The sequence below is a fragment of the Semicossyphus pulcher genome, unplaced genomic scaffold (genome assembly GCF_022749685.1).
Source record: "Semicossyphus pulcher isolate SPU_LCO1_2020_fin unplaced genomic scaffold, fSemPul1.0.p SCAF_10, whole genome shotgun sequence".
Lineage (NCBI taxonomy): Eukaryota > Metazoa > Chordata > Actinopteri > Labriformes > Labridae > Semicossyphus > Semicossyphus pulcher.
In genome coordinates this window covers 12,905,051-13,429,359 of record NW_027211604.1, presented here as the reverse complement: position 1 = coordinate 13,429,359, position 524,309 = coordinate 12,905,051, and the positions used below count along the sequence as shown (strand labels likewise).

Here is a 524,309-nt window from a genome sequence, read left to right as displayed (position 1 = left end):
CTGCTTTTGCAGATTGAATTGCAGTCCCACCGGTACAATGCATGCTCTTGAATTTAAGGTATAATGTAATAAAGGATAAAAGCAATTTTGATGGATGACTGGACAAACATTCTGAAAGTACAGGCGGTAAAAACTTTGAAGAGACAAGAGTTTGTGAAACTTTTATGACATAAAGTAAAATACACGACATAGCATAAAGGTATAATAACTATTTTAAAAGTTGTATTCTTTAATTCACTATAAACTAAATTCTGCAGCTCTGTCAGGCATTTACATGTGTGCTATTTAATAGTCTGCTCAGTTTTCATATCAGGCCAGTTGGGACTGTAGCCAAGGACTCCGTCTGTAGAGGCTGGATTGTAATTTAGACTTAATGAAGTTTGTCTATAGGCGGTTTGTCAGAGGTCCAGGTTGATTTGGCAGGTTTGCACGTTTGTTCAGATCACTCGGCTCAAAGCTCTCAAAGAGTCCACAAACACAAAATGTCAAATCTGGCGTGATGTAGATTTTGTTGAGTCTAGCAAGACAGGAAGATGGCTGCCTTTGCCTTTCTTTTTTAAATGTCACCATCTGAAACAACAGTTCTGGTAGAGATAATCTACAGAAGGTTTGAAATTCAAGATGTCAAAGTGTTGTTTACTTCACTGACAAAACGAAAAAGTGAAAAATGTCCTTTTCAAAGCTGTTTCACTATATTTTGGTGGGGATGTATGGTAGAGTTTATCAGCACTTTTTATTCCCATTATTTAAGTTCTGTGTCCGTTATTTAAGTAGTCCCGGGGCATGATGGGAAGGACTCCATTGACCCAGTCAGATAAAGACTTTGCCTGTCTGCAGTGAGAGATAATCTGGCATCTGCGCTGTAACCTGAAGATTATTCTCCTCTCATCAGGACCGGTGGAGAGAACCGCTGCCAATCCATCTGCTCCTTAATCCAGAGCGAATTGAGCCAAACTAGCAAAAATAGACCACGTGCACCTTCAGAGTAAAAGCCCGTCTTTCAAGTTTTGTTGGGAAAGAAAAACATAATTTTGAAAGATGATAATGAAAAAAATAGATGACCACTATTCCTTCCACAGAAACTCAAATCTCTTTTCTAGGTTGTTCGTAAAAACAGTCAATATAGTGTGTTTGAATAAGTACAATGGAAAACATAGCACATTTATGCAGTAATAGTATTCATCTGTCACAAACATCACTTTACACATTAAAATATTCAGTAGAAAACTTAATTTAGCACCACAAAGTGTCTGAACAACAACACCTCAACGTCCAGGTGATTTAAACGGTTTTTATTTTGAAAGATTTGAGCGGAAATCAATTACATTTCGTTTTTCTTGACGCTTATCCGCGCGCTCTCACTCCCTCCAGCTGCTGCCGCCCTGGAGGCGCACTGACTAGTGAGTAAAAGTGGACGTGTTGACGCTGCTGACTGTTTCTGTCGCTGCCAGATGTTGTTTTGAAGATTCAACTTGGATTACATTTTTACAGGAAAGTTTGATTCATGCGATTGCTGATCATTATGGTTAGTATCTTTGGTGCGAGGGAGTAATGCAGACTGGACCAGGATCGCAGTGGGAATAAAACTTGCGCGCTGGCATGGCACGTCAGGTGTTCCGGCGCTCGGATAGAGGCTGTTTCTCCCTGTCATGGTGTCAGTGTCCGCGGTGATTCGCCTGGAGCACTATGGAGGAAAGAAAAAAGAGACTTTTCTTCTATCTTCTCTTCGCGGCGCAGCTCTGGCTGAGCTCAACACAAGTCCTCAGAATCGGTAAGCGCAACAGCTGTTTACGCACGGGGTTGTCGGCGTTTCCCTGCGTTTGTGAGCTGGATGGAAGAGTCAGAATCAACAGTGCTGCAGATGAGTTTCACATTTTATGTCAGAGATAGGAGAGAATCTGGGAAATATCCTATTCAAAGTCAATGTCTGTTGTATATGCAGTTTATGTGGCCTTAAATTTCCTGCACTTTCCCCCTTTTTCCCTGGTATGATTCAGTGGTGTTCTGTGCCACTGTGTCCCAAGACAGGATTATGGAATAGCCTAACATGTTTCAATTCTAGGTTACACTGTCAGTGAGTCAGAACAGAGGAAAATATCACCTGCATCAAATAGCAACTTCACTTCCTGCTGGATTTTAGTGTTGGAGATCATGTTGCCACATGTGGTTAAAATAGTCATATTTTGATTAAAATCACACAAAGGAAAAATGTGTGAAGGATCCAAGTTGAAAGTCCCCTCTGTGCCAACTTTATTCAGCCTTTTATCATTATTATTATTAATATATTTGTCTTTCAAAATTGGGATATTTTTATGATAAAAACAGGATTTTGATTAGAATTGATCTTACAGCACACTCAGAGGGTTTGCTTGAAGCTTAGTATTCATGCAGTATCTTTTAACATTTAAATTTTAATTGGATCTCAAGTTACATTACAGATAACTACATGTGTTTATCGCTCCACCCAGACCCACAAACAGCAGAAAATAATAGATTATTGATTCCTCCCTGTGTTCTCCCTCTGACTATAACAGAGAACTACAGCTGGGGTGTTTAAATTCAAATTAGTCCCCCAGCAGCTGATCTTTACACACTGACACCTCTCCATCACTGAGATGGATGTACGGAAGCCTGTGAGGGGGATGTAATCATCCTCTGTCCTCCTGTCATCGGCCGTGTAGTGGCGTAAAGAGGACTGGGAGAACTTCAGCTAGACTTTAATAGACAGGAAGATGTGGCTGGTGAGTGCTGATGTTGGCTGTGTTCAATATCCGAGCGTCATGCTTTCAGAATCTGAATCAGACCAGTCCAACTGTAATATGTTGAACTCATTTGAGGATTGGAGTCGCTGCCATTTGTTCACATTTTGGGAATTAATAAGCTGGAAGAGGTCCACATTGAAGCCGGACCGATATGAGGCCGATACTGATACTGATTTGAGAGAGGATACATTTACTGATTACCAATATGGCGGTTTATATATTATGCTTAGTTAGTCAGAAGGCTGCCTCTTAAACAATAACTTCATTAAAGTTGAATTTAATATTATTCTACACTGTTTACCATTTCTAGTATTGTAAGCTATAAAGTCAAAGCATGCTTTGCTGAACAAATTACACGGTGACACCATCTAGAATCAATTCATGCAATGTAATCTGCATTGTATATTCTGTAAAATAAGTAGGCTACTATATCAGGACATATCGGAAAACATGTATGCTGATACAGATTTATATCTGTGATCTGCCCCATATTGGCAAACTGATAAATCTGTCTCACTCTAGTTCACATGCAGTACGGTTCATAAGTCGGATAACATACAGGAACACTGTGTACACCGAAGAATATATTAAACTATATTTAATAACGCATCATCCTTTTTACAAAAACATTTTCTCATCAGTTTATATTGTTGACATCGATAATAGTGTATCTCATGATGGCGTTACAGTAGCTTATATTAATGCTCACCACTTACAATTAAGTGTATAAAAAGTAACATTTATAGAATTGCCTCATGCATATAAAGTAAGCCATTACAGTCTCAAACAGAATTTGGGTCTTCAGGTTCTCAGTCTACATTCGGCAAACAATCCCTTTGCTAGCTGGGCCTTCTGACAGAATAATTTGCCCTTTTTAAAAAGTCCAATTACCAGCTATTCTTTTTTCCCCTCATTGAAAAATCCTGAATCTATAAGTATGCAAATATTATTCATTTAAAAAGTTGAACCGCTTGACAAAAGCTGTCCTACTTCACTAAAAAGTCCATTTTCAGCATATTTGCACTGAAGGCTTTGAGTTTCCACATGGTTCATGAGTGAGTTGCATGTTGGACTGTGATTGCGGGGATGTTACAGAATCAGCTAGTGCATCTTAAAATCAGATTTAAGGTGAAAATAGAGAAACTTTCCACCTTAAGATGAATGTAGAAACAGACTTCTAGTATCAAGCTCTGAGCATACATCATTCTGGACATAAAAGATCAGATATGTAAACAGAGTAAATATAAGTTGAACACAGGAGGGGGTCAATAAATAGCATAGAGAGAAAACATGTATGGAATATTAACTTATCTGGGTGTAGTTATACACATTAAAAAATGATTTTTGTAAAAAGGATATCTGTAATTCGTGTAATGACTTCCGGTAGTAATGATGACCGTTGACCTTTGATTTTCATTGGTTGGTTCAAGTCTGATTGAATGTGGGACAGTATTATCAGACGTTAGTCTAACAATTGCTTGCTTTGGAGTTACTACAAGTGTCCAATCGACTCGGTAAAATACAATCAACATCATACAATTGTTGTTAATCAGCTGATTATGGACCGCATTACTTTTGTTATGATAAAAAAGGAGGGAAAGTGGATGAAGTCAGTGGCTACAATTTACAGTTGCGAATTCCAGCAATGAGGATGCTAATGAGGTTACCGAAGGGACATTATGTTGCTAAACATGGCGGATATCGAGGACGGTGAGGAGGAGGAGGATGAAAAAGACGACGGCTGTCTGAACCTATGGTGTGAACGAGCTGCGCTAATAATGTCAGTTAGCGCTGTGAGCTGAAAGTAAGCTACTTTTGTCATGTGCTGTTAACATTGGGCTAACGTTAGCTACAGCTAGCGCGTAGCTGCTAGCTGGCTGGAGTTGTGTGGTACGGTTGCTATAGTAACATTCGACAATTTTGCTTTAACTCTAGCGCGTGCTTATGTCGTTTTTCTCATAGCTGAAGTATGATATAAATACACAGATACTTGTGTGGTGACTTTGAATCTGTTTTTTCTTTAGTAATATTATTTTTAAGGGATAGTCTAACTTAACTTTTTAGCCCCTGCCTCCCCAAATTACCCACAGTGTAGCCAAGATATGCATGTGACATCTTTCTGAATCCAAACTGACATTTCTTATAACTTAGCAGCTGACACTTTGGATGTATCAATATTGTTTTACAGTTAGATAAATCGTTATTTTAACTTGTGAAATAATATGCCAACTAGTCGACTTATATTACAGACTGTGTATCTAGATAACATCTCACTGTATGCCCGCATGTGTGTTAGATCTCTTTTTAATTTTTTTAGCATGGACGGCATTTGTTCGTTTTATCTGGTGAAGGCCATAGTTGCACATGCAGGGGGTTTCTGATCTGCAGTTTAGCTCTAGGTCACATATTGATATTCAGGACCATTCAAAACCAATTAGTTCAGGTTTGATGGTTCAGCTCAGGCCCCCTTGAACGTCACAAGTCCTGAAATTTAAGTTGGAGCCGTAAACTTAAGTTGGAGCTATAACTTTCCAAACAAAGAACCTGCTTAATTTTATTCATTAGTTCCTTTCTCTCCAACAACTGGCCATTAGGAAAACGAATGAATCTCGTCTCAGCCAAATTGCCCGAGTTTTGGAAAGTTGGCCTCACTTCTGTCGAAGATATATACACAGATAAACTGTGGAATTGGCTGCCTCGGTGAGCGTGATCGTTCATCATGCTGGCAGAAACCCAGCACTCCTGGTTGTGAGAAAGGAGAGGGAGCTGTAGTTTGTCATGGAATTGCATGGGCAACATTGGTACTCATTTGTGTGTATCGATCCTGTTGTCTCATGAGGCTTTTCTCGTGATATGCAGGCTGAGTTTAGGGTAGTGAGCTTAAAAGGATCGCTTTGTGCGTCTTTTTTTATGAATGATTTAGTGGCACATCTGGAAGGTCAACTTTTGGGGAAGCTGTGGTTGTTTTTTGCCAGTTTTTCATGGAAAAAACTGCTCCAAAAATGTGTTCTCACTGTAGTTGAAATGCACAAAAGGGCCCAATTCTTCAATTATAAGTTGGTGTGATTTTATGAAAATGCTACAATTGGGGCACATTATTGGACCCAAAGCATCATATGTTTGACATTTTGTATAAAAGATGAATATTACTCTTCATTCTAACTTATTCAAGAGCACACTGATGGGCCCTTGATGTGCAATATGACTCTCAGATCATCGTCCTTTTGGTGCCCTGCTGCAGTCATTTTCAGCCATTTCTGTCTGTCCCCGTCTCTGTTTTTCTCTCTTTCCCCTCCTGACATCCCTGATTGCATTTTTGCCTCGTTTCCCTTGATTTGTTGTCGGGGAACAAAATGTTTCCCCTGTGTTTTCTCACCCAGGGTGCCAGGAAATGTCTGTCATTCAGTCTGACACCTGAGACCCCTGTTTTTTTTTTTCCCCTACCCATCCAGATGCATTTCCTCGTGCCTGCAGCTACATCGCCTCTCCAAAGTGGTTTTCACAGAGACACAGATGGCTCTAGTTTCTATAACTGTCAGCAAAAAGGCGAACTCTTTTACTTTTTCAACTCAGTGATCTTTCATTGCTTTTACGAAGATCCACATTTCTTCTATCTCGGGCTCTGAGTGGCCATTTGAGGTGTAACTGCCCGCTGAGATAGTGATAAATAAAAGATGACTCAGCTGAAGTGGGCTTTTTGGTGACCATCATCTGGAGGTCAAACAGAGAGCAACATCTTTTCCTTCTAAACCTCCTTGGTAAAAGTGTGGATAATTCTGGTGTAATTAGGTGTAAAAACTCTGCATGCTAATGTACCGTAATGGCACTCAATCGCTCCTTTTCCGATCCTTCATTTGCACATGTAGCATTTCTTAGAACAGGAGGACAGTCTGCTAGTTTGATGGAAAAGCCATATGAGGCAACATCAGATATGAAAGTCCCCGCTTTATTTCGCATCCCCACGTCTTCCATCCAGATTGTGCCAGGGTATTAAAAATGCCTCTGTAATCTCTATGCAAATGGCAGGTTAGCACACGTTGTTATCAGCAAGTCAAAAATCTTTTGTTGGAAAATGAGAAATACAGAATGTTCCAGGTGTTCACTTTAGCCAAACGCAAAGCTGACATCCTCAGTTTGTTTCTAAATGAGATATTTGCAACATGTTGTTTTCCTTTCTGCATCACAGCTTCCACATCTATTTGTAATCTTCTATTAAAGAAGTTTTACTCCAACATCAATAACCAAGCCGAGGGAAATGAAGAACTTTTTTGCCAACACTCATCCCCAATTTGGCTGTAATGAGCTGCCCTGTGTTTTAAGCAGTGCATCTTGAGTGTGCTCATATTTTATGCAGATAGAATCTACCTGCGAACCCAGGGCGCATGTTAAAAAAGCATTTATTAAGTCCCGCGCTTCCTCTGAAACTTTTAACACTCATTTATGCTGCCTTGTAGGCCAGATGGATGTGTGTTCCTGAGGCAAATTATTCCTCATTATGTGGGAGCTGAATGAATGCTTTTAGTGCTCTGAGGTACATTAATTCATTTGCAAAGAAGAAAAACAAGAAAAAAATTCCAATTTTTATGACTGCAGCTGTCACAACTCACAGTAGAGTTCATGCCCCGCAAGAGGGGATGACACATGACTAACGTGGAACATAATTATTTGTAATTAAACAGCGGCGTGATGGATGGCGCGCACAAACATCTTCATCTCCCCGGTGGGCTGTCGAAAAGATTGATCAAGTCTGCGTGACAGGTTGGCACAAAGCTCCGGTTCGTTCTTCAGCTCTCTGCTTTATGTTTTCCTCCCATCGCAGCAGGCGGCTAAATCCCTCACCGGTCTATTGTACTGAACCATGCACACACTTTTATTCTTCCTGTTACAGCCATGTACCTGCTAATCACAGTAATTACAGCAGAAATGACATATTTATGTTAATGGTCTAATGGGTCATAACCGGTAATTGGTAATTGGCTTCGGTTATGTGTGACCAGGACGTATTGTGAGTGCCTGTATTCATGTTTTTTGAATGTGGGTAATGTATGCATGTGTGTATGACTGTGTGACTGCAGAGTCTTCTTAAGCATGCACAGAAAACCAATCAAAGCTTTACAGATGGAACATTTTATAGAGCCTAAAAGTATCCCAAGGAGCCACCTCACAACACCAAACATTAAATCTGGCTGGTAATTTCCACGTACCATGTCCAACATGTAAGCAGTGACTCAGTGAATCCTGCTAATCTTGAGACACTCATGGAGCTCCTCAGGCTCGACTACATGTACAGTACTTGACCAGCAGTTGTTGCTAAATGTAAACCATGTCTTGTAGTGGTTTCTTCCCTTTCTCCCTTATTAGAGAATCTTCTTATCTGTTAGCAACATGTTACCACTCTGAATTAATTGTCCACCTGTTGTGATAATTCAGGATTCCTTAAAGACTCTACTGAACTTAAATCACTTTGTGGAAATGTGAAACTGGAATATAGCGTATTAAAAAGGACAAATCAAAGTAATATAAACTCTGAAATACCTCACATCCTCACTCCAAGGCCAGGGTAATAAAACCATTGCAGTTCCAGTTAAACCCTTTGTTTGGTGTTGCACTTCATAATTGGAATTGGTGATTAAATTGGTAATACTTAGATGGTAGCAACCAAAATGTGTCCGCAGCGCTTTCTGGCATGGTCAAACAAGATCTGTAGTCCTATTTGTTTTATTGTATTATTTTGACCATAGATTTCTTGGTATAAATTTAAGAGTTGTTCTGACAATGCTTTAAGTTGACAATGTTTTTCTCAGATGCAGACATGTTATGCTTTAAAGTGGTAATCTTGAAGATCTCCATTTCGTTCTCTTTGGCAGCACCTATGGCGATAAACAGTAATTCCAGATATCCAGGTAGTGTCGCATGTGTGACGTCCATGGTTGGCTTTACTTTTTAGACTGTTTTTTTTTTTTGCCTTCATCTGAGCGTCGAATTTGTTTCTTTTTCTTTGTATTTTCGCTTATGTTTGAAGTTGTATCTGTCGTCATCGATCTTTTCTTTGTTTGTTCAGCTATAGTAGATTACCGTTTACTCGCAACACTTGCAGAGACCGGAAAAGCAGCCGCTTAGCTCCGCCTACCCTCTGCTGGGTGACGGGAAACGCTTCACTTACTGGGCGCCGTTTGTGATTTTTTTTCCGCGAAAGTCACCACAGACACCCAGTCCATAATAATACTATATACTGCAAATGCAAAGGCTTTCATCAGTGGGCCATAGGCTCAATCACCATCGTGTTACCTCTTTCGATGATCTTCAAGATTATTACTTTAATCTTCCCTCAGTTTTTTTCCACAACATGAAACACACTAACATACTTGAATAATATGATGCTTTTAGGATAAATATGTTAGCATACAGTTACATAGATTTCCATGAAGTCTACTTATGATACACTAATATATCGTCGTCCTGACTCGTGCAATACAATTATCGATAGGCTGGCGACAAATAACGATATCTTAATTTACAAATATCTGGCGCTCTAAACAGATTTCACTGTGATTTTGACTCACAGCGTCGCTACTTCAGGACTCCTCGTGGTGACGCTTATGACATGAATAAGGGTAATCAGATATCGTGATGCATCATATGATTGTCTTGCAATATATCAATTAACACAGAATCACTATATCGTGATGTTATCGTGGGCCACGTATCTTGTGTCGTATCGTGAGTTACCCTGCGATTCCCACCCTTGATGTATGGAGTTACTTGAAGGGGTTTTTTGCTGCATCACAACAGTTATCAATAGATCTGGATACAACCAGAACTACAAAAACCTTTTTGCTGTGGTACTGAACTGATTTGGTGCTTCTGAGCAAACCAATCAATCACAATAAGCTTGTGTGATTTCCTCCCTTCCTACGTCTCTTGTCTCTGTTTTTACAGATAATTTGACAGTGAGTGCTATATTGTTGAAACAAGTACTAGCTAGCTGAAGAAGATATTGTTATGTTTTTCTCCCTTATCTGGAGCAGAAGACAGTCAGAAAACATTTTATTAGAACTGAACAAAGTGAGTGAATAATTTATGATAATAGTGAGCAAATATCTGACCGATGACAAAGGGAGCAAAGAGCAGCTGTGTCTGAGGGAACTAAAAGACTGACAGTAAGTTTTCTCTTCCTCGTCTCCTCTGATAGGACTTGACTCCTCTTTCTAAAGCTCCAGGAGCAGCTCTTAAGCCTATTAATTTGCTGCCTTTCCTCGTCGCAGGGACAATGATGCTACTTCCATTTCATCTTGCCTTTGAGTCCACACTTCACTTCTCTTGCTCCTGTTGATGAGGTGTTGATGAGGAGGGCAATTTCAGGAGTCTTTCCGAGCAGCCTGTCGTCGTGTGCGGCCTTTTGTTCCCACACTGTGAAAGTGAAAACCAGTCTGTATGACTTTCTCCCCCACTTTGAGAAACTAAGTGTTCAGACTGTTCTTTATGCCTGGGAGTAACATTCTGATTGTTTATCTCAGCACTCAATATTCATCTTCATTTGTATGCATCCATGAGAGTTCTAAATGAATTCTCTGCTTGTTAAATATTGAAGCCGGAGGCATTGGAACTACAAATATTATCTTTTATTGTGGACATAACATATTGTTTATGCTTTGTTTATGACTGAGATTCGGTTTGCATAAAAAGGACTGATCTGAAATTTAATGATCGTTAAATCCGGCTACAGGGAGTGTAGTTTAAGGTTGTGCTCAGAAAATGTAAATGAATATTGTAGCTTGTCGAGTTACTGTAGACTTCTAGCTTCAACTGTTTGTGCACCTTCTCCATGCCCGGGATGAGGACCTACTTTTTGTCTTCTGTGATGTGTTCCACCTATTGTGAGTTCTATTCGTAACACTGCAACCTTTACAAAGCTGCTATAGGTTGTAATTATCAAGATCAAGATAAACTTTATTGTCCCACAGGTGGGAAATGTGTCTTGGGCTAATCACCCATGCTGCAGCCATAAACAAAGAAAGGCATCAAAATGACCCTGATGTGAATAAGAAATATCAGTGCCAAATAGCGACTCTGAAGATAAATACATAATTTGCAACATAAAGTGCAACAGTGAATAGTGCAAACACGCAAATCGCCATCCTTCTGGCCTTTTCCGATTTTTATATGCCACTATTTAAAAGCTTAGTCGACGCATGGATAAAATAATGTTTGAATCTGTTTAATCTGCAGCGGGGAACTCGAAATCTTCTACCAGAGGGTAGCAGCATTATGTCTTCATTATTGGTAAATAACACTTCCCATAAAAACTTGCCATCTTGTCAAAAATCCCTGGTTAGTTAGACTAATTGGCCACTGCCCTACTTGAAAAGGGCTACACATTATATGAACCACAATGTCTTTGTTATGATCTTGTTACACTTACAATTAGATGTAAGCCTTTTTTGTGATTCAGTCTATTTATTTTAACTGCAGACACAAGTATAAAAACCACAACTGTTATTAATGAATGTCACTAGTATAGAAAAGGCATTCAACAGATAGGATATACACTGTGCACTGGGATGGGTTACAATGTGGCTTTACAAATTGTGCTCTTATTGAGGGCTTTTAACTGATCTAAAGAGCTTTACTAAATGACTTATTTAAGCAATAATAAAGTCAGAACCTTTTTATAAAAGCGCTTCCTATGAGATTAAATAGGAAACATTCACAGCATGAACTCAGCTCCCCTCAGCAGTTCACTCAGGCTGTGGCATTAGCTCCTCTGTTAGTCATTTTCTCTAATTGATGAAATAAAAGCGAATCCATCAGTAGAAGTTGTTTTCCTGGAGAGAATATGTGCACTCTGATGATTCATAGACATTTGTGCCAGTTTCTGAACCTTGCCCAGTCTAATAACCAGTTGTTAATTTAAATCCGGTGGAATAATAGTTGGGCAAAAGGACCAAATGCAACACATTAAAACATGTTCCATCTAACAAACAGTTTTAATTCAGTTACTCTTGGAGGTCATGCCTGGTATCATGCTGCCTTTAAACACACATATTTAACCCTATTTAGTTTAACATCTTTTTCCAGTTTAACTTTTATTTACATAGATTTTATTAACATAAACACTTTTATATACCACAAATCAGTCATCGTGATTACTCAATGTTTATTATCATTAAGTGTCCAACTGCCTTCATGTTTCGGGAGTAACGTTACATTCATCACTCCATTTTAAGACCCAGCGGGTTGCTGGAGGTCCAACTGTCCGGTATTTTTCTGTAATCATGAGCAACAAAGTAACGTTACAATCCATCCAACTTTAATGATATTAACAGTTAAATCAGAATCAGAAATACTTTATTAATCCCCGGGGGAAATTCGGGCATTACAGTTGCTCTGACGCAGAGAAAGCATAGACAAATATATGGCAGAAAATAGAAGTAAGAAAAAAAGTCAAATATGTGCATTCTATTAGGGATAGACCGATTATCGGCCGGGCCGATTATCGACGCCGATATTCAGCATTTTGACGCATATCGGCATCTGCCTTTTTTTTATTTTATTGTTTTTTAATACGACGGCCAATAAGAGATCAATTTAAAACTGGGTTATTTTGGCTCTGATGCATATGCTTAAAGGCATTTAAACAAAGTTAAGTGTTTGTATTATTCAAAACTTGGACGCCAATATTTTCACTTTTACTGCAAATGAATATCGGCTCCAAATATCGGTTATCGGCCTCCTTGACTACTAATAATCGGTATCGGTATCGGCCCTGAAAAAAACATATCGGTCTATCTCTACATTCTATATATAATAAAATAAGAGATAAAGATTAAATGATGAGAAGTGGATCTATGGTGGTTTAGATATGAATGCCAGAATTAAATATATTTGCCAAAATAAAGTTAAATGCAAAAATAAAAGGTAAACGCAAAATAAGAGTTTATCGCACAGGCTGCTGCAGTTACAGTTAAAGTGACAGTGTCTTTGATTTCCATGTCCTTGTGCAGGTGGTATCTTTGAGACCCGGGAGAGTGAGTTAGTGAGCATGGACGAGCTGGCGTTCAAATTTGCCGTCAATAACATAAATCGAAACAAGACCCTGATGCCCAACACCACGCTGACCTACGACATCCAGAGGATCAACCTGTTCGATGGCTTTGAGGCTTCCAGGAGAGGTGAGACAGGATTATTAGATGTAGATGATACTTTGTGTCTCTCAAAAGTAGCAAGCTTCTATTGGTCAGAAATAGGAATTCAGGTGTTTGTCATCATGTTGAAGTATAAAAATCAAAATCAACTTTGTGTTGTTCTTCGTCACTAGTGTGTGACCAGCTGGCTCTCGGGGTGGTTGCCGTGTTCGGCCCCTCCCACAGCTCCTCGGTCAGCGCCGTCCAGTCCATCTGCAACGCCCTGGAGGTCCCTCACATTCAGACCCGCTGGAAACACCCGTCAGTTGACAACAAAGACACCTTCTTCATCAACCTGTATCCCGAATACACGGCCATCGCCAGGGCCATCCTGGACGTGGTCACTTTCTTCAAGTGGAGGAAGCTCACAGTGGTGTATGAGGACAGCACAGGTGGGGCTTATTGCTTTTAGATAGCCTTTTTAAATGTAAAAAACAGACTCACAGATAGACTTGAAGATTATTTCAAAGGGAGGTGATGTTTGGTAAAAAAGTGATTTGCAGAAGCAGTAGTGGAAGTGGAATCAAACTGAGTAATAGCTGGTGATTTTGACGGAACAAAACACCGCTATTATAGATGTGATGATAAAACAGGAAGAGCTTGTTTCAAAGCTTTTTTCCTCTTGGCTATAACAGAACAAAAGATATCAGTTTTAAAATCAGGATAGCATAAAATTAATCACCAGATTAAAAGTAAGAAATCCTCCAGCTCTTCACCTGAATATGGATTTTCACATCATTCCCAACATTGCCTGACATTTGAAAGAAAGAACTGAGAGGCGGAAGAGGTCGAAATCCCTGGCTTGTGTTTTCTGGACCTTAAAATATATTCATATGCCATGGTTATAATTACTCACAAAAAACAATTCCACTGTCAGCTGCAGTCACCTTCCTCCTGCTGGCCGGTGAACCCAATCTGTGACGGGGCACGGGTGCCTCGTATCAAACCGCTGCCAGTATTCCTGCCCTCTGATTTCACACCACGAACAGCCAAACCGCAACAACGATGGCCTCGGCTCCAGCGGTGTCCCGTATACAGTTCAAGACCGTGACCCAGACAATATGAAACGCCGCTGTTGAAATGTCAAAGTGTATAGATTTTTTTTTAACCTTTTTTTTTCTCAAACTGAAATTTGTTTTCCTGAAATGTCACTCAGATTCACACCTTCACATTTAAACACTGTTGTTCACACACGTATAGAGGACGGGGGAATGCAGAGTGTGTGTGCAGGTTACACAGTGTGTTTACTTGTCTTTGATGTGTGCAAAATTTAAGTAGAAGAATCTGAGAAGAAGATGTTGCAGTGAATAAAGATTGCATCATCAGTTACAGGATAGAGGTCAAAGTTTCCAAGACAAGAAGACCCTGAGCTTCAGTCATGAGCTGCATCCCAAACCAGGGGCTGCAGCCTTCGAAGGATGTATTTGAAGGCAGATGGCTGTCCCAATTCGAAGGCTCCTTCAGATGCGGCTGACAAATGCGTCCTCCTTTTCCCGGGCCGCGAAGGATCCATCGGGTGCATCCTTTGTGGCCCAACATATCCAAAATTCATTGCGCGCCAATTCAAACGACATGGCGGTCTTTTATGTGGCCAAAAGAATAAACTTTTAAATGTTAACGTTTTTGGTTCTGAGTAACATAAGTTAGTTATGCTAGCTAGTTAGCCTGTTAGCTACCTGTTGCTAGGTGACAGGAGCAGCATTTGGTGACGCAAGGGTAAGGACGGAAACAGCTGGCGACGCAAACAAAAAATCCTCCGTAGACGAGACTGTCTAATTTCAGTTCTGCTTTAACATGTTGTGTGTTATCTAATTTTGTACTTGTTATCTAATTTTGTACTTTTTATATATATATATCTATATAGATAGATATATATATTTTGATCTTTATTTTTTACCCTCTGTGTGCTGATTCTTTCCTATTGTATTGTACTGTATAAGCTGCTGGAGACTGAATTTCCCAGAGGGAGTCATCCCAAAGGGATCAATGAAGTTGAGTCTAAGTCTAAGTCTAAGTCTAACGGTCTACGCAGGCTTTGAAAGGCGCATCTTCAGAGCGCCTCCTTCCAAGGCTGTAGCCTCTGAATTAGAACACAGCTATGGTCTGAATCTGACCTTAACCTTTGACCTTCCTGTAGCAGAAGGTAAAACACTAATGTTTAACTTGGGATAAATGCTTCTCCGTTTAAAGGTCTGATGAGGATGCAGGAGCTGATCAAAGCTCCGGCCAAGTTCAACCTGAAGATCAAGATCCGCCAGCTGACGCCGGGTAACCAAGACGCCCGACCGCTGCTTAAAGAACTGAAGAAAGACAAGGAGTTTTTCATTCTCTTTGACTGCTCCTATCGCATGGCTGCCGAGCTCCTCAAGCAGGTTTGTCCCGAGATTGAGCTTTTTATTAGCTTCTTCAGAATCCACATTTACTATATGTGTCCTTTGGGGCCAACAACTTTGATGATTCTTTTCAACACTGTCTTTTTATGTTGTAGACAATCATATGAAGCGGATTACCTTGCTTACTGAGGCTTACATTAGCATTTGAATGACACTCAGTATGATGAAGAAAAGTTGCCTTTTTAGGGGGAAATACCACTTGTAGTATTTTAAACTGTTTAAAACTTGGATTTGTTCCTATTTGTAAACAGCTAATTGAAGTTAGATGATGACAGATGGTAGCTGATGATTTATGAAATGAACAGACATGCTGACAAACATTTGTGACTATCCCTTCCTGCATCCATTCCAACATGCCTTATGGACTGAAGTGTGAGAGAACTCGTATCATCTTCTATAGTCCTGATGCTTCTTGTTATTTATATATTTATACGTCAAAACAAAGGACAAAACTTTAATTAGTTTTGTCACAGTCATTCTGTTTGTAACGTAAAGTTTAAAAATGTATTAATCATTTTGTTCTTATTTGTGTACGACGACAGCCTCCGTTCCATCATAATATAGAATAAATCTAAGCGTATAAATGTGTAAAATATGTGATGGACCGTGCGAAAATAGGAATGAACTGCCAAATTACTTTGTTATTGAAGATGTGACACTGTAGCCGCAGCGCTGCCGAAGTCATCATATTTAAAATAAGCAATATGGCCCAGAATTTTCTCCATTACTTTACTTCATCTTTTCAATTTGCAGCTTTCATCGATGGGAATGATGACAGAGTACTACCATTTCTTCTTCACGACTTTGGTGAGTTAGAAAAATGCGCATGGAAAGCTGTTTTGTTGGAGAAAACAGTCAAAGTAAAACTCCTCATCTCCCCTCCCTCTCTCTCTCTCCTCTCAGGATTTGTTCGCCCTGGACTTGGAGCCGTACCGCTACAGCGGGGTCAACATGACCGGCTTCAGACTGCTGAATGTTGATGACCCATATGTGGCCTCCACGATGGACAGGTGGGCCATGGAGAGACTGCAGGGTCCCAAACAAGAGAGCGGACTGATGGACGGAATCATGACTGTAAGCCCCCTCGCTGTTTCACATTACAGAGCAATAACAAAACAAACACCTGCTCTGCTGAAAGTCAATGATGCTTATTTGTATGCTGCATGCATGTTTGAATACTATTGTAAACTGCAAGCATCTGCTCTCCTGTAAATCTTTGTGGAAGCTATATTTCAACATCTTTATACTACATCCTGTATATTTTTTAATGGCGTATCATTTTAGTGTAAACATCACAGTCTGATATTTCATTTTAATGACACAATTTCAGCTGTTTACAACTCATGTTTGCTTGTGTTTCGTGTTAGAAGACTATTCCAACAGCATCCTCCCCTGCCTCTCTCTTCCTGCAGACAGACGCAGCCTTAATGTACGACGCCGTGTTCATGGTTGCCGTCGCGTCCCAGCGGGCCACTCAGATGACCGTCAGCTCCCTGCAGTGTCACCGCCACAAACCCTGGCGCTTCGGGCCGCGCTTCATGAACCTTTTCAAAGAGGTTAGTGGCAGATATGGGCTCAAATCATAGAAAAATAAACCCCCTGTCACACCAGCAGCATGAGTTAAAAAACACCCCTGTTGCTTTTAGCTTGACCACCGTGCAGTTTTGATGGAGCCTTTCAGTGTGTTTTTAAAAGAGCTCTGTGAGCACATCCTCCGTGTAATGGCTCTGTTGCAAACATAAAACTTAATGAAACTGGATGTCAGATCATTTCACGTGATATAGGTCCCCTCCGACAGGCCTTGCTTTGCTTAAAAAAGACAGTATTTATGCACTTATAGGCATGCGGACCAGCCTGGCGGTCAGACTGGATGCCTACAGACAGAAATGAGGCCTTTGATGCGCGGGCGTTTTGATCTCTTAAGTCTTAAATCCAGCAGAGGACCGTTGCCTGCCATGGAGAGGCAACATTATCATTCAATCCCCTTACTCATATTTCCTCTTCATGCACCCCTCTCTCTCTCTCTCTCTCTTCTCAGTGTCTCTCTCCTCTTTAGCCTTCATTCTGTTTGCCCCTTCCCATCCTTTGAAGCATCTGTCCTCCTGTGCCATTCATCATTAGATAAGAGCCCTTTTTGATTGCAAGAACCAGTAATATGTCTCACACAGAACTCAATTAAAAAACATTTCTGACAAGAGAGAGCAAAAATATGAGGACAGAGCTTTCATTTGAAGAGCTGAAATGAAATCCTGGCCACTGTAACCTTTGTGTTCCCTCTCTCTCTCCCTTGGCTATTGTAGCAGACAATATTCACTGTTTCTGTGGACAAAATTAACTGGATTGTGGACGCACTTGTTATTCAATTCACATCATTTCATTACAAAAAAACACAAAAAAGGACGTGTTTTTACCACTATAAATGTTTCTTAAAGGGCCAGTCTGCTGATTTTCACCCTCAGTCCTATCATGCTATTATGGGGAGCTAATGCCGTTATGGTAGGGAAAAAATGCAATTTCGCTCTGTGCCTTTGGAGGACACTATCCGCTTCTCCAATGGGCCCTGGAAAACCTCCGCCAGACTACGTAAAACGTGCCAGGGAGCTTGCTAAACTACAATTCCTCAATGTGGGACCCCCGCCTCCGATGTCATGTCTCGTCAGATTTGAAATGTAGAATGCAGACCCGAAGATTTTTTAGATGATCCACCGGTATATTTTTGTCATATTTCGGATTCTGTACCGCTCTGAGCCATTGCCTGCAGCGAAACAGTAGCATTTCACTCCACCATCTCTCACTGGAGGAGCGCAATGCACGCTGGGTGTTGTAGGAATGTAGAATGGCCGAAACCACAAGCCTTGTACAACTTTCTCCACAGCTATGGTGCCAATTTCAATTATAATTGCTTCTATCGATTACGGAGAACACCAGCTTTGACTGACAGTGGCTTTTTCCAGGGGCGAATTTCTCCGTCTACTTGCACAGATTTTGGAGATAAACAGAGAAAAGATCCATAATTTTTGCAGTTTTCTCACTTAAAATGTGGCTTTATAATTGCCTCAATTTGAACATTTCTACATGCAATGTGCATCCCCTGAAACCAACGGGGATACAGACAGCCAGGCATGAAAGAACTCATTAAGATTTAGATTGCTTATATGTAAGTACAGATTTTAAAATGAACTGTCCACAGACAGAAAACTACTGTACTCCAAGTATTATCCTTCGGCATCAGATTCCCATTGTGAAGACAGTAGGAATGTGACTGTGAATGTAGTTCTTATTGCCATCATGAACATTAAACTTCATGCATATTAAGACTGTACCACAGAACTACCTGTAGACGTCTTCCACTCCTCACCTGATGTGATCTGGGGAGTCTTTCAGCCGTCTGTCAACACTGACTTCTCCTCCCTGCCTCTTTCCCCTTCACTTCCCCTCCTGGGACTTTGCTGCGGAGCTTCAATGAGACACTGAACTCAGACTGCATTCGAGACTTTCTCCCACATCTCTCTCCCTCTGCATCTCCTTTTCTCTGCAGGCACAGTGGGACGGACTGACGGGGCACATTGTTCTTAATAAGACAGATGGCCTAAGGAGAGACTTTGATTTGGACATCATCAGCCTCAAAGAGGACGGCACTGCCAGGGTGAGCACACAGGCCTGGAGCAGCCAATTACACCACTCCCATGCTGCTTCCACGGCGGCTGATTCATTCCATTAAGGCGTATGTGTGTGTTTGTGTGTATGAAAGAGAGAGAGAGCTACTGTAGAGATTTTGTTTCCTACAATCCAAGCACACCTTTATTATTTGGCTCAGATGTCCAGTCATGAATGTCAATTATGTTGCTCCAACTGATTATTTCTTCCCACACTGCTTCGTCTTGCCCTCTCCACACTTTCAAAAGGGTGTTGTGGAGGGTGGAAGTCGCCTCACGAAAAGGTGGATCAAGGTTTGTGCCAGTGCCGTGTTTGGTCAAAGCGTTTGTTTTTCCTCCCACCCTCCCTTCTTTACCCACTCTGTATGCCACACACCTCCCTGCTCCTTGCCTTGTCAACCTTGTTTCTCTTCACTGATTTTGTGTACAGCAATGCCAATGTATTTGACATTTCAGTTTGCCCCGTGTTTGGGTCCAGGCAGTGCTCTGACACTTGTCAAAACTTTGTCAGCAGAGGTAGAAAAAAAGAATCATTGGCTATTTCTTTGTTTAAGAAGACATCTAAGTACTTCCAGTAGAAGTGAGTCGAAGAGAGTAGTAGAAAGTCCAAATTGTCTCTCGCTTACCGATCCTTCATTTTTACAGACTTTTCAGTCCATTATTTAAAGTGTTCTTCACTGTAGACTGCCTCATACTGTCATGGAAATCATACAGGCTAGAAATATTTAATTGCAGCCATGAGGGATCTCACCAGCAGAGGAGATGACCGTTAAAGTCGGCCATGCAAGAGGAACGTTTTCTTTTGTTTGCCTTCCACTGAGACGTGGGCCAACACACAAGTTAAATCCACAATCCATTACTATTGTTAAAGATCATCTTAACAACATTATTTCAATCTCTCTATCTTAAACCAAGTGACAATGTGAAGTAGGGCTGCACAATTATTCAAATCAAAACAGTTTTGTCGTCCTACGATTAAATAAACATGACTGACAGGGATATTGACGTTTTAAAATGCGTTCTCTGCCCGTAGAAAACTCTTCAGCATATCAAATCAAGCGCTTCCAAAACTGACAGCCACTCCTGCAGATCGGGAGGTTTGGGCTTCACTTTTGGGGGAGCTGGCATATCATGTCACAAGAGCCCACCTTGCAGCGGCAGTTTAGAGTGGAAGACTAAATAACAGAGACCGGGTGGGAGAAACAAAAGTCTGGAACAGAAGACAAATTGCTGCTCTCCCAGAAGGGATGTTAAGCAAGGAAAAATAATACCTGTGTCTGCGCCGCAAAGCAACACAGCTAACTTGTTCAACCACCTGAATAAACACCACAAAGTGCATAGTGATGAGAGTATGAGGGCCAGGAGGAATAACGTCGCTTCTCCCTCTCCTTATCCACAACAGCGATGCTGTACAGCCCTTTTCCTGTTAAATTATGTTAAGGAAATCTAAAGGATGTTGCGTTTATGTCGGCTCCCCAGCAGTGCCAATATAAGGCAACACCAGCTCACCTTATGTTAGAAAAAAAGAGTCCTCAAATGTCATCAAATGACCAGCAGCCATCACAATACAGAGTTCTACATAAAGCACACACCCAAAAACAATTATCCAAGCTTCGTCTGGCTGAATGGCAATGTGGCATTTTCAGGGGGAAAGTAGGGTCGATATTGACAGGGCTTTAATTATTGATTCATTAATTTTTTTAACCTTTATTTGACAAGGAAAAAAAGCTCTTGCAATTAAAATCCTGCCCTGGCCCCGACAGGCAGCAGCACAGTTAACAAAGTTTCTAACAAACAGTGAGCAGCCATACATACAAACATAATACAGGAGAAAATAAAATATTTGTCCAACCGACCACAAGCATCCAATGAGACAAATTCCTTAAGTTCTAGGTGTTTTTGTAATTCGTTCTATGTAAAGGGAGCCACAAACTTGAACACCTTTCCCCCAAAAGCAGCCATCTTTGTTGTTTTGCTAATGTTGCCTCGCTTGCTAACACTAAAGGATTGCTTATTAGCAAACATAGAAAAATAATCATAAGGGGAAGGGTCAGATAATGAATCCAGAATTGGCTAACTTGCAGTGTACTAACTTAACTTAGTAACTTTAACTTTAGCAGGATTACAAAACAACCAATCTCGGATCCCATCGGCTATAGTCTGAGACGATGCAGCCTCTGGGGACACCTGTGAACGTGCAGGGCGGTAAGCAATAATTGACTTCCCGTCAAGACTTCCTTTTCCACGCGTTGCATTGTTACAGAAAGAGAAACCGTTTTCTTGTGATTTAGTTATTAACATTATTATTAACAGGTCTTACCTTTGCCGACATTTCAACATCATGATACAGATTTGTAAGAAGTGAAAATTCAAGCTTTGTCAGGTCTGTCCTCAAGAGGAGAAGAAAACTTTTAAAATACTTGTTTGTTGAACGGAGGTCGGATCGATCTGATGCATTCGTGGAAGCCGGGAAATCTGAACGCTCAATGGCTTTCGTGACACTGCATCAAGGGAATTCATCTTTTAGTTAAATTAAGTTGAAGTTTAATTTTAGGGCTAGAACCGATTGTTCGTTGAACTTACATGCAGATGTCTGTTTATAGAGATTAATAAGAAGCGGCGCCGGTTTGGCTCAGCGGTTAAACCAGCGGCCATGTACAGAGGCTATAGTCCTCGATGCAGCGGCCCCGGGCTCAACTCCTGCCCTCGGCCCTCCGCTGCGTGTCATCCCCACCCTCCCCTCCCCTGCCTCCAACGCTATCCACTGTCCTAAAAAGGCATGAAAGGCCAAAAAATAATCTGTAAAAACAAAGAGATTAATAAGAAGCTAATGACGCTGATGGGAGCCGGGGTGTCATTACGGCGGATTACGTTCCGCCTGCTTTTGCTCTCCACATGGACTGATTTTCCTGCATACGCTGCAGCCTGCTGATGCGTGATTACCAAATTACTTCACCAGCTAATGTCATTTACAATATGTAGGTAAGACTTTAACCAACATTAAATAATGCACCATGTCAAAGCAAAGGTGTTTAACTAACATGAAGCCCAGGATGCTTGTTAGCCTCTACAGAATGCGAGCATGAGCAACAGGATGCTGCCTCCAGGTCAATTAATGAACTCTTGAGCCATCAAACAACGATTTTTTTTTTTTTTTTAAAGCAATTTAAACATCATAAGCGTCTTATCAACAACACCCCTTCATTTGGTCTAACAAGATACTGATGTAAATACTATTTTCCTTCATAGGCTACCTTTGCTTATCACCTTGAAAGCAATCTGATGAGTGAAAGGACGAACGCTGAATTAATTCATTCCTTCAAACACATTTTACTCTCAGAAGTTGGCAGACTTGTTCCTCTCAGTCTGGCTTGGTTATCAGGCAGACAGGTATGTAGGAAGGCAGCAGCTGTCAGGTTTCTGAAGCAGTGATTTATACCCTATTGGTATTTTAATTCCATTCACTACTTTTAGCCCTGAAAAAGCCTCGCCAGAGGAAATACCGCAACATGGGAAGCACAGCACATAAAACGCTCGGCTTCATGGTCATGGAATATGAATTATCAGTCCGTTGCAGTCGTGTTAGTTCCTGGGCAGTGGAGTGTTAAATACACAGACAAAGTGAAAGACTTCTGGGAAATAAAGTGTTTTCTCTTAAAGTTGTTGACTTTTCTGGAAATAAGTTTGTTTCCCTCTTGGCTTTCTTGGCCTTAGCTTAGCATGTCTCCTTCTCTTTGGTAACGCTTTTCCAGTCTGATTTGGTTCAGGATGGGAGATGAGCTTTAGGATGCAACGATAATATTTTACTTCCAGCGTGTGAGGGAGAATTCCTGTCAGTTTTTATAGCACACTTTGTAGTTGGAAGCTTCTCTGCTATGCACGATAAATTTGCAAGGCTGTACACAGTAAATCCATGACTTAGGGCTTTAAAAGATGATGACTGTATGCTGTTCGGTTGTCTTAGGCTATATTTTAGCACTGCTTTTATAGGCTTGGTCAGATCACTTTAATTCTTAAACTTCAAACTGACTAATCATGCAGTTGATATTTCATAGAGGGTGACATATCCCCAAATAACACTGTTACACAACCTGAGCTAGATCGTGTGAAACGGCACAACCTGGGAGCAAAATACCCTCAACACCCTTCAGACAATATTGTTCACACTGCGTCCATTTATCTTTGAGATTGAGGACAATACAATTAATTAAACCCAACCCCCGTCACTGTGTTCCTCATCTGCGGTGTCCAGAGATAAGACAGATTTATGGACTCCTGCGCAGAGTGGACCCTTTGCAAAAGTGCCACGTTGGAGATATAGAGTGCTTTTAGCAAGGTTATAAGTGAGCACATTTTCTGTCTGTGAGACTGGGTGAATAAGATAGAACGTAATGAGGAGTGAAGAGCATGTTATCTTTTCCAATAGGTAATCCCACGTAGCCCTTTTCTGGAAAATAAATGTATGAAAAATAAGGCTGCGGCGTCTGTAGAGCTCAGTTTAATAGGAGGTACTGATGCGTTCACTACTACTCATCCTCTTATGCAGTGGGAGACAGAACAGGCCATTGTTTCTGAATGAAAACACCCAAATTCATCACTTTTTCTTCACGGACCGTATAGCAAAAAGAAGAGGAGCTTGTCTCTGTCTCTCACTTTAACTCTCACTTTACAATAGAGCTTGATCGTTTAATGCACTTAACTTCATCACATCGCTGCCACAAGCCCCCTTGATCTTTGTTCAGCTATTAAAAGTGAGGGGATTTGAGAGGGTCAGAATCCAGCCGCCAGACGCCTGCTCTAATCTGATAACTGTCTGGATTATACCGCCTGGTCTGATGGACCAGACACTCTCATTCACAGTTACAGTGATAGGATGGAAGGCAAACACTATGCTGTTGTCCATCCCTGCTTACCCTGTGTGAACCTGCCCTTCCTGCTTCTTACTGTCCCTGCTGGTGTGGTTTCCAATCTCTCCCCGTCAAGTAGAATGCAACTAACGATTATTATTATTGATTTTACTCTTGGGATTATGTTCTCAATTAATAGGTCAGTTAAGAAGGGTTAAGAAGAAAATGAAAAATAATTTCCTAAAGCCCAATTAATGTCATTATATGGCTTGTTTTAGAAGGATATTTTTTTATTATAACATAGTTAACGAGTCAGCATACCTTTGTGAAAGAGAGCTTTAAACAATGAAAGGGTTATTGTTGTATTACTATTGTTATTGGCATATTTAATTGTCAGGTTTCCGGGTTTAACAAAAAGAGAGAGGATCCAGATGCAGCTCAACACCAAAAGACAAAAAACTAGGCAAATTCCACAAGGAAAAACAAAAGGCTTACTTTGTAATCCCAGCAACCAATGGGAGGTCCAACTTTCAACCAGGTGAGACACACGGGGGAGCCATGAGGAAAATCCAAAAGAGTTCAGGTATTAAACCAAGAAAATCCACAGGGGAAAACATGGGTGACTAGACAAAGGTTTCACTAAGAAAGACAGCGAACTGGCACACAGACATGGGAAGACAAAGACTGAATACACTGGGGAGGTGTGGCTAATCAGACACAGGTGAGACAGTCAGGGAAAACACACAAAGGGAGGTAGTGGAACATCACGGGAGACGAGGGCTGTGTTCAAAATCGCATAGCTGTGTCCCAGTCCAGGGGCTGCATCCTTCAAAGGAGGCGGTCGGCGGAGGATGAGCCATTCATAGCCTGCGTACACTGTTAAACTTGAACTGAAATGAGACGATCTGGTCTACAGAGAATTTCCTGTTTGTGTCACCAGCTGTTCCCGCCCTTGCCCTTGCGTCACCAAACGCCACTCCTGTCGCCTAGCAACAGGTAGCTGGCAGGCTAACTAGCATAACTAACGTTGAGTATGTTAACCTCTTATTTTAAATATAATTTGTTTCAAGGGCCCTTTCGTTTGCTTAAACGTGTAATGCTAGCTCTTCCATTGAGTTGAAACCAAAAACATTTACATTTAAATGTGTATTCCTCGTCTGTGTAAGAGTCCGCCATTTCGGGATACGTTTGGCCAAGAAGGATGCTCCCGAGGCCTGGAAAACGGAGGACGCATTTGTCGGCCGCATCTAAAGGAACCTTTGAATTGGGACAGCCTTCAACGCACTTCCGTGACGCAATCAGCCTTCAGATATGGCCCTCGAAGGCTGCAGCCCCTGAAGTGGGACACAGCTCATATTAGCAGTACGTAGTTATTTGGCCAAAATGTAGTATGTAGTATGCAAACAAAAGCAAAATTTACAGTTTGCCAAAAATACCCGGATGTCGTATCCCATAATGCAAAGCGCTGGAACGTCACAACAGCAGTTGAAACGGCAGCAGCATTCGAGCAAAAGGGGGCGCTATAGATAAAGAAGCAGCAGTTTGCTTTTGGCGGGCCATTGTTTACTTCCGCTTTCCAAAACCGGCGTAGAAATAGATTTAAACAGCGCCATACTACAGCTGAACGCAGTATGCAGTATGTAGTTAGTAGTATATAGTATATAGTATATAGTATGCCATTACGAACACAACCAAGGTGACAAAGCAAAACAGGAAATGATCTAAACAATTAAAACACAAATTAAATGCAACTAAACAAGACTAAATTATGACAAGATAAGGATCATATATGACATTTAATCAGGACATAGCATTCAAGATGAAACTCTTTTTGCTGTTTTGTAGGGTTCAAACGTAGAAGTAACAGATGTCCGAGCCAATCCAAAGCAATCATTCATCATAAACAGATCACATCTTTTTAAAGAAGGCTGTGTTGTTCAGGCTGCACAATACGCTCAGTCCCTGAGAGAAATCAGTGCACACTATGGGAACATTATTGAAGCTGTAAACCTTCACCTGACGGTTTATCACAAACTACTTCCTCATTTTCATATTCACTGTACATAAAGTGCAGTTTTTGGCTCTCTGCCCGGACTCATCAGAGCACAGCTGAGCAAAGGGAAACGTTGTAGAGCCGTGAATGAAGCAGAAGGCTGAAGACGAGCCAGGAGTGTCCGTTCTTAAACCTTTGTGCTTCTTTTTCATTTTTCTGTTCGATGAATCAGAAAATATGATTAATATGCGGTGTGTCGGAGCAGCATCAGGTCCCCGTGAGACTAAAGAAGAGAGTGTTTGTTTGGTGCCAGGGATAATAAGAACAATCAATCAGCTTTTTTCAGTAATAATTAATGAGTCAAAAACAGCTTTACTCAGAGCTTTAACAGAACTAAACATCTTGACTCTGCAGTTCTCCAATAGCAGGCGTCACATGTATCTCTGTGTGGTTCTAATCAAAGCAGGAGAAGGGATTCAATAAATCTAACGCCCTGTTTGCCTTTCCAGATTGCTGTGTGGAACTCGTACAAGGGGATGAACCTGACGGAGTCCCACCGAGACAAGAATAACAATGTGACAGACTCTCTGGCTAACAGGACCCTTATTGTCACCACGATCCTGGTGAGAAGGAAGGTTAAACAGAGGACAGCATAAAGGGGGGAGTACAAAGGGGTGTGTAGAGGGCAGGTAGGGTGACAGAGGAATGTACAATGAAAAAGAAGACAGGAAAATCTGAACTTGATAGTTGGAATAGTTATTTCTCATCCGAGGACCATAAGCTCTAAAAAACTGATGAAGTGGGGAAGCATGCCAAGATTATAACTCAAATTTCTGCTGTCTTAGCTCAGAGAGCATGTAAAGAATTTAATTACAATCTTGAAATCTTTTGCCATACAGGAAAATCCGTATGTGATGCATAAAAAGTCGGACAAGGAGCTTTCGGGGAATGATCGATTCGAGGGTTACTGCCTGGACCTTTTGAAAGAGCTCTCCAACATCTTGGGTTTTACGTATGAAGTCAGACTGGTGGGTGATGGGAAATATGGAGCCCAGAACGACAAGGGAGAGTGGAACGGGATGGTCCGGGAGCTCATTGACCATGTGAGTAAACGGCTGTCACACTACAGGGGGTCCTCTTCACAGGTTTATTAGTCATAAGGGAGACATATTGGGGTAACACGAGACATTTGGGCAGAGGTGTAAAGAGCACTGAAATATTCTACTCAAGTCGAAGTCCTGTTACTTGACTGAAATTGTACTCGAGTAAAAGTAAAAAGTAGCTCACTTATAAAGTACTAAAAGTAAAAGTTACTTAGTTACTTTCCCACCTGGCTGACTTTTCTAATAAACAAATGCATCCTATGTAAGTGAAATAAAATTAAACTTTGTTATTTCAAACCTGGGCCCGGTGTTTACATGTTTTGGTGTCAAAATGATGAGAGATGGACCTTATGTGAAACAGTAAGATCCTATGTTCAACCACAAACAGCAGTTGTATAGCTATAGAACCTCGCAGAACACAGGACTTGCTGATGGTAGCTAGTCCCATGTTCTGCAAGGTTAAATTAAAGTTTTTGTTAATGGAGTCTGGTGGCTTTGAAGAGAGCGATCTAACGGCTGTTTCCGGTTAAACAAAAACGCTTCCTTCAGTCTGTGTCAAAGGTGGTGTTTCCTCCGAACTCTCTTCTGTCCCATTCATGGTTCACTCACGTTATGCGTCGGGCTCAGGTAGTTGCAGCCCAGCTCTCCTTCTTCGCTATGGACTCGGGGAAAATCAACCGGCACCACTGGTTTGTCGCGATGCATGACATTTTGATCTGATTGGCCTGTTTTTGAAGCGATGCATTTGATTGGCGCCGCAGTTGCTCTCCACCGACTGCACAAAATGAATATTTTACTCTTGCAACGGATGGATGTACAAATGTAACGAATTACTTCATTTAAAACATACTTAAGTAAAGGTTAAATTACTGACTTTGAAAAATACTCAAAAAAGCTACAAACTAAGTGTTAGAAGATCACAATGTAAAAATCCTGCATTTAAAAACCTGCTTTTATAAAAGTACTAAAGCATTATCTGCAGTAGCTCTGTAGAAAACTGTCCAATCTAATTGATACGTATTTACATAAGACATTATGACATCATGCCTGTCCAAATATGGAGAATTTTACTGTTATCATTGGTTGAGGGTTAAATAACATCTTTATACATAACTTTCTGATAGACATCTGAAAAGCAACAAGGAACCCAAACATACAGTATGTCTTATATGTTTTTATACATCTTAATCAGGAAGTAAGTAGCAACTTTAGCTGTAGTCTAAGTATAAAGTAACATTACAAGGGAATATTTAAATAAAGAACAATAACTTAAGAACTGCAGCTGGTGCTGTGTGTGCGTAACTTTCATTGGTAGTCTGATCATGATCGAGTGAAATTAAAAATGAATAAAGCTCTCTTGAAAAATAAGAGTTGGTTGGCAGAAGAGAATAAAAATTCAGCTTTAATATTGATTTGACAAATTAGTCTTCAGATGAGTAGATAGCAGCCTGTTTTAACACAGCCTGTTAGCGGGGTGATGTGTTTACAGACCAGTAGAATGACGTTGCAATCTTGGATTGTAACAACAGGTGGTACAGCATATGTGGAGTACTTGGCCCCTCTGGCTATATGAACAGAGCCTCTTAACACATAAAGGTAGACTGTAGTTATGAATTATGAACAATGGTTTCTCCTACATATTAAAAGCTTTAATTTTGCCCACAGGCTTTTGACACGTATTTGTTTGAGGTTAACTGTTGCAAGAAATTACTATTAACTTAATAACTATTGTTGAAACTACTCTTTACCTGCAGTTTATCTTACTTCATCCTCTGTTTTTTCTAGGTTGCTGATCTTGCCGTGGCTCCCCTAACCATCACCTATGTAAGAGAGAAATCCATCGACTTCTCCAAGCCCTTCATGACCTTAGGAATCAGCATCCTGTACCGCAAACCTAACGGCACAAATCCGGGCGTGTTCTCCTTCCTTAATCCCCTGTCTCCTGACATCTGGATGTACGTGCTGCTAGCTTGCACAGGAGTTAGCTGCGTGCTCTTTGTGATTGCCAGGTAAGAGGATGGATTGATGCTGGTGATGATGAAATGATGTATGATAGAAAAATATAAGAGTTGCTGACGGTGTGCTGTAGGTCTTGCCCACAAGCTTTTCAATATGAAAGTGCGAAGGATGGGAAAGCTGTTGGATGCATCTGGTGTATTAGATTTACACGACAAGAATCACAAGTAGTTTGTAATAACTGGCATGACTGTACCTCAGCAAATTTCTAACATTTTCGCAGCTATTCTAAAAAACAAAAATATGCTTTTAGCTGCCAGATTGGCTCTCATTGTGGTTGTGAAGTAGCCGGGAGTAATTGCGAGCTCGCTCTTCACTCCCTCTCAGGTAGTGTGTAAAAGCCCTAGCAGCAGGTTGCAGCTAAAAACCCATAACTGAGAGATGTATTTGCTGTAAAAACCAAATTGCATTGGAGAAGAACTCCACTGAAGTGAATTGTCGGTGTGCACTCTAGACGAGCTTCAATACGGTACATGATGAGGTTTTTGCTTCTTAAGATTTCCTCCAGATTTGGACATTTCTTTTCATCTACTCTCTCCTTTCTTTAATTTTCTTGCAGGTTTACTCCGTACGAGTGGTACAACCCACATCCATGCAACCCGTCCTCGACTCTCATACAGAACAATTTCACTTTACTCAACAGTTTCTGGTTTGGCGTTGGGGCTCTCATGCGACAAGGTATTTAGCAATTATAATCAACAATAAGATATAATCTGCAGATGAAATTTATACTTTTTTCTGAAAGATTAACTTGCTCAGCAATTTAATGACAAAATATTGTCTTTGTCCGTGTCCTCTCGTACAGCAGAAGGAACATTTTCTGATCTACTGCCACCTGTAGGAGCCATAATGTGCTTCATGTCTACTTTCATTATTATTTGTTACATCCTTTATGGTTTAACAGGGGTTGACAATGAGCACAATTTTCCACTGGCACTCTGGGCCAGTAACTTTCCAAATTCACTGGTCCTGCCATTACAACCTCTGGCCCTGAAATATATATTTTTTCCGAATAATTTAACAAATCACATTTTGTCTCTCCCTGTGTAATAAAAAATCAAAATAAACAAAAAAATCTTCTACTTTCTGTTGGCTCACACACACAACCTCACGCTGTGTGCGCGCTGCAGGTGTAGCCGTTAAAAGTAAACAGTCCGCGGCACGTCCGCTCCGTGAACGGTCCATTTGTGCATCCACAGTTTTAACGTGCGCCGGGATGAGGTGCCGCTGATAACGGGAATACACACTATAGAAACCTCACGTAACTGCCCGTTTGCCTCAATCATCCCGCAGGCACATGTTTATAGTTTACAGACAGGTGACACACAGACTCAGCATGCACAGCGGTCAGTGATATCAGACGGACTTTTCCTGTTGTTCTATGTATGGGAAACACTGCTGTGGGTGTGACATGGGTCATCAGTGTTGCAGAGAGTGAATCTCCCTCGTGTGAGTACAAAAACTGAAACGTGTTTGTTTGTCCCGGTAATGACGGTATTGCTAAATCCATGTCAGTGGCAGAACGTGACCCCAGTGACGGTACTAAAACCGGTATACCACCCTCCCCTATCTTCTTTTTTACATAGTCCAGTGCACTCTGCTTTTTTTTCAACTGTTGCCCTTTTTCCTGGCATTTGACCAGAAGTAGAAGGTTTTAAAAACATTTTACTAGTCCGTGGTAGCTTGCTAACGTCAATTAGCATGTTCTAGAATGACAGTTGCTCTGTTGCGAGTGCAGCAACGAGCGTGTACAGTGTACAAAGTGCCTGCAGTGATGCCGACATCGGATGGAGATTACCGCGGGATTCTGCGTAGAAAGTAATCGGGGACAGTGAATCTCGGGAGGGCTACTATATTGTTTACATTCTGGGCTTGTGGATCGTACTGGCACACCGGGCCAGTTAAATGCTTTATCTACTGGCCCGGGGGGGTTACAAACATACCATTGGGCCAATAGGCCGGTGATGTCGAGCCCTGTTTAATCACTTCCGGTAATTGGCACCTGGGTGTGTTTCCACCTTTATTTACCTGTTGAGTTGGGTGGCGGGAGCTCAGACAAAGAGGGTGAGTTGACCATCACGCCACATTACTTTTTCTTCTTTTGCTATTATAAATCGGTTGTCGTTTGATAAACAGTTAAATGCATCTGCACGTTGTATTGTTTTTTTTGTACAGATGCATCACAGTAACAAGCCCACTAAGCCTCTTAGCACTTAGTTGCTACAGCACCTCTCTGCAGGCATCATTTGTCTGACCCCTTCCAAGGTCACAAATCACTGTTGAATAATGCATCTGTTTAATCATGTGACAGCACTTGATTTGGTTTTGGACACAAAAACACCTCGGTAAGGCTTTTACTGTTTGGTCTGAACATTAATACTTTGCTAAGGTTATTCTATGTTTGTGGTCATGCTTTAAAACAACAATGTAGACTGTTGGTTTGAAAGGACAGGAAATGACAGTCTCAAGTGCCTAACGCAAACCTTTATAGCATTTGTAATTCATTGGTTGTTTTTGGCACTCAGTTTTCACTGTTTTCTTTCTCTAGTTTCCTCTCATCAGTGTTCTTTTGTTGAAACTCTGTGTACACCATCTGCCCAGCACCAAACAGTAGACAGACAAAGTTAACAACTAGCCAATAAACTTTGTGGAGCATAAAGCTGCTACAGTCTGTTATACTGAGACCAGATCAGAGGTAAAATGAGATTGAAAGTTGACTTTAGGTTTAGACTTTGTCAGGTGTTCAGAAACCTGACTCCTAAATGTCAGATACATCAGGTTTAAGGGTTACTAATAGCAGTGACTGCAAAGATCACTGTGCTCTTTCTGTCGAGCTGTCGAGCATGCTCCCTGTACAGCAGTAAAGCCTGTGCCAACGCCAACACTGCTCTAAGCTCTTTAAATCAAAACATCAATACTCGCCTCCTATTTTCTGCAAATGTCTTTTCCATGTAGCCTGGATACAGTTCCCATGAACCATGGCCTGTCATAAGAATTATGTTGCAATTCGTGGGGACTTGACCTCGCTTAAGGCAGGAGATTTGGGCGGGATAAGTCCCGCATGTCTGATTGGAAGAACAACAAACCCACTGACGACACCAATCCAAAACAAAACGGTGATTCTGATGAAAAGTTGTGCTGACAGCGAGCAACGTTTGTCAAATTTAGATGAACAATGTTTTTCCTGATCTGTAAACCAGATTAGTGATAAAGCTTCACATCCTCGGTCCTGCTGATAATAGCAGGATTCCCTTTATACATTCCATCATCTTATCACAGACGAGCTCAGACAGGTTTTTATAGTGATTGTAATGTAAGCGACGGGAGGCATGTTTGTGGTGTGCTGTCTGGTGTCCTTGATCTTTCTGTGGGACGCTGTGCCTGAGAGTAACCGCTACCATACTTACACAACCCTCCACAGCCTGTCTTTTACTGAAAGATCGAGTTTAATTTCTGTCCATTTAAAGCAAAAAGGGGCCTGAAATGCTCCCAAATGTGGCTTATTAAACATGGTTAATGTATCTTATGGTTACAGGTAACATTTGGTGTAGGTTCTTTTCTCTGCAGAGATAAGAAACCATAAAAAACATTGCTCATTGTGCTTTTTTAGTCTTGTTTGATTGCATTTTTTTTGCTCCCTCATTTACCTTTTTTCCAATTTGTGCGCTTTTGTTCTGCATCTTTCTACACTGATCTTGTTTCTCTAGCAACGGTGTTCTACTCAAAACAAGTGGTACAGAGAGAGAAAATAAACAAACAGTATGAAGAAGTGCACAATTTATCATTGAAGGCTAAAGCGAAAATCCAATTGGAGCTGTTGTGTGAATCCAGCTATTAAGATAACCCCTTTAAGACTTTGTGCTGTGTGTGCCCTTCTAAAAGAACAAAACAATGAAGAAAGATTTATATTCTTCCAAAGCAAGCTCAAGGACCAAACACAAACTGTATATTGTACCATTTACCAGTGTTCGCCTTTTAAGCTGTTTTTAACCTTTTGTCTCCCCTCACTGTGCTGCCAGGCTCGGAGCTAATGCCTAAGGCTCTGTCCACTCGAATAGTCGGGGGTATCTGGTGGTTCTTCACCTTAATCATCATCTCCTCCTACACGGCCAACTTGGCTGCCTTCCTCACAGTGGAGCGAATGGATGCGCCCATCGACTCAGCGGACGACCTGGCCAAGCAGACCAGGATTGAATATGGGGCGGTGAGGGATGGATCCACCATGACCTTCTTCAAGGTACGACTGATGAAGACTCTTAAGTTTAACAGAGTCACAGCGTGAAAAGGAATGAGTGTTAGTCGTAACAGAAAGTTCATGTCAAGATCTAGTTACTGTCTTATTATGTTTTTGATTATTCACCAATTGTGTTACACATTGGTAAATTTAAGCATCGTTATCAACGAGAGCAGAGGTCCATAATCCCCCATATAAAATTTTTCACCTTTTAGGAAGAATGTTTATATTTGATGATGCTTATATCATGCAAAAAGCAGTTAGACCTATAGCTTCCTACTTTGTGCAATCTTAAGCGAAAAGCATCGACTGCATATAAAGATGGACGCCGTGTCTCCATCTGCTCTCATTGTACAAAATTGAAGCTAAAATACCACCGTGATGGTCACTGTCATCTTGCGATGGCGACGTCATTTGGGGCTTCATGGTAGAGATCGGCGAGTGGAGCCGGTGTAGCCACTTCCGCTAACCAAAACACACACTTAACTTACCATAAAAACAGCAAAGATCCCGCACGCCGGCGTGTTTAACAGCAGAACAGCTTCTTGTGTTGGTCTGAAGCAGACGTTCACAGATATGTAAACTTCAACGACTGTAGTGATTGTTTTAGTTACGTCTCCTCTCAACGTTCCTCCTCCACTCTGCTAATCTGGAACAGATCGTCTGCAGGAGCCGTATTTGTCAACAGAGCTGTCAATCATCCTTCTTACAGCATCAAATAACTAATTAAAACACTTGGATGTAAATCAGCATGATAAGAACTAATTATTATGACAGAAACCATGTTTGAGAAACATTTATTTGGCGTGTATTTTAATTTTATAGTTTGACTCATGTCCCATCTGTTAACATGGAGGAGGCGGGCTTTATGACCTATACTGCAGCCAGTCAGCAGGGGGCGATAGAGAGGTTTTGCCTTCAAATTAAGGGAGTTGTCATATCATCCATCTTTTTATACAGTCTATGGCGAAAAAGATTGTGCAATGTTTGCCTGGTGACTGTCTTCTTCTGCACTTTATAAATACTCTATACTCTTTATATCTTCTCTATATACGTCCAGAACATCCCACCTCTAATTATACCATCTCAAGTGCAACATGAGATGCTTCTATAACAAGCTTTCAAACTCCAAAAAAGTTGTTATTTCAAAGAAGTTGAAGGTCCGTCATAACTCCTTTAATCATAAATGATGCAAGCTTAGCTTAATTAAGCTAATAGCTCAGGTTTCATGATGCAAAAGTTGTCTGTTTGTATTTTGCCCCCGTTCTGTCCTCTCTGTCACACTTTTATGTGAGTGTGAGTCAATGTTAAAGTGTCTGCTCTTCCATAAAGTCAGAGACATGAGGGTTCCTTCAGCTGCTCCTCCCACCTCCCTGCATCTTTTGCCAAACTTTCCATAAAAAAGGGGGAAAATCTAAAATGATTTGCATTTACTTTAATGAAAGGCAACATAGATGCATCAAGGGGTGAGCGCAGGAAGTGTAGAAGATGAATATTGAGACTACTTGTGTTTGCGTGGAGCGGCTGTTTGGCAGTTAAACATAGGTTAACTTTTAAGTTTGTATTATATAATGTATCACTGCACCGATGTCCTCTGGCAGGGCTTGCCGCTTCCTTCCCCCCACTGCCACCCACTCTTGCTTGCATCCTGGTGGCTCAGCAGGGGTGATCCATGGAGGGCTTTATCCTCCCAGATTGCAGCCAGTGATTACGGCTGCCTGGATAGGAAGAAGCAGGCTGTGTCGATGGCTTGAACAAATTGAATCAGCTGGAGGAGATTAAGAACACAGCTGTCCCATTTTCTCTGACTGAGCAAGGAGAGACACACACACACGTGTATACGCCAAGACGCACACCCAAAGATTGATGAGTCCCATACCTCAGCGTGTAAACCTACATATGTTTAGGATAATATTAGAAATACAGATAAGTACATGTATGGTGTCTATATGTGCAGCCACAAACTCTTTCCAAGTGCAAACACTTCTCATGAACTTTTGCAGAAATCAAAGATCTCCACGTATGAGAAGATGTGGGCGTTCATGAGCAGCAGGAAGAACACTGCGCTGGTAAAGAACAACAAGGAAGGCATCACAAGGGTCCTGACGACAGACTACGCCATGCTGATGGAGTCCACCAGCATCGAGTACATCAGCCAGAGAAACTGCAACCTTACTCAGATCGGAGGTCTGATAGACTCCAAGGGCTACGGAGTGGGAACACCTATCGGTAAGAGGAATGAGACTGAGATTGTTAAATACGGACGTACTGTCGTGTCTGTAGAATAAGATATTGTAGGTTTAATCCTAAACAACCACTTTTAGGAGTTTGTTGAGGAAAAATAGCCTCAAAGAACTATTGATCAGGAAAACTGGAACTTGTTTTCATATACAGCTCAAGAAAACATAAAGAGACCACCTCAAATGTTCCTTAAATCAGCATCGCTCTCCACATGTCACAGTCAGCCCAATCCAGATCTGAACCCCATTGAAAACCTCATGAATGTGTTTAAGAATCAAGAGGAAGATGGATGGTCACAAGACATCAAACAAAGCCGTTACTCTACATTCCTACAACACCCAGCGTGCATTGCGCCCCTCCCTTTGAAAGGAACGGCCCAACGAGAGATGCTGGAGTGAAATGCTACTGTTTGACTGCAGGCAATGGCTCAGAGCGGTACAGAATCTGAAATACAATGAGAATATACCGGTGGATCCTCTAAAAAATCTTCAGGTCTGCAGTCTACGTTTCAAACCTGACGATTTTGAACGAGACATGACATCGGAGCAGCTTGATTGAGGAAGTGTAGTTTAGCGAGCTCCCTGGCCTCTGCCAGACTACGTAAAATGCGTCATCTGGCTGAGGTTTTCTAGGGCTCATTGGTGAAGCGGATAGTGTCCTCCAAAGGGACAGAGCCGAATTGCATTCTTTTTCTACCATACTGGCATTAGCTCCCCATAATAGCATGATAGGACTGAGGTTAAAAATCGGTGGTCTGGCCCTTTAACTTTAGTATTTTGTTGTTTAAAAATGAACATTTTTTCTTGCATTAGTCAAGATCTGAAAAACATCTTTTTTGTTTCTTAACCAGCTGTCATCATTTTCTGCAAATAAAAGACTTAAATGAGAATATTTGATTTGAAAGTCGGGAGACAAGTTGTTTACAATACTACAAAAGGTTATTTAAAAGCATTACATGCTGTGGAGCACAAATCTAGAAAAGAAATTAAAGTAGAAGAAGAACTTTGTTTTTGCAGTTGTCTCTTAATTTTTTCCGGTGCTATAAATGCAACATATTTTGAGAGTGCGACAAAACTGACTTAAATTGCACTTGGAGAGAAAAGTTTACTGCCAAGTGAGAGGGCTTTTATTTGCTCAAATGTGCCTCTATGTGTGCACAGACTTGACGAAACCTCTCTTACTAAAGATACAAACGTCCTTTTCTTTGGAATTCTTATTTTCATTCTTCAGGAGTTTGAGTGCAGAGCTGCTATCTTCAACACGCAATGCTCCTCCATCTGAAAAAGCTCTGCCAGCTGTTAAGTGCAAATGTTCATGTGAGATTTCAGGCCAGTTTTTTGGATTGGAAAAACTCAAACTGGAAGGAAGTCAACCCATTGGACCGCAGGCGGTACTGTTGGATGTTTACTTAAGCTGTGCTTAACATCTTGTGTCTCTCATGTGTTTACTCTTATCCTGTCTATAAAATGTTTTTAGTCTTTTATCTTAAAATATTCTCCTCCTTAAGCATCTGACTCACTGTAGACACGGTTATTTACTTTTCTCTTTTTTTAACTGGGGGGACTTTTTACTTTGCACAACCTGTCTGCACCAAAAAAAAAACCTCCACCGAACCGCCAGCTCATCCACGTACAAGCATCTATTTAAAGGTTTGGGGCGCAGCAATGGAAATAATGAGCATGGGGCAACTCCCATCAAGTTAATATGTGTAATTAGCATGTCCACCTCCTGTCTGTATCTGTATCATGTACAGTATGCTCTATATTAGTGCATAGCAATTATTACCATTTATCAGCTCTATTTCTGAGGTAAAACATGGAAGCACAAAAGAATATTTATCCTAAAGGAATAGTTATAAAAAAAAGTATGAGAAGTGCAACTTTAAGTAGAACTATTTACAAGAATGCATCGTTACAAAGTTCAAAGGTTTGCAAGGCGCTGCTGCCGGCAGCAGGGGGAGAAGTTGTTCACTTCGATGGCTACAGAAACAAACACTTCCTGTAGGATTCAAGCAGAGGATCGTTTGTAACATCTCTCACTCCTGTCATGACATGAGGATGACATTGCTAATGATCCTCATTATACTTTGAGACTCCACCAGAGACCACTCACTCCAGAGCAAGCCGGCCTGATGAGCTTGTCGATTGCCGGGTTGTCGAATGCTCTCGCCCCGCTGCGTACACACTGCGGCGTGAGATATAATGATGGCCACCGCAGAATGGCAGAATATCCGCAGCATAGCACTGCAGATGGAAAATGAGCAGATCCTCCTCAGGAAGTTGAGCTGACACCGACCCCTCTTGTAGTGGGCAGTAGTGCTGCTTATCCAGTCCAGTCTGATACTGAGCTGCAGGTGGTTTCGCCCACACCATTCATTTAGTATTTAGACTGGTGCAAGCTGCAAGAAGCACCAACTAACCAAAAAGCAGATAATATGCAAACTGCAGGGGGTCCAGTGATGGCTTTGCAGCGGTGTGTCAGGACCAATTCTCCAATGACTTCATGACTTTTTTTTATGTTTGATGTGCTTGACAGGTTTTTTCCACAGAACAGGTTCAGACTTAGGTTAAAGACATGATTAAAAACTAAACTGCTAAATTCACACACCTCTTTCGCTCCCTCAGGCTGATGCCCTCAGGGAAGGTGCAGCCGTGCCCGGGCTGAGCTGAAAACCAGTATATTTAGGAGGATGTGTGGATAATGGAGGGGGATTTCTTTAGAGCAGTTGGTCAAACCTTGTAAAAGTGGTTTAATTGATTCAACTCTTTGACCCTTTCCTGTCTCCTGCAGTCAGTTGATCTCTGATCTGCTTGTAGCCGGTGATTTTCATCCCTCTCCCTTCCTGCCTTGTCTTGCTCTGCTGTTGTTTCCTCTCCCTCTTCCTGTAGCTGCCCTTCCCCTAAGCATTTCTCCCCATCACATGCTTCTCTATCTGCTTCATCTCCTTCCTACCCTCCTTCCTGCAGGCTTTTTTGTCCTCCCCTCCAGTCCGTCACCTTAGAACGGCCTCATCATTTGTCTGTGACCGACTATCTCCTCCCAGTTCTCACAGGCTGGCGCTAAAAGCTTATTCATATAAGGCTTAGTTCTACATCACTTACCTAAGCTGGGCTAAGGTGGAAGGCTTCTACGAAATGCAACATCAGCTCATATTGCAGATACAAGTAAATCCTGGCTTGTCTATATTGTGTTATGTCCAGTTACAACACGCATTCTACTTAGACATTTCATTCAGATAATGAAAAACTCAGAGGGGGAACAGTGGGTGAATCAGACAGACATGTTTTATGTAAAGCAGCATAGACATAGGGGGGAATCTACTAAAGGATTACGCGGCCTTTGCGCCCGCCTAACCTGTGCAAATGACACAAAAAGACTCCACCTCATACTTCAAGCACACGCAGAGCGTTGAATGCATCCCAAAGTGCGCCGCAGAGCAAACAGCGTCTCTGTGCTCCTATGCTGTTCACACTTATTTAAAGGAGTCATTATGCAGACATTCAGGGCAAATTTGGCCTCTTTCTATGCAAATGAGCCTCGTGGCAAAAAGCACCTAATTCACAAACCGCACCGCGCAGTTAGAGTGGAAATATTACTGCCTGCAGATAGCTGGTGGTAACTGCGCCGCAGTGTTATGAGGGCTGTTACACTCTGAGTTTCCAGTGATCATGACGACAATTCAACTTTGTCTGTGATCAAAAAAATGTATTTGTCTGTAAATACATTATGTTAATGATATATTGTCATTATTATTATAATCGGGGCTGTGCAAGGCTCAACCCCGCCACATGGTCACACTAAGGAGCCATTACGGGGGTTATTATATGGACGAGCTGCCGTTGCGCCTTCGTTTAAAAAATAAAGCTGCGTTACAAACAGTTAACTAGTAAACACCTGTCGAGTCTGGACTTTACAATTAACTGTTAAAAGAGCCGCCCCCTCCTCTTCCTTCTCATCATCGATCGGTGCTTGGAGTTGAGATCCGTCAGTGTGCGCTCAACTACTGCCTCAGAGTGCAGCACCACGCAGCAGAAAGTGGAGGTGCAGACAGCTTCTCTCCACAGTCAGACACAAAGCAAGAGCAAACTGCACGGATCGGCGGAACTTTATGGGCGAGTTTGTGCTTGAATATCATCAGTGCAATTTGCTTTGTGAATCGGACCTTGAGACGGAGCAGATATCGGGTGCAAATGATGCGCAATTTATGGTGCTACCAGCGGCTGCCATTCATTCTTAGTGAATTCCCCCCATAATGTATAGGCCAAAAGCAGAAATTAATAGGCAGCGCTTATGGTAGGAATATAACCATTCTTAATAAAGTATAAGAAGAGAGACTAAATGTATGTGCATATGAAGCCTAGCGCTGCAGAGCTACTTGAGACGCTGAGCTGATTTAAATAACAACAAACAATACAAATGCAAATTTGTAGTTTTATATCCTCATGTTTCCTGTCCCTGGTGTTAATTCTGTCTTGAAGCAAAGGCTTAAATTTAATGCTACAATTAATTATGGTGTTCTTAAACCCTGTAAACAAAAGAAGGGGTGCTCTATTTTAATAATGTTGCATGTAAAGGTATTTATCAGTAGAGAATGACAAACAGGCAACACCATCCAATTGTTCTCATGTCTCTCTTTTTGCTTTCCGCTTCACCAGGTTCTCCATACAGGGACAAAGTGACCATCGCGATCCTCCAGCTGCAGGAGGAGGGGAAGCTGCACATGATGAAGGAGAAGTGGTGGAGAGGAAACGGCTGTCCAGAGGAGGACAACAAGGAGGCCAACGCTCTGGGCGTGGAAAACATCGGCGGTATCTTCATCGTCCTGGCCGCCGGTCTGGTTCTGTCTGTGTTCGTGGCCATCGGAGAGTTCATCTACAAGGCCCGCAGGAACGCCGACATAGAGGAGGTGAGGGAGGACGAGGAGCTGCTGATCTCCTGCTCAAGAAATTAAGAGCTTTGTTGAAGAGAGAATGTGGTTTAATTAATTGTAGATTATTTAAAATCACGGCCAGTATTGTAAGAAATAAAATGTATGCTAATTTATTCCCACACACATTTCTTTGTTGGTTACTTATAAATATTTAATTGAAGTGTTTTTTATATCGTACATTATTGCCACTTGCTGGTTTTGAATCGAAACAAGAATGACATCAGCGTCTGCCATTGTCGCACTGCAAACAGTGGGTTTAATTATAGTAAAGACGTGTTCTTATTTTGGTAATTGGTGTCACTAATGGTTCATTAGTACAGGAACAAGCCTGAACTTATGTGCTTAGTTCCTGTTCTTATTGACAAACAATACCTTTTAAAGGAGCAGTTCGCCCCTGGAAAAAGCCGCTGTCAGTCAAAGCTGGTGTTCTCTGTAATCGATAGAAGTAGTAATATTTGAAATTGGAGCCGTAGCTGTGGAGAAAGTTGTACAAACAGCTCGTGGTTTTGTAGTCTGACGGAGGTTTTCCAGAGCTCATTGGAGAAGTGGATAGCTCCAAAGCTCTAATGACATTAGCTCCCATAATAGCACGATAGGACTGAGGTTGAAAATCGGCGAACTGGCCCTTTAAGTGATTAGTTCCTTTGCTTTGCTTGCTTAAGTATATTGTTTTCTGTGTTTTTCAATTATTTGTCACATTTTTTTTGTTGTCAGAATATTTTTTACATGTCTGTTTCCATCTCTTTTCTGTTTTCCCTTCACATTTCTTTTCCACGCATGCTCCGGTCAGGCTTTTTGCTTCTTTTACGGGGTGCAGTCCCGTCAGTTCCAGCGCCGTGGCTCCACCTCCTCCTCCGGCACCTCCTTATCCACTGATCTGGAGAGCGGCAGGCTGCTGGGCGATGACACAGACTAGCACATTTAAAACTCACACACACTCTAGATGATAGGTTTGTAACTAAGTGTCCTTATCTTTGCCCCTGTTTTAAATACCCCTGCGTACCTGCCCTCGTGTCAGCCAAGCCCGGTTACAAAAACCCTTCAGTACCTGACCCTCGTGCTCCCACTGCTGCCCTGAAAAATGTCCCTTTTATGTTATTTTCCTTTTGTACAGGGGTTAAATGACTTGATGTGTTTAAGCAGCTGGGTAAACCGACTTTACTCTCTCAGGAAGTATCTTAACAGCTCTACAGCGTGAACACTTCATCATTATCTTCAGGCAGGCAGCACAGCCTTTTAAGTGGCCACCCCCTCTTAGCCCTTTCCTGATGAAAGCCTGCAAAATACAAACTCTAATTATTGCAAACACTTTGGAAATCTCTTTTTGCAAGTTGCAAGTAGTTACATGTATGAGTCACCTGTTTCTCTTTTCAGCTCAAATTATTAGAATTCAGGATAGTTTGCAAAACGTGGCATTAAAGTTCAGAGTGAAGCTCTGCAGCGCTGCCCCGCTGTTCTCTCGCTCGCAGCCTTTCGAATGCCAGCCCACAAGTTTAGCTTCATTCAATAAGTCAGTCTCAGTAGGCACTCGTGTACACTTTAGAAGCAGGCTCTGAATGCCTTGTGGGAAATCAAAAGATAGGCAAAGTTATTTGAATATTTTTCCTCCTCATTAAGCGTGTTAGCAGCCTGGTTTGGTTGGCAGAAGTTTGGATAACAGTGATGGCAGAACACAATGTGTCAGGTTAAGACGTCCCCCGACAGCAGAGACAAAGCCAATAGTAAAGTCATGATTTCATAAATACCTTTTGGCAACTGCAGGACATTTTAACTGTGGTGATGATGGATGGGCTCACAGTGGGATGTACAGACTCTCAAGGTCTTCACTGCTCCCCTGGACTGACCTTGTTATCTCGTTGCAAGATCAAGCTCTCCAAAATGTGTCGAGAAACAGGAAGAAAATGTTCAGGTTATAGCAAGTATTAACGACTACACAGAGAAGTAATTGATGCTACTGTAAAATAAGAAACCTTATTTTTTGTGATTTTCTTTTAAAGATGCCACATACAATATATGCCATACAGACACATATACAGTGCAAAGACAGAATAGTACTTTGACAGTATAAGGAGAACCCCTCTAATAGGATAGTACATTAAAGATATGGCAATAATTGGTAATTACAGGAGCGCACACCAATCTAATTCCCAATTTAACCAGACGCCTATGGCTGGCTCCCTTCATCATGGTTCTAACTCTCTCTTCTATTTTCCTCGCTGACGGTCGCTTTCCTTTTTAGACAGTTTGCCTTCATCTGAGCGTCAAATTAGTTTCTTTTTCTTTGGATTTTCACTTATTTTTGAAGTTGTATCTGTAGTCATCGATCTTTTCTTTGTTTGTTCAGCCATAGGAGATTACTGTTAACTCGCAACTCTTGCAGAGACCGGAAAAGCAGCCGCTTAGCTCCGCCTACCCTCTCTGGCAGACCAACCACTGCTGGGTGATGGAAAACGCGATACTAACTGGGCGCGGCTTGTGATTTTTTTTTTGCACGAATGTCACCATAGACACCCAGTCTGTAATACTGCAAAGGCTTTCATCAGTGGGCCACAGGCTCAATCGTTATTGTGTTACATCATTCAGCTATAGATAGTGACTGAACAGACATTTATTTACATGAAAAAGTTTGAGATTATTCCTTTCAATAGTCGACTTCTATCCAGTGAGAGAAAAGGAGGCAAAATAAATTATTTGCAATGCACACAAAGCACTGATTGAACAAAAAAAGGAAACAACAAACAAAAAAAATATACTTTTACAATGGTACACAATATGCTGGAGGACAACCGAGTTTTCAGTGAGTCAAACTTCCATCAGGGCCCTTACTGTGTTTTTCCCAATTATTCCATTCATATAAAGTTCTACTTCATTCATAAGTCTGAAAGATAGCTTTTCTAGCGCTGCTAGATGACCGAGCTGACTGTGCCAGGGAGCTTCGGGGGCCTTCAATTCCCGCATGAACAGTTTGCGACCCAGCATGAGGACATGAGAGCCCTTAGAAAGGAAGGATCACCCAACACAAATATAGCAGGACTAGGAGAGAAGGGCGCTAACTGTCACCTAGTAGTCTCGTATGTTTGGGCATTCCCATAGCATGTGCATCAGGGTGCCCTCACCCCCCTGGCGTTTCCAACAGTCAGGGCTGTCCCTTAGTTTAACCTTGAATAGTTTTGATGTTGTCCAGTAGATTCTGTTCATGATATTAAATTGAATGAGTCTGGTTCTTAGATCTCTGTACATCTTTTTCAAATTTCTTATTATCAGGTTCCACTCCCACACCCCTCTGAGGGCAGGGGCCAAATGATCTGAGCAGCGTACAAGCATTGAGTGTTAATGAGATGCTTCATATCCTAGCCCAAATACCTTAAAGGGGGGGTGTTGTGCTAATTTCAAGATTTCTATTTCACTCTGTGATACCTGTGGAGTAGCTTAGCATAATTTACAGTTTAAAAAAAACTCCTCATGTTTCTCACACTGGTGCTCTGTGCAGGCCCTCATACAGCCTCTGCCTGAAACGACTCAGTCAGCTCTGTCCCTTTAAGAAACCCCGCCCCTACAAGCCCACTTTCTTCTGATTGGCCAGCTCTCTGAAGCCTGCTGATGCTGCACTTAATGACGTCACAAAGTGCAGTGTGTAGAAAGAACTGTGAAACCTGGCGATCACAGCAGCCTGCAGACTGAGCTGAGAAGCCTGGGGATTACTCCAACATACTTTTACCTACAGATTTGAAACTTCAGCCACGTTTAGTCTGAACATCCAACATTGTAACGTTATATATATGTCTTAAAATGTGAAACAGCATAATACCCCCTCTTTAAGTAGCTGTGTGAGGGTCTGCAGTGGGAGGAGTGGAGTGAGATACAAATGTTTGCATAAGTTGATGTCTAAGTTGCAGATAACGCCAGAACTGACTTAAATAAGAAACCCTATTAAATAAGATCAAATCCAAAGATGTTTGGATGAGATGTTTTAAGTCTGGCTTGTTTCTGTGTCCAGAGGTAAGTCTTTAATCCGTACACTGGGGCAACAATGATTCATCGTTTGATAAAACAAGTAACTCTCATTTATACTTGAATTGCTCCCTGTTTCATAAGTCAGTGGGTTTAGTTTCTCTACCAAGTCTAATTTCTGCTCCTCTTTCTCAGTCTTTAAAGGTCTGAGGTTGGAACAAAGTTCAGGCATCACGTTTGCTCTCTGATACAGAGTCTCACAGGTATTCTTGAGAAACCCTGCAGGAAGCCAAATTCAATTGAGGAGCCTTAGGCATCGCCTGAGGATGAAAGGAGGAGACCTTCCATGCTCCTTGGCTGCTAAGACCAACGGATGAAAACGTGATGACTTTGTGCTGCGAATGATAATTTAGTAAATACATTTATTTTGAGCCCCCCTCCTGGAGCGGGGAGAAAAATAAAAGGCAAATAAACATGATTGAAGATTAATGAATATGATGCTATGTATTATTCTGCTGAATCAAACAGGCCAGAGGCTTCTCACTTCAGATGGCCCTCTCTTTGATCAGCTGAAATAATTACAGGATCAATTCACAGCCCGCCGCATTAGATTGGGGCACAGCAGAGACTTTCATTCATCTCTTGGCTGTGTAATTGGATTTTTTACCATCTCACAACACTCCTTTACTGCTCTTTTATGTAGATTTACACTTTATGTGGGTTATGGTGTTTGTCTGGTCGACTTTAGAGCGGACTAGCAGTCACTGAATCGTGTGCCATTACCTCAGGTTTAAACTGAAATGATATGGCTTTCAGTCAATGCTGTATTCATTAATAGCTATATCATCAGATGTCTTCGACCAGTCCTCTAATTGTTCTCTCTTTGGCAGTGCGTGTCCTTCAGCACCATGATGGAGGACTTGGGCATCTCCCTGCAGTGTTACAAAGGCGCCCGGAGGAGGTCGCGACCCCACAGCGTAGCGAGGTCAGCCTGCCTCTTCTGTCAACCCAAACGCACTCCGAAGAGGGAGGGAGAGAGGCGGGACTCCAGCACGTGAGCCTCGGATCTCAAATCTGATGGAACTTATAAGAGACTGACATTCGATCGCTTTCCACTCCTTTGATTTGTTTGTGGATCACCAGATGATATGACATCATTCCCCCCTCATCCCTGTCTTTATACTGTATGTGTATGGGTAAAAGATTAAGCATTATACTGTAGATGTAGTTTGAAAGTCTCGGCCTTGTGTCACCATTACTGATGTTAAAACAGGTGATGTCTACGTGAATGAAAGCTCTCTCGTAGCATTACTGTTCCCTCATGGCTGTGATTCACTGTTCTGAGCCGTTTGCCGAGTTGAATCTGCACACTTTATAGATACTCCCGTTGTGTAAATGTGTGACAACTCCACCGATTTTCAGAGTAAAAAGATTTTTGCATTTTTTAAACCTCTGTCTGACTTGCTGTTGTTGTTCATGGTTGTTGGGCGCGTTTCTTTGTGTGCCCACTGGCAGGAAGCAAAGTAGCTTCAGAGCGGATTCCTGTGCCAAGCCTGGCCAGTGAAACGGGATAAGGACCTCTGAGGAAAGTCAGGAGCACACCTGCTGTTTTATACCCTTCAAGCCCCAACATCACAGACACACGCTGCCATATGACGCTTGTGATTGGGAAAACATAGCCGTCTGTGCACCGGAGAAAGAAAACGATACGGGGAGGAAGGAAGGACAAAATGAGAAGCAGTTTTTTCCTTTTTGTATGCATGAAATTCTCAGGAGGTCAAAGACAAAGCACAATTTCCCCCTGTCCCCTCGGGAGTGAAAGTCTTTTCTGTTTGCAGTTGTCGAATTTGAAAGCCTGAGGGGAGATCTTGTCTCCCAGTCGTGATGGTGGATCTCAGTGGACGTGTGCATTTATAAAAGCTTCTCTTAAAGTACTTTACAAGGTTGCCGTACGTTTTATCAACCTTTCCCACCAGCAGATTTAAGGCGCATTATAATTTATGGTGATATGTGGGATTATGATCCACAGACAGAACTCTAATATTTACATAAAAACTTTCTTTTAGAAGAAGTCTACTCATAAAATATTCCTCATAAAATAAGTTTAATGCATACAGGCTGAAAGGGAATTTTGGCCAAATGAAGTAAATTAAAGTAATAAATTCCTCAGTGTGCTCCAGTTAACAGAAAGCTGAGCTCTCCAGCTCTAGTGGCATGCCAGCAGTGGCTACATGTACCAGGATGCTTTGCACACGGCCAGCCTTTGCCTTGTCGTGCAGCATTTCTTCAGCCGTACATTCTGGCTCTGATAAACATGGCTGAATATCTGAGTAAGCCAAATGTTTCCTCGCCCATAACGTCCACTACACTCATATTTTGGATGCCATTTTTGCTGTTCGTAGCGTCGTTTTTGTAGCTAAGTTTGAAAACTGCAATCCAAGCTGGCGTAGTGTGTAGTTCTTTCTGGCCACTGAATATGTCACTGTAAATGTCAAAGGATGATTTGGGTGCAAGAAGGGAAACAGATTTTGAAGCTGTGCCACAAAGATACAGCAACAACTGGAGACATTTTTCACACTTACGTCCTAACTTGGACTGATATAGATGAGGTTGAAATCAACAAACATCCCTTTAATTTCAATTTTCTTTTCTTTTCTCTTGAAAAATTAAATTTCCCCTTTAATTAGCACTCTGAAAAACAAGTTGTTGTTTTTTTGTATCACATATTTTTATTGATTTTGAACATAATACAACATTTTCATAAAATGGGTTGGATGCATTTTTCAATCCCCCTCCCTCTTTCCCTCCTATGAACTTTGAGCAGTTGGTATAAATAAAAACAATACTGATATTTTACAAAATGTTGTTTTGATAATAGAAATGAAATTCATTCAAATATTTACATACACAACATATGGACACGTGAAAACAAATATACATGCACACTTGAAAAAAGGGAAAAAATACTAATAAAAAAAAAATATTCATACAAAATAAAATAAAGATACAAATAAATAAAATAAAATAATTGAAAAATATTTATACACAACAAAAATATCCTTTTTTAAATTATATACATATACACACATATATATATATATATATATATGTATATGTATATATATATATATATAAAAATTAAAATAGCCAAAAATAATTACATGCATACATATATATATATACATACATACACACACAAATAGCCAACACACCAAATCTCATTTGGTAAAAGTCACATTAAAGAAGTTAGGTTACCAGGTCTTGATTTCAAATATGTAAGATATGAGTCCCATATTTTATGAAAGGTATGACTTTTTTGTTTTATTGTGTAAGTAAGCCTTTTAATCTCTCAGCAAGAGGAACGTTTGTTTTTGAAGTTGGAGGTTTTAAGTCTGGCAGCTGACAGCAGTGTATGCAGAATATGCTCTCAGCAGCTGCAGCACAATTACATCTCTGCAGCTTGAACATGATTTGTAATCTGTATTTACATGGGGTCCCACTTATCCTCCTAGCTTCATGCTACATTAGCAGCTGTCCCGTGTCCTGAAGATCGCCTCTACCCTCTTAGAAAGAGGAATTGTCTTTGTGCCACCTCTTGCTCTACCCTTTTATCCTCTTCATCAGCACCTGCCCTCCAGTCCTTATATCTCTTTAATCTTAGAGTGCAGCCGCCCACTCTGTCAGTGGTGTCGACGTGTAGTGTGTGTTCTTTTTGGAAAGCCTATTGAAACAATTAACATGAGATTTTTGGTTCACTGCTATAAGTAAAGACTAGATCAAGTAAAGGATGCAATCATTTAATGTATTATAAATGCAAAGACATTGTTGTAGACGGGAAACAGACTACTAATGGAGAAAGTTAAGAATTCAATCTGAATACAATTAATTATCAGTAATGTCAGGAGCCATAAATTGTTATAAACACTTAATAAATGACACAAGCAGAGGTTTTGTTGTGACATGTCTCTGCGTGGATGGTGTGCACTGGTTTGAGCGCATCCTAAGAGAATTGGACCGAGCTTTTCTTAATCTCTCCATGTAATGAGTTTTCTGCTTTTTGGTATTCAGATTAATTCTGGGATTGGGCTCAGTCCAATGCAATAGCGTTCGGTTGTCTCTAATCTCCTAACCCCATAATTCTTAATCAAAAGCAAAGTCAGTATTTTTTTTATCATTATCTAATCCGTCATGAATGAGGCCATGGATTACAACTCTGACCTTGGCATCCTGCGCTGCTGAGCCGTACTCCCTCCCTTCTGACTGACCTAAGATGACCTCACCTGAACCTTATTCTGTTGTTGGACGATGCGTCAGTCTTCACCTGCATGTCCTTGTTTGTTTCGCCCACAGAAACGATTTGTCTCGGTGATCCTGAAACACAGAGACAGAGACCTTGGTGCTGGTGGTGGGGAGGTGAGGGAGAAATGTGGAGAGATTAAGGGATAGTGGCATCTGTCTGTGCTGTCAGTAAGAAGGCTAGAGATTATGATCCATACTTTTATACCTCTGGCACAGAAGAAGAGAAATCGGCTGACAAAGAAATACAAAGACAGCTCAAAGAAACGCCTTAAGAGCAAAAAAGTGGTGTCATAGATGTCATACAATTGACCACTTTGTTGAATAAAACCAGCTGCATTATCACAAAGCAAATCTTATGGCACTTCTCGAAAATGTCCTACCTCTCACCGTCTCTTAAATCTCACGTTTAAATCCTTCAAACCTGTCGAGTCTGCTTCATGTTGCCCTACGCCAGGCTCTCAGCTGTACATACAAGTTCAGAGGAATCAAATCTACACTCTGATTCCAGCAGAAAAGAGTGGCAGACGTTTGACTGTGCCCCATCCATCACAATGAGACGAGCAGTCTCTGGGGCTGATAAGGCAGGTCTGTGTCAACAGCCTGTCAATGAAGACAAACGAGGAGGAGGAAGACTACTGGAGGTGCAGAGCATCATTTATCTCTCTCTTTCTGCCCCTGTTTGTCTCTCTGAGTCTCTGTCTCTCTCTACAAGTGTCTGAAAGCCTGGCAGTAAATATTTCAGGGGCAATGCTCTCATCTGCTGGTTCTCAGGTGAAGTGGCCTATGAATAGTAACACATCTATAAACCTGAACATAAAAACATCTTGAACCCTAATTCCTTTAGACAAACAAAGTGCTGAATTTATGTTTGTTTGTCTTTAGACTGATTCTCCATGGTCTCATAGGCCTACGGTCAGATGAACCTTTATTATTATCACAATGATCGGCCTATTATTGATTGTGGTCATCAATACTCATGTCAGGTAAGAAATATGTGATGCAGATTCAGATTTACCCAACTTTACCCACGTTATAAATTAAGCTTAAATACGTGAAAAACTCTGGACACATAAGATCAATGCAACTTGTTGTCACTTGAAAGCATGAATATCCAAACTGTCGAAGTCAACAGCTCTGTTTCAGATAATTCAATAGGTTTTTTTGAATGGGTCAATTAGCTTAAGAGATTTGAGTATGTTTTCAACTTATGAGGAAACTTTCAATCTTTCTGTTTGTCTTAAAATCTTATATTTTCAGAATTTTGTTGCGACGTTTTCACTGTTATCGTGATGCAAAAGATGGTAAACAAAGCACGAGGTGACGTATTCGTGATAAGAAAACGGAATCAGAATCAGTTTTTACAGGCCAAGTATGTTGGCACATAAGGAATTTGACTCCGGTTTCCCCGTTACTCTCGCTGACCAGACAAACCACAACAATCACATGCAACACTTAAAACAAGGTCAAGGACAAGTTAGACAAATAGTAACACAAACACTGACATGAAAACTAAAAACTACTATATACAGGCCTTTGGATATAATATGTATTATACACGTTATTTAGGGGGGGGGAAACACAATAACACTTGTCGAAAGGAGACAATATAGTGCAATAGAGAGTGCAAAGGTGCTGAGATAAATACTGTTATGGATAAGGTAGCTATGTATAGCCTACACAAGAGGTAGATGGTAGTATTTACAGAGAGCAGTGATAGGCATTGGATGGAGTGATGACGTGTAGATGAAAAAATAACATGCACAGTGGATTCTCTTTTTTTTTTGTCCTTCAGGCTATTTAGTTATTGTACATGAACTGTTTCTGACACTCTGACTGACTTAGGAGTTCAACAACTGAATTAAGAGTTCAACAAACATCTATGTATACAGATATAACAAAATGTTTAACTCGTTTATTAGTTAAAACATAAATATCAAAGTCTCCCTCCCTTTGGCGGGACTTATCGCGATAGTGAAAACGTGACCTCACCTCACCTGACATTTATGACCATTTGTTTTTAGTTAAACGCAATATTTGTTTTGTTGTCTTTGGTCTTCTGAACTTTTTATCGTCATACTACACCAAAAAAAATAGACTGTATAAATACAGTATTAATAATTAAGTATTAATATATCTATATATACAGTCACTGGTTTTTATCAGTGGGCCACAGTCTTAATGACCGTTGTTTTGACAATATGCTCTCATTGTCCATTATTTTCATAATTGAAAATAAGCTAATTCCCTCAGTGATTCCTCGAGATTTAAATAAAGTTTGGAATAAAAAAGAAAAAAAAAGATTCGACAGAAGACGGTGACTTCAAAGACGTGTAGTTAGCTGAAAATCTTTGAGACTGTTACTTGTTGAGGTAGCTTTTATAGCATGAGAAGTTCATTCTGAGCAACTGCCTCATTGCACAGCTATTGCACAGCCAAACACCGTCCCAGCGGTATGACCGTGTCACTCAAAGCAGAGCCGGAGCTATGAGCATTTTTGCGGGCTACTGTCATGTCATCTGAGACATTTAATTGGAGCCGGGCCGCCACGGGGGTACAGCGGACGGCATTCCTCCTCAGCCTGCGCCCTGCTGTGTTGCTCTTCGCCGCGTGGCTGCTGTCCGTGGATAACATGTCCGAGCCCACGCAGAGCTGAACTGAGGGAGACCCTGAGAGTGACACCGGCTGTGACTGTGCTGGAAAACTTCTGAATCCAAAATAATTTAGCTGGAGACTAAAGAGGGAAGCGGAGGTCAGCTTGTGGAGAGAAAGTAGTGCCGTATTTGCGCTGGGACGTACAACCTGTTTTTTTTTTGGTTTGTTTTGGGTTTTGCTTTTTTACTGAAGAGACCTCAACAGTGGTCCGGCTGGGAACAGACGATCTTTGTTGAGGACTTCAACTGATACCTGATTTTAAACTTTAAAGTACGGAATTTCTCGGGTCTGGCTCGTGCTGCTTCAGGTAAAAACACCTGTTGGCCCAGAAGGGTCTCTTTCGGCTACTCATGCCAGGGTAGAGATAGTTTATGTATATGGAATACACTATTATAAATCATAATGTGCATTATACTGTATATCTTCAGTGGCCTAAACTCCACTATCTAATACTGTCATGTTATGATACAATATATGTTTTAGTCATTGTAAACAATAAAATGTACATTTTCAACTCTTATCCAAGAACTGAGAGAGCCATATTAAAAGTTCTTCTTTGCTGGTGCAGAAGGTCATTTAGGCATGTTGTGTGAGGCAGGGGGTTTAACAGGGTTAAAGCAGGCAAATGCCCTGATATAAAAAGCCTGTACCTTCACTGGAGGAGGGCATGCAAAATCCAGACCTCAGAGTCAGTCTGTCAGAGCTCCCTAATTATTTAATCCCAACACCACTCTAAATGCATGATGAAACCGACTGCTGTGTGTGTGTGTGTGTGTGTGTGTGTGTGTGTGTGTGTGTGTGTGTGTGTGTAAATAAGGCTCTGTACTTTCCTAGGTGTGGTTTAATTGCCTGCTTTATCAGGGGTTTTTTTCAACTTAACACTACACCTGTTGAGCTCAGTATTTAGCTCGAGTGACTCTCTGTTTAAGTCACATGATGTACTAGTTTGTCACAAAAATACTGTACCTTCAGCCTCTTAACTCAGATTGGTACTATACAGATATATTTACAGGTATAGATTCATCTATGTATGGATCAATCAGTTGTTTGTGCAGGAATAGTGAGGGGAACTGATTCACAGAAGCTTAGGTGGCGTCTTGCTTTTCCCGTCCAAGTAACTGTTCAAATGACTTTCACCTTAAATGAATTTAAAAGTAATTTTTAAAATCACAAGACTTATAAATTAGTAATAGATTATTAAAGTAGATCTCAATTTTCAGCTAGAAAATGTTTCCTTTCATTATCACATCATTATCTTCTTTAATAAACCCCTTTGATTGTGCTAACAGCTCTGTTTTGTGCCTGTGGCCTCGTGAAGGGATAAATGATCACCTCAACCAGAAGAGTGTCTCCTGATAAATCTGAAGTAAGAATCGCCTTCAGCCTCGACGACACATCAGGTAAACACACACACGGCATCCACACACGCTACCATGCTCCTCCACTTTCTCAAACAGATCCTAACAACTTATTTTCAGTTGAACACATATTACTCGGTTGATCATTTAGCGCCTAAGCTCGGGGGCTCTACTCTCACTATATTTCCAGTATGTGTGGAACACATGCACGACATTCTTCCCACCAAAACAGACCAGGCACAATCTGCCCCGAACAGCACCTCTCCTCACACCCTATCACTTTAACTGTGTTCATTCTTCTGCGCTGTAGCTGAGACAGGTGCTCCCTCTATTTCTGTAAGAGAGCATATTAAAAACCAACCACGCATGCATGCACGCAGCTGTGCACTTGCAAAACGTTTGCCGCGTGTGTGCACTAACTTTTATGTGAATACTTTTATCTTGAATTTTCACTCAACATGTGCGCAGTGCCTCGACTTTTCCACACTCTTACTCAAAGTTGTACCTATGGAGTTATTGTCAGCCGGGATGTTTTACTGCAGTGGGGCCGGCACTGGGACAGCAGCTGCAGCTATGCAATGGCAGAGTCAGGTTTCCCCTCTAATACTAACAGTGTCCTGCTGCCTGATTCACTGTTCAGCTTTTAGAATACTGGCCTATATTTATAAGCAGTTAACACTTCCAGTCCTGCTCCACCCATCTCTGATCCACCCTTGTCTTTCTCTTAGGAAGTGAGATGAAGGGCTGCAGTTGGAGTGACGCGCTCAAATCCCACTCTATCGCTCACACACGACAACATACCTCCTTTTGTTTCTAGCTAGTTATTTCTTCTCAACCTGGATTCAGATAAGTTCCAACCATCATTTTCCAGGGAAGCTTTTTTGATACATCTGAAAGATCACAGTCACTGTACAGGGCCTTCTGTAGTTGCAAGCACGATAACGTGCCGTGCTTAAGTCACACTTTCAGCTCCAGAGCTGCTCCCGCATACTCTGACCCTAACCTCCAAAATCAGATATTCCCCCGACGATCATGTTATCGTCTCTTTGAACTCGTGTTTCTCAGCAGGGGGACTGAGACCCTCGCTCCGTCCGGGGATCATCCTCTAGGCCCATCATGACTTCATGCCAGGCATAGTTATAACCCCACGCTGTGTCAATCCCAAGCATGAGAACTGTATTTATTCCACATCATAATTGGCCCCATGGCTGCAGGCTAATACTGCCGCTTTTAGACGGTTGCATCATCCCAGGATTCTCCACATGTGTTCCACAACTCCAGGGGGACATTACTGGCGAGGCAGAGGCTGGTGCAGACAACCTGTCTGTTTTTGTCTGTCTGTCTGGATCCCTCTCTGTCCATACATCTGGCCTGTCTGTGTTTGTCTGTCTGCTCACATACTCGTCTCTGTCTGTATTCTGCATGTCCCTTGGTCTGACAGCTCATTACTTCTGGGCAGTGAGGGGACATGGCTCATTCATAAGTTTAGCACTGTGTTGCTATGTTGTGGTGTCATATTAGAGGCCCCTATAGTGTTTCATTTTGGGCCGTTTTATGAGGCGGAGAAAGGCATTAAAGCAAGTGCCTGTAGGACAAGTCACTTGGCTGTACATGAAGGACACACAGCGAGCAATAGCAATGAAAAGACGTTTAACAGAGAATTCACATTGTCCTTCAACTGTCGCTTTTAAATGGAAAGATTGTTGCTTGTTTGTCTTGCCTGTTTTATTTAAAGGACTGCAACACATTTAGTTGTCAATTCCAAATGTCACAGCTCCAGGCAACGTCTAAAAAAAGAATTAAATCAGTCGTTGCTACATAATTCCTAAAATATAGATTTTACAGAACAATCTATCTCCTGCAAGTCTCCGCAGGCTGTTTACTCTCCTCACACTTAAAGGAGCACTGTGTAAGATTCAGGGCTGATCGAAGAAATACAAAATAATGCCACGTTTCTACACTTGACCGACATGGACCAGCCAAGCAATAGCTCTACAGTACATTTACACCACAATTTTCACAGCTGCTATAGTTCCTCCAGCTCCTCTCATTTGAAAGGCAAGGGTGCAATCTGAAGCCTCGCCACTAGATGCCACTAAATCCCACACGCTGGCCCTTTTAAACAAGATGAACTACTGTGAACATACATCTTTTGATGCATCTCCACACCTCCTCAGTGATTTACCTGGGATCATCTGGTGTTTCGGGTCTTTCAACATCACACACCCTCCTCCAGGCGACCAATCAAACCCCAGCTAGCTACCTCGTAGCCATTGAGGCTCTCTCTATGCCGCTTCGGTGGTGCTGCAGATGGCTCTCCTTATCCTCTCTCCTTTTGATGCCCAAGTTCCTGAAGGCTCCACCTGCAACCAACCTCAACTGAAACGTCACCACTAGATGCCACTAAACACACTGGTCCCTTTAAATAAGATGAAATACTACTTTATAATTCAGTACAAATCAGGGGAATTAATATATTTCTTACCCATCGTGAATTTATCCGACAGCGAAAGTCATCAGTAACTTTACATTGTAGGATTTTATCCAAAACAGTGATGATCGTCTCATCAGGAAATGCATTAAATACTCCATAATATATAAAAAAACTAGACGTCTATATGTTTACTTAAAAAAATGAGTGAAGGACTTTTGATTTCACTTTTAGTTTAATCCTACTGTACTTGAATAGCTCTAAATATAAAAAGGAGCATGATCGGCCTTAGTCTGGAAACATTCAAAATAGTTAAATTAATTCAATCATTATTTAATTAATGCCATGTTACTATATATTTTGCAATCATCTTGTAACTGAATGATGTGTTCTGTTTCAACAGATGTAAAAGATGTGGAGGACGTCCCTCAGACTTTCCCCGATCTTGAACGGCGATTACAGGTATGCAGCGCATGCCGAAGTATCGCATTACGATGAAATCTCACGCCGTATTGTCGTCATAGGGGCACAAGTGAGGACAGGCAGAATGTGGAAGAGAAGACAATGACTTATGAATTTTGCATTGCATGTCTGTGTCTGTTTTGCGGCTTAATGCTGAAGCTTTCTAGTGCCGAAAAAAATCATGTTATTCCTCTCTTTAACATTTTGGTCGTTGCCCTACTTGTATTATTCCTGCTGTCATTACTGCTCTGTCCCTCATTCTATAACTAACTGAAGACACGGGCAGAATACATTAGGAAATCATGTAAATCAAAAGTGACCTGTAATAAATGCAGGAATAAATTGGACATTATAGGCTGATGAAAATGTGTTGGTGGAATAAGGCTGTGTTCCTTTTATGGTCGAAGCTGAAGCTGTGCATTAGGACAAGCTGTGGTTAAGTTTATCAACCCTGTAAATCAATGTTTTCGCTGTGTGAGCTCACTCTGCTATTAGTGTTGTCATTGAATTATCCTTCAGCGAGCGCCAAAGCCCGGGTCACATAAAGTGCATGTTGGTTTAGAGTGTCAAATGAGAACAGTAGTAGCATGGCCATGAATGATAGCCTCCGTAGACTGTACAGCAGGCTGATAAAGGCTTAAAGCTTTCTGTTTTGTCCAACACCAGTTCTAATCTGGTGTCTGAGATGCTGCCATTACTCCAATTCTCTCACTGTAAGGTTGTAACTTTGTTAAAAGTTATATAGAGAAAGGTCAAATTAGGTCTCACTTCTTGTTTTTAAGGACACCAATCATTTTTCACCAGAAGGGAATTCCATTGACATTCTTCCGTTATTTTAAGAGATCACCTGTCAGCGATTAAAGTACGTGACATTGTTTCTACTGGGGCGCTATGGGAAAGGTCACAGGGTCACTGAAGTCTGAAGGAATAAGCCCTTTAGCAGGTTTTAGCAGGTATTAAACATGTAAAAGAAAAGGGAGGAAGTATAGAAGCATATTTAATCCTCTAGGTAGGAAAGTTTGAAGTGCTGTTCTAGATAACAGATCCAAGTCGAAAACAGCGCTGAGCTACTGCTTCTCTTCACTGTTGTCGCGCGTCTTTCTGTGACCCCTCGCAGCCCGTGCCCCCCTGTGTGTCTCTGAGAGAGAGCGTCCAGGTGTACAAGGAGCACTGCAGGATGGCCAGAGAGTTCCACCAGGTCAAACACGACATCGCCGTGCTCGAGGACCGCAAGTGAGTCCCTCCATATGCTCTTTTTAAAAAACAAAACACCTTGTGTCACAATGTCTGACTCCTGATTAGAAGTTGGCACACTCAAGTCCTGTGAAATGTAATATCTTTGGTCAAACAACAAAAAGCTAGTCTTACTTTTAATACGGTGTTTTTTCTCGACCAGTAAGCCCCATTCTGAGTGCGACATTAAAATGTCCACCAGATGGCACATGTTTATAGCTCCTATACAGTATTGAACACATGATTGGTTGAGAGCAGTTTTTTTTAAGATGATATCTAAACAGCTGGTGATGGATGCCTTTGATTTAAGATACATTTTTTAATCATTATAATAACTTTAAAATAGAGACAATGTCAGGCAATCCTGTTGAGTTTATTTGCTTGATTTTGGATCATATTTAAACAACGTAGCACCTTTGCTGGGGGGAAAAACTGACTTCAACCTTGACAAGTGTAATTGAGTTAGCTGTATGCTTCAATGCATATATGTACTGTGTATAAAGCGCACACACACACACACACACATACACACACACTTACACACACACACGGTCAAAACTGTCCCCTGTGCCCTCAGCAGCTGTGGGTAGTCTTAGCAGAGGGATTTTCAAGGCCCTTGCTGTTACCCCCACCACAAAACCTACACAGACACACACACACCTACACACACACACACACACTCACACAACCTACAGCAATTGGCAGTTCCTAAATCGAGAGCAGCAGGCAGACTCTGCTGGGATGAGTGTAGCCTTGAGTTTAGATAAGAACATGATGAGTCAGGCTGGTAGAAACTATTGGTTCTCTCTTTTCACGCTGTGGCTTATGCCAACATCCACTATCACACACACACACAAAGTAGATTGAGACACAACTAGAAACCAGTGAAGTAACATATCAAGTTTACTCTGACACAACACATACACTGTAAGGTATCACTGATACTCACACTTTTCATTAATTACAATGTTGAATTTATTTCCGTGAAAGTTTTAATAGTTTCTCCTATTTGTACTTCAACATCCACAAAGTTGTTTGATACAATGAATAACGTATTACTTTCCATTCGGGGAAGATTTAACAGAGAATGACAGCAGAGTTTTAGACATACAGTCAAGTGTTGCAATGATGGCAGCAGGAAGAACACTAGCATACTGTACTGGGTTTTTTCCACTTTGTCACTCGGCTTTAGTCAGTAGGAAACAATATTGATTTGTTTTCTCAGTGCGTAAAACACTGACAATGTCATTGATACTAACTACATAAATAGCCCCATTGTTAAAGAGCTGCATATACATGACTTTTTTTTTCCATCAGTTTTTTTTTCCATTGTATTTTTTTCAGATCTTCACAAATAACACAGACAATGCTTTTTTGTTGATGAAGAAAAGAGTGATTTGTAGAATTGATATCGCATTTATTCTTGATCCTCTAGTTTCTGGATTCTTCAGACTTAAAAAGACCTCGTCCCTTTTTCCATCTATGTTTGTCTCTCACACACTAACACACACACGCACGCGCGCGCACAAAGGGAAAAACATCAGCCCAGAAGCAATGCATCTAAACCCCCTATCTTTGACTGTAAATCTCACTGTCGTTTGTTTGTACTTGAAATATTTGTAGTTTAAAATCTGCAATTAATAATATTGAAATGACGTAAAAGTGTCAAATTTTATGCTACTGTTACACATAATTATACATACATAGGCCTTCTTCTCTTTGTTTACTCCATGTGTGTGCCCTAAAGTGTAAAATAAGTTAAATCATAAATGTGTAAACATAACTCAGATGTATAAAATCAGTATAGTATTATTCTTCCATACAAATGCCATTGAAGCTGCACAGACAGCCTGTATTGTAGAATAGAGACTCGCTTTCGTCTTTTTATTTGTTGATGCTGCCATTATGTGACTTGGCACTTCCCGGCGGTAATACAACAGTGACAGTGACACAGTCTCAGGTGTAAGGCCATGACGCACATTATACGAGTGTATGTGCGTAAGCTCACGCTGCCTTTCAAAGTCCAAATGGTGTTCTCTTCCCCGAGTGTGAAATCACTGTTTGCCAGGGCAAGTCAGATCACTCTACCTAAACCAGAACGGCAGCCCTTATATTTGATTTAGCTTTACTCGGAAACATTGTTGGGAATGGCATGGGGAAAATTTAGTTTGTTGTGATATGTATTTACGCATACATACATGTACTTAACCTTAACAAATTTTGGAAATGTTGTCTTCTTCTAGATTTTAACTTACTTGAGCAGATCCAACACCCTTGACAACAACCATTCTGTTTTCAGAGTTTAACAAAGTAAAGAATCCTTCCTACTTGAGGTACATAATGGTATTATGCTCTCAGTCGAGTCCTCCGTCCTGTGTCATGACATTCCCTCAAAACGCCTTGAGAACAAAGTTGGTCTGCAGGGCCAGTCTTAAAATGGTTCACCTCCTACCTTAGAGACAGAACCTTCTCAGTTAACACTGGAAACTGCTTGTCACCACCTGCTCCCGTTACATGTGGCATCCCCCAAGGCTCAACTTTAGGGCCTCTTTTATTTTTATGATACAGTACATGCTTCCCCTTGATTTTATTCAAAAAAATATAATTTCTTCTACCACCTCTATGATGATGACATTATTTTATCTACCAGTTGTACCTCACAGTGCCTGCTCACTGAACAACGTTTATATCTGTTTAAATAACATCAAATGCTTGATGGTGAGGAATACCCTTCTTTAACCTTTATTTAACCAGGAAGTCCCTTGAGATAAAATCTCTTTTCCGAGGGAGACCTGGCCAAGACAGCAAATTAGATCGTAAAGCGTACAGTGATGAGTGCGAGAGTCAGAGTTGGTTATAAATCTTAAAGCACTGTGGTACGCAGAGTCTGAGAGGTGAGAGTGAACAGGCGGCAGCATGCATGTAGCCTGCACCAGTTTCTTCCTGGTCAACATATTAAAACAAGCCTTATTTCTAAAATAAAAACCTATCCTTACTTTTTAGCAAAGTTTTCACTGTGAACTTTAAAAGAGAGTTTGTCATCCAACCAGAAGCCTAAATATTTATATGAAGACACTTCTTCAATACAGTCTCCATTTATAGTGTAAAGATTTATGTTGCCTGGGGGTTGGCAACGAGCCCTAGAGAAGGTCATAAATTTAGTTTTCTGTGCATTAAAACTAACTTGAGCCCATTGAGTGAGACATGGAGCTGTTTGCTATCATTAATAGCTTAGCTCAGAGAAGAGGCTACGGCTACTGTGTCGTCTGCGAAAGGTGCAATGTTGCAGTTTTCAAGTCCTTTCCAATGTTATTTATAAATATTGAAAATAAAATGGGAGCTAAAATCGAAACCTTGCGGGGACACCCTTGGAAAAAAAAACACATTGTGTGCTCTGAGATAATTTCTGAGCCATTTTAAAGCTGTGTCCCTTATTCCTATGTCACTTAATCTGCTTAGCAACAGCTCAACGTAAACAAAACTGCATTAATCATGTTTGGCCAACCTAGCTCCATCAACAATATACATTTGGGTCTCAGTCTGCAAACTGGCACAATGAGATCAAAAATCTTGGTATAATTTTTGATGTTTTGTTGAATTTTTAAAAGCAGGTTACTTTCATTGTAATGAGCAGCTTTAATCAGCTGATAAACGTATCCAAATTAAAGCTGTTTATCATGATAGTTGTTATAAGTACATCGACTGTGAAGCCCTTGGGGTCAACTCCCGTTGGTTTTACATATGCCTTATAAAGAAAGTGACTTGACTTGTTTATACCGTAGGACCAAGCAGCATGAATAAAACAGTTTGCAACAAATATCTTACTTATTTCTTCCAGGGTGGTTAGCTTTGTTCACCAGCTCAGCCTTTCCTGTCAATTAGCATTGTTTACATATTGATTTTTGTTTCCTCCCACATTCTTGGACAGCTGGAGAATCCAAATTGCTCATATGTATGAATGTAATTTATTTATTGAACTGTGAACCTGTTACGGCTGTTTCCTGCCTCCAGCCAAGTGTATGCTAAGACAGACTTCTCTTGACAAAGACCTAGGAGGGAGAGACAGAAAATAAACAGACAACCGCAGTGTTAACTGTTTGCAGATTATCGACAAACACTATAATTTCTCTCTCGTCTGTTCAGGCGTAAGTTGCTGGCAGAGCTGGTGGAGGATGAGAAGGTTGCCGTTGAGATCGCCCGTCTAGAAGAGGAGTTCCGGCGTCTAACGGAGGAGAACCGCACCTTGGTGACTGTCCACAACGAGCGCGCTCAACAGCTGGAGACGCTCTGCTTGACCAGCCGAACGTCGACGCAGGATTCCTCGTGACCTCTGACCTCCGCGGAACCTTAGACCTCCAAACATCCAGCTTGACATTCAGGCCAGGAAACCAACCAGAAATAAAGACTCATTCTACTCAACAACAGTCAGTGAATCAGCTAATTACAGAGAAAGGCGCCGTGTTTATTCATGTCTGAGTCATTTGTTGAAACCACAGACTTTCTGTCATCATCAGTGTGAAGCTGTTATAGTGATTCTACCAAGCTAGGACACAGAGCCACATCTCTGGGTGCTGTTTTCTTATTATATGATATTGCAGAAACTTCTTGGTCGCTATTACAATACCTCACAGAGTGTGTAATAATGTCGGCTGCTGTGAATGTGACCGCATACTCTGATATCCGTCTCAGGTCCTGTGGAGACTCAGATCTTTTCCAGAGGTCTTGTGAGGGAGCCAAAGGTGGTATGTTGTGGTCCAAATGTTGTATTTAGTGGAGTGTTTCCCTTCCCTGTCCCTCCTCTCTCCCTTACAAACACTTGCTACTAGTTCCTGTTATGATAAAAAAGGAAATAAGTGTTTCAGGCAGTGTCGGGGGTGAGGGAATTGAAGCCATTTGTGAGGAACAGTAAAGAAGGAAGGGTGAATGTCCATTTCAGTCTCTGCTGCGACACAACACTGTAGGAGTTGTACATTTTCTTTGATGTCTCACACACCTAGAGAAGTGGAAGTATACACTGTTGCTTATCGTCCTCGTCTATTAATAAATGCATTTTATTTTAACACCAGCTTCAGTTCCTTAGTTTCATTTCTCCAGGCCAGTGTTTATTGTCATGCTGCAGCGCTTACATGGAAAAAGGAACTACTTTTTTTTTTCGAGGAGAGGAGATTAGCTCACTCTGGAATTATGAAACACTCACAGGCTTCCCTCTTCCTCCTTAAAATCATGTGACACTTGCGACAGTGCTTTGTTGTGATGACAACTCCAATCTATTGTACTTTTATGCATGAAGGCGGGCTTTTTCTTTACAAAGAAATCACTAGTTATGTCTATTACTCCACTTTTGTTTTGGCAGTACTAGTGTGCCTGCATAGTAATCCTATCATGGTAATATATAATAGTTACAGACTCCTCAAAGGCTAGAAAAAGTCCAAACACAAGTCCAAAAATTAAATTACATTAGTTGTGTTGGTAGAGCTGTTAACTTTATCCTATCCCTGCCAGAAAGGCATGCTCTCTCTCTCTCTCTCTCTCTCTCTCTTGCTCTCTCTGACACAAAAACACATACCAAAGACTGAGCTCACACACAGATATGCTGCTACCTCGCAAAACAGCAAGATATGACACGACAAGGACCTGAGAGAAACATTAACCTTTAGAATACCATAAAAGCCTCGCTCTTCTTGAAACAGGTCAGTCTAAGTTGTTTTTTTTACACTCTGTTTTGACTCAAAGTGTATTTACAAGAAGTTCAGACGACTCTGCAGCTTAGGACACAGACAATAGACAATATCCCGTGTAAACACTGGCTTTATGTTCCCAGGCTCCGCCTTAATCTCTGCGTTGTGTTCAAGGTAAATCTTTAAAAGCACTTTCTGGTTAAAAAAATAAGAAAGCCTGATAGTTTACCAGACAGATCCAAGGGTGGGATTGGTATGGACGGGAAAAGTGCTTGCTCACCCTATATCAGCAGGAGTGCATGAGTCAGCACTCGCTCTGTTACACCCAGAGTTGTTGCGACACACACACTCACAAACGCCCACACACACACACACGCACGCACACACTGTCTCTCTCCCTCTCTATTATCTCTCCCTCCCTCCCGCATACTCGCACACAGGCCATATGACTGAGTCAAGCTCAGTTTTTAGTTTGTAGCCGAGTTGAGATAAGGCTTTCTGGGAAACGTAGCCTGTTGGACGGCATTCCAGTTAGAAATAACCATGTGGGCTCAACAGCGGGGACTTTCTGTAACGCGCTAAGAAACTTGGATTTATAGAGACATCTTTGAAAGGTAGGCATGTTTCTGTTCTGTTGTTCTGTTAAACTTTTTACATTTGTATCCTAAAAGACAGACAATGTGTAACCATACGTGTGTGTTTGCGTGTGCTTATAGATGTCCCTGATGGCCGTGTCTGCCCCCCGCTCGTCTGTGTTTACGTTTGAGTCTACGGTCCATTCCTCCCATGTGCTGAGTCGCCTGGACGAGCAGCGTCGCCGGGACACGCTGTGTGATGTGACGGTGGTGGTGGAAGGTCAGAGTTTCAGAGCCCACCGCTCGGTGCTCGCTTCCTGTAGCGAGTACTTCACGCAGAGGATCTCCTCCCTCACGCCGCACGGAGCGGTCGTCACTCTGCCGCAGGAGGTGAGATGTCACCTCGTAATGATGGACAGATGAAATGTAGATACTGTCATTACAGCAAGCCTGTGTAAAAATGAAGTGAGGCAAAACCACTGAGATATTATATTTCCTCAATAAGTGTTAATGGTTAATAAGGTGAATTTAACAGATGTGTTTAGTTCTATATTTTCAATACTTTTAGTCTAAACTTTTATCTTAAGATTTTATTAGTTTACACACAGTTTGTGACTGCAGTTTGCCCTTTAAAAGGCAGTATAGAATAAATTAAACCGCTCACACTACTTATAAAAATTTAAAGGTTTTTGGACTTTAATAGTTTCCAGTCTAGAAGATGAGACATCTAAGCAGATAAAAGGAAACTATAGTTCCAAAAAGGACTCGGGTGGGGGTTTAGACATCGTTTTAAAGTTAAAAAAAAATAAAAAGTAACATGGCCAAAAAGTGTCCAACTTGTTTGGTCTTCAGACTGCGACATATCAGCATTTTGACTGCTTCCCTGCTGGTTTAGCCATGCTCATATTTAGCTTAAATAACCAGATCCTTTTTTATATTTAATTCTTCATTGATTACGCAACTACTGAGTAATAAAAAAGACTCTTTAAATGAGAGGAACTGCTGTGTCGGACTTTTTCAGCTTCCATAGAGACTAGATTTTTTGTCACGTGTTGGTTTCAATCACACAAATGTTGGCTTTATTTTGCTAACCGAATGAAATCACAGTAATTCCTTTTTCACAGAGATTATAGAATTAACCTATTGCCATCCTTGGTAATGAACCAGAGAATACAACATGCTCATTTATGTCATTTGCCTTCTCTTACAGGTGACAGCCGCTGGCTTCGAACCCCTGCTGAAGTTTGCTTACACGTCCAAACTCCTCTTTGGGAAAAATGACGTCTTAGACATCCGCAACTCCGCCTCCGCTCTCGGTTTCAGAGACTTAGACGAGGCATGCTTTGATTTCCTCCTCCCTAAGTTCTTCTCCAGCAACGAGAACTCTGCTCCTTTTCACAGAAAGACCTGCTGTGAGAAAAAATGCAAGAGGCGACTATCAAAGGACGACATTGTCATAAGCTCTGACGAAGTTCTGTTGGATGAGAAAGAAGTCAAACCAGTTGCTGACTCACCATTTCAGCAGGAAGTGGCTGCGCTCTGTAACAAATCAGAGAGCAGCCAAATGGGAAGTCTGAACAGCTCAGGCGCTCTCACACCTGTAGCTGAAGAGGCACATTACCGCTTTAACCAGGGTCCAAAGTATCGCAAGTTCCAGCTGGCGTGCGGGAAGGAATCTTGTCTCACAGAGAAAAGTGTGAACAGTCCAGTTACAGTGATCAGGAATGATTGTGACCTCTCCTGCTCCCGTCACTCTAGTAGTGTGAACAGTAAGAATGAAACTGAAATTGAGTTCCCTGGAAATTCATCTTTAAATGTCACCAGACAGAGCAATGGCGAGGCTGAGGACCCGTACAAAACTGAGAAACATGACATTAAAACAGAGGCTGGCGAGGGCTGGGGGGAGGTTGATATGGAGGTGGAGGAAGACATCAGCTTTTCAGATAAATGCAAAGTCAAAGCCGTCGACTCATGGCCAAGTACAGGGACAGGTCAGGGGCCGTCAGGGTTAATAATACACCACTGCCCCTTGAAGACCCTCGTTAACGGCCCTGCAATCACTGGGTCACTGGGGCACGAGAGGTTTGTCATGGACATTAAAGAGGACAAGGAAACAAGGGAGTCTGGTGTACTAGTATCCATTCATCGAAAGGCAGAGGGACGAGAGGAAGCCAGGCAGAAAAGTGAAGAAGATGAGATCGAAAGAGGAAAAGAGGGAGCAGCCATGTCAGTAAATCACGTCAGAGAGAGGAGCATCGTTGAACGGGAGGTGGCCGAGCACCTCGCCAAGCGGCTGGGCTCTGACATTCACTCATCTCATCTAAACTTCCAGGAACTTGATGCGGGAAGCTCCTCCGACACGGGGAGCGGACAGGGTGTACGGAGCGCATCTTCAGAGTGGCTCCACCTCAACCTCAGCTCCACAGCAAGCGCCAGCTGCCCCTTTTTCCAAGATCTCGACCGGAGCAAATGTGCGTGGAAGAGAGCGGAGTTGTCGGAGTGCGAGGGGGCGTCTCAGTCGGGCGTGTCGTCCCTGAACTCGGGGGAGGATGGAGACTCGGAGACAGAGACGGAGGGGGACAGTGAGGCCTACACGAGAGAGAGGGCCAGACAGGTGAGCAGGACATCTATGACTCAATGCTCCGCAGCTCCTGTTCTTTATATCTGTCCTGCTGCCACCTTTAAGTGTGAAGTTCATCTTGTACTGAAATCATCCACTTGAATAAACATCAGCGAGCTCAGCCTACCTGTAGATTACTTCACCTTGTTTGTTTTAGATAAGAGAGCTGGGAACATGTACGGGTTGAGAGTATAGTGTGTGTTTGAGTGTGTGTTTTGTTAATTAGTTCAGAGTCCAGTCCAGCTGAACTTGACAGCTCAGCTTATTGAGTTACCAATGACGACAGGCGACACAAACAACAGGTGTTGAGGAACTTCTCCCGCTTCTATCCAGACTGTTGATTAGACTTAAAGTATGAAGAGAGCAGACAAAGCTCGGGTGATTTCAGAGGATAAACAGCGCTTTTATTTACCTTACTGAAACCGGTTAGAGTACTTTCCTGTCACACATTGGCACCAGCAATTACCCAGTACCTGACCTCTGCTTTGAGAGTTAACTCCTCGTATTTCTGTATTCAATCATTAACAGCTTGGTAGAAATATAACCCACTATCATGACTACATATCCATTTAGAGTTCAGACTCACTTTCTCTCCTCTCCACACGTTTTATGTCAATCTTTGTACTTTAAACCCAGCTAGCAGGGAACGTTCCCATAACATTGGCTAACATTACCTACAGGTTCTACTTACGTTTGAAAGAAAACGTTTTAATCTAATATTTAAAGAACGTTTTAAGGATGTTAATCATTTCAAATAAAGTTCTTGTAGCGTTAAAACTTAAACTAAGACTATTAAAAAGAACATTCTGGGAACCAAATAAAAACTTGCCGCTCAAAACATTGCCAGAACATCGCCAAAACATTCTCAGAACGTTCTTAGAATAAAACATTTCCAGCTGGGAAACATTAAGATTTGTATAATTTTCTTAAGACTCATCATTTGATTATATAAATATTTCTAAACATGATCAGACAACCCAATCAAAACCATTTCTCCACCACAGCACAAGCCTGTTGCATTAAAAGCACATTCATTTGTTCCATACACTCACGTGCTCTCCCTGTCCTCTCCTGTGTAACCTTTACTTCCTGTTTGCGTGTCCTCAGATGCAGTTGCCCTTCTCCGTAGACTGGATCGTGGACCTGAGCAGAAACGACTTCCAGCAGCTGCTGAAGCAACAAGTGTTTACACGTGAACAGCTGGAGTTCGTCCATGATATGAGACGACGCAGCAAAAACCGCCTTGCAGCTCAGCGGTGCCGCAAAAGGAAGCTCGACTGCATCTATAACCTGCAGTGTGAAATCAACAAGCTGGTAAACATGTTTCTTTTATGGTTGCACGATATTATCGACACGGTATTGGTATCTGCAGATTATGGCTTGATAATGACATATCGGCATCAACAGATATGCCATTTTTCTGCCGATATTTTCCACCGATAAAAAGCGCTTTAATTATTCCTAAATGCTCGATGATTCCCTATAAAAGCGTGATGTAATGTTACAACATCAACATTAACAAGTGTGAAGAAGGGTGCAAGATGTCTGGCAGTTTTTGGCCACTACGATAAGAGTAGGCATGATATCAATTCCACTACAAGGGAGACTTGATGAAACATGTGCCTTATATATCGGTATCGAAATCAGTAATCGGCGATTGAAAATATCGGCATATCAGATATCGGCAAAAAATCCAATATCGTGCATCCCTAGTTTCTTTTAATCATTGCATTTTTGAAGCCATCTCTTGTTTACATAAATGTTAATCACATTTTGTGTGCTGCTTGCGTGTGTCGCAGAAGACGGAGAGGGAGAAGCTGATGACGGAGAGGAGCCACCTAAACCAGATGAAGATGAAAACATGCGACAACGTCTCCTCTCTATGCCAGAAGGTCTGCAACGAAGCCAACCTGCAGCCGGAGCAGCTCCAGGTGCTAACCAAATACACCTCCCCGGACTGTCCTCTGTCCTCCGTTTCCCCTCACATAGACGCACTCCTTTCGCAGCAAGGGCTGCAGCACCAGCTTCAGGCTTCACTCTCGGCCTTTTCTGTGGGTTCGCCTTTTCACCAGTACATGGCATCTGAGGAGGCGTCGTCCAGATCCAGCAGGGATACAGTCACAGGAGATGGTCAACGTTAGCTTTAGATACACATCCAGCACACATGATGCAACTAACATGGATTCTGTGGTTATGCTGTCACACTGGTTGTGAAATCAAAGGTATCATATGGTATCTAAGGACGTAACCCTGGACTGTAGAGGATAGGCTGCAATCTAAAGCAGTGGAACACATCATAGTGTGACAGGACATTAAAAATGAGAAGGGTTTAATCAGCACAAGTTTGAATCTAGTCCTGCTAAAGTTAACACAGGAATACATTCAAGGTGTCCAAATCCATTCATATTATTTTTCCACTCTTTAAGAATCTGTAAGGACCTTTTGTAGCAGATTCTTCCAGCTTTGCAAATGGATTTCTACAGTATTCCGGCTAAAAGCACAAGGTAACCAGAGCAACCAGAGTGCATCTACGAGTTATTCAAAATGAAGACGATCACAACTTTAATCATAAATCAACGGGAACAATAATCACTGCCTTATGACCTCAGGATAACTAACCCGTCCTTGTCATGCAAATATATCCTTTTAATTGTTAAAAAAAAAAAAGCACACTTTTTGGTACAGTTTGATAAAAAACAAGATTCTCAGGTCATAATAGGAGAATTCAGCACACACACAAATACCTCTTGCAGACTGTGTTGTCTCTGTCCTCTCTGCGGAGAGTGAAACACAGAACAACATTTTGCTCCAAAGCCAGACAAATCAACAAACAGACTTGACACGGCGTGCGATGTTTACCCTCTGGCTGTATGTCTGACTGTCATATTTCAGGCTGTCATTGTGGCCGCCTGACCACAGTGACGCAGCTCTTCTCGGCTGCACACTCACACACACACACCTCTCAGAGCTTTGCTTTACTCACTGAAACGGACCTCACAAATATGTTTAAATAAGTGTAAATAAACCACACCTTTTCTAGGACCAAAGCTGCCTCACAATGAGTCATGGAAATAGTTGGAAAAAGTCTCACATTATGTGTCTGTTCTTTGTGTTAAACACAAACCTCATTATCTTTCACACCCTTATCTAAATTACAGACACGGTTCAAGGGAACAATGTTGCAATAACTCACTGATGGCTGCAGCACGAGCAGGTTTGTGTTTATATTTTATGTCGTCTGCACCATCAACAGCTGTAAATATTTAGTGCGTCACATCCATTACTCCTACTACCTTTTAGCTTTTCTATTGACTTTCACTTCATCATTTTAAAACAGAACTTCTCTTAGAAACAAGTATGGAAATTTCTCCCCCTGATTCCTCGTGATCTAATTTCACTGTCTTACATGTGCATATATTTATTAATCGTTACAGTGCATCTGTTCTTGAATGATCTGACTATATTATAAAATAAATTTAAATACAGAAAGCATTGATTTTTTTAGCACGAAATGCAGAGTAACCACTTTGTATATTTGAGGACAGTGAGGTTTTAATGTGTGAAGATATCCAGTGATGGTTAATGACATCAGAATGTTTTATTTCCTCCTACCAAGGCAACTTTCACTGGTGCTTATCGCCCCCTAGTGGCCGTACACGCACACACAGTCTACAGTGATGTACAGATGTATGCTGCACACATTTTTCTACTGTTTTTTTGTATTTTTTACTGCACAAAAATTACTTTTTCATATTTCTATGACAATGTCCGAATGGATTCATGTCTTTTTTTTAAAAACAAAAGTGACACTGAACAAATCAACATTAAAACAAAAAATGCTTTAAACACAAAAAAAGATGTCTGTCATATTCCTTTACTTATGAAGACGGTAGTTAGTGCAATGCGGTGTCAGTGAAAAAGCATCTGTGAGGTTAATGAGATGTACAATCTGTCGGCGTTCAGTGTGAGTGATGAATAGCCGGGCTCGCGGGGTCTTCGGAGGACTCATCTTTCAACCTGGACAGTTATATTAATGATTTAATACCTCGCTTAGTCTTTCATGTGCCTCCCTCCTGAATCTCCTGCTGTCTGTTACTTTTAATCTACTCTCCAAGTTCCTCTTCCTCCCCCCTCGTCCCTCACCCTTTCTCTCTCCCGAGGCCGTTATTTTATTTTTTTAACATAACGTAATACTCCCCAGATGATTACAGACCTAAACTAAGGTCCGCAAATCAGTTATGCTGCTCATTCTCACCAGCTATATTAATGCCCCTCTCATAAAGGGAGAATTTAAGGAAGATCAGCTGGGTGTAATAGATGTTGGCACCGGGGAGTGGGAACCGAAAGTGGCTGAGGTCCCAGGGCTTACAGATGAGAAAATCAGCCTGGTAGAGGAGGTCATTTGCTCGTGGTTCACACGCTGTAATTAGGCTTCAAATCCAGTTATTCTCAAGTGGCTGCACTTGACTTTACCGCAGGCTTGTGTGTGTGTGTTCCTGTGTGTGCATCCAAGTGTTTATCTTTGTGGTTTTTCTTCAGAAATAAACTGACCATTAAAGTCCAGTTGGTATGAATCAGAATAAAAGAAAGGTTAGCAAATCGAAAAGAAAATAGGGGTAGATTAGTTTTTAATTCCTGCGGTGTTCCTGGTTTGCCAGCAGGTGGCGCCACATGAGCAACTATTGACAGAGAGGGAAGTGAAAGAGGTTTGATCACATCCGCCTAAGTCTCTTCTCTTTTCTTATATTCGTGTCGCTGAATGCCTAAAAGACTCTCCAGATCTGCATGTGTTTAATCTGACTGAATGTGTTCTGATTTTATTCATCGTAATGAGTTATAATCTGCCTGGAAAATCTCTCAAAGGCTGTTGAATGCGGCCTGTTTGATGCTTCTGTTTACCTGCGCGCACCCCTGATGAGCTGCCTCTAACCTTTTGTTGCTGCAAGACTTAAGAGTGGCTTTTATTCCATCTCATTATCTTCTCTCACTCGCTGCTTTCTACCCATCTCTCTCCCTCTCTCTCTCTCTCGGAGAGAATATGTGGGTGTTTTTTTTCTGTAGGTGGTTCTCTGGCAGAGCACAGCGAGCTCAATATGTTGGGCTCATAATCCCAGTAATGAATAGTTAGATCCGTGCCAACTGCTGTCGTAGAAGGAGTTAACAAAAGCAGAAGTTTGGGGACTTTGTTCCAAAATGAAATTAAAGTTTAATCTTATTGTATTAGTGTTATTTACATCTTTTAAAATGTAATTAAAGTTCTGAAATGGCTACAAACCACTGTTACATCACCAGGACGTTATTGAAGTCAGAAGAGAGCTTGTTTCTTAATCATGTACTTCGTTTATTTATGTCTTTTTGATATTGGTTGATGAATTTCAAGTGACAAAAATGTTGTTTTTATATCCTTCTTTGGATCATATTATAAGTTGTTGGTGGTGATGTCTTCATGGGAGCCAAGAGCAGACAACCAAATCTTATCCCTCAGGCGGAGAATAATCCACTCAGTCATGTGGCTCTTTAATGAGAACCTGAGGGTCCTGGACCAGCACACACACACACACACACACACACACACACACACACAGGCACACACACCACATTTTTGGAAGCAGATTCATTGTCTCCTGCAGCGATTTGTGAAGCTAAAGCACCTCAGTGATCATGAGGCTGTCAAACGGTTCATTCCAGGTCAGGAGGTTAAAAGGCGTGAGACTACTTTGCTGTCACGTTTTATTAATGTGTAACAAACACGGCCGAATGTGTGAAACTACCTCATTTATTTTTATTACTTTACAATAAATAAAGTACAAGAACAATCCACAGGTCAGCTGCAGTTCATTTGTGGGTCAAAAGAAAAGTGTACACCTTTGTCCTGCAGAGACAGACGTGTGTGTGTGTGTGCGAGCGTGTGCGTGTGGGCTTGCAGCTCTTTCTAAAGTTCAAATCAGCCTAAAAATCTATACCAGGCTGATGTCACGTGATGCATACCCTTACATAACCTCATGATGAGCCAGACTGGTGCTGTCTGCGTGCATCAGGCCTTCATGTGCACGCTGTAAAATCCCACCAAGAACACAGACTATGATGGTGTATGACACTGCTGTGATCAGGCTTATTACTGCAGACAAGAGAAAGAATGTAATATAAGTCATAATATGCTTCCTGTAATTTGTGTAAAATGGCAACAGACGACACAAAGCAATCAATTTCACCCGGGGTTCGGCTCATTTTACGCCCACGGACTCGGCTCACAGGGTCGTAAAATTTTATCTGTCTTACATTACTGTAAGAAAAAGAAAACACAGCTTTGACAACAGTGACTATTTCCTGCTGCAGAGTAACACAGATGGGCAGCAAAAAGAGGCAAAAAAAGGGCACAAAAATTCAACCAGTGTCAACTTGTTGGAGCGTCAATAAACCAAACTGCGTCTGTGGGTGTCTGTTTGAGCCTGTGCAGGTTTATGTAATGTGCAGTAGAAGCTGGATGTGAATCAGAGGAGAAAGTAGAGAAAAGGGGGGCAGGTGACATTTAAAAGAAACACATCCATGCTGAGCGAGGAGTTTTTAAGATAACAAACAGGAACGGAGGAGGGAAAAAATGGAACAAGGACATTTACAGTGGAAGGATCCGTGTGTGTACATGTGCCTGTGTGACTTTGTGTGTTCATGTGTGTATGGTTTTGAGTACAGCAAGAAATAGCTTCACACAGACGTTTGAGGATACCCATAAAGAAGACATGATCTAGTTACCATGGATACAGAGGGTTCGGCTCTGGCGGGCGAACTCATAAGACTGTCCGGTTTACATTTGAAGACAATCATCGCTCTTTTCCTTCCATCACAAACACACACAACGAAACAAACACGCCTGACCATCCTTTCATCGCTCAAAACCGACCATCTCCAGTAAAACTCCACAAAGGAAGAGTCACGCTACACACGCAGCAGGATGTGTGTGTGTGTGTCTAAATGTTAAACCCTCCCGTTCTTTGCAGCTGCTCGCCTCGAACAAGTTGTTGCTATTAATAGGAGCGCATTGTTACTTAATTTGCCTGCTTAAATAAGACTTACACAATGGTCGGTTGTGGGAAGTATTTTAAGAAGATTAACATGATACACTAACCAGCATTACACTCATAAACATACTGTAAATAAATTAAAAACATAACAAAAATACATGTGCAAATTCACATATAACACTTCTCAGGAGCCACTGAAAGTCATCAATACTGCTTTCCTTCAAGTCTTTACACTGTATGTGGAGGTGAGGGAACATATAATCTTGCACAGATAAAAAGAAGAACCCCACAAGGCATGATTGGTGGTTTGATACATACATAAAAAAAACATGAACAGGAGTGTTATGGCTATCTGAAGTTATACTTCTAACTCAGTCTATCAAATCAATGTGCAACTTCTAAGTCCATCCAATCCTGCAGCAAACAACACTCTTCCTCTCCGGTTTGGACCAAAGAAACTGTTTCACAGGTACGTCCAGGTAACTCCTTCGGAGGCCTTGTACCTGTCTCTCTTTGTCCACCTATGTCTCTATTGTATTCTCTCCACACATTAAACGCTCCGTCTTTATTTGAGGCAGCCCGAGCAGCTCGACTGCTTGTTGTAGTCATACTGAGGAGAGATGGTGTCGGGTACAATGCTTTTCAGGATCTCATTCTCTGTGGCCATGATTTGCTTGACGAGGAAGTTCGCCGCCTCACAGATGTTGAGGTTGTCCTAAAGGAGAGAGAGAGATAAACTGCAGTTAGAAAAGGCTCCAGAACATATTTGAACTTATTTTGTGTAATACAAAAGAGAATAAAACACATTTATGAACCCAAGAAAAAAATCAAGTTTCAAGTAAATTAACATTTATTTTTGACCTTTGGTAAACTAATTTGAATGGTTTATATTTCCGTGAAGTACATCAAGTCCCAGCTTCATTAACTTCACGTTACAACATAACAGTGGTTGCTTACAGCATGTTCCAAGTGCAGCTAGCTAGCATGCTATCACCTTCCTGTGAGCAGCGCCATGTGTGCACACTGCACCTTAATGTGTTTGAAACCACTTCATACGGATGCTGCAAACATTGTTTTCTAATTGCTACCAAAGCAGGACGCATGTTACTGTTTGCACAGCAAACCCCTGACACCTTGGCACCTCATAACCTTTGACCTTTCAGAATGTTGAGTCTTGATGCCACCAGAACGGCAGCACACTTATGCTGCTGCAACACGCTGGTGTGGACAGAGGACGTGCGAGAGAAGACAACATCTGCAGATTTTATAGATGTGTAAGTACTGCAGAGTTGTTGGGTTGTATGTTCGTATGTGGAAGGATATACTGTATAACTTTATTTTAAATTCTATTCAGCGTCATTTTCCATATATATTATATTTATAGGGAAAAATGTGATGAATACAACACATAGAATCAACAAAAGTTTGATAAAGCTTCAATGATATGTCAATGTGATGAGATTTTGTTATTTGAATCCCCAGAAATAAACACAACCCCCCTAAAGGTGGAATTTTTTAACACAAGGCAACTCCCCCCCCGAAACACTCCGTTACGTTAAACTTCCCGTAAGTTGTTCCGACCCTGCTCTGCAAATTTATCTCACAGAGCCACTTTCCATGAGGATATGAAATTCCAGTTGGCTCTGTGGGGATGTGTTCACTGACTGCAGCGACCTGAGTGGGAGATGATCTCCCCTGAGCATGTCAGCCACTTACTGCTAAGGCCTGCAATCTGGCCAATTCATTACTATGATGATGATGATGAATCATCAAAATGATCTGTGAGCATTTCAGGACATCTACACTTATTGACAATGTAGCTTAAAGTAATGTGAGGACATCGATACCATCATATCATGCCTAATCTAAAGCGACCGACCGAGTGACCGTAGATAGGTAGAGTGGGGTCAGTCTCCTCAACTACCATGTATTTCCCAAAATGGCGAACTAATTCTTTAACTGTTAAGGTCACATGATTGATAATGATTGATGAACTCTAACCATACTCTCGTCTCACCTTGGCAGAGGTCTCAAACCAGCCGACAAAGCCGTGGTCCTTACAGAACTGGTCCATTTTGATGCCATTGTTGGTCAGCTCCCGGCCCTGGTCACACTTGTTAGCCAGCAGCACGGTGGCGATGCTCTGCCCGTCGGCCAGCGTCAGTTTGGAGTCCAGGTCCTCTTTCCACTTGATGACAGCCTCGAAGGTGGTGTGCCGTGTCACATCGTACACGATGAAGGCTCCCATGGCTTCCCTGTAGTACACTCTTGTCATGTTTCCAAAACGTTCTTGACCTGTGGAGAACACAAACACACATATAGGAGGCTTAAGCCATGACTGTTGCAACATTGTGGTTCCCAGCCACCAGTTTGATGACAGATTGTCATTGTTTTCCTGCATTTTGGCAGCCAAACAACTTATGCAGCCTGCAGAGCCTGCCTGCTTTTCCATGAAACGGCACATTCCTGGAGTCTTACTGTCACGTTGCACTTAACCAGTAGGTCAATGCGACTGCTTGTTCCTTCTAGTAATAGGCCTACTTAAATTAAACCTGTAATTTGCCCAACCTGTACTAAGAATTAACTTTGACCCCAACTTTAACCACCTTTATATTGTATAACAGACTTAATATAGCTATCTGAAATGTCTGTGTGCGTGTATGAATGTTTGTGTGTACCTCTATGCTTCTGTATGGAAATCAGGCCCTTGAGGAGTGGGCTAGGACAGCTGTCAAAACTACATTCCCCGGGGGTGTGTTCTCCTGTCTAACATGAGTTTTTTGGTCCAAAGCAGAGCATGAAGGCGTGTGAATGCTGCCTCGTTTACATATAATGCCCTCTGTGTACATGTTTGATAAATATTAATGCGTGAATCTCCACTTTTCGCAAATTTAAAAAGGACAAAGTGCTGTTTGCCTCATGAGTACAAGGAAATGGAAAAACTGACAAGGACATGGATCGAGAACTTCCCCCTTCTGGTCATTACTCACAAGGGACTCTCGTGCGGTATTCTGACAGCGTCTCAGACAGACACACACGTCACTCATGTCACCTGACACATTGTCATTTATTAGGCTAACGTTTACAAGCTAACGCAACTTCAAAGTACAGCCAGTACTGTTATGTAGTTTGTCCCTAAATTTCAAGCAGGTAGGACACTAAATGAGACTTTTAATCTCATTTGAATGGTCTAAATTAAGTGTATGGAGCATGTGCCTGCACGTGTGTGCTAATGATGTTTGTCTTTTATTTAGACTACAATGACACCCCTGTGACCGGCCTTTAAACCATCCTCACATGAGTTGTAATCACATGATGCAGGACGCAGGACCATACCTTGAATGAATGAATGACTCAATGACAGCATGCTGGTCATCCCTTATGGAACAATAAGTGTGTGTGTGTGTGTGTGTGTGTGTGTTTGAGAGAGAGAGACTAGCCTACGGTTCACAGTGACAGTGCATCTTTGAGCTGTGGCTGTTTCATAATTTTTTACAACTGTCATGCCTCACTGTCAATTTCAAAATCATTTTTATCTCCTAAAACCATCAACTCGATCACCACGATGACAACCAGCTTCCTAACATTTAGCCTTTTAAGGTTATGACAGGTTCCTTCCTTACGGCACATTTTAACAAATTTTAAGTTGCATATGGTGCACAATATTGACGTATTAAGTCCATTAAGAAGCTGTTTAGGACTCTGCATATGATTTACACTGAGTTTTAATTGTGAGAGCTGAAGATAACGCTAAAAAACATTAATTTCAGTACATTTTCAATTTGTTTACCTGCAATGTCCCACAGCTGGAGTCGGACAGTCTTAGAGTTCCAGTTGAGCACCTTCAGAGCGAAGTCCACCCCGATGGTGGCCCTGTAGTTGGTGGAGTATGTTTGATGGACGTACCGCCTAATGAGGGACGTCTTCCCGACCCCCAGGTCTCCAATAACCAGCACCTTGTACAGGTGCTCCTTCCGCAGGCTCGGCATGCCGTTGGTGTGAGAGGAGTGGTTCGTCATTCTCCACCTGTCGGAGTTTCAGCAACTTTGAAGCTGTGAGCGAGAGTTTAATTCTTTACCTCCCCTTCCTGTGTTTCCCGTGTATCTCCCTCTTCGGACGCGTTCAGGACCCGCCCTCCCTGTGGGGAAGTGTATTTGTCAGTGTGTTCACTGCTCAGAGGCAGTGCTCGGGAACTTGTGACCTCGCCTCCTCACCCCGAGGAGATGAGCAGTGCGCACGGTTTGCTGAAGGCGCCTCACAGTGCGGTGGTTCCTGTTAGAGGGCTTCGTGTTTCTCTAGTGCAATAAACTGACATATTATGCAACTGCTGTCATGTGTTAACCTTTTGTGGGCTGCACACTATCCGGCCAGTAGTTGCCCCTGTGTTTTTTATGTAAAAGTGTCCTTTTAAAATGCCAGATTTAAACTCCACAGTTCGTCGTAATTTTTTCCTGGAGGAAATGCTCATTTATGGCTACTTTTACATGCTGCTCATAAAGCAATTAAAGCTCCTGTGAGGAGTTTTTTGGTGGTTATGAGACATGAAATTAATTCTGATGACTCTATATGACCTACAAAAGCAAACCAGACCAGCAGTTACAAGATTGATTATTTATATATAGTTATTTTTAATGCCTGAAACTGCTGGCTGGGGGGGGTAGGCATCAGACATAAGCGATTAACTGCACGCTGCCTTTGTTTACATTCTTTACATTTTAAAAAACACCATTTAAGCATGCAAAGAGATAAGAGGTACGGCTTTGTCCACAGGGGGCGCCAAAATCAACACAAACTGAAAGTTCCTCACAGGCGCTTTAAGGAAGCAGGCCTAATGTCAGTTTATCCATGTCTGTGTAAAATCAAACTCATACAGTATTTCAAGGAAATATGGTGGTGCGATTAGACTCATTATTAAAAGGCTTTCACAAATCCTTATCTGGTACCTTTTCAAGACATTTAGCTACACACGTAACACCTAGCTTTGCACACGCTCTCTTGTAGTTTTATAATCATATTAGCACTAATATTTTCACAAACTACAGGGGTAAACCACCTTATTCTTGTTTAAAAGAAAGACTTGGTTGGAGGTTGAATAATGCAGAAAAGCAGGGACATAATATGAACAAGGAATATTCAGCCATTAATAGACTAATGGCCCAGAGAATATTAATATAAAATCCTGCTTAGATGAATATTTCCCCCTGATTTTGGCCATATAATAATCACTGTGTGTATGAAAACTTCTAACTAGCATGCCAACTTAGATATCAGGAAAGTTCCTCTGAGTTGAATCAGAAAAACATTACATAAGAAAAATAGACTGACGGTACTCAGCAAAGTAATTAAGGTTACACACCTGCCTGAATTTGCACTTAGAGTGAAAGACAGATGCAAAGAGGCTGGCTGTCTCGTCACTCAATCTGTACCTTCAGCCAGGTTTGCGGCCTTGATTCACAGAATCAGCTGTGATTGGTCAGAGCTGAACTCTTCTCTACATAAGGACTATTATGTCATATGAGGAGGTGTTCATTGAACTACACAGGACATCGTTCAATGAATGCCCTGACATCATGCTGCCTCTTGCCTTTGTGTAGCTTCATGTGGGACTTCAGTAAAGCTGAACCTTTGCCAGTAAAGCTGTTGCCTTCAATAACATGTATGCCAAGTCAGGGTGACTTAGCTGTAAATGTACATATGTTTCCACAGACACAGCCACCATGTGATAAAGCCACAGATAGAGATGATGCTTGTGTGAATCCGACGTAGTCTGTGGGAGTGAGAGAGAATCATGAAATGCCTCAAGGTCTAAATCAAGTTTGTAAGTTTAGTTGACACTTGACTTGGTTCTGCAATAAATCCATAACTTTACTAAGGTTATTATGGTCAATGTTTGCTGAAGGTGTTAATTAAGCTTTATGGTCGCTGTGAGGCTGGAGGTTGTGTTGGTGCTAAATTTACAGCAGTGAGGGGGCAGCTAATATCATCATCACATTTCAAGGATAAACAATGAGCCGGTCCATTAAGGTTCTTCTGCATCCCTCGACTCATCAGAGATTTATGCTCCAAACTTTGCCCACCATCTTGTGAATATTAATTTCGCTGAACAATTTTCGGACTAAGTTACAGCATAGGAAATTATCTCACATGTTATTTAATAAAGGGTGTCCTAGAAACCCCTTTTCCCATTGGGTTTATTAATTATCGCACTGAGATTTGACACAATTAACTTCTTATTTAGAAGAGGTTCATGAGTAACATCAGCGCAGGACGTGTAAAAATAATACTGCATGTATTCCTATCATTTAAATAAGGAGCATTAAGGTTACAGCATTGAAATCTTTAATGCAGCACGAGTCTAAATAGTAACTTCTGGCGATCCGAAAGGCAGAAATGTAATAAATGCACCTGTAAAATTTCATGGCACAAACCTGCATGCAAATATGGAAACTGTCTATAATGATTTTACATTGAAAAGCAGTAAAAAATACTGAGCACATTCCTGCTTGTGTAAACATACAAAGAAAAACGGGGACTGAAGGACGGCAGCCAGACTTAAAAAACACATCTGATAAACAAACAGACGCCTCCACATGTACATCAGTTACATCTGCTAGCCTGTGAATCCACACTGTCATTAATGTACATCCTTCAGAGAGGCCAAAATGCAGACACGCAAAAACAAAGAGGAAGAGAAAATGTCCATGCATAAGAAAAATGTTATAAAAAATGATGCCTGAAATGCTTTAGTTATAAGAATCAAAGTGGGCTCCCAGTATGATTCTCAAGGTGAGCCCATTTAAACACAACGCACACACACATCAGCATGTACAGCATGAGCCAGTCTGGAAACAAGCTCCTTCACAATATATGTCTGAAAAATATGGCACACTTCCTGCTCCATTCTCTCCCCCATAAATGATACATAAATAATCACTAATAGTATCATTACTTTGCTACTGTATCTATTAATCTTAGTTGGCCTGACATGTACGATATTAAAAAGTACTTGTTATAAATACAGCAGAGAGAGTGCAAACAAATCTTGACATCATGCAAACTGGAAACAGAGAGCGGCGCTCGTTCGGCAGGTAGGAGCTGACGTCAGAGAGTATTTTGGTTCGGACACATCCTGAGGTGGAAGATCGATTTGGTCCACTTCAAAAGACAACTTATCGTACATTCAACTAAGTCACAGAATAAGGAATTAAAGAAGACATCCAAGTAGTCCGTAAGCTCTTTGTGGGTTAGACACCTGATGAAGTCCACTGAGACTTAAGTTCCCTTGAGACGTGCGGTCCTGTTAGCATCTGAGTTTTATTCTCAGCGAGTCTTCTGTTTCTGAGAGAAGGGAGTCACTGAGAACTGTCCACACCGACCTGCCTCAAGCTTTGCAAAACGCAGCATCTGTACTGCTTCCACGTTAGCATCAGGATTCATGATGCAGGCTTTATGTCTTTCAGGAGCTCAGAGAGCAGAAAAAATGAGCTCTTTTTTTCTGGACATGTGCCGGTACAATCTGTGTCCAACTGGTTCTCAGAGTATTAAAGATTATGGCAGTTTTTTAACAAAAACAAAAACTTACATTTACAGAAAGTTTACAGCAACAGTATAAGAAACTTTCTGTGATTATGATAATAGAAAACGCTAAATACAAAAAAGTGAAACTGAACTCTTCTTGTTCTAATACTGTACCTTACCTTATAAAATACAAGTGCCTATTTTAGAGTCAATTTATGGGCCAGTTTCGGCTTGATCCAAAGCAACACTAAACATTAATATGTGGTCAATTGCTTCCCCTTAAGATTAATAACCATTTTATAATGGTGTTAAATGTAATTGCCCTTTTTGTTAGCTTAGTAGTATTTCTTTGGAACTCTGAAAAAATGAACTGAGTTAGAACCTGTGTCATTTTAAAGTCTGTAAAATGCCCGTACGGTGTTTTAGTTTCAGGGACAAAAGATGAAGCACTGACATCCTCAGATTACTTTCAATATTAAAGGTCGTTTTTTTCTCAGTCCTCTTAATCAGAGGCATGTGTGGGTGCAGGCATTGGGGCATTGGGGCGGTTTTTGCAGCCGAGTGTGACGCGGTGGGGATGAGAGTCAGCACCTCCAAATCTGAGGCCATGGTTCTCTGCCGGGAAATGGTGGATTACCCCCTCCGGATGGGGAGTGAGTCTCTGCCTCAAGTGAAGGAGTTTAAGTATCTCGGGGTCTTGTTCACGAGTGAGGGTAAAATGGATCGTGAGACTGACAGGCGGATCGGTGCAGCATCTGCAGTCATGTGGGTGTGTACGGGACCGTCACTTATGGTCGCGAGCTTACGGTAGTGACTGAAAGAATGAGATTCAGATACAAGCGGCAGAAATCAGTTTCCTCCAGAGGGTGTCAGCCTTAGAGAGAGGGTAAGGAGCACGGAGTAGAGACGCTACTCCTTCGCATCGAAAGGAGCCAGTTGAGGTGGTTCGGACATCAGATTAGGATGCCTCCTGGGCGCCTCCCGTTGGAGATTTTCCAGGCATGTCCAACTGGGAGGAGACCCCGGGGCAGACCCAGAGCTCGCTAGAGGGATTATATATCCCGTTTGGCCTGGAAACAACTTGGAATCCCCCAGGAGGAGCTGGAAAATGATGCTGGGGAGAGGGACGCCTGGGTCACCTTGCTTAGCCTGCTGCCACCGCGACCCAACCCCGGATAAGAGCAAGAGAATGGATGGATGTGTGGGTGCATTTAGTCCAAAATAAAATGAAAAGGTAAAATGCTTAAACATTCAGATTATCCACATATAAAAAGGCATCCAGAGTTTGGTCCAGTCTTTATCGCAACGTACTAAAAATACAGGATAAACAAGGAGAGAGCGGGTTTAAAGAGAGGACGAGCTCTGGCTGTAGTGTCTCAGCAGCAGCTGGTCATATTCAACCTCAGAGGCCGGAGACATGGAGGGGGAGGGGCTGCCCTCGGAGCTCAGAGATGAGTCTCTAAACGGGGACGGAGGCGTCAGAGCCACCAGCTCCTCCATATCCTTGGCTCGCCGGCTGGTCAGGTGCTCGTAAATCTTACCCGCTGGTCGATTCTCGCAGTAATTGGAGACGGCGGCGACCTCGGCGTACGTGGTGACGGTGGAGGGGGCCTGTCTGCCCCTGGATGCGAGGTACTGAGGAGGGCCGGGGGCGTCGGGGGCGGCAGCGGTGGCGGCGTCGTCTGCAGGCAGGGCGGTGGTGGAGGCGGTGCTGACGGTGACTCCCCCCGGCAGCATCATGGTGTTCAGCTCACTGATGTTGGCGGTGAAACGGTTAACCACGCAGCTGATTTGGTCCATGATGGTGCCCTGAGGTTGGCCGGCGATCATCCCCATGCCGATGTCACCCACACTGATGACGCTAATGTCCCCGCCGTCCACCATGCCGACGCCCTGGCCATTGTCTCCTCCTCTTCTCCTCACTCCTGCAGGGTGCTCGGGTACGTAGGTGGGGAGAGCTTCCTCTCCGTCCTCTCCTGCCTGGAAGGACTGAGAGGGGGAGCAGGTGAAGGGCTGGGGCACCTGTGGCTCTTCATAAGGCTCTTTGACACCCGTGTCTGCAGGAGTGTCTCCTTCTTTAGAGAAGGGCTTGATGATGGCCGTCTGGTTCACCTCCACTGCTTCCTTTTTCTTGACGTGGAACGACATCCTCTTCCAAAGGTTTGGTCTGTAGCTGCGCTCGTTCTGCGCCCATGTCACTGATTTCCCATTGGAACTGGAAAACAACAAAGACCAAGAGATAACATTAGTTGAAAAAAGTGATTATAAAAATGTCAGATCTGCTAAATGTCTCTGTGTCGAGTTATTTCTATCATACATGAGAAAGGAGGAAGGACCTCCCCCGTTGACCCTGTGCTTCACGTTCTACTTCTTCTTGCCAGTATTTCTACCATCCCCCTTCTCTTTTTGCTTTCTGTGTAATTTTACGTCTCCTTCCATTTTCTTTTATCTTCCCTAGAAAGCGAAATCCTTACAGGCAGTGAGGTCTCCACTGGGAGTACTTAACCCAAATGAGGTAGCCTTTTTTCAGCTCAGGGAGCAGTTTTTTCTCGACACTTCCAGCCTGTTGTGGTGGATTGAACTAAGATTTACTAGAGAAGGTTTAAAGGGAGCAGGGATCATTGTGCTGCCAATATCTCAGCAGAGTTGCTTTTGCTCCACATGGGCTGGTGGACAAAAACAACAAAAGTATGTGGCTGTAAGGAGATTACTTTAGATTACCTATTAATAAGAAAAGCAGGGAGTTTCTGTGTACGTGGACCAAGCCAAGTCTGCCACATCCCCACCTGCCAGCAGCTTCACCCTCTGAGCCATTTCGTGCTGGACTTAGGTACTTAAGTACCTTCATCCTTTGCTGTTAGTGTGAGTATTAAACAAGCGTGACAAAAGAATGGACGCCAAAGAATAAACCAAAATGTGACATTACTATGTGATCAAGTAGAGAAGTAAAATGTAAGGTATCATTGTATCTGATGGGGTGCATGCAACAAAAACTATTAAGAAAAGGTCAAAACACTCCTATGTATTAAAGGGGACATATTTTAGCTATGCAGTCAACTTTGTGTTATTGTAATGTGTTTTTGAATCACGTTGGTATAGTTTCGTTTTAAAAATGGTGTACATATTTTAATTTAGTTCTTTTTTCAGAGCCTCTCCTTCCTCCTGAAACAAACAAGCTGTTCTGCCATACAAAGGTCAGACCTTAGCCACGATTGGCTGACAGTATTTGAGTGACTGCGGGGAGCGGCCGCACTGCAATGTCACTCCAAAGTCGTAGAAAACATGGCTGCTCTAGGATCGGTTATTTGGCCTTACATGTACGAGACAGAATCGGCAGGAGGTATCAGAATGGTAGGATGAAATCTTGACAATGACTTGACTACAAGCTTGTGCAAGAAGCCAGCCGGAGGTGAATGACGATTGGTCGATTTCAGCGAAAGCAAGGTTCTACGTAGAAACCTGCAGCTGTTCTGAGCGGCCCATTGGAATTATGCAGTTTTCACTTTTTTACTGTGAACACCAAAAAATGTGAAACCAATGCATAATATGAGAATATTCATTTGAAAGATATGGCCCCTTTAATGTTATAAAAGAAGACCTCATAGTTCCTCAAATATTTTAAATGCAAAGGAAGAAGCCTACTTAAAAAGCACAGTTTACATAACTTAAAGACATCACAACTTGGCACAGGTTTTTCAGATAACAAGCCATTAATTTATTCATAGCAGAATACCCACTTAGTTCCTCCGTATACCTGATGTCGTCCTGTGCAGACCCACGGCGTCTGAAGAAGTTGGCCATGCTGCTGGAGGATTTGCCAGACTTGGCAGCTTTCTTGGCATCGCCTACGTGCATGCGCACCACTGTGGATGTTGTGAAAGCACTCCGGACATTTTTCTCAGGCTTGGCGAGCATGATGTACACCTGACCAGGAAAGCGGAACACAAAAAAACCCCAATTAGCATAATGATAGAGAATTCTTAGAAACTGTGAGAGTTTTTTCTTTTAACTGTTTGTGCGAGATTTCCAAATTCTTACCTTTGGGACAAACATGCAGCAGAGAGCCACCGTGGCACTGAGGCTGACACTAAAGCACATGGTTATGATCTTGTAGTTGGAGCCAAAGTAAATAGGAACAAAGGCCAGCCAGATGATGCAGGTGGTGTACATGGTGAAGGCGATATACTTGGCCTCGTTAAAGTTAGCCGGAACATTACGAGTCTGCAGGAGAACAGTGAGGATAAAACTTTTAAAGCATGGTTGAAGTACAAGGACAGAGGGAAAAAGACAGACATATAGATAAGTTCAATAGACCTGTGTATTATTAACAACCGACATGTTGAAGTACCTTAAAGGCGTAGAAGGTGCAGCTGAGGATAAGCAGGCCATTGTAGCCCAGAGGCGCCACCACCCCCAGAGTGGTCAGATTGCAGATCAAGTGCACCTCTCGGATACTTGGGTAGTCATAGATCACCTGAGAGGGGAGACAGGCAGAGGTCACTCTGTTTGTCAAAGTAAATGTAAATGAGCATCCCCCACATTTTAAACACACACACACATATACTCACGAACCTGTGGTGGCTCTATGATGAGAAGTGCCACAATAATCCCCAGCTGCAGCAGTATGAGTAGGAAGGCGATGACCAATTGTGCGCAGGCGGACATAAAGCGCGGTTTCTTGGTGCAGATCTTCTTCTTGCTGCCTGCCAGGATCCGTGCTATTCGGTTGGTCTGGATCGAAAATAGATCAAATGGTTATGCAGGCTTCGCTTCCATCGACTGTGGATAATACCGCTCGCACTGATTCATAACAATAATCCCCTTTTCGGTTCCCAGATCTCAAACAGAAACCTCAGCCCACACTAGCATATCTCCCTGACAATTGGCCCTCATCCAAACTCTTCCCTTGTCCTCAGATGACCTTCTAAAAAACTCCAAAACATTGGACAGTGATAGTAAAAAAGTTGTCTGATCAAATGTGGCACCATTTGCTATGTCAGCATTAAACGCTTTCAGTTAAACATCAAGCACTCTACCAGGCTCCAGCATATACAGTATGATGAATACTGTATGTTTCTCTTGTTCGTCCTCCAACTCCTCTATAAGAGCGTGTGTGACGAAAGCAGCGAGTGCTCTTCAAAAGCTACTTTCAGAGCAGATTCTGCAGCTTTGCTCTGCTGAATTCTGAACCCTCCATTCAAGCACATCTTGATCCCAACATCCAACATTGAGGTGCGTCAAAAATATGTGAAAAACAGATTTTTCATCTCCTTGCCATCTAATAAGACCTTAAAGCCCCCCTCCAGTGAAATTCAAGTGTTTAACCTTGTGAACATCTCCATGTGGTGTTTTTCATGTGCTACAAGACACATCAGGGACAACATAAGCAGTCATCATGGCTGGGCCTGTCTGCTTTTAAACTGCAGTGTACCAAGGACAGGCTGAACAACACGATTTCAGATTGGCAGGTTTGAGACGTCACAAACCCAAAGAGCCAATCCCGTTAATGGACGGGGTGACGCTATGCATATCATTATGTGTAACCGATGGCAACTACTTTGGCGATGCGCAAGCCAGCTGTAACTGTCATCATCATTTCTGCTAGTTAACGTTACTGCTACTAATGACTTAATTACTACATTTCAGCTGTCATTTTATGAAAGGAGAAACGTAGCACACAGCGGGCGGGGACTATGCAGATTCAGGAATTTTAATGAGGGAGAAGGAGGAGATGCGTTGGGAGGATTTTTACAATGTAATTAAACAGAAAATACATATCAGACAGAATTTATTATTCCAAGCAGAGCATTTTATATGTCTTAAAACATGACTGGAGCTTATCTTTAAATGGGAGGGTCTACCTCAGAGGTATCGTAGAGTTTAATAGAAAAGACAGGCATCAAATAAAGCTGTCGGCGAACTATAGGAGCTTTAACGGACAAAGGCTAACAAGGCATTAGCCTATGTAACTACAATTGTGTATACCTAAGTGTAAAATAGAAAATAAATGACCTTGGTGACCAGGGCAGAGTAGCTCATGGCAGGCGACAGGCCGATTCCCAGCCGCTGGAGGTAGCAGTAGACGATGTGGGGCTTGGCGATAAGGCTGAAGGTGCACAGGTAGCCCAAACATATTCCAACCAGGATGATGTAGCAGAGCTCACGACTGGATGACTTGACCACTGGAGTGTCCCAAAATCTACAGAAAGACCAAATTACATTTGATCATTACATAGGTGAAAGACTGATTTCTGTTTTATGATTAAATATATGTGTATCCATCTACAGTAACTTAGGAAGACTTCTGTGCCAAAAGAGGAAAACATAAATGACTCGGAGAATAAAGTTTTTTATATACGTGTATATCTCTAGACATTTATTCATGTCATTCACAATGGGAACGTTTTAAGCAACACATTAAAGACAATGCATTATATACTCTAAATGTAAAATAAAAAAAACAAAAACTGATTACCACACAACAAGTTGTACCCTTTAAAAACTACAAGAGATGTTCATATTAGTAACATTTACCAACCAGTAGTGACGTGTAAATTTAAAAAGACCCAGAGTACACTTTAGTTTCTGTAAATAACCAAAAAATAGCCCCAACACTGGGTCAAAGCAACCCCTTGTCTTGCTGGGTATGATACTGATCATGTAAATGACAAGTCAAGCTTTTGGCAAAACTTACTTGATAAAGACAGAAGTGACAAAAAGAGTCGCCAGAAGGCCCAAACAGGCGAAGACCACGGCTGCGATGGGCTCTGGATCGCCCCAAAGCACGAACTGCACGGGGATCGGCTCACAACCTGAGGGTACAAAGAGATCAGGACGAGTGAGAAAACACACACGCACAAAAGTTTGAGCCTAATTGTGAAAAGTTGTGTATTCATGTGTTTGCATGTATCTTTATGTGGATGCAGCAACATAAAATCACTCATTCTATGCTACAACAATTATTTAGCTGTCAGGTGTAGAATCTTCAGTCTATAGGGGGATTAGAGATGAGGCACAATTGTACTGAAACAGTAAAGGAATCTGTAAGGGGGGAACAATGCTGTTTCTTGTGGAGAATACAGAGAGAAAACTTGCTTTATGTGTACAAGAGGACAGAATTAACTAAGGTGTTAAGAGTTTTACAAAAAGGCAAGGCAATCTGGCAAGCTTCTAATTTCTCTTGGTTCGTGTTCGCCAAATGAGTATGTTTCTGCAGCAGTAAGTGCATCTCACCTCAGAGTGTTTTCCAGTTTGTGGTGTGGGTGCTACATAACATACAAAGGGATTTTGGGTGCACCAAAAGTGCATGACCCAGATTCTGTGCCCCGTTTGGAAATCTTGTATTTGTAAGATGTAACACCACACGTGAACAAAGTGTGTTTACCGGTGAGGTCATCTGTGGGCCAGGAGCCAAGGAGACACGCTCGACAGGTGTACTCATCAAACACGAACTCATTCTCCTTGCAGGGAGTGCAGGTCCAACAGCAGCTCACCTCTCCTTTACGAATCACCTGGAGACACACACACACACACACACACACGTGCACACACAGAAGTATGAAAGGGCGGGAAGGTCTCAAAGCTCCAATGGCACTTTTCTGTAGCTAATCTAACACTCTGACGGCCCTGAAGGCCAAATGAGGAGTTCTTCACCAAGGGATCAAAAGGATAAAAAAGGACATACAAGGAATAAGTTTGAAGGAATGGCAAAGTTAAGAATAAGAAAATCAGCTGTTGCCATTTCTTGAAGGTGTGCCTGGGGTTCCCCTGAGTGCTGTATTGTTTTCTGACAGTCTGAGCATGCAGGTCAGGGGATCTTGGAACTGCATGTCCCCTTTGAGTGTGAACATTTGCAGTCTGCATGTTTAGACCTGTGATGGCGACCTGGGACCGGCTTAATGGATGGATGGAAAAGAATTCAGGTGTAGTGAGAGGAAACTGTGAGCGATTCTGAGAGATACTGTCTTGCAAAAAGCAAGAAACAGGGGCCCAAAAAAACATCACACTGGCATTAAGAATTCCCTCCAAGCTGCCACATCACAGGGAGTCATTGAAGAGTGTGTAGGAAGGATTAATGTTGGAGACTTCAGGGATGATAAAGAGGAGGCAGACCGCAGTGTTCTCCTTGATTTGGATGGGATGCGGAGAGTTGCAACAGCCCAGATGGGACATGATTAAAGCTTGAACAAAGAGCTTTACTGTGTCCCTGGTCGGGCACTCGACGATGTGATTGGACCGATTTTTTAAGATTGCAAACTTGTGGGACCAAATAAAGGCTGCTGCGTGGGTCTTGCTTAACAGTTTTCTTCTGTAAAGCTGTGATATGTTCTCTGGTCTAAAGTGCACAAATGTTTGAAACCATGTCTTTCAGTTGGAGATTATCACACCAGAAACAGCTTCAAATATTAGCAAACCTAAATGATGATTTATTCTATGTATTTAACTCATTTATAGCCTGAAGAGGATGATTTATGCTCTGCTGCACACATGCAAAAAAAAGGGTGGAGGAGTTTGTGCTATGGAGCGTTTGTGTGTACCTTTATCTGTGCCTTCTGGCAGGGCTCTGAGCAGACTGACATGATGACTTCACTGTCGTTACTCCAGATTTCCTCGTCGTTCATCCTCAGGCCGCCCTGATCCCAGCTTCCCACGTGGATGTAGGCGTACTCTTCCTCGCCGATGTGCTTGAAGTTCATGATTTCATACCTGAAGCAAATGCATGTATTTAACATTTCTTTCTATGTTCCTTCCTTTTCCTTCTTCCCCATCAACATGATCCTTACCTGCCAGGTGAGTCTCCATTCTGGTCAAAGAGGATGTCCTCCCCGGACACACCTGTGAAGTTGGTTTTCATCAGGAAATCCAGCAACTTGCGGCCATCGATGGGTCTCATGGCTTCACACAAACCCTGACAACAGGGTAAGAAGCAAACACAGTTAATTTTGTCACGCCTAATGTGAAAGCATGTGTGCACGCTGTTTAGTTTCACACCTTATATCCTGGACAGAGGGTTTGCTGCATGGCGTGGAGGCCGTACGCCATGGAGTAGATGGCATTAATGACAAAACCCATCTTGGTGTCTTGGGCGTACTGATGGCGCAGAGACTCTCTCCCTGTGGAGAACAGAGACCTGCTCATAAGGAGAAACCCGATAAAGCTAAACTAATGGGTAAACTTTACTGACACAAGTGGAAAGCGTGAAATGAGCCGTGTCGAAATTAACGTCTACTTACAGGTGCAGGTGCGGTTGTATAAGTTGCTCTCCTGCGGATGTCCCCTCAGCCTGCACTGGAAGCGGTGCTGCCAGAACTCGGGGAACCACGGGTTCCTGAGGTTGGAGTCGGGCTTCAGGTTCAGGTAATAATCATCAAACCATCTCACATACGCAGACTTCAGCTTTATAGTGATTCCACCAGCTGCCTCCTTCTGGTAGCCATCTGTGACATCGTACCTGTCGGCCCAGCCGTCGCTGCACAGGAGGAGAAAGGGAGGAAGAGATGAAGGTGCAGCGGGCTGTGAGAGAAAGGACTGTTCCCTGTATGACAAGTTTACTTTTTTGCATTTTATTTTATTGACTAGGTTTTTTTTGGTTTACTCTATTTTACATCGTTTACAATTTTAGCTCCTTGGAAACTGTTACAACCCACAAAGTATCAAGTACCAAGTATCTGGCTGTTTAGACGGCACTGTCGCCTCAGTAAGACTTGTGGAAAACGTATTATTATAATTATTTGTAAGGAGCAGCTGGTAAATCTGGCACTAGACCAGACAAGCAAGAGGCACAACTTTCATTCAGAAAAACTTGTTTAACATCTGTCCTTATACTACCACTAAAGAACACTTCAGAGCACAGTTGTTTGGTAAAAGATTTAACTGTTTGTGCTGTTTACTCAAATTAACCTGTAAATCTAGCATGATGTCAGAGTATGCGACTAGAAAGATTAGTAGGATTCCAAAGTTTGGGCTGAGAAACTTAGCTTAGTTCAACACTTAGCCTTGGACTTTGGTCAGCATTTAACTCAATGAAACAGGTTTCACCAACAGGAGGATAACAGGGTGTCTGATATCATTGAATAGCCCTGCCTTAAACAAAGACAGGATTATGGTATAACGGATTACTGTAAGTAGTTTATGATGGTTGTCCAAAGAAAAAGAATGTGCTCAGAATCTAGTGCTCATGATTATACTTTAGACCGCTGCTGCACCAATTAAAGGAGACAGGTGGTGCAGAGAGTTACAGTAGAATAAAATAATTATTTTGATGACTCAGATGTGCTAACACAAGACTCGCCGGCTGATGGAAATAGAAATGATTGGCTCACATATTCAAGATGGAGAATTGTGAAGTGATTTAATAAAATTATGTTCCTGGGCAAAGATATTATTTTATAAAACTCAAGGATCAAAGGTTGACAGTGTTGGACAGATTTGTGTTGTATGCTTTATTTTGTATAACTGCCATGGTCACATAAGTTTGTTTGCAAAGTGTGTGTTACTGCTGATTAATTAGATCTCTAAAGGCTCATATTCTGTAAAGTCCATCGGGACTTTACTTAGGATCCATTTATAGAAAGAGAGACGATGTTTTTTTGTTTGGTTGCCAGTGCTGCTCTAGCAGATTTTGGACTGTTGTTTTCAAGCCAATGTCAGCCTTCAGTTTGAGTGTACAAAAAAAGATTGAGAAATAAAAATTCTTTTGGACATCACAAGGACATTTTAGAGGTAAGAGACTCCGAGAGTGTTACTCTGCACAACTATTAGATAAGCTGCCGTTAGACGTGGCACTCTCATTAATGATTCCCCTTTGGGGCAACGTAGGCTAATTCTTTACTTTTCATGTAGCCTTCTAAGTTCCTCAAGCAATCACACGCATCACATTTTGAGCGCTTAATCTTTCTTCAGTTCAGTATGCTAGTTGTTCTTATGCTAGTCCAGGCTGTCGCATTCAGTTCAGTCCAAAACTAGCTTTAACAGCTAGCGCAGATAGGGTCAATGGCTCACCAGCCGATCATTAACGCCAGATATCTGATTATACTTGTTTCTGTTGCTTTCATCGTCTTTTTATTGGATAAGAAAGTAGCATAATGTGTATTACGGTTTTACCTGACACTAGTCCCATTTACGCTGCCAATTCAAGGCAGGATTATTACGCCTCTGTTAGTTTTGTCTTCTTTGTAAAACACACAGAGGGGGAATAGTCGTTCTGCTTCTGAGCCAGCATCAAAGGTAGTAACAGAGGCAAGAGGCGAAATGGCTTCAATGTAAACATTTTTGTCACGTTTTTCATTTCCGATACGCCAGAACTCAATATAAAAACACACACCGGGCTTTACGCTGCTGTGGTTTAGTCCAGTGTAAAATGGCAAGTCATTTTTTCTGGCAATGATGGTTCAGTTTAGTTAGCTAAGTTTTAAGATGTGTTGTGACAGATTGTGTTTTTATATTTGTACGGAACTCCTCTAATTTATGTCCTAATACCTGCTAAATTAATGACATTCCCACCTGCCTCAGCTGCACTTTGTGTTTAGAGCTAATTGGCAAATGTTAGCATGCTAGCACACTTGATAGTGAACATGCTAAACATGTTAGCATTGTGATTCTGAGCACTAATCACAACTATGCCTAAGTGCTTAAAGCTAGCATTGCTGTAAATTCTTCATCTTGTTGAACATTTAGTGACACTCATTTAACATTTTGTGGCATTAAACATGTTACTTTTTTAGCAACAAATTTCAGCCTTTATCTCTGAAAGAACTTCAGCGCACAAAAATAGAAAGAGGTTGTTGCAAATTATCAAACAGGTCTTCTATCTAAATGTGGTAAAGACAATATAATACTTCGCTCTTGTCCATATTTTCCTTTATTAAGTTAATTTTCCTCCAAATAACTTCCACTTACCTAAAGTCTTAGTTAGATTATGTCTAATTCTACTCGGCTAGTTTTTTGTCCTTTTTCCTCCCAACTTTTCCCACTTGCTGTTGCTCGTGTTGGTTAACCAAAATGATCCCACACTGGCTTTCCACCAGCAACTACCAGCTCATTCTGGCAGCTGCTTCACTTATCATTTTTTATTTTCATGGCTTCTTTAGTTTCATTTTAAAAACTGGAACATTTCCAGCCTGAAGTTCCACATTCATTACACACTTGTAATGAAGAGCTTATTGATTTACTTGACTGTAACAACTTTAGGAACGGATTTCTCGGTGCCTATACAAACTCCTCATTACAGAAATAAGCTCTTCCCGTGAACCAATCTGTTAATGTATTCTTAACTCCGACAAAGTCAGAGCATATATTGATTTGTGACTCTAAAAGTAAGTAAATTATCATTTCTAATTTGTTTTTATTCTACAGAAAGCCTGTATGATGCAACACCTTATAGCTCCAAAATCACACCTGATGCTCACTAAACATTACAACAGCAGACAAACAGCACCAGACTGCGGCGTCTGCAGACACATCTGTTCTCATATTTATTCAAAAACCTTGTGGGCTTTGACTCAATAAGCTGTTTCATCAGTAGAGGGTTTCTTCTCCCATCTATTGTTATCTCTCCCTTTGGACGCTTTGTCTACAATCAACAACAGAAGGATGATTACACCTCCACACATGTGCTTACATGTAAACACGCACAGCTCCCTGACACAAAGAAATCTCACTCTTCCTTTTCTATCGGACAAAAAAAGCAAAAGAAGTCATTTTTGAAAACTTCGCTCACCAAGCTTGAGTTACACAACGGCAGTGTGGGTGGTTTTTGTGTGATGCCTGGTTCTCTGGGTGAGGTAGGAGATCATTTCATAACTCATCCTTAGAGGAGCGAGCATAGAAATTGTACACTGGCACAAAAAAAGACAGGAATGGATATGAAAAGCATGGAGTGCTTTGACTCTGGATAGTTTGAATCACACTTGAACGAGAGCTCTGAAACCCACACAACGACCTGGGAGTTCAATATGCTGTGTTCAGCGTGTTGCTGCACCACCTACAAGCCTGAAGACATGGACAAGTATGCGCGTGTGCTCTCTCTCTCACAATAATGATCAAGTTCCAGCCAGATCCTTTCTGAGTGGACACTAGAACTCTGTAGTGGCAGGAACTTCAGGCTGGAAATGTTCCAGTTTTTAAAATGAAACTAAAGAAGCCATGAAAATAAAAAATGATAAGTTAAGCAGCTGCCAGAATGAGCTGGTAGTTGCTGGTGGAAAGCCAGTGTGGGATCATGTTGGTTAACCAACACGAGCAACAGCAAGTGGGAAAAGTTGGGAGGAAAAAGGACAAAAAACTAGCGGAGTAGAACTAGACATAATCTAAGTGAGACTTTCAGGTAAGTGAAGTTATTTGGAGGAAAATTAACTTAATAAAGGAAAATATGGACAAGAGCGAAGTATTATATTGTCTTTACCACATTTAGATAGAAGACCTGTTTGATCATTTGCAACAACCTCTATCTTTGTGCGCTGAAGTTCTTTCAGAGCTAAAGGCTAAAATTGGTTGCTAAAAAAGTAACATGTTTAATGCCACAAAATGTTAAATGAGTGTCACTAAATGTTCAACAAGATGAAGAATTTACAGCAATGCTTAGATAGCTTTTAGCACTTAGGCATAGTTGTGATTAGCGCGCAACGCTAACATGTTTAGCTTGTTCACCATCAAGTGTGCTAGCATGCTAACATTTGCCAATTAGCTCTAAACACAAAGCGCAGCTGAGGCAGGTAGGAATGTCATTAATTTAGCAGGTATTAGGACATAAATTAGAGGAGTTCTGTACAAATATAAAAACACAATCTGTCACAACACATCTTCAAACTGAGCTAACTATACTGAACCATCATTGCCAGAAAAAAATGACTTGTTTTAAGCAGTCGAGACTCGGCACATCATTAGCCCTTTTTACACTGCGGTTCCACCTCAGCTCTGTAACAAAGCTCCACCATCGTGCCGTCTGTGCCATTTTACACTGGACCAAACCACAGCAGCGTACCCCAGTGTGTGTTTTTAGATTGAGTTCTGGCGTATCGGAAGCAAAATGTGACAAAAATGTTTACAATGACGCCATTTCGCCTCTTTTATGCCTCTGTTACTACCTTTGATGCTGGCTCAGAAGCAGAACGACCATTCCCCCTCTGTGTGTTTTACAAAGAAGACGAAACTAACAGAGGCGTAATAATCCTGCCTTGAATTGGCAGCGTAAATGGGACTAGTGTCAGGTAAAACCGTAATACACATTATGCTACTTTCTTATCCAATAAAAAGACGATGAAAGCAACAGAAACAAGTACAATCTGATATCTGGCGTTAATGATCGGCTGGTGAGCCATTGACCCTATCTGCGCTAGCTGTTAAAGCTAGTGTTGTACTGAACTGAATGCGACAGCCTGGACTAGCATAAGAACAACTAGCATACTGAACTGAAGAAAGATTAAGCGCTCAAAAATGTGATGCGTGTGATTGCTTGTTGTACCTACAAGGCTACATGAGAAGTTAAGAATTAGCCAACGTTTTTACAAATAATAACAAAGAGGAGTCTTTTTCTTTTGGCTTTTTGCCTTTATTTGATAGGACAGCTGAAGAGAGACAGGAAATGTGGGGAGTACAGAGTGGGGAATGACATGCACCAAAAGATCGGCAGACCGGGAGTTGAGCCTGCGATCATTGCAACCAGGACTGTAGCCTCTGTACATGGGGCGCCTGCTCTAGCAACTGAGCTACACCAGTGTGAGTGTAGTAACACTCTCGGAGCCTCTTACCTCTAAAATGTCCTTGTGATGTGCAAAATAATTTTTATTTCTCCATCTATTTTTGTACTCTCAAACTGAAGTCCGACATTGGCTTGAAAACAGCAGTCCAAAACCTGCTAAAGCAGCACTGGCAACCAAACCTAACAAAAAAACATCATCTGCGCTTTCAGTCTCTCTCTTTCTATAAATAACTCCTAAGCATGTTTGCACTGCACACATACACCAACTGTGGTGTGTGCAGGTCAGCTAACTAATATAACAATAAAGCCAGTAAGTCAGATGAAAACATCCTGTTGAAGGACGGAACTCTTAATAAGACACACATAAAAATGCATGTGAGTCAAAAGAGACACCAAGACAGCACATCTCAAATCTAATTATCCTCAAATAAACAGCAAAGAGAAATATTTTAACAAATTGACGATAACCTTAATACTAAGAACATGTCAACACCACCACTGTCTGTATGGTGCTATGGATTTCAGAGCCTGGTGTTTTGCAATATGTAGTTCAAGGTTATGTTATTTTTCATGCTGTCAGATTTGAGCGACAGCCTACATATGTGGCTCCTAATGAGGAAAGGCATTTATAGAACACCAGGGACGAGAGAGAGCCAGAGAGCTAAACCTTAAAATAAGATGTTATTCTCAGAGAGAGAGAGAGAGACTGAAACCTCCTGCTTAATCAACCCCCTGTATCCTCCTCCTTCTTTATCTTATTTTTGTATTTTTAATTTCATACTGTCTCTTCTGCACCTGATGCTCAGTCTTTGTTTCCATCATAGATTTTTTTCCCCCATTTATATAGTTGAAACTGTGGTTTGTTGAACAACCTTGCTGCTGCTGCTGCTTTCTGCATGAATGAATGGTATATGGAATCGGCAAAAGAAACCATAGCAGGCTTGATTAGTCTTTTTCATTAAAAGCAACAAGTGCATTGATACAGACAGGATGTTAAAATAGTATCTAATTCAATGATGAAAGAAGTTTGTGCCACTCTCATTAAAATACCTTTTAGTTTCCTTCATGAAGTTGATGTTTATGATGAGGATGATAACAAGGATGACGATGAGAGGACAACAAACACAGCTTGTCTGATGATAGCGGACATCTGAAGACACTCCGGAAATTAATGCAAAAGACTGAAAAGCACAAATATGTCAGTCATTACTTTAAGCAACTAAATACAAAGAGCCCATGGGTGAGACATGCACTAATGAATGCATTAAACAATCCTGCGTTTACCTTCCAACCAGCAGGAACTCTCCCACCAGGCGTTGTCGTCTCATGGCCATCAGTATGCCTCGGACCGTCATGCCCTCGCAGAAGCAGGCCACCACCCTGGCTTTGGGCAGGTGGGCTCGCAGCTTCTGTAATAGTTTATCAAAGCCCTGTTCCCCTGCGTTGCTGTATATCTTATCAGAGTGGGCGATGCAGAGCCCCTCCTTTGCTGCCATGTCTTTAAACGCCTCCATACCACTCTCTCCATAATTACCTACAGAGGGGGAAAACAGGAACGGTAATGTTTATCATATGCACACACAAAATCAAGTTTTCTTATCAGCTTAAAAACCATTAAAACAAGCAGATTAAAACGTGCCAAAACTAAGCAACTCACCAGGACTCTTTAAGACAGCAGTTTAGATGCAAATACACTGGGGTAATGACGGCTCACACTTGAGAATCATGTAATTTTGTCCCCATTATGGGAACTGTCAGGGGTTTGACATCCCTGTTTTTGCTAGAAATTAGGTCACCTACTTTCTGCTGCTTTACAAGCGTGCTCTCAGTGCGTGCTTGACACTGTGTGAGGCGTCCTTTTCATTACTATGTGTGAGTTTTACTCCCATATGTGACATGTCTCCTCGTGTGGTAACATAGTCTTGCATTTTTAAAACTGTATTTTCACCGCGAGTTAACTCACTGGATATGTTGCTTATGACGCTGCAGTTTTTGTTTGGTTTTTAATCATTTTAATGTCTTCCTTTATTTTTCTTTCCTCCATTTATTCCTCTATGAGGAGGCCTTTCTACCATCTATGTGTACATCGTTGTGTGTAAGAACTTTGAAGCTTGCAGGATAAGCAGTACAGTGATCATCGTGTCCATAACCTCTGAGGCTTCAGTAAATATGGAATCTTCCCTGCACTTGGACTGCCATGACATTTCATGTACTTTGTAGCAGTTAACAATGCAAAGTTGTCATTATATAATGTGTCATAAACCTTTTTATTAATCTATGCAAATGCATGCAGAGTAACAAGCAAAGTGCACCTGCATTTGACACAGCTTTGAGCACATCAAATGCTTGGCATTATAGAACAAAATGTTTTGTCTGCAATGTAAAAGTTGTGACAGCCCTCTTGACTTCCTGTGTGGGCTGTCTTTCCCCGTTTCAGGAGAGAACCAGGAAGTGCAATCATTCAATTAGCATCACCTGTGTCTGCTGCTCCTTAGCTATATAAGCCGTCTCTCTCGCCCTGGGCATGTGGTTTGTTGTTTGGGTTAGACTGTTTCTTTATTTAGTTAACTTGGTTTCCCACACTTCACTTACACTCATTCAACACACTCAACATTACTGATATACATATTTAATCTGGCATTGTTTAAACTATCCTTGGTTAAAAGTCATGTGTGGTCCTCTCCTCTTTGTCATTCCCTTAAGCCGGGCTGTGACAAAGTTAAACCAGAGGGCTTTTCTTGACACATGACACGACTTCCTTTCTAGAAGTTCTTCTCTTTAATAGTTTGGTATTATGTGGAATTAACTAGAATGATACATTGAGGATTTAGCTCTCATTATTATAAAGATGGATTTATATAAACATATGTTCTTAGCCACTAAGAGGTTTAAAAAACAATGCAAGAAACAGATGGGAGCAGTAGGTTGAGGCTGATATTGAGAATGATGCTAATACCGTGTGTTTTGTTTCTGAATAGGTTGGATTTGTGGTTTAAGGCTCAGGTCTTTTGAGGTGGTGATAATCCATGTGTGTTGATATTGCCTTGATGACTTATGGAGGGGGGTGGCTTTGCTTTGAGATAAGACTTGGAGATCAGTCTTACAGTATATCTGTGGTATAAAATATGTTAGATTGTAAAATCAAACAGTGTTGTACTTTTGTATGACAGCCATCCATCACACTGTCAACAACATGCTACTTTCTTCTTGAATTTTATTAAGTAGGATAAACCCCTTGAGATGCAAAAGGGGTTTATCCTACACGTGCCTATGTATGTTTTTAGGGGGGGTGGGGGTTTGATTTCCTTAAGTCTCTTTAAAGTATAATTCTTTAAGTTGTATATAGAAAGCACATAACATAAAGTAATAAAATATGAATGTAATATTGAGCTGCTGTGAGGATGTTATCAATGTCTAAAGCATCACTGAAACCAGAGACACTCAGAGAGTGTAGAAACCAGATGTTCCCTGTGAGGCTCTGCTAATGATGAACAGGATTATAGAGAATACATAATCAGAGATCATTTCATATTAATGCAATCAATTGAAAGATATAATCGCGAAGATATTCATTTAAATGCATGTCTGTTAAGTCACTATCATCGAATGAGTTAACACAATGGTGATTGAGCCTATGGCCCACTGATGAAAGTCTTTGCATTTGCAGTATTACAGACTGGGTGTCTGTGGCGACATTCGTGGAAAAAATCACAAGCGGCGCCCAGTTAGTGACGCGTTTTCCATCAGCCAGCAGTGGTTGGTCTGCCAGAGAGGGTAGGTGGAGCTAAGCGGCTGCTTTTCCGCTCTCTGCAAGTGTTGCGAGTAAACAGTAATCTACTATGGCTGAACAAACAAAGAAAAGATGGATGACTACAGATACAACTTCAAAAATAAGTGAAAATCCAAAGAAAAAGAAACAAACTCGACGCTCAGATGAAGGCAAACAGTCTGAAAAGAGGAAAATGAAGAGTTACAACTGTTACAACCAGAGCCAACTGTAGACGTCTGGTTATCTAGGACGTATGCGTAAGGTGCCACCAAATAGAACAAAACTGATATCTTTGAGATCATATCTTTAATGGCCTTCACTATACAGTAACTTTATGTACGGTATGTGTGTGTGTGTATGTGTATTTATTTGTGTGAAGGCTTATTTTGGCTCCGGTGTTCTTGCTGCAGGAAGTTTTTTTCACACACAAATAAGTACAGTTTGTGATTTGGCTGAGTTTTTCTATGCTAATGGGGGGTCAGAATGTCGTATAATTTTTCCCTTCTGCTCTGTCAGACAGAAAACTAAAAAAATCTTCAGCTAAGAACTGAAAGTAAGAATTCAGTCCTGCACCGCCCATAATAATGCAGATAAATGTGTCTCTCCATTTCTGATCCACTGTATTAAACCAGTATAAGCTTCACAGAGATAACGTTTTCAGTATAAGACTGCAATGCAAACGTTGTGTTAAAGTAAAGTAAAGTCGAAGGACAAATGTAAAGCAGTGACACACATGCATACACTTACCCTCTGTGTGTATAGCGGACACGTAGCTCCAGTTGTATCTCTTGACGATGTCCACCATGGCTCTGGCCTGTTGCATGTCTGACGGCACCACCCTCATGAAATATTTATACAGGCTCTGTAGGACAAAATTAACATGTTCACAGTCTGACAGAATGTGTTTTAATGTGACAGCATGTCTGCTATTTACACATGCATACATAACGACCCAGAATATAAACGGCTGCCATGAAAACTCACTGTACATCGACTTCAAGAGGAGTTTCAGAACAAAGGACGACTCTGTTGCTTTGGCAGGTTTTTGACAATTTACAAAGTGACAGGAGGTGGGAAGTAACAAAATACAAACACTTACTTTACTTAATTAGAATTCAGGGACAAATATTTAGGTTGAGTATTACTACTTCTGACATTTTCAAAACCAGCTTGTTACTTTGGCATCAATGCCCAATTCATTATTGTTATTTTGCATCATTGCAGTCCAATTTCAACCTAAAAGGTTGTTTTTTTATTTAACTTGAAGTGACAATGATCAGTTTAATAGTTTCCCAAATATGCTGTTGTACGGTTTAGTTAACAAAATGTCCTTCAGGATACTTCTGTGCTTTCATACTGCGAGTACATTTCACAATTTTACCTCAGTAAAGTTTTAGTAGTACTTTCACACCAAAGTATCTGTACTTGAGTTAAAAATGTGTGTACCTTTGCCGCCTTTGACAGTTAAAAGTGTTTTACAAGCCCCCAAAAACTTCCATCCATCCATCCATCATCTATACTGCTTATCCTGTTTAAGGTCATGGGGGGGCTGGAGCCAATCCCAGCTGTCATTGGGCAAGAGGAGCAGTACATGCTGGACCGATCGCCAGTCATTCACAGGGCTGATACAAAGGGCTTTTTACACTGCGAGTTCAAGGCGGGATCATTATGCCTCTATTACGTTTCATCTTCTATGTAGAACACACAGGGGCGAAGTCGTTCCGCCTCTGAGCCGGCATCGGAGGTAGTAACAGAGGCGTAAGAGAGGCAAAACGGTGTCTGTGTAAACTGCAAAGCCAGCAGGGCGGAACAGCGTTGTGTGTGTGTATTTGAAGCACGCGCTGTTTGTTTACACCTTACGCACGTTTTGCTTCCACAATGCCAGAACGCTATTTAAAAACACACACTGGGGCGGCTTTACACCGGCGTTGCGTGGTCCAATTTAGAATGATAAAGGTGGCAAGATGACGGAGCTTCGTTACTAAACTTATTTTCCATTAATTTAATTCATTCATCAAGTAAAAAGGCCTGAAGTGGATGTTCTTTGTGAGTTGGTCTTACCTTGTCACTGAGGTCCATGCTAGTAGCTGAGTAAGCTATCTGTGGGATGTTGAAGAGCTGGAGGAGATTTTGCACCTGGATGGCCACAGAGCTGGATCCTGGTCCAATCAGCCCCACGATGGGCTTCTTCCCCTGCATCAGCATGCTCCCTGCCTCTGCAGTGCACCTGCCCTGGTTCTCCTCCTCTTCGTTGGACACCAGCGTGTCCCGGATGAACTCGATGCTCTGCTCCAGGGCCACCGCAGAGTGCCAGCACGAGTCCCTGGTGAGGAAAGTTCTTGCTGTTATTTGGGAAAGCAGGATGAGATTAAGTGGAGGATAGTTTTGAGTAGCCACTTGGGTGCTTTTTAGAGAACCGCTTTTGAAGAACCACTGACTAACACAGTTTTTTTTAAAGCAGAAAGAATTCTGCTATCAAAGGTTCAGCCAAAGCTAATTTGAGGTTTTAGCGTTCTGAGTCAGTTGAATCCAACTGGTTCCAAAATCTTTTACCTTTTTTGGCTTATTTTCTTTCCCTTGACAGTGCCTCCTTGCTCAGTACTTCCTGGTACTGAATGTTTGTTGTTTGGGCACAACACCAGCAACACCATCAGCCTCATACTAGCTTGAGCTGATCTTTAGAAGTGTTTGTTCTCATGAAATCCTGATTTTCTGCAGGTCATTGGTAGTGGACTTCTGCCTCTGTGTGGTTTCCTTCATTAGCTGCACTCTTAAGAAACCTATCAGTCTTCTCTTGTGGCCTAATTTCTCCAGCCACAGTTCACCTGTCTGCAGGAAGCCCTCTCCTGTAGTCTGCTGTCTCCCTGAGGGTTCACCTCAGCTCCTTCAAGTGTAGGACTTTACAAAATGGGACAGCGAACTTAATGGCAACTTAATGGAAATTGTGCCTTTCTTACTTTGTTATTTCTTTTTAAATATGACCCCTTTGACCCTAAAGTCCTTATATAGATTAAAAAGAAACTGTTTTAAACTTTCACTCAGACAAACGGGCGAGTTAACAACTTTTTTTGCATAACAATTCTTCATTGAGTCAAGGTCACAGTTTTAAGCTATAGAAGCACAGCATGAGAAGTTTGGTGATGGTGTCTGACCTGATCTCGCAGCCCAGGCTAATGTTGGGGAGGATAGCGGGGTCGGCGTTGATGCGATCCAGAGTGTGCATCATTGCCTCCACTCTCTGGATCCCGTACTGCTCTCGCACAGCACCACACTTCCGCTCATGGACCTGAGCAAAGTGTAACAGACTGGATTACTAACATCACTTTCCCACATTTCACACACATTAACAGACACACACACACACAGCATGTACCTTGTCAGCAGGTGGTTGGTGGTGGACAGAGAACAGAGCTCCTATGATAATATCTCCAGGGATGTGTGCCAATACTCTTCTCTCATTGTTCTGGGCGTCGACCCCCAACAGATGAGCTCCCAGAAACACACATAACGCCAACAGCCTCACGCGTAACCCTGATCCGTCTCCCATCCTGGTGTTGGTCCTTACACTTCCTGCCATCCTCGGTGCTCTTAGAGCTGAGGGACGGGTGAATTTATTATCTTTGCGGTGTTGCGCATAGTGTCAGGAGTGAAGGTTGGGTTCCTAAAGGAAAGGGAAATAGAATAAGAAATAGAAAGCAAATAAACAGCAGTACTGTCAACAAAAATAGACAATAAAAATATAATACATTTCTTGTGTAACTTTAACCAATTAGGTCAGAGATTTAACATTAAAGTAACATTAAGTGACTACTAGACTCTTAACATTACATTAAAATGATAATGATCACTGAGCATATGATCTCCAGTTTGTTTAACAGACAAAACACATTGCAGAATAAGACTTTCTCAGTCAAGTTATCATATGTATATGTATACAGAGTGAAACATGTGAATTAGATGAAGAAAATGAAGCTAATTATTTGAAAGAAATCAAATGTTGCTGTAAAAAAAGACATCAAGTTGCTGCCCATTGTGCTGAATTAATGTTGGAAGTACATATTAACATCTCGGAAAAGGCTGTTGCTCCAATTAGGTATCGGCAACCTATGTAAGACTCAATTATCTCCAATGTCTTTAAGAATGAATTCATTATTGTACACTCCTGCTAATCCAAAGTAACTTCATCCTACCTCTTCTGCGCCTGCAGCCCGTCAGATGCCATCCCTTTAGAGACCGTTTCCATCACAGAAGAAGAGGAAGAAAAAGCGCTGCAGGTTTCTGCTCAGGCTCACTCTGACGCCTGGCTACAGCAAACTGCAAATAGCAGCAGATAATATAGCCCGTTATTGGAACATGTTTGACTTACTGACGCACGCGGAGGGCCCCCCTCCTTCTCCACCACCTCCTCCTCCTCCTACTCCAAAACAGTGGAAGGCATGGAGCATCACCACTGACTAAATTGGTACAACTATGGAAGGCTTCGAGAGGCGAGCTGCACAGGTTTAACGAGAAAAAGGAAGAAGTAAACATTATGAAAAGGAATACCAACGAATATTAGTGAAAGAGTCAATGGTGTTGTTTATAATGGAGCACTTTAGCGAACAATTAAGTGACAATGCGGATTTATTTCTCTTGTATTATTATCTGCCTCCATTAGGGCTACTCCTCTCTTTCACACTTTTCACGTAAGCGATTGGAAATGAGTAATTAATTCCTAGTTAGACGTTATTTAATTAAGAAGTTACGTAACATCCCCAGTTTTAACAGCTCTTCCATGACAAGAAATGATTCCCTTTAACCGGAAGAAGAGCCGGAAACAGCAAACTTCTTCAATTTTATTTTCTTAGATACATTATTTAACTGTTTTTGATTTAATATGGATGTTATTTTGTGTTTGTGTAGTTGCCGTTGAAGTTAGTAAAATATGCACTAGCTTAATTTAGTACCACTACGGAGTTGTGCGTGTATAACCAGGTAAGGAAATGCACAGGCCTTATTTTCAATCTTTTTCTAGGTTAAGATGTGTGACTCATATCCAATAACAAACATCTTTTCAGCAGATACTTAGAAAGCCTAAACAAATGGAGGTCAAATTTGTGACTGGGGTTGTTGTTTACGTGGGGAATCCAGGATTAGGAGCCAAATAACAGACAGAATGAATGTCTTTATGCAAAAATGCAGCTGTTAGTTGCCTGGAGCGACAGAGAGAAAGAAAAGAAATCACTGGTGAATTTTTAGAAAGAGAAAGATATCTGAAGTTGTCGCATTGCGCCCTCTAGTGGGGAGTTATTTGCTATCACACATCCATCATGTTCTTGCCCTATGAATATCACATGCAAACAGTCTCACAATCATGAGACTAAAGGTCAGAGGTCATACTGGCTGTGGTCTCAGGTGAAGAGAGTCAGATGAAAGTGATACTAAGAAAGGCCAAAGGGTGATTCTTTGGAGTAAACAATGTTTGCCTTTTGGCTTTTCTCAAAAAGAGTTGTATGAATGTAAATATTCATATATTCTTACTTTAGGCAGTGGCTGGCCTTAATTGTGTTTTTTTTCATTAGCTGGTCCTGAACTAATCCTTTGTTTTCAGTTCCTGAATGAGTTCACACTGTGGGTGATGACATACATTAACGTGGGATCATATGAGTTGGAGTCGTAAATGTCACATTCCAATAAAAACAAAGAGTTTCAGTTTAGGAAAATTGTGCCTTTAAAAAAATCCTTTCTTTCACATATTCTAAATCAAGCATTTAACAGGAGCTTATTTTTCATTTCTTTATACCCGACACAGTTTGTAGGCGTTTCATCTTTGAGGTTTAACCACTGCTCGGTTCATCCTCTATAATTCCCTCTCTGTGGTCTCTGTTTTTATGGTGATTTTCATACCATAATGTCAGGAAAAACAGTTTACTTAAGCCCTGTTAGTGGTAGAGTGTGTGTGTGTGTGTGTGTGTGTGTATAAATGTGTGTGTGTGTGGAGACAGATCATGAGGTATGTGCCTGTTTTAATCTGATGACCCTGAGCAGGAAGTAGACCACATTCCCAGCAGAAAATCACTGAGAAATCATTAAAACTACAACATTATCCTGTTTTCTCATCATATAGTCGTCAGTTTGACTTTTTTTTTTTTTACTTTGGTGAAATATGCTTTGTTATATCATTATGTGATTCACTGCAGGTGGGAATAATTACTTTAATCTTTCATTAAGCCCCCACTGAGTAGTACAGTTACACTACAAATCCCCTTGTAGCAATGCTTAATCAATTTTAAAAAGAGTAATGTTTTTTTTTCTCTGAAAGGAGTCTGGCTGCAGTTTTGGGTTGTGTGCATCAGGGCTGATTTCCCCCTCTCACAATGTAAGCTTCACCCTGAGGTTAAGCAGCATGTGACTGGCTCAACAAAGAGGAGGGGGTGCCCGAAAAAAAGAATTTAAGCCTGTGTGACTCACATGGGCTCTCCCACTTTGTGTGTTTATTTGTCAGGGACTCCTCGTCCTGCCAGGATGTGGCCTTTGATTCTTATTAGTTTCATAGCATATTTTACACCTTCTCATCAACAGTTCCCTCGTCTGTGTGCCAACCAGGAATCTTTGCTCTCCAAGGAGTGCTGCCCGGCCTGGGAAGGAGACGGCTCCCCCTGTGGAGTCAGCTCGGGCCGGGGCTCCTGCCAGGATGTGGAGGTGCCGGACGAGCCGGACGGGCCGCAGTATCCCTTCTCCGGGTTGGATGACAGGGAGAAGTGGCCCTTGGTTTTCTACAACCGGACTTGCCAGTGTGAAGGGAACTTCATGGGTTTCAACTGTGCAGACTGTACGTTTGGCTACTATGGGGATAACTGTACTCAGTGGAGGGCGTCTCTGAGGAGGAATGTTTTTCACCTAACCCATGACGAGAGGATCAAACTGGTGTCCTACTTGAACCTGGCCAAGGAGACAGTAAGCAGGGACTACGTTGTGGCGACAGGGACCTACCAGGAGATGGAAAACGGCACCAACCCCATGTTTGCTGACGTATCTGTGTATGATGTGTTTGTGTGGTTACATTACTACGTATCCCGGGAGGCTCTGTTAGGCGGGCCTGGAAATGTATGGAGCAATGTGGACTTTGCACATTGGGCCCCTGCGTTCCTCCCGTGGCACCGTCTGTACCTGCTGCTGTGGGAGCATGAGATCAGGAGGCTGACCGGGGATATGACCTTTACGATCCCGTACTGGGACTGGAGAGATGCCCAGGACTGTGACGTGTGCACAGACGAGCTGATGGGGGCCCGGAGCCCGCAGGATCCTAGTTTCCTCAGCCCAGGCTCGGTCTTCTCTTCTTGGAAGGTAAACATGCAAAAATAACTCCTACATCTTCTTGCCAAAACAGTTGTTTTCTTTCCCTCTGTTCTTTTCTATTCATCCCTAGCCTAGAGTAGGCCTATTATGTAAGAGGACTGACTTTGCAATTCAAATATTGAAATTTAGTTCTAAAAAGTTGTTTAAAGCCCAATCTTTAGGGGTTTAGATTTACCTTGTCAGAAACACAGTAAACCTAAAGCAGGCACTCTCACAAAGTCACAATGCAATGAACAAATGTCTTGCATACACATTATCGCTGGTATTTGTGTCTCCGTGAACAGGTATTTTGCTCCCGAGCAGAGGAATACAGTGCAGCAGGTGTGTTATGTGATGTCACAGAGGAGGGCCCGTTGCGTCGTAACCCTGGAAACCAAAGTCCCAACGTCGTTGAACGATTGCCGACATCAGCAGAGGTGGCGTTCACTCTCAGTCTGAACAACTATGACACCGGAGCCATGGACCGCAGTGCCAACATGAGCTTCAGGAACACTCTGGAAGGTCAGACAAGCATGAATGACCACAAATATACACACACACACACACACACTGACTGTCCTGCTCCTCACATGGCAGCTTCATCTTACATTATACACTTTACTGCTCTGCTCCTCTTCACTCGCTGTTTTAACCTGCAAACAGAAGAAGGGATAGTCACAGGTTCAGGTTACTTTATTTGTACCCATTGGTTTACAGTAAGTGAGTCAGCCTCCTTTGACACACACATGATCAACAGCAGACAGACTTGGTAGACATGATAGACAAAAAGGCGACAGTGCTCAGGACTAAAAGGGTAACTCTTGGTAAAAACAAGTCAGTGCTTTTAATCTGAAAATCCCAGTTAGTTTTAATATGAAATTATAACATCACATTTATTCTAACAAGCTGGTAAGGAGTTTGCAGCTCATTTATCAGTGTAATTTGTCGATTATTATTAGCAATTCTGAGGCTTTATAAATGAATGCATATGTTTAAGAAGCCCTTAATAACAACTTACACTGTAACTGAAAAAGGCGCTTCAGCTCTGATGTGATCTGACTATGATAATTTCTCCGCTTTGCACATTTAATCACACGTATCAAAGAGCTATTCAACCATTTAAATGAGTGAGGCAGAGGTCAGATAAATGGATAAAGCAATGGATGAAAGGATGTTTTTCTGTGTGATAAACATAAATCAGTATTTAACTTAGGAAGCAAGTGCTTTTTTGCACATTCAGGAGAAGAGATTTTGCTGGTGCTAATTGATCCATAATGTTTGTGAGGTGATAAGGTAGGGCTAGTTCGTTATGGGTTAAGACCGTAAACAGGATGGTGCATCGGTCAGGATACATTAATGAGGTGAGGAGACGTAGTTATCTGATTAGTTATCCTCCAGCAGTCTTTATTCCTAATTGTCGCCAGTGTTTATGTCATCAACTCAACAACTGGAATAACACTGCACAGAGTGAGGAAGGACAGGAAAGAAGGCACTTGAGCAGGTAACTGAAAGGTCATTGAAAGTGAACCAAAACAATGAATAGTAGCAGGCTGAGGTTATTAACAACAACACATTGGCAGAATCCATTCAAAAAAAACGTCCTGGTGCAGCAGCATTGTCTCAAAGTTATTTGCCCTGAAAACACCCAGCCAATACCCCGTGTAACCTCCCCTACTGTAAACTCCTCCCCTCTCATCTGATCTCATCTTGAACAGTAACCCTTTTCAAGAGTGCACTGAATGTTACAGTTAGTGAGACTAAGGGTTACAAGTAATCAAAAGGACTGTTGTCCAGGATTGACATTTACTTAGCCTTTTGTGCATCACAAACATGTCTGCTGAGTCTCATGTGATTTCCACAAATATATATGATATCTGGGTTCTTTTTATCTTAAGGTTGACTTCAACAATGGTCTCAGGTTTATACAATTCTGCAGCTTAAAGCTTGAAGGAAGGCTCAAAGACACTTAACTAAACATCTGTTTTCTGTTTTCTAGTTTGAAAGCAGCACAGCTTTCACAATAAGGTACATAATCAAACATATTTAGAGGGTTTGGTGATAAAAACTACATCAGATCTGAATGTATTTACATATCACAAACGTCCTGGTTAGGCTAGTCTGTTAGAAAAGTCCTTTGCCATTATTTGTTTTAACTTTTTGTAACTTTACCTCATTTTACAACAATATTAATGTGTTTCTCTGACCGTTGCATGCTGTAGTGCTGATTAAATATTTCATCTTGCAGGATTTGGGGATCCTCAGACGGGGTTAGGAAACAGTCTTCGTTTGAACATGCACGCTGCTCTCCACGTATTCATGAACGGGTCCATGTCCTCAGTGCAGGGCTCAGCTAATGACCCCATATTCCTCCTCCATCATGCTTATGTCGACAGGTAAGACCTGCACAAATAGACATTTAAAAATCAAAGTAAATATACCCGCTTGCACTTAATAATTGTACTCTGTCTTCATTTTTTTTTCCATGAAAGCATTTTTGAGGAGTGGCTCAGGAGGCATGAGCCATCTCCAACACAGTACCCAGAGTCCAATGCTCCCATTGGGCACAACGCCAGATACCACATGGTGCCCTTCCTGCCCCTGCGCAGAAACAGAGACTACTTTATTTCAACCAAAGAGCTGGGATATGAATATTCAAACCTGCTCAATACTAGTAAGTGGTGCTTTTCTAAAAACTCAAAAGTAAAAAGAAACATTTCAGTCACATTTCTGTAACCACTTCTATCTTCTCACAGACCAGTGGATAGCAGAGGCCATGCGTCCTTACCTGGACGAACTGAGGAATGTGTGGCCCTGGCTGATCCTTGCAGGGCTCTTTGGAGGAATTTTAGCCGTGTCAATGGCTGCTGCTGTCCTAAGTGTAAAACGGAGAGTAGACTGGGACAGGCTGCATTCAGGGAACTGGAGCTACTTATTTAATCTTTTCCAGATCCCAGAGAAAAAGCCAATTACCTTGGACAGCATCCCGGAGAGACAGCCCCTTATCGTGGGCAGTGACACTGAGGAGACCTACAACCGTAACTACCAAACAACTATATGAAGGCACAGACAACCCTGTATGATGGCGCACGTATCTATAAATATTAATATCCGAGCACTGTAAAATATACATTATATTGACTAATTGTAATGACCCTATTATCTTTGTTAATTGCACTGTATTTAAACTGTATTAAAAGTGTAAAAAAAACTGCATGTAGCAACTTTTTAAATGGGTTATATTAAAGGCACATTCCACCCACAACTTGTAACTTGTCAAGTTTTACCAATTTGGCAATTTCCGACATGGTCTCTAGATCTTAAATGGTTTCTGTCGTTATGACTTTTTGAATTTACTTTCTGAGGTTAAAGTGGATTGAGCTGTTTAGCTCCAAAATCCGGCTCTGCAGTGTTGCATCAGCTATGCACGCAGGCAAACGATTTCCTCCAGAGAGAGACGCTAACTCTTCAGATACATTTTTCAGAGGCCTTGAGGGACTTCTCTTTTATTATCTTTGTGTGGGAGTTGACTGAACCACACTTTCTGGCTAACAGTAAATTGATTAATGTTTGTGCTGTGAGACACGCTTGTGGAAAGGAGAAAAAAAGTGATAATGTCGGCATAGATGTCAAGGTCTGAGACGTCTCCTCGGCATCCAGACACAGTTCAGTTTTCTGAACTTTTAAGAAGAGTTGTGTAATAGTTTGAAAAACTTTGACATTTTGTAAAAGTCACTGCAATTCCCAAAGTTGCTTGCGGTCCAAAATGTTCGCTTGAAAGGTTACACCTACTTGGATTCTAAAGAAATGTTTTCACTCCAAGAGGTCATTGGGCTGGATTGGATTGGGCGAGTTTGGTGCAGCATGAGCTGTATGTCAGCATTAGAGATTCACAGTAGGATATAAAACCATCACACACATCAGCCTGTTTTAAAAGTTCAACACAAAAGTTTATTTTTGGTAAGATGAATTGGTTCCATATTAGCTTTCACCCTTGCGTCACGGCCTCATTCAGCCACATATAATTCATACATTCTAAGCCTTGAGACATGCTGCCTAGCATAGCATTTTACTAATACAGTACTTTGTTTTAAATACCTTGTATTCAAATGGCATTCTCAGATATAACAGTACATTCTCATTGTCACAATGAGACAATGAGATAAATATAACATTGATCATTTGGAGGCAAAACTTGTACAAAATATACATCAGATATAATCATGATTAAAAAAACAAACTAATTTAGAGCTCTACAATTATAACTGTGAAAAACAGTGAGGAAGTTTGCTTCCAACTTTCAGAGGATTATTTTATTTTATATATTTTTCTTATGAAACATTTTATTCAGAATAAACTCTGCATGACGGAAGTGTGGACGTTTACAGTTCCAAATGTTTTAGTCAATCTACATAGAGCAGCTTTATCATCCCACAGACAATGGAATATTTCTGTGAAGGCAGCATTGACGCTGCTGTGGATTTAACGTATGCAACCAAAAGGTGGAATGAATCTTCAACCAAACCTGGTTAAAACAGAGGATGGTTGTTACCGTGGTCCATCAAAAGGTCCATATGAAAGGTTTTATGGCTCTTGGGAGTAAGCGTGATCACACCTGACTCTCATCTTACTGTGTGGTGTTATTTTCCAGGGGATGTCAGTGCAATTAATAACTGTGTCTACCTTGATTTAAAGTGTATAAACTGTCAGTGTTCGCCCTATAATCTTTCAATACTTGAGTGAAAAACTGTTGTAAAAAATACTCCAAGAGTCTTTAGCATTTCAACCTACATAATGACCGATAAAAAGGGACAAAACTTGAGAAAAACAGGCAAAAATCAAGTACGGTGACTTGTAAGAGTGAAAGGGTAAAAGCACTGTAAGAGGCCAAAGTTCCATGACAGCAAAAGAGGCGACTCTTTAAAGAGGTAAGGAATGGACTGCTGGCCTTGTATTCAGCTAAAAATAAACGCTATGATTGTATTTTAATTCCTCATCATTCATCTTCATCCTCACTATCATCCTCCTCCTCTTTCTTCTCGTTCTCCTTGGGCAGGATGACGGGGGTAGGGAGGTCCAGACGAGCCCATGACATGGGCTCGGACTTCTTCATGGCTACCTCGATCTTGGCGGCCATCATGTTCACTATACTTTTACTCACATCTATCACCTGCAAGGAAAGGTGAGTAATGAGTGGCTTTACATACAGGTGGTAAAAAGAGTTACTTTAGAATAAAAAACGGCCTGTTATTATAGACATGAAAACAATTAGGGCTGTACTAATGTTTATAGATTAAAACAGACATATAGAAGATGTTACGTCAGGTTGAGAGTGATGCTGTACTTACTCCCCACAAGCTGATCTTCTGCTGGAATTCCTTCTCTCCCTCAAATATAACGTGGATGTCGAGCTGAAATAAAGAAGAGAGAAAAAAAGAGGTTCAGAAAAACTTAATCAAAACCTAAGGAGCCTAGATATGAACAGAAAAAGAGTGCTGCTCACCGTGGTGCTGTTTGCATCCACGTAGCATAGCTCTGGGACGCCGTTCTTGGCGTAGATGGAGATGATGACCTGCGCTCCGGTCTGGTGCCAATCAAACCGACATGGAACTACTTTCTTACCCTGCAAGATCCGGATAAACACCTTTCAAAACATCATATGATTCACAAATTCAGCAAACACTTTCTCCAAAGTGGAAGTATTTGCCGCACACCACTAGATGGAGTCACAGCTGAGGCTCTCTCACGCAGAATTTCCACACATAAACGATCACTCACTGTCAAACGCAAACCCACCTCATCCTTTTTCCTCCATAGATGTGTTCCTTTGGTGCAACCCTCTTGAGAGAGGAAGGTGTTGAAGTCAGAGGTTTTCCTCTTACAGCAGCTCCAGTATTTCATCCTAAAGAGGCAGGAAAAAGATACAACTGTTGTTGTTTTTTTAGCACTCAATAACTTGTCACTCAAGAGAGTCAGTAAACAAGACAACCAGGAAGTGGAACAGGAAACAGTTGTGTTGCGCTTTACCAGTTTCCAGATTTGTCTCCAATTTAATGGAAATACAGGGAGACACAGATCAAACGTTTTTTAACTTGAATTGAAAAATTCTTAAATAAAAGATAAAAGATGAGCAGAAATACTAACCCTTCATGGAAGATAGGAAATCCTGAGTGGTATGAGCACACGTCTGAATCGCTTGCAGGTCCATCAAAACTCTGAAGATAACAACAAAGACGAACTTCAGAAGACTGGCGCAGATTGGTTTTATTATAAAAACTAAATATAGGGCGGATCTGAACATCTATGGCACTTTAGTTATCCTCAATTAACACAACTCTTAGTTAATAGTCTCAGGATTTCCCGTCATTTATATGAACTGACAAGTCTTAAAATGTTTCCGCAGTACTTTGACCTCTTTGGAGATGAATGGATAAATTCAATAAGATCTAATATTTTTAAATAAATTAATATTGTAATATTATAAAAAATAATTGTAAAAATATTGTAATAAAATGGTGATAATTTTCTGGGACTAAATAATGACTACATAAAGTACAAGTCTAGTCTCTAGCACAACCCAAACTGATTAATCAACTTAAAGCCGGCAGAGCATGAGAAAATATCTCGTGGCTCTCAATCAAATCAGTTAAGGTACAATTATGTAAATCATTAAGTTCCACTTCAAGCGTCTTTAAATCCCAAGTCAATGCAAATCTTTCCCACAATTTATTCTCCAATCTTGATGTTTCTGCTCTGACAGGCCGGATTAACTTGAGCTAAATTATTTGCTGTGCATTTGTCTCAGAGCAAACATGGAGGAGGAGGAAACGAGCCAGACGTACTTCCCCTTACCCGGAGCTGTGAGCTCTTTTGGGGCGCCGTTAAAGCTCGGATCATCGTGATTTGTTTTTGTATTTGTTTAATGACGTCTGTTCAGAGAATTCAATTTGGGCTGGGAATTTATTGGCAGAGCCCACAATAACTTCTGAGCATGAATTTAGTGCTAAAATGTTCAATTTCAGCTGCGGTTATGGCCCTACAGGAGAATTCATTCCAGTGTTTTCCAGTGACAAATTCACTTACTTTTGTACATCCTCCATTTTTACAACATGTCCCGATCTTGATCTCGTCACTTTCTTCCTCTAGTAAGAGAGAAATGAATAAAGTGAGACAAATAATTGACACCCACACTTCGAAAAGAGCATCATAAAAAATGCATCTGCAGTTCTGATGAGTTGTTCTGTCAGCTCAAATGCCATGATGTGAATGACACAGGTGAGGGCTAAAATCCCAGCGGCTGTCCATTAACTTCCACTGTCAACATGACCTTCCCGTCTACTATAACAAGAAGTGCGAGAAAGTCTACGATAAAGAAGACTAAAACATAGTAAAGGAGACAGGAGAAGGGGGAGGTGTAGTTCTCTTCTCACCTTTGTTCTCTGCTGCATTTTCAGAAAGCTTTAATTTCTCCAGAGCCTGCTTCAGAGAGGCAGAGACTTTATGCTGCATTCTCACCATCGGCTCATCAGCACTGTAACAGTAAGGAAGAAAGTTAGGCATAAAAAAACAACAACGGTAAAGACAAACATATTTTTTGTCTAATTAACTTGTGAAAAACTATTTGAAAGGGTACTTTGGTTTTTAATGTAATTAAGAAGTACATTATTGCCCACCTCAGTGTAAAGTCAATTAGGCTTTAAGAGCATTTCGTGACTTGAGAGGAGTTTCACTATTCAGTTATAATGGCTTCATCACTCACTAGTCCATATTATCCGTTTTAACTCTTGTGGGAAGTATCTGGTTAAAGACTAGAGAATGCCATTATTCTGAATGGATCCTCTGAATGAGATTTCAGCCCAAAGGTCTTTTGTATTTGATACTAAACTAGAATAATAAAGAGCTGAATGTCGTTGATGGGGATAATAAGGATGTACAGCTTGAAATTGGAAGCCTTGTTGGGTACTGAATGGAGAATAGAGTGTTCTTCTTGGCTTATTTCTTTCCTTTACATTTCATTCTATAAAGGGAATGCACATTTAAAGTTGGGAAACGATTTCTGTCATCATTAAGCCTGAACTTTGTATCTCCAAAAAACAGTTCTAAAGGAGGGGTTTTCTGCATATAGATAAGAGTCAAGGGTATTCCTGAATTATTGATTACACATAAAGAAAACTACGGCTGAAGCCAGCTGTACAACCTTGGTCTTCGTATTGCCTCCTGAGGCATTGGTGCAGAGATGATGTACTCGTTAAACTTTGGTTTTTGGTCATCTCCATCTTTCTTTTCTCCCGATGATGTCACATCTGGTTTCACGGCCTCAGGGGGCTTCTCCTTGTTGTGGGGACCCTTCGTACAGCCCTGTACACAGGAGAAATTCACTGTACTGCGCTCGCCAATAATGAGCACTCAGGCAAAAGTAAAAAGGTGGCAGTCGATGCTTATGAAAACAATAGACAATGGAAACATGACTGTGGAGGATTAAAAGTATGGATTAAAAACAGGAACAAAAACTCACAACAATGCTGAGGAAGTCTGAGAAGTCAGTCGTACGTCTCTTGCAGCAGGACCATCCCTGGAGAAATTTCAGACGGATAATAAGTTTGACCAGAAAAAGAACATAAAGCAACTGTTCATTTTCAGGCGTCCTACCTTCAATGCATCGTGGAATACTGGCACTCCTGGGTGATAGGTGCAGCCATCTGTGAAAACAAAACAGAAACTTAATTTATATAGAAGGAAAATATTTGGCGATATAAGAAGACAAAAAGTCAATTTCATGAGCAGAGTGTGTTAAAAGCAGGCGAGAAAGTTTAAGAATCAACAGCTACTACGAATCTGAAATGATTTCCACGTGTTTGAACCCTTTCTCCGGAAAACAATTCAACATCAGTGATGTCAAGACATAATTTATACTTTATTAAACCCAGAGGGGAAATTCAATTTTTTCCGGTGTGCACTTGCTCCTCCTTTTATGTGTAAATCTTTCTCAAAACAACTTCGGCCGGCAGTGTTTGTACTCAGATCACGAACTGCTCCAAACGTCCAAAAGAGACGTTGATACAGAATAATTCATGAATAAGGAAACAATCAGACTCAGTTTCTCCCCCCAAAAGAAAACCCAAAGGAGAAAGAGAATCTGAGTTGTAGTAGATAATGATGTTTTCAAAACTAAGTATTAAACTTGAGTTTCATTTAAGGAAAAGGACTACAACTTTCACTACTATACAGAGAGATTAATTAGACAAACAAACCCCTGAAACTGACACAAATGTTGATACTATTTTAACCCATTGATTTGTGATACATCTGAGATAACATCAGAATTTTCTAATCTAACCTTGAAGTGTAAGTACAACATTTTTTTTTAAAGTTCTCTACTCAGAATTTGCCCTCGGAAATACATCAGTGTGAAATGAGTAAACAAATGTCTGTCTGACACCATAAATTAAGCTTTTTATTTAAAGTCTCGCCTGAGCTTTGCCCCTGCCAAGCTATTGCCTTAAACAAACCTCTTAGATGCCCCTAAAGGTAATGTTAATTTACTCTACTGTTATGAAAAGAGGCATCTGATTAAAATGGAAATTGGACTTGACTCTTTGTGTATTGCCAGACGCTCAGTGTTATATCACTTGAAAACAGAGGCGGACATTTCAAACGGAGGGAAATAAAGGACTCATTGAGGTTTTACCGTGGGGATTAAGCTAAGAATAACACCTTGAACGTTCAATTATATAAAGATCAGTGGCTTCATACACAATGAGGTCGTGAGCAAACTTTAAAAGAGTGAAGACAAAGAAGTGAACTATCATAACAATGAAAATGCCTACACAACTTCACATAAGCGAATTTGAAAGTTGTTTTATACTCCTGGAAGTACACAACGTTTTATGAAGGGAACTAGCTAAAAATTGAATATGCATGTTATCAGCTAAATGTGTTAGGAATTAATTACAAATCCACTATTTCGCACATGAGAGGGTACACCAAATAAACTGAGTGCCAAACAATTCAACTATGACTTTAACAGAAAGGGAATCCTTTTTTCCCGGTAATAATGGTACGTGAAATTAAAATCTCTTGTTACGTTAGACACTATAAAGGATTTTGCATCTGTTTTGAAGAGACATATGCACTCAAAACTGTGATAACGTCATGGCTTCATATCTCATATGTGCTGATTTCTTTATGAGACTCCTGGTTATTGGGGAGACTGCTCTCACTAAAATAGACGGATATTCAAATGCTAGCAGCAAACAGTGTGGGTTCAAAAATGCTTTCCTTGAGCCCTTCAGGTAGTGTGCTACTAATGTATGCACATACAAGTTATTGTATAACCTCCTGGTCACAAGCAGCATCTTCAACAATCAAGCCTCTGGTGATGATAAATAATAGTGCCATAAAAATTTTAGACAGGAAGCCTACAAGATCACATCACTGTGATGTTCTAAAAAAATAAAAATAAAGTCAAGTTTTGATAATTTTATTAAATTTGCTAATCTTAAACTCGTCCATAAATGCTTACATCAGTAGGCTCCTCAAGTGGTGTAGTTCCACTGAGAGGATCAGGCTCTGTAACACGTGGGGCATCTAACAGAGATTATAAGGTGCCCTTTTGTAAATTATCACTTGGGCAAAGCACATTTTCTGTTCAGGGGATTAATATGTGCCTTACCTGAAGAGCTCTAACTGGACCCTGACTGGGAGCATTTTAAACTCAAACTGAAACCGTTTTTGAACAGGGCTCAGTCAGGTAATCATGTTTGATTCTGTCCGTCCCTGTTCCCTTCTTTTTTATTAGGATATTTTGTATCATGTATTGTTATATCTGTTTTATTGCTGTTGAGTTTTGTACTGTCTCTTGTGTATTTGTTGTTGATTTAATTTATTTTAAAGGCCCATCTAGGGACGGGCATTGCAAATTAGCCAAGGCTGTAAATGCTGTAGTGTTTTGCATCGACTTACTTACTAATAGTCCCTGTACAAATAAACATTAAATAAGGAAAAGTTAAGTCTTATACTACTACTAAACTTGGTGAAGGTAGTTCAATTCCCTTATGTCTGTATATTGTGTGTAATGGGAGGCTGAGGTGATTCTTTAGGCATATTTTTCCACATCTGTCTACGTGTTTCATTAATCCCACTGTGCCCTTCAATTTAGTTTAATAGTTTGGCATTATTTGTGTCTCTTCCGTTTGATTTGGACTTTAGATCTAGCGATATGAAAGTTGCCAATTGAAAGACTTCTCAATCACTTAAAACCTAGTATAAAGGACTAACTTTATAAATGAAGCGTGTCAAAATGTCTTAACACAGACATCACGTTATTTCCCTTCAAAAACGGAACATTTAACTTGTTTTAAATGGACATCTCTCTCTTTCAGAAGTTTAAAATGGATTTAACCTAGTTGTTTTCGCGATGCTGATAGCGTTGAGAGATGTGCTATACGGTTAAGTAGATAACTCACGTTTTTCAAACTGTAGCTAACTCCGAAGGGCTTACAGTACGTCCAGTCCGGGACAATGGCTCTTCAAAGTCTAACGTTACCCTCAAACCTGCTAACGCTAGTAACAGAGCTCAATATGCTAACAACATCATGCTAAATCACAGAAGGCCCACGTGCTAATAATTTCCTGATTAGCTACAACAGTGTTCATGAATTAAGTTATAAATGTGTGAGGTCTAGTCAGCTCGTGTCATGTTAGCTAACTTACATGGGCACCAGGCCTACTCCTGTAGAAATTTCCAGAGCATCAAAGGTTAACGTTAGCGTGCTAACAGTTACTGTTAGCAACACAGCGAGAGTTGACTAAGATACTACTCACCGTCTGGGTTGTTTTCTGTGTCAAATCGCTGTCCACATCCCTTGTTATAACACAAAACGGACATAGTGGCGAGTGAAATAAGTTTGACCTGTAGCTAACAATTAAAAAGCTAGAGTGTGTGAGATACAGAACCGCAACCGTTGCCTTAAACTGCTGTACATTACACTGGTCTCACTTCCGGATGTTGTCGGCTAGAGTCGGCAACGTTCGGAGAAAGCCCAACCCGCCACCTCCATCCTGTGAGCGCACAGCGGTCCCACACAAGCGACAACTGATGCTGACCGCTTCCAAACTTGGCGCTGAGCGACATGTTCCTTATACCACATTTATTTCGGACTTTTACCTTTCAGCAAACGAACACCTAACTGTTTTATCGTCACTTTTGCGTTAACTATTTCAGATTAAGCCGAAGTAAACCACTGCACTCAGGGATACAGTAGTCAGGTGCATGAAACTGGGGCAATAGCTATTTAGTTTTACGAGGATGGCTGCAGCCTAGTAGACAACTGCCTCTCGGGATATGTTCACATGAATTTTCCATCTCGGGCATCACCATCGACTTCTGCGCGGCTGCTTTGAGCGTTTTTCTTTTTCTTTCTTTAAAAAAAATCTGTTGGAGAGAGGATGGGGAAGGATTTGCAATCCCTGATAACAGCTGTTTCGTCTAAAGGTAGGACACGCTGCGATGTGTGAGTGGAGTCTGTGTACGATATAGGTTACAGGCTTGCTAATTAATGTCCAGACTGTAGCTCCAGGGTGTAGCTTAAAACTCGTGGATTTTGCATGGAGGCGAGCTCCTCTGGATCTGCATCAACATGGGAGACGATAGATGCACCCCACTATCTCCCGGGACAGTCTAGCTCTGGGGAGTGTTGAATTGAGTCGTTAAATTGTGACAGCCTATTTGGTGCTGATATAAATCTATGCAATAGGTTTTAAAAAACAGTGGGCTCAAGCTTTGATATTCAATTATTATTTCTCCTTATTTCTTTTCCCATTTAAATTATAGAATAAGTAAGAAAAGGCAATGTATACAACATAGAGTATACATGACTCCATACAGCATTTATAGGCATTTGCAACCAAAAGAGAAAATGTTTAAAATAGGCCACCTGATTCTCCCGTTCCTTTCCTTTTCTGGCACTTAGCCTATTAAATCTGGGTTTCAACTTTGGCTGTGCATGATTTTACCTGATGTTAACTTTTTGAAACAGTTTCAAAAAGTGTTTGTTTATTAATGAGTTTGAAAGTGTAATGTTTCCTACTGCACAATGATGTTTCTCAGCCCATTGTGTCTTTTGTCCTAGTTACCTTTCCTCTTGAGAAAAAATCCCAAGCCTGTTAGTCACTGGCTAAGAAAAAATGTATTTTTTGGCCACCCTTTATGATTTTTAATGTCACTGTTCCTGGTCCTTTTGAATTTGGGACAGGTTATTTTTCACTGAGGCTGAGTCAGTGCAGTGTGCTTTGATGGGGTATGTCTAAAGGTTTTTCAGTCTTTGCTCTCTCGCCTTCCAGGGTGCAATATTCACTGTTAAATCCAACCTGTTTGAGCCCAGCATCGAATATTCTATCATATCCCTGTAGTGATAAGAAAACCCTGAATAATCTTTGAAACTTTGCCTTACCCATTTAACTTTTAAGCATGCGGAGCAAATGTATCCAACAACTCACCAACTGAATCCAGATCTGTTTGTCTTTGTTATTCTTTTCATATATAGGGTGACTGGGTGATGGAATAGTGATGAAGCTCAATCGGTGGGGAAATATGCTTCCTCCACCGAGCTTCTCTCTTCCTTTCCATTTTATTTGCTTCTTCCTCCTCCTCTGTTTTACTTCAAGCCATGCCCAGTACCTGCCAGAACCTCGGGCAGGACAAGGGCTGCTTCTCTTCACCCAGCCCGCCTATAACGCCACCATCTTCGAGAACTCCGCCGCAAGAACCTATGCCAGAAGCCTGATCAAAATGGGCATTATTCTTGGGCCGCCTCGGTCTTTAGACATAAAATACTCCATAGAGTCTGGAGACAGCGAGGGAATCTTCCAGGCTGAGGCGTTTGTAATGGGGGATTTTAGCTTCCTTCGTATACGAACTAACGGAGGCAGTGGGGCCATATTGAATCGGGAAGTACAGGACAATTACACTGTGACTGTTAAGGCATCTGCTCAAGGAGGCCTAGAAGCCTTAGCCACTGTTTATATCAAGGTCTTGGACACCAATGATCTGCGACCTCTCTTCTCCCCAACCTCCTATTCATTCGTTGTTCCTGAAAGTGCGCCTCTGGGTGCCAGTTTAGGACGTGTAACAGCCACAGACGCTGATATGGGCTCCAACGGGGAGTTCTACTACTTCTTCAAGAACAGAGTTGAACTCTTTGCTGTCCACCCAACCAGTGGGATCATAACCCTGACAGGTCGGCCCAGGATGGACAAACAAGACAGATTTGAGCTGGAGGTGCAGGTTGTGGACAGAGGGATGAAACTTTACGGGAACAACGGTATTAGCAGCACCGCCAAGCTGTCCCTAACTGTGGGGCGGGTTAATGAATTTGCTCCTGTTATCAGTGTGGTTGCTGTCGTTCCATCATGGATGGACAAGGACCCAATCTATGCCATAATTACTGTAGAAGACAAAGACGATGGGGTATCTGGGGATATAGAATGGGTGTCAATCATTGAGGGTGACCTCTTTGAACAGTTTGTGGTTGATAGATCGCCTGTCGGGAACGAATATAGGGTTAAATCCTCAGAACTGGTGGACTGGGATATATTCCCTTATGGCTGCAACTTAACCTTCCAGGCTAAAGACAGGGGTACACCGCCTAAGTTCTCTAATACACAAGTTGTTCAGTTGTTAGTCACAAAGCCAGAGCCAGTGTTGGCGAATTTTGAGAAAGATGTTTATGTAGTCAAGCTGAGTGAAATAGCTCCCCCAGGCACTATTGTAGAGGTGGTGAAAATCTCCCCAGCTCCTCTGAGTGTCAATTACAGCTTCAGCAGCCTCTCAGATCCAATGTACTTTGATATAAACCCTTTGACTGGAGTTATTATGACCACGAGGCAGCTGACAAGGATATCACAGGATTTCATGGAGATGGAGGTGGTTGATATTTATAGTCAGAAGCAAGCGAGGGTCCAGATCACCATAGAGGATGCTAATGACAACTCCCCAGTGTTCAACAGGCCCTTCTATGATGTAGCAGTCAATGAGAGCTTACCTGTAGGAACTGTTGTTCTTGTGGTGTCCGCAGTGGATGATGATAAGGGGGAGAATGGATACGTCATCCTCACAATAAGCGGAGACCAGTCTCTTCCATTTAGCATCGACCAGGACACAGGGGAGGTGAGGATCACAAGAGACCTCGACTTTGAGTCGTCAGAGGATATCTATATGTTTGCAGTTCGGGCCTCTGACTGGGGTTCACCCTACAGAAGAGAGACCGAGGTTAATGTCACGATCCGTCTGATAAATATAAACGACAACCAGCCTCTTTTTGAGAGGGTTTCCTGCCGGGGGATGATAAGCCGTGATTTCCCAGTCAGGGAGACAATCGTCACGCTGTCAGCTGTGGACATGGATGAGCTAGGGATGGTTAAGTACAGGATACACTCCGGGGACGAGTTAGATTATTTTGAACTAAATCCAGACTCTGGGGCTCTGTCATTAAAAAGATCTTTAGCAGTGGATAGTTTAAAAAGTGGGGTATTCAACTTGAAAATAGTTGCGACAGATGGAGAGATGTTCTCTGATCCGACATTTGTGAATGTTTCTGTGGTGAGGGGGAGGATGCCATCCAAGGGGTTTAACTGCAGGGAGACCAGGGTAGCCCAGCTCCTGGCTGAGAAAATGCTCTCAAAAGTGTCCGCCATGTCCAGACCAAGAGCAGACGAGAGATTTACAGACCTGTTCTCTACGAACAAGCAGGCTCCACAGTTTGAGGCCTTGCCCACGAGTATTCTTGTGAGAGAAGACCTCGACGCTGGTGCCAGTGTATTCCAGGTGAGAGCGCGAGATGGTGACACCGGCTTCAACGGCCGTGTTCTCTTTTCCATATCCGACGGTAACAAGGAAAACTGCTTTAATATCAACATGGAGAATGGGCTGATAACTGTATTGCAGCCGCTAGACCGCGAGCGAGTGGATCGTTACTTCCTTAATATCACGATCTACGATCAGGGCGTTCCTCAGATGTCAAATTGGAGACTGCTGACTGTGATCATAGAGGATGCAAATGACAATGACCCTCAGTTTTATGAGGACAACCCCTCTGCTCTTGTTTTAGAAAACGCAGCCATTGGTATGGAAGTTATAACCATCACTGCATTTGACAGAGACACTGGTCAAAATGGACAGCTCTCCTACATAATGCTGACCAGTGTTCCCCAGTTTGGTATCGACAGCGAAACAGGAAGTGTATTTGTCGCGAGCCACTTGGACAGAGAAACTGTCCCAATGTTCGTACTGAAGATTGAAGTGAGAGACAAGGCTGAGAGAGGCACTCGAAGGTCGTCTGTGACTACCCTAAGTATAATCCTGGAGGATGTCAATGATTGCGCACCGGCTTTCATCCCTAGCAGCTATAGTGCTCGGGTGCTCGAGGACCTCCCGCCGGGGGCTGTGATTACGTGGGTGCAAGCTCAAGACCCAGACATCGGCCCAGGGGGACAGGTCCGATACTCCTTGATTAATGACTTCAATGGAACTTTTGAGGTAGGTGATGTCACTATTTTTGAATTGTCCTTACCGTTGCAAATGCTGATCCTCCTTGTATTGACACTTTATGATGTATGAGACTGTAATGCTTTGTACAGGTCGATTCTGTGAGTGGAGTGTTGAGGATTAGGAAGGAGCTGGACTTTGAGAAACAACAGTTTTTCAACCTGACAATGCTTGCTGAAGACAGGGGAGTACCCAGCCTCATCAGTCAGACGTTTGTGGAGGTGGAGGTGTGTGACAAAAACACATTTACACGTTTTTTTATCAACCAGAAACTATTCTATGATCAGTTTCCTCAATTTAGAGCTGACAGTGATTGTCTTGTACTTCATTTATTTATTCCATCTTTATTCTCAGGAGAGAAACACATGTGTGACAGCATTAAGATCATAGTTATTCTCTAATACACTCCAGACTGACCCACAAAAATGATATATGTAGACTGTCAAAGGACGAGCTTCAGGAGGCACCACAATCCAATTTAGTTCAATCAAATTCAATTAAATGAACTGAATTCTATTCAATTTAGTTCAGTTCAGTTCAGCTCTGTTGAAGGAGCTCTAGCAAAGTAATGTCCCTAATTACTTTGCTAATAATTAATTTACCTAAAATGATTTTCTGCAAGGGAATCATGATGTCAGTGGACATAAATAGCTGGCTGGTAGCCATAGAGTGATTATAGTCAGTATTTGTACTGTGGGTCTAATGCTCTTCTGATCTCATATTTATACTGTTTGACAATACACATTTCTGTACGTACTATTTAACATTTTAGATCAAAATTAATCTGAATCATTAAATGTCTTTAGGTGGTGGATGTCAATGAGAATCTGTATGCACCCTACTTCGCTGACTTTGCTGTGAGAGGCTCAGTGAAGGAGAACTCTCGCGCAGGCACAAGCGTCCTGACAGTCAGCGCAAAGGACGACGACAAGGGGCGAGATGGCGTGCTGAGGTACTCTGTCAGAGGAGGCAGCGGACTGGGCACTTTCGCCATTGACGAAGACACAGGTGTGACACAAGATCAATTTTTGAAGTCTGTTTATGTAAAGTGAAAATCTACTAACGTACGGACACATGCGTAGAATATCAACAGCAGGCTGCATTGCTAAGCTTTACATTTTTATAGAGATTCATACTATTTTTGTGCCATTTCTGACCACTTCATTTGCTTGTAGTTTTTGTTCAACTTTGTTTTGCGTCTTTGCCTCGCTCACATTGTGGATTTGCATTAGAAAGGATTCACAGAAAGCATCACCACATCACATGATTTATGTGTGTATAAGTAGAAGAGAGGAGCGAGTGCGAGGTACAGTCAGAGTCAGAGTTTTGATGGGGCCTCACGTGGGAGCTGTGTACTGGGACATCATTACTGTAATGAGGGCAGCATGGCAGCTACACTGGCTCGGCCTCAGGCCACTCTGTACAACTGATCCAGTGCTGTGCGGATAACATTGATCAAGGCAGTCCTGCACAGCACCACCATCCTTTCCAAGAGGAGTGAATCACAGTGAGTTATTCAAGAAGGCCTGACCCAAAATAAAAAGCGTGCCGTTGTCTCCGACTGTCCTGCAGTGTCCAACTCCAGCTGAAAACATGTTGCATCCAAACTAGACTCACTCACCCAGGGATGAAAGGAATCAAATAGCTAGGATAAAAATAGGGCGGTTCATTTTAGTTCATAGCGGCTCATGCATAGAATGAAATGCAAACTAAATGTGTGCATTTATGTCTATCTATCTTAGAAGAAGAAGAGACTAGAAGAAAATGAGGAGAATTAGAGGTGCTTGTAGACATGAACAGCAGGATAAGGTCTTGGCATTTTCTATATTCCCCCTTTGAAGAATTAGGACTCTTGTGAGCACAAATATATAAGATAGATTCCACAGACAGCCCTGCAATTACCAACTAAGCAAAGTTTGCATACTTGAATTTCCCCTGCGATTGAAAGTACGCATAAGTGAGAACTTTTGCCCCCCACCATGTCTCATTGCAGTCTCTGTCACTATCCATGGTGCTGAAGCTTTTAAACCCAAACTCTCTCTCTCTCTCTCTCTCTCTCTCTCTGTGTCTCTCTCCATGGTGCTGAAACAGTCAAACTTCAAACTCTGAAACCCGTCCCTCAAACATTCTTTCTCTCTTCTCTTCATGGTGCTGTCCTCCATAGTGAGTAGCATTTCATAATCACCCCTGATGCAGTGAAGTGTTCGCACTGACAGCTCCTTTATTGCAAAGGTGAGAAATGTGGGGATTTTGAATGGCTTAAGTTGAAAATCCCTATTTTACTGTTAAAAGGAAGTAGTCGCTCGCATATTACTTTTCTCCCTGCTTACGCTCTACTGAAATTTCACCGGATGAACTGCACCAAAGCAACAAAATAAGCCATGATTTAATCAGTGCTGATCATCATTTTCAGAACTGTTTTATTTGCGTTTCCCCCACTTATTCAAACTCATTAATCATTACAGTTTTAACCCAGTTTCACTCACTTTTATTTAAATCTCTTTTCTTCCTCACTCCTAAAAGTATTAAACCTTAAATTCTACCGTTCACTTTTTAATCAAGCAGCAGAACAATAAAACATTTATTGAAGTCTAGGTTTGTCACGAGCTAGTTATATAATTAGAACATAAATCTATAGTACTGCGACTTGTAAAATCAATTGTCAGTAGTAATTGGAAGTGTGGAAAAAAGTGTGGAAAAAATAGTATCTACTTGATAGTTATATCAAGTAATTAATTTAGCACTTTTTTTTAAGGGTACCGGTGACAGTGTTCCTCTTCTGGCCTCTCCTCACCTCTTGGCACACTGGTCCCTACTGTACATGACTTGTACTGGAGGCCCGTGTTGACCTTTAACTAGGCTAATTAGTATTGACTCTAGTTGAGAGAGAAACAGATGGAGAGAAAGTCTCTTGCCCTCCCTCTCCCTGTATCTCCCTCTCCTTATGTATAGAACCATGTATAGTTAATTACACACTGTTTGCACAGCGTCTCTACTGTACTCTTAGATAAAACAGTGTTACAGAACTTAGACAGTTCCCTACAGTCTTCAGTGTTAAAGCCTCAGTAAGGAGCATCACAGCCAGCGAGAACGTTTATTGAGTGCAGATTTTCCAGGGGAAATCAGGGTGCTTGTTAGAGCAGAAAGTGAAAGGAGAGAAGGGAGTGGATGTGAAGCGAAGAGAGGAAGGAAGAGGATGCAGGGGAGTCTGGAGTACAGAAAAAAGTGTCAGAAGAAAATACAGCTTCCTTCTTCCCAGGCCTTTTTAGATATTTCTTTTTCTTTTGGAAGTTGGTTTCTGAAATTGTGTTTTTTTTTTGTCTGAATTGACCAGTGCCTTTTCAGTATCACATCAGAAGACACAGTAAGCACATCACGGCAAGTATAACCACATCAAGTGCCTCATTTTATCTGGTAGCATAGAAGTCAGTGTTGTCAGGCGTGGACAGAGTAGTGCCGCAATGTCCTCCCACCATGCATTTAGATGCCATGTTGAGTGGCTCTGCTTTGACTGCTTGTCAATCTGTGGCTCTTTGTGCCAAAACTAAGTATGTGAAGATAGAGTGTGACAGACAGTGAGGAAGAGTGGAAGAGACAGAGGGAATCAGAAAAAAGTGTGAGAATGTATTTTTTAAAGTCTGTCGTAACCATAGACTGTATGAATAATGGACGTAGTCTCAGTGACGTCACACATTGGTTTCTGAAGAAGCGTTTTGAAGCCCGAATTGCCGTGCCGCTGGGGGTCGCCAAATGCGAAATGCCAGAGCCGGCTAATCGAGAGATGGGCAAAGAGGGGGAGCGTGACTGAGTTGAAACCTATGGCTGAGCTCTATGGGCGGGCCGCATGAATCAGCCAGCTACGGCTATGAAACAAGGCTATATGCTCCTCAGCGTTGCTAGTGGTTATTATCCATAGACTGTATAAATAATGAATGAGCTAGTTTGACTTTCCCATTAGGAGATTCTGTCGGTGACTGACTGCAGGTGTTTAGTTATCAGACTAAAGAAGTAGCGGGCGAGCAAGCGAGCCGACACGTAACGGGAAACTTAAAATAACAGCTCTGCTCAACACTGCAGTCCGCTGTAATCTATCTGGGGAAAAAGCAACAACCTGACTCCTATTTACTGACCGACAATTAAATAAATAAACACTGCACAGGCTAACAAGCAGCTAAAGGGAGCACAGTATACCTGCTACTTAGTGCTAAAAATATATCAATACAATAACACTAGCATTTAACTCACCGAAAAGCTGGAGCTCAGACTTCTTGCACAGCCATAACGTTCCATAAATCCCACAGAGAGATTATTTGTCCAAACTTTGAATGAAAAATCCCCAAAAGTCTCCAACAACACAAACAGGTGAAGTTAAGTTCAGTGTCTGTGTCTGTGTTGACGTGTAGCAGACAGCCAGCAGGATCCACCTGTCACTCAAGTAATCCGGCCCCTATGATTTAAGGCTTAATATAATTAAAACGGGTGTGTTATAAAAAAAAATCATCCCCCGTACAGTTATCTTTAACAACAAAATTAGCTATTTATAGCAAAACCGTTTTTTGTACCAGGCTGTAAACGTGTTTATTTCTGCCGTAAAAATGGGCATTTTCCCACCTGCTGTAATGTTATTTCTTGTTTTCTGGAGCCAGCCTCAAGTGGCCACTCGAGGAACTGCAGTTTTTTGCACTTCCGCATTGGCTTCATTTTTCAACACCGGAGGTTGCTGCTTGGTCGTAACACACACACAGAAACACACCTTTTCTTTGTAAATTTGCTCTATGATGCTTCTTGTGTAGCCCATGACACCCCCCATGTATGCTTCACCTGCTAATGAATGCTCCCTTTCCCCCCCACATTTGATATCAACATGTTGAAAATGACTCCCTCCAATATGGATAGAAAATAAAGGGTTTATCTATCAGAAAAAAAGGAGGTGGATCTTCTCCGGCTTAAATTCTTACCACTGCTGTACTTTGAACAAAAATTGGTATTCTTGTCTTCGGTTTGAGAGAAAGCAAGCCCTGCAATTTCTCATTGGGCAGCTGTCAGAAGCCACTTCTCCTCTATTAGTGCATTTGTGAGCCCCAGGATTTGTCACAGTGAGGATAGAAGAGTGTAGGTTTGGACAAACACACTGTTAAAAAGTAATTTATTCTGCTTTTGTTAGGAATTAAGAGGCTGTATTTTTTGTTTTTCTCTCATGTTTTGCCACACACAGAGGTGTTCACTGCGTCTCAAGGTGCAGAGAAATGCACCCAGTATTTTCTCATCAATCTTGGGATTGATTATTGGATATGGTGGCATTCATTCGATAGAGGGACCCCAAAAACTTGTTTCTCAAAAATTGAGAAATTGAACAGACAAGACAGATGGTTGTGAACCCGAGCGCACTGCGAACTTCTAAATTAGAAAATGTGCCATGACCCTTCAAATTTTTTTTGTTCCCTCTTTGAAGTGTGTTATTTATGGTGAGAATGGATGCTGTCAAGACAGATTTATATTGAATCCACTGAATAGTGCCTGTCGGTCTTAAAGTTCAAAGAGCTTTTGAAACAGCCAGCTCTGTTTTCCTCATCTCTCTCTGTCGAGCTATCTGACAGAGATGAGATGTGGTTTGAAAAGGACATGGCCAAGGACGACAGAGCAAGGATGTGTTTCAGCAAACACTTTTACTATGCATTGTGCACGCCCTGGGCTGCTGCTTAGTCATAATCTGACATGTACACACACTTCCTCGTGATAAGGTAACACCTTCACCAGGCGGCTGAGGAAGCTGCAGCAAGATTGACTCGAGTGCATTAAAAAAAAGGCCACACAGTCACACCTCGAGTCACTGATTTGTATTCTTGTTTGACTGTAGCCTCTGGATGTGGGGTTTAAGGCTGAGTGGAAGGCCAGGCTAAGGAACAACAGACATCTAGTGTTTGACAGCAAATCAAGTGTAGAAAAGCATGATTTTTATATAAGAATGCTAATATGATATTTCAATAATTTATTCCATATGCTCAAGTTCTCTAGCTACAGGATTTCTACTGAACAACACATTACTGTGATTGTTTAGATGATATCCTCCGAAAAAGGATTTTAATGGGAGGCCGAGGGCAGCGAAACAGGCAAGAGAGGCATTAAGCGTGTCTGTCCCAAAGGTCTGGAGTCTGGGCTGCACCGTCTAAGCTCTCTCTGCCTCCCTGGAGTCACAAACATCAGTGGCATTTATTTGGTCAAATTAAAGGATGCCCCGGTTCAGTCTTCTCCTTTCACTAGAAACAGTTTTCATTCAGTTCTATATGTCTCGAGGCTCTTCCTTGTTAAGTGGAGCAGAGACTGATGTTAACTTACCTTACTACTGTCTCTTTTGTAGTACTATTGTTATGTCTATGGCCCACTGATGAAAGCCTTTGCATTTACAGTATTACAGACTGGGTGTCAGTGGCGACTTTAGCGGAAAAAATCACAAGCGGCGTCCAGTTAGTGACGCGTTTTCCATCACCCAGCAGTGGTTGGTCTGCCAGAGAGGGTAGGCGGAGCTAAGCGGCTGCTTTTCCGGTCTCTGCTAGTGTTGCGAGTAAACAGTAATCTACTATGTCTGAACAAACAAAGAAAAGATCGATGACTACAGGTACGCTGAGATGAAGGCAAAGTCAACAGTAGACGTCACACATACGACACTGTTTGGATATCTGGGAAGTGTGCTCCCGCAATTACCGTTTATCGCCATAGGTGGCGCCAAAGAGAACGAAACTGAGATCTTCGAGATTACCACTTTAATATACCAATTCTAATAGTAACACTAACAAATTGCAAGTCTTTGCAAAGTTACAAAATTGACATGGAAGAGGATAAACTCACTACATGTAAAAAATGTTAAAGCTGTGTGAAAGATGAGGTAAACACAAGAACCAAAGTAAACACAAACTTGGTCACGTTTCCAGCCTTAGCGCTGTCTGCCATATTCTTCAGGTTAATTGCTTGTGTACTCAGACAAAGATGCATACACAGAGTCTGCAAGCATCGACAAGCGTACACAAACTGGTACGTCTTATTCTTTAAGTTGGTTAGAGCAACAGACTCATGCTGACTTTCAAAAGTGGCAAGATTTAACACAAAACTGGAGAACTGATCAAAGTTTGTGCGCCCTAAGCAGAAAGGCATCCACTGCTTGCTTTGCCCTCTTGATGAGTTCAGTGTTTTTATTCCTCTGACTTGTGTTCTTTGCTGAAACAATGCAATTAGATAAACAGTATGTGTATGAAGTTTACTTTACTTTAAATAAACACTGACACTCATCATGACCTTGCTCCATTGTGTTTCAGTGCTCCTGGCAGAGTCTAAGACTGACATAAATGGACCTAGAGTGTGAACCCTTGCATGCGTGTCATTTTCAGTCGTTTATATGGGTCCTGCATGGCTGAAGTTTAAAAAAAAAAGAGACGCCCATGTGTCATCCAATTGTGAGTGTTCTCTTTGTCCCCCAAGAGGTCACCAAAGCTGTCAGCTACTCATCTTCCTTAGGGCCACTAAACACAAGCTAGTCATTGTGAGTGTCTGAGCGTCTGTGTCTGGGTCTTTATTGGTGCAGGGCAGTTCAGGGTACGTTTAGCACTAACCGAATTGCAGCGGGAGCAGTTTGGTCAGCTGTGATTAGCTGTAGAGAAGCTGAAACATTGAAGGTGACTATAGCGGCGCCACTAATGCCTGTGAATGTCACTGAAGCCAGGACACAAAGTTTACTCCAAATGTGTGTCTTTGCCTCTGTAAACTTAGTATTCAAAGACTTTCCTTCTGAGATCTTTTAGGGATGTATTCTGCTGATGACACCCACTCTTCCCCTTCACACACACACACAAACACACAAACACACACACACACCTAATATATATGTATTCTCTGCGTAACGACTGCATTAATCTTTGTCCTCTGCTTTAACAGGGGTGATTTACACTGCTGGTATCCTGGACTGTGAGACCAAAGACTCCTACTGGCTCACCGTTTATGCCACAGACAGAGGGGTCACACCTCTGTCAGCTTCAGTTGAAGTCTTCATTCAGGTACCTACCTTCTGCTGCAAATACTTACACTATGATAAGCATGCATAAGAGGCCTTAAACAGAGGAAATGCCCTTTCGTTTTTTGCAATGAGATAAGCATAGAAATGTAGTTGATTTATCGGCTCTCTGAGCCTGACCAACTCAGCTTGCAGCCACCAGCTTATAGTGCCTCCCTCACCTCATTCTCCCCTCTGACCGAGGACAAAGTCTCCAAGCTTCTGCTGGTCTCTCAGCCCACTACCAGTCCGCTGGATGTGTGTGTTCCCCACTGCATTCAAACAAGCTCAGCTCACCCCACTGCTCAAAAACCCCTCCCTCAACCCAATCCAGGTTGAAAGCTACAGACCGGTTTCACTTCTACCCTTCCTGTCAAAAATACTTGTCTCAAGTCTCTGAATTCCTGTCCAAGAACAATCTGTTTGACCCAAATCAGTCTGGCTTTACGCCGGGCCATTCAACCAAAAAATGCGCTACTATCGGTAACAGAATCACTCCATTTGACTAGAGCTCCTTGTCATTCCTCAGCTCTTTTGCTGCTAGATCTGTCAGCTGCCTTTGACACAGTGAACCACCAAATCCTTCTCTCCACACTCTCTGAGCTTGGTATCTCAGGATCTGCCGTCCACTGGTTCATGTCCTACCTCTCAGGGAGATCTTTTAGAGTATCTTGGAAGGTAAAACTGTCCAATCTCAAGGCTTATCCACAGGGGTGCCTCCAGGGTCAATGCTCTTTCCCCTGCTCTTTTCAATACATACCACCTCAATGCAATCATCTGCTCCCATGGTTTCTCATACCATTGCTATGCGGACGATACCCAACTCTTCCTGCCATTCCCCCTAGATGACACAACAGTCTCTGCACGTATCTCGCCATGCCTTGCCGATATCTCTAAATGGAAGAAAGAACATCACCTTTAGCTCAACCTATGTAATACTGAGCTCCTTGTCACCCCAGCCAGTCCCTCTATGCAACCACAGATCAATTTCCAGCTTGGACCAACTAAACTCATGCCCACAAAATCTGCCTGCAACCTGGATGTCATAACTGACGACCAGCTAACCTTAAAGGTTCACATGGCCTCGATTGCTCGGCCGTGTCCATTTGCCATGCACCACATCAGGAACATCAGACCCTACCTTTCAGAGCATGCAACACAACTCCTGGTTCAGGCTGTCATAATATTGCGCAACTACCTACTGGCAGGCCTTCCTGCATGCACACTTTCAAACATCTGCAGATGACCCATAATGTTTACCAGCGTGACGAACCCAAGCAGCACACGTCACTCCACTGCTCATATCCCTCCACTGGCTCCCAGTTGCGACTCGCATCAAATTCAAAACACTGTAGCTTGCTTACGAAACAGCAACAAAAACGGCTCCTGCCTACCTGAACTCCCTCATCCCGGTCTACACTCCCTCCCGCCCACGGCGCTCTGCCAACAAAAGGCGCCTGGTACTCCCATCGCAACAGGGCCTGAAGTCACTAGCTAGACTCTTCTCCTCTGTAGTCCCCCAGGTGGTGGAACGAGCTACCAAACAGAGTCCCTTTCAGTTTTAAGAAGAAGCTGTAGACCTTGTAACATTTGTGGAACTTTAATTCATCACAAAAATACAACAAAATCATGGTTAATATATTAGGTTGGCCTCATGTTTTTGTAACTCAGAAGGGGTATTGTTTGATATTTCAAAAAGGTAGTACAGGAGGGATAATTCTTGCTCATACGTCAAGCAGTCCTGATGAAATGTAATTTGCAAACACAACGTTCTACTCCAAAAAATGTTGGCATAGTATGAAAGGGTGCTGCTAACAGATTAGCTTCTTTGTCTGTGGCTGTCGTTGATACATTTTTGCATTTTGCAAACACGCAACTGCAAAATAGCAGTATGAAGCTTAACTATCACTGTGTTACTCTCTGAAATAATGACAGAGCTCAGTGCAGTGGATAACCGTAGCAATGCTCAGCCTGTAAGCAAGTGATACGCGCTGGAGGGAATTCTCTGCCTCAGTTTCTGTTGTATTTGGCAGTAACTAATCCACTGTCTAAACACTGGAGCGCACACATCACTGCTACAACACTGCTCACCCTTTGGGGGTGAGTTCAGCGGTGTATAAAAAAACAAACAGCCTTCTCTGGCTTCAGGATATCCAGGTGTGAGGATGTGATCGGGTGCTTTGCGCGCTGCCTCTTCATCAAAGACAAAAATAGGCAGATTAATCAGGCACAGGTGCTCCTCACGCGGCTGAACCGTCTTGGCTCTGTGTGCCTCCCAGCAAACACTCAATCAACGCTTTGTTTGCCATAAATATTCTAGATCTATGCCGTAAGAAGAGAAATTAATCTGCTGTGCATTTAACGTGTGACATCTTTGACATTTCTGGTGAATAAATTTTGTGATTGATAACGCAGAGCCAGTCTGTGCTGCATTTCATGAGTTGTTGAGTAACAGAGACACTAAAATCTGAGGATAGAGTGTCCTCACAACAAGGTAATACTGTATTAACATGCTGATTTAAATAGTTTTTGTTTGATGAACACATCTATTGCCAGTTCAGATTGAACTCAGATACAAACAACACTTTTAATTCTTGTAATTTGCCCAATCCTTGTTTTCCCTCCCTCTCTCCCCTCTCCCTCTTCCTCTCTCTTCTCTTCCCCCCTCTTTCTCTCTCAGGTAGAAGACGTGAACGACAACGCTCCCCTCACCTCGGATCCTATCTACCACCCAGTCGTCATGGAGAACTCTCCTAAGGATGTGTCAGTCATCCGTATCCAGGCGCAGGACCCTGACCTCACCGCCACGCCCAGCCGGCTGAGTTATCGCATCAGTGCTGGCAACCCGCAGAATTTCTTCTCTATCAACCCCAAAACAGGTAAGACTCACAGACAGACTCTTGGTAACCTACCGGCAGTATAATGCTGTATACTAATAGCATATTAATTCATATGTACTTCTAAACAACAAATAATTACCTTTGTGTTCATAAGTTTACATGCAGCTGGAATTTTCTTTCATCATGTGCCTCCTACTCCACATTCAATCAATTAAAGGCTTTGGTTCCCACACAACAAATTAAAATGACTTTTGTGCCCACACAATTAAACATCTAGGACACCGATGAGCCGCCCAGACAATCTTCCCTACACTCTGAACTGAATATTGCTTCCTGTCTTCTTATGGGTGAAAGCCCTTCAATGTACTTGAGGAAATTATTGTTTGTTTTTTATTAAACCAGTTATTGGCGAAGCTAACTTTTTTGGCTCAAGGTTTCAGGAGTATTTCCTTGTATCATTATTCAAAACAAGCTGCCAACTACCTTAGTAGTTCACCTCGAGCCCTATAGAATCAAGACAGGATCTTAATGAGACTCAGCTTGTGACAAAGTACAGGTAGCCTTTGGTTTTATTTGACCTTGTTGAGCATGTGGTTGAATGCTGCATGAGAAGTCCTGACCCATTTCACTTTTATGGGTTGCTGTGAATGTAGGCTAATTTGGTCATAAAGTTTGCCTTCAGATTTTCCTAATAGTGAGTTCTGTTCTTGTCTCGCTGAATTAGGCTGTAAAGATGGGGTCAGAAATTATGAGTGTATTTTACGCTCAACTGATTTAGCACTGCAGTCGTTAATAGTTGCTCTGACCAGGGCCAATTAAAACCTGATTCAAATCGATACAGCAGAACTAGACATACACTCTTTCTTGCTGCCGACGTTACTCACAATGCACTTGATCCCTGACAGATGTATTTGGGTTTTAGATTTGGGGTTGTTATGCTAGTTGTGGCTAATGTAGCCTTGAGCTAATAGCCTCAAATTAAGGAAAAGGCTAAAAGGTCTAGTAAGCTAAACTTATTAGAAGCCTGTAGTCTTAAAGTGAAAATAAAGTGTTAAACCTTGTAAACATCTCCATGTGGTGTTTTTCATGTGCTACAAGACATATCAGGGACAACATCAGCAGTCATCTCCATGGCTGGGCCTGTCTGCTTTTAAACTGCAGTGTACCAAGGACAGGCTGAACAACACGTGTTCAGATTGGCAGGTTTGAGACGTCACAAACCTAAGGAGCCAATCCCGTTAATGGACGGGGTGACGCTATGCATATCATTATGTGTAACCTATGGTAACTATTCCAGTGATGCGCGTCACTGTAATTTTTACAAACTCACTACTGACTACTAATGTTAACGTTACTACTGCTGATGACTATATTTCCAGCTAGCTAAGGCAGAGACGTGTTTAGTTTTTGGCTGTAATTTTATGAAAAGAGAAACATACAGTAGTACATAGTGGGCGGGGAATATGCAGATTCTGGAATTTTAATGAGGGAGAAGGAAGAGATGCTTTGGAGGATTTTTACAAGATAAACGTATTTTGCAGAAAAAACAAATCAGACACAATTTATTATTTCAAACAGAGCATTTTACATGTCTTATTTATATGATTTTGCAAGGCTTTATACAACTTTTTTCACATATTTTTTAGTGCCTGTAAACAGACTTTTATAGTGTAAAATCACTGTATTTCCCTTTATAATGTTACACACACAGTTGGACGTTAGAGATTTTACTCCCCACACAGTCTTCTGCTATTAACCGGTCCTCAGATGCTCACAAAATACTTCTTTGTTATATAATTGTTGTGTAACCTTACTGAGCACATATATTATTTATACATTCTTAAAGTGTTTCTACAACCACAAATCTTTTCAACACATCTGTGAATTTTTAGTGCTTGCAAATCTTTTTTTAGACATTCCCACACCAAATCCTCATGAGCTCACAAAACCCTCAAAAAGACGCCTTTGTGAACTGAATATCATCTCACAACATTGTGACAGAACATCAAAACTAAATCTTAAAGCCAAGATTGCGTCAGAGCCTGTCGTGATCCTATACGTTTCACATTCTTTTTGAAAAACCCCTCATATTTTAAGTAATTCAGATATTTATTGATAAAATGTCACAATTTGAAGGCTTACCCCTCTATGTGTACAAAACATAAACATTATTCAAAAGGAAAATGAATTCAGAGAGACGTGTTTCTGTCTTTGCTGCCGAGTTTGAAGTCTGGGGAGGTCCCCATGCATTCTCAGAACAAGCTTTCCTTGAAGCCTCCATTAAAGAATTATTGAAGAGGTGAAATGTTTTATTCAAATCATGAGATAAAAAAAAGTTGTGAAGTCTATTCCTCCTCTGTCCTAGATTAAGTTATGAGTGTTTCAGCAAACAACAAAGGGATCTGTATTCTGATTGGCAAAAACCTATGGCCTGTATTTAATGCAGCAGCTTCAGAAGTAGAAGGAATACCCCAATGGTGCGTTGGTGCATGTTCTCGCTTTAGTGGGTATTAACATTTCTCTTTAATTCCTCCATGAAGAGGCTTTTTGAAATGATGAATATACTGTTTAATATTAAGAATATGTAGAGTGAAAAGGCTAATATTGATCCCGGAGAGATATCCTGATCCTCACACACTCATTAAAATGGGTACTGGACTCAAAGCACACTTACTCTGACTTTCTCTTGATCCTTTAGACTCCTTACGATTAAAATATGACATATCTCTCTGTAATAATCAGTCACTGTGCCTATGTTGAGGCACTCAATTGTGTGTGTGTGACAGAAAGGAAGAGAGTTAGTGTGTCAGTTTAATCAATTGATGAATTGGTTACAGCTGTGTGTTCGAGAGGGCAGCTCTGTTGCAGTGAGTCGATGAAGATGATTCTGCCTCATACAGAAGCTACCATCAGTGTCATCCACATGTGTTAGCCAACAACGTGAGCCAGACATAACAGCTGCATAAAATATTTCCCCTTTGTGTGTTTTAGAGTGCAATTTTACGTGTGTGTATGTATAATACATGTGTGTGTGTGTGTGTGTGTGTGCCACAGGGGAGTGTTTTTAGCCATCTGAGCCCTGCTGTCTGTCTCTGACAAAGAGCCACAGTATTTTGCCTGTTCCTCATTAATTCTACACAAGGGGACTCGTATTGACGACGTTCTTGTTCATGCTGTGATCAATGAAACTTCAGTGCGCAACTGAGCAAATGCTTTTTAAAGTTTCATGCAATCTTTTCACCTCAGGTTGACATCCGACATATTGAAACCTAATAACATAGAAATTAGATGCCATATTTTCCTTCTCAACACCTACTGTATTCTGATACCTAGGTAGTGCACTAAAAATATTTTAATTTAACAGCCGGAGACTATATTACTAACCCTGTATGGATGTGATATGTCTGGCTCAGCACACTTAAATAATCCTAACCTTAAAACTAGCTAAAGCTCTAGAAACAGGCTAAGCTAACATTAGCAGGGGCTCTGCTTGCGGTCCCTCCTGATGTCTGCTTATGAGTGCCAGAAAAACTCAGATTTTTAACATGTAACTACTTTATTTTGCATTTTTACCATTTTAACTTAGCTAGACTTACTTTGTTTTTAAACATTACAGCCTTAAAATGTTTGGTTAGAAAACACTGATTGCTGACATTTTGCTAGCTTACAGTTTTACTCTTAGCTAGCAGCGCACTGTTTTTTGCTAGCGCTAAACAAGTTACCTATAATCAGTTGTTCTTTACTGCTCTATGACAGTAGTTGTTAGTTGCACCTATAATATTAATTATTGCTGTGTAAGCTACTGTTTTGAAGAAGAAACAAGTTTAATTTTGTTGGGGCTAATAAATAACGCTATCTATTTAAGTGCTTTGACTGGCAAGCAGATACTCAATACGGCATCCTAGAGCCACTTCTGATCCGCGTCTTTGTATCAGATCGACTTTAATGAAAATGAAACACTATTTTCTGCAAATTTAGAAAGGCTTAATTATAAAGTGTGAATTAAAAAAAAAAAATCCATAATTTCCACAATAATATAACAGACAGCTATAAGTTTTGATTATGAGAGATATGAATAAGAGGTGCATTCAATATGAATCACCCCACATTGTTTACCACGTCAAAAACTTTCCATGTGCTCGAGCGACTTCGTTGGAAATATGAATAAACAAAACTCCCATTGATTTGCTTTCATAAAGCAGCTGTCATCCACACTAAGACCTGAGCTGCTGGCAAATTTCACCCTTCAAGTTTTAGATTGTTTGTCAAAACTTGGTTTTGGGGTGGTTCAAAGTAATGCATTTTTCAGGTTCACTGTGGAAGTGTCAGATTGATGGGTCTGAGGTACTGCAACAATTCCCAAACTGTATTGAAGCAGAACTTTGAATGAGTGCAAAGTGTGTAAATGTGCTGTGACAGCCTACAGTGCTGTCTGTTTGTGTCGGGGTGTGCGGATGAAGCCTTCTTCCTTTGGGGGCGAAACGAGAACAGAGAAGTGTTGACACTGGGTGTTGCATTGAGTGCCTCTCATTAAGGCATGCATGTTTGCTGGGTAGCTACATGGAGTCATGGTGGCTCTGTGTGGCCTTAAATACAATTCACATTTGGATGGTATGGGTTTTGTTGTGCCTATAAACTAATCCATTGTATGAGTTAGAGTCAATATGCAGATCCACAATGAGACGTGTGAGAAGTTTTAAGTCTGTATTTCTATTGTTGCTCCAGTTAGACAATATATTAGAGTGATTCCCCTTACATGGCTGAGAAGCGGCCATTGATTGATTTTACCGTCTTTGTTTTATTGGAAGGAGAAGAAGTCTAAAGATTTGAAACAGGCCACTGAACCATGACGTATATTTTCTGTGTGATGGTGTGGGTGGGTTTTATGCATTATTTTTTTCCTGTGTCCAATTAAACCTGAGGATTGTCCCACCGCAGATTTGCTGCAAGGTGTAGATCATTGATTATTATCTGAGCTGTTACTCGCGCTGTGTTCTGCTGAACAAGCCCCCCCACCACCCCGCCTCCCCCCTCCAGTCTCTCTCCTGCAGCTCATGACCGCTGCTCTACATTCACTCCTAATTTGCTTAATTGAAGTTAGCCAGCGTAGCGAGCTCAAGGTGACACTGTGATATGTGCGAGCACGATCGTGCGTGAGCGCGAGTGTGAGTGTGTGTGCACCAAGTCTATCCTTGAGCACGGATATTTTAAGCACCCAAAATAATCCTACTTCACTGAGACGCTTCATTGCACTGAAACAAACACATCATTACCATTCAATCAATCATTCTGCAAAGCAATTCACACAGAAGTAATATCAGAATATATGTATGTTTGTATATAGGTGGTTATTTGTGCATTGACCCATGTGTGAATGGATGTCTTTATTTGCACATGTATGTAGTTACTCTGTCATCCTGTGTTGACACCTTTAAAGTAAATGAAAGTAAGAATGAGATATGTGCTCTTTAAAAATAAATAAATAAATAAACAGAAGAATTTCAGTGCATTTTTCTGTATATTTATATTTGTGGGTAAACCAGATCCTGGCTGTGACAGATGTGCCTTTCACTGTTGTTTGGGTACTTTCATTAAATGTTGAATAGCATGCAGAGACTGTGATCATTATCCTTCCTTTCTCCTGGAAAACAACAGTTGACTGAATATTGTAAAAGTGTCATACATCCGGCTGAATCTGCTTATGGATTAATGCATTTTTCTTTGTTTCCCTGATAGCCAGAATAATGTCGGGGGAACTTTGGATTTGTCTAACTCCCAAACTTTTTACTGACTAAACCAATTATTGATTGATGACACAAACTGTGCCTGTGATTGTTTGAGTGTGTTTGTTTGTACGTGCGCCCGTGGGGCGTCTTTGTAGTTGCAAAATGACAGTGAGCTAGCAAGCAAGTGACACAATAAGAAAACAGTGAAATGAAAAGGGGGAACGGGAAAGTGTCGGGGGGGAAATGGAGCTGTCGTCTGTGATCTCTAGAGCAGCCTGCGTACGTTTGTCAAACCATGGAGCCATCGTCTGAATAAACTGGTTCGATCGTCGTTATTATCAATAGTGTTCCCTCCTTCCCCTCCTGTCCTGGTGGCACGCTGGCCAAGTGAATGACCCTTAACGATACAGTGCCATATGAACATGTGCCAAAAGCCATTGTCCCTGCCAAGGCTGCAGGCTATGTTTTTTTTGTATGTGTGTGTCTACACTTGTATGTACCTGCTTATTCTTAAGTGTATAGATTTAAAATAAGTGATTATTTTGGCCTTTAAATTGTGTAGCATTTGTAAACATAAGAATATCTGTGTTTGTGTCTAATTTTCGTCTTTATGATTTTTTAGGTCTGATCACAACAACAGCGAGGAAACTGGACCGAGAACAACAGGCTGAGCACTTTTTAGAGGTACAGAAACGACTGAACTGTTTTTATAGGTTCATAGTGTTATTATTTATCAACCCCTGCCACCCGCCACAGCCCACTATTAACAGAGACAGGCTGGAGGACAATCCTGGCAGGCCCTCAAGGCTCCATAAACTGTGATGAATGGCTGTAGTTTTGGGCCCCAGGTTTGGGATTTTCTAAATGTAATCATTCATCATTGGTTATCTTCCCTACTCAGGACGGGAACAGGGAGGAGAGGAGTTGCTCTGCCCGGCATTTGATAAGCGCAGACACTGGGCATACAGATAGCACTGTGATTACCATTCCTGTTGCTCCTGCTGCTCTGCATGCAGATGAACCTGATAATCAGAGATTCTTGAGCAAACTTCTAGTTCCCCTGACTTTTCGTGCAACTTATTAAATGAATCTGGATCTACAAGCACTTGGCCCGTCTTCAAAATGGAATGAAATAACCCAAACTTGACCTGCACTTTTGTGGTTTGGTGTTTGGTTTCTGTTCTACCACTTGACTTGTCAAGACTCAATTACTCTTTGTGCTGCTTTGTTCTGCTCCAATACTTAAGAAGAACCCATCATATGACAGCACGCGACAAAATAAAAGCAGCACAAGATGTTGAAGGAAGCTGGCATCTACCAGCATCACATACTTAACACCTGAAAGGAGTTTAAAATTGGGGGCAGAGAGGTCTTTGTTGTCGCACCGTCCTGTCATGTCCTGTCCTGGGATTTCAATAAGAATGCCAGTCCACACATGCCACCCACTGCTCCCCCTGCCAGTCTCTGCTGCCTGCTTGTAATTAATAGTCAAGTGAGCAGTCAGGCTGGCAGCAATGGTGTCCACCCTGCTCTGATCCAATTGATCAGTGATCAGACCTCTGCCTCTGCCCCCAGGGGATCAATAATACAAAGTGATTTCCTGGGAACCCGCTCCACGTGTTCCTGCACTCTACATTAACAGCCCCACAGATGGAGCTCACATTTATGACGTTAATGTATGCATGCACTCTCAAACCAAACCACACATTTGACAAGACATGTTCAAAAAGAATCTTTTAAGCTGATTTTTTGCATGTTTGCTGGTTCGCTGCGTGTGTTTTCCTCAGGTCACAGTTATAGACGGCCCCGTGACGACCCGTCAGTCCACCGTGTGGGTAATAGTTCACATCGAGGACGAGAACGACAACCCGCCCACCTTCCCCGAGGTCACCTACCGCATCAGCCTGACTGAACGAGACCGAAACAAGCGCGGGGAACCGGTCTACCGTGTCTTCGCTTACGACCGGGACCTCGGAGCCAATGGCAACATCACCTACAGCATCGTTGACGGTAATGAGGATGAGAAGTTCAGCATTGACCCCAGGACGGCTATGGTGTCGTCAAAGAAGATGGTGACAGCGGGAAGCTATGACATCCTCACTGTGAGTGTCATATATCAGGTTTAAAACATGATCTAAAGCGTCCTGTTTTTTATGTAAGGGCAGCTTGGTCCAAGCTTGGCTATTGAGAGCTTTCCAATAAGAGTGTGCTAAGGAGATTACAGCACTCATTAGCAACAAGGCAAACGTGACAATAAATCTATAGTCTGAATTACACACTACAGATGCTCTTACTTGATGTAAGACTGTGACCTCTTAAAGGCACAGTGCTCCTCTTTTTCCACTTCCTGGATGCGGCTTTTCCCATTCCCTTTTCTTTTCACAGCTTAACTATAGCCACTCTGCTTCCATTAGCTATTTTCCCGCTCAGTTATTTGTACATTTTTGTTATTCCCATAGCAAATGAATACAAAAGTACCAAGGTTTTTTGAGAGTCAAAGTCAAAGTCGTGTGTGGAATGGCATTTGCTCTTCGCGGCGTCAAACTTATCCTACACATAAGCACACATTGCCATTTGTTTGGCTTTCTTTGCCGCATACTTACAATATAATAATCTTGCTCCATCCCTTTTTATATATGCACTGCAGACACTTGATTTAACTTATGCATCTCATTCACTGATTAGCTTGTCATGCCTGTGTGCCCTTGGAGTCTGTTCCCGTGCCTGTGCTCAGTCTAAGTGGTGAAGGGCTCACACTTGAAGTGTGGAAGCAGCAGACACGGACGTCAAACGCACCAACCCTCTCCCCTGCAGCCATCTTTCTTTATTTTAGCGTTAACGCTGTTCTCTAAGCAAATAATGGTTCCAATAACTTATTAGGCTCACAGGTTCAGCTCTTCAGTGAGCACCACTTATAGCACCATTTTTTATAATTACCGCTCACATAGGTTCTTCCCAAGATTTAGTTGATTCATTTAAGTTAATGCTTTTCCTATTTGGTGTGTGAAAAGCAGAGCGAGATATTCAAAGTCAGCCAGGGACAGGCTATCCCATTAAACTGTAATTGCTGAGATCAATTTTGAGGTTAGCAGAAATATTATTCATGGACGGGACGTTGCCGTGTCAGACTAGAGAACATGAGTATAGATCTCATCCATATATTTTTTTAGCTTAGTGTGAAGTGGAGAGGCCAGAATGTTTGCTTACTCTGAATTAATGCATACAAACACCAGATCCAGTGTTGTTGTAAACCCATCGTACAGTCAATCTTGTCCTTACAGCAGTGCAGTATTGTCTGGTTGAAACTGAATCAGCATTCTGTTTAAATACACAAGTCAGTCTAAGTGTTTTTCTTCTTCTCTCAGATAAAAGCCGAGGACAGCGGTGATCCCCCATTATGGTCAACTGTCAAACTCCATGTAGAGTGGATTCGCAAACCCGTCCCCTCGCCTGTGCCCCTGCAATTCACCCAGAGGTACTACAACTTCTCCATAGTGGAGACGGCTGCTGTAGCTCAGCCTGTGGGAGTTGTCGCTGTCAGCCAGTCGAGCACGTCTCTCTGGTTCAACATCGTCGGTAAGAAAAAATATCTTTTATATTAATGTAACAGGGAAATTAACTAAAAATATAATTACAAAGTTCTTATTCTGGTAATTTATTTTAAATAAGTGATAATCTCATAGTTCTCAGTTTCGTTCTATGTAGTGGGTGTATACATCCCAGATAACCAGACGTCCATCGTTGGCTCCCTTTGCCTCGCTGACGGTCGCTTTCCTTTTCAGACTGTTTGCCTTCATCTGAGCGTCAAATTTGTTTCTTTTTCTTTGGATTTTCACTTATGTTGAAGTTGTATCTGTAGTCTTCGATCTTTTCTTTGTTTGTTCAGCCATAGTAGATTACTGTTTACTCGCAACACTTGCAGAGACCGGAAAAGCAGCCGCTTAGCTCCGCCTACCCTCTCTGGCAGACCAACCACTGCTGCCTGATGGAAAACGCGTCACTAACTGGGTGCAGCTTGTGATTTTTTCCGCGAATGTCACCACAGACACCCAGTCTATATTAATACTATATACTGCAAATGCAAAGGCTTTCATCAGTGGGCCATAGGCTCAATCACCATTGTGTTACCTCATTCGGCGATAGATAGTGACTCAACAGACATTTATTTAAATGAAAGTCTTCAGAATTATTACTTTAAATAAAGATTTTACTGACTGCTACTTTTCAAATGTTTCACTTGATATGTTAAATAAAGCCAACTTTTTTCTCTAAGTACAAGTTATAATCAGTGTAGCTTGAATCGCCTCCTGAGGGATGAGTAAAATATTTTAAATATAACTGCAGTGATGTATTCTTCTTCATGGTGCGGGTGGTATCGTGGTGTTGCTTTACAGAAATGTTATTTGCCTTTTTATGTCAAACATGTCCTGGATAAGCTGGAAGCGATCTATTTCACACCGTGTAGAAGTTAGCATGGTATCAAATCTCTTGATACACACTGCAGGCTTCTTCAAAGAGCTCAACAACAACTTTTCTCAAACTTATTCAGGTTTTATTATTTCTCACTGCCTTAGAGGAAGTGCTGACGATATTCAGAGCTTCACCTGTAGTGAATATCTCTCACAATCAAAAGTAAGCTTGTTAAAATCAGAAGGCCACTGGCACATTATGGAGTACACAAGCAAACGTGCATAAAACATTTGACTTTTTAAGGGTTCATTTTTCAAAAAGCAAACATAAAAGTATAGGTGCTGCTGTTATGGCTCTGTTTCAGGCAACGAATCTTCTCAGCAAACTGGTTCTCTGCCTGTCTGCCTGCTGATGTGAGCTCTGTCTTGCCTCTTGATTCAAGTCTTTGATAGAATAATAAGTGAATAGCTCATTATTGATTGCTACTCAACAGTTCTGATTAGAAAAGTCTTTGTGGAGACCCAGCTCCCATCGCTTGGCTCGTAATATAAAACGAGTTCTGGTTCTTTTTCAGTCATCTAATAGAAAAAAATGCAAACATGGTGTGTTTTTACTGTTCCACTTTTACCGATATAATCAGCTCAAACTCATTAATATTTTAGATATTAAAGAAATTAAAACCATGATTATTATTCTCACAAATCTCAAGAACTGGCCTTTCATATGATCTATGAATGAATTACATTTCCACACTGTGCTGAGGAAAAGTCCTCTTACTTTACTTAATAATACATTTAAATGTGAAATGTGTCAAGTAGTCTGCTTTGCAGAGAGCTGTATATAATGGAGATGATAAAGAACCTTTGAAGAATATCCTTGACTTCCTAAATATTAATCATCTCTCTCTTTTTTTCCCCCTCTCTCACACTGTCAAGGCGGACGGCTCGCCAGAGAAATGTTCTACATCCCTCAGAACGCTTGTGGAAGGAACTGCTCGCTCGACACAGGTCTGGTCAAAACTCATTTTGTTAGTCTTCTTACCTTAAACACCCGAGAGCTGGAGAAATTTCAGAAACGCAGCATTCGGTATCAGGACCAGTTTAGCTAAAGGCAGTATTGATTGATCTGAGCTTGAAAAAGTATTCTCACACAAACAGCACATGTTTACTTCCTCTCTGCCCAGACCGGACAGGTTCAGAGCTTCAGCTAATCCACTCTGTGCTACAGGGAGCTGATCTGCACTAAAAGTAGATAAAAATACCTGAATATTTTATGATAATAAGGCATTGATGCCACTTTAGTTTGAGTCTGCCTGATTATCTTTCTGCAGTTTCAGATAATATGCTGTATCGGCACCCATATAATATAATATTGCAAATATGTCAAAGGATAATAAGATTAAAAGGGAAAAGACAAAAAAGGAAAGGTCCAATTAAAAAACCTTAAAGACCCTCTTCAGTGAAAATCAAGCTTTTAACCTTGTAAACATCTCCATGTGGTGTTCTTCATGTGCTACAAGACATATCAGGGACAACATAAGCAGTCACCTCCATGGCTGGGCCTGTCTGCTTTTAAACTGCAATGTACCAAGGACAGGCTGAACAACACTTTTTCAGATTGGCAGGTTTGAGACGTCACAAACCTGAGGAGCCAATCCCGTTAATGGACGGGGTGATGCTATGCATATCATTATGTGTAACCTATGGCAACCACTTCTGCATTGCGCGAGCCAGCTGTAACTAAGTTTCAACAAGTTGCCACTAAACGATGAGGAGAAATGGATTACATAGTGGGTGGCGACTATGTAGATTGGGGAATTTTTAATGAGGGAGAAAGAGGAGATGCCGTGGGAGGATTTTTACGAGGTAATTTAACATATTTTGCACAAAAAAACATATCAGACACAATTTATTATTTCAAACAGAGCCTTTTATATGTCTCAAAACATGACTGGAGCTGCTCTTTAAGAAAAGGTTCTTTGAAAACAAAGAACATTTGCTGTGAGTGTGTGTGTTGTTTTGTAGCTACTCCAACTTATCTCTTTATCTATCTCTGTCAATATGTGTTTATTTTTATTCCAAAGACATTATCTCTAAGGGTTTTCTGTGTGTCTCCATCTATCCTTCCATCTGTCCATATCTATATACAAGCGTACCATTCTTGTGAAAGCTAAATCTCAGGAAGCAACAGCTTCAAATTGAGCCCAAATTTCCACTTAGACTCAGAAGTCAGCTCATTAGGATTTGGTGGTCAAAGGTCACTGTGTCCTCACGTCTGCCCCATTCTTGTGAAGGCGATATTTTATTACGTCTGATTTATTGTTGTTGTTTTAACCTTCCGAGAGAATGACACTATCCAAGATTTATAAGTGGACAATCTCCCCTCACTCTAACCCTTGAGCACTTGTTTGTCCTGCTGTCCTGTGAAGCGTCTACTGACTATTACATGCTCTTCAGAGAAAAACAGAGAGAGAGAGACAGAGAGAGAGAGTTGTTCCCTGGTATTAAGTCCTCCCTGTAAATTATTGTGATGCAACATTTACTTCTTCATGTAGTCCTCCTTAAGCCATTGTATTTTCAGTGTAAGACGTTCTTTTGAATATTTTCCATGTACAAATATATCAAACGTTCCTGGCACAGTTACACTGTCATTCTGAGGGAAACATTGATGGTGGCGGAGGCGGTAAATCTAGTTTGATGTTCATGCGTATCGCAGCATTTAAATGGGCTCTTGTGCTGGTAGAATGTGTGATACAAACAACTCAGGGACCTGCTAAATTTATAGCTCAACAGCACTATTGTTTAAAAACTGCACAGGACAGGCTTTGAGTTATTAGTCATGCCTGTCAATTATAGTCTAATAGCAATTAAGCCTGTTATTTGAAACAGGTGAGTAAACAAACACGGAGGGTAATTAGGAAATGTGTTAAATAATTTGCTACTTAACAGAACAGTAATTAAAATGTTTATTTGCATACATTTTACAAAACAGTGGTAATTAATTCACTGCAGGTATATTAATAACTACATTTAGGTCACACCAAAAATACTAAAACTAACCCTAAAGCATTATCAGACCCCCTAGAGGCACCTCTAACAGACAGGAAAGATAGTGTTGTTTTTTTTTGACTCTACAGACTTTGATCTCGGTCTGATTGTCGTGAAATATTGACCAATCTCTCCTTCAACAAAAAAAAAAACAACCAAAAAAAAAGCGAATCCCTGCGGTGTGCTTCGACTCAACACGCCTCAGTGGTCCTGTGAAAAATGCCCAATCAGTATTCATATGCTGAGCGGAGCTCAAGCGCCCAGATATCTCGAGAGAGACGCTGGAATGAGACGAAGGATGGCACAGAATACCTAACGCGCATCAATCCCCTCTACCTCACTCTAATCAAACATTAAGCCTCTAAACTGTACACTCACCGCCAGCGGAAAACACCCAGCTGCAGGTTTTTTGATCTGCAAGATGGGTTGTGTTTTGGAGTGATAAGACAGATGTTTGTGTGGCTGTTAACAGCTCTTATGCTGCCAAGTGGGTTGGGTGCTACATTGCATTGCATTGCAGTTCATTTTATTTCACAGACCCTCCAGCTCCAGACGCAGGCACCTGGCCAAAACAATTACACAGTAATAACTTAGAGCACCTGAGTTTAGCACGCAGAAGGAATACCAAACGACTGAAACTCCCTGTGATATACGTGTGTGTGCGTGTGTGTGTGTGTGATCCCAGGGAGCTTTGACATGCAGTTTGACCTTCAAGTCGGGGTGGGCACTCTCGTCGTTGCCAAGCCGCTGGATGCAGAGATGCAGTCTGTGTACAACATGACGATACAGGTGACGGATGGGACCAACTTTGCCACAGCACAGGTACACACACTTTTGATTTGTTATGTACTGGCACTGCCTCTTACACACTCGATACCCACATCGAATTAAATTATTGTTACCTCTTCCTGGGGGAGCTGTTTACTCTCAGCTTCCCTCCTTCCTAAGCTTGCACTCTTTTTTTTTCAAATTATCTCCTGCTGACTATGAAATGTGCTTTTTGTTGCTCTTTATTTGACATTTTGGGTGCTACTGCTGTCTTGGCTGGCCTACTAGGTCTGCTTTGTAAGGGAAATCCTTGATATGAGTGGATTAATGGGATTAGCCTCGGCAAATACAGGGCGAGTGTTTGTATATACTAAAAAAAAATGCCCACATCCCTTTTAGAAAACACAGCCCAGCTTGGAAAATACCCTAACTATTGCTTTAAGTGCAGGGATTTTGTGTAAATACTGGTATCACCGCCTTGCAAATAATAAATTCAAGGAGTTACTTGACCCTTCAAGTGTGTTAAATATTATCAGGCACCAAAGACTACCCTACATCTTATCTTTAAGGATGATATACTGAGTGTATTTCAACCTCTGTATCTTCTGCGTCTTTGTTTCGCAGGTGTTCATCCGAATACAAGACAGCAACGACAACCCGCCCATCTTTTCCCAGCCTGCGTATGATGTCAGTGTCTCAGAGGATGTACCGGTGGACATGGAGCTTGTGCGGGTCAGAGCCTCAGACATGGACGAGCGTTCCCGCCTGAGCTTCTCCATCTACGGCAGCGTGGACCCTGCCAGCATGAGACTGTTCCGGGTCAATCCTGGCACGGGAGTAGTTTACACTGCAGACAGGCTGGACTACGAGGCCAGAACTCAACACATCCTCACTATCATGGTGAGAGTGGAAAAAAAATGTGTTTCTGTGTGTGCTTTGTTGGCTGTTAGAATGAGTGTTAGTGTATTATTATTATATTCATAACATGTAAGGGATAATGTATAATGAGCAGGTTGTTATAGTAAAATGGAACCCCACGAGGGTGAGCAGGACCCCGACGGAATGATTCAGAAAATCAATTAATTTAAAAATCATTAGGTTATATTTCCGTTTAAAGTCTGTTACACTTACAGTGAAAGCTGCGGCCATAGTAACGGTTAACTCTGTAGCCATCTTAAAATGAGCTAAGCTAGCTGTTATTACTCAAATTAAAATGAGCTACGCTAGCTGTTATTACTCAGATTAAAACGAGTTAAGCTAGCTGTTTTTACTCACATTAGAATGAGCTAAGTTAGCTGTTTTTACTCACATTAGAATGAGCTAAGTTAGCTGTTTTTACGCACATTAAAATGAGCTAAGCTACCTGTTATTACTCAAATTAAAATGAGCTAACTGAGCTGCTATTACTCACATCAAAATGAGCTAAGCTAGCTGTTTTTACTCACATTAAAATGAGCTAAGCTATCTGATAGTACTCACATTAAGATGAGGTAAGCTAGCAGTTTTTACTCACATTAAAATGAGCTAACTGAGCTGCTATTACTCAAATTAAAATGAGCTACGCTAGCTGTTTTTACTCAAATTAAAATGAGCTATGCTAGCTACTCAGATTAAAATGAGCTAAGCTAGCTGTTAGTACTCACATTAAAATGAGTTAAGCTAGCTGTATTTACTCACATTAAAATGAGCTAAGCTAGCTGTTTTTACTCACATTACTATGAGCTAAGCTAGCTGATAGTACTCACATTAAGATGAGCAAAGCTAGCTGTCTTTACTCACATTAAAATGAGCTAACCTAGCTATTATTACTCACATTAAAATGAGCTAACCTAGCTATTTTTACTCAAATTAAAATGAGCTAACTGAGCTGTTAGCTGTTTTACCTTTATTGCTTTCTCTTCGCTGTTTTGAAATAGCAGACCTCGGAATGCTGCAATTAACCAGTCAGAATCAAGTACTTAACACAGCTGTGTAATAATCAAAATTAACAACTTCATACAGCATCTTTTAAAACAAGAGATGACAAAGTTCTTTGACAGATAGTAAAAACAGGACGCTCAGAAGAAAACACAACAACAAGGTCAGACACAGCAAGACATTATTAAGGTACAATCAATATAAGTTAAACCACAAGGACAAAGATGTAAAGAGGCAGCAGAGTGGAGACAGAGGGATGATGAAAGATGAGGACACTTAAAGAGGTGTATTACAATAATAATCATTCAAAAAAAAAAACTGGAAATACAAACAAATATAGCTAAAAAAGTAAAGACGATAACAGGAATAGACATACATAGGAATAAGAATGAATGTATGTGTGTACTTGTGCTCTCTTCCAAGTGCTTTCTTAATTTAAGATGATTTATCTCATTACTCACCTCCTGCAGCATTATCCATATTCATCTCTCTAATCGCTTCAGGTCAAGGATCAAGAGTTTCCATTTAACCGTGACCTGGCTCGCATCCTGGTGGCGGTGGAGGACTCCAATGACAACATCCCCTACTTCACAAGCACCGTATATGATGCTGTGGCCTTTGAATCTTCTCCTATAGGCACTTCTGTTCTACAAGTGACCGCTTTAGACAAAGACAATGGGATTAACGGCCAACTCACCTATAGTATCGAAGCAGGTGGGATGCTATCTGATAGTGAAGGAGTTTGTTGTTGTTTTTCAGCTGTTTTAAACCCCTGCTTAAACTGTGATTGGCTTCTTAATTCTTCCTCAGAGGAGAGCTAATTGGGATTGGTATTTACCAGTAATGATGTCTGCAACCTTTCTGCTTCTTTCAGGTAACAGCGGTGGTGTGTTTGGCATTGATAATGCCACAGGGCTTATCTGCATTGCCAGGGACCTGGACACCACCTCCCTGGGATTTTATACACTTACTGTGCGCGTCACAGACAGTGGATTTCCTCCGCTAATGGCCACAGCTACAGCTCGCATATCCTTGATCCTGTCTGACTTCTCCAAACCCAAATTCTCTCTGAAGGAGTATCAGTCGGAGGTAAAGACAGAGGGATGAGTGAAAGGATGGGGGAGAGGTTCAAGATAGATGTAATGAAGGAAAGCCCAAAGCTGGAGTAGCTACAGATTATAAATTATTACCAAAGTGCCTAAAATTTTGTCACTGATGTCTTTGTATCTACAGATAATGGAGAACAGCACTATTGGGACCCATGTGACCACTGTTAGCGCTCTTAGCCGCTCAGCACTCTTTTATGATATCACCCGTGGCAACGAGGAGCACAGCTTCTTCATCAACCACCATACTGGAGTAATCAGCACGCGCAAGCTACTTGACTTTGAGGTTCGTTAATGCATGTGTTTAAAAGTGGTATATATGTAAATTAACACCATCTGTCAAAGCTTAGTTTAAGAAGGAGTCACTTAATATGCTTAGACATGCATATGAAATTAACAAAAGCACTTTAACTCATTGGATCTATTTCGTTTGGCAGCAAACAACCTCCTACCTCCTGGTGGTGCATGCTCTGAGCATGGCTGGTGTGGAGGCCAGCACGACTGTCATCGTCCAGGTGGGGGATGTCAATGATTGCCCACCTGTCTTCCAACAAATCAGGTATCTGTTGCAGTTGAAAGCGAAGAGCTTTCAGGCTCCTATGATGTTTACTGAGCCGTGTTGAGTCCTGACAACATGTTATTTTCTGGAGTGATACAAGCTTTCCTCTTCTACAGCAGAATAACAGAACAATAATAATCAACTTGTTTAGCTAAACAAAAATCATATGGCATTAACAAACAAACATACAATTACACATGACACAAATAACTAAGGAGAAAAAAGACGGTTGTGTTTAACAGAATAGATCGATACATTTAAAGCTGGTTAACAAAGTATGTGATAAAAGGCTGCCACACTTTAAAGAATCTGATGCAAGACTCATGAATAGCAAATCTCATCTTCTCTAAATTCAAGCACTTCAAAGTATTGCGGTTCAAGTGTTTAAATGCCCACTTTCCTATTTATAACTTCCAAAGGTATGTGGGTGCAATCAGTGAGGCTGCACCTGTCAACAGTGTGGTCATGGGAGAGGACGGTAACCCTCTAGTGATCCAGGCGATGGATAGGGACCGCAATCACAACGCATTGTTAGTGTTCCAGATCCTGGACGAGACGGCGCGGATGTTTTTCAGCGTGGACTCTGGGACTGGATCAATTCGGTAGGTGACATGTTAGAAACCAGGATTCAAATTATAGATCTCTATATTTCTGGAGCAAATAACAGCTTTCATTTATTTCAATTGTCGTTATTTTTTAGAACAATTGCCAGCCTGGACTACGAGACCTTCTCTGAGTTTGTCTTCCGGGTTCACGTTCGAGACAGCGGTCAGCCTCCTAAGAGTGCTGACAGCCCAGCAGAGGTGATTATAAAGGTAAGTAAGGTGCCTCATGAACCCTTCTGAACTCACTTTCATTTTGAGTTACATTCACAGACAGCATTCTTCCCTCTGTGTTTACCCCATCTCAGGTGATCAACGTCAACGACTCGCCTCCAAAGCTATCACAGGACACCTACGAGACAATACTCCTCCTGCCGACCTACATTGGAGTCGAGGTCCTTAAGGTTGAGGCCGTTGACCCAGATATAACCTCTGACCTCACCCTGAACCCTGACAAATCGATCACACCCCGGCTAGTGTACTCTCTAGCGGACAGCAATGTGGAGTACTTCTCTGTGGAGCGCTACACTGGAGTTGTGACTGTCGTCAATCAGAACCTCAGCAAAGACAGATACCGCTTTAATGTGAAGGTAAGCGACTGTTCATTAAGTGTTTTGAGAATATGCTTATCAAGGTTTTCTCAGTTGTTATTAGCTGGATAAAGCGCCTCCTTTTCTTTAATTCCTTTCCTTGTGATATTCTCTATGAGCAAAGGAATGTGTTAGGCTGTACATGCAAAGTTGTCGAACCGTACATAAGAAATGCATTAGGACAAAGTGGTGAAGTTGCAGAGTGTGGCAAGTGTTTGCATAGCATTGCAGTTTTTATGCTGCAGGAACTTTCATGCATTCAGTTGTTGAAGCAGGAAATCTTCCTTTTCTCATCTGCCTTATTTGCTCCGTGTAAAATTAATACTTTAAGTTTCACACAGCAGATCGTACACACACTGAAAGGATGATGAATGCACAGCAGCTACAGACCACTTTGGATTACGTTTTTATGCTTCAACCTTATTTCCTGCCAAGTCCGTTTTACACTGCTGGTATTTCAGCGAGGAAGCGGAAAAGAAAATGATTACTTTATAATACTTTAATCAACAAAATTCATTTACCTTTGATTCGGACATATAGGCACCCTTCATTATGGAAAGGTGTCAGACCAACATGCAATTCTTGACTTTACTCATGAAATAATCTTTACAAAGTATGACAGTAAGGACTCTACAATGTGTGGTTGTGGCAGTATAAATAAATCAGAGGAACTAAGAGTACATCACGAAGTCAATACTGAACCAAGGTGAGAACTCAGATGTAAGACTCAAAGGCTCAATTTGGGCTCGTTACACAGGAGGTCAAAACAACAGGCAGAGGTATCCAAAACAACAGGCAAAAGGCAAAGTTTGAAAAACACAAAAAGGTCAGATCGAAAAGGCTTACAAGATCACATCAATGCTGGACCGCTGTCATGGGGGAACAACACAAGCTGGCACAGAAGAAGGGGAACGCAAAGACAAAAGACTCAATCAGGCCCAATCCCAATCTCCAACCTAAAGCCTAAGCACTGAACCCTCATCGACTTTAATGATATGCGTGAGTCAGTGAAGGTTTGAGAACTGCATAAAAATGAGGAATGGGACACACTATCATCACATCACATGTTGCCTGGAAACCAGATGTGTCGTTAAATAATTAGAAAAAAAGCCGACATGTGATTGTATGTCTTACATTACAGCGTTTACATATTTTATCAAACTATCAAAAGTCAGAAAGGCATTATGTTTAATCATTTGCGAATATTTAACTGAAAAACATAAAGATCTCTAAAAATAGTGCTATAAATAACCACAAAAGTGATTAACATGTTGTCGCTCATAGATAAACATATTTGCAGTTCCTGTCACCTCCATGCTTGCTTTGTTTACATTTAGTTTGTTTTGTTCAAACTTTATTGAATACTACTTCAATATATAAACACTTGTTAAACATTTAGTGGGGAGCTGGACAATTACTTTTGTATATGTCACCAAGTTGGCTATGAACTCTAAGTAACTACCAAAGGAAAGTCTGCAGATATGCAGACTCACGGAAAGTCCGCAATTTGGCGTTGAAAAGTCCGCATCAGAGCCCTCGCACACTCGGTGATTTGACAGTGGGGCGGCACTAAGCACTCACACACTTACCGGGAACGCGCCTCAAAGTCCGTGAGTGTGTCGATTGGGATTTGGCCTTAGACGCAGATGAAACACATTAGGGCAAGCAGGTAATCACACAGAAGTGCAGGAAGTTGAGGACCTACAACGAGACACAAGGTGAGTATCAAAATAAAACAGGAAAAACTAAAGATGAAACATAAGGGTAACAAAAAGGAACTTAATGACTACTTCGGAGACATGACTTTAATACATTTTATATTATTATTATTTATTTGTAGCAGCAATGCGGCTTTTTGTGGTAATATTTCTTTGGGGGGGGTATTTTGCTTATTTCAAGCTTCATATTTCACTTTGTGATACCTGTGGAGTAGCATAGCATTATTTACACTTAAAAAAACTCATCATTTTCATCAGCTCTGTCCCTTAGGAAACCCCGCCCCTACAAGCCTGCTTTCTTCTGATTGGCCAGCTCTCCGAAGTCTGCTGTGGCCGCACTTTGTGACGTCACAAAGTGTAGAAAAAACTGTGTGAAACCTGGCGTTCACAGCAGCCTGCAGACTGAGCTGAGAAGCCTGGGGATTACTCCAGCATACTTTTACCCACAGATCTGAAACTTCACCCACGTTTAGTCTGGATATCCAACATTGTAACTTTATATATATGTCTTAAAATGTGAAACAGCATATTAGCCCAGTCAGATTATTCGCATTTAGTTTTTATTTAGCCAGCTAAATCAAAGACAGCCCGGCTATATGTAACTTGCTTTATAGTCCCTCCTCAGGTTTCCATGTCCCAGGGTTGTATTGTGATATTTGTCAGAGTTACATTCTCTGCAAAGAACACTTAAAGCTGAGTGCCTTACAAAACACTCTTCTCCTTTCTGTTTGTTTGTTTTAAGGTATGGGACGGCCGTTTCTCCAGCATGGCGTCAGTCATAGTGCTCGTCCGAGAAGCTGTCGACAGTGGCCTTCTCTTCACCTTCCCCTTCTACTCCGCCTCCATCCCGGAGAACGTACCCAATGTCACTCTAGTGACTGTTGTTAACACAGTCGGCCACCGCCTCAACGAGCCGCTGAAGTACACTCTGCTGAACCCGGGCGGGCGCTTCACGATCCGCCCAACTTGCGGAGTGGTGCTCACCACCGGTGTGCCTTTTGACCGAGAGGAGAAGAAGAGTTACGAGCTGGTGGTGGAGGTCAGCAGGGAGGATGAGATACTGAGGGTGGCCAGGGTGACTGTACAAGTTCAGGTGGGTGTGGAAAGCTGTCGTATTTCACACATGCATGGACATTTTAATGTTGACTTAGGTTTTTCTTGTTTACTGCTTGTGTATTTTCTGTGTAGCCTGTGAAGTTGGTTTTATATTCAACACAATGTTTGTTTATTTTGCGTTGTGATACATCTTGTTCACTCAGTCATGAGTTTTTATACGCCTGCAAGTCTGATCGTTGCAATTTTGTTCAATCCTCCCTGCAGAAGTTTTTGTTTGATGCTTTGTTTTTCATTTGACTTCAGTGCAGATGTAGTAAACATGGTGTTTTGGTTTTTAATATTTCAGAACACAGAATGCACAGTGGGGTCGATAAAATGTTGTATGAAGAAGACAGAGAATATAAGAGAGAGGGAAATGTAGACAGCTTATTTGTTGTTCACCATAATTGTTTAGTAAGGTACTGATCCTGTTATCTAATGTTTGTAACTGATTGTTTCCCACTAACTACTGTCCCTACACCATGACCTTATTGGATTTTCTTTACATATCTCTTCTTTCTTAGGTGGAAGATGTGAACGACAACACCCCAGAGTTTGTGAACCTCCCCTACTACGCTTTAGTGCAGGTGGAAGCAGAGCCAGGATCAGCCATTTTCACAGCCTCAGCCATAGACCAAGACTACGGTTTAAATGGAGAAGTGACTTACAGCCTCAAAGAGCAGCACAAGAACTTTCAGGTAGGAGCTACAGTTTCCTGCTCTTAAATGTTTTCTAATTTAAGGGTTGGGGTGTTTACATTTTGATAGTTACAAAGGAGTTTTCCTGCAGATGAACCCAGTGACAGGAGAGCTGACCTTAAAAAGGGCCTTTGAGGTGGACTTATCCAACGCAGAGTACAAGGTGGTCCTGGTGGTGACTGACGGTGGCTTCCCCCCTCTGTCCAGCGAGGTGGAGCTGCCCGTCACTGTCGTAAACAAAGCCATGCCGGTGTTTGACAAGCCCTTCTATGGCGTCACAGTCAGGGAAGACGTGTCCGTCTCCACCTCCGTCCTCTGCATCAACGCCACCAGCCCTGAAGGCCAGAGCATCATCTTCACCATCTCAGACGGAGACCCTTCCCTTCAGTTTGACATCGGCTTTGACACAGGAATCATCAGCGTGATTTACCCGTTAGACTACGAGACCACGCAGTACTACCGGCTCACGGTGAAGGCTACAGACACACTGACTGGGGCGAAGTCCGAGGTCGATGTGGACATCGTTGTGCTGGATGTGAATGATAACCCGCCGCTGTTTCTAAACACCTCGTACTCCTCTGTGATCGCAGAGAACTCCATGATTGGCACCACCGTGCTACAGGTGTGTGTGTATGTGTGTGTAGTCTTTGTTTGTTGAGTCACTGCACTGTGTACTCTTACTGAATGATTGTTTACACATTGGAGTCACTCCAGCAGTATTCTGGATGAATATTAGATAGCAAATCAATTATTTATGAGAAGACAATGTGATATTTCCCTAGAAATTTCCCAGTGGAAGCTCTTGACCTTTAGCGAATAATTGACCAGTGCTGTTGCACTGCACATGTTAACACAAGACAATTTGAATACACAAAGTAATTACATTCCGTGATTTCTGAGGTCATAAAAATGGTCTGATTGGACTATATTATGAAATCTTGTATCTTAAAATACTTACCCACAGCTATTGCATTGTTGTAAGCTATATTGCTTACGCATTGTAAATGTACGATGTGTGCTTTTAGCTCATTATCATATAGTCAATCAATCAATTAATCAATACACTAGGGAAGGGGTGCTGGTTTAGCTCAGTTGGTAGAGCAGGTGCCCCATGTATAGAGGCTACAGTCCGATGTTCGACTCTTGGTCTGCCGATCATTTGATGCATGTCATCCCCCACTCTCTACCCCCCATATTTCCTGTCTGTCTTCAGCTGTCCGATCCAACAAAAGCAAAAAGCCAACAACAACAACAACAACAACAACAACAACACACTAGGCAAAACTGTTTTGAAACAGCATGTACATAAAAACATAAAGACGCAACAACATAGAGACAACCTGTAACTTTTACAATGGATAAATACCAAATGAATAATGATTTATAAATAGACGGATTAATAAACAAACTTAGTCTTAGAAGTCTGAAACAAAGAATTATCGGATCACTGTGCCAAGAAGGAGAAAAAAAACCTACAGAACTTTAAAGCTCCTGTGAGGAGTTTTTTTTCACTGGTTATGAAACAGACTGAAATTAATTCTGATGACTCTATGTGACCTACAAAAGCAAACCAGATTATCAGCGACGAGATTGATTATTTCTATATACTTATTTTTAATGCAATTGACCCTTCGCTAAGCCCCTCTCTTGAATGGCCAATATTCAATCCTCTGTTAGCAACCGTAACTAGGCACGGGAGGCCTGTCAGGCTTTCAGATGCCATAACGGTGTGCATATGGAATCTACAAATAAGGCAGCAGATATCCTCAATGTTTAGAGGAAAGTGTCATATTTTTAGCTTTTCCTTAGCCAAAAACAAAAGAGGAGAGATGTTGGACATGGATTTTAAATTGTGGAAGACCGCCCTCGCAGCTTAATCCATCGAATATCAACAAAAACTCCTTCGTTTATGCTCCAAGTTAAGACGCTAACTAACTTGGCTAGGTTAGCTTGTTAGCTAACAAAGACGATTGAATACTTATTATAAGTTAATCCGGATCCAGTGTTTGGATCAAGCCCACCATATGCGAGCAACATCCTGACGCGCTTCAAACAAAGTGAAAAAGTGGGATAATTTAGTTTTGCTAGCAATGGGCTAAAACATATTAGATATTGAAAGTAATAGGGAGTCGTAACTAAACATTTGCTTAAAATAAAACATTATACTGACTTACCCTGCTGTGCAGGAACATGGTTGTTCCTGTATATGAGTGTCCTAAACATGAATTGTCATGGGGTGCCTGAGGCTTGCGTTGGGACCGGCGAGCTTTTGCCTCGATTTTAATGTCATGTTCATTCTCAACACTCCGCTAACAAATGACTGTATATTCTGGATGTAGCTTTCAAATGTGTATTGTCGTCCTTTCTGTCTACTTCTTTCTGATATTTGGGAACTACTTTTCCAGAAATCTGCTATTATTTCCCTTGGAACATCTCTCACTGTTATAGTTGAAAACGCCATAATATTTACATGCTGGGCGAAAGTTTGGCAGGCTTAGCAACAGTTACGAAGTGGGGCGGGACTTAGCGAAGGGTCAATTACGAATAGTGGTTAGTTTAACAAGCACGAAAAACACAACAACGTCTCCATGGCAACAGAGAATAAATTCAGTGCAACGTGTCCAGAACGAGCCAAAAAACTTTCTTCATGTTTTGCTTGTTGCAAAAACAATTCAGACCTTTTTCTTTCACCTAAAGCAGATTTCAACCCTACTGTTCAGACTGTTTCTGTCTTTGAGGCTATGAAACCAGCAGATAAAAGAAAAACTCAGGAGACTCCGTAAAAGATTGATAAATATGACTGAGGATTATGGGACTGACAGAAAAGGATTTGAGTTTCTGGAGAAGGTGAATTCTCTGTTGCCCCAGCAGCCTTAGTGTTCACATCAAATTCAAGACGGTCTTATAAAATAATACCCAGGTATTTTTATGATGTAACCATTTCTATGCTTTTACTATGTAGAAGCACTGAAAACGTGGCCTTTAAACTTTACACCAAGTTACTTTATTTTGTCATTTAAATTCAAAGCAGTCATTTAAACCAGCATGATTAATACCTTTTTGAGATTCTCCTCACTTTTCAGGGGTTTTTTTTAACAATGATTGGACATACAGTTTAATCACGTACGACATATAAAATATTCAGCTTTAAGAAAATGTTTCTGTTGGATGCCCAACAATGTTTAATCTGTTTTAGATGCAAATGTGCAATTCAAACTCATCTCATTGAAACCCAGCGCTTTCTTCCTTCTTTCATTTGTACCCAGTGTAGGTACTGTAGCTTTAGAGCATGTGAGGGTAAACAAATCACACCCTATCTTAAATAATGCATGAGGAAGTGCAGAGCCTAATGTTACCATCCTTGTAGGTGTTTGCACAGGACCAGGACTCGGAGAAGAATGCTGTGGCGAGTTACCAGATCCTATCTGACATCTACAACAGCACAGACTACTTCCTCATCGACAGCAGCAGCGGACTGGTATTCACTGCCCGCCTGCTCGACTACGAGCTCACCCAGCGCTACAACTTCATTGTCAGAGCCACGGACAGCGGAGACCCGGCCCTGAGCAGTGATGTTAGTGTCACTGTGACAGTTACTGACATGAACGACAACCCACCTAATTTCAGCCAAACGCTGTACGAGGCCTTTGTCAGCGAGCTGGCTCCCAGAGGACACTTTGTGACTTGTGTTCAGGCGTCGGATGCTGACATCTGTGATGCTCAGAGGCTGAGGTGAGATAAAAATGCGTTAGAAAGGGCTGTGTCTGCTGATTTCTCTGTTATGTTTTGTACTAGATAGCATGGTTTCAAGTTGAACACCTGTGAATCTTTTGTGTAAAGTTTCAGTTCATTATGTGTAGAAAAGGGCATTTCTTACCAGGTGAGTTAGTTCATTTGTTCCTTCTTTTCAAGCGCTTTTGACTCATCCTTCTGAACAGAATAACATCATCAGCATCGTGCTGTTTTTATTCGCTTTCAGGTACAGTCTCGTGTCTGGAAATGACAGAATGACTTTTACTCTGGAGCCAGATACAGGGGTGCTCACTCTGTCTAACAAGAGGAGACAAGGCATGAAACTCTCCTATCAACTCAATGTGTCCGTGTCAGATGGAGTCTTCACAAACACTGCTCAGGTGAGACAACTTTCTGCCGCTTACAATTTAGTTCTGTCAACTGTTTTGCTCTTTTTTAACCTTTGCTGTGTTTATCCGCATCCAGCTGACCGACCTCCCTTAGCAATCCCTCGCTTCAGATTTGTTACAGATATTTGAAGCTGTCCGGCACAGTGCAGCTGCTGATTTCTAATGCGTGTCCACGTCACATCGGATTTATGATGAGGATGAGCTGCCAAGTGGAAATAAAATGTTCACATCTGTCTCTTTGTGGTAATTACAAGTGGGACCCTGATATCTCCCACATCTCTGGAAGGGCACATCATATGTTGTAGCGTCAACATGTCACTCAATACTTTACCTTCGTCTTCTGACATGATGTGAACGCGGCATTTTCAGCCGCATCAATCACCATTTGTCGGAAGCTGTATGCGCCTACTGCTGCCTCACTGATGTGATCGTGTTTGACAAATCAGCCAGTGATGATTATTGCGAAGGCATCAAGGAAATGTCAGTGGACATGAGGATGATGGGGATAGGATGAGGATTATAATGATGCTGGTGATCCACAGGTGATTGTACGTGTGCTGGGAGCTAACCTGTACAGCCCAGTGTTCAGCCAGAGGTTCTACTTGGCTGAAGTCAGGGAAAATGCCCCTCCTGGGTCAAAGGTCATTCAAGTAAGTACACCCTCTGCCTTCTCATTTAGTAATGTCTCCATGTTGTGTTAATGACCAGTGTGACATTTCTTCCCCAGGTACGTGCGACAGACGAGGACTCGGGGCTGTTTGGCCAGATCACCTACTCCTTCATCAATGACCTGGGGAAGACTCAGTTCACCATTGATGCAGATGGAGTCATATCGACTCTCCAGAAGTTAGACAGAGAAAATCCTGTTAACAAGGACATGGTGCTGACTGTTATGGCTCTGGATGGTGGAGGTATTATTGTAGACGTTGACCAAAATGACATCTTCAAATCAGCACATATAATTGCAGAAGTAGTTCAGGTGTTTTTTTCTGTTTGTCAACCACACATCTGATCCATCCATGCTGTTGTTTTCTGTTGTTTTTCCAGGCCGTGCATCTTTTTGCACAGTGCGAGTGGTTCTTGCCGACGAGAACGACAACGCCCCTCGGTTCAGAGCCGTGGAGTACCGCATGAGCATTAAAGCAAATGTTGCCAAAGGTTCTCTGGTCACACAGATCCAAGCCACTGACCCTGACGCCGGGTCTAATGGGAGGATCACCTACTCCCTTTACAGCGAGGCGCGCCTGTCACTGGTTGATGTGCTGGAGGTCAGTGCGTTCTGCTCTGTGACTTTACACTTCAGGCTGCTGCACTTTCTGAAAATGTGTTTGCACTACACAGCTGTGTGGCGAGGATAAATACAGCTGCAAACATCCTCTGAGTTCCCTCAAGAAAAGATGCAAATGGCTAACCACATCCAAACCTAAATACATTTGTTTGATGAGAGTAAAGCATATTAAAGCTCATAATGTACACTGCAGATCTGATTTTCAATTAAGGGATATTCTCAACTGATGCCCCCTCCCCATTTCAGTGGATTAACAGCCATCTGTTAGCTGTAATAATGAATTTTTACTCATCAAATCAAAATGACGCTACATTAAGATTGATGCAGTCATTTATTGCTGTGCAGAAGGGACACGCAATTAAACAGCTATGACTGCTCATGATACAAAGGTGTAGTATTAAAGTTGTCTCACTTTTGTTCTCTTTGGCGCCACCTATGACGATAAACTGTAATTGTGGGAGCACACTTCCAGATATCCAGACGGTGTTGCATGTGTGACGTCCACGGCTGGCTCCTTGATTTTCCTCGCTCACAGTCGCTTTCCTTTTTAGACTGTTTTCCTTCATCTGAGCGTCGGATTTGTTTCTTTTTCTTTGGATTTTCACTTATTTTTGAAGTTGTATCTGTAGTCATCGATCTTTTCTTTGTTTGTTCAGCCATAGTAGATTACTGTTTACTCGCAACACTTGTAGAGACCGGAAAAGCAGCCGCTTAGCTCCGCCTACCGTCTCTGGCAGACCAACCACTGCTGGGTGATGGAAAACGCGTCACTAACTGGGCGCCGCTTGTGATTTTTTCCACAAATGTCGCAACAGACATCCAGTCCATAATATTACTATATACTGCAAATTTAAAGGCTTTCATCAGTGGGCCATAGGCTCAACCACCATTGTGTGACCTCATTCGGTGATAGATAGTGACTGAACAGACATTTATTTACATGAAAATCTTTAACTTTAAAGGCTAATTTGATAAAAATGCAAACAAAAAGGTAGCATACAAATATAAATATATATATATATATGAAGTGGAAGCTTAAATAGCATTGTTTACCACACTCTAATTGGTGGAAATAAAAGAACAAGTCCAGGTCAAGCAAGAGCAAGCAGAGTCAATTGCCTCAAATTCAGCCAAGCTGGCACTGAGAGGCAAAGATGTAAGCTGAATAACAAGGATTATAGTATAAGTTGGATTTAATGGTGACTTTGCTGGTGTCCAGGTGGAACCAGACAGCGGTTGGATGATGACTAAAAGCACCGTGGACCACCTCCAGGGGACCGTGCTGTCCTTCTTCGTCAAAGCAACAGACTGCGGCTCTCCTGCGAAACACTCTCTGGTGTCAGCCTTCATCCACGTCGTCCCACCAGACGCGTTCGTTCCCTCCTTCAGCCAGCCTCAGTACTCCTTCACCATCCCAGAGGACACAGCTGTAGGAACAGCACTGGGGTCTGTGTACATGGGCCCCGGGCAGAGCGGGTTCTTCACTGTCGTCGGAGGAGAGACTGTCGACAGCAACCAGGGAGGGACCTTCCTGGTGGAGAGGGATTCAGGTCTGATCCGTCTGATAAAAACGCTGGACTACGAACAGGTCAGCATCTTCCGCTTTAAGGTCGCCGGAACAACAAGAAGAGACCTGATAGAGTCTATCTCCACTGTCGACCTGGAAGTTAAGGTTGGTAGCATTTGTTTCGTATTTTATTATTGAATCTTCATTTTTGTGTTATAAAAGAACATCAAAAAAACATGTCTCCAAAATATGATACCTTTTTTTCAGATCCTTGATGTGAATGACAACAAGCCAGCGTTTGAGACTAACACCTATGTAGCCACCGTGATGGAGGGGATGCCGATGGGGACAAGAGTGGTCCAAGTCCGTGCACTCGATCCAGACTGGGGCTCTAATGGACAGGTGTGTGACCGAAGAGTTCAGCTGCTTGCTTTGTTCTTTTTTATCGTGATGCAGAATCTTTGAAAAGCTGCTGTGTGTGTTTTTTTATGCAGGTGACCTACAGCCTCGGGCCTCTGCTCACCTACAACTTGGACTTAACAAAAGAAGGTCGCTCGCTCGCCCTCAGCGGCCCCATCACCACGAGCTCTTTCTTCGCTATAGACAGTAAAACAGGCTGGATCACCACAGTGAGCCAGATGGACCACGAGTCCTGCTCCAGCTACAGCTTTGAAGTGGTGGCCTCTGATCTCGGGGAGTCACAGTCTCTCTCCTCCACCACGGTGGTGACCATCACTGTGTCAGACGTTAACGACAACCCCCCGCTGTTTGAGAGGGACTTGTACCGGGGCGCGGTGAAGGAGAGCGATCCCCTGGGAGAGGTGGTAGCTGTGCTGAAAACCAAAGATCAAGACGGCACCGATCAAAACCGCCTCATCAGTTTTTACATCACCGGTGAGGAGAGGAGCAGGGCATTAACATAATGTAGCTGAACACCTTCTGTGCCGCAGCGATTGTCCCTCGTGCGATGCAGAGAGAAGAGGATGTGTTGCATAACAATTATTCATTAAGCCTAATGGGGGTGCCATTATCAAAGGTCATGCTTTAAATGAGTTTGAACTCAAATGTCAAACACGACTTACCTTTTATTTCTCACATTAACTTTTAAATATTTCATGCATTATACAACAAAACACTTCAGGTGAGGCAGAGATACCCTGAATATTCACATTTTGTGTTTCTAAACAGGATACAACACAGATGAAAGAAGACACTATGTTTTTTATTCTGTCTCCTTCAATCGAATCAATCACCCTGAGAGAGTCTTGACTTTCACACGTGACTTTGTTTTGTCACTGCTTTTTTATAGGTGTAATAAAAAACCCTGTGAGGACTCTCCAGCAGAACTCTCACCTTGACACTCAGCCTAATGCTTTTAATTCATTTAACACTGTCTGATAATCACTCAGGATGATATATTTTGGCCTCATGTTCTGGCATTTAAAAATACTGATTGGCCTAATGGAAGTGCTGTAATAAAAGGTCAGATTTTTAAACTTTGAAAGGCCACTGCTGCTGCGCATCAACCTGCTTTGCTACAATGATAGATGTGTATTGATCGTGCCAAAGGCTACCTGCAACATTTGTGTGTGTGTGTGATTCTAATGTATTCTGTGATTGAATAACAATTCCTGTTTATTCACACGTCTGTTGCAATGCTTTGTCACCTCTTTCATCTCGGCGCGGTGTCAGGATTCTAATCCTCTCATGTGTAATCTCCAGGGGGAAACCCGCGGGGCGTGTTCGGCCTGGCCCTTGTGCAGGGAGAGTGGAAGGTTTATGTGAGTGGATTGCTGGATCGAGAGCAGCAGGACTGGTATTTGCTCAACATCACAGCCAGCGACGGCCTGTACGTGGCCCGCACCGCCGTGGAGGTTACCGTCATGGATGCCAACGACAACAGTCCCATCTGCAACCAGGTCAGGGATACAGATGAATGGAAGTGAAATAAAAACATGTAAAGCAAACACACACAGAGCAGACTGGAAGGTAGGGAGATGAAGTACTTTCAGTTAGTGTAATGTGTCTAAAAACAGAAAGAATGCATGTCTTTCTAATACATCACATCATAATAAAGTTATAAAAGTTGCAAGGGACTAACTGCTCGTTAGACATGTAAAAATCTACTTTTTAATGATCTGTTATTGAGATCTGACCACACAACACCTAATAAAATATACAGGCTCATAATGTCTCAGTTGGTTACTATAGTTGAGGCTTCAATCCCTCCAATAATGAAACTCCTCCTGGGTAAATTAAAGCTGGTTTAGCTCCGGAAATAATGCATGAGTGAGTGCATGAAACACTCAACAGTAGTAGAACAGAGTTTGTTCTGTTAAAATATTGATTTTTTCTTCCACAATGTACCAAAGTTAGTGGGAATTACTTCAAACAAAATGAACTCAGCTTTATTTCAGGGAGTTTCCTGTAATGTGAGAGTAAACTGGCTTTTACACAGAGCTTTCATATAGTTTGATTATAATCCTCAATACAAATAAGCTGATGCACTGTGCTTAATAAATTATACAGCAGACAGCATTTACACAAACAAATCTGTAATAAAAAAACTCCCAATCATTTTAAACTCAATCATTCAGTAACTCACTACTTTAAGACTTGTCCTATATTCTGTGTTATACTGGGCCAAAGGCAGATCTATGAAAGGAAATCACAGTGAAAGCAAAGATAAATGGGCTCCGCAGTCTTCCGGGAATCTCCCTTTTCATTTGGTGGTATTCTGCAATTCTTCAATTTCACATAATTAGTTGAGAAACTTTCACTCTCTCGCTAAACTAATTCTCTTTGAAATCAATTCCTCCAGTTGTCCTCTGCTCCTCTTATATTCTTTCTGTTCTCAGACAAGTCAGTGTTGTGGTTGCTCGTATCAGATGGTAGCTGCATCGAATGTATCAAAGGACGAGGGACTGAATATTTAAAAAATAGCTTTAAGCTAACGCTGGTATACATGAAATGTTAGCATTTATATTTAATACTTTACATGGTTCCTTTACAAGAAATAAATAAATTAAGATTAACAGTCCAGCAGTGTAATATTACTGCGTTTAAAGCACGTTGTTTCATGTTTTCTTATTAATTATGACTATTTTTAGTAGATTAGTAGAAGCAGTAATTGCTTTAAAATTACTTGTACGACTCCGACTTCTGCTACTAGCATTAGTTTTAGTGAGAAAGAGCTACATGAAGTATTAGTGAGAATGTTATTGGTAATAACAGCTGCAGCAGTTAAAGTAGCCGCTGTTAATTAGAGATGAGAGAGGCAGAGGAAGTTGAATATAGCAGTACTATTGGTAGCAGCAGCTAGCCCTTAAAGCTTAGGTTTTTCCCCGGTTAAGAAAAAGACTGAAATTAATTCTGATGACTCTATATGACCTACAAAACCAAACCAGACCATCAGCAACAAGATTGATTATTTCTATATAGTTATTTTTGTTGCCTGAAACCGCTGACCGCTGAGATTTTTTGTTAAAAAACACCACTTAAGCATGAACAGGACAAAATCAGCTAAGAGAGAAAAGAGTACAGCTTTGTCCACAGGGGGCGCCAAAATCAACACAAACCAAAAGTTCCTCACAGGAACTTTAAACCAGCCATATTAAGTTTTTTTTCCTAATGACTACTGTTTGAAAAGTTTTAGGGATTCAACTAATAATTGTTTTCATTCTGAATTAAATGCTCAAAAATAGTGAAAGAATCTTAATAATACCTGATTTGTCTGACAATTAGTAAAAATTCAGATTTCAACAAACTTTAAAACATAGAAAAATAGTTCAGAGTATTACCTTTTGATAAGCTGGAACCTGATAATCTTTATAACACATTTGCCAATTAATTTACGTATTTTAGCTCTAAATATAACTTTTAAAATTGACAGGATAAATCTGAAGTTAAGAGCAAAAGCAGCAGTGTTGGATAAGCCTGAATGTACTTGGACACACCACATTAGTTCTCCTGTCGTGCTGGTCTGTGTTCGATCAAACACAGGGGTCACAAAGGTTATTTCTACAGGCAGTATCTGGCAGGAGTGGAGCCAGGGTCAGCAAAGGGCACTTAACTCGCTCTATCAGCAGGGATAATGGATGATTGAAGGGCCAACAGTTTACTGTGTTTTTAGATGAGTAGGACAGATGTTTTTTTTTTTACAGTGTGGATTCACTCTGTGCTTTTATGTGTGCCAGGCTGTGTACAGCGCCTCTTTTCCTGAGGACATTCCCACTAACAAGGGCATCCTGACAGTGGCTGCAACAGATGCTGACTCAGGCTCCAGCGCTGAAATCCAATATTCACTGTTTGGAATTGGGGTCGAGGATTTCTACATGGACGCAAATACTGGTACATTCAATTATTCTCTTTTCTTTAGCACGATCAAAACAGATACACACACCAAAGATTCAATGTCCTTTAGAGCTTTATACGCCTCTCCATCTGTGTCTTAAGGTGAGCTGCGCACGGCCACAGTCATGGACCGAGAAATGACACCCACCTACAAACTCATTGCCCAGGCAACTGATGGAGGAGGGCTGTTCTGCCGCTCTGACATTTCACTCAAAGTGTTGGATGTGAATGATAATGCCCCCTCTTTCTCCTCGCCTTATTACCTGGCTAGTGTGTATGAAAACGCTGCCCCCAAGGCTTTGCTTACCCGGCTGCAAGCCAGCGACCCTGACGAAGGTAAACTGAGATGATGATATGCTCTTTTATGTTTGAAGTTACCATTTCAAGCCAGGCTGATAATGAGCACATAGCCATTCAAGGTTGTGGCTTTTTCAGTAGAAATATATCAGAATCTAAAAGGGTCTTTTAACAAAAAACGATGAGTACAAAAAAGGAAAGGGAACATTTAGCTGATAATTAATCTTAGGGGAATTTATCTTCTGTACTTTCAGGTCTGAACCGTACGGTGGTCTATTCTCTGGTGGATTCAGTCAGTGGGTTCTTCTCTATCGACCCGGTGTCTGGGATGGTTATTCTGGAGAGAACTTTGGACAGAGAAAGCCAAGACTCCTATCGTGTTCGAATCCAGGCTATGGACCAAGCAGGGCAAGAGGGGGCGCTGTCCTCACAGGTTTGTTGTTGGTGCCAGTAACAGTGAATATCAGTTGTATTTTCTTAATGCTCACAATCCTACAACAACTTTATTCTGAAAGGTTAGCTTAAAAATGATAATGGATAAACTTGTTTGTTATCATTACACACTGTCTGCACAACACTTATATTAAAGATTATATAATAATTATGGTTTTCTGAGTAATCAAATCAGATACAAAGTCATATATAGATCAATTTTATAGGTCAATGTCAAGCAGACAAGAAGTTTTTTTTTTACTCCTATGATGTACGAGTTTATATACTTCATATTAGGTAGCAGATTAGTCAGCCATGGAGTCATCTGGTGATATAGACTCTGTATTTCTGTCCATACTCATGGATAAGAGAAGCCAATGAATATAAACATGATGTTTACTGAGGAGATCAGATAAAGAGCCTAGTAGATCTAATCTGGTAAATCTTCATTGAATTGTGAAGAGGATGGGGAGGGAATGACGGGGAAGGTGACAGCTTCAGAGAGAGGCAGAGCAGAAAAGAGAGAGAGGACCATAAGACCAGCTGAGACAGTGTTGGCTCTCTCGCATCCATCCGGCCCTTTTGAGGGCTGCCAGAACAAACCATAAACACAAAATGAAAACAAGCCTGAGGCAAAAGGAAAGTCTGGAGTGGCCATTTTGAGAGGACATGATTTTATTTATGTTAAGAGGTTGCTGACCATGGTGCTGAAACTTTAAAATATTATGTGTTGCAGTAGTTGTAGCCATATTTGCAGTGGTAGTAAGAGTAGTAGTTCCAGGAGGTAATATATTAGCAGTACAGGGAGGGATAGAAGAAGAACGAGTAAGAGTAATACAAAAATAATGACCTAAAGTTTAAGCAATATCACATGAGAGGGAGTGCTGATATTCAGTATAACACCACGACCTCGAGTGTGATATTGCATTTATACAACAGTTACACAAGCGGCAAATAGTATTAAAAGTAATCAACAACAGATAACTTTTTTCTCCACCAACTGAACTAGTTCCACAACTTAACTGAAACTGGACTTTTGTTGCCAAGCAACCCAAACATTCTCCTGTACTCGGTGTCTACAGGTGACCACAGATCAGCTGTTTTTATCATGTACATTTATCTGTTTAATTTATCATCAACCAGTGCAATAAGAGTCTGCTGTGTGATTCAGAGGTACCAGCTTGATCAATGTAGACACACACGGTCTGCTGTGATGTTAATTAACAGTGTTCAAAACACCTGGCTGAGGCGGAGTGATACACAGAGTGAAAAGTCCCAGTGATGATGTGCTCTATATCACTCATGGAATGCCTCTTATCCAGTCAGATCACTTGGTCGGAACTAACTGTTGTATAAGTATATAAAGTGTATAAAATATAAAGTGTATATGGCTATTGAGGTTAAATTACCGTTACACAGTGCCCTTATAGAATAACAATAGTACAACAACTTATTAACAAAAGTAAGCTGAGTAGAAAGTAGTAGTGGCGATTACATTGACAGTCGTATTTGCAGTGATAATAAGAAGTATAAAAAAACATGTCAAAGTTCCGTGAATCATCAAGCAAAAAGACAGGAAAAGAAAAAAAAGTATTTTGTGTTTGCAATACATCCTTTCAAAATAAAATGTCAAAGAAGCATTCTACATTTACTGATATTAAAGGAACACATTCCAGCAGCTTTCCTAACAAGATAACAAGGTGAGTTGTTTGCTTCTGTGACAACAAAGCTTTACTTAAAGAAAGAAAATGACAGCACAAGAAAAGGTTAACTGTTCCCTCAGATTCCATAGAGAAAAAACAGCATTTGTCAGACTCAGTAATGCCACAAATACGGAACATTTATCCAGAAGGCAAGAATGTCTCTCTCGGGCTTTTGGTGGACACAGACTTCAATTTATTTTCCTCTTTCTTGTTAGTAAAGCCCAAAGTATATTCGCTCCCATTGATGTATGTGTGCCCACTGTCCATGGTGCTGAAACAGAATACAAATTTATCGGTTTTCCTGCTTAACAGCCCCTAATGTTTCCCTCTAGGTTGATTTGACCATTTTGGTGCTGGATGTGAATGACAACGCTCCCGTCTTCCAGAGGAGGGACTATGGAGTTACTGTGCCCGAGGATGTGGCTGTAGGAACTGAGGTGCTGCGAGTGTTGGCGACGAGCGCTGACATTGGTCCTAATGCTGAGATCACCTACACTTTCCGATCGGGCAACGAGTTAGGGAAGTTCTCCATAGACACAAACCTGGGTGAGCAGAGGTCCTCGCATGATTGGGATATTTTCAGGCCTGAATGCAAAACTAAAACTCTATCCTATATAAACCATAATATCTGTATGCTTCAGGCTCTATTTCTGTGGCTGATGATTTGGACTTTGAGGTGTGTAAGGACTACTACCTCACCGTTGAGGCCTGGGACAGCGGGGACCCTCCTCTCAGCACTGCCACAATGGTAACCATTGAACTCATGGATGTGAACGACAACGCTCCAGCCTTCAATCAGGACATCTACAATGTTCTGGTCAGCGAGGATGCAACTGTTGGGCAGTCGATTACAAGGGTAACGTTTGTTTTCATTATAGAAGTCTGTCTATACTTTTCTGTGTTATTCATAAGCTTTTCTTTAACTCTCTCTGTTTGTTTGTTTTTAGGTATTGGCAGAAGACTTGGACAGCCAGGTGAACGGGCGCATCACCTACTCTATCCTGAAGGGTGACCGCAGCAACCACTTCTGGATTGACCCTGTTACAGGAGTCCTCAAAGTCAATAAGCGGCTCGACCGAGAACTAGTAAGGATGCATCTTTAAGTACAATATCTCGGATACAATCAATAGCAATTTTCTGGTTCATGAGCACAGCCAGGACAGAAAATAACCTTTCAGCTCAAGGTCAACACCCAATGAAGTCTCATAATATGCAAACATTACAGTGCTGCCTGATACATACAGATGATACCGCACTTACATCCCCTTTTGCTCCATCCAGGTGTCCAGGTACTCTCTGTCAGTGCAGGCGTTCGACAGTGGCTCTCCCGCCATGTCCTCCACTGTCACCCTAAACATCGACGTCTCCGACGTTAACGACAACCCCCCTGTCTTCACCCCTCCCAACTCCACAGCCATCATACAGGTATCCGTCGGAGTTTGTTAGCCTATCTTAGCATGTTGTGCTAGCATCTCCGCAACTCCTCTCTCTCTTACCTTATTTTCAGCTAAACCAAGCCGCTGACATCACCCTGCTGAAGCTGTCAATCAGCGACAAAGACTCACCTAGAAATGGCCCGCCCTTTGAGACTCGCATCATGTCAGGAAACGAGGGGAATTTCTTCTCCCTAGACCAGACTGGAACCCTGAGGTCCAACCGTGCGTTTGGCCCGGACTCCCCCAGAGAGTTCACGCTGGAAATACAGGTTTTTTTAAACTCTGTATATTCAGGAAAAAGTTGTGTTAGCATGGTTACACAGAGTGAGCATCAGCATAAGTGTCTTGGGGTGAAATGTACTGTTATATAAACTTATTTCTGTGATGTAGAAGTTATTAACAGTGCTGCTTTTTCAGTTCCAGCTCCAGGCCATTTGTTTTCCCTATGTTTAATGGTTTGGTTATACAGAAGCAAGCAGATGCAGTTTAAACATAAATGTATCCTTTGACCTTCTTATTACAATCTTTATGCAATAACTATCTTTATATATCTTCCCCAGGAAGAAATTCTAACTTCATGCAACTTCTTTTTTTCCCTGATCTGCTTTTTTTCAATGTCTAACTGCAACTTTGTTTTGTTCTCTTAGGCAAATGACTCCGGTAAACCAAGCCTCAGCTCTTCTTCCTGGATATTTCTGAGGGTCATCGGGAACAGTCAGTATAAACCCGTCGTCTCCCCTCTGGAAATCTTCATAGTCATGGTTACAGATACCTTCCCAGGTGGCCCGATTGGTCGGATCTATGCAACAGACAGAGACCCCAATGACGTGCTGTCGTTCACCCAGAAGCCTCAGCCAAAGAGCATGTTTAAGATAAACAGACAGGATGGCAGCATTGTGGCTCTGCCGGGCCTGGAACCTGGAAGGTACACACTTCACCACACAAACACTCTCTCTATCACACACACACAGGTGTGAAACTGGTTACAGCACATTTTCTTGTCCTCTGTCAGGTACCAGATGAATGCCACTGTGAGTGATGGACGCTTCGCTGTGATAGCTGACGTCTCAGTCCAGGTGGAACAGGTGACAGACGTGCTCCTGCGTAGCGCCATGAACTTACGCTTCAGCTCCGTGTCCCCGGAGGACTTGATCGGCCGCTACCTGAACCAGATCAAACTAATGCTACGGGGGCTAGCCGGCTGGAAATGGTCACCAGCTCAACAGGACCCCCTCCACATACTCAGTGTGCAGCCGGTGATGGGGACATTAGGCGTGGACTTGCTTCTGGCCATGGAAAGGCCAGAGACATCTGGGAGCAGACGGATGGGTGGGTTCTACTCCAGGAAAGAGTTGTCTGCAAAGCTGGAGGAGGCGGGAGATCGGGGTCAGATTCGAGGCATCCTGGCTGGAGCCGCGGTGGTGAGCAGCGCTTGTTCTGGGCAGCTGGACTGTGGGGAGAGGGTGTGTGAGCAGACACTGGTGATGGAGGGTGGCACACGTGTCGCCTACAACACAGAGAGGGTCAGCATGGTGACGCCGCGGTTCAGCCGTACGGAGGCCTGCACCTGCCCTGGTGAGCACTCATGCACTTATGCTTACACAAGTATTTTTTAAAGAAGACAGATGATTTTCTGACATATTTCTTTCTAATATTTCTGTGTCTGCTTCTTTCCAAACAGGAGGGTCATGCCCCACTCCTGTGGAGCTGTGTGAAGGTCAGTCCTGTCCAGCAGACATGCAGTGTGTCCGTTCTGGTCCAACAGCGCCATCTGTCTGCCAGTGTCAGACTCAGAAAATAGACGAGTGTGCAGGTAGAGTTTGATTCTTCTTTTTCCTTGAAGTTTAAAAAACTCCCTTGTGTCTGATTGTGGTAAAAAAAAAAAGTAGATCGTCATGTCGCAAGGATTTGATTATAATTTGTCTCAATATACTCAAGCTTTTCTCCTTTAATGTGAAACCTCAATCCTCTCTTTGTTTTGTGAATGTGAAGGACAAACCTCTCTCAGCTTCTCTGGAAACAGTTACATCAAGTACAGAGTGACTGAGAGCGGCCAGAGTGGAGAGATGAGGCTCGGCCTGAGGATAAGAACACTTCAGAGAAGAGGAGTCATTATGTTCACACGTGTAAACCCCTGCACAATGCTCAAGGTACAAACATTTGTGCTACCATTTTATTGTATTGTTTCTATTGCTCAGCAAAGGCTGTATTTTAGAGGTGGCATGTTATAAAAGAAACAGTTATTTTCCTTTTTCCATCCACAGATTGAAAGTGGTCGACTCTGGTTCCAGCTGGACTGCGACAACACCCTCGGCATTATGGGTATCTCTGGCAGACCAATAAACGACGGTCTCTGGCACGCTGTTGCCTTGGAGCTGACTAGGAACTACACCCTCCTGTCACTGGATGACAGCTACGTGGAGCGCCGCCGAGCAGCTCGAGCCCCTGTTCGTCTTTGGCCTCTGGCTCCGGATTCATCCTTTTTCTTCGGGGCCCAAGTGAGGCCACTGAGCGGGCAAATCGAGAGGCCGAGCCCCGGGCCAGGGAGGAGCCAGGGAGGGCCGGCAATGGGGGACCGCGGAGCGAGGGGCCCGCCAAGAGCCCAGGATGGCTTCCAGGGCTGCCTGGGCTCGCTGATGCTGAACGGAAACGAGCTGCCACTTCAGAATAAGAGGAGCAGATACGCTGAGATAGCCGGGCTGAACGAGGTCAAGCTGGGCTGCGTGCTGTATCCAGATCCATGTGTCAGTCAGCCGTGCCTCAACGGAGCCATCTGCAGCAGCGTGCCCTCTGGAGGTCTGTTTGGATGACAGTGTGTTTGTGTGCGGTTGTTAGTCATCTTGTTGTGTAAATAATTGGCATGAAAAACCACATCACCCGGCTTTTATAGCTTGTGTGTCATTTTCAGCATTTATACTTGATTTAATGTTCTGACTTGTTGGTGCATTAGTGACCATAAACGTATATATTTAATCTGTTTAGTACTGACTGTTGTATATACCGCTTTGGTGTACATGATTCATGTTTTTAGACATCATATGACACGTTTTGAATCTCTCTCTTACAGGCTTCATGTGCAGTTGCAGCACTGGCTTCACTGGGGGGCGCTGTGAAATTGAGTTGACATCCTGCATGCCAAACCCCTGCCAGAACGGAGCGGACTGTAAGCCTGTAGGCAGCGCATTCCTCTGTGGCTGTCCCAGAGGACTCGGGGGACTTATGTAAGATAAAATAACCCGCAACACACGAACACACACACTCTCTTTAAACCTTAATTACTGATTGTATTGCAGTGTTGATGAATTGCGTGCCCTGTTTACACAGTATGAACACAATGACAGTTAGGTAAGAGATGATTAAGACACAATAACATCTGCATCTCCCCTCTCAAACATGCTAGAACATGTGTAGGACTCACACACACACACACACTCATTAGCCCGCATTAGCACCCCAGCAGCCACTGTGTTGTTTTAGTTGCTATTGTGTGAGATAAATGAGTGTTTCTAATTTAATTCAGTGTAATTTCTGTTGAAAAGCCTATAATCATTCTCTGGCTTCCTTCTTAATTACAGCTCAGTAATTGCCTTTGAAATAACCTCTCTGTGCATGATGTTGTGCGATGGAGTCGCCACTAGAGGGCAGTTTTCCCTCAAAGAGAAAATTCTTCTGCTTTTTTTAGGATTCTGACAAAGATGTTAAAATGCTTCGGATGAAGTTGGATTTAATTAGATTTAGGTGAATATTAAACCAGATGAAAATTAAGATGTTTGTGTTTTTCAGGCAGCAGATTGTTGGAGTCATTATCAGCTAATAATGGACACAGATTTGCATCATATCAAAGGCAAATGCTGTATTTCGCCACAAGCAAAACTTTTTCATTGAAGTTTAGTTTAATGAGTTCAATTTTTGTTTTCATACAGAATGATAAAAAGTATTATTACAATAAAAAATATGCATTTTGAAAAGGATGAAACAATGTAAATTTAGTTGGAAAATTACATTAAAATGTGAAAATGTCCCTTTTTAAAGCTGAATCATGGCTTAATAAGCGTTTACATATACATTTTCTAAAGAGAAAGACTCATGAGCAAATATAATAGTATATAGTAAACTGTAGTATATGCTCAATGACTCGCAGCGGTTAAGTGATACTTTTGATAGTTATACAAGGAAGGTTGTAACATGTTTTCAAAATCCCAACAAGAAAAAAAAAAGTATCCATCTCCCTCACAGCAAGGGCACCATGTTGAAAATGACAAGCTAAGAGCATGTATGTGTGTGGAGTAATATTCTGTGTGTGATTGGCGCCTGTATCCAAGAGCAGATCTGTGTGTGTGTGAGTTTTAGCACTGAGGCGTATTTCTTTAAATCAGAAGCATGTAAATGAGGATGATAGGGGAATCCGTGAAGATAATCCCCTGATTGAGCAGAAGAAAGGCCCTCTGAAAAGATCATCTCCAAAGTGTTTATTTTCCTTCTGTCTTTAAACTCACTGTCACCTCTTTCATCTTTTATTCCTCTCTCTCACTTTGATACAAATCATCTCCACCACTCCCATGCATAGCAATGTATTTGTCCATGCCCCTGCAGATGTGACGAGGATGTCAATGAGTGCGAGCGGGACGGCTGCAGAAACGGAGGAGAGTGTGTCAACACGCTCGGGTCGTTCTACTGTAACTGCTCTGAGGGGTACGAGGGTCAGATTTGTGATGATCAGACGCCTGGTAATCCTGGAGATGACATGCAGGTAAAGTATGATCAGCACTTGAAAGTGGATTCATGCAGGAGTTAATCTCACAGCATATACTCGACTATAATCCAAAAAGTCTGGGTTTTTTCGGCTTACTTTTTGCGCATTCAGCTTGCTCCTAATAGGACTTGGCATATTCAGTGCAGCTGTTGAGAATTCTGAGTGTGCAGCGGCCTCCCGGGGAGGGTTTATTCACCAGCTTGTGTGTTTGTCTCTGCAGAAGATGAATGAAAGTGAGGTAATGGCTAAATCTCAGTTTCCATTAGAGGTTGTCACTCTCTGACTTTTTTCTGTGCCGTATACCTTATAGTAAGGCTGCTAGCACAGTTAATGCTACGCATTGTTGTAAGAAAGTGCTTTTATTGTTCCCAAGAAGACTGTAATTAGCAGAGACGTAAACAAGGTGGACGTGGTTGCTAGGTTGCTTTCACAACCAATAGAAACGTTGGCTTTGTTTATTGTTAAGGCATCAGTTTCTGTGGACAAAGCTGAATAAACGTTTCCCATTTTTACCAGAGTTGACTCATCTCTGCTCAAACAAAAAATGCACTGCATTAATCTTTTCTTCATAAAGGCCAGACCAGACGTTGTTGTAAATCTTTGCAGTTGGGACGAGATAAGAATCGGAAATATGCCCAACATCACACAATGAATATTTTTCACCAACATAGTGTAATCAGGTTAATCTAAAGATTCTTCTTCTACCCCTTCATAACGAGTTTTCTCTGGAAGCTATAACAAAAAATCTAATTGTCTTTCACCGAAGGAGAAGTGAATACCAAATATGATCCCCTGAATTAGAGTTGCTATGTTCCCACAGCACACAAATCCACGTTGTTATGATTTCTCTCTTCCTCTCGCCCAGGCGGAGCCCCTGTCTTACATTGGACCAGGAGAGATAATTGGCATTGGCGTCCTCGCATTTGTCATCATCCTCCTACTGATACTCTTCATGGCCTTTAGAAAGAAAATCAAATTTAGGAAGGACTCCGACCCGGGCCCAGGGACCGTGATGGGTGTGTCCGCCATTTCCACGGAAACTAGCTACATGCTGCATAAGACCGGCGTGGGCGCAGAGGGGATCGAGTTTAAAGCCGTGCGTGTGTCGGGTTCACCAGGAGCCACCAGCACGTACGGCGAGGTGGGAGGCTGCACTGGGGGCCCTCCTCAGGTCATGGTACGTCCGACGACCCACTCCCCTCTGCCAGGAGGATTCATCAACCACGGCCTGAGGAGTGGAGATGGTGACAAGACCACCTCCAGTGAGAGCAGTCAGGTACGTGAAAGTGTAGATCGATTTTTCATAACGATTAGAATTTGTCTTCTGTAATATAACAATGGCAGTTTTAGTCACAAAGTAATCACAGGAAACGAACTTGATATCAATATTTTATACAATACACTACTAATGAAATGAAACCCAGGAATCAATATCTTCCATTTCCTTATTTTCATGATGCTGCATTTCTGCAATTCAGTTTGCAGTCATTTTATTGAAAGAGACTCGGGGGAGGAAGTACCTCTGCTATCCTTATTCTTACAAACAGCCATGGGACAGGCTGTGCCTCTTCACTGTCCACTTCACTGACCTCAGGGCTGAACCAGCTGGAGCTGTGATCTGATACAAAACATGGGACAATGAAAGTCTCCAATATATCCCCATTATTTATTTTGAACAATTGGAAAGTGCTCTATGATACAGTAGTTAAGCATATAAGACTGAGATTGAAATATAAATCATTTGCATAAAAGTGAATGTTCACAATAGCGCATCCTAGTGGTAGAAATAAAGAAATACTATAAGAACCCAACACGTGGACAGTGAGACACAGGGGATGAAAACATTGAATGAGCTGCACTTTTCTCTCTGGTTTGGTTTTATTCTTCTACAAAACTTCTATAAAAACTTCTATTTAAACAGGGGCAGACAGCCGGCCTATGCAGTCTTTTCTAGCACGGATTTATGGGAGCAGAACATGTATGTTGGATTGGCTAGAAATGAGCTGCATCACCCACGTTCATTATAATGAATAATTAAACGGGTGTGTTAAATACTTGATTCTGATTGGTTAAATACTGCATTCCAAGGTCTGCTATTCTTGATAACAGACCGTTGCTATGAAGAACAGACCGGGGATTCGGCTCTAATCACACAATCTGGAGGACTAACTGTAATCATATCAATCCGTTGAAAGAAGTCTGGTAAATTTGACGTTGGTCTGTTTACAGAGGGGAAAAAAATTTAAGTTTGTACTTGTGATTGGATTTGTTAAAAATACACAATATAGAACATCACCAGACTTATTTCTTATATCTTATATCTATGCGTTGTTGTTTTCTTACGTCTACAGTTCAGCAGCTTCCTCTCGGACTTGTCGACCGTCCGAGGCGTGGCCAACAGGAGGGGCGTGGCCGTGTGCAGCGTGGCACCGAATCTCCCCTTGGCATCGTCCTGCCTCGCAGAGCACAGTCCGGCCCACAAGGTGTCCTGGGACGGAGAGGAAACCAGGGACGAAGGGCTGGAGAGGTTGAGGGACGAGAGGGAGGACGAGTGGGGGCAGAGAGCTTTCCAGCTGGAGAGGACGCAGAGAGATAGCAGTCCTCAGGGTAAGACTGCCACCGCATACGTATACAATTCTACCATGTGATCAACAAGGCAGATGAAGCCATTGCGTTACACTGATACCATCATATCCACTGAACTTATTTCACCATGATCTACGCCGTTTTAGATGACGCACATCAAGCGTCTCAGAAAGGCAGGAAATTATATTTAGATTTTCCTTATAATTTCATGTCAAGCTTTACTTTAAACTTCCAAGGAACAATAAATGATAATATAACTTTTCTTTTAAACGGCAGAATTCATGTCCTCTTGTATGAGGATAACTCGCTTACGTCTCCTGTGCTCTTCTGTCTCAATGGTCAGGGTAATCAGCCAGAACTGATGTCCTATGTTCTCATCCTTTTCTTTTTTTCTCAACAAGTTAAATAAGGAAACACTTAGGCTCAAAGAAAGTCTTTTCCAGAAGGTTTTCAACCGTTGTTACTTCCAACTTTGCGTCACATGTACCTCTGTCAACAGAAAGGACTAAAAAACACTGCAGAGCCATGAGTAATAGTTCAGTCTGATATTAAGCTGTCAGCAGCGAGCACACACACTTCACGGTTTGTCTGCATTTCAGTGCTGAGTTAGACGTCACCTGTTTCGATTCTCTGTCCAACCTGTTGTTTTAATAATCACGCCTGCAGTGGGAACTTCCTGTTAATTATTGATTCCTTCCTGTGGGAACGAGAGAGGGGATAGTTTATTTCTTGGCTCCCCTGTTGTGTGTTAAAGAAAAGCATTTCCCAGAGGGGTCACAGTTACGTCACGCCCCATTAATTAATGTGTAAGAGCTAACTAATGTCCAGCTTATGGCCTTAATGACTCCAGTGTTAACATCCAGTTTAATTAATCAATTGGAAACCTTTTAGTTATTTATTAACACAACAGAAACAGAGTGTAAAAATGAATGCATATTGTAATGGATGTGCACAGGTCAATATGAGGAAACATATTGGCTGTTTTTCTGTCACTACCTGCTGCGTATGAATAAATAAATGAAATGAATAATGAAACACTCGAGAAGTAAAGTCCCATGGTGCTCATTTTTTGGCCATAATTGCAGGATGTCTCAAAAGAAGTTTATTGCTCTTTATGCTGTTTTGGAAAAATAAATTCAGTTTTAATTGAAGATTCACGACAGAATGATTTTGACGACTGAGGCCCCAGAGACGCCATCGCATCATGTTTCCTCTAAATATGCAGATGGAGAAAACATTGTAAGTGAAAGTTTGAATCATTACTGCAATAACTCTCACTTTATGTCACTGGAAAGAAGGCCAAGAGTTAAAAGAGTTATAGGTTTGGATTAGACATAAACTGGCTGGGGCTGCACGGTGGTGCAGTGGTTAGCACTATTGCCTGACAGCTAGAAGGTTCCTGGTTAGAATCCCGGTTCGGACGTAGGAGGCTGTTCTGTGTGATGTTCTCTCCCCGGGTACTCCTACTTCCCCCCACAGTCCAAAGACATGCTTCATTGGTGACTCTAAAAATTGCCTGTAGATATGAATCAGACCTGTGATTGATGATCAGTCCAGGATGTACTCCGCCTTTCGCCCAATAACAGCTGTTCATGGATGCAAGCGGTATAGATAATGGATGGAATAATTGGGCTTAATATCAGTGGTAATAAGGTAGTAAGTAGTAGTAGTGGTAGTAAGTAAAATAGTTTATTTAACTTAAACTGACAATCTTGAAGATTTCAGTTTCGTTCTCTTTGTCGTCCCCTAATGGTGATAAACGGTAATTGTGGGAGCATATTTCCCGATTTAACCAGACATCTATGGTTGGCTCACTTTGTAACGGTTGTAACTCTTGATTTTCCTCGCTGACGGACGCTTTCCTTTTAAGACAGTTTGCCTTCATCTGAGCGTCAAATTTGTTTCTTTTTCTTTGGATTTTCACTTATGTTTGAAGTTGTATCTGTAGTCATCCATCTTTTCTTTGTTTGTTCAGCCATAGTAGATTACTGTTTTCTCGCAACACTTGCAGAGACCGGAAAAGCAGCCGCTTAGCTCCGCCTACCCTCTCTGGCAGACCAACCACTGCTGGGTGATGGAAAACGCGTCACTAACTGGATGCCAATTCTGATTCTTTCTGCGAATATCGCCACAGACACCCAGTCTGTAATAATACGATATACTGCAAATGCAAAGGCTTTCATCAGTGGGCCATAGGCTCAATCACCATTGTGTTACCTCATTAGGCTAGATAGATACTGACTGAACAGACATTTATTTAAATGAAAATCTTTGAGATTAAATCTTTAAAACACACTTTTAATAATGTGAACTCTAACCTTTTAAACAATGTCGGATGTTGTCAGAATTAAGCAATGAATGAAAGAAGATTGTCTGGCTGAGTATTATTTTCAGGATTAGAGCAGGAGTTGGGTCCTTAACAACATGGCCACCAGCTTTCGCACACTGCAGTTTAATCAGGGCCATTATTATAAATGAACTAGGGCTAGAAAAAGGAAGGTAATGAAAAACAAAAGAAAGAATTAAAAAAATGTTTTTCTGTTGTTTTATAAACTCCAGGATGTTGAGAGGTGTAACTTTGCCTGCATACTGAATAACACCAGTGGCTGTTGCCCTGCCTTTCTTATTTATTTTGATTGACGGTACCGCCTTGCTGCCCACATCCCCACAGGAGCATTTCACTTGTTCCATACGCACTGGACCACGACCACCCAGCCTGGAAAAAAGAAAAGCTAAAGTTGATGTCCAGACATCCAGGCCCTCGTGGACAGAGCACAGTTCTGCCCATAAGACGGTCCGAGCTCCGTCTGCTTGCTTGCAAAATATCCAGTGAGAAGCACAGTTTTAAAACGTACTGAAAAGTGGGAAAGAAGTCATGCCGGGTCCTGTTATGAGTAGCAAGCCCCCAATCACAAAAATAACAATCCATGCTAGCAGGGAACACTGACAAATTGTTTATTGCTTTGCCAGTAAAAGCTGTTTTTTTCCAGTGATATATTTTTTATAAAGCAACAGTTGGGCTGAAAACTACTGCATTCTCACCTGTTTGCAAAAAACCCAGCAAAAATCGGCGTGCCTTTTTACATGCCATGCTAATAATATCTAAAGATGAATTAGAAATTGAAGTCTTAATGCATCATACTTTTATTTTAATATAAGCAGCTGCAGAAGAACTTCATATATGCATTAAATACAGCGTCATGTTTTAGATTAAAGAATTCCAAGCATTCCAGGATACTTATTTTCCCACATTTAGGCTGAAGAAGCAGAAGAGGCATTGAAATGCAAACTGCTTTCTCTCCTATCTGTTCCACCTCCCAACATAAAGCCTCTCTAGTTTAGCCAAGTTACTTTTAATCACATCAGCAAAGCTGCCAGCTCTGTTTCATATTCCAAATAGAGCTGTTGGATTATGGCTGGACTCCATACCAATGGTTTCTGCTCTGTTGGTCTTCTATGGCTCTTTACCAATGTGAACACTAATGCCAAACCAGGCGTATTATTGCTGCTAGATTGGAGCACCTGGTCGAGTGACGTACCTGTGTGGCTTAACAAACCGCACAGTCCTCACAGCTACATGCCTTCATCTGAAGTCATTGTGACATAAGTTTCAGTCCAGCACCTCTGGCAGTTGTTTGGCAATCTCTCAAAAGAAATTGGGACCCTCCAAATAACTGCTCGGCGGAGGAAAACGGTGTCAGGAATCACACTCACTCGTAAGCATCAATTTGTTTGAAATGTTGCCCCTAAAGAAATGCAGGTTCAGGCTGTCTAAAGACCCTACTCTTTACTTCAGATGAAATCTCTTGTGACTCTTTGGCACGGATAACATGTCAGGTTCAGGAGTGAAAGAAAAGTTGTTGTTTTTTAGAGATTCTTAATTTGATTTTGGCTTTTTCATGTCTCCAGTGTACCTGCTGTTTCGAGCAGTTTGTGTACCACATCTGCCACTAATACACTACACTAGAACAAGTTTTTTTGTGGTCCATACCCTCCATTACTCCTCCATCTGGTGCAGATGGCATTAAATGAGCACACCTGCAGTCGCACTGGGTGTGCTGGGACTTTGAAATGCTGTGCTCCAAAGATAGGCAGCCTTTTAGAGAAGACCAAAATTTCATTTTGACTACTTGAAATTTAAAATGTTTTATCAGCTAAACCCTGAATTTTAAGTGGGGCATATTTATATGGCTAGTAGGCTGTTAAGGAAATTAACATGCACATGTGTTTGCGTGTGTTTGCACATTAGACGTGACGCAGCTGGTGGACGAGATGACATGCCTCTCAGACTCCACCTCCGAGGAGCACTCCATCAGCTCCTACACCTCTGAGTCATTCGATGACAATGGTAAGACTCCGTGCAATCCTTACTCTTTCTTTTGGTCTGTTGTGTAATCCTTCGCTCCCACACAAGGCCCCGAAAAGGTTCAGAAGACGGGAGAAACAGCGCTTTGTATCCGCTGTAGGTAGAACTCACTGGATGTAGTAACAGGCTTGTTATGCTCTAGTGCAAAAGCAGTGTTCAAGAGATTCCTTACATTCACATGCAGCAGATCTTAAGTCCTATTGGGTCCGAATTTTGAGCCCTTTTCTTGAAATTCTACAGCGTCCCTTTTTCCCAGATAACTCGATACCTTTAACTCTTTTCTTGGATCGTGTTTGTCTCTTTTTCCCAGATAAATCGATACCATTGATCTTTAAGAGGGTGGAAGCCAAACACCCTCATGATCATGTGTGTGTGCACGTGAGTGGGTTAATTGCTGGAGCTGCAAAGAAAAGACTCCTCATGTCCCTTGCACTCCCTTTTGGGACACACACACACACACACCTCATGTCTCTTCTGCTTTCCACACGTGTACACACACACACACACACGCTCAGCCACACCCAGGACATGAAACGTTACCCCTTTCATGACTGCACTGACATTGTTTATTGTTCTCTGCTTCCCTTTCTGCATCCTGCACAGCCTCCATAGTGACAGTCATCCGTTTGGTCAATGACGCCGTTGATAATATTGAAAGTGAAGGTATGAAATAGTATCTTCTGTTAGCTCCTACATCTCTTTTGTGTCTGTCTTTTCATACTAAGGTGTTTATTTCTGGCTGTAACACTGAGGTATAATGTACTGAATGCAGCCCAGCCTCTGCCGTCCTTTCCTTTGAGAATAAGACGTCCTGCTTAGGTTTCCAATATTGTTTGTCCATTTCCAACACTGAATCCCTTCATGTTTCAATTTCTCCCCTTTAGTTTCTGTGTTGTTGTGTCTCCATCTTTCTCTGACATTCACTTTCTCTCTCCCTTTGTAGTGTCGAACATGGACAAAGAACAGCGGCGGAGCAGCCCTGGTGAGCGAAGCTGCAAAGCAACTGAAAAACATCTTATTAACTTGCCTTCCCTCCGGCTTTATTTCTCAAGCTGTGATCCCCAAACCTTATACCTTTTGTGTTCTTTACATTATTCTCCCTGAATATTTTATCATCACCCATGCAGCAAAGATTGCCATTTCTGTTTATGCCACTTTTTCCTTTGCTACAGAGAATGTAAATGTGTTCTCCTATGCATTGTTGTGCTCCCTGACTTCTAACTAGTGCTGGTTTCTGATTGGCTGTTTCACTTTGAATCCAGTAAAAAGCAAAGAACATTCAGGTAGCAGGCTTTTCATACAGATCAAATAGATCATCATTATACATTATATAAATAGATTATAGCATACATAGCACATTAACCATAATATTATGCACATATTGGCCGATAAAAAAAAAGAACAGTTTATATTAAACCAGAAAATGTCCCACACAGAACAGTTCTTAAAGTAATCAGTGGTTCCTTATCAATAATTATCTTGGTCTGTGTGTAGTTGCGTCTTAAAAAGACAGTGAAGCATCAGTGTTAGTATTTCATATCAATATGACGACCTTGCTAGCTTTACAGTTCTATATCAGGGCCTCCAGTAACTGGATAAAGAAGCTTAAAGAGGGGGTAATATGCCGTTTCACATTTTAAGACATATACTGTATATACTGTCACAATGTTGGATGTTCAGACTAAACGTGCGTGAAGTTTCAAATCTCTAGGTAAAAGTATGTTGGAGTAATCCCCAGGCTTCTCAGCTCAATCTGCAGGCTGCTGTGAACGCCAGGTTTCACACTGTTTTTTCTAAACGCTGCACTTTGTGACGTCCCAAAGTGCAGCCTCAGCAGGCTGCGGAGAGCTGGCCTATCAGAAGAAAGTGGGCTTGTAGGGGCGGGGTTTCTTAAAGGGAGAGCAGAGCTGACTGAGTCGATTCAGGCGGAGGCTGTATGAGGGCCTGCACAGAGCTCCAGTGTGAGAAAGATAAGGAGTTTTTTTAACTGTAAATTATGCTAAGCTACTCCACAGGTGAAATATTAAGCTTGAAATTAGCATAATACCCCCCTTTAAGAAAGTTTTAAAGATATTCAGCTATATTTTCAGCTCTATCGCTATCCAGATTGTAGCTACAGCTACTGATAGAAATCTCAGTTTCATCTTAAACTTTTAGTTACGTTTAAAAGTCCTTTTCTAACAACTTCCGACTGTTTTAAACAAATCTAAAATGGGTTTAATAAGGTTTTCTCAGAGCTTTCTGATTGGATACTGGATTGAGATCCTGTTACATGCTGTCATACCTAAGTCTAGTCTTACTCATACAAGCTCTACGATCGTATAAAAACATTAGGTCAAAAATGTACCATCCATCCATCCATTATCTATACCGCTTATCCTGTTCAGGGTCCCGGGGGGGGGGGGTGGAGCCTATCCCAGCTGTCATTGGGCGAGAGGCGGGGTACGCCTGGACTGATCGCCCGTCAATCACAGGGCTGACACATAAAGACAGGCAACCTTTCACGCTCACATTCACAACTACGGTTTTAAGAGCCACTAATTAGCCTGACGTGCATGTCTTTGGACTGTGGGAGAAAGCACCCGGAGGGAACCCATGCATGCACGGGGAGAACATGCAAACGCCTCACAGAGAGGGCTGCTTTGTCTGAACTGGGGTTCGAACTATAGGAACAAAAATTAACCAGTATAAGGCAACTCTCTCTGCTTATAATTATATGCTTACTCTCTATATATAGTTGATTAACATAATGTGATTTATGCTGACATTTAATTGCTTGGACAAGTCGGGTACAGCGGCCTCACTCTAAGCACAGCAAAGCCTTCACCCCGGCCTTGAAGAGCGTCTCCGAGGATTTTAGGGCCACTTTGAGCCAAAGCCTCACATCTGCGTGGAATGGCAAAGGAGACGGCAGCTTCAAACACTTTCTTTCTCACCCTAAATGGGGTATCATCTCCAGGCTGAACGCCGTCTCCCCTCTCTCACCGAATGCTCGGACAAAGATCAGATCCATTTGCACCTTTCCTGCAGGACCCCTGTGTTGTATCAGCTCTCTCTTAAAACCGATGCAAATTGGCTCACATGTCGTTACCGAGTCTGTTAGTTCTCAGTTGCGTGTAATTTTCTGGATCCACAAAGCATTTCATTACAAACCCAGAGCAAGACGGCGTTTGTGCCTCAGTCACCGCCAGGCTGCTGAAGCATAAGGAGCTTTATTCCAGACAGGGAGAATTAAACGATGAATGAAATTGTTGTACGGTAGGTTTGCTCCAAATGACCCTCTGGATTCAGCGTTTATGTACATGAACAAACATACGTCGCACATTTAGTTTAATAAGAGAGAAAAACTTTAATTTATAACAAGTTTATGTCTGTTTAGCTGTGAATGTTCAGCCTCCTCTGCATGAGACACAATTGTTTGTGTGTATGCGCGTCTGTTTACATGTGCTAAATGGCTACCTGCCAGCCCTCCCTCTCTTGTGTTCTCTCCCATGTCATAACTGTCGCCATGTCGTTCTGCATTCAGTTGTTTCAATGACAAGAGCTTTTCATCATCAAAGGCCTCCTGTCCCATGAGAGTTTTTTCTTTTCCCCCCACCCACCTCACTGACAGCGAGTCGTCACCTGCAGAGCAAAGATGAGATTTGTGTAGAGTTCATCAAAGAGTACATTGTGGATTGTAAGAGCATTATTAATTATTTTTTCCCCTTTTAACCTTTATAATTTGAAAACATTTCACCCAGAAGCATTGATGTTTCCGCAGCATGGCATGCAGAACGAACTCTTCTCCGTGGTTTGTTAGAGATGTCTGCCCACACCTGATGTGCATCATACAGCAGGAGTTGGCATTGCTAATGAAGGGAACGCTACATCCCACACAGAGGATGACCCCTCTGGCTTCCCCGCGCTCCATTAATATGATTTTTTTTTTTCATTCACAGCTCATTAACCCCAAACATAAATTACGCAACATGCATGCTCGTAGTTTGTAGGGAGTAGTGGATTAGCAGCGCGCTAACAGCATGAACTCGCATGTAAAAAACAACAACAAAAAAAGAGGGGGTTTTGTTGTGTCTGATTTTATTTACACATAAATTAATTCTAAATGAGAGTTGGGAGCAATTACACAACGTAAACACGGAGCACGTTGGGAATCCCATAGTGCTACAGAGAGAAACAAAGCAACTCATAAACCCCCCGCTCGCACACAGATGTATTCTCACACATAAAACTAACAAGGAGCACATTTCTATAAAAATAAAGGAGATCAAGGGAGTAGATAATAAGCACAGGAAAAAAGTAGAGGCGAACACAAGAAGCCGACACGAGTTTGTTTATAACGAGGCAGGAAATCCCTGATCCTGTCACCTCGTGTAATAATTCTACACCTGGGGCTGTGACTTCAGGAGTTATCTCCAACGTATATGTGAACCATATTTCCTGGTGTCACCTCCCTGACCTCCTGTAGATAAGATTGCAATGATACAGCTGTTTGAGAAGTGAAGTCATCTATTGATGTGGCACCTTTCGCTGATCCGAGGAGATGGATAATCTAATGTCTAGCTCACACTGTGCCACGCAGACAGGCTGTTTGTAATAAAACACACATATTCCAGGGAGGACTACATCATTCCAGTGATTCAGGAGCTCTAGTTTGTCCAGGGAAAAAAGCCTGAGGCTCCTAACGCAGTATGATAACTTAAATCCTTTAACTCTCTAAAGTAGGTCACCTCTCCTCCTGTTGTTTCACGATCTACTATTGACAATTTTAAACTGATCATATTTATTCTTTCTGGGCTGCTTTCTTTTTTTTCAGCGTACCACTGGGAGTCTTCCAGTCAGACCTCCAGCTGGTTGTCGCCATCACGCATGCGTCCGCAAGAGTCGGGATCCCATTACAACCTGAGCGACACCCAGCAGAACATCCGACGAGGAGGCAGCACGCGCTCCCTCCAGCTGGACTACAGGGTGATGGGCTACAGCGGGGACCGGGGCCGAGAGAGGGTTCGGGAGACCGAGAAGAGGACCTTCCAGTGGGAGAGGAATCAATCTGGCGAGTGGGAGCGGAAACGCTTCCTGGATAGAGAAGAAGCGAGAAGGCAGGATGAGGAAGGTAAAAGGGGGGAGCACCAGGACTACAAAGACCTTCAGCAGGCGCTCGGCCACGACAGCTGTGAGGACTCGCCTGTTTACGAGGAATACCAAGAGTCCAGCCACAACCAGGAGGGAAGTGAGGACTCGGAGAGCCTTTATGACACTCTACCACCGACCAGAGCCGCCTACGAAGGATACCCGTCAAGCCCTCCAGGCGTCAACCTGCACCCAGCCCAGCTCCTGCCCCCGCTCAGGGCGTGGGACCTACAGGGAGGGGAGTGGAGGGGGTCGCAGGAGGACCGCGGAGGACTCGAATCCAGCAGCCTGACAGGGTCCGGGGACGAGCTGGAGAGACTGCTGAACCTGGTGTCGCTCAGAGCCAGGAGAGCCACGCGTGTAAACCGAGCGTCGACCAGATCTGAGCCCACGGACTGGGAAGGATTCCAATAAGCACACAGGACTGTTTAAAACAAATAGATTTAATATTTCTTTATTAATAGAAGAGAGGCTGCGGCCCTTTCTGATTAAACCTGACATTAATAATACCACACCGCCGGTCCACCACCTTAAAAATAATTAAAGGAGCATATTACCATATATACTTTTATTATCCTGCATTATTATCCCGCTGTAAGCAAACACTAATCCTCCACCAATCCCCTGGCTCATTTATAAGCGGAGGAATGAGAGGAAATGTGTGTTTTCTCTCCTGACGCCTCTACCTGTGCTGCATGAGATTTAGCAGAGATTGGCTGCGAATCAATGCTATTACATTTAATATTTATAGAGCCACTGGAGCGCGGCATTTATTACCATCAAAAAAAAAAGAGCCAAGCCTGTCCGTGTTTTAGACAATGTATGTACATATGTTATCGCTCATTTCATACCTCGTTCTGTTGACACACACAATCATTTTGTGTGCTCGGCCGTGTAATGCATTTGTTATGTCTATTGACACGCTGAAGGCTGCTTTGAAGACAACAGAAGTCCCAGCCTCAGAGATGCTATTAAGATTACCATTAGAGCTCATTTCATTGTTTCTTTATTATTTATTAAATTATGACATCAGTTATTTGTTTGGTGGCATCATGAACTAAAGCATTATGGGAATCTGGCTCATAAACCTATGATGAAATACACGTCTTAAGACCTGCTACATATGTTTTATGTCATTGTAACTCACGCAGATTCATTTAAAAGGCAGATTTTGATACCAGTCTCAGTGTACCTTTTGTACCTTGTATATATTACCAAAGCAGCGCTTCAGATAGAATTAAAGGAGAAGTTCGGTATTTTTAAACCTGGGCCCTATTTTTTATTTATTTTTTTTACAAATTTGTTTGTCGAAATGACTCATAGGAACAAAAACTTTTGGAATCGGTCCAGTAGATGGCCTCCACCATAGCCACAATGCGGCCGCAATGGCTGTAACATAATCAAGGGCAGCTGCGCCCAATCAAAGTACGTCCACTAAAAGTGATTGTTTTTACCACTGACAGGCTCAGATTGTTACTCCAGGTGTCCGACAACATTACGGAAATGATCCCTACAAAGATCGTCCTTTTTTTTTAAAGAGTTAGCGCATCCCGTGTACGCCGTGACCTCCGGAGTCGATCGCGCCCATTCAAGTCAATGCTCGTGATTCCACAGCACGCGCCGCGGTCCGTCTCTGGCGCGTCTCTCTGCTCTACTCAGCCAAAGATACGCGCAGAGTCTATTTTTGACGGAGGCCGCTTCAAGCGCGCATCAAGCTGAACAGAGCAGATCGTTCCAAACAGGAAGTCAGACAGAAAACAGCATAGGGCATCTGGTCATTTCAAAATAAAACGCCATGTATGGACTCGTCGGACACGAATCCTGTGGGATCGAGGGGTAAGATCCTTTTTGTGTAACCAGAAACAGTGACTTTACTAGGTGAAGAGATTAGATGCCTGTAAATATGTTAGGTCTACGTACTCGATAGATAGTGGCCCGTTTGGTCCCTGTGGTCTTGGCCGCCTCCTCCAGTTTATTTTGGGCACATGAAATAACGTCTGCAGCACAGCCCTGTTGATCAGATGCGGGGGAATCCTCCGATGTGCTTACACAGCGTCCTGTAGTGTCTGAGGTACCATCCCTGGACACCCCTGGCCATCGAATTCAAATGCCTCATCTTCATCGTCAAAATCAGGAAAACAGTCAGCCGTGGCTTTTGAAATATATTCCTTCTGGCTATCCTCTCCATAAACAAATCCTCTCTCCAATTCTAACTCACGTTTCCAACGTCCTGTTCAGGTAACTCTCACCACCGGCGTGTTTTCAGAGCGAGACTTCTCCCTGAGTGAGACTTCTGTTTCTGGTAACATTAAAAAGATCCGACTCTTTAAAAAAGGGATATCGGGATCATTTCCGTAATGTTGTCGGACATCTGGAGTAACAGTCTGAGCCTGTCAGTGGTAAAAACAAGCACTTTTAGTGGACGTACTTTGATCGAGCGCAGTTGCCCTGAATTAAGTTGCAGCCATTGCGGCTGTATCGCGGCTACAGCGGAGGCCATCTACCTGACTGATTCCAAAAGTCTTTGTTCCTGTGAGTCATTTCGACACACAAATTTGAACAAATAGTGCCCAAGTTTAAAAATACCAAACTTCTCCTTTAAGCCCACTTTACCCTGGTATTAACATGTGATATGAATTTTCAGACTTTCTGTGCTGAAAGGCTCAGAGAATTATGTGCAAATGCAGCCGTGAAGTACAAAACCACTCACCCGAGACATGTACACACATGGTCGCCACACTGATAACACAGTGTAAATGCTGCTGTGTTCCCAGCTCGCACACACAACAAAGCAGAATTTAACTTAAACAGTGAACAGCTCTCAAACAAAGGCAGGACAAACAGGCGAGATGTGAGTGTTTAAGGATTAATGTTCTCATAGCATTTCAGGACAGTTGTGGATTGCGAACAAGCCGGACTTACCGTGTATCTTGCGGTAAACATGACTCCTCATTGCGTTTCATTTGAAAAGGACAATAAAAAAAAAAGCCTTTGACATGCCGCGATGGAGAGAAAAACATTCCGCTTTTACTCAAGGACATAAACAATGAAACACAGCAGACTGCTCTGTGCGGCTAACGGACGGAGGAGATTACCGTGTGTTCATGTCATGACGTGTATCTAACTGGAGATGTAACACTGTGAAGAAAGGTAACACAAGGCTGAAAATTCAAGGGCAAACTGTTAACCTGTTTTTAGGAAAAATACCAATAAAGCTTTTTTAAATGATTTGAATAGCTTTTGTTGTGAAATTGAAAGTATCTTCCCACTCAAACTATTGTTGCAAAGACATCTTTTTTCAGACTAACTGAAGAGAATTTATTCTGAAAGGTGCTTGACAGATGGAGTCTTTGAACATGATGTAAAACTAGTCTTACCGTGGTCATGATCAGGCTTTCCTAATGCATTGTCTCACAGTGTGATGTCCTTTCTCTTTACCCATTCTTTTCGGGGCTGCGCAGGAAGCACGGATCTGAACACATCCCAGGCAGGTCAGACTAACCCATGAGAAAAAAAAACTCTGACACACGTGGGCACTTAGTAGTTTGCAGCTCAACTCGCTGACATCATCCAACATGAATATTGTGAGAAACTCAACACAAGACAGCGGCTTTAAAAGGCTGAGATTGAAACCTGAAACCACCCCACTGTGAATCAGCGCTGCTTACACTTCTGCTGTCATGTTTTACTACTTTATTGCCATCCAATGCAGTTAAATCATCTCGCAAAGTACCTTTAAAGCTGTCAGAGTCTCAGTTTTTACAGGTGGCTGACATGCCGTGCGGCTGCACGTTAAAATGACTTGATGAATATGTTACCAATCAGGCAGATTCAGACTTCACAGGCATGAAGAAAGCATCCGTTTGAGTGGTGAAAATGTAGGACACCTGGTGTGTTGTAGCAGGTGAGCCGAATCCCACCACCCGCTACATGAGATGCATAATTCTCACAGCATATTAAATCCTATCATGTCAGTCTTGTCATGCCTCTTACATGTCGTCTCTTTCCTCCCTGACTGGAATGTGGCAGATTCGTTTAGTGGAGCTTACAGTGATCAAGGTCCGCGGGAGACAAGAAGGCGTGAAAATGCCTGCTGGATTGTCGAGCGCATAAACTGTAAGATTGCCCAAACAAAACATTTTTTATTTTGAAATCATTTGAGATTATTTCAAAAGCGATTCATGATCCTGGCTTAGATTGCTTCCGCTGTATACGCTGTCAACAGCTGAGCAGATCTCAGCCTAATCTCCTCATTATGCCCTTTTGTTTTCCTCAGGAGCTGATGTCTTTGCTGACTTGAACGGCTGTATCCGGCTCATTGTGCGCTTCTCTTTTGTCCCCCCTCAGTTTATTTCCACACTGACCCGGGCGCTATGATCAAATTTTGCAGACCCTGCATGTCTTTAAAAAGCATGTTTCTTTGAGATTGGATAATACATTTGCTGTCTGTGCAGAAATCTGTTATGAGAGCTCGTACGGCAGCCATCAGCCACGCATGACAAATGAGACCCACATCCCACAGCTGGGTGTGTGTTTGATTAATAGAACATGCTCCTCTGAACATAATCCAAATTAGAGCCCCTTTAATTACTCAATGTTACAAGGTCTGCTACCAGCGAGTAACGTGACATTTCTTAATGGCTCTATCTACATCCTTAAAGGTGACCGGTCATTAATTCTTCACTGGTGACTAAAGGTTGAAGGAGGCCAGTGGTCAGCGGTGAACTCCATGACTACACACTCGCTCTATCTGTTACTAACAAGCCGACGCATCCAGGAACCTTTGTGCTTTTTGATTATCCTAACCCCCCCTGTGGAGTTGACACACAAACTTTGTCCTTGTTATAATCCAAGCCTCCTCGTATAAACACCACAGGGCTGACTGTCTGCCAGAAAACATTCCCATGGCAACCAGACATTCCCCTGATCATGTTTGTGTTTCATTTTCCCTGTAGCGTACAACACTTTCTGGCCAATTTAGGGTTTAAGACGTGTATATATGTGTTTATGTGTGTACATGTGTTTGCTGGTGTGCAGATGCATAATGTTTGCCTCGACATGCATGCACCCAAAACGCTGATGCAGAGCATCATGTGAACGAGGGGGGAAGAGTCACTCTCTCCTAAAAATACAGTCTATTGTATTGTGTTTGCATGCACAGACAGGTCAGGATGCAATGATCGTGTGCGTGCCTGAGTATCTTACATTCCTTATGAATATTTCAAGAGTCTGCCGTTGAAGCCTTAAAGATGACTGATTACTAAGTCTACATTTTTAGACAGCCAACAGCTGCATCAATATCTGTATTTCCAAGATGGGAATCATTTTGTCAGAGGGAGTGTAACATTTTTTTTTGAACGCTGGATCTTATTTTGAGTGAAACACTTCATATATCTTTTAGTGACTGCCAGTTTGTGTCAGTGCAATAGATGGAAATAGCTCATAGTCAAATGTTGGCTCGGTTGTTCCCGTTTTCTCTCTCTCTCTCTCTCCCTGCAGGAACCGTGAACCACAAAAGACACAAACAGGTACAAGGCAGAACTCGAGGGAGATGGATTTCTATTTTCCTCAGCCCAGGAAAGATTCATGCATTACCGTGTAAAATTATCATAAAACTTGATGATATTTGTCACTGCGGGAGAGATTCAAAAAACTCCTATTAGCATCTTTACAGCCTAAAAACAATCGCCGTGTTTTGCTCTGCGTTGTGATCGCAACACCTGAATTCATGTTTTCTCTATTACCCCTGCCTGTTACAGCAAGGCAACACAGGAAATTAGATTGTATCAATTAGCATAATATGCTAAAGATGTCTCAAGTGATAGCAGCCAGAGGTGCCGTTTGCATGCCAGCTTCCTCTGAATCAACCATTCAGATTTTTCCTCTCTGTGTGTGTCGGTGTATGTGTGATGAGCCTGCCTTCATTTTTGGGACTTTGGAGGGAGGGGGGAAAAAAAACAGAGTCATGCATCCTTTCGGGCAAACTCTTACATAACATTACCTCTGCCTTCAGCTGTACGTGCTGCACACGCAAAATCAACAACAAAAATATTAACAACACAGGTAGAAATAGTCCCGCTGTCTCGCCAGAGGGGAGGAAATTTTTTTACAAGCAATTTATTCATCCAGATTCTCAGCTTATTAAATTATTCTGACAGGGATTACGCAACATGCCTCAATAACTTATGTACGTACTCTCTTTGGCACACTCTTTTGACAACCATCCTGCTTGTTTTTGGCTGTCCCAGTGACAGGCACAGGGTCAAATCAAAGGCAAACACGAGGGCGTGTGAGGGAAGAGAGACAGAGGGAGAGAGCAATAAACAAAGTGACTGTTGTGTTTATTCATCATGCATCAGAGGAAACTAATGAGGACCTGCCAGTCCTTTTTGCTCTGCTGGCTTTCATTGGACCATCTGGCATTGACACTACAGAGTCAGCTAAGCCACTTAAAACCTCCTTCTACCCCCACATCCTCCATTTTTTTTCTCTCCTTCCTCGTCTCCACTTTTTTTTTTTTTTCTCAATGATTTTCCTGCATTTCTGCCCGGACACAACAGAGGATTGGAGAGGACGGACAGAAGGATTAAAGGATGTTACATAAAGGAAGAGGGGGAATGAGAGGTAGATCATGTAAGAAAGGCAAAGAGATGAGTGGAGAAGTGGGAAAAGTAAGAGAGATTACCATTCCCCAGTTGCCGCTGCTTATTGAGGGGTAGCTGTGTGGGTGATTGTAAATCCACGCTGTTCTCAGTAACACCAGGATTACACACCCAGCATGACCTAATCTATGCGCCTAACATCTGCCTCCGATGACACACACACATGCACGTACACAAGCACGCAGGCGCATGCATGCACGTACAGCCCTCGTATGACCATAATGGTTACAGATGCAGCTGGTGTCTCAAGCAATCCCATCGCATGTATTATTCAAGAATACTTTAATCTTCTAAGTATAATCAGACACAATATGCCTGCACTGCTAAAACAAGGCGACAGGGACGGGGGTGGGATTGAACTGGAAGGGGTCACGTCCATGTATGACAATATGAATTCACATCAGAGAGCAGCCCACAGCTATGTGTGACGGAGTAGATGGGGCTCTACTCCCGCGCTCCCGCATCACTCCCCCCTCCCCCTGCTGTAGTTACAGATTATTACTGTGGCCGTCCTCGAGCATATGCTGTAACACGGCTACATGTGTGACAGGGAGGCCGACTGCTCGACCGCATGCCCCGTGTCCTTTATTGGATTTTTTTTCCTGCTGTAATGAAAGTACATACATGTCATTGGATTGTGCCTCAACTCAACTGGTATTGAACTGTATTATATAACATTAAAAAAACAACAATTCTCCATTTTCACATGTCGGCAATTTTCTTCTGATGCTGTGATAATGTCAGATGCTGTGCTCCAGGCTGCAAGTTGTACAAAACATGCTGTGCTTCTGATGCTTCAGAAACTAGACAGTGGCTAGTGAAATCAGGAAGGACATCGGGCCATTCTAAAAAAAAACACATTACATTCGGGGGTGCTCGTTTAGCTCAGTCGGTAGAGCAGGCGCCGCAGATACAGTGACCGCAGGCTCAACTCCCACCCTTGGCTATTGGTGTCTTTTCCCACTCTCTTTTCCCTCACACTTCCTCTCTTTCTTCAGCTGTCCTTTCTAAAAGGTCTGTGTCCACTAACGGTGTTTTTTTTTTTGCGCTGGAAGCGTTTTCCGCGCTCGGCGTCCTCAGCTCACAAACGCCCTCGGCGTCAGCTGTTTTTTGTCGCTGTGCTCACAGCGCTCTCTGCTGAAAGTAGTTCAACTTCTGGAACACCAGCGCTCTCCTCAATGTCGCTTCTCCCTTACCGACCAATCTAAATCAAGAAGGGACAGCCTTCAGATATCAACTTGGTCAACAACAATGGCGGAAGAGAAGCTAATCCTCTTGTTTTTTCGGGGGTTCAATTTCCAGGTGTAGAGCTGCTGTTAATGCAAGGACACAATTTTCTTCTTAAACTTTCCGTGAATGAAAGCAAATATTAAGCATACAGAGCAATTAAAACAGTTAAAAGTGGAGGGCAGCCAAACAACTTTCGTAACCTAGCAACAGTAAGCACCGGTGAGAAGCGTCGTGGGCGCTGGCAGTGCGAAACACGGCTTTAGTGGGCATGGCCAAAAACAGCAAAAGCTAACGTTGGCATTCAACAACTTCCTAGCTTACATAAAAGTTAGTGATACATGAAACAAGAGGAAATTCCTAGCTAACGTTACCGTAGGCTACTGCAGGGTTTGCGCACTAGCTTGCTGACTAGGTAGGCTAGTTTAACAATTTAGCTTGACGAAAAGCTAGCTAAAAAAGGAAATGCCTAAATCCCTCGCTAACGGTAATGTGAGTAAGGAAGTAACGCTTCACCTCTCACACCTTGTAACGCTTTCTAACTGTCGTGTTAGCAAAGAAGAGGTTGAATGCTAATGTTAGCAGTCTAATGTTGTATTGGCTTGTAGTCTGGCCCTCCGGATTTTCACCATCTTTTCAGTTAATGATCATTTAAAGAGCAAACCTGGAACACAGCAGTACGTCTTTTAAACAACGGTTCATTTGGCATCAGAGGAAATGTTGGTCACTGCGGCCAGTTGTCCCAAAATAAGGAAATCCCTTAGGATGGAAAGATTTTTCATCATAGCCACCTTTTCAAACTACACAAAAAAAAGTAAATGTCATTGGCTCGAGCTCTGGTGCTGATTTGGCAGGTTCAGCCATGTTACACTGTTGGCTTTATTACAGTGCTTCCCAGTTTGTTCACATCCTGTAAAGAACGTCAGCCTAAAACAGAGGTGAGACAATGATGCATCAAAAATACAGCTGAGAAATTTGGTTGCATCACGGGGCCTCGTGAGCTCAGCTTGTTATCTGCTTTAGCACGGAGGACTCGGTATGCTGTCACCCCGGAGATTGCTGAGATCTGATTCTGGTAAGAAAAGAGGTGTGCTCTATAATGTGCTTTGATCATCGGGGCAGGGGGTTTATGCACGCCAGCAGAATAAGCATCAAGATTTGCTGAAGTTGCTACAACTTTAAGATTTTTATAAGGTGTTTGTTGAAGCGTGCGAGTGTGAAACGCCTGTGGTGATAACCTTTATAGTCCATCTGATGACTGGAGTGTTGGAACAATCGCTGCACACAAGACTGTGTGGCAAACAAAGCTACGAGGCAAAGGAGAGCACAGACCTCCCAAAACAATTGGGGCTGTTTCACCTGAGGATGCTAACACTTTAAATGGACATCACTCTTGACATTGCAGACATACTGCAGGGATCAATAGCTGCTACTTCTATCAATTGTGCTATAAAACGTAACATTTATTGGCAGATATTCTGAATGCATTGCACCAAAATCTCTTTAAACATTACTTAGTTAAGAGGCTGTTTTAGACTAAATTGCACGCAGCTTTTGCAGTAAATGTTATGCGCTTACAGACAAACCAACAATGTGAATTCTGTTTTATTAAAAAGAACTGTGTCCCAAATTATGAAAGCACATTCTAATCACCCAGAATATCTTTTCTGCAGTCAGAAATGCTGATTGATTTCATTCATAACGCGCTTCACAGGTTTCTCATTTTCAGATGAGCCATCTGCCAAAGTTATCTATAGTTAAGTATTAATGTCAGGAGGAATAAAAGGAATATCAGAGCCACTGATGAAATCTGAAGGTAGAAAGATCCGGAAGTCGGCAGCAAATTTATGGTGGAGATGTTCTGCAGCTCTATTTTAAAAGTGGTCAAACAGTGTATTGTAGGGGATCTCTCTCATATATTACAGAGTTGGCTGAAAAGACAAAGCATGTGCAGCGGTTGCAAAATTGCCTTTACCTCAATGCAAATTTCAATTACAATGTCTCAAAGTCCACAGAACATCCTGGCAGCTCTGTTGGGATGTGCTTGGCACGGCAGCGCTTTGAGCTAAATGCTTGTGTCAGTCATTAGGATTCATTCTTTCAGCACTGCCAATCAATTCTTGGCAATCCGTCTTCCGCTTTTAAAGACGTTTCTTTGAAAAACAAAAACTTCAATCCTTTGTTGGCGCGAGAGGGAAGACAAGGGGGATCGCCAAGGTCAGAGGGTTCATCCTCTGGGAACCAGGAACCTTCTGTGTCGAGGTTTCAAGACAGGCCTTTCGATTGTCTTTGGACATTTCAGTCTGACTCGGGGCCAACACACCGTTTCCCACCACAAAGTGTCTTCAACATGCACTCCATGTGTACAACAATAGCAAATAGCACAATGTCTTTCATGCAATCTAATACACACAGTAAGGCATTTTTAGCAATGACAGATCCACGTGTAAAAGGGTGAAGGGTCATATTTTAACAATCAGTGCTACTGAGTCTTCTATGCTGCAAACGTACCGACTGCTACACAAACAACCCCATCCTTCTCCTCCAAACCTGTTTGTCATCTCAATAAGTGTGTTCCAAAAAGAATGGATGTCTTTGTTTGTATCCGTGACTGAAATACAAATACAGTTACACTTACTACATTGCTTCTAAAGACTTTGACAACGAGGAAGCAAATTTCGGATGGCGCTGCCAGGCCAGTTTTCCATTGTTTTCTTCACACCCTTCATTCCAGACTTTTGTTTTGGTGGTGCCATCTGGTGATTTGAACAAAAAATCTGCACTGAACAATGAAAGAGCAGGCCAACAAAGATGAATCAATAATAATAAAAGCATGTTGTCCTGCAGAAAGAACACATATGGAGGATGGTGTTGATTTCCAGTTATTGTGACCAGCTTGTCAGAGCGTCATCCGTCCTTTGTAGCTCTGCTTTTCTTCCATAAGTGAGTGCTTAAGATTACTGAATGTCCTCTGAGGGGCATGTCTGCTGTAGTCATCAGGCTTTTGCAGTTTTAAATTAGCAGATTTATGTTGTGTCCTGTCAATGCAATTGCTTCTTTTAGATGTGTGATATTGTTTTGCATTCACTCAGACGCTGTCCCGGGAAGCTTTTGTATTCACAGTGTGTTTATGTGTGTGTGTGTGTGTGAGTGTCTGGCTGCCCTCAGAGCCAGAACTGTCTGTCTCCTGGACATCACATCATGCCTGTGGAAGCCATCACCCGGCATCGAGGCTGACACCGGGCCGCTCTAATCTGTCCCTGCCGCCTTGCCGGAGGGCATCCGCTGCAGCCACAGACGCACACAGTGAAGAGTTAAACACTGGCCTCAATGTGTCACCACAGACACTGACGGTATCGATGACTTATAAATCCACTGCATCTGATGGAGAGTTCGACTGCACCGCTGCCACCAGTTAGCCCATGTTAGGGATGAATGGGATTAGGCTGCCACCTCCACTTTCCCTGACTGCTCTGTGCACAAGTGAATCATAGTGCAGAGTCCAAAAATGGCACCCTGGTGGAGGCAAGGGAAGATATTGGTTCAATCAATAGCCTCCCATGATGTAACTCCAGCTGCTTTTTAATGATTACTTTCATCTTGAGTGGGTTTTTCTCAAAGGTTAATGTATGTTAACACCGGTTTTGATAAAGAAAAGGCACCAGACAAAGACCTACAGCAGATGTTCCCTCGCTCATCTGTGACAAATGCTGCACATCAGTCACAGAACGCTGATTGGACTTCCCGGGCCGACCCGCCGCTGTGTGCGCACTTAGAGCAACTCCGAGCATTGTGGCCGAGATCAAAGACAGATTCTGGGAAGTCAAGCTGTGAATGGCCACGGGAAAATGAGGCAAATCTCTATTTGCACGCACAACTCGGCGTGGTACCAGGAGATGGAGAGAGAAAAAATTGCAAAGACAGTTAGAGATGAGAGAAAGGGGAGAGACACACCAAGCTAAGTCGGAGGTATAAAAGAAATGTTTGTGAATGTGTGGATTTCTCCGCGCCCTGCTGTGTGCCTGACTGAGGGCATCTCTCTGATATTTACCAGTGCCGACTCGCAACGCGCTGCGCCGGCTGCGTCGTAGTTCAACTCATGGGAAAGGGGATCAGGAATGGTTAGGGAAGACGATTTCTTGCATCCGTTTGCTCAGAGAAAGAAATGTAATCAGAAGGACTCCCGAGGCGGTGCGATGCTTTGACATTTTAGAGGAGGAACAACCTTCTCTTTTCAACGTGGGCGCGTGCAGACGGATGGGATTTAGAGATGCCAGCCAGCAAGCAAGGGGCACTGGAAAAGGATGGAGGCTTCAAATATGAGTGGTCGGGATCTTCATTCATGAAATATTTTTCAAACGACCAATAATTTTCTCACAAAATCTCTGCCAATCAAAGGTGTGCGCGGCGTGACCGATCAGCTTTTCCAGGCACATGGATGGATGACTTTTGTGCGAAGATAAACAAAGAAGAGTCCATGTAACTTTATATAGGTCACGTGCGATCACCACATTACAGCCAGTAACTCATATCGCCTTTAAGAAGACGGACTTGACGTGCGCTCTCGTGGAACTCCAGGTGCGCTCCATGTTTCGTTCAGGACACACCGGTGCCGGCGGTACCTGCGGGACTTAAAAGCACAGCCGGGACTTGATAGCACCGTTGGGGCTGTGTGACCAGTGATGCCGGACACATTCACACTCATAAAGAACCGGACAGAGCCACGGCTGGGGCAGCTCGAGCGCACGCTGGCCACGGAGGGGAGCGCCCGCCCCGCCTGGGTCATAGGAATCCTGGCCAGCGTGCTGATCTTCACCACGGTGGTGGACGTGCTGGGGAACCTGCTGGTGATCATCTCGGTGTTCAGGAACCGCAAGCTGAGGAACTCGGGTAAGAGCTTTCAAGCATTAAACTGAATTTTTATGCAAAGGTTGGTAAACCTGGTGGACTATAAGCAAGAATTCTGGGTCGAGTAAACCTGCTACCTTCTCTGCACTTCTTCCTCTTGGCTGCATCTAATGATTTGACCCACAGACCTGTGAGTGCACTTTGCCCCCAAAAACACTGTCACCAATAATCCCCAAAATATCTCAATGTCATAGAGCCTTCAGCTTTACCATTAAAAGAAGATATTGAAGCCCACACACACCATACTAAACACCCCCTTTTGAGTAAACAGGCTGTATCCTCTGGTTGACAACATTATCCAGAGCACCACCAGCTTTATATCTTCCCGAGGGGCATCTGAGCAGGAAACATGGCCGCTGATGGACACAGTACCAGCTGCTACTGTGAGTTAACCTGGACCTGAACAGTTCAGGGATAGTGCGCTGAAGAATCACTGCTTGTCTTATATCTTCCCAACTTTATATCCCCCCACAGCGACAGCTCGGTTGATCCGTTGCACTGTTGGAGCTACAGTAACAGCCTTGGTAGCTCTCTCTTGTTCTCTGTATTGTTGAAGTTAAAAGGTAGGGTGACTCACATTTGCTACACAAGAGCTGGTTAATAAGAGCAGGTGAGTCCTTTTGAAAGGCGGACTGCGCCGCTGTTGATGAACCTACTGATGTGACTGTGAAATCATCAACGAGGCTTCATGCACAGTGAAGCATAATACCAAATCATTAAAGCATGGAAGCACTCTTTCACTGAGCCGTCGCTGCAGGTTAAAAATGTACTCGCAAAGCTTTTCTGATGACATTTATTTGCTGTTTTATTAAAATCCACTTTGCTAAAGAAGAGATAAAACTTGTCAGGATAGCTAAAACTGCCACACCGTGCTGACCCACTGTTCTGTGCTTCATCAGGCAACAATTAGGGCAGGAAATATGCATTTCTTTTTGCATATTTAGCAACTTTATTTTTAAGTAAATAAGATGCAAACAGGAGTCTTCTTGCCTAATTAGTCCATAGGCAAACCCCCAGAGGATTAGCTAAAACAACTACTTTCCTTCCGTTGAAGGCCTCTTTGAAGCTCTCCTTGTTTTTTGTTCACATTTTTTTCTTTCATTCGAGCACATTTTTCATTTGAGTCAGATGGACCAAGTCATCACCGAGGCATTTAAATGCAACCCTGTCTTAGAAAGAGAAAGACTCCCACATTCTGCACTCCAGCATGGATGTGTTTTCAGAACTAGAATCGCCGTGAACCAAGGTTAGACATTTTGTTGAAGCTGTGAGGACAAGGAACTAAAATATAAGAAGTTAGGAATGCATTCTTTAAATTAGAAGCAGTGTGTCAAGAGGGATTTATGTGTGTAGAGTGACCTAGAAACATCCTGAAGTCATGATTGTGTTCAGCTTTATGCACAATGACGGACTTAAGGCGGCTGCTGTTTAACACTTTTTTATCTGCGACTTTTAGGAGTACACAAAATACTGTATTAACTTTGTGAAGCCACATTGCCCCCATCAAACAAAGTTGTTTTTCCCTTATAAACCTCACACATCACACACTGGTAATCATCATAATAGAAAGACATGCTAACTCAAGGAGCCCTTGTGCTTTTTAGAGGAAATGTGAAAGGATGCGACACCACATGAGGGAGGACGTTTTGCATCTCAGGACTCATGGTACACCGGACAATTACATCCATAATTTGCCCCAAAGTGACCATCTTATAAAAAAGATAAGGGTGTTAAAAGGAACGTACAAAGAGCCCTTATGTGGGGCAGGGATTTCGTGCGACGCCCCTGGATGAGTCTTATAATTTCACAGATTTAACAAACGCTGCCCGCTTGATTTCTATTCAGGGGTTTCGTGAACATTGTAGGCTATCCTTCCTTTGTCTATTTCTAGGTTTCCTAAAGCCTACCTCTCTATAAACAGTTATATATTTGTGTTTTTGGCACTTACATCGCACCTTAAAGCTGATCTCTCTCTCTCAACTCAAACAGCCCACTCAGCAGTTCAGAAACCACGCTGAACCCACAGTCATGAACCCGGAGGACGGCTACCGCGCAGCGAAACAACCCACTCAACAGTTTAGACAGGAAAACACCTGACGTAACAGCGGTATATAAAGAGTCGCAGAGGGGTCAGAGGTCAGCTGTCACCCACGAGTTATAGCTTTGCATAAGCACTGCTGTGGCGGGAGGGGGGGGGGGGGGGGGGGGAGTAAAGTAAACTGACCGCTGAGTGCTGGAAAACATTATTTCATCAGATTGTAGGCTGGTGAGTGATGACTAACCGTGCTTTATTCTCACCTACCCACAGACGTGATGCATGCACACTCACACTGTAGTAAATATTATAGTACAGACTCATTATGATTCTGACACTGAGTTGGCATCAATATATCTTGTTATTCACAGTGATAAAAACTCTGACGCCTATAGGTCATGTAACCACGCTGCATAAGGATTGCAGAGGGATTGCACATTACCCTTCTGCCCTCTCGCTTTTTTTTGCCTCTATTTTCTCTTTTCAAAGACCCTGATGTTTAATTTAAAAGGCTTTCTCTCTCATCATGCCATATTGTGTACTGGTAAGCTCGTGGCTCACACACATGCATGCATTCATGAGCCATTAGAGCCATTTGTCCCTTTTTCAAAAGAAAAACGCTTGGAGTCATGCGCAAGAAGTCTATCATACCGTGCACCTGCAAAAAACACATAAAGAATAACCAGGAGGATGCAGTACAGTAGGTCTGCATATCTTATTGTGACATAATGCTGTGCGAATGTGCGGGAATGTGAATGAGAATTGCCTTGTGTAGTAATGTGGGGCAGAGGTCTTTGTCCCTGGAGATTTTTCTTTGAAGGAGCTTAGGTGGTGCAAAACCTTCAAAGAGAGTTATACAGGATCACACATTACAGAGAGTCTCTTCACAGAGACTTTATTTACATCATCCCCCCCTCCTCTCATTCCCTCTCCAGCTACTCTGCTCCAAAGCTCTCTGCCTCGGAAAAAAACCCCCACCACGTTCAGAATATTCCTTCGTTAAGAATGAAGCTCTTTACACAGTGCCCTTTTATTCACATTGTCTGCCTCTCTCCGTGGTGCTGAAACACTGAAAACCAGTCACCTCATCTGTGCCTCTCTCCGTGGTGCTGAAACACTCCAACCTAAGGCGTCTCTCAATCTGCGTTCCTGTCTGAGCTTGTGAAAAGTCAACAATCACAGCCGTTACCATTAAAAGTTTTGGATCTAGCGCGGGCCAAATGAACAGAAGTGTACTTGGTTCTGTTGAAAATGCCTTAGAGGCTAATTTGTGTGTACTTTGGGAAGATAAGTGTCCCGACTATCTTTCCAATTAACCAACAGTGATAGTAGAGTATCTGTGACTCAGAACTCTTTTGTACTTTTCATCCTACAGCTGTTACTGCGGCACAAAGTAAACTTTTGGTGATCTTGCATTGTGACAGATTAGACGTCCATTATGTGGCCGCTTAACCAAAATGTTTTTGGAGCTGTTATAGATCAGCTGAGGAGACCAGATGTGTATGGTGATCAACAGGGAAATCAGTCTTATCTCAAGATGCCGTTTGGTAATCTACCAGCTGTGTTCTGCTCATGTATCCGTAGTGTTTTAAACTTGTTTTGACCATTAAGGCTGCACAACACTACTGCTTTTGTGTACTTTTGGATTCCAAAAAACTATAAATGAAAAGGCTAGAGGCAGCGTGATAGATGTACATTACAGCGATGATAACTTAAAACTGCATTTTACAATCAATCCAGCTGAAAGCCCCTTTTTTTAAATCCAAGAAAGCCTGTTAGTGAAGCTTTGATTTAAAGTATTTTGTCAAAGAACTGCTGTGTTGAAGAATAATCGCTAAAGCCCGGCTGAGCCCCTTCTGCTGCATACTGAATACTGCCTCTTCTCTTGCTATGTTTGGACTCCAACATTGAACTTTGATGGTTCAAACTCCTAAGGACAAGTACCTGGTGGTTTCCCAAAAGCCTGGTGGTTTCCCAAAGCCCTCTATTCCCTAACTGTGCCTCTCTCCATGGTGCTGAAATGTTCATATGTTCATGCACATGTGTTTGTCTGATCTGGTGTAATTATACTTGGGAGTATCAGCTCTTAAGTGCACAGGCAATCCCGACGATAATTGGTTTGTGACAGCTGAAAAGTTGGATTCCTGCTGAATGAGATTCAGAACAAGTGGGTCTCATGTTGAATGAAGTGTGTAGCGGCTTTGTTAGAGTTAAACCCCATTGAATGATTGGAAATCAACACATTATCCTGATACGTTTGCAAACGTTTGTGCTAGTCCAAAGAGGACAGAGAGAGAACTTGTGCTGAGTTGCAAAAGGAGAACTTCAGCTCTTCCGTTCATTGGACACTTCTCAACTCTGCGTTTCTTTACATTTTAGGCCTCACGCTGACACATTAATCCACAGTGTCTCAGAGTGAATAAGCACGGAGGATTTCTTCGTGTCTTGCTTTGAGACTTTCTGACGGGCTGTTGGCACTGTTGCGAAGAACCCCACTGAACAACAGCATCCTGCTGCTGCCCTGTCTGTTCTGATCATTGTTGGGAGATGTACATTAGCCACTGTTGTGAGCAACGGTCTATTAACGGTTGTGACGTACAATGATTTTAAGAGGATTCAAACGGACAGCTCTCCTCTGTAATTCTGTTACACAATCACATGTGATTTGTTTGATAAATGTCAGCGACAGACACGCCTAGCTGCCATAAATCAACTCATTGTAACACTTCCCAACATATCGGACAGTTTTTAAGACAATCTAATTAACAGCTCCTGATAATCTGTCTTCCTGTTTGCTTTTAATGCAATTTCATAACAAACCTCCTGCAATGGCTTCGCTTAATGTTGTAGGAATTAATGATTCGTTTCACACTGAAAACATATTTCAAAGTGATCTATAAAGTGAGGCTTCATTCACTTAATTTATGTTGCATCCTGTTGCCTTTTTATGATATTTATTCCTGCAGAGTAAAACTTAGCAAGAGTTAGCAAGAGACTCATAAACTATCTACATGCTGCTGTTAAAACTTCTCCTCCTGATTGATGTTTATTTCCTTTCCTTATTTAAGATCATCCTCAGATTTCTGAGTCTTCGATTGCTAAATTAAAGAATGATGCAGCAAGCCAAGCAGAAACACAGAAAACCACATGCTGGGAAAGAACTCACAAAAGATAAAGGCAGGTTTGAGACACAAGCAGTATATTCATCTTTTTGATATGAAGCTCTTTGTACGCTTGGTTCCCATGATTCAAAAGGGCCTGATTTACTTATTTTCTATTCTATAACTCTTGTTATTCATGCATCACTTTTATCTCAAGCATGTTTCCCCACAGACCGCAGAAACAAAGACCCGATCTGAAGCCTCCTCACCCTGATCCATCGTCTTCTCCAGCCTTTGTCTTAGAATGTGTTTTAATATTCAAATCATCCATTTAAAAACATTATTACGCCCTTTGGTTCCACTATGATCCGGTAGGTATCCTCAGATCCTTGGCTCTACTATAATTTATGCTCCTGGCCAAGTTTTTCTTTTGCCACGAGGGCACTTACGAGTTTTGATTCATTAAAATCAAAACAGGAGATCAGCCGGCTGTACGGGGTGTCAGACTGATCAGATTGTCTTTCATCCTGAGGGGCTTCCTCAGCTTTCTCAAAACCAGATGAAGGCAGGCTCATACCATCCACCCAGCGACCCCCGTCGAAACCTTTTTATGTGCGTAACAGAGGAGATGGAGAAAAGGAGGCAGAGATCACAGAGGAGGCGGGATGGAAATAGAGGAGTATTAAGCCGTAGCTGAAGAAGAAAAAAGGGGGGAGAGATTAGACGCAGGGGCTCCGCTGATGGTTTGATTTGAAGTAATCCATCTGCTTCATATTGAATCATTTGGAATCAGGCATTTAATTTGCAATTGACATCCTCATTATACATCCCATTGTGACAAATATTAGCTGGTTTCATCATGAAGGATCCAGAGGGGAGCGGAGTTCCCACTGATCTATAATGCATGTGTGGAGAGTGTCTGCGGGGCTTTGGGGGAATTTCTCTATGTGTTCAGGCTTTGCCGTATAATTCTTTCATCATCTCTTTTTTAACAGTATTTAGGCAGAAGCGAAGGTTGGACATGACTGCAGGGGATGTTTTCAGCAGTTTGACGTGCTCTGGTAGTCTACTTTTTGCCTGATCTGTGCCCGGTGTCTGTCCTGTATCCTCTGGGTGAAGCATGACTTCTGTAATTCCCTTGAACACAGACGGTTGGATAAAGGAAGCAGGAGGAGCTCAGACGGGCTGGATGGAGAAGAGCCGGGCTAGAGAGACAGAGAGATGCAAGAAACATGAAAAAGTGACAAGGAGACAGGCGATAGAAATGCAGAAAGACAGTCCAACTGTTACGGCCCGAGCCGTACTTACATGAAGTGTGTATTTGTGTATTTTCTGTTTTGATTGATTAATCTTGCGAGGCGAGTGAGAGCTCTCCCTCCCTCGTACATCTTTTGTTTGCAGAGCATGATTGGCTGTTACGCAGGTGTCGTCGTTTAGAAGAAGGAGGAATACGACTGAAATCTTTGCGATGAAAAGTAGGAGGATGTCTGTCATGTGTCCTCAAAATCACCAAGTTTTTATCAGAAGTTTGGTGCTGAGCTGTGGGAAGACAAGTTCGAACACATGCGCGCAACTTAAAGAGCAATTTTCTTAATCTCGACAGCCGCGAACTCGATAGATTGACCCATTTAATCTGCAAAGCAAGTGATCAGCAATTTCAATTATATCAAATCCCGTAACGGCCGCTCTATCTCCCCACATCCGCGATGCAAGCCGCGCGATTATTTGAAGTGCATTATGTAACAGTTTCTCAGCAACCCTCAGGCAGCAGTGGGTGAAGAGGTGGAAGAAGCGAGGGATTTGCTGCAACAGAAGGAGGAGAAAGTGAATGAAAGAAGGAGGGAGGTGAAACGGAGAAGGACGTGAGAAATTAAGGGCAATCTAGGATGAGAATAGGACGAGGGAGGGAGCGAAGAGGACTCGGCAAACACGACAGGCAAACAGAATGTTTGTTTCAGGCAGACGCAAAGAAAGTGAAGCAGGATGGAAGCTCTTTAATCTAGTCCTGGATGGAGATGAAGACTGTTTAATGTATATAAAGGCTTAGAGGCCAAATGTTAAAGTATGATACAGATTTTAGACGCGTCTGAGAAGTTATTTTTATATTTAACTTATAGAGGATCAGATTGTGTGTATTTGTGCTGGGATTAGTTTATGTTTTCAGGGTAGAAACTTTAGATGTGTGATGTCTGAACTGAAACCCCCCAGAGCACCAGTGATATCACATCACAAATCCAAAAAAATCATAGCAAAATATGCAACTTTATTTTAAGAAAGAGGTTTTCAGTCAACTGTGTCAGCACGAGGGATTCACGGTGCAGTGGTTGGCTGTAGAAGGTTCCTAGTTGGAACCCTGGTTGGAACATAGGGGCCCTTTCTGTGTGGAGTTTGCATGTTCTCCCCGTGCATGCGTTTGTTCCCTCTGGGGACGCCAGCCTCCTCCCACAGTCCAAAGATGCTCGTCTGGTTCATTGGTGGCTGTAAATTGCCCGTAGGTGTGAGCGTGAAAGGTTGCCTGTCTCTGTGTGTCAGCCCTGTGATTGACTGACGATCAGTCCAGGTGTAACCCCGCCTCTCGCCCAGTGACAGCCCTTTAGCCCCTTTACCAGGTTAAGCATTATTGCTAATGAAGAGATGGATGTATCAGCACTAGGGAGGGATCATGATTTCCTGACTATTTAAATAGTCATTCATTATTAATAAAAAAACGTACTACTGCCAGGTGGTGGCTTTAGCGCATCTTAAAGCTGTTTGCTAAGACACAGCCGTTAAATAATGAAGAAAGTATTAGCGCCATGTGCCGGTAAAGTGAGTATGGTGAGAATGCAGAGACTTTCGCAGCCATTAAAAAGTTGTGTGTGGAACTCCTTCAACAACACTAAGTGAAAGCCTAGTATGTGGCTGACCGCATCAGGTCAGTGTGCGCTTTTGTGGGCAATGTGTTAAGGACTGTCCTTATGAGGCCGATGACGACGTGTTTGAAAGTAGGTGTGCGCTGCGGACGTAGGTGAGGACAGCGGACGAGCAGCGGAGGAGCAGCCCCGCATACTCCCCGAACAAAGTATCCAGAGCCGTATGGACAGAGAGTCGCGTAAGTGGAGGTCCAATATGCTCCATGATCCGCCATTGCAATGTCGCAACTCTCTCTCTCTCTCTCTCTGGCTGTGAAAGTACTCACTTACTCACTCAGTCACTCACTCAGTTACTCAGTCAGTCAGTCAGTCACATACAGATACCCGGCGGTCAGCCAGAAATGAGGTCAAGTGCAAACTTCTTCAAAGTCTACAACTATGCACAGCATGACAGGCTGATTCTCAGCGTAAGAGAAGGGATCCATGTCTGTGTATTACATGGGAAAGATGCTAAATGTATTATACCTAATTATTATAGTTTTTTCTGTTCACACTTTGACATGAAAATAAACCCAACAGAGGTGTGAAAAAGTAAACGGTCTCTCTCCTTATGTCAGCATGTGTTTGCGCACACAGGTGTGGTGGGCTTCAAATAGCAGTGCAATAGTTCCCAGTGAATTTTGAATAGTGGTGCTTAAAATGCACATCCCCCAGATGATTATTTTTTGCTTTATTACGTAGGCCAGCTTGAAGAGAGACAGAAAACTCTGTGAGTAGAGAGCGGGGGAAGACATGCACCAAATGATCAGCAGACCGGGAGTCGAACCTGCGATCAGTGCGCCTCTGTACACGGGGCGCCCGCTCCACCAACTGAGCTGAACCAGCGCCCCAGAAAGTTGCAGTGTTACACCCTGCTGCCATTTAATCACTCAAGTGTTTGTGTAGTTTTCGTAGCTTTTTTTTTTACCCAGGGTGCTTTGCATCAAAGGATGAAAAATGTTTCCAGTCAGCCAGTGTTGTGTTTGGTGAACCCTGAAGTCATGTTAATCACAGCACAAGAGGTTAGACGTGGGCACGTATTCAGTATCAGTTCCGAAAAGAAATCACATCTGATTGAGTTGAAATGACTCCTAATTTAATACTTATTCAAATCTTATTGAATCCGTGTCATCCTTACAGTCTGGTCTGTCAAACTCTGTCGCTGGAGATGCTCGAGACTCAGAGCCAAACTAAAAACTTTCAAACATTCATTTTTTCTCACCTTTCCAAATTAAAACTCTTTCTTTACACTTTTTATATTTCTGCAGGCGAGTTGGCTCAGACGCCTGCTTCAGCGAGACACTGACAATGGTTATCCTAAATGTCCTTTAAAACCAGTTATGTAATTGATTGTGACAGGCTCATCAGACTCCACTCTGGGGACGAAAAAAAAATCACACAGAGGTCAAAGTAAAACCAGCAAACGGGGTATTTGTGAGTAAACAGACAAAATAAATCAAACGGAGTCACTTTTCCTCTCCTGGGGGGCCGCGTGTCCTTTGGTTTCTGTCCGTCTGACTCACGGTTCAGCATGTTTGCAGCCCTGGTATGACTTGGCAGCCGGCAGACAGTTTGAGCACCCAAAATTCTGTGCGTCCAAAATGCCAAAATTCTGTGATCAAACACAAAAAGCCCACAGAGACAAAAGCCCTTCAGCAGCTGGTGTTGTCCTCTGGATGTGTGTTTCTGAGGTAGCCCAATAAAATAAGCCAAACACTCAACATAAAAAAAGAGATTTTTTTTTAAGCATTAAGACTGTTTTTGTTGGTTTCATAATCAATAATGTCAATAGTCGTGTCTCCCTCTGTGCAGCGAAGCATTAATCCAGACGTATTTTCCCAATGATCACAGCTGTGATGATGAGTTAAGACAGCTCTCTGATTTAATCATCTGCTTTGCTTTACAGTTCACTGTGCACTGCAAAGGTCAATCTCTCCGGACTAAATAGTCTTAATGTCTGCCTGCTGTAGAAAAGCCGGTGAGCCACAGCATCGCAGGATGCACAGTGTGCGTTTCATCACAGATACAGACTGTAACATATCAATCTACTGTGCAGAAGGTTACCGCTGAGAGTTTGAATGTGACAATGCCTCAAACTGAAAAGAAGTTGCTCTTTGCTCCAGCTTCTTCCTGCTTTAGATTTCCTAACTACTCCAGCTATTGCAAACGCCCTGCGAGACACACTGAGGTGTATCTGCTGCTAAACCTCACAACCTGGCAGCTTGGCAGCATGTGCCGCCAGACTGAGCAGAGCGGCATTTATAATGTGAAGGAGGGGAAAACTGACGAGGGCCAGTGTTGTGCATCCTAAATGTGTGTGTGTGTGTGCGCGTGTGTGGAGGGTTTGGCTTGCCTGAGGCTAAGCGTCCACAAAGTGCATTTTGAATGTGAATTGTCCCGAGCCGAGTCCGTCCAAACGTTCAAACAAAAGCTTACCAGCAGATGACAACTTCATCCAGCACATGCATCATTTCTGTCGGTGTGATGCACGCAATTAGTTTCCTGTATGTCGTTCACTGTGTGGGATATTCAGAACGAATTGAGCAGGATTAATGGCCCTGCAAAAAGATAAACAGTTGTCTTGCAGCCTGTGAAAATCTGACCGATAACGTGCTTCAGCGATTTAGCGGACAGACAGAAGCTTTTACAAGTCTCCGGAGGAAACTAACGGCCAGCAGAACTTCGCAGCGAAACTCCCTGCTGTCACATTTCTGTGAATAAACAACAATAGCCTCACAATATTCTCAGAACGCTGACTGGGGAATCATTTTGAGAATAATGTCAACATTAGTTTTCCATATTAAGTACAGGAAGAGGAAGAGTTGTACCCATGAGGCCTGTTGGTCATGTAAGAGGTAGCTCTTCTCATGCTGCTAAATGTGCTGCTCTCTGGAATGGAAAGCAATAACAGCATAAATAAAAGCTTATAGAAGTTAATCGCAGTGTTGGTGAAGTCATAAATCAAAGTTTAAACAGTCACTGTTCAAGCAAACACATTATTGAAACCTATTTATGTTTGCCAATGAAGATGTTTGCAGGATATCTTTTCTCATCAATCTAACGGCTCCAAGTTGGCCCATTTAAAATGTAATTAGTTGGAAATTAAAGCCCTTATTGTTGAACTAAATTAAACACTTGACCCTGGCGCCTCAGCTGCCTGCTGATTCTTCCAACAAACATCCACCTTACGATGCCAAGAACGAGTTTTCGCTCATGAATCTGCTGCTGTGTCAGGAAAAGGAAATCAGCTGCTGCCAGGAAAACACAAAATATACGAGGTCTTGGTGCACGTTGGGGCTGACAGCAAGTGTAATCACACCTGATGGAAAAACAAATTTGTACTCAGAAATGGGGCTCCGTTCGCAGACCTGAGCGTTGTTTTCGTGCTGTGTTGATTCTTGAGCGCTCACACCTGAGGTCAGGCTGGAGAACCATGTGGCCTGCATTAAAGATACAGAGAGAAAGTCACGACAATGGACTGGAGACAGTGACGTAAACAGTTTGTGGTGCCTGTTGAGACTTCATACTTGAGGAAGTTGACACAGCGATGAAAAGAAATGTGGTTAGGATCTGTAGATTAATTAATCTGTGATTATACTTTCAATCACACATGGTGGAAAACATTCTCAAGGTCACAGCAACCAAATATGCAGAGCTGTTATATTAACGCTGCGAGTCAACATATTATTTTTGTATATTGCAGGCCATTGTGCAACACGGTTATCCAGGAGAGACCTGGTTATTAGCTTGATCTTGTGATAAAGATTGTTTGAGTTTACTACAATGTCTTAGGACAGTAGTTGCCAAACGTTTTATGCAACGCACCCCCTTCTACACCCCGATCGGGTTGATGTACCCCCAACCCCCGAGAGCCAAGATATTCAAAACAAACAAACAAATCACAACAATGCGCTCTGCTACAGCTCTTACATTCAAAACTGAAACTACACTGCAACAAACAAACAAAGTCCTCACTTTTTAAAGAGCAAAGAAGACGAGTGAGGGCGAGAAGAAACGCACAGGCAGACAGGCCCACCATGAGAGAAGACGGGGAACATGGCGTCACATTTTCAGCCGCATTAAAGTAAAATGGAATCAAGTTTAAATTACCAAACATGACGTAGCGGTTACAGAAATTAGAACATCAGTAGCCTAATTCGAATCAAACCGCAATAAAGTTGCACACGATCCACCAGGTAAATAAACATTTGATTGACACCAATGACTGTATATATAGATGGACAACGTGTCTCCATCTGCTCCCATTGTACAAAATTGATGCCAAAATAGCCCCTGTGATAGGCGCTGCCATCTTGCGATGGTGATGTCATATGGAGCCAGAGACTGCGCAGTAGAGATCGGCGAGTGAAGCGGCCGTAGCCACTTCCGCTAACCCAAACACACACTTAACTTACTGAAAAAAGAGCAAGGGTGCCGCACGCCGGCGTGTTTAACAGCAGAACAGCTTCTCTGTGTTGGTCTGAGGTTAACGTTCACAGGTATGGAAACTTCAGTGACTGCAGTGATTGTTTTAGTTACGTTTCCACTCGCGGATCATCCTCCACTCTGCTCACGCGCAAATGATTGGCTTACAAGAGCCGAATTTGTCAACAGAGCTGTCAATCATCATTTTTACAGCATCAAATAACTAATTAAAAATAAACTTGTCAGAAAAATGAACACTTGGACGTAAATCAGCATGATAAGAACTAACTATAATGACAGAATCAGTGTTTGAGAAAAATGTATTTGGCGTGTATTTTGATTTTTATAGTTTGACTCATGTCCCATCTGTTAACATGGAGGAGGCGGGCTTTATGACCTATACTGCAGCCAGTCAGCAGGGGGCGATAGAGAGGTTTTGGCTTCACTTTTAGGGAGCTGTCATGTCGTCCATCTTTTTCTACAGTCTATGATTGACACATGCAGAGGCTCAGAAACAGATCACATGAATTTTCAAGTGAAAAATCCCACTTGGTGTAATAAATACACCGTTACACCACCATTACATTTTTGCTCACGCGCACCCCCTAGAGGTAGCGCACCACACTTTGGGAATCCCTGTGTTAGGATATCAGGAAATTGTGTTAAAAATGTGTACCTCCACTGCTGTCAATTAACATTTATGACAAGAGTTGTAAAACAGTGAACTTAATTTATCAACATTAGTTTATTGTGATATTAAAGTTGCTTTTCTTCATGTATAGAGACAATACACTCACATAGAGTTTATGTTGCGCATTGTAGCGCTGTACCACTCACCTGAACGCATCTCGTGTACGGAAGTGCGTGCCGAGTGAGTGGTCGAGAGATTAAGAGAGAGAGAGCGGCAGAGTGACGGTACATGCGAGTGGAGCAGAGACATAGGTGGGGAGTGAAGGTGTCAGTCTTGCAGTGGGCTTATATTAATAACATTGGGGCTTTATTAAAAACGGGGGTGGCTCATGCCAGCGCCCCCAGAATGTGGCGCCCTAGGCGACCGCCTGTATCGCCTATATGCCTTGAACCGGCTCTGCGTATGACGTCTAAAAATAAATCCTTTTCACCTTGTTTCTGTGTATAAGTCAGACGACATCTTCATAAAGCCTGCAGTCACAGCCGGCCTCAGGCATCACTGAACTAAGTGGTTGCTTATGGTGCCACAGCAACCGTCGGCCCTCACAAAGCTTAGAAGAAAGATAAAATTTCAGCTTTATTGCCGACAGCAAGATATTCAGTGTCAATATTATTCTGCTTTCTAACATTTACTAAGACCTTGATAATGTTGTTGTTGCATCTGACACAAAGTTTGAGTGTTTGTGGCTTCCTCATATTGAATCAACATTTTGTTATTAGCCTGGATGCTTTTATGTGAAACTCGTGGCTGGTGACAAACCCAAAGAGAATAGCAAAGCAACACGCTTTGTTTTTTTTGTTGCCTGCGAGCTTACTTCTCTTGAGCTGCTCCCACCTAAAGTTAAGGATGAGCTGGTGAACTAGCAGAGCACTTAACACAGATAAAGGGCCAGATTTCATCACTTTGATGATGAAGACAAAAAGAGAGCCGGAAGTAGAAGCTTGGGATCGCTAAAAAATATGGACACAGGTTCCCCTAAAGATCTTAAAAGGTGATACTTTTCTTATTGCACTTTTTCCCCACATTTATCTTTTAAGAGGAAACAGCTCAGGACATAATTTAGGACAGATTTGACCAAACTACATCTCTCACTTTGTTGGACTTTAAAGGTAAAGTCGTAGTTTGGTTTGCAAATATCACATGTTGCATATTACACCTGCTAAATATCACAAAGGGGATACAAAGTGTCTGAACCCTGGTCTACCTGGAGTTTCAGAAGACCTCATTACTAACATGTTAAAATATGATCTTTCATTTAGCTTCCCTGCCGCTGTTTTTTTTTAAGACAGAAGTGTCTCCATGTGGAGCCCTTGAAAAATCAGGACAGGTCCTCTTTGTTAAACATGCAAATTCTATTATATACTAATAATGTTTTATGTAACACGCTGTTTGTTTTAATTATCTGGTTTCATACAGTGTTCTGACATCAATGAATGGCAGCAGAAAAATAACAGACAGGGTCTATCTGTCCTCCTCTTACTGAAGAGCACTCCAGAATGTATTTTGTCTGTGTCAAAGAGGCTTTCTGTGAGCCAGAGTCCTCTGCTAATGAAATGCAACGCAGAGAGGCAGGAGGATTCAGCTGAGGGTGCTGCAGCCCACGGTTGGATAGCAGCTTCTCTGGCTGGTAAGCGGCCTGCCAGGCAAGCAGCAACATCATCACCTTAAGCCAAGTTGATGAGGACTGAACTGCTGGGAACCAACAGGCAGAGCTGACTGGCAGTATTTGAGCTGCAGTTGCCCACGGATGCCAGCTAAAGCTACAGTAAATCACTTTGCTGCTGTGAGTTTCACCGTGCTCGGGTATTTTTCATTGGACTTTGTTGCTGACACCAGCGCGGAGAGGAAAGTGTTGACATGTGTGACGACAGGAGGGTTGAAACTTTCCTCAGAGATAAAGTGAAAGAATAAAACAGTGCAAAGTGAAACATAACTAGCAGAAACCTTTGGATTCAGTAGGAAGACATGAAAGGAAACAATTTCATCCCCAGTATAAATGGCTTCAAGCTGGGCGCTCTGGTCTTCTGTATGCTGATACGAACATCAAGGACAGTGCATGTCTAATAGTACAAGAGCAGCCTCCCTGGTGCAGCACACCAACCCTCTTCCAAAATGAGCTTAAAGTTGTTTACGTTTTTAGCTAGCCTGGGAATATCACAGTTGGTCCACCACATTGGTGATCACTGATAAATCTCCACAACTACAGGATGATTGAAATGCTACGATGATGAAAATATGAACAGATGTTCAATGTCCCATGAGGACATGTTCCCGTGGTGATTCTCTGACTTACATACGCAAGCTTTGGTTATTTAAAGCTTATTGCAATCAGGCTTGTTGTACTATTTGTTAAGTTCTAACTAGCAACTAAGTGTTCTAACATGCTAACATAAGACACTGAACATGTAAAACATTATAGATTGAAACATCAGCATGTCAGCGTGCATGCTAAAGGTACTGCTGTGTCAGCGGACAGCCTCACAGAGTCATCAGCGTGATCCATACGCTCTTCGTGACCTTTACTAACTCGTGCTCTTGTTTGGAGTGCCAGGACTTCACACAAGTAGGGGCAAAAGGTAGAAAAAGCTGTGCAATTCTCTGTATCAGGGCCAGATTTGACTATTCTAACAGCAGTATGGATATCATATTTTTAAAAACGACCTTTGAATACGCCTTCTTGACATGACCTCTTGCAGTGAAGAGTCCTCTCAAAGTTGCATTGGGGTACTGTAAGTAGAAAATTCTCTCAGAAGATCTTAGATCAGCAAAGAATTCATGAAGATTGAAAGACTTTCCCACCCTTGAACTCCCAATTATCATTAAATATGATGCAGGCTGGGCTGCACGGTGGTGCAGTGGTTAGCGCTGTTGCTTCACAGCTAGAAGGTACCTAGTGTTTGCATGTTAGGTTCATTGGTAACGTTGGTGCGAATATGACGAGAAAGGTTGGCTGTGTTCAAAATGCCATATACTATATACTGCATACTGTATGCTACATACTGCACACTGCGTTCGGCGGTAGTATGTAGTTTGGAGGAGCTTTTCAAATTCATTTTGCAGTATGCTAACCCAGGCAGAAGTAAACAATAATCACCGCTTCATTAGCTATAGCGCCCCCTTCTGCTGGAATGCTGCTACTTTGCCGCTGCGATGTTCCAGCGCTTTGCATTGTGGGATACTGTAGGCGAGGCAGACTGGTCCGATGCATACTGGAGATTTTATCCGATATTTTTGGCATACTGCATACTACATTTTGGCCAAATCAGTACGTACTGCTAGTGTAGTATGTTATTTCAAACACAGCAGTTTCCTGTCTGTGTGTCAGCCCTTTGATTGATTGCCGATCAGTCCAGGGTGTACCCCTCCTCTCGCTCAATGACAGCTGCGATTGGCTCCAGCCCCTATGCAACCCTGAACAGGATAAGCGGTATAGATAGTGGATGGATGATGCAGTCATTGTATCACCAGGTGTTTAATTCACCTGCCTGTAAGGCCCAAAGGACCTGCTTTAATCTCCTCCTCTAAGATATTATCTCCGTGCAGTCCTCCATCACTGAGGTATGAGCAGTTCGGGGATATTAGAGAGAGCTTGAGATAAACTTTAGCTTCCTGTCTGACCTGTGTGTGTGTGTGTGTGTGTGTGTGTGTGTGTGTGTGTGTGTGTTGTCATGAATTGAGTGTTGCTTGAACTTGAATTAAAAAGCTAAGTGCTTGAATCCTCTGATGTTTCTTTGGTGATTGCTCTGATCGATACAACACTTAAACTTGACTGCAGCCTCTTTACTGCTGGATTTCTGATTATCCTGAGAACTCTCTCCCACTCTCCTCGACGGTGTCCACTTTCCGCTCAACAATAAGCACTTAAGAGCAATTGGTATCACAGGTCAGGGGCTACATCTGACTCTAATGTTGACTGTCAGCGTGTCAGTGTATAAGCCTTAGAGAGTTGGCTTACACGATTACAAGGAAAGCCCTCAAATGTTCTCGATGTCCTCCTATGGTATGCAGCTCTGTTGTATTTTCCCAACTTTTAAGATGTCTGTCTCTACAATTTCTGTTGGAACCCCTATAGTGAAAAAAATATTTTTCATGGTTGTGACAGTATTGAAAAATTACATTTTAAAATATTCAACAGCAACATTTCCTTCAAAAAACTGCCTAGGTACGTCTGGATAACCCAGAGAACACGCTGTGCACAGTTTTCTAAAAGGAAAACTGAGTTCCAATGCAAATACTTCACAGCAAGAGAAGGTGGGAATGAGAAAAGTTTCGTTTATTGTATCTGAAGGGGCGACAGACGTGCCCAGAGCCGTTATGTTTTCATGTTATCTGTCTGTCTGTATTTGTGGTCGCCTGTCCCATCCTGTGAACGCGATAAATCTGGGAGGCCCGGAGGGAATTACTTCAAATTTGGCACAAAATGTCTACTTTGAAAACGACTTCACAGTAAGGGGATGAGTAAATGAGAAAAGTTGATCGCCTCCAGATTGGCGATAGCTGTGCCTGGAGCCATTATGTTTTTCTGTTATCAGTCGACCGGAATTCCAGTCTCGTGAAGTCGCTGTCGAAAGAACGCCCGGAGTGAGTTTCATCAAATTTAGCAAAAACATCCACTTGGACTCGAGGACGGACAGATTCTTGAGATTTTAGTGGTCAACAATCACAGTCACTGTTCGGGGTTGGACAAAGTATCGCAGTATATCGTTGTCCCAACTGGTGTGATACAATTACCGTATCGCTGGCACCAAATATTGATGTTTCAATTAAAAAGAAAATTTGGCGGTTTAAACAGATCTCCCTGCCAATTTGAGTCACCGCAATCTTGAACTTTAACTTTTTAGGGGCACTTTGTGTTCTTCAGTTAATCAGATATTGTGATGTATCATTTTATGATCGTCTTGCAATATATCGATTATCGCAGAATCGCTGTATCGTGATATTATCGTTATCGTGGGCCACGTATCGCGTATGGAATCGTGAGTGAGTGAACACATTTTTGGCCTTAACTCAATAATCTAAACATTGACAAAGAAAAAATAAACTTTCATGTTTTTTATGAAAGCCATATCGCCAGAATTTCTTTTGCCAAATTTGGCTTGAAATTTTACCCAAATATGAACAGATTAGATTTTGATCCTCACAGGTCAAAGGTTAAGGTCAGTGCGACCTCACGGCCATCACATTCTCCTGAGAGCCCTCTCTCACTGGATATTATTCATTGGAATCCTACATGTCTTCATGTCTTCAACTTCAATTTGGCCAAAAAAAATACACCTAATAACTGAATGTTTGTGTTTACTGCTAAGGTAAAGCCTTATCTCTGCCCAAATGACTGAGGGACAAATCCATGCCTTCATCACATCCCGGATTGACTACTGTCACTCTCTGTACGTGGGTGTAGAACAGTCATCTCTGTGACGTCTTCGGCTTGTGCAAAACGCTGTCGCACGTCTGCTGACTGGGAGGACAAAGCATGACAGTATCGCACCAACTTTGGCCTTTCTTCACTGGCTCCCTGTCCATTTAAGGATTGATTTCTTTTTAGGATTTTGTTGATTGATTTTAAGGTTTTTAAGGTGGAATGGCTCCGTCCTTTCTTGCAGATCTCCTGCAATACTATACCCCAGCCAGAGCACGTAGGTCAACCAGCCAACTTGCTCGTAGAAATCCCAAGATCAAGACTCAAAGATAGAATTGATCGTTCTCCTGTGCTATAAAGCAGCCTGCCAATCCACATGAGAACCGCACAGTGTCTTGACATTTTTAAGTCCCATCTCTTCTCAACGGCTTTCAATTCCAGTCGAGCTGGAGCACACAATCATGGGGCAGTAATTCTTGCTTATTGTCATTTTCACACTGTTTGCCACCTCCGGTTTCGACCCACCACAGAGACCCCTGCTGAGTGCAGCTTCTCCTATAGATTTATCATTCCTAAAAGTCTGTAAGTTCTGTTAAATCCTGCCGTTATGTTTGCCTCCAGTGCCGTTGCATAAGATGAGGTGTTCTCATAATAAGCCAGATTCTTACAGTTTGTGTTGTGTTTGACAGATCATCACAAATCATTTGGCAGTGCCCCGTCTTTTCTGAGAGATTTTCACATGAGCTCTGGCTCATAGCACATTCACAATGCGTGACAAAAGACATCTCATGCGCTGTGTGGCACATTCAGGAGCGCTGAAGAGGTATTCGCCCAGCTCTACTTCAGAACTCATTTTACGACAGACCAAAGATGTGTAATAAAATAGAACAGTATATTGCATAGACGAGTCAAAAAAACACAATAGAGAGGGAGAGAAAAGGGAGTGAAATTGTTCATGTTGGAGAAATTTGTGTAGCGTGGCCATGACGCTTAAAAACAGATTTAGTTTTAGGTTTCTGTATGGAATCAAACCACCAGCTGTAATCGCTAATCCCTCCACCTGACAAGCTTCTTATCCCATCACAGCCCTGTATTACCATTCCACAAACCATATGCCGACTTCCTCCTGCAGCACGGCGCCTGTGTTGGCCGAACCAAGCCCCAAAGCATGTGTCTGAAAAGCAAACAGCCATATGTACTGGCAGCGCTAATTATGTAATCTCCAGACACTCTTTGGAAGGAACTCTTTCTTCTCTCATTGTGCTCGGAAATTAAGTGTCTCTCCGACCTTGGAGCAGTTTGTTTTAACTGTAGTCAGAAGAAAGGATACACATTGATTTAAGAAGGATCCACAAGTTGAAATGAAACTCCAACTCTGCTTGACCTCATGTTGTAGTAATGTCACATTATCTGTTCATTAGATGATACAGAAACAACGGCCAGCTCAATGTATCACCTTGTGCATGTGTATGCATTTTTCCTTTTCCTTCGTTTTTGTGCATTTTGTTATACAGTATATGTTTGAAATCATTTTGGTCTACTACTAAATATACAATCTCGGAACACATCAGCTTTAGTCTGACGACGATGTAGCCTCTAGGGACAACGGTGAACGTGTCGGGCGTGTCCGGTTTAGCCAGTGGTTAGCGATAAACGACTTCCAGCCTAGACTTCCTTTTCCGTGTTCTGCATTGTTTACAGTCCAGTTAGCGGCCGTGTGCTCAGATCAAAAGTGAAGCCAGTTTTGCCCAGTCTGCAAAATTAACAGCGTCATTTCTTGGTTCATTAAATCTCCCAGAGAAGCACCCGTTAATTTGTTACTGGTGAGTTTCTCTGTTTCAATGTAAATAGTGAGCTACACAGAGGCTGCACTTGCAAAAGAAACCGCTTGTCTTGTAATTGACTTTAATTACCGGTTTTAACTTTGCCGAAATTTCAACATCATGATGCAGATTTGTAAACAGTAAATGTGAAGCTTTGTCAGGTCTTTCCTCAAGAGGAGAAGAGAACTACTTTTAAAATGCTCGTTTGTTGAACTGAGGTCGGTTCATCATTTCTGATGCATTCAAGGGAGTCAGGAAATCTAAACGCTGATTGGCTTTCGTTACACAGCGTCAAGGGAATTTATCTCAAGTTGAATTTTATGTCTAGAGCAGATTGTTAGCTGTTAGCATGCAGACGTGTGTTTATAGAGATTAATAAGAATCCCGCTGATGGGAGCTGGTATGTCTGTTGGGAGCTTGCTTTTGCTCTCCACACGGACTGTTTTTCCTGCATACGCTGCAGCCTGCTGATACGTGATTGGTCAATATTAATTGGACTACAACTAGATCATGTCCTGTACTAAAAATCCATGTCCCTGCCTACAGATTCTACATTTTTATGTATTTTTATGATACAATTCTGTCCAGAGCACTTTGATTTTTCTTTTTTATGTGACATAATTGAGCTCAGGATTTGTCATTTTAAAAATAACTTCTGTGGTCATCTGCCATTCCGTTCCTGCATGGTTAAAACCAATTTTGTGCACTTTGACATATTTGAAGAAATATCCCAGAGGATTGTGGTCCAAAACAAATGCCTGTCAATGCCAAAAAGGCTTCTCTTCCCATCCCACACATTACTGATAACATTCTGAATAATTAAACGCATGCACGGCTACATTTTTTCGGCATATTTTTCCTGCACGTGTGTGTGCGGTTTAGCCCAGCTGCACACATCCTCACACTGATGCACACACTTCTATAAACTGGGACAGTTCTGTTGCGTTATCAGACTAATAAGAATAAGTTAACATTATTAAATCAAATATTGTTGTTGTCACAGCTGCTGCGGACTGCGAGAGAGCCTGTGTTTAATGAGCACTGATGCATATATCTTCACTGTCAACACTCATTTCATTCACTCTTCAGTTCAGCAGGAACTCTGCCCTCGTTTTCTTTGTGCCTGACTGAACATGATTTAAGTTGTTCTCCATCATTGTGGAGGTGATTTACTCAGTTGTTTAGCCTGAATCTGAGGTTATAGCGCATGCCAGCACCTTAATTGGTTCTGAGTTAATTAGCGTATAGAGCGCACAGCAGGAGGGTTGTGTTTGTGGTTGCAGAGAGTGGGTTGTGTTAGCCTTAAACCTGGGTTTGCAAGGATAATTGAAGGGTTATGTGACAGTATATCAAATGGATATTTTCCAGGAATAGAAACGCAATCTGGATGTATAGAAAGCAACTTTTCAAAAGCAGCGGCATCAATAAAAGAAAATATATACAGTATATTCTCAGTGTTTTTAGTATTTGGATGGTTTTGTGTATTTATATAAAATATTCAAAATGTATGCTTCGACTCAAAAATGGTTCATTTCTACCTACATATTGTCGGTTAAATGTATGAATGAGGCCCTACATTTGGTGTTACACATACTGTTAAAAAAATCAGTGACAGTGCCGTCTAAAAAAGGGGCGATAGAGGTGAAGAGAGAGAACTGAAGGAGGCAGCGAGAGGAAGAACATCTTAGCATCCTTGCATTCGAGCAGCAGGTGATATTTACTGACATATTCAGCAAACAGCTCCTACACACTTCATCCTTTTTTGTCTCTGCTGCTCTTGTTTAAGAGTAACTTAACACCGGCTTATATATACTTGTTGACCTCCAGCAGCTGAAGTGCTGCAGTAATGTAACAGCAGAGCAAACATGATGTGAGAGGAGATCAGAGGGGAAACTGATTTGAAACTTTCAAACAGAGGAGGTCAGTGAATCGGCTTTTCAGCCTGGTGTTGATTCACTCTTTAAAAGTGAAGCACATTAACTGAGACTCTCCTCATCAGAAACAATAGCAATAGCCATTTGCTGAAATGCTTGACATCACTAATGTTTACATGTTGCGGACAATCTGCCTCTTGTGGCTATGCAAACAGCTCATGCACTTTAGCTCCCCCCTCATTCATTTGAACGCAGCCAGAGGAATGACGCAGGAGGGATGCTAAAGCAGAAAGTGGGGTCATCCTGCAAAAAACACCTGAACGCGTCTCTATTTTTGCTTGTTTACAGCGTGAAATTACCCAGCAAGATGCTGCAGTGGCATATGTGAAGTACACAAAACGGCAAAATCCAGTTACAGCAACACCTTTGGGACAAAAGACAAAATGATGCCACCTGGCCTGCACGATATGAGGAAACTGTGCAATTACATAATGATGTGTGATAAATAAACATACATTAAAGAGTGCATATTAGCTATAAGTCTTAGTTTTTATGTCTATCTGTTCTGCATGTTTTACACAATACCTGTGTTTGCAACATGTCCCCCCTGAATCCAAAAAGTTGTTTTTCTTTCACTACTAAATTGACACCAGTTAATCTGAGGGGAGCTTATGGCTAGCTTGGCCTTCATCTGATTGCATTAAAGTGGTTTGAAAGCATGGCCCAGGTTCTACCCAGGGCTCCATCCAATGGGTAATGTTTTACACATGCTGAGTGAGAAAGCGTGGCTGTTTACATTCAGTTATTTTTCTTATTCTTTTCGATAAACTCAGACTTTGCGATGTGTTTATTGCGAATGCTAACGTTGCACTAATGTTGAAATTGTGATTTATTTATCTAAGATTATTTTTTATGCCTTTATTTATAGATAGAGGACAGTGGTTAGGGGAAGAAAGAATGGGGGTGACATGCTGCAGGCGGCTGAGGGTGGGAGTCGAACCCCAGGCCGCCGCATTGAGGACTATAGCCTCTGTACATGGGCCACTTTCAATTGTTTTTGCATCTAATGTGTATAAACACAACGAAAACGTAGATAAGAAAAGTCTATATTGGTGCTGACATGAACAATGACCCTGCAGATAAGTACACTCATATAAGTAGACTTCCTGGTGGAGGCTGCCGGGGAAATACTTTCTGAAGTGAGCCACAAAGAAAAACAAGACGTTGAGTTACTCAGATGCAGTTCACATTTTCAGCCTTGCGCTCTTTGTAATTCAGTTTCTCCTCTCAAAGAGAATCTGCAGCTCTAACCGCTCTGTTAAAAAGGACCCGCTGTCCATCCCAATGAGCATGAACCTGTTTGATGTATTTGAGCCGGTTAGAGTCGAAAACTAACTTCCAGGTAAATTAAGACTTTGAAAGCGAAACTTGTCGCATTTCTGACGGGTTAAATTGCTGCACATTTCTAATTAAATCGTCACCTCGGGGACGTTTATACCAATTAAGTCCACCAGGTTGACTTTCCAGCCTCGTGCACTTCAGACTGAATTTACGGCTGGGTCAGATAAATGCTGTGTCAAGACAAATATGTTGGGTTTGGACACTCGGTGAAAGTTTTCTGTAGCCATTTATTGAGAGATCCAGATTTATATGTTTGTCCTACATGAGTTCAGGCTATTGAAGTTCTGCTTTTTATGAAATACCTGTGGCTATCATGCAAAGCTTGTGCAGGCTAATGCAGCTTTAATGAGACACTTTTTTTCTGGAAATAAAAAAATAAAACCCCGACACTTAAAAACAGATTTGTATGAACTGCAGGCGGTATTTGTCCTCCCTCCTGCAGAAGCTGTAAGCTTCTGTGAGTGTAAAGTTTAACTTACTGCACAGTTGTTGCCTGAGGCGACTGCTGCGATTCAGTTACAGCATACAGTACCATTTCTCTGTGAGAGGATACACTCAAACTTTCCTAGTATTTCCTCTCCCTCTGTGAAACCCTTTTAATACAAAGTCAAGGGAGGGATATGGTGAACTTTTAAGGTCATTTCTTCACAGTGCTGTGTGGCCTGATCGTCCACCTCGCAGCACGAGTGTGCGTTTTATCTCCTGAGCAACACATTCAACCTGCGAAAACAAGGCAGGGGAAAGCAAATGTTGTGAAAGCGTTAGTATTTCGGAGCGAGGCTGGAGGGTTATTGGGTCATATCGCTTGAAACGAGCACTCCTTGGTTGAGGAGTTTGAAGGGCAGCTAGGAGAGACGAAATAAAGAGGCAGTGATGGAAGTGGGAGAAATGTTTGCCTTTCTTCCCCGCGTGGGGTCAGACGAGCCAGACTGAGGCTGGCATGTGTGAGGGCAGGCCGTGGAGTGGAGTGAGAGAGCTGCTGGCACGCAGAGGTTTGATGTATAGTGGTGATGACAAGATGGCTTATTGGCTTTGCTAAAAAACTATTAGAAAATGTGTTACTCTTTCATCCGTCTTGTTCCGTCATAAGCTTCATTCTGCTGCTAACAATCCCATCTTCTTCTGACCTATAACCGCCTTTTAGTTTCGCACCATCTTCCTAATTTTCTATTTCCTGTTGACAGCTTTGTTCATTGACTCCTGCAGACTGAGACATGAAGCCTTCTTTTTGTCATCTTCCTCGATTTAAAAGGTTGAAAGAATGACCCGAGGTGACAGCTTCATTATAGAATAACAGGGCTGTTAATTGTGTGGATCATGTCTCGTGGGAATCGTATTATTTACCCTCATAGATTGCCTCCTCAATTTTAGTGTCGCCTTTGCGCATGAATTTGCTGCTTTTATTAAGCCTGACCACTTTTTTTCTCCATCACTTCTTCCTGGATTCGCTCCCCATTCCTGTCATCATTCCCTTATTACATCTATTTTTTTTTGCCCCCACTTCCTTCACTGCAAAACAGATTTAAATGCAAACAAGGCAAATCTGCCTTGCATGTCCTCCCACAGGAGAGACATTATGAAAAAAAGAAAAAAAAAAAGCAGGACGGAAATCACTGCGATATCTTCCCCTGAGAAAATGCTCACAGGCATGCTGGGAAAAAGCAGGAAGTCATTTTTTAGGTCTAATGCCGTTTATTACAGTAATCACTCACACATCCCTTTGACAAAGAAGATTACATTTCAGTCAACATTTCCATATGCAATTATGCACAGGTGAATAACTCAGGTCTAAGCAACATCCAATTAAATTATTAGGTGTAAAACGGGGGAAGAAAAACACTCTTTACTATGCATGTTTGTTCGTTCCCTCTTTGATTGGTGCCGCCAAAAAGGCTCCTGCTGCAAATTAAGCTCAACATTTCAGACTGTGTTTGCGCTTTCATCTGGAAATTCCACAAAATTCAAGGTCTCAAAACTGCTGGTTGTCCAAAATAACAACCCCGTTCCCAGTGGCTTCTGGGTAAATTAAGTTGTAGCTGTAGTTGTAATGGAGTCACAGTTTGAATTGTTGTAAACCCTGAAACGAGATTACCACATCTGAGCTCTCATCTATACTTCATGCGTAATAACGAAATGTGATCATCATCCTCATCATCCTTTTCATAATCCACGGCTCAGCGAGCAGGTGGTTGAAACATTTGCACAGGTGTGTCAGCGGGCATCCATGTGTGCTCCCCACATGTGAAACACTTGTTTGCTGCTTCGTCAGACCCCTGCTGCTCTCTTTCAGGCAGACGGAATGAAGTGGGACAGATACAACACTCCCTCTCTCGCTCTCTCTCTCACATACACACACACAGAGGCCCAAATTTTCTGGTTCCATGCCAGAGCCTGTGCACGTGAGGCAACGGCTGCTCATCCAGCCCTCATGCATTAACAGCACTGCACAGTCAGAGACGACGCGAACAGCTGTAGTTTCTATCACAGAATGATACCGCTTTTCATTTCTGTTATAATTACAACCATCTGCTTTGTATTTTTTCAGCCTCATTGAAGTACTAACACATGTCCATGAGTCTTCTGTTTGTGAAACCTACAAGAAATAGTCCCCTCCTGTATTTATTCTGCGTTTTTAACAGTCTCATCTCATAATATTCACTTAACAAAATTAACATAATGTAAACTACTCTCCTGCTCATTACACTTCAAAGTACATAAACTATTCTCGCATTTATGAATAAACATAACTGTGCTCCCGTGAATCTCTCCGTTAGACAATGCTTCAACTACATTTGGCAAAACTACCTAAAATCAGATTTATTACACAATTATGAGCGAGCGAGAGCCTCTAACAGCTGCACGGCGCCGCAGGAGTTTACGTAAGGCTTGTTATTGCTCATGCAGGGTGATGACATGGAAGTGCAGGGGAACAGCGGGTCATTTAATAGGTCAAACATTTCACAGTTTGGCTCAGACGTGGGGGTGTTTGACTTTCTAAAAGACAACATGGATCTGACAGCTGGGTGATAATTGTCCAAACACGTTCAGATTTGGGAACACAAGTGAAAAATCACAGATGTAAAAGAGCTAAACTCTCTGCTGTGTCCTCATTAAGGTCACTGAAAATGACTCAAATGTTGCAAACCACTTCAATGTTTCATGTTTTAAAGAGGGGGTATTATGCTGCTTCACATTTTAAGACAAATACAGTATATAATGTTACAATGTTGGATGTCCAGACTAAACGTGGGTGAAGTTTCATATCTATAGGTAAAAGTATGTTGGAGTAACCGCCAGGATTCTCAACTCAGTCTGCTGTGAAGGCCAGGTTTCGCACTCTATTTTCTACATGCTGCACTTTGGGATGTCACAAGACAGCTGGCCAATCAGAAGAAAGTGGGCTTGTAGGGGCGGGGTTTCTTAAAGGGACAGAGCTGACTGAGTCGTTTCAGGCAGAGGCTGTATGAGGGCCTGCACAGAGCACCAGTGTGAGAACAATGATGAGTTATTTTTAACTGTAAAGTATGCTAAGCTACTCCACAGGTATCACAGAGTGAAATATGAAGCTTGAAATTAGCATAATACCCCCCTTTAAGAAATGAAGGTCGAAAAATAACCTCTCCAACTTTTTTCGAGGAAATATTTAACCAAATGTTTTTTCCAGTGCAGTTCTCAGTAAATGAACTGTAATTGCATAATAGCCGCATCTTTCTTGTAGACTGGAGCGCTTAAAGACCTTTGGAAAAGTTTTACTGTGTAATTTAAACTTAATAACATAACAACCATAATTTTAATTATCTCATTTTCCTGGCAAGGCCTTGATTACAAAGTGCATTTGTTGGAGAATATATTTTAAGAGGCTCATATAAAAAACAATAGCAAATTATGAGCAGGGATTCTTAACAAGGCCTATTATCCATGTACGTGTTTTAATTGCTGCTGTTGCTACAGCACAGGAAGAATATTAAGAGTGGAACAAAGACAGAAACTTTTCAAGCTCCAAGAAGAGACAGGTTAGACAACTGGAAGAAATATATTTGAGATGTTCCTTAATAAGAATAAGCATTTGTTTAGTGTGTAACTCCTCACTGTAAAGACAGCTGTAGCCTTGAAGTAAGTTTTTGGCAAGTGGTCTGTTTTATATGCAGCCACAGGCTTGTGTGTACATCCACATCCATGCTTTATATGTCTTTCTCCTTAATGTATAAGTGAAGAGGGACATGCGTGGTCATACCGAAAAAACGTTCAGACTGACCCTTGAACACTAACCCAGACCAAAATTATCATTTCTATTGACGACCATATTAATATTTTCTACAGCTACAGAGCCACATCCCCTGTTCTATTGTAGAGTCTGTTATTTCTCTCCTCTGGGAACATCCAATTTATATTCAAACACTCTGAAAAAAAGGAAACGTATTGGATTAGGAAGTATTGTCAGGCTGCCACGAGGCAGCTGCCAAAAAGCCCACGCTAATGTATGTAAACACTGAGACATTTTTCTTATCAACATGCATACTCTGTTGGATTTGACTGAGGACTTTTTTTCTTACAGTTATTGTAACACAGAGATGCAGACACACACATGATGTTTACTGAGTACGTGTTTACTTATAGTGGAATTTCCTGGTTAATATCCATTTATATCAATGTTTGTGTGAGTCTTGTAAATTGATAAAATAATCTTCTTCATCATTGATATTTATTCAATAAATCATACTGGGTAGACCTCACTTTTGACGACTACCTGACTCCTTCACTAGCTCCACCCGATTTATATTTATTGTGAAATGTCTCAACGACAATTGAATGGATTTAAAGCTCCTGTGAGGAAGTTTTGGTTTGTGTTGATTTTGGCGCCCCCTGTGGACAAAGCTGTACCTCTGAACTCTTTGCTGTTTTTGTCCTGTACATGCTTAAGTGGTGGTTTCAACAAAAAATCTCATCCTGCTTTCTTTAACAGTCATATGTATCACTCACTTCAAATACTTGCCTTGGAAAATGTAAACAAAGGCAGCGTGCAGTTAATCACTTCATCTGGCACCTACCCCCCCGCCAGCAGTTTCAGGCATTAAAAATAACTATATAGAAATAATCAATCTTGTGGCTGATGGTCTGGTTTGCTTCTGTAGGTCATACAGAGTCATCAGAATTAATTTCAGTCTGTTTCATAACCAGTGAAAAACTCCTCACAGGAGCTTTAACATGAACTTTGGTACACACATTCACGTCCCCCAAAGTTTAAATTATAACAACTTTGTTGATTCCTTCACTTATTTAAAAAGTTCAGTAGAGCTGGTCTCAATTTAGATGTGTCCAATACTTTGCTCCAAATACCTTCCTAAATAATACCCATCATCCTCCCCTGTAATTGTTTTGAGTTCTTATTAGCATATGTCAGCATAAACTCAGTGCACTGACAATGCCATGAGTTTGCATTGTAATTGTTAGCATGTTAGCATTTAGCTGAAAGTATCACCTTGTCCAAAGTGCGAGCTCACAGAGTTGCCTTATAACCACAGCGTTTTTTGCATGCTGTGTCAATAAATGAATTGCCTGTATTGGCAGCAGCCGTGACTCAGTGGCCGTTGGTTGTCTTTCAATCGGAATGTTGGTGGTTCGATCCCCAGCTCCCTCAGTCTACATGTCGAAGTGTCCTTGGGCAAGACTCTGAACCCCAAATTGCTCCCGGTGTCATAGCCATCGGTGTGTGTTTGCGATGACTGATTGACAGTACGTAGCAGCCTCTGACATCGGTGTATGAATGTGAGTTTGAAAGGGTGAATGTGACATGTGTAAAAGAGCTTTGAGTGGTTGCAAGACTAGAAAAGCCCTATACTGTATACGTACAGTCCATTTACCATTTATTGCCTCTCCCCAGGGCTGTTATATAGAAGATAGAACAATACACATGTATTTTGCATGACAAGAAACCCAGCATAACAGTAAGACTGGGGAAGAAAAAAGTTCCCAAACAGTGTTTCCCCATATTTTCTACAGCCTTTTTTCTGACTGACATTCACTTATGAAGCCTAAAAGCCTTTTCTGATAGTCTGCTTTAGTTTGTCCCAAGGCTACTTGGGAAATGGATCTTAATGGTTCCAAAAGATAAAAATAGACACACTTCTTTTTCTGCTTCCTGTCCAAGAAAAATGCGTCTTCTTACAAAGTGCATAGACTCATGTATTTGATGTTCTTTATCACAGATCGTGTGACTATTTAAAAAGTCATCATTTATGAATAAACATTTTAAGGGGAATCCGCTCTATAAGTCGTCCTTGTACAGGAGGTGCTGAACTTATAGTGACAATGCGACTGTGTGCCACATGTGCACATTCTGTTGTTACAAAAAGAAATGTGAGGAAGCTGCTCAGTGTAGCTAAAAATAAAGCTCCAGTGCACACAGCCTGTCCTGACCTCTGTGGGGCACTAAGGAAAATTGTGCTGAGGGGCCCTCCTACCTGACCTGTGAGCCGTGTAAACCACTGCCATCGCGGCACAGTCACACCTGACACCCCAGGGCTCCCACTACAATCCCCCCCTCCTTTCTCAGAGTGTGCTCCATGAGTTGGTCTAACAAGAAGTAGAACCATACAGAATGTTTATAATATTAACTATAAAAAAATATTTTTATGTTAATATAATCATAACACTGAGCTTTGGCTTTGCTGCCTGATAATTAGTCCAAAGTTTAGCCGAATACATGATGGTTATTATTTACCAGTACCCAGTATGCCCAGCCAATTAACGTGTGAAATTCAAGATTTAATCAGTAGTAAATGTCAATCCATTGCTTTCCATCTTGCATCAGTCCTGAGTGGTAACTAAATCTTGACTGTGAGACAAGAGAACACTGTCATAAAGACTGCCATCACACTCATATATTGTCTGGACTTATCCTAACAGAGTTACTGCTGGAGTTTTGTTTCGTGCAAGCGCATATAAAAACACGTCAATGAGATGCAGTGTACAAACAACGTCGCCTGTTCGCGTTTATCAAATGTAATGAGTTGTTGGATTTCACTCTGGCTCTTGTCTGGCGTTGAGTCCCAGCACACGGCCCTGGAAGTTTCTGGCATGCAAACAAGACCAAACTGCCCAGCTGGGTTAGCAAGACAGACAGACTGGAGACGGATGCTCTGCCCTGCTGGCACATCAACTTTATGTAACTGTTATGTGCTGATGTCAAACATGGGGAGGGGAAACACAAGTTTACTGATGTTTAACGCTCATGGTGGATTTTTCTGTATGTGTGAGCTTTAAATCTTCCTCTCATTGAAGTTTGACATGAGGGGGAGGAGGGGTCATTTAAGGGAATGGTTACACAACTTGCCAAGTTAGCATATGGTCTGCCAGACGTTGTGGCAATTTTGACAAAATCCAAGCAGAAGGATTGACAAAACAGGGGAAGTATCCCTAATCCCACAGAGAGATGTCTGAGAGCATGACACACAGGAGGCCTCCCTCAAGACCATCCAAATCACCAAGGTCATGGTTCCCCTCAAGTACCAAGTCAAGATTACTCCTAAAAACTGTGGGACAATCAGTAGTTGTTTGTGCACGAGTGTAAGAATGCTGCCCTGCAAATGACCTGCAAGGTGCAAGACCTTAAGACCTGTCAGTGCTCTGCCCTATTTCCTCTGGAACTAGCTTCACAATAACATCTATGTAGTTCCAAGTAAACAAGGCTGAAAGACCGCAGAATCCTCAAAGTGCAGAACCTACAGGGATAGTTGGGCTTCACTTTTCTGATCACAGGCTTGGAAATGGTTCCATCAGAGACATGTGCATCATTTTATATGGCAAAGTTTTTGGGAAACTGCAGGAACTATCAAAATGACAACAACGACAATTCTGCAGGGGGAACTTATTGCCCCTTAATAAGCAACATTAGGGCTGGGCATTGATAAGGATTTCTCAATTCGATTCTATATTGATTTTTGTTAGGGGTATTTTAGTTACAATATCAATGCATCTCCAACCTGGTGCATTATCAAAATGTTGTTTACAATAAGAATTGACCCCAAAGAAGTAACATCGTGTACTTTTTATTTAACATGACAAACACACAGTAGTCAGCACAATAATAACAATTTTATGAATTAGACAGCTTATGAACTTTTTGTCCAGTTTTAGATTTGTTGTCTGCACATCAGGCTCATGGTTTTAATTAAATGAACTGGGGTTCAACTTGTGCGAGATTTGGCCACGAGATCTCACAGCGCGAAGAACAAAACCACACAAGAGTTATGGGGAAAGGTATACTGTAAACAAAATGCCGAAAATACACTTGCGGCCAAAGCGGACGCTAACAGAGTGTAACATAAACATCAGTGCAAAACTAACTTACATATTCATGGACGCACACACGACAAAAAGAGTCAGTCGGCGATCACTGACGTCTCTGTAGTTGGTGCAGTAAACAAGTCCGGGCATGTCTCCCTCACTGCTGTATTTTGGGGGGATGCGCTGAGTCGTGCTGTGTTCAGGAGCACTCAAAAACGTGAGTGATCAGACACATTTTTACATATATTTTTAAAGATCGATCTCGGGATTTCTTAATCGATATTTGGTCGTACAAATGAGAATCGATTGGAATCGGAAAAATTGATTTTTTAATCCCAGCCCTATTCAACATTAGATGACTGTATACAGTAGTTAACAATACCAAAAGTTCAGGTTTGGCTGATGGAAGGTGCCGTTGGGAAAAGTATAACAGAGGACCAACAAGTGTCAGATTCTAACTGCTATTTTACACACCTGTATGCATATGATTGGGTATTACGGACGCTGTTAAAAGAGCCACTAATGGTGAATAACGAAGCAGCTGATGCAACTAGCGCGTGCAACTACAGGGTTATGTCTGAACTAAAGCAATGCAACATTTATGTAACGTCCCAGCTGGGTTTGTGGAACAGGGAGCCATGTTTGGATTAGACTTGGGATCAGCTAGATGAAAAAGGACCTGCATGCCCCTCTGTGTCCACATGCTTGTTCCTATACTCTGTCAAAACAAAGCGACTCTGCCATTCCTGATAAAACTTTATCTGGGGTCGGGCAAAAACTTTTGGTTTGTAATCTCGGCCCCCTTTTCTGACAATCTTGCAAAGCTGGACAAGCTGAGATAACTTTTTGCAAAATGCATGGTCCAATATTTGCTCATTTGGGACAACACTCAGTATGAAACAATTCAATACAAAGTGCATTTGGTAGCTTTAACACACTTTAGGTTATTGTCAGAGAGGAAAATAATTGGATCAATGAATCTGCAGTAATCCAATATTTAGTTTCCGTATTAAAGCTTTGCAGAATGTGCAAGCAGTAAGTTACAGAAGTATACAGCTGTACTTATGCAACACAACAAAGGGGGAAACTGTGACATATTAACATATTGCCTGCCCTTAAGAGCATGTAACCTGAATATAAATGCAGTTGTTATATATCCAAAACATGGGCCCTCTTCAAATGCAATACCATCGAAAGAGGATAAATGCTACTTCTGCCTTTTATCAGAAGGGGGTTGAATGTACTTGTCCTCCCTAAATGAGCACATGCAGGCAGATTCATTGTTCCAAGATGAAAGATGAGCGGCCAAACCATCAGAGCTACAATAGGGTGTGAATCCAGTGTTAATAGAACAGTGTAATTATGGTGTGTCGGCCTTAATAAAACATGTGGCCCATCAGAGAGAAAGTTATTGTAAATATATTCAAGAGGCTGTCTCTCTTTGTCTTCTTTTCCAGGAAATGTTTTTGTGGTGAGTTTGGCGTTTGCTGACCTTGTGGTAGCCTTCTACCCCTACCCTTTGGTTCTCTATGCACTCTTCCATGATGGATGGGCACTGGGAAACACACAATGCATGGTAAGCACTTCATTTTTACCAATATGACCATTGCATACGGTGGCCGACAAGGGCGCATGTTCTGCAATGGCCCCAAAAGATTATTAATTGGAGAAACTATTTCTCCATCAAATATGATCCAGTTGCACCAAAACCAGAGGCTAATGTGTCAGGTTTTTCTTACAAGTTAAGGAGTAAATCTTTTCCACTTAGCGCCCCCTACAGGTCTGGAGCACTTCTGTTGTGACGACTGGATATGCAGCATTTTTCTGTTGCATTCGATTTCAGTGTTTTGACTTTTGTGTTTGTTTTGACTTTGCAGGGTTTAGGTAGTTGCAGTGCGTTTTTTCTTAATGCATTTTTACATTTGCAGCATGTTTCCATTGTTGCATTTGTTTTAGACTTCTGCATGTGTTTTTGAATTGGCTTTGTTTCTGAACTTGCAGCTCGTTTCCCCCAAATGAAATGGGCCATTGCCGCGTATTTGCCCTTGTCTGCCACATAAAATACAACACCAGTAAACCCTCTCTCCAAACACAGTCAATCATATAAACTTCACTTTCCTCCTTTCTTCCTGTTCAGGTCAGTGGTTTCCTAATGGGGCTGAGTGTCATCGGCTCCATTTTCAACATCACTGGGATCGCAGTGAACAGATACTGCTACATCTGTCACTCGTTCTCCTACAGTAAACTGTACAGCTATCGCAACACTCTGCTGTTTGTTGCCTTAATCTGGGTGCTCACAATAGTGGCCATTATTCCCAATTTCTTCGTTGGATCGCTGCGCTACGACCCGCGGGTCTACTCCTGCACCTTCGCGCAGAATGTCAGCAGTTCCTACACAGTGGCCGTGGTGGTGGTTCACTTCCTGGTTCCCATCGCAGTGGTTACGTTCTGCTATCTACGCATCTGGGTGCTTGTGATTCAGGTCAGTTGGGCTTCTTTATTTCTTTAGACGCACAGAGAAGATAGAAATCGGGGGGCCTTTTTAAAAGATTTAATAACATTCAAGGGCATTGCACTGGGGTAAAAGAGAGATTGACTATGCAGGGCCCTCAAATGAGAAGGGCCCACAAAGATACAAGAATTATTAGTTGTGGATTCGGGGAGGGGCCCTTTGAGGATCTCCATGTACAGGCCCCAGAATGTTGTGCTACACCCCTGGTAACCGATAACCCTCCGGCCAAACAACAAGATCAAAGAACCTCCCAGGGTTAATGCAAATTTGATGTAATTTAGAATCTAAAGCTATTGATTCTTTTCTGGAGTCTGTGCTTTTATAAATGCCAGAATACACTGACAGAGAACTCCCCCTCAGGATTAAATTCCTTTTTTGCATTTGAGTGAATCAATTTTGATCTTTAACAACTAGTAATCGAAATGTAAAAACAACCTCTGGAGACGACAAAGATTTGGCAAAGTCGCTGCCTGTGATTTCTGCAGAGATATCTTGTGTGACAGGCAGATACATGGACCAGATCCCAGGAGTGGTTGAATGTGTGGATATTTGAGTGTGTGCATGTGTGGATGTCACTTAAGGCCAATGTGTGGGTTTCTGTTTATGTGTGTCTGTAGGTGTGTAAGATACAGAGGCAGAGAGAAACATTCGCCTTCGGGCTATATTTACCTCTTAATTCTCTAAATCTTACATGTTTTTATGTCCAGGTGCGACGTAAAGTGAAGACAGAAGAGAGCCCTCGCCTCAGGCCGAGTGACTTGCGGAATTTCATCACCATGTTTGTGGTCTTTGTGCTGTTTGCCATCTGCTGGGCTCCGCTGAACCTGATCGGCCTGGCGGTGGCCATAGATCCGTCCCGTGTGGCCCCCCTCATCCCGGAGTGGCTGTTTGTGGTCAGCTACTTCATGGCCTACTTCAATAGCTGTCTGAACGCCATCATCTATGGCTTACTCAACAGGAATTTCAGGAACGAGTACAAACGCATCGTCACCTCCGTTTGGGTGACTCGGCTTTTTGTGACAGAGACTTCGCGAGCCGCCACGGACGGCAGGAGCATGAAGAGCAAGCAATCGCCGCCTCCGCCGCTCAACAACAACGAGTCGGTGCGAGATCGCGTAAACAAAGATTGAAATGTGGACTTTTAAGTCTGTGAAGTGGTCATTTCTGTTTTTATGTGACATTTAGACATTTGTGCAGCTAAAGAGTATCAAGGAAGAAATAAAACTGGAATACATGGCTGGGTTTTCTATCCGCTGATATGCCGAAGGTGTATTTACATCTGTGCACATGGGTAAAGTTGTGAGAAGTGATCTAATTAGCTATAGTGCTTTGCTAAGAGCTAAATAAGGATACGTTTCTTCAGCAGCGTAAGCATGAACGGAGCCAACGTTTTATGTTGTTGCGTCCTCAGAACGGAGCCATGCATTGCAGTTTTATTTTTGCTCTTACTCTATAAACAATCTGAATGGTACATTAATATTTCAGAGCGAAAAAAAGATATCCTTTAATGTCGGCTGCTGTAGACTCACGGTCATTAGACTGGGTAACCCCTGGTAAACACACACCTCTCTTTAGTAACTTTAAAAGCCTCAAATAGTTCAACTTGCCTCAACTGAAGGATAGAAAAGGGTCAGTCTGTCTATAATGTATAATATCAATCAAGATGGGGATTCATGCTGATAGTACTGTGGTCAGAACTGACAACTATACTGTGGGTAAATATGACAGGAGCTTTAAGCTGCCTGGTCTGACGCTCTTTGCACTGCAAACAAAAACTTAGTAACGATCATGATGGATTAAATCAGGAAATCAAGTCACTGATGGACGACATATTGTCATGATCGAATCCAGCAAACTTAGTAAAACGCTTTTTAAACGACGAGTTTTAGTTTTTGAAAGTCCCAAAACAAATGGTGCATGTGATGAAGCAGGTGGAGGAAACCTACTTTTCTATTATTGCTGCTGTATCCATTGTTCTGCTCACATCCCATACTTCTCACTGTTCTGTAATATTATTGCTATAACAACGTAAAGGATAAGTCGCTGTAGGCTGCACGCACAGAAAAGGCCACTTGATATTATCTTTAAGATGTAATGTGAAAAATACTGCACTGCACTTGAGTATCTACATTTAGCGCTCCTTAATCCCAAGCTACTCAGAGGCATATAAAGCGGTCTAAACGACTGTAATAGTCTCCCGTTTATTATTATTATTATATTACATATTCATTCTTCCATAAGTACAATCCAACAATGGTAAATGGACTCTACTTATATAGCGTGTTTCTAGTCTTGCGACCATTCAAACACATTCACTCATTCACACACACATTCACACACTGATGGCACAGGCTGCTACCTAAAACTGTCAATCAGTCTTCACATTCACACATCGATGGCTATGCCACCAGGAGGAATGTAGGGTTCAGTGTCTTCCCACACATGAGTGTCGATGGAGCCGGGGATGGAACCACCAACCTTCTGATAGAAGGACGACCGAGCCACAGCCTCTTCCACCACTGCTGGACAGTATGACTTCACGCAGGGAGAGCACAACTCCAAACACTGATGTCAACACACTAAATATATCATAATGCAAGTGGTTCAATTTCCCAACAGTGCAACAGCATGGACGATTCTGTAAGCACACTAACTCTTTGCTATGCAATTCAAAACACCAGGACGTTCACGATCCAAGACAACAAAGATCTCCACATCATATCCACTTAAAACAGAGATGCTCCCTCAGCTTTGTACATGCATATTTAAAACAGGCGTCTTACTGATTTAGCATCACTGATGCTGCTCTCCAGGCCCCACAGTAACAAAAGGAATAACAAGTTTAGGAGATTTTATTGCCTTCTTTGTCAGAAAACCCCGGCCAATTACATTTACAGCACGCGCAGAAAGCAATATAGACTACGGACAGGTTCCTCTGCCTCCGACTTCACATGCATTAAGTTGTGGTCTTATACAGTGACGATTCTTATTCTTCACTCTAAAATGCTTATGCAAAATTTAAGCTGTTCATTTTATAGGTTATTTTCCTAACAAAAGACTTAATTTACCAGGGACCTTTTGATGCTTTTACAGCGGAAAACTGAACAAAAACAAAAAGAGCACAATGTGGGAAGCGTTAGGAGTTTTATTGTCACTGGGCCAGTTTTAATTTGGCAGAGGAGTGACATTCATTGCCTCTTAACCGAACAGCGTTTGAAAAGATGGAGATTGTCGAGAAGATACAGCTCATATCTGTATTCCCATCTCAGGGTGCCTACCAAACGTTTTATTGCAGTTGTCTGACACATTTGCAGTTTATTGGCTGCCGTAAAAGGAAGTCTGAAGACCGTTCAAAGGGATGTTTTGTAAATTAGTGTCAGTGTGGTTTTTAACTGTGGTATATTGTTATTGGAGGTGTATTCAAAGTGTGCTTTTTTTATAGAACTGAAGCTCAGTAACCCCACACAATTAAAAGGTTATTATCAGAAAATGCTTAAGCTCTCTTTCCATAAACGCCACAAAAGTGCATCTAAAACTACATCTTGCTTAATTGGCATGTACATTGCGTAACCACAAATACATTTGTTTTTCAGCGTGGGGTGATTAAAACGACTTTTAATTGCAAAAATACCCAAGAATGGTAAAAGAGCTTTCTCATTATATTTCAAAAAGTTTTTAACATTTAAATTCAATTTGTGGGAAATGTGTGATTTCTTATACAGGGTTAAAGTGCAAAGCCATAGATCAGGAATGGCGACAGATTGCAAAGCTTAAAGTCGTACAATTAATAGTCATAGGACAGATTTCAGAGCACTGCAAGCAGAGGAAGAAAGCCCGGCAACAAATAACGACATTTGTGGCGCATAGGAGGGTAGAAAAAAACGGGTGTGTTAAGATTAAGACTGAGACAAACGTAGGGAAGGACTGTGCAGTTCTGACAGAGGTCAGAAGGTCATTAATCCTTTGGGACACATGAGTGGTGTCCAGGTGCGACACGGTTGTAAGAAGGGAGATCTTGGTAACAACACAAACTAAAAAAGACTGAGAAGGTAATTCTCAAACATCTGGAGAGTGTTTTAGATGCACTTCAAGGAAAAAAAGACTTCAATATAAACCAAAGACATGGGCATAGCTGAAGGGGGTTTGGTGTTCACACACTTTATCAAGTTATTGCTGGAATAAATCTTCACACCTTGGCTCCTTTAAGCTGTTTTCATTCAAAGTACTGCCTTACAGTTAATACAATAGTGTCAAATTTTGAATAATATGGCAGGTGCCATATTTTCTATTAAAAAAAAAAGACCCCATTCAGCAAACTTAGTTTGCCTCCGTACTGCTTCTTTTTAAGTATTCAGGACAGTCTGTGGGAAAGTGTCCGCTGCAGCAGAAGTGCACATGCCGGCCTCGGGCTGGAGACTCAATCGCCGAAACAAAAGAACAAATATTATCTTTTTCTCCTTTGTGTTTCCTTTCTTTGTACCCTACAGCAAAGTTATGTAACTATGTTCATTTATGTTCCCTCTGCTCACTGTCTGCTTACTTATTTCTGTCTCCATGCAAACGAGTATGACAGCTGGCTTGTCACCGTAAATGTTACATTCATTTAAAATGTTGTTTCCTGTCGTATGCAGCACAAACTCACAGCTATACTCTTTAAAACTAAACGCTTTGCTGTATTTTCTCACTGGACTTTAACACAGTCCGGAAGTTAAGAAAGGGTTGCAAAATACTATTTATTTGTCTTTTTAACGGAGATAATAAACAACTCTGGATGCAACCATGTTAATTAAGTTTATAGAAAGCGTAGTTTGAGACATTCTTTTTTCTCTAGCACATAAATACGTCCCTTACTTTAGTGAGGCTCCTATTTTTCAGAAAGCAAATGTATCCTGGTGTTAGATTGACTGTGTTTTGAACAGATGAGATGCTGCAGCAGAGTGTTAAGTTTCTCACAACAGAAGCTACAGGTGTTTCTGTGATGTGTGCGATTATAACTGAGGCCGAACAACATTTTTAGTTCTGAATCTAAAAAACAGTGAGCCTGTGTTTACTTTCATCCAAGTGTGAATTGAAAAATCAACATATACACTGTTGTGTAGTTCTGCCTTCAAAAACGAAACACGGGTTCTCACGTTGTTTTTCATTGGAAGATGAAAGCGAAGGTTTCGCTTCTAATCCCTCTGAGTGCTGTTCTCAATGAGGAGAAACACCCTGGAATTTCTGCATCATGCTGCTGGAGTGGCTCTTTCACCATCTCCAGCATCTGTGCACAGTATCCATTCAGGGTCGACACTTTCTTACACAAGGCATTCCCTGCTATTTCTCGGTTGCTGACTTTTCTTTTCTACCATGTGATCTCCGTTTTGAAGAAACAGCAGCGTGAGCGAAGCAGCCACTTTGCATTTTAAAGGCTCGCGCGATAGCGACTGTAAACATGGTTGCTACATTAGACTTACTTTAACTGATGGAACTGAAATGATGCAGATGATAAAAAGTGGTAAGCTAATTATGCCTCTTGCTAATCAAGGCCATAGTTTGATTTCAAATACAACACGGCCTTTTGATCAGTGTTACTGTCTGGCAACGCTGTGAGCAGCATTTAAATATTCTCCTGGGCACAGCAGCCAACTCAGACTAGAAGTTGCCTCATGTAGTTTTTATAGACTGAGGGATACATGGTATACACGTGGTAACTCTGAAGCCTCACTGATTTCTGCCTTTATTTTCCTAGTTTGCTTTTGTGTGTCATTTATGGGACTTATGTAACAGCAAGGCGGCATTAGCTCAAAGCTAAGGACAGAAAATGATGCATCACTGATCAAATCATAAGCAGTGTACCTTCGCTGGGATGAAAATATAATGATAAGCCTTGGGAACATAATTGAATGCACTTACAGTGTCCTGACATAAATACAATGACAGACCACAGACAACATGGTCTGCAGTGTTTACAGAAAACTACCATCTACATTAAAACTGTGACTATGGAGATGTTAATGACACGGCTATTAAAACGTTTGCAAAGCACAAACCCTTCTCGCCTGATAAATATTTACAATCTGTTGCCACTTAATTGGCTGCGGCTCATTAGACGCAGGTCAGATCTCTGTTTGCTGACAGCCTGAATCGTTTGAGGCGTGGATTAAATCATAAATTGGAAACGAGAATTTCCGTTACTGCTGTAATGTCGTGTCCCTTTCTTGGTGCGCACACGCCGGATCAAACTATTAAAGATGTATTTCTTTGAAAAAAGCGAGGTTGGAACATTTTGGGCATTTAGCCAGCTGAGTTCTTGTGTCTTTATAAATGTCTTCTGTTCCGGAGGCTTTGTGAATGTGCATGCTTGTCTGATTTTGTTTTATTTTTTTTACAACCGCTGTTCATTGACAAGAATTCACCAACAGGTGCAGGCTGCCATGCCCTGCGGATGGTAACATGAGTAACACGAACCAAAGGGAAATCTGTGGAATGTAATGGAATTTGAAATTTCAACCCCTCAAAAGGCTCGGTTGGGACGCCGAGTCTCATCATAACGAACTGTGTATAAAGACATTTGCATTCGGTGTACAGTTCTACTGAAACACGATGTTATGGAAAATAAAGTTGATATATCATGCTTTGTGATATTTGCTTGTTAATGCATTTGTGAAAGCTCCAGGCACAGGAAGATGAACCCTCGTCGCTCTCTTTTTCCGGCCTTTCATGAATCATACTTTAAAAGGTTTTTCTTAAAAGCCCAAATTTACTGTGACAAACACATTTTGTCATTGTAGCTCAGGCTGCCAGACTTTTGCAGTGTTTTGACTGTTTCTTGTACACAAGGCTCAGAATTAGAGCTAGAGAGCTTTTTCCAACTTGGTTCACACTTTGAACTCCCTCTTTCCAACTGTTCTTTTATACAGGTAGGGGGGATGGATAGAAAGTTTGAATGGAAAGCATATTTCTGCCCTTAGTTTGGGGGAAATGAGGCAGTGAATGTGTGACAGTTAAAAGGGTCTCAGTATGGTCACATTAGCCATGCCTGCTGCACTTGTTGAATATCACATCTTTAATTTTATCTTCTTGTTTATCCGTAAAACTTAAATTAAATTTACTTTTTAATTAAGGTTTTAGCTCTTTCAACTGTAAACGAAAATCCAATTATCAGCCCATGATATTGTTTTTAGCACCCCCTTACGTGCTCACGACGCCTCAAATTAATTTATAGTTATTCAATAAACATCATTCCTTTCCTTCTGCTCCACAGTGTGTGTGAGGCGCAGAATAAGGCATTAAAGAGTAAATGCAGATTAGATTTTATAACACACCAGGACAAGTGGCTGGAGGTGATCCAGCACTGGAGGCTGCGGATTATGATTAACAAAAGTAGATGTGGTTAAGAGGAATTACTGCTTGCTCATGATGAATAATTGCAGGAGATGATAACCAGATGGTGGTCGTATAATTCATCCCCACGATCAAACTCAAGGCACACATCAGTAACTGCAAGGGAATAAATTCATCAAGTTACACAGTATGTAATGTGATAATTTTCAACAAATTTCATTAAATTCATTCATCAAATCGGTGTCCTTTTCAGTAAAGAGCAGCCTCTCCACCCACTATACAAGAGAGGAGATCAGCTGACATTACAGTGATTAACAAGGCTTAACAAGTCTGATCTTTTTGTTCCACTTTTCATTACTGGAATACTTCACTACCCATTCTTCAATTAAATATCGAACAGTTATTACACACCACCTTTAAAAAAGCCGCCTTCTCCGGCTGGCAAGTGGCCGACACATAGAAGTGAATGTTGCAAGTTTAAAAGATCAACAAACAGTTGATGGACTCATATTTCTACTTAAAGCGTCTGTCAAGTTATCAAGGCTTAACTGACTGCTTGTGTTTGCCTTTAATAACTCTGAACGACCTTTATACCACTGTTAGCCTTGCATTTAAATACTACGATCTGTCGGTTACAATATGATACGTTATGATATGTTACAATACGTTACAGTATGGTACAACACAATACGATACGATAAGGCACTAGGGGTGGGGATCTTTGGGTGTCTCACACTTCAATTCGATTCCAATCTTTGGGGTCACGATTTGATTCAGAATCAATTTTCAAGGTGGTGCGGCAAATAATGGCATGAAAGTGTAAGATTGTATAATTTCCATTTTTTGAAAAAGTTATCAACGGATCACAATATTAACACACAAAGGCAAATCTAAGACCAAAGGTCACGCTTACCTCAGGGGTTGACAATGAGGACAATTTTCCACTGGCACTCTGGGCCAGTAACTTTCCAAATTCACTGGACCTGAAATGGTATAATTTTAATGTCAAGTTTAGTTTCTCCTTATGTAAGGGTTCGTATTACTAAATATGTGTTCAATAGTGGAACTATTATAAACTAAAATAGACCAAACATTATCATATGGGTATAAATAAAGAGGTTTAATAATAACAGAAATGTTTTCAATGGAAGCTTATGGTCTTCTACTTTCTGCTGTGTGTGCACTAAAGGTGTAACCATCAAAAGTCCGCGGCACATCTGCTCCGTGAACAGTCCGTTTACGCAGTCACAGCGTTAACGTGCACCTGCACAAGGTGCCACTGATAACGGGAATACACACACAGCCACCTCATATAACTGCCTGTTTTGCTCAATCATCCAGTAGGTACATCGGTGACAGAAGCAGTGCTGCGCGCATGTAGCACACTGGGCCAGTAGGAATGCTTCCGGGGAGGTTACAAACATACCGTCGGGCAACCAACCAAGTGTTTATGTCGAGCCCTGTACCTGGTGTTCTACGGAAGTTGTGTAGTGCGCAAGATGAGACGGGAAAAAAAGTTTGTAAAAATTGATTTTTGGAAATTATTAATCGATTTAGAATCTTAGAAGATAAGAATCACGATTTTTACATGAATAGATTTTTTTGCCCACCCATATTGTATGCGATTCAATACAACACAATAAGATAGGTGACAACACGACACGATATAGTACAACATACAGTGCAACACGACACAATACAACACTGTGCAACACGATACGATATGAAACGTTACAATACGGTACAATGCTTTGGACAAAAGTGCTGTACATCTAAGTTAATACAACACAAGCAAGGATCAAGACAGGAGGGAACAAAGTCAGTACATGACAACAAACAGCTCCAAGTACCATTGGACAGAGGTGCTGACAGGCAGTGCATAGGTCAATATAGTCATCATCATGAATATTCTAATAAACATCAACAACATCCTCGATGTCATCATCATCAATGGCATCAATATCATTAAGTGCAAAGTTGTATCGTATTACGGTACAACATGATACGATACAATACGATATGGTACAATACAATATGATAAGGTACGATACGGTACAACATGATATGATAGGTGACAACACGACACGACACGATACGATACGAAACGAAACGATACTATACAGTACAACACGATACGATACAACACGATAAGAAACAACACGATACGACACAAAACAACACGGTACAGCACGATACATGATTAACAGGGCTCCCCAGTATGATCACTTTGTTCCACTTTTCATCACTGCAATACTTCACTACCCATTCTTCAATTAAATTAAATCAAACAGTTATTACACACCACCTTCAAAAAAGCTGCCTCCTCTGGCTGGCAAGTTGCCGACACGTGGAAGTGAATGTCACACGTTCAAAAGATCAACAAACAGTTGATGGACTCATATTTCTACTTAAACCTTCTGTCTCTAAAGTTTCATATCAAGGCTTAACTGACTGGTTGGGATTGCTATTAATAACTCTGATTGACATTTAACTTGTAAAAGGGGACTGTAATTGCACCTAATGCATGGATTAACAAAGATAATCCATACCCTAGATTAACGGTGTTAATCCGTGTATTAATTACACATAGAAGCAATATTATACTTTTTCATTTCCCTGAGATTAGAGGGCACTCTTTAATAAAATTACATAGATTTACCTAATGTATCACACATTTTATGGTAAATACTAGGAGGGTCTTTGTTAAGAAAGGTACTTTTAATTAAACAAGCTTGCTGTGGAATATATCTGTGATTGACACAGGAGTTGTTTACATACAGTACGTTGGAGGAAAGATGCTCCAATTCTTAAATTTAGAAAACGTGTGCTTTAAACACGTGTGCCCTTTCGGAGGCATGGACCCTTTCACATTTAAAAACAGAGATAACATGGCAGAAACGTCCCCATTGCGCAGGACTCAGCAGGCTTTTACAGAGGAATGGGATCAAATGACTCATGCTGTTTATTATTTTGTGATACATTCATTTTTAAATTGATAATGCTGTGCCTAAAAATCTGTGTTTTGCCTTTTATTTTTGTACATTCTATAATTGAGTGATTGGTACTGCTATTTAAGCACTTAAGACACCTTAAGGAAATGTTTTATTTGACATTGAACTTAATTAAATTAGTTTATGACTTTAAGGTTGTTTATTCCCTATCAGCTTTTTCCATCTCTTCACAGAATTTGATTTAATTTACACTAAGCAGAATATTCAAATACACCTCCACAACTCCGTGTTTGTCATTTCCTCACGATCTGTTGAAATGGAAATTTTTCCCAAGCTTTAGTCTGGCAAAGTTAATTTTTTTGGCGAAAAAAAGCGTAACAAACCGCCCACCCGGTTTAAACAAAAAAAAAGTGGACTGCAAAGTTCGACTGCAGTGTAAGAAAGATGACCTTATCTTTGCAGAAACAAAACATGAACATAGTTACCGTAAACTCTTTTCTTAAGAAAAAATTCTGGTCTTTCAGAAAACTCCTTTCAGACAACTCTCCCCTGTTGACGTTGTAAGTCTTACAGCCAGAGTTAAAATATTTTCTAGGAACCAGACTTGAATCACAAGCACAGCAGACAAGAAAAAACATGTCCAAAACTATTGACTCTGAACTGCCTTATCCGTATTACAGCCTTTGTTCTGCTGCCAACAAGCTCCTCTTCTGTTGCTCGAGAACAGCAATCACGGCCGCATCACCGCTCTACTTCAAACACTTTCAATTACTGTACTTTGCAGCTGCTAGGAGAGCGCTGACTAGCTGCTTCAGGAGTCAGCTGTCTGCTCTCTGCTGACAACCAAAAGGAGCCCGAAGAATGACAATAGCTGCTAAGACCTCCGGTGTTGTCTTACGGTTGTCATGAGGACAGACGCTACAGACACCGGGCAGTCTCTCTAACAAAATCAGCAGTGCTAAACAAACTGGGACTGTAAAGCAGATAACCTGTCATGCTCATAGGCATCTGACTGAATGTTGAATAGTGAAGAATAGGTATTCAAGTTTTCTTTTTTTTTTTTTGGTCTCTTTTATGGCAGCCTAAAACTCAATGTCAGAGGTCTCAGCTGCACAGAGTGCCTTACATAAACACTGTTACTGCTGGACAAGGGTCTTTGTTTATGTCTATGAATTGAGCTCAAATAATAAAGCTTAATACAGCTTAAATGTTACGATATGATATGATACAGTACGACACGATACGATACCGCACAACACGATACGATATGATACCGTACAACACCATACGATATGATACCGTACAACACCATACGATATGATACCGTACAACACCATACGATATGATACAGTACAACACGATACGATACTGTACAACACGATACGATATGATACAGTACAACACGATACGATACCGTATACCACGATACGATATGATACAGTACAAGACGATACCGCACAACACGATACGATATGATACAGTACAACACGATACGATACAGTACAACACGATACGATACCGTACAACACGATATGATACCGTATACCACGATACGATATGATACAGTACAAGACGATACCGCACAACACGATACGATATGATACAGTACAACACGATACGATACAGTACAACACGATACGATACAGTACAACACGATACGTTACCGTACAACACGATACGATACAATACAACACGATACGATACCGTGCAACACGATACAATATGATACAGTACAACACGATACCATACCGTATACCACGATACGTTACCGTACAACACGATACGATACAATACAACACGATACGATACTGTGCAACACGATACAATATGATACAGTACAACACGATACGATACAGTACAACACGATACGTTACCGTACAACACGATACGATACAATACAACACGATACGATACCGTGCAACACGATACAATATGATACAGTACAACACGATACGATACAGTACAACACGATACCATACCGTATACCACGATACGTTACCGTACAACACGATACGATACAATACAACACGATACGATACTGTGCAACACGATACGATATGATACAGTACAACACGATACGATGCCGTATACCACCATATGATACCGCACAACATTATACAATATGATACGGTACAACAAGATACAATATGATACAGTATGGTACAACACAATACGATATGATACGATACGATACACTACAACATGATACAATACCATACAACACAATACGATATGATACGATACAGTACAACACAATACGATACGATTTAGTGATATACCATACAATACAATAATACGATATCATACCATATGATACAACACAATACGATATACTTTATTGTCCCTGTAAGGAAATTTGTATACTCTTATTCTTTTCATATATGCTTATGTGCCTGTGTGAGTTTCCATCAGGTGCACCATTCCCATCTGTAGCCCACTGACATGCAGGTCAGATGAAACGGGACTAAATTGTTTGTTTGTTTATTGTATCTCTGTAATAGACTAGAAATCATGCACCCAATGTTTGAGAGGTGTGGTGCATCCTTGACCAATCCTGACAGGCTTCAGCCTTGCGTGGCCCTGAATAGAAAGAGGACAAGTGGTTCTGAAAATAGCTAACAAAACACTGACTTTAATTATTGTCTTAGATTCTTAATTAAGCGCGATTTATTGTCTGAATTTGTGTTCTTTGTGTACAATTTCCACAAAAAGATTCACAGTGAGTGTTAAATCTGACATTTCAAAGACAGCAGGAGGATTTTTTGTCACAGAATACTACTTATGCACGTACAGGACAGGATCATTATTGATGGCGTACCGCTTTGTCCACAAAATCGACACAAAATAACTATAAATTCAAGAAACCAATTTTTATTTCCAAAAATATTTTTCTTCTCTGCACACATGCTCTGCTCTGCTCATGTTTCTACTTTAGACTTTGCTTCTTCTGTATGATGAAAATGTCTATTCAAGAACCTCTTCACACCTGCTCTTCCTTTTGAATCCCCTCCTCTGCTCCTGTCACACCTAAATCCTCCTCTTCTTTTTCTCAAATGCATTAGTCCTGAAGTAAAGAAAGTCCTCTGTGCCCGTCTCCTCTGTTATAGTTTACGCTTTTCCATTGTAAATGATTCCTTCTCAGGTCACAGGAATCTTTTGTTAGCGATCGTCATTGTAATTTCCTAAGTAAAAAGCAAAGCTTCACTTAATTTGTGGACTGAATTCCTGTATAGACACACAAACTCAATGTTTACAGCAGCGATATCATCTCCATTAACTGAGGGTTACTATGTCTTAACATTTGGACCTACTCAATAATTCATTGCTGCATAAACTTTTAGTGGCTATACATAATTGCATTACCTTAATTCATAAATATAAAATGTCAAAACCCCAACAGCAGCCTATTAGCACGCTGCTGTATGGTACACTGATTTGCAAGTCTAAGTGAGCAATTTGTCAATATGTGAAACGCATATTAATGTGTCAATCTGAGAAATTTGAATGAAGTTAAGATAGGTGCTTTGATACCAGTGAACTCCATAAGAAGAGTGTGTGAAATATAAGTCTGCATAATCTATTTTACCTTCAATAGAAATAGGCTGTGCATAAATGGTGGTGCCCGCTTTAATTCAGACCTTTCCCTTTAGTCCTGTGATCCCTTTTTAGATTGAACACTATGATGAAGTTTTTAAAGCACTTTCTAAACTCTGAAGGGCATTTAGTATCTCCACCAGGCTCTTCCGATCTGATGCACATGATAATCACGTCATCGGTGTGTCAAAATGTCACCGAAGAACATTATTAATTCATTTTTAGAAGTCTTTTGTACCTGTGATGCTTTTGAAATTTCCAAGAAAAAAGCTGGTCCTGAATCTGAAGCTTTTTATTGTCCCTCACTTTATTATCTATTCTCATTCTGTTACAGACAATTGTCACAAAAGGACATAAAAAGAAGAATTTATGTGCGAGATCTGACGGGTCCGGCATAATTGTGGAAGCGATGGCATTACTGCTGCAGCAGTGCTTAGTTTAATGGTCAATGAATTAACTGGCTGCTGGCTAAAGTGGCTATCCACTTTACACAGAAGCAGGGTGAGCTATTATGTGAATAAAACATAGCATATCAAATGCAGATGGATTGGATTCTGAATACTTAATATTGTTTTCCTAAGCCATGTAATCACTTATTTAATGTATACCTATTATATCTACTGGTTAGCAAACAACAGCTGATTCATGTCAATGGCAGGCTTTGCAAATTCCTGTATGTGTATTCATTACTTACTGATTAGAAGAAGGTACTTTATTTATAGTTAACCACACTAATTTGATAATGCATTTATATTATCAGTGCATATCTTAGCTTTTGCAGTGTTACTTTCTCTTTAAATGAGAACTGCTGCTTCTTACTATTTATGCCTTTCATTCTCCAAGTACGAAACAAAGTGAAAAGCAATTACGGCATCATTATGTCGCCGTTCACTACGCAGGCATGCTGAGCGCCAGTGGGATGTATGCAGATCTATGAGACGATCTTGACATCTGCATCTGAAAGTACTTATGAAACAGATAATGGATCTGTCTTTGAAATGCATCAAGACTCTCGAAGCATTTCAATGTCAAACATGACTGACGCTCTCACAGCTAACCGTTTTCAAATGGCACACAGTCTCAGAGTAACAAAACTGCATTTCACGGTGCTTTAGAGATAAATGTAGTTTGGTTAATAGGCTATTTCCTGAATGCTGGAGTTGGTGTTCACATGCTGAGCACTCATCGAGCTGATTGGCAAGCAGTCCCAGCTCTCCTGATCTGAATCTGCTCAGCGGAGGCAGTCCAGAAGGTGTCTCAGTTAACTGACTGGAAGGATTAAAGACGACATCAAACAGTAATCTGAGATCTGTTCATTACGGCTCCTCTGATAAAATGGAAATATGAATGCGAGTTTTGCAAGTTGAACAGAGTGAGAGAAAGCGTCTGAAGACTGTTGATGTAGTTTAATGGTGCAGACACTATGACAATCATTGAGTTACATTAAATCACTTGAAACATTTTTCAGATCATGAAGTAAACAACTTAAACAACAATTATATTTCCTCACTGAGTGTAGTTACGTTTTTGATCACGTATATAAGCAGCTAATGAAAGTATAAGTTGGCTATCAAAACTATTTAATTCAGTTTTTGTCGTCACTTAAGTGCCAGGGGAAAAAAATCCACTCTGGTAATGACAAATGCTGGAAATTACTCACTGCACTCATTGCACTCAAAACTTTTTAAATGATTATAGCTTCATAATGTAATTACAGAATAAACTTCATATTACCTCATCGTATCCCCAGTGTAGCACCTTAATAATAATGTCTGGGTGGTAATCAAAAGTTTAGGCCTCTAACGTATTAAATGATACGCGTCTCCACATGATGGATTAACTTGTCTTAAGTCTTAATCGTCCAATGACTGTTTGTGAAATGTAATACTGAAAAAGTTTTCAGCTCTAAAAGTTGTGTACTTCATGTCGTTGGTATAAATATTCACTCATCTCTAACAGAGATGCAACTAACTACTACTTTTGATCATCGATAAATCTGTTGATTATTTCTACGATTAATCAATTATTAATCGGATAAAAACAAAAAATAATAATTTTAGTATTAGCATTATATTCAAATCACAGAAAATATTAGATCTTGTTTTCTTGTACAATGCAACGTTAATATATCAATTATGTAACTCAATTAAAAGTTGATTTACTTAATAATTTCACATGAAAAAGGAAAGTACAGACAGGCCACTACAATAAAAAAAGACACTGGGGATGCAGCCATGAATGAGTATAATAGGCAAATGTAACTAGCCAATATATATTTAATCAGACACTGCTCATGTTTCTGTTGTGAATAAATAAAAGATTGACTCTAGTCCGTCTCAAACTAATGGCATGAAATATTCAAACACTCCATAATGTTATGTTATACCCCAGAGTCTCTCCGACTGAATTTCAGCTTACTAGCGATGGACTTCTGTCTGTTCTGACGGACAAACGCATGATCAAAAGGTTAATTTAAACACAACGTGACAGACAGAAATACGTTCAGTTAGTTTTCTCTCCATTTTGTGCTGGTTTAATGAAGAAGGGCATTAGTATTATCAAGAGTTAGCGTTAAATTAGCTTTCCCAGTGCCGTTAGCTTATTAACAGCTTTACTGCTACGGTACACTGTCCTCTGCTGCTTTATCAGCGGCCCGGCTACATCGGCCCATCACAAAACGAAGCGGAGAGAAAGTAGAGTTTCAGTCCATTACATTTGTTTTTAAATGAACATTAGAAACCGTAATCACGCGTTTGTCCGAGTAAACAGACACTAATCAACCGGAGGCGGAGACATCATCAGCACCGTACAACAAACGGATACTAAAATAATTCATGTTTATCTCAAAAGGACAGCGGAGAAGGCGTAAGTTCCTGGAGCTACACAAGAACCAACTATTCGATGATGAAGTTCGTTGCCAACTATTTTAATCATCGATTTAATCGATTAGTTGCTGCAGCCCTTATCTCTAATATATTATACACTGCACCTAAAGGACACTATTCTCTATTCGGACAGTTGTAGTGGTATGTGCTACATTTGGGTCTGATTACCAGTGAATTTTAACTGTGGTGACAGAAAATGAAATGCGCTAATGAATAATTAAAGGTGGGTCACATTTATCTTCCCAGAATACACCCAACAGTGAGCAACAGATCCGTAGATCCCGACTGGTTTACGTTCAAATTGTGATACATTTGTACGTTTTTTTGTGTACCATTTTATTTGCATATCCTTATGACTACACTGCCAGAAAAGTAAAGGCTTCTCATTTGCAAAGAAGTTCATATTAATGATAGACACTCAGTAATACAGTAGCAGTATTCTGCTTCCACCCACCTTCCACCACCTCAAATGGTTCATTATGGAGTTCAGATTCGAGGCTTTATCTGTTTAATGCTGATTTCCCACGACCTCTATACCTCCTCCATATTAAACTCCACATTGTCTTCAGAGTGTCTTTAACTGTTTGACCTTTGTTAAGACCATTTGCACTGGTTCATAACCATTGTCGCAGTATTGGCTGGTCTGATGAGCATGTGTTTGTGGAGGCCAAATAGGTCCACCGTTACAGGGCTTATTGGGCAATGTTTCCTAGTTTCCTGATGAGAATATGTGAATGTGATTTCCCTGATGGTGGGTTGATTGCTGAGTGTAATGTTTTTGGCCATGTATTAATATAATTTGTTGATTGGTTTATGAATGATCTGAGCCAAGCTTTCTGATTGTTAAATTGTTGTATGGAGTCTGTAATTTCACTGGAAAGCTGGTGGTCATGTGATGGTGTTCCAGATTGGTAATCATATCGACTCAGTTTTTCTCCCTGGTTTGCTTGGGTAAAAAGGGGGTCACCTAATGGGCAAAGACTCTGGGCGTCAAGTTTGGTAAGCAGGCCCAAAGAGATGGATAGATAAAGAAGAAAGCCATTTCAGTGTTAAACTAAGAGATCAAGTCAGTTATCCGATTACACACTCATGTGGGTCCTTTTACATTCAGCACAGGCTACTGCTTGGGCCAAGACCGCAATAAATACCTAGGTGTACATAGGTGTACACCAGGAAATGACCAAAACAGAAGGACTCATAACAGAGTACAAACACTATGTTAAGAACACACTCTGTTGTCCAATAATCAAATGGATAAATGTTAAATGGGCTGTACTTATATAGCACTTTTACACTACATTTACATTTACATTTACACTGTTGGCAAAGGCCTAAATGCCAAGATCAATGGACATACATACACCATACGCTACGCCTTCAGGAGCGATTTCAGTGTCTTGCCCAAGGACACTTCGACGTGTGACTGTAGCAGTCAGGGATCGTCCCCCAACCTTCCGATTGAGAGAGGACCGACTCTACCACTGAGCCACAGCCGCCCCATGGATAAAAATGAAATTCACTTTGCTCAGCTGTTTTCTCTCCTGGAGATCTTTACAAAGCCGTGCACGTGTTCATTGACTGATGTTGCTTCTTAATTGGTTTGCAAGAAATCTGTGCTCATAAGCGTCCTCATATAACACCTAGGCTTTAGGACGGGAAGCACTGTCAGCATTGTCCTCAGTTGACATTTCCTTGTATGGCTACATTCACCCCAGTCTGTGGTTTATTGTCTTGGGCTCTCCCGAATAGAGTCATTCCACTTACAACCTGTTTCTAGGATTAGCTCTTTCTCTAAAAGTGCAGGTCTATTGTTTCCTCTTAGCCACTGGGGACAGATATGCTGTGCTTTGTAGTCCTGCCATGATAATGCATTAAAGGATGCTCCTGCTGGACTTCACAAGCTCTTAGTCTTATTTTATTTAACAATCTGGACACATTTAAGTGAGGGTTTTCCAGCTGTTTACTAAGGCTGCTATAACGTTATCAGTATAATGCATTTTCTACAGGCGAAGTCCATTCATCCTACTTAGGACTAAGAGCTGGATGTCATAAAAGACTGTAAGTGCTACCCTATCTTTATTTGCACTTCACTTCATAGAGGATGATTTTTAATGCCACAAAAACAAGATCTCATTTCAGTGATTCCCAATATACGGTAAGCCTACAACTGTACGCCAATAATACAAGAGTAACATTTCCAATATAGATACTAATAATGAGAATTTAAAAGGTTTATGTAGGGGAGCACAGTGTTTCATGACTGAGTTGACTGCACCATCAATAGGCTCAATTCAAATACATATTCATGACCATTAAATGATTTGGCAAAGGTCAGCAATCATCAATCAATCTGAGAGGCAAGATTTATTACTTAGCAAAGGTGGTTAGCAAAGGTGTGAGCACACATGGCAGCAAGAGCAGTCAAGAAGCAAGGGCAGATGAATTAGCGGGTTAATGGTTTCAGTCCTGGTCCTGGTGCACCGAAAGTTTTCAAGGAAAATTTGCCACCCACCCAGCATCCAACCACTCACCAGATCACAAAAGTTGGGGTATTCCTCAAAAGCCTATTAAACAGACAAAGGAACCCCGGGCCCCGTTACATTGGCCCATGTGAAATAAACTGTGTCATTAATTCGACTGTTGTTAAACTCAAGCTGCCTCCTCCGATGCCTCCTTCTCGCCACACTTCCCAGGTGTCTCAGTTAAAACCTGAGTCAACCAGTCAACTGTCTTGCACAGCAGCTGCTCCTGAGCCTGTTAAAAACGTTGGGGTCATTTTGTGGTTAACTGATAAAAAGCAAAGCCAGCATAATAATGGCTTTTCTTTATAGCAAAAGTGTAGGATGTCTGTTTAAACAGGGTGTGTGTGCGGTGTTGATGTGGCACTCTCTCTCTTGCTCTCTCTCTTAGTCTCCTGCAGTTCTGCTCAACCAATGGACAGACAGTCAGCTTTTACTGCACTATGAGCCACATTAAGTGTCAACTGTTGTAGTACACACATGCTTCAGGTCTCTAATTTTTTGAGTTCAGAGAACAATTCCTTTTGCCTTGAAAATTATCTAACATCTGCCAACCTGCCTTCAATCCTACAGTGCCCACTCACCCCTGCCCGTCCATCCTGCCTAGCCAGCATTCCACCATAGCTCCTTTCCCCTCTGCCTCGTTTTTACAATCTCCTCTCCACCCTCCGAATCCCTGTTATCCTACAATAAACTGCCCAAATTAACTTCTCCTTATGCTTGCGCACTGCGCTTGGGACCATTTTGTGACACTGTGACAATTTCAGGAGGCTTCATTGTAACTCAACATGACTTCACGCTAACCTCACCGTTACTCCCAAGAGTATATCCCTACCCTGCGGAGCACTTTTCTGTACTGGTAAAGAACCATTAGATACATTAAAGGTCTTTTAAACATGGTGATAAGGGGAGCACAGTGTAGGCAAAGTGACCTGTTTGTGTGAAGATTTAGTGTTACTTTGTGTAACAACACAAACTCCATTAAATCAAGCAGTGGAGCCTATTCTGTGTACTTTCACAAAAAAAACCTTAACACCCCTGATGAAATAATAATGGACTTAGTTTCCAGCGTAATGGCAAATACTGAGAGGTGTTAGATAACAGGGGACCCAGGTGTGAAGTTTGGCACCCAGCTTTCTATCAATTCAAATGCTGACAAAAGGGTTTTTAGACGAAGAAGAAAAAAAAAACACAAAACCAAAAAGTGAAATGAAATTGGAGGATTATTTGAGCGGCGTGGACCCTTTCAGCCGGCCTGCTTCTTCTGTGAGTTTAGCTAACGTAGCTTTTGTTATTTATTCTGTCTGGATTGTGTTGTTAATACCTGTTTAAGAAGTGGAAAACCAACATGTATACTCTAAGTGTTTTCTTCTTAGGGCGCCAGACAATTCCTGCTGCTTCTGTTTTTTGGTTTTGGTGTATGATTATATGTGACAAATATTCTTAAACTTGAAGTGCAATCATGTAGTAATCCTATTTTGTTGGGAATTGTAGGACACATACAGTATAACTTATTTTTACATTAAAGTTCATTGCATATCAAACTTGACATTACCCCAGCCCAGTGATGGCCACTCTCTGGACAGTCCAGGACTACACACAGAGCCAGCAGCACTTCAATGACACTTTCAAAAGTGCTGAAGCCATATCTATAGTAAGTATTAAAATGATAATTCATTCGTTTAAGTCAAAGAAGGATGAGATTTTGTAGGAAGGAAAAGTGCCTCCAGCGAGTGACAGCAGGGGGTCCATATGGAGTGTATTCAGCGTGGAGTTGGTGAAGAGCATGTCAAAAAGACATTAAAGGCATCAAGACTGGTGTTTGCACCAGGAGGCACAGAAAAACTGAATACGAAAAGAGGCAGAAAAAAACGACATAATTGATGCCAATGCCCTCCTGTTCAAACAAACCACTCATCATCAAGGTACGAAAGAAGTGAGCAGTTTGATCTTTTTCTTCCGCAGCAGAACAGGAAAAAAAAGTGTTCACAGTTCTGATTACTTCTGTGCGTCGATACTTGCAGGAAATTTGAGACTTGTCCCATTTTCGAAAATAGAGGTAGACTCATAAAATCAGCCAGCCCGTTCTCATTCCCAAGATGTCACAAGGTCTTTATGAGACGCACCAGGATTTAAAATAACTGAAACCAAAACCCGACCACGTAAATGTTAGGAGAAACTGCTGTAAGTATCTTAATAGAAACACAGAGAAAGTCCACGAAGGCCGGAGGCTGGGGGTGACGGATGGGCCAACACAGTACCCTCGCCAAGGAGGCCGGATATCGAGTCCAAAGTGACACTGTTTGAAAATGTTGTGCTATGGTTTAAGCCTGCACCATGATGTGTAACGATATTGTACCCAGTTGCACTTAGACATTCACAGGCTTAATGGTGGTCTTGAGCTGATAAATCAAACAGACATTGGTGCATTGTGGTGCTTGTGAGTTTTTCTCATCATCCAACACTTGCTTCCCCAATCCATCACAGAACAAGATTGATGCTCGACTTCTCCAATTCCATCCCTCACTCTGACTTCCTCGCCCTTACTTTCTATCTTGCTGCATATAGTATGAGCCGCGCCCCGCTGCGCACTGAATATTGGCATTGGACATAAATCGGTTAGTGCAAAAATGGATGGATGATATCAAGTCAGCTGCTATTCCACCCTCTTTCCTTTTATCCTGTAACTCCAGCTACAGGAGGTATAGATATTTACATGCATACTATATGGTGGCCCCTAGAGCTCTATGCAGATTATAGAATAGTCCTTAAATTGGGAAAACACAACTAATAAAAGAAAGTCACAATTTACAGAGGTTGTTTATGTGTTAGAGTCACAAATCAAATATATCAGAAGTTGATCATGCCAATCCGACCTGGCTGTGATATTCCTTGAGTTTACCAGTGTGCACCAGCTCCGACAGCTTCATTCAACCTCATTGGTTTTCATCAGGGCCAATGACATAACCTGGGGCTATGTTTCACATTTTGACAGCGCTCGACCTGCTCTTTGCCCAGAAGGCATTGCACCCACTCCTACCCTTTACCTTCCAGATGTCAAGCCCACATGTTGCAAGATGGCGACAACCACGGCACATGCCCAGATGAGCTCTGAGTGTCTCACTGCTGTGTAAACAAGATGTTGGCTAATGTTGCTATATTCTAAGACTAATCATGTCAGTGGGTGATATACCATTTATATATTCCAGTAAATCATTGAACTGGAACAAACACATAAAGCTAGATTAGTATAGTTTCCTCTCAGTGTCCTCCCACCCATGAACTAGGTCAGTGGTGAACTTCATTGGACACACTTCCTTGAAATCAGAAAATGACAGTTTGGACGAAATGGCTTTTTCATAATCAGATTGAACTATAAATGGTTGGACAGTGATAACACTACCATCATTATTTACAAAAGTAGGTGGGCCGGATAGAATACAGTCTAATGACCAGTGTTAGATATTATTATAAACTCGTCAGCACTGATAAAATACATATATATAATGAAGAAACTGGGTCAAAGCCATGGATTGGGAATAAAGAGCTTTATTAATAAATTAATGGACAATTATCAATGCTTTTCTAAGCCCATTCAATGATAACTGATGACTGGCTTGTGGCCTTTATTCCTTGTAAAATTATAATGAATTGATTTAATTCACTTCCTGTGTGTTGCTGACTTTGCAGAGGCAGCAGCTCTTTGAGTTTCCATTTTAGCCTTTTGTGGTGTAAAAATCCTGCTGCCAACTTTCTCACAATTGTCTTTCTGACTGAATGAAAAAAGTCAAATAAACAAAAAGCTGATGACATGCATTAAAATGTGGCTTTGTAAGTTAGAAAAAAAAAAAATCTATTTTCAGTTGTGAAGTTTAACTGACAATCAGTCACAGTAGGTGGTGAAAAGTAACTAAGTATATTTACTTTAGGTATTGGATTTAAGAAGAATTTTGTGGTACTTTATATACATCATATATTTATTATATATCAGTTACTGGTTACTTTTATGATTAATGCTTTAATTTCTCTCTCTCAAGAAAACTGTCTGCTGGGGGGTTTGGGCCTATTTGTCATATTTTTTTTGTCTATAAATTGCTTGCAAAAATAGGTTAAATAAATACACAAATACTTTCATCAGAACTTAATTTTTCTCATTCTCTACTATTACCCTCTCATCATCTCATGATCCCTCAGACTAAGGCTATATTGTGTCCACTCAGAGGGACCTGCCCCCACGGTTGGGAACCCCTGGACTGAGCTAGCTAACCAGCCATAATGATGTTGAAAGAAGCTCCACCTTGAGAATTTTTAGCCGTAAAATAGTGCACACAGTGGGTGTCACTTACAGTCTCGTCCCATCAGAGTTTAAATGCACATTTATAACATGATTCTTTACATTAATATCCTGGTACTTTTACCGATGTAAAAGCTACTTAAAGATATGTCTACCATCACTGGCTGCAGGTTGATTGACAATTGATGCTCCACGTATTAAAGCAACTCCTGTTAGTGAAAAATGGTAAGGTGTGTTCATATTTTGGTAAACTGTATGTATTTTTTTATATGGGCTGCCTCGCTCACCTGATTGGCTGATTGGCTTAGAGAGCAGAGCCTCGTTAACAGTATTAACTGCACCTGTGCTCTTCCTGCTTTAATCAGTGAAAATGTCTGTAAAACAGGCCAATTAGGAAAATGTGCCTCTTAGTAAATTACTTATGTTAAAGGCCAATTCATTTTACAACCTTTAAGCTTGGGGGAGATGTAATCTTGCTGATATAGGCTACAGTAAAGTCAGCAATTTCAAACGATATGTAATCAAACCGAGGATACGAAGCCACAACAGCTCAATCGTCTGCAGAACTGTTTCATTGTCATTTTTCGCAGAAAACTTTTGATTGCTTTTCTGAATGAACTTTTACTCTACTTGGGTGGAAATCATTTTTTATGCTTTTGTCTCATAAAAGATACTTAAGACAGAAAGTTTGTTTTATTCTTTATTCAAATTCAATTATAATAGTTAATAAAATCCTCCAGAGAGTGTTTGACTGCTGGGAAGTGTTTATCCTCTATCTGTGGGTGAATGTGTGTGTGTGTCTGTGTGTGTGTGTGTGTGGGCATATAGAGGGGAGGGGAGGGTCCTCTGAGGTTTATTCATACAGTTTCTTTTTTTTTTTTTTGAAGTAATTCAAATCCCATAAGCACCAGAACTTCCCCGGGTCACACTTTATCAACAGCTCCACCACCTCTAGCTAATATTAACATGTGGCCCATGTGAGATTTGAAAAAGTCAAATTTCCCTCTGGCCAAATAACTTCAATCCTCCAGAAGGGCCACACACACACACACACACACACACACGCACGCACACACAACACAACACGAGTTTCTACTGAGCTGTTTACTAAACCTGTCTCATGTAATGAAGAAAAACCTTGATGGAAACCTGCTGATGCAAACATTGTATGTTTTATAAAACGCGATACAAAGAGGAGAATTTAAACAGTAAAATGCTCTTTAACCTTGTTTACAGGAAAACTCATTTTGCTTTGGAAATTGTTTTTCAGTGTCATAATTCAATCAGCGCAAATACGTCAAACAACATACTGAATGCAGCAACATCAACATGTTTTTAGACTGGAATATAACGGGAAATATTGCTGCATAATGTTGTTTGTTTTTCATAAATCAACATCATTCACTCATAGTCATTTTTTTTTACCAAAAATGATGCGTCCACAGTCATAAACCCAAACAAATTAGGAAGTAATCTGTTTGAGATGAGCAAAGAAAAAGCTTTGACAGTAATAGCAACGCAAAAAATATCACACATTCAATAAACAAAAGGGAAAAACAATAGGTGACCTTTAACCCCCAGTTCTGAAAATAGCATCCCCTAGGCTATAATGGTATTTTTCCATCATTCAAAACATACATCCCTATATTTTCAGCACTGAGATGGACAGGCGGCCTTTTCCAGATATATACAGCCCCTAACCAAATGCATGCTGGGATAGGCTCGAGACCCACGTGACCTTGAGCACCATAAGCAGGTATAGAAAATGGGTAGATGAATAGAAAGCGTAAATGTTCGCGCCAAATTGAAGTCCTCAGTAATAAATCTGATTTTCTCACATAAACGCAGAAATTGAAGTGTCCCGTTTTACGCTAACCTTTAAAAACACTAAGGCATACATAGCCCACAGCCAGTCCTTTTATGTTACATCAAATGGGAGGTTGGGTGTAACATCAGAGGTGGTTTAAAAATCTATGGACAGAAGAAATTACAAAGGGTTCCCTTTAAATGGTACAAACATATTTCAGAAAGTCAACATGCTTTTATTTTTACCTCCTGTTGTTTATTGTTTTTCCAGTACATTTATACATAAATAATTTGGCTTGTTTATTTGTAAAAAAGTTTTCTTCCTTTATTCAAGCAAAGGTAAAAGCATCAACAGGTCACTTATGGAGATTTATTCCACTCAGTAATTAGAGATGAAGGATAAGTAGAGAGGCGGTGTTATTTAGTTATTTAGGTGTGAATCTCTGGGTGCCTGGCTGCTTTACCCTGCAAAATTAATTCCTGAGCTGGTGTGGAAATACATAAACAAAAGATTAATAGGAGTTCTAAGTGTCTTCTAATATCCCCTGTGGAGGCTTAAATTGTGTTTTTGCTTTTTAAATCAGTGGAGCCTCACTTCTTCGCCCCTTAAGGACAAACAGCAATTTTTCAGGTGCTTTCAGCAGGGCAGCCAGTTTATGTTTGCAAATTGATTTTATTCAGCTGTAAAAAGAGCTTTGATCAGAGAAAATGTCCTCCCTTTGTGATTTCATCTTTTAATAATGCACCACTATGCATATGTTCTTCAAAAGTAGAAAGTAATTGATGTCCAATATTAGAGGAGATTAATTTATAGCACTTTGCGTCTTTGAAGTAAGGACATAAGTACAATCTTTAGAGCTGTATATGCTGCGTATTGAATGTAAATATAAAAAGGCACCAACTCTGGTGTGTGTCCAATTATTCTGGCTGATGATGCCTTTTCTCAGGTTGACATTGGGAGTGACCACACTGCTTATTATGCATAAGACAATAAATGAAGGTGCAAATTGTCGTGTTCTAACACGTACAACAAAACAAACAGGAGGGTCAAGGAGTCATCCATCAAGTCGAGGCTGAACACGCCCTGAACCTGAGGAGGTGTAATCGTGGTTTAGAATGAACCTTAAAGCTACTGTGAGGATCTTTGGTGTATCGGTGTACGCTTCAAATTATGAACTAAGGCACTTCCTGTTTGTGTGTCATTAATCGTTTCGTCCGACATTGAGCCAATGACAGCGGAAACATCTTTGAGTCAATACATGTGGCAATGTATGGCAAAATGTTCTCCCTCCAATGCAATATGAACGCTTCAACGTTTCTAAAGTAAAATGTATTTTGTCATAAAGCCCAGAAAATTGCACACTGTCCTTTACATTGTCCCATATGTCCTACTTCTCCCACTGTACCTCATACAGCTTAACGTGTCCTACATTCAAAGTGTACAATGCAAAGATTCCTCTTATAGAAAGAATCCAATTAGTTCTGGAGCTGTCCATGGTCGACATATATAACAGCCGCAGAGAGAAAAGCACACACATCATGTGTGAATGCATGACATAACCATGCTTACATAACACACGCAGAAATACAGACGAACCGGGACACACATCTTGAAATGGTTTCACTGTCAATGTGGTCTAGATCATATTCAGTCTTAACTATAATCTTCAAAAAGATAATACATCTTCTGTCTGTTCAATCAAAGGTCGACTACTCTCTGAAACAAAGACAAAAGGTCCTCCTTTGTGTAAGATGGAGAACATTGATTGAAAACCACATTTTCCAATTATCCGCTGACCTAAATTCTAACAATTGCGCAATCCTTTTTTTCTCCATCCAAGCTTTGGTGCAGAAAAAAGGCATCAAGAGTTGAAGACAGATTGCCAGATTAGCTGTCGGGTGTTCATGGTCTCCAGAGGATTCATCTTAACGCTATTTGCATGGCGTTCTTTTGTGGAAACCATCTGGACTCAGTTTCTTCAAGTAGATAGGGAAGAGACGTATATATAATGGATATATAATGGCCCTGAAATGCATACTTAATTTCACTGACTTAAAACTTTAAAACAGATTTTCAGGAAATTCACTGCATAGTTTGTGGAATCAGTATTTGGAGAGCCCATTAAGTTATCCACTCCAGTACAGATAACGGTGTCCGGGTGACCATGGTAACTATAACATTGCTAAACTTAAGGCTAACTTTGTGTGACAAAGAAAATTCAGCTGATTAAGAAATTTTAAATTACTGTATCATGAACATTTTAAAGTATTTGATCAGTGATTCTGATCAAACAGTCAGTCAATTTTTACTTATATTACACCAAATCCTAACAAAAGTTATCTCAGAAAACTTTTAGAGCAGGTCCAAACCGCACTCTTTGTTGTATCATTTACAGAGACCTATCATTAATCCTGCATGGACAAGCACTTCGCAAAAGTAAGCAACAAAAACTACCTTTTAACAGGCACAAACCTTGAGCAGAACCAGACAGAAAAACACTTCATCAATTTGACAGAAAACTTTAAGAAAACAGTCAAAAATACGGCCAACACAACAGGGATACAAAAACACAACACAGTGTTAAATTGGAGTTCAAAGTCCACTGCAATTGAGACAAAAAAATGCAATATATTTACAAGGACGACCACTAGCTATCTGAACTCTCCGCAAAGGTCTGATAATGTAAAAAAAAATGTTGATCCTGCAGTGTCTTTTGGTAGTTCAGATTTTCCCTTTAACATTCACTTGTTGTGTTTCTTCCTTGGACTAGTGAGAGCTGGATTTTTTTTCAGAGCGAACAGCAAGAGATGGAAAGTCACACACATGAAAGGGGGAAGAACTTAATTAAAACTGACAAGTCTTGAAAATGTCAGTCTGTGTCTCAGTTTAAAAAAAAGGAAAACGCTTGTGATTAAGAACCCTGATTAAATTCCAGCCGTGTCCTAAAGACTGCACACGGCATTTAAAACATTTGCCAGTTTAAGTGTGGAATCTAATTAGAGTGAATGACTTGTGGATCGAGTCCAACTACATCTGCCATGCTGCTTTCACAATAACAGAAACAGAGGAAGAGGAGATTGGAAGGATCAAGTCAAGAGGGGGAGAGAAGGGCCTTTGAACAAGTAAAAGAGATGCGTGTGTTGGAGCATATCAAAGCTCTTGGTTTATGTGTCTGTCTGGCTTTCTTGTACTTTACTCACTACACTCTGAAAACATTCTCTCATTGTTGCCTTACCTCCGTCATCCAGACAGTAAAACCTACTATAGGGAGTTTAAAATTTTATGACACAGTTAATATTTCAGACAGAGGCATTTATGTGACCCACAAACGTAAACCAGGCCACCAGTGAGACGATTTCTATTTCTATAGAGTTATTCTTTAATGCATGTCACCCCTTTTCAACAAAGGGATTAACAGCACACAGACTGGAAGAGTCTATGTTTATATTTTCGCTGTCAAAGTTTCACAATTAGTAGAATATTTTCCAGTTAAAGAAACACAGGAGGAGGTTTTTCTTTAGAGAATTTTTGCCCGAATTTCCCCCCCCTGGGATTAATAAACTATTTCTGATTCTGAATACAAAGCTCGCATGTACTGTGGAGGGTCAGCAAAGAGCTAAAAAGAACACGATTGTCTGAAGAAGAAAAGGACTAAGATGGACATTGATAGAGCAGTGAAATTGGGTCTGTAATCTATCCTGAATTGTCCATCTTACTCATTGTAATAGGCATATTATGTATTTTTGTTTACTAAATGTGTTGTGAGATGTGGCTGTGTACAGTCCAAGGAGGTCACGATGGACCAAAACTGGCTCACCATGTAACATTCATGTTGGCCTTGCTACAAAGCTGTATCTTGCTGTTACCTTTATATTATTTAGACTTATTACACAGCTGTGTTGACACTTGATTCTGATTGGTTAATCACAGCATTCCGAGGTCTGTTATTCCTCGATAACAGACCATTGCTATGAAGTACAGACCGTTGCTTGGGATTCAGCTCTAATCCAAGCGGCAACCTCCGGTGTTGAGAAATGAAGCCAATGCGGAAGTGCAAAAAACTGCAGTTCCTCGAGTGGCCACTTGAGGCTGGCTCCAGAAAACAAGAAATAACATTACAGCAGGTGGGAAAATGCCAATTTTTACAGCAGAAATAAACATGTTTACAGCCTGGTACAAAAAACGGTTTTGTTATAAATAGCTAATTTGATTGTTCAAGATAACTGTACGGGGGGTGAATTTTTTTATAACACACCCGTTTTAATTATATTAAGCCTTAAATTATAGGGGCCGGATCAATTAATTGACAGGTGGATCCTGCTGGCTGTCTGCTAGACGTCAACACAGACACAGACACTGAACTTAACTTCACCTGTTTGTGTTGTTGGAGACTTTTGGGGATTTTTTCATTCAAAGTTTGGACAAATAATCTCTCTGTGGGATTTATGGCACCTTATGGCTGTGCAAGAAGTCTGACCTCCAGCTTTTCAGTGAGTTAAATGCTAGTGTTATGTACTGAAATATTTTTAGCACTAAGTAGCAGGTATACTGTGCTCGCTTTAGCTGCTTGTTAGCCTGTACAGTGTTTAACAAACATTTATTTAATCGTCGGCCAGTAAATAGGAGTCAGGAGTTAAAGAGATTACAGCGGACTGCACTGATGAGAAGATCGGTTATTTTAAGTTTCCCGTTACGTGTCGGCTTGCCGCTCTCTCACCGGGCGAGCCAGCAGCGAGTCCGCTACTTCTTTAGTCTGATAACTAAACACCTGCCGTCAGTCACCGACAGAATCTCCTCCTGGGAAAGTCAAACCAGCTCATTCATTATTTACACAGTCTATGACTAATAACCGCTAGGTATGCTGAGGAGCATATAGCCTAGCTTCATAGCCGTAGCTGGCTGATTCATGCGGCCGGCCCATAGTCCTCAGCCATAGGCTGTAGCTCGGTCGCGCTCCGCCTCTTTGCCTGCCTCTGGATTAGCCGTCTCTGGCATTTCCAATATGGCGACCCCCAGCGGCACCGCAATTCGGGCTTCAAGACGCTGCTTCAGAAACCAATGGGTGACGTCACTGAGACTACGTCCATTATTTATACAGTCTATGCTCTAATCACACAATCTGGAGGACTAACTGTTCCCGTTTACCTTTTCTTAAGACAAGGTGAATGGGAAGTAATTACTTCACCATCAGTGGAAATGTTTCCATTTAATGTGAGTAAAAACAGCTAGGTTAGCTCATTTTAATGTGAGTAATAACAGCTAGCTAAGCTCATTTTAATGTGAGTAATAACAGCTAGCTTAGCTCATTTTAATGTGAGTAATAACAGCTAGCTTAGCTGATTTTAATGTAAGTAATAACAGCTAGGTTAGCTAATTTTAATGTGAGTAATAACAGCTAGCTTAGCTATTTTAATGTGAGTGAGCCTGTTCACCCTGTCGGGGTTCAATTCCGTGATAACAACCTGCTCACTATACATTATCTCTTACATAACATTACAAGGGAATGTTATTTGGAGTTTCGTCAGCAAAATTGCTATCACAGAGCAACTGACACAGATACAATCATACGGAAAAATTCGGTGTGTGAATGCCACTAAAACCAAGTTTCAAATTTTCACTTTGCACGTAGTTTTAATCTTACATAGTCATAAATGGATACATTGCCTCCTTGTTATGCATCTTGTAAAATGCTGTTTAAAAAGAAAATAGTATTAAAAAGAAGTATTCTTTAAAATCAATGCAGAGCAAGCCAGATCAGATTTTTACATTACCAGCCATACCGCTTTTTTTCCCACAGCGGCGACCAAAATCAAAGTTCTTAAAGCTGCTTTAAGCAATCTTACCAAATAACTCTATTAGAAGTTTCTTAATGCGAAGGGATTTTTTAGAATCTAAGTTTGAGAACAGAGAGGTACAAGTAAACAACCAATTTAAAGAAACAAATCACAGGAGATTTCAGAAAAACAGATTGGTATGGAAACATTTCATCCTAAAAACAAATTGCAGACGGAGAGAGGAAGACAGAGAACACGTGTAAGTGTTTGAGACGCCGCATATCCACAAACAAGTTACAGGGAAAGCTCGATAGCTCGGCCTCTGATCAAAGGGACGCTGTGACACCGAACATCAACTAGCGTCTGCTAATGCACTGAGCCTCCGAGTGGATTTACAACAGCGTAAAACGTCTGTCTCCCAGCTGCTTATCATTCTGTTCCTAACAAGACAGTTAAGAAGTGTGCAATCGATGAGGACATTATCATTTTATAGCTCAAGTCAGAATACTGATTTCTTCCATCTGGATTTAATTCTTTGCCTTTGTCGTCCTAAACTGCTGAGTCTCCGTACTGCAGAACCTGAATAGTTGCTGAGTTTAGAAGTGCTACTGATATTAGATATATGCATTTTTATCAATCAGAAAGTGCAGACATTCACAGCTTGTGCTCTTCTTTTGAAGGTGTGAAACGGTAACTATGAGGTGTGGCTTATAATAGATGTCATTGCAAGAAGAGCAGCAGAGAATGAAGTTCCTCACTATCACATCTATCTGATGCTGTCTCACATCTTATTAAGAGCGCTGCCCAATTATGTACGCATCTTACACTCTCATTTTTGTTCATAAATTGGTAGCTAAGGGTTGGCAGATGTCAAGGACAGCCTTGGCAGAAATATTTGCTCTGTGTCTGCAGTAATTGATAGCAGCCATATTTTAGAAGTAATGAATCTAATGTGTCTTACTGGAAACAAGACCTCCTCAAGTGTCAGTAATGAAGCATGTGTGTTTTCTAGAGGTATTTCTGAGGAACGCAGAGGCAGACAAGGTAAGGGTGTAATCAAAACCTGAAGTGGAGTAACCCTGAGTTAAAAAAACTCGAGCAGCAGCAGCAGGCGTACAGCTGAGAGAAGCAGATCAACAATCATGCCAGCCACACAGTTCATTAAGACTTATTCGCTCGCACGTAGTTAGAGCAGTGTTTCATCGAGGGGGACGGCTCGATCTTGCCCTTGTAGAACAGCAGAACTGAGTGCATTTGGGCCTGCAGTGCAACAGCAAGCTCCTGTCACAATAAGACTCGTCACATGATGCTTCCAGGGACTACAAGACCAAAACAAACAGATGCATGTTACAGAGACACAGCAGAGGCAGGAAGTGTGTGTAAGGGAGGATTCTCTGTGCATCCACATGAGGCTGTAGTGAATTTTTGTCAGACTCAAAATTCAGACTGAATAAATATTCAGAAATCAACCCTCTCCCCAAGATATTGTGTTTGCATCTTTGCCAAGAACGTTTCAAACACCCGCGAGGATTTTTCAAGTGGTGCCACATTTTAGAGTGGAACCAGCAGGACGGCTCGGGGACTTTTCAGACAGCATGGTTTTGGTTTAACGCTAATAAAACACGCACTCTCTCCCTCTGTCTCCAACTTCCTCGCATTGTTCCCAACATAAAGCCAAGACCACAATCTCTCCCCTAATCTTAACTAAGTGCTCTGAGTGCCAAAGCCAGACATAAAAAATGTAATCCTTCTTGCTTAGTTGCTGCGAGCTGATATTTTACTCCAAGATACTGTAAGAAAACAAACTGAACATGTTGTCACAGAGAGTTTTGCTGATGCATTCTTGGTGAATATTTATAGACTTTGATACATTCTTTCAAGAGTTTTCTGATTATGTTAATTAAAAAGGAAACATAATTCTGGGGGCATCACGTTTGTACCAGAAGAAGAGAGGACATTGTTTATTTAAAGGCTGTCATTTTGCCCTATTGTGCAGTGTTCTGTGAATATCTGAGAGTTTTTATTTATTTCAAATATTTTTGCTTAAAAACCAGCTCCAGTCATGCCCTCTCCTCTCTGCATAGTCCCCGCCCACTATGCAAATTTCAAACTGCCGCCTCTGTCGCGCGCCTGTAGCTCACCTTCGACTTTACCCATCAAACTCGGAAAGCTGAATGCTTGTTTAGATTTTTCTATTGTGCTACATTAGCTTCTGTAAGCTACACAAAGGCAAGTGGTAATATAGGGGTAATTCAGCCAGACATGCTCGAACCGGAAAGCGATTCAGATGAAGAACAAGTGGACGTCAGAATGGTAATGTATTTTATGTATCGCTCTCTAACTTGTTACAACCTTACCGTTACAAACGTAACAGCGCGAATACGTTAGTTTTGCTAATGTTAGATAAACCTTTGTCCAGATCGCCAGCTCTGACAAGTTATCCACCTGACCCACCAGTTGAGAACCACAGCTTTAAGGGCTCATGGCCCCTGAGGAAAGTTTCCGTGGTGGACATGTGGCTGTAGAAAAAGCTAATTAGTCTGGCAGCTATCTGAGCAGTTGTCTTAGTTTACAATATTTACTTGTAGATAAAACAGTATTTAATCTACCTTATCAAGATAAAACACACTCATTTCTCCTTTCGTAAAAATTACAGCTGCAAAGAAAACACGTCTCTGCCATCGTTTAGTGGCTTGTTGAAACTTAGCTAGCTTGAAGTTTAGTCATTAGTAGTGGTTGCCATAGGTTGCACATAATGATATGCATAGGGTCACCCCGTCCATTAACGGGATTGGCTCCTTAGGTTTGTGACGTCTCAAACCTGCCAATCTGAAAACGTGTTGTTCAGCCTGTCCTTGGTACACTGCAGTTTAAAAGCAGACAGGCCCAGCCATGGAGATGACTGCTCATGTTGTCCCTGATATGTCTCGTAGCACATGAAAAACACCACATGGAGATGTTTACAAGGTTAAACACTTAATGTTCACAGGAGGGGGGGCTTTAACAGAGAGCTCCGGGGGTTGCCTATTACCTTGTGAAAAAATTGTACAATATTTTTCTTATCATTTGTGGTTTCATATTTTGTTACACGGATAAAAAAAATAGTCTTGGAGAGTATTTGCATGACTGCAAGAGGTCACGTTTTTCATTAGACGGTAGTTTCTGTAAATTGCCTCGCTTACCTTAACCTTTTGTTGAAGGTTTCAAGTATGCTGCAAACGTCCTCTCATGCTTTGACTCTCATCTCGTTCTGAAACTGACAAGAAACAAGAGGGCAGATGATTAGAAAGTGAAAGCAACCCTGAGACATGTCTTCATCTTTCTTTCATCAAAGCAAGAACAGTTACCTGAGGACAAGTCTGATTTAAATCACTTTCTTAGAGGGCATGTCTTTCTTTTTTTATATGTGAGCACACCGTCCTGTTGTCTGCACTGGCATACAGCCTACATTTCCACAGAGCAGCCAGCCAATCAGCTGGAGTCAGGATGCACATACAATCACCGTGCTACCTCTCAGTGTGTGTGTACTGGAGCTGCTGCTGCTGCTGTGCGTAACAAGGTAGCTAACTGGCTGTTTGCCTGAGAGAGAACAGTGCGAGTTGCATAAGCAGGCTTGATGTGGGAAGAGGAGTCAGACACACATCCTGCTTTGTAATACGGAGATGTCTAATGTGTAATCGTCTTTGACGTTCCCTGTGCTGTCCCTGGCTGCTTTTTAAAGATGTAGAGGACACTCCTAAGCGGGGTTTTATTTCTGATATTGTGTCTGTATCAAACAGGAAATGTAATCTTTAACACATGAGATGTGTTTGTGTTTGTTGACGTGCGTCATTCCTTATATCCTAAATGACAAGGAAGAGAGGCAAATGACATTGGTAAAGAGTGTGCGTCATTACTGCGTAGGGGACTTTAATCAGTTATTTCAAACTTGCAAAAAACGTCACACAAAAGTAAACAAGAATATAAAAAAGAATGTCACAATCAATAGCTTATTTCTTTTCCCCTGCTCATTGGATATTTTCCCTCCAACCTAAAATGACCTTCCTGATGGTTTTGGCCGTTAACACAATGCATGCTTCCATCGTGGATATTGTCTTCGTAATGGTTAGAAGTCTGAGCGTCCACAAACCATTAAATAGTAGCAATTATCAAAGCAGAAATAAATGACGCTGTCAGAGTGTGCTATCATAAAAGGCGTAAATCATTTCCGCCTTGCCCACTTCATTTCTGCTCCGTGCAGTAATTGTGTAATGCGTGGGCAAATTTTGAAGACTTCTGCCTGGAGCTCATCAGTGATGTGGCATGCATGCAGGCACCTATAGAAAGAAGAACATCCTCTCTGGTAAACAGAGTAACATGCACACTGTGTCGTTGCTGCGCCATCTTGGCCCTGATGAAGGCTGGGTTCTTGGCAGAGCACTACCGGGTCTTATAGGGATGGAGGTGGAATCATGTACACGCACCTTTTATGACGGACGGAGACGCTTTTGAGGCTCAACCAGTAATGAGCAAAAAAAGGATGAAAATATTGATAGAAATCTTCGACTGTGAAGATTGAGAAGCATGCTGCTGAGTTCCACAGAGAGGAGTTTGAGGAAAAAAAGGAAATTGGATTAATTCCCATGAAACTTGTGGATGGATTTAAGGATGAATCAACCTGACTTTGGTGATCCCCTAACTTTCAGCGCCACTAGCGGGTTGACATTTTTGGTTTGAGAGGAAAATACCTCATAAGCTTTTGGAGGGATTGGAAAGGATTGGGCACAGACATCATATCCTCCCGAGGATGAAGTGTAATAACTTTGGTGATTCCCTGCTTCAAATCCAGATCACTATATCATCTCTTTTTGGGGGGTAGGATTTTGTAGTTTACAAGATACATCAGCCCAAACTTACGGACAATACGGATCAGCCATAACAAGTGAATAACATTGATTATCTCGTCACAATGGCCCCTGTCAGTGGGTGGGATATGTTAGGATGCAAGCGCATATTTTGTCCTCTAAGTTGATGTGTTGCAAGCAGGAAAAATGAGCAAGTGTAAGGATGTGAGTGACTTTGACAAAAAGGGCCAAAATTGTGATGGCAAGATGACTGGGTCAGAGTATCTCCAAAACCGCAGCTCTTGTGGGGTGTCCCCCCATCTGCAGTGGTCAGTACCAACCAACAGTGGTCCAAGGAAGAAAAACCAGTGAACCGGCGACAGGGTCATGGGCGACCAAGGCTCACTGATACGAGTTGGGAGCAAAGGCTGGCTGGTGTGGTCCGATCCAGCAGAAGAGCCACTGAAGCTCAAACTGCGGAAAAAGTTAATGCTGGTTCTCACAGAAAGGTGTCAGAACACACAGTGCTTCGCAGTTTGTTGTGTACGGGGCTGTCTGCCGCCGCCGAAAGCTCCTACAATGGGCATCAAAACTGGACCATGGAGCAATGGAGGAAAGTGGCCTGGTCTGATGCATGAGCGTCCCTTACCTGGGGAAGACATGCACTATGGGAAGAAGGTGAGCCGGCGGAGGCAGTGTGCTGCTTTGGGTAATGTTCTGCTGGGAAACCTTGGGTTCTGCCATTCATTGTTACTTTGACACGTACCACCTACCTAAACATTGTTGCAGACCAAGTACACCCCTTCACGGAAACGCTATTACCTAATGGCAGCGGCCTCTTTCAGTGCTGAAACTAGTTGACTGTAATAAGGATGGTACTTTTATTCTGAAACTATTCTATAATATACTGGGGTTAGCATCAATCATTTTTACTTTTTCTCCACTATTATCATTTGCATCCAACTGTCATCAACAACATAAAAAAGGACATCTTGGTATTTAACATCAAGCTTAATGGAATCTGTAATCATGAGGGGATAATAACGCTGCTTTTAAACTGCTCACATAAAGAGCCGATGTGAGGGAAATGGCATCACAAGAGTCGATCTGTCAGTCAGAGGGATGTGGAGTGGAGATAATCATGCCGAGTAATAGGAGAGGATGGTTGGAAGAAGACAAAGTGAAATCAGCCACAATGATAATGAGTCATGCCTCAATGTGACTCCGCTCCAGCACAGCAGCACCTTATGTCTCTCCAAACACTGCAGACTCGCTGGCAACTCTCTGCTCACTGCTGTACGCTGGAGTGGGCCGCAGAAAGCTCACAGTGCTTACTCTGCAGTTGGAAGGTTTGATTGTTTTGGTGTTCATTATTAGTGACCTTCATTACTGGCAGGAAGTGGAAAAACTGGCACCGATTTTTAGTAAAAACTTGGGTAAAAAATAAACAAACACATAGTGTAAGAAAAAGTAAAATATCAATATGGGGGATGTCTGTGAGGGTTGCAGGGGTATTGTAGGTAGTGGACTTTAAGTCTTGGGTGATTCTGATTGATAGTTGGGCACTTTACGTAGCAGCCTCTGCCATCAGTGTATAAATGTGTGTGTGAATGGGTGAATGTGACATGTAGTGTAAAAGCAGCTTTGAGTGGTCGCAAAGACTAGAAAAGCGCTATATAAGTACAGTCCATTTACCATTTAACCCATTATTGATTGGTTCATATTACACAGTAATGTTAGTCCAGTTGTTTTTATCATCTATTAATTTGAAACAAGATGGCTCAAATTACATTTTTCAATTCAATGACCAATTCATCACTTTTATTCAGTTGTGAGAAATCACATATTTCTCTCATATTTTTTTCAGAATTTTTAATTTTTATGTTAATTAAAATGTTCTCAATAACTGTAATGTAAAACAATTGAATACCACAGAATACAAGCATGGACAAAGGAAAATAAAGTTTCATATTTCATTCTAATTTTCTATTTTTATTTATTAACAATTAAGTCTTTGGATGTGTGGGAGAAAACCGGAGCATCCCGGGGGAAAACCCAGGAAGGCATGGGGAGAACATACAAACTCCACACAGGTCGGCAGGTTCTTCCTGTGAGGTCGCAGTGCTAACCACTGCAACCGCCACGCCCCCTTAATGAAAGAAACCCTTTTCACGGGCAGACATCTCGACTTGAAACTACTGCAAGTCAACATGTCTGCTGTGAAAAAGGTCTATTGGTTGGTGATTTTGGGGGGGATAGGGGTTAGGAAAGGAGGAGGGAAAGAAGAGGGGAGAGGAGAAGGGAGGAGGGTGGGAGAAGGGGGGAGATGAGAGGGGGAAGGAGAAGGGAGGAGAGGAGAGGGGAAGATGTTACTTCAACTTCCACCTCGCAGGCTTCCGTAACCCAAGAAAGTGTCGCCTCAGTGTTTCCCCTTGAGGTTGCACTTTAGACACTCCGGCCTTCTCCTCAGCAAGTTGAGTTTGCATTGGTTCCTCAGTTCCTGCAGTTCCTGAAGTTCCAGCAGTTGCACAGCTGCTGGTCTCCATGGGCTCTTCCTGAGTCTCCTTGCGCCTCACTGTCCTCTGTTTTGGAGGCTGGTGGTCTTTCCTGACCGCCTGCAGTATGTTCTGGAGGGCCGTATTGTGTGAGAGCTGGATGCTGAGCTTGGTTTTCAGCTCCTTCAGCTCTCCACAATACCTGGTCTCCTTGACAATGATGTTCTGCTGCAGGGCGTTTATCTCCTCCGTCATCTGCTGCTTCATGACGCCCTTTATCAGCTGCTTCATGACGCCCTTTATCAGCTTCCAATTTCCAGATCAGAACCTGGTCCTCAGCCACCTTGTTCGTGAGAGACTTGATTTGGGCCTCAAGTTCTCGCTGATGCTGCTCAGCCTGCTGTCTGACAGTGAGCACACCAGTTTTGTGTCGCTGGCTGAGTTCGTGCTGCGACACTGTCAAAGCTCTCCAGTTGTTCTTGGAGAAGCTTGGTGTTGTTCCTCTCCTCCTGCAGCTCAGCTGTAAACTTCTCCTGGCGGATCTTATGTGCCGCTAGTAGCTGATCTTTTTCGACAAGTTTCTGAACACAGAGCTGAGTTTTTAATTCCTCAAGCTCGGGAAGATTTCTTTGCTTTATGCTCTTTTCTGCTCACTCAAGTTGTGTTTGTGTCAATGAAACCTCGTTATACATGTTATAGTGATATTAACCCCGCCTACCACCCACCTAAACCAAACCGAGTATTTCGAGTTGTGACGAGTCTGATTATCTCCCTCTGTGAAGTGCATGTGTGCAAGGCAATCCTGGAAAATTCAGGACTTAAATGTCCTGAAGTTGTCGAAGATAATGTCAGGAGTTCAAGTGTCAAAGGTGCAAATTACTAGTCAATACTAAACAAATCACAGTAAATTATATGTGTACAAAGCACAGAAAGGCAACAAGACCTGAATGACATGAAACGGTAAAACATCAATAACGTGAGAAAACATTTAGAAGACGTTTTACTCAAACATAGATTTACTAGGTCATGTGACATACTGCTTTTGTTAACTTTAGAACAATATAACAGGGACTACTGCAGAAAACAGGCCGCACAGTCCAGCCATGTATTCGTCTTCAGCTGGTCCTGTGAAGTGATCGTTCAGGTGTGTTGGATCAGTGTAGAGAGCTCACCTGTATCTCTTTAAAAGGGGCCGTTGTCTCTGGACTGCGAGAGGGGAAAACACCAGGGTCAACGTGATGGCTAGAGCCAGGAGGAAGACGGCGATAACTCCTAACCTGCAAAGACACAACACACACACAAACACACACACACACACACTGCTTTAATGAGCATTTTGTGTCTTCATATTCTTTATTTGAGTCCTAACATCTAGAGCCGATACAGTCTACTGAGCAGAGGGATCACTCTTCACCTCCCTCAATCGCTCCGTTGGTTTAGCAATTCAATTTGACTCCATTTGACGTGACTCTGTGATGTTCATATTAGGGATATTAGATTATCGGCCGGGCCGATTATCCGCGCCGATATTCCGCATTTTGACGCATATCCGCATCGGCTTTTTTTTTTAATCCGACGGCCGATAAGAGATCAATTTAAAACTGGGTTATTTTGGCTCTGATGCAGCCGCGCCTCTCTGTCCCACCCACAGCACTGATTGGTTACACGCAGAGCCATGGCACGGGTAACAGCCAATCAGCAGTGAAAGCTGTGCATGCAGAGTGCTCACACACACGGTGGAGAGGAGAAAAAGTTCATTTCTTTGCACATTTTATTTAACTTTGTTTTATTTACTTTATAAAACTTTGGGAAGTTATTTATTTATTCATTAAAATTTTCAGTTAACTTTATAAGAGATGCGGCTGACCCTGGGAACTCCCTCCTTGTTTGTTTGTTTAATAAACATATGCTTAAAGGCATTTAAACAAAGTTAAGTGTTGGAGTTTGTATTATTCAAAATTTTGACGCCAATATTTTCACTTTAACTGCAAATGAATATCGGCTCCAAATATCAGTTATTGGCCTCCTTGACTACTAATAATTGGTATCGGTATCGGCCCTGAAAAAAACATATCAGTCTATCTCTAGTTCATATAGAGCCTTAAAGCAACTAAATCTCAACATATCCACAGATCCTGACAAGCGTGATTCATGAAGTGAGCGACAGACTTCATAGCTGATTATTATTATTATTATTGAGATCAATGTACCTTTGGTGATTGTGATTGCTGGTAATTTTTTACTGTAATGGTTTCAGAAAATTGTCCATGGTTATGCATCACATTGATTTCTGCCCTTGCCTCTGTATTGCATTCTAAATGGACATTGAGTTCACTCAGTTGAAGTGTGACGGCTGTATTTGTCCATTTGTATGGTTTGCATTTTCACTGGATGTTTCTTCCCGATGTTTTTCCCTGGTTAAATAGGATATAAAATGTCCTTAAGAGTACCGGGGGGAACAATGACATTCACTGAAAAAAATTGGATTAACTTAAACTCATGCTGCTCCTAATGCGAATACACACTGTTAACCAACTGGGGCCCATCAAGAGACATCAAATATAAGTAGCGCACAGCGGTAGTCAATGTGGTCATACAAATACTGCCTCTGTGATTATATTGAATCGGATTAGATCTGAAGGAAAGAGCTGGAGGGGAGTTGTTTACTTGTCCCCTGCCCCGAAAAATATGAGAGTACACAAACAACAGCACACGGACGTGTACTGGGCACACATGGTGATGTACGATGCACACATGGTGATTTACTGGGCACACTTGTTTTTTAGATAGTCATTATTCCAGTCGAATGATGGGCACAAATGCACCTTCCTCTGCTAATTTTGACCCACTCTCAGGGTCCCTAGACAGGTTGTCAAAATCTTACACCCTTCTCAAATGTCATTATAGATACTAAGAGACAAAAAGCCTCAGTGAAAGCTGTCAGACATCAGCAGCGTGTGCGCATAAAGAATCATGCCTCTGCATCAGGAAGTGTTGCTGGCATGATAGACACAGCTGGAGGCTTTTCTACCAAGAATTTATCCGGGCAAACTCAGCAGAGATCTTTTTAAACTAGTCGACATTTTCCATATTTAAGACCCTGGGTTTCACTGACGTGTTTCCCGATAGAAGCGGTGTGAATGTGGTGCAAGAAAAAAAAGGACATTTTCAAGTGCATAAGATAAAGAAAGACCTACTTTTATTTCAAGCATGTCTTCACATCCTTGTAGTCTTTTCAGATCATCATCCTTGTGTCAATAATGCGCTAAGTACCTTCCTGAAAACAAATTTACTTTGAATATTTAGCAGCACTCCTCTCTAGTAGTCCATTTTAACAGCTTGTTTAACAAGCCAGCTGTTTTTTTTCGGCAGAAAAGCTCTGTAGATTCGAGTTTTAGCCCTGAGATAAGAAAGAAGTCTCTGCGGATTCAACACTGAGCAACTCATTTAACATTACACATATTCATTTGTTTCTTTGATATTAAAAAAGTAATATGAGTGGAGCTTTAAGCCCCTCTGATAGCCTGTTTTGGATGATATTTCCCACTTGACAAGACTTGCTGGCTTACTTAAAAGCAGCTGTATTCCACCGGTAGCTTCCTATCTGCAGCGGTCAGAACACAGGCCCATGTTTAATGATGGTAAATGATTCCACATGTGGCAGGACTGTCTCCTGAGGCATTTTCAAACCTAATCAATAAATGACATTCAAGAGAGAGGCACCAGCAGACTGCTGAAGGGAAAGACGTTGAACAATACAAGATGGATAAAGGGGTCAATCACAGGATGGCGCTTTGATTCAGTGCAATGAGGAGGAACTAACCCAACAGACGACAACCTCAGGCTCCAACTGTTAGCTCACTCCTATTATGGTATACGGCTTCCCACAGGAGTTTCGTTTCATGAAAGACGGCCCTGAGACATCCAGGAAAGAGTTGTGTAAGACAGCAATAATTAACAAACTCCATTACTTCCAACTCTGCCGTGAAAAATGTGCTAAACCCTCTTTGTGCTGTCAGAGAGAGAGGAGTGTGAATACATGCGACAGTAAAAAGAGGAGCATGCCTCAACCACCGGAGGGAGTCAGACTGAAACACAAAGAGAAAGAAGAGAATGTAATGCTTTTCACATGGAGGGAATCTGATGTGAAGACATTCTCTTAGTTGCTCAAAAACAACTTTAAATACACCACAAATAAACTCCTCTTCACAACTGGGGGAAAGTGGCTGGATGCCATTTCTTTTGTCGTGCAGAATAGCAAGCAGCATTCAAAATCCTGCATTACCATCACACTTACTTTAATTCTCTCTTTCTGCTTTGTTTGATAGAGATAGATTTTATTCATATGCAGGGGATAATTGGGGATTATCGGCACTAAACTGGTACATTGATGGCTTTTTAAGAACGCTCTGAGCAAAGCAATAGCGCATTTCAAAGTAAAGTTTTACAGGAGAGGGAGCCATCGTGAAATCATGAGAGTATGAAGTTAGAAATAACCTCAAATCAACTTTAATCCACCTCTTTTTGTTGTGTGAAGTATTAAAGCAGTCATTGTCTAGAAGTGTGCATCACTGTCTGCTGTCCTCAATGACTCAAAGGTCTGGGGGTGTCGCAATATCTGCATGTATGACAACTTATTTTGAAGGGCGCAGAGGAGCTCAACAACCGATCCTCCAACAAACCCACTGATGACGTGTGATAATGTATAATAATGTGTTCCCCCTAATCCCACACTGCTTTAAAGTGCGGTGCTCACTGCGCGTCTCCCACCATGAGAATATATCAAAAGTTTACTGACACACTGGATGCTATACTCTGATTCTTCATTGATTCTTTAGTTATTTTGTCTTTATTGGAAATCTACTTTTGGAAAAAAACACCAGGTTGTGTATTTCTGCCGCCACTACATAACTCAAAGCTTACAAGATATTCAAAAAGTGCAACAGTGAGTAAAAGAAGTCGTATATTCTCTCATTGGTTCTCATTATTTCAGCTGTTTCTGCTCAGTTCATCACCGTTTCTGCTGTTGCTTCTCATTGTGTCATTTTTTCTATGAGGTGGGTGAGTGAATGAGTAATGAAATACATTTTCACATTTCTGTTTTTTGCCATCCCACCTTACACCCCCATAGACTATTCACCGTCCTAAACCATTAATTCTGTGGCCCATTGTGTACAGTCCTGACAAGCTATAAAACCCATTTTTATCCTCCACAATAGCTCTCTCAATTTGTCTTCCCCTCCCTCACTCATTCTCCCACTTCCGACAGCCTCCAAAATTACATACTTTCACAATGTTGTTCAGAGGTTTACGTTGCACTGTCATTGCCCTGCTTGTTATATGTGCCTACCATTTATTCTTCAAAGAAACACGACAGGGTTTTCACACATATTGGGGGTAATAATAAGGAAAACAGAAGACACACGTAACAGGGAGAATTGAGGGGAGGTGAGAACAATCTTTGTAAATTTGTCTTTTTTTTGGACAGGTCAATGCCTTTCCCCGAGAGTAAGGGCAGTAATAAAAGTAATAAAAATATGTCTGTTTGCCTTCAGTGCGCCCTGCACCATATGCCTTCTTCTGGTAAGGACAGAGACGCTGCTCTTTCTGTCAGTAGCATATTAGCTCAACATGCACTGACTGTGGTCAGAAGCTTAAACTGTTTTCAGACAAATGAGCACCCAGGCTCGAGGAATGGCTTTAATGAACGAAAAGACAACATTTAAATGTGTCCAATATTTTAGTTTATGATATTTGTTCAACTGCCATCAGCCTCATCATCATTTGTGCTAATTAAAGTCGAGGTGAAATGACATTTTAATCCTTTTAGATCACATCCCCGGTAATATTGTGCATCTATTTGACAATATAGGCCAAAAAAAATACATAAAATCAATTTCTTCGTATTCTTATATCAAAATCCGATCATTTTTTCTTCCTGTAAAACAAAATATCACGTGTGCTCACGTAAGCTAGGACCAACCAATTTCAACCAATAATATCATGACATCCACCTGTCAATCAATCTGCAACATTTAGCCGCAGAGCGCCAAGAACGCTCGGTCAGTTAGCTAGCTACTGTGCTGTGGAGAATGTCTGTCTACGCCCACTTCTCAACGTTTAAATCAAATCCTTCTAATGATATGTCCCGCCTGCACGTCCTGTTTCACTCGGAAATACGTCACGATACGGAAGCTAGATACTCTCGAAATGCCGTCTCAGCTCGACTTTAACAAATGTTAGCATGCTAGCACGCTTAAAGCTCCTGTGAGGAGTTTTTTTATGAAACAGACTGGTATTAATTCTGATTACTCTGTATGACCTACAAAAGCAATATATTATCTCTATATAGTTATTTTTAATTCCTGAAACGGCTGGCGGGGGGTAGGTGTCAGGCGAAGCGATTAACTGCACGCTGCCTGTGTTGGACCTCAACAGCATGCACAGATTGATGAGGAGACGGGAGAGGAGGGGGCAGCTCTTTGAACATCTTACTGTAAAGTCCAGACTCGACAAGTGTTTACTAATATTACTCTCTGTAACGCAGCTTCATGTTTTTAAAACGAGCGCGCAACAGCAGCGTACATAGTCCATCCATATAATAATGCCCTTCCTGCGTAAAGGCTCCGGACATGTGGGCAAAGTGTGCCTGTGTCTCCCGATTATAATAATAATGACAATATATTATTAACAGATTGTTTTTACAGACAAATACATTTTTGATCACACAAAAGGTGGAATTGTCGTCATGATCAGTGGAAACTCTGAGCCTGACAGCCCTTATAAAACAGCTCCCACCAGCTGCTGTTAGCCCTGGCATTTGTAAATTAGGTGCTTTTTGCCATGAGGCATAGAAAAAGGGACAAATTTGCCACGAATGTTTGCATAACATGACTCACTGAAAGATGCGTATACAGCTCCGGAGCACAAAGACGCTTGCTCTGCAGCGCACTTTGCGGTGCATTTAACCCTCTGCGCTGTGCTTGGAGTATGAGGCAGAGTCTTTTTAAGTCATTTGCACAGGTTTAGCGGGCAAACCTTTAGTGAATACTCACCTTAGAGTCCTACCAAATATATCTACAAACAAGACTAAAACAGAGCATCATGGTGCTCACCTGCGTTGTATTGGAGTGTAAGGAGAGCAAGAGGAAAAGGGACGCTGGATAGAAACACTCCACGTTTCCAGTTAAGGACATTGATTGCTGCAGGCTATCAAAGGGGGTGGGCCTCCTGGATTGAGGAAGTGTAGTTTAGCAAGCTCCCCGGAGTCCGCCAGATGACGCGTTTTACGTAGTCTGACGGAGGTTTTCCAGAGAAGCGGATAACGTCCTCCAAAGGCACAGAGCAAAATTGTATTTTTGTTGTACCATAATGGCATTAGCTTCCCATAATATCATGATAGCTGGATAAGCTGGATACAGCGTTCAACACAGGTAGCGCCCTGTGAAAGTTCCTCAGTCACACATGATTTAAAAGACTTCTACTTTAGCTGTTAAACATGTGTTTCCCTTTAACCGGCAGCTTGACAGCGTGGCTGTGATTCCCGTGGGTTCAATATGCCTTACAAATGCATGGTGATCTGAATAGGAACTATTTAAGGACCCAAATACACAAAAGCCTTTTAACTTTGTAATTAAGGTCTTGTGTTCAGAATATTAAGCAGACAAATAACCTTCAATCTAACATGTATATTCTGTCCTTTAAGTATCTGAAAACTTTCCTGATAATTGGCTTGAATTGAGCAAAGTTACACTCCGGTATTTATCACAAAAATTGCGTAATAAACACCAATGACAGGAGAAAAGTAACAGGGCAGCTTTTCAGCTGTTAACACTTAGTGTTAGCTTGGTCCTTTGGGCAAGTATTGACAGCCGGGGGTGTTAAGTGTAGACTGCAGTTCTGTATTTGTCAACTGTCAGTGGTTAGTTTGGGCTGTTGTTGATGTAGTTTGGACGGCAGGTGTTGAGCGTTGGCGGGAGTTTAGCCCTGTAATAATGTCGCACTAGCTTACAGAGCTGTGGTTTAGCCTTGCATTCATAGTTTTCAGGACAAAAAGGGGCATGTCAGGTAATGTTGCATGTGAATACTAATTGCTAACTATTATACAGACACAAAGCATTTTGTAACTCACCTTCTAGTGTTAAATGGGCAGTTCCTCTATGGCAGGGTTTCTGCTTCCTCCTGTGTTTGACTCAGAAACCTCAAACATACTGTTTATGGTTGTACCACTCTGATTGTCACATGAAATGATCAGCTGATTTACACCCGTGTCTTTGGGGCAATGTACACCACCTGACAGACCATGAAGCTGTCTGCAGTTTGACCAACGGGTCAAATCAGCTTCAAAGCCTGGTGCCCTTCCTGGGGGTTATACGTAGACTCAGAGTTGTTCAATGGGCTATAAAATTACATCCTTACAATATCCAATACTCATACAACAGACTAATTAAAGTCTTGTTCTAGGATTGTTCTTGGAAACACTTGGTTGGCTTTAAAGTTTTAATCTTGTAGTTACAATTTTACAATCCAAAAAAGAAAATGTGTCCGCTCTTGTTTTGTTTTTATCTTCAATAGGAATGCTAAGAGGAACAAAGGATGTTTTGGAAATTGGACTGAAGTCAGAAAGTAAGAGCGTGGAATTAGTCAGTCTTTGTTATATTGGTCAGCAGCACATTAAAATAGTGTCTGAGGGCCTTGACTGGTTTCTAATCAGACAATCTGTAAAACACACCCAGATTTTAATAGTTAATTGCCTGTAAAAATTAAACTGGTTCACAGATGTAACTCTGCACGTAAATCAAAACCGAGCAGGAAATGCGGCTCAATGCAGAACGTCTCAATGTGTGTTAACATTGGTCACACAACCCCTTGAGGTCAGCAGCCACACAAACATAGACCCCTCACATGCATGCACTGATACAAATATCTGCATAAAGAGATGACAATTATTATTCTGGCGCCATATGTTGCAAAAAGTGCCATTAGCTGCAGGTCACCGGGGGTGTCCAGGAGCCCGAGAGAGACTTCCAGAGCGGGCGTGACCTCAGTGTAGGACTATTAGCGTGTGCAGGAGGGGCAGGGTGCACCGGCAGGTCACCGCACTTTATTTTCGTCTCATCACACCACAGGAAGCACAGAAGCAGAGCCAACCAAGGCCAGTAATTCACTTTCGTCATTATTATTTAATTGTGAATGAGAATAGTTCCTATCGAACTTGAACATTGGGAAGTCATTACTAGCTAAAATAATCCTTATCTGCCTAATGCCTCACATTCTGTTCTGCTCATGTCTTCCTGGGACGGCTGAATGAAGCAGTCGCAGCAATGCTACATTCTGACAGAAATCCTTCAGACTCCCATGACTCCCGGGGGGAAGTGATGCTGCCCTTTTCAAATGGAGCAATGCAGCGAGGTCCCCGTACACGCTGATACAACACGGACGGAATACTGATGGAAATCTCCCTTTGGAAAGTAGTCACTCTTCTAAGCCCTAATTTGAGTTATAAAGGTCACACACAGAATATGTAAAAATGATCAATCATCTAAATGCATTGCTACAGGGTCTACAGGGAGTATTCATAATAAAGGAAGGGGAGAACTTATATTATGTGAAGGTGAGAGGTGGACAAGCTAGTTATTGCTTGTTAAGTTATTATTGCTTTATTTTTGATTACAAACAGATATTTTCATTTACAGTGTTACAATTCCATTTAGCAGACGCTTTTGTCCAAAGTGACGAACATCTGAGAGTTAAAACAACACAAGCAACGATCGAGACAGGAGGGAACAAAGTCATTAAGTGCCAACTTTTTTTATCATCATCAACATCAAGGTCAATATAATCATCCTCATGAATATCCTAATCAACATCAACAAAATCCTCAATGTCATCATCATCAACAGCAAGATGAGGCCAGTTAGCGACTTAGGGCCCTGCTGTGATGGGAGTACCGGGCGCCTTTCACTGGCAGAGCATCGTGGGCGGGACGGAGTGTAGACCTGGATGAGGGAGTTCAAGTAGGCAGGAGCCCTTTCTGTTGCTCTTTTGTAAGCAAGCAAAAGAGTTTTGAATTTCATGGGAGCCAGTGGAGTGATATGAACAGTGGAGGGATATGAACAGTGGAGGGATATGAACAGTGGAGTGACGCGTGTTGTTTTGGGTTGGTTGAAGACTTGTCGCGCTTCTGCGTTCCGGATCATCTGCAGAGCTTTGAATGTGCATGCAGGAAGGCCTGCACGTAAGGAGTTGCAGTAGTCAGTGCGTGATATCACGAGAGCCTGTACCAGCAGTTGTGTTGCATGCTCTGACAGTTAGGGTCTGATGCTGTACAGGGCAAATCAACAGGACTGAGCAACCAAGGCCACGTGAACCTTTAAGGTTAGCTGGTCATCAATAATGACGCCCAGGTTCTGGGCACACTTTGTGGGCATGAGCTCAGTTTGTCCAAGCTGGATATTGATCTGTGGTTGCATAGAGGGACTGGCTGGGATGACAAGGAACGCAGTCTTGAATAGGTTAAGCTGATGATGGCGTTCTCTCATCTATTTACAGATATCGGCAAGGCATGACGAGATCCATGCTGAGATTATAGTTTCATCTGGTGGGAATGACAAGAAGAGCTGGGTATCCTCCGCATAGCAATGGTATGAGAAACCATGGGAGCAAATGATTGCACCAGGTGAGGTGGTGTATTTTGTGAAGAGCAGGGGACCGAGCACTGACCCTTGAGGCACCCCTGTGGATAAGCTGTGGGGTTTGGACACTTCTCCCCTCCAAGATACTCTAAAGGATCTCCCTGAGAGGTAGGACATGAACCAGTGGAGGGCAGAGTATATCACCAGGTTTATCTTTGATCCCAGATGAGCAATTTTTACAAAACGGGCCTTTTTGTCTGAATTTTCTTACCCTCTTACTACTACTACTACTGTTGGGATTTATGCTTACTGGGTGTAGTCGTCTCTCTTAAAGCATCACAAATTAAATGCTTTGAAGAACTATTTAAGCCATTAAAAAGCTAGTGTTGTAACATAATGTCTTACAGGAATAATATTGCATCGCTCTAAAGAACAGGGTAAACAAATGATTTAATTGGAGGTAATAAAAATCACATTTGCCAGAAGTTGTAATGTTCCCTTTTTATCTGTTTATCCATGTGTTAGCGAGACAAGCTTTGCTGCTCTGTGACATCCCCCGCTAATAAGCACAGAGGGCAAAACAAGGCTGTAAACGGAGGGCCGAACTTTAACAAGCTATCAATTTATCACATTTTCCATGCGCATCATCTTTATTATATGGGAGGAAGCTAAATGCTGCTGTAATGCAGTTTTTCTTCAGGTTAGTGGCTCACCTTGAGAAGGAGACGGTACAAAGAAGCACAAAAACACATATTCATGGGAATAACTTAATTTAACCTCAAGTGGCGTATAATTGATCAGCCTGTGCATGTTTGGAGTTAATTAATAAGGTTAGGTTAAGTCAGAAGAACATTAATCAATCTTTTTCAGTTTGTTTTTTCCCTTGGTATCTCTTCCTGCATCATCTGTGATGTCATCTAAAAATCATAGGATTCAGTCCGCTGCTTCTAGTTAGTTTACTAAAGGAATGCAAAAGACGCATTGCAAAGATGTTTATTGCAAATCTGCTTCACACCAGAGGTTTTCACCACAAAGCTTCAGCATCACACGTATGACTCACTCTTGTGTCTGCGTGTGGCTTCCTGTACAGATAGGTCATCCTGTTCTCTGTCTAACAGTCTCTGCACCGCTCTTTAACCTCAGCTGACAGTCTTCTGTTTCTGCCTTTTGCTGAGTCCCTCAACGGACTCGGCCTGATTGATCGTAATGAGTTTGGGGAGCTCACACATGGCTGGAAGTGCGCTGGGAACGGCCTCCTCTCTCCTGCTCCTTGCCTCTATTATACAAGGTAATCCTGGAACACGTGCTGCTGCTCATATAATAAACGAGTCATGATGGGATATTCACCACGGGTTTGCGTTGTGTATTGGCTTCTGGTGTGACGGGCTGCCTCAGTATAATGCTCTGATTTTATCTGCCTGCATCCCAGCGGACTGCAGTCAGTAACATCAGCTTCAAAGTGTGAGTGCTTTGGTCTCCTCACTTTTTTCTTGCTTCCAATGCTATCTGGTGTGCTTGACAGGGTTCCAGGACGTTGAGGTGATCCATAATGAAAAGATGGAGGCGCTAGTGGGCGAGGATGTTACCTTACCCTGCACTGTAAAAAATTCCAGTCTCAAGGTAGTCAATATTGAATGGGGAAAGATGCTAAATGAAAACACAAAGTTGGCTGTGTTCAACCCAACTTTGGGAGTCCATTACTTTTGGCCTAATGTCACCATCCAGACTGCGGGTGAGTCGATGGGCTCTCTACTGCTTCCCAGGGTTTCCAAATGGGACAGGGGCGTCTATATTTGTGACCTCACGATCTTTCCTCATGGCTCGATCAGGAGAGAAACACGGCTAGAGATCAAAGGTAAGACGAAGGCAAGTACATGCAGGGCAGAACCTACACACGTCTTTGCAGGATCTAACATTTAGATAGAGACAAGAGTTGTTTTGGTAACATGTTTCCCTCCCTGATACCAAGTCAAATACCTAGACGTGACTATCGGCCTATTCTGAGTATCCCTCTGGGTGGAAAAACACTGATTACTAACATTCTGCTGGCTTTGAATAATGTTTTTAATTGTCACACGATCATTTTGAAGCTAATCGGGCATGGTATGACATCTGCCGTTGCCTGGCATACTAGCCAATACAACATTTGAGGCTGTATCGGAGGCCGATGCTGGTATCAATATCGACGCAGCTCTAGAAGAAACACGCAGTAACTTGCTATCTGATTGTTCATTGCAAATTTCATGTTGCACTAGGTTGCATCAGAGTAACACTGCTCCTATCAGATGTTATCTCCCACTGAGCAAATGTATGTAATAATTGCAAGACTATCTAAGGGCTTTGTTTGCCACAATACATTTATGTTCCTCCCTATGTTTGTCCTATTTCTTTTCATCAATGGTTATGTAGTAGGTCAATGGCGCAGGCACAATACACCCTCACCTTCTTTTCAGTGTGAGAGAACTGAGGGGATGCTATGATCACAATAGAGGCAGAGGATAAATAGAGGCGTTTATATGAGTATTCTTTCACTGCAATATAAGTTCATTTTAAAGCATTTTTTTGCCAATCCAAATTTCCTCTCCTAGAAATAACCTGTGATGTGGACAGCACTGTCGAGGTCCATACTGGAGGAAATGTGTCCATTCACTGCACGGTGCTCCCTAACACACAGTACAGTTGGACCAAGGTAATGGAAAACGGCTAATCAGCACATTTCCTGCAATCCCAGCCAATTTCATTTCATTCACTGAAACGTCAAAATGATTTGATTACCTCTGACATGAAAACCTACTACAATGCAAATTCATCCTTTCAAAGTGAACGCTATTTATATGCTACGTAATCTTGTTTTGCCCTAGAACAAGACAGCGGTGTCAGCGAGCGGATCTCTGGAGCTTTGGCGGGTGACTGAAGCTCACGCAGGGGTTTATACACTGACTGTGAACACAGGAAACAAAAGTGTGCATAAAGAGTTTATCATCACAGTGCTAACTGAAACCACAGGCTTAAGTACAGGTGAGCTTCTCCTTTTTGTTGCAGCTGTGTCTCTCTTTGTGTGCGTCTCCATTTCAGCATTTCCTCAGGGCTGGATTAACAATCTAGCAGAGGGCCTGAGAGACTGAATGACTTAATAAACTGCACTGGACCAGAGAGCTGATACTTGACTTTTGTTACTACACTGCAGCTCACTCAATTTTAATTTTTAATTAGCCGGAAGGAAAGGAGGGGATTCAGAGGATTTTGAAGCTAGATTGAGAACGCACAAGACGGGTAACGGCGAATAAATTGGGTGCTACAGACCTTTAAGAGTGAAATCATTAAAAACTTGCTGCCAATAAATTTCCCCTTAGGATTTCGGGTTAATGCTGTACCAAGCGAGTGCTCTGCTTTCTCATCCTGTGTACGTGATTCTCATCAGAGTTTGAAAAGGAAGCATAAGAAAAAACACAAGCCACACAAGTGTAACAAGTCACTTCCTGCTCTTCCATTCTGTCTATCCTTGAAACCACACGAGCAAACGTGCGCGGCAGAGTCCCAGCTGAGCCTCAGCAGAGCGTCTGAGTTATGACTCGGGGTGAGAGCACAATCTGTTGGACGGATTCGAGAAGTGCAGCCAAAAATGAAAGGTTTAACTTACCGAGATGTACTGCTTGAAACAGACACAGCTTTGAATCACATCAGAAAGAAGGATTGTCTTTATTGTGCTTGTAAATTTGCAAAGATGGCATCATATCAATCTCTCTGATGTGTCTCATAGCAAATGCAAACTAAATCTATTGATGGATCTGTCCAGATTTATGAATGGGGTTACGCATGGTAGAAAATAAATAGTAGAAATAAAGTGAAGCACAATGGATGAACTGAATGCTGAATATGCAATCCGTGCCCTCACCTTGGCTTCAGAGCAGTGCCGGTAGCTTCACGGTCCAGCTTCTTGAATGAGCTCTTTGCTTTATTTTAGCCATTGATTCTGCAGAAGGTGCTCATGAATGCCAACTCTGCCCATGTTTTAATGATGTATCACTGGGCATTATTAATAGTTCCTTCACTTTATTCAGCTTTCCAGAAAGCTTGTTAAAAAGGAATAGTTCCACAATTTGGGCAATGAGAACAAAAAAAGTGTAAAGTTGCAACTATTTCTTAGCCGGGAAAGGATGTAATGCAACCAGTGGAGACTCCAGGGAAGTTACTTCTAGTAAGGAATTAGGTCCAGCAAATAAGGAGTTGTTAAATTTGGTCCGTTTGTCTTTTTCCAGTTTATGCTAAGCTAGGCTAATTGGCTGCTGATTTAGCTTATAAAAATGATATGATTGGCATCGATTTTCTGATTTTTCTTGGCAAGAAAGAGATTGAGCCAATTTCCAAAACTATTATCTGTGCCAGTAACTAAAGCAAGCGCTAACGTGCAAACCGATTTCTCTGTGATGGAGACTTTTTCTTCAGTAACATGAAAGTGCTGTCAAGTTTGTTTCTACAATGACACAATGTTTACTATAGTATCCTTGTTATGCTTCTTTCAGATCCTGTCACCTTGTCACCACAGTCAACTGTAACTGAGACAGGTTTGGTCCAAACAACAGACAGCCAACTCACCACAACACAGACTAGCGGGCTTTCAACCATCCACACCACTGTGACAACGAGTGACATAACAGATAATCCAACCCCCAGCAATGTTACAACCTCTTTTACAGATGGCACACAAATCAGTGTCACACCAACTCCTGACCCGCATCACTTAAACAATTCCACTTATCAAGCGATAAACACATCCACTTTATCTGACCAGTCAGTGTCCGCCAATCTATCATCAACATTGAGTCATGGCAGCACGGTGTTCAGATCAACACAAGAGACGACGAACGAGTCCAGAGGGGGTGTTACGGAAAGCACTGGCTACCCTGACCTAACCCCATCTGGAACTAAGACAATGGTCGCTAAGGATGAAGGTATTTATAACTTCATATTTCACAGTTACTTGTTCCATGAATCACGTGAATGCAACTTTTTAAGGAGTGTAGATTAAGGGGGAAAATATATGATCAGCAATGTGTTAAATAATGCATTACCAGTCTTTGTCTGAGACCCTGAATCATCCAGCATCCCTTTGTTTGCCTGAGATTGGCTCTTTAGAGGCGCTCGCAGATTGTTTTGGGCACATTATTTGCTCTGAGGGCTGCCAGCTGAGAGTGAGCTTTGTCTGTGGCCGACGAGGTGAGGCGAGCGGTAGCAGCGCCGGAAAGGAAACAATTAAAACTGTTTAAAATTTACACACTTATACAGACAACAGAGCTAAATGCTCAACAGGCAAAACCCTTTAAACACTACAGCTGAATGGGAGCCCACGTTTCTTTGCCTTGAGCATCCTCAGCCTCGGGCTAGATTGTCCTTCAAGGTAGAAACACTCAAGGTGAACAAAAAGTTACACATTGTAGCACATTTAAAATCAATATTTGTAAGAGTTTGCTTGGTTTTACCAAAGTGAGCTGATCTATAGCTTAGCTTAGCTTTTTTTTTTGTTGCTGCTGTCCTCTAAAATGACACATCTCCCCTCTCTAAATATGCTCCACAGATATCGATGGTGCCCGGAGTCATCTAGTGTTGGTCTTAATTATCGTTCTATCGCTGGTATTGATCGTTGTGGCTGGCTTTCTCTACAGGAGACATATCTTAAAGCAGAGGTAAAACCCCTGTATGTACCCGTCCACTGAGCCATCCTTTTCACCTGCTGGCATTCAGGGTCATGCACCCGGTGACTCTGAGACACATGAAAAATCAATGGGTCCTGTAGATGCACAGTACCTATTATATCGGCATGCTTCCTGGATGCAGCCAAGTTTCTGGCAATGGCAAAAATCAATATATGTGCGTTCTCTCTCTTTATAGGATGGATCTACCCCCTCCCTTCAAACCCCCTCCGCCTCCCGTCAAGTACACATCTGCAAGAAAGGGTGAGACTTACTCACAGCGTTACCCAACCTCAAGGTGCAACTCGGTGGCTGAACCCTGACTTGAGAGACAAACATGATCATATAATGCCAAAAAATGTTGCACAACATTAAAATGTGTGACGTGAATGTGTGGATAAACTGTGTGCTGTAGTCTGTCTTAGCCGTGTGCAGAGATGTAAGTGTATTAAGCTCAGATGTGGTCGGTGGAACACAGTTGCAGGCAACTGTGCAAATGTGGGCTTTGTTTTTTTCGGGTAATATGCAACTGTGTATAAAATGTTTTGGGGTATTTCAATCAAAAGTGTAAATTAAATGAAGACGTTTGTAACATTTCAAAATAAAAGCATGTTTAGTTTGATTTGCACGACTACAAAGCTGGTGCTTTTGTCGTTCACTTTTTCTTTCAGAATTGTCACAATATACTAACGGGACTTTCCTCCAGTTTGAGTCCCGTGTGAAACCAAAAGTCATTGTTCACTTTAAACATGTGACTTGTTTAACACACGTCACACATTATAAGTAACTTCCTAAACCTCAGCAAGTTTTAGTGCCTGAACATAACTTAACTCCAAAGGTTTCACTACCTAAACAGTGTGTTTCTTGCCATCACCGTGGCAACAAAGGTCACCTGCATATCAAAAATGAAATAGTATCACTTGCATGCAAAACTTGACTTTGGCATATGCTGTGCATGATATATGAAAGTGTTTGCTTTATGCAAACTCTATTTCGTAAGTTTGAGCTGTGTATGATCACAGTGTCTTTATATTAAATTAATCTGAAGTAAACAAGCATTCTTTTAGCAAAGAAAACAAACTGTTGGATCTATACGGCCTAATGACTTTCTCTGCTTTTACACTCCATGTCACATTCACCCTTTCACACTCACACTAACACACCGATGGCAAAAGTAACTATGCCAATCTCCAATCTATGCCTCCCGGAGTAAGGACACTTCAACATGTGACTGTAACGTCAGAGATCGAACCCCAAACCTTCCATTTGAGAGATGACCCGCTCTACCACTGAGTCACAGCTGCTTTATTTAGCACTGATGAAGTGCAAATTGACTGATAGGTCTGTATCAAAGGCTATTGTTGTCCACATATACCACAGAGTGTCATTTAAGTTTTCAAAGTGGGGCTTTAACCACAGACCACATGGGCTGAATGGCTAACAAATTTAGCAATCACCGGACATCATTGTACACACACAGGGGAAACGGAAATGTTAACAAAACAGCAACTACTAGTTATATTTTTAATTTTCATTGCATGTTTTGATTATTTAATTGAAATAATGTGACTGTATTTATCTGATTTCTCAGTGTACAATGTTTCCACCCACACTCTATGTTCACACACTCTGATGCTTTTAGCTGTACTAAGAACACAACTGCATTTTTTTTCTTCCAATTTTCCGACCACAGTACAACCACAATGTAGTGTGTGTGTGTGTGTCTGTGCTGAAAGACATGCTTGTTATACATAGCTCTGAATCCCCGTACAGACAGACTACTTCTGTAACAAATAAAGGGGCTTTGTACTGTACACAAACCAAATCAACATGTATGATAGATAGTTCACGGTTAGGGCGCTTTCTGAGAACCTCAATGATCGTCAACACAAGTGTGACCATAGTGCACATTTTAAATTTAGGTTCACTTCGGGTTAAGTTCAGAATCAGGTACGGTTAAATGGTTATGTTTTTTTTAATTTTTATTTTAAAAAATATTTTTAATATTTTCTTCTGCCCAACATACTGAGGGGACATTTTCTGGATTTCAGGGTGATTCTTTTGTTAGTTTAATCTGCTCTACATGATTTAAGATTCATACTGAAGTTGCTAACTAATGTTTTTAAACCAGTCTAATATTTAAACAACATTAGGGTGATACTTGTGTGATTTCATGGTATCGCTCAACGAGACTAGGTGTCTCAGAATGAGGTTACGTTGCTTCCTGTTTGTAACTGAAGTGCAGCCAGTTTTTCAAAGTGCTGTGATAAGAGAGGTAACTAAGGCAAGGGTAAAAATAGACTACAGTGTAGCACACCTCACTGCCTCTACGCTGCGATGCCGTGTCAGACAGAGTAAGTGTGTTGTTCAAGACGGCTGGAATGATGACAGGTAAGATCTCAACAACTTATACAATTATAATATATAATAATATTTTACAAATTGTAGGTCATTTCTTTACGTTTCACATGTTTGTTAATATATCAGTTAATTTAATTTTGCTAAATGCGACAAAAAAAACAGGAAAAACTTTATAATTTCTTCAGCATGTGAAACAATCGGACAGAGGATTACAAACAAACAACATAATTATTACTGTTGATAATCATTATTTATGTACAGAATGCTTTATTCATCTGTTAATTGTAGTTTAATAATTACACATTGTTTAGTTAATGCCACCATGTGCACATTCATCAAACATGTGTACAACTCTTGACTGACTCTTGAGCTCTTTTTAAACAAATTTTTACTAACTCAAACTTGGGTTACAGCAGGACGAATTCATTTCTTGGGAAGTTTGTCAGTGTTGTTTCAGTGAAATTGAAAATAATCAACATTTAGCCTCTAGACTGCACTTCAGAGAGATAACATCCATTGTTGCTCAACCCGCTGCAGCTCAGGGTGGTTACACTCAAGTTAAAAGCGTCCGTAAAATTCTGGCTGCAACTTTCTCGTTTTTCATCCACTTTCTCATCTCAAAGGTCAGCGAGTGGAATCGCCAAGTGTTGTTGAAGCATTCGAAATTCGTTGCTGTTTGTCACCGGCGCTAAAAAGTTATGACGCATTGTAAAAATGTTTCACCTTTTCTGTTTGTTATTGGGAAGCACACGGGGGAAATTCCGAACAACATTGTAGAGATGGTTGATAAAGCGTTTGAAATTAAACGCTCTCACTTGAAAGCTCATCAGATTTTATTACAGGGAAAGAAGTTTCAGGGTTCGAGGTTTTGATTATTGCTTTGTGTTTGTCTGGTAGATTGTACAACTGAATTGGTTGCTCTGGCGCTGCTGTCTCTGGCCTTGTTGGTTTCACTGTGTCTCAATGTGTTCTTCTGCATTAGACAGAGAGCCAAACTGTGCAGAGGTATGGTTATTTCTTTTTGCATATTATATTGACTAAATTGGGCTGACCATTTATTCCAAACTAACTCATAAGGGCATTTTATTAATTGTTAAATATTGTGTGCATACAGACACAGAGGAGTGCTGCTACCCACACATTTATGAGGGAGAAAGGTATGCTATTGTGTTAATCTTCTATCTAAATAAGTCATAATAGTTATCATGCATACATTTTCTTCTTATCCAAAAATCTTGTTGTGGAAATAAAATTGTCCCTACTTGTCTTGTTGAAGGCCGTCACAGGATGAAGGGCATTATTTTCCTAACGTCAATCATCTTGAGCAGCAGGAAAATCCAATCTATGGCAACATCAGCACAGAGAGACGAGGTGAGCTCAGGCCCGCATTCTGTCAGCTGAAAAATAATTACTATGCTGTAAATACCAATCAGCCGATGACAAAACAATATTGACAACAGCCGTGTGATGTTTGTTTGTCTCCACAGTTCTTTTCTTTTTTACAGTAATTATGATGCGTTTCCTTTTTTTGTTTGTATACAACATATTTATGCGAATGCCATGTGGCCGAGTTTTAGTAACAATTAAGGGTTATTCCAAAAAAAAAAAGCTCATTTGAATTATCTTCATGCTGGTAACACCATCCTTGATTAAACGCATTTAGATAAAAGTATTGATTTCTTTTTCGATTCTTCCCGTATTTTCGCATGGGTTTTATGCGCGCATATTGTTGTTAGTAGAGTGTAAAACAAACTACATGTTTTGTCATTCAGGTTCTGAAGAGGTTTGCTATGAGATGATGACCATGCAGCACACCAGGGATCGTATGAAGGTAACAACTGCGACATGTTCAGACGAATAATGATCAGCAGCACAAAATCTCTGTGGAAGAATTGTGTTTTTATGAAGTTAATTCTTACGTAGTTTTAATTATTTACAGTAACTTATTCTGTTGTATAAAATATATATATATATATATATATATATATATATATATATACATATACATATATACACTCACCGGCCACTTCATTAGGTACACCTGAAAAATGTTATGTAGTCCAACACACCAGCCCAGCCATAAGATTTGCTTTTATGTTGCCGGTAATGTACAGGCTTTTTTCTAAGCTGTCACAGAGGTGTTAATTCAACGATACTTCAGCATCAAGGTGATAACTGGTGGTGTGGCTGTACTGAGCGGCATTATATTCAGAGGTGTTTCTAATACTCTGGCCCGCTCATGTATGTCAATAGGGAGGGCAAAAAATGTGTGACACAGCTTAATATAACTGAGTTCACACTTCAGACTGTCAGCAAAACAAAAGTCAACAAAAACTAAATTTCATAAAAGCAGAATCAATGGCAGAGCTGTTTGATGAACTGCATTAGATTGTACAGGTGTACCTAATGAAGTGGCCCGGTGAGTGTATATATAACAACGTATATTTTATCAAACATTTAATAGCATGTGTTGGGCTTGCTCTCGTTATCCCGGAGTTAAATACCACCAAAAATAACTATAAATGCTTTTACGCCTGTGCTAAAATGTAAATTTAATTCTCTTGCTCGATGTTGTTATTTTAGTCTTTTCTACCTGACTTGCATGTGCGTTTTTCTGTCTGAACTGCGTGTTAGGATTTTAACATTGTTAAACCTCTCTAAAGCTTTAAAATGTACAATTTCAGAGGATGAAAAGTATTAAAAAAAACATGCATTAAAGGTTACATGAAACATACTTTTGTATGCAGCAGCATACTCTAAACCTTTGGCTTGAATAAACTCTGTGAAGGTTTTTAATTGAGTGTATTTTGGTTACATTCACATTGATACGCTGGTCTGCGTGTAAAAATAAACATGCTGCAGACCACTTATAAAAAATGCTGACAGATTTGCTTTCAAAGCGGAAAGCAGCTCACACTACACAACGTTGTGGTCGTGTTGTGTGAACCAATGAACGCTGTTCAGAACAATATTATCTAAAAATAAACTAAATTCACAGAAACACACAAGAACCTGCAGCCACATGATCCAACCCAAGATACAGAACATGTCAAACTTGTGTCTCCATTTTCTGAAACCAGACTGTAGAGGCTGACCTGAATTACGCTTCACTGGATCTGAAGTTGGCCAAGAAACACAAGAAGAGACATCGCCATCAGCACCAAGGAGGAAACAGCCTTCAAGACCTGCTCCCGATCCCTCATGTGAACGCTTTCCTGGAAGTGGAGGCAGACACGGACGCTCACCTTCCTTCCAGAGACACCAGCACCATGGTGTCCCACAGTAGCATATACCTGAACAGTCAACAGATAGCACAGGAGGCAGATGAGATGGAGAGAGAAAGGGAGATAAATGTGGAGAGGGAGGATGTGGATTGGGAAGGAAAAAGAAGTGAGGAGGATTGGAGGAATAAAGTGTGGAGGGACGAGCAGGAGAGTGAAAAAAGAAACGATTTTAGTAACGGGAGTGTATGCACACAGCTTGCAGAAGTAGAGGAGATTGTAACGGATCATTTTATTAGCAGCTTTAGCCATGATAGCATTCAACAGGATTAGCCAGGCATAAAACGACTGTTTTCAAACTGCTCAGAACTGAACCGGAAACAGCCAATAAAAGCTATTTCTATTACTACGTCTGCAAAGATATCACCTTCAATATTCAACAAATCTCCACAGTTGTGCAATTTCCTTTACCGCTTGATCTCTACGTATTGAGCAACTGTGGAACAAAGGTGTGCAAAGGATGTAATAAACTTAGATATAGAGCGAAAAGGAAACTATGTGTGTGACATTTAGAGGTCAAGGGCCATGTGGAAATGTTCTTTTCTTTTTTTTTTGTAGCGAAAGGCGAGGAAAACATCAAATCATCACAGGACACGGAAGATTTTTCACTGTTTTGATGTCTCATTTTTAGACAACAGAACACATGTCTCATGAGGTGTAAAGGAAAATAAATCCTACGTTTGTTTTCCATGTAGAAGGGGATAACCGAGTCTGAGAGGTGATACTGTCCAAGCACACATCAATCTGCTTTTCACTTCATAAAATTATTGAAATAAATGTGTAGATTATATTTAAAGGCAAGAAACTAATAAGTGGAATGTTATACCTAAATTATTAGTAATATTGTTTTTTATCCTCCTGTGGGAATATCTTGTAAATGTCACCCACACAGGATTTTCCACGTCACTGTTATGATGATGCTCATTAGCTTTCTAATCTATTGCATTTATGAGCTAATGTGCCTTCTGCTTAAAAGATTATTTCCCTCTCTGTAATCCCACTACAGAGGGATAAGTTACTGCCTACTGCTATGGCTGCTGAGGGAGCAGAGCTCGGAAGTGAACTCAGCAGTCAGAGGCGTGCAGCACACTTACCGTCAGTTGACAGTTTTTCAATATCTGTCCATGGCCTACTTCCTCTCTATGGATTCATTTCTGGCCTCAGGCACTTTGGATCAAACTGGTACAGACATACAGGGGAGCAACATGAAAAAGACACAGATATAACAGGATAGCATTAGTAACTGTCAAGTATTAGCATTGAAAAAAAGGTTTTTACTTTAAAATGTAGTGTCACATCACAAGTTATTTTTATTATAAGCAACTTTGATCATTCTCTTTTTGTGTTTCTTTGGACAGTGTTTCCCTGTTGAGCTTCAGTGGGGGGGTAGTGGGAAAAGAGAAAGGGATTGGCTTAAAATACTGTTAGTATGGTAGCTACATCAGTCCAACTTTGACTATTCAACTTTAAAATACTTTAATTTTTTATTTTTCATGCATGAATTTACACTGAAAGTGCATTAGGAAGGGATCTATTAGGTCAAGTTTTGACGGGAGGAGTGGACACATCAGGCTCACAAATGAGTGGCCAAAAATGAGTCATATGTGCCCTTCTGAACTGCCACCACACCATTATGGTTAATACTTGGGCTTGGGCCAGATACATTTGTGGTAATGGTTAGTTATGGAAAAAAGTCTGTGGAATAAAAACACTGCAACATGCTTTGCATCTACTCTTTCCTATCTGGGCGTTCACACCTGAAACTAAAAACATATCTGTGTCAAGTAAAGCTCAGGCCCTTGGGATTTTTTGTCTCAACAAAGGGCCTTGCTTCTTCTGCCTTAGCTTCTGATACAGATGACTTCAGAAGAATACTGTTTGAAAGACAAATGTTGATGTTGTTGTCTCCTATAAATAGGCCTAGGCTACATAAGGTTTGTTTAAACTAAATTATAACAAACTGAGAGTATTACATTACAATATTCTGTGCATAGTTAGTTATCTTGATAGAAACAACTTTGAACTCATTTGATTTGTGCATATCTCATGTATTGAGAAGTGAAGGGATAATTACCACTCACCTGTTCAGGCTCCAGGAACATCATTAGCTAACTCCTTAGCTTTTTAGTGTGACAACAGCATTCAGCAGGTAGCTACATATATCCAAAAAGCTACGGGTGTCCTTTCTCGGGCAAAATAATTGTTTTTTATTGGTTAACGTGAAAGCACTCACTATGGTAAACGAAACACTTTTTTCAAAGGCTAGCCTCTGGGAGCCATGGGTGCTCATGGCACTTCAGCTATGGTGAGAGGTTGGGCTCATACTGGGTGCGACTTTTAACATGTTCTACCTCTACTTATCTAATAATTGAACAATTAAGAAAAATATCTAACAATAAAAAAAATGTATATATTTGTTTAGGTCTTATTATAATGAGCTACCAGCTACTTTATTTGAATACAAGAGTCTACATCTGGGAAACGGTTGACGGACCGGATATTCAAACAACATGGCGTTATATGTTTTCCAAACTAAACCGAAAACGATATATCTTTGTATTTCGGGGAGAACTGAGACGCCTGTCACAACGCAGACGCATTCAACTAGTAAAAAAGTCCTGTTTTGGAAACCGGAAATGGAACACTTTGTTGCGCTACCGAGTGAACCCTCCTTCAGGGCGTAGACGATCTTCGTCACAAACATGGCAGCGCGCATGTGAATGTCATGCCACCCTAATCCATTACCTGAATCAGTTCATGTTTGGGTTCGTATAGCGATATTTTAAGGCTGTCAGCTAAGTTACACCCTGCGGAATTGGGCTTTCATTCTTCTCAGACAGCTAAGCGTCAGGAACTCTTTTTCAGACATTAGCTTATCGGCTCTCCAGGTTAGCATTGTAGCAAACCAGACTGCAACATCTTACGGAATCACGATGGATCCCGAACAACAACTGAGAAATGTAAGTAACATGTATATGCAGTAGCAGCAACGATGGGCTTATTTGCAAACGAACCGGTTGATAGTTAGTTTGGGTGACTGTTTCTCTTTCAGCTTCGGGATTTCCTTTTGGTTTACAACCGCATGACTGAAATCTGCTTCCAGCGATGCACCAGCAACTTCAACTACAGAAACCTCACAATGGACGAGGTAAATAAATACCTTGCAAACCATATATCTAAACGCCGGAAGTCTTAATGTGATTGCATTTTCTATTACGGTTATTTCTGTTAATATAACGTTATAGAACACCCAAGAGTATGTAGACAAATGTACCTTACATCTATAAGCATGGACATTAACAAGCTATAAAGAATGCCATCAATCTTCTGGCAGGGCTTCTCTTCCTTTTACAAATCACCCATTGCTAGAGCATTAGGTAGGGACTCGACTTATTTTGGGTGTCAAGTCAGTTGCTGCAGGCCAGTGAACTAGCTGTGTGCATGGGGGCCATTGACAAATTGTAATGGGCCTTCACAAAACTGCTTCCATGAGTATGGAAGACAAGTCCTCAAATGCTGTAATATTAAACCTCTCTTTTATTGCAGCTACCAATCCTAGTCCAAACCAGAACACACAGCCAAACGACTTTTGGCCTCATATTGCATCTTGATCACATTCTGTAATTATTCCCTCATAACCTCTGCTTGCTGTTGTCTGTCCAGGAGCGCTGTGTGGACAGCTGTGCGGGAAAGTTGATCCGCTCCAACCACCGCCTGATGGGCACCTACGTGCAGCTGATGCCTCGGATGGTGCAGCGGCGGATGGAGGAGATGGAGATTAAGGCTGCAGAAAATGCCAAAGCAGCAGAGGCAGCCGCTTTAGCATCCATCACACCTCCTGCTACAGAAGCCTTGCCAGAATCTCAAACCCCCATAGCCTCATCTCCACTCCTACCAGTATCTCCACCCCAACAAGTACTTCCACTGACTGATGTTGGACCAGAAGCCTTTGGCTCAGTCTTAACGCCAGCAGGATCAGATATTCCAGTCGGGCTTGATGCTGTCGTGCCCACATCCACCACAGCCACAGAGGTCAAATTATCAGCTGCTGCACCTTTCACACCTGCGACTGAAGCAGTAAATCTCCCAGTGCTTAATGAAGCTGGCAATGGACCATCTTTTACAGCAGGCTTTTCTCCAAGGCCGCTAGCTGATGCTCAAATTGAGTCTGGGAGCTCAGCACCTGTGTTAATGCCATCTAAACCACCGTCCTTATCAGTAGATGTGCCTGTGTCAACAGTAGCTGCACCTGCAGTGTCTATGTCCACAGAGAGTAAACCTCTGTCAGGCCAAGCGAGAGCCCCAGAGGTTCCCCCGCAGACAGGCCAGTAATGATGCAAAGTCTGGTTTGGTCTCAGGGGGAGACGATGTGTCGCACAAACACCCACTCATCATGGGTAGTTCGAGTGTTATCCTCTCTTTATTGCTTAAGAAGCATTATATGATATCATTTCATATAACCTTTTCTGGCTACAGTGTCTCAATTATGAGCATTGTTTACCTTTTTTGTTTTTATATTGTAAATGGAAAAATGTCTTTGACAAAAATAGCAACACGAGGGACTCACTGAAAAGTCTGTCAACATGTGACTGACATTGTCACTGTTTTTCAAAATGTCGTTTTTACTCAACAGTTTATTTATCTACATTAATCTCTAGTGCCCTGTGATCCACATGATAATTGTAGCAGTTATCTTTACATGTATTAAATAGAATTTTTTTTCAACAGTCTTGCAAAAATTGCAATAACAGAAACCATGGTGCAAACGTTGAAATCCTCTGTGATAAGAGCAAAAAACAAGTGTATAAGAGTATGTGTGTATAAACTGGTAATTTGAAATTGATTCTTGTGATGGCACTTCCCAGTTAAAGAGACACAAAGCTCATTCTCCAGTCTGCAGCCTGGATTGTACAGGCTTGATCTTATTTGGCCTTCAGTCTAAAACACAAATTGTTTTGTAAGGTGACACAGTAAACAAGGAAATAAGGTGGTCCCCAATAATAAAGCTTATTTAACAAGTATAATAAAAAGTATTCATTACTTTTTTTCATGTTGATTTTAAATTCTCCACTGACAACCTCTTATATTTGTTCTTTAAAAATATTAAAGGTCCTCCTTCTGCTGCATGTCCTAACCAAGCGGTGGGGTCGGCGTATGCAACATGCACTAAATGTTGTGGGTGTAAATCCAGTTCATGACCTTCCTCACCTCACCATTTCCTGTCTCTGCAACCAAAAACCCCATATACTCTTTAATCCAGCAGCAAAGCAATGATGAGCTATCACAAAACAGCATTCCTAGCGGCTAGGACGGTGACGTTCTTCAGCCTAAATGTGAAGCCACAGCTGAGGCAGTTAAGGTTGTAGATGGAATTTGGTATTCTTGATGCTAAAGTTATTGATGTTCCTGTTTGGATAATTTGGTCATCCAACAGTCAGGGATGTTTGGCCACTGAGCCAATAAGGTGTTCAGCCCCTTACTTTTCTGTCTCCATTATAGGCTATAGATCATGACAGATAAAAAACAGCTAAGAAGGAAATTAAAACTGAGTTTCTTTCCTCCCCTACATCCATAGTGGCCATTGTGTCTTTGTTTTTTAGGCCCATGCTTTTCAAAAACAATGATGTCAGTCATTAAGGAACCTCAGCATAATGATGATATATTAAAAATGCCTGTGGTAGGCCTATATGTACCACAGATGCATTCTCAATCCTGACAGATTATTAATAAAGAAGAAGGATGAACAACTGTGGTGGACAAAGATCCTTTACTTTAGTCAAAGTGCAAATACCACACAATAAATATGAGTGACATCTTCTGTAAGTATTAAGTCTTATAAACTAAACGTATCCTACTCTAAGTGTCGAGTAAAATTACTCATTGAGCAGTAAGATGTTCCCTATAAGTGTTTTTTTTTTGTTTATTTTTGGCATAATATTATTTCTGCATTAGTGTATGTTGCATTTTACTAAAATAGATTTTAATGGTAGTGCTAATGTAAGTTGGTTTAATGTGCAGTTGCACATTTTATTTCATATCATCATGAAGAATTGTATTTTTGCTGTGCAGTGAGGACCAAGTAACCCTAAAAGTGCATCTTTTCATGAGGTCAGAAAATCAGCCCTGTTTATAGCTTCGTGACTGCAGCTAATCTATGAGGTTTATTTTTTTTAAATAATTTATTTAGTGCAAGAACTGGAATTTAAAGAAGAAGTAGAGCATTTTCTCAACCTATGAGGAACACTTGACCCTTTAGTTTATCTGAAAATTCAAAATCACCAAATTTGGAGATGCACCAAGGAAGGACATGTTACCCAAGTTACCCAATATTTACCTCTGAAAAGTAGTGGAGTAGAAATTGCATAAACTATAATTACTCAATAGAAGTTTGAGTATGTTGAATATATATTTAAGTACAGTAATTAAGTAAATGTACTGAGTTACATTCCACCACTGTAAATAAATAAAACAGCCCACTTCCCTCCTCCTTCTCACCTGACCTGTGTATTTTTGGCCCTGTGTTATGCCTCTGGGTGCAGCGCTGTCGCATTGCCTCCAGCAGGGGGCGCTGTTGCGCGGCTGTCCCGGGACTCTGCCAGTAGCAGAGCTCCCCTAACTTCTCAGCGGTAGCCCACATCAGCTCTGAGGAGCGGGGCGTGGACTCGCACAGACTACTCTCTGCCCTTAAATTTGAGGAGACGGCGGACTTTCGGGAAAAAAAGAAACTGAAAAGAAATCGATCGATTAGCGGCTGGTAAGAACTTTTACAATGTTTATCTGTGTTCAACAGCCTTGTTTCCGTTGTGGTTGGGACGTTTTGCTGTGGATGTCCAAGTTCAGTTTGACTTTTTTAACAATAGATTTCAAAGTGAGACGATGGGCCAGCCCATCCGATTCCTCAGAGGAAGATAAAGCCGAGGGGAAGTGGACTACTAATTCACTTCATAATTTAATTTAACTGGCTTTTTATGTTTGTTTATGCAGCAGATGGAGTAAACGTTGCATTTAGCAATCAGTAGCCTATAAAAGTAATGGCTTAATGATTGGTCCAACATTAAAATGAATGTTTAGGAGTATACAGATACCAGAACAGAGCAAATATAATACAACCAGGCTCTGACACACAATCACACATTAGGGAATAGTGCTTTTAAGTAAATAGTTAAGTCTAATACAATGAATGATGTCTGTTTTACCTTCTCAGTCTCCTGGAACACTGCACTCTGTTCCCAACCTTTTTAATTTCTTGTCTTGTTTGGGAAGAAAAAAAACTTTATTTATAAAAGTAGTCTTTGTTTTACAGGCTACATGTTCCTGATCTTTAAAGAGAGGCAGCCTACAGTATAACCATGGATGATATCTTCACGCAGTGTCGAGAGGGGAACTCTGTAGCCGTCCGCCTCTGGTTGGACAACACAGAAAATGACCTCAACTTGGGGTAAGCGGATGTATCAGCACACACTGTGTCAAAGAGGACTGAAGAAGGACCTTTATCTTCCCCTGGAGTTTAGATATAGTGTGTAAAGTCTTCACTTTATATCAAATGTATCACATCTGGAATGATAGGTGAGATGATTCTGTGCTGGTGTGTGTGTGTGCAGACAAAGCGCTCCTTGGCGCATTAGAGGTGGTCAAATAGTTTCCATATTGTGCTCTCCCTCCCTGCAGCTCCACATGCCGCTGAGCATCACCCAGCGTAGGTAATTCCAGGCCAGTTTTGAGCTTTTTTCCCCCGCAGATTTCTTCTTGGATTTCTCTCCCTATGATGTCATCCCTAAAAACTGTGTGTGTGTATAAAAGCAGTGTGTGATTTGTGGTGGGGGACAACAGAAAATGACGTACACTAGAATGAAAAGCAAAGTTTATTTACTCAGAAGAAGAAGAATTGAAATACAATATAAGAGGTGGGAGTTTCTATAATTAGTTTCAGCTAATCATTTAGGATATAACGAACACGTCAGGCCGTTTACATAATTTCCCTGCTAAAAAGGAGCGAGAAGACCTCACTGCTAAAGACCTCGGTTATCTCATTCTTGGGCCAGGCCATATATGTGCAGTTTGTTGACGTTGACTTTTGAGGGCTGCAGAGCTGCTAGCCAACCACGCAACAGCAGAGACCATTTCCTCTCTTCAACTCCATACAGGGCCAGACCAGGCCCTCGCTGACAGAGCTTCCCCAGGCAGCTAGCTGCACATAAACATCTGACACACCAGTCATTACGCTGGAGGCCTTTGCTTTGGCTGAAGAGTGTGAACCAGCCTTTTATTGCCTTCAGAATATCTAATAAAGTGTAATAAATGTCATATGTTGGTGGGAAAAGATGCTGCGTAGTTACAGAATTTCATTCGCAGAGTGACACAGGAAGACACAGGGGAGAAAGAGAGAGAGAGAGACTGTCATTCCTGGGTTTTTTTCCCCTCTGTTACTATGTTTAGCACACAGGGCTGGTCGCACCGGGAGCTATCCGTCCACAGCGCTGCATCAGAACTGACAGAGAATGTGACTAACTGCTGTTTCACTTAAGTGTGAGCTAGTTCTGCAGCTATTTCCTATTACAGGCTATACAAGCCCTCCTGAGGTTTACTGGTAAATAGAGTGAGCAGTTTGTGGCTTTGCACGGAGCTGCGAGAAGCCCAAACAGCTGTCCTGGGGTCAGCTCATGTGAAGGAGTCACTTGGGTGGCACGTAGGTGACAGCTTGGCTCCTTGTAGACTGCAGCAGTGCTATGCAGGCTGCTGTCTTGAGTGTGTTTGCGTCTTTGCGTATGTTAGCAGGCATTCCAGCTTCTGCAGAGACATATTTACCACTGGGTCTAGGCTCCCGGCAGCTTGAGAAAGCATGTGCTTAAGTCTAAATAAAGACCGGTAGGTAGAGGGTGTGGGAGAACCACACACAGTGTTTTGTGGGTTTTGAATAGAGCCTTTTGTACACACACTTCAGGGGTTATGAAGCAACTTTGGGGTGCAAACAATTAAACAGCTACTTGAAGTGTCCTCCTTTGTTCTTCTTCTCTGTGTTTCAGTGATGATCACGGCTTCAGCCCCCTCCACTGGGCCTGCCGGGAGGGGAGGAGCGGTGTTGTTGACATGCTCATCATGAGAGGCGCTCGAATCAATGTGATGAACAGAGGAGATGATACGCCGCTGCACCTCGCCGCCAGTCATGGACACAGAGACATTGTGGCAAAGGTACACACACTCACGCGTATTATGGTTACAACTGCATCTGTCAGAGGGGAGTAAAAAATGCTTTGTTGCTCAATTTTCTCACTTTCGAATCCCAGCTGATTCAGTGCAAAGCCGACCCCAATACAGTCAACGAGCACGGGAACACACCGCTTCACTACGCCTGCTTCTGGGGCCAGGATGAAGTGGCAGAGGTACAATACAACACACCCACACACACTCCTGTTTTTCAGTTGGCTGAACGGGCCCTCTTCTGGGGAGTAACAGCCACTACAGGGCTTTTGTTGTTGAGTATTGGAGCTTAAGCTGCTCTCAGTGTCTTTGCTTTATATTCAAAACCTGTCCTCTAAATCTACTCTCCTCTTTTTTAAGGACTTGGTGACCAGTGGGGCCCAGGTGTGTGTATGCAACAGGTATGGACAGACACCTCTGGACAAGGCCAAGCCTCACCTAAGACAGCTGCTTCAAGGTTAGAGGTCATTTTGGGCATTTTAGAACACAAACAGACTCTTTAAAATAAAATAATTATGCAATTTTATATTTTCGTATTGTGACCTTCTTTGTTTATGTTTTTAGAAAAGGCAGAGAAGTTGGGTCAGAGTATGACCAAAGTCCCTTACAAGGAAACTTTCTGGAAGGGCACCATGCGAACACGACCTCGTGAGTGACACTCATGTGACAAAAAGGCACAAATATCTGGATCTGTGTTTGATTGTTCATGCCTTGGCTCTTTTAGGTAATGGTACCCTCAACAAGCAGGCTGGTATTGATTACAAGCAGCTTTCACTCCTGGCAAAGATCAATGAGAACCAGTCTGGAGAGGTCAGTTACACTTCAGTGCATCAGATATAAATTTATTTCAAGCTTGGCACTTGTTATATCGACTGTGTGCTGCCTGTGTCTGCAGTTATGGCAGGGCCGGTGGCAAGGGGATGAGATTGTAGTGAAGGTGCTGCAGGTGAGAGACTGGACCACTAGGAAGAGCAGAGACTTCAACGAGGAGCATCCCAAACTCAGGTAAATTACAAATCAGTTCTTTAACCGTGAAAAGTAATACACATGTTTTCAGGATTTATTTGTGTGCATAAAGGCATCTCACGCTGCCAATTAGTATGCATAAAAAGAGGCTAATACATTTGATTCTGCTGTTGTCGTCTCTAAGGAGCCTGTTTGTCTGTGCTGAATACAGCCTATGAGCATTTGGACTTGCTGGTGTACACAGTGCTTATGTAAGGATGGACTTGACGTGATGATTGATTGCGATTGAGGTCAGCTGACACAGAAAACTTAGGATCTGGGGCAGGAGTCTTGTGAAACAACAGGGAGAGGAGTTTTTATTGTGGGAGGTCAATGAAGTGGGGTGTTTGGTGTTATGGTGAAATAGTTGATGGAAGCTGTTTTCTGTTATGGGCTATTGTGTCACACTGTAACACAAACAAATTCCACAAAGTTCATTCAATCACAATAAACTTGAAATACATCATAACATGAAATTTGAAGTATGCACAGACGATACTAAGGCAGAATTTTGGTGAACCAAAGTCATACGAGCATTTTAGCACAGCTTCGGCAGGGCCCCTAAAAGGACCTACGAGAAGAACTACTTCACAAAAGACACATTATTAAGAATATGAGCATATTGTCTAACCAGGCCAGGCTTTATCAGTCCCTCCGACATCAGACCTTCTAAGTAATAAAGAAAAATTACAACAGAACCGTAATAGGACAAAAATGAAGAAAACTCTGAGCTGGCTGATTCAAAGAATGTGAGTGAGTGTGCGAGCATGCTTCCATGTGGGCCTCATTTCTTGCTCTCTTTTAAGAATTAAAGTAATAAAAGGCAGGAGTTTGCTTAAAAATTAAGGGGCAACAAATCATGTGACATGTATTGAAAAAAAATTAATGACGTCAAGTTGATTAACTTGTAAAACTACAGGTAAGTTTAACTTTAAAGGGCCTCAGATGATGCAAATGTGATGTAACATGGATCATTGAGGACTTTTGTTGTCTGTTTTTCCTCCCAGCCATCAATTTGTTCATTTCTTATTTTTCTTGTAAGACCTCCTTATGCTACAACTGCAAAATGATTCATCTTTTATCTTAACACTAATAAAAAGACATTTACAAACAAGTTCTTCCTCTTTTTCTGTCTCTCTTTTCCCTACGTCTGCACAGGATCTTTTCTCATCCAAACATTCTCCCTGTTCTTGGGGCATGTCAGTCTCCTCCGTCCCCTCACCCCATCATCATCACACACTACATGCCATACGGATCCCTCTTCAACATACTCCACCAGGGCACTAGTAAGTCATTTGAGTTTATGCACGTCTTAAAATTACGAATAAAATTACATTTCTCTCCTGCCTCCTTGACTCCTCCTTTCTTCTTCTTCTTCGTACTCAGCTCTGGTGGTGGACCAAAGTCAAGCGGTGAAGTTTGCGTTGGACATTGCCAGTGGTATGGCGTTCCTCCACACCTTAGAACCAATGGTGTCACGGCTTTACCTCAACAGTAAACATGTCATGGTAAGATATTCTTGCCGTTTATGCAACTGCAATTATAAAGGGTTAAGTCTATTACTGCAAAACACAAGTAAGGCTCATTGTCTACCCAGATATTTGATGAGTAACAGGCTTATTCATTCGCAGATTGATGAGGACATGACAGCCAGAATCAGCATGGCAGACGCTAAGTTCTCCTTCCAGTGTCCTGGTCGGAGTTACTCTCCTGCCTGGATGGCCCCTGAAGGTATTTATTGCTTTTTTTCCTCTCTCTGGTCTCCTTCTTTCCACCTACTTCCTCCTCCCATAATGCCTTGTTACATCCATGAGTCACTCAGTAAGAGACATGCTGTACTGTATAATTAAGTCCCAGATTAGTGGTAGTCACGCTGCTCATCGGGTGTGTTGCCATGTAACAGAAAAAATACAACGATAACTACGGGTTATCCTGTAATGTTTATGGTTTTCCACTTGTTTCTCAGCTCTGCAGAAGAGGCCTGAAGACATCAACAGAAGATCTGCAGACATGTGGAGCTTCTCAGTGTTACTGTGGGAGCTCGTTACCCGTGAGGTCCCCTTTGCTGACCTCTCACACATGGAGATAGGCATGAAGGTAAGTGGGCGCAGTATTTATCTACCCACAGGCTTGTATTGTACTGTATATGTAAATCAGCATATCTGAATCTCTTACAAAAACTGCACCAAACCCACATGGTAGCTTACCTCCCTCTCATTGCTCAGGTGGCTCTCGAAGGTCTTCGACCAACCATCCCCCCGGGGATTTCACCTCATATCTGTAAGCTGATGAGGCTCTGCATGAACGAAGACCCAGCCAAGAGGCCAAAGTTTGACATGATCGTCCCCATCCTGGAGAAGATGCAAGACAAGTGAATGCCTTCGTAGAAGTACTATGTTTTTTAATCATGGAACCACTCTGTATCTTCACTTTAATCATGTATCTGCTAAGCCACTGTAAATAATGTCAAGAGACCACTTCAGCGACACAATTCAAACTATAAGTATTAAAATGCTTTTCTTGTATAATTTAAATATGAGGTATAAATTTTCTTAAGCCTGATATAATGTATGATGCTCTTTTATTATGGCTGTGTATTGAAATATTGGCTTTTTTGACACAAACAGATCCAAAGAAATGTGTATAGAAACAATACTTTTATACACGAGCGAATACCAATGCAATAAATGTTTTATATTTATGACAAATCTGTTTTTTTAATTTTCCGGCCCCTTAACTTTTTTCGTGTGCACAATGCTCACATCATTATTTATTTATTTATTTCCTAAGCACAATAAGTGCTTAAATAAAAATACAAGTTTTCCGTTAAGTATAGTTGCTTTCTTCAGCAGTTGGAGATTGTCTAGTTGTCACGGAGATAATTCAGTATTAGGTGCAGTTGTTGTCAACACTAGATGGGGCTGAAAGCTCTGGTTTATTTACAGTAAGTGAATCCTGTGCCTAAACTACTATTTCCAAGATCCATAGTTAAGCTTCAAGCTCACCTCTGAGGCAAGTTTTGCTTTTTCTCAAAAAAATTTAATGGGCTTTTTTCACAGTGGACATATTGACTTATAACAGGAGGATAACACAGGTGTTAATAATAATTTGAACAATGGTTCTGTTGTATTCAGGTGTCTGAGAAAGCCATGACAGGCAGTCAGCATGCACACAACCAGGACTATACAATTGAAGCAGCTAAATGGAATACAGCCATCATTAATGCTATTACACCTGCGCTTTTGCCCTTGACTGATGCATATTTATAATGCACTAGTTTATAGTTTATTAAATTGGTTGGTTGTTTTACACTATCATTGTGTAAAAAAGAAACATTAAGAGGAAGTCTAGTAATCCATGTGTGACGGCATGAAAGCAGGTAGTACAAGCGTGCTGTAAAAAAAACGGCAAACAGTAAGTTCAATTAATTCGCCTCGATAAAACTCCTAATCCTATCACCACGTGCCTTATCAGCTGTGGTTTGAGTTACAATTTGCTCAGAAGGAAGAAATGGGAGAGGAAACCTATGGCACGTGACCAGTCAGCTGACTCTCTGTGCCTTTTACAAGACCGAGCGGTGAGACTCGCATCATAACATACCGAGGAGGAGCACACGGAGGGGTTAGCGACGTTGCTTCTAGACACTTTGTGAAAGTGGAAGCAGGGGTGTCTTGAAACTCTTGACCTGTCTGCCTTCAACACAGGCGGATAATAAGGCGACGACGTGCCCCCTGGCTGCTCCTTCATTGGGAGGTACAGTGAGCTAGCTTTGTTAGCAGGCAGCTGTCGGGTTTGTGTCGAAGCTTGTTACCCTTCAAATGTGTTTGAGGATGTCTGTATGAGTCATTTTTTCACCGGTTGAATCTGAAGTGTTGAACTGACACTGCTGGGTGTTACTTCCTTGACGCCCCTCACTTTGTTTCTGGTTTGTTCGTGTTTCTTACAGAGGCTGCAGACAAACGGAGCACACCTGCTATCAGAGGGGTAATGGGGCTCTTCGCGCAGCTGCCCTCCTCTGGGCTGATAACCTGCACTCTTCTTCTCATGTTGGCGCTGTTCGGGTCCTGTCATCCAGCAGGGACCTCACAGCAGCCCAGGCTGGTGTTCATGCAGCAGTATGACCGTCCAGGGGTCGGATTTAACTGGAAAAATGTCACCTGCCCGCTGTGCAAAGCTCTCTTCACCATCCTTGATATCGCCCTCCTGGTAAAGTTTCCACGTTGTTGTTTTTTCACTTTAGCTAAGGAATGTGTAACCTCCACTAGAAAACCTTTGAATGGGGATTTTTATTATTATTTAGCCTTTATTTAGACAGGTAATCTCATTGAGACACGTGGTCTGATTCTCAAGAAAGACCTGAGATACAGCAGCAACAACACAAAGTTACAGACAGGAAGTTTAGTACAGAGATACAAATGGAAAAATAAAATCATTTTTGGTACAAGCCAAACAAATATAAGTATTGGAGAAAGAACAAAGGAAACATACAGTTATGTATGAAAAAAACACAGTTAATACATTTTCACTTGTCAATGTCATTTTATCTGTACATCTTGTTCTAGTTTTAGTAGGTCCACTTGGCTAAAACTAATGTAATTCAATACAGCAGTCCTGCAATAAACCCTACCTTCACATGGGGATAATGGGCAATTTGAGTTGAGATTTGAAACTGTTAAGAGGTATGATCCAACTTTATAGTCACCATGTAAGCTGTATTTTTGATGGTGTTGGATTGTATTACGTGATAGTGAGAGGGTCAGTATAATGCTAAATGATTCAACAGCACCACAAACTACAGCCTCCAAGACAAAGGTGAATCAAGCCCTTTAAATGGTTTAAACAAACTGAAACTGAGTTAGGAACAACTTGTTAAATATTGAGTTAAGTATGAGATATGAGGGTGGTTTGTTCACATTACTGTGCATGATTCACATCATGTTACCCTTATGCAAGGTGCTACTAATAGACCATATTTATTGAGAGTTATAAGCAATTTAACTTTGACCATCTAAAATGGGGTTACTCAAATTAGCAAACAAAGGGGAATGTGACATTAAGGCCCTATATGGAGACGTTTCAGTTCTAGATATGTATGTCATCTCTCTTTATATCTCCTGGTGCTTATAGCTGATTAAAAACATTCTTAAAATGTTATGATCTCATGGCCTATTTGTAAAAAGTAAATAATGCGTTCATACTTTTACGGACATTAACAGGAACTTCATTCCTGGCATTCCACTGATATATGGGAAATGTGCCTTTTAGAGAGGAAGTTATCAAGATGGGTACCTTGAAGAATGAAAGGGCAGCACCAATAATTAAACACAATAGTGGAAGTATTTAAAATGTTCAATATGGATGGAACTACACTTAAAAAAAAAATACTCTTGAGACCAAAACTTTTCATGAATGTGGGGAGAAGCAAATAAGTTCCTATTTTTCAGGTTTAAAAAAAACACTAACCATCTGGAAAGTCTCTCCTACAAATCTTACTATTGCAGTGTCTCTTATTATCCCAACTTGAATCTCAGATAAAGTATAAAAGTTGTGATATTAGATTTGTAAGACTATAATGTCAATGACTTGTGCAAACATAATGCATAGGCCCTAATACTACATTCAGTATAAGGAAACACCCATTCAACGTTTTTCAGGAAATTTTAGATTTTGACATCGGTTGTTCAAGCAATAGGTCAAAGACCTTTTTAGGGTAGTCCTCCTGCTTCTTCACTTATCTTGTTCTGCCTTGGTTACCTCTCCTAGAGTGATGTCAATGAAGAGCGAGTGGCACAAGCAGTATGTGAGGCATGTATCCGTCTCCATCTGGCCGAAGAGCAGGTGTGTCGGCAGATAACCGAGTTGTTCAGGGACGACTTCATCCGAGCTCTGCAGCAGTCCCTGCTGTGGCCCTCTGAAGCTTGCGCCCTTCTGGTGGGCCCTTCCTGCGGCACATTTGACATCTACGCACCCTGGAACATCACCCTGCCAAAGGCTCCTAAACCACCGGTCACACCACCCTCTCCTCCAAAACCTGGTTCTCCACAGAGCAGGGTGCTGTTTCTAACAGACATCCACTGGGACAAGGTGAGTGAATGCCCAAGCTGAAATGAATGGAAATAATTAAATCTGGTTTTAATTCTTACTTTTTATATGTGTGATAATATACCTTTTTTTTTTTGCACCCTGGGACATCACCCTGCCAGTGCCTCAAAGAAAGTGTGTACAATAAATGTAGTTTCATGTTGTCAGTGGACAGTAGATAAATTCCAGGACTACAATCTCTTTGTCATACATTCCAAAAAACGCAAGATGGCGGTTGATTTGCTTAGAAATGCTGCAGTTTCTTTAGGAAATTTGAAAAGACTAACCAGAGAACAGTGGATTGATTTTGGTCACCGGACTTTGTTTTGGCTCAAGCCCTGCTTTTTAAAAGATAAATCATCCCCACTGACAGGATTACGAGGTCGGCAGCAGCGCAGACTGCAAGGACCCTCTGTGCTGTCGTAAGGACTCGGGCTCTCCCAGCTGGAGGCGGAGGGAAGCTGGGTATTGGGGCACCTACAGTAAGTGCGACCTGCCTCTACGGACGGTGGAGAACCTCCTGGAAAACGCCGGCAAATCCGGGCCCTGGGACTGGGTCTACTGGACCGGAGACATACCGGCGCACAATATTTGGTCTCAGACCAGGAAGCAGCAGCTGTCAGAGCTTACGGTCATCTCCAGACTTGTTCACAAGTGAGTTTAACTTTTTGTGTAACTTGACACTAAATGTATGCTTTCACACATAATTGGATTTGTAGCCGAGCTATTACTGAGAATTTTATGACGTACATCCACTTACCTGTCTGAGTATTTTCTAATAGAATAATTAGGTGTTGAAATGTGCGACCTTTCAACTATGTGTGTGTGATTATCAGCTGCTATTGGAGTTTCTGGATACCACCGTTTTTAACTTTAACCTCAGAATTCTTGAGGTTACAGTTGATAACATTTAGCAGATAACATTCAGGGTGTCCTTTCAGCTGCTGGGCTGCTCAGATGTTTGTCTTGTGTTACCTGGAATGGATCCAAACAGCTATTGACTCGCCTCTCCCTGCTGTCTTCTGTCCAGACACCTGGGACCCAATGTGACGGTTTACCCTGCCATAGGAAACCACGAGAGCACGCCGGTGAACAGCTTCCCACCGCCGTTTGTTCATGGCAACAGATCCTGCTCCTGGCTCTACGATACCATGGCAGTGGAGTGGGCACCATGGTTACCAGAGCAGGCTTTGAAGACTTTAAGGTTCTTTATTCATGTTTTTAACATTTCTGTTATGTGTTGATGTAAATGTAAGGGTCAGGCCACCTTGTAGATAAGACGTATGCACTGCTGAAGTGTGAACTATGTGCATGTCAAATGTTTGTTCTTTCAGTTTCATTTGTCCACATCCTGTTCTTGCAAAGCGAGATGATAACATTTCTCTCTGTATAGATTAGACTTTTTATGGCTGCCCAAATAGCTGATTGTGAGTCCAAGTCGTTCAAATACATCTTTGGTTGTAATTTCAGATATGCAGGATTCTACACAGTTGAGATTCAGCCCGGTCTGAGGGTGGTCTCCCTCAATATGAACTTCTGTGCTCGAGAAAATTTCTGGCTGATGGTGAACTCCACGGATCCTGCTAACCAGCTGCAGTGGCTGGTGCATATTCTCCAGGACAGTGAAGATAAGGGAGAGAAGGTCAGTAGAGCAACAGAGGACGTTGTGTTGGAACATTGTAAAGCTGATGGAACACCTTTTATTGAGTGTCAGGCTCACGTCCCACTCAGTCATGTGCTTTATGGCAGATGTGGTTAATGACTTTATGGCTTTCTTTTGCTTTCGTCTAGTCACCGTTTCTGAGCATGCAATGAAAAAACATTGTGGTGCAACTGTTTTCCTCTGTGATGTCCTCTTGTTAGGTACATATCATCGGTCACATCCCACCCGGACTGTGTCTTGGCAGCTGGAGCTGGAACTACTATCACATTGTCAACAGGTGGGTAGCTACACTGAAAATTCAAACTTAAAGATGCAAAAAGCACAAGTGTTAGATATTGGAGTTGTACTGCAGGAAAAACTTTTGCAGTAGAAGACACAACATTTGTGTCCTTTTTAATGCTGTTGCCGCTAAGGAAAGTTCTGTACACTCAGCAGTGGTTTCTTGTTCAGTGTGGCTGCGTCAGAGCGTTGAATGTAAAGTGGAGCCTGCGTTCCCAAATAATAATGCCGCTTGTCTATTGTAGCTACTGTATATTTTAATTGTAATGTGAAACAAGCCAGATTATCAGTGGTCTTGGACTGTATGGATAACCTGCAGATGTGAAGATAATTTCAGTCATTTAAACTTGGTTGACTTATTTGCGAGCAGCTTGTTTCACTTCCTCTCTGTTTGCACGGCCGGGTCAGTATCCTTTGTAGTTTTGTGCGTCAGTCTTAGTTAATGAATAAGCAAGCAGTTGTTTTTTTGTGTTGTTGTTTTTGAAGGTCAATGCACTGCTGTGGTTAAATCAATGCATGTGACAGCGTGACTTTTTAGAACCTGCCATTACAAAAGATGAGAAGTTGTATAATGTTCTCTTGTTTAACAGCCATTTTTTCTGTTTTCAGATATGAAAGCACAATTACTGGACAGTTTTTTGGCCATACACACCTGGATGAGTTCCAAATGTTTTACGATGAGGCGACTATGTCCCGGCCACTGGGAGTGTCATTCATCGCTCCCAGTGTCACTACATATATTAATCTAAACCCAGGTACGTTTGTAAACGGAGAAGGATCTCCCAACATTTGGAAGTCACAAGTTCAAGGTCTGAGGTAAATATTAAATAATCTCTTTCCAGGTTACCGTGTCTACTACGTGGATGGGAACTACAAAGGCAGCTCTCGGCTGGTGCTCGACCATGAAACCTACATCCTCAACCTCACAGAGGCAAACCACAGTCCAGGAGGGGCAGGTGGCCCGGAAAAGGACCCCAAATGGACACTGCTGTACCGAGCCACGGAGGCCTACGGTCTGACCACTCTGTTCCCATCCGACTGTGACAGGCTGATGCAGACATTTATCAAAGATGACCGGGTCTTCCAGAAGTTCTGGTACTTAAGACATAAAGGACATGTGTCAGAGCCCTGCGAGGAGACATGCAAAACCACTATGATGTGCTTCCTGAGAAGTGGGCGCTACGATGAGCTGGAGCAGTGCGACCTTCTCAATGGGTTTGGAGGAAAGTTGGCCCGGGCTGCTAGAAAAACCCTTTGTTGACACTTGACAGTTAGTTCTGAATGGATTAGTGGGGATAGAGGAATAAGACCAAATATAAAATTGAGCCAAAACGTTCTCCTGCTGGTTGGTCCACAAGGATTGTTGTAATTGTTTGATAACCAAAAGTCACTTGAGATATTTCTCTCTGTGTGTGCAAGCTAGTGAGCCTGACATTAAGTCGAAAGAGGTGACAGTTATGCCTTTTATCAGTCCGGTCTTTACACAGACATTTAACTGACTGATTTGCATCATGCCTTGTGTTTGTCAACTGCTGTTTTGCAATGCCAAATGTGTAAAGACGGTTTGAGATTGTCAGAAAAGAAGTTCTGTTTACTTGAAGTGCACATTGCAGAAGTTTAGTGGCTTTTATGAAGTTTTCATGATTTTGGCAGATCTACTGTGCAGGGTGCCTTGTAGCAGGGAGAACAGTGTTAAACGTATCCATCCCAAACAATCGTCCAAGTGTTTCACAGAATAGTTGCAGCCAAAATCCACATTATTCCCATTCCCGTTATTGTCTTTGAGGATGATCAGGACACTTTTCTTAAAATCCTGAAGGTTTGCGTTAATGGAATAATTTGTCCCACAATGCGATTCAATCATGTTTGTTGGATTTAAAGGTTGTACTTTTCTGAATCTAGTGATCAACCTCTCAGGTGTGAGTGAACACAGAGTCATATCAGTAAATTTGACAGTCCATCATCTGCACCATTGTAGTGTTTTTGTAAGTATATTCCTTCATGCCAGGTACTGTCTGCCTCAACATAAAGATCTTCATAGCTGAATGGTTTCTCAGTGTTTCTCTCTGAGGTTTACTTCTGTCTGCACTTTAATTCTTTGCTTGCTCGTTAATGTCCGGGGTTTATGCAAAACAAGTTTGGTCGACCCAGAGTGTGAGGGGAGTTTTCTCACGGCTTGGTCTGTGACCAGTGGTGTAACGTGAGCATGACAAGTGATGCAAGTTGTAAAAATGAGCAATAATTTAAAGAGATTGTATAAATTGTGAATAAAGGATGAAATCTGATACTTGTTGTGTGTGCTGGGAGGGAGAAATATTTAATACAAATGAAAAAGAAATTTATTTTGTGGCACCGTATTGTTGAAATGTCTATAAACAAAGGTAAAGGTGTATTTTAAACTGCTTTTCATGTTAAAATTAAAAGTTAATCTGGTGCCTATTAGGCATCTCAATACATAAAATTACATTCACACCAAAGTGACTTATTCACAGGTCATGAAAAATGTGTAGCACGATTACAGATGTACACAACTAAGTGCAGTAATTACATCATGCATTTCTAATATTACACTCATGAGAGCACCCACCTTCTATATCAATTTAAGACCTGCTGCTCCCATGAGAACACCGTTTCGTCTGTGGTTTCAACTGCTTTACACCTCCATCTGGTTTCCTTCCCTAATACACCACTCAGTGCATGAAGTACTAGCTAGAAATAGTACACTACAAAAAAAGCTTTTATTTAATTGACTTAATGTTTCAGAGTTTAATAATTGCGCAGGGAATGGTTTCAAGGACAAACAGCCTGACCCTTCAGAATTATAAAGTCATCAGGTGCAAATTCTTAAATTGTACATATTAACTGGTTTCAGAGGAAGACATGACTAGTAATGAAACTGCAGTTCTTCACATGACCGTCATATTTTAATTAAGTGCCATGATGACTCATCAGAGCAACACTTCAGTCCACATGATTTGACTCATTGAGAGACCCCTCTGCAACACACATTTGAACACAAAGTAATATGATGCCTCTCATTCATTTCAGTTAGTGTTAAATCTACCAATTTCTTCTCAGCATCCGTCATTAAAATTACAACTGTAACAAGCCATTTTATCCTCTTCTTCTTTGTAAAAGGCTTTTATTGTGGGTCTGAGAAGAACATAGTGACACCAAAGTCCTCCTTGTACAGGTCCCAGGTCTTCGGTTTGTGAGGGTTGTCCAGCTCGTCTCTGGGTAGAAACAACCTGTTTGGAGACAACATACTCGGCACTGATGTCGAAGCGGATATGAACATGTTTGTGCTGCAAAAGCTGCAGGAAAAAAAATGCAGTCAGAGCATTAAAAACATACTTGTCATCTTCTATGAAGGAGGTATTGAACCAGAAGTAGAACGGGACATCTTCGTATCCTTTTGGAAGACCCTACAGAGAGAGCGCAATCAGGCTAAACATAATCTTCCCTTACATGTGTAGTTGAAAAGGTGTAAATGCTAACACTCACAGCACTTGACTCAAACATGACCTTCACATCTCCTTCAACCACAGGCCCATTCTGCAGGCTGATGACTGCTGCGTTGTTCCCCACATCAGGAAATACCTAAAAACAGCACAGACAAGTTTGTCACCTGAGTAACCCGATGAGTGCATGTGCAGAGGTGTGTGAGACTTACTGTGCAGTTCTCCTGTTTGGCACACACACATTGAAATACCAGCTCTTTCTTCATAATTATCTTCACCTTGAGATCACTACCATTGCCTTTACCCACACCTGAGTAAGATTAAAAAAAAGACAGATATTACCACAGGTACAAACAGATCCATTTATTTTTGAAAGGTCCTGCTGGTTAGCGGAGTTTACCTGCTATGGAGTGGATGCGGATGCTCTTGATCTTAATGCTTTTAGGTGGAGGCAGCTGTCTGTTGAACTTGGTCTTCATGATCTCGTAGTAGCCCACGTACCGGCTCTGTGGTTCAAACAGACACAACAGACCTAAAGCATCTTCAACCGATATTCAGAGTCTCAGGTTTTTATGAGGAAATCTCACTTTGATTGTATTCACTGACAATCCATTCAAGTCTTAAACAGTCAAGATTAATCAGGAGCTTATAGCATAGGATTCAGGGGGAATAAATCCTATACATACACTATGCATAAGCTTGTATACATGGCAAATGTATGTACACTACATGCACAAAAATACACTATACAACACTTGTTATTACTGTTAAGGTTTTAAAACAATGGTTTTCCTCTCAATGTTTAAAAAAATGCAATACTACAAAGGAAATTCAGCTTTTTGTTGATAAAATGTTAAAGGGCCAGTTCGCTGATTTTCAACCTCAGTCCTATCATGCTCTGTACCTTTGCAGGACGCTATCTGCTTCTCCAATGGGCCCTGGAAAACCTCTGCCAAACTACGTATAATGCGTCATCTGGCGGAGGCCAGGGAGCTCGCTAAACTACACTACCTCAATCTAGGACGCCCACCTCGGATGTCATGTCTCGTTCAACATCGTCAGGTTTGAAATGTAGACTGCAGACCGGAAGATTTTTTAGGCAATCCACCGGTATATTCTCGTCGTATTTCAGATTCTGTACCGCTCTGAGCCATTGCCTGCAGCGAAACTGTAGTATTTCCCTCCAGCGTCTCTCCCTGGGCCGTTCCTTTCAGAGGGAGGGGAGTAATGCATGCTGGGTGTTGTAGGAATGTAGAAAGGGCGAAACCACGATCTGTTTGAACAACTTTCTCCACAGCTATGCCGGCAATTTCAAATATTGTTGCTTCTATCGATTACTGAGAACACCAGCTTTGACTGACAGTGACTTTTTCCAGGGGCCAACTGCTCCTTTAAATCCACTTTATAGAGGCTATTTATGATGCAGTATACAAATTATTCTGATTACATAACACCTTGTTTGCAAAAAGGTAAATATTTTTGGGTTAAAAGATAATCCCATGTGTGTTGCTTTTGGCCCTTCTGTCTTTCAATTTAATTCTTTATCCTACCACTGGGAGGCGCCAATCACAATGTTTGTGAATTTTAGACAAAGTCATTTTAAGTGTAGTCCCAAAATGTTAAAACTTCTTAAAACAATATGTCAATCTAAAGACAGTGTTTATGAGTTTGTCTCCTTAGGAGCTTGTTCTTACCTGAGAGGGAGTCTCCACTCCCTGAAACTTGGAGCTTCGACTCTTGTCCGTCCTCCTCTCACCAAAATACTCCAGACTGTCCTGATGAACACACAGAAAACAATGTAAGGACAGTAAGGAAGTCTTGTTTTAAAATGTTTTGTTAATTATTTATCGCTTAAATAAACCTCAAACAGAAAATAACTTACCTGAGCGCTCTCAAACTGGTCACTGTCAATAAACCAGGTGCACACCATCGTACCTGTGCGTCCTGTGAAGGGGAGCAGCAGTATCTAATTACGCATGGGTTTTATCTTGTCAGTATGGGGTAAACTAAGAGTGAAAGCTTAACAGCTCAACACCAAACTAATGTGTCTGTTCAACTGAAGTAATTCACTTAATGATAGTGAAAGAAGTCAGGATTTTTGGCATCACCTTTTCCTCCTTTACAGTGAATAGCGATGATGTTTTTAGGATCAGCAGACATCCACTCCCTGACGCTCGCTGTGTATTTCAGCATGTCCCTGAGACAAGAAGTAGAACACACAATGATAAAGACATTGTAATATGCTGGAAAAATATTGTCCAACACATCCTGCTGCTGTATGTGCTCATAATACAGGCATTATGGTTGTGTCAATAATGTAAACCTATTGAATTGATATCATTGCAAGAATAACAAAAGGCCCTCTTGTGTAGCTGTAATCTAAAGCGCTTCTGTATGATTACAAGCTAAAGCAGGGGGGGGGGGGGACTAAAATGACACAATGGAAACAGTAACTCACTCCAAGGAGGGGACGTTGTGGTCGTCGATGAACACTCGCTCAACGCTGTAGTGGAAGAATTGAGGGTCGTAGCCCTTCTCACCTGAAAACAGAAGACAATTAGTGACGTTTTACATGAAAAGGAATGCAGCGCATGTGACACAGGGAGGTGCTGACTTACTACACAGGTTGTAAACTTTATAGTGGCCTTCGTGTTTAGTGTCTAGGAACCTCGCCACTTCCTGCACAGAAATAGAAAAAGGTTAACCTGCAGAGGGTTGGGTACCTCGGTCTCTGGGTCTACTTTTTCACGACCCCGGCTGTGTCAGACTTACCTTGATTGGATTCCTGTAGAATGACTGCTTCCCAGAGGAGGGGAAAGACATGGCGATGACACGGTCTAAAGAAGAGGGTAAAGATGCAAACAAATGTTTAACAAATTTGTTTTCTGACAACTTGTATGGTGTTTTGCATTTGACAGCTACCTGTGACATAAGTAAGGTCAAGGTCAAATCCATCCTTCTGGTAACGCCGCTTGTTCTCAGAAACCTGTCAGAAAAATGACAATGATGTAGCAGACGTGCAGAATTATGGTTTCCAGCATCCTGTGCAATCCTCCAGGAGACTCCAGTAGACTGAACCACATTAGATAGTTAGTATGGCCTTACCATCCTCCTGGTGACCTTCTCCAGCTCTTTCCTCTGAGCTGCCAGTCTGAAAACCCTCACCAGGATTATTATTCTCAGGAAACGAAGGAATGTTACCACCCTGACGGAGAATAGAGAAAAATATTGTATTTAAAAAACGGGTTACTGCATTGAGCATAATAAAATTGACATTACTACAATGTTTATATTTTTGGCTTTTGCCTTTATCGGATCAGACAGCTGAAGGGAGACGGGAAATGTGGGGAGCAGAGAGTGGGGGATGACATGCACCAAATGATCGGGCAGATTAGGAGTTGAACCTACGATCAGTGTGTCTAGGACTGTGGCTTCTGTACATGCTCTACCAACTGAGCTAAACCAGCGCCCCATTACAATGCATTTCAAAAAATAAAGAAACAACTATATGGTCACTGGCAATTATTGTGTTCTCAAAAGGGCGAATGAAAGCGATTTTTTTTTTTAAGGTTGGCTGTTGACTGATTATTCAATCTGAGGTTAATCAAAACAGAACTTTTCCATGCCACACTCCTTAAATATAAGCTCTGCTTGATAGAAACAGTAAAGAATCATGCATCATAATCTTTCAATAATATTTCTAAATTAAAAATCTACTAAAATACTTTGTCTAGACCCTGCAACACATTAACAGTAAACAGAGCTCCAATAGGAAGGGGAATATACTCTATATATTGCGCACTGTTTTAAAGTCTTGAGTATGACTGGCTTTAATTGCCCTGGCTGATTAGACATCTTCAGATGGAGTTATTCTAAAATGCGTATGATGTCAGCAGATGCTGTGCACCAATAATAATGACAGAAGTGCAAAATGTCCCACTCTAACAGGTGCAACTAAACTTACAGGCAGATGTTAATTAGGTACAAATAGCCAAAAAGAGCTGTTTAATCAGGCAACTTAAGTGAAAACACCTGTGTGGGTGCAGTATGGCTGTCTCGCAGCTAATCAGCAGAACATCGAGGATAAATAAAAAACAGATTCCAGCAATATTGCATGTACACGTTAGCAGGACAAAGCAGGTACCTGGGAATGAGACTGGCTCCTGAGAGGTCACTAAAGGTGTAGATCATGGTGACAATCAGCGTGATTATCACCACACAGGCATCTACAATGTTCATCTTGGAGCTGAAGTAAACTTTGAACCTAAAAAGGCAGTTAAGACAATTAATATGCTGCTGAGAAAACTGTACAAATCATGCAACTGATAGTAAAAAAATCTGAAAAACATTACTGTGGTAAAAAAGTATTTACTCAGTGACACTGCACTGATACTTTGAGTCATTATGTTTCCCAGAGGCCGGCCAAAAACATGCCATACATTTCCTGCAGAGCTTCCTCTTTGTAACTTCCTGTTTAACAGCTAATCACTCTTGATTTCTGCTGACACAGAATTCTGGGAAGGTTTGCATCACTCTATTCAACATTTCTGCTTCAAGCTTTTACAAGCTTTCTCACTCACCCTTCCACGTAAACCCGCAGGAGAACATCAGCGAGGAAGAAGAAGGAGATAATGAGGGACACGGCCTCTATCGCATCTCCAACATCTCTGCTCTTGGCAGGCAGGGAGAGGTCCACAATCACCAGCACAAAGTCAACTATGATCAGTATCACCCCAAATATACTGCAGGAAGAGACAAAAGATAAACTTTCCCCGGCAAAGAAAAAAGTATGTTTGGCCATTATCATTCCATGTTACCAGCACAAAACACTCACCGAAATCCGAAGGACATAACAAACGGGGATATCTTCTTTCGGATATTGCTGCAAAGAAGAAAAATAGGTCGTGCTTTTTGGTAAATGTGCTTTTGAATGAAGTGTCTGCAGTCCAAGCTGTGTAAACTTACTGATACATAGTGTCTGGTAGCACACTCTCATCCTTTCCATCATCAATCTCCACTTTTGCATCCTCCATCTTTGCAATGTTTCTACAGATAAGACAACAAAAAACGGACAATTCAGGCTGAAAAGAGGTGATACCCTGCAAAAAATCACATTCACACACAGACCAACAGCAAAAGTTCAAATATAACAAGGTGCAGTAAAGATTAACTATAAAGGTTAATCTTCCAATGTTGTTAAATGCATGCACCTCACCCATTTACACCTGCATCCGACCCTGGATTGAAATGCACAGAGGACATGATGTGCGTGTCTTCCTCCTGGCTTTGTCCTGAACGTGTGGTCTCTGCATTTCAAAACAAATGTGGAAAAAAGGGTCAAGCTCCCTTGTTCAGCAACTTTCTCCAAAGTTACAACTCAATAAAGGAAAGACAACAACTTTGTTTTCTTTCCTGATATCTTGAAATGATTATCCACTCTTTGAAAGAAAGAAACGTTACTTATATCTTACTTGTATCATAACACTTCCAGTCAGCATGCAAGACTTAATTAGCGCTTCCAAGGACTAGTTAATCACATGGGAACCAAAGTTGAAGTCAACCTTAAGTGCAAAACCTGCAACCAAGAAATTAGCATTGTTTGAGATAGTTAAGTATCCAAAGGTAATTATTTCCTCCAAGAAAAATCACACACATCCAGCTGAATGTAACGCCCCAAACCCCCAGCTCTTCAGCTCAGTCCTCCTTCTCCTCGGGCTGTTTGTTGACCCAAATTAGCCCCCAAAAACTACATTAACCCTCACCGCCTGCTTACCGTTTGGAGAGTCATTCGTGAAATTATACAGGAGTTTGTCTTGTGACTTCTTCTGGTGAGGACAAAGGAAGACGGCTCAAAGGTTAACCGGGTATATTTTTTTTTCTGTCCATCCACTAACTCCGTTTTGCAAACGTAGCGGTTTCACACTTCCTGGAGCTCAGTTAAAAAACGCTCTGCCTATTTTCCCCCATGCAACTATTTACTCATCTTCTCTCAGCCCACATTCAGACCGAGCCAGACCATAACCTTCCTGTATGCAGCTTTTGTTTTTTTAAAGCTACTATTGTTAGCTTAAAAAGTGAGACAACGGTTAGCTAGCTGCAGCTCTCTAATATCCCTCCTCTCTCTAACATCTGGTTTTAATTACACACGCATTCCCAAACGTCAGTCCTTTCCCGGGTTGTAAAGTCTGACAACTTTTTTAGTGTTGTAAGGACAAAAATGACGAATTACTAAACAATTACCTCTCATTTAAATAATATTATTCTGGGAAATGTACGAACCATGTAAATAAAAGGGAATTTTGGGCAAAATTTAGGGAAATAAATGCTCAAGTTTTGGTAAAGAACATGACAAACCTTTGCAAAACACTTACTAATGGCTGTAACATCAGAGGCATAATACACTGTATTTATAATGTAAATACATTTATTCATAAATATGAGACTTTAGGTTATATGAAAAATGTTGACTGTAATCTAAAAACCTTTTTTTAACCACCAACCAACACAAGGGGGAGACATATACACATTAAAAGTACTATAATGTGAGAGTTCTTACATCATTTAATTATTTATTTATTTATTTCAACTTTTGTGAGATTAAAATTATAAAGTGCCAGACCTTTTTTGACAGGCATTAATTGCAACCTGTCACCTTTTTTAGACCTACTTTGTTGCTACTATTTAAAGCTCCTGTGAGAAGTTTTTCACTGGTTATGAAACAGACTGAAATTAATTCTGATGACTCTATGTGACCTACAAAAGCAAACCAGACCATCAGCGACCAGATTGATTATTTATAGTTATTTTTTAAGCCTGAAACGGCTGGCGGGGGGTAGGTTTCAGATGAAGTGATAAACTGCATGCTGCCTTTGTTTACATTTTTCATAAAGGGAGTGATACATATGACTTTTAAAGAAAGCAGGATGAGATTGTTTGTTAAAAACTCCACATGTACAGGACAAAATCAGTAACAGGGAGCGCCAAAATCGACACAAACCGTAAGTTCATCACAGGAGCTTTACATATAGTTTCCCCTCATATCCGAGTTTGTATAATGGTCAAATTGATCAATGTTCTTTAAGAGCTACTATACTAATACTTTTAGTAAAATGATATTCCTTCAAACTTTTAGAATCATTTAATTGTCCAAAAAAGGAAATAATAAGAACAGATGATGTGGTATGTAAGGAATGGAGTCCTTCCTTAGCTTTCTAAGCATGGGGCCATTTGCAGGTCCAGGATCAGATACTCTTTCCCAATACTAGAATGCTTGATAGAGGAAGAAACAACACACTGGCTCAAGTTCAGTGCTTGGCATGGATGGTCCGGTCTGGATCCTCTAATGTGGACCATGCAGAACCAGCCCAGCCTATAAATAACACTGACAGGGAAAGAACAGTGAACCTGGAGAAAACAAGGCGAGGCGCAGCGAAATGAAGGTAGGCTTGTGGCGCAGAGATTTTTAAAGTTTGAAGAATTGCCTTTACCTGCATGTGTTTATTCTTCATTTTTTAATAAATATTGTCTTGCTAATTTTAGACAAAGTTCACAGCAAGAAACTTCCCCGTAAAAGCCATGCCAGTGTTGCTGTTGTTGACTCTGGTGTGCCTACCTATGGCCTCTTCTACACAGCTGGTATGTAGCTTATCCTTCTCTTTAAATGGTAAAAGTATGATTTAAAAAGCATAATTTACTGGCACAAATATGTAACTAATCGTTTTCCTCATTTAAGGCAGTGGAATCATGCGGGCCAGAGGTTGCAGTTCTCAGGCGCAGCATAAGAAAATTGGAGAATAAAATCTTGCTTGCTACCTGGCAGGTTGAGCACCTGCAGAGGCACAAATACTTCCGGCCCCTTCGGCCTGCAGTGTCTGATACTAAACCTGACACCGATACTGTCCCGGATGGAAACAACAGCAGCAGTGGGACATTAGACGACCCTGATATGACACTGACAAAACAAATTCCACCTGCAGGCAATTTAATAGTCCATGACAAAGGTAAGAAAAACATTTGTTTCTATAAAAAAATACTAAAACTTAACAATATTTATATTCTCAGAGATCTGCTAATCATTTATGTGGCTTCAAAGAGGTAGGTAAAGTATAAGTTATAATAGTAAGAATGATAATCAGAAATCTTTAAGGTCATTTCAATTCTATTTTCCTAGACTGTTCTGAGCTGTTTGACAGGCTGAGACCACCCAGCGGCTTCTACCGCATCAGACCCAAATCACACCAGGAGCCCTTTTTGGCTTACTGTGACATGGACGATGGAGGAGGCTGGACAGTATTTCAGAGGAGACGGCATGGAAAAGTTGACTTCAACAGGTATTTAAGAAGAGAAATCAGCCCGTGTGCAATATGTGGGAAAATGATTAATCCCCAAATCCTTAGAAAGCTGGGCATCAGCTTACAATGTGGGTGCAGCTGTATCACGCGAGGTCCATTATGCCTGCCTTGTTTTCCTATCAGGGACTGGGTGGACTACAAAGATGGCTTTGGTGACTTCAAACTATGGAACGATGAGTTTTGGTTGGGGAATGAGCACATCTACTCTCTACTCTCAGAAGGTCACAAATTATGTTTGACATCTCCCGTTACAAGAATTGTTTTGTTTCTTAATAGTTTTTTCTTACAGTTTCTAAATACTCTGCCTGGTTGGCTTTCTTTTTCTGCCTTTGTAACCTAAAGGTAAGAACCTGGTGAAGATCGATCTAATGGACTGGAGTGGACAGAGAAATCATGCGTTTTATGAGAACTTCAGGATCACTGATGAGGCTGTAAGATAAACAATTTAACAGCTCCAGAACTTTGCCCCAGAAGTAGCTGTGACCCAAACAAACTGTGTCTGCTCTGTTCCAGGATAAGTATCGTCTCCAATATAAAATGTATAGTGGGCAAGCTGGAGATGCTCTGACTGGTGGTGGGGGGACGGTGGAGCACTGGTCTACTTGCCTCAGTGGCATGCAGTTCAGCACCAGAGATCAGGCAAGTCTGCGATCGGTTTTATCCATTCTTTTATGGTGCCACTGTAAAGTGATCGACAATGTATGGATGAAGACTTTGATAACACTGATGCTGGTGATCGACAGGACAATGATCGCTACCTTCAGGGAAGCTGTGCTCAGGAGAATCAAGCAGGATGGTGGTACAACAGGTAAGACTTTTTAAACAAATCTGTTATCTTCCTGCTGTTTGATTTTTGCGTGTTTAGATTGTGCCAAACCTTTTTTCTACAGGTGTCATGCAGCCAACCTAAATGGAAAATTCTACCGCACAGGGAAGTACAAGGGCCAGTATGACAATGGTGTGGTGTGGGGGACCTGGAAAGGCCTCTGGTATTCCCTCAGGCACACCACCATGAAGGTGCGGCCTTTGGTTTTCTTGGACGCTGGAGGCAGCGGAGCTGGGGAAATGTAAAAAAAACCACCAAGCTTTGAGTTCTTTTGCAAATTAGTGCAAAGAATGTCACATTTAAATGTATTTTAATATCTCCCTTTTGTTTCATGGTTTGAGCTATAAACACATTTTGTTAGTATTTTCAGTTTTTCAGTAAGAACTGTATAATATTACTCAGACAATAAAGGAACTGCATCTTACAGCGAGAGTGGTCCTCATTATAGCTGTAATATATAGTTGTGTGGGTCTTCACAGCATATAAAAACAGCACATTCAGCAGTGTAGGATATCAAAACCATCCTGTCTTCTGTTGTGTTTTCTGCAGGAGTTCTTAGCGGACATGCATCGATACATTTTATTTACTCTGTTTTCCGATGATAAGTTATTTTCCCGCGAGATAACTACACAGCACCACCGAAACTTCAGATGATCATAACTCGTATCCCCGAGTTGAAAAGCACAAAACAAACATACAAACAGGCTTAACTTACCTCATTAGTGTGGGCAATGGCAGCATGGCATGTCCTGGTCTTTAATATAACAGTGACCAGCCTGTTTTCTAGATCGCTGGAAAATGATCCCGTAATCAAAAGAAAACATGTTTCGTTATCTTGCGATAATGCGCCAAACTAATCCGTTATAATGGGAGAACCAGCGAAAACGACCAAAATTAACTCGTTATAACGGGAAAACCAGCTTTGTTATCCCGAGATAACGAGAAGTCTAGATCCTTAGAAAATGACCAGAAATAACTCCTGAACACGGGAAAACTGAGTAAATGAAATGTATGGATGCATGTCCGCTAAGGGCTTCCATAGTTTTCAATACTGTCATTGATAGGGTTTGTTTTAAACAGTGCATACAGCTAAATACTGTACCAGTAGTTGGAATAAAAAAAAACACACAAAGAAACGTTGTGAAAATAATCATACTCTGAACAAGACAGTATCTGTTCAAAATCTGGAATTACTATTAAAAGAATGCAATAGAAAAACATTTTTATACTGAAACTACTTTTAGAAAAAAAATCAACTTTTTACTCTATAACTTGCCGCATCTCTAACAAACACAATCTATACTGATGTATGTCTGTCTTAGGTTTAGATGTCACAGATGTAGCAGAGAGGATTTAGTTGTAAATGTTAGTTGTAGTTTCTCCCTGGTATGGTCTACTCCTCCTCCCTGACATACACCGAGGACAGGTCCAGGTCCAACATCCTCTGCTCTGCCTCACTCAGCCTGTAGGGGGAGCCACCATTGCTGCTGTAATTTCCAGACATTGGCAGAGAGCGGCAGCGGCCTGTCCTCTGCTCTGGGGATGACACACTAAAGGTGGAGCTACGCTGCCGCCCCTTCACCCCCACGCTGGACTGAGCCTCCTTCAATTTCCTTGCCAGGATGTTCCTCTGGATAGGCGACGGGCCGCGGCGGTTCCAGTTCTGCTCAGCCCGCTCTGCACGATCTAAAGTCAGGTTTGCAGGTCCCACAGCAGGACCCCCAATCCCTGAGATTCCATCTCTGCTTCCTACCCCACAACTCCTTTGCCGTTCCCCAGTGCCAAACGCTGAAATGCTGTTTGTGTTGGTTCCTGTGTGTTTGAGTTCATTGTGGTGAGAGGGAACAGCTGTCTCTATCCAGGGCTTCCTCTGATCATTCCTCTTGAGACCAGATTGAGGGAAATCTGAGGCCTCATGCTCTGGAATCGGGTAAGAGCGGTAAGGCTGCCTCTCTCGTCCTCCTCTTGTCCAGCAACTTCCTTCAGGAAGGGTTCGAGATCCCACCTGAAAGGAAAACAACTTTAGTAATTGATTAGACTCAAAAAACAGGAACTAAAATAAATAAAGCTGGGTGTGTGACCTGAGTCATGCTCCTCTCTCTGAACTGCCTGGATTGTGCAGATGATGGAGGCTGAGGTCTGGTGTCATTAAAACTGGAGGTCCGACGGAAATTTGGATTCCTATGATTTCCCATTCCTGCATCTCCTCCTCCTCCTCTGAGACCTGTTAACCCACTCCTCTCGACCATCTCCACCCAGTCTGCAGTGCGGTCACGCCATTTTGAGCTTCCTCCACTTGCATGAGAGACATGAGGAGCTAACACCAGCTCCACTTTGGGACTCAGTCTGTCCGGCGTGACCCTCAAAGTCTTCAAAGACGGGTCAGAAAAGGGTGATGCAATACGGAAATTAATGTGGTTGGTGTCATCTTGGAGGCCCAATGGGAGCGCTGAATGAGCAAATCCAGTTGGTGTAGGGATGGGGGAAGCTGTGGGTGAAGCAGATGTCTCTAACAAGGTGTCATGGACCGGGCTTGAGGAGACATGGTACAGCTGTGTAGCCTCCTTTAGCCCTTTCTTTTTCATCTCTTTCAACTGCTGCTGAGCCAATCGGTACCTATAAAAACAGTTATAGTGTATTTGCTAAAACTTGGAAGTGAAAGAATAAGTTTGAGAATAAAATGTGTGTAAACATACCCAAATATTGGCGGCAACATCTTCTGACCCGATGGGGACAGCCTGTCTGGGTCCTGCGACAGAGGTATCACCAGGGTCTGTGAGAGAGGCTGACAGCCCAGGACAAGAGCGTCTTTCTGGGATAGACCCACACCACCTCCCCCCAGTGGACCGTGGCCGTCAGACAGGCTCGGTCTTTGGAGGCTGTGACCATAAATGGAGGCCTCATCAGAGAGCTTGCGTCCCCCAGGAGAATGCATGGAGCCTCTGCGCACAGAGCTGCACTGAGGGGCTCGGCAGAGTTTTCTCCACACAGTAATCACTACAGTAGCCAGAATCACAGCCAGGCAGAGGGAAATACCAACCACCACGACCATGTTACCACCCAGGGGTGCAACTCCGACAGGTGCAGCGGGGAGAGATGGAGAAGGTGCGGGCAAACCTGGGAAAGAAAAGGAATATTCAATTATCCTTTAGCTTTTTATTTATGAGGCAATAAAGATTAGGAAAGTAAAATAATAGACATAGAGGGTTAAGAGAAAGGGTGGAGAGACTGACCGGCGCAGTCCTCCAGCGAGCAGAGGGACTGTTTCTTCACCATGCCAGTGCACTGCATCCCTCCCACACCTGAGGGCAGCAAACACTCACGCACTCGTTCCCTCACGCCCTCTCCACAGCTCACACTGCACAAACTCCACGGCTGCCAAGGGCCCCATGACTCTGCAGAAAAAAAACAGATACGCTAATAATGTAATGAAAATCACAGATCAATTAGTGTTATTGGTAGTATTAGTGGTATCAGCCAGCTTTTGCTATCCTCCTACATATTATCAGGAAAGAATAATGTTTTTATTAATAATGTCACATTAATGCAATGCGTGGATGAGTGAATAAAAAGGCAGTAAGCATAACAAATTTAAGCCCACCATAGGAGCTGAAAAACACTTAACGATTATATCACATGACATCAACCAGTTAATGCTTTATCCCCAAAATAGAAAAAGTCAGGACACAGCTGCAAGCTACTTTCTATATTTAGTATACTTGCTACACTGGAATGTGAAAAGAGATTATTTGATGATGCTCAGTTTGCACATTGCATTTTCATAACGCACTACAACGATTTCAGTGTAGTATCTACAGTATATGTTTAATGATTGTAAGCAATGTCTCATGCCTCCACCTCACTATCAAAACTAATTAAAGAAAAAAACACAATGACTATTTAAGTGTTGCATACCCTTAAAAAAAGCTTTCTTTGCTGCTCACTAACGGACCATTAAATTGACAGATACATATGATACCTGTCCACTGTTGTCATTGTCAATGTCCACTTATAACAGGACGTTTCCATTTGTAAAAGTGGACTGACTTAAGAAAGATATGGAAGCCCTTAGCAAACATGCATCCATACATTTTATTTACTCTGTCTTCTCATGATAACGAGTTATTTCTGGTCGTTTTCTCGAGATCTCGACTTGTTTTCTCGTTATCACGGGATAACAAAGCTAATGGATTAATTTGGCCCATTATCTCGAGTTAATAAAGCTTGTTTTCTCGTTATAACAGGATCATTTTCACTGTGATATTACAGACCAGGACATGCCATGGTGCTGGATTTGTGCAATCTAGGAAAATCTGAATGAAAAAGGTAAATCAACTCTTCCCCTCCATCAAAACTGCACTGCGCCCCCGCTCCACTGACAAGCAGAAATAGAGTGTAAATGCATTCCTGATAGCTGCTTAATGCAAATGTGTCAATCCATTAATCTCACCAGCACTCCTGTGAACCACCAAACAGGTCTGTGCAGGACTAGGGGATTGACTGAAGTTGAAAACAAAGCGAAAGCAGTACTTGTTCCTTCCTGGGTCAAATACAGAACAGTTGAATTCAGTCTCATTCTCTCCCTGAGTCAGCCATTTGAATGCCAAAGGAGGAGAAGAGGGCTCCTCTGCTCCGAATCCCGCCAGTGCTGTTCCACCTGCACCCAAACCAGAGGAAACAGAAACCCCTCCTCCAACACCTGCATCCTTATACAACAACACTTTCCCATTGATGTGCGCACAAGGTGGTGTGATCAGTTTAACAGTCATAGTCCCTTCACAACCACTCCTGAAAGTGTTGCTGTTTTCCACAAACAGCTTGTAGGAGAAGATACGGGATAGATACAGAGGTCCAGAGCTCTTCACATCCTGCGCTGCATGAGGAGACCGTAGAGCCACTCGTATGAAGTCTCTTTCGGTGAAGGGGAAAGCGCAGGACAGCTGAACACTCTGGGAACGGAGGGGTTTGATTGGGTGTTGTGTGCGGGCTCGGACTTTGTCGATGCTGTTTCGCCCGATCTGGTTGTACTCCATGTAGCTGACTTCTAGAGAGAGAGCAGAATCAATGCCCCTAGAGCAGAACTGAAAGTGTTCGTTGGTGGATATCCCAACCTGGAAAGAGACAGAAGAAGAGGAAAAAGAAGAAGAAAAGACCATGGTCATTATTCTGCAGGACAACAATCCAACTCTCAGATCAAAGTTTGCTTGTTTCCCTTGCCTGAAAAGATCCAGAGTGGTTGCCCAGCCTCTCCACAGCGATGTGAAAGGTGGGCCACTGCACCTGCAGTTCTGAACTCCACCACCAGGTTGTGCTCTCTGTGCTGCCGTCATCCGTGCCATTAGCATGAGAAACAGCAGAGATGCTGGTCTGCCTCAGCAGGAAGCGGAAAGTTCCTGCATACAGGAAGCAGGAACAGTTGAACTCCACCCTGCTGGCCGATTGGTTGCTGGGGAGAGTCCTGGTCAGAAGGGTGGTGTTAGTTTCCGTGTTGACCAGAGAGAGGCTCCGGCAGCGGATGGTGCTGGTGTTGGATTTTGTGCTGAAGTCCACAAATACGCTGGCGTTGCTAAGGGCAACGTGGAGGGAAGGCCATACATTGAGCCCTGCAAAAGCTACAGGAAGGATGCACAGGAGTGAGAGAGGGCGGAGAGAAAGACAGTTTTAACTCGTGATCATGCACGTTGCACAAATATTTTTTAAGCATTGTATAGTTCTTGTTTTTATGCAAATTTATTTATATGCATTTTTGATATTCTTGATGTGACTTTGCAAGCTGTCTGTTTTTGTCTGCTGTGTGATTTTGGGTCAATTTTCTGCAGTAATTCAATAACAAGTCATTTTCTAAAATGACTTTATCCTTAAGTTTGATAAAGTGTGGAAAGTTCTCTAATAAATGTTTGGACTTTAAAGACAGTAGGAGGGGGTTTCGGATTTAGCTAAGCGGTTAAATTGCGCACCCCCTATACAGAGGCCAAAGTCCTTGATGCGGCGTCCCTGGGTTTGACTCTCACCCCCTGCCATCTCTCACCCGCTGCCCCTGTCATCCCCACTCTCTCCTCCCTCCCTCTGACCCTGCCCTTCAAAGAATTTGAATCGAGAATCGTTAAAATCCAAACGATAAGCAACCCTATATTTTATACACATAAGTCAAATTAGTATATAACTTTTTAGCAGTACATCTGAATATATTACTAAAAAAATCAGTAGCCAGGGAAAATATGTTGAAGTATAATAGCCTATTATTGTAAGAACTATTGTGCTGTCTAGTGTGTAAATCCTGTTGTGCGAACGTCACATCCTGACAAAACAAAGAGGGTGTGGGAGGAGGAAGAGGCTGACTCTTCAGTATCACTCCTCTGCCTTTCCCTTCAGGTCAACATTTAAATGAATGCACATAGTGGAACACAGATTTAATGATAAGATGGATTATGACCCTGCCGAACTTTTCAAACAGTAGTCATCTTATTAAGCTAGTTTGGTGAAACTTACCATATCCCATGAGCGCCAGCAGAAGAGGCAAAAGTGTGACAGCCTGTGGCATTCCGATGTCTGTGCCTCTGTTTTCTCCTACACCGCATGACCGTCCTCTTCCTCCACCCCTGACCTCTAAAAACCAGAGGAAAATCACAGAATAAACAAAAAAACAAATAACCCACTTGTAAGAAGGCAGCAGGCACCAACCAGTTGTGCTTGCTTGTGTTAAAGACAGGAGAATTCATGGAAGAAGAAGTGCGCTCATCTGAAGTATGAATAACAGGAAGGCTAGAACATGAAGCTGCGGCGGTGAGTTTTCTGATTTACAGTGGCGTCTTCCTCTTCCTTCCATCTTCACAATGGGTATGGAGAGCTGAGATCAGGGCATGAGTGTAGTAGGAGCACTTTGCCCATAACAAATATGTATGAGGGACAGCCAAGTCATTGTTGTCTGGTTGTTTGCAAAGTCTTCACTGATTCTTTTTTTGTTTCCTTAGAGACAAATAAGAATCTTTTTTTCCCACGTAATTTAGACTATTTGAACCTACGTCAATGGAATACTTCACAGGCTGCAATACAAAAAAAATGCCCATATTTTAATTCAACGTAACAAACGTTAAAAGTCATCTCTGCTAAGTGGTTAGCATAGCTTGAATAGATTTCCTTCTTAAAAGCCTAACTCAAATATGTCGGTGCTAATATCAGGTGTCTAAGTGAATGAAGGTTGCATATTTTCCACATTATACTTGTTTTGAAATGTTTTATCTCATTACAAATTCGACATAGTATGAAACATAAGAATGATTTTAAACCTTAATTTCGACAAATTAATGTCACTAAAACATGACGTCAGTGGTTATAACCTTTTTAGTTTTGTTGACTCTCGTTGAAAAATGAAGCTGCTCTACTCACATTTCTCGGTGACTCAGCACAGCATTATTCCTCTCCACTTTTCCAACAAATACACCGCAACATTGACCCCCTCCACGAGCTGGGAACACATTTCTTCTGGCCGATAAACTGATGCCAATTTCAGTGACAGTCACCGGGACGAGCGTGAAGGACCCAACAGCGTTCTTTGAAGGCGCGCGCTTCTGTTCAGACTCACAGAGCGCGTGGAGGAGATCCGCTCACAGTCACTTCACGGTCAACAGCAGGGCGTATTGCATAGTGTGTGCAACTCGCTATGCTTGATTTTTTCATCATTCTGAGAAATAGAAGAGCCACAGCATTGTGACATCATTGTAAACAAACCAATAGGCTACTTTCTTGCAAAAAACTACTGAAACAAATGAATTATATAGTTGTGGAAATATTTGATGAAAAAAACTCAATGACTCAGAATCTTTAAATTAACCACAAACGTACACTTTTTGGATTAAACTCCTTTTAAGAGAAGCTTAGTCTGTTGTTAAATTGGGCTAAATGTTCGTGTTTGCATTTTAAAGTGACAGCCAAACAAGAGCAAAACTATTCACCTTTTTTTAAGTAGTTCTTACAATTGAATTCTGAACTTATGCAATGATGATAACATTTAAAAACATCTTCAAACATACTGCTTCTAAATACAGTGCACATGTAGTCCATCCAGAATGCAGGTTAATTTCTGCAAGATGTTCAGTTCATAGGCTAACCAATAAAAACTAAAGCACACATAATAGCACCCCTCCTGACAGTTTAAGCATTGCTTTATACTGTGTAAGGTGAAACAGTGAATAGATTGTTATCAGTGTGAACAACAGGCAGCTGGGTCATCAAAGGGCTTCAGCACAGGTGCCTGAGGAAAGTGACTACAGGGAGAAATATGTGAGATTCAACAGATGGATCTATAATTCACTCCTTGCATTGGCAGTCACACATAAATCTTTCTTTTTGAAATGTGTAGGGGGTTGTTAAAAGATTACATCTAAAAAGAAAACACATGACATTCAAACAGAGTAGCATTGTGTATCCTAATCAGCGGAGGATGGCCGCCAAAAAAACGAAAACATTTTTTCAATGCCGTCAAATCAATGAAGTGCAGATAACCTTCTACCCACTTAAGATGAGATACATGCCTTTGTTCTTTTATCCATGAACGGTAAAGATGCCATAATGAGATCTTAACAGATTATAAAGAGCTATTCAGGATATTGAAAACAATTAAAAGAGCCATTGAGGGAATCAGTCAATTTCAGCACACAAGACCAAAATCTATTGAGAAAAACATCCACCCAAAAGTTCAATGTCATGCGAGGATGCTTAATTATTATGATCTGACTTCCTGAACCAACTAGTATATCTATGATCAACTAGTGAACCACGTGTCAGGCTAATCTAATCAGCTGTGGAGCTCTGCAGACCTTCATTTTTCCTTCAGAAAGAGCCGGCAGAGAACAGGAAGCGTCCGTGGAGATGAAACAACCTTTTCTGCTCAGAGCAGTTCACAATGGGAACAAAGAAGTTTTCCATTCTGTGTGTTAAAGCCCCACAGGGATGCACAGGGATTAAAACACTCAAAGCAGCAACTGTAACCTTGAAACATTAAACTGCATCCACTTACAATATGTCCACAGTAATAACTACGTCTGCAGTTTATATTGTGAGTATGGATGGAAACGTCTTTTGACAGCTTCACCGTTTTAATCAACGGAGCTCTTATCCTACAGTTCGGTTTCAAAACAGTCACAACTGGAATAACACAACTGCACTGAAGGGAGTAATTGCCTGATGAGTGACATTTGGCAACGCATCTTGAATTTAATATGCTGTGAATGAAACTGACAGCAGATCAGGCATTTTCTTTTCTTGAATGTATCTTAGACAAAGCCAACTACATTAGCAGATAGTTTGAGGGGGCATGATCTCTCCCTCTGCTCAGATAAGACAGCAATGACAAGCTTCATTCCTTAATTATTTATTACATAAATGTATATTATACTTTGGAAAACATGTGATCAGAGGTTAAGGGCTATGAATAATAGTCTAAAATACTTGTTTAAAAAAAAAACAGTAGAAGCTGCATGTGAATGAAATTCAAAATGTACATTGTATATCCTATTGTCAGTATTCCCAAACCCATTTATTACTCAACACACACTCGACCAGGTAAAGCAAATGTGGAAACGCTATACCGCAGGTACAGTATAAGCAGGTTCTTGTACAGATGCTGGAACAAGTATCTTCTTGGTAAACTTAAAAGGCAGACTCTAGCTTTAAAAATTTAGCCAAAGGAAATTCAGTCCAGGTAGTCACCAACACCAAGACTCAGACTGGAGAGGTACCGTACATAACGGCACTAAACGTAGGCACTACACTGCCTTACATCAGTATGTAGGTGTAGTGCTGATAGGATTGTTTAATGCATCAGTCCAGCAGCTGAAAAAGCAGCAGCCCAGTTGAAGTTATTCTTAACTTTATTACTAATAATGACTGTAAACAGGTTAAAAGAGGTTTGGGTAGAATCTCAATCCCTCCACAGAGTCATCTCTACACAGGTGGCCCATCTTCTCAGCCAGCAACAACCTGGAGATGATGAAAATGAAGAAGAAGACAATTCAACACAACTGTTAGAGAAATATTGTGTATATCTGACATGTCCATCTGTATCTATGAATTAACTTACCTCTCTTTGGACAGAAGAACAGAGAGACCCAAGAGTTTTGCAAACTCCTCAGCTGTCAAAGAGCCTTTATCTGACACCTGCAGAAGAGGAAGATGAAGATAAAACTTAGAGGGTTTCATCTGTGACTTATCTGTAGATATTTTTCAGAGACACAGTACATAGCATGCCATTTGATCAGTCTACACCATGTCAGTTGCAGTATAATGTTTGTAACTGTAACGCTTACATTGTCCAGTGCTGATGCTATCATTTCCTCCTCGCTGTGAGACTGCAGCTGGACCACCATCACACCGCTGTCAAACACTCGCAGCCTGCAAAGAGGATAAGACACATGAAGGAAAGAGTGTATGAGACAGATAGATTTCTGGTTGACAGATTTAAGCTGACACGATCTTTATTAAGCGAAAAAGGAGGAAGCTATAGAACAGCAACAAGTTTGGGGGTCCTTGGACCGGCATGGTGAGGAAACCGGCCTGTGTTTCTTTTGAAAACCCTGGGAAGTGGCAGGAAATGACAGCTGCAGAGGGCTGGACAACACTTCCAACAACAGGAAGCCAGGCAGGAAGAGCCTGGCCTCTGTGAAGCCGGCGCCAACCCTGCCCTATATTACTTTAATAAACACGTAGCCTTGGTCCACACACACACACAGAGGAATGTATGAAAGTGAGGACAGATACATTAAACAATACAATGACAAATAAAACTCACCTCAAGGGGAGCTTTAATGACTCAAACATCTTGCATGCGTTTAGCAGATCTTCTGGAGATAAAAGCTGAGGGAAGAGAAAAAAAACCCTCTCAGTTGTGTCCTATTGTTAATTCAGCTATAATGAACATACAGGGACATGCTCACTTTAAACTGTGCCACTGATTTGTGTGTGTATAAACATTACCTCCATCCCTCTGGCACGGTTGACCAGACAGTACACCTCAGTGAGAGCCATCATACCCCCACGCTCCTGAGAGAGAAGGAGGATGCAGAAGGAGAGTAACAGAAGAAAAAGATGATTGAAATGATGTTCAGATGTAAAACACTTGACACCAAAAGAGTGACACCTACCTCAAGAGGGGCCTGCAGCATATCTCCAAGTTGCTTAGCCAGCTGCAGATGGTAATGCGTGCCTGATCCATGTGTTTCCCTGGTAACAGGGTTAGCAATACCCATGCTCAGTAGGTAGGACTTAAACCGGATTGTCTATAAAGCAGGACAAAGTGAAGCGTATTACTTAAAAGTAGTGATATAATGATAAAGGACAAACTATTTCTGCATGTTCTGTCTTACCTCGTCCTCTGTTATGTCGCCCTGCTTGTCTTTGATCTTGTTGGCTATAGATCGAGACAGCTCCACCATCTCTTTGGCCTATTTGGTAGAGTAGACAATCATAAAGCAAAATCCATCTGATTAGTAGCGTGTGAGGTGATATCACACAGGTGATATCTATGGTTATGTTTCGACAATAATTCAGTTACAAATCCACAATAATAATTAAAAAAGTAACTCATTCTTTACCTTCACCATCAGCTTACTGAGGTCCTCAAAAGCCTGAGGAAAAATAGGCTAAGTGAGTAAGAGTGCTCAAAAATGCTCACAATGCTCACAATTAAATAAACCACAAAACTTTACAGCTACAGATGTAATTTAAATATCATTCCACAGCTCCCCCACCACTTCAATGGCTGATTATAACTTTGATCTTTCTCCCAAGCACTTTACCCGATTTTGTTTCAATGTCAAACCTGTCATATAGCTTGACATGTAATTTTGCCTGACTACTTTCATAGCTGCTGTGGTCAGTTTGAATCCATGACAGTTAAAACATATTCTGAGTGTGACATGTCTTAATGGCTGAAAAAGAACCCATATCACAACATTCATAGAAACAATGTAAACCCAACCACTCTGCATTCTCAGAAGTTCACAGTAAATTGCGTCTGAAGATGGAAAAATACATAACATAAGCTTTGAGGAGGTTGATGGCGGGACATATTGGTAGTATGCTTAGCTCATAAATCAAGTCTATACCTCTATACGAGAGCAACACAACTATGACCACCGTTGTGACTTATTACAACAGTTAGCAGTACCTCAGATATGTTTTTGTCTGTTTCTTTCCTCCTCTCCTCTATCTTTCTCTCAATGCCGACAATCCCAACTGCACGTGTCCTTCCTGCCTATAAGACCACAAAGGAAAGAAAAACACAAGAAGTGAAACACAAGCAATTTCAAAGGTGGTCTCGAAAGCCTCGAAAGACAAGGAAAGACAAACAGTGAAGAGGGGAAAAAATGTGGTTAACTGCTGTTACAGTGTATCGTTTAAATTCAGTGTATATTATTTCAGTGTTTATCAAAAGATATTAAAGATGAATTCACTCATATTTGGAGACACATAACCTAATGAAAGTGTGAGTGTGACAACCTACAGAAAAGTTTGTTTTTGTCCAACTGTTAAATACATTACATAATTCTATAAATCATTGAATGTAAAGGAAAGGAAAGCAACAATATAAGAACATACAGAATAATAGTCATTTTTGAAAACCAATAAAAATAGTCAGGGGCAGAAGACAATTAAACTAAAGAATAGAGTTACAACACTGCCATCCTGTGGAACATCATTTGAATTGACAGACATTTCATTGCCATCTACATCACATTATAGTATATTATATACCTGAATGATAGTTTGGTGGGTTAATTTACTCATGTGGTGTGAAATAAAGTTAAAAAAACATTCTGGTGTCTCAGTCAAACAAGTTCCCGGAATATAACAAAATGGGAAAGGAAGAAGGGATTCTTTTCAGATGGGAAAAACATCTGCTTAGCTTCTGACCTGAGGGCCAGTTCCTGTGGGGATGGGCTGTGAAACTGGTGTGTTCTCCCATCTCTTCTGAGTCATTTCCTCTGTTAGCCTCCTGTGAAACTGCAAGCAGATGACAACATGTCAGTACCATGTAATAAAGAATCAAAAGCAGAACAAAAAGTTCAAACAAAAAGCTTGTTTTTCGCTACTTTAATAATAAGCTACCTCAATCTGGCCATGTTCTTTGAAGGAGAGCTTGATGAAGGAGTACTTGCTGTGCTGGTAAGGACCTGGCTCCTTGTTGGCAGGTCCTGAGTGCAGGTGTATCACAATTTTTGCACTAAAGAATAAACAATGTTAATAGTTAATGTACAGTTTATTTAATCAACAGTTAGAGTTAATTCTTGTGTTTTGAACTTAATTAACTAGTGAACTTAATTTAAACTCACACTACCTACCAATTTATTTTTTACAGAGCTTTCAACTGCAGACATCTCCCAAAAAAAATTCTTACAAAATACAACCACCAGTTTTTATAGAGCAAAATTCCATACTTAATTAACAAGATGACAATTGAGTAAACTACATCTATTGATAAAGACAATGAGATGCAGTTGCAAGCTGCAGAATAAGCTAGTATGTGACCTTTAACTTCAGATTCCTTGGTCAAATTACACATGTATGCATACAAATCAACCTACTGTTGCTTTCTAATTTTCAAAGCAATACTAAAACACTAGTTCTCATTTATGTTATCAGACAAAACAGCACTTCTTTACTGATACTCACCTCTTTCCTATTCCTGCAGCCTGCTCCTCAAAGAAGATGATCTGTGACAAGGGCATGGCTATGCAGCACTCCTACAGATGGCAAGAGAAATGCAGAAGTCCTCATGAGAGTCAGCATATATAATGCAAAAAGGCAACACTGTTATCCCTTTTAATACTGCCTTACATGATTTTTAACATCCCTCCAGATCAAGCGATGGGTGCTCAACAAGGCAACTCCAAGATCCAACTTAGCCTGATACAAGGACAGGAAGAAATGATTAGATATTAGATTTCCCTTCCTATGTCATTTTTCGTGGTATAATGACTCTACACTACATCATCATCAGCCATCACTATTGTAGCCTTATTCAATAATTATAATTTATTAACGTTGCTGTGTATACGTTTTAGCTGCTGTGGTGTCATGTCAGTCCACAATCGTAGCCAAAAAAACCAACAAAACAATACCTTATCATCGCCATCATATAGTCTGACACCTCGTTGCTGGATCACTAACGTTTCGTTTATTTCTAGGAGCCCATTTGACCAAGAAAAGCGGTCCATTTTTTACTAAAGCAATTAATCCCTATTTTACCCCTCTGCCGAGACTCATTTTATGTTTACTTCCTGTACGATGTCCAAAGTAGGCCTGACAGTGCCTGAAGATAAATGATAAAATGGAACATTAAAAATATAATAAAAGTTAAATCCAATTAAATTAACAATATTATTTACTAAAAAACAACTCTGTGTATTTATAATACAACCAAAGTTAAATTTGACATTGTTGTCTTTAACAATTTACTACATTTATGTTTTCTGACAGGCAGCTCAGAAGGGTCCTTACGGTGTTGACGTTCCGAGCGCCAGCTGTCAATGGAAGCGCTGCTATCTTTGCTAGCTCGTTGTTTTTATGTTTTTTATGAATTTTGCAGTAACCAGTCTCGGTCGTAATTATCTCTAGCACTGGATTTAACAACTGTGAATGATTTGATGCACATATATTGTTTTTTCTATTGTATGTTTATTGAGCTCTGCCCATAATTGAGGTAGCTGTAGCTGGCTAGCTTGTTGTTAGCTGCGGACAAATCTGGTGCAGACAGGCTTTGCACTGCAGATACAGGTTCTGTTGTTTGGAAGTCATTGTTCACGGGCGGAAATTTATCATGCAGCTTTGCTACGGAGCTTATACTTTACAGCGATTATTTAAAGCTTTGAATTATGCTTTTGCATCAGTATGAATTTCATTAAGTAACGGGGGATAAGTTACTCAGTATTTAAACTGATCAGAATCTATTTTATCTTAAATGACCTTATCTGTGTTATTGTAAAAAGTAATTACTGGTAGTATTTACCAGTTGCGAAGTGTAATAACTGTTTATTGACATAGAGGCGAACGTGTACTTGTATCGGTAAACATGGATAAGAAATCATTTGATATCGTTTTGGATGAGATAAGAAAGGTAAGGAGTGTCCAATCCCACATTGTCTCTACGGAACTGTTTAAACCTCGGGGTTTGGTAACTCTTTATTCTGTGTTTCAGTGCGTCCTGACCGATCAGCGCATCAAAGCTATTGAGCAGGTGCATGGGTATTTCTCCAGTGAGCAGGTAACTGTCCGAGCAGCAGCAGTTTCAGTTAATGTTTACCTTCAACTTACCTCATACTGTATTCTGCTACAGTTGATAGGATACAGTTTGTGCGTGTAAAAAAGCTGCTATATAACCATGAAATACAAATACAGTCCCTAAATGCATCCATATGTCTTTTAGGACATGATGATATTACTTGTTTATCACTCGCCCTGTAATCAGTGCTTTAACTTTTTAAAATGTAATCTTTCTGTACATGTAAGGCATAAGCGTTGCCGTTTTGTCGCGCTCTGTAAATGAAATGTTAACTTTGCTTGATCTATCGAGTACAGAGGATAGATACGTACTTGATAGTTGTTCTTTTTATGCAAACAAAAAAATAGGGCAGCAGCTATTTTGTTAGTGTGAGTTGTAACATTTTGTTGAACATCTGCAGGTGATGGAGATACTGAAGTATTTCTCATGGGCAGAGCCACAGATCAAAGCAGTTAAAGCTCTGCAACATGTAAGTAACAGGTGTTTTAAGTTATTGGGAAACCCAAGTTCATAGTTTTTATTGGTAAATATGTTTATCCTTTTGCTATTTAGCTAAAAACAACTACAACAGACACATTCTGTAAGACTGTAGAATATTGTTTTGTGTTGAAATTCCACTTCTTTTGGTCACTAATAAGTTTAACTGTTTTCTTAATCTGTTGCCTTTAGAAAATGGTTGCAATCCCTACAACCAAAGTTGCCAACATCCTGAACTGCTTCACCTTTTCAAAGGACAGACTGATTGTCCTGGAACTGATAGCTTTGTGAGTACATTCTGGAAATGCATGTAAACACTGTAAGTCAAAAGTTGTTTTGTTATATAAGCCTCTTTGGTTCAGTCAGTAATAAAATTGTTAGACTACTAGTGACTTGTTTAACATTTAATGTCTGTCTCTATACAGGAACATTTCAGATGCTCAAAATTACCGTCCTGTGGAGGATCTGTTTCGCATACACTTGTCTGAGAAGAAGCGGGCCCGCAGAATATTGGAGCAAGTTAGTTCACCTTTACCAATTCAAGTAAATGGTGTTATTTGTATGTAAGTGTGTGAAGTCCATTTGGTAGCCTGTAAGTCCCAGGGAACAGCTGTCACCTACTGAGATGATGTGGATGGACGTCTGCATATGTTAAAGCATTACCTTTGACATCTCTAATTATTATCTAGCAAACAAATACAGTTTCTGAAATGATGCTACCTTCTCCTCATCAGGTGTGTAAAGTTGGCTGCAAGGCTCCTGTGGCCATGATCTCCTCCTGTGGTATGATTCCGGGAAATCCATATCCTAAAGGCCGACCTAGCCTGGTCAGTGGCACATTCCCTGTAAGTATATGCCCGGCTCTGGGGTGCTGGTTTGGCTCAGTTGGTATAGCAGGCGCCCCTTATACAGAGGCTACAGTCCTCGACGCACTGATCGCAGGTTCGACTCTGCCGATCGTTTGGTGCATGTCTTCCCCCATTCTCTACTCCCAACATTTACTGTCTCACCTCAGCTGTCAAATCAAATAAAGGCAAAAAGCCAAAAAAATAATCTTAATAGATAAATAAAAATGTTAAGAATTGTACACACAAGCTCACTACCACCAACACATAATAATAGAAATAAAGATGATGATTTTATAATGTTCAGGTATGTATGTAGGCCCCCATAATTTGGCCTGTCTCATCATATTGTTGAACAGAATAAAGCTCAGGATCACTGTCTGTTTACAAAATACAACAGGGGACTTAGAGGGGAGAAAGTGTTTAAAAATGTTTAGATTTAGAATTGAAAACAGTACTCTATTTTTTTTTTGTAATTGACAGAATTAGAAAAGATATACAACAAAAAAAACCCAATTTTTTTCTTGTGATTTTAATTGAACTAGATATTTTTAAAAAAAAGTGGCAAATAGGTTTCAGCCCCTTGAGGTTTTTCTGTTGTTTTTCTTTTCTTTTGTCTGCTGAAAACAAGCCTGGCCAGTTAAATATGTTTATTTTGTCAATAACCACAGGGAATCCCTCCAGTAAAGAAAGAAGGAGAAAAGAAAGAGGACCCTTCTAATAGCATGGATGGGAAAGGAATCGCTTCTCGGATAACTGGACCATTCAAACCAGTAAGCACCAGAATCCCATGGAATCAAACACTGGAATAATGCAACGGTAGCAATTTGCCAGAGAAGTCTCATGACTGAGTGACGAAGCCTCACATGGCTAATTATATCGCTTGCATATTATCAGAACTTTAACCTACATGTTAAGCCATGTTGTATAAGCTAATGATTTACCACTGTGAGAGTCCTGAATGGACTCGTGCCATAGTGGGCGTAAGCAGAGTAATGGAAACATAGAGTATTTGAGTGAGATGCATTAATGACCACTGTTTCTATATAATCCAAATGTTCTAGTGAGTGGAGAGTTTATGAAAGATATTTAACTTCTTGTCCTCATTGTCTGCTGGTATTCGAACATGCACCTGTGGGAGTGTTATAAAAAAAACGTATATTTTTTTGGCTTTTAAATGACTATAGAGAACAGTCATGTCAATGGTGTGTCTGTTCTCTTATATCACTGTTTATTTGCATTATATTCGACAGAACTGGCTGATCAGCTAAATGTTTTTTTTCCTTCTTCTCTTGTTAAAGTTTCCTTCATCCTACAACCCTCATCGGCCTGTGCCCTACCCTATACCACCGTGCAGACCCCATGCAACCATCGCACCAAGTAAGACACAACACCTTTACCCCTACAGCACCTCTCCTAACACTGTACAGTAAATCTACACTGTATACAACTTGTCAATAATTATATATTATTTCCTGCCATCTGGGATTGGTTGAGGTATAGTTAATAATGTGTGTGTGCGATTGTTCCCTCTGTGTGTGTGGTGGACACTGTTAATATTTGCAACTGCTACTCAGGTGCGTACAACAACGCAGGCCTTGTTTCTGTGGGAGGGGTTATAACAGCCCACGTGCCCCCTCCCCCCTACAGCTCCACCCACAAAGTAGCAGGTATGATTCGAGTGTGCGGGCGTGTGAGACATGGCAAATAGACACTCTTTGAAGCTTGCTGCCTAACTACCTGGCATGCTGCTTACCTGCGCTTCTTAAGCCTTTATCAGGATGAAGAATGTGCTTCTTACTTCTGCTGAGGACGATGAGTTACACTGAGTGACCAGAAAAGTATATTTCAATGCAGTCCGATACGACAGCTGTGTGTTTCATAACTTAGAACTGAGTGAAGAGTGTCGCTCTATTTCGGTGCTCATTTTTTAGAGGAGTGTTTTATATTAGATTGAATTACATTAAATGCGCCCACATTTCTGTTAGATTTGATGTAATACACTATTTGTCCTCCACATAATGTAAATAAAGTTGACAAATGAAGAAAATTCTGGAGAAATACAGTCCGATAAATCACCAAAGACAAATATGAACACACAACATAAACAGAAGTCAAAAATGCCATGTTTTTGAAAGGCTTCATTGTATTGGAGCACAATACAATTTGCAGCTACTTCTGTTTTCTGGTCAGTCAGTGTAGAAGTGATGATCTGTGAGGAGAGGATTTCAGCTGCCTGGACTGTGAATAGCTTCCAACTAATATCATCAATCTTTTTCTTTCTGGAATCATTTTTCTCAGCTGGCATTTAACATGCATCGCTTTGGATAACTTATTATTTTTTTATGCTTTTTCTCATCATTTTTCACTGTTGAAATACATAATTTAGGGCCTTTGGGGAGATGTAAGAACACATTTATTTCAAGTTAAATTTAAGTAAAAAGTCGTGTTGAGATAAAATTAAAAAAGAAAGTTTATCTGAGGTTATCAGTCCGAAGTTTCCCTAAAGGCAAGAAGACGACATTTTCCAAAATAGGAAATTGTTGGAATTTGTAATAAGATGCTGAAGGGGTTGCTCTCTGAATATTCCTGCCTTATTTAGTTATGAGGAGATTGTGTCTTCTGCAATAGTTTTACTAAGAAATCAATTATTTAATGTAACCATTCGGACTATTTTACTGTATTTGAGGCTTTTCTTTATCAACACCTTGTCAGCTTGTAGTAATCCTCATCCTTCTCTGCCTCCAGGTTACGCCAAACCCGGCAATCCACACATCACCACACCTGGAGTCAACAGCGGGCCCCTCCTCATCCCTCATGGATCCACGCCTTCTACCCCTGTCCCGCCCCAGGCCTCTCCTGCTCAGCTGACTCCCACCACCCCCATCACCCCAGTTTTCCCTGGCATGGTGCCCTCTCACAACCCTAACGCCCACTCTCCCTCCCCTGCTCCTTCCCCGTCTGTGATCAAAGCTGGACCGCAGACCCCCAGCGGCCATGCTACGCCTACACCCTCCTCTGTCATCAAAGCCCACACCCCTTCAAATACCCCTTGTGGAACTCCTGTCCCCGGTAGCGGGGGCTTCTCCTCTTCCCCCTTCCATGGTGTATCCCGACCAGGCACTCCTGCTACCTCCCGCGGTGGCCCAGACCCCTTATCTCAGACGAACTCCATGATTTCGACTCAGCAGAGGGTTTATTCTCAGTCTGCGGACCACCACTCAGGATCCTCACACCCTGGCATGCACCCACAAGCAGGTAACCCCTCTGGATCAGTGATCCGAAGTTACACCCCCTCTGGACCACAATCTCTCACTCCTGGATCATCCAATCCATCTATTCCAAGCTGTTCCACCCCAGGCCACAGCCCCAAACCCTCTCCGGCTCATGTTGCACAGGTACAGGCCGCCATGGTTGCAGCCATGAACAGACACAATGCGGGAAGCAACAGTGGCAGTAACAGCCCTGTGCCCTCTGCTTTCAAAGGCGCCTCTCGCTCTGGCACACCGTCTGTTAGCTCTCTGGTGGTCCAGGGTTCTGCGCAGGCTGCACTGGCACGTTCTTTTGGTCTCACACACCCTGCAGGTTCTCCTCAAGTCTCCCTCTCCAGTCCTGTTGCTATCCCAGGCCTCCAAGCTCTGTCCTCCAGCCCGTCCCCCTCGCATTATCCCGGCCTCTCCCCCTTTTCCTCACTTACCTCCTCCCTCCCTCCTGCCACCATGCCCTCAATGCCTCCCACCAGCATTTCAAACCATGCCCCTACCTCCATCTACCCAGGCCTGGCTCCAAATGCTGCCCAAAGTGCAGCATCTCCATTCGGTCTAGGCCTCACCTCCGCCTCCTCTATATTCCCAGGCCTACCGCCTGGCACGAGCCACGCAGCCTTCCCAGGATTGGGGGTTTCAGGCGGGCACGGTGCTGGGAGCCCCGTGTTGTCTTCATTCATGGGACTTCCAGGAGCCACTCCGTCTTCCGTGGCATCGGTTGCACCACTGCAGGCAGCAGCAGCAGCCGCAGCAGCCGCCGCAGCGGGAGTGCCGTCATCATCGCCAGTTTTACCAGGCTTCGCGTCTGCGTTCAGCTCCAACTTCCAGCCTGGGTATGTGAGATTTTAAACGCCCAGTATACATAATCTAATTTAAACTGACTGAATGATTTCTTTTTGATTTTCTAATACTATTAATATTAATCTACTTGAAACGACCATAACAGCAACTGAGTTTGACTGTAGGTCCTGTAGTTGTCCTCAGAATTGGCTCCTGGTTAAGTTGATCAGGTGACTTACGTTAAAAAAATTGCATCATAAATCACGTCAACCTATTTTCCACCTTGAAGTTTTATGTGTGAAGTGGAAACACTTGACCTACAAAGCACAAAGTCCACTTGTGCACCTCTCCTGGAGCGTCAGGCCTAGACTTTGTGTTGCCTCAAAGAGGCTCTTGCCAACTCCCATAATTGTCAGCCATATATTACACATGTTATCTTGTTAATTAACTAGTGGCACAGCCACAAACCTCAACTTCTGTTGACATTTCATGCACTAAAGAGGCAGGCGGTGTCCTTCATGCAGGTGCTAGTAAATGAGCAAGCAAGTCATAAATGTTTGTACATGAGGAGTAAACACATCACCTTAATACTCTTTTGTTGCTTCTACGTGACAAGATTTTGGGATTGTCATTCATACATTTGAATACAAATATAAAATATAAACCCAAATTTCAGTACATAATACTGTTAAACTTTAGTTAGTAGTTTTAGACATTTTAGGACACATTTATGATCAAGGCAGAGAAGAACAAGAGAGCTGTACATTCCTGGAGTTTCTGCTGGTTGCCTGAAGCATTGGTGAGATAAACTCTTGCAGATTAACTCCAATAAAATAGCCAATTAACATATTTAACTTCTAGTTTTGTATGGATAAAACCTATAAGATATAATGTTTTAACTACTAAACTTTAGAGGTTCGAGCATGCAGATGTTGTTACTGTTGGACAGAGCCACACTCTCTGATTCCAGTCTTTTTACTAAGCTAAGCTAACAGGATGCCACCTTGACTGAAATGTAGAATCGTTTAAAGTACAAAAGTAGGTCTCTAAGCTCAGTTAGAGGTATTTCCATTGTAAAATCCAGTAGATACAAAATGATATGGTTCATTATATTATAATTGAACTGTATGTTTGTGTGTTTCAGGTTGAGCAGTGGACTTCAGCCTCCAGGAAGCAGCGGGTTCCCCGGCTTGCTCTCTTTTCCGGGAGTACCGGGCTTCTCTCCCTCCGCCTCCCCTGCTGCCCTCAGTGGCCTCCACAACCAAACCATGCAGTCCGCCCTGCTGCAGGTAGAGACACACACACACTGTGGCAGAGTAAGACTATTTGAATGTCAGTTTGATAAAGCCTCACTGCTTGTCTTTGTCTTGTAACAGGCTCATTCCACATCTGCTTTGGAGAGTTTTCAACCTCAACCCAACAGTTTTCCCAACTACCCTCCGGGCCCAGGAAACCCCTTCCCCCTCCAACCAGGCCTGCACCCCAAGCTGGGTTGGCAGTGAAACAACATGGAGTATACGTACATGTCAACCCCTATCTTACACCTTGCCCTCCTGTTTAGGAGTTTTCCTATGTGCCCTTGAACCCTGAATGCACCGGACTGATTAGAGAGTGTTAGTTATGTGTACGTTACGGCCTAAATAACAGAACACTATCATGAAACAGTTGAAATAGTGCCCGGGAGAGATGGCTTATGTCTTATATTATTCATAGTGAACAGTTGTAAATATCAGGTGTTAAAGTTGTTAGGTTCTACAAGTAGACTGTGAATGGTTTTAATGTGACTAATCAAGTTGATCAACATTTATTAGTGAATCATGAATTATAGAACAATTAAAAACAGTACATGATATCATGTAATGACTTGCCAGTGTCCCCCTGTAGTGTTCCATGTCTGGGTAAGGACATGCTTATGATGCTGACTGATTACGCCGAATTATGAAATGAAATTTAGGTCACCCACGGTATGTTGAACTGAAGTCATATTTTGAAGTGAGCACCCCATGATTTTAATGTGCTTGGAGAGTTGTGCAGAAGAACTTGCATAATGTTATTTTGTGTTACTTTCAGTGAACACACACACACACACACACACACACACACACGGCTGTCAGCAGTTTACATTTCTTATGTTTACAAGAGAGATCGCCTCGCTATTAGTGCTGTTATTACAGCATTTGATCCGTGGACTGTTTGCAGATGTTGCTGAGAACAACTTGAAGCATTTGATTGATTCATTTTATTGACATGAGATTTAAAATATCTGCAATCTTCAGTGATGCTTTGCAACATGGTGAAAACTGTTATTTTAATTCATTTACTGTGGCTGTCAGGACACTCAGTTATTGTTTTCATGAATTAGACCTTTTGTTTGTTACATTTGATGTTTTGTCTATTTTGCCCTTTTTTGTATTTGCACCTGTTTTATTATTTTGTCAGTAAACTGCTGGTTGCTGAAACTGTGGCTGTATTTGTATTCTGTGCGATGCCATGGCCGTCAGGAAAGTCAAGAAAATTATAATAATAATAATAATGATAATTATAATGATAATAAGACAATTACATTTGTATAGCACTTTAAAAGGTACTCAAAGGCATGATAAAAAAAACAATGACAAAGATAGTAAAAGCATATAGACAGTGAAAAACAAAATACAGAAATTACAGGTAAATATACATACTATATTTTTATCAGTTTACAAAAGATAAGTGAGCAAACAAAAGAAAAATCTAAATCAAATCAATATTTGGTGGTACTGCTAGAGATAGACTGATATGGTTTTTTCAGGGCCGATACCGATACCGATTATTAGTAGTCAAGGAGGCCGATAACCGATATTTGAAGCCGATATTCATTTGCAGTAAAAGTGAAAATATTGGCGTCAAAATTTTGAATAATACAACCTCCAACACTCAACTTTGTTTAAATGCCTTTAAGCATATGCATCAGAGCCAAAATAACCCATTTAAATTGATCTCTTATCAGCCGTCAGATTAAAAAAATTAATTAATTAATAAATAAAAAAAAAATTTTTTAAAAAGGCCAATGCCAATATGCATAATATTATACGCGATAATCGGCCCGGCCGATAATCGGTCTATCCCTTGTTACTACCCTTTGCTTTCAGCTCCTATAGGTACACTTGCACAAAGTGAGGGATTTTTTAGGATTATACTCAGGTGTATGATCAACCAATTATACCAAACAGTTACTAATGATCATCAATTTCACATGTAGGTTGAAACACAGTCATTAACTGAAACAGAAACAGCTGTGAAGGAGGTTTAAAACTGGGTGAGGAACAGCCAAACTCTGCTACCAAGGTGAGGCTGTGGAAGACCGTTTCATGTCACAGGTCATACACCATGGCAAGACTGAGCACAGCAACAAGACACAAGGTAGTGATACTGCATCAGCAAGGTCTCTCCCAGACAAAGATTTCAAAGCAGACTGGGGTTTCAAGATGTGCTGTTCAAGCTCTTTTGAAGAAGCACAAACAAACAGGCAACGTTGAGGATCGTAGACGCAGTGGTCAGCCAAGGAAACTTAGTGCAGCAGATGAAACACATCAAGCCTGTTTCCCTTCGAAATCGGAAGATGTCCAGCAGTGCCATCAGCTCAGAACTGGCAGAAACCAGTGGGACCCAGGTACACCCATCTACTGTCCGGAGAAGTCTGGCCAGAAGTGGTCTTCATGAAAGAGTTGCAGCCAAAGAGCCATACCTCCGACATAGAAACAAGGCCAAGTGACTCAACTATGCACGGAAACATGGGGTGCAGAAAAATGGCAGCAGGTGCTCTGGACTGATGAGTCAAAATTTGAAATATTTGGCTGCAGCAGAAGGCAGTTTGTTCGCCGAAGGGCTGGAGAGCAGTACAATAATGGAGTTGGAGATTTGGTCAGGATTAATGGTGTCCTCAATGCTGAGAAAGACAGGCAGATACTTATCCATCATGCAATACCCTCAGGGAGGCGTATGATTGGCCCCAAACTTATTCTGCAGCAACGACCCCAAACATACAGCCAATGTCATTAAGAACTATCTTCAGCGTAAAGAAGAACAAGAAGTCCTGGAAGTGATGGTATGGCCTCCACAGAGCCCTGATCTCAACATCATCAAGTCTGATTACATGTAGAGACAGCAAGATTTGAGGAAGCCTACATCCATGGAAGATCTGTGGTTAGTTCTCCAAGATGTTTGGAACAACCTACCAGCCGAGAAAAGAGGGGTGTGAGGGAGAGTTTCTGAGGTGAATATCAGAAGCAGCAATGTTTTAGGAAATAATGTAAACACTGCACAATAAAGAAAATTGTGTCAATTGTAACACTAACAATCACAGTTAGCACATTTTACAATCCACCTCGCACTACGCTGTACTTATCACAAGGATCCATAATGTTGCTCAACACATGGCTGACTCTATCAGTCATGGGTCAGGAAGTCATGAGACTTCTAACTTATTGGGTCTCACTGGAAAAATTTCCACTTTACCTTTATCTAGATTATCTGAACTGTTGATTGCTTAGTCCATCATAAAAATGAACCCATGGTATACAATAAACATTTTATAAAATCTGCTGCTAAAAAAATAAGTAGGAAAGTAAGCTGAGAATAACTCTCTATCTGTTCTTTATTTTATCTCATTTCTGCAGACATCATTAAGTATAAACAAAAGTAAAGTAAAGACAACCAGAATGACCACAAACATCAGGCCTTTTAACTGTTCCCTTTTCTAATGGGAAGTGAAACTAGGAATAAAATGACATTATGTTCTACATTTCTTCAAAAGAGAACTACCACCTGTTAATCTATTTTAATGTTAATTGTGTTCAAGATTCACTGTGCAAACCATCAAATGTTTTTCCATGGCTTACACATTAAACAATCAGTTATAAATATATTACAATAAGTGAGATTTTCCGGTTACGTGTTTGCATCATAATAAATGTGCTTCATTAAAGATTAACTCAGAGTCGTAACCACACCTACACGCTCCCTGCGCTGCGTTAGATTGCAGACTTACAGCTTTAAAAGGCTGGGTGACTTCCTCCTTATTAGATTCACTTCTCTCTCAACAAACTCTATCGACACACTTCCCCAGTCACTTTTCACCGGCGCATGGAAATGGAGCACCATATGGAAAGCGCAAAGAGAAGAGAGGGCAAAGATGACTTGATATGTAAGTAACACTTTTTTCTTTATTAGCTTTTCACCTGACTTCTTGTGTTACTTAACTGGTTGTGTTAAAAGTAAACTATTACAAACAGTAAGGTAAAGCCTTAGATCAACAAAGAGGTTGTTTGCTCTTCCCTGAACTTTCAGCTGGATGGACAGTGTTTTTAACTTGCCTGTTTTATGAGCAGCAGTGTTATGTATGCCGTATTAGTGGGAGCTCACCTGCGCAGGTGGAAAGCAGCGGGAGGCTATGGGGCAAAGTAGAACTGCATAGTCATAGCAACAGAAATCACATGGCACTGAGATAAAGGGTCCCAGAAGCATGTGACAGCGAGTGTTTGCCTAAGTGCGTCCCTTCATTTGTATGTGTACCTGTCTCTACGCTCTGTGAAGTCAGGTGGACAAGGAACTATCGTGTTACACTGTTGGTTTTGGCTTGTTTGTAAATGGTCATTACTTTTCGCACAAGGGCCTGTTTAGAAAATAATTTCCCAGGTCTTTGTGATGATGACAGCACAGGATCAGGTGTCACACGGCTGTGTACACATTTGCATGCATCCACTTTCATCTGCCTATATGAAGCTATATTTTAAACCTATCTAATTAAAAAAATACAGCTATAATGAAGCCTAAGAGTGTCATCTATGATTATGATACTACAATTCTTATGAAGTCTTAAGCAACATGAAGAAGACCATTCCAGTAACTGCCATAGATCTCAGCAACTTTCAGGTTGTGTAACAGTGAATTATCCATAGTTTGACAACAGGAAACAAGCATTTCCTGTGGTATGACCTACAAAGACAGAATAATGTCACTCTTTTTAGTTGTTATTATAAACAGATTAGTCAGGGGGCCATACAGTTGAGGGTCTATGCAAATTGAAGTATTGTCCTCTTAAATAAGATAAGATAGAGCTTTATTTATTCCTAAATTCTAGTGCCAGATTGCTCCAAAATTACTGTACAAAATAAGAGTAATACAAAAATACCAACTCATATATAAGCGAAATGTATTATATAAAGTGTATGTGGGTTAGATGCAAAAGAGACTGTGCCTAAAAGCATAACAATAATACTATATTATGACTCTGTGATACCTGTGGAGTAGCTTAGCGTTATTTACAGCTAAATAAACTCATTTTTCTCACACCGGTGCTCTGTGCAGGCCCTCTGCCTGAAACGACTCAGTCAGCTCTGTCCCTTTAAGAAACCTTTGTGACGTCACAAAGTGCAGCGTGTGAAAAAAACTGGCATTCACAGCAGCCTGCAGACCGAGCTGAGAAGCCTGGGGATTACTCCAACATACTTTTACCTACAGATGTGAAAGTTCACCCACGTTTAGTCTAAACATCAACATTGTAACATATGTCTTAAACTGTGAAACAGCACAGTACCCCCCCTTTAAGGTATTTGCAGTGATAGTAATGTAAGATGAGATTTGTTTTGTAAAGGTTTATGTTGTAGATTTCCCTTTCTTAGGTAATTAGGATCATTTACATAATTTAATTTGAGGGTAAGCATTTATATCTACATGGTATTCTGCTCCTCTTGTTCTGAAGGGTGACTGTTTGGCGTGGTGCACTCTGCCTGTAAGGGTTGCTGATAATTGAGATTGGCAAAGTAATATTTGTTCACAGTTGTGCTGAGTGTTCAGTTTTCCCACGGTCTGGTCGGTCATTAAAGGTATACCGTGAATCATAGCAGAAGTTTCCCCCGTGCTCTTGCTTTACCCACATCCCGAAGGTATCTTTAATTACATATATCAAGTTCATAGTTAACGCTGAGCAACCCAGTGTTATATTAAAACTTACAGTTACAGTAAGAAGGACAACAGGATAGTATTATTGGCTTGGTGTGTAGAGGAAAACTGTCCTGTCTTTAAACACTGTGACCAGATTGATATCTAATGTCTTTGTTGTGAAACACACGCACATATAAAGACTTAAATACCGTCATTTGAGCTGGAAACTATGGCAATTTACGACAGCCTTACTTAACGACTTCTTTTATCACCGAAGCAGTAAACCAGGGATCCTGTTGCATGTGTCAATATTCTACTGTTTGAGTGTATGAAGGCTTCCCTGCATGTAAACAGACTTATTGTGAGCTGTTGTGATTCAGATTACAATACTAACTACTATATTTAAGACAAACCTTTATTTACCAAGGCATTGTGTGCAATTTTTGTTAAGGTCCCCTGTCTGTTCAGCCCAGTTTAATGCCAAAATTATGTAATAGACCTACCAATGCGTAGAGGATATCATGCCAGTGTCACATTTTTGCTTCGCATAGGTGTGTAATGACAGGGTGGACCCGAGGGTCTTTTAATCTTTGGCGTGACGCAGCAAAGGTGAGGCTTAATAGGTATCAAAATTCATTTTAAACTGATAAAAGGGAAGGAAAGGAGCACTTCCTGGATTCAGATTGGGTCAGTTTGAGTCACGCTTTAGAAAGGGTGACATCACATTACAAGAAAACCCCAAGGCACTGTCGTTTTTAATTACTAAAAGGCCTTTATCATGACGCTGTGGTTTGTGTTAGACCTTAAACAAAATCGCAGGTGTTCAAGGTGTTTTTTTCCCCCCATTGTGTCCCTGTCAGTAAGATCTTGTTTCTTCTTTGTGCAACATCTCTCACTTTGCTATGACAAGGAGGTTTCATATTTGTTTAGGGGGTTAAAAACATATCAAGCATTAAGTAACAGTTACCTCTGTCTCTGTCTCTCTCCAGCTGAGCGGACAGGGTCTTTGGGATGCATCGGTTGGTTCATAGTCATACTCTCTGGCATCTTCTCAATGATCCTTTTCCCCCTCACCATCTGGTTTTGTCTGAAGGTAAGTGGAATAAACCAAAAAAATGAGCACAAAGTCTCAAAGAGCAGAAACCGCAATTTCCTTTGCTGCAAATTTGAATGTGAACTGAGCTTGTGCTGTGGTCTTCCTGCCTGTGTTGCAGATTGTTCAGGAGTATGAGCGCGCTGTCATCTTCAGACTGGGCCGAATCACAGACAGGAAGGCTAAAGGACCAGGTAGGAACACTGACGATGTATATTTCTTTATTGGCAAACTGGATTAGGGATGTTAATCCTAAAAAGATCTTGATTTTGTTGTTTCTCTTCAGGCATTTTCTTCATTTTGCCGTGCACTGATTCTTTCGTGAAAGTGGATCTGCGAACAGTTTCATTTGACATCCCACCACAAGAGGTAGAGTCTGCACAAACAAAAACACAAACGCACCAAAACAATTCTTAAAAATCTGTGACAAACACAAAAACTGTCTCCCATTTCTTTCCTAGATCCTGACCAAAGACTCAGTTACAGTGTGTGTGGATGGAGTGGTGTACTTCCGGGTCAGTGACCCCATTGCCTCCGTGGCCAACGTGTCTAACGCTGACTTCTCCACCCGCCTGCTCGCCCAAACCACCCTCAGAAATGTGCTGGGGACCAAGAACCTGGCTGAGCTGCTGTCTGACCGGGAGGGCATCGCTCACAGCATGCAGGTATCTAAAACCTTTGTGATTTGAGCATATTTCACACATGAACGCAATAACCTGAAAATAAATGATCTGTTAATGGTCTTTGTTTGGAGCTAGAATATCTAGCTGTTGGCTTTTAACTTTTCTACATCACTGTGATTTCTTTTAAAACGTTATAGCTGTGGAAAATTTTAGGCGTGCATCTCTACCCTGAGACATCACAATGTATGTGAACCAAAGAGCACACCACATCCTTTGCAAGCTGTGTGGTCGGCTTGGTTTCTGTGAATTTGCATATCCAATACACAGCTTAATTTTTGTGTGTAATAGTCAATCCAACTCCACAACAAAGACCATATAGTGACAAGTATGTAGGATGTAAACTACAGTATTTATAGCCTAAGCTAATTTGCAATGCCAGGTGACAGATCAAAACAAACTCAACAATAACACCAGGAAGCACCAGATCGTACATGACTCCATGACTGAACTCTCTTTATTACATAGTAAGCTACAGTTGTAAGCTCTTCGTATTTTTGTCGTTCCCAGTCCAGCCTGGATGAAGCCACAGACAACTGGGGCATCAAGGTGGAGCGTGTGGAGATTAAAGACGTGAAGCTGCCGCATCAGCTGCAGAGAGCCATGGCTGCTGAAGCAGAGGCTGCACGAGAGGCCAGAGCCAAGGTCAGGACTTGTCACACCGACAATACAGGCTACTTTTAGGTTAATTATTGTGAGCTATCCTAACCTCTCTATCTTCATCCACGTGCAGGTGATTGCAGCAGAGGGTGAGATGAATGCATCTCGTGCCCTGAAGGAGGCGTCCCTGGTGATCGCGGAGTCCCCGTCAGCCCTGCAGCTGCGCTACCTGCAGACTCTGAACACCATCGCAGCAGAGAAGAACTCCACCATCATCTTCCCGCTGCCCATGGACGTCCTGTCTCACTTCATGAAGAAGTGATCCCTCAGTTTGATGATTGTCTAAAGTCCTGATGATGAGTGGTGAAACATGGGAAGATATTACAGTTGATGTGTGGTTGACATTTCTTCAGAATGATTATAGAAACAGCTCTGTGGTTTCTCTAGACAAGCTGTGATGAGGCCTGCTAAGCAATGTGCTTTGGATTAAATTAGTAGCCAGCATGTCTTTGAAAAACTGTGTAATGAAACTGATATACTGTAAAAAATTATGTAATTATTGGGGCGCATTCATGACATTATATGATGTTTTGTTGATCAGTTGCATACTTTGATAGATTAAAATGTTTAAAATGTTTTATTCCCAGTTATGCAGCGTCCAGTCTTGAATCATGATTCCCTGATTTTGACGTGTTTTCTTTGTCTTCTTTGAACGGTTTTCTTACAAAAATAAACTTATACACACACTGTTTGGTGAAAGGACAAGAAAAAGTTTGATAAGATATTACAAATGACATCTACACTACACTATTAAAGACCAGCTCCAGTCATGTGTTAAGACATATAAAATGCTCTGCTTACTTGCAACTTGTTAAAACTTAGCTAGCTTGAAATGTAGTAATTAGTAGTAGTAACATTAATGTTAGCAGTCAGTAGTGAGTTTGCAAAAATTACGATGACGGTTACAGCTTGCTCGCGCATCGCGGAAGTGGTCGCCATAGGTTACACATAATGATATGCATAGCGTCAACCTGTCTATTATCGGTATTGGCTCCTTAGGTTTGTGACATCACAAACCTGCTAATCTGAAAACGTGTTGTTCAGCCTGTCCTTGGTACACTGCAGTTTAAAAGCAGACAGGCCCAGCCATGGAGATGACTGCTGATGTTGTCCCTGATATGTCTTGTAGCACATGAAGAACACCACATGGAGATGTTCACAAGGTTAAACACTTGGTTTTCACTGGAGGGGGGCTTTAAGGCTTTTCAAAAATTAAATGAAGCTTGTGATCAAGACTAACCCCGAATATCTACAGTATGCAGTTAACGACTCACTTGTATCTAAACACACAAATTTATCCCTAATTGAATCATGAACACCACATGACTTTTCTTGAATATTTTTAATACTGTATTCTCCCCAAAAAGTACAAATATCAACATACCATGTTTACATTACATGTTGAACTATCTCATTCCTCATTCCTCTAGGCCTCCTACGCTACACTTACATTTGACCATCACAGATGCGGAGAGGTGACAGAGAAGAGAAAAGGGAGAGCGAGAAGAAAACAGCAAAGACGGAAAAAACATGCTTCTATTACTTCTTTTGGTGCACTAAGACACAACTCATGTTGTAAATGTATTTACATTCAAACGTACAATCAGTGCCAGAACAAACAAATTCAGTAAACTTTGTCTCTGGACCAAATCCAAACGGGGTAATTGGACAGCTTACCTCCACAAAATCAGATTGTAGTGCTGAAAGTTGACAAGCCATGGAAACGTTTGCTACGACAGCATTTAGATATCGACATGGACGCTTCAATTTGCGAATGAATTGTGTGTTTTTGTGGGGAGGCTAAACCAAGTGCTACATGTTCAATGGCTGCTACATAGTGTTCAGACGAGAGGTCCTTTTATATCAAACAAAATCACATGAATGACTTGTATAAAATGCAGTCATTACGTTTTTGACATTCAGCGCATAGTGAGACACAGATGTCCACAGGACACATTGACGGGTCATTACAATACCAGTCCATTCAAAGGTGTAATATTAATTTAACTCTTGTAAACAATCATTTTAGTTGCATCCTTGTAGACTGTAGTTTTTTGCACGTATATTAGTGACCTTTCAGTGACGTTTGAAAACACAGTGACTTTCTGACTGGTATATTCTTACAATTGAATCGTTATGCAAAGACATTCTCAAAATCATCAGTGTCGGTATAAAATAAGTGAGAATCGAGACACAGCTCTCAAATTCCTACGCTGTACTTGACATTCTTTCGCTTAAGAGCTTTTAACCCTGTGTTCGTGTCGTACAAAAAATGTTTGAAGATCTGTGAAAGAATCTTTTTTTTTAACTTGTTTCACGACCATCAAAAGTGCTGGTATCGCAATTAAAAGTCTATTACTGGAAAAAACTGGCAACCTAGAAACGTCCTCCTTTACATGCTGGTAAATCAAGAGAAAAAGTGACCAGGGGCACTGAATATTAAGACCCTAACCCCCCCTTCCCCCCTCATGCATCTACTTCACTTCAATAATATTACACTACTCACTAACTCTGCTCCCTTTATGTTGCTGCAACCGCCTCCCTTCTCACCGGCCTTTCTTATATACAACTGCTTATTTTCATGTGTAGCATGAACAACGTTAGCATTGTTTAATGTGTGAGCTAATCACTGAGATTACACTGTAGTTTTGTACTTGTTGAAAGCCAGGTGAAAGGTCACGACCCTGAGGGTAAGTCAGTGGAGTACAGAACAGGAGGCAGCAGCTATGAGAATCTGTACGCTATAAAATAATAATCATTTTTAAGTTAGCTAGGCGCTCTGTTGTATTTGACATTAGAGGAAAATTATCTCGGGAAATATCTTGAGAGTGTATAATGTTCTGTAGAGAAGCTATAAAAAGAAAGTTGAAAGCATTTCTAATCTAAATTTAGAAAATAATTCCCTGAACATTATATTTGTATACACTGAGAATTCAGTGTAAAAGTTTGAACATGACACTTAAAGAAAGTGCCATTTAGATAAATAAGAGGTTATGAAGAGGTTAACACAGGCTTAGAAAGGTAAACAGAGGGTTAACCTGTATTTTTTTTAACCTACATAGCTTATAGATCCATATCATATAATAAGACGGTCCCCTGAACACCACATACGTACGTGCGATTTCTCCCGGGGTACATCACATATTCCACTTGTGTCCCATTAGGTGATATTTTCATAGTTACAAACACCGCTCATCTCCTTCACGCCTCAAGCTCAATAAATAGACAGATCACAGCAATAATAAGTTTCACATTAAGACTGGAAGACCTTCACAGTACATGCTTGCTTCAGTAGCAAAATACATGTAAGAAATAAATGAGATATAAACATCACATTTGAATTAAAATGCACGACATTTAAAACAGAGATTCCTGTGTCGGGTTTCCCCCTTAGCTTTGAGTTCCCTGGTAGCTGTGTGTTTGTGTTGTTGTTGTTGTTGAAGTAGAGACACAACAGACTGCACATTCCCGCTGAGGTAAATACAAAATGGCAGACGTAGTTTTTGCAAGTTGACCTGAGGGATCCCGAAAGTGGAGGGTGTTGCTCATGTGGTGAGATTGCCGTAGGAAGACCTGGTAAGGTTTTGTACATTGAGTTCTCTGTGTTTTGCAGGTAAGATGGCTGGGGTTCCAGGTATAGGGCTGTCCCACACAAGTGAAACTAGCAGTGTTGAACTAATTACAAAATTGAGGAGAAAAACTTTGATTTACAAACCAATTCTGTATCGAAAGTCCTTAATGACATAAAATGTTGGTTGTTCTCTGCTGGTGAGACGGCAGGAGTATAAGGCGCTTTGTTTTGGGATATTTTTTTTAAGCTGAAACACAGAATGAAATAAGAAAAACTCGAATGAGACAGAATATAGCTTATTCTATCAAGGACATGACCGTGTTTTAACACATCGACCAGTGTGCTACTTTCCATCTGTACTGTTTCTGTCTGTGTGGGACTCATGACTACACATGCAGGGAAGTTTCACTACATGTCGACACTATCTGTGTCTCTATCATACAGTATGTACAGTCTACTTTACTTTGTTTTAATACTAGTCGGGAAATAGGACAAAGACCTGCCTTTGTTTTTCCCCAACATGTACCTCATATCCATTCACATTCAAAAAAGGAGGAGAAAATAAAAGACATAAAAGATTTGGCCGAAAAAAAAGAGATGTGTTTATCTCTGCAAAGAGCTGACACAAGCGGCTGAGTTACAGCGATTGGCTGACACTCTGTGTGTGGGTGTGGCCGGGCCAGGCGAGTAATTCTGATTGCTTGCTGCCATGTGAGTGGGCGTGGCCGGACCTGGGGAGAGATTCTGATTGGCGGCTGAGGCTCTGTGGGAGGGGGAGCAGTACTGAGCCTGCTGGACGCAGCCGTGGCAGTGAGTGGGGGAGTCGCACCCTGCTACAGGTGAGGAGGAGAAGAACGGGGACGAGGGGACGGGGGAGGTGGAGAAGGAGCGATGCAGAGGGGAGGAGGAGGGGGACATGAGGGGGCTGGTCTGGAGACGCCACAGGAGCTCCTCGTTGTTGCGACTCAGACGCTTCTTCTCGGTGCTCTCCTTCTCGACGGACTCATGGAGGTTGGCGTTCTCCTCGGACAGTTGCCTGCAGGGCACAGAGAGAGAACAGCACAGGGGATGCTAAACTTAGCATAAGAAGTCACATATTATTTTATTTTCCAAAATATATTTATTAAAAATGCTTGTCCACATCGAAGAAAAAGAAGGATGAAACTGAACCTAAAATGCATACTACATGATCAGTGAGTGTAATAAGGACATTGTTTTACTATAAATGCTATCTGCATATATTTTTATAATGATGATGATTGATTGTGTCTTACCTGGACAGGGCGAGGTTCATTTGAATACGAGCCTTCATATCTTCATTCTGCTGCTGCAGAACCTGGACCCTCTCCTCTAGAAACACGTTCTTCTGGGCCTGCTCAAAAGTAAAATACAACCACAGCACAATCTTTCATTCACCAAACATACTGACCATCATGTTATAATCAAAACCAGTGTGCATTTGTTTATTTTTCTGTGGTGGCGGTTTGCCTGTGAGGTTGAGATGGCCTATTTGAGCCTACCACTTTCTCCAGATCAGAGATCTTCTTCTCTTGCTGGTGAATCTGCTGGTTCTTCATTTCCACAACCTCCTTCAAGCTCTTCAGATCTTGCTCGATGTGCTGGTACGGAGCCAGAGCATCCTGACAGAGACACATGTGCACATTAACACAAAAATACTGATAGATACTAAGTGGTTGATGGCGGTTTAGAAAGCCAGTAAGTACACATTTTACAGGTTGAATAATATCATATTTAGATATCATGAATATTCAAGGTTACTCAGAGTTTGTATTTACTTGAGATATCCATGCAGTCATGTAAGGCTACTTTACAGTGTCTGTTATTCTTGAGGTAAACTCACAACTATCTGCTCGTCTGTACTCCTCCTCAAAGCCTCCTCAAAGCGTTTGGCTTTTTCCCTCAGACTCTGGTTTTGAAATGTGAGCGTGTCCACTTGATCCTGCAGACGCAAACACAATATTATACAGCTCCTAAGTAATGTGCATCACCAAAGAGTATTCAGTTATGTATCTTTTCAATAGAAACATACCTGTAGAGACAGCCTGAGTTTCTCAAAATCCTCTTCTAGAAGCATCTTCTGTTGCTCATGAGCTTTTCTCAGGTCTACACACAGATCCAGAAACAGGTCATGAAAGACATTTTATGTGTGTTTGTGGAGCATTGGTGCCATGCTGTGTTTTTTAAATGAGGCCTTAAATCATACCTCTCATGGTACGGGCGTGCTCCTCGTGCAGTGTTGCCATGGTGATGTTATGCATGTCTCTGAGCTCCTGAATGGCCGCCTGGTGGTGGACTGACATCTCCTCCACCTATCACACAAGCAAACACACACACGAAAACAAACCTTTAACCACTGATCAGATATCATATGAAAGATCAGATCTCATCACCTCCCATGATGCCTTTCTCTCACCTGTTCCTGCTGCTGAGTCCTCAGCTCCTCCATCTCTGAGCGATGCTCTGCCTTCAGATGTTCCTCCTCTGCTGAGTGACACTTCCTGAGCCCCTCCTCCACAGCAGCCAGCTCGGCCTCCTGCTGTAGCTGCAGCTCCTGAAGCTCTCGTTCAAACGCCACCTCCAGCGCCGTCTTCTCCCGATGCAGTCTCTCCCATCGCGCTGAGTTGGATGCTGCGTATGAAATTCAGTTTATCTTATGTTTGAACTTTATTAGAGTGCAGAACACTGTTTTGTCGTACATTTTCTATTATGCAAACTGGAGTCAGCGTTATTTCACTCTTATTTTATCGAGATACAATTTTTAAAACAAATTACATCTAAGAGTAAATTATGTGGAATTATTTGTATTTTTAATTTTACTCTGTAACGCAGCATAAACAGACATTTTGCACATCACACGTGAAGTATCACAGGAAAAACAGCCGCTATGTAAATAATAATGTCTAAAAGCTTCAAAGTCCTGCTACTGTGCAAGCTAGCTCACTTTCTCATGTAGCTTACTGTGATACCTGAAAAGAACAGAGCCATCGTTATTGAAATTAGTAACACCTGTGCCACCTATTATGACTACTCTTGTGATAACGCCATGTCTGTTAGCTAAATAATTTAAATGTCAATTTGTTTTGTCAAATGTTAGTTCACTCACCCATTTCCTCTCTGATCTTCTGTATCTCCAAAGACAATTTCCTTTGATTTTCCTCTGTAGTTTTATTCTGAAATAAACAACATTTTGACATAATTAAATACCCAAGTACCATTTATACAATTTAATAGAGTACAGGTGTACTAGCTAGGTACAATTTTTTTTTTTTTTTAGCAAATCTAAGAACCTACATCCATGCTAGCTTCTCTGTGAGGGTTACACTAAGGACATGTGCTCTGAGCTAAATGCTAACAACAGCACGCCAACGTCCGCAAAGCAACAAAAATGCTATCTATGTTGACGTTTGGCAGGTAATGCTAACCATGTTCATTAGCATGTCAACGTTTGCTAATTAGTTTGCTAATTAGCCGGAAACACAAAGTTCAGCTAAGGAATATCATGGTCATTATACAGCTAAGGCAGATGGAAAAGTCTACTTCTCTTTGTCATTTACCAAATATATTTATTTGACATACTTTTAGACTCACGTGCTAGCATGTTTAAAAAGAACAGACCATATGCCAGTTGTTAATGCCTTTAGCCTGTATGCCCTCTTTTTCATCCAGCTCAATGATCCCTTTATGTAACAACCCTAAAAGCCAACCACTCTTAGCCGAAAAAAAGAAATACAAAAACGGAGGATAATAATATCTGGAGATGTACTGTTTAGAAAAAGTCCTGTGAAGATCGTTAATACTAATTTAACCTGCATAAAGTAGCTACTTGTTGTTACTGATTGTTGCCACCAGAGGGAGCTCAAACCTTCTCAAATAGGCCCTCACTTATACCATTCCTGCCTTCAATATCTGCACTGTGGGACACACAGTGATTGCAGCACTCAGACAGTGACCATAAAGAAGTCAGACAGTCCCTAGACAGTCAGCGCTATTACAGCTATTGCACCTCAGAGGCTAAATCACTCCATCAGACACAGAGAGCTGGATGAAACCGGCTCTGTGACACACTGAACTCTGGAGGAACCTTCCCACGGTCGCAATCGCTCCTGCTCATCTGGCTGCTTTTGGGCTGTGCTCTGAATCTCATCTCAAAGAGATGAATCTTGCATGTATTCCTGAGTTGACATGTGTCTGTGCATGTGTTTTATGCAATCCAGAAAGAGTATTTAGACAGAGAATCTAGTGCTAATGAATTAGAGGTTGGATAGAAGACATTAAGACTTTGAAATAGGAGTAGTTTTTTCAACTATGGTGTAAGGCATAAAAAAGTTATTTTATGTCTGCCCTCTATTGTCAAAACTGGCTACCTTGAGGCAGTAATGCTGAGTGGTGATAATGAAGGCCTCCAGACCCAGAGAAGTTTTCCTCAGTTCTTCTCTCAGAGCTCTCAGCTGCCTCTCCTGCTGCTCGCAGCGTCCCTGCAGCCTTTGAACCTAAATGACAAAGAATAAAACAGAATATAGAAAAGCGCAAACTCCAAATGGTGCTGCAGATTCTCCCAACAGCTCACCTCCTCCCTCTGCTCTTCTTTTTCTCTTTCCTCCGTCTGCCTCTCTCTCTCTTTCAGTTGAGCCTCCTCTTTCTCTCTCTGCAGGCTCTCCTGCTGCTCCTGCTGAAGGCGCAGGGGGGCCACGCGGCGAGGGGACCCCGGGGGAGCTGACCCTCGCACTGCTGCTGCGGGCCGCTGCCCAGACTGGACTGTAAGGAGAGAGAAAACCAACATAGAGAATTGAATTAAGATAAAAAGGTCTATGTTGGATTTTATAGGGAAAATATTTACATGTGATGTAGAAATATCCCAATATTACGCACAGTTTAATGATATCCTCTTTACGGCATTAATGATTCATGTTTTAATTCTTAAATCTAACTAGGACTCATCCATCTATGATAATGAAATTGATGAGTATTAAATCAGAGGAGATTCGACCTGACCTATTGCTAATGACTGTGTTCACATGATAAATGGTGGTAGGTTAATTGAATCTTTTCTACAGAGGAAGCCTTGGGGTAATTCCCTGTCCGGTGTTCCTCATGATGGACCATCTAATCATGATGAATGTGACCAGTATCAAGAAATGATTGAGCTGCGGCCTGCAATAATATAGACACTTTTACAGTATGTAGTAGAGAGATTATGTTTGTGTTGAAGCATGAGGCAAATTAAAGTTAAGTCTTGACCCATTAATGATGGAGGTAAATTAAAGGCCAGGCAAACACAAACATGTGAAGCCATTTTTCCTCAGGGGGGCGAAACCATTAAGCTGCAGTTGACGTACATGCAATCCGATTAACCTCTGTGCGAGTCGCCCTGTCATTTAGCTTTAACACTAGCCTGTGGAGAAACACAGCGTCAGAACACAGCGTTACCAGCATACAGAAATGTCTTCCAAAATGTGCCTCTGACTGACGCACGAGCCTGCGTGTGTGAATATCTACACACACACAGTAATGAAATCACTGCAGCTCCACATCACCTGCCTTAACCACATCATTCAGGGCTACTGAGGCATGAGGAGTCGTCTCCATGACAACGCGAGGCTGGGCTTGGGGTGCAGGGTCCCAGGTAATGAGTGAAAGATCGAGGGAGGTGGGGTGGGGGGTAAAATGAGGGGAATGAGAGAAGAGAGACAAAGAATATAGAAGAAGAAGGGGGAGGTACCTGAAGGCGCTTAGTGTATATGTGCAAATAAAACCTTAAATGAAGGAAAATGTAAGATCCAAACAAGAAAATAAGGCATCTAATATTCCAGGCTTTGCTTTAGAAATTTGCAAATCTGCAAATATGAGCAATCGTTCCAGTATTACATCTTCATCAGTGTCTCTGCCTCCAAGGCACATTAGGATTCCCTGTCTTTGAAAACGACTACAAGGCTGATGTAAATTATGCCTTCCTCTTTCGCAGGCACAAACGCACACACATACTTAGACATCTGTAGGTTCTACCTGAAAGGTTAGGGTGAGTTGAGTGAATACTAAATGAGTGCAAGGGGCTGAGTGTGAAGGCAGCATGCTGATGATAGAAGAAGGGGTTTGATGGAGGAGGAATAATGATGCAATGAGAAACAATGAGAAAAGGTGATAGCAGACCAAGCAGGGGGGGGAGAGACTGGTGTGTTCATGCTAGGGTGTGGTGAAAGATGGTGAGTCTGGGTAAATTTCATTTTTATTTTCAAGTAGAAACCAGTGCAGAAACTGTGCAGAGAGAGGAAATAAATGTTCTTGTTTTGCGACTGTGTAGGAGGAGACCAGGTCCAGCAAGAGATGCAGGAAAGAGAAGGCTGAACGGTAACAGCAGCACTTTAGTGGAAATAGAAAAGTAAGCACAGAGAGAAGAGGTGTAGCCTGAGGAAATGTGTGTCGAAGGAACGGCGGGGTGGCCCTCTGCAATCCTGTTAGGAATTTATTTTAGCACTACAGAGCCAAGAGGAAGAGAAGTCCAGACTGCATGGAGCAAATCCCAATATAGAGGAAAGTGCGAAGCATCATGAATCTCATTTTGAAGCTGTGTACAGCCAGCCAGCGCCAGGGAATCTTAAAAGGATGAAAGCTGCTTCTTAGTGTAGGTGGATTAAGACAAGTTCATAATTATACTGAATGTTTTTTTTGGAGAGGTTTAGAAAGCTATCCGGTGGGCTGGAAAAAGAGGATTATGAGCCACAGAGCCGGGGAATAAGGAGAGAATTAGACAAACTTTTAAATTGTCAGACACAGGTGGTACACAGGAATCCAGCAGGGTTCTGTCATAGGCCCCTTTTCACTGCAGACATCTTGACTTATCGCTGTAGGAAAAGCAGTCAAATGTCCATTGTCTGCTGTGAAAATCACTGACATTAAGGGTAATGTTGTTCACTGACATAATGACACTTGAATAGAACAGAGTCATAATTAAAGCCTGATGAAATTTGACCTAAAATTAAAAAAAAATGCATAAAATATATCGAAGTTAAGAGCCTTAATGAGCATCCACAAAAATCTGAGTGAAAGTAAACGTTCAGAATGATAAACCTGGTTAAAAAACAGCTCATTTTGCTTTTTGGACCATTTCTCAAGACTGTGTAGGAGTGGAAGATCTCTTTTTGATTGACATCTCCCTGGCTCCGCATACAGCAATGGCCCATGTGGCAGTCAATGTAGTGCAGCTTTATGTGTATGTTTGTCGTGGTTTGAGTATGAATCAGAGAAAGAAGCAGAAGCCCTGTAATGCGAAATACATCCATATCAGTTGGTCACTGAATGGTGAGTTACAAAATGCTTTGCTATCCTCATCATAGTTAGCATTTAGCATACACATGCAACGTTAGCTGAAATGCCCCTATTTGATCTCTAAGCTATGAATGGAGTGCTAAATGATGTCTCTGTAATGATAGCTAGTGCTATATTATTACAGAAGTAAGCTACATATATCTATGGCATGGCAGAGCAAAATGGAGAAATGTGGTCGACACTCAACACTCACAGCCGTTAATAATCATTATAAAAGAGTTCCAACCAAGTTATCTGATTGGATTGCATCAGTGGTGACGTTGTGTCCCAATTCAGCATCCTTTGGAGGATGTATTTGAAGGCTGATTGCTTCACAGCGGAGCATCAGAGGCAGTCCCATTTCAAAGGCTCCTTCAGATGCGGCCGACAAATGCATCCTCCTTTTCCCGATGGATCCTTCGCGGCCCAACGTATCCTGAGATTCAATCCGTGCCAATTCAAACGAGTTTGGTTTCAACTCAGTCGAACAGCTAGCCATACAAATGTTAAAAATAACAAAGCAAAATATCTTTTCCAACTTGACCTAAGTAATAGGTTAAGTTACGGGACGTTAGTCATGATAGCTAGTTAGCCCACTGGCTACCTGTTGCTAGGCAACAGAGTACAGGGAATTGGTTTGCTTGGCAACAAAAGTCCAGTTTCAGTGAAGTTGTGGAAGTAGTTGAGTTGGTGGAGCAAAAAATACTAACTGTTGTTGCTTGTTACTTTTTACTACTGTTTGCCGCTTGTATAACTGTTGTTTAAAAGCAATAACACACTCAAGGTTGTGATGTTGAACTGAATATCAGCACCGCTGTGATTCGGTCATAGGCACGAGGCCGCAGAACATAATCATTCAGTACAACATCACTCCCGCTCATGTGATATTGCGTAAGTAGTGATGATGCTAACGCTATGTTAATAAAACACTAAATTACATAGTTTGAAGGATATTTTGAGTTTGGGTTTCCAGTGGCTTTATGTCAGTAGTCACCTGTGCCGTTTCTTGTTCGATAAGTGAAAATGGCTGTTATGAAAAAGCCCCATTGTTGTGACTTCTCCGATCCAGCGTATGTCTCGTAATTTAAATATTCTCTCTCTTGAATTTTGTCAATGGGTAAAGGAGGATAAAGACAACTGTCAGTAACTTGATGTTAAGCGCATGTCTTGTGATGTGTTTTGGTCTCGGAGAAATGGAACACTCACCTGGGGACTGAGGCTTTGGAGGAACCACAGCCAGCCTCTTTGGGGAGGACGGAAGAGAACGTGTGACCTCAGAACTCCGCTGAAACTCCTTCCTGCCAACTGTCAATCAACAATGAAACACGTTGTCATTTATATAATGGATGTGGAAGTAAATACAGAAGTAACATGTCAAAAAGCGACCTCAGGCTTATATAACATCTCATCAAGTGATGTCTTACTTGTCAAACTCATAACAGATACACACACATTCATCAAACGGACCATCTTTCCCTGTCGGCTCCGCAATCTCTCCTTTTTTCCCCCCTTTTCAATTTCTTTGCTGATTTTCCTCCTCTCCTAACTTTTCTCAATCTTACAGTTCCCCTCCTGCTTTCATCTCCAGCTATCTCCCTCCTGCTGCGTGGTATAACTATGTCCCACAGGACTCTGGGTCAAAGAGAAGCCGAGTATTCTGGGGGAGATGTGCCCATCACTGCTGCAGCCTACGACATTATACACTTTGCAGCCAAGAAAGACAACCATCATGAACTCTGTCGCACAGTCAGTGCGGTGTGTAGGAGTAAAAGAAAGTCACTGATTTAAACAATATGATTGAGATGCATTACCCAGGAGTTAAGTATAGATAAAAACAGATAATACTAAATAAGGAAGTAGGTTTCTGGAGGTTAGCAGGGAATCTGTTGTGAAGCAGAGAAGAGAGAAGGGGAGAGGCCTTGAAAAGAAACTAATTAGACCTGTAATGGGAGAGAAGCCTCTGATCCTGAACAAATCCTCCAAAAACCCGAGAGAGACACTTCAGGCCTGCGGAGACTTTGTGTGAGTGTGTTTGTCTCTGTGTGTGTGTTGTTCACTGTGCATGTGTTTCTGTGGTCATGCAAAGTCTCAGAGTGACTCATTACTGCCGACTGAAATCCAGACTCACACAAATAAAGTGCCAGGCTGCTGTAGTGTTACTTCAACCCTGCAAGAGTGTTTTGAACTTGTATTTGAAGTTTGAGTGTAGAGTCTAATTTAAGCAAACACTTATCATGTTTTAGCAAATACTCTTGCAAGGAGTTTGGTAAGAACATCAATATAAATGTGCTTTTCTGTTCGCTAATGTCATGCTGTCAAGCATTTAGCCTTTATGAACAGAAAGGGAAACAGACAAACATCTATGAAAAGTACTGAGAAAATAAAATGCCCTCCAGCAATTCTACAACTGTATTGCTAACAGCTAATAGGCTACAGAAGAAAGAGAACAAATATTCTACATAAACCATCTACACAATAAACCATTTGTACAATTAATTCTAGGGTACTAATGTGAGCTAAAAAGCTAATGTTAGCTAAAACAGCTAGCTAAAAAAGATGGACAGTAACAGGACTAAGGCTACAGACATGCCAGCAGCTCTTTTCTGCTAATGCTAACATGCTAATAAGGACAATACAATCATACACAATCACTGCATATGACAAGGGCATTGACTGTATAAATAGGGGACTTCGTGATGCTACCTATTGGTTTGTGCACTGCCGTTTTGAAGACTTGAGTTTGGCGTTTTTGTTTGTCGCCATCTTTATGCTAGCTCCATCTATGTGGACCTAGGGGTGGCCATATTTGGACAAGAGGGTTAGCTATGTGTTGATACCTCTCTATACCTACTAGGTTTTGAGGTTGCTGCGGTAGCCACTTGTCAATCTAAGTCAGCCAACCCCTTAAAGATATCCTGCTTAAGGATACTTCTCTTGTTGTTTTTAAGGTAAATAAACTGAGAAGTAAGGTAATTTTCTCATCTGTTTCCATACAATCAAACTTGTATTTGCAACTAATGAAGTTACCAAAAAAGTGCGCACAAGGAAATCGTTTGTAAGGTACCAAATGTTTCAGGTGCGTCCCTTGCTCTCTGCATAGAAGGTTTTTGCCTAAAGCTTCAGAGACAGGGCAGAGGAGTCCTTAGATTGATAAAATGTTAGTGTGTATGTCTGACAAAATGTGAGTCTGTTCTATATAATGATAAAGTAGTGTCTGCACAGGACTCGCAGGTTGACAGGGACTCCTCAGGATCTCTCATCAATAATTTACAGCACATTTAAAATCAGTTCAGGCCTGCAGAGACACAGGGTGAGAGATATTTTCTCACAGCCGCTACACTGTCTGCATTTAGAGCACACAGGCTGGGCTGGGGTAAAACCTGTTGGAAACAACAACATTGAGGTCCACATTGTTCATTTTAGAGAATCTGTTCACACTACATGCAAAGGTCTATGTCTTCACTTATTCAATGAGCCAGTATATAAGTTTTAAGACATGCATTAAGTGTGTGAAGTACTACAAGGCTTCTTCAATGTGTGAAATGTAACTGTGTGAAAAGCATCACAGCTAGTGTGCGTTCTCACTATTACACAGAGAGAGAGTTGTGACTTAACAAGTTCATAAACATTTATTAGCAGCAGTAGACTTTGGAGAACATGTCAAAGGTTTGGAGTTTGTGTTTTATGATACTTACATACATAGCTTTAAGAGTAATTTTAACTCTTTTGTCTTGATATGTTTTTTGGGACATGAGCAAATGCAGTCATCATGAACAGAACACTGCAATAGGCTAAATGGCAGAAACACTTGACACCTGAAAGGCAGTCACCCTTGGATATCTCTCAAAAAGTATATAATCTGTGATAAGTGAATTGAAGTGTCAAAGTGTTACGTTAATGGCCTCCAGCATTACCCCAAATTGCTTTCAACAGCCCATGAAAGCAGGAGCTTAGCCCTATAAGAGGGCAGATAAAAGCTGAAAAATAAAAGATGTGAAGTGTATGACTGCATTTCTTTATCAGAAAGAACACCTCATGAGTTGTCCATCATGCATTTTGCTATATGAATATTAAACATTAAAGTCAGGAATATAAAACATGATTTCTATGTTTTGACAATAAAACCTGTTGATTGCAACTTATATTTGAGAGAGGTTGGTATTCTTCCGCTGCTGAACACCGTATACACACACTGTATTTATGTAAATTATTAATAATGTTTTTTCTGCTCATTTATTTTGAAAGTAGGCTAACTTTCACAAGGCTGTGAATATTTTCCATCAGTGATTTTATAAACACCAGAGCTTTTATTTTGAAATTTAATTCCATCATTAGAAAAGAGGTGCACGGTGAAACGCCAGGTGTGTCATTCAAAACTGTGGAAAACAGGGTTTTTTGTTTGTTAGGCACCTGGCTGATAAGGACATAAGGTTTGTAAATACTTCGTTTCCTATGTAGATTTATATTGAGAGACGTAATTACCTACTTTTGTAGTTTGGCTTAGTTGTAGGATGAGTTTGAGTGTAAGCTAGCAAAGATGCTGTACTAGCTTAGTATCGTAATAATAACCGCGGTGAAGTTAGTTTAAAGTTGGATATTTGTCAGCCATAAACTCGGGAGCTAGCGACGCTTTTTCACTCGGCTTCCCCCAGAGTTGGTAGAGGGAGAACGGTTAGCTCAATCCTGAGCCCTCGCACTGAACAGACAGAACCTGACTTAGGGACCATCAGGAAATACGACTGCTAAATGGGGATACAAATGATGTTTTCATAATATGTTCTTAATTTGCCCTTATAAAAATTAGGGTATAAAAAATACAACTAAATTGGGTACACGTTGCCCACTAATTTTAAATACTTAAGTGTTATTCATATATATATTTTTAATTTAAGAATAAGGGATTTTCCCCACTCCAATCTTCTTGTTCCCTAATGGCTCAAAACCAATAAGAGTAGCCTAATTACAACTAACGTGGACAAAGAGGACAGACCTCTTTATGTTGGACATGATTACTTATTCTATTAGTATTTTCTAATAAAAAAATGTTTGTTTTTTTTCAAAAGCTTCCATGTCATGTGACCTTGTGTCCTCCAACCAATGTCAGATGGTAATACTGACCTGAAAAAATAAGACCTCAATACATTGGATTTTTTTGCTTTTTCTATTTTATGCAGCACTCTTTCTAAGCTACATATTTGTTAAAACAAACTCATGTTTCATGATTGTATTAATAGTAATGTTAATTCAAATCCATGTTTTATAATGCTCAGTTTTTTGTTTGTTGAAGTTGTGGTTGAATACAGTTAAATATAGGATTATGGTGATCTATTTTGTAAGGATATTAAAGGATGCTAATATTTTGGTGTGTTCTCTATATTTTCAGCATGTTTAAGGAGCTGTTTTTAAGCTTTCTGAACCTCAAGTTGGACCATCATTCAGCTGGGGATGCTATAAGTGGAATGTGCATGAAGCTCAGATCGGATATGCATGGGTGAGTACAGGCCTGTGCCCTTAATAAACACGTTATTGCTCCTGCTCAAAACAAAAAATTGACTGAATTTTGGCAGTGTTTAAACTAAGTGAAGCCAAATTTCAGGAAATTCTCACAAAATCAGTAGTCAAACCAAAAACCCTTGCCCTGTTAAAATGAAAAAATTCAACTGACCTCCAGGGGAGCTTCTTGGCTGGGCCGGCAGATAGCGACGGGGCAGGGCTGGGGTGGAGGGCGGCTGGAGGCTGTTGCTGCGACATGGTGGCCCTCTCTGGAGGTCTGCGGACGGAGGGCCGGTGGTCACTCTGTGAAGAGGAGGCTCCTCGCTCACACTCAGACCTGTAATACACACAATAGATTTTGTTCATATTTTTTAAAATGTATAGGAGATATATGTGACCGTCTCTTCCTTCTTTTTCTAATCACACATTGGTTTTCCTACAACCTGATAGAGCTGTGTTATGTCTTAATTCAGGTTCACTGGACTGAGAAATGGTTTCCAACCTCAGAGACGCGCCGCTGTTGCTCTCAATCATCCTTTTGTTAACCTGGAGCGACAGACTTATCGTGCACACACTCGCACATACGCACACACACATAGTCCGACAAATGTTTACACAGGGACACTTGAACGATTCCACATGGGCACACATACACAGAAGAATACAACGCACACTCACACTGAAGCGCACTGATCATCGCTCATCCTGGTCTGTAGTGCAGCTATAATCTATCAAATAACTAGGGGATGGTTTACACACTTGCAAGCACACACTCGCACTGCGTATATCCTGCTCATCTCCTCATCCCCGATCAATAATGACACCACAGATTGCCTGCACTTCCCCGCCTTCTTCATGTGACAAGTGAGGGATAAACAATTTAATGTAAAGCTGCTTGTAAGAAGCCACGAGATGGTGATTAGGCCGTGTGGCACGAATTTCCTAAACCTAGAAGTGTTTCTATTGGTCTGCATTGTCTTATGTTAGAGCCAAGTCCCTCAGGCGCTCAGCATTAGAACAGTGCGCTGCAGGGTGCCTCGTATATTCAGAGGAGCGGCTTTACCAGCAGTGTGGATTTTGCTGGTCACCAAAGTATTCGGTCTCTCTGTGACTATACAAACAAGTGCAGAAAAAACACTCTACTTTATTTGCTCCCCTCAATATTTATTGCATTATACAAGTGGCGTGTAAATAAGGGGGGTGGAAAGTCAGATTGACATTGAAATATGAGGTTGCTTACAAAGAGGATTTGTGAACCACCGCAGAACTGAGCAGACTACGAATTGATAGTTGATCCCTTTCACAGTTATTCTCAGCATTATTTTTGTCACATACCCTCGTCAGTTCTGTGTCTCTAGACTGTTGGGTTAATAAAAATAAAAAAGAGAGAAAAATGTAAAGAACAGAAAGGTGAACGTCTTTATATTGAAGCGCAGCAAGAAGCACGGGAGCTTTTGCTGTTGTAAAATGCAATATTTCCAGCTAATTAACTTCGTACCATATAAACCTGTACCATAGGCCCACCATCTAGTTCATTCAATTTATTCAGTTAAACCCTTCAGTTCCTTTTATTCCTTCTGGTGTCGAAGGGTCACTTAATTGTAAAGAGGAATTGTTTTTCAAGTGCATTTCTCTGAAAAGTTTATTGGTCTTTAGAGACGTGAGCTATTTGAAAGAGTGTTGAGTAAAGGTATACAGGTAATGTGTTGTCATTCCTGTATTCACTTACTATCACTGATACTATGAATGAATAAAGACAGAAGGATGGAGAAGCCTTTTGTGAGTTCACATCATTTTTAATGAAGTGAGTGAGTGAACAAGCACGTAAGAGAGAGAGAGAGACGGTAAATGTGAGCGGAGCAGAGAGAAAGTTAGGCTTATATTTAACATTGTACCCGGGGCTTCATTCAAAAGGTTTAGGCGCCCTTGGCGGCCGCCTATATCCCCTATTCCTTGAGCCACACCTGGGTGTCACAACACCCACAACACACACAGGTGCAACGCGCCTTCTCCCACACTTTAGATGATCGTTGGCGAGGTTTTTTAGCTCAAGTTTCTTCTCCGGGAGAATCCATGCGCAGCCATCTTGTCCTCACGAAGCATTGAAGCACGTTGTATAAATCGCTGTATTTCTGTAATCGATTATGTCGACGTATCACCCCAGCCCTAGTTGATAGTATGATATGAAAACTTCACAGTAGTGTTATAATTGTTTGTAACTTGCCCTGTGTTAAATAATGTTTCTCCACAGATTTAGGGTCATTCTTTGGAAAAGCACCCGTGTTTTAAAGAGAAAACCCAACAGTGGTTGATTTAGACTTTATATTCCTCAATATAAAAAAAGACAATTGAAATCAATTTTGCTCACAAAAAATCGTTTTCGTTTCATGGACGGATGCTTGTATCTATGATCTCCATTGCTTTGTGCACTCTGCTGCTTATCTTACACAAGTGATGCATTTAACGCTCCCAAAGCTTCATTCATCACCACAGCGCTCCTCCTGCAGTAAATCAGCGAGGCCATTTACAGTATTTCCTCCTCATTAACTAGTCAAGGGCGCTGGCAGTGTGTCCAGGCCAGATACGATCTTGGACCCGGCTTTGCATTAATGCTACCCTTAATTACTGCTGTCAAAATAACAACAACTTTGTCTTAAATGAAAGAGAATCTTCCGCATTAACCTCGATTGCTTTGATTGATTTTCGAGTTGACACGGATCACTCGTGTGGCTGATGTGAACAGAGGTTTGCTCGTTAGTCATAGGTCAAGTATGCGCAGACAAATTCCCTGAGCACAGAGCCGAGAGAGGAAGAGTAAATGATGACGGTTGGTAGGCAGGGATACAGAAGTGAGGAATGCTGTGAATGATAAAAAGGCTAATTCAGTGGCTTGCAGAAAGAGAGAAAGAGGGATGTATTTCATTAACGGTAAAAGCAAGCTGATATGCATCACTGATTGGCAAAATGCCAGCTATGATGGATAGCAGAGGGTGGAGAGGAGAGGAAGACGGGAGGCAGGAGCCGGCTGTGTGAGATGAAGACGAGGCAAACAAAAGGATATAAAAAGAGCGAAGGGGAGTGAAAGGTTGGAGCCAGAGGTGAGCTTAGGTTATTATCAAGGCGGATGAAAATTTATAAGATATTAAAAAGGGAGCTGGAGCAGATAGAAAGAGCTGAGAACAAAAGACAGCAGGCTTTACCAGCTCAGTGGGAGGCCGTTTTATTGGAGCAGCTTGTTCCTCATAACAGAACTAATGCCAGTAGGATAACGCAGACTATTGTATACACTGGCTGAGGAGGACACAGATAAAGGTCATGTACATTAATGCAAGCTTCCTTTAGTGTATATGGAAAATGGCATTATCACTTGCATAGGCAACACTTTGAATTTGATCGTATAAATTCCACCTTGTAGGTGTTTCATTTCACAGGAGCTTAATTTGGTCTGAGCTCGTCAGCTCAGTCAGCACATCCACATCCTGCTAAAGAAACCCTCCTGCCGTCCTGAAGGAATTGATCGCAGTGTAGTCCGTCCAGGTTGATTACAGCACACACGGCACACGCCCAGGTGCACAGCTTGCAGTGCTGACATGCCAAAGAAATCGCTCTTATTCTTCAAAATCATAACACCCAGGGGAAATAAGTAAATACCTTGAATAGTACTGTATAATTTTAAAAACACACACACAGAAAAAATAGCAGCATCTGGTATGATATGATGCATCAGGATATTTAAGAGATAGCTGACAGGCTGTGGCTTTCATGTGGAGGGAAGGGGGAAGTTATTTTGTTCCAAAATGATTTATGTAATTGAAGTTTAATGAGCATTTCTATGTTTATTTTGGCGGTGGAAGAGGTCGGCCTAGATTCTTTATTTAAGAAAAGACACGCAATTCCATGAGGTAGTGAAAGCCCTCATTACAAGTCCTGCATTCATGAAGTACTAAAGTCATATTGCCAAAATCTACCAAAAGTAAAAACGTGCAATACACAGATTGGCCTCTAGGGCCTCCGTCACTTTTCCATCAGAATTTGATATATCGTTCGAACCTGGTGAAATATTAATAGTTCGAACTGTAATAATGTAATCAAATTCAAAATAACAGCAGATAACTCTTGCCCAAGAACAAATTACTAATCTGCTTTCCAGAGTCCCAGAAAGTTCTCATCTTTAAAGTAGTGTGCCTCGTGTTCCAACGGATGGCGACAATACGCTGCCAGTGGAGGAAACTGACGAGCCAAGCCCTTGTTAACCTTTCCTGCTTTAGCGTCCCGACCGTAGCACAGGCGATACTCATTGTTGTTCTGCTCCAGAGCCGAAGCTGTAGCTACACGCCAACAGCCATCTTAACTGTACATTAGACCTGTTGTTTGTACATTTACCGATCACTCTTCCCGGACACGTAACCCATGCACACACAATTACGTTCTCCCTCACTCGCTCTACCACCCCACTCTCACACACTGAGCTCTTCCCAAAACAGAGCGAAGCTTCTATTATAAGACCCTACAGAGCTGATCATCTGTTTGTACCACTATCAACCCAATATGTAGTTGTTGTTTTGGCAGAAAGTTATTTGGGGAACACTATAGTTAGTGTTCGATATAATTCATATCACGTTGAATTTGCTCGAACTTGATTTTTGGGAAAAATGACAGCTGTATTGGCTTCTGTCGGACTGATAATTTTATGTATCAAATTATTTGATTATCATTATTGTTGCATTAGAATGAAAGAAGCATTTTAGTTTTGCAGCTGTTCAAGGCGAAGCTAATGCTACTAAATGCATTGGTTAGTTTAATTGATGATAGTTCCTCAGATTTGATAAGCTACATATAGACTTTGCATATAAAATCATAGTCTCCAAAGTAAGTGTAGCTATCAGATGGTCTGTAATAGCTTAATAGAATAATATTCCTTCTGAGTTTTGGAGTAGGAGTATAGAAAGGCATCCCTACGCTGAGACTGTAAATGCTGATACACAGTCAACAGATGAGAAATTGTGAGTCACTTCCTGCTTGGGAGGACTGGAAGTGAAGGAAGGAACTGAATTGAGTGAACTGAGTTCTATATGTTTTTTGGCTGACCGCCGGGGTCTCTATGTGAGTGAGTTAGTGAGTGAGTACTTTCACAGCCGTAGAGAGAGAGAGAGAGTCGCGGCATCGCAATGGCGGATCCTGGAGCATATTGGACCTCCACTGACGCGACTCTCTATCTATACGGCTCTGGACATTTTGTTCGGGGAGTAGGCGGGGCTGCTCCTCCACTGCTCGTCTGCTGTCCTCACCTACGTCCACAGCACGCACCTGCTTTCAAACACGTCATCGGCCTCATAAGACAGTCTTTGTAACACATTGACCTGATGAGGTCAGCCACATACTAGGTTTTGACCTACTCTTGTTAATACTATGAGTGTGTCTGGATGCATCTAGATTACAACCTAGAAAGCCTAAAGCTTATACACTGATATTTGTTAAGACAACATGTGCTCACAGACAGATGTCGGCTTCATTCAGATCTGTTCAGCACAGAAGACAGTGTGTGTAATTATGCTTCAGTATTGTATTAATCAGAGTCTATGATTTTTCCTGCCTATTGATCGTCGCTTCCTGTCATTTGTTCCATCCGTCAGCCTTTGTAGTACAGAGCACTTTATGCTCTATAATCATCTTTCCTATTATATTAAGTGTTTCTGCTGTGCTCAATGTATTTACAGACTTCCTATTGTCTGCATATTGTTTCATTGTTACTATGCAGTAATAGTATCTTAAAGCAGACTGCTGTGAAATAATGTTTTGGCTCTTAAAATAGTTAAAGCTGAAATTTAAACATAATTCTGAACTGCTTGACGATGCTGGGACAGACAGCTTAAACAAGCTTCTTCCTCTAACAGTTTGAGACTTGATTCTGAAGGTTAAACTAGTGCATTGTGTTTACATACTTGGAGGGGCTTTAATAACTTCAATCAGTGTCCGTGCACTCGTCCTGGTAACAAAAACCTCTGCAAATGCAAAGAACACAAGTGTGACTCTGCAGTGTGTGAAAGTCAAGGTTAAAGCTGCATACATAAAGCGCAAAGTAATGACCATGCAGAGACAATGCAGACTGTGAGACAGATTAGATGACAGCAGTGGAGCTGACAGCAGCATCCACAGGCCTCCTGTCCTCTGACAGGGCCCAGGTGTCAGGAAATGAAAGGAAGGATGTGTGAGGTATATATTCCTCCTCATATGGCGATGAAAGAGCAACGTGCCTCTGTTGCAGACCAGCAATCATTGAAATGGGTCGAATGGCATTCTAAGTATGAGATTTGAATAAATCACAGACTCCTACGATGTTATTTTAGGACTCATTGTATAATCTTGAAAGCATGTCTGGAGATAAAGATATTCTGTGGCTGGAGATGGTGCTGCCCTGAATCTGCTGAGCACAATAGTTAAATATCCCGAACAAGGAAAGGCTCAGGGCAAGAACAAAAGTTTCCAAAGGATTAAACCAGATCAGGAAAGAAAGAGGAGTGAACAATTAGCTGAAGGTCTGGGAGTGAAAGAGAGGGAAGCAGAGGGACTTGGGGATGATGCCGACCGTCTTTGAACCAGACGGTCAGGGTTCAAACAATGTTAACGGTGAGAATCTTTTCTGCTAAAGTGTCCTTGAACGCCACACTGAGAGCCAGTTTGACATACAGTATGCTACACAACAACTTAGTTTAGAGTCACATCTGTATTCTACTCACTTCCCGAGGCAACAGCTCACTAAACCTGACATCAGTACAGGGCACTGCACTCTTTTCAGGGTGTTTAACTTTTGTCTGCTCTCCCTGTGACATCCATATTATACTGATGAATACTGTTTTCTTTTTCACTACGTCTGCACCTGCTTTTTAGTAAAAGAGATTTTCAACATGACCCTCACAAACTGTGTGAAGGTCATTTCACTAAATTCAGCAGAGAGCACAATAACGCTTTTTGCCAAACATTTAGCAGCCATTTTTTGTGTTTTACAAGCAGAAATCTGAGACGATGGATATTTACAAAATACAATTTTAAAAAAAGCTTTCTGTGTGGAGTTTGCAAGTTCTCCCTGTGCATGTGTTTGTACCCTCCGGGTACTCCGGCTTCCTCCCACAGTCCACAGACATGTTTGTTAGGTTCATTGGTGACTCTAAAATTACCCATAGGTGTGAATGTGAGCGTGAAAGGTTGCCTGTCTCTATGTGTCAGCCCTGTGATTGACTGGCGATCAGACCAGGGCGTACCCCCTCTCGCCCAATGACAGCTGAGATAGGCTCCAGCCCACCTGCGACCCTGAACAGGATAAGAGGTATAGATAATGAATGGTTTGTATTAGTGACTTACTATCCAGTTACATTGTGGCAAATCAAGCTAAGGCTTCTAATGTATTCTCCTATTGTTGCCATGTACGGGCGGCTGTGGCTCAGTGGTAGAGTCGGTCGTCTGTCAATCAGAAAGGTTGGGGGTTCAATCCCTGACTGCTACAGGTTACAAGTGTCCTCGGGAAAGAAACTGAACCCCCGAAATTTGCTCCCAGTGGCATAGCCATCGGGTTTGAATAGATCCTGATTGGAAAATGGCACTTAGGTCATTGCCATCAGTGTGTGAATGGGGCATGTAGTGCAAAGCAGCTTTGAGTGGTCGGAACATTAGAAAACTGATGCTCGTAAGTCCTAAATGGGAAAAAAATTACAAGTTACATGTTTTTCCGACAGCAGAGCAATACTTTTAGCCTCAGTGGAAAATTAATGAAAACTGTAAAGGACATAAAGCGCTAAATGTGGGGAAATAACCAGATTGAGAGTGAGTTAGGTAGAATAGAGTGAAGGCACGTGCATGCTGCGGAACAAAAAGTAATTCATTAGCACTGTTAACAGGAATGAGGGCTGCTCAGTAGGAGAGAGATGATTGACAGGGATACTGTCATGCAAATTATTTGGGGAAAAATTAAACTGCCAAGACTGTCAGTCTGCATCACACTGCAAAGATAGAGTTAAGATTATTAGTTCAGACATAGTGCTTGATTATATTTAGAATTATACACTTTTATTGATATTCACAAAGACAACACACCACCACGTTATCAGCACGGTTTATCTCTGGGTGAGTCGACAGTGCCTCTGTCAGCCTGCACCATCAGTTAAGCTCATAAACAGTGATTAACACGGAGCTGGGTAAAATACATGGGGAGTTTATCAGTTAATGAAGAGGCCCATTGAGCCCGTCCTCACTGTCACCGCTCTGCAGCCTCCGTAAGCCTCTGCCATGTTAGTTTTTCTCTCCTCCGCCGCAGAATGGCAGCCATATCTAATTGGCCCATCTAATTTGCTGCTCCGCTAGTGTGTGGTTGAGTGTGTACATACGTGTGTGTGTATCTGTGTGCGCACATGCACCATAGAAACCATCTGTTCACAGTGAGCTAGCATGAGTCACAGACCAGATCTGAGCCATGGCATCTGGGGTATGGCATCCTCTCTCCTCCCCGCACCAATCCCTCACTGCTCCTCTCTTTCCGCTCTTTTTTCCCTTCACATCCGCTCGTCCTCTTTCCCCTCTGCTCATTTCGACTCATTGAATTTTTGTTTTATCACCGCGTCTCCCTTCAGCCCTCCGTCTCCCCATCGCATGTCTGCTCACTCCCGTTTGTTCATTTGATTTTGCGCCTTTATTTCATTATCACCCGAAGAGAAGACGGATTGAGGTGATAATACTTTAATAATACAAAGTTTGCTTTGGCGATTGAGTTTCCGTCTCGGAGTCGGCACGGCTCAAAGGCACAGGCTTCATCTTCTTTCTGCTTGATTCTCCTTGCAGCTGTGTAATGGAGTCTGTCAATCACAGTGGAATTAAATACACAGCCCCTTCGGTGTCTTACATGCACATATGCTCTCTCTCTCTGTAATGCACACACACACATCCCTGAAACACCGTTGGGGATGTCAGCGGCTGGGCTAAAGGGAGGATTGGGTTAATGACTAATCAATGTGGTATGGAGTAACCTATAGCCCCAGAGGTGCTAGACAAACACACACATACTTGCATCCATACTTATATGCAAACAGGCGCTAAGAATCAATCAAGGGCATATCAGTGCAGCTCAATGTCACCATGGTAACCTTGAGAGCATATGTAGGTAGTGCTGTGTTTCCATTTAAGGCGTCCCAGGATCTGTGATTTGTTTCACTTCATCTTAAAGGCTGGTACATTTCAGAATAAAATACTGTAACAATGTTAAAGGGTTAGTACACCCTAAAAGTATATTCTTACTTACTTTTTTACAAGTACGCCGTTAAGTCACTGTCTATCGCTGAATGAGGTAACACAATGGTGATTGAGCCTATGGCCCGCTGATGAAAGCCTTTGCATTTGCAGTATATAGTATTATTAGAGACTGGGTGTCTGTGGCGCCTTTCTCAGAAAAAATCAGAAGCGGCGCCCAGTTAGTGGCGCATTTTCCATCAGCCAGCAGTGGTTGGTCTGCCAGAGAGGGTAGGCGGAGCTAAGCGGCTGCTTTTCCGGTCTCTGCAAGTGTTGTGAGTAAACAGTAATCTACTATGGCTGAACAAACACAGAAAAGATGGATGACTACAGATACAACTTCAAAAATAAGAGAAAATCTAAAGAAAAACAAACAAATTTGACGCTCAGATGAAGGCAAACAGTCTAAAAGGGAAAGCGACCGTCAGCGAGGAAAATCAAGAGATACAACCGCGGACGTCACACATGCAACACTGTCTGGATATCTGGGAAGTGCGCTCCTGCAATTATCGCCATAGGTGCCGCTAAACAGAAGGAAACTGAGATCTTTGAGATTATTACTTTAACTCAGTTGCAGTTGAATTGAAATTGTGTTGACAAATCAACACCACCATTTTCGACCAGAGAAATAGTCCCTATAAAATAATTCAGCAGATTATTAACTGGGACATTGTTTCTGTGAAGTGTTGTTGAATTTTTTAAGCATCATTTTTCAGTACTGTAAACACCGATAAACTAAATTCCATTTAACGCCATGTTATCAGAGTGCAGGCAGACATCTTAGACATTGATTTCTCAAAAATAGAAGAATAAAACCATGACTGAGTGCACGGCTTACAAGGAGTGAGATAAAAATGTGTTTTGTGTGTGTCATTTGGGCGACCTCACCCTTTAACATTGTGATCATAATCTAATGCCTGTGCACATTCTCCTCCAAAGTATTCCTTTTCCTTCACTCTCTCTTCTCCACAGACGCACACATACTCCACACATCTGCACATTGATCAGAGCAGGTTAGCGCGCTACGACAGTGGGTAGTATAAACTCCAGGGATACTTCCACTAACCCACTTTACTCGAGCGCTGCAATCCTTTCCTCCCCATCGCTCTATTCCTTAATGATTTCTCCTACCCTCCTACCCCTATCATCCGGAGCCCTAATGGAGTCTGCTTTGCTTGCTGATCAATGGGGAAATGGAGCAACTGAGCCCAGCCTTTCTTCCCTCTGTTACAGAGGAGATGCTGCCGTTTGCGGTGGCTCCCCCGACATCTTTGATAGGAGGATGTGTCAGTACTCATCCGTCAATCTGTCGACTCTTTGATCTGAGTTTGAGCGAGGTGAGAGGGGGGAAAGATCGACAGGCGGTAGAAGAAAATCAGGTATGGCAAACAATCAGTATTTGTAAGCCTTACATACATCCCTAATCTATGTGTATGTATGCACAGATAAACAAAAGAAACACCGACAGAGCCTTAGGAAATTAAACACTGAACACCGTTTACTATTCTTATGACGGTTAAGCCCAATCTTGTTGCAAATCACAGCATCCATCTACAAATTGGTTTGTGCAGTCACTCAGAAACACAACCAATATTTCACATTGTGCCTCGGGCTACATAAGGGTTTAAAAAATGCAATTATTTTTTGGATAAAGCTGATAATATCTCAAATTTAGATCAGGGGAAGAGCCACACTTTAAACAAAATGTCACCCCTATTTTCAGCTCCTCTAAATTGCCTCCAGGACAAACAACAACTCAAAGTTTCATATCATCTAGTCCCAAAAGATGAGGTTAAGGCTGTGACTAATGTCTCATATTTGTCCCGTTTTATACACAGTAATGTTTTTGTAAGGAACAATCTTAAAAGGTAAGCGTTCAACCACTGAACCCGGGTCCAGAAAGGACAAGATTTAACACTTTTTTAAAAAGTTTAAACTTTTCAAAGTGTCCCCAATTTTGCAGAGGAAGGTTAGACAGAAAGGCGTCAGACACTCCTCTGGTTACAGCTCGACCAGTGCTCCTCACACACTGGGAGAGACCGAACGCATCTATAGTCAAGCCCTCTTTTGTCTGGAAGGTTCAAATAGAGCGGCGGGTTCAAAACGCATCATGGCTAAAGGTCACGAGCACCACACAGAGTCAAAAGTGGAAGTAAAATGTTCCTGCTCTGCCCTCCTGCCTCACACACACACACTCAAACACACTCACAGAGAGAAGCGAACATCAAAGGCCCTTAATCTTTAGCCTCTCATGTCTGTCATCCTTGATTCCATTTTGGTCTCACCGTGCGCTGAGCAGCGGGAGGAGGAACATTCGGCTGCAGGCGCGACTTTAAAAACGTCTGCAGGCAGGTGTTACTGGGATCTGCGAGTGTGTTCGCGTGTGTGTTTACAGCGTTACATTTTTAATGTGATCGGTATGCATATGAAGGATTAATACAACCAGCTGCTTAAATATTGAAAAGCATGAGTTTAGGTCCCTGTTAAATAGTGTAGATATATTTAAGTGTCTGCACTTTCAATTTGAAGGAATGAAGTTATATTTGTCCAGAACGATGCAGAGATGTTCCTCCTGCCTGTATCTCATTTCATGGGTTTATGAAATTGATAAAAGAAATGAACTACACAAATGAAGCTATTGAAAAGGCATCGGAAATTCAATACTGTTGATTATGTTGCCTTTGTCTCCAGTAAAAAACTGTACTTATAGCTGCAAGCACACAGGTGCCATGGAAACGATCTTGTTTAGCTCGTTATTGTTACAATATACTTTTTACATTTTAAAATCACAGATTTACGTCAGGCGCCGGTGGGAAGCATCACAGTTAATTTCTTTAGTGCAACAACATTTAATATGATTAGGAATTAAGTTTGAGGTAATGAGAGCGTAGGATACAAAAGAAAAAGGGATAAAGCACACAACAAAGATGATAAAAGGAAGAGTGTGTGGAGTGGTGCATCTTGCTATTCACTAGCAAGGACCACACCATCAACAGGATATGATTTAACAATTTATTGATTAATGAGATTGATGATTAAGATGCTTGGGCATGGAGAGGTCAAAGCTCTTGCGGTTAGCGTTTTGGGGAAACTTTACTGGGGATCCGTCATAGCACCCGGGCACGACGAACCCCCTCAGGGCCCTACGGATAAGAGGACAGACGGAAACAGAAAAAGAAAAGGGGTGGGAGGGAAGGGTGCAGGATACGAGAGTGAAAGAGGAGGAGAGGGGAAGAGGCGCACTTAAGGTGTGGTCCTGCTTCTGAAACTTTGCTATATAGCATCAATTGTTGCACACTAGGGCTTCAACTAACTGTTACCTTGTCTTGGACTAATCTGCTCATTAATTTTGAGTTTAATTGATAAGCTGTCTGGTCACTAAAGAGTAAAAAGCCAATCACATAATGCAGAAGCTTCTGTTGACATCTTCATGTGGCCTTTTCAATGCCCCCAAAACCCTGAAATATGAAGTTTAAAGTCATAGAAGATGAAAAAATCCAGCAAATATTCACATTGAGGAAGCTAGAGCTGGTAAGTACTTACAAAGAATGAATCGCGGCTGCTGATGGCACCATAAATTGCACATCATTTGCACACGCTATCTGCCCCGTCTCAAGGTTCGATTCAGCACACACAAATTGCACTAATGATATTCGAGCGCAAACACGTCCATATTCTAACTGCATTGCTATAAGCGCCCCCCCTGAATGTTTGCATAATGACAAATTTAAATGCGCGCAAACGGCACCGCAGCGCAGTTCAGGGTGCAATGAACTCTCTGCGTGTGTTTGGAGAATGAGGCGGTGTCTTTTTGTGTCATTTGCACAGGTCGAGCGGGCGCAAAAGCCACGCAATCCTTCGTGAATTAGGCCCGTAGTATTTCTGCTTTAAAATGTCTTAACAGGTAAAAATATCTGCAGATAGATTTCTATTATTTCATAAAGCAAAAACCATTTCAGCTCTACATGTCGGAACACTTGGTCAATACTCACAACGCAATTAGAACGCTGCTTATTGGTTAAATGAATGCTTTTTCTATTAGGTTTTTAAATAGAGCAAACGTTGATAAAAGGAACTATGTAATTGATCGAAACAGGTATGAAAAGATTTATTCCACTTTTCTTAAATTAACACATTCTGCTCTGAAGACCCCGAGGGAGTCCTCTTTCTCTCTGTTCCACAGTAGCTGATAAGGTGCCTCCCCCACATTACCACACAGTTCGTATTCATTACCCACCAATGGAAGGGAGAGAAAACAGAGATGGAAACAGTCCAAGTCCAAAAGAGGGGGACGAGGGAAAGGAGCGATGACATAACAGGGGGGCCTGATGTGCGTGAGAGCGGAGGTGCTTACGTCAACTGTAACTGGGAGAAGAAGAACCAGCATCTCTATGTAGGTCACATTAAAAACACATGCAGCTACCACAAATTCAGCCAACTAACAGACTGGTCTGCCAAGCAGCATTGAAATAACAACTGTTTAGTCCACCTCCAGATCTCCATGAGTGGGAAAAATTATAAGTATCCACAGTGTAGAGTTATCTCTGCTGATACTGAGTGAATCTTCAGCACAGACCTAGTTTAGAGCTTGTTAAATTACTGATGAGTCTGGGGAGGAACATCATGTGCTCTGTTTGTTTTACATACGTCAAGACAAAATGAGTGTTTCAGGATGTCAAATGGGCACTTTTTTTACATTTACAAAGTCTAAGTAACACTGTTTCTGCCTTCTTGTCGGCTTTTCTCGCAGCTTTGCAGCATCCTTTACTCAGGAATTTAACCATCATCCAAATGCTAATTAGGCAGTAACAATGTCACAATGTTCTGACCTCCAGTCTCAACATTATAATTAGCTAATAATAGTGCCGCTATTTAGTTCAATCATGTGGGGGAACCTGCACAAACAAACACATGGAAACGCTCCTTATGTGTTGCAAAAAATATGCTGCACTTCTACAGTTGTTATTGACCTGCACCTTGCTCGTGTGTGAGACTACAAAGTGATGAATAAATGGTAGGCGGGGTGGAGCTCAGGAAGAGAAAGTAAACTGTAACATAATGAATGTGGGAGGGGGCTGTTTATGCAAACTATATTCATGAGGGGGATTCTTAGAAGAAGGCAATAAAGATGATGATGATAGTGGTGATGAGGTGATAAAGTAAAGTGTTTATAAGTCTCACTGCGATCAACAGAAAGATACCAGTGCATTGTAAACAAGGAAGATAAGAAATAAGGCCGGAAATCCTACACATTACATTAACAGATATGTGATATGTGGACTCACGGTGAGCTGTCCTGCAGGGGTCGCTCTGTGTGCTGTCGGCCGAGTGAGCCGAGGAGACGGAGGACACACTGGAGCTCCTGACGAAGCCGAAGGCAGCCAGGCGGCCGGCGGGGAGGCGGGTGGAGCTGAAGCCTGGGGGGCGCAGGCCTGACTGGCTTGTTTTGGGAAGCAGAGACCTGGAGGCGGCGGCGACGGCGGCGGCGGCTGCCTGGGGCTGGGCTGCTGCTGTGGCTGGAGCAGGAGCATGATGGGTAAAAACTTCATCTGTTAGAAAAAAAACACAAAATTAAGGATCATTTATGACTTTTTTTTTCGCTGAAAGAACAGCGTGTGTGTGTTTCACTTTAAACTCATTAACCTCCCATAGCAACAAAACGCAGAGGAGTCAGCATTGATGTGATGAATCATTCATCATCCTGTGTTGACTAAGCTCTCCGTGGGCACCGGGAAGTTTTCGGTGTTATGACTCCGACTGCTACAGCAAGCAAATATAATAACTATACACACAACAAGCTGCTAACAGCTGCTCTTGGCTCCGGCCGAGCTTGCGGGCTGGGCTAGCGGCCAGCACTTTCTCTAATGTCAACACTGTTAGGACGTTCAGTGTGACACCTATAATTCAGGACATACAGTAGATTGTATATCATTCACATGCTAACACTGAATTAGCCTTTTTCAGTTCATTACATGAACAGTAATTCCTCATTAGATGTAATAAAGTGATTTGCAGCTGCAAAAAGGCTGTGGCTCAACCTTGACTTTAAGAGAGAAGCAGAAAGGTGGATTAAAAGAGAGGAGGAAATAAAAAGGCGAGTAAGTATCATTACAGAGAACGAGGGAATCAAAGAGAGAAAGGGAGGATAAAGAAGTAATCATTGCTCCAAAGTGGAAGCTATTGTCGCTTAGCAATGGGGAGAAATCCTTCTCGCTAATCTATGGTTTCCAACAGCAAAACAGATGAAATGGGCAGGCATGCACAACCAAGGCTGCACACACACATCCACACAGTGGGCAGTGGGTAAATCCCCAGGACCCAGACCCATCTTGACTACCCCTGCCTGCGGTAAAAGGTTTAGATCCTGGGAAGAAGAAGAGCATTATCCCCTGCTGGCTGCAGAGATAAGGTAGGCCGCCCTCCTTTTCTCTCTATTTAGCACAGCTGTGTGTTTCAGTGCATGCTACAGGGTGAGCACCGCACCAACACAAAAGAAAAACAAAACTCTGAGAGGGGAGAATACAAGCTCTCCTGGAAGAGAGAAACAAAGGGGGAGCAAAGTCTCCCGTGTAGCTGCCCTCCAGCATCTTGAGCACACTTATCACCTCTTTCCTCCCTCAATATCTGCCTGAGTGCCGTGCGGTGTGTTTATTCGATTGGAGCTCGTCCCTGTTGAGTGAGAAGGTCAGGAAAACTCAGGATCATTAAAGATAAATGTCCTCATTTCCATTCTGCCCCCCAACCCCAACCTCGATCCATTCGCCCCCTCTGAGAGAGGAGGCAGAGAAGTGAGCCTGACAAACATCCACTTTAGCCTAGATATCACGGACCTCTGCTCCTGCTTAATGAAAACACACATAATTTATAACAATCTCAAAAAGGAAGAGATTATTCATATGACTTTGACTGCCCTTCTGCCTTTCTATATTTCACTGTACTCTTTTCTTTCACCCCGGCTTTCTTCTTAGAAGTTCTCACATTTGTCTCTTTCTTATTCAGCAAATTGCCCTTGAAAAACACACTATTTACAGAAATGGCTCTCAAAACGTAACAAATAAAAAAGTGTGTACTTGAAAATGCATTATAAGTCATTTAACCCTGGGCGTTTGCAGTGTTTTTTCCCCGTCAGCTATTAAAAATATTTTAATAAAACCACTTCAACTTGCCCGTAGGTCTTAAAAACACCTTCTGTTCTTGAACAAGCCCTGCAGAATAAAAACATCTGAAACATCAATAGGCTTTCAAAGAAGGAACAAGCACCCTGACTTGAAATTAATTATGTAAACGGGGCTGAGAACAGTCAATGGGACGGGCGGCTCGGACGAGCGCTATAATGACCAACCGATTTTAATTGCAGCCCAAGGTGAGCGGCAACAACCTGCATGGATTTCCTCCACAAAGCGTTAAATTGAACGTTATTAAATGGGATACTTGAGTGCATTGCAATCCCTGCAGGACTACTCGAGCAAAGCACGGGGGGGTTTACTTGCTGGGAAGGAGCGAGGATGAGAGCCTCAATATGCCGAAGTTACAGTAGCTTCAACACAAACGTCTTGTGCTGTAGGTGGATGATCCTCATTATCATCAAACCTACACGGTAATTAAGTGAGTAGTTGGAGTACGTTGACTGTGCTACAATAGCTGTACAGTATAATTACCATTATATCAGTGCGAAAGATGGAGAATTTCCTGTCATGGAAGACTTTGCAATTAACAGTGATGAAGAAGAAAGGGAAAATATAATCATTCAGCTCTGATTTCTCCGGACGAGGGAGGAAATAACAACAACCATAAAACCAGGAGGAATCGCTTAATTACATATTTTCTACACGCAAGTACAGACACTGATACAAACAGTGCTGACTAATGCTACATGTGTATATTTAGTGTTTTAGCTGGTGTTTATCCATGCAGAGTGTCGGGCAGGGATGCAGCAGGAAAGAGGGATGATTCCAGCAGGAAGATACTGACATTACTAAAACCTTAATTGCTTTGCACTTCAAAGCCTGTAATACCCTGGAGGGCCAAGCTGCACTGAGACAACATACATATGTATTAATAGGGATTATGATAAGGAAGCCTCGCACATCGTAACACCCTGCTGATCAATTCTGTATGTGCAGTTTTGCAATCTGTGTGTGAGAGGGCACATCAGAGGCCTTCCAGCAGTGTGCAGCGGTGATGAGCACATTTCATACTTCAAAATTCCTGTGACAGTCGAGCTGTAATGTAAATCAGACTTCAGGTGACAGAGATTGTATCTGAATCATCTGAGTGAGAAATGTGCTGTACGTGGGGAAAAAGTGCGAGCAAGCTTTTATTTATTTATTCTGTTTTGTAGATGGCAGCCTTCTGGCGCAGGAAAAGTCCCCTCAGAGTATTTCTTAAAGCCCTCCAATCAGTGTGAATCTCGGAGAATTCATTTTAATGAGGTGCCTTCATCTCGTGCCAATTTGAGGGGGAAACAGTCCCACCACAGCGCAGGAGAAGAAAGATAAGGTAGCTCTCTAGTGTGTCAGATTTTGGGTTGCTGAGATAAAACCTGACAAGTACTGTAGCTCAAAAGATTCTATCTGTGTCTCTTTTATTTCTGTGGGGAAAGCTGCGTATAAACATGTGAGGAGATGTTTTATTTACCTGTGTTATCTTGGCTCTTCTGACTGGTCGCTGGGATGACAGGTTGGACAGGCTGGCTGAAGACCAGGGTTGGCCTCTGACCTTGACCGGGTCCTCTGCCCTTGGCTGACCCTGAAGCCGTCCTGTTGACAGCTCCCAGGCCCAGACGCAGACCTCGGCCAGAGCGCAGGAGACTGCCGCTCCCTCCGGCCTGAGCAGCCGTCCGGGCCTGCAGCGCGTCCTCAGCATTACTTCCTTTGAAACTGGAAGCTCGTCCCACCTAAAAATACAAAATGATGAAACAAATTTAATTACATTATATACTGATTATCAGATAAATTAAGGAATTATATCAAATAAATAATTTTAAATCCTATTAGGAGCAGAGACGGTGTCAATTCCCTTTCAATAACAACCTTACATTAAAGGTATAACAAGTAGGATTTTTCTAGAAAAATTAGATATAGACTTTTAATAATATAATATAAATCATCACTTATGGGCCTCTATACATGTGTGTTGGTGAGTGTGTGTGCAGACCCTTGTGAGACCCTTCCCTCTGCATCTCTTCTCGTTGTTTTGCTTTACACGGGACGTTTTCAGGAGGAGCGCTGTTGTGGTTCCCTGAACCAATCACAACGTATAGGTGACTGTGGGATTGATTCATATTAGCATCTGGGCCCCATTCAGACCGGCGAACATGGTGAAAGAGCGATGAAGAGTTGGCCTTCTGTCTGTTGGACAGGGAGGTGCCTCAAACCGGGTAGGACAAGCTAACGGTGGTTACTATGCTAGCGCAAAGCTAACGTAGCGGTAATCGGGCGGTTACTATGCTAGCGCAAAGATAATGTTGATGCTGTCGGTGTTAGCTCAGCGGGGTGGGCGTGTTCTCGAACGAGAGAGTGAGAGTGAGCTTCTGGTGACGAAGAGCCCAGGAGGAGGAGCCCAGTTTGAATATGTTGTTGACAAAATGCAAGGAAAAATCCTACTTATTATACTTTTAAATCCACCTTTTTTATTTAGTAAATTACAGTCAATGTTCAGTCCCACGTATAAGTATTTCTTACAGCAGAAATTAACTTCCTTCCCTAGAAAACAATACAGTAATGCTGTCCCTAGACCCTCCCCAAAAACCTATAATGTATCGTGGGACAATCTTCCCCAAAACTGACAACAAACATTAAGTATTTCAAGAAAAGGGTCAAAATGAATGTGAGTAATTATAATATTGCAGACATTCAACAAAAAAACATTACTTTTTTGATATGTGATCTATGATTGTAAAATAACTTCATATAAGGTCTATGAGCACCTTGTGGGATTCTCTGCCTGCGTTCACTTACATGCAATGTGTTTACCAGCAAAGCCTGGCTTCCATGATGTTTATATTTTGAGTGTGTTAGAATAAAACTTGCAATATGATAAGCATACAGTCTAATGAAATATGGATCATCTCAAATCTTACATTATAAGAAAATGTAACATAGTCCTGAAGGGAAACAGCGATCCAGACAAATTGCCTGTTGACATCACCAGCACAATTTAATAGTACGGTTTGTATCTTAAAGGCATCAAACTGTGCGCTGAAAAATGCTAACATACATGTAGTGACATATAGACCATTGAGAATCATTCTGTCCCTGTGGGCTTTGTACTTCGAAATGTATTAACTATTTATTTGCACATGCTGGTCTTTGATGCTGTATGAATATGAATGCCAAATGAAGCTATTTAATCAGAATCAATAAGGGATGACTTTAAAGCGATAATGAGCAGCCCGTGTGAGAGAGGGAATAAAATGCAGCAGATCTGTGATCAATTATACATGGTTTACTGTAGGATAGAAATTAAGTGCATCAGCTAGCAAACGCAGATAAGCAAAGTTAACAAAATTAACAGAAGACATTTGTCTTTGAACTAATTGTATATTACATACTGTTTATCACAAAGTAATTAGCTCCTGCTCGTGGATATGGGAACCACCATAAAGAAAATCCCAAGTCTATCGTTTCTTTGCTGTTGATGTGAATGTGCTGTGATTCATCTCCTTAGCTGCCACAATCCACAGAGAGGTCCACTGCAATACCTCCCCCTCCTGTACACATGTCCAAGTGTCCCGGGGCAACATACTAAACCTCAAATTGCTGACTGCCATTGGGGTGTTTGTCCGTGTGTGAATTGGTAAAACACACAGCAAAGACCTTGTAAAGCGCTATGAATGACATATCTTTATAAATGTTGTCTTTTGGATTATGATGAATCTAAGCATTATAAAAAATCTTTTGTTTAAGTACAATCCAAAACGATATAAATCAGAATGGAAGCTTCATTCTTCTTAGATTGAAAACACAAATCTTAGTAAAGACTGTAAATAATGTCTATAAACATTCTGCATGAATACAGAATCTGTAGACAAGATTGTTGGTTTGTTGTGGTTTCCGTTTATAGTCCGAATAGACTCTTCCACTCGCGTCTCTACGGCCTTTGGTTGTATGCAGACAAATGTCCGGGTTAGGAGCAAAACGCAGAATGCATCGGTCCATATGCATCGGCTATCATCAAGCAATGATTTAGCTATTTACTAATCTCTACTAACAGATCTCTTTATATAGGTGCAGCTAACATTTCGGTCATAGACAACTTTTCTAAATTTTCGCCTCTCTAATGGCGAGTTATGCTGGAAAAAATGATGAGCGTCTTGGAAAGAGGGTCTTGGCATGGATTTCCTATATGTAAATAACTGCTGGCTAAACTGAAAGCCCTGAAAATTGGTCATTGCTTCCAGAGGCTGTATTGAATCAGATGATTGCCAATGTGTTCACAGATTGCATAAACTGTAGAAGACTGTATGATACTCACCTCTGATGGTGCCCCGTAGAAGTTGTCTGCTTTGCTGCCCAGTTTCGGGGGTGCTGTGTGGCTGTGTGTGTGTACAGGAGGGACAGTGTGCGTGTGTCCAGGGGCCCTGATACTCCTGCTCAGGATTCCCGATGGGAAGATGTTTGTCTGCATCTCTTGGCGGTATTTGTCATAAAGCAGATTAGAGGCACTGAGTACTGGGGCTCCTCTGGTTTCTGCATCAGGCTTAGAAGGGTCTTTAGGGGTGTCTTTGAAGGTAGCGGGTGTTTGGCCGTGTGCGTATGTTGAGAGCCTAGATGGTAGAGAAGATACCTGATAAGGTCCGTCAGCAGCCTGTGGCTTAAACTGAGGATTCTTTCGTACATAGGTGATGATCTTGGGTCGAACTCCTTTAGGTTTAAGTTTCGGTGAAGGTGAGCTCTCTTTGGGGCTTGAGCTCTGCTGGTTGTTAAGAGGCGCTTTGGGGATTCCACTTGTGCTTATGTTGGTTTTTACTGGTGCTCTCAGGCAACTGTTGCCATAGCCCTGAGCTGATGTTGTTACAGCGGGGTTGCATCCTGGGATGTGTCGAACAACTCCAGGGACATTCCTGGAAACGAGGTACATGGAGGGTTGCCTGCGTGGTGAACCCTGGGGTGTCCTGAGAGGGGAGTGGGGAGGGGTAGATGACCTGGAATCAATCCCCGTTCTGTTGGGACTGGAGCAATTCCTTCTGTATGTAAGCTGAGTCTGGGGTCTCTTGTCTAGAGTGGAGGGATTGGAAGGACTTGAGTTACGCCATGCAGTTGCAGCTGGCTGTTTTTCTACAGGACGAGCCTCCCTCTGGACTGCCTGGTTGGGCTGTCTAGGCTGTAAGACTCCAGCTGTGTAGAGGGAGGAGAAATCTGATGGTTCACGTAAAGAGGATTTTGTAAACTTTCTGTTTGACTCACTACTTTGTGAATCTAGAGCAGGGTTTTGGGAAGAAATTTGCCCTGTCCCAGCTTGTTGAACATTGGGCTCTGCTGAGTTCCTTGTTCTTCCTGTCTCTGTCTGACAGAGGGGTCTGACGAGCTGCTGCCGTCGTGGTGGCATCACCCTTTCCTCAAATCCAGCCCTCCTCCTTTGGCCTAAGCCTACATCTGAAGACGAGCCATTTCTATGATGACTTCCCTCCTCATGTCTTCGATCTTGGCTGTAGAACTGAGGAAGGCGATGCTTCTCCTGAGGATGCGATGGTGGGGAGGTCTGGTCGACATCCACAGGGGCTAACCTTCTTCTGGTCTGGGCTGAGGTAGCGTTGTTTGAACTGGGATAAAGGTTGGTCTTAGAGTTGGACAGAGAGATGAGAGAATGGGCTTCTCCGCTAGTATCAAGCGCACTTGATAGACTGCCGCCGAGGGCAATGGCTGACAGACTTGAGACAAACACATTTGTCTCTGACTTGGACTCCTTCAGACCTCCCTTCCGTCTCTCCCTTTCTCCCACTCTGCCTGACCTGGTGTCTTTTTTCTCTATTGAGCCTGTCACACATGCGTCTAGCTCTTCAGTGCTGTGACAGGCAAACCTTTTCTGAACCTCTCTGCCCCTCTGTATTCTCCCCTCCACTTTGTTGCTGTCGTTGTCATTTCTCCTCCCTCCTGTTGAAGCAGAGCTGGCAGTTGAGCTTGAGGATATTGACATGGGACCTTCATCTTTTCCATCTCTCAAACTTCCTCCATCATCTTCCTCCTCGTCCTCCTGATCCCCGTCTCCCAAGAATGCATGTATCTCCTGACACTCCAAAACGTCAAAGTCTCTGAACTCAGGCTCCAAGCATTGCTGCTCAGAGCCCCAGATCACTAACTTGTCTGGGGAATCACTTTGAGATACCAGAGGAGGGATGGAGCTTGTGCTGTATGCTGTGTCCTCCATCAGTCCTCTTCCTACTTGACCACCAACCGAAGATAATCGATTGGCATTATCGTCCCCATCAGGGAACTGGATTTGGGTTTTGTTTCCAATCTTCTCTCCTCTTTCAACATTGACCCTAATGCCCTGGAAACCAGTTGGGATGCTCATGTCGGATCGATTCTGTTGGCACGCTCAAAGACACCTGCAGGGTTCTGAGGCCATCTATGGACTTACAAATGTTTCTTCTCTCCCTGTGTCTCCTCTTCAGGGTCTGTGTGATGATGGCCCTTCAGTTGATTATTCCAAGGGCGAAATGTCATCTCATGAAACCTTTTTCACCTCAACTCGCCACTTATGTTGCATTAACTGTGTGTGAACAAAGATGTCTTTGATGGCTCTTCAGGGAGAGGGAGGTCTTTTCAATCTGAAATAAAAGATAGTGAAGGAGACTGTAAGAAGGGGTTGACAAGTATGCCTGAAATGCAGCCACTTTTTACAACCAATTCTACCTTTCTGTTTCTCCCATTAGAGCCTCTTAAGGGATTTTATATTTAGTTCAGGTTTTGAAATCAGCCGTGTAGCCCACAATGTTGTGCTCTTTATTCATGTGACTCACAACAATTGATAATTAGTTAAAGCTAAATGGAACTGGCTTCCCATTGGGAGAAAAGGACACTTGAGGCATAACAGGAAGTGACAATCTTGGAACTAAATTGTTGCTATTTTATAGCATTTTTTTGCATCTTTACAACTACCTGCTGCTACAACACATTTCACATTAAATTACATTGCTACTAGCGTAAACTGTGATGTTGTCTATGGCTATGTGAACTCAAAGAATGCTAATGTGCTTATTACACCAGCAAGGGTAGCACAGCATTTATGATAGGAATGCAATTATGAACTTATTATAGATTTCAAGGGCAGGAGGAAACGAGATAAATGAAGAGAGAAGTAGAGGATTGCCGAGGCTATAGGCTACTTTTGTATAAGTGGAGGAGTCACCCCCGGGATAAGTGATGAAGATGGGCGAGGAAGAGGAGATGGAAGGGTGCGAAGTGTTTTGTAATGAGCGTTTCTCAAGAGACATTGGAAAACAGAAGGCAGAATGAGGTTAGGGAGAAAACATCTGCAATATAACAATGTTCACTGTTGGTTTTAAAGAATATAGAACACAAACAAACAGCGTCTCTACACACTCTAAAAGCACTGGGTAAAAAAAATATGTGGTGTTTTGACCAGAAAACCACCTAACAGTCATGTAAACAAACAGTGAACAGAAAAATACCAACAACAATGTTTTTAGAGTGTAATATGCTGAATTGCATGCACGTTCCCAACATGAAAACTGTTAATTACGTGTGGGTCTAGAGGGATGAATCCATACTGTTGGTCTGATCCCTACAGGAGGGTTAACACTCCTCTCTCAACATGTCTTCTCCAACATGCCATATGGCTGATTAAGCCAATGCCACAATTCGATCACACAGCATCCACACATCCTGCTTTATTGGAAAGCAGCATTCTGCAGGATGTACAGAAATGTTCGCCCTGAGTAGATGCCCTTTCAAAGTAACCGACTGTATGTGGTGTCATGTACAGTCAGTACATGAGCAGATGGTGGGGAGGGCAAATGTCTGGCAGCTTTTGTCGCACCATGTCAGTGAAGGACAGTTTTATCACAGCAGTATAAAAACACCAACCCAATAAACCACCACACAGCAACACACCCAAGAAAACTAGTGACTCTGACAACATGAAATGACTGTGTTATGTTTTTGCTCTCAGGGGAAAGCTTCTCTTGAACTTCAATCCCCCAAAATTATGCAAGAGCTCTGTGAGGAGTTCTTCTTCTGCCTGGAATCGGACGCATTAAAAACACAGAACATTAATTCGCTCAGTTAATTTAGTTAAGTTTCATTTGTTACTTGTTTGTATAATATAGCCTAATTCCTACATCGTACACAGAAATCACTTAGCCTTTTATTTATTTTTCAACCATATTTAGTCAAGTAAAAGTTGCATCTAGCCATCTGCTTGTGCATGTAGTGATTGTTGTATATTTCAACCTAGGTAATTATGTCGTCAAATATGTGTCTCCGAACTATCACACTGAATATTTGAGTGGTTTCCAAAGTTCAAATATAACTCCCACCCTCTAATTATACATTCAGCGGGGGAGTGTGTTCTCATTAGCAGGTGCCTTCTCCGTGTGTCCTGTGGCAGTGATATCAGTGAACTGAGTGAACCGCTTAGACGGCAGCTCTCACTGCCCGTGGCCCTAACGTGCAAAAAGCTACATTTTTCCCAAGTGCACTGGGAGGGGAAACATTCAAGGATTTGATTTGTACTCCTGAAGGTCGTCTTGAAAGTAACATTTTATCATATTTTCCCGCAGAACCTGTAAAAAGGAACATTTGGCAGAACTTGCAGAATTGCAGCCTGTAATTCTAAAACCTTCATAAAAATCTTAATAACCAATTATTGAAAGTTTAACCACTCTAACATTAATTTATATGTTGTATCAATTTCTATAAAAGTAGAAATAAGCCCTTTGAATACTGGTAATATTCAGTTTATATCAGAGATTGCTCAGAGACAGAGGAAAACATTCATTGTGGTAGACAAACAGGCAAACAACATGTAGAATAATCCAGACACTGCCTTCCTCTGTGCACACAGCTAATGTTTACCCCTAGCTGGTGCACACAATCAAATAATTAGCTAATTATAAAACACACACACAGACAGAATTCAAAGAGGCGGGGATGGAGAGGGATGGGAGGGAGAGAAATAGACAGAGAGTTGCATTACAGAGTGAGAGAATTCTCCGAGAGGACATGGTGGCAGATTGATTACGGCACTGATGTAGCGCTGGGGGTTGTGCTGATGACAGCAGTCTTGGGAGGCTGAGCGCTAAAGCTTGGTCACAGTGGCTGAACCAGAATAAGCTGCACATCACCTCACAGCGAGGACAACAAAACTAATCTGGAAAAGAATCCGAAACACGGTAAGACAGAGAGCTAAAAGAGCCTGTCTGACAGTGACTAAAAAGACCGGTTGGGATGATAAAAGGCATTATAAATTAGGTGTATCTTGGTTTGCTTGAGGAGCAGCGCAAAGGAAACTTGACAGGTTCTCCCTGCTGTCGCACTCCCTTACGCTGATGACATACCGCTAAAAGTGAAGAGAATCACTTGGGTGGATGCAGCAGGGCTGGTGTTGGTGAGGCTGGCTTGATGTTTTCTTTAGACTGGAATATGAATTATGCAATCACCCAAGTAACACATGTGAAAAGAAACCCTCTTTGATCCTCGAGTGCCTTCTCTTTGAGCGGAGGAAACACTGCAAATAGAGAGTGAGCACTCTGGAAGAAATTTGGCTTAATAGAGTATGCACTGTTTCCAATAGTGCTTGGAACAAATACAGTAGTTAATTTACAAGATTTTTTTTACTAGATAATGAATGAGTCACTTGGTGATGATATAGCACCAGAGTTAAAATGTATGAATGTTGCACTGATCTACTTTTTGATGGAATTCAAAGCAAAACAGGGAGGTCGACTCTGACATCATTCCTGCATATATGCATGTTAAGTTGATCTGGGTTAGAATATGTAATGAAGGTATAGGCTTTGTTTCAACCACTTGTTGAGGTAACGTCTCAGTTCGAACTCCTCTGAGAAAATGGCAGGGGGCAAAAAACTGAACAATTCTGCTCCGGTTGTCATGGCAATGCCATATCCCTGGGAATTGGAGAATACACGATGTGACCCCTGTGTCTTCCGTCAGAGACAAAGGTCAAAGAAAGAGATGGGCTGCTGTGAAGGTCAGCTTTATGCCACTACACATGCAGCTCATGCATTAATTCTGCTGTGCAACGCTTTCACATGTGATCTCACACCCAGTGCCACAGAGATATGGATAAAGATGCATGCAGCAGGAATGCATAGTGCACACTTAATACACCCAGTGCTAGAATAACTGAGTGAAAGCCAGGTTTTTTTCCCACTAGGTAGGAGCAATCATATCCATGCAAGTGGATAGGTTTACGCATCACTGAAGTGATGAGAGCAGGGGGAAGGATAAGACGCTATCTCAGCAGTGATCAAATTCAGTGAAGGGCTGCAGTCTGTGGTTTTCACCAGGCTCCTAACCTATCGAGTGCTGCAGTGAACCACAGAGAGCCCCTCTCAGAAGAAGGAAAATGACGAGATGCTGGGAACATGCCATGATGAGGGACTGTGGAAATGAAGTAGAAAATAAATCTGGAGTGGAGAAAAGCCTCTTCAACCTCCTTTTTCTGAGGCTGCGTGGGTGAGAGAATGAGACAGACATGCAGTGGGAGAGATGAGACATGCAAATGGACAGACAGGAGGAGAGTTGATACAGGAGAGCTACAGCTTTCTAATTAGGCTGATGGAAAAGAATATATATAGCGTTTGAACCTCTATAGTACCAGCTGTAGATCCACAATTCTGCTCTAAGCCCGAGAGAGCAGAGGGAAGTAATTATTGAAAATCCCTGACCATATATAATGCTAATGAGCGCTAAATTGCTCCCATTGATGAGACTCGTAACATACATTTCCATTTTATAAATTCTTGCTCTGCAGGTAGTCAATCTCATGACAGCAGGAAGCCAAGAACATAAAAGGATGTAAGTGGACTGTTTTTCTATTAGGGACTGTATGGAAATTATAAGTGAGGAAGACAGGAAGGGCCATTGTTCTTTATTTACTTGACTGATGGGGGAAAAAATTATTTTTTTAAGGAGAGCGAGAACCTTTTCAACTTTTCCTCATGTCAGATTCCTTCTTGTGAGTTTTATTGTTAAAAAAAATAGCACAAACATTGGGTGTTTTTTGTTTTGTTTTTGCGACGCGTGTTTGGAAAACAAAATTAAAGATATTACTGTTTTTAACTGATATTGATATGCCCACTGCTTAAAAAACATAATACAAATATGCACACACACACATTACCCACACTAACCCATTTAATTAATTACCTTCAGTCTGTTTTTGGGGGTATCCCAGAGGGAAAAGGGTTTTTTTGTAGCTATTTATGAGTAAAAATAATGTGTTATTTTGACAGTATTTCAATGTATATTCATTTGCAACACATTCAAAACACACAAATTACTGCCTACCATCTGTTTTCACCATGTCGAGTTTGCAGTCCTGCTAGCTACCGGTGCGCTAGTTGAGCTCAGCCTACATTTACGTTGAGTGTTGTGAAGATGGCGGCTGGACTGGCGATCATGACTGCGCGTGTCCGTAATGAAGCTTTAGCTAGATTAGATTATAGATTATAGTGCCTTCATTTTAAACAGGTACAGTGAAGGCACCGGTATATAGGACCCAGCCCACTTTTTATATAAAAAAAAAGATGTATAAAAAGTGCGTCTTATACACTGAATTTTACGGTAATTGATTAATTTTTGTTTGAAAATTTCATCTTATTTCCACTTGCTGGAAAATTCAATAATTTTGAGGAGGGTCTTGTTTTGTACAATATAACATTTAAAATTCAGACCCCAATAATTGTCATACAGTTCCTTAGTTTTTATCAAAAGGGAGAATTTAGAAAATGTTCATTCAGTGGATCAAAGTTTTGCGCTGCACATGATCATATTTTAGAGAAAAAGTGGGAAACTAAAAATAAATTATTTCTGACATATTATTTTTCAAAGACTCTTAAGTAAAGCCAGGTAGTAATGCTAACACAGCTTATTATCATGTGCCGTGCCGGTGAGTTGGTCTGCTTTTTCTGAAACATAGTACGTACACATGTGACAACACAAAGACTGTATACGTGCAAATACCCGCATTATATCTCGCACAGACACACTCACCTGCACTCACACACCAACACATGCACGCACACTCTCTGTGTCTTTGTTGTCGGTCCAGCAGCACATGTGGCTATTACAGCAGCCATTTGTCTTTGGCACTTTGCTTTTTCCTCTCCTCCCCCACTGGAGAGCAGACAGGTTTTATAGCTCTCAGGTCCCTGGGGAACCCCAACGACGCGCACACACACACATACATTGTCTCTTTCATCCATATATACACACACACATACTCATGCATAGATGTGAATTCCAGCACACTTGAAAAGAAGCAAAGAGAACGGGGAACACAAATGGACGGAGCGTTGATGTGCGTAACCATAATTTATGACTTCTGAGTGTTAGCACATGACATAATTAGATTTAATGCAGAATTCACATTAAATGCCGTGTAGCACTTATCCTTAAGATTGAATTCAATTCCTCTAATACAGTACACGCCGTGTTTTTGCATGTAATTAATCTCTCATGACATCATCCTTGCGTGTCCTTGTGCATGTTCCCGAGGCTGGATTGTGTTGGAAATGTGTGTGAGAAGGTGCGAACTTGTGAACATCTACCCTCTACAGACATTTAAAGCTCGCTCACATTTCAAAATAAACCTCCACACCCTCAAAAACAATCATCCTCATGTCCCTTTTGCAGAAGTATTCCTCTCCTCTCCTTGTACTTTGTATTCTATCCACACACACATTATCCAGCAGGATAAAGCTTAGCGAGAACGTCTATTCAGAAATAAGCTAAGCTTTAGTCATCCTTCTCTTCTCCTCCCATCTCTGTCAGCAGCACCACGCTGACAGAAATAGCACTGAAATAAGCTAAACACCGTTTTCACAGGAGACACAAAAGACACCCTGTAGACAGAATTTCACAAGTGATGATTCACTAAACAGCGCCTGAGTGTGTGTGTGTGTGTGTACGTGTGAACCGAGCAATAACGCACTATGCACAGCACTGCACAGGGATTACCATCACGGAGAAGCAGAACAATATCCAGAAATAGAGACATCCACTTTTATGTGAAGATGAAACAATAAGAGCTGCTTCCTGTACAACAATCGTTCCTTCCCTGACAGCATCATAACAAGGCTTCCCACTGTATTCAATTAAGCCTCATCCTCTCAGTGATCCCCGTCCCTTTCTTAGAATATATCTCTTCATACCGCTTCCTCTTTTCCACCATAAGAATACAGAGTTAATGAGGGCAGGCCAAAGTAATCAATCCCATTTTCAGCCTTAAAGACGGCACATCAGCAGGCTACATCTGCCCAAATAATCCTACCCGCCTCTCCCTCCCACAGTCAGACGCCTCTTTGTCCCCCAAGGGGGGATTGAGTCTACATGGCAGGGGGATAGTGTAACAGGATTTCTGCAGGATCACAGGTCAGAGTGGGTGGTCATACCTAACTGAATAAGGAGAACAAGAGAATCAGATCATCTGCAATAAAAGCTGATTTAGTTCCTTATTCGCTACCTGGTACGAAACCGCCGGAAAATCCCAATATTGCCAATAATGGGATTTATTAAGCTGACGCGGAATGAAAAATGGAGGCACCAGTTCGCACACCCATCCATCAAGATGTCACACACATGGTTTGTCTCTTTGTTATTCCCACAGCTGACAGGATGACACTGTACAAAGACGGGAAGCAGATGATCACAGGAAGCACTCGCAATGCAAAGCAACAGTGACACTTTCAGAATAACACATGAGCGTTCGCACGTGTATGTAGGGTAACATTTATTAGTGCCACCTACACAAACTCAGGCAGTGAGTCTCGCTGCAGCAGGAGCAGAGACAAAGAGACGGCAAGGAAATGTGGGTTTTTAAAGTAAAGGTCTGTCACAAAAATAACACACACACTGAGGGAATTTAGCATCTTCTTAATTGTTATATTTTCAGGTTTGTATTCGGTAAGAGCTGGGAATAAGTCTGCGCTAAATCAAACACTGTCCCACCGCATCCCTGCCTGATTTTGCTGTGCTATGCAGCCTGTGTGGATGGATTGAGCTCAAGATGGATAAAGGGAAGACAAATGTGCGGGAAATGAAAAGAAAAAATCACAACGGGGGTGAGATAAATCGGGAACGAAAGACAAAGAGGAACTGATGGAGATTAGTACGATTATATAGAACAGATTGCAACAGTCTGGAGGAGAAGATGAGGAGAAGGCGGAAGACGTGAGACGCGTGTTTATTGGCTAAATGAAGCTCAGTTTAAAACACACACCAGCAATGATCCAGACAGGAGATATCAGGGAGGAGAGGAGGGGAAAAGGTTGTGCGTCCACGCTGGTTGCTGGATGCTGGTTGCACCGCATTGTTATTTGCAAAGCCCCTCCACCCACCCACCCACCCACCCTCACTCCTGTCGCAGAGAGAAATATTAACTCTTGCATGGCCGGCGGGTGAAACTGTACGAGGGGACAAAGAGGAGAGGAGAGAGGAGAGGAGTTCACCTCAGATGCATAGGAGAAGCAGACAAAGAATTCTCTGTGGGGCCGTAAGTTGGCACACGCTCACCCAAACACACACAGACGCACACGCTCAGACATAAAGCTGGCAAGGTGAGAGAGTCCAGACAAAGAAAAGCTGAGTGCAACTTCCACCCGGCTGAGTCACTTCTGTTTATTTTAGGAAAATATGATAATGGAAAGAAATGATGCTGCAGAGAGAGGAGGAGGGGGTGGAGAGGAATGTAGGGGGGGGTTCTAGTTAGTATTGCAATGTGTGAGAGTGTGTGTGCATGTGTAATGTGCGAGTGGCAAACCCCAGGGGTGTGGGGGAGGGACTTCTGGCAGAGGATCAGGGAGAGGTGAGGAAAGAATGGAGCGGGAAGAGGGGGTTTTTTTGGGTGGTGATGATTTGCAGAAAAAATATGGTAATAAGCTGAACTGGCTGTTTTTTTCGGGACAAAAGAAGGAGAGACAGTGCAGGACGGGGGCACGGACCTCCTGAGGGGAACGCCGCTCAGTTTATTCTGATTATTTTTGGTAACTTGGACGAGGCTGGAAAAAGAATGTGGATGTGCGGTGTGGAGAAGTGTCATCAAAAATGAATGATGTCGACTCAGTGAATGTTTCCTGTGGCTCTTTGCAGCCAAGAGCTCGCACTTCTGTCCTCATGAGAAACACTGCTGCCTGCACTTTCATGGTTAAGTTCATTCATAGAGTTCTACTCATTCGCTTAATAAAGGATTGATAAAGGATGATAAGATGGAAATAATCCAACACCCAAAAATAATAAAAATACATTAAGAAGCTGTGAAAACTGGCTGCAAAAATCCAGCAAATATATGCACAAACACACACGTGTGAAAAAGGTCTTCCATGTTGGCCCCCTACAATAAAGGTAAGTGTGTGTATGTGTGTGTCATGAGTGGAGGCGTGCCTCCCTGTTCTACCCTCTGAGCGCCGGCCTGTGACTGCAGGGGAGGAGCTACAACAAGCTCATTGCCACCTTCCAGACAAAGACAGCGTGAATGTGTGTTTGCATGTGTGTTGGCACTTTTCATTCACACTGAATTTACACACACATACATGCACTTACACACTATTCCATTCTGAGTGATCAAAAACAGGTGAGTGTTTTTCTTAACACACATTTGTAACTACTTTTACTCAAAATGCAAAAAAAAAAAAAAAAAATATATAAAAATTGCGTGTAATATATAGAAGAAAACTTTGGATTGGATTTAAGGCATACTGACACACTTTCCTCCTCCTTCTCCTCCTTCACTTATCATCTCTGTTTCCTCCCTCCTCCTCCTCCTCCTTTCTTCTGTCCTATTAAATGACCTTGAAGGTCGCACCGGTGCGCAACACTCATGGGCTTTGTGACAAACTGTCTTACCTGCAGAAACAACACACACAAACATAACGCCTGTGCCTGAGGACTAACACACACACACCCCTCACACATAGAGACACACACACTGCTGCTGTGAGTGGTTTTCCTGGCAGAGATCTACTGAATTGATCGCTGCTCAGACTTTGCAGAGGTCAGATGTAATGAATCAATCACACATGCATCAGCATCTGGAACAAGCCAAGGCCACGGGCTTCCGCTGCCCTGCTTTGATGCCGTGTCAGCCTCCACGTCAACATGACTGCGAGGGATTGGCAAGATTTAGCAAAATGGACTGGAAGATCCATAGTTGTGGTAAGTCTCTGATATTGGGATCGATTATTGCAGCAGACAATTCCAATTACCAGAAGAAACAAAAAAACCCACACACTTTCCACACTTTTTTTTTTATGCACATCACTAGTATCTACGTACCACGTGTTTAGGCAGTGCAGCTAAAAGCTTAAGAGAAGAGCTGCACCCTAAGAAAGACCTGAAAACGACCCCCTGCACAGCCTCAAGGACAACCTGATCATCAGACACCGATCAATCAGGACAGGAGACAACTGAGCGTGAAAGACGTGGCCTCAATCTTGGATCCATCACTTCCTGTTTTTTTCCTATACAACCACACATCTAGGTAGGCCAAAGGTGAAGCTGAGGACATGAGGAAAGCACATAAAAATACTGTGCACTTGATTAAGACTCCCCTGGCTTTGCACAGGAGTTAGAAGGTACTTAGGAATAAAGGGGAGTGTGTGGCTGCAGGAGAGAGACATGCGGTCTCCGTATCTGGCGTCTTCACGTTCTTTAGATACCGCTCAAGAAAGACTTAAAAAGACAATAAAACAAATGTTTTAAAAAGGTAAAACTGTCAATGAGGACACTTTGGAATTATTGTTTCTTTAACTTATTGTGAGAAAATAGTTATTGCACATAATTTGGCATGCCTAGGAATGCGAGCAAACATTGCACAAAACTACCAGTGTTAATAATAATTGTCAGAGAATAAGTACAAATTCCTTCAGCGTCTTCATTGTCACCTCTCAGCACAGTGGATAATAGCAGGAGTCCCGTGTAAAGCCTGGATAATCTGAGTGATCATTAGCATCAGCCACAGAGACCTGACCTGCTCCATCCATCACACCAACCTGCTCCTCACTGTCTGACCTCACTCTCTCTCTCTCTCTCTCTCTCCCACACCTCTCCTTTAGCCTACTGCTCCACTTACAGCTAGAGCCACAGTTTTATATGGCAGTTTTGTTTTCTGGAGAAACAGGCAGCGAATAGACTCAAATTCCGCGTAAAACTGCACCGCATCAACACTGTGAAAACAAAACGATCACATCTACATTTAGCAGAGAATGCAGGGCGAACCGAGTCAGCACCGAGACCCAAATAACGAGCAGAATACGTGCGACACTTCTCAAAGAAGCATACGCTGGCCTCTGAAGCCTCGTTGCAATAAAACATGTTGTATTTGTACGACTTACCTCAAGCTTTCTCTGCTGTTAATTCATGCAAGAATGTCGGTCAAATGCAGGAGTTGAAAACACGAGCGTGCTTTTCCACTCGCTCTCTCTCTCTGTGTTTGATAGAAACAGTGCGAAGAGAGAGAGAGATGCTGCGGACAGGAGGAGGGAGAGGAGGAGGAGGAGGAGGAGCGGTGCTGATGCTGCAGCCGACACCTGGCAGAGCATCCTTCTGCTCAGCCGCCCGGGCTTCTCTCTCTCTCTCTCTCTCTCTCTCTCTCTCTCTCTCTCTCTCGCTCGCGACACACTCGCGCTCTCTGCTGGATCATGGGAAATATGACGAGAAATGTGAAATAAATGGAAATGTCTGATAAAAAGAGGTACTCTGGATGTTGTAAACCTCGTTTTATTTACAAGAGTGAAGCATGAAACATACACTGACTTTAACACAAAGGGAAAAAGACGACAAGGAGACATTTAGGCATCCTTAACTTAAAGAAGTGAATGCGTACTATTTAGCCCACACATGTTGAAATGGTATTAACGTTTCTATGACTATTTTTGTGAGTAATGTTTATCTGCAGGAAAAAAATATAACCCATTAATTGCTTTCAGCCACTCATTCTTGGCGTCCCTAATTTGGGTCGCTTCTCACACTGCCAGCAGATGGCGCCAAAGTCAAGAACAATTAAATTCAACAAACTGAGATTCGACGTAAAGAAAAGCCACACTAAAAAAGTTGTTTAGCATTTTTAAAGAGACCTGGAAGTCAGTTATGATGGCCTACCTCCTGCAATCGCACACCAGAAAATATACACCATGACACCATGAATAATAAAAACTAACTCAAGGCCCACTGCTGCAGTTCCTGCAACCTGAGCTATCTTAATGACATCTGCAAAAGAAGGCTGTGCAATGTGGTTGCCAGCTCGATAAAAAGCTTAGAACTAGGCAATGCACATTTGGTTAACAACCATGCTGACACAACTTCATGATGAAGTCATGATTTTTTTTTAAAGTAGCAGTTTTGTGCGTAAATGCAGCACAAAGAAAATGATGCCAGTCGTGTTAAGGAAGGAACATTTCACCCCAGTGATACATAACAAGATGAGAAACCTTTGTTGTTGGGTATAAGAGTGTCAAACACAATGGAAGCAAACAACAACCAAGAAAAGGTCAAGCGAAAAGAAAAACGGGATGTAGTCAAAGCAAAATGACATAAACAGGAAGCAGACGATCACTGACACTGAAGGGTGAGTAGAGTTGACTTATGTCATAAGTAAACACTGAGGTTTGGCACGACAGAACGGAAAAACAAGTATTGATTATATTGATTTACAAATGCACATGAATCCCTTTGTAATGATTTAATAATTTCACATCAATGTCACTGAGAAAAAACTATTACTGTAACGGATATTTAAATATAACAAGTTAAACCAATGAAGTAGCTGAACTTGTATATTGCACTGTAACTTTTTTTCTCAAGAAATAAAAAGAAAGAAAATTAGATTTTTTTAAGTGCTCTGTCTGTGAAACTGCAACTTGTGATTAAATAAGCATTAGATATTACTACTATGCTTCTGCAGAGTGTAACGATTCAACAAGATATACTAACATGTTGTAAAAAGTGAGTCATGCATGGTGTTAAAGGTGACACGTGAGGTCACGGGTTATTATTACACTTCTCCTGCTGAAGGCAACATGACAGCAGCCCACAATGACCTCAGGAGACTAGTACGGTGATGCCGACATCTCATATCTCGAGTTTTATAACTGGACTGTTTTTGGTGAATACATTAGTAAGAAAAGAAGGTGAAGGCCGTGAGTTTGCCAAACCTGAGGATGAACAGAAAATGTAAACACGACATACGGACACAAACAGGGCAACTTAATAAAATCTCCAATTTACAAATAATTTACTGAGAAATATAAACAATGTTTTATTTACACAATCTTGATTGTACATGTTTCTCTATGTAGACAGATTTTTTCCTCAGCTTTGTGTTGATGAATAGACACTAAAATAATGAATTAACGGAAACTACACGATTTTACACATTCAAGTCTGATTACAGATTTTGAGGGCTTCTATGACACAAAAAAACCTTTTCTGGCATCAGAGGAAGCAACGCAATGTCTTATAAACTGCCTCAAGTGATGTCACTTGAGTAAGCTGAAGACTATCCATCCATCCATTATCTATACTGCTTCTCCTGTTCACGGTCGCGGGGGGCTGGAGCCAATCCCAGCTGTCACTAGGTGAGAGGCGGGGTTACACCCTGGACTGATCACCAGTCAATCACAGGACTGACACGTAGAGACAGACAACCATTCATGCTCACATTCACACCTCACCCACGCATGCACGAGCAGAACATGCATTCTCCACACAGAGAGGCCCCCTACGTCCGAACCAGGATTCAAACCATGAACCTTCTAGCTGTGAGTCGACAGTGCTAACCACTGCAGCACCGTGCAGCCAAGCTGAAGACTCCAGGTTTGAAAACAGAAAATTAAACGCTCATCGTCTCTGCTTGTGATCAGTGGCTTGAAGCTACACAAGCTGCAACTAGTAACCAAAATAAAACTCCAACTAAATTGTCAGTAACAAAGTTTCACTTTGGGTAATGTAGGCGTCAGGTTTTAACATGCTGCCTTGTAATGTATTGGTTTCTCTAAACTTACCCATTGTGAGCCCGATTTTGTTGAAGTCTTTTGAGCAGGCCTATTCTTTTAATTTTAAGAAAACATCTAAAAGTTTTAATTATTTCAGTAAAAACCCACAAAAATTGATAAAAAAATAAATGTCTAAATGTTGTTAGACTCTACCTGATGAATTTATTTGTTGGCTTATTTTGTAATTTAAAATCTTAAACTGATTCAGATTCATAATCTGAGAAGGACAATAAAAATACATCTTTAAACATTGCAAAGGGCATAAAATGAATTTAGAACAAATGCATTTAACCAAATTAAACATAAAAAAAGTTGGCCTGTGTAATTTAAAAAGAAAACTGTTACAAGCTACAGATGCAAAAAGACACAGCAGCCAGCACTGTGAAAATCTATCTTATAAAGTACATGCATCAGGATTCTTACGTATCCCAATGAAGAAAGTGTCATTTGAAATCTGTAACTGTAATTGTTATAAAGATGTAAATGGTCAAGTTTGTGTTTATAAACTTTTAATTTTCAAACTTTTTGATGATTTAAAATCTTCCAGGTAAACTTCAAACCGAATCCTCTCCTCTGAATCTCAGTAACTCATATTCCAACAGGATATGTCATTTAATTCTCTTGCTACAGCAGTTTCTGCATCATAATTTGCAGCCAGGTCCATGACTTTTTATAGTTGACACCTACTCGTAAAGCTTTCCCTTCTGCAGGAAAAGCCTGGGACCTCAGATGGTATTAATGCAATCTCTTGGACTAAAGATTGGACTCATGGAAAAACTGAAATCTACAGCTTCCTGTTGGCCCATTTACACGTGCAGCCATTGGCCCAACCACCTTTTTCTGCATGTGAACAAGGGTAATTATATCACTGACACGCCAAGTGTGTTCTGTAACAGCCCTCACTTGTCAGACTGTTAGAGAAGCATTTCAATATCAGTATCACAAGTTTAGCACAATGTACCAATCTGTTATAAATAGTTACCTTGTTATCTGATCTATATAGATACATGTTGTAACGGAAAGAAAAGAGAGTATTACTGTTGAACGTTCTGGCACACAGACAAAAGCTGTTGCCACATGTGCACACAGTCCTACTGCCAGCAATGTAACCCAGACACTCTAGAGGAGTTACTGGTGTCCCAGAATCTCTGAACCTCCCTGAAACACTGACATGATTCATGTGTCCAACACGAGCCCTCCCCCTTCAGTTAGCCAGCGATAACGAGCAGCTCAAGGCCATGCAAAAGGGGTAACAAACCTATTAGAGAATACTGAAATAACGGAACATGTCAATTATGGCTTCAGAAATCCTGTTGTTCTACCCGGCAGTCAAAGGGGAGGAAGTCACAGGTTTGTGAATTTTAGGTCAAGGTTAACTTCCTTCAAAGGGAGGCACTGCCAGTGAGGGACTGGGAGTTGTCCTGTCAAAAATAGTCTTACAGAGACAGACTGACGTCAGGGCAGGTTGAAATGTAAGCAACATGTTCTAAGGCTTCCTACAAGTCTCCATCGTCCTCTTCCCTGGCTTCAATCCTAAAGTGCAGGAAGGCCTCCTTTTCTGGTGACATGGCCTCTAATTCTCCGTCGCCGTCCATCTCTGTGTCTGGAGACGAGCGGGCTAGGGCGGCCTCATTGCTGTGATGGATGCCATAGAAGAAGTAGATCACTAAACCTAAAGAAGAAGAAGAGGAAGATAAATATGTACTTGCAACTGTGTAACCAAAAAATAATAAATGAATAAGTCTGATGGAAGAGTCACCTTTTTGGACTCAATATTTGATGCTACCTGTTATAAGTCTAAGAGCACTTGCAGATAAATGCATGATGGGAGATCTATACAATTTGCGCAACTAGTATGTCGATTTAAACCCTGGTATGACAACTATGATAAAAGATCTGAAGGCTATTTACCTATAGCCATCCATATAGAAAATCTTATCCAAGTGCCTCTATCCAGCTGCATCATCAGGTAAACATTTACAAACATGCTGATCACTGGAATGAAGGGTAGTAGAGGAACCTAAAGAAACAGAAGGACATAGAAAACAGGCATGGTGTAAAATCTGATCCAAAAGCTTTGCAAAATATACTTCACAGAGCGAGTTTCTGGAATCAGACCTTGAAGGAAAGTTTTGTCTTGCTCTCAGGCTGCCTCCAGACGATAAAGGTGAGGAAGAGACACACGATGAAGATAACACTGAGGGCTACGATGTTCCAAGAAGCAGTGCCGCCATGCACTGCCAGCACACTGAACACCAGGATCAATGTTCCTGCAAATGTAAATTCATATTTATAAGCTTCGTATATGGAGAAGTGTATTATCTGGTCTGATTAAAAATATTAAAATTAATACTCTTGTATGCATCTTCACTGAAGCATTAATACATTAACTCTCAAAGTTTTATTGTATTGCATCACCTACCCAACAAAGAGGCACAGATGTTAACAGAGAAGCCTGACAGTACTGATGGCTCATGGTTGTCTGGGAACAGGAGGGTCTTGAAGCTGAACCTCTCCTCCACACCAGGAAGGATGCCCATACTGGGGACGCTGATGCCATCGCTCATCTCCCCCTCCTCCTGGGTACTGGCCATCTCATACACCTGACTGGGCTGCTCAGGTTGGTACCTGATCCAACCAAACACAGCAACACACCGAGCTGTTTTCCCACTGCTTCTTAACTCTGTATTAACATCTCTTAAAGTAGTTGCTAATCCAAGTAAGTAGCATTTATAGCAATAAAAAAAGTAATACTGTAACCTTAGCTTCTGCCTCCTACTATGACTTGCATGTGGGCATGAACTTTTGATGACTCATTAAAGTGTAGAACTCTATGTCCCCATTCTGACCTGAGAACAAGAACACAGGCAGCCACCAGTGTGTAGGCCAGCAGCGTCCCTATTGACATCAGGTCCACCAAATCCTTCAGGTCGAACAGAAATGCCATGATAGCTTTAAAACGGAAGAAAGAGAAAGAAAAGGGAGAGCAGGAAAGATGAGCATTTGTTTCATTAACAAATTTAGCATTGTCATTGTGACCCTGTTAGCAGGCTTTATTTAGCTTTATTCAACAGCATTTAACTCAAATCAACGCTGTGTAGTATAAGCCTACAGCCTAAGAGTTACGAGCATGGCTGTAGATATTTAGGGAACAGTTCACAAACATGTTTATCATAGGTAGGAATGAATGAAGACGTGCCACAGCAAAGAACAGTAACTAGATCCACAACAACAACAACAACAACGACCACTTTACTTTTAAAAGCGTATGCTAGCTCGCAAACGAGCTAAAATAAGATGGTAACATGGTAAACATTATAGCTGCTAATCATTAGGAACATAGCAGTGTTAATGTGGGCATTTAAACATGTTTTATTTAGCTTTGGTGAGCAGCATTTAGCATATCACTGCTAAATGAATGAAGTAAACTGCTTTAGAGAGCTGCTAGCATGCTATACATTTTTAAGGTAGAAATAAATAATTACATTAATGGGCAAATCATTGGTAACTAGATCTGCTACAACACAACATTTTTCAGTAGAAATGAAAGTCACAGATAATTTTGAAAATACATATTTAAGTGATCACAAGTAGGCTAATGGCCAACCTTTCTCTGTAGCAATTTTGGTCACCTATTAGCATCTTATGATGACTGCTAAAAACTCATATCTTCTTCCTCCTCACTCTACACCTTCAATCTGTCTTCTGTCCCTCTCCTCAAACACATGCCTTTTCCCCTATCCTGTCTAATTTCTCCATTCCCTCTTCATCTTACCAGACATAACCCCGGCGGCCACAGTGGACGTAATGGGGGATTTCCTCTCGCTGACACGGGCCAGGAAGGAGAAGAGCAGGCCATCCCGAGCCATGGCAAAGATGATTCGAGGAAGGGGGAACATGGAACCCAACAGACTTGGGAAGGCGGGGTAGGAATACATCAGATTGGGATGAAAGTGGTAGGTTTAGGGTAGGAGACAAAGGGGAAAGGAAGAATTGAAAGATGTCAGTAGGGGAGAAAGAGGAAGGATTAGCAAAAGGAGGCTAATACAATTGGCAAGATAGGAGGTGTGGATTTGGTTTGGAGGATGTGAAATAGATTAGAAGGCAGACTGCACTGTAGAGCAGCAGGGGCGTAAATGCTGGACAAAAACAGAAGTTCTCCCTCCCTTAAAAATCAAATATATGGTGCACCACATGCTGTTACTTTCCCTCTCAAAGTAAAATCCTTTTGTTACTTCAGCATGCAGTTTAGTTTGGTATTTATATTTCTCATAACAACACCCAAGATGCAGGTAGAAAAACTTAATTTAAAAACAGTGTAGCCGCTGAACCATGTTAGAAGAATGACAAAGTAAAACCTGGACTTTCTCAACCATCAACAAAAAAGACACCTGGCCATGTAAGACAGGGTTAGGAACAGTTAGCGTTGCCCTTTTCATGCTGCAGCGCTGAGTTTTGGCAGGTTTCTCAAACCACATTTAGAAAAGAGTGTACTTTTGGCAGGCCAGAGCATTTTCAAGTAAGCTGGCGCAGCTCAGCGCAGCTGCATGAAAAGGAGCCTCAGTGAACACGGGTGCTGTTTTGAAACATGCGTGTTAGTGTCTCACCTGCCCCTATGCCAGAGGTGAGGGTTGCAGTTATTGGGGTTTTGGTGCGGGGGCTGATCACGGCCATAAACTTGAAAAGCAGCCCATCCTCGGCCATAGCCCAGATCACACGGGGCATAGGAAACATAGCACCCAGCAGGCTACCAGGGGGGGAAGACCAGGATATATAGTATCCACACTTGCAACCACCAGAATGCCATAAAACATACACGAACAGAGACACCTGCTCACATTCAGCGCTCACTCACAGAAACATCATATATTAAACATACAAGACATTAACAAAACATAATATACTGTCAATTGTGCATAACGTACATGACCTAAAATATACATGCATACATTTTTAAATAAAGATGATAGATGTTTCAATAACATATTGAAGTAACAGTGTAAACAACATGCAAAATAAATATGTATGTGTGATAAAATCTGCATTATAAAACCATTAAAAAGTGCTCATTATCAAGAGTGCATCTTGTGTTAGCCTTTGGTGACATGGCTAAGCGTTACATAATCTCATACTTACAGTGATGGGACCATATATTCTTAGCAGTGCTCTTATTTTTAGTAGAGGGCTCAGCTGCCCTCTGAAGTTAAATATACACTGGCATAGTCACACGCACACACACACACAGAAATGTCTTTCTGTGATGTGTCTCCATGTTTATCACAGATAAGAAAACTAACGTATATGCAGTTAAATCTAATAGCCGATATGTGTGTTGCTGCTTACCTCGTGGACAGAGCACAAAGAGAGCCTACAGCTACAGCGTATTTGGCTCCTCCCCAGCCAACGTAGTTAAAAGCTACAGGCAGAGGGCTGTTGCTGTCCAGAAGGTAGTATGGCATCATGAGGGTGAGGGCTGCAGAAACACCAAAGTAAGCTACAAAGCAGATGAGCAGCGACGATACGATGCCGATGGGGATGGCTCTCTGCGGGTTCTTCACCTCTTCACCTAGGATAGTGAGATATTTAAAATGGTTATTATTTATAACTTTGGCATAAAAACTCTTTTTGTCTAATATTTTATTGTCAACTGCTCAGTAACAAGGGGCAGTACCACAAAATAATACTGATAAGGATACAGCACGTTTTTTTTCCTGCAAATGTAAATTTTCAGATAAACATAAAAAACCTGCTTTGGTTGCAGTGAGGAGTATTTATAACAATAGAACGATACACAATGTTGACAGTTGACCCCGTTAATAGTATTCAACTATGAATAGGTTATTTAATTTTGGAGACATTTTAGACTTCTGAGACACATCCCTTTAACTTTCTTGATGATAATAATAATAATACATTTTATTTATATAGCGCCTTAAAAAGGTACTCAAAAACACTTTACATAAAAGAAAGAACAGAAGCAACAATAGCAAATACATTAAAAACATTAAGAACATATACAATGCACAAATAACAGGTCATTGGTTAAAAGCAGATTTAAATAGGTGGGTTTTGAGTGCAGTTTTAAAGGAAGGAAGAGAGGGAGAGGTCCTGAGGTGTTGGGGGAGAGAGTTCCAGAGGGAGGGGGCAGCAGAGGAAAAGGCTCTGTCCCCCCAGGTCCGGTATTTGGTTCGGGTGAGAGGGGTGAGGAGGTTGGCATCAGTCGATCTTAGGTTGCGGGTGGGGGTGTATTGGAGAAGGAGGTCGGTGAGGTAGGAGGGGGCAAGATTGTGAAGGGCCTTGTAGGTGATAAGTAGGATTTTGAATTGTATATGAAATTTGATGGGAAGTTAGTGGAGGAGTTGTAGGACAGGGGTGATGTGGTCCCTGGAGCGACAGTGGGTGAGCAGACGAGAGGAGGTATTAGGCTGTTTCACATTTTAAGACATATATATAATGTTACAATGTTGGATGTCCAGACTCAACGTGGCTGAAGTTTCAAATCTGTAGGTAAAAGTAGCTTTTTGTGACATCACAAAGTGCAGCCTCAGCAGGCTTCAGAGAGCTGGCCAATCAGAAGAAAGTGGGCTTGTAGGGGCGGGGTTTCTTAAAGGGACAGAGCTCACTGAGTCCTTTCAGGCAGAGGCTGTACAAGGGCCTGCACAAAGTTTTTTTTAACTGTAGCTTATGCTAAGCTACTCCACAGGTATCACAGAGTGAAATATGAAGTGAATACCCCCCCTTTAAATAGTAATTTGTGCAACTCTGATTACATTCACCTTATATACCCTCATTAGCTGCAATACTGTGTGTTGTTAACTGAATGTGATGTGTTATTCTGAGTTGTAGGCTGAATTGGTTACATTGGCAGAATTACAGTAAGAGAGGAAAACTAGGCAAACAGATGTGTTTAAGCAACTTTTTTGTACTATTTTGCAACAGATCGAACAAGGAGCTTATGTTCCCTGCACACCCACAAGACCTAAAAAACCCTACTATTCAGCTGCAGGTGATTACGCAACAGAGCTCCTCAGGCAAACACTCACGTCTTGTTCTGCAGTGAAATCACATGGCGATGATGTAGAGTGTAAGAGACTGTCTGGATCTTCTCTTGCAACACTAATCATGACAGCCACTGATTGGCCAACATTATTCGAGGGGTCATAAGCAAAACAGTGGTTTCAGTTGTGTGGGTGTATGTGAGCCTATGTCTGCATATGCGTGTGGGTGTAGAGGGGGAAGGGATTATGGCTTCTTGCCAGTTTAACTCTAAGTTAGCCTGAACACAGATGATATAATGGCTTCGGGGCAGGCTGAGAGTGTGTGTGACAGACGTGCCCCTACAAGCTAAACTCAAGCGATCATTCAGGGTTAACTTCCCGCTAGCCAATTAGAATTCAGAAAAACGAGGGGTGGGGAAAGAAGGGGGTCCAGGGAGTAGGCAAGCTGAAGAAACTTTCCTTTTATTACAGCCCAGAGGTCTTGAATCGATTACACAGAACTGCAAGCATGAAGACACGCACCCATTCACAGGTGCAGATTTGCATAGTGAAGAAAAACTTTGGGAACAACCAAAGTTCATGACATGATTTGCGCCCCTAACCTGCATCCCAGTGTTTGGAATTCTGCCAGAGGGAAAATTAGGCCATACGCACTAAACTGCCCGGCCCCTCTTATGTAACACTCCTGGAAGTTAAGACAAGCTTGGGATTGAAATGGTCTCAACTGCAGCTTCAGTTACAACCCCCTCCCCAAAATTTAAACATACCCATGAGGCAGTGGGAAGAAGTGGAACAGGCTTAGAACAGGGCGTGAGTGTTTTCTGGTTTTATCAGCACTGACCTGTAGTGGCGATGCAGTCGAATCCGACAAAGGCGTAGAAGCAGGTAGCAGCTCCTGAGAGGACGCCCGAGAAGCCAAACGGCATGAAGCCGCCCGCTCCTAAACTCTCTTTGGTAGGCAGAACTTCTGTCACACTGAACATGAAAAGAACAGCAAAAAGTATGAGATGAAGTTTAAATTTTAAAGGGTCAGTTCACCAAAATCTCAGAAGTAGTAAAAAAAACAAAACATTATGTTGAAATACAACAGGATGTATCACAGAAATGTCCACGTTCTTACTTGAGACTGGAGTTACTGGTATGGTTGGCACGTAGGATCTCTTCAGGGTCTATCTGCCAGTTCTTCATAGTGCCTTTGACCAGGCCAGAGACCACCATGAACAACAAGACTAGGACGTTAATACAGGTAAAAACCTTGTTCACCATCGCTGACTCTTTGACTCCAAATGCGAGGAGGCCTTAGAAAGGGACGACAAAGAAAGGTAGAAGGATGGGACAAAAATCCAGCCCACTCTATGTCAAATATAAATGATAACACAAGTCAGAGTTACAGAGAGAAAGACACACATTTCTCTACCTGTGAGTGTCATTATGATGACAACAGCAAACATGTCCGGGTACTGTGCCAAGACACCCGGTGCATTCATGGTCATGTATTCTCTGCAGAACATCTCTAAGCGCTTCCCTACCAACTCGTCGAAGGTGGCGCTCCATGCACGGGCCACACTGGAGGTACCTGTGGATGAACAAAAACCAGTTGAAGCAGATTTTGTTGTGTCTTTCCAGTTTTGTCACCGAGCTTTGGGTCTTTTTGTTGTATTGTACAACATAGTATTTGAGCATGTTTACCGATGATATAGGAGAGGATGAGGTTCCATCCCGTGATGAAGGCCCAGAGTTCCCCTACAGTCACATAGGAGTAAAGATAAGCTGAGCCAGTCTTGGGAACACGGGCTCCAAACTCAGCATAGCACAGACCAGCTAACACTGAGGCTAATGCTGCTATCAGGAAGGACAGCACAATAGCAGGACCTATGGGGGACAACAGTAATAAATGATTAGAGTCTTTAAAGTCTGTCTCAGCGGATACTTTTCAATTACATACAGTAAATTAACTCACCAGAATTCTCTCGAGCGACGGCGCCAGCTAGCACGTAGACTCCAGCTCCAAGCGTGCTTCCCACGCCCAGGGCCACTAGGTCAAAGGTGTTAAGGCATCGGGACAGACGGGAGTCCTCACTGTTGCAGTTCACCACCTTCACCCTCAGCAACTGCTTCCCGAAACCAAGAAGCTTCTCCAGCGCCATGGATCTCAGTCTGGCCTCAGGGAGGGGAGGGGGAGAAGAACGTCTGGGGTTCTGAGGTCACAAAGGAGAGGGGGAGAGGTCACAGACACCCTAATGGGAGGCAAAGGAAGAGAAAAATGAGGGACAGTGATTTCAAGTTCCTCCCACCTATACTTGACCCCAGTGCCTTAGAATATATGTAACAAAACTCTGCTATTTTGCTGCATTTGTACTTTGACACTGAAGCAATCTGTGCCGTCAAATTGTTGTCCCAGTGTGTGACTTTACACGGCGTTACAGTGTTGCAGAAGCAAAAGAGCAGAGCAGAGCAGTGCAAGCCTTACACACACACACTGCACTGTTCTGCTCTGCCGGCGCCACCGTTTACACTGGCGGCGTTTCACCTGTGTTACTTCCTCCGCTGCCGCCTTAACTGTTAAAGGACTTCGCCCCACCAATCCACGCCGGTACCTTTTACACAGAAGCGTAACAGTCCCGTCTTGAACAGGCTTTTAAAAGGGGCTTCTGTCTGCAGAACCAGACAGCGGTCCACATTAGAGGTGGTTAACAATGTATAATATTGTTACATAATCTTAAAAGAATCTTGAGTTTAAGAAAGGAAACTTATGAATACTTTGCGAAAATCCACTTTGAAAAGTCTATTTTAATCCAAGTTTAAAACTTCTTTATGTCAGCCATACTATTGGTATTTAGTCCATTTCCCCACTCTAAAACCGGTATAGGTCTCAGGTACTTTCTACTGTCCTCCTGTTAGTGCTAAAGTACGTCGAGGCCAAGGAATGGCATGAAAAAAGACTGGTTGCTTATGTGTTCCGTATTTCGTTCAGGGGTTCACTGTCCTTGACAAACTTGTTGTAAGTAGAACAGCTTCCTGGGGTGTTGCATAACTCAACCGAAATCCACAATGTGTGACTGCTAGCCAAAAAACGAAGGGCCTATAGGGATAATCCATCTTATTCATGATACGTCGCAGACATCTGTTACATAACTCAACTCGCAGGAGAGGAGGCAGGGCCCTTGAACAGACTGTTCAACACCAACAAAGAGAATCGTAACTCATGACACAGAAACACTTTCTTCAAGCAGGCCGGGGAGACTCGTCACATTGTGGAGGATACTCCAGCTCACAGCAGAGAACACAAAACCTACCAGTGTTAAAAGTTCCCGCTGCTTAGGGTCGTACAGTACAAACAAGATAAATCCACCTTTATTTTCGGGAAACAAGAATAAAATAGCTGCGAGTGTGTGCCCATAAACAAAGATGGGAAGGAGTGTTGTTACGCTCCGGAGGACAATCGCTGCTGTAAGACTTCTTGTTATTGCTGAGAAGATTCACTGGGTCAGTAGTCTGTCCAACATCTCATGCACATTCCCCAGTGCTGAGCTCACATACTGAGAGGGAATACTTGATATTTGGAAGAGAAAAAATGTTCAGTCCAGACGGAGAAATGAAGCGAGGGGGAAAAAGAGGGGAGGGAGTATCAACAATGTCAGTCTGCTTGTCTGGCAGAAGTCCAGTGGTATCTACCATAGCAGAGGAGCTGAGAATTGAGTGATTTATATCACTTCGACCCGCTTCCACAATGGCACCGCTCCAGAACTGACATGAGCACATACACCCAGAAGGGTCATGAGGACAGTGCCACAGTCATGTCGCACCTTATGGAAACTTCCACTTGAGGGTAAGCTAAGGTGACGACCTTGTAGCCTCTCTTTTCCTTCAAGAAAACATTCAGGCTCAGATACAAGTTTCCAACCAGGCCGGTGTCAATGCCAACTTCTGGAGAAAATACTGGTAAACAAACAAAGCTTACACTCTCAGTAGGAGAACTTCCCTGGGCTTACAATGGGTCGATCAGGCAGAGATGAGTCACAGAAACGCACAACAACCAGACACATGATAACAGCTTACAAAGTAACAAAAATGCTGAATACAAAACCACATGTGACATAATGAAAGCTCTGCAACAATCAAACTATTGTTCCTTCTTGCATTAAATTGTCCACCGCAATAAAACTGGAATTACAACACATTTACAAGTCTTTAAATTCAGCCTCTTGCACTTGCAGCTGCTGTTAAGCATGTAGAGGTCACGATTGTTTGCACGGTGTCATTAATCATGAATGGTGTTGAATGTCAGCAGTGAGGCCGGCTGGATGTTCTTTAGATATGGTGTGGAAAGAATTACACAAGTGCATTTGTATGCCATTGTTGCACTGCCCACCATTAGGAGCCGGCAACGTGATAATGTGCCTTGAGCTGCAACAATGATCACAATGATAAGATAATAATTTGATAAGTAGATAGACTTTTTTGATTGCTTTTGTTTTTTCTGGAAAAAGACAGCATTTGCAGGTAGCAGTTTCTCAAATGTGACAACTGTCTGGTTTTCCCTTTTTTGAACTGTTGACTGGAAAGCAACACGTGTATCTTTCTGCTTTGGCTCTACTCTCCATTTCCTGACATGTTAGTGCAGGCTTTTACATGTGTTTGGTTACATACAGTACCTGGTTGATATAAGGGATATTGTATGAATGAAGGAAACCCCTGACAGTGTGAGCGGGACCCCCCAATGCGAAGCTTATTGTTGCTTATTACACGGCTACCAGTACCTACTTACAAAATCAATTATTTGGATTTATTAATTTAAAGATGATTATATTTCCGTTTAAAAATGGTACGTTACACCCACAGTGAGAGCTGCATCCACAGCAAGTCTCTGTAGCCTCTTAAAATTACTTACCTTACTTACATTAAAATTAGCTAAGCTAGCTGTTTTTACTCACATTAAGATGAGCTAATGTAGCAGTTTTTACTCACATTAAAATTAGCTAAGCTACCTGTTTTTACTCACATTGAAATGAGCTAAAATAGCTGTTCACATTAAAATTAGATAAGCTAGCTGTTTTTACTCACATTGAAATGAGCTAACGTAGCTGTTCACATTAAAATTAGCTAAGCTAGCTGTTTTTACTCACATTGAAATTAGCGAACGAAGCTGTTTTTACTCACATTAAAATTAGCTAAGCTAGCTGTTTTAACTCACATTGAAATGAGCTAAAGTAGCTGTTCACATTAAAATAAGCTAAGCTAGCTGTTTTTACTCACATTAAAATTTGCTGAGCTAGCTGTTTTTACTCACACTGAAATGAGCTAACTTGCTATTTTTACTCACATTAAAATGAGCTAACCTGAGCTAACTCACACTAAATGGAAAATGTTCCCTTAATGGTGAAGTAAGACTGGAACCTCCGGATTGTGTGCTTAGAGCCGAATACCTAGCAACGGTCTGTTCTTCATAGCAACGGTCTACGGTTATCGAGAAATAACAGAACTCGGAATGCCGTAATTAGCCAATCCGAATTAAGTATTTAACATAACCTGTATTTAACATGATATGAAATACATTACTGTACAGCACCTGCAAGGAATTCATGGATGCTGTTTGCCTCTAGTAGAATATCATACCACCAATGCCACCAGCATCATATCTGCATTTGCACATTTCTTAATTGTCTATTTCACATATTAAGTTAATGTAACTGTATGCTTAAAAAGTGCATACATGTTACACTTTAAAAATAAATTTTAAAAAGGCTTATTATTCATCCTTCTGTTTAACAAAAAGCTGCCAACAAGATTATCCATTATTAACTGGCTGAAGTAAGACTGCTAAACCCATGCTTACATTATTATTCCGGCTGGATAGACAAGTAGCTGATTATTATAATCGCTCACTCGCGTACAACATGTCTGTACAATAAATGCTTGGAAAAACCTGAAACACCTATTTAAATATTCTTGAGTAATCAGAAAACAGTTACAGAAATGAACACATGGACAGGCAGTTTGCCAAAACAAAAGAAAGTAGCCTCCATCAACCACATGACCCCACTCTGACCTGGGTACACGGGTTATGCAACAGCTGGTGAGTCAAATCTTCTGTCAATACAGTCTATAAGAACAAATAATTACACCTTTAACGGAAGGAAACCTGCCAATTCAAAACAGCCACATGAGTTTCAAACAGGAAGCACGGTGAAATACACTCTGTCCATGTTGCTGCGTACAATGTCAATGCTGCAGATCAATGTCAAAGTGCCTATAACCTGCTGCCGTATGGTGCAAGAAGAAATTACTTAAAGTACTTACTTGAAACCAACTTCAGACACCTGTTGACCTAAGCGAAAAGTTTAAATAAAAGATAACAGAAAGAGGGATTAAAAGCTGTATTTCTTAACTATTCTTCAAGCTGCTGTGAAAAGTGTGCTGCGTTTGACGGCCGCCGTTCTGAAATAGAATCTGGAGGAATCACATGGCTCGGCTATTCCAAGCAGCACACACACATGCACACACAAGCACGGTCAAAATATAGCTGTAGTTGGCTGACTGTGAAAACCTCAATAAATGTATGTATATAGTACTAACTCTGGATGTCATTAGACTTACATAATCACAGAGATGCAGCTGCACAGATGTAAAAAGGTCACAGTGACCCAGTTTTTCTACATAAGCAGCAGCTTTTTGTGACAGAAATGTGAGTCTTAGAGGAGGCTCTGAGAAGTGGCATAAGACGTGTTTAACTCGTGCATTGTTTGTTTAAATTCACTACATGAAACTATTATTTGCATTGATTGAAGTATGGGATTAAGTTACCACAACCCTGCAAAATTAAGGTTCAGGAAAGCATGGTCCTTTCTCAACTAAGCGCACACACAGAGACACACATAAGCGAGATCCACTGTCAGTTCAGAAATGATTTTGCAGGACGGATGGGATGTGAAGAAAGCAGAGGCATTGGCCTTCAGTCAGAGGGAGTGGATGATCAGGAAAGGGGGTGTGATCCTCAGAACCAATGAAATGATTTGATGCTGTTTGACATTTAGGAATACTAGTCGCCCCTTTCCATACTACAACATATAACTGTATTTATATGGCAGTAACTTGATGACGTGCAAAGTGAGTGTCTCTCGGCATACACCCTGTTCTTTTTCCACTGTCAAGTCTTTATTGACTCCGCTCGTATTTCTTTCTCTTAGGGGACATAGCTGACAGTAAAAGCCAGGGAAGCCACACAAGCAGCTTAAGTTCTTGGGCTGGTTGACTGTTTCTTCCTCAGTCAGAGGTATGCAATAAAACATAAGGTAGGATGTTTTCCGAGGTTTGGACTGTTCTTCTGTTTTAGAGTTCTGCTTTTAGTAACTTCTGGGTGTGCATCTAACTGGGTTCACTAAGGACTAAGAACGGCATGCGACAGTGCAATGAAATGCTGCTTGTTCTCATTCCATGCTTCATTGTGTAATCATGATGCCACCCACATTTTATCTCTTGTTCTGCGCATGTAAACAAAGTGATGTGTTGCTGTTTGTCGGCAACCGCGACAGTTGCAGTTTTAGGCTGACCTCACGGGGTCACCGTGAACTTGGCGAGCTGGGAGATTTCGACACTGTCAGAAAGTCAGTGAGTTTGTGAGCAACAGGCAAAATCAAACACAGGGCACTAACTTCAGCCACAAATTTTGAGATACAATGAGATTGCAATAAAAAGGAGCATTCACAATCAAAGAGAGTTTTCTCATTAGCTTAACGACATTACCATCCATCCATTATCTATACCTCTTATCCTATTCTGGGTCGCAGGGAACTGGAACCTTCTAGCTGTGAGACAACAGAGCACCACCATGCTGCCCCTATGGCATTAACAATGAAATATATATTATTATATAATATATATAAATATATATTTCTCTGAACAAAGAAAAATCTTCTTCGATCCTTTTCCCGGGCAAAGACCAGGCAGATAATCACACATTTAGTGACCCTTTACCACTATTCAGTTACAGAAGTACTTATAATACTTACCGGTGAATAATAAACTGTTCTTAGAGGAAGATAAAACTATGAATCATAAAAACAAAGTACAAGTCAGATATACATTTAAAAAGCTGCTTGTTGCTTAACTTTCAACTGTATATAACATTATTCTCAGAATCTGTTTCTGTTCCAGCGATGAATCATTTCTCTGTAAGTATAAATACACATTGTGTGTGTATTACTATTACCCAATGTATTTATAACTCCCTGATTAATATTTATTTTCTACACAATTAAATCAATTAACTGCATCTGCATGTCCTTAGGCGACATTTTAAACTCTGTTTGGCAAGTCAAAAATCACCACATGTGACTTGTTTCATGGTATAAACAAAAGCTGCAGTGTTCTGAGAAAGTTTATGTTTGCATTACTTAGAATATGGGCAACTTAACTTTCAGCCTGCAGCTGCAGCGAAGAGGAAATTTGAAGCCAGAGCATGCTGAAGCCATCTCCAGAATCTCAGTGAACCTGGAAAGCTTCCATGCACACCGTTCAGTGCGTTTGTATAGGCTACATATACAGCACTGCAGTCAGCAACTCGGCCCACTAGTGACCCACTTTCAGAGCGGCTAAAGTTAGACTGACTGGGACTGGTCTGAACTTTGGCGACCAAGATCTGAAAGGTCAAGTCCTGTACTTGAATCATTCTTAATGTATGGCAACATACAAATATAAAGGTAGTGAGCTGTTGATTTTGACCTGAACATAAAGATGCTACAGGTCTGTCATTTTTACTGTACATGCAGATGCTTTCTCAGGTGGAGTTATAACCTACTGCCATCAAACTATCCATCAAACTGCATCAGTGTGTCGCTTTACAACTCTCACATGATTTACACAGTTCTTGTTGATTGTGTGTTTTGCTATAAGATGGATTCGACCAGTTCACTCATATTTTCCCAGAGGAGAGAATTAACAAGCTGTACTCGCGCTATTTTAGTAATAGGGAGGACTTGGTCACACGTTTACACTACTAACTACGAGAGAGATAACTCTTATTTAAGTGGTGTTACTTTTACCTTAGGCTACAATGTGTGAGTCCTTTTGATTTGCTGCTTGTCTACATGTGTGTCTGCTGTCCATGACCGCATGCCGCTTTCACTCCAGACCAGACAACAGCCACAGACTTCCTCACTTTATCATCAGCAGCCCCGTTTGGACACTGCAGCTCCTGACAGTGAAAGCCAACATTCCAGGAATCACCTCTCTCATATTACACGATAGCTGGACAATGCGTTTTAAATAAATTTAGAATTAACATATCTTATCTGATCAGTGCTAAGGTGTTAGAAAAGGAAGTCATGCAACTCATTAACAGGTATTCGGCTTTAAGGAAGCTGCATCCGCAGGAAACAGCAGCACTTATTGTGAAGGAGTTAAAATGGGGTCCGTCTGAGCTACATGAGCATGTGGTTACAGCACTGGGATTTTCACTTGCATGAATCTACGCACCCATTCAACTTTACGCACGAAAATACGGTTCCATACAGCGCCCTAGATAGTGTGTGTAACCTCAAAACCATGTAGCCTGGGGTGCAGATGTGTGGAAGCTAGCAATTAAGACATTACATAATCATTTGCATGCATGTGGCAGCGTAGTATTACACTTTATTGAATGAGTAGTTCTTTACCTTGTGCGCCTTGCGGGAGCGCATGAAGCAGTGATCCAGAAACAGTCAACAATGTCCTTAACAGGTCTGAAAAGCTGCAGTTGTAGAAAACAGAAGTGCGTTGAAACACTGCGGCCCGCAAAGTTATGAGTGTCTTTACAGGTAGTGAGAAGGAATTTGAGGTTTCGGGTTGCTGTTTTTAACGCGCTCGGAGGGAGGAGGGGATACAGGAGCAAACAAGCAGCCCCGCCTGCTCATTAACATTACCACCAGTTGCGCAATCGCATGTAGATGTAAATGTAGACCACAAGTGGTAAGTAGCTTAAATCAGCACCAAATTCAAGAGTATGATTTCACATTTAGTCAATAGTTTCTATAATGGAAAAAGTTTTCACAATTTTTTGAGAACTTTAACAAAAGTACGCAAAGACGTAGCTGCTCAAATTAAACTTTTTTTCCCGCACATCCAGAAAAACTTGAGGATTCCCTCCCAGTCTACAGGAATTATATATATGAAAAAAAATGTATTTCAGGCTTTAAGAACATTGAAAATAATTTGGTGTTGTCCCTCTTTATGGTTAGAATAAGCATGTACGTATAAGAACTGCACAAGAACACCTTATCAGCCATGTTTTCCACTAAGTTGCACCAAGACAGCTATCATTCAAATTATTATTTTATTCACAGGCAAATAAAATACCAAAACAACAGTCTTACAAATCTGAAAACAAAGCTCTCAGCTCTGGTAGGGTCATCGGATGTGTCCATGGGGGGCAGAGGAGGTCTGTAGGATGAAGAGGGGATTTGTGGAACAACTAGACAAGTTAGTTGTAAGTCTTTGAGGGTGTGCAATTTCCAGCTTTGGGGTCACTCTAAAGTTCCTTTGGCACATACAGTAGTGTGCAGTATGTGAGGGAAATAAAGGTGGTGAAGCTGATTTTACACACCCAGGTTGTATATAGTGTCGGTTTAGAGATCAGATATTTCCAAACAGATGCCAGAAATCCATGTAAATAAGTTAAGCATTTAAAAACACTGCCAGCATGCAGTAAAACTGTGTGGTATTCTTGAGCTGACAATACAAGGCCTCATTTCAGCATCCGTCTTGTGTTGATGGGTGTATGAGCACACCTTTCTATACATTATAAACAATATTTACACCGGGGTTCTCTCTTTCAACGACTGCTGAGTTTAGTTTACCACACTTTTTCCAGTAATCCAACATTGTGATCCTATGGCTTCACGTGTGCTGAATCCAACACTATCAGAATTAAAATACGTCGTTCCCGTGTCCTCTTCTACGACTTGGCTTCCAAAAGTTGCTTGATGTCTTTGACTCCATGCTCTGCTGCCACGGTGATGATGTGGTCCAGGGCGTGCATGTGGCCCAACATCTTCACGAGCTCTTTGATTTGGTCCCTGTTGGCAGACATGAGCTAGATTAGAAACAGCGCTGATAAAGCCTTCCTTAATATTAAAAACTTCCTTAATATAACAGTAGATGGTGCTATAACTTTAACATCTACAGTCGTATATTCAGCCAAGTAAAGCCTCTTACTTGGCAGTGCGCCGTTCCACATCAGACCCGCCCACAGTGCTGCGGTGGAGCGAGTTGGCCAGGTGGGTGACGTAACGGCAGAACGGCTCCAACTGAGGAAACGTCTGCTGGCCCTTCAGCCCGGAGAACCAGTGCACCGGCAAACACTCCACCACCTGCAAAAGGTACAGTAAGAGAGAGAAGTTTTAATAATAGCTGTTTGTCTCCCTGCCAAAAGGGCCACAGTTGACTAGCAGAGCGGGCGTTTGTAACAAAGGCACAGGGAGGTGGAGAGCAGCCAATCACAGTGACCTGGCCTGAGAGGCTTCTATTATGAAACATAAGCACCTCTCATCAAATTGTCAGATCCAGGAGAGGAGCCAGATTCCACCGCTCAGGGGGCAGAAATTAATGCAGCTTTATTTTTAGAAACAGTCGGCACATCGTGTACGGTGAAATACAGCAATATGTCAAATATGTGTGGAAAAAGCAGAGCGCGCTTGTGCAAAAGTGGAGGTTAATGAGAGATCAGAATTTTCTCTGGGACGATACGAAGACACTTAGTGCTTCATTTTCTGCACTACTGATGGTGTGTAAGAGTAAGCACATGCAAAGTAATGACTCTGATGTTGTTACACAGATGGGATGTGGTAACTAAGACTTTGTGCCAACAGTTTGGAACTAAGAAATAGGCCCTCGTGCAATCTGTGCCACAAGTGGTTCTTTAACATGACGCCATTAATAGCCCTTCTTCAAGTCAGGGACAGAGATGAGAGAATAATAACAGGTCAAGGTTTCATGTTGTACTGCAGCAGACAGTGTCTCTTGGTCCAATTTAACACGTTACCTTGTTACCTTTCCGCCTGACGTTGCTCTCTTTTAACAGAGCGATATCAAGTAACCAAAATATGTAAATTAAAGGAGGAGCCATGACAATGGACGGCCTGTTGCCCCACTCCTCTTAACCACTACTGCTCTCATCTGAGCAAAGGTCGTGTCCGTTTTTATGATGAGGATGGGATTAAGCAGGATGTCTACATGCCATAAAGTTTGTTAAGAAAACAGACTTTCATTCATTCATATTTCTATCAATGGACACTTTGGTGTGTTGACCAACCTTCTGGCACTTCAGCACATTGTCCTCACACGTATCTGTGGTCTGCAGTGCAGAGAGGATGTATCTGTTCAGGGTGCTGTCCAAAGCCAGATCCCGCAGACAGGAACTGGACAGGATACCGTCCCACTGCAGGATGTTACCCAGCAGCTACGCACAGAGTAAACAACAGTTAGACTGCTTCAGATCTTACACATCACCTCCTTGTATAAGTGATGTGACCTTAAACATTTATTCAGGATTAAAGGAAAAGTTTGACAATCTCTTCACACAAATTTGAACGTACCTTCACGCAGGACCAGAACTGCCTCTGGTAGAATAAGTAGGGGCCGCTATTCTTGTTCTCCAACACGCTAAACGAAGTCAAATGGATTTTTAATTAGTTATATACGTTCATCACACAAAATACAGATTTAAGAAGCAGTAAACTGGACTGCCTGCAGTGTAACATACTTTTTGGGGTAGAGTGGAAGGAAGACATCTTCATCCAGAGTCCGTCTGGCTCTTAAGACAACAGTTTTCAGAAGCTCCTGGCAGAGAAAAAAAAGGGGAATCGAGATTTTAACAAATAAGCAAATTTAATATTTGCTGAAGTAGTACAACATGTCTTTGAACGTAGTAAGAGAGTAGATAGTACCTGTGTGTATCTGTTTTCCCCATGCAGCACAGTGGGGTAACCTTTCATTAATCTGTGAATGAAACCCACCAGACTGGCGGTCTGACTGCTCGACAGCGGGTCCCACACTTGCTCTGCCAACACTGAAACACACACAAACCGATACATAAACATGACATATTTTGTACTGACCTGCATTAAAAAGCCAAGCGAATCTTAGTATGCAAGATGCAGTTGTGCAGGTGTTTCTACCTGTCAGTTTGGAGAGGATGACCTTCTCCACAATCAGAGGCAGCAGGCCGATATCCCCGTCTCCTCTCTGCAAAGTGCTGTTCTCCTCGAAGCCGTAAAACAACAGAGACTCAAACCAGAGCATGTACTCGAAGTTTGCACACTGCGCCTGAAAAAAAACAAAAACAAATTTCAGTTTTCATCCTTTCCGTTTCAAAAAGGAAAGTTTAACACTAAAAACACAAGCTTTCTTACCTCCAGAGGGTTCCATGTGATGAGCTGCAGACGGACTAAAGGGTTGAAGAGTTTGGGCAGACAGAGGCCGATGTAAGCATCTCTGTAGCAGTCGGCGTAGTCTCTCCTCCACACTTCAAAATGGGATTTGATGCAGTCAAGAGAGTGAAAGTCCTCCACCACATCCTCAAACACTTTCTTACACTCCCTGACGATACGATCTGGAAGAGACGAAAGGATTTAGTTGACATGAGCCACAGAAGGTCTGATGTGCATTCTGTCTGTCTTGAAACAAAATGTCAACACTGTAGTTTTGGCTGCATTTAAAAATAATGTACCTCTCTCCATGTTGAAGCTGGTGATGTCAGTAGATGTTTCCTCATCATCAGACGATAAGCCTTCTTTATGTTCCGCCCTCTTTCCATTTTGCTCTCTAGCTTGTCGCCGCCGAGTTCTGCATCCAACAACAAGCACAAAGGCGGACAATTAAAACAAAGGGGAGAATTTCTGTAAACCGTAAACAGCCTGGCATAAATTAGACCCCCTCAAAATCTGCATTTCTTGCATAGCAAACATTTTCTTTACAAACTAAGGAAAAGGCTGTAGATTTTGGGGATAAAAGCTCAGATTAAAGTTTAACATGGTCGGGGGGAATGCAGGAAATAGAGAGACAAATAAGGTCTGAATCTTTACACTAAAAGTATGTCTTTGATAGCGAATGATCTACACAGGGTTAATTTTGTTAACAAAAATTATGACCAAAAATGATCTTCAACAACCTTTTTTTTTTATCAATGACGAAGACGAGGTGAACAAGCTAAAAATAGATAGTTGTTGATTGTTTTCGTTAACGAGACGAGACTAAAATACGCTCACAGAAAAAGGGTTAAAAAGTTTGACGCGTCATTTGACGCTTCTTCCGCACAAAAAGGAGCGATCACCGGCTGAGTGCTTCAGTCAGACTCTCCTAATGTGAAGTGATGATGAATATATAAATAGTTTTCACAGTAAATATCAACACTGCTGCTGCAAGCAAGGCAAGGAGAGGAATGTGCAGTATGTGCAACTGTAACTGCACGGCTTCGTTCTGTGGATTTACATGCATAACGTTACAGAAGTTTCCTTACACATGTAACCTCAGCTGAGGATCTATATTACCCGGGAAGAACATCAGGAAACAATTTATGTAAGGACGGATGAAAGGACAGCAGATTGAATCTGTATCAGGCTGATTTAATTAGTTTATAAAAAAGGAAACGTTTTGATGAAAAAGTTTTCGTCAACTAAAACTGGACAAAATCTAAAATAGCTGCCAAAATGAACACTGGATCAACATACCGTCGTGCTTCTCTTTCTGCTATCCTCCTCTGACGGCTGTGCTCTTGGTAAGCTGTGCGGTCTCGACCGAACGAGTCTAGATTAGGAGCCATGACAGCTTTATCTGCAAGAGACAGGAGCTATGTTAGGACCAGTAATGAAAAGCTGAAACAACCTATAACCTCATTCTTAATCTGGGTAATCAACATCTGAGACAACATGAAGAGGATTTTAGGTTTAAAATCATTATTTTAAGTATAATCAATAATCCAAAACGCTTCAAAATAGATCAGATATGCAAGCGATAGGCACACCAATTGCTCTAAACTTATTTAAGAAGCATAATCAGACATCATATTTGTGAGAAGTAGTTTTCATTTATTCTCTAGTCACTTACCTTGCTGCAACTCCCTACACGTTACAGTGAAAGTGACAGATGACAAGTCACTCACAGAAAGCTTTTATCTTTACTTAGTGACTCACTGATTGAGCCGAGTTACAAGAGCCCAGCTCTCAGGCTCAGCCACTACAGAGCAGCCGATTATAAAACATTTCCCATGTTTGAACAGGCTCATTCACTCAAAATCACACCTCAATTACCCGCAATCACACTCGTGAGGGAAACAAAACAGGGGGTAGTGGGAAACAAGAATTTTAGCAGACACACACACACACACACACACACACACACACACTTCCACACAAAGAACTAACGAGGCTGTTCAAATAAATCATAAAAACCTTCAAGATGGACTGACTTGAAAGGCTTGCAAACTCCGACGATTCATCTTTTATATCATCCTGTCTTCTCTGGACAAGTCGTGAGGCCCGTTGCCTTAGTAACTGGTGCATGGCAGCCTCCAGCTCCAGGACAGCAGGCACCTGAAAGATATGATGCCTTCTGTGACCTCTGACCCAAACAAAAGCGGGGCTCCGAGTCACAGGGACGTCTTGCTGGAGGGAACAAGAGCATGACGGACAGTAGAATACTGGAACCAAAATGTTGCAAGTGTCGGGTGAAAGCTCTGTATCTTTAAAGTGTCTTGTTTCCATGAAGAGGACACTGTGGACTTATTCCAATGGTTTCATCTGACAAACTGAGTAAACATCATCATTTTTAGCCTTGTGAAATTTCAAATAATAAAAAGTTAAAACGGCTTTCACCCAACATCTACAATAAATAGTTCCAGTCTGTGTGTTTATCCATACTGATAATGTTGTGCTAGTGTCCCGTTTCCAGGGTAACCTAACAGGGTTCAAACACACATTAATGTGGACGAGGAAAGCCGACAGCTGGCGGGCCAGTGCTCTGTTTTATTCCACGTAGTTTCTGCTCTGCTGCTGCAGGATCAAGGCTGAATTATTCTGTTTAGACATGCATCTTAGCAAATAGCCATAGCTATAGAAAAATGTAGTTCTTCTAGAGACATCATTTTATTATGCTAACAAATTAGGATCCTCTTTGCTAAGGCTGGATATTTTTCTATATGCATGCCGTTAAAAAGGGGTCTCGTGCAGCTCCAACTTACTATAGCTTTGTTTACTTGTTGTATAAATAATGAATAGTATGAGTACATCCTGTTTAAGTCGCTAAAAATGTTGAACCATCTAATTCATTAAGAAGTAAGGCACTTCATTTTTATAATAGTACGTGCCTTCTGCAGGAGTATGTTGATGGAATAATAGATCAAAGTTTGGTTTCTGGCTCAGGTGGGATTGGTTGTTAGAAACTAGCAATTAGGAAATAATTTGCAGTCACTGTTAACTAGCGTTAATAGTACGTAAAATATTAACTACTAAATCAAAACAATAGCAATAGGGTTTTTATGCCTCAAGTTTTCACAGTACAGAATCCCCATTACGTGTTCAGAGATCAAACATCAGACACAAAACAGCTAATCGGACAGCAGATCATTTCTCCCTTACCTTTTCACTGAAACACTCAAGCAAGTCTCCAACATACCCTCGCATCTCTTGCAAGAATTTATATTGATCTGCATTGTCATTGGACGAGCCCTCCAGCTGCTGGATGGCGCTCTCAGAGGCAGCTAGGTCTTCTTCGATCTGTTTGAAGCGCTTGGCGTTTGCGTTGTGGCCTGCGTGCATATGGTTGAGCCTACAGACACATGACATACAGGGAGAGACAGTGAGGAGGACTTAGACGCAGAATACTAATCTAATCAAAATTACTGATGCACACCTTTAAGTGCCCTCATCCATTAAACAAAGACATTATAAAAACTGAGATAAAGTAATGCAATCCTGGCAAACATGAGATGTAGGGGGATTAATACAACCTCCCTCTGACCCTCATACTGCCCCTCTTAGATTTGTGGGTAACTTTGTTGGGTCTTCAGGACCACAGCACACAGACATGGCAGCAGCTGAGCTCAAGACTGAAACTAGACGTTGCAGCAGTCTTTGACTGGACCTACCTATCCTGCAGGCGTTTCTTTACCAGATCAATGGATACTGGGGTTAGATCACTAACAGCGGCCCCGTAGTGAACAGAGCCATTGTCTGCTCGGCCAGCTGGCTTGCAGGTCTGCGGGACCACAGTGCTGTAGGTGAACGGCATGCTGTAGGAGGCACCATAGGGCTGGCTCTCGTAGCTGTTCTGGTAGTAGACTGTGTTGTCCTCGGGCTGGCTGCTTTGGACCTAGACGTCAGGAACAACGAACACACATGGCTTTAATTAAAAATTCATTAGGAATGCAGTTAATGGTTATTTGAATTATCAATAAGACCATGAATGTTTTTGGACCGTGAAATTCGGTGTATGAGACGCACTTTTAATACATGTTTTTCATCTAAATGTGGGCTGCGTCCTATGTACCGGTATAAAATGCAGAGAGAGGTATGTTATTGTGTTACGGTATTTTTCCGCGTCCAAGCCGCTACAAGGTCTCCTATTTACGGTGCTGTTTTGTGTTTTCCTTGCTCTTCTAAGGAAAACTAAAAACTAACTACTAAACTAAAAACACTAACTCAAAAACTAACTTGATTGTTGCTAATGCTTTGTCACGAACATGATCGCCATTGCAGCCGCCACCCTCACAACAATCAATGTGACCTTAGGCTGCCAGCTACCACTAGCTAGGATTGCAAACTCGACATGGCGCAAAATAGGTGGTAGGCTGTAATTTGAATGTGTTTTAAATGAAAATAAATTGAAATAGTGTGAAATAGTGTGTATAGTGAAATAACTTGTATAGACGTTTTTATCAATAAATAGCTGGAACAGTGCCGTGTGTGTGTGTGTAAGAAGCCCGCGCCGTTTGTTTACACCTTGTGCATGGAATGCTATGCAAAAACACACGCTGGAGCAGCTTTATGCTGGCATTGCTTGGTTGAATGTAAAATGGCAAAGGCGACATGGCGGCGGAGCTTCGTTACGGCGCTGACGCAGAATTGCAATGTAAAAACTAAGAAGCAGGAACCAGCAAATATTTGGCACTTTTGCTTGATAAATGATTATTCAATTGATTGATTTTCGGTCAATAAACTAATCGTATCAGGAATTCCAGTCATGATAATAATTCATGTATAAGTCATACAGGAAGGAAAACTATTTTGCATCTGTCCCGACATTCAGTACATCTTACCTGGGGTATGCTGATCCCTTTCCTGATCTGCTCCTGCTCCCAGCGGCTCACCTCCTCATCCTGACCTGTATCCAGTGCCTCGTCATCACTGCCCTCAATGCCTGCACAGGTGTAGAACATGTTCACATCTCAGTCACAACTTATTGAAAACAGTAGTATGCAATCCATGTATCAGTCTCATTTAATCACAGTACCTATCTCCTCGGCTATCTTTTGTCTCTGGCTTTTGTTCTTGACTCCGCTGAAGCGTATCCTCTTCTCTTCCTCGTCTTCGTCATCGCTGGCATCTTGGTCTTCTCCTACCAAGCGTTTCTTGGGAGTCTCTGTTTCTACCAGAGGAGCTTCACCTCCCAGCTCTCTCGCCAGTTGCCGGCGCTTTCTGGCAGCATGAATGAAGGCTGCATCAGGGATCTCCCCTAGAGTGAAAGAGAAACAGGTCTTGATCTAAGTATGAAAGCTTGCACCTTTATAAAAGTGCTCAGAAACAGTTGTTGAAATTTTGAGCAAACCTTTACGCATGAGTTTGTTTGTATAATACCTGGTTTCAGGCTGCCAAGGGAGGAGAGCGTATTGAACGATGCTCCAGCGTTGTTGCTCTTGGATACTTGGCCATGTGCCTGGCCACCTTGACCCCTCGCCTCTTCCTCCTGCTCATCAGCGCTGTCCACCTCCATTTCCTCCTCCCCCTGTTCACTACCCGCTCTGCTGGTAACTTCCTCTTTGATGGCAACTGCAGGCGGAGGCAAAGCATCTAGGAAAATCAGAGACAGAATCAGTTTAGCCAAGAGAAAAAACTTTAATTTGCATTGTAACTGCCTGACCAAAAGTACAGAGAAAGGCAATAGTCTGTGAAGGTGTGCTGCATGCATGCAAATATCTAAGTAGTATATCCTCGTTTTCTTAATGCAACTCTCTTTGAAGTTATTAGGAATAAACAAGTGTCATTTGATTTTGAGTATCTGGACATTCCCTTTTTTTCTCCAGCAAGTTACGCAAGTATTTAATAATATCAGTCCTACATCAATGGACTAAACAAACGATTCATGGTCACTACAGCCTCTATTATCAACAGATAATCTTAAAAATATGTGTTAATAGGATTAACTTTAGAAGAGAAAATGAAGACTGTATTTCTAACGTGTCATCTTCCCTATAGATGCAAACAGAAACTGGTTAAAATTAATCATTCCTATCTAAAGAGGGATAATACCGATGCAGAATTGCAACTCTTTTTCATAGGGTTTACCAACCATCTTTTGGTCCAACTACAGATTTAACCCACGAGGTTGCTCAGTTATGTACTATTGTCAAAGTTTAAATGCAATTAAACTCCGTTCAGCTTCATACCGTCGTCTACCTTTGGCGTTGTGGCGCCAAAGTCAACTACGCAGAGTGTGACAGCAGAGATGAACAGTATGTTATCTTACCTGATTTGATGTCTTGTTTGACGGATCCACACTTCTCCAGATCCTCTTTGTATTCCTTCTTCAGCTGCTTGACAATCTTCTTGCTGTGATTGGATTTCTTCACTCTGAACACCTCGGCTTCTTCTGTTTACATGCAATATAGACAGAGATGACTCGGTGCGACTATGCACGTGATCATCGTGCACACATCAGTGGTCACTTAAAGGGTCATGGTCAAAGAGATTAACTATCTATAAAGGTTTATAACATTAAAATTACAAGTTTGTGTGAGCGGAAACGAAACGTGGAAGACTTAAAACACCTGTCCACACAACACGTTTCCTCCAGCTAACGTTAAGCGGCTAGCTCTCTTAGCATCATGTGTTTATAAATTACCTTCATCATCGTCGAAACTCAGCAGGCTGGCTTTCGTGGGTGCTGGCACGGGGATGTTAACTGGTTCTTTGACCTTCTTTTCTTTCTTGACAGCTCTTATAATGTTAACATTAGCCAGAAAGCCGTTGCTGTGAACGTTGTCGGTGCTGGCCGTTGCTCCGGTGACGCTGTTACTGGAGGTCTCCATGAACGGGATTTCCTCCACTATAGGCCCGAACAATGTCGGCGCCAGCGGCGGCTGCCGACCCTCGTCCGGCTCGTCCTCGTCGGACTCATTCCTCCGTCGAAAGTTAGCTCGTTTCGCCTTTTTGAACATTGTGTTTCTCTGCTAAATGCAACAGTGCATGCTCAAACCTAGGGCACCTTAGAACTGTGCTTGAAACCGAAGGCAATTATCCCTCCATTCGCAGTCAGCCATTTCTGTCAGAGGTTCTTCTTCTTCTTCTTTTTGTTTTAGTGGCGCTTGGCAAACAACTTCATGGTGCATTACCGCCACCAACTGGACTGGAGTGTGGATCGGGTTTTTACAGGCTATTAACTATTTAAAAAATAAAACATAAATAAATAAAAACAATTATATTCTCTCTCAAATTAGTCCTTTTTAGATACTGTAACAAAAATCTATGACCTTTATCTCCAGAATTCCTTTGTAAAATATCATATAAATGCACTCTCATCTTAATTTCCTTCAGTCTCATTACCAATAACCTTCTCTCAGCCTCATACTTTTGACAGTACATAATAACGATCTTCTGTTTCTGTCAGAAATTATGTTTCTTCTTCGTCTTCATAGTTTGAAGCTGAGGACGTGCACCCCCGGCACATTACTGCCCCCCACTGGTAAATAAAAGCGAAACAAAAGCAGAAAGTGGTCTACTCTAAATTATCTACTACAGTATTTCTATGAATGGTGACATCTTTTGTTGTTTTTACTTGAATTTGACCAAGTGCTACACACCATGTGTGTTTTAAAATAATTGGAGTAGCAGTTTTCTTTACAATAACCCATCCTAGTCCTATATAAACGAGGTGTACTTGTGTATGTAGTTTTTTTTAGTTAATTGGTTGTTTTTTTTTTAATCGTATTGTTGTTGTGGCTTATTACTTGATTCCTCTTTTCTTTAATCGGACTCTTAAGCAAATGTGAGGTTAAGGTTATCAATCCTATCTTATTTCCACTTTCATTCACCCCCTCATTATCTCTCGGCTGTTTCACTTACCTGACAACAGCTATTTGAAAAATGAGTCCGGAGAAAATGAAAGATGTAAATGCATGCCTCATAAATTGCACCTGTACATATGTTGGCATGTTAAGACATGATGGACGATGTAAGACTTGAAAAGGTGCATATGTCTCTCCTGATGGAAACAGATAATATGCATTCAGAACCTCCACAGCATTCGCTTCCTATAATAAATGCCAGACATGTAAGCTGCAGTTAGTGAGGGTCATTACAGAGCCATTACTTGACACGCTGTAGTGTACGCTGCGGCAGTAATAATAACTGCTGAAATTAAAGTGTCACCGCCGATGAAGCTGGAGTGATATGTTGTGATTAATTAACATCAAAATGACCCTTTGCCATTAAGATGATAATTGGAGATAAATATCTTCCAATTAACAGTTTTAAAGTCCCAGAGCGCCTTTTTTCTTCCTTGCACATCCATCATTATAGCAGAAAACATTTCATTATCCTGTTGTGATGGAGTTAGAAGTGCTGGAACCAATCAGTTACTACTGACAAAGCTATGGTGGTACATATTCTTCTAGACTGAGTTACTTCAGAATCTTTGGCAAACTGTGGAGAATCAACGTGATGTAAAGAAAGTAAAGGACTGCGCTGTATGAGCTCATGGATTGTAATCTAATCTGGTTTATGCTGCACATCCTTATATAATAAATCTAAGAAAGAACATATTGCAGCTTGTCACCAGTTCCATATTTGGTATATTACAGCAGCTTGCTGTCTATGGGAACAAACAAACATGTAATGCTTTGGTTCTTGAATGCACATCTTTCAAAAAGTAGAACCGCTTATGGCTCAGGAGGTTCAGGTGGTCTTCCACCAATTGGAAGATCTGTGGTTGGATCCCCGGCGCTCACAGTCCTCTGGTCAAAGTTTCCTCGGGCAAGTAACTGAACCCTAAATTGCCCTCAAAGGCCGTCACATTTGTGTGAGTGTGTGTAAATGTCATAGATGATAACAAGCCTTGTATGGTAAGGTCATCAGAAAACTATGGTCCAGTCCATTTACTCTAACTCTAAGTGTTCCTGATTTCTTCATATGAATCCATGAATACTTGTAGTCAGTGGCATACTCAGGCCTTTGAGGGGCAGGGGCCAAAAAAAGGGGCAACCGCTGTATGACCTGGGGCACCAGCGCGTAGATTGAGAATGTGATGGGGAACAACAACTTCGTGGAGGCCAACTATTTTTCCAACATTTATAATTTATTCACTGGATTGGGACCCAGAGGGCACTTGATATTTTTGGATCTATGACAGGGGCAACCATGAAGGCACTTTGGCGGTGTTTTGTTCAGGCATGGGGCCACCAGAGGGGGCGATTGCTCCCCCTGCCCCTCCCCTGAGCACACCACTGGTTGTAGTGCATGTGTGACCTGAAACAGATTTAAGACATGTTTAACTTTATTGATGCATAATTAAAAAGTTATAAGGATGTTAAAAAGAAGTAAACTGAATATTCCTCTTTAAAAAAAACACACAAAATAGTTTGGGCTGCCTTCTGCTATCTTATATTGATGAATATCACATTGACCATACGGTATCCTGAAAGTGCTTTATCGTCAGCAACAGTCAGACCATCTCATCATTTTAATTAAAGACTAAGGTGGCCTTACCTCGATCCCATGAGAAATAACTCAAAGTTAAAGACACACTAAGTTGGAGCTTGAAATTCCCCTAAAAACCACCAGGGGGCACTGCAGCACCATGTAAATATAAAGTGCCTTATTTGTGGCCAAGCTGCGCTCATAGTTCACTCATGTATAAATGCTAATGAAATACAATGACATTTCCTGATCTGGAGAATGTATCAGAAATAAGCCGACATGAATATAGATGACATCAATACTGCTGCTCAGAGGTTCATAATGCTCATCAACAAACCCCCCCCCCCCCCCCCCCCCCCCCCCCATCACCCTCTCATCGCTGACAGGAGGCTGTTGCCGAGTGACCATTGCAGGTGATTATCTGTGTAAGAAAAGCTGTTTAATTTGTTTGAGATGTATATCAGTACGTGTTTGCTTGTTGTGTGCGTGTGCAGGGGAGCGTGCTAAAGGGAGGCAGGTTTTGTCTCTGTGCTTTAAGCAGTGCAGCAGGAGTGATGCCGCTTTAAAAAGCCCCCGCAGGATACAGTAACTGTAAAGTTATAGGAGCCATGGTTTCATTTGCACTGATGGAACAAACATCAGGGTTCAATAACCCGGCTTATTAAATACACAGTGTGCGTGTCAAGAGGTAATGAAGATGGAATTAGAATTAAAAAGAAAAAAAGGGCGCTGTAATGGAAGGACACGAGGAGCTGCACCTCCCACCTCCTACAGAGGACCTCCATTAATGCAAGGCTATGTATACTAGCTTTAACCAAATTAATCTGTCAGAACTAATCAGCGCAAAACAAGCATCATATGTGAATCATGTGCATTTTTGTGTTTAAAGAAAGACGGAGATCTAATTTGTGATCTTGTCCCCGCGCTCTCAGGTAACAGCAGGAGATTAATGTTGTGATACAAGCACACACGTGCAAAAATACAACCGTGGATAACTAATTATACTTATCTCTAACAGGGGATCAGGATTCACAGGGGTGATTTGTGCTTTGTGCTAACAGATATTCCTCCTCCAGCAGGAGAGCAACAACAATATACTGTTTGTTCTTACTATCAAGAGGAAATCTAGTAACTAGCTGCTTCTGTTACCAGGGACACGAGCTGTTTGAACCAAAAAGCTCACATCTCCGGCAAAAACAACACATGGCGAAGACACGTGCACGTGGACGGCTTTTACATTTATTTACAAGAAAAGGAAAAAAGGATTTTTAATCATAACTTATTCTGGATAATTTGTGTGCATGTGCGACATCCACATGACTGCCAGAGTGTCTGCTTATTTACTGTATGTGGCGACACCTGAGTTCATTACCATGTGTACATGTAGGTGTTAGCGCACGTTTGTGAATACTGCAGTGACCTCCAACTGCCTCCTTCACGCATTAGAATAAAAATTGACACTACGCGTTTCACGCTTTCCTTTCAAATCCCCCTTCCCTTCGGCTGCCACCCCGCCGCCCCCATTTTTCACTTGATGCTCTTCCCGTCTTTAAAGTGAGGCAGTTGTTTTTTTTATGTGTGTGTGTGTGTGTGCAGAGTTTCAGGAGTGCAGATGGAGAAGTGGCAAAGTACGGAGAAGAAAGTTGTCTCAAAGTTCTGCGTCAGCAACATCACCTTCCTCTCCTCCTCCTCCTCTCATCTATCACTCAAGCTAACATCAAAGCCTAATCACCGAGACTTAGCGATAGTTACACATCCTGTCCACGCGAAGGAAACTTTATGACACGCACAAACATCTCCTCCTGCTTTGCATACGTGCATCTTAAAAACTTCTCCCCATCCTCGGAGTAACGATTTAACAAACTGACCTTTAACCCCTGACGAAGGGGAAGCAGACGCGTGCTTCCCGAGGCAGCCGCGAGAACCTCCCCGCAGCACCTGCGACTGAAGCAGATGCAGGCTAAAGTTGAGGTAGAGGCTGGAGAGGATGATGCGCCTGATTAAAGAGAACACAGAGAGGAAAATGATGATATTTAAACCCACTTTGAAGCCTCAAACTTGTAAATAAATGATGCGTTCGAGAAGACTCGAGAAATGGCTGCGGCTCCTACACCTGCGGCTCAACGCTTAAATATTCATTCCCTGTCATAGTCGCACACACTTGAGTGACTGTAAAGCTTGTGTTAAAGACGTGCGTGCAGAGAGATGTTTCTGTCTTTAAGAAGAGAAGAGAGGAGAAGTGAGGATTTATTTTCTCCGTAATGATCTCCTCAAACACCCTCAAAAAGCCCCCTCATCAGCGGACAGCGCAGCGGAGAGGGAAAAAAAAGCCCTCCCTGCTTCTCATCCACTCCCTTACTGTTCTTTCATCCCTGCAATGCTCATAATGGTCCTGAGATTAGTGCTGGATGTGTTAACTAAACTTCTCATATGGCAAGAGAGGGGGAGAGGAGGGCGAGGAGAGTCTTGTTTGAGAGAATTACTGCGGGAAAAAATGAAAAGAGAGAATTTTCAATGCGGATGTTTAGGAGATGAAAGGGGAGCTAATTCGGAGAGGAATTTTCAACAACATTTTTAGTATAAACTAAAGTAATAAGTGCGTCATTGTGCCCGATTGCACACATTCAGGAGGATACACGCAGATGTTCGACTGTTTAAAACAACTATATGTCTGCAGTTCAGTAAGTACACACACTCTTACGCCTCCACTCCACTCTTCTTCACTGTCTGCTGATTAATCATTGTATCTGACTGCTCATTAGACCATCTCTTTTAAAACTACTTGACCTTGCATGGACTTTTATCCTCTCTGCTCTCTGTTTAACTTTCCCTCTTCTCTTCCTCTCTCTCGTCTCTTCACTTCCGAGGCGGCGTATGTTTCAGACGCTCCTTCAGGGGCTTTTCTCTCTTTCCGTCAGCCTGAATACAGATATTTCAGCACCTTGATTTCGGAGTAATTACATGGGGATAAATGATGACTCTCCCCTCTCTCTGTCAGCCCATCAGGAACAGGACCGGGGGGCACGGCAATCACTTACCACCACTCTGCAGGAGGGAGTAAGAATCTCCCCCAAAAGTTTACACGTAAAGACAAAAGCCTTTTTTCCTCTTGATTTCAGAGCAATTACAGGAGAATAACTCTCCATGCTACCCCTTCTCCTTTCTGTCAAGCTGACAGGATCAGGACCTGCGGCAGAGCAATCACTCGCTAACGCTCTGCAGGAGGGAGTTACAATCTTTACAGTACACGTTCAATTCTTTTCGCAACCGTTTAAATTTGTGAACCTTTATTTATGAAGGAGCTTTGGCTGAGCGTGCATGCTATTTTTTGGCACCATGCTGTGCCACATTCATACAGTTATATAGATTACCACCAGGGAGCTGCCAGGGGCGCACGCATTCTGCTGCATAAGCTGCTCAGACGCTCCTCTGGTAAAGCTGAGGATTGCTCATAGGTACTTTAATAAGGGCTGTAGAGGGACAGCTCATTTACACCTGACCCAGATTTTATCACCTACTTCTCAGTTTCAATGTGGAGAACTTACACTTTTCCTGAGCTTAAGGGTCCTTTTTTAAAATAAGGTTCTGTGGCCTCAAAAAATTAGGTTAAAGCTCCTGTGAGGAGTTTTTAACTGGTTATGAAACAGACTGAAATTAATACTAGAGTCTCTATATGAGCTACAAAAGCAAACAAGACCATCACCGACGATGGCGACAAGATGATCAACTATTTCTATATAGTTATTTTTAATGCCTGTTACCACTTTGAAGTGGTAATCTCGAAGATCTCAGTTTCCTTCTCTTTGGCGGCACCTTGGTGCAAGGTTGGCTCCGGTTGTAACTCTTGATTTTCCTCGCTGACGACCTCTGACGACTGTTTGCCTTCATCTGAGCGTCCAATTTGTTTCTTTTTCTTTGGATTTTCACTTATTTTTGAAGTTGTATCTGTAGTCATCGATCTTTTCTTGCAACACTTGCAGAGACAGGAAAAGCAGCCGCTTAGCTCCGCCTACCCTCTCTGGCAGACCAACCACTGCTGGGTGACGGAAAACGCGTCACTAACTGGGCGCCGCTTGTGATTTTTTCTGTGAAAGTCGCCACAGACACCCAGTCCATAATAATACTATATACTGCAAATGCTCTTTCAACGATAGATAGACATTTATTTAAATGAAGATGATTACTTGAACCAGTTGATGTCAGATGAGGTGATTACCTGCACGCTGCCGAGACAGTCTTTGTTTACATTCTCCACAGCAAAAGTTTCACAGTGAGTGAAACGTTTGACAGTTAAAAGACAGCTGGAGGATTTTTCATACATACAGAGCACTTCTTCTATATGCATGTAGAGGACAGAATCAGCACAGAGATAGAAGGTACCACTTTGTCCACATGGGGTCCCGAAGATGGACAGAAAATCAAAGTTCCTCGCAGCATCTTTAGAGAGAATTTCTTAATGAAATCTGGTGTGTGCCGCTGCACAGGCAAAGAATATTAATGCAACAGCTTTCACTCCCGCCCTTTGACTTGGGACCTGTTGTGATTCCTGCCCCCTCTGCAAAGTGCCTTTTGTTCTCCTAGTCCAAGGGCTATGTGAAGTGTATCATGAAGAGCGTCAGAATCCAGCCTGATCTTATGTTTGATATCAACAATAACAACTTGAGATTCTGAGCAGGTTTGGGACGTCTGTGAGTGATGTATTTGGCCCAAGGTAGAGGGAGGAAAAACAGAGTCCTGTGAGGGAGCAATGAATTTAGAAAACAAACACCAGGCTCTTTGTAACAGCTCTTCTCAGGGACACATCCAAGCCCCCACCGGGGATGGAAGCCCACTGCCGCCCCAGCAGAAGGCCTCACACCAGGGCCTTGATTTAATCACGGCCCAGCAAGGGGAGAGGCCAAGCAGGCAACAAAGCTGCCCTCCAGCCTTCCATCCTCCTGCCATCGATGCTCCCCGTAGGTTGACCCAGGAGAGGCCATCCCTCGGCCTCCGCCCTCCGCACGGGGCGTTTGAAGATGAGAGGGAGCTGGGTGTGAGGGGAGGGACGGCCAAGAGGAGGAGAGGTAGATGAAACCCCGGTTGTTCCCTTTGAACTGCTAATCACTGTGTTTAAAGCTGACCTCGCTTCCCGGCTCTCTTTTCTGTGTTTGGCTCATTAAAATATGTACACTGATGAAGGGGCCAGATGGGAGTTCACCATGAAGCACGATCCCTGACTCAAACGTACACAGCTCGTTCTCTACCCCAAAGATGAAACAACTACTAGGTGACAAATCCACGAGTCACTAGTACCCAAAGATTTTAATAATTTATACCTCGACTTTCTATTTGATCACGACTAAGGATGAGATGCTACAATAACTGGTGAAACTGTGAGATGGGAGGGTTGACAATGAGTTCAGAGATTTAACCTGAATAGAAAGTGTTGTGTGTGATGTCATCATACAGTAAGTGACTTAAAATGCAGACTGTGTTATAGATGCACTGAGATTAGATCCCCAAATCAATATTCAGCACACTGAATGACTGCAATCGTCTTCTATTACAGCAAAGCCAGACAAATATGTGAATCTTAAAATCTAAAATCAAATTTAAGTCACATTTTGACTTTCCACTTTATTCTCTGGGGTACTACTTTAGAACAATAATGCATGCAATCTCTGGTTAAGTAGTGGAAGTAGCAGTAAACCATCCAGAGGCTAACTGCTGGGGATGTAACGGCAATCTACAGTTCTCTTAAATGTAATTAGCCTTTGATAAATACTGCTTCGTTTCTAACAGATATTATGGCATTTTGTAAAGGCAATGCTGCTCATAGACTGTACAAAAAAAGAGATGAAAAACATGACAGCTCCCTAAAAGTGAAGCCAAAACAGTTTGAACGCCCCCTGCTGACTGGCTGCAGTATAGGTCATAAAGCCCGCCTCCTCCATGTTAACAGATGGGACATGAGTCAAACCAATAACTGTACATATAGAAGAATGACGCGTCTCCATCTGCTCAAAATGAAGCCAAAATAGCCCCTGTGATATGCGCTGCCATCTTGCACTGGGGATGTCATTTGGAGTTGCGCAGTAGAGATCGGCGGAAACAACCGAAACACACACGTAACTCACCAAAAAAAACAGCAAGAATCCCGCACACCGGCGTGTTTAACAGCAGAACAGCTTCTTGTGTTGGTCTGAAGCAGACGTTCACAGATATGAAAACTTCAATGACTGTAGTGATTGTTTTTGTTACATTTCCTTTCGCCGTTCGTATGCAACTCTGCTAATCAGGAACAGATCGGCTGCAGGAGTCGTATTTGTCAACAGAGCTGTCAATCATCATTTTGACAGCATCAAATAACTAATTAAAAATAAACTTGTCAGAAAAACACTTGGACATAATTCAGCATAATTTTCCAGTCATGCTGTTCCTGATTAGCAGAGTAGAGGAGAAACGGCGAGAGGAGACGTAACTAAAAAAATCACTACAGTCACTGAAGTTTCCATAACTGTTAATATCTAGCTTCAAACCAACACAGGAAGCTCTTCTGATGCTGAACAAGCTGATGTGAGGGATCTTCGCTGTTTTTCAGTAAGTTCAATGTTTGTTTTGGTTAGCGGCACTCTGGCGCCAAAGATGCATTTTAGCCTAATTTCTGAACCTGCATTTCTCAGTAGTGCTTTTTTAGCATCGCTGTTTTCTGAATAAATTAGCTTTAGTTTAGCTCCTACTAATGAAGCAGTGCGAAAGCGTCCACACAAGAGACAACTTCCGTAGCTTTTGTAATGGTGAATCACAGCGGACCTATCTACTGCGGTAAATCAACTTGGGTTCAGTAAAAAGCCGTTACACTGCTCTTTTCAAAGCCACCAGACTCCAATGACAAGCACAGTAATTTTATGTTACAGAACATGGGAGTTGTCTGCCACTGTATAGATTGGATGCGTGACTTTGTCTGCACCACCAGCCACAATGAGACGACGCTCACATCGTAGTATTACAACTGCGTAAGCGTGAAGCTGTTTTCATGCAGTCTGAGCACATTTGAAGATCCAAAATTTTACATGTTGACTGGATCTTGATCCATGGAGATACCAGGTCCGAACATGCCCACAGACACTGCACGGAGAGGGGGGATGAGGCATGAACGGAGGGCATGATGAGGCGGAGGAGAGACAGAGAGCAGGGGAGCAGGAGATCAATCAATCATCGCTCCTGTTGGTTTATATTGACTCTGCAGTCCCACTGGGCTACCACGGTCAATGTGCTTTCAGGCATTTTGCGTGGGTCGATGAAGGAGCGTGCCTGGCTTAACACTCACCTTTTATAGCCATACGTGCGTGTGTGTTTCTCTAATATATTAGATGTTGTTATGCTGAGTGTATAGACAGGTTTTCATAAATGTCATGTGGAAAGTGTGGCCATTAGTGTATGACTGGTGATCTATGCTTTAGACATAATTATCAACACAACCATGCCACAGCAACGACAATGGACATGAGACTTTGCGATGCGCTGAAGATTGAGTTCACCTTGTAACCAAGCTGCTTAGTGACCCATGGCAACCTCCCAAAAAACAGCAGAATCACGGTTGACTTTGGCAGACTCTCTGCTCGGATTATAATGGATGAGGAAAAGATGTCTGAATGAAAAGGTACAAATGTCTGCTTAACCTATTAGCCTGCACTGATGTCGATCTATGAACATGGAGCTTTGAACTATGCTAATTCTGTTTTTTTGAACTACAAGTTTGAACTACAATAACTACAATGCATTAAAACACGGATCTATTGTTCCAAGCAGCTCGATCAGTTAATTTGGTGTCATGGCCTTTATACTGTATTAGGGGTGCTGAAAAAAACAAATTCATGTCAGAATCTCGATTCTTAATTTCTACAAGTCTGAATTGATTTCAAACTTCTGAAAATTGATTTTTATAAACGTTTTTTTCCCCAGCAGCCAGTTTGCGCACAGCAAACCCGCTGCATGCATTGTTGATTGCCACCATTTCCGGCCTCCGTTCTACAAACTTCCAGCAAGGACTGTGTCGGTCCAGGCTAGTCAGTGGCGCTGCTAGTGTTAGCTAGCTCTCGGCGTTGGTAATGTACGGGGGAAGCTTTGACCAACGCCCACAGAATAGCTCTTACCTGCAATCCGTGGGCCTCTCAAGCCAATCCAACCATTCGTGACATTGACCGCTCACGGATGCCTGGTGGCTCGAGTCTCATATATCACTAACGCACAATGTTTTGCCATTTTTGCAAGTTAAGCAAAAATAAATTGTCTTTTGTCTCCGGTTGCCTCTGTGTATTTACATTTTTGTATCAAATATAAAGGCTGCATTATCTTTAACACATTCTACTGTGTTTTAATGTCATATAATAATTTGCCACTGCGGTTTTCTTAGCACACAAATACCAGTGTTGTGACCAAGTCATCGTTGCTGAAGTCCCAAGTAAGTCTCAGGTCATTTGGTCCAAGTCTCAAGCAAGTCTCGAGCCATTTTCAAGTCAAGTCACAGGTTATTTCAAGTCAAGTCACTTTTTTTCCACCCAAGATCCAGCACTCTTACCTGTAGTATCCGGTCTTTATAAAGAGAAAAGATGAGGTATTAGTAGCTCGTTTAATAATGATATTATTGGCCAATTTATATAACCTGTTCAAAAAGTATGACAATGAATTGTATCTGTATTATCTTGGCACAGACACATGATGATGGTCTGGTCAGAGACAGTATTGAGTAGTAATGAGTACGACTGATGAGGCGTCTCTATGGGGAAAAACTTCAGGTAGCGGGGGTCCTTGATGTTGCGTGTTGCCATAGCGAGGAGTTTGACTGACAGCCAGCCATCCGATCATGACAATCACATACTGGGGAGCTTCTTGAGTCGTCCAATCATGATTCCCAGTTTGCGCTGCATACATACTTGATAGTTAGACAGAAACTTGACAAACACTGAATTATATCATTTTAGATTTAACAGCTAACATACAAACTTATTAACACACTCGAGTCATCCGAGTCATCATGCCTCAAGTCAAGTCAAGTCTCAAGTCATTAACTTGCAAGTCCAAGTCGAGTCTCAAGTCTCTGACAAATACTAACAAATAGGGCATTGATTGTAAATCGGGAATCGATTTTGGATCGAATCGTGACCTTAAGAATCGAAATCATATCGAAGTGTGAGATATTGAAAGATTCACACCCCTACTTTATATATACTTTTCTTTTTTTGCAGTATTGGCACACTGTTTTACGGGGCATACACAAATAAAGTGACGATGGATTGACAGACAAAAGCACGAACAGATGTGAGGCACTGGTTACCTCTTCCTACAACGGTTCTTACTGACAGCGCACGTTGAGAACTTAATCCATGTTATCCTTTGTTAAGCTCAACAGAAATTAAAATGTAATTTACCTTCACTTAGTGCTACATGATCACATTTTACATCTGCTTAGGTTGTCTCACCGCTGGTGCCTGTGTACTCAGTAATTAAGGAACTATTTCCAGCAAACTCAATTTAAAGATGTCACCATTCATCACCATAACTTCAGTGACTGATCTATTGAAGCATTCTAACTGAAGTGAAGCCTGCGATGTTGTGAAACAGTCTTATCGGTGGAACGGGTGTTTATGCAACTCAACAGAGGAGGTCCTTTAGTACATTTGCTGTCTCCGCTCAGCCAGCAGTCACTTGCATAATACTGTGCTGTGTTCTGCCGTGTAATGTATCAATTACTGCCTTTTAGAAATAAAGATCACAAGCTGACTGCTATTCAGACAGTGAAATTCAAAAGATAAGGGACACGGTGAAAGAAGCTTGAGTAAGGGCAGTCGTGCGTATAGAGGGAGGTGCCTTTAGGAAGATAAACAGGTGAAATTAATGGCTAATTGTTGGACACACATGCAACATACAGTAGGCAATTTCTACGAGTGATCCTGTGTGTGAATGTCACAGTATTTGTACAAAACATGGATTGTAAGATACTCTTTTTTTTACCCAGCTGGTCATCAATCATCTAAATGATGTGAGGCCCTGAACATGTCCTGACAGGACAGAGTGATGGATGATTGACAGCTGATGATTACCTGAGGTGAGGGGTGTTTCCGGTCCCCGAGGGTAAACCTCTCCGGGGCTTTTACCTTGTTGGTGTAGATTGGAAGATTACGTGAGTTGGACTGAGGGGAAAACTAATTTGCGCTAAATAAATCAGAAATGATCGACTGTGTCCATCACTGTTGACTAAGCGTGTTGCAAACAACAGCAGCAGCAACATTTATGGCTCTTATTAGATTATGAAGTGTTAAAGCTTAGTGAGCGTGTAATAGCTTATGTCTAAATGTAGCAGTCAGAAATACATCCTGAATGAAAAGCAGCACAATTTCTGAACTCTGAAAAGCTAAATCCATCTTAATGGGATATTAGCGGGGTGCTGTGAAAAGAAGAGCAACGCACCTCAAATCCTGTGCACACCGACAGCCATTGCAGAATGTTCATAGTCTATTTTTTGACAGTTAACTCTCGTCTATTTCAAGTTAATTAAACGCGTTTTAGAGTCATTTCCTCCCATAGTTTAACTAACATATGATGTTCCAACACCAATATAATTATGAATGCTAAACTAAAACCTTTGCAGCAGTCTTGACTTATCAAAAAACAGCCCTCTCATAGTTGAGGAATCAAATCATAAGATGAGAAAATCTAGAGTCTGACTGCATTTTGTCAGGAGAATCTCTGCACTTTTGTTGTCTGTAGCTGCATCATAGTACACAGCCAGTGCAGGAGCAACAGCGTGGCAGTCTGCAGACTTGAGTCTCAAAATGACCCTTCAGTGTTCATAATTCAGGTTTTTGACAGGAGCTGAATTATCCACAGACGTTCCCTTCTCACCAAAATTAAAGGACCCGGAGACTTAAACCAGCAAAAACACTGAAAAAAGCAGTTAACGTTAAAAGTCGGCATTTCTCCAATGGCATTTGGTGGACGACAGGAGGGGAAGTGTTTATCAAACATTTATTTAATTGTCGGACAGTAAATAGGAGTCAGAAGTTGTTGGCTTTCCCCCGGAGAGATTACAGCGGGCTGTAGTGATGAGAAGACTGGTTTCCCGTCACGTGTCGACTCGCAGCTATTTGTGTACTCTGATAACTAAAGACCTGCAGTCAGTCACTGTCACAAGCAGAATCTCCTCCTGGGAAAGTTAAACTAGCTGACCATTTTTTATACAGTCTAAGGCTAATAACTGCTAGCTACGCTGAGAAGCATATAGCCTAGCTTCTTAGCCGTAGATAGCTGATGCATGCCCATATGCCGGCTCTGGCATTTCCAATATGGCGACCGCCAGCGCCGGCGCAATTTGGGCTTCAAAATGCTTCTTCAGAAACCTATGTGTGACGTCTTTGAGACTACGTCCATTATTTAGAGACTATGCAGGAAACTGATAAATGTGCACCCTGTAGGTTGGCTTCTAACGCTTAAATTCCAAAGAATCCATCTGCGGCGCGTTCCGTGTGCGCCGCGACCTCCAGAATCGATCGCGCCTATTCAAGTCAATGCCCGTGATTCCACAGCACGTGCCGCGGCCCCTCTCCAAACAGGAAGTCACAAGAAAACGGCATACAGCATCCGGTCACTTCAAAATAAAACACCATGTACAGACCGGTACAGACTCCCGTTTTTCTCCGTTTTCATAACAACAACAACACACTGAAATCTTGAAAAAAGAACACTTTTAATTAAGTAGTGCACTCACCCATAGTAGAAGCGCAAAAATCACAGAATGATATCCAAATGAGCAAACTGCACTGTTGTGCTTTGCTCTGTTTAACATTGATGTTATCGCGTGATTACGCAATTCTCGCGCGATAACGCAGTTCTCTCGCGAATCCAGCTGCTTGGGCCAGCACTCCGCTGTGCTGCGGATCAGACACGCTTCCTGTGGGCGAGGTCTTGTGGCGTCTGACGGACCAGAACCGTGGACCCAGATCCTGTGGGATCCAGGCGCAAGTTGGGTACGGCCTTGCTAAAAATACCTTTTTTGGACATTAAAATGTTAATTTAGTGTCACATTTATTGTGGCATTTATTTATGAAAATTTTCATTGAATTGTTAAGAATATTACTTTTTGAAATTAATGTATATTTTTAGTTCATTTTTCAAAAAAAGGGCACCTTAAGAACTTAATGTAAACACTGTCAGTCCTTCAAGAGTTCAGACAATCCGTTTCAAAGTGACCAAATGACTTCAGTCCACTGAATCAAAAGCCAGCAGTGCCACAAAAGCTGGTAGGAAATGTCACACTCGAGAGAAGCCGAGTTGAGGTTTGGTTTTACAGGAGTTAAGTTCATACTCTGCAATGTGAGCTTTTTCCACCACCCAATTTGCTGAGCATCTCTGACACCGTGACCCTTCCTTTATTAAGAGTCTGAGACGTGTAAGAGGGGACAATGTTTCTTTGAGCTGGCAGCTCCACTCAATAGACTCAAGGTAATAAAGCGAGTGTGAGAGAGAGGCTGAAAACAAGGAGAGAGCTGGATTGAGTTGAGTTGAGCAGCAGCAGCGGGTGGACAGGCCAAAAAAAGTGAAAGGCTTTCTATCTGACAGATTATTGATTGGCTTCCCAAAAGAATCCTGGAAGACTTTTTAAAGGCAGGAACGGATGCTACTCGCTCAAGCAAACCCTTCTCTCAAATCCAGCCTCCTCTCTCTTTCCTCTCAGCCCTCGACACTGTTTGAAATCTTGATGGCATTTGAAATACTTTAAAAAGACTAGATCAATGGTGTGAACGAGAGTAAAGGACTGGCATTATCAGACAGCACAGTTTCCCACTACCACGTCTTTATTTTTCGAATATAGACGGGCTGTGGAGCAAGAGACGGAGTAGACAGAGTTTAAAGGGACGGTGCAGAGATTATTGGGGCTGCTCAGGGGGGCTAAACCGTATGCTTCACATTGTAAAAAAGCAAGGCCCTCCCCAATGTTGTTAATGTCCTCTTTCAACCCTCCTTTTGACTTAGATAAAAACTGCAGCAGCCTCCCCATGATGTGTCAAAATAATAAGATATGACTTGTTAATTTGAAGTTCACCTTTATGAACCATGGTGCAAGTTCTCCATTTGATGTAACTTTTAATTTAACCTTTTTAGTATTATTCAAAGGTAAGATGAAATGCAAATTTAAGATAAGAAAGAAAAAGACTATCCTCTACTGTTCCAAAAAGTCTGACACACCTAAGCCGAGAAGAACAACACTAGGTCAAAACCTAGTATGTGGCTGAGCGCATCAGGTCAATGTGCGCTTTTGTGGGCAATGTGTTACAAGGACTATCCTTATGAGGTCGATGACAACGTGTTTGAAAGCAGGTGCGCACTGCGGACGTAGGTGAGGACAGTGGACGAGCAGCGGAGGAGCAGCCCCACCTACTCCCCGAACAAAGTATCCAGAGCCATGTAGACAGAGAGTCGCGTCAGTGGAGGTCCAAAATGCTCCATGATGCGCCATTGCGATTTCGCAACTCTCTCTCTCTACGGCTGTGAAAGTACCATCACTCAGTCAGTCAGTCAGTCAGTCAGTCAGTCGCATACAGACCCATGTGTAGGGCTGACCCCGACGGTCAGCCAAAAACTACAATACCCTCCCTGCTACCTGATTTAAGGAACATTTGCAGTGATCTATTCATTTCTTTCGGAGTTGTAGTCCCTTACTGTGACTCTAATGTCTTATATGTATATTATATTTGTAGGGATGCATTATAACATCAGTGTCAGCAGATAAAGCCTTCAATATAAAACACATGTATCGCCTTAAACAAAGATTTGTGCTCATGTGAGGCTGATAAGACGATGCTTTCATTATGCTCAACTGACTCAAGCTGTTGACTCGTCAGATTATCTAAGGCTCACTGCACACAGACAGTATGTGGGGGTATATACTTTTTAAATATAGATAAAAATAAATATGGCATGTTTTACACGTAACCTAAGGGGAAGTATAGATCTCTTATTTTGCCCAGTGATGCCTCTGGGCCTCCACAATACGAGCGGGCATGATCCTATTTTTAATTCCACTACAAGGGATTTCAAATGGTCTCTGAAATCGTCTGAAAAAATATATGCATGCAACAGTGTTTGCATCAGTTTGAGGCCAAAATGAGTTTGGAAAATTGGCAAAATTCCAATATCTTTATGTCTTTGAAATGTTGTGAGTCTGACTTTAATTTCTGTCCAACTGAGACTCATTGATCTACGGGATCGTAAATTGACTTTTATTTTGCAATTTGAGCTTTCTTAAGTTCTGTTTAGATTTCCACTTATTTTGAAGAGCATGTACAAAGCCACTAGATAGCAAAGGCTCGTGTAATCCCAAAGCCGTGTGATGATGTGCGCGTCTCTGCGGAGTCTCAAAAGACTGATGAGAATGACCTTTGTCGACCTTTAGGGTTTTGACATAGCCATGAAACTCTATTTGCCGAGATGAATCGAGAGGACTCTCGACTGTCAAAAGCCGTGGTTTGTCTGCAGCCACTACTTGATTTAGTTTGTCGCCATTTGCAGAAAAGAACCCCAAATAAAAAGCTTATAATAAAGCCTTTAAAGCAGCCGGCTCCAAACATGCATTAAGCATACATTTATGAATAATAATGTTGTGCAAGAAACCATTATCACCCCGCCAATCTCCCACATAAAGGTTTGCTTTGAGTGGGATTTGCAAAACATACATAGTGTATAAAAGCATCGCTCATAAAATGGACTGACCCATGCATGTAAATGGGCAAACATACACACTGCTGCTGTGAGTCCATTAAAATTCCATTAATACCTTTCCTGCAGCCCCCCACTCACTTTCCACAAATCCATTTTCCTCATGACGTATTTCACTTGATCTGCCTTCAATAAGATTGCAGATATGGTGTTTGTATGTGTGTGTGTGTGTGTGTGTGAGTCTAAGCATGTGCAATGTATTTTCAAATTAGAAATTGTAAGCAATGAAACATTTCAATTTCAATTGAAAGTCCTCGTCTGCCTTTATTTTCACGTTTTAAACCTTAATGTAAAAAATCTTCCACCTAGTGTTTTCAGGGTTTGATATTTACATAACAGGCAACCAACAGGGATAAAAATAATGAGTTTTCAAAGATATATATAAAAAACCTTTGTCAGCAAGAGCATAAAAAACCTTCAATATTAAATATGCAGTTTTTGCAATGTTGTTTTGCACAAGTGCTGCACGGTGGTGCCTCATATCTAGAAGGTTCTAAGTTCGGATCCCGGTTCAGACGAGGTGGGCCTTTCTGTGTGGAGTTTTCATGTTGTCCTCGTGCATGCCGGTTCCCTCCAGGTACTCCGGCTTCCTCCCACAGTCCAAAGACATGCTCATTAGGTTAATCGGTGGCTCTAAATTGTCTGTAGGTGTGAATGTGAGTGTGAAAGGTTGTCTGTCTCTATGTGTCAGCCCTGTGATTGATTGGCCATCAGACCAGGGCGTACCCCGCCTCTCGCCCGATGACAGCTGGGATCAGCTCCAGACCCACGCAACCCTGAACAGGATAAGCGGTATAGATAATGGATGGATGTTTTGCACAATATAAAAGAATTGTCACACTGGGTATAACTTCCTGTTTATGTTTGCTGTTGTTTTGCAGTTGTTTATTGAGGGAGGTGTCCAGCGTAGAGGGTAATTGGCTGAGAAGTAGTTCCGGGGGAGGGAAGAGGGAATTATAAAGCTACTGGTAAGCGGGAGTTCGGATGCTGGGGAAGGGAAGATGCATGTTGAACAAGCGAGAGCTGAGGAGAAAAGCAGTTAGCCAAGCTGTTTGTTGTTTTCCGGGGACACCTCAACCTCGGGTTAGCTGTTGCTGCGGCAAGGAAATAAATCTGGGCTCTCTTGAGCTAGCAACGCACATTGCCTCTCCCTCGTTCTTCCTTCTGCCTGGCTAGCCCACATTGCTACAGTATTACCCCTTTCCCGCCAAAATTAGCACGTTGACGCAGGTTTTTCAGACCCGGAAAGACCTGCTAATAAATTGTCTCTTTTCCCATTGTCAGTGGAGTATACTGTTGTCGGTCTCTTTTCTGCTGCGTCACCGCCTGACGTCACAAACGCGCCGGATACAGGGTTTGTAAACAGTGAACATGTTACAGTGGTTAGGTCATTATTGTATCTATTACTCATTCAGTCTGTGTATCAGACTTGGCGCTGACAAATTTGGAATGATGCTCGGATGGAGACGGGTGGAAAATGTTGCTGTGCGTGTCACAGCATCGCGTGTTGACCCGGGTTTTGTGTTCACATCATTGCCGATCGTAGCCTAGGCGATAATTACCCGGCTCAACCGCAGAGTCATTTGACCCGGGTCTGAATGCAGATTGTAACCTTTCCCACAAAGCAAAAAAGCCAGGTGATAGCAGGAGTTAGTGGGTTTATTGACCACTGAGAAAGGGGCTTATGTTTCAACCTTTCTGCTCTTCCTTTGACAGCAAAGACGGGTCTTCTTGTATCTCTAGAGATACGTCAAAGTAGGAAGTGACATCACTCTTACATCATACCCAAACAGACGTATATGCAGGTTTTGCCTCGTCCAAAATAAGTGTCCACTGCCATGTCCTTAGAAAGCCCACTCCCTGGCATACTCTCAGGTGGAGCCCCTGAGGTGTCAGTGAGAAAAAAACCCTCAACAAAAGCAGCTCGAGTGAAGAGTCGTATAAAAGTCTTATCACTGAATGACAAATGTGAAGTCCAGGAGCTTCTTTTCCAGTCTGAGCAGTCTATTGTTTGGCGCAAGTCCCAGACCACAGAGGTACTTTCATCGCTGAGCCCTCAGACACAAGAAGTCCCAGCTCGTGTTTATTACAGCGCTACACCACAGAATATGATTAAACGTACAATTTCTGAAACAGAGCTGCCGAGCGGGCCGCGAGAAGTCAAACAGGTCAGCCCTCCTTTAGCTTGAGATTAATGGTGCAGCTTGTTTTTTGGACAACTAACAGCAGCAACAACAAAGTGGAAAAGTATTGAACGAAATTATGTGAAGTAGGTATGTGAGTGTGAAGATAGTTGCTGGTGGTTTAATGTAGTTTTGAGAGTTTAATGTACTTTTTATTGATGCCGAGTGGGTGCTCAGCCGCTTGTTTCTACGGCCGCTGCAGGTGTCAAAGGCAGAAATCAATGCTAAAACTCCGGGGTTGGAAATCGTAACTGCATAAGAACATACAGAAGAAGCATTAAAGATATTTTTGTAATGTTAAAATGAAATGCTTTTGTTAGCAGACTTGATTGCGCCTGAAATTGTCGCTAAATCATCGTCCGTGTTCTCTGATTGGAGTTTTGTGCGGCAGTCCTGCACGCGTGACATGTTTGCACACACTCACACACAATCCTTTCCACAGCACAAAAACATGTCCTAACTCAACTTATCCCACAACTCATCCATAATCAAAACTGACACTCGGTGCCTCTGCCTCCCACCCCCCCCCTCCCCCTTTCCCACCTACCTCCCCTTCTGCTCCCACATCCCGAAATACCAGGCTGCTGAACACCACACTCTTCCTGTAAGCCCCGGGCCAATTAGTGTGGTGTTGCAGCATTGTTATCTGCCTGTCATTGTGGGTTTCTCCTGCCTGCTCTCTGTTTGTGGCAACACAAGAAGCTGCTGCTGATGCTGATGCATGGGCCACAGGCAGCGTGAGAGCCCCGGAGAGGAGACGGTGAGGAGGAGAGGAGGGGAAAATCAGCCTATTAAAAGAAGAGGTTACTTTGGAAAATGAATCATCTTTTGGACTTTTGGACTGGCTTTTTGTCTCTTTTATTGTAATGAGAAAACACTGTAAAAGGTTACAATCATTTAAAATATCTGTCCCTATATAATTATGAAAGATTAATCAAAAAAAGAGGAGGGGATGGTGGAGGTTAAGGTTGACTGAGTCATTTTAGTAAGAGCTTTAAAGACACAGTGTTGCCTGCACAACGGCGAGGTGCGTTCAGTGGCGTTAATTAATTTCTTTGACTTAAATGGTGCAAAAGTAAACAGCTTCACTTGTAAGTGGAAAATGAGCCTTTAGGTTTCATAATTGATCATAAATATCGTTGAAACTCTTTTAATAAACAGCCTCAAAAGCGAAATATAGTTGTAATGTAAGCCTCTGTATTTAAAGACACATCAATCGTTTGACAGCTATAATAAAGCAGTTTTTGGAATTTGGCTATAGTTAGTTAAGCTCGTAATTAATGACTTTTTCCATCATCGCCAACCGATAGAAGCATCATACACCAACTATGAGTCGGATCCAAGTAGTTTTTCTGTCTTCTAAAAATTGTCTATGGTCTTTATCACCTGATTTCTGGGCTGCTTTTCAATCAGTTCCTATCTCCTCATATTTTCCTTTAAAGCCTGTAATAGTCGTATCATTAAGGCCATCATCTCTTCCTTCACTCTGTAGTTCTAAAATAGATATTCCACAAAGTAGCGTTACCTTAAGTCAGATACATCAATCCACTATCTATACCGCTTATCCCACTCAAGGTCGCAGGGGTTGCGAGAGGCGGGGTACACCCTGACTGATCGCCAGTCAATGGCAGGGCTGACACACAGAGACAGACAACCATTCGTGCTCACTCTCACACCTACGGGCAATTCAGAGTCACCGGTTATCCTAACGAGCATGTCTTTGTGCAGGGATACAAACAGGTAAGGTGAGAGCTTTTACGTGTTGCTGGATGCCTTCTAGAGCGACTATCAGAGTAAACACTGAATGAATGGCCACAGTATAGACAGTGTTTGTTACCGGTGTTGTGTAGTTAGTTAAAAACGTGTTGGTTTGCCCATTTTATCCAGTTGTTCAGTGTGTTTTCTTGGCAGTTTCACTCACCAAGAAAATAGAACGGCGAAACCATGTCTGCAGATCGCGAGCCGCGCCCGGGTGCTCTCTCTACGAACAGACCAGTTGGTTAACATTTGCGCCGAAAGGGAGTGGGCAGAGCTTTGCGCCACGTCTTCCTGCCATGCATCCCCAGCGTCAGGCACGAGATGCCCTTCAAGATGGTTTTACATCAGTAGAAGGCTCCAAACCACATAGTTAGAATTATGTGGATCACCTCAAATGGCAATTCTGTGCTCCAAACCAATACTGCATCTAACCCGAGCAACCTGGCTCGAACTAGGAACCTTCTAGCTGTGAGGCAACAGCGCTAACCACTGCAACACCGTGCAAGTGGTAACAAGCTGAATAGGGTTATAAGAAACCTTATTAAGGCTTTTATGCAATTTCAGAATGTAAGAGCTGGGTAAACATTTCTGCCTTCACTCCCCTGTGTGCCCCCGTGCTCTGTAAATCAAAACTATACAACTATTTTTGAAAAATTTGACTCTTTGCTTTAATCAAATGTGCCCCAGTGTAGCTCAGCAAGCAAACATCGGGTTACAGACAGCTTCAGAAGTCAGCTCTAAATAAAAAAATACACTGCGGCACAAACATAGTTGTTGCAGAAGTAGTTAGCAATGCATGACCGCTGCATGAGGTTTTCAAATATTAAGGAGACAGGTAGCTAATGTTAGCGATGAAGCTAGAAGGTGATGCTCACACACTCAGAAATGCTGACAGGTGACCTCTGTGATCAGCAGGAACGTCAGTCATGTAATTTTCAAGGTTTTAGAGCGAAACCCTGTCACAGAGAGTAAAAGAATGATTAAAACATGGCAGAATTGTGACTCACAGATAATTACATTTAATGGAAACACAAGCTGTGTGAAGCTCTCGACACAAGGCCCTCCCTCTGCAGCACATGACACAAATTCTTACTGGATCATTTGGACAAATTACATGTCATGTTTCTGAACTGCTGTAATGTGAAGTGAACAAAATGCTGGCGACGAGTTACAATTAAAGCTCCTGTGAGGAACTTTAGGTTTGTGTTAATTTTGGCGCCTCCTGTGGACAAAGCCGTACTTCTTCTCTCTTTTTGTCCTCCATAACCAGGCCCCATCATATCTTACAGACCTGCACCACCGCCACGCTCCTTCCCGCAGCCTCCACTCCTCTAATGCAAACCTCCTCTCTCCGCCACACAGAACCAAGTACCGGACCTGGGGTGACAGAGCATTCTCCATAGCTTCCCCCCACCCTCTGGAACTTTCTACCCCAACACATCCGGGACTGTACCGACCTGACTGATCAAGACCCACCTTTTTAGAACCGCTTTTAACCTCTGATGCTGATTTTTTTTTCTCATAGTTCCTCTTACTGTGTTTCTTTTGCTGTTCTTATTTTGTTTCTTTAGTTGTTTTTAATTATGTAAAGTGACTTTGAGTACCATAAAAAACGCTATACAAATAAAATTATTATTATTATTATTATGATTATTACATGCTTAAGTGGTGGTTTTTAACAAAACATCTAATCCTGCTTTTTTTAACAGTCATATGTATCACTCACTTTAAATTTTTGCCCTGGCACCTACCCCCCGCCAGCAGTTTCAGGCATTAAAAATAACTATATAGAAATAATCAGTCTTGTCGTTGATGATCTGGTTTGCTTTTTTAGGTCATATAGAGTCATCAGAATTAATTTCTGTCTGTTTCATAACCAGTGAAGAACTCCTCACAGGAGCTTTAATGTCATTAAATTGTGGAGTAAAAATAACATGAATGAACCTTTATTAAGACATACTGTAGTATGTCATGCATATTAAACATTGCTTCATTTTAAGTGCTTTTACTCTTTTGCTCCTCAATGAATGTCACTGTATATTTTCTCATGGGGCTCAAAATTAATGCCCAAAACAAAGGCAGCACAGCGCAAGAGCAAAGTCACCGCTTGACGTCATAAATTTGCAATACTTCTTATACTTGACTTCTTTTTTTATTTGGCTTTCAGGGGATTTTTTCCTCTTCGAACAAAAGTTGAATCACAAGAAAAGAAAAAAGAAAAAAACAGCCTAACAACTCTCCAGAATGTAATTCTGACAAAAAAAAGAACTTTGCGTCCCACAGCGCTCACTTGAACTTTGCTTTGTCGTGAGACATTTATGCTGCTTAAATTTCACATCCAGGCATTTTTGCAACATGCACAGAGGGGAGAGAAGAAGAATACAGATGATCACTCGCGAGTGGATCTGATGTAACTATCTGTTGTGGTATTAAGGACGAGGGACTTTGGAGGAAGCTTCTTTTCATGTTGGGAGACGGGATGAGGGTGATTAAATGAGAGCTGGGACTTTCTGTTGTCATTGGTGTTATCAAGCGGGCACTCCCACTTTAAAGGCTTTCATCTTCTGCGTCTTTATTTTCATTTTAACCACAAATTCCAAGAGACTTTGTTAAAAAAAGAGCCCCTCTTCTTCAAATCCACTGCCAATGCTGATCAAACTTGCAATCACCCAGAGACTCACATTAAATCAGAATCCTGCAGGACTCGCGGGTTTGCAGCGGTTTTTAGAGTGTTGCTGCATTTTGTCGCTGGGATTCAGACGAGATCAGGCCTGTTTGAGTCTGGGGAGGGGATGAAAGTTAGGAGAATATTTGCATGCAATAAAATGCAATGTTTATTATATCAGCTACTTCAGCACACAGTTCGAAGTCATGATTGTTTTCTCCACATAAAATCTGTTAGCCTATTCCCATGCACACAAAGGCTTGCAGCATGAGCAGCAAAAGTAATGGGGTTTAAAAAGAACTGCTAAAATATTCTGTTATAATTCAGTCAAAAAATGGGAGGATGTGTAAAAAAAATAGTCATAGAGAAAGAATTGGGTTAAGAAAAAGAAGGATAGTACAAGAAGATGTGGTTCCTGCAAGTTAGAAGACAACCTTTTCTCTGCGTGATCCTCCAACAGCACACTTCACTTCAAGACCCACTTCAGTGTATTTTATATTATTTTACATTTTCCTGAGTAATTTCCTGATAATGTTCATGCTCAAAGTACAAAAAAATTAAGCTTTTCCTTGAATGGAATAATGACATGTGACTATTGTAGAAGGTGCACGTTAGACTGAAACTCCTAAAAACTAGGTATTGCACATCCATCCATTATCTATAACGCTTATCCTGTTGAGGGTCGCAGGCATTGGGCAAGAGGCGGGGTACGTGTCTTTGGACTGTGAAGGGAAGCCGGAGTACCCGGAGCAAACCCATGCATGCACAGGGAGAACATGCAAACTCCACACAGAAAGGCCCACTGCGTCCGAAGCAGGGTTCAAACCAGGAACCTTCATACTGTGAGTTGACAGTGCTAACTACCGTGCAGTCCAACCAAAATACGTTGATGTATTATCCAAAGTCAGGATCTTTTCTAAACCCTAACCAAGAAGTTTTGGTGCCTTAACCTTCCCAAACTGTCATTGATAGACAAACACACAAAACAGTTTTGGAAGAAATCTTGGTTTGGGCTAAAAAAATTATCTGTAGGCCTACATCATCGCTATCAGAACACAGCCCTTTACATGGGAGTAGATTTCATTGTTGGACATAATTTAGACTCTTAAAGATCTACATGTGAATGTACACAAATCAGCCATAACATTATGACCACTGACAGGTGAAGTGAATAAAATCTCGTTACAATGGCACGAGCAGTCGTTAATGGCACCAACACGACAACGAGTTCAAGGTGTTGACTTGGCCTCCAAATTCCCCAGATCTCAATCCAATGGAGCATCTGTGGGATGTGCCGGCCAAACAAGTCCGATCCATGGAGGCCCCACCTCGCAACTTACAGGACTTAAAGGATCTGCTGCTAACGTCTCGGTGCCAGATACTACAGCAGAAGTATTTTTGGCAGCAGAAGGGGGGCCTACACAATATTAGGCAGTTGGTCACAATATATTCCACTGTAAAGTTATGCTGGTCTTATATGAAAGTTTTTGAAACTCTGCAGGAAGGTACAGCTGTGGTTGCAGCCCTGCCGGCGGTCAAGTTACAAGGAGCAAAAACCATTAATTTGACCTGACTGTTTCTTTTCTTACCAACCTCAGCAACACTTGGCGCACAGGATAACTGGACCAGCCAACACTAACACTTTAGAAAACAGAAGCTGACAACAGTGTTAGCACTGCAACTCTAAATCCTGACTTAGTGTGTGTTGTAGTGATCAAATAAGTTGCCATATTGTATTTTTTCTCTCAGCCTGAGTCACTGTCTGCCCTTTCCCGCCCAGGCCACAAATCCCTGAACTCATATACATGTGGCTTACAGGTCCACAAAGGGTACTCTGCCCTCATCTATCATTCCTCTCCTACCAGGGCGAGCTCTGCCGTGTAAACAGACAGCTGAGAGTCAGACTGCAATTCAGATTCAGACCTCAGACTGCTGCTGACAATCTCCAGTGGGACTGCAAGGTACTTTTATTTGTCTGCTTGAATCTCACACTCCCTCCTTCTCCCACAGCTGCCTTAACGTGCGCCGACTTGAAAAAAATTTTCTTCCTGACTTCAGCATAAGTTTCAACTCCTACCACTGGTTCCTGTTTAATGCTGTCCACTACTATGACTAATAGCTACAGGAACTTATGTGTGTTAATGCCAGATGGTCTCCAGAACAGGAGGATTGGGTTGTGGGATGGGGCTTTCTATCAAGGGACCTGGGTTTGTATCAGGTGTGATACTGTGGTAGGTTTCTTTCCACAATAAAGCGCCATAAAACTAGTCAAACTGGAACCATAGACTGTTTAAATAATGGACATAGCCATTGGACGTCACCCATTGGTTTCTTGACTGCATAATTGAAGCCCCGAGTTTGGGATTTGGTCGCCGCCATGTTGGTTTTCTGGAGCCAGAAGTTACCATACTTGGCCGAGAGGGTGATACTGCAGAGTAGTCAGGGACTGGCCAACGGCAAGTTATCAAAGCCAAGTAATCTGCACCCATGGCTGATACATTAGCTCGTGTTTGAGCTAGGTTAATTTAGTAGCAACAACACAAACATGGCGAAGTTAAGTGACTGTGTGGCTGTGTTTAACGTCTAGCAGACAGCCAGCAGTATCGACCTGTCACTCAAGTGACCCCGCCCCCATAATTTGAGGCTTAAAGGAGAAATTCGGCCCTGGAAAAAGTCGGTCAAAGCTGGTGTTCTCTGTAATCGATAGAAGCAGTAATATTTGAAATTGGCGCCATAGCTGTGGAGAAAGTCGTACCAACAGCTTGTGGTTTCGCCCATTCTACATTTCTACAACACCCAGTGTGCATTGCGCCCCTCCCTCTAAAAGGAACAGCCCAGCGAGAGACGCTGGAGTGAAATACGACCATGTCACTGCAGGCAATGGCTCAGAGCGGTACAGAAATACAACGAGAATATACCGGTGAATCGTCTAAAAAATATTCAGGTCTACATTTCAAACCTGAGGATTTTGTACGAGACATGACATTGGAGGCGGGCGTCCTAGATTGAGGATGTGTAGTTTAGCGAGCTCCCTGGCCTCCGGGCGGTGGTTTTCCAGGGCTCATTGGAGAAGCGGATAGCGTCCTCCAAAGGCACAGAGTGAAATTGCATTTTGTTCCTACCATACTGGCATTAGCTCCTCATAATAGCATGAGGTTGAAAATCAGCAAACTGGCCCTTTAGTATAACAAGTTCTTAGGAATAGAGAAATAAGCTATTCATAACAAAACAGTTTTTGTATTAGGCTGTAAACACGTTTATTTCTGCTGTAAAAATGGGTGTTTTTACATCTGCCATAATGTTTTTCTCTGGGCTTTTGGAGCTAGCCTCAAGTGGACACTTGAGGAACTGCACCAGAGATTGCCACTTGACTAGAACTAGTGGATCAGATTAGCGTTATTAGCAACAACAACTGTAAAATAGTGAAAATACATCCTCTTTAATACAGCTCTTGTTTATTACTCATTATACAAACATGATTATGCAATGCTGTTAAAAGTCCCATAAAGCTGCACTTCTGTTTTGCTGAAGTGCAGGTCACTTTGTCTTGATTGAACCCATTCAGAGTACACTGGTCAACCTGTGTACTGTACGGTTACCATGACATATCCAAAGCAGGCCGCAGTGTGACGGCTACAAAGCATTTGTTATCCAACATCCATATCTACATCCTTTGGGACTTACTAAGCCCCAGGACACTGACATATTAGAGTACATGTGTCTCTGTTGATTGGTTATATATGTGATGTTAGTTGAGTGTAATTCTTAGGTCCAGCAGTGTAAAAACAAAATAAATGTTGATTATTTAGATGTGATTATTTGAGTAATTTAACTTCCCTTTTTTAGAGTTACGTGTCCTCATGCATTTTTTTTTTTTTTGTTGCACCATTTATCGCCCTCTTTGCCAAAAATGAACTTGACCCCCCGTGTAACTTGTTCACACTATTCTCCACGATAAAAAAGCTTTTAGCAGAAGTTCAAGCAGGAAGACAATTATCATTCTAATTTCCTCATCACGCCTGGTCTCCACCTCTTAATTATCACTCAGTCGACTCAGTGGGTTGTGTGCACAAGCTCTTCTGTCAACCAATTATTAGCCGAGGGGTGCTGGCGCTAGTTGAAATGTCAGTGTCACTTTGCTGTCACTGCGGTGTGCGGTGATATGACCCTCTGCCTCGCCACCTCCACTTATGTCAAGGGCCCGTCAATAGTCCCACAGGAGGAGGCCTCGGCGGAGTGGATGCAAACAGTTGTTGCTGATTGTTATCAGTCCCAACAGAACATGGTTTCTGTTTACTGTCAGCTGCTGTGCTGCCGTGGAAAAAAAACTGCATGGAGGCGGGAAATGTCAGAGAAGTCTAATGTAAAATGACTCTTTCAGGTCTTTCTGTTTTTCTTGCTCATTTGTTGGGCCTGCACAGCTAATGAATCTTCCTTGGCACACCTTCTTTGGTAATGTATTTGCTCTACTCCCTCTTTTCTTTGGGGGCTGTTTTGTTACACCTGGATGTGCTTATCCAGCGACCAGACCGCCACAGTGTTGGGAGTTATTTCCCCGCAACAGCCCCATTTGAGGAATTGTTCCTTTAGGACTAATTGTGCTTTAGTGTGGAGGAGCACTAAGTTGTAGTTCAGTCCAGTTTGATTTTGTGCTGCAGGAGTTATTTGACTTGAGTTGGGCTAACGCCAACAGAAAGAACTTTCCTTCACTGTGTGTGGGAGAAAGTGGGGGAGCATTCGGCTTTTTTAAAGCGGAGGAGTAAGAGATCCATGAATAGTAGTAAGCCTCATTACTTTGGTAAATGGGTAAATGCCCCATGGCCAGTACCACCTACAGTATGCCAGCTGCAGGAGAAAATTGGTCTCCAGGGATTCATAGACAGCTGTATGTGTGTGTGTGTGTGTGTGTGTGTGTGTGTGTGTGTGTCAGAGCGAGTGCGAGTGTGAAAGAAATAACGATTGGCACAAAAGCAGCTACAAGGGACTAAAGCCACACAAACAAACTAATGTATTAACTTGCTAACGACAAAGCAAAAGAACACAGGCTGCGTGACTTCACTTTATAGCACAAACAGCAGCTCAGCGTGAAACTGCAAAAAAGTTATTTTTCTCTTTAAATTCAAACTTCTTTGAAAGTCTTGAAACTTTCTGCAGAGCTGTCAGGAACAGTTTTGGGAGAGGAGAAATGTTGTTCCTCTAGTGTTTAACTATGAAGGACTTTTTAAGAATAAATATAGCAATGTTGAGAAAGTAAATGTGCAGTCTTTTCTCCTAATCCTTTACATAAACATTACTGTTGAAAGATATTCTGGGTCATTCTTTTCTGGCTTCACTTTTGCTGCATGAGTGATGCAGTGCAGCTAAAACAACTTCTAATCTACCAGTGAGCTGTTACGTTCTTGCTCGTCTTCTCCTAGAAATTGTCTTAAATAGATGTGTACAGAGAGGTTACATGAGCTGACAAAGAATCCAATCAGTTGATAACAGCACTGCTGAAATATTAAATGTACCTTCCTGACTGAAGGGTCAAAAGGCCATTTGAAAAACTAAACCGCGGGCCTGACGGTGGTGCCAAAGGTTGTTGATTTATCTTTTTTTTTTGTACTGCGACAAATAATGTGCACAACCTTCTTGCAAATTAAGCAATTAGTGTTTTAAAGATGCTTGCAGAGACAAAAAGTAAGGTGTTACTTCCATTTGGAGGTCATCTACGTCTCAGTTTACACGTAAACAAACTTAATAACAACCAAAATGTTATCATTAATGGTGAGCGGTTGTTTTTTTCCCAGATGGCACTCTTAATTAGACGTAATGAGGGGCTGAACCAACGTGGTCCAACAGAAACAGGTTAAATGACTATAACCTCGTAACATGGCAAAACATGGTGGTGGGTTGTTGTGTCTGAGAATTATGTGCCAGCATCCAGAACCAGTGCTAATGGAATATCAGTAAGTATGAAGATTTGTGGTTGGCACAGGAATCTTTCAGAAAGTTAGCTTCTTAGCACTGGCTTCCAGTAAAATCTAGAGTAGAGTTTAACATCCTTATTCTTATTACAATACAATACAAAGCTGTTGCTGGTCGCAGGATGCAGGCCTGCTCGTGGTACCTAAAGTCTGTATGAGTAGTATGGGAGGTAGAGCCCCCCTCATCATCTACCAGTCAGAGTCCGGGAGGCAGACACCCTCTCTACTTTTAAAAGTAGGCTTAAAACTTTCCTTTGTGACAAAGCTTGTAGTTAGGGCTGGCTCAGGCCTGCCTTGGATTAATGTTGGGTCTCTCTGAATAATATAACAAAGAGTACGGTCTAGACGTGCTACAATTCAAGAACAAAAGTAGTTTGGGGCAGCAGGCAGGAGACATGGTTGAGCAACAGGTTCAGAGCCAGGTAAATAGTCCAGACAAACAGTCTGAGGGTTGGAAAAGTCTTACATAAGCGGCAAAGAACAATCTGGCAATGAGTGCGAGAGCAGGAGAGGCTCGTATACTGGCTTGATTACCGATGGGGATCAGCTGTGTGCCCAGGTGAGCTGAGTGAGCTGACGAGGTGGGCGCGGCCGGGAGAGCGGAGCAGAGGAGGGGTGAGTGGAAAATTACTGGGAGAGATCAGATGATCTTTCTACTTCTCCAATGTGCACTTTGCTTGGGCATTATTTCTGTGGTGCCAGCCAGTCATTTTCACACATCACATGGTATCTTTTCACCTTTATCTGTAAGGTGACACCATCTTAAACTCAAACCTCACAGTGGGACAAAAGCACATATTTTGCCTCACACTTTCCTACATGTCGATGTCTATACTATCCAAAAAAATGTCCTTCCGGCTGAAGCTTCCAAAGTGTTAAATGACTCCGTGTTAAGCTTTTATCTTTATAATAGCTTCTGTATCTATGACAACATCTCACCAGTCATTCTGATGAGCCCCTTTGCCTGCAGGCTAAAATCGTATTATGTGCTGTGACAGCATCACATGCAAGGAAAGTAAATCCAATCTCAGTGTGTTGGAACATTGTTAATTGGTCCACTAACGATCTGTCACACTGTAGCACTCATGTTGGATATCATGTTAACGATTCCTGCTTCTGTTTTCATCTTTAGAGACACACAGATGACAGAATTGACTTGGCGTGCCTGTCATTACAAGGTTTTTTTCTCGCACAAGCAGCGAGCGCTGCTATTGTTGAGAGGCGCTCGAGTTTAGATCACAGATGTCTTTCAAGGCGTAAAGTTCTGCCTCCAAGGAAACAATTCTTGTAAGTTTTATTTGGGCTTTGTGTGCTGTATCAAGTGCATGGGGGATGATTGCAGAGAGAGTGCCTTGAAAAATAATTCCTCACCTGCAGTGGTTAAAAGTGTGCGGCTCAGTATTCAGCTGCTTTTTGCTTCCCTTTTTCCACAGCCACCTCTAATTCTCAGCCAGCGCTGGTGAGTTCACCTTCAAGGTCAGGTACAGTCAGACTGAACAGATATTTACTGAGAGCAACAAAAGGGATGGGAGAGAGAGGGAGAGAGAAAAAGAGTGAGAGAGCTTGATCCAAAGAGACTTTTTTTTTTTGGCATTGTGTGTTTAAAGAGACCTCAGTACAGAAAACATTTCCCAAAAAAAATAAAAGCCTTTCACTCCTGCGAGCCAGACAGATCAGACACACAAATACAAAGCAGAACCACCCAAACAGACGCGTCAAGTCTGCGCTTTTGTAAGCGATGAAAGGTGGAAGGAGTCACACAAAGGAAAGCACAAATAAATACTTACCCACTGGGCCTCAGACATAAACACACACACACACACAAATTTTTCCTCACCCATGAAGCTATGGTAGCTGTGCCTCCCCCCGCTGAAGTGTGCGTGATGGCTCGAACTATTATAGCTGAAGGCCCCAGTCATGCTCAGGTCCGTGTGCATCTCTTTTATCCACCAAAAGGCCGGGCCAGCATATTAATTGGTTCCACTTCCAAGATATAATTGCAAACTCTAAATTCTGACACTGCATCTTCTTTGGATAGATGATGGAAATGTCCGATTACACGTCGAAGCAAACTGTAAACGTGACAAAGAATTAAGGTGTGGCGTTCAAATGAGGCAATCCATGGTTAATTAAAGGCCACCATCTTATTAAGTGAAATTTCTGATGTTTATCACGATGATATTTGATAACGACTTGAGTTAATTATGATGATTATGTTTCTAAAATGCTCATTATCTTCATGTAAAGCCCCACAATCTATTACAAGAACTGCCAATTTGTGTAATGAGTATTTTATTATCGGGGTTATTATTTCCTTCAGTGGTGATTACATCTATCAGCAGTCAAGCATGGGAAATAAATGATGGATTTATGAAGTGAGAACGACTGCCGACAAAAATGTGTACGTTACTGGAAACACGTTGAGACTTGATGAAACAAATCAACTAAGGCAAGGGCTTTTTAGGATTGTCTTAGAGATTTAGTAACAGTGTCTATGAATGTGTGTGTGTTTATGTGTGTGCACTAACATATAAAAGTGCTTACCTTATCATGGCTCTTTGCTCTGGGTGATATTCTCTCTTTGTCTCCTGTAGGTCAAGATAACGTTAGCTACATCCATACCATCAATTTACTATCTATTCATATGCTGTGTTGAGGGTTTCAATGAAAGTCTTTCGGCCGTTTGTTAAGAAACTAAATTGCCTCTTGTTTGTTTTTAATTGCTACTTTTAGTTGAAGACTTACACGATCTTTAGTGTATCTCTTTATTCTGGCAATAAAGGTAGTTCCCATGTTTACCTAGGGAACAATGCGCCGACCACGACCCACAGAGTTTCAGGTTTATATGTAGTTGGACGTCTTTGTTCATTGCCTTTTGTCTCTCTGCTTGGCTCTGATTCTGCCACAATAATATGGGTTTACTCCTATATACAGAGAAGAGGCTCATATGATCTCAAAATATTGATGTTTCAGCCTTGCCCAAAACAGCTTCTGAGTGCCACAGGGTAGCGTATTTGGACCTTTATTATTCTGCATTTAAATGAATTAGCTTTCACTTCTAATTCAATGCTGTATCAATATGTATGCAGATGATACATTTACTTACAACTCCAAAAAAATGTTCGGATAAGCTGTCACTGAATGCTCAAAACCTAAACCCATAACCCTTGGGCTTACTCAAAAACTAAGAAAAGATTGAACTCCAAAATAATAATTCCTCCAGCAGATCTTTGGATTTACACATGACCCACTCGATGTGACACATGATGATTGCAATTTCACTTTACTATTACTGTGCAAGCGCCTGGCTCCCAGCATAACTGCCTAAGTGGTGAGCACAGCTGCACGTCTAATAAAAGGCGCTACACTGAAAGACTACATAGAGCCTGATGGACAAAGGTACACTTACTCAACAAACTGTACTGGCTATTATGTACAATCTTGATGCATCGCCATGATTCCTACTCTGAACCATATGTGGATTATCCTTGAGAGTAAAGTAAACTGTCTTTTCTTGGCTGTCAGCAACGTAATGAAAGGAATACAATGCCACAAAATAATAATAAAGCAGTGGTTGTCTGAGTCATGTGTTAATCTTCCTTCTACAACAGCTTCAGACTTATCTGTCTTTCCATGGAATAGAGAAGGGGGCATTGTATAAATAGGACACACACAAATTTGACAACAGTAAAACGATGTGCAGAGAATGGTGCTCATTCACCTTTCATGATTGGGATTACTCAAACATTATAATAATAAAGGAAAGTGCTCCTGAGACGTCATCCAGATACTTTCTGCAGATTCCTCCCTCAGTCTGCTTTTCATTCTCTCTCATTTTCCTAGGACTAAAAAGAGTCTAGAAGGGGAAGTACCACCTCCTGCGTCACGAGACTGAATCGCTGCACAGTCAAGAGGAGTGAACACACACGGAGACGAATCTAAACTACACAAGAAGGTGAGAAAGAAGCGTCTAACACGCATGATAATGTGTGGGAGGAAATGATGGAATCGTGGGAAACCTGTTATTAGAATGTGAAAGTGCACGAAATCTCTGCAAAGGCATACAATTATAAAGCATGCATCAGTTTGGACGATGAATGATAGACGTTAGTGAAAATGTCAACCAACTGCTGAAACCACTGTTAAATGGGCTGATTTGTCATAGTCTGTTTTGGGTGGGGTGCTGCGAGAGATCCATTCAATAAAAGCAGGTAATTCTGAGTGTGTAATTGTAGTTGGGTTGCGTTTGTTTGACCTAAACGTGGGAGAAATTAACACTCTGTGCAGCTTTGTTGCGTTTAAAAACCCAGATGACTGACCTGCTGTTTCAGTGACAGTGTAAGTGTGATGGGAAGTGTCAGGAGTGAGCGTGAGGTGAAGAGTGATGTGTGATAGCAAGCAAGCAGGGAGCGGTTCTATAATGGGCCCAATTAAGCAGCAAGATCTCCCTGAGCAGCAAACTCAACACAAATCAATAGGTAATGTCCACGCTACCAATGCCCCATTTCTTTTATTCTGGCAGACAATTAGGTTGTTTTTTTGGTTGGTCTTTCTATTTGTTAACGTCTTATTGGTGGAACCTCTTTGGACTGACTAAATTTAACAAAGTTTGAATTTGAATCCAACACAAGCAAACTTATATTTCTGGCTTTTTAGAGAGTAGAGTTCATTAGTCTGATTATAACTGATAATGTGAACTTGCATTATCTTGGACCGCTGACATCAGTGTGTGTGTCGCTGCGTTCGCCAGCTGACAAGCTTTTTTTGCAATTTGTCGTGCCAAGTGGGAGATATCAGAGCCAACAAAAAATTCCCGAACACCCGGCTTGTAATTAGCACTAAGGGGCTGACATGCACATTTTTGGCTGCTCATATTTATGGTTAAATTCCGTTTGACGTGAACCCAGTATTAAAATCAGAGTGAAGATGTCAGCAGAGAGGATAGTCATACGCCAGGTCCTTTCGATTCTGCTTAATGGGATTTTCAGGCTGTAATCTGCTGCAGAATTCTTCAGCACAGACTTACCTGTGTCAATTACGGATTCCATTTCAGTCTTTTCCCAAGGTTTAGAAAACGCCCACGTGCATCATAATAACCAGAGTATATATAGTCATTTTTTGATTGCATCTCCATCCAATTATTACTTAACTTTTGTGAGTTTAAATTATTCCAACTTAAAGCTCCTGTGAGGAACTCTCGGTTTGTGTTGATTTTGGCGCCCCCTGTGGACAAAGCCGTACCTCTAATCTCTTTGCTGATTTTGTCCATGCACATGCTTCAGTGGTGTTATTTAACAGATATAATCTCATCCTGATTTCTCTAACAGTCATATGTATCACTCACTTTACATTTTCACCCTGGAAAATGCAAACAAAGGCAGCGTGCAGTTAATCGCTTCCTCCGACACCTCCCGCCCACCAGCGTTTTCAGGCATTGAAAATACCTATATAGAAATAATCAATCTTGTCGCTGATGGTCTGGTTTGCTTTTGTAGCTTATATAGAGTAATCAGAATAAAATGCAGTCTGTTTCATAACCATCAAAAAACTCCTCACAGGAGCTTTAAGTGAGAACAAAAGAGAAAAATTGAGCGCGTCTTGTTTCGCCACCTGTCTTATAACGTCTTAAAACAAGAAAGTTTCTTAATTTTCAACCTGAAGGTTCAAATTCAGACATTTAATGCTACAATGGTAAAAGAATAAACATTACAAAGCATTTTATTTCATCATATACTCGAATGAGCACGGCCAATAGCCCATTTGAGCTGTTAAGAAGACAAATATTTGGAAAATCTCGTCAAGCAGCTGGAACGGAGTAATGGTGGCATGTCTCTGCCTACCTCTGCAAATGATGCATCTCAGTGTTTATGCGTATTCAGCCGGGTGATTTAACAGGAGCAGCCTTTGTTACAGGGCAAGAGATGCTGGCCTCTCTCCCTTTTTCCTCTCTCCTCCGAAGCGCACACACATATTCACAAACACACTTTACTAGCAAGTTGTCCTTGATGCGTCTCATAAAGACAGGCGGCGGCGGAGGAGGAGGAGGAGGCTGGGATAGTTTCAGGCAGTAAAAGCAGCCTGTGAAATCACATCGCATGCGAAAAGTCACAACAGATGGCTACTCCTGCTACGTCCTCGCTGAGTGTGACACGGGACAGACACAATGAACGTGAGCAGCACTTTCTGCAGCTATACGCCTCCCCCGAATGAGGACATGAAATCTTGTTAAAGACAAGGTTGCATATTGAAAGCTATACTCAACAGCTGCTTATTGTGCTGTAAAGTGAGGAATTAGAATAACATTAAATAAAGGGAAAAAAGGAAACTCTAGACCCAGTAGGGGGCAGGATTAGTCCAGAGAAAGAAGAGGAGGAAAGAGAAAGGGCTGAATAAAAAGCAGGAGGGGAATGTGGCATGGTTTGCTGCTCATGATTAGAGGATGTATGGATTCTATAGATGCTTTTATCTTTCATGCTAACCTCATAAAGTTTCCTCAGCATTCAGAAAGCAACTAAATATCTCCTTGAGAAGAGGTAGGAAGAGGAGGGGTTGTGGATGCTGCTGTCTGTATTGTTTAATGGATCATCCGCCTAATTGCTCCTCTGGAAGGTTGCGCTTACAAGAGGAGAACAGGCTCGGGGTGGAGAAGACACAGAATGGCTGAAATGACACAATAAGCCCACTTTAGTATCTTAACCGAATTATCCCAGTCATCGCTATTCTGGAAGCTGCATATGCTTAGAGCAAAGACTGGTTGTGGAGACGATGAAAGCACCTTAATGGCCCTGCATGTTTTCAAGTGCAAGTGCCTTTCAATAGCCTCTACAGGGCCACCGAAGAAGAACAGCACTTAAATCCTGTTACTAAATGTGCATGCTGGGTAAAAGATTTGAATGCAAAACAAAGAAGCCTTGATCCTCTACCTTCGCTACGTGTCTGCAAATGTGACTGAAAATCTGATTTCTTCAAATGAAATGCGGGCACAAGAATATGTAGGATTAATAAAATGTGTTATTCTGATGTTTCAAACTTTTCGAAAAAGGGATGGTTTGAACATTTGTAATCACAACTGTGTTTTGCTGAACGCAGCCTTCTGATTTCGCTGCTTCTTTCATGCAGGCACGTCAATCAAAAAAGTGAAGGAGAAAAAAATTTTAATCGAACCAAAACAGGGAGAAAAAACAGTGGAATAATTTTTGTTTTCATTTTGAGGAGTGAAAAAGCTCTAAATAAGATAAAAGTGAAATGTGTAACGCGGTACAGAATAATCCTTATTAAGTTAATTTTCCATAAAAGTAATCCGCTACTGGGATTTCTTCTTGGCAGGTAGCTGCGCACCAGCAGAAGGTAAACACAGTTACACAGTGCGTATGCGTAGCTAGCTAACTCAACTAGCGAGATGGCAGCGAGGATAGCGTTTACTTTGTGGGAATATTCTCATTATTTTGAATGTTTGGACGAAAGGGACAAGAGCAACATGACGGTGAACTGTAAGTTGTGCCTAGAGGATAAGTGCTCGTCGGCTGTGAAGAGCTCGACTTCAAATTTAAAGAAGCATCTGCAAGCTAACACTGGTGACGCTAAGAGCCCGGGTTGTATTGTTTTCGTTGAAAGAGCTGTGTCTTCAGCCCTATTCTAGTACAGATGGGGACCTCATGTGATTTAGAAGTGACCCCCTAACGTTTGTGATATGCAAAGTCTGTATTTTACTACAATTTACAGACATTGTCCACCCGGATATGATTGAAAATGTCAAGGCTTTCGCATAAAATCTGCTTAAAGCCTTAAAATCCTGCTGAAAGATAGACAAACGTTCCTTACCGCATGTTGGCATGCATCTCGTGCATCTCATCCATCTCATCGTCTTTCGAGATTTCGCTCTCGTGTTGTATTTGAGTTTGCTCTTTCTGCGAATGGGTCCCCATGCTGTGTAGCAAGATAGGCCTCCTGAATTTGCCCCCTAAATGCTGTCAAAACTTAAGTTTATAAGTTCCACTGCAGCAGAGAAAGAGGCAGGAAAAAGGTGTGGAGATATAAATATAAAGATATAAAAATATTTGACCCCAAATTAAGAAGATTCACACTGTACTGAGATTATCAGGTGCCTTCTGTGTTTGCCAAAATATGGTAGGTAATTTGCGCTGGAATTTTTACTTTACAAATTACGGACATGGCCGATTCGCACGGGATTAAGATCACAGATGACCTCTGCAATTACTAGAGGTCCCCAGGTAATAATAGTCCTGTGCGATTAGGCTTAAAACTATATGCCTCTGTCCAGTTTACTGTCAGATTGTTAGCATAGTATAAAGCTGTAAAGGTCATATCGTGCCTGTCATTACTGTTATTATGCTGCAGAGTTACAGATTATGGGCCGTAAACAAGGCTGCAGTGACGATAGTCAATACATCTTAAAGGTAGACCGACAGTAGGCTGAACGCTGTCCTGACGATATAACATGCGTAAAGAGTCGCAAAGAGGGTTTTAATTTTTGGTAATGCAAACGTAATCTAACATGTTACTTTTCTCAATAACATAACAAGTTTCTTTTAAAAGTAACGTTGCCCAGCACTGTTAGAGAGTGGTTAGGAAGTGAGAGAAGGGACGCCGGACTTTGCCAAAAAAGAAAGTAAATTGCATCCATGGATGAAATCGGGCTCACCTCCTGAAAGGTTGAGGGGGGAAAGGTGTTCTTTTAGAGGGGAGAGTGTTTGGATTAGTGTGAGAACTTTTGAGCTTAAATGAGTGAAGCAGAGGGATTTTGCAGACTGCTGTCTCTACTACAAGACCTTAGTTAGGCATTATTACCTGCATTTGGTTCCCTCCTCTCTTGTCCAGCTCAATAACTCTCAGGAAGCTTAGAGCTAAAGGCGCAGGGGGAGCAGAGAAAAGTTCTGCTGCTGTGAACACTACAGTTCTTATTCCCTGTTAAAAACAGTAATTTCTTTGGACTTGATGTAAAGTCTAAAGAGACAGAGGCCACTTAAATGTGTTGACTTATTAAGCAGCCACATTTCTGAGTGCATTTACAGCCCAAGAGTGACAGCCGCGAGACTGAGACAAGGGCACGGAAAATGGCAGAACTTTGAGCAGTCTATAAATTAAATGTTTGTAATTCACATCTTCTGTGTTTCATTACCGCTGCCAAGGTCTCTCACACAATGCCATCGCTGCTCTCGCTCTTTGTTTGCTCTCCTTCCCCTGACTCTACGTGTCGTGTGACTCTGTAGGTGATGCTTTTGAATGTAAGGCCATCCAAACATCTGTGACAGGACGGAACACAACATCCTGCGTAAAGAAGCACAAAAAGACACAAAAGGAGAATGTGTTACTTTTACATTTTGTTAGGAAGCATCCTGCTAAAGTGTCCTTAAACTAGACGCAACATTTCCATCCCCACTAGAGATCTCGCCTGCAGCGGGACAAAAGATTTAACCCATAAACTCTGCAGGTGTTATAATCACAAAATGATGACTGAGAATATTGCACCTTTCCTAAAGTCGCCTTGTGGATATTTTAAGAAGATGGGCATTAGAAGATGTTGAGTTGAGGACTTTTTTTTGAAGACTGTAAAAGCAACCGAAGCGTTTTTCGTGCCTTTCGGGATGCAGATTTTTTTTTTTGCAAACTCAAGAGTTGCTGTGGCTGTTTTTGTGCAGTTTGTGCATTTTGAGGCGATTAGCTCGGGAGGCATTTTGCTTTTAATTGCGCCACCTTATTTGCTGCGAGCCTCAAAAACACACGGACTTAATGTGTCAACAAGCAGATTAGCTTGTTTTCACGGAGCTAAACAGTTGCTAATGCTCACTTTGAGATCACAAAGTACAACGCTGTGTTCTCTCTGGACCCACTCTTACTTGTTTACATGTGCTTCCTTTAAGCTCCCTCAGAAGTTGGAGGACATGACTTTGCCTTACTGCCGCCGCACACTGCAACGTTTAATATATTTTCCAGTTGTTGTAATCTCTTCCAATTAATGAAATCTCCTTCAGTGATTCTCCTAAATTAGGAAATCGCAGTTTGAGCGAAGGAGTTTTGGAGCGCCGTTCACTGCTTCATCTCGCCTCTAATTCGTGCATGGTCTCATCACAATTAACAGTTCAACACCATGTGGCTCCATGTGGATAAAATCAGCAGTGGTAATTTAAATGTGACACAGTGAGGAGACAATTTAGCAGGAAGATTCATTTAATTGAATACAGCCTCGCTATATGTCGGCCCAATCAAAGTCACTGGAAGTAGGAATCCCTAAAAGGTGAATTAATATGTAAGTAGGTGATTTTATAGATTCGCTTAGCGCCTTGATATCTTGCAATCATTGGAGGATATTACCCTGCAGCTACAAACGAAGACTGACATGCATGCCCACGGACATATGCATGGGCTCAATGCTCACAGAGAGAGAAAGAGAGAGAAAGAGAGCTGGCTTAGACTAGCTTCTGCCTGTTGGGATTCAATTAAAGCAACTTAAATGATACTAGGATGGCTGCTTCATAGCCTAATGGGCTGAGCTTTAGACGTCTCCTCTTCCCTATTATATTTCATTACAGTATTAACACTTGCCCTAAGAGAGGGGGGGATGGGGGAAGCTACGGAAATAAAGTGTGTGCAGAGGAGGCGAATTCGCTTAAAGTTGGAGACAAAAAAACAACAACAAAATCTCTTGAAGTAAGCGCTGGATTGTTGGTTGCATCATGAGTAACTGGAGCTTGCTTGAGGCGACTGAGGCTGCCATCACTGCAAAAACACATAGAAGGAAAAAAAAGGTAAAATATCAAAAGCAAACGTGTTCTGGCACATACACAGCTTTCTTTTTTGTCTCTGTGAACACACACCATGACAAAATAGCTCCTGGTGTTAACCGTAAAAAAAAAAAGACGTATCATCTCAGTCACATTGTAGGAACACAGAAATCCCTTTCACCCTCCACAGCATTAGCATCGTTTGCTAGTAGAACACTCCGCCATAAAGAAACCAACAATTTAGAAAATAAAATCACTCTCTTAAGAAGTAAACTGACATTTCTTCTCTCATGATACCCCAGAGAAGCATAGTGTTTCTTCATTTAATGTCACACTATCTCTCTATTAGTGAAGGACAAGAGCAGAGCGACGAGATGAAGGAATAAACAAGACAACACTGCTACTTATCCCCCCTACTAAACCCCCCAACACAAATCTTTAAACCTCCCCGCATTCCCCTGGTTGTTTTGTGATGAAGTTATCCGACAGCAGAGTTCTACTCAGCCCCAGCCGTCTGAGGAGAGATTGAGAGAGCAGCCGAATCACAGGGAGGAAGAAGTATCAAAGACATCAGCCTGGGAAGAAGTGAGGGTGGTGGGGAATAAGGGAGGAGGTGGTGATGGAAGTAAAGATGTGACAATGTGCAAGAATTAACACAGACGCACTCGAGCTGCCAAACTGTTAGCACCATTCTAGGTTGTATTATAACTATAACATTTCAAAAATACATTTATTCACACATTTATTGGCATTATTATGAGCATTTCTTTACTTTAATATGGACATTCATGCTTCATTTACTCTGCAGGGGATATGTGCTTCCATTACACATTGTGCTTCTGTTAATGAGTTCACAGCAATGCCAAGTCATGTAGAAAAAAAAAGTGGAGTGAGGTAAATTATGTGATGAATGGACATGATTGAAGCAGTAATAAATTCCTCTTTGTTGGGGGGTATAATGTTGGAGGAAGAAAACGATCATGGCCATGGTGACAATCGACCATCACAGAAATGCTTAATCAGTTCAAATGAACCTTGCATTATCCTTTACCACATGGGATAACTTTTTCGGAGGCAGCAGCCGAAGAGTGTCAATCATTTTGCACTTGGTGTCATCTCATTCACCAAACCATGAAGGACCTACACACTGATAGATCACAATGTGACAGCAGTTGTAGAAGTAATCATGCAGTCTGTCGGTCACTTTGAAACAGACACACAACTATAGTTTTATAGAGACTGAGGTGGTCAATAGTAAAACAAAAAGACACTCTTGGTCCATTCTTTTTAATCACGCTTACACCAACTGTACAGACTCTGTGCAGCTCAGTGTAATGGTCACCAAACTGATGTACCTGTGGATTTTACCATGCTACAGCAAAGACTATGTCAAATGTTACAGACCTATTGTCCTTAAGGTGGCAAACCTATAATGTTGGCTACCAATGGTGTCACTGAAGCAACTACAGTGTTGGCGACCAACAATGTTTTCAAGGCACAAAATACTTTGATGTTGGTGATCACTGAGATTAATAACAACAGAGAGGTTGGCGACCAATTGTGTCTTTTAGGTCGCATTCACACCTAAAGTCTAAAGTTTGTTTGGTTAGAATCAAGGACCAAACTGTTACAAAGTTGCATTTTGCCTCGAGTTTGGTTTGTGTTCACGCGGCAGCTTTTACCAGTGGACCACAAGTTTTGATGCGCGAGGAAATTGCTCTCTGATTGGTCAGAACTTCCACCTGGTAAAACTCCCTTAAGTGAACAAAGAGGGAGAGCACACTCCTCAATCACACTCAACACGCTCCAGGGTTCGGATCAATCAGACTAAACAAGGCTGGTGTGAACCTGCCCTAAGGCAACAAAGAAATACAACGTTGGCAACCAATTAGGCAACAAAAGACTATAATGTTGGTGCCCAATTGTGTCTTGAAGGTGACAAATGATTACAATGCTAGCAACTAAAAGTGTCTTTAGGGGTACAAACGACTACAATTTAGTGACCAAAAGTTTCTGCATGTAGACAAACAATTACAATGTTGGCAACCAATAGTGTCTTTAAGGCACAAACTACTATGATGTTGGTGATGATAGTGTCACTGAGGTGAATAACAACAAGGATGGCGACCAATATTGTATTTAAGGCACAAACTACTGTGATGTTGGCAACCAATTGTGTCTTTTAGGCAACGAACAACTATAATGTTGGTGCCCATGAGTGTCTTTAAGGGGACAAACAACTATGATGCTGGCAACCAAAAGTGTCTTTCGGGGTAGAAACGACTACCAGGACTCTCCAACCCAGCTCCTGGAGAGCGACCTTCCTGCATGTTATAGGTTTCTCCATACTCTAACACACGTGATTTGAATGTGTTGCTCGTTATCAATCCCCTGAGACGCTTCAGTTGGTTAATAACGAGCAGATCATTCAAATCAGGTTTGTAGACAAACAGCTACAATGTTGGCGACCAAGAGTGTCTGTTGGGCCACGAACAACTAAAACGCTGACAACCAATAGCGTCTTTAAGGCCATGATTGACAACAATGTTGGCGACCAAAAGAGTCTTAAAGGCCATAAATTATCATAATGTTGCACTATCCAAATCAAAGTTAATTCTTAAAGAGTGTATGCTTGGTATTTGTGTTTAAGAAATATCTAACACACCTAAATGAGGAGCTATGACCACCTTCTACCGGGCATGCAGATTGTCCTGGAGAAGTAAAGTGTTCATGTCAGTTGAACCAGACAACAGATGCCCCTCTCCACCTACTCCTGGAAAGGGAGTAGTGAGTTTCTTTTCCTGTTGGCAGCTGGGACCTCTCTGCAGCCAGGGACTCAGGGGAGTGGGGTGGCGGGGGGGGCTTGCTCCAAGCCAACTGGCATGGTGATTGACTGGTTGGGGTGATGGCTAATAGGCAGGGAGCCCAAACCCACAGATGGAGCAGACCTCTTAGGAAGTGTTAGTGGGGTGACAGGCTTATGGGCACCCATGGGCTACTTGGACTCCACATCTTGTTTGGGAATGATGCACCTTCCACTTCTGCTCAACTTTTGTCCAAGTGGCTTTGAGTTACTTCCCAAATCGACCCACAAGAGAGCCTGACTCATTCAGGTAAGTGACTTTGTCCCTATCCGGTGCTGTACAACCACTGTGCATCGCCCCTGCTGAGGGAGAAGGCGGCACAGCGGGGCGTGTGGAGAATGTAATCAGTGGCAAACCTGACCTCGATGAGTACAGCAGTCAAGGGACTCTCAGGGGGCATCTGCTCCCCAAAATGTAGCTCACGATAGCTTAATATACAGTATCTGTCTACAAGAACTTTGGGTGTGTGGGAAAACTTCTTTCCACTCTTTGACTGCTTACTTCTTCTTTTCTACTACCTCCTACACCTCATGGGTAAAGCTTCGGCTATCAAGTTACTTAGCAAAAACAAGTCCTAGTAAGTGTGGCCTTAAAAAAGGTGCTTTCACCATACACCTTGTTCTTCATCATCCCTATTTCTTTGTGTTGCTCTCATTGATCCCTTCTGGTTTCTGGACAGCCCTCTCAACAAAGAGCTCAATTCCATTCCATTCCATGTGCCTTCAACAGAACATATAGACACAAGTATGTATGTAAAGTATTCGCATGTACACGTGCAGTAACCCATAAAGGTAAAAGGAAAAGTACACTTTTGCTTTTCATAAAGGTTTAGAAATGTGCATGCACGCACACCAATTAAACACGCACACACAAACACGGACCCACTCAAACACACATGGTGCGAGCAGTCAGAAGTGATTACAGTCTCCCTAATTGCACTCTAAAAATGGTGCTTTGCTTTGCCACAAAGCCTTTTTAATGTTATTGCTGAAGAAGCAAGTTCTGCCCCAAGGTGTTTGATTCCCTCTCTCTTTATGCTCGCCTTTAAAACGCAATGGAACAAAACAAAACAGTTGAACAAAACTGTTGTTTTTAAGGCAGCTCTGTGAAACGACGCAATTACCGCTAATGCAGTTTTGTATCCAACAACGGTAACAACACCTTCAATCAGCCTGTAACTTTAAGACGACAAAATTTGAGCCGGCAGCTTTCTTTGTAATTTATAACTTCTTGAAATAAAACAAGGACAATTCTGAAGTGATGCAGAAAGTCTGAAAGTCAAATCAGAAGGAAAAGGGCCGAGCAAAAGCAAAAGCATCGGTAAACAATTATTGTGTTCTATTGCTCTGTTATTGTCACAAAATACCTAACCATCAATTATTAAAGGTGTGACATGTGTTATAGCTCAGATGCAACTATGACATAGAATTTGCACATACAGAGAAACACAATGCACACAGATGAGAATAACGTCTCAAACCACCTTTGTCAAAGGAACAAGCGAGAGTGCAGAGAGAGATTTTTCGACACACAGGGTTGTATTCTCTCTCTCTCTCTCTCTCCCTTTCTCTCTCTCTGAGGCAGTTATTTCAAAAGCCCAAGGCTGTGACGGGCTCAAGGTTGCTACAGTGATGCTACAATGGGTGGTGATTGATCGAAATGGCTGCTCCAAATTGTATAATGAGCGTGAGGTGATGGGATCATGATCATTGTAAAGAGACCAGACAGCGCTTGATTTTCCACTCTGGGAGCTTATCACTTCAAGTCACATCATCTACGGCAGCAGAATTCCATCCTCTCACATCACAACTGATCACACTGACAGAGACGAGGGCGGGAGAGAGACAGAAATAAAACAGCTGATCGTCTGCATATGTGGGAATACACAATGGCTGTTACCACAGGTGTGAAACAGGAGCATTTGGCGTTCATTGTAGCTGGGAGGTACTGTGCTATGTTACTGTTTACCGATGCCACAAATCACAGCATTGAAAGCCAAAGTTAATTGGTAATGCCATTCCCTACATTGGCCTTTAAAAAACATTAAAGAAGCAACAACAAATACCCAAGAAACAGTACAAAACCAACAAACTCAACAATAATACAGACAGAACAAAACAACATACTACAATGTAACTATAATGCCCTGTTTGAAAACTGTGTCAAAGTTCAAAATGACTGTAGTCAGGACCTATTTCCGGTTCTGCAGGTATTCCACATATAGACCCGTTAAACAGAAAAAGCGTTTTTGTGCTAGTGAGGTTTTCAGAATGTGCACTTTAACCTCCCCGTTAGATGCTCCTCGTTTTTACAGAGGTCGATACCCTAAGTGGACCCACCAGGTCACTGACGACCTGAGGAGCTTGATGATTTAAGCATTAATAGATGAGTTTAAGATGAGCAAATCCAATAAAAATAATCAATACATAACCCCTTTAACATAATATGTCCATGATGTCATCTCATCTACTTCCAGTCTAAAATGTTAATTGCTCTGTTGTGGATCATCATCAGATACTTGGCTGTTGTAGGTGTTGCTGGTGGCCAGGAGGTTACAAAAGAACTTCAATGTGAAAAGATCATAGAGTGCAATTAACTATTTGCAGCATGTAATGCACTTCATGCAAAAGAGGAATCCCTTTCTGTTGACAGAATCTTTATGTCTGTGAAAGTTCTCCGTCATCCAGGTCCTGGTAATGTGAAGCTTAATCCAAAAGGCAGCTGAACTTGGTTTAAGTTCTTGATGATGTTTCACCTCTCATCTGAACGGCTCCTTCAGCTCTAAACTGACTGGTGGACGGAGCTAGAAATATAATCAAATTGTTGATTACAACATGTATTAGCGTACTAATGACCTACAGAGGCTTATATTTCTAGCTCCAAGTCCAGCTGCTTTTTGGATTAAGCTTCGAAAATGTTATGCTTGTATCATCACGTCAGTGATGTTGCTTTGTAATCTCCTGTCAGTCGATGGCAGGATGATTACAAAACACAGTGAATAGAATAGAAAATATAAACTTATAAAAATATAATTCTACACATTTCTCTTTTGCTCCGTGGCCAACCTTTGATGTGACAAATCGACAAAGCCATTATGATGAGGCCTGTTCAACTTTTGAAGCTCATTCATATTTCCAGTGGATTCATTTCCACCTGGGCTGCTGTGCAGTTTGAAAGATTTAAACAGCTACCTGTTCGACATGGCCGTGACAGGCAAAGAAATTAATTCTATAACTGACTTGTGTTGAATTTGAAGTTAATTGTAACAATTATACTGTTCCACAAAGTCTAAAACAGTATTCTTTAGCTTTCTAAAGGCGGATATTTTGGCAAGTGCGATTTTGAATTAACACCATCTGATAGACAGTGAAAGAGACAAGAAGAGATGGAGATGGAGCCAGAGGAAGTACAAAGAAAGAGTGAATAAGAGATTAAAATGGATTCTGAGTGAATGATAGTGAAATAGAAATAGACAGAATAATAGAAAACAGCCAAAGATAGAAATTGAGAGTGAATAGGTAGACAGCCAAAGATTGGCAGACTGAGATAGGAGGCAAGGGAAGATATAGAGAGAGTATGAGACAAATGAGACGGGGAACGATAACGACAGAATGCTACGAGCATATGTGAGGAAACGGAGAGAGAGAAAGAAAGAGGAAGGAAACAGAGAGGCAACAAAACACATCGGGTGAAGAGACCAGTGTAAATGAGATCGACTCATTTCCAACACAACCACCCACCCCCATCTGTCTCTGACAAACACGCCCTCGTACAGACACAACCGCACGCGCACGCACACACTCACACAGGCACCAGCAACAAGCATCCAGAGATGAAAGGAATCAATAGATTATAAGCAGACATCTGAAGAGTCCAGTCCACTCCCCGGAGGATCAACCGTAATTGGTTCAGACAAACAGCCAAAGGACGACAACAAAAACAAAGCGGCCCACGCAAAACCGATGCGTCAATTAATAAATCAGACCAGGAATAGCAAATTAAATCTATGAACAAATATCGACAGGCCTTTGAACACATCTCCATTATTCGTGGCCTATTGTCGTGGTCTGCTGCTTTCACAGAGTGCGTTTGCTCCAGTATTTGCATATCTAAATGACACACATCTGCATGTGTGCCAGGCGAGGTGTTGGTATTTGGTGTTCATTTAGGCGGCTGATAAACAGTCCCCTGGTTTGGCTTTCACATCAGGTTTGAAGCTGGTGATCGAATTTAACTCTTAGAATACTCAAACACCGGATTTAACTCTCTCGAGATCTTGTTATTCACATCAGACACTGTATCTCAAATGCATATATGTACCCATGTGTGTTTGTGTGTGTGTGGCAGATGAAGATACGGGAGCCCCACTGTGACCCTCTGGGCCCAGGCTGGAAGAAACAAGTATCTGCTCCATCTAATTGATTTAGTCCATCAGATGTGTTACCGGAGGCGTGACTGAGGACCTCGTCTAACAGCTCCATGATCCCTTAAGGCTCAGTCAATCTCTTTAGGTCTCCGTGAGCGCCAAAACGACTGAATTAAGGGATGGGAGAGAAAATCAGAGGGTGATAGTGTGTGTCAAGGGACAAGCTAGTGAGGACAGGGGGGAAGAGACACTAAGTGCATTTCTCAGGGGTCCCACAAGGCAGAAACAGGTAGGTAAAGAAAATGGCAGTATGCAGCACTCATATTAAATCCACCACCTAAATTAAGATAGAAATCGTGTACTTATAAGTTATGGTGTCTTGTTTTGGCTGAACCTTTGTAACCATGATATTTAGTGAAGTTTAGCTAACAGTACCTTAACACTAGCTAAAAATGAGTTCTCGACATTGCCTGACAATCCAACAAGGACTAATCCTTAATCCACAATTACATTCAGTAAATCAGTTACAAACGTAATCATTTGTGTTGTTACACCAGTGAGGAGGTGGAGGAGAAACGGGAAAGAGAACTGTAAGCTACAGAAACAATAAAGGAACAAAACAGGAAGACAAAAAGCACATTTTCGACGAGCCCATTGCGTGTCCACAAAGTCAGCACTTCATTCATTTTCAATGGAGCTGCTCCGAGCCGTGCTTTGATATGACATTACAGATTAGACTCTCCTGTTATTGGCCTCCTCCCTGCCTTTGTGAGAGCGCTGTTCATGTTCACACATGATTTACTGGAATGTCTTAAGTTGAAGGAATGAATCACAATGAACCCCTCGGTTATTTGGGTTCTGACAGCGATGGGACACACTCTCCCAAAGAGAGGGTCACTCACTCTTATTGACCTTGGAATAAGTCTTGGAACCACATCAACAGGATAATCTGAGATACTGAGTAATTGTTTTGAATTGACCAAATATCAATACGGCAATATATCGTTGTCTTAACTTGTGCAATACACTTATACACAAATATCGGCCTTTTCAATTTACATATATATTGCGCTCTAAAAAGATTTCCCTGCAATTTGGACCGCGTCACTACTTCATGACTCCTCACGGTGGCGACATGAATGAGGGTAACGTGAAGGTAAATTAATTTTCCAAAGAAGTTAATCTGATATTGTGATGTATCGTTATGTGATTGTCTTGTAATATATCAATTATCGCAGAATCGCTGTATCGTGATATTATCGTTATCGTGGGCCACATATCGTGTACCGTTTCGTATCAAGAGTTACCCTGCGATTTCCACCCCGAGTCAGAAGTGTTTGTTTTTCAAACTGGGATAGTTAGATACTTTGCTTTGATACTTATCAATGAAGACCCACAAAATACATAAAGACACTATAGATACACGCTAGGTTACAGTGGGTCACTTGCCTGACATCGCTAGACCAATATAGAAAATCCATGTTAGACCAGAGTCTGAGATATGACTTTCTTGACTTGACTTTCCGAGGTGTGTTATCAATGGGCAGTGACTAAAAGACTCTGGATGCAACTTAACAGACCACCAACCAATCAGAGAAACGAAACAACATAAATACAAACTACACACAAACATACGCCAGCTGCTCGATTTCATTTTTGCCCAATCCTGCAGGAGTAACCAAAACACATATCTCACATAAAAAAAGAGTTAAATTACAGTAGGTTGTTCTTTGAGAGAAAAAAATACACAGTTTGTTAAATACTGACACTGTTCCACAGAAGGTCCACATCAGCGTCCGCCATCTTTGTTTTTACTAAAAGGGCCCAACGGCCTCCCTCTCAGACTTATCCCAAACAAACTCCGCCATATTGGATAAAAGAGGTTGTGATAGGCTTGACTTGGAACAGGTGGGCTCGAAATCTGTTAGAACTGGAGGGGAACCATTTTGGGTTTCAAGCCTAATGGGTCACATAACTGAGTGAAGACTTATTAATGTATTTTCATGTATTTAGGGATGTTGGTACCTACCCTCATTGCCAATTTACCTCTAAGCTATTTAACAATGTCTGTGTTAAATGATCTATATGATGATCTACATTGATGCCATAGCCTTTACTCTGCTTTCAGTTGGTAATGATGACTGGTTTGAAAGATAACTGACAGATTTAGCATGTACACAGAATGTGGCAGGTCACCATAAACAGTTTGTGTATTACCTTGCAGCTCTTCCTGAGACCCTCAGGTGACGCATATAGGATCATATATTGCAGAGTTTTTATATTCTTTTATTTGACAGAGGAGTCTCCGTGCCCCAATGTCTCCGAGCAGCGGAGCAGGATTCATCACAACCGAACACACAAAATGCACAAGGCGAGACACGCCATTAACAAAGCCAATTCGGCGGTGTGTTCAGGTGGCAGCCTCATGTAAGCAGTGTTATTACAAGTGACAGAGATCTTGTCAGATTATAATATCCACTTAAATGTCTTCACTAGATGTGATTGGTGACTGATTAACGTGAATGTGATTGTGTTTAAGACCAGTTAAAACCAACACAATTGGAGAAGAAATGCCAACAACCCCTGAGCATTTGAACATCCACGTTCCTCTGCGACGTGGGCAAACTGTGGAGTTATTAAGATAAACATGTTTGGCTTGAAAATTGGACAAATTCCTGAATGTGATCGTGTTGTCTCTAAATGAGGCAAATATGAACACAGTTTGCCTCCCACGACTGAAATCTGTAAATTATTTATTAAACGTGTGATGCAGAGTTCTTTCACAGTTGGTAAGAATCTCCTCTGCAGTGTTTACCATCGTCAGTCTGCTTATGTATCACCGCCCAGCACGGTGAATTAATTACATGAGAGAAAGACAAAAGGGCAAAGTGTAAGCGATTCACGGATGTGTACTTCATGTTCATTATGTATAGAAAAAGTGTCAATGCTGCATTACTGTAAGAGTTATATAGCTCCATGTATGTTGAATTTTTAAATAGCGTGTATTCTACTTACACTTACTGACCCTCGAGACAAGCAGGGCTTTATTTTCACATATCTTGCCAAGGTTATTGTTGAACTTGACGCCACTTGAGGGTAAGAAAAAAGTATTGCATTTTGTGAACTTAATTTCCTGCGAGAGTGATGTATGATCTGTGTGCAGTACTCGCAAAAAGCATACATGTATAATATATGATACCTTGTAGAAAACATGAAGTTGTATGTTGTGTGGGAGCAAGGCCATTCCTTTTAAAAATCATATTCAGTACAAGAGCCAGTTAGCAAATAAAAATCAATATTAGCATGCCAAACATGAATTTAAAGTGCCCACGACCCACCCAGAGAACTACAATACCCAGGAAACCCTCTCCAGCTTCTTGGGTTGGGTGCTATACTTGAATGCAATGGTCATCCTCTCAAATCTATTAGTAATACAACTACAGATGCTAATAAGTAATTTGATTAATAATAGAAGTAAAGCTTATACATACCTGCAGGAGTATAATGTTATAGGCTCAGCCTGTCCTCCTTTCCAGGGCCAAATACCACAAGGCAGCTTGATAACCTAACACAACTATAATAAGAGGGGGATTAATGTAAATACATCGAAAGTTCAGGGCCTTGTGGTTAAGATAAGTGTCCCTTCATTGTTACATCACTGGCTGGATTCCCAAAAAGGAGTCGAAGTTCATTCCTCTGGAGTTTTTTTTAAAAGCATGACTTTGGACCTTCTCTGGATCCAGCGCCTTCTACACTCACTCTGAACCCTCACAAAGATAAACATTCCAATTAGCTGAATTATTCTTTGCTGTTACATATACAGCCATTTGGATATTACTTCACTGCCTTCATTATTAAATTGTAGTAACAAGGTCATGGTTGTTCAGGGTATGTTCACAGTGTTGTTAGAGTGAATGAAACACTACATTTAGGTACCGCATTGGATTAGCAAGGAGATAGTAGTGATGGATGCCCGGTGCAGGATGATCAAACTAGAGTCCATGGTTCAGGTGCACAGTATGTTTGGCTTAGGCAACAAAAGCATTTTGGTTAAGGTGAGGGAAGCATCAAGATTCTGGTTAGATGTTGGGAAAAATGTCTGAAGTCATCACTGTCACAATAAAATTTGAATAACGCTGTCACAGTCACAAAGGCCTGCACGGTGGTGCATGCTGTCGCCACACAGCTAGAAGGTTCCTAGTTCAAATCCCGGTACGGACAAGTGGGCCTTTCTGTGTGGAGTTTGCATGTTCTTCCCGGTCATGTGTGTGTTCCCTCCGGGTACTCCGGCTTCCTCCCACAGTCCAAAGACATGCTCGTTAGGTTAATTGGTGACTCTAAAGTGCTTGTAGGTGTGAGTCTGAGCCTGAAAGGTTGTCTGTCTCTATGTGGCATCCCTGTGATTGACTGGCGATCAGTCCAGAGTGTACCCCGCCTCTCGCCCAATGACAGCTTGGATAGGCTTCGGCATAGATAATAAGCGGTATAGATAGATGGATGGATGGATCTAGTCACATAGAGTGGATTGTGCAAGAATCCGTAAACGTTGTGTACGCTCCATATCAACATTTTTGGGACTTGCATGGTACTTTAATTGTCAAAGTTTTTTCATTAGTTAAAAGAAGATGGAGTTTGGTTGCCATTATGATTTACTTAAATGTTTTTCCTGTGTCTCATTAGGTGTATAAGAACATAGTTTTTAGGAATCATGGCTGATCAACAGTGGGAATAGTTGGAACTATTTGTGATAGAAAAACGCAAAATATTACTTGGCAGTTAGAGTATTCTGAGATGATTGAGCACATAAAACAGTACAGTTGTATTGTGACGTTTTGGAACACTGAACCTTGTTGTGTTTCCTCCCGTGTGCATGGTTAAACAACTGCTCCAACACAACATGTGTGACCTGTGTTTTGATTCACTCCACAGTGGATGTGAAGGTCAGGGAGGCTAATCACAGCGACTAACAGACCGTTTCAATGATCCGGAAATATTACTCTGACGCTGTGTGAATATGGGCTTTATAAGCCTTGTCATTACAGCTTTGATATTTGCCATGATTTGTCCGGTCAGGATAATAGTAAACGCAGCCTATGTAATGGAAAAGAGGGGTTAGCTATAAAACCACTGATCCTTTTAACCTTCCCAATCTCTCTCAAATGACATTGATCAAAGGAAAAGACCGTGTGCTTATGCATGTGGAGAGAAACAGGTTGAGAGAAATTAATGTAGACAGAGCTATTTACTCATTACCCCTCAGTTCTGAGACCCTGCAGGCTATTTCATGATATAACTGCCCTTAATACCTCCTTTTTCCCGCCCGCTCCAATCTTCCACCTTCTATCGTTTAGTGGCTCAGCCGCCCGTCTTTATCCATCCCTCCTCCACTCTGCCCTCTATTCAGTCTCTTCTCAGGGATGTGTTTAAAGAACTCCTCTGAAATACTAAGCAGCTGACTTAAAAGAGAAATATATTACCACTTTTACCATTATGTTCCTTATTAGGCCAAGTCCTCAAGACATTTTCTAGTTTTGCATGATGGCTTGGACAGGACTCATTATTTCATTCCTTTCTCACTTTTGAGTAATGGTGTGAAACTACAGGAACACACACTCGGAAATATATGTAGTAAATTGGATTTTTCTTTTTGTATAGTCTGTACTGCTCAGTGCATGAACATAGTACAGAAGTGGAGGCATATAGAGTGAAGATATGACAAAGATGAGTCCTAAAACACTCACAACGAAATAACCAAATAACAGTCGTACAAAAATCACCTGCTTTCGACCAAACGTACCGGGAACTTCTCTTCCAGGAACTAAATGGTTCCTGTGGCCCATTGTTGTCTGCGTTTCCACAGCAGCCTAAAGCCCCGGGAAGATTACGCAAATCAGACCAATGACGTGTGGAGAAGCAGTAAAAGTAACTGCACTACACCACCAGCGTACCCTGGCGGACAATTTCTCGTTGCGGGTCGCCTTTTTCAATTCCTGCTATGAATGCTCAGCAAGGCCTGCACCTCGTAGTCGGTCCATCTGTCGTAAGCTTTCTTCTCGGACTTCTCGGAATCTCAAAGCACGATGATAACAGCGAGCAGCTGCAGCCTTTTCAACATAGTGTGAAATAAAACACTGCGAGTGCTTGAGCAATCAGAAACGATCAGAACTGCTGGCCCCGCCCTGAAAGTTCCTGGACATATCAACCTATGGTTCCTAGTTCCTGGGGAAAGTTCCTGCTGTGGAAAAGCACCTTTATATAGAACTATACTGAAGTTCCATATTTAAATTGAGACAGGGTGATAAGACAGAAAATGGCCCTGTCATTACTTTTCCTACATTTTGTACCCATCTTTTTTTTAAGTAGTAAATTCTTTGTGTGAATATTGTTTTTCTAATTGTTTTCACCCAACAAAGATTGTTTTTTGATCGACACTGCCTGCTAATGAAAAACATGGTTTGGAGTCCATGTTGTTGTAAGTGTTGATTTTTAACAGCCTTGTACCTACTGTACAGGAACGTGTGCGCACTTTACGACTCTATATCTGCTCAATGGGGTGGAGATAAGGGCAAGGCTAATGGACACGTAGCTCTGAGTGTGTGTGTGTGTGTGTTTTAATGCGAGTGTGTGTTATTTTGAATGCAGCTGAACATCCATTCTCTCACCCCGTGCTCTCTGTCTCTCCAGAGATGAATGTGTGTTTTTCCTTCCTATTACTGTTATGTATTTTCTGAGGGTCTTTTCTGTTTCAGGATTAACAGCAAATGTGTTTACAGTTAGATTAGCCATCCTGTCACTTTTGCTCTCTGTGATTTAGTGGCTTAGTCTGTGTGTGTGATTGTGTGTGTTTTCATAATGGGCTGTTGTTGTGTGTTTGTTCTCAGCAGTGGGTTAAGGTGATTTAGTGGCGGCGGAGACGGATGCAGACCAGCCGGGGCAGGCGGGAGCTCAGACAGTCCTGTGGTGGTGACACAATACGATAACCATTTCGTTATTGCCTTTGTCCCTTGCTGTTGCATAGCTTTTCAAAAGAAGTACAACAATTTAAACAGCTTTGGTTCGGGTTTGTGCGGGCGAGGCGAAGGAGTAAAGCCTCTCTGCTCCTGGAGGAGGAGCAGGGGGGCAAAGCGGAGAGGCCAGTGCGATTGAGAGATAACAGCAGTGACCCTGAGTTAATTGGCAATTAGAGGAGCTGCCAGCATTATTGTTGAAGGCTATAATTAGGATTGGCTCGCTCACACGGATGTGTGTGTTTGTGCTCTTGTCAGGTCTGTGTCCATGGACATATAGGAGGTCATTTTTTTACTTTCTCAAATGACCCTGTTTGTTTTCTTTCATCTGTGGACCCAACTGGATCTCTGTTTAATTATTTCACTTTAAACGGCAACGGCACAGTTAGCTTCCAACATTTAAAAATACGCTGTTATTTTGGATAGACAAACATCATTGTGTGTTTTGTTTGCAGATATGATGCGATTGCTGAAATTTGCACAGCAGTTATGCCGAATAATAGCCATTAACTGGATGCTGTTCGGGGTTATTACAAACCAGACGCAGAGCAAAAACAACATGTGAGCCTCCACTCTCTGCATGTGTGTGTAGCTGACATTTTTCCCTGATTGCAGCAGGTCATTTTTCCACCTTGCAGTGCTGAGAGAGGGATAAAGGAAGAGGAGGAGATAAGGAAAGGAAGGGGAGAAAAAGGAACGAGGTGCCCCCACTTTGAAATCCATCTTTCCAAGCATGGATTCCCTACTGAGACCCTCAGGCTTGTCCCTCTGTCAGCCCCCTTTTGTGTACGCATATGTGTGTGTGTGTGTGTGTGTGTGTGTGTGTGTGTGTGTGTGTCTTGTCTAGAGTCAGGGGTTTTTTAGTCTTGCTATCAGCCCCTGGTGTCAGTCTAGTCACCTATCGTCCCCCTCCTCACTCCCTCCACTCCCCCACACACTGTCAGGGCCCCTCAGGACAGCCCATGAAGCTCTCAGCTCTGTGTGTTATAGAGGACTGAGCTAGGAGCTTAGCCTGCGCCCAAAATGGACAATAAGCCAAAAATAAAAGCACAACTGCCAAGTCAGAATCTGAAGCCTAAATCCACAAGTCCAGTCCAGCCAGAGATAAAGACATGGGCCTATTCTTTCAGCAAATATAGCACACACACATTCTCCCAGGCACAGTAATGTTACTCCATGTTTTGGCAGTCGGGTGAAATGATAATGTTGCTGCTGTTTATTTGACATTGAATGCCTCACTTCTCCTCGGTGCACTTGTCTGCTCTCATATCTTTGACACTCTTAGACGCTTTATGGCAGCTGCCGCTGTAATTGCTGTAAGGGTGTCTCAAGAATGCACAGAGCAGGTAGTCGCTCTCTTCAGCCACTCTAAATTAGAAGCGTTTCACACACGGGCGCCTTATAACGAAGACTTAACACAGACGTGTGCAATTATGAAAGGCTTAATTTTTCAACTGTCATGCTGTTTCTTAGCTTATCTTGTTTCAAAGAGGCTTTTTCAGAGAAGTTCTGTAATTCTAATGTCCTGTTAATGTAACAGTAGCTATCTGCAGTTACTAGTCAAAGTCATGAAAGGATTTTCTGGTGTTTTTTTTCTTGAATTTGGAAAGAAAGTTCTGCTGTATTGGAATGTTTTGACCCATCTTACCGCTGGTGTGTGGAGAAAGTGTCCTTTTCTTGAAACGTACAGCAAGAAATGTGTGTTAATTTATCCTATTTTATCATTATGTTCCAAAAAAGTCACACCGTCCAAGTCTAAACACACAATAGGTCTTTCTATGTTTTAAATAAGGCCGCAATAAATGGACTGTAAACTGTAAACCCAGATTTGATTTATAATTCAACTTTTGAGTTGACTCGAGAACAAACACTGTCATGACTAAAGTAAACTAGTTAATAAGCAAGTTGCTACATTACAGTGAGACTCGGGCTAAGAGTGTACTGTACTTAAATAGGGCTTTCATAGACTTTCAGTCACTCAAAGTGCTTTTACACTACATGTCACATTCACTCACTGCCCAGCCCAACATGTTTTGTTCTAAGAACGTTCTGGTAATGTTTTGAGTGGGAAGTTTTTACTTGGTTCCCAGAATGTTCTTTTTAATAGTAGGACAACGTTCTCTGAAAACATTTTCAGAAAGTTGCAGTGAGAATGTTCTTTTGTTGACAAATCACATATGCTATGGTGACCGCTTGTGACTGTAGCGGTCAGGTATCGAACCCCCAACCTTCCGACTGAGAGATGACCTTGATCTTTTTAAGGGCAAAGTTTTTATACACGCACACAGGTATTTTTCAAAACATATCTTTTTCTCTGCGTTTTGTCCTTTCGTCCACACAAACGCCATTTTAGGTCACTGAAAACCGAAACTTTTGTAAAACTCCGGCCAGGGTGCAGACTTTTAGAAACACTGTTTCCGCGGAGACGTGTAAACGGGGTAAACAGAGTTTTTGGTTTGTGACGTCAGGCTGTGTGCCGTTATCTCCATGGTGATGCGTCACTGATGAGGGGACATTGCTTGCAAAATGATGGACGTGATGCGTTGCATGACCGGGTTACATCGCCTGTTGGTGTGGCATTCTCATGACAGCGTTTCTGTTGTGTTTTTGTGTTTTCCTTTGGACGGGGATTTTTTTGGGAAACGAAGAAGGCAAAAACTCAGTTTTCAATAATACCCGTGTATGAGACATGGCCTAAGAGAAAGCAAAGTTGCTTGGTGCACCATTGGACTACAAAATAAAAGACTTGCTGGCATCACATAAACACAGTGTAAAATGGTCTTGTTTTGAATAGTAATTTTAATATGCTTAGTTCTTTAGTATCGTCTTTTATTTTTCATTTTTAACACAGTCTTTTGTACTTCTTTTATTAAATAGATGCATTGCTTTGCTTCTCTTTTTATGATGCATCTATAAAGTATTCTGAAAACTCTTTGAAAAGTCTCTACAAAGCATGCAGGCGCAAGTGTCCACACAACACGCACACTCAAGCAAGACACGCCACTTGCACATTCATAACACTATCATCTGTATTGCATTATTAGTGTGCAAGGTAGGAAGTGCGGAGGAATTGAAAAGTGAATTTCCTACCTCTAAAGCCTCGGCTGGTGAGTGCACTGAAAATAGAGAATTTTTCTATTTCGATTTACAGCTTCATTCATGTTTTTCTTAGCACCTAACTTCCCACAGCATCCCCTTACAAGGCCTTACACTGAGCCAATTTGTACAGTATAAACATTTGGGAAAAATGAAAATCCCAGCCAGAAAGTTTAACATGCTTTGAAGTGGTTGGAAATTGGGTAAAGTAGAGATGCCGCTACCTTCAGGATACTTTTCTCTACCTTCACTTCCTCCTCTTTCCCACAGAGTATTTTGTAAGCGAGGTTTGAAAAAAAAAAAAAAAAAGGTTGATGACATCCCGAGCACTTATTCCCTACCATGACCCTCCTCCACTCTCCCACAAACTTTTGCAACCTCACTGATTATACTCTCCTCACTAGGGCCTCCTCAGGCGAGGGTTTGAAACTGGTGTCCTCCGGCTAACCTCACCAGAGACTTGATTGTACTCTACTTCAAAACCGTGTCTTTTCTCAGCTGTACTGCAATGTTTTATGGTTGCTTTGGCTCTCCCAATTCTCTCTTCAGCTCTTGTATCTGATCCGTAGTTTCCATCCTGTGCTTCTACCCACTGGCACCTGGAAACTGTTCACTTTCAATACAATGTGAAACCGAGGTGATTCTTTATTGATCTAGTAGGGAACAGGCAGAGGTCAGAGCGAAGCAGGACACAGAGCACAAAGTTGGAGGGGATTTCATGTCTTTCTGTAAAGGACACTTGAGAAAAATGGAAGCTGGGTTTTAGGGCATGTAGTCGCTCTCTCTCTCTCTTTCAATGTCATTCTGTTGCCCTAAATCTTCACATGTGTCCTACAAGGCTTGAAAGCAGCTTTAAAGATAAAAGATAAAGAACACTGTAAAGATGCACATCACAGTTTGAGTTAAGAGCCCGTATTATTGGAACCTTCTTCACACAAAGCGTTTAAACACATTTACAATATATTCTATGACACTTTTTTCCTGAAGCTTTGGTGGCATATACATAATACAGGGTTTGCCTCTCTGAACAGTCTGTTTCCTTGAGGTGGAGCTGTCCACCCATGCGGTGCTGATTACTGCTCAGCTGCTTTATTTCCTTCCATTCAATGCAAATGAAGCAAAAATCCGACTTTAATGTTAGATATAGTCTGAACCAAAGGTTTACAGGACTCTAACCAACTATCCTTCTGCCCAAAATGTATGAATCACTTGGTTGTTTTGGGGGGCAAAACAGGCAATGTACACTTTCTTTCCTCCAATCCCTTAGAATTTCATGCCTTGATATGCTACCAGCTTTAACACAGCTGCTTGCATCACTCATTTTGCAAGACACAGTTGTCTGTTGGGTAAGTTTTCAAAAAAGATCCCACCTTTCAAGAACATGCACTTCAACTGGTAGCAGCAAAATCTGGTAGCTCTGAATTTCTACTTTATTTTTTGTTGTATTTTTATCATGTTTTGTCAACTACTGATGGATATTTCTGTGGGGAGAAGAGTTTGTTCCAGAAAAGAGCTTCTTTCATTGAAACGGAGCAAGTCTGGAGGACACCACCCTGTTCCAGCTGAGATGGAGAGGTGTTTTCGTGGTTGCCGTGCTGGTGCAGAGGTATATCATCTCTGCTGAATAATCTCTGCTCCCCCCCCCCCACCCTCTGCATATATACAATGACAACTGCTCACCCACTTCCTTAACGCATGGTAAGACATTGATGGTGAAGTTCTTGTAGGTGACAATCTTCGCCCCAGGAGAGGCAGGGAAATATAGAAGACAAACGTGGGCCATATAGATTGCTGGGAAAAGACGATGCTTTGGACAGGCGGGCGAACAATTTGAAGAAAGTTGTTGGGTAAGATAATAGCAGAAAAAAACATAAGCTTCTTTGGAGAAAGAGTGGGAAAGGCTATTAAACATTCAGCACTCCTGATGCAGAGTTTGCTGAGAGGCAAACAGGAACAGGAGGGTGGAGATCGAGAAGGTTAGACTCACTAAACCATCATAGGCCTGCTTAGCCGAGCAACCTGAATAAACTAAGCACAGAGAACCCTGGATGAAATGATTTTTAACAAAACATCTTTTGTTCGGTTTATTTGCCTTTCTCAGCTCCCCAAAAGACAATGTGTTACACACCTGCAGCAGCCTTACATCACTCAAAGGGCGGGGAGAAAGCAGCAAGACACGAAGGTATTAGCTAGCTCGAGCAGGAAGAATGTAAAGCAGGGGTGAAGTGAGGCTAGAGTGTGGAGAAATAAGGCACAAGGGAGGGAGGGAGGTTTGCTGGAGGATTAGAAAATAGGGAAGCTTGAGGGGGGAAAAGTTAAGGTTAGAATGCAAAAGAGGAGACGCATGAAAATCAGAGGAGAGATGGAAGAAAGCATGAGTGGTTAGCCGTGACTAATATTAGCTTGGGATCTAGATTAGTTTATTGGTCCCTTTCAATATCTTCAATTCTTGACTTTGGATTCTAACAAACTCAATTTACAGCTGTGAAAAAAAACAGAAATTGTAATCAAAAGTGATGAAATAAAAAAAAAAAAACAATCTTTATTCTCGTGTCTGCTCCTCCAAAGTATGCCTCATTATCATCACAATAAGCGCTGGATTTTGCGTCATCCGGATTTCCATTGAGGAGGAACGCATACATAAAGAACCCGCTGGTGTCATCATGTTTTGTCATTCTCGAAAGACTCCGTTTGATCTAATTAGGTGACTCATGTCTGTCTGTGCCCACACATTTACCACCGAGAGAAACAGAAGCATATATATGCGTCTGTCTGCAAAGGATATAGCTGGTGAGAGAAGGGGAAAGAAAGTAAAAGAAGAAAGAAAACGTGTGAAACTGAGTGGTGCTGCAGACTCTCTTGTGAATGTGGCCCGATGACAAAATGAAAAAAGAAGCTCACGGGAGACACATTTAACAAGCGAGGAAACAAAGGTGCAACATCTGTCTCCTCTCTGCCACCTGCAAGCCCGGGCAATCATATACAGTACATATGCAGCCAAACGTTGGATGGACACCAAGAGCGGTTTTGGAGAAGGTCCCAGAGTGTTGGAGTCGGCTGCCTTGTTAACATATTTGGCCTCGCTAGAGAAACAGAGCAGCTCTTCGCTTTGTGTGGTCAACATGGAGAGAGACTGTAAGTGATTCAGGCTTTTACAGGAAATCTTTGACAAAACATCAAACCATTCAGTCAAAGGGATGGATCATATTACGGGAATATAGGCTTTTAGAGGCAATAAGGCATACAATGCTCTAATCTGCTGCTTGTGTAGGCCATTATGTTCGTCCACATGGAGAAACTTGTGGACTCTCCAATACCCACTTGTACACTTGGGACAAGTCAGACAAATGCTTTGCCCTGTATGAAGACACAAAATATAGTCTGTTATTTGTGAACCACTTGACACACATGGGGACTCCCAGGCGTGCATGCAGATTCTATACTTCATACTCCATCTCTCTTCATAAGCGTGTCTACGCATTGGTGACCATCTCGGCCTGCTGAATGATGCCTTTAACAGTCGCGACATAAAACGGCAAATGTGTGCTTACACTTTAATCCTCATAACAGCCTGATAATTCTCTTTACAGACACGTGTCCGCAAGTTGATTGCACCCATTCAAACCAACGCGCACGTCAAGCTGAACAGAGCAGATCGTTCCAAACAGGAACTGTGGCGCAGACGGAACGCGCCGGACAAGGATCCTGTGGGATTCAGGCGTAGGTGCTCCAATATCAATCGCTTATTTACATTACCACAAGTCTGTTTCCCTCAAACATTCATTTACATCTGTGTTGCTACTTTTATACATATACAGCCCTTTTTACACTGGAATTCTGTCACGCAAGCAAAACTGCTGGCTCAGAGGCCGAGCGACTTCGCCCCACTATTCTGCCTCCGTGTGTTTTACATAAAAGATGAGATGTAACTGAAGCGTAATAACCACGCCTTGAACTGGCGGTGTAAAAGGGGCTGGAAATACTGAACCACGAGCACATCAGCATAGCGTGGCTACATGTTGGATACCTCATGTAGTCCACTGAACAACACATGTGCATCCTTAAGACCTCTAAACTGTCAAAGTGCCTGTGTGAGCCTCACTCATTTTAACCAGAAAATAAAACATTACAGGTGCTTTCGTACATAAGCATGTAGCATGTGCCTTACATTACTGTAGGTCCCACATATTAACAACTATAAACACAGGATAATGCCCTTAAAACATAACACTAAATGAAAAACATTAAGTAAAGAATTCATGTATTGTAAATGCTTTGTTGTAAGATTTTCTGTCTTCCTGTGTATAAAAACCCTTCTTGTCTAATGAGTTCAATGAATAAAAGCACTCATAACAACTTGACAGAGGCCTTCCTGTTTATATAATGAAGCGTAATGAGAAAAATAGATAAATATATAAATGAAAAACAGAAGGGAAATTCATTAGGTTGCTAAAGTCCCATTTGTCTCCATGAGCATGTCTTTCTAATGCATTAATTAAACCTTATGAGAGGCTATATCATCTACTTGCTTTACTCACACACTCTCAATATTGCGAGCTGCTAATGCGGGCACTGAGTGGGCGCCAAAAGTTTGTGGTCACGTCTGATGCCTTTGAAAATGAGCTCGCTGAATTTGCCCTAGTTGGAAAATTGCTTAAAAATTTTGCAAGCAGCATGGGAATGATTCATCATTTCTTACCCAAGGCTTCCACTACAAAAGAAATGGCATCTTGCTATTCACTCGCATGATTTGAAGTGACAGCCACCATGTCCCCTCAGCACGGCTCGACGAGTCCCCGGCCGACTCTGAGGGGGCTGCCTGTCTGATCGCTCGGCCAAAGTGTGGAGGAGAGCGGGCCAGAGGCAGAGCAGGGAGGCACAGATAACAGGCTTATCACCAGGTGAGACGCACTGAGACCAAGAGCCCTTTCCCGCCAGAAAACACTGGGAGAATTGGCAGCTTATTTACTGAAATTGTCCTCAACATTACTGTAACTGTAACTTCAAAATATTTTACATTGTATGTTGATTTTCAACACTTACATGGGCTTGACACTTTAGTCACTGTCACATGTATTGATCAAACTCAGGTTCGGTGATTTCTCAGGTGATTTAAGTCTTGTCAAAAAGCTACATAAAAAACTAACTTTTAAGCTTTGCTGAAGCTGCTTGTGAATAAAATTGCATCATAAAATCCATCACCCAATTTGGCAGTTATTACCGGTAAGGGGGTTTCAGGTGTTTGGCTGTACAAAAATGATAAGCGTTTGTCTTGGACTGTAAACAGTCTATTAACTCTCCAAATCCCAATGCAGACCAATGCTGTAGGCCTCAGTGGCTACCTCTCTTCAGTCGATGACTGTAGAATAATGATCATAGCTACCTTGACGTCAAACATTGGTTTGTTGACTGCCTTTTTGAAGCCTAAAGTTCAGCATCCTGGCGTCCGCCATTAGGTTTTCTTGGAGCCAGATGTTACCATATTTGGACAAGAGGAAGGTGCATGAGAGGAGCGAGAACCTCGGCAAATGGCAGGTAATCAATGCTAAACAGTCGTCACCCATGGCTAATTCATTGAACGAGCTAGTTAGCCATCATGTTTTTTTTTACACAGAAAGAGATTATATTTGTGTTGAGAGAGGAACTGCAGTTCCATGTTGGCTTCATTTCTCAGCCACTGATGTTGCCGCTTGGTCAATGCCAATTTTCGTCTGTTTTTTTTCCAGTCATTAACATCCTCTGTCAGTTCACATACCTCCTGTTCCTCACCCGCCCTGTAGTTCCCTAAAGATCTCCCCTGCAAACCCTCTTTTCTCGGTCATTTGCCAGATCATCCAATATGCTACCCAGTCTTGGCGATCAATCTTTCTTTCATGTCTCCCACCTGCCTGTTCCTGAACGCAGCCTGTTCCTGGTTTTACTTGCCTGCCCTTCTTGGCTTCTTAGTTTGCCCTCGCCGACTCAGACAGGTTGACCTGTTGTCGAACCCTGCTTCCAACTCTTAACATCAGTAGCAAAGGATCGATCGCTTTAACTGCAGTCCACATCTTTCTGTGCAGAAGCGATACAGTGGAGCACACAAACACAGTCCTAACAACTGCCTACATGAACAGAATGCTAAATAAAAGATTGAAAAAACATCTAGCTTAGGGGTTCAGTACAAAACTGATCATTCATGATGCCTGGGTTGGGCCATTGATGCCAACATGCTGTCAAAAGTGATACTTACAGCTTGAACTGTGGTGTCAAGATTAGCCATTATCCATTATTTTATATTGAGCATTTACACTGAACAAAAATATAAACGCAACACTTTTGTTTTTGCTCCCATTTTTCATGAGCTGAACTCAAAGATCTAAGACTTTTTCTATGTACACAAAAGGCAGATTTCTCTCAAATATTGTTCACAAGTTTGTCTAAATCTGTGTTAGTGAGCACTTCTCCTTTGCCGAGATAATCCATCCACCTCACAGGTGTGGCATATCAAGATGCTGATTAGGCAGCATGATTATTGCACAGGTGTGCCTTAGGCTGGCCACAATAAAAGGCCACTCTAAAATGTGCAGTTTTACTGTATTGGGGGGGCCCGGGGGGGGTCAGAAAACCAGTCAGTATCTGGTGTGACCTACATGTGCCTCACGCAGTGCAACACATCTCCTTCGCATAGAGTTGATCAGGTTGTTGATTGTGGCCTGTGGGATGTTGGTCCACTCCTCTTCAATGGCTGTGCCAAGTTGCTGGATATTGGCAGGAACTGGAACACGCGGTCGTATACGCCGATCCAGAGCATCCCAAACATGCTCAATGGGTGACATGTCCGGTGATTATGCTGGCCATGCAAGAACCGGGATGTTTTCAGCTTCCAGGAATTGTGTGCAGATCCTTGCAACATGGGGCCGTGCATTATCATGCTGCAACATGAGGTGATGGTCGTGGATAAATGGCACAACAATGGGCCTCAGGATCTCGTCACAGTATCTCTGATACATTCAAAATGTCATCAATAAAATGCACCTGTGTTTGTTGTCCATAACATACACCTGCCCATACCATAACCCCTCCGCCACCATGGGCCACTTGATTCACAACGCTGACATCAGTAAACCACTCACCCACACGACGCCATACACGCTGTCTGCCATCTGCCCTGTACAGTGAAAACCGGGATTCATCCGTGAAGAGAACACCTCTCCAAAGTGCCAGACGCCATCGAATGTGAGCATTTGCCCACTCAAGTCAGTTACGACAACTAACTGCAGTAAAGTCGAGACCCCGATGAGGACGACGAGCATGCAGATGAGCTTCCCTGAGACAGTTTCTGACAGTTTGTGCAGAAATTATTTGGTTATGCAAACCGATTGTTGCAGCAGCTGTCTGGGTGGCTGGTCTCAGACGATCTTGGAGGTGAAGATGCTGGATGTGGAGGTCCTGGTTCTGGTGTGGTTACACGTGGTCAGCGGTTGTGAGGCCGGTTGGATGTACTGCCAAATTCTCTGAAACGCCTTTGGAGACGGCTTACGGTAGAGAAATGAACATTCAATTCACGGGCAACAGCTCTGGTGGACATTCCTGCAGTCAGCATGCCAATTGCACGCTCCCTCAAAACTTGCGACATCTGTGGCATTGTGCTGTGTGATAAAACTACACATTAGAGTGGCCTTTTATTGTGGCCAGCCTAAGGCACACCTGTGCAATAATCATGCTGTCTAATCAGCATCTTGATATGCCACACCTGTGAGGTGGATGGATTATCTCGGCAAAGGAGAAGTGCTCACTAACACAGAATTAGACCAATTTGGGAACAATATTTGAGAGAAATCTGCCTTTTGTGTACACAGACAAAGTCTTAGATCTTTGAGTTCAGCTCATGAAAAATGGGAGCAAAAACAAAAGTGTTGCATTTATATTTTTGTTCAGTGTATATTGAAAGGGCGACGTAAAGGGCGTCAGCTTACTCCCAGTGAAAGCTCTAAGCACTTCCATTCAAGGATAACTTACTCTGAGGTGCACTTTGCGCGACAGGAAGACCGTCTGTAACGCGAACGGCATCACTCCAGTTCTTCTTCTTTATCTTGATCTTTGTAAACACTTCCACGGCACTTTTAAAAGGCAACGTCTCCATAATGAAGGCCTGAGATGGGAGCTGGGATTATACACCTATGGCTTCTGACATTCTCAAAAGGTCAGCACTTCATCCATCAGCCTCTCGATACACCTACCCATCAGGCCAAGGTGTCCCTTCCTGTATCGCTCAATCCATCAGCCTCCCAACGACTTACGCTTCTTCCTTTGTTCCTGTAGTGCTGTAACAGTTATGGTCCAACAACAGAAATGTGTATGATAGAAACCTTCTCAGAACAAGATGACAAAATCAGGGACAGCATTGCTGCAATCCCAAAAAGCAACCACAACAATAACTTTTCTTTCTTTTTGTGGTAAATATCTGCTGGCACGACTTTCCAAGACACTCAAAATGTCTTTGAAGCTTTCATTAACAACTTGAGAAATTAAACCACACGCACACAGCAGAAATAATATTGTACCCTGGAAACAAAAGCGCTGCATTAATAATCAAAACTGCTGCAAGAAGTCTGAACAATTCAAATGCTCAGTTCTCTATAATTGCAGTTTTCAGTATGATTGGTTTGGGCACAGTCACGTTTGTAACAGTATTATTGGCTGTGGGATTACAAGTGTTTCCTGTATACCTATGGGAATACCATTAGAATCAACATTGTTGGGTTCAGTGCCTTCAGAGAATTTCATGTTGCAGGTACTTCTGTGTCCCCACTTTCCCCTCCACCTTCTTTTTCAACTTCTTCTTTTTCATTTGAGGTTTCTCGTATTTCCCAAAATTAAGTTTGAAAGTCGAGATAAGAAGGGCGAACTCGCTGCTTTCAATCAAAGCCGGGTGTGTGTGGGCACGTAATGTCTCCAGCTAGTGTGTTAACATTACACATTTTTTACTCTGAGTGTAACACGCCCTGTGGCTGCATTTCATTATGCTTGTGTCAATGAAAAAATGTAAATTTCTGTCTGCTCTTTTAATGGAGCTCTCTCTGTGATTGTTGAACACGGCGGGTGTAGAAAGACGTTCTGCTTCACTGCTTGGTCTGTTTCACTGAATATTGCTCTGATTTTCAGCCAAAAAAAACGGACCAATTATACAGTATTTGAATTTATATCACTTATGTTTTACATTAGATTTAAAACTGTAAATGTTTTCTAAGTACTTTTCGATGGTAAGCAATCTTGGTTTTCCACAGGAAGCAGAAAAATACATCCCCCTCCCAAACATAAATGTCAGCCCAGAAATGCAAGGAGCTGAGATACATGGGGATTTGATTTTGCCACATAGGAGATAAGTGAAAAAAGATGGCTCCTGTGATAATGACAGTGGCACATGATGATTTTGGACAAGAGTGCATTTTCATGTGAAGATCAGATAGCACCAGCCTCATGTACAGTAAAGGTCAACAGCCGTTTAAGTTTAGATAAAGAAGATCAGAGAGATGGCCCAGCAGGAAGAATCTGCCTCCTAGTGAGGCTGAACATATTGATACAATTCTGTAGCACACATACACAACAAAGGTGTTTTCTGTCTATTCAAAGCCAGGCTTATAACCCTGAAACTGTCACTATTCATTTATCACAACGCTAAAACCAAAACCTTTCCAAATCTGGCAGCTTAGTACTAAGTGATTTGTCACTGTGATTTAGACATTGAACAAATACAAAGAGTAAAACTTCCCATGAGGCCTTCAAATTGATTTTAACTTTAACTGGTGTTACAACCGTTATACCGTACGAAAACTAAGCACATAGGCACACTACTAGGGATCGGTCTTGTTAGGATTGTATCGATACCGATACTTAACAATACTCTTATTGATACTACTCTCCATTATTTGGTGCAAAAAATAAATACGTTTTATTAAGGTGTCTGATAATGTGCCTCTGGAAGGGGGGTTGTAACTGGGGTTAAGGGCTGTCGTCATCTCCCTACAGTAACAACAGTTAATATTACCCGTAATGTAGTAACTATCAGTTACTAGCGTACCTAAGCCAACTGGACTCCACTGTAGTGAAGTAAATCTTTCACAATAAACTTGGCGACAGCTCTGTGACATTCTGCGTTAATTTCCTGTCATTTTCCCTCGTTTAGCGTTGGAGGATGGGTTTAACTTGGACGTCTGCTAACATTACCCACTGCAGATGAAGCTGTTGCTCGACTGACGCTGTCTATGGATTCAATTGGAACATAACTTAGAAGCGCTAATAACCGAAGCTAGCTAACAACAGTGACTGAACAACTACAGGCTTCATTATAAGAATCATGAGTTTTCCCTGCATTTTTAGTTTGGCTAATCCCATCTGCAGGGTTGCTATTCGAGCCACCAGGAATCAAAGGCTGCACGGAGGACGTGCTAACAGAACGATAGCAACGGCGTTAGCATTAGCAGCTTTGCTAAAGTCATACACACTGCACCGCTTCAGATTTATAGACTGTTGAACGTGTATGTGTTTAACAAGGTTGCTGGTGCTGTACCCTTTAGGCGCAACAACCTTTTTACATAAATTGCACGAAGATGCACCAGAGTTAAATTTGGTACAGTGACCCCAAACTTTCGAATTCTTTGCTCTGTCCGCCATATAGACCTACTAGACTTTCTCCAGCATGAGACCACAACAATGCGACGTCACTGCCTGAAGACGACGGCTTCATCATCACTAGGGGACAAATACCAGCTATGTTAGAATGAAACAAATTAAAACGACATTAAAGAAGATGGAATGTTAACGTTAAGTGATAGTACCACCACTTGTCCATGAGCTTATCTGTACTTTTGGTATTGTTACCCAAAAATACCGGTTCTCTATACCCATCCCTACGCACTACACATGTAGGCTACAAAAAAAACAAGGACTCTCACAAAGAGTCCTGTAATCTGGGACAGTAAGACTGTCAAATAATTCACGTTTTTTAAATAATTCTTCTTTTGACAGTCGTGTCAAACAAATGGAAGAGTGTAGGCCATAACTACAGGGTGTGAAGGACAACTTGGAACGACACATTCCTGACTTTTTGTCAAAACATTTTAATATTTACTTCCTATCCCAGCGGCAGGCTCAATAACAGGCCTACAGGCGGTTAGCAAATTGTTGCTGCTAACAAACAGTGCTCTACTATAAGCTTATGTCTCTCACCTTATATTTCCTCTCCTCTTTTTCACCCACAGCTGTCTTTGAAAACTGTGTGTGCAGGGCATGTGTAAAGTATGTCTGATACATTCTCATCACACTTTCCTCTCCTTTTAAAAGTAGCAGGTTTTGTTGGGGAAATGGAGTATGTATGGTTTTGGTGCGTTCGTATTGTTTGTACATCTGGCCCATTGTCCCTGTAGTCAGTCAGGCTGAGAGCTTACATTGATGTATTTTGAACAGGATCACTGTGGATGATGTCACTTCAGATTTATGAATAAGCACCAGTCCTTGGCTACAAAGATACCTCGACTGGTCTTCTCGTATCACATTGAATTTATCAAGGAGGAGGAATAAAACCAAGTGTAGGAAGGGACTGAGGTCATAAATATGATTTTTCTACACTTTGATTCGATCAAAGTAACATCCTCTCAACTGTCAAAAACCCATAACTGTATGAAATATGCAAAGAAATGCATTTAAGTTATGTCTTATGTAAGCTGGATAGATAATTCATGAAGTGCACACCTGGCTGCAGCCACTTATGATCTGTGGACAATCCATGCAGGCACTCTTATCGTTGCGTATATGGACGGATAGATGTTCAGAATCCAGCCAAGCAATGAAGTCCAGTCTGTCCCTCACTTGTAGTTGTAGCTAACATACAGTATACTGGGTGTTGTTTCAGTCCTGCCAGTCACTTCATCACATTTCTTTGAAGCAGGATTTGCGGTTATCGAGGTAACTTCTGGGTTAACTCTGGGTTTTACATATGACAAAGGTGGTTCATGTCTTACCGGGGCAGATCGCCATGGTAACTTATGCTGAACACCTAACTTGCTCCGGAGCAGGTTCTGTTCGAGATAAGAGATCAACCTGTACGAAACACCACCTACTGACCAATCAGGTGTCCTGATTCAGGAGCTCTGTGAGCAGATCTTAAGAGGGTGGAGGGAGACAGAGCGGTAAAATGCTTCCGCTTTTGATTTTTTATAAGGAATATATTCATGGAAGATGTTCATCACGGTTTACTTACAGAGACTGATCACAGCACTGAAGCCGTGCACTTGTTATATTTATGAGAAATGAAAGTAAGCTTTAAACCGCTTTAAATTGTGCTTTTATATTTCTTTTTATTCTCTCTATAGTCAGTGTTTCTTTGCCAGTTGTCCTTCTTGCATCCAGCAGCTGCAGCTGAGTGGATTTTAGTCCTGGTTACGTCAAACATCTTCATGTCTTTCTACTATCATAGTTTGCTCTAAGTTTGTAAAAGATGCCGATCAGCTGACAGCAGACTTGTCCCTGTGTCTGATTGGTAATACGCTTCAAACAACGCCCCTTTTAAGTGAACGCGCTCATGGAAACTCTGGGTTGGCTTATCAAGCTGATTACCAGCGTCGTGTGACCGTTTAGCGCGATCTCCTTTGTCAGGGTTACTGAAGCCAGAAAACTAAAAGAGGCATGGGTATGTGGGTACTCGGGTATGTTGAACTCGCTTCGTAGTGTAGGCCCCTCTTTTTTGAGGTGTATCTTTTTTTCTTTCTTACAAGACATAATCATCATCCCTTGTCTTTAATTTTAGAGGAGGCACGTGCACAGCCCGAAGACCAATGTTTAAAAGTTGATCAGACACTCAGAGAGCGAGGAGTTCGACTTTATGTGCCATAAAAAAGGTCAAAAAGAGGGTAAAGAAATCCCAATCAAATATGATGCATCAACAATCAAGGTTGTTACATCCAATCCAGCTGACAACTCAAACCACGCTCGCCTCGTCTCTGTCTTAAGAGACTTAACGCTTTCTGTAGATTTCTTTTTCTCTATGGGAATAGACCTGCTTCCCCAACACAGGCACGTCCAGACTAACCACTGAGGGTGATGTTCTCCTGTAAAAAGACGGGTTTATATCCATCTCTGGAAGAAGCAGAGCTCCTTGGAGTTGGGCTGACCGCTCAACGTTAGCGTCTGCATGTAGCCAAGGTCTCGTGGCGCTCCTTGCACTCACCTATAGTATGATCCACGCAGGCTACCACATCACATACCTGTCATTAATTATTCACTTTAGAACTTTTCACATTTTAAAGTTTACTCAAGTTATAGTGATGAGGGATGTAAGGTTAAGTCTCCATTGTGCTACGAACATTTGCATTTCAGTAAGTGCACAAACAGTCTCAGAAAAAGTGTGTACAAGCAAAGTTGTAGAAATTACCTATTTATCCAGCTAATAAATGTTTTAGTGCGTCTTTTTGTGCGTGTGTTCATTTACTCATAATCCTAGTTATGTGAATCCACATCCAATTATAGCAAGAGAACATCCTGGAATCAGAAACACTCATTGTTCCTTCCCATAATCCCCCCTTCCTTCCTCTCTCACTGTGCTGTCCTTTTCTCGTTCCCCCTCCCACAGTCGAACCACCACCGGTGCTTGTTGCTTTCTCCTCAGAGCGTTGCTCGAGACTGGCAAACATGATACGTTCACTCACTCAACATAATACACCACACTAATTTTAAGGGAAAAGCAAAACCCGGGGTTGTGAAAACAAGTGGGCACCTGAGGCAGAGCTTGGTGGGCTGAGTTGCAGCGTGTTATCTCACACTTGAATGCTTTGCTACCATTTGGCTGCATTCGTGTTTCCAGAACAGCCTCGGGCTAAAGCGGTCCCGTATTGACACAGTCTACTGATGGCTCCTTTGGTGTTCAAAAACCAGTTCAAATTTATGCCTTTCATCTAGCCGTAGAAAGTCTTTGCTTGATCACAAGAAAATAAAAATGGTGCTCAGGAAAGGATGTTAAGACAAATATAAGGGTGCAGCACAAAAAGTACAAAGTGGCAAATAAAGCAGCTTGGCCACAACTGTAATTAGAGCTCCACTGGTATTTAGTTTGGCCAAATTTGAAGAAAATAGACACTTTAATGATGGCATGACTTTAATTCTTTCCACCCATTATGGGCCTTTTCAATTAATCTAGAAAAATAGAAACCCAAACTCCAAACACATTATTACTTAAATCTGTGGCTACTGCAGACACACAATGTCTCACTACTGAAATTATGTTGAGTGCTATCTGCTCCCAGCAAGAAAATATACCAATAACCCCAGATGGTCCTCCTGAGTGTTTCACGCTCACCTCCCCAAAAAAAACTAATACGTGAACCTGTGTTTTTATCAAGATGTAAAATCTGAAGCCGCTCCACAGAAAGAAGATTGGGAAAGCTGCCATTTCATTCTCATTGGAACAGCCTGATTTATTTGCTGGCGCTAGTTTTATACAGTTTGTTCTGGCTTTGGAAAAGAGATGTTCATACTTACACTGAAAGATCCAGCTGTAATATTAAAGCATTAATCCACTATAAACCTGTTACTATGAATTATAAAAGTTAAATATGTCACACTTTACTAATGTACTTGCACATTTAAATAAAGAAAGCAAAGCCTTCAGTTCCACTTTGCATAAAACTAAGACTTAAAATTAGGTCCTTTACCTGAACTTGGTGCATCTTCGCATTGTTGCTTAAATGGTGATTTCAGTCCGTCTTTGGGAGTTGGGAGGATAGGATGTCGTGCTGTACAATGTTGCCGTTATTTATGTCTGACTTGGCGCTGGATAAGGATGGGGAGTTGCAACGTTATTCCTCCTGGCCCTCATCCTCTATGTGGTGTTTTTTCAGGTGGTTGAAGTCAGTTGTGTTCCTCTATGGCACGGGCACAGGTTTCATGCACTCATTCCATATTATGTTTTCTTGTTTAACATCACTTTCCCTAAACTTGAAAAAACTCCAAACAACTGATGACATTTTGGGGACACTGGTGTTTCGCTCTCTTCCTGTTTTAGCGTAGTTTTAGCGTTAGTAACCTACATGACAACACTTCAAAGACGTAACAGATAAGTATATTTTGAGGTCGTAATGAAAGGCAACAAAGAGGCATTCACGAGGACAGCTTCATATTTTCTTCCCGTTTTTAACAGCTGCTGTAACCACGACAACCACAGACGCATTTGGCTGCAAGTCGGCAGTTAACATGGTCACTCGTTGAACCGAAACACCGGTCTCTGTAGTTTACTCTTCATTCTAAATTGCCACTGCAAGGTAGGCGCTCATGGCATGAACCCAAAAGTGAAGCGCAAACCTCTCCATAGCCCCCTGGGGGAGTGGCTAGTGGTTGGTTTAGGGAGCGCTTGATTTGGTATGCAGCAGAGTTTTCTACGGACGGAGCACACATTTCAAATGTCCATATCGCTGTTAATCAATTATTTAAGAAGCCTAAAATCGTGATCTGGATTTATATTGGATTAATTGTGCAGCTCTAATATAATTGTATGTAAATTCATTTATATTTACTTCCTGTTGTGTCTTAAATGTTCTGTGTTGCCTAGCCAAGAAAATAAAGGTTCAACAAAGATGAAACCCTTTTGCTCTTGCCCCTCTGAACTGGTTAGTATATAAAGTGTCTCTGAAAGCCACGGAGAAGATATTTCACACCATTTCAGATTTTTGTCACACCGTCCCATTGACACAGCCTTTAATCATCTTTAGTCTTTATCCATGAAACCTTATTTCTACTGCCCCGAAGCTGATAGCCTGCCTGTCTGCTCACAGGAACTGTGTGAAAATCAAAAGAGATTTTGCTCTCATCCTGTCTGGTCACCAAAGTGAGAGACAAGGGGAGCCTTTAGTGGGAGAATTCAACACAACAGAATGAGCAGAGCTACATGAAATCCAATCGCAACTAATGGCTTATTGTTGCTTATGAAAGTCCTGCAACTTCACAAGGGATCTCTTTGGCATGGTGATGCTACCAGAATACATTTGAATGACACATTAGTTGATGGTGAAAGATATTGACGTGTATCATCAGCGTAAAACTATATCTTGTAAGCACTTATTTTTTTTATTTCCTTGTAAATGGAATAGTAAATGCACTGTACTTTTTGTAGTCTTTGTGACCACTCAAAGCTGCTTTTTACACTACATGTCACATTTACACACTGTTGGCAAAAGCCTAAGTGCCAGTCTCGAGGCCCATTCATACCCGATGGCTATGCCACTGGGAGCAATTTAGGGTTCAGTCCCAAGAACACTTTGACATGTGACTGTACCAGTCAGGGATCGAACCCCCAACCTTCCGATTGAGAGATGACTCTACCACTGAGCCACAGCTGCCCCAATACAATTTGACATCTAAGCCCCGTGGATACAATTTGATATCAAAGCTTGTTTTAAACAAGCAGCAAGCAGCATTGGTTATAGCTTGTGATTTCCGAGTTATCAACGGGCCTTACGTTTGCTCGGTCTGTTGGGACTCGGCTTGGGAACCGGAGGATGGCGGGTTCAAGTCCTGGTACTGACCAAGCATGGAATTGGGGCTAGTAGCTGGAGAGCTACCAGTTCCTTTCCCGGGCTTTGTCGCGGTGTCCTTCAGCAAGGCAACTAATGAGATGAATAAGACAAATGATTTGTAGCAGGCCATCATGTTACCTTATACAAGGTGTTTTAGTAGCTTCAACTTACCATATGTTAACATCAAGGTACAAAGTTACAGAATGGTTATACTATATGTTGGTTTTGGAACCATTGTAGCAATCTATTGTGTAACTTAGGTATGACTTTATCTTTAAAGCTGCATTTTCACTAAAGGAACTTCCCCAGAGACTAGGGACTTTAGTAGGTACTTATTATGTTTCCCACCTGGGGACCACGGTCTAAATAGAGTCCTGGGAACTTGTTTTATCACCAGAAAGGTTCCTGCTATGGTAGTTGTACTCTCTGAAAGGGCAGGATCTTTGGGGATGGGACTTGAAACGAGTACTTGTACAGTATGTTACAGCATTTAGGACTCTTCAGCAGACTCGTGTTCATAGGTCTTTACACGGGAAGACACGCAGACAACTATTTGCTGATGGAATCTTTTTATCCAATGAAAAGTAGCTCCTGGGACTAAAAGTTCCTCATTCTTTTGGTGGAGATGAGGCTTAGGAAAGTATCTATAAAAGTTTACACCTTAGTGTGCTGTCTTATCTGCCACAGATGGGAAAGCTTTCAACACGCTGGATTTGGCTCCAAACTTAATGTATTGTATCATAATTATGCTGATGACACTTCACCATAGATATACTTTTCCCCTGGTTCTCTGAGCCCTGGTTGATCACTAATTAACAGACAAAAAAAATGGACGTCCTGTAATTTTGGGCAACTCAATATGATAACACAGAGTCGTGTTGTTGGAGCTAAGCCTCAGGCAAGCAATATGAACTTATTAAGAGTCTTTGTCTCTGAGGAGCAGCACACAGCGCGGGAACTTGAGTGCAATTCTTGATGCTTTTTAGACTCGTGTCAGACTCATTTGCTTTTATGACTGAAAAATAAGACTTAAAAATCCCCCCTAATGTGTAAGACTTCATGTCAAAAGTTAGAGCTCAATGTCAGACGCACGGCTCCTCTCTTTCTGGGCTTACTGTCTTAATTATGTTTTTTACTCTGTTCTTTTTCTTATACTTCATGTGCATTTTTTTGTCCATTCAGTGTTCAAACACAGAACCCACTGCTACACTTTTTCCTATTTATTTCTGACTACCAAACCAACCTTTCTAATTTATCTCAAACAAATAGGCTTCATGTAAAAGCTGTGAACTATCCAGAGAGGACACTTTCAGAGGAGATTAAATAAATTAGGAGAAGGAGTAGGGGGCTGGGATTAAGCTACTTAGTGTCCCACACAGTGCAGGGTTGGACGTTCAGGTCTGCTTGTATAATTTACAATAAAACATGCGTCCCCTTGCGCTCATCACAAACTGTCATCTTCCATATGACGAGAATTCTGAAAACGAAACAAATTTAGGATGAGGTTAGGCTGTGCATCATGGGAGAAGGAGTTAATTCAACTAGTTGAGATATCCAGGTGTAAAGTAAATTTTGTAACAGTATAGAGTAGAGTATTTAGTAGAGATCATGATTGTTGTTGTGTTGCCTGAGGTATTTTTATATTTTGAAATTATAATTTCCATCAGCGAAATCTCCTCCGTGAACCAAAAAACGACAATTATTTTGCCGACATCTCTAGAGGTGCAAATTTTTGCATTGTGTTTGATCTGAACACGCCTGAATGATCCTGCAGTCAAACTTGCGCAAGCAACGAGAGGCGAATAGTTCCTTCGTTGCACCCTGAGGCCTTGAGACCTACCAACTGTGCTGTTTCTTAGAAACCGATTTGTAGATTGTGTCACATCTCCTGGATAGTTAAGTTCCCTTATGTTTCATGTCTTGTAGTTCCTGCTTTATTTGGATATTCACTTTAGCTGTGTCCCAATCCAGGAACTGCAGCCTTCAAAGGAGGCGGTCCACGGAGGATGCTCCATTCATAGCATGTGTAGACCGTTAAAGCCGAACTGAAGTTAGACGGTCTGGTCTAACCCTTGCGTCACCAAACGCCACTCTTGTCGCCTAGCAACAAGTAGCTAGAGGGCTAACTAGCTAGCATAATTAACATTGAGTAAATTTACCTATTATTTTAAAGAAGGGCCCTTAAAACGTTTTCTTAAACATGTGTAAGGCTAGTTATCCGACAAAAACTTTTACATTCCGACATTTCGTTTGTGGCGCGCAATGCATCTCGGGATACGGTGGACGCATTTGTCGTCCGCACCTGAAGGAGCTTTCCATTTTGGACAGCCTTCGAAGCGCGTCTTTGATGTAATCGGCCTTCGAAGGCTGCAGGCAACTGAATTGGGACACAGCTCTTGTGTCTCATTTGAGATCCTCCACTTCCTGCCCTCCCGTGTTTCCCGCCTGTGATTACCTGTCCCTCCCTAATGTGTTTCACCTGCGTCTAATTGTCTCCAATCACCCACAGTATTTAGTCTGTGTTCTCCTCCTTCTGTGCTAGTTCGTCTTGCTCCTTTGTGACTATGTTCCAGCATTCCCTCGTGTGCTGTAAGCCTAATGATCTGTCCTTTTTGTGTTTTTCGACCTTGACTTTTGCCTGACGTTTTTGGATCAACTGTGTACCGAACTTTATTCTTTGATTTTCAATTCCTGCCTTGGAGTTTTTGCCTTTGGGTCCTCATCTTGGTTCTGTGACAGATTGTTTTAATGCAGTTGCTGGATTTTTTATGATTCTGTTCTTTTTTAGGTGCTGGCTATTCAGCTGCAAACCTTTAAGTCCGATTGGTGCATTTTTTAACTGCTCATTTTGGAATAAATCTGCACTCTCTCATTTCAGATCTTTTTTAGGCTTTAATATTTAATCCTGAATATCCACATCTCGATACCTCCCTGGATCTTGTTCTCCCCTTCTCTTTTAGGATGTGGGATTCTTTTTCATGAAAATGCCTCTTCACTGATGTATAAAAAACTAGAAACTGTAGACTTTGGGGCGATCAGCAGTGTGTTGCGATCAAGAGAGTGCCGGGGAAATATGACAAGCCAAGGAGGCAGGTAAGTCAGCTGGTAGTCGACGACTATGAAGTGACCGCTGTAGGAAAAACAGCGATTGAGCAGTACCCTGAGTAGCAGATCAGGAGAAGGTTCGAGGTTGAGAGGAAGAGAAAGACAGGTGAGGAGGTAGATAAGTGCGAGAGCGACAGAGAGTGCTGGTAGAGGTTAAGCGCACAGACTCACACCTGCAGTTAAAGCCGTCACCTTGCCATATTATCCCTGGCCTCACCCCCGCCATGCTCACGGATGCCAAGAAATCCGATTTGCCAACTTTGGGAAGCTGTGTGTGACAGCCAATTACTGGGGAGAGGACTCCCAGTGGAGTCACCTCCTCACCTCACAGCCCAAACATCTGCCTGTCAGACAGTGGAGAGGGAAAAGGTAGATAGAGGAGCAGAGCGAGGAAGGCAGAGTGGCCGCAAAATGATCCAAATGGTCAATCATCCTTAAAAGTTTATCTGAGTCGGTTGCTGTCAAATCTGTGAAATTAAATCAGAAATCATACATTTGCCGTGAAATGCAGTAGAAAATGTTGTGGGTGTTTGGGCTGAATTCATTTGCATGCTGTTGCAAGTTGCTTACATCCAATTTGTGATCAGGCAGAATGTGCTGGTTTTTTTTTTATCAGAGCTCTCTCATAAACTCCATTGGATGTCTGCAGATTACTCAGAGTGTTTGTACCAGAAATCAATGTATTTACATTCATGATCATGAAGACGAAAAATGCGGGGCATCATTAAACAACAAGCAAACAAACACAAACAGCTTGTGTTCGTCTTGTTTAAATGCCAGCGCTGTTTGCGCGAGGTTACTCTGCAGCGGCAGTGTTTCTCTGCACGCAAACAATCTGATTAAGACTATTAAGATCCGTAATAATATTGTATGAGTGGGTTTATGTGCAGTACTCACAAATGAACTTAAGCACTGCTCTTGGAGTTCATCTTTGGGCTCATACCATAGAAGCTGCAGCGGCACAAAGATCCTAAACATGACCTTAGAGATTTTTTCTTACTTGTCGGCACCAATATTGTTCTGATCCTCGGCTCCAGTGTGTTTCTTGAGTTCTTTTTATGGTGCGGTTTCTCTAATCTGTCAATTAGGTCCGTGTCATACGTCACCTGCTTTTGGAGACGTCGCCTGCTTCTTGACGTGGGCAACGCCTCCGGTCCGCCCACCTTTAGCACTCATCCAGTATTCCCCAGTTCTGCCTTCCTCCATCCTTCTGCTTCTTCCACCCCTCACCTGCAGTCCGTTCCCTCAAACGTATCAAAGAGCAACTGTGTACACTCGCTGGGCGGCTGTGATTCTTGTCCTTACGCTAACTCGATACTTCGATCGTTAATTGTGGTTCACTTAGAAGATTAGATTATTGTATATATGGATTAATGTTAACTATAGTTGTTTTAGTTTGGGATTAGTTTTGTAATTCTTTTCATATTTTGGACATGCACCACATTAAGGTCATTTTCGTTGTTAGTGTTACACTAGTTTATGTGTGGCTGCAGCGGTGTACTTTTGTTTGAGCAGCTGATATTAGAGTAGTCAGCAAGGGTTTTATTTCATTCCATTATGTTTTCCCTTTTTTATGGGTGGCTTTGGCTCAGTGGCAGAGTGGGTCATCTCTCAATCAGAAGGTTGGTGGTTCGATCCCTGACTGCTACAGTCACATGTCGAAGTGTCCTTGGGCAGGACAATGAACCCCAAATTGCTCCTGGTGGAATAGCCAACGGAGATTGGCACGTATGCCTTTGGCATCAGTGTGTGAATGGGTGAATGTGACATGTAGTGTGAAAGCAGCTTTGAGTGGAAATGCGCCACATACAGTAAGTACAGTGCATTTACCATTTAACCATTTTCTGCAGTAAGTCAGTGCGTAAGACATGAGGTATGAAGATGTTCTGATTGGTTCGTTTTATGATTTGGCACCATCCGCAGCCCTCCACTCTGCCTCAGCTGACTCCTCTTTTTGTTGTATCTCGGTGTTGAAAAAGCTAATGCATTTTGTCTTCTTTAATCGTTGGTTTCTAAACAATAAACAACTTGTTGAGTACATTGGCGTTATGTTGCTTCCCTTATCCCCAGACCTTTCCTCGGTTGTAGCAAATATGCTTCCTAAATTTGCAAATATTCAGTTTTATACGACTTTTATTATTGTGTCCAGCATGAACAATATGCCGGTCGAGAAAGGCTTTAAAGACACCATTAACAAGAAAAACATGCCAGAAACCGAAAGTAGACAAAGAAAGCAGAAATACTATTAAAGAAATCAATCAATTTTATTTAAAGCGCACAATCACCATGCAACATGGTCTCAATACACTTTACAATTTAAAAAGAATACAAAGGACAAAACATACAGCAAGAAAAATAAGATTATTTAGATGCTGTGATAAAACAAGCGCTGGTCGCCCAGCTCTGAAAGTGACATGCCGTCAAGTGCTGGAAAAGTTTTGCTGAACTCTAATGACAGCAATTCTTTTGATCTATGATACATAATACAACAAGACTACTGTTCTGAATCCAGAATAGTAGAAAACCTGTTAGAAATCCCTGTATAATTGCACATGTTTCAGTGCGAGATTGTTTGACCGTCAGTGCAAGATTTGTCTTGATTGACCTCTCACTGTCCTTGTCTCCTACGTTCTCTCTCCTGTGCCCTCACGCTGCTTTGAACTCGCTCCCGTTGCACAGAGCGCAGTCAATAAATGAATAAAATTGGAAGGTATAGTGCAATCTGTTCAGCCACTACGCCTTCCCACCTGCAACACACTATGACAGGAAGATAAGGATGCAAGGGTGAGAAGAGAGGAGGGAGAAAAGTCCCCACATTCCTTCGCCGAGCAGTGAAATTGAAGGGGAAATAATACGAGGCGTGTCAAAATGCAATATCGCCCTGTTTACCCTGATGTGTAAGCCCTTCCCTGACTCCGGTGCCTCCTGAGAGGAGCACAGAATTAAAAAGGAAGAGGGTGATACGTAGTGAAAGAGGACGGCACGTGAAAGCAGACGGAGGATGGAGAGAGGAAAAGAATGAATATGAGGAAGAAGGAGAGGAGGGAGAGTGAGAAAGCAGCTGGTAATGGGGATATAAAGAGTGTAATCTCTGACTCCAGCAATAATATTTAGCTGTGGATGTGTGGAGGACGCGCACACACATTTATAGCCGTGTAGTAAATAGTTCTGACCTGAACAATTTCACAGACTTTACTGCAGGTCAGTGGGGAATACACACACACACACACACGCATGGTGCACACATGTACAACCGTCCTCAAGCCCATTTTAGTCGCGCTGCAGACTTGTTAACACAGCCCGAGGGCCTCAGAAAAGGCTTGATGTGCCAGCAGCGCTCTGCCACACAATGGACACATAGCTGGAATATTCTGATAGAAGAGACTTATCACTCCTCACCTAAAATGATGCACACATCTGAGCAAACTCTGAAGTGATGTAAGGGGGGGGGGGGGAATGAAGTATTCCCCACCTGATAAGGACGAGCAAAGACATGGCTATCTCCAGAGAATCCTTCGTTTGTGGATCCCCAGCTTCCTCTTTTCCCCCAACTGTATGCAGCGTGCAGTATTGTGTGTATTCACACACAGATGAAATGACACACAGGTGCCACTTCTCACATGTACAAAGATGTAGACAGACACACACACACGCACACACACAGTCTCCTGCTGCATTAGGAGACAGTACAAGGTCTTGCTGTGGCCTGAGGCACCAGAATCGCTGCTTAATAACTCGCCCGGGGCATCAACCTGGCAACACTAAACACACAGACGGGGATAAACACAAACACACACAGGCACAGAGTTGCAAGGTGTCTGACCGTCCGTCTGCTAATGAATTTCTCTCCCTCTGTCACATCTGAAGGCAGGTTTCTTTTGGGAAAAAACGACGACATGTGCAAATACAGACGAGCTCTGGCATCATTTTAAGTCCAGCTTTGAGCAGATTTCCTGTTATTTAAGGTTCGTAGTGCCATCGGTCAAGCTGTGACCTTAACAATTGTCTCATAAATAAAGCAGGATAAAGAAGCTTCCACGTATTCTCTCTCTCTCTCTCTCTCTCTGACATACAAGAAAAAAACACATATTTGAAGCACTAAACTACCATTTTTACTCCAAACTCGGTTCGACTTCGAGCATCTGTTTTCCATTAAACCATTTTGAGTTTTCAGAAATCTACAGTTTCTTTTCAGAAATAGCTGCACATTTAATTAACCAATCTTAGCTTATTATTTTGGGCTGTTACAAGGTGTTTTCTTTTCACTTTCTAGATCTCTTTCTAGTGTCTTGGCTTCTTGTCAAAGTTTTGCTGTGAATAAAAACAAATAAAGAAAGACATGTAGGCAGTGTTTATTTTGCCAGCTATTTTAGGTTTAGTCTTAGTTTTAGTCACTTTTACCCTTTATAGTTTTAGTCTAGTTGTCGTCGATGACAACTCAAAACATTTTAGTTGAGTTTTAGTAAATAAGAAGTCATCCAATCTTGGTCATTACAGCCTGATACAGGTAAACACTTTTACCTGTGTCATATCCGGATTCCTTACCTTTGATAATCGAGCTTAGACTCTCCCATCGATTCTTCCCACCTTATTTGTAGCCACAGTGCGTCTCTCCGTCTCCCGTCACTACAGTGCATTGCGTTAAATAAATAAAGTGTTAAATTTTTCCGACCAAACCTGTTTTGCGTGGATGCCATCAAGCTGCCGCTTTGGGACATCATCACCTGTATGGCTGGGTCGGATTCAGGGGGATCTGCACACGCCCCTCAACCGATTTAACCAGTCACAGGAATGCACTGCTTCTATTTTGACAGACAGATTAGACGCACAGTGGGAGTCCGACTGTTCACCACTAACATTTCAGTCCCGTCTTGTCTCGTTAACAGAACATACAGATTTTATTATCAATGATATATTTTTAGCTCGTCAACGTCTCGTCGTTGAAAAAAAGTCGTTGACGATAATTTATCGTCATAATTTTCGTCAACAGAATTAACACTGCATGTATGTCATATTTTTTTAGGATGAAATAAAAATACGGATGCAGTCCTGAGTATACATAGGTTCATGATTTAGTATGAGGGCAGTCTTGCTGGGAGACTAACAACAACCTCTCTTCAGGCAGATGCAAAATAAAGCTGCCAACATTCAAATATCTCGGGTTGCCACTTCAAGCGACGATAAGTGAAGAGATGCTCGCATATCATAGAGCACACACTAACAAGTACATCAATTATGATTCACCACACGGCAGGTTATCAAATGCAACTGCAAGAACATCTTCAAACTGTCACTGACTTTCTCAGACTCCAGCGGGTGTTTTGTTTTGGAGCTCAGCGTATCAAAGTGTTTTTCTCTGATCTTTCGAATGGATGGAACGTGTGTGTATTTATGACTGATTTTCTTTCCACAAACAACAACATGTCTAGACATTTCCAGACCCTGTTCCTGTAAGAGTCAGGTCTATATAACTCAATGGAGACTAATCCCTGTTTGACATTAATCATTCTCCTTTGGCTCAGCTTTCTGGCATAGACATCCGCACACGGACATGCTCGTGGTCTGGTCATTCCATCGTGAGCTACAATCAGTTTGCAGAAACTATGTTGAAGAGGTAAATGTGTTTCTATGGCAACAATGAGTTGCTGGGGCTTGTTTGAATGAGAAAATATGAAGTGGGTGATCTGCAGTAGGCCTATGTAATATTCATATGTGGAGTAGCATGTATGTGTGTACTGGCTGAGTGCGAGTAACCTCCAGTTGTTGTAGCTCTATACCTGCTTTGGGAGAGAGAGAGCGAGAGCGAGAGAGAGAGAGGGAGAGGGAGAGAGAGAGAGCGAGAGTAAGAGAGAGAGAGAAAGAAATGAACCATTTTTCTATTACACAAATTGCTTCATCTCCTTAATCGGAGGGACCACCATTCCCATCACTGCCAGAACCCTTCAGTTCACAATGGGCAATAAGTAGGTCTCCATCTGTCTGCCTGTACTGGGGTTCAATTCAATGAACTCCATTAAGCCGTGGGACAATTCATGGTTGATCAGACCACACAGACTTGCGCTTAAAAGAAGATACATCAATATAAAGAAAATAATTCCATTCCATTAGGGGCCCGACCGATTTATGGTTCAACCGATTTAATCGGCCGATATTCGCACTTAGCAGATATATCGGTATCGGCGTACATGTCCTCTGATATGCTCCTATTTAAATTAATTTAGTTTCTTGCAGTGTTGTGGGAAAAAGTCATAACACCTCTTGACAAGTAGAGGGCACAGTTTTAATTTTGACAATAAGAGAGCCAGACTCTCAGTGGTTTTGACACAATATAGCTGAAGTCAAGAAATGTAACAGACCACATATCAGTACCAACATATGCAGAACATATGTTATAAACAGACACATTTAAAACACTTACACATTTTTTTTGCATTTTGGAACATAAATAGCAAACTTAACAACTTAAACTACTCAGTCAGCACTAGGCAGCAGGCATGATGGGAAATGAGGATGTCCCTATCGCTGCCAGAGTGCGCGTGACAGCTGAGCAGAGCAGCGCACAGCGAAGGTAAGCATTAAGAAGCATTATCTTTCCCATACAGAACGAAACATTGTGAACAACAAACGCGTGTTAAAATCACAGTAATCAGCCAAAGAGAGCTTGCCTTCAGAGCACCGCTGTTTCTACCCTCTGTGCATCTAAACTGCGCAGACGAGATCCGGTGTGCACAGTCTGGCTCTCAGTTAGATTTAAGTTTGATGGTGACGAAGGTACAGGAGCTTTAAGCTTTATTGTCTGCTAGTTTCACAGAGGTTACGCTCTAAACAACAAGCTTACATGTCTACACCTCCACCGTCCAAAATGTCCCAAACAGAGCAGAATAATAAGAATAGAGACACAGATGAAGGGCAGATCCTCTGCAGATACAGACACCGTCTCACACTTCTCCTGGATTATGATGTTGATTAATAGGGAATATTTAATATGGAAAATCCTGCTCATTAAGCCTTTTATTACTATTATTAACAGTATCAGTCTATCAAATGAGCTGGTCTGTGTTTAGTGCCTTTTATCTTCAGCAGCACTGTGTGAAGGTGGGAGAGACAAGAAAATCATTTTTGTTCCTCCTTTTGTGTTTTTGTTTTATACTCACTTCTATTTCATTTGATATTTTATTTTAGTGCTATTTAAGCTGCTACAGAAACACTATTTTATTTGAATTTTATATGTCATGCAAATGTGACAATAACTTTCCGGATTTGGAAATTTAATATTTTAATTTCAGATACATTTTGAACATATGTGAATATATCGGCCGATATATCGGAATTTTTTTACTCCCTTATAGCGGGATCGGCACTGGCCCCAAAAATCCAATATCGGTCGGGCACATCCTTAGCTCAGGAACAGGTAAATCAGCCAGCCTGGAAACCCTGTTCTCCTGTACTCAACTTACTGTGGAGAAAATAGCAATAAAACATTTCCTGAAACCCTGGTTAACATTTTATTATTTGGCTACTTATGTTCAGCCAGAAAGGTACCCAATTGGTCCTTGCACACGGGGCACTTTATCCTGTTAAAGCTGTGACAGGGGCACCCAAAAAGGGAAGCTTTAGCTGCATTTGTTCAAACATGAGGACACCCCTCTGAGTCCACCAGTGATCTCATATATTGTGTAGCTGTAGAGGTCGCTGAATGACTAATTTCTACAAAGAGTAATTTATCATTTGACAGTAATTACTATATGTATTCTTAGAGATCTGTTTTAATAGCCCCATTTGCTCATAATATTATAGGCAAGAGCCCCAGTATGTGGTGAATATCTAAATGCATAGAGGAAACCCCAAAGAGGAAACCTCCTGAGACGCTTATGAGACATTGTGCAGTTGCTATCTGATGTCTGAAACATATGGTTTGCAATGTTGAAAATCCCATGTACTTTTTCATGGACTCGCACATGCAAACACACACACACACACACACGCACACACACACATACAACCAGTGTACAGCAGTGTGAGCAGAAACCATGTTTTTTTAGAGGGGAGAGAGATGGAGATGAAAAGTACAAAAGACTTGCACAGACGATCCCATGATACTTTGAGAAACCCCAAGTCCACGCTCGCTTTCATTTCACACACAAAGAGAGAGACAGAAGAAAAAAGTTGAGCAAACTTTGCTGAAAGCCTAAGGCATGAGACGGAAAAACTACACTGCGTTAGCTGCAGCAAGTGAACTTTTCACATGAGGATAGACGGAAGATTTTATTTCTTTTCTATATTTGAGGAGAACAAAATCAAACACCAAATTATTTGTGCAGTGTGTCTGCTTTCAAGATGTGTCTTGGAACATAGTTTAGACTTCATGAGTTGCTGAAAGTATCTCGTAATGAAGCCGGTTTGGACTGATGATCATCATGATGTGTCAATGTGCCACAAATCAAAGACCTTGTCTGTCTCTCTAAGGGAGCAAAGATAACACTTCTCCATATGATATTCAGATGTAAAAGAAATCAGTGGAAGCCCCAGGTGTATTTGGAGGTGTCCAAATATAAATCGACTCAGCTCTTTTCCTTGTTTCCTCCTCTCATTCTTTATCTGTAAGTGGCTCCGAATTGATGGATCCCCTGAGTGTAAAATCACCTCTCAGCTGCAAATCTCCATCTGTCTGAAGGAGCATCGGGCTCTCCTCACACTCTTCCCCAGTGTCTGAGCTGGGAAATAAGGCTGTGCTGCGAGATTTATTTTTATTTATGTTTTTGGAACAAACTCGTTCAAATCCCAAACTTCAAATTGGAGGTTTAATACTTCAAAATAGAGCAAACACACACAAAGAACTTGCCATTTTGTGCATTTTGATAAAGAAAACTCATCTGCCAAAAGGTAGAAAGACAATAAACGGGCCAAACATGAATCAGGCAAGGTGCCATATTTGCCCCTGCAGTGCCCCATGTGTTCTCAAAGTTGATTAAAGTTGTTGTAAAAGTTGTGACAAAAATATTTTCTCTCTCATTTACACCCCCTGCTCATTTTCCTGCTGCAATCCTTATAGACTATAGTGGAATTAATTAATCCTCAGTGAAGACGTGCTGACAGGCGCTCAGCCTTCCCTTACACTCTAATTGTTCCAGTGAGACTGAGACTCAAACTGATACTCATCTTGAAGGGTGCGTGAGTTTGTGTTGGTGGGTTGCTCCCCCTTGACAGCCGTTTGCTTGTCTCATTCTTGCTGTGATCCTTTGTTCCAGTTTGCTCGCAGATAGTCCTGAATTACTGTGAGTATCCAGAAACAGCTATATATGTGGTATGAGTGGATCGAGGACGCTTCTCATTAGGACAATGTTTTTCACTTGTAGGGTGGTTTCACGTTGGCAGAATGTGCTTCTCCAGGTACCTCTGACTTGGTTGAAAGCAGCTGCACCACAGAGCTGGATTGTTTCTAGGAGTTGCCAAGGATATTTAACGCAACAAACAATAACAAAGAATATTACAACACTAAAATATTAAAAGGATTCTCAATTACAATTTAAAACAAGAAGTCACCACAACAAGCATCTGTGGATTTACAAAATATTTAAGCTGAACTCTTGCTAGTTAGCTAGCAGCTGTTTTCCTGCTGTAGCTTATGATAGCCCTAGGCCCCTACGTCACACACTTTAACTTACTTTAAAGCCGGAGATATACTTGCTGCTCGGACTTGCGTTCACTTACACCAACGGCTGCGTCATGAACGTAACTGCTCACATACTTGTCTATGTAGTACGCTTGTTACTGGAGGATACCTCTAGAGGGCAGACCAGAGAGCTCAAGCTGCATGGAACTACTGCATGTGTGGGATGTAAACAACAGAGATGGAGAGACACAAGGAGGTTACTATTATGTTAATTCCGAGATCACGGCAGGCAGGTTTTGTGTGTTTGGTTGACAGAACACACCATTGGCACCGTCCCAACTCCGTTTCTCACATTTTCCTCTGTGCATGGACGTAACGGCCCCGGGCTTGTTTCCATTTAGTTTTGCAGGTTTCCACGTAGATTTCTAAAATGATCTTATCTGTCTCCAGCTATTTTTGATCCATCAGCTCTTCTTCAAAACGTTCTGCCTGCCGCTGTGTTGAACCTGTCACATCCCCTCTGCCACTACACTGCTCCTACCGGTCAGTGTTACTTTTTGAGGAAATGCACAGCTGATGCGCCAAACAGACGCAGGGAACGCATGGCAGCCATCATGCGTACGCGTAAAAGCAAGTATATCTGCTTCGTTTCGTTAACTTCCAATAATAATGCAGCTCATTCAGACATTCTTCACCATTCTCCTCATCTTCCCCATTGCTCCATTCATAGCCTGCGTAGACCATTAAAGCCGAACCAAAATGAGACGGTCTGGTCTACCCTTGTGTAACCAAACGCCGCTCCTCACCTAGCAACAGGTTGCTAGCAGGCTAGCT

The 524,309-nt window shown here is 41.8% G+C and overlaps 22 protein-coding genes and 1 long non-coding RNA gene across 37 annotated transcripts; 14 read left to right on the top strand and 9 right to left on the bottom strand.

Annotated features, from left to right (window-relative positions):
- The first annotated feature begins 12,800 nt into the window (after positions 1 to 12,800).
- grik1a (glutamate receptor, ionotropic, kainate 1a) lies at positions 12,801 to 47,034 on the top strand. The gene is made up of 15 exons (XM_069668327.1): positions 12,801 to 12,934; positions 13,081 to 13,338; positions 15,137 to 15,318; positions 16,093 to 16,146; positions 16,243 to 16,413; positions 16,752 to 16,895; positions 18,878 to 18,985; positions 26,345 to 26,458; positions 26,735 to 26,938; positions 28,724 to 28,947; positions 29,514 to 29,632; positions 32,974 to 33,191; positions 35,192 to 35,417; positions 40,085 to 40,335; positions 45,201 to 47,034. Exons 1-15 carry the CDS (start codon positions 12,805 to 12,807, stop codon positions 45,366 to 45,368), a joined length of 2,571 nt encoding a protein of 856 aa, XP_069524428.1. The 5' UTR covers positions 12,801 to 12,804; the 3' UTR covers positions 45,369 to 47,034.
- A 4,448-nt stretch (positions 47,035 to 51,482) lies between these two features.
- map3k7cl (map3k7 C-terminal like) lies at positions 51,483 to 61,768 on the top strand. The gene is made up of 5 exons (XM_069676770.1): positions 51,483 to 51,568; positions 52,551 to 52,661; positions 55,454 to 55,512; positions 56,630 to 56,745; positions 60,889 to 61,768. Exons 2-5 carry the CDS (start codon positions 52,586 to 52,588, stop codon positions 61,070 to 61,072), a joined length of 435 nt encoding a protein of 144 aa, XP_069532871.1. The 5' UTR covers positions 51,483 to 51,568; positions 52,551 to 52,585; the 3' UTR covers positions 61,073 to 61,768.
- A 578-nt stretch (positions 61,769 to 62,346) lies between these two features.
- On the top strand, positions 62,347 to 69,459 carry bach1b (BTB and CNC homology 1, basic leucine zipper transcription factor 1 b). Of its 2 annotated transcripts, none has more exons than XM_069665241.1 (5): positions 62,347 to 62,435; positions 63,140 to 63,388; positions 64,209 to 65,612; positions 66,726 to 66,932; positions 67,418 to 69,459. In XM_069665241.1, the coding sequence occupies exons 2-5, from the start codon at positions 63,140 to 63,142 to the stop codon at positions 67,757 to 67,759; spliced, it is 2,202 nt and encodes a 733-aa protein (XP_069521342.1). In that variant the 5' UTR covers positions 62,347 to 62,435; the 3' UTR covers positions 67,760 to 69,459. The 2 variants fall into 2 exon arrangements, with proteins under 2 accessions (XP_069521342.1, XP_069521335.1); XM_069665234.1 differs by lacking the exon at positions 62,347 to 62,435 and adding an exon at positions 62,920 to 63,037.
- A 3,015-nt stretch (positions 69,460 to 72,474) lies between these two features.
- Positions 72,475 to 76,840, bottom strand: rab38b (RAB38b, member of RAS oncogene family). Its single transcript, XM_069677308.1, has 3 exons — positions 76,428 to 76,840; positions 74,655 to 74,932; positions 72,475 to 73,352 (listed from the first exon to the last, which is right to left on the bottom strand). Exons 1-3 carry the CDS (start codon positions 76,654 to 76,656, stop codon positions 73,203 to 73,205), a joined length of 657 nt encoding a protein of 218 aa, XP_069533409.1. The 5' UTR covers positions 76,657 to 76,840; the 3' UTR covers positions 72,475 to 73,202.
- A 2,119-nt stretch (positions 76,841 to 78,959) lies between these two features.
- grm5a (glutamate receptor, metabotropic 5a) lies at positions 78,960 to 102,916 on the bottom strand. 2 transcript variants are annotated; one of them, XM_069677290.1, is made up of 18 exons: positions 102,813 to 102,916; positions 101,996 to 102,283; positions 101,775 to 101,908; positions 100,684 to 100,945; positions 99,370 to 99,484; positions 96,138 to 96,387; positions 89,389 to 89,624; positions 89,147 to 89,268; positions 88,939 to 89,063; positions 88,693 to 88,861; positions 87,540 to 87,666; positions 86,850 to 86,967; positions 86,168 to 86,354; positions 84,728 to 84,886; positions 84,504 to 84,629; positions 84,194 to 84,376; positions 83,910 to 84,079; positions 78,960 to 82,370 (listed from the first exon to the last, which is right to left on the bottom strand). In XM_069677290.1, the coding sequence occupies exons 2-18, from the start codon at positions 102,197 to 102,199 to the stop codon at positions 81,500 to 81,502; spliced, it is 3,558 nt and encodes a 1,185-aa protein (XP_069533391.1). In that variant the 5' UTR covers positions 102,200 to 102,283; positions 102,813 to 102,916; the 3' UTR covers positions 78,960 to 81,499. The 2 variants fall into 2 exon arrangements, with proteins under 2 accessions (XP_069533391.1, XP_069533398.1); XM_069677297.1 differs by having other exon boundaries at positions 82,262 to 82,370; positions 83,893 to 84,079.
- Positions 102,917 to 105,126: 2,210 nt separating this feature from the next.
- Positions 105,127 to 109,081, top strand: LOC138597719 (tyrosinase-like). Of its 3 annotated transcripts, none has more exons than XM_069669211.1 (6): positions 105,127 to 105,948; positions 106,245 to 106,461; positions 108,185 to 108,332; positions 108,429 to 108,610; positions 108,693 to 108,829; positions 108,896 to 109,081. In XM_069669211.1, exons 1-6 carry the CDS (start codon positions 105,127 to 105,129, stop codon positions 108,995 to 108,997), a joined length of 1,608 nt encoding a protein of 535 aa, XP_069525312.1. In that variant the 3' UTR covers positions 108,998 to 109,081. The 3 variants fall into 3 exon arrangements, with proteins under 3 accessions (XP_069525312.1, XP_069525305.1, XP_069525295.1); XM_069669204.1 differs by having other exon boundaries at positions 108,887 to 109,081; XM_069669194.1 differs by having other exon boundaries at positions 108,693 to 109,081.
- Positions 109,082 to 109,878: 797 nt separating this feature from the next.
- On the bottom strand, positions 109,879 to 117,919 carry chordc1b (cysteine and histidine-rich domain (CHORD) containing 1b). 2 transcript variants are annotated; one of them, XM_069672132.1, is made up of 11 exons: positions 117,760 to 117,919; positions 114,586 to 114,635; positions 114,452 to 114,508; positions 114,134 to 114,294; positions 113,367 to 113,467; positions 113,020 to 113,078; positions 112,081 to 112,151; positions 111,733 to 111,838; positions 111,440 to 111,580; positions 111,285 to 111,347; positions 109,879 to 111,106 (listed from the first exon to the last, which is right to left on the bottom strand). In XM_069672132.1, the coding sequence occupies exons 1-11, from the start codon at positions 117,821 to 117,823 to the stop codon at positions 110,933 to 110,935; spliced, it is 1,047 nt and encodes a 348-aa protein (XP_069528233.1). In that variant the 5' UTR covers positions 117,824 to 117,919; the 3' UTR covers positions 109,879 to 110,932. The 2 variants fall into 2 exon arrangements, with proteins under 2 accessions (XP_069528233.1, XP_069528241.1); XM_069672140.1 differs by having other exon boundaries at positions 111,440 to 111,559.
- Positions 117,920 to 119,503: 1,584 nt separating this feature from the next.
- Positions 119,504 to 188,003, top strand: LOC138600558 (protocadherin Fat 3). Its single transcript, XM_069672015.1, has 52 exons — positions 119,504 to 119,517; positions 119,602 to 122,470; positions 122,572 to 122,706; positions 123,286 to 123,487; positions 130,406 to 130,524; positions 133,201 to 133,399; positions 139,709 to 139,770; positions 140,874 to 141,188; positions 142,452 to 142,662; positions 144,432 to 144,503; positions 147,229 to 147,365; positions 147,936 to 148,211; positions 149,732 to 149,942; positions 150,103 to 150,317; positions 150,462 to 150,620; positions 150,772 to 150,893; positions 151,313 to 151,495; positions 151,594 to 151,708; positions 151,804 to 152,085; positions 154,546 to 154,896; positions 155,423 to 155,596; positions 155,688 to 156,218; positions 158,964 to 159,328; positions 159,576 to 159,729; positions 160,281 to 160,388; positions 160,466 to 160,649; positions 160,786 to 161,006; positions 162,246 to 162,698; positions 162,801 to 162,935; positions 163,028 to 163,427; positions 164,256 to 164,452; positions 166,730 to 166,883; positions 166,989 to 167,222; positions 167,438 to 167,616; positions 169,651 to 169,864; positions 169,960 to 170,174; positions 170,266 to 170,403; positions 170,600 to 170,743; positions 170,826 to 171,023; positions 171,402 to 171,679; positions 171,767 to 172,329; positions 172,436 to 172,567; positions 172,747 to 172,904; positions 173,019 to 173,550; positions 173,822 to 173,975; positions 175,348 to 175,504; positions 176,373 to 176,783; positions 177,859 to 178,122; positions 182,354 to 182,441; positions 183,063 to 183,122; positions 186,073 to 186,138; positions 187,276 to 188,003. Exons 1-52 carry the CDS (start codon positions 119,504 to 119,506, stop codon positions 188,001 to 188,003), a joined length of 14,238 nt encoding a protein of 4,745 aa, XP_069528116.1.
- Positions 188,004 to 200,160: 12,157 nt separating this feature from the next.
- On the top strand, positions 200,161 to 241,381 carry mtnr1bb (melatonin receptor 1Bb). Of its 2 annotated transcripts, XM_069667129.1 has the most exons (5): positions 200,161 to 200,368; positions 233,730 to 233,848; positions 234,410 to 234,754; positions 235,492 to 235,889; positions 241,195 to 241,381. In XM_069667129.1, the coding sequence occupies exons 1-5, from the start codon at positions 200,161 to 200,163 to the stop codon at positions 241,256 to 241,258; spliced, it is 1,134 nt and encodes a 377-aa protein (XP_069523230.1). In that variant the 3' UTR covers positions 241,259 to 241,381. The 2 variants fall into 2 exon arrangements, with proteins under 2 accessions (XP_069523230.1, XP_069523238.1); XM_069667137.1 differs by lacking the exon at positions 241,195 to 241,381 and having other exon boundaries at positions 235,492 to 235,914.
- Positions 241,382 to 285,041: 43,660 nt separating this feature from the next.
- Positions 285,042 to 290,182, top strand: LOC138601780 (uncharacterized). Of its 2 annotated transcripts, XM_069672994.1 has the most exons (8): positions 285,042 to 285,174; positions 285,409 to 285,506; positions 285,612 to 285,741; positions 286,475 to 286,575; positions 286,748 to 286,904; positions 288,410 to 288,838; positions 289,462 to 289,570; positions 289,776 to 290,182. In XM_069672994.1, the coding sequence occupies exons 1-8, from the start codon at positions 285,093 to 285,095 to the stop codon at positions 289,897 to 289,899; spliced, it is 1,230 nt and encodes a 409-aa protein (XP_069529095.1). In that variant the 5' UTR covers positions 285,042 to 285,092; the 3' UTR covers positions 289,900 to 290,182. The 2 variants fall into 2 exon arrangements, with proteins under 2 accessions (XP_069529095.1, XP_069529087.1); XM_069672986.1 differs by having other exon boundaries at positions 285,409 to 285,741.
- Positions 290,183 to 293,217: 3,035 nt separating this feature from the next.
- Positions 293,218 to 296,910, top strand: LOC138604640 (uncharacterized). Its single transcript, XR_011309299.1, has 3 exons — positions 293,218 to 293,308; positions 293,710 to 293,768; positions 295,018 to 296,910. It is a non-coding gene; the product is annotated as an uncharacterized lncRNA (long non-coding RNA).
- Positions 296,911 to 298,014: 1,104 nt separating this feature from the next.
- timm10b (translocase of inner mitochondrial membrane 10 homolog B (yeast)) lies at positions 298,015 to 300,236 on the top strand. The gene is made up of 3 exons (XM_069676043.1): positions 298,015 to 298,178; positions 298,271 to 298,366; positions 298,882 to 300,236. Exons 1-3 carry the CDS (start codon positions 298,152 to 298,154, stop codon positions 299,548 to 299,550), a joined length of 792 nt encoding a protein of 263 aa, XP_069532144.1. The 5' UTR covers positions 298,015 to 298,151; the 3' UTR covers positions 299,551 to 300,236.
- Positions 300,237 to 301,885: 1,649 nt separating this feature from the next.
- On the top strand, positions 301,886 to 308,123 carry ilk (integrin-linked kinase). Of its 2 annotated transcripts, none has more exons than XM_069670338.1 (13): positions 301,886 to 301,972; positions 302,522 to 302,656; positions 304,242 to 304,407; positions 304,503 to 304,598; positions 304,777 to 304,873; positions 304,981 to 305,064; positions 305,141 to 305,226; positions 305,312 to 305,421; positions 306,580 to 306,707; positions 306,808 to 306,929; positions 307,053 to 307,152; positions 307,388 to 307,518; positions 307,647 to 308,123. In XM_069670338.1, exons 2-13 carry the CDS (start codon positions 302,568 to 302,570, stop codon positions 307,794 to 307,796), a joined length of 1,359 nt encoding a protein of 452 aa, XP_069526439.1. In that variant the 5' UTR covers positions 301,886 to 301,972; positions 302,522 to 302,567; the 3' UTR covers positions 307,797 to 308,123. The 2 variants fall into 2 exon arrangements, with proteins under 2 accessions (XP_069526439.1, XP_069526446.1); XM_069670345.1 differs by having other exon boundaries at positions 301,895 to 301,972; positions 302,508 to 302,656.
- Positions 308,124 to 309,004: 881 nt separating this feature from the next.
- On the top strand, positions 309,005 to 315,490 carry smpd1 (sphingomyelin phosphodiesterase 1). Its single transcript, XM_069671309.1, has 9 exons — positions 309,005 to 309,174; positions 309,368 to 309,627; positions 311,185 to 311,505; positions 311,876 to 312,156; positions 312,533 to 312,706; positions 312,973 to 313,144; positions 313,366 to 313,442; positions 314,054 to 314,199; positions 314,287 to 315,490. The coding sequence occupies exons 2-9, from the start codon at positions 309,409 to 309,411 to the stop codon at positions 314,703 to 314,705; spliced, it is 1,809 nt and encodes a 602-aa protein (XP_069527410.1). The 5' UTR covers positions 309,005 to 309,174; positions 309,368 to 309,408; the 3' UTR covers positions 314,706 to 315,490.
- A 248-nt stretch (positions 315,491 to 315,738) lies between these two features.
- On the bottom strand, positions 315,739 to 322,990 carry tpte (transmembrane phosphatase with tensin homology). 2 transcript variants are annotated; one of them, XM_069671328.1, is made up of 20 exons: positions 322,679 to 322,990; positions 322,377 to 322,480; positions 322,121 to 322,211; positions 321,871 to 321,951; positions 321,740 to 321,787; positions 321,486 to 321,647; positions 321,050 to 321,169; positions 320,011 to 320,110; positions 319,828 to 319,891; positions 319,678 to 319,742; positions 319,524 to 319,584; positions 319,364 to 319,445; positions 319,014 to 319,102; positions 318,788 to 318,849; positions 318,600 to 318,680; positions 317,306 to 317,411; positions 317,118 to 317,215; positions 316,949 to 317,044; positions 316,799 to 316,869; positions 315,739 to 316,692 (listed from the first exon to the last, which is right to left on the bottom strand). In XM_069671328.1, exons 3-20 carry the CDS (start codon positions 322,165 to 322,167, stop codon positions 316,587 to 316,589), a joined length of 1,539 nt encoding a protein of 512 aa, XP_069527429.1. In that variant the 5' UTR covers positions 322,168 to 322,211; positions 322,377 to 322,480; positions 322,679 to 322,990; the 3' UTR covers positions 315,739 to 316,586. The 2 variants fall into 2 exon arrangements, with proteins under 2 accessions (XP_069527429.1, XP_069527421.1); XM_069671320.1 differs by lacking the exon at positions 322,377 to 322,480.
- Positions 322,991 to 324,304: 1,314 nt separating this feature from the next.
- fgl1b (fibrinogen like 1B) lies at positions 324,305 to 326,327 on the top strand. The gene is made up of 9 exons (XM_069672805.1): positions 324,305 to 324,344; positions 324,445 to 324,540; positions 324,638 to 324,905; positions 325,076 to 325,235; positions 325,380 to 325,477; positions 325,599 to 325,687; positions 325,770 to 325,895; positions 326,000 to 326,064; positions 326,147 to 326,327. The coding sequence occupies exons 1-9, from the start codon at positions 324,339 to 324,341 to the stop codon at positions 326,325 to 326,327; spliced, it is 1,089 nt and encodes a 362-aa protein (XP_069528906.1). The 5' UTR covers positions 324,305 to 324,338.
- On the bottom strand, positions 326,310 to 333,549 carry LOC138601213 (thrombospondin type-1 domain-containing protein 1). The gene is made up of 8 exons (XM_069672794.1): positions 333,469 to 333,549; positions 332,572 to 332,688; positions 331,300 to 331,694; positions 330,533 to 331,193; positions 329,316 to 329,477; positions 328,779 to 329,199; positions 328,164 to 328,698; positions 326,310 to 328,087 (listed from the first exon to the last, which is right to left on the bottom strand). Exons 2-8 carry the CDS (start codon positions 332,621 to 332,623, stop codon positions 327,476 to 327,478), a joined length of 2,838 nt encoding a protein of 945 aa, XP_069528895.1. The 5' UTR covers positions 332,624 to 332,688; positions 333,469 to 333,549; the 3' UTR covers positions 326,310 to 327,475.
- A 1,935-nt stretch (positions 333,550 to 335,484) lies between these two features.
- On the bottom strand, positions 335,485 to 340,362 carry vps36 (vacuolar protein sorting 36 homolog). The gene is made up of 14 exons (XM_069673808.1): positions 340,200 to 340,362; positions 339,916 to 339,984; positions 339,751 to 339,821; positions 339,187 to 339,301; positions 338,992 to 339,081; positions 338,246 to 338,332; positions 337,671 to 337,703; positions 337,443 to 337,520; positions 337,221 to 337,355; positions 337,054 to 337,119; positions 336,869 to 336,933; positions 336,387 to 336,471; positions 336,161 to 336,237; positions 335,485 to 336,060 (listed from the first exon to the last, which is right to left on the bottom strand). The coding sequence occupies exons 1-14, from the start codon at positions 340,293 to 340,295 to the stop codon at positions 335,979 to 335,981; spliced, it is 1,149 nt and encodes a 382-aa protein (XP_069529909.1). The 5' UTR covers positions 340,296 to 340,362; the 3' UTR covers positions 335,485 to 335,978.
- Positions 340,363 to 340,636: 274 nt separating this feature from the next.
- On the top strand, positions 340,637 to 349,180 carry proser1 (proline and serine rich 1). Of its 3 annotated transcripts, none has more exons than XM_069677913.1 (12): positions 340,637 to 341,194; positions 341,276 to 341,341; positions 341,760 to 341,828; positions 342,029 to 342,123; positions 342,262 to 342,379; positions 342,571 to 342,681; positions 343,353 to 343,454; positions 343,983 to 344,061; positions 344,259 to 344,351; positions 345,430 to 346,780; positions 347,872 to 348,016; positions 348,104 to 349,180. In XM_069677913.1, the coding sequence occupies exons 1-12, from the start codon at positions 341,150 to 341,152 to the stop codon at positions 348,227 to 348,229; spliced, it is 2,400 nt and encodes a 799-aa protein (XP_069534014.1). In that variant the 5' UTR covers positions 340,637 to 341,149; the 3' UTR covers positions 348,230 to 349,180. The 3 variants fall into 3 exon arrangements, with proteins under 3 accessions (XP_069534014.1, XP_069534031.1, XP_069534023.1); XM_069677922.1 differs by having other exon boundaries at positions 340,638 to 341,194; positions 342,262 to 342,355; XM_069677930.1 differs by lacking the exon at positions 344,259 to 344,351.
- A 2,631-nt stretch (positions 349,181 to 351,811) lies between these two features.
- Positions 351,812 to 356,776, top strand: stoml3b (stomatin (EPB72)-like 3b). The gene is made up of 8 exons (XM_069671575.1): positions 351,812 to 351,913; positions 352,420 to 352,430; positions 354,650 to 354,741; positions 354,863 to 354,935; positions 355,028 to 355,110; positions 355,203 to 355,406; positions 355,932 to 356,066; positions 356,155 to 356,776. The coding sequence occupies exons 1-8, from the start codon at positions 351,849 to 351,851 to the stop codon at positions 356,341 to 356,343; spliced, it is 852 nt and encodes a 283-aa protein (XP_069527676.1). The 5' UTR covers positions 351,812 to 351,848; the 3' UTR covers positions 356,344 to 356,776.
- A 642-nt stretch (positions 356,777 to 357,418) lies between these two features.
- Positions 357,419 to 406,364, bottom strand: mtus2a (microtubule associated tumor suppressor candidate 2a). 2 transcript variants are annotated; one of them, XM_069677782.1, is made up of 16 exons: positions 406,280 to 406,364; positions 393,217 to 395,512; positions 390,379 to 390,637; positions 387,027 to 387,290; positions 372,641 to 372,805; positions 368,182 to 368,280; positions 364,241 to 364,428; positions 364,038 to 364,163; positions 362,777 to 362,843; positions 362,087 to 362,301; positions 361,877 to 361,982; positions 361,703 to 361,776; positions 361,514 to 361,612; positions 361,173 to 361,292; positions 360,927 to 361,027; positions 357,419 to 360,688 (listed from the first exon to the last, which is right to left on the bottom strand). In XM_069677782.1, exons 2-16 carry the CDS (start codon positions 395,254 to 395,256, stop codon positions 360,256 to 360,258), a joined length of 4,356 nt encoding a protein of 1,451 aa, XP_069533883.1. In that variant the 5' UTR covers positions 395,257 to 395,512; positions 406,280 to 406,364; the 3' UTR covers positions 357,419 to 360,255. The 2 variants fall into 2 exon arrangements, with proteins under 2 accessions (XP_069533883.1, XP_069533892.1); XM_069677791.1 differs by having other exon boundaries at positions 360,927 to 361,024.
- Positions 406,365 to 408,188: 1,824 nt separating this feature from the next.
- Positions 408,189 to 425,689, bottom strand: slc7a1a (solute carrier family 7 member 1a). 3 transcript variants are annotated; one of them, XM_069671758.1, is made up of 13 exons: positions 425,589 to 425,689; positions 417,896 to 418,172; positions 417,625 to 417,807; positions 417,353 to 417,511; positions 417,056 to 417,233; positions 416,777 to 416,910; positions 414,281 to 414,503; positions 413,545 to 413,684; positions 411,787 to 411,889; positions 411,360 to 411,565; positions 411,056 to 411,207; positions 410,849 to 410,957; positions 408,189 to 410,609 (listed from the first exon to the last, which is right to left on the bottom strand). In XM_069671758.1, the coding sequence occupies exons 2-13, from the start codon at positions 418,080 to 418,082 to the stop codon at positions 410,434 to 410,436; spliced, it is 1,950 nt and encodes a 649-aa protein (XP_069527859.1). In that variant the 5' UTR covers positions 418,083 to 418,172; positions 425,589 to 425,689; the 3' UTR covers positions 408,189 to 410,433. The 3 variants fall into 3 exon arrangements, with proteins under 3 accessions (XP_069527859.1, XP_069527842.1, XP_069527851.1); XM_069671741.1 differs by lacking the exon at positions 413,545 to 413,684 and adding an exon at positions 412,713 to 412,849; XM_069671750.1 differs by lacking the exons at positions 413,545 to 413,684; positions 425,589 to 425,689 and adding exons at positions 412,713 to 412,849; positions 422,236 to 422,324 and having other exon boundaries at positions 417,896 to 418,133.
- A 544-nt stretch (positions 425,690 to 426,233) lies between these two features.
- On the bottom strand, positions 426,234 to 436,447 carry paxbp1 (PAX3 and PAX7 binding protein 1). The gene is made up of 18 exons (XM_069675459.1): positions 436,024 to 436,447; positions 435,649 to 435,771; positions 434,760 to 434,972; positions 434,416 to 434,637; positions 434,222 to 434,322; positions 433,052 to 433,275; positions 432,543 to 432,732; positions 431,375 to 431,498; positions 430,638 to 430,740; positions 429,638 to 429,753; positions 429,321 to 429,520; positions 429,087 to 429,234; positions 428,856 to 428,977; positions 428,672 to 428,748; positions 428,505 to 428,571; positions 428,222 to 428,368; positions 427,126 to 427,280; positions 426,234 to 426,986 (listed from the first exon to the last, which is right to left on the bottom strand). Exons 1-18 carry the CDS (start codon positions 436,337 to 436,339, stop codon positions 426,866 to 426,868), a joined length of 2,769 nt encoding a protein of 922 aa, XP_069531560.1. The 5' UTR covers positions 436,340 to 436,447; the 3' UTR covers positions 426,234 to 426,865.
- Positions 436,448 to 524,309: the final 87,862 nt, after the last annotated feature.

What these genes read in the sequence shown, in the direction of transcription:
- fgl1b (XM_069672805.1), top strand. An exon ending in CTACTCTCTACTCTCAGAAG is followed by an intron (nt 325,478 to 325,598) that starts GTCACAAATTAT and finishes TGTAACCTAAAG; the next exon opens with GTAAGAACCTGGTGAAGATC. An exon ending in AGTTCAGCACCAGAGATCAG is followed by an intron (nt 325,896 to 325,999) that starts GCAAGTCTGCGA and finishes GGTGATCGACAG; the next exon opens with GACAATGATCGCTACCTTCA.
- LOC138601780 (XM_069672986.1), top strand. Translation starts at nt 285,093, where the DNA reads ATGAGTTTGGGGAGCTCACACATGGCTGGAAGTGCGCTGGGAACGGCC. An exon ending in CACAGTACAGTTGGACCAAG is followed by an intron (nt 286,576 to 286,747) that starts GTAATGGAAAAC and finishes GTTTTGCCCTAG; the next exon opens with AACAAGACAGCGGTGTCAGC. An exon ending in AATGGTCGCTAAGGATGAAG is followed by an intron (nt 288,839 to 289,461) that starts GTATTTATAACT and finishes TATGCTCCACAG; the next exon opens with ATATCGATGGTGCCCGGAGT.
- grm5a (XM_069677290.1), bottom strand. Translation starts at nt 102,199, where the DNA reads ATGGCAGGAAGTGTAAGGACCAACACCAGGATGGGAGACGGATCAGGG. An exon ending in AGCCTGGGCTGCGAGATCAG is followed by an intron (nt 100,946 to 101,774) that starts GTCAGACACCAT and finishes TTTCCTCACCAG; the next exon opens with GGACTCGTGCTGGCACTCTG. An exon ending in GAGTTCCTGCTGGTTGGAAG is followed by an intron (nt 89,625 to 96,137) that starts GTAAACGCAGGA and finishes CCTCCTGTGCAG; the next exon opens with CGACGGCTGGGCCGACAGGT.
- LOC138600558 (XM_069672015.1), top strand. An exon ending in CGCCATTGACGAAGACACAG is followed by an intron (nt 123,488 to 130,405) that starts GTGTGACACAAG and finishes CTGCTTTAACAG; the next exon opens with GGGTGATTTACACTGCTGGT. An exon ending in CCAACTTTGCCACAGCACAG is followed by an intron (nt 147,366 to 147,935) that starts GTACACACACTT and finishes TTTGTTTCGCAG; the next exon opens with GTGTTCATCCGAATACAAGA.
- stoml3b (XM_069671575.1), top strand. Translation starts at nt 351,849, where the DNA reads ATGGAAATGGAGCACCATATGGAAAGCGCAAAGAGAAGAGAGGGCAAA. An exon ending in CAGGAAGGCTAAAGGACCAG is followed by an intron (nt 354,936 to 355,027) that starts GTAGGAACACTG and finishes GTTTCTCTTCAG; the next exon opens with GCATTTTCTTCATTTTGCCG. An exon ending in TTGACATCCCACCACAAGAG is followed by an intron (nt 355,111 to 355,202) that starts GTAGAGTCTGCA and finishes TTTCTTTCCTAG; the next exon opens with ATCCTGACCAAAGACTCAGT.
- LOC138597719 (XM_069669194.1), top strand. Translation starts at nt 105,127, where the DNA reads ATGTGGCCTTTGATTCTTATTAGTTTCATAGCATATTTTACACCTTCT. An exon ending in CATCATGCTTATGTCGACAG is followed by an intron (nt 108,333 to 108,428) that starts GTAAGACCTGCA and finishes TTTCCATGAAAG; the next exon opens with CATTTTTGAGGAGTGGCTCA. An exon ending in TTCAAACCTGCTCAATACTA is followed by an intron (nt 108,611 to 108,692) that starts GTAAGTGGTGCT and finishes ATCTTCTCACAG; the next exon opens with ACCAGTGGATAGCAGAGGCC.
- map3k7cl (XM_069676770.1), top strand. Translation starts at nt 52,586, where the DNA reads ATGATCACCTCAACCAGAAGAGTGTCTCCTGATAAATCTGAAGTAAGA. An exon ending in ATCTTGAACGGCGATTACAG is followed by an intron (nt 55,513 to 56,629) that starts GTATGCAGCGCA and finishes GACCCCTCGCAG; the next exon opens with CCCGTGCCCCCCTGTGTGTC. An exon ending in GCCGTGCTCGAGGACCGCAA is followed by an intron (nt 56,746 to 60,888) that starts GTGAGTCCCTCC and finishes TCGTCTGTTCAG; the next exon opens with GCGTAAGTTGCTGGCAGAGC.
- chordc1b (XM_069672132.1), bottom strand. Translation starts at nt 117,823, where the DNA reads ATGTCCGTTTTGTGTTATAACAAGGGATGTGGACAGCGATTTGACACA. An exon ending in GAGGCAATACGAAGACCAAG is followed by an intron (nt 113,468 to 114,133) that starts GTTGTACAGCTG and finishes TTACTGTTACAG; the next exon opens with TGCTGATGAGCCGATGGTGA. An exon ending in AGAAGATCAGCTTGTGGGGA is followed by an intron (nt 111,107 to 111,284) that starts GTAAGTACAGCA and finishes CTTTCCTTGCAG; the next exon opens with GTGATAGATGTGAGTAAAAG.
- slc7a1a (XM_069671758.1), bottom strand. Translation starts at nt 418,082, where the DNA reads ATGGCGCTGGAGAAGCTTCTTGGTTTCGGGAAGCAGTTGCTGAGGGTG. An exon ending in CATCCTCTCCTATATCATCG is followed by an intron (nt 417,512 to 417,624) that starts GTAAACATGCTC and finishes GTTCATCCACAG; the next exon opens with GTACCTCCAGTGTGGCCCGT. An exon ending in CATCATAATGACACTCACAG is followed by an intron (nt 417,234 to 417,352) that starts GTAGAGAAATGT and finishes TCCCTTTCTAAG; the next exon opens with GCCTCCTCGCATTTGGAGTC.
- ilk (XM_069670338.1), top strand. Translation starts at nt 302,568, where the DNA reads ATGGATGATATCTTCACGCAGTGTCGAGAGGGGAACTCTGTAGCCGTC. An exon ending in GCCAGGATGAAGTGGCAGAG is followed by an intron (nt 304,599 to 304,776) that starts GTACAATACAAC and finishes CTCTTTTTTAAG; the next exon opens with GACTTGGTGACCAGTGGGGC. An exon ending in TGCCTGGATGGCCCCTGAAG is followed by an intron (nt 307,153 to 307,387) that starts GTATTTATTGCT and finishes CTTGTTTCTCAG; the next exon opens with CTCTGCAGAAGAGGCCTGAA.
- proser1 (XM_069677913.1), top strand. Translation starts at nt 341,150, where the DNA reads ATGGATAAGAAATCATTTGATATCGTTTTGGATGAGATAAGAAAG. An exon ending in TAACTGGACCATTCAAACCA is followed by an intron (nt 343,455 to 343,982) that starts GTAAGCACCAGA and finishes CTCTTGTTAAAG; the next exon opens with TTTCCTTCATCCTACAACCC. An exon ending in AGCTCCAACTTCCAGCCTGG is followed by an intron (nt 346,781 to 347,871) that starts GTATGTGAGATT and finishes TGTGTGTTTCAG; the next exon opens with GTTGAGCAGTGGACTTCAGC.
- paxbp1 (XM_069675459.1), bottom strand. Translation starts at nt 436,339, where the DNA reads ATGTTCAAAAAGGCGAAACGAGCTAACTTTCGACGGAGGAATGAGTCC. An exon ending in CCTTGGCAGCCTGAAACCAG is followed by an intron (nt 434,638 to 434,759) that starts GTATTATACAAA and finishes CTTTCACTCTAG; the next exon opens with GGGAGATCCCTGATGCAGCC. An exon ending in GTGGAACGGCGCACTGCCAA is followed by an intron (nt 426,987 to 427,125) that starts GTAAGAGGCTTT and finishes GTCTGCCAACAG; the next exon opens with GGACCAAATCAAAGAGCTCG.
- timm10b (XM_069676043.1), top strand. Translation starts at nt 298,152, where the DNA reads ATGGATCCCGAACAACAACTGAGAAAT. An exon ending in CCGAACAACAACTGAGAAAT is followed by an intron (nt 298,179 to 298,270) that starts GTAAGTAACATG and finishes TTTCTCTTTCAG; the next exon opens with CTTCGGGATTTCCTTTTGGT. An exon ending in GAAACCTCACAATGGACGAG is followed by an intron (nt 298,367 to 298,881) that starts GTAAATAAATAC and finishes TTGTCTGTCCAG; the next exon opens with GAGCGCTGTGTGGACAGCTG.
- bach1b (XM_069665241.1), top strand. Translation starts at nt 63,140, where the DNA reads ATGTCCCTGATGGCCGTGTCTGCCCCCCGCTCGTCTGTGTTTACGTTT. An exon ending in CGAGAGAGAGGGCCAGACAG is followed by an intron (nt 65,613 to 66,725) that starts GTGAGCAGGACA and finishes GCGTGTCCTCAG; the next exon opens with ATGCAGTTGCCCTTCTCCGT. An exon ending in AGTGTGAAATCAACAAGCTG is followed by an intron (nt 66,933 to 67,417) that starts GTAAACATGTTT and finishes CGTGTGTCGCAG; the next exon opens with AAGACGGAGAGGGAGAAGCT.
- smpd1 (XM_069671309.1), top strand. Translation starts at nt 309,409, where the DNA reads ATGGGGCTCTTCGCGCAGCTGCCCTCCTCTGGGCTGATAACCTGCACT. An exon ending in CAGACATCCACTGGGACAAG is followed by an intron (nt 311,506 to 311,875) that starts GTGAGTGAATGC and finishes CCCCACTGACAG; the next exon opens with GATTACGAGGTCGGCAGCAG. An exon ending in ATCTCCAGACTTGTTCACAA is followed by an intron (nt 312,157 to 312,532) that starts GTGAGTTTAACT and finishes TCTTCTGTCCAG; the next exon opens with ACACCTGGGACCCAATGTGA.
- mtnr1bb (XM_069667129.1), top strand. Translation starts at nt 200,161, where the DNA reads ATGCCGGACACATTCACACTCATAAAGAACCGGACAGAGCCACGGCTG. An exon ending in TGGGAAACACACAATGCATG is followed by an intron (nt 233,849 to 234,409) that starts GTAAGCACTTCA and finishes CTTCCTGTTCAG; the next exon opens with GTCAGTGGTTTCCTAATGGG. An exon ending in TCTGGGTGCTTGTGATTCAG is followed by an intron (nt 234,755 to 235,491) that starts GTCAGTTGGGCT and finishes TTTTATGTCCAG; the next exon opens with GTGCGACGTAAAGTGAAGAC.
- vps36 (XM_069673808.1), bottom strand. Translation starts at nt 340,295, where the DNA reads ATGGACCGCTTTTCTTGGTCAAATGGGCTCCTAGAAATAAACGAAACG. An exon ending in CCACAGGAACTGGCCCTCAG is followed by an intron (nt 338,333 to 338,991) that starts GTCAGAAGCTAA and finishes GTGGTCTTATAG; the next exon opens with GCAGGAAGGACACGTGCAGT. An exon ending in TCATTAAAGCTCCCCTTGAG is followed by an intron (nt 336,472 to 336,868) that starts GTGAGTTTTATT and finishes TCCTCTTTGCAG; the next exon opens with GCTGCGAGTGTTTGACAGCG.
- rab38b (XM_069677308.1), bottom strand. Translation starts at nt 76,656, where the DNA reads ATGACGAACCACTCCTCTCACACCAACGGCATGCCGAGCCTGCGGAAG. An exon ending in CCAGCTGTGGGACATTGCAG is followed by an intron (nt 74,933 to 76,427) that starts GTAAACAAATTG and finishes TGTTCTCCACAG; the next exon opens with GTCAAGAACGTTTTGGAAAC. An exon ending in GGTTTGAGACCTCTGCCAAG is followed by an intron (nt 73,353 to 74,654) that starts GTGAGACGAGAG and finishes TCTCTCCTTTAG; the next exon opens with GACAACCTCAACATCTGTGA.
- grik1a (XM_069668327.1), top strand. Translation starts at nt 12,805, where the DNA reads ATGGACGAGCTGGCGTTCAAATTTGCCGTCAATAACATAAATCGAAAC. An exon ending in CTTTGAGGCTTCCAGGAGAG is followed by an intron (nt 12,935 to 13,080) that starts GTGAGACAGGAT and finishes CTTCGTCACTAG; the next exon opens with TGTGTGACCAGCTGGCTCTC. An exon ending in TGATGGACGGAATCATGACT is followed by an intron (nt 16,414 to 16,751) that starts GTAAGCCCCCTC and finishes CTCTTCCTGCAG; the next exon opens with ACAGACGCAGCCTTAATGTA.
- tpte (XM_069671328.1), bottom strand. Translation starts at nt 322,167, where the DNA reads ATGTCCTCTGTGCATTTCAATCCAGGGTCGGATGCAGGTGTAAATGG. An exon ending in TCTACAGGAATCCAATCAAG is followed by an intron (nt 319,585 to 319,677) that starts GTAAGTCTGACA and finishes ATTTCTGTGCAG; the next exon opens with GAAGTGGCGAGGTTCCTAGA. An exon ending in ACCAGTTTGAGAGCGCTCAG is followed by an intron (nt 318,681 to 318,787) that starts GTAAGTTATTTT and finishes TGTGTTCATCAG; the next exon opens with GACAGTCTGGAGTATTTTGG.
- mtus2a (XM_069677782.1), bottom strand. Translation starts at nt 395,256, where the DNA reads ATGAGCATCCCAACTGGTTTCCAGGGCATTAGGGTCAATGTTGAAAGA. An exon ending in TCCAAAGCCTCAGTCCCCAG is followed by an intron (nt 364,429 to 368,181) that starts GTGAGTGTTCCA and finishes CTCTCCTTACAG; the next exon opens with TCCAGTCTGGGCAGCGGCCC. An exon ending in AAGAAGAGCAGAGGGAGGAG is followed by an intron (nt 364,164 to 364,240) that starts GTGAGCTGTTGG and finishes TTTGTCATTTAG; the next exon opens with GTTCAAAGGCTGCAGGGACG.
- LOC138601213 (XM_069672794.1), bottom strand. Translation starts at nt 332,623, where the DNA reads ATGCCACAGGCTGTCACACTTTTGCCTCTTCTGCTGGCGCTCATGGGA. An exon ending in GGTGGTTCACAGGAGTGCTG is followed by an intron (nt 329,478 to 330,532) that starts GTGAGATTAATG and finishes TTTTTTCTGCAG; the next exon opens with AGTCATGGGGCCCTTGGCAG. An exon ending in GAGAGAGGAGCATGACTCAG is followed by an intron (nt 328,088 to 328,163) that starts GTCACACACCCA and finishes TTTTCCTTTCAG; the next exon opens with GTGGGATCTCGAACCCTTCC.